The 576,716-nt window shown below is 41.5% G+C and overlaps 9 protein-coding genes across 17 annotated transcripts in view; 4 read left to right on the top strand and 5 right to left on the bottom strand.

The window, feature by feature from the left end:
* Positions 1–141,778, top strand: part of vav2 (vav 2 guanine nucleotide exchange factor) — a 328,621-nt gene extending 186,843 nt beyond the window's left edge. The window contains exons 3-29 of one of the 5 annotated variants that reach the window (XM_080418610.1): positions 40,144–40,202; positions 70,799–70,867; positions 83,867–83,972; positions 86,956–87,054; positions 93,199–93,267; positions 94,105–94,205; positions 109,344–109,443; positions 112,131–112,226; positions 117,213–117,281; positions 117,945–118,031; positions 121,251–121,336; positions 122,084–122,216; positions 122,681–122,695; positions 123,037–123,146; positions 123,831–123,932; positions 126,085–126,173; positions 126,291–126,304; positions 126,694–126,712; positions 127,233–127,360; positions 128,328–128,399; positions 128,565–128,626; positions 129,738–129,854; positions 130,719–130,806; positions 131,388–131,511; positions 132,883–132,972; positions 133,940–134,094; positions 140,909–141,778. In XM_080418610.1, coding sequence (XP_080274736.1) covers positions 40,144–40,202; positions 70,799–70,867; positions 83,867–83,972; positions 86,956–87,054; positions 93,199–93,267; positions 94,105–94,205; positions 109,344–109,443; positions 112,131–112,226; positions 117,213–117,281; positions 117,945–118,031; positions 121,251–121,336; positions 122,084–122,216; positions 122,681–122,695; positions 123,037–123,146; positions 123,831–123,932; positions 126,085–126,173; positions 126,291–126,304; positions 126,694–126,712; positions 127,233–127,360; positions 128,328–128,399; positions 128,565–128,626; positions 129,738–129,854; positions 130,719–130,806; positions 131,388–131,511; positions 132,883–132,972; positions 133,940–134,094; positions 140,909–140,956 — 2,307 coding nt within the window. In that variant the 3' untranslated portion in view covers positions 140,957–141,778. Of the gene's footprint in view, positions 1–40,143; positions 40,203–70,798; positions 70,868–83,866; positions 83,973–86,955; positions 87,055–93,198; positions 93,268–94,104; positions 94,206–109,343; positions 109,444–112,130; positions 112,227–117,212; positions 117,282–117,944; positions 118,032–121,247; positions 121,337–122,083; positions 122,217–122,680; positions 122,696–123,036; positions 123,147–123,830; positions 123,933–126,084; positions 126,174–126,290; positions 126,305–126,693; positions 126,713–127,232; positions 127,361–128,327; positions 128,400–128,564; positions 128,627–129,737; positions 129,855–130,718; positions 130,807–131,387; positions 131,512–132,882; positions 132,973–133,939; positions 134,095–140,908 lie in introns of all 5 variants that reach the window. The other 4 variants (XM_080418607.1, XM_080418606.1, XM_080418609.1 and 1 more) reach the window with 4 other exon arrangements.
* A 6,368-nt stretch (positions 141,779–148,146) lies between these two features.
* On the bottom strand, positions 148,147–314,032 carry vsig8a (V-set and immunoglobulin domain containing 8a). Its single transcript, XM_080419024.1, has 9 exons — positions 314,021–314,032; positions 164,900–165,158; positions 164,312–164,364; positions 162,282–162,457; positions 161,359–161,563; positions 158,201–158,353; positions 157,783–157,905; positions 156,316–156,460; positions 148,147–148,603 (listed from the first exon to the last, which is right to left on the bottom strand). The coding sequence occupies exons 2-9, from the start codon at positions 164,932–164,934 to the stop codon at positions 148,402–148,404; spliced, it is 1,092 nt and encodes a 363-aa protein (XP_080275150.1). The 5' UTR covers positions 164,935–165,158; positions 314,021–314,032; the 3' UTR covers positions 148,147–148,401.
* LOC308078184 (putative flavin-containing monoamine oxidase A) lies at positions 179,720–271,811 on the top strand. Its single transcript, XM_080419308.1, has 12 exons — positions 179,720–179,854; positions 179,964–180,051; positions 186,304–186,484; positions 191,298–191,412; positions 192,204–192,361; positions 194,080–194,169; positions 196,063–196,147; positions 229,016–229,116; positions 242,519–242,677; positions 253,467–253,553; positions 265,811–265,911; positions 270,632–271,811. Exons 1-12 carry the CDS (start codon positions 179,737–179,739, stop codon positions 270,984–270,986), a joined length of 1,638 nt encoding a protein of 545 aa, XP_080275434.1. The 5' UTR covers positions 179,720–179,736; the 3' UTR covers positions 270,987–271,811.
* On the bottom strand, positions 301,499–392,025 carry lrrtm4l1 (leucine rich repeat transmembrane neuronal 4 like 1; the record flags this gene model as incomplete). Its single annotated transcript, XM_080420216.1, has 3 exons — positions 301,499–301,564; positions 368,450–370,098; positions 392,022–392,025. 3 exons carry the CDS (start codon positions 392,023–392,025, stop codon positions 301,499–301,501), a joined length of 1,719 nt encoding a protein of 572 aa, XP_080276342.1.
* On the top strand, positions 318,668–332,927 carry LOC308077996 (uncharacterized protein). Of its 4 annotated transcripts, none has more exons than XM_080419026.1 (7): positions 318,668–318,851; positions 321,483–321,587; positions 329,928–329,969; positions 330,106–330,168; positions 330,526–330,750; positions 331,277–331,405; positions 332,074–332,927. In XM_080419026.1, exons 1-7 carry the CDS (start codon positions 318,731–318,733, stop codon positions 332,340–332,342), a joined length of 954 nt encoding a protein of 317 aa, XP_080275152.1. In that variant the 5' UTR covers positions 318,668–318,730; the 3' UTR covers positions 332,343–332,927. The 4 variants fall into 4 exon arrangements, with proteins under 4 accessions (XP_080275152.1, XP_080275151.1, XP_080275154.1 ...); XM_080419025.1 differs by having other exon boundaries at positions 332,056–332,927; XM_080419028.1 differs by lacking the exon at positions 332,074–332,927 and adding an exon at positions 331,550–331,743 and having other exon boundaries at positions 331,277–331,429.
* LOC308077997 (uncharacterized protein) lies at positions 326,138–328,619 on the top strand. 2 transcript variants are annotated; one of them, XM_080419030.1, is made up of 7 exons: positions 326,138–326,350; positions 326,480–326,521; positions 326,620–326,673; positions 326,876–326,905; positions 327,137–327,172; positions 327,291–327,395; positions 327,927–328,619. In XM_080419030.1, the coding sequence occupies exons 3-7, from the start codon at positions 326,655–326,657 to the stop codon at positions 328,022–328,024; spliced, it is 288 nt and encodes a 95-aa protein (XP_080275156.1). In that variant the 5' UTR covers positions 326,138–326,350; positions 326,480–326,521; positions 326,620–326,654; the 3' UTR covers positions 328,025–328,619. The 2 variants fall into 2 exon arrangements, with proteins under 2 accessions (XP_080275156.1, XP_080275155.1); XM_080419029.1 differs by having other exon boundaries at positions 326,138–326,521.
* Positions 392,026–401,936: 9,911 nt separating the features above from the next.
* On the bottom strand, positions 401,937–404,645 carry LOC308078872 (coiled-coil domain-containing protein 39-like; the record flags this gene model as incomplete). Its single annotated transcript, XM_080420215.1, has 1 exon — positions 401,937–404,645. The coding sequence occupies one exon, from the start codon at positions 404,643–404,645 to the stop codon at positions 401,937–401,939; it is 2,709 nt and encodes a 902-aa protein (XP_080276341.1).
* Positions 404,646–511,154: 106,509 nt separating this feature from the next.
* On the bottom strand, positions 511,155–560,833 carry igsf9a (immunoglobulin superfamily, member 9a). The gene is made up of 21 exons (XM_080419918.1): positions 560,711–560,833; positions 552,755–552,851; positions 552,352–552,543; positions 545,257–545,394; positions 543,263–543,408; positions 542,764–542,881; positions 539,042–539,183; positions 537,784–537,929; positions 536,244–536,386; positions 525,799–525,939; positions 525,015–525,131; positions 524,445–524,595; positions 521,680–521,791; positions 519,983–520,173; positions 519,506–519,723; positions 518,864–518,948; positions 517,352–517,522; positions 516,901–516,937; positions 514,048–516,591; positions 513,409–513,494; positions 511,155–512,761 (listed from the first exon to the last, which is right to left on the bottom strand). Exons 2-21 carry the CDS (start codon positions 552,816–552,818, stop codon positions 512,613–512,615), a joined length of 5,091 nt encoding a protein of 1,696 aa, XP_080276044.1. The 5' UTR covers positions 552,819–552,851; positions 560,711–560,833; the 3' UTR covers positions 511,155–512,612.
* A 1,487-nt stretch (positions 560,834–562,320) lies between these two features.
* On the bottom strand, positions 562,321–568,651 carry tmem230a (transmembrane protein 230a). Its single transcript, XM_080419307.1, has 4 exons — positions 568,495–568,651; positions 566,961–567,075; positions 564,174–564,296; positions 562,321–563,251 (listed from the first exon to the last, which is right to left on the bottom strand). Exons 2-4 carry the CDS (start codon positions 567,060–567,062, stop codon positions 563,111–563,113), a joined length of 366 nt encoding a protein of 121 aa, XP_080275433.1. The 5' UTR covers positions 567,063–567,075; positions 568,495–568,651; the 3' UTR covers positions 562,321–563,110.
* Positions 568,652–576,716: the final 8,065 nt, after the last annotated feature.

Below are 576,716 nucleotides of genomic sequence, written 5' to 3'. Positions count from 1 at the left end.
GTGCCTGTCTGCTCTGCGTCTGCCTGCCTGCTCACACTGATCGCCCAGCTGTTACGCTCTTTTGTTTAGCGAGTGAGTGAGTCATCCAACACGCTCTCGTCGTAGATCTCACAGGAAGTTGTCGCAACGCGCTAACGACATGAATGGAGAAGCGCGGTCACGCATGAGCAGCGGCGTGTCGCTGTTTGGAATTTGAAAAAATGCCACTTAATGAGGTGCCCTCGGCTTGTTTACACGCTCGCGGCTAATTGAAACTTCGCACAGCACTTTTTGTACCGGCTGAAAATAATGTTGTTGTTGAGCGACAACACATTGTATGACAAATTATGCAATTTTGCCTTTTAGTAAAGCTGCTCAAGGGGCCAATATCCTAGGCCAGGGATTCCCACACTTTAAAACGGTAAGGACCAGGGATTCCCACACTTTAAAACGGTAAGGAACCCAAAATAAATGGCCCTAGCCTCTGTCTGTGGTCCCCCCCCCCATTACTAAATAGCATAAAAAGAAAATAGCCAGTCTACCGGTAGCCTACAAGCTGACAGTGCGTCATTATTTTGACAATAATGACACGCACAAAATAGGGTTACACTGGCACAATAATAGTGTGCGTGTGTATGTGTGTGTCATCCTCGCTGTCCTCTTATAGTCATCTTTTGTAAGACAACTCTGACTCAGCTTGCCAGGGTGAATACGTGACAGACATCAGACCACACAGGAAACGCTTAACGTGGTGTTTAATTATTACCTGCAGTGGTTCTCGACCAGTTAGTTCCAATCGATTGATCGATCATTAACCCATTAAGATCGCGAACGCATCTGTGTCATTTTAAGATTTCTTTGGCTATTCAAAAATAGCAGATATACAAGCTCATAGTGTGGCACCGAGTGCCGCACTACGAGCTTGTAGATCTGCTATTTATGAAAAATCTTGAACATGTGTGCAAATCTTTCAATATATATTATTTTAAAGCGAACATTTTTAACTCAAATCTTCGCTCTGGGGGTCCCTGGAACAAAATATTTTGAGATGGGGGTCCGTGGTCAAATACATATTATTTTGAGGGTCCTTGACATGAAAAAGTTTTAGAACCAGTCGCCTCGGAAACCCATGCCTTTTTTTTGTTACAAAAGAAAAAAAGTCTGGGGGAACCATGCAGGAACGGTGGTTTCGGCAGGAGGGGCGAACTCCACTTGCGACCGCGACGGGTCGCTTCGACGGCTGTCTATCTCGTCGCAACGGGTGCCCATCGTCGCGGGTGCCTGACTCGTCCCGACGGGTCGCCACTGGTGCCCATCGTCTCGACGGGCGCCTGACTCGTCGCCACGGGTGCCCATCGTCTCGACGGGTGCCTGAGTCGTCGCGACGATTGCCCATCGTCTCGACGGGGGCCTGTTTTTGTCGGCGTTTCTGACTCGTCGCGACGACTGCCCATCGTCTCGACGGGGGCCTGTTTTTGTCGGCGTTTCTGACTCGTCGCGACGACTGCCCATCGTCTCGACGGGGGCCTGTTTTTGTCGGCGTTTCTGACTCGTCGCGACGACTGCCCATCGTCTCGACGGGGGCCTGTTTTTGTCGGCGTTTCTGACTCGTCGCGACGATTGCCCATCGTCTCGACGGGGGCCTGTTTTTGTCGGCGTTTCACCCGTGCGTCGGAGAACGGGCGCTCGTGGTCGCATCTGCCTCTCTCCCTCCTTCCCTCCTTCCTATGTGTGTGCTCCCCCCCCCCCCCCCCCACCCGACCGCCTCCCCCTGTGGGGTAGGGGGTCGGGTGGGGGTCCCTGCGGACCTTTGGGGGGGGGGGGGGGGGGGGGGGGGGGGGTCCGGGTCCCCTTGGGAATCCCTTTACGCATGCCTTCATTTGTCCCCGTGAATTAGGGCTGCATTCCCTAAGTTAACTTTCAATTTTATTGCTTCCATTATTTTAATCCAATAACCATATGTTGCATCACATTTTATCGATTGATATAACTTCAATAACCTCCGGAAATAAGGATTTTTTTTTTATTCGATTTGAACGTTTAATGGCCTATTGAAAAGACAAGTGTTTCTTTTTTTTTTCTTTTACGCACGAGAGAGAGAGAGAGAGAGAGAGAGAGAGAGAAAGAGAGAGAGAGGGGGGGGAGAGAGAGAAAGAGAGAGCGCACGCACGCAGACGGAATGTGTTCACGCTCGTCCTTCTGGGGGGTCCCCGGGAGACCCCCCCAACGCAATAGATAACACAGAAATCACACTATACAATGCATTTACATTCAGCCGATCTACGAGCTCATATCTGCTGCTTTGCGAAAGCCGCGCATTGCGACGTATTCTGTCTGTCTGTCTGTCTGTCTGTCTGTCTGTCTGTCTGTCAGTCAAAGGTCCGCGGCCGTAACACACACACAAATGAGAAACCCCGCTCGCCACACGTCCCCTCCAAAGTGGATAAATAATAAATTATATGAATATCTATCTATCTATCTATCTCTATCTATCTCTATCTATCTCTATCTATCTCTATCTATCTCTATCTATCTCTATCTATCTCTATCTCTCTATCTCTCTATCTCTCTATCTCTCTATCTCTCTCTCTCTCTATCTCTCTATCTCTCTCTCTCTCTCTCTCTCTCTCTCTCTCTCTATCTCTCTCTCTCTCTCTCTATCTCTCTCTATCTCTCTCTATCTCTCTCTCTCTCTCTCTCTCTATCTATCTCAAGCTCTTTACCAAAAGTAGCCGATCTACAAGCTCACAACGCCTCACGCTGCGAGGCGATGGAGCGTGTAGATTGGCTTGTAAATCGATCTGTCTGTCTGTCTGTCTGTCTGTCTGTCTGTCAAAGGTCCGCGGCCGTAACACACACACAAATGCGCAACCCCGCTCGCCACACGTCCCCTCCAAGGTGAATAAATAATAATTAAAGAATAATAAATAATATTATCTATCTATCCATCTATCTATCTATCTATATGTCAAGGTCATTACCAAAAATAGCCGATCTACAAGCTCACATGATCATATGATCATATCAATCAATGAAATTAGATATTAAAGAAAGGAGCCCCACAGTCCGTGTATTATGGCCGGTCCAGTAAAGCAGCTGTAGGCCTATGTAATAAAAATGTTTTAAAATGTCCAAATTTCATACAAATCTTTTGAAATAACCAGATCTACAAGCTAACACAAGCGACGCATTGTGACATTGTAGATTGGATTGATGCCAATGAAAGTTATTAGCAGAACCTTTTTTTTCTTCGAATTTTTATTCTTTTATTTTGTTGACTTCAGAGCCATGTTTTTCGAATGCAAAAATTAAGCTGTAATAAAGTTAATTTTGAAGTTATTAAATGATATTTATTTCCATAAAAAAAAAAAAGACAAATGTCTGAGATGTGTTTTTGCTCCAAAAAAATTACCGAAAATTGTATCAAAGTCCGGCTTTAATGGACATTTTAACATAAATGGAGATCTTCATTCTTCTGTGCCCTCTTCATCAGTGTCATCATTTGTTGGGATTTCAGGTCGAATAACTGTCTCCCATGTTATTTTCGCCGATCCACCTTGCTGCATCTTGTCAGTGTTTAGATTAATACGATGATTATTAATGAACAGGTATATTAAATTAACCAAAATATAATCAGACTTTCTTTGATCCTCCATTAACGCTGCACCAAATTATTGTTGTTGTTATTAGCACTTTAACAAATGGAAAAAAAGCATTCTCTCTCTCTCTCTCTCTCTCTCTCTCTCTCTCTCTCTCTCTCTCTCTCTCTCTCTCTCTCTCTCTCTCTCTCTCTCCCCCTCCCTCCCTCCCTCCTCTCTGGGGTCCACGGCCAAATACATATAATTTGTGGGCTTCCTGACATGAAGGTGCCCCCCCCCCCCTTCTCTGAGTGGAACAACTACCGTAACAGCGGAATTTTACACTTGCGTAATTACGCACGTAAGTGCATGTTGTAACATAATAATACACAACGTGTACTGTACATATAGCTAACTTTAGCCTAATATTCTTGGGGGTCTTCCTAGCGTAGTGAGCTTGTAGATTGGCTCTTTTTGGCAAAAAGCTTGACAGATATAGATAGATAGATAGCCAGACAGACAGACAGACAGACAGACAGACAGACAGATCGATTTACAAGCCAATCTACACGCTCCATCGCCTCGCAGCGAGGCGTTGTGAGCTTGTAGATCGGCTACTTTTGGTAAAGAGCTTGACATAGATAGATAGATAGATAGATAGATAGATAGATAGATATTCATATAATTTATTATTCTTTAATTATTATTTATCCACTTTGGAGGGGACGTGTGGCGAGCGGGGTTTCTCATTTGTGTGTGTGTTACGGCCGCGGACCTTTGACTGACAGACAGACAGACAGACAGACAGACAGAATACGTCACAATGCGCGGCTTTCGCAAAGCAGCAGATATGAGCTCGTAGATCGGCTGAATGTAAATGCATTGTATAGTGTGATTTCTGTGTTATCTATTGCGTTGGGGGGGTCTCCCGGGGACCCCCCAGAAGGACGAGCGTGAACACATTCCGTCTGCGTGCGTGCGCTCTCTTTCTCTCTCTCCCCCCCCTCTCTCTCTCTTTCTCTCTCTCTCTCTCTCTCTCTCTCTCTCTCTCGTGCGTAAAAGGAAAAAAAAAAGAAACACTTGTCTTTTCAATAGGCCATTAAACGTTCAAATCGAATAAAAAAAAAATCCTTATTTCCGGAGGTTATTGAAGTTATATCAATCGATAAAATGTGATGCAACATATGGTTATTGGATTAAAATAATGGAAGCAATAAAATTGAAAGTTAACTTAGGGAATGCAGCCCTAATTCACGGGGACAAATGAAGGCATGCGTAAAGGGATTCCCAAGGGGACCCGGACCCCCCCCCCCCCCCCCCCCCCCCCCCCCAAAGGTCCGCAGGGACCCCCACCCGACCCCCTACCCCACAGGGGGAGGCGGTCGGGTGGGGGGGGGGGAGCACACACATAGGAAGGAGGGAAGGAGGGAGAGAGGCAGATGCGACCACGAGCGCCCGTTCTCCGACGCACGGGTGAAACGCCGACAAAAACAGGCCCCCGTCGAGACGATGGGCAATCGTCGCGACGAGTCAGAAACGCCGACAAAAACAGGCCCCCGTCGAGACGATGGGCAATCGTCGCGACGACTCAGGCACCCGTCGAGACGATGGGCACCAGTGGCGACCCGTCGGGACGAGTCAGGCACCCGCGACGATGGGCACCCGTTGCGACGAGATAGACAGCCGTCGAAGCGACCCGTCGCGGTCGCAAGTGGAGCTCGCTGTCTCTCGGTTTCGGAGTGGGAGTGAACCTTGTTATCTCCTAACCAATCAGAGTGCAGAGGGGCGTCGCTCTAAATTTGGTGACGTCAGCGTGTTCCATGCACAGGCCGGAGGGGAGGGGAGGAGGGGAGGGGAGGCGGGGACATAGATTGGTGAAGCAATAGGAAGCGGCGCTGGAATCCAACCGCCTGGGTTTGGATCCGCCCTTCAAGACCATCGATAGGGCTCGCTCTTTCAGGCTAGAGAACCACTGATATAGAAACATACGTTTTTTCAGAATACTGTTGGGATTTGGAAGACATTTTTAGAATCGGCTTCAGGACTAAATAGGTTAAGTGGTCAGATGGGTGGACGATGAACACTTTTTCAAGATTTTCAAGTGGGCCATGATCCAGAGAACGTTGAAAACCACTGATTAAGTGGAACTGCAGTATCTGGAAATGTGACTAATACTCAGTGATGTTGATTCTATGCGGCTGACCACTGTTCTGCTGCTGCTGCTGTTAGTTGAAATAATATAGATCATAATAGTGATCAATTGAACATGAATAGTGCTTTATGATGCACCGCGCCGCGTGTATTGATCACATACAAAATGAATGGCACTCCAGGGCTTTGGGCAGTACAGTATATACATGGAGAATGGATTTTTTTTTATGTTTGACCAGCGCGTCCCAGTAGGCCATCCGTATTTGCTGAGACAGGGATATTGTCTGTGACATGTCGGTGGCTGTGCAAGGTCTATCTATTAGCACTGTGTGTGAGCAACGGGACAAATTGTGGTCAAACATTGCTGTTGAAGAGCAAACACCCATGATATAAGACTTAAGTCATCACCAAAGCTGAAAACACCTGTGTCGTTAAACCTAAACACGTGGCTTAAACCCTGTATGTTCAATATTTTTCAGGAAATGAAAAAAAAAAATTCAATGTAGTTATGAATTATTGACACATTCTTGTTAATACTTCTGCATTTGTCTATTTTTTGCTACTATTGCGCAACACTAGCATACAATGAAGTATGAAATAACATTCATTTGTGAAAAGAAAACCATTCCACGGTCCACCATTATTCTTTGCTTATCATATCCATGATCTGTGTGTGTGTGTGTGTGTGTGTGTGTGTGTGTGTGTGTGTGTGTGTGTGTGTGTGTGTGTGTGTGTGTGTGTGTGTGTGTGTGTGTGTGTGTGTGTGTGTGTGTGTGTGTGTGTGTGTGTGTGTGTGTGTGTGTGTGTGTGTGTGTGTGTGTGTGTGTGTGTTTTCTCTCCTTCAGCCATAGCATCATGGCCCTATAACCTCCTCAGCTGACCACACCCATTTAACAATGTCAGCCTCCTGGCTGCACTGAAGCCCTTGAGGCGCTTTATCCACTCCCTCACACACACACACACACACACGCTGGACATTTGCAATCGGAACACGGAAGACAAAAGGAATGCTTGCACACCAGCATAACAAAAGGAATGTCCAGAGGTTTGTCAGATTCTTTTTTAATGATGATCCGATAGTGAAAGCATTTACAAAATGCTACCAAAAGAAAGGGTGTAAATCACGGTGTGCACGTGCACGCACACTCGCATGCATGCATGCATGCACGCTTGCACACAACACACATACACAAAATAATACGCGCGCACACACACACACGCACACGAAGATGCGCGCGCATATTGTGTGAACAATTTGTGAACACACTGCACGCTTTCATGCACGTGTGCCTCCCCCCACACACACACACACCCTCTCTTTCTCTCTGTCTCCCTCTCTCTCTCTTTCTTTATCTTGAATTCCCACACTCAAAAATAATATACACACAAGAAGATTTGCAGTGAGACATTCTCTCTCTCTCTCTCTCTCTCTCTCTCTCTCTCTCTCTCTCTCTCTCTCTCACGAAAAAAGTTAAACAAAGTGCTCCCGTCCGTCCGTCCATCCCGCCCACATCCTGTTTAGCAAGCATCCTCTAAAAACCATAGAGAATGTTTGCACTGCAGCCACAGGAACTGTCTGCATGCTCCCACATCCCAGCACTTATCTCACCACACTCTGCTCCCCCTGCCTGCCTGCCAGCCTCCCTGCCTGGCAAACCACCGCTAGTTCTGTACTACTACTGAACATGCTATAAGCCATAAGGTTTCCCCAAACGTTTTCATGTCAAGGACCCCCACAGTGATATGTACAGTATTTGGCCGCGGATGATGAAAAGGTTGTGTGCCAGGGACCCCCGGGGGGAGACGACTTATGTAAAAAAAATGATATATTTTGTCCAAACATTTTAGATATTTCGGCACGAAGGGCTTAGGGGCTTAACCCACTAAGACCTGAAGCCGATTCTACATGTCTCCTTAAATCCCAACAATATTCTGAAAAACGTGTGTTTCTATATCAGTGGTGCTCAATCTTTTTCATGTCAAGGACCCCCAGAATTATATTTATTTGGCCGCGGACCCCCCATCTCAATATATTTTGTTCCACGGCGTCCCAGAAGCTAAGATTTGAGTTAAAAATGTTCGCTTAAAGAATATATATATTCAAAGATTTGCACACATTTTCACGATTTTTCCAAAATAGCAGATCTACAAGCTCATAGCGCGGCACTCGGTGCCGCGCTATGAGCTTGTAGATCTGCTATTTTTGAATAGCCAAAGTGTAAAATAATGCTTTTTAGCTCAAATCTAAAAATTAGGTTTTTGCCCGATAATGACGATATGTATACTCAAAATCAAATCAAATAGTACTTTATTGTCAGTTCACACTGAAATTCATTTACGACACAGCAGCCATGTATGCAACACAAATACAAATACAAGTTACAGTGGAATGTCACAGGTACAAGTACACAGTTACAGCAAAACAAGGCACACTGGGTCGCAGTGCAGCCGTCACAGCGCACATACTGTGTATATATCCTTTATTGTACATTTTATAAGTCCAGCTACTGAATTATTCTCCCCCCATATTCTACATACTCTCCCTTGCTGCTACAAGAGCTTTTACTGTTATACCTGTCTGTTTCTTTACCGGTAATATTCTCGGCTTTATTTTATTTAAATTGTATTTTTTTTATGACATGATCAGTATTGTAAATAGTATTATCTTGCTGTTCTTCTGTAATTGTTGTTACACACACCAACATTTCTCTGCTTGTACCTGTATGAGGTTGATTTTTTTGTTGTCGGTGTCGATTTGTATTGAGGTTCACACCAGCCTCGATTGGGTGCTGTGCAGTGTTGCCAGATTCTGTGAGAGAAACAAGCAACCAGGTCTAGGAAAACCAGCCCAAAAGAAGCGACTATGGGCCACATGAGCACTTTAACATATATATCAGCTATTTGCAAATAGCTATAGTGAAAATAGCAGATCTACAAGCTCACAACGCGTCGCATCGCGACGCGTTGTGAGCTTGTAGATCGGCTATTTTCAAATAAAATATTGCGGGGAAATTATAATAAGCAGATCTGGCAACCCTGGTGCTGTGTAGCCTGGAGCTGTGAACACATCACACATACAGTATACTGTACGTACTGAGACACACACACACACAGGCTTGCATGCACACTTGTACATGGATGTATAAATACCCCCCCACACACACACACATGAACTCTTTCTCACATCACATGATCAAAACACACACAGACACACACACACACACACCCCGGTCGTTAACAATGTTTTCAGAGTCAGGGAATGTGAAAATATGCAGCGATGTGGGGGTGGTGGGGTGGCGGCTGGGGGGAGGTGGAGAGAAAGGATAAAGAAAGAAAAGGGGAGGCTTGGAAACTGTCACACACACGGTGCTGCTGCCAGTGGCGTTTTTTCGGTGGCTGTCCTGTAAGGTTAACAAGCGCCAACCTCGCCTCCATGCGATGTGACATGACACCGTGCCCTCGGTGTCCAGTTTGACTCGTGTTCTGTCATGGTTCACAAGCTCAGAGCCAGCCATGGGAGCATTGTTATTTCTTTATTTATTATTTTCCCTCCCTAACCCTGCTGTGTTGGACATCGTAATGGAGAGGAGGCTCCAAGAGAATTTCCGGACTTTTCCGGACTTCTCCTCTTCTGACGTTTCACACAAAGACATACTGTGGCAGGCCTTCAACACACACTCTTACACCGTACTGAGTCCTGAGTTTTCATTAAGCCACTTTCAACCTGGCGTCCCTATTTTTGGGCATGTGGTTTGCGAAAATGTTCAAAACAATTTTAAAAGTCATTAAAAGTAATATTCTAAAATAGCAGATCTATGTGAGCTTGTAGTTCTAGGCTAATGTTATTCCCTGAATAGGGTCACCAGAGTTCATGCGGTTAGGTTGTTCACTTTCGTGAGTGTAAAAATTGACACACACACACACACACACACACATACACACAGAGAGAATAGTATATTTTGTTACCCCCCCGTGGCAGAGCTGGGTTGTCTCTGTTCAGAGAGGGACATTAATAAGAGATGAGTCTCTCAGAAGTCTGTCTGTTGGATGTCTGAGATCTGAGCTGACATAATCATCCCCAAAATAACACCTCCTCCCACCTTTTAACACATTCCCCCACACATACACAGTAGTAGTACTGCCTTGTCTCCTAAATACAGGAGCCCCAAAATGTCCTGGAGGCATATAAAGAGGCCCGGTATAGCAGAGGTGTCAGCTTTCAGCTTGACCCGAGAGCTTTCATTCTCGGCGTCTTCCCCTGCCGGCGCTGGCAGGAGTCTTGAAATAAACGGAGGTGGTGTTAGAGAGACGCACATCAAAGATGGGAGATCTCTTTGTCTCTATACCCGGCGAGTTCATTATCCTTATAGCCACTGGGGACACTAGTGTGTCCCCTATTCATCTTTTGAGCTTGTATTTCACATCGTCGTTAATCCAATTCCTAGAAACCCTTTTTCTCTCCCGCCCCATTCCTAGCCACCCACACACTTACGCACGCACGCATACACACACACACACACACACCCTCTCAATATACTGTACCTGAAACGTGTGTGGACCGAAACTTTTGGTGCTTTATAAGTTCACATCATTATTTATTTGGTTGCACTGTCTGACAGCACAGTCTTCAATTAACCCATATTTAGACCCGAGGCAGAGTTTTCAGAAAAATTATGTTTGCTATAATATCATCTCTTATCCAAAACTGTTCCTTGTCATGATTCAAATTTAAACTAGGAAAAAATAGCAGATCTTCACGCCGCGTTTCGAGCGTGCAGATTTTTTATGCTTTTGTCTGTGTGGCGCTGTGTGATCAGGGGCGTTAATTTACGAAAAACACGCAAAAAGTTCAAATATGGACATAAGACGCTTCTGCCCGACTACAGCGACGTTAGTGGTCTAAAGTGACGGATGCTTTTCCCGGTCTTAATGGGTTAAAGAAAACGTTTTGCATTGATCTCACCATGTGTGGACAGTTTTTCCCCCCGTGCTTTCTAGACCAGGGTTCACTGCAGTGCGGGTATATCTACTGCCGACCCAACCTTGTTATTAACGCGTATTATTTTGTGATGCATGAATCTGTCTTTTCAGCACTACTTCCAGCGCCAAGTTTTCTACCCCCCCCCCCCCAACCCTTCAGTTAGTCTCATCAGCCCCATGATATTTCTTCTTCTGAAGAACCTACTGTATGACATCTCAATCGCTGAAAGGAAGCCCCCCACCCAACTTATACACTTCACCCGCTCTACCACACACTCATACATACTGTATAAATAATGTACGCACACATCAACAGATAGTGTTGTTCTGAATGCCCCCTGCTGTGAGTAAGGAACACATTGTGACACCAACGTGCATCTTTCCGCTCGTCTCTCGTTTTCCCTTTCTGTCGCTTGCCTCTCAGCGTCGTTAGGGAGAGAAGGCCTTTACTTTGACGCCGCAACAAGGATTGTTACTTTTTGTTTCTAGCAAAACCTGCTATTCTATCTTTTTTTAAATTATACTGTTATTTTGGGGGGCTTTGCTGAGCCTTTTGATACTGTAGATACGGTGAAGATAGAAGGAAACACAGAGAGAGAGAGTAGTGGAGTAGACTGAAAGAACGAGCCCAATCGATGGTCTTGAAGGGCGGATCCAAACCCAGGCGCAGGATTCCAGCGCCGCTTCCTATTGCTTCACCAATCTATGTCCCCAATCTATGTCCCCGTCTAAAAAAAAAGGCATGGGTTTCCGAGGCTAGTAGTGGAGTGAAGCATGCATTGCGGCCGGACAGGAATTGAACCGGGGACTTGCGGTCAGGGTTTTAGAGCTCATATGATGTGCGCCCTTTAAACCACTCGGCTATCGGGTTGCCCAGATTTAAGCATTTTAAACCTGGCGCCCCTATCTTGGGCTTGTCATTATAGGAAAAATTGTTAATACATTCTTTAGAAAGTAAGCCATCATCATCATCATCACATGGGTTAAAGTTCTCAGTCGCAATTATTATAAGATCAAAGAGTAATATAATGAGTAAAACTTGCAATAGAATACATGATCAGAAGCTTCAGCCGAGTAGATTGGGACTTGCTCTAACAACATATTTCTGTCATGAGATTTGCTTTGCCTTTCCCTATCATCATCATCATCATCAGTATTGATGGTAATGTACAGGTATAGAATAAACAATTGATGAGGGATAATAATCCCTCATCAACCGGTTAAGGCATTGAATCCGGGAACACATATCACGTCATTTTAGATTTTTCTTTGGCTATTCAAAAATAGCAGATATACAAGCTCATAGCGTGGCATCGAGTGCCGCGCTATGCTATAACATTTGTAAAACATGTTGTTCCAGGGACGCCCCAGAAGCAAAGATTTGAGTTACAAATGTTCGCTTTAAAAGATATATACTCAAACATTTGCACAACTCTTCACGATTTAATTTTTTTTTGCAGATCTACAAGCTCATAGCGCGGCACTCGGTGCCAGTGCAGCGCTATAAGCTTGTATATCTGCTATTTTTGAATAGCCAAAGAAATCTAAAATGACACAGATGCATTCCCGGTCTCAATGGGTTAAATCCTGAGGAAGGCTTCATTGTCGAAACGTTGGGTTTCTTTTAATAAACCTTTGCATGGTGGCTAAGAGCTGTTCGGCCTCATCCTTTTTTCAACAGAATAATAACGATAACATTGTTCTCCTAATACATCATAGTCATCACAATTGACGCTGCTTTGCCATGACCACCATCCACCATAATCACTACCGTCATATTCATCATTACCATCAGAGCCAGCCTCATCAATCACGCCACCGTGGTTATAAACAGAAAAGAAGCACATCCGGGGACAGGCGACGTCACCGGTGTTTGTATGCAGGCGGAGACACTGCGGTCTGCACATTAGCATTTACATGTACTATGGCATTTGGCTGATGCTATCTCACGCATCTAACCAGGGTTCCAGCGGGAACATTATGTGTTGACACACATTTCAATTAAATTGTTAAATAATAAACAGTTAAATATTATCAAAAATATAAATATCTTTAACATATAAGACACTCTATCTCTGCATGTATTCAAGGGATAAACATATCCCCACCAGTATTAAAAAGTAATGACCCTGAGGGGGATTATAAAAAGCATGTATCCTCTACCTAGCTCCATAGAGCATTAACCTTTTATACTTTGGCTATTCAAAAATAGCAGATATACAAGCTCATAACGCGGCACCGCGTTATGAGCTTGTAGATCTGCTATCTATCAAAAATCTTGAACATTAGTGAACATTTCTTAACACAAATCTTTGCTTCTGGGGGGTCCCTGGCACAACATATTTTCAGATGGGGGTCTGTGGTCAAATATTTATCAATTTGGGGGTCCTTGACATGCAAAAGGTTGTGGCAGAGCAGAACCACTGCCATAGAGGGCCAACACTGGCGAGCAGCAGCCAATGGTATAAGCGATACCGTTGATACAAGCCAGTGGAGTGTTGCCTCTGAGACATAAGGTGTCCACCGTGTTGCCACACCGTTCCCTGCGTCTTGATAGATGGAGCAGGACCGGGCTGTCTCTCCCTCATCCCTCATACCCTGGGCACTCATTTCACACGCTCCGCGGTCCCCGCCTGTCCACCCAGTGCGTCTTTTAGACGGATGGAGAGTGCTTTCACCCACTCCCTTCTTCTTCGCCTCCATTTATTGCACACTTTGTTTTCTTGTGCTTGTCACCGTGGTGGACCATCCCTCTAGGATCAAGAAGCAGGACGTTATCCCTGGGCAGCCGGCTATAGGATGCTGATATACGAAGGGTGATAAGATGTGTAGGGTACTGCTTACATATTAACCACTCAAACCTTATAGTCTATCTATACTCCTTTTTTCCCTCTACACTTGATCTCTCGCCAAAAACAGCAGATCTACAAGCTCACAACCCAATGGGTATTTAGGCCGAATGTTAGCCCCCAGAATAAGGATGTTATATAGGCCCGGACGGTTGGCGTCATCCCCCATCTCTCTCCCCATGTCCTGTCAGTCTACTGTTCCTATAATAAAGCCAGAAAAAGACCAAAATAATATAAGAATAGGGATGCTATGGTTCATATGGATAACAACTTGAACCACAGCATCCATATTCTGGGGGACATTAGCCAAAAATATCCAATCTACAAGCTTACAACGCATCACGTTGCAACGCAAGATTTGGTGTAGAGGGAAACGAGTGGTAGAGCCAACTTGGGTCCAATTTGCTAAATCTAGGGCTTAAGTTGTTAAAGTCCCCACAGTTAATGTAACCCCATAAGGTAACCATTTGCGTTTATTTTCAGAGTCAAATGAACCCATATCTTGTGGTCCCTTCACGCTCAGTGTGAGGTCCTGTTGCAATGTTGTATCATAGCAATTAGTCTATTTACAAATGTCACAAAAATGTCTGTACACGTACTGTACATTGTCATTGGTGATGATTTATTTCTCTCTTAAATTTCCAGCTCTCTAAAACTGACTTGACTTGAGCTCTTTGGTGACCACAGATTGGATCACGTTGTGTCTGTGCATGTTGGCACATCCAGGATGAATTTGCTTATAAACTGCAGTCAGTCATTCTCTATCATCCTATAATTCTACAAAGCTCTGTGACTCTGTGTGTGCGTCTGTGCGTCTGTCTGTCTTTGCCCCCAAAATCTCTTCTGCCCGGTTCTCCTCAGTGACTGGAGCAATTGCTCTGCATTTGCACACAGCCATTGACCATTACCATGTGCACGGAACACCGAAGCCTGTTTTTCGCCTTCGCCCAATGTCACCTGTTTATTAGCGCTTTTGTGTTCGCTGGCTCCCGGGTTGCCAGATCATGTGTGTGAAACAAGCGCCGGTGTTGCCACATCCGTGAAATAAGCGGACCATGACGCGCGTGTGGGTGCTCATATCCCCCAACTGGTATGGTCTTGTTCTCTATTAATTATTGCAACTGGGTGAGTTGTGTGAGGAGAGAGCACTCAGACTGCTCTTAGTCCAAAAACATATGAATCAGACACTTAAGCATGCCCGTTTTAGACAAAACTTATTAACTTACTAACCTCCTCTCACCTCAAAACACACACAAAGAAAGCGAGAGAAGAAGGGGGGAAAAAAGACAAACAGACAATCTCCTCGATCGCATTATTGAATTTGTGGCAGAAAGTGCCCCCAGACAGATAACACAGATGATGTCATATCTCTCGCTCCCTCTGACTTTCCTTTGGCTCGCAGCATATTCTTTCAGACTCAGTCTCCTGGCTGACTGGCACCTTTACTTATTATACCACTCAGTGGTGGAAAGAGTACTACATTTTTTTACTGACGTAAAAGTATCAGTACTGCAATGTAGAAATACTCTGTTACAAGTAAAAGTAAAATTTTCTTGAGTAAAAATACAAAAGTCTTGGTATCAAAATGTACTTAAAGTACCAAAAGTAGAAAGTACTCATTATGCAGAATGTCCCATTTTACAAGTTTTCAAATGTATACAAATCTTTTGAAAATAGCAGATCTACAAGCTCACAATGCATCGCATCGCGACGCATTGTGAGCTTGTAGATCGGTTATTTTCAAATGGCTGAAATGTATATACTGTAGGGCTGAAGTGGTTAATGTATGTATGTATGTTTTGTAATGTTAATCAAAATCCACAAAGTAACTAGTAACTAAAGTTTTCAAATAATTGTAGTGGAGTAAAAGTAGGCAATATTTGCCTCTGAGATGTAATGGAGTAGAAGTAAAAGTACTGAAGATTGGACATACTCCAGTAAAGATTAAAAAAATCTCAAAATTGTACTGAAGTACAGTACTTGAGTACATGTACTTAGTTACTTTACACCACTGATACCACTGCATAGCCCATATCTTTCTACTTGTTGCCGACAGCATGTCAGGACATGATGGGGGGGGGGGGTTTCACTGGTTTTTCATCCATGGGGAATGGATGTGTCACTGACCAATCAGACTGAGACTGCCGTCAGCGCGTCCCGTAAGGTGTTGAATCTACGACGTGATGTGTGCAGGATGAGGTGTGTGGATGATGCCTGCGTGCGGTGCTTTTTATGTGCTGTTGACTGTGTGACTGTCACGCTTATTTAAATTTCGGGGGTGATGACTGTCAACTGCACCACACAGTCTCAGCGCCCCACAGATACCGACAACAGACACCTGTGTGCACGCCGTGCCACTGTGCTATGCAGACCTGCAGAGGCATAAATCAGCCATGAGTCAGCGAGTCTAGCGCCGTCTGAGCTCACCTCCTGATTCTGCAGATCTCCTGGCCCGATAAGGCTAAAGGAACCAACCTAATTGCCTGTGTGAGAATATGTCTAGGAAAAGCCTTGGCTTGAGGCGGGGAGGTTAGAGTTACTTTGCTAGTATCTGGGTTTTAACCTTGTCTTGGCGCTTTCTCCTTTCTAAACAAGGTCAGGGTTTTTTATAAAGATCCCTCACAATTTGGGTTACTTAGACCTGCCTCGTTAGTCTTTGTCTATTTGGCATGTTGCCTCCCGGGTGGGCAGGCTGTCAAAGCTGTATAGGTCTAGACGGGAGGTTTACCCAAGTAAGCAAGTAGGTACACAGTGTGTTCTGTGTGCGTACACACATAGTCAAATAAAGCTTTATACGTGATAAAAGCTTCCCATTTTAGATAGCCAAGAACAAGAGCTTATTCTCAAAAAATAATATTTACTTCTACTACTACTGCTACTAGTAGTATTCATCATCATCGTCATCATCATCATACTAATTGATACTTAACTCTCTCAGTGCCAAGCCCCGAGTTATATATATATTTTTTTATGTTCAGAACCCAAGATATCATTATCTGAAGATTTGCAGCTCCATCCACTCTTTGTTTAACTTATAACTGAAAAAGTCTGTATCTCGCTTCCTATGCACTTTTTCTTTACTTAAAAAAATAAATAAAATTGCTGTCAGTTTAGAGAATATATATTTTTATTCCATTGGCACTGAGAGAGTTAAAGGAGTAGTTCACCCAAAACAGGACCTATTTTCTATCAATTGCACACCCCCATGAAGCCTAGATTTTTTTAGTTTTTCACGTATTCCTGAGCCAATAATTTGATGACCGGGTGTATTTCCGGTAGGAGACTCAGAGTCTCCTTTGAGTCTCCTACCGGATACATTAGCGTCGTTTCGCCGGTAATCAAATTATTGGTTTAGGGATGCGACAAAAACTAAAAAGATCTCCACGAATTCAATGCTTCCAAGGGGTGTGTAATTGATAGAAAATAAGTCATGTTTTGGGTGAACTACTCCTTTAAGTTAAAATGGGGCTCAGTCGTGAAAATACGAAAATAATGGATAGTTTCAGCCCTATACCACCTTACTATGGACAGTTCAATCTTGGACAATCAGTAGTTTGTTGTTAGTTTAGTGTGTGTCTTCCCTGTGTTCCCACTAGGACAGAGTCTTAATAGCAGGGGAATGGAGGGGACAGCGGTTCTAATGGAAGCCCTTTGTTCTGCTGTCACTTTCACTGCAGCCATGGAAACCTCCTGCTGGCCAATCAGACGGGGGGGGGGGGGTCTAGGTAGCAGTCACTGCTTCTGTCGCTGTTCTAGGAAGAGGGCATTTATCTCACCTCATCTGTCTCTGTCTCCCACTTTGGCTCTTCTTCTCTTATAAGGCCCATTTAGACTTTGCCGTACGATGATGTCGCGCGGCGTCAAGATAGCAGATTTATAAGCTCACAACGCGGCGCCAATGCAACGCTTTGTTTGCTTGTAGATCTGCTATATGTTAGGCTTGTGTATGATATGTCTCTGCACTTGTTTTTGTGTTTATTACCACATGTATAGCCTTTTTTTTAAAACACGCCACGTACTCGTAGGGGCTGGGGCAGCGCTGGTCGGCGGGGAATGTTAAGCGGGAAGAGTAGGACGTGGCCGCTGCATCCTCCCGGTGGGGTCTCCTCACTGGTAGGCGAGCAGCAGCAGTGGCAACACATTGGGTCGTTTGGAAATACAGCACTGAGCGCACTGGCCAATACAAACTAATAGGCGAGTGCGCTCCGGTGCGCAATTTCCGAACGCACCCATAATGTGTGTGAGGAGAACTTAATTGGCATAAAAACGAAATTGGGAGAAAAAAGGTAAGTAGCTAAATATTTAGCTACTTAAAAATGAAAACTTCCAATTGGTTACATTTGTACACTCTGAGTTAAATGAACGCTCATGTATGACTCCCTTCCCTCTTAGGTGAATGTAATGTAGCCTGAATACCGAATCTGCCAGTGCAAAAAAAGAATAGCCCTCGGCTGTGATATTAGTCAGGCCATGCCAGGCTAAATGTAATGTAGCCTATGTGTGCATCCCCCCCCCCCACTGTGTTGGGTGACGAGGCTTTTTAGAAGTCATTGAGTGACTCAGTGAGTGAGTGAGTTGTTGGCTGGAGGTGAAGGGGAAGCCAAAGGGATCTGTATCCCTCTTGAGGAGAGCTCTCCAGTGGGCTCTGTGCCGCCGTGTTCCGCCCCCGTCAACACTGATGCTCTCAACACCGAGGAGGAGTGGGACTTATTCAAGACGAGGGGGAAATGAGATCCATTTGTGGGCTGACAAAGACACCAGTGAGCTCTGGACTGTTGCACGCTCAGTAGGGACGCGTGCGTGCGTGCGTGCGTGCGTGCGTGCGTGCGTGCGTGCGTGCGTGCGTGCGTGCGTGCGTGCGTGCGTGCGTGCGTGCGTGCGTGCGTGCGTGCGTGCGTGCGTGCGTGCGTGCGTGCGTGCGTGCGTGCGTGCGTGCGTGCGTGCGTGCGTGCGTGCGTGCGTGCGTGCGTGTCTTTGCGAGCATGAGTGATAGTTTGTGTCGTCAGAACAAGTGCTGCATGTGTTTCCATTTGGTGTAGAGGGAAAAAAACTGTGGTGGAAGAAGTACATACTTTACTTGAGTAAAAGTAGCAATACCACAATATACAAATACTCTGTTACAAGTAAAAGGCCCGTGTTCAAAATGTTACATGAGTAAAAGTACAAAAGTATTGGCATCATCAATATACTTAAAGTATCGAAAGTAAAAGTGCTAAAATGTTTGAAAATAGCAGATCTACAAGCTCACAACGCGTCGTGAGCTTCTAGATCGGCTATTTTCAAATAGCCTATGTATAAAGTGTGAAGTGGTTATTGTATGTTTTATAATGTAATGATTTATATCTGCAAAGTAACTAGTAAGTAAAGTGTAGTGGAATGTAGTGGAGCAAAAATAAAGTAACATTTTGAGGTGAGTACAGTACTTGAGTAAATGTACTTAGTTACTTTACACCACTGGAAAAAACACATTTTCGCGCGTGTATGTGAGGCTGTGCACTCTATCTGATTTGTGTGCACAGCCTGATAGATCCCATGCGCTCCCTGTGTTATCTTCTCTAACAGAGGTGTGTGTGATTATATTTTTTGCCCGCTCGCTCCCACAGGATAACGGGATTATGCGTGTGAAGATAATCCCTCATTCTTCATGTCAACACTCTATGACAGGGGGCTGACATGCACTAAAACACCAAAAGGCCATCATAGACACATACTGTAGACATACACGCAATTACTTTATTTATAAACCTATACGTTCCGGCTCAGAAGCTGCGTTCTGGTATGAAGGTGTGCCATCTCCCTTCAAATCTCGAAAGAATTAAAGGAGGGACAACCTGCATGAGGTTTGAATGCTTGTTTAAGCTTCAATGTGTTCTTTATTATTACACCTTGTACAGGTACGAGAGTAACATTCATTTTGTTCTGGTTCCTCAGACATTAACTTTGCTTTTTGAGTATTTGTGGCGACATCTCTGGCGGTAGTTGCATGGTCATTACAGTATCTGTTATAACTGAAATCGGCTCCGTGCATAATTGTAGTTCCTCCTGGTTTCCAGAAGGTGGCAGACCCATTTCCTGTTCATTTTCAGTTTCCCATACCTTCGTTTGATTGGCTCTGCATAGGGGTGTGCCGATATATCGTCCCGCGATATATCGCGATACGTTTTCGTGACGTTGTGTATCGTTTTGGGAAAATAAATATCGTAAAATAATAATAATGCAAAAACAGAAGTATTTGTTTGCATTAGCTTTTTTTCCCCCCCATATATTTTCATTATAAAAAAAGTGCCATATATCGTATCGTATCAATATTAGGGGTGGGACGATATGGGTATCTCACGATACGATATCTGTGGCGATATTAGGCCCTCGATAACAATAATATCACGATATTCGATATATTGCGTATATTGCGTTAGTGTATCAGCACATCCCGCCTTTGCATCATATTTGAACCGCAAACACATACGACACCTTCACATGTGTTTCTTTTCGGCAGAATGTTCCCCCCAGAATAGGGGTGTTAGGGTTCATGTTGGATTTAGGCTGATCGTGGGGTCAGGCCAGAACCTTTTGTTTCCAGCAAACGAACACCCCTGGCCTCGCCACGCTCTCTCGACAGCTGTTTCTGTCACAGATCACCTCTCAGTCAAGGCGGTGTCATTTCAGACATGTCGCATTGTGTGATAGGTGATGCCACTTAATCACTGTCAGCAAAATGACATTCTTCCTCCTCATTGCTGTCCGATCCTCATTTTAATATGAATACGACAGAAAAGGACAAGACATTTCTCTAAATGTCTGGGCCCAGCATTTGCTGCCGGTTTATTTAGCATAGGTATTTGCATATATATTTGCATAGTTGTACTGTATATGCATATTGCACAAACACGTAGGTGTATATGAGAACATAAGTTAATACATTTCAAAGCTGGTCATTTTGTCGACTTGATTGGGTCTTCCTTTAGAGCATAAAGAAAGGAGAGAGATAGATGGGTAAAGGCCACCACGCTAATACACATCAACAACAAAATAGCAGAGCTCACAATGCATCACAATGCACTCTGCTATTTTCACTATTGTTGTACGACGAAGTACAGTATATCGTCGCTGTCGGTGGAAACCTCATATGTCCAAAACTGTGACTTTTCAAGATTCAATTAAAAAAAAATGCAAAAGCAAAAGCTCAAAACACGTCGCTTCGCACCGCGTTTCAATCTTGTGGATCTGCTACTTTTGTGTGATGCTGTGGTGTGATCAAGTAGGACATTAATTTACAAAAAAACAAACACTTTTAATATAGAGATAAGAGGTTTCTGCCAGACAGCAACGATGTTCTACGCTTAAGTGGTTCATCCGTGTCGTTGAATTTGGTCTGCTCTTATTGCTTCTCTAGTGGGGGGGGATGTTTGGCTAAATCATAGTGCTTTTTTTAATTGTACATGTTCTCTGAGAATGGTAGCAATTTTGACTCGCTGTTTCCTCCCACCGTGAATAAAGATTTAACACTGTGTGGGAACTAATGGACGGGGCTGAGAACGGCAGCAGCTGTTTGGTGTTGTAAACCCAGCCTGGGACCACCTGACCAGAACTGCTTCCCAAAAAGAACCAACAGAGAAACAGATTACCATTTAGCGAGCCGAAAAACCACTCGCACCTCAGGATGCACACACACAAGCACTCACAAACTTTTTCCACGCACGCTGTGGTGGAAAAAGTACTCACATTATTTGTAAATGTGAAACTATCAATACTGCAATGTAGAAATACTCTGCTAAGTAAAAGTCCGGAATTCAACATTTACTTGAGTAAAAGTACAAAAGTATTGGCATCAAAATATACTTAAAATACAAAAAGTAAAAGTACTCATTATGCAGAATGTCCCCCCCAGAATGTATATGAGTAAATGTACTTACATTAGTTACTTTACACCACTGCACACACACTCACACACACACACGCACACACACACACACACACACACACACACACACACACACACACACACACACACACACACACACACACACACACACACACACACACACACACACATGCACGCGTCTGCATGGCAGAGGAACATTTATCTTTCATTTCCTCCCTGTGCAAGCTTTGTCCCTGCTGGTTGTCCCTTAATTCTTCTTTCTCACTATTAGCATTGTGTTATGGACAAACAAGGTAGTTCTTCCACAAAAATGCATCTAAAGTGTAATGTAGAAAATATGCCATATTTCACACAAAAGTAGCTTATGTACATGTAGATCTGCCATTTCTGCTACATTTCAACATTATTATAAAGTGAAAATGGTTAAGTCTGTGTGGATTTTTTAAAAAATGTTACAAATGAAAAGTAATAACAAGAGCTTGTGACTAAATTACTATCTACGTTTGATCCATTGGAACACAGATTATTTATATGTATTCTTTATGAAAAGTTAAGCTTTTAAACAACGGTGATATATGTAGAATATGAGAAAATGTACTAACTGGACAAATCCTCCGTTGTACTGTTAGGTTGGGTATGAAAACCTGAATACTTTGTACTGTAATACATTTCACTTGTGTCTTTCATATATTGAAAACATGTCCTCGTCTTATCGGGTTGGTCTGAATCGTTAAACAACGAGTTTCAGCCAAGCAATCCTCACATGTTCAAGCTGTGATCTAATTACCATGTGTTACTGGTTGTTATGCCAACTCCTGAGGTAACTAGGAAACGAGATAGAAATCTATCTTTGCCAGCTCCTGTTGTCAGGTATTCATTTGCCCATATACTTTCACTTTGATGTAGTGGTGGGAAAAAAACGTTCATTTCAGTGAACGAATGATTTCGTCCACGGCAATGATTTGTTAAAATGATTCGTTCACGTTCTCGTTCAGTAGCGCTATTTTCTAGTGAAAAACACTATTGAGGGAGCGTTATTATTACGTCGCGAGTACAGCCTGCCCTCCCGTCCTGTGTACGGGGGGAGGGGATGGGGGCATGAACGATTTGTGTAAGCAGAGATTTGAGTTAAAATGTTCCCTTTAAAAAATATGTATATAATCAACGATTTAAAAAAAATCCCACCCAGTGTGAAGTGGGCGGTGTCTTGCTAGCTAATCACAATACTGAATGGAGTCAACCAATCATGTACAAAAAATTATGTGATTCACTTAAAAAAAAACATAAATGTCCTATTTATAGGGCTATGCACATGTGTCATGTTTCCCTAGCCAATCACAGTCCTGAATAGACTGTGATTGGCCAATCACGGTGCAGGGTTAGGGGGGTACACTGGTGGCCAATCACAGCGCAGGATTTGGTGTGCAAATATCCAAACCTCACATATAGGGGCGGTTTCACCGCCCAAAAAAATTGCAGATATACAAGCTCATAGCGAGGCACGAAGTGTCGCGCTATGAGCTTGTAGATCTGCTATTTTTGAATAGCCAAAGTATAAAATATGGTTAAAGTGGTTAAAATGATTGTGACGCTTTATTAACACATTTTGCAGGGGGTACCCCCCGGTACCACCCAATGACCCCTGGGACCCCACTTAGAGAACCAATGATCTAGAAGAGGTCTAGGTCTGTATGTCTGCCTGCGTGTGTGTGTGTGTGTGTCTGACTGTCTGCGGCTAATATGTGTCAAACCACTGGACTAATTGTGGGCAATTGATATATATTTTCTAGTATACCAAGGAAGTACAGTTTTATACTATTTAAAATATTTAACTTTTACATTTTATTGACTTTATACTGTAGTTTAGTTTAGATCTGCTTGGGCTTAAACTTTGACCAAATATGCGGCTGACTGATGTCATACAGTAGTACCACTGATGATGTCATAGTACTGACATCATAGACTGGCCACATGACGTCCCAGAAGCCACGCTGTTTATCAGACCCGGTCTTGGTACTGTGATAATTGGTAATTTGGCCGGCACAGCTAATTGTGCTACTTGACATGAGCCTTGCAGCTGATGTTTTCATCATCATCTGACATGATTACCACTAACCACTTGAACCCTAGCGTCTCTATTCTGGGGCTATTTTGGTCGAAGATAGTTAGCGTAGAGCGAAAACGGGAGGGGCCCAGTATAGAGCCCGTGGGATTTTGGTCAACTAAGTATACAGTAGGGTCTAAGTGGCTAACAGTAAGTGGCTAACAGTAAATAGTCAGTGGTCAGAATGGGTGTCTATCCCACCCTTGGCAGATGAAAGTCCCGGAAACATAACATGACACACGCAAGAAATGTGTGTCACGGCAGAACTGTTCAGTCATTCTAGCATGCAAATGTCAAACTTTGTAGGCAAAAAAAGAAACTGGGCCAGCACACACACACACACACACACACACACACACGCACACACACGCACACGCACACGCGCACACATACACACATAGCCACATACTGTACACAGACATTTGTACAGACACATTTAAACCCACATACATTACACATATTCATGTACAGTACACACACGCAAGTATGCAGTGAGAAAACTAAAGCTTCCTCTATCTGCCTCTCTTTAAGAGCCCGACTGATGCCAGATGTTTTGGTCTGATATTTCGACTGCAAAATCACTGGCAAAAATGTATGACTTTCAGAAATTGAAAATTATCTTCGCGACATGCCCCAAATAGGGACGCTAGGTTGAAAGTGGTTGAAAATTGGGACACATCGGCTCCATAATTGCCGATACCGATGTCATCCAAAAAGTCAAATATTGGCCGATACACAGTGGTGGAAAGTAACTAAGTACATTTACTTAAGTACTGTACTTAAGTACAATTTTGAGGTATTTGTACTTTACTTAAGTATTTCCAATACTTTTACTTCTATACTCCACTACATCTCAGAGGCAAATAATGTACTTTTACTCCTACACTACAATTATTTGAAAACTTTAGTTACTAGTTACTTTGCAGATATAAATCATTACATTATAAAACATACATTAACCACGTTCAGCCCTATTTTATACATAGGCTATTTGAAAATAGCCGATCTACAAGCTCACAACGCGTCGCATCGCGACGCGTTGTGAGCTTGTAGATCTGCTATTTTCAAACATTTAGTACTTTTACTTTTAGTACTTTAAGTACATTTTGATACCAATACTTTTGTACTTTTACTCAAGCAAAATTTAGAAGTCCGTACTCTTACCTGTAACAGAGTACTTCTACATTGCAGTATCGATACATTTACTTAAGTAAGACATTTGAGTACTTTTTCCACCACTGATAATTGCCGATACCGATGTCATCCAAAAAGTAAAATAATGGCCGATACATACATGGGTCTGGCTCCAGCCCTCTTTTCTTGGAGTCTTCTCAGCTCATGGAGGAGGTGTGTGGTTTTCTCAGCAGGGTGTTGTGATCATGAGTAATAGTGCAGAGAATTGGCCTTGCTGTTGCCATGGGAGGGGGAGACTCAGCGATGGGAAGAAACGCCTGCGTTTTTTTTTTATAACAGCACAGTAACCCAGAGACCATGGGAGCTCTCACTGCGATACTTCTCACTGTAAAGGTCATACAATGGAAGCTTGTCCTACAAATTTGACAATTTCCGCTTTTTCTTTCTCTCTCTCTCTCTCTTCCCCCACACACACACACCTTTTGCTCCTACGCGTTGGAAAGTGTGACACGTCTGGGAGGTGTACAGCTTGTCTGCCTATCGACAGCTCACAGAGACACTCACAGCTCTATTTTGAGCTCTTTTGTGTGATATTAGATGATTCACTCTGCTCTGCATGTTTGAATTAAAGCCATTAGCTCAATTTGGGTTTCGTGATAGTTCTCCACTGACACGCGCGGCCAAAACCGGGGTGTTAATCTACCTTTGAAACTGTAAAAGGTTTCAATTAACACCGTATTTGACTGCGGTACTGTCACGGTTACAAATTGAAGTTGACGATTAATTATCACTCAAATAATTGCGATTAACGATTTCATTGTGTTTCTGTCGTTGAAAATTAATGGAACATTATGAATACAAATTTTCATTTCTGCAGATATGACAAATAACACATATTTAATTACTTTATACTTAAAAATAAACATTAATAGTGGAAATAGCCGATCTATAAGCTCAAAACGCGTCGCATCGCGGCGTGTTTTTGAGATTATAGATCTGCTATTTCAACTATTTTTGGCATTTAAAAAAATATATATGACATTTTTTAACATGGAATTGATTATGACGATTATGCAAAAATAATTGCTATTATATAAAATAATTGCGATTAGACTATTATGTAATAATTGTGACAGGCACGGACAGATGCCACTATTTGTGATTTGTGTCTGCTAACATCATGTGACTGTAAAGTTGTGTCGTTTGAACTTCTGGGTAACTTCACCAACCTGAGCATCATCCACACAGTGTTGTCTGTAAATGGCAACGGACATTATGAGTGTATCAATGTACTAAACGTGCACACAGTGCTGTCCTTCTGCCAGGATCAGGCCCTTTAATCCTGTAACTGCTATGAGCAAAGATAAGAAACGTGAACGACTAAAGAAGTTTTATTTACTTGCCTCTCTAGATTGACCCCTGGGGCATTGTACGGAAGGCAGGGCTTTTTTTTCCTTCCTTCTTCCTTCTGCCTTGCTTTTATCTGTAAAGGGCAGCTTTACTTGGCCCTCTGAGCCCAAAGCCTCTGCAGGAAATTGTCACGATGTCTACACGGTTGGGGAGAGCATGGGAAAGACAGAAATGGCATTGGGGGGCAAGTGAGTTTTGACATGACCCTCCAGGGAATGCTCAAGTTGTTCAGCGTTAGAGCTTTTAATGGCTTGGATGTTGGCTTTACAAGTGGCTCTTGTATGTACAGATGGACCCAGGAGGCCGGGAATTATATACTCTTGTGTCTCTGTCTGTCTGTCTCTATCTCTCTCGAAAACACACACACACACACACACACACACACACACACACACACACACACACACACACACACACACACACACACACACACACACAGTCACACGCACACACTGCTCACTAACATTCTCCCAATCAATAGACCAACTACGCACGCACGCACACACGCACGCGCGCACACACACACACACACACACACACACACACACACACACACACACACACACACACACACACACACACACACACACACACACACACACACACACACACACACACACACACACACACACACACACACACAGTCACACGCACACACTGCTCACTAACATTCTCCCAATCAATAGACCAACTACACACGCACGCACGCAAGCGCACACACACACACACACACACACACACACACACAGTCACACGCACACACTGCTCACTAACATTCTCCCAATCAATAGACCAACTACACACGCACGCACGCAAGCGCGCACACACACACACACACACACACACACACCTTAGTAATTAAGATTGAAGTCATAGTAAGATAAGTGTTATCTTGGTTTTATTTCATGCCTGGTCAGCAGAGACCACCAAACACACCACCAAACAACTTGTATGAATGAAGCATGTAGACCTCCGCCTATAAGGACATGACCAAAGTAGAGATGACGGGGTTATTGTGGTTAATTCATCTGTGATTGGTCTGAACTCATCCCAAGGATGTTGCCGGGGAGGGGGGGGGGACAGCTCCCTGTTGTGTGTCGATATGCTGAGTCACCAGATGTTCGCCAGCTGCTGCTCTCACCTGCTTTTGCCGGGGCGAGTTCCATACCGGAAAGTCCCAAAGACCGCTGTGTTCAACACTGCTCAGCCCCCATTATTATTACAAAACATACTGTACATTACCCATTTCAGCCCTACATTTCGGCCATTTGAAAATAGCAGATCTACAAGCTCACAATGCGTCGCACCTCGACGCATTGTGAGCTTGTAGATAAGCTATTTTCAAAAGATTTGATACATTTGAAAACTTGTGAAATGAGACATTCTGCATAATGAGTACTTTCTACTTTTGGTACTTTTAAGTACATTTTGATCCCAATACTTTTGTACTTTCACTCAAGTAAATTTGTTATTCCGGACTTTCACTTGCAACAGAGTATTTCTACATTGCAGTATTGATACTTTTACTTGCGTAAAACATTTGAGTACTTCTTCCATCACTGGATGTGGGCAAACAAATCATCTGTAATAATCACATCAGTGTTCAGAGTTTGATCAGTGGCTCTTCATATTCATAACAGAGACAGCGGCACCGCGCGCTGCCTCCGTTATTGTGGTTTGATCCTCCGTTATTGACGGTCCGACGCTGGGCGTACCCCGCGGCTTTCGGTCGGTGCAGATTTACTCTGTCGTTTGTGTGTTGCAGAGCCATTCAGTCAGCACCTCTGTCTGCCACTTAACTAAGACATTTAGCCCTGTGCTGGTGGTTTATAGGGGACAGTCCCAGGGATGTAAATCCATGCTGTGGTCCTTCATGTGGTTCTGCACTGTGATGGTGAACCCATCCCCCTCCTCACTCTCTTTCACACTCTCTCTCTATCGCTCGCTCTCGCTCTCGCTCTCTCGCTCTCTCGCTCTCTCTCTCTCTCTCCCCCCATCCTCTTATCTACCCCCTGGACACCAGGATCATCTTCCCCTAAGCCCCCTTCCACACCAGGACCTGTCTCATTGAGCAATATTGCATGATGCCCCACAGGCTACTTCACTATTGTGTGTGTGTGAGGCTAGCACCTGTGTTTGTTTGCACCAGTGGTGTAAAGTAACTAAATACATTTACTCAAGTACTGTACTCAAGTACTATTTTGAGGATATTTGAGGATTTTCACTTTACTGGAGTATTTCCAAATTTCCAATACTTTTACTTCTACTCCACTACATCTCAGAGGCAAATATTGTACTTTTACTCCACCGCAATTATTTGAAAACTTTAGTTACTAGTTACTTTGCAGATAAAAATCATTATATTATAAAACATACATTAACCACTTTAGCCCTATTTTATACATAGGCTATTTAAACTAAACATTTCAGTACTTTTACTTTTGGTACTTTAAGTATATTTTGATGTCAATACTTCTGTACTTTTACTCAAGGAACATTTTGAACACTGGCCTTTTACTTGTAACAGGCCAATTACTCTTACTTGTAAGAGTAATTCTTCCTCCACGTGTGTGTGTGTGTGTGTGTGTGTGTGTGTGTGTGTGTGTGTGTGTGTGTGTGTGTGTGTGTGTGTGTGTGTGTGTGTGTGTGTGTGTGTGTGTGTGTGTGTGTGTGTGTGTGTGTGTGTGTGTGTGTGTGTGTGTGTGTGTGTGTGTGCGCGCGCGCGCACCAGCATGTGAACCGATGTGAGTCTTAACACAGTGCAACACACATCTTGTGGTCACACATGAGCGAGCATGGCCCACGTCCGCTGACCTAGCGCGAAATGGGACAGGTCACACACACACATGGGCAGCTATCAGCCGGGGCCAACGCCATCCATTGAAGTGCAATTTGTACGTGTTAGCCACCGCTGGCCTTTCCCCCTCAGGCCAGGGCGAGGTCCAAGATAAAATCAATGGTCAAGGTTTTAACCCATTGAGACCTGAAGCCGATTCTACATGTCTCCTAAATCTCAACAGTTTTCTGAAAAACCTATGTTTCTATATCAGTGGTGCTCCATCTTTTTCATGTCCAGGACCCCCAAAATGATATGTATTTGGCCGCGGACCCCCATCAAAATATTTTGTTCCAGGGACCCCCCAGAAGCAAAGATTTGAGTTAAAAATGTTCGCTTTAAAAAAATATATATTCAAAGATTTGCACACATTTTCACGATTTTTCAAAAATAGCAGATCTACAAGCTCATAGCGCGGCACTCGGTGCCGCGCTATGAGCTTGTATATCTGCTATTTTTGAATAGCCCAAAGTGTAAAATAATGCTTTTTTGCTCAAATCTAAAAATGACACAGTTCCAGGTCTTAATGGGTTAAAGTCTAAATAAGCCCCGTAATGGATCCTGAGTCGAGATATCTTCCGTCAATAATTCATATCGATGTACATAGAAATGTGCAGAGACTTGTAATGCAACCTTTTTGCAAAACCAGACATTCATCTGCATCATCGGCATTACATTGCATTACACAGTTCCCAACACACAATACTGTAACATAGCGCGGTGGTTCTCAAACGTTTTCATGTCAAGGACCCCCAAATGAATACGTATTTCACCAGGGACCCCCATACACGATTTATGTTGTTAAGTAACACATTCACTGCCAAGGACGATTTTGATGACTTTTTTTCTCCAAAGGCCCAGACTGCCAAGACTACTTTTTGTGTTTTTTGGTGTTTCCACTAGATGGCGCTCTTCGCTAACACATGAGTGACCATTTCATCCCCTGATGCACACAGAACCAGGAGATCACGTGATCCCAAGATGTACTGCTCCATTCACTTCCTGGTTAACGTATTTGGGAAATCGCCTGTATCTCGCCTCCTGTTTTTTACTTTGCATTGTTGACGAGACATGCTATTTTCAACGGCCTATAACAAGCGAGGGGGGGGGGGGGGGGGTCGCGATGAACCCCCTCAAGGACTTTGACCCTACTTTGAGAGCCACTGCCATTAACAGTCCTCCTTCCACACAGTAAAATCCTCAGTGTTAAATCCATGCGTATAACCCAGTGGGCTAAATGAACACGCAGGACTTCACAGTCTGCTGATTAAGTGTGTGTTTTTATGCAACAGCCTCAGTTCAGTTCATTTGTTTGGCTGCATTATGTACTGTATGCTGTCTGTCTGTCTGTAGGCCTGCAGCCAGTTGGTCTGGTAGCAGCATGCAGCGGGTTGAATGAGGTCTCTGGGTTGTTAGTGAACACCCTTGGCCTCCCCACAGGCTCTCTGCTGCACGATGGGCCAGATGACTGTGTATTATTGTTTCTAATGAAGTCCCTGTGATTGACGGAGAGAGAGACGTGCGGAGGAAAGCGCTCCTTTTGGTTCACATCATAATCTAATCCACTGTGGTCGTTTTACCCAGGACCCAAACTAGTGAAAATGTACAAGCTCAAGGAATGTACAAGCTCAAGTTGTGAGCTTGTAGATCTACTATTTTCACTACTTCTTTATTGTTATTTATTATAATATTATAAGATGTGTTAATTTTATTCATGAAATACTTTTGAGAAATGTTGAAATTGTTTTTAATTGATGAAAAGTTGTGATTGTTTTGTTTAAACTTGTTTCTTTTGAAATAATATATATATATATATTTATTTATTTTATGTAAGAAACGAAAAAAAGCGGATATTTACTCGCGACCCATAAAAATTGGTCCGCCACCCAAATATGGGTCCCGACCCAATGTTTGGGAAACGGTGACCCAGCCCAAACAGTGGGTCGGGATCCATTACTGTGTCGCGGATCCACTTTTATGGCCAATATTTGTTTTATTCCTTTAAAAAATGTCAAAACATAAATAAATGAAAAATCTAAGAAATTCCCTAAATAATAATAAATAAATACAACTTTTAAGAAGTAGTGAAAATAGCACGTCTACCCATTAACACATTGACTGCCAGAGTTTATTCATAATGTACTCACCCCTGAGCCAGCAATTTGCGTGTTTTTTAATTTTTTTGTTTTGTAATTTTTCATTCAAATACATTCTCTGATTGTGTTGTCAAGCACCTACGATTGTTCCACCAGTAGAGAGCAGCACATCCAAACATTGATCACCTCGCTCACCCCCTCCCAAACAGGCCCACGTCATATCCGGTCATTCAAAGGATGTGACGTTTTCGACAATTCCCGGCCCGCTGATCGGCCTGAAAACGATGTAATACACTACGACGATGACTGTTAGTCACCCGGACCAAAGAAAATAGAAGTTGAGCTGTCCGTTTGTCTTTTATACCGTGTGAAAAACCGTGTTTTTCCTTATTCTGGCCGAAAATCACCGGAGAAAAACAACGTGACCCGGAAATGAATTTTTTTTTTTACATCCGGCTCCGGGTGAGTGTGAAGTAAGTGGAAAACGAAAGTGTTGATGAGAAATAAACACAGCCGTGCGATCACAGATTAAACAATGAAAATTCAAAAGAACGTGTCAACCCGTTCTTAGGAATCCTGGCACTAAAGCGATGGATTTGAAAGAACGTGTTGACGCGATCTTGGCACTGTATGTGTTAATAGACAATAGCTGTTGTAGATCAGCTAGTTTAGCTAGTTTAGGTCCCAGAGAGACATCAAAATTCCTCGCTGTCTGCCTTGTTCTCAAGGGATTTGAAAAGTCATGCATTTGTTGTAACACCTTACCACATACGCAGGGCGTTGAGTGAACAAAAACGAGCACTCCTCCTCCCAAAACAAAATTGTTTGGAATCACATTCACATGCCAGTGGGATCCTGGGAAATTCCCAGTAACCACGCGGCCGCCGGTTTAATTTAATGTTTATGCTTATTTGTTTATGATACGGATTAGCTGCCATCTTAGTGACAGCTAGTCTAGACATTAATATACATTATTTACAATATAAAACATTTCACTATCAGTATATCGCATACATACATTCATGCAAGTTCCTCACGCACTGCACGTGAGAAGCCACACGTAATGCACAGGGGTATGAGCAAGGACATGTTAGAAATGTACAAATGTGACGTGAGACGCCCCTGTGAGGGTGTGTTGGGTGTGTGCACGGCACACGTGCACGTGTGACTGTTGCTAGGTTATGCCAGGTTCATCGTTTATGTAGGAGCTCAGCATGGAGGCAGCAGCAGAGCAGCTATAAAAAGTACAGTGCATGTGTGTGTGCAGACGCCTTTTCTGAGGAGAGCAGCACTCATTTGTTTTTGTACCGCTAGAGAGACTGAGGTAATTACGAGGAGGAGAGAGAGAGATAGAGATATACATAGAGAGAGAGAGAGAGAGAGAGAGAGAGATGGACAAAAAGAGAGTGAGACACAACAAGAGACAGACAGACAGACAACGACAGAAAGAGAGAGACAGACAGACAGACAGACAACAGAGAGAAAGACAGATAGAGACAGACAGAGAGACACACAACAGAGAGAAAGACAGATAAAGACAGAGAGACACAACAGAGAGAAAGACATATAGAGACACACAACAGTCATAGAGAGAGAGACATAGAGAGACACAACAGAGAGAAAGACAGACATAGAGATACACACAACACAAAGAAAGACATATAGAGACAGATAGAGAGACACACAACAGTCAGAGAGATTCAGGGGGGGGGGGTGCTCCCGTCTCCCGGAGGCAGTAGGGCAGTAGGACCCACATGGTCTCGGAGGCAGTGGGGCAGTAGGACCCACATGGGGCCGTCCCTGACTCTGCCTGTCCATTATTGATGACGGTCGGTCACACAGGGTTCCTACGCTGCCATCTGTTCTTGGCGCCTCCCACTCCGTATCAAAGTAGCACCGTACGGTACTACTTTGATACGCTGGCACAAAGCGCATTTGTATTGCTCTCTTATGGTGCGAATGCTTCAGAAACATCGCAACGCCCCCCCCCCCGTGAGTTTGTAGATCTGCTATTTTTTTTGCCGTATTGTGTTTCCGTGAAGCATTTTTTAATTGTTAAAAAAATATTTATAGTGACATCTGAGTTAATGTGGCTAACTCCGAATCTGAAAAAAAGGCTTTTTTTGCTGTGTACTGTAAAGCAGATCGGTAGAGGGTGATGCATTTTGCATTAATTTTAGCGTCCGAGGCACGACATTGATTTGCGGCGTGAGATGTACGACGGTGTCACGACCGCGTCAAACGTAAATCAAATTGGCGGTTGGGTATGTTTTGTGATGGCCTGTCAATAGTCCTCTTGTGCAGGGTTCCCAGAGAGCTTAATCCAATCACGGGGGGGGGGGGGGGGGGGCTGCCCCTCTCTACTGTTAACTCTTTAAGACCGGGAACGTAATTTTTTTATTTCGTTGGGCTATTTTTGAAAAATCATGAAAAGTTGTGCAAATATTTAATTTTTTTTTCTTTTTTTTTTGCGGACATTTGTAAATCTAATCTTTGCTTCTGGGGGTTCCTGGAACTAAATATTTTACAAATGTTCGCTTTAAAAAAATATATAATCCAAGATTTTGCCACGAATTTTCAATTTTTTTTCAAAAATAGCGGATCTACAAGCTCATAGCGCGGCACTCGGTGCCGCGCCATATGCTTGTATATCTGCTATTTTTGAATAGCCAAAGACATCTAAAAATGACACGCCGATGCGTTCCCGGTCTTAATGGGTTAATACCCATATGGCTGCAGGTCAGCTTTGATTCGATTTGACACACGATTGATGGCCAATGGCCATCATGCATATTCACTCCAGGGCTGCTCGGCCAGGAGGAAAGCCCCCGAGTTCAGTAATAGGTACAACTGGGCTTCACTGGGCCCTGGTTGTGTGACCGCCCGGGTGGCCACATCGGCCATCATGTTTCTAAATATACAACGACAACAAAAAATACTCTGTGGAGTGTTGGGTCTGTGTGTGTTTTTTACTTCTTCTTTTTTTTGGCAGCCACATTCATTTTCAGATATGAAATAGATTTAGAAAACCTTTTCCCACTATACTTACTTTCTTTTTGCCCTTTTCTGCTTTTATTGATAGTATACAGTAGACTGACAGGAAACGGGGAGAGAGAGAGATTTCTGGCTATAGTTTAGATGTATTAGATTTGTTTGCCATGATGTAGCACTTTTTGTATATATTCTTTTAGTAATAATATTAGTATAAAACAGGGCTTAAGTGGTTAATGTATATGTTTTGTAATAATTATCGAAGTCTACAAAGTAACTAGTAGCTCAAGTTTTCAGATTATCGTAGTGGAGGAAGAAGTACAACATTTGCCTCTGAGATGTAGTGGAGTATGAAGTAAAACAAAATGCCTCAACTTTGTACTTAAATAAGTACAGTACTCGAATAAATGTACTTAGTTACTTTCCACCACTGTTATTCTTACAGTCCCTTGACTGGCACAAAGGGTCATACAGTACACTACACCAGGGGGCTGTGAGGTGGACTGGACAGATGAAGGTAAGATATTGCTTTGGGGGGCCATTGAAACTTGACGGGTGGAAACCTCGGATGTCCAGAACCTTTCCTTTTATTATTGCTATTTAAAAATATAGTGACATATATAAATAGTGAAAATAGCCAATCTACAAGCTCATAATGGCTCGTGGTGCGAGGTGTTGTCAGCTTGTAGATCTGCTATTTTCACTACACTCTTGTATGATGAAGTGGGACATACATTTACAACAAAACATTTATATATGGAGATACACGCTTTTCTGACCCACAGCAACGATATCAGTCCATGTGTGAGGAGTCTTTTTTTTCTTCTTCATATTCCTGGAGGGCTATAATAGAAGAAGCTTTATTCTCCAGCCTGCTGTAGCCCCCATGGAGTTAAGACCACCCCGGAGGGCAGGAGACGAGAGGGTGAATCAATAATGTGTGAGAGAGACTCAAAGGCTTTGGTTTGGACCGGAGGAGGATAGCGGAGAGGAAAGGGCGCGTTGCAGACAGACAGCGCATGTAGAGTGATTTAACCACATGAACCCTAGCGTCCCTATGCTGTTCTGGGTGGAACATTCGGCCAGCAAATCATAAAAAAATCACATCACTTTGTCTGCAGTGGTGCTACCATGTTCTGAAAATGTCACGACAACCGTATAATCTACGATTTGCATTCCCTAAGCCCATGTCATGCACATTGTGATGGTGTGTGTGTGTGTGTGTGGGGGGGGGGGGGGGGGTTCGACACAGTTTTCACTTCTTATTCAGCTATAAATCAAATTGCAAGCATTTACCGACTCCCTCACGGCAATCCTCAGTATATGACATGCCTGAAGTACAGAAAACTATACATTCTAAATGTTCAAACTTCATACCTCGATATTTATGCACTTCAAGCAGTGATGTATGGAAGGCAATGATGTTATACTGGAAAACCCAGGCTGGCACAGCAAATGGCTCGTCTCCACTGACTAGGGAGGGAGGGAGGGTACGGTGGCCTGTCTGGCTCAATCCCAGTACACAACTGTCGTGGTGTCTTGTCCAACCTGGCTGGACCACAACTTAACCCATTGATACCTGGAACGCATCTGTGTCACTTAAGATTTCTTTAGGCTATTCAAAAATAGCAGATATACAAGCTCATAGCGCGGCACCGAGTGCCGCGCTATGAACTTGTAGATCTGCTATTTTTGAAAAATCGAGAAAAAAAATATTTGGGTTTTTTTTCCAATTTTTTTTTAGGATTTAGAAGACCTTTCTAGAATCTTCTCAGGTCTTAATGGGTTAATAGTGTGGAAGAAAACTAAATCCTATCTCTTCTGTGCTCTGTGTATTTCTCCACAAAATGATAACGGACTGTACGCCCAAACCATGGCACACTGCAAGTACAGTAGCTCCAAACACGTGGAATGGTGACAAGTCATAACACTGAACTACTGCTTCCCGTCTGGCCTGTCAGCGTGACCGGGGCAGTGTGCCACATCAGGGTTCTGCCTGCAGCATGCGGCCATGTGGGCGGCGTGCCATATCAGGCTGTCCCTGCCGCATGCCCATGTGGGCAGTGTGCCACCGCCGTAGTAGAGCACAATGGGGCTTTAGGCCTTTGTGATGTATTAACACATCGACCGCCAGAGGTTAATCTCATAATGTACTCACCAGTGCCAAGGTGTTTTTGTTGTTTTTTTGTTTTTTTCATGTCGCCATAGATCTTGTTAAAATCCTTAAGATTGAGCTCTACACGGTCTGTTTACATCCGCGAGATCTCCCTGTATCTCCCAGTGAAGATCGCGTGTCAAACGGGGTATCCATGTTGTAGTTAGAGCGGATTACGTTAAACAGTGAAATGCAAGGAGAAAAAACTACAGGAAGAGAATTGAGTTTCAGTTTCGTCTGTAGAATGGGAGCGGGCGTGATCGTCAAAACCGGATCCCAAATAATTCTATTTCCGGTCATCAAACCGGAAACGGAAGTGGATCAAAAAAATTCCGAAAGTGCACCCGGACCGCGCATGCGCGAAAAGACCGCAGCCCGTAGGGCTACGGTCTCGGCGCTTAACAGTTGGATTTAACGGACCGTAGGACTACGTTCTTGGCGGTTAATGTGTTAAGTACTCTTATCAGGGCCTTAAACACACTGCGAAGCACTAAGCCACTTTTTTCAATAGCAATTTATTTTGCTCTCACCCTACTCAATGTTCTATCCGTTTCTCTCTCTCTCTCTCTCTCTCTCTCTCTTTCTCTTTTTCTCTCTTTCTCTCTCTCTCTCTCTCTCCCCCATCTCTCTCTCTCTCTGTTAATTCATCCATTTGTAGCTCTGAGAGTGTACAAAAATGGAACCAAATGGACCCTTACAGGTCAAATGAACACCGGAGACTTTGACTGTGCATGTTAAGGAGGATGTGTAATGGCAGAGTGGGCCCATATTGGAACCACCAAGGCGTGACTGGCCATTACATGGGTCTTTAGCCACACAGAGAAATAACCCCTCATCATCCTGGTTCACCAGAGGACCCCATGGACACTCGTAAAGTGGTTAAGTTGCAAATGAACAGGACACATACATATTCATGTAGGGGCATTAATAACAATGCTGTATATAATCGCTGCACTCACCACAGCTGTGTGTGTGTGTGTTTACTTGTGTTATGGTGCTATGTGTGTATAGTATAGACCTTGAGAAATAGATATTGTGTATAGGACCATTTTCCTGGTCCTCAGAAGAGAAATTGTAGTTGAAAAACATTAAAAACCTTTTAAAAACATGGTAAAAATGGCATTCATAAAATTACCATCCTAAATTTTCTGTCCTATAGTAATACAAACGTGTGTGTTGCGAGCGTGTGTGTGTGTGTGTGTGTGTGCGCGCGCGCGTTGCGAGCATGTGTGTGTGTGTGTTTGTGTGTGTGTGCGCGCGGGTGTGTGTGTGTTGCGAGCGCGTGTGTGTTTGAGAGTCCCATCATGCGGGCACCAAAGTGGTGCCCTGCACTTCACGTTAGCCATTAGCTCATCTGGAATGCTAAACGACGCCGGCACTTGTCTCATTGAGATGTACTAAGCCCCTGCATTGTGTGTCTGGAGCAGAGAGGGCTAGAGGAGAGGCGGAGTGTCTGCACACCTGCTGCGGAGGAGAGGGCGAGATAACAATTTTCACCTCTTTGACGAGGAGGAGGGGGGCGGGGGGGGGGGGACAGCTGGCTCGGCTACGGTGTCGAGGCACAAGCACGCCCAGGAGTGGGTAATGAGGCAGAGAAGGAGAGGTGGCGTGTGCGTGCGTGTGTGTCTCTGTGTGTGTGTGTTTTGGGTGGAGGTTTTCCATCATCTTCTCTTGTATTAGTCTCAGCAGACACCCTCAGGGACACCATCTGTAATGATGAATTTATCCCGTTCAAATCCGGAAAGTAAACGCACCTACAAATGTCTTCTAAAAAAAACGTATGTTGCCATAATATCAGAGGTTCTCAAACGTTTTCATGTCAAAGACCCCCAAAAATTATATCTATTTGGCCGCGGACCCCCATCTGAAAATATGTTGTTCCAGGGACCCCCCAGGAGCAAAGATTTAAGTCAAAAGTGTTCCCTTTAAAAATATATATATATATTCATAGATTTTCACACATTTTCAAAACATTAAAAAAATCGCAGATCTACAAGCTCATAGCGCGGCACGGAGTGCCGCGCTATGAGCTTGTATGTCTGCTATTTTTGAATAGCCCAAAGTATAAAATAATGGTTATAGCTAAGATTTAAAATGACACAGATGCGTCCCCGGTCTTAATGGGTTATACCACGCCGTACGGCAGTGTGTTGTGAGCTTGTAGATCTGCTATTTTCGGCGCGCAACACCGCCACAACGACGGCGTGGCCGGCTGTTAGCTGAGTGGGTAGAGAGGCCATCTCTGGTTCATCCCCCCCCCCGACTCGCCCAGTCTGTGTGGAAGTGTCCCTGAGCAAGACACTTCCCTTCTAACTGCTCCCCAGGTGCTGTATTAATAGCGCACACTGCTCCTATTGTTAGGATGGTTACATGCAGAGGACAAATTTAAATGTGCAAATGTGCGGCGACAAATACAACAAACACAGCAGCAACTATAATTCAGGCTTATGGCAGCCAACAGTGAGCCATAAGCCACCTCACATGTAACTCACAAGAAGCGTTCACTTTGGTTTAAATACACACATGTGTTTTCAACCGTCAGATGGAGAAAGTTTAAGGAAGCGCAAGAGAGTGTTAACCCATTAAGACCTGGAACGCATCTATGTCACTTAAGATTTCTTTGGCTATTCAAAAATAGCAGATATACAAGCTCATAGCGCGGCACCGAGTGCCGCGCTATGAGCTTGTAGATCTGCTATTTTTTTGCTACTTTGATTTTTTTATTTTTTTTTCATAAAACTGTTAGGATTTAGAAAACATTTTTAAGAATCGCCTCAGGTCTTAAAGGGATACTTCACTTTCGGGCCGGGGACACATTTAAAAAAAATATTAAAAATAAATGAAAAAAGTTATGGAAAATTCATGGCCCCCTCACGACACGCAGTGTCCTACTAATGCGTGAGGGGGCCATGAATTTTCCATAACTTTTTTCATTTATTTTTAATATATTTTTTAAATGTGTCCCCGGCCCGAAAGTGAAGTATCCCTTTAATGGGTAAGGGATAAGGTACGGATAGCTGGTCATTATTGAAAAATAAATCCCGACTGGGTGATTATCCACCGACGCGGCTACTTAACAAATAAATTGACCCAAAATTGACAACAAAACAAAGTATTTCCTTGCTTACGGCAATGACAGTATTCCATAAGTGATGCGCTGGGCGGACATGGTCGCTTCAGAAAACAAGGAACTGTAGTGGATCAAATAGAATATTATTATTTGTTGGTTACTGTATTGTCTATTTCTCGCTTCAAAACATTCTTGAGAGCAACGTCTAGTTGCAAATGACATGGTGTGTTTGTTTACATGGCTCTCATGTTGGATACGGCATAAAATCAAGCAGGCAGGTTGATATGAGCAGGTGCTCCGAGTCTTTGAGTAGACAGCGGTCTGTTATAGAGCTCATCGGTCATTATCAAGAAATAACGCACAGCTGAATTCAGCGGTTGACCAATCAGAATCAAGCATTCAACCAAGCCGTGTAATAAACGTAATGTATGCACAGTTTGTGTGACATAGTGTAAATCAAGCTATAGAGACGAGATGGAAGGATGAATAGTGACTGGAAAAGAGCAAGGGAGTCAAGGGGTGTGTGTGTGTGTGCGTGTGTGTGTGTGCGCGTGTGTGTGAGTAGAGCATTTGTGCAGACACGGTGGGCGTGCATCTGTGATCAGGCTAAAGTGGCGCCTGTCCGTGACAGAGCAGCACATTAACATCGTGGCCTGCGTTATGTTTACACACAATCGCGTGTGGGGCTGCATGCACATGAGTTCGGTTGCTATAGAAACGTGCACTTTATCCTCCATAATCATCCTTAAGGGATGATAAAAAAACGACTTGGCTGAAATGGGGGTCATCTGTAAATTAACATACGGTTCATTTACAGATGGCCCCTCGGTGCCCTGAGGGCACTCTGTTTGTTTTGGTTTGATTTGTCCTTGTTGATGACTGTTTATTTGTTGTTGTTGACGGTTTATTTTCTCTCTTTTTTTTCCAGGTGATCTCAGCTCTCTCGAGGATCTCCCACCATAGCATTGCGCAGATCAAAGGCATCAGGTATGTTGCTTTCTTTTTCAGCATCTCCTCACTTAAGGGTTTGACGTACGCCATTGCGTGTGGTGTCACGCGTTGAACATAGCAGATCACCTGCTTGTAGATCGGTTATTTTATATGTTCATGCTTGTTCACAGAAGTGTCTGAACATGCTCTGCTGTGTGTGAACACATGTAAGAACCGCCTCTTTCAGGTTCAGCAACAGGGAGACCCCTTGCTACTGAACAAACACTTTATAGTAGCGATTGCAGAATGTAGAGCTATTTAACACTTATTTTAACTAAACATATATATCACAACCTTTTAAAAAAATTTGATTTTATATTTTCTAAAGATATTTCCTAGGCTTTTTTTGTATTTGTATGTCTGAAGAGGCAGGAAACGGGGGAAGAGAAAGAATTTTCAGCCTTTTTTTTTCTTCTTATGTCACACTTGATGGGTGGAAACATTCATCCACTTTACCTCAAGTAAAAGTCCCCAAGTTTGAACATTTTAGTACTTTTACTTTTGGTACTTTAAGTACATTTTGATACCAATACTTTTGTACTTTTACTCAAGTACATTTTGAATTCCGGACTTTTACTTGTAACAGAGTACTTCTACTTTGCAGTATTGGTACTTTTACTTAAGTAAAACATTTCAGTGCTTTTTCCACCACTGAAATCTACGGTCAATACGGTCTGCCTGCATCCATCAGTCTTCCCTGTAATAACTTGTGTAGTACAGCATGAACACTAATGTCTGTGTCAGAACAGTTCATTGTCTCTCCACGGCAGCCATATTTCCTGGGATAATGGCAAAGCCGAGAAAATCCTTCAAACAGCTTTATTCCATTAAGACCTGGAACGCATCTGTGTCACTTTAGATTTCTTTGGCTATTCAAAAATAGCAGATATACAAGCTCATAGCGTGACACTGAGTGCCGCGCTATGAGCTTGTAGATCTGCTATTTTTGAAAAATCGTGGTTTTTTTTTTTTAACGTTTTTTTTTTCAATTTTTTTTTAGGATTTATAAAACATTTTAAAGAATGGCCCTAGGGTCTTAATGGGTTATCGGGGGGCATGGGGCCCGGGAACGGTTTTGTGATTTCTCTTCATTTGCTCAATCGGCTTGGAGCACAGTGTGGTTCGCTGGCTCCACGTAGAAAAAAAAAGAAAAAGGCATTTTACCCAGTGGAGTAATGAGTTGATGGAGCGCACCCATTAGGCCACATGCCAGGATGTGAAGAGAGAGAAGACGGAGAGAGAGATGAGAGAGTGAAAAAGAATGAGTGATATAGGGGAGAGAGAGCGCATTAATCCATTAAGACCGGGAACGCATCTGTGTCATTTCTTTGGCTATTCAAAAATAGCAGATCTACAAGCTCATAGCGCGGAGCTTGTAGATCTGCTATTTTTTGAAATTATTTTGAAAAATTGTTTTAAAAAATTGCAAAATTGTTGCAAAATCTTTGAAAAAATGTTGAAAAAATGTTGAAAAATTGTTGGAAAGATTGTCGGAAATTTTTCGGAAAATTGTTGAAAGATTGTTGAAAATTTGTTTTCAAGTGAACATTTTTAACTCCGATGTGTGCTTCTGGGGGTCCCTGGAACAACATATTTTGAGATGGGGCTCCACGGCCAAATACATTTTTTTTGGGGGTCCTTGACATGGAAAAGTTGGAGCACAACGATATAGCAACATACTGTTAGGATTTAGAAAGCGGTTTTAGATTATGTATTTGGCCACGGACCCCCATCTCAAAATGTTTCATTCCAGGGACCCCCCAGAAGCAAAGATTTGAGTTAGAAATGCTCGCTTTAAAAAAAATGCACGATTTTTCAAAAATAGCAGATCTACAAGCTCATAGCGCGGCACTCACATTTTTGAATAGCCCAAAGAAATCTTAAAATGACACACACGGGATGCGTTCCCGGATTGAAAGGGTTAATAAACACAGCCCTGCTGAAGGGTGATTAATTCACTGCCCGTAGTGTCCACACTGACCAATGTGCTAATCACTGATGTGCATTTCAGGGTTATTCATCAATCGGATCCCTGGCTTACTTTCACTTGAATGAGTGCTGCGCTACGAGCTTGTGGATCTGCTATTTTTGAAAAATCGAGAAAAATGTGTGCAAATCTTTGAATGAATATGTTTTTAAAGCGAACATGTGTAACTCAAATCTTTGCTTCTGGGGGGTCCCTGGAACAAAATATTTTGAGATGGGGGTCCGCGGCCAAATACATATCATTTTGGGGGTCCTTGACATGAAAAAGTTTGAGAACCACTGATATAGCGACATAGGTTTTTACAAAAAACTGTTTGGATTTAGAAGACATTTTGTAGAATCGGCCTCAGGCCTTGATGGTTTAATCCCTTTTACGTCATCAGTGCAAAACTATAATCATGTCCAGTTTCTCTCCACCTTGCCTTGTGTAATAATACCCAGGATTCCAGCCTGCAGGTCTCCTGTGTGCATGGGAAACTAATCCTCCGCCGCTCATTAAGAGGGAATTAACTTCCTTGGCAAGGGGGAGATATTGGTGTCATGAGCTGGAAGGGCTAAACTGTGTTTGGCGAGTTATTGATTGATTGATTGAATATACTTTACGAAACTAAAAGGATAACACAGAAAGGCCCTGAGGGCTGGTTTTCATTGTGGTCCCATGTATTAATTTACATAATCAGGACATTACAAGACAGACGTTACAAATCATCATCAATACCATACCAGGAGCAATAAAAGGTGTATTTACAGAAAACAGCGCCCGGGGGGGGGGGGCTGACGGCAGTGGTTTAAAGGAGCTAAGTACCTTTACTCAAGTAGTACTTCAGTAAAGTAAAAATACTCAAAATTTTACTTGAGTACTTTCAATTTTCTCTACTTTTACTTCTACTCCACTACATCTCAGAGGGAAATATTGTAAGTAGTAGTAATGGGCACTTCGGTAGCTAAATGCTAAGCTAACAACATGCTAACATGCTAATTGTGTTAGCATCCGCCATTTTGTTTTTAGTGACGTCATCATTAGGGGGCGTGCCCAAGCATGCCCTAACATGTCTGACCCCCTGCTGTGTGGAGGGGGAGTGGAGGGGTGGCTTTGGCGCCCCCTGCTGGGGAGGGGATGAAGTAGGAGGGGGTTAATGCGTATTCAATTACTGTGTCTGAGTGGGGGGTGTGTCCCAGACAGGATAACGTGTATTGAAAGATGGAGCTAGTGGGGCTGTAGGGTAACCGTAGAAAGTTTTATTCTTAAAGAATATCAACGTTTGCCTGTAATTGACTGCTGCAATGTCACTTGAGTTTATAAGGCTTCAAGTGGTTGTTTAAATAATTGACTGTAATATTATAGTCTTATTTCAGAAAAATCACTCTTCTATACATTTTTCTTAAAGTGTATAATAACCTTATAAACCTATAATGACTTTAGAACATGTAGCATAGCAGGGTTTTTTTTCTTACAGTATTCCTTAAAAATGTAGTTTGTCATTCCAGAGGAAATCAAACGATGAAGGAATCAAGGTAGTTTGGGTGACTAACAGGCTGGCAAAGTGGCTCTTTAGTCTAGTCTTTTCACAGACGGTTTGATTAAAATAAAAATCTTTTTTTTTTTTTTTTAAAGCAACAGTAGCTAAACCTTAATGTGACACAATACAACCCTAACAACATCACCATGTTAAACATTTATAACTTTTTTTTAGTGCATACACAGCTTTAGAAAAACAAGTATTTAAAAATACCCCCAGTGCATGCTGGGTAATTATTTCAACCAATGGGAGTGGCCCCCCTAGTGACATAGATGGTTGAAAATGGCCCACTCACAGGGTGTTATTATACAGTGTAAACAAGTAGAATGCACCATTGACACAACCATTGTGTTTAAAGCTGCATTTACTCGCTACTCTTTTAATTCCCTAAAGTACTATTACACAGTCCTCTAACAAAAGGTTTGAACACTTTGAATGTGACTCTAAAAGATGTTAACACATCAGGAATCAGGATACATTGAAAGTCTAACAGGTTTGGTACCACTGTCTAGTTTCTAGTCCTTTCACTGTAGGTTTAAAAAATAATAATAATCAAAAATTATATTTTAAAAGGCTAAGGGTAGCTAAACCTTAATGGGACACAAGACAACCTTAACAACATCACCATGTTAGACAAAATTGTATAACTTTTTTTCTTTTACAAGTGGAGTTCAACTCATAGGGTAATGACAGGACTCAAGTAGTACATTATAAGGGAGACAGGCTGGCAAGTGTCTCTTTAGTCTAGTCTTTTCACAGACGGTTTGATTAAAATAAAAATCTTTTTTTTTTTTTTTAAAGCAACAGTAGCTAAACCTTAATGTGACACAATACAACCCTAACAACATCACCATGTTAAACATTTATAACTTTTTTTTTAGTGCATACACAGCTTTAGAAAAACAAGTATTTAAAAATACCCCCAGTGCATGCTGGGTAATTATTTCAACCAATGGGAGTGGCCCCCCTAGTGACATAGATGGTTGAAAATGGCCCACTCACAGGGTGTTATTATACAGTGTAAACAAGTAGAATGCACCATTGACACAACCATTGTGTTTAAAGCTGCATTTACTCGCTACTCTTTTAATTCCCTAAAGTACTATTACACAGTCCTCTAACAAAAGGTTTGAACACTTTGAATGTGACTCTAAAAGATGTTAACACATCAGGAATCAGGATACATTGAAAGTCTAACAGGTTTGGTACCACTGTCTAGTTTCTAGTCCTTTCACTGTAGGTTTAAAAAATAATAATAATCAAAAATTATATTTTAAAAGGCTAAGGGTAGCTAAACCTTAATGGGACACAAGACAACCTTAACAACATCACCATGTTAAACAAAATTGTATAACTTTTTTTCTTTTACAAGTGGAGTTCAACTCATAGGGTAATGACAGGACTCAAGTAGTACATTATAAGGGAGACAGGCTGGCAAGTGTCTCTTTAGTCTAGTCTTTTCACAGACGGTTTGATTAAAATAAAAATCTTTTTTTTTTTTTTAAAGCAACAGTAGCTAAACCTTAATGTGGCACAATACAACCCTAACAACATCACCATGTTAAACATTTATAACTTTTTTAGTGCATACACAGCTTTAGAAAAACAAGTATTTAAAAATACCCCCAGTGCATGCTGGGTAATTATTTCAACCAATGGGAGTGGCCCCCCTAGTGACATAGATGGTTGAAAATGGCCCACTCACAGGGTGTTATTATACAGTGTAAACAAGTAGAATGCACCATTGACACAACCATTGTGTTTAAAGCTGCATTTACTCGCTACTCTTTTAATTCCCTAAAGTACTATTACACAGTCCTCTAACAAAAGGTTTGAACACTTTGAATGTGATTCTAAAAGATGTTAACACATCAGGAATCAGGATACATTGAAAGTCTAACAGGTTTGGTACCACTGTCTAGTTTCTAGTCCTTTCACTGTAGGTTTAAAAAATAATAATAATCAAAAATTATATTTTAAAAGGCTAAGGGTAGCTAAACCTTAATGGGACACCATACAACCTTAACAACATCACCATGTTAAACAAAATTGTATAACTTTTTTTCTTTTACAAGTGGAGTTCAACTCACAGGGTAATGACAGGACACAAGTAGTACATTATAAGGGAGACAGGCTGGCAAGTGGCTCTAGCCTCTAACCTTTTCACCACTGGTTTAAAAATAAAAAACTTTTTTTTTTTTTTAGTTTAGGTTAGCTAAAGCTTTTAAGATGTTACACAAGACAGCCTTAACCAACATCACCATGTAAAAACATGTTCTAACTGGTTTACTGGATAAATAGTCATAGAAAAGCAAAAGAAAAGCAAAAGTATTCAAAAATTACAGCAGTGCATGCTGGGTAATTATTTTTAACCAATAGCTGAGCTTCGATGTGGGTGATCCATCTTTGAGATCATTCACAATAACGGTTTCACTGTCAGTTTTTAAGACAACTCTTTTCCAGGACAAAAGTGTGTTTTGTTTTTTTTTACTTCTTACTTCTAAACAAAAGAGTAGATTAACTTACTGACCCCAGCGAATATATATTTTCTAACTAACTTACTGCATCTTTTAAGATGTGGCACAAGACAAAGCCCTAACCACCTTACCACATAAAACATTTATATATTTTTATTGCAATATCTTGTAGTAAGCAAGTATTCAAAAATGACCTCAATGCATGCTGGGTAATTCTTTTTTAACCAATGACTGAGCCTCGATGTGGGTGATCCATCTATGAGATCATTCACAATAACGGTTTCACTTTCATTGTTTTAAGACACTTTTTTACTTCTTACTTCTAAACAAAAAGAGTAGATTAACTTACTGACCCCCAAGCAATATATATTTTCTAACTAACTTACTGCAGCTTTTAAGATGTTACACAAGACAACACTGAACAAAACATCATACAAAAACATGTTCTAACTTGATACTGCATACATAGCTTTAGTAAGCCAGGATGTCAGGGCATCCTGCAATGCATGCTGGGAAATTATTTTTTAACCAATGGGAGGATCAGTAAAACACTGAGTACATTGGATCATGGTCTCCCGCATGCCTGCCAGGTAAGTATGACTTCCTCACGCTATGTGTGGAGGGAAGCGCCCATCCCACGTACAAGTCACACTTACGGTTCATACAACACACGCTCAGCCACACACTACTATGTTAACGTACACACATTTTATGAGTATAGTTGATGATAGCTGTTGAATGTTGCGATTGGAAGGAAATAGATTACAGATTGACTTGTATATGCATTGTTTTTGGATAGAATAGAAGTAGAATCAGCTATTTTATAGCATTATAGCATTAGGGGTCACCCATTTCTATATCAGGTTACTCACATTGTAACTCTCAAAATGTCATCTTCAAAACTTTTCCCACTCTCCACAGTTCCCACATTTGTGGAATTATCAACCACACACTACTATGTTAACTTACACACACGGCATGATATCTCCCAATAGGTCAAATATGTTGCATTAAATACAAGATTTTGTATTACTTATTGTAAGTCTCTGATTTTGACACTTTTCTGATCTTGTGCGATATCATGAACATGATCTCTCAAAACATCCATCAACGGATGCACTTACTGTATAACAAAAAACTAAATTCAGACCACATTGTCGGCATTCTCAAACTAGTTTCATAAGTAGTACGTATATTTACATGTTTCCAAATAACTTTTCTTGAAACTAAGATCTGTATTACTTATTGTAAGTCACTGATTTTGTTGAATACTAAACCTTTTAAGATGTGACACAAGACAACTCTAACCAATAACACCATAATAAACTTTAGGTTTGATAAAGCTTAACGTTACACTAAACATCTCCTAATAAATATACATTTTCAAACTATCTTATTTACTGTATACGTGGCCTTAGAAAAAAAACAATTATTTAGTGTCACCCCCAATGCATGATGGAATATTACTAGTTGTTAGAAATATTATCAAGCTGACTAAGCCTTATAACTAGGGTATGCATTAGAATTGTCCACTGTGTCAAAAATAAAATACAATACATTTTCCTCAATAGTGAAAGAAACTCCCGAGAAAATGAATGATTGGTGGAATATACCACAAAGCAATTATAGTGGACATGATATCATTGCTGTAAGTATATTAATGAACCAGCACATTTGGTTACTTTCAATCTTTTTTAATTATTGGAAAGTCATTTCTGTCAAATGACAGCATCCAAAATATTCATTTAATTCATTTTATTCTTTGTTTCAACTTTACTTATTTGTGGATCCCATGGTGGGCAGCTTGGCGATACAAAATCCCCAAGTGATACTTGGATCATGGCACTCACAATGCTTGTTGATTAGCTATGCTCGTTCCAATTTTGCTTGCTTGTTTATTTGTTTGCCTGTTTACCATTGGAACCCTGCATCCATGCTGGTCAACTTTTTTTTTATGGAATACTTTATTAACAGTATGCAGAGGCAAGCACAGGGAAGTACAGTTCAATACAAGGTCTGTTAAGAGGATTTTAAACCCAAGACAACCTATGACTTGTTTCCATTTGGGGTCCTTTGTATTCAACTCATAGAATAAAGACTGACCCCGACAGGATTTGACCCCGCAACTTTCTGATCTGGAGTCAGACGCGCTACGGTTGTGTCACAGAGTCCTTATAAATTAAGTTTTACTCATCAACATAACATTTTCTTGCTATGTCATATCATGCTTTAATAGAAAAGTGAATACCGCTTCACCCAACATGGATAGTATTAGTAATGACAAATAGGCTAATAACACCACAGAAGAAAGAAAAAAAAAAACACCACTGTCTATTAAGCAAACTGAAATGAACAAAATGTTAACCCAAACATCAGAAAGACACACCACTGTCTATGATTCCTGGCTTTGGTTTCCCAGGGGAAGTCAGATTTAATTTTGTTAACGAATTTTTTGCACAAGTCAAAATATGAATGTAGTGCTTAAAACTATTTTGTTTATTTAATGATTATTCACTTGAAGAATAGCTTAAAGATGCTCTAAGGGCGCGCTCCCACCGCACTTTAATTTTTTTAAATTCCCTAATAATATTACACAGTCTCACATTTCCTCCTTTAACAAGTGTTGAAAACTTTTGAAAACTATGCTATGAATGTTAACTCTTCCTTTTTAGGAATATAAGATTACAAATAAAATGTTTCAGGTTATTTTAAACTGTAGTACAGTTGTATGATGTAAATATGGGTTTGTGTGGGGACAAAGTTTTAGATTTAATAGGGTTAACACTTTGCACACATATTATCAGGCTCAAACTAAATTATGCCCCAAGTTGTAGCTTATAGTTAGTTTAACAGTACAACAGTAACAACTCTCACAGACCCTTATTATTCACTTTTTTACGTAATATATTGCTTAAGTATATACCTTTAGCAATATCTAGGGTGTTTTAAGTAACTTTTTATGCTTTATAATATCAGTTGTATTTTATCAAACTACTTTTGTGTGCATACCTGCACATGCTCAGGGAGTGATGATACACTCATTGGAAAAAAATATGTTATGCACGTTGTTGTTTTACTCTAATCCAATGTATTTGTAGATATTTTATCAAAAAAACATCTAGTGGTCAGTGGTGGCTTCTCTTAACATCTGTCTCTCTCAATCTCCTCTCTCTTCCCCCCTCTCTCTCCTCTCTCACCTTTCACGCACACACACACACACACACACACACACACACACACACACACACACATAATCTCTCTCTCTCTCTCTCTCCTCTAGCACACACTATCTCTCACATAATTTCTCTCGTTTTCTCTCTAAACCTTAACAGCAAGTAGACCCTCTAATATGATATGGTCACTACATCATTCACCTAATACCGTTTTAATTATAAGCAGAGAACCATTACCAACCATTTAACAATTCTGTAGTTCTACAAAACCGAATTTCAAACTAATAATCTTGGTCAATGGGGGCTATACCATAAATTATGGTCATTCATAGTAAAAGTAAATACTGATACATTTTCAGATATACATACATTTACTACTCGTGAACCTAGTTTGAGAACATAGTTAGTGTGTCAGATTATACTTAGCTGAGTTGAATTGTAACCTTATAACCATACATCGAATGAAATAGAAATATGGGGTTATAATCAGGGTCTAACAATTGGACGCTAGACAAATATGTTTACATCTACAAAAGCTGTCCGGTTCTATTATTATTATAGCTAATATATAATACAACTATCTACATTTTCAGCAATGGCTTCTAACTGAAAAATGTACCACAATATGCAATCATACTGTACTATCTAGTAAACACATTTTTTCCATTTTCTTCAGGCCTACATCAATTTGCTTGTGTTTCATGGGAATTTATGCTTGTTCATACGTACATCATTCTAGCCACAAAAAAACTATTTTCAAAACTATTAAGAGTGTATGATATTGTTGTTTGTCAAGAAAAGTATGTACATGAACATACATTTTACGCATGTTACACATTGGGGCTTTAAAACAAAATAAAAATACTATTTTGGTAAAAATCTGTGTAATGGTCAAATATTGTAGTATGTAAGGCTAAAGCTGACATTAATTCACACTATCGATTCTTAACATTAACAAATATACTTACTATTGTGTATCATTAACGATATTTGATAGTTTATTAAACAAACGATAGTTAAAGGATTCTTTATTGTTGCTTAGTATGTAGAGGTATGTAAGAGTAAACATCCAATGTTTTAGTAAAAACTAATATTAAAGAAGCATTTAGATAATAATAAGAAATAATACAGCTTTAGTCAGGCCTATAATTTATAGAAGACACTTTTTACTTGTAAACATAGAAAATATCAACTTACTGATAAAAGCGCTATTGGTTATATTGTATAAAGAGGTATCTGGAGTGTACAGGTATGAAGATCTATGTTTTTAACATAAAGGGGTAGTTATCCCATATCCCATATGGTCTCCGGATTCCTGGTTTTCACCCAGGTGGCCCCCCAGTATGGGAGAACACGTTTTTTTACCGGAACCCCAAAGGGAAACGAAAGATAGTGCTTTCTTGTTTAATGTTATCTTTCCTTTGAAATGTGAATATAATATGTGTTTGTATTTTAATGCATAATTTATTAGCATGCCACGTGATGAAAATAGTTAAGTTTGAGATTTACTCAAAAGTATATGATTTGTGTTCAGAAAAAATAAATATACTATAGTAGCAGTTTTTTGACTAAACTATGTACAGGTATTTCTTCAAATACATAATTGAATGTTTATGACTTATACCCCTGTTTAATAAACTATCAAATATCGTTAATGATACACAATAGTAAGTATATTTGTTAATGTTAAGAATCGATAGTGTGAATTAATGTCAGCTTTAGCCTTACATACTACAATATTTGACCATTACACAGATTTTTACCAAAATAGTATTTTTATTTTGTTTTAAAGCCCCAATGTGTAACATGCGTAAAATGTATGTTCATGTACATACTTTTCTTGACAAACAACAATATCATACACTCTTAATAGTTTTGAAAATAGTTTTTTTGTGGCTAGAATGATGTACGTATGAACAAGCATAAATTCCCATGAAACACAAGCAAATTGATGTAGGCCTGAAGAAAATGGAAAAAATGTGTTTACTAGATAGTACAGTATGATTGCATATTGTGGTACATTTTTCAGTTAGAAGCCATTGCTGAAAATGTAGATAGTTGTATTATATATTAGCTATAATAATAATAGAACCGGACAGCTTTTGTAGATGTAAACATATTTGTCTAGCGTCCAATTGTTAGACCCTGATTATAACCCCATATTTCTATTTCATTCGATGTATGGTTATAAGGGTACAATTCAACTCAGCTAAGTATAATCTGACACACTAACTATGTTCTCAAACTAGGTTCACGAGTAGTAAATGTATGTATATCTGAAAATGTATCAGTATTTACTTTTACTATGAATGACCATAATTTATGGTATAGCCCCCATTGACCAAGATTATTAGTTTGAAATTCGGTTTTGTAGAACTACAGAATTGTTAAATGGTTGGTAATGGTTCTCTGCTTATAATTAAAACGGTATTAGGTGAATGATGTAGTGACCATATCATATTAGAGGGTCTACTTGCTGTTAAGGTTTAGAGAGAAAACGAGAGAAATTATGTGAGAGATAGTGTGTGCTAGAGGAGAGAGAGAGAGAGAGAGATTATGTGTGTGTGTGTGTGTGTGTGTGTGTGTGTGTGTGTGTGTGCGTGAAAGGTGAGAGAGGAGAGAGAGGGGGGAAGAGAGAGGAGATTGAGAGAGACAGATGTTAAGAGAAGCCACCACTGACCACTAGATGTTTTTTTGATAAAATATCTACAAATACATTTTAAGCAATATATTACGTAAAAAAGTGAATAATAAGGGTCTGTGAGAGTTGTTACTGTTGTACTGTTAAACTAACTATAAGCTACAACTTGGGGCATAATTTAGTTTGAGCCTGATAATATGTGTGCAAAGTGTTAACCCTATTAAATCTAAAACTTTGTCCCCACACAAACCCATATTTACATCATACAACTGTACTACAGTTTAAAATAACCTGAAACATTTTATTTGTAATCTTATATTCCTAAAAAGGAAGAGTTAACATTCATAGCATAGTTTTCAAAAGTTTTCAACACTTGTTAAAGGAGGAAATGTGAGACTGTGTAATATTATTAGGGAATTTAAAAAAATTAAAGTGCGGTGGGAGCGCGCCCTTAGAGCAGCTTTAAGTTATTCTTCAAGTGAATAATCATTAAATAAACAAAATAGTTTTAAGCACTACATTCATATTTTGACTTGTGCAAAAAATTCGTTAACAAAATTAAATCTGACTTCCCCTGGGAAACCAAAGCCAGGAATCATAGACAGTGGTGTGTCTTTCTGATGTTTGGGTTAACATTTTGTTCATTTCAGTTTGCTTAATAGACAGTGGTGTTTTTTTTTTTTCTTTCTTCTGTGGTGTTATTAGCCTATTTGTCATTACTAATACTATCCATGTTGGGTGAAGCGGTATTCACTTTTCTATTAAAGCATGATATGACATAGCAAGAAAATGTTATGTTGATGAGTAAAACTTAATTTATAAGGACTCTGTGACACAACCGTAGCGCGTCTGACTCCAGATCAGAAAGTTGCGGGGTCAAATCCTGTCGGGGTCAGTCTTTATTCTATGAGTTGAATACAAAGGACCCCAAATGGAAACAAGTCATAGGTTGTCTTGGGTTTAAAATCCTCTTAACAGACCTTGTATTGAACTGTACTTCCCTGTGCTTGCCTCTGCATACTGTTAATAAAGTATTCCATAAAAAAAAAGTTGACCAGCATGGATGCAGGGTTCCAATGGTAAACAGGCAAACAAATAAACAAGCAAGCAAAATTGGAACGAGCATAGCTAATCAACAAGCATTGTGAGTGCCATGATCCAAGTATCACTTGGGGATTTTGTATCGCCAAGCTGCCCACCATGGGATCCACAAATAAGTAAAGTTGAAACAAAGAATAAAATGAATTAAATGAATATTTTGGATGCTGTCATTTGACAGAAATGACTTTCCAATAATTAAAAAAGATTGAAAGTAACCAAATGTGCTGGTTCATTAATATACTTACAGCAATGATATCATGTCCACTATAATTGCTTTGTGGTATATTCCACCAATCATTCATTTTCTCGGGAGTTTCTTTCACTATTGAGGAAAATGTATTGTATTTTATTTTTGACACAGTGGACAATTCTAATGCATACCCTAGTTATAAGGCTTAGTCAGCTTGATAATATTTCTAACAACTAGTAATATTCCATCATGCATTGGGGGTGACACTAAATAATTGTTTTTTTTCTAAGGCCACGTATACAGTAAATAAGATAGTTTGAAAATGTATATTTATTAGGAGATGTTTAGTGTAACGTTAAGCTTTATCAAACCTAAAGTTTATTATGGTGTTATTGGTTAGAGTTGTCTTGTGTCACATCTTAAAAGGTTTAGTATTCAACAAAATCAGTGACTTACAATAAGTAATACAGATCTTAGTTTCAAGAAAAGTTATTTGGAAACATGTAAATATACGTACTACTTATGAAACTAGTTTGAGAATGCCGACAATGTGGTCTGAATTTAGTTTTTTGTTATACAGTAAGTGCATCCGTTGATGGATGTTTTGAGAGATCATGTTCATGATATCGCACAAGATCAGAAAAGTGTCAAAATCAGAGACTTACAATAAGTAATACAAAATCTTGTATTTAATGCAACATATTTGACCTATTGGGAGATATCATGCCGTGTGTGTAAGTTAACATAGTAGTGTGTGGTTGATAATTCCACAAATGTGGGAACTGTGGAGAGTGGGAAAAGTTTTGAAGATGACATTTTGAGAGTTACAATGTGAGTAACCTGATATAGAAATGGGTGACCCCTAATGCTATAATGCTATAAAATAGCTGATTCTACTTCTATTCTATCCAAAAACAATGCATATACAAGTCAATCTGTAATCTATTTCCTTCCAATCGCAACATTCAACAGCTATCATCAACTATACTCATAAAATGTGTGTACGTTAACATAGTAGTGTGTGGCTGAGCGTGTGTTGTATGAACCGTAAGTGTGACTTGTACGTGGGATGGGCGCTTCCCTCCACACATAGCGTGAGGAAGTCATACTTACCTGGCAGGCATGCGGGAGACCATGATCCAATGTACTCAGTGTTTTACTGATCCTCCCATTGGTTAAAAAATAATTTCCCAGCATGCATTGCAGGATGCCCTGACATCCTGGCTTACTAAAGCTATGTATGCAGTATCAAGTTAGAACATGTTTTTGTATGATGTTTTGTTCAGTGTTGTCTTGTGTAACATCTTAAAAGCTGCAGTAAGTTAGTTAGAAAATATATATTGCTTGGGGGTCAGTAAGTTAATCTACTCTTTTTGTTTAGAAGTAAGAAGTAAAAAAGTGTCTTAAAACAATGAAAGTGAAACCGTTATTGTGAATGATCTCATAGATGGATCACCCACATCGAGGCTCAGTCATTGGTTAAAAAAGAATTACCCAGCATGCATTGAGGTCATTTTTGAATACTTGCTTACTACAAGATATTGCAATAAAAATATATAAATGTTTTATGTGGTAAGGTGGTTAGGGCTTTGTCTTGTGCCACATCTTAAAAGATGCAGTAAGTTAGTTAGAAAATATATATTCGCTGGGGTCAGTAAGTTAATCTACTCTTTTGTTTAGAAGTAAGAAGTAAAAAAAAACAAAACACACTTTTGTCCTGGAAAAGAGTTGTCTTAAAAACTGACAGTGAAACCGTTATTGTGAATGATCTCAAAGATGGATCACCCACATCGAAGCTCAGCTATTGGTTAAAAATAATTACCCAGCATGCACTGCTGTAATTTTTGAATACTTTTGCTTTTCTTTTGCTTTTCTATGACTATTTATCCAGTAAACCAGTTAGAACATGTTTTTACATGGTGATGTTGGTTAAGGCTGTCTTGTGTAACATCTTAAAAGCTTTAGCTAACCTAAACTAAAAAAAAAAAAAGTTTTTTATTTTTAAACCAGTGGTGAAAAGGTTAGAGGCTAGAGCCACTTGCCAGCCTGTCTCCCTTATAATGTACTACTTGTGTCCTGTCATTACCCTGTGAGTTGAACTCCACTTGTAAAAGAAAAAAAGTTATACAATTTTGTTTAACATGGTGATGTTGTTAAGGTTGTCTTGTGTCCCATTAAGGTTTAGCTACCCTTAGCCTTTTAAAATATAATTTTTGATTATTATTATTTTTTAAACCTACAGTGAAAGGACTAGAAACTAGACAGTGGTACCAAACCTGTTAGACTTTCAATGTATCCTGATTCCTGATGTGTTAACATCTTTTAGAATCACATTCAAAGTGTTCAAACCTTTTGTTAGAGGACTGTGTAATAGTACTTTAGGGAATTAAAAGAGTAGCGAGTAAATGCAGCTTTAAACACAATGGTTGTGTCAATGGTGCATTCTACTTGTTTACACTGTATAATAACACCCTGTGAGTGGGCCATTTTCAACCATCTATGTCACTAGGGGGGCCACTCCCATTGGTTGAAATAATTACCCAGCATGCACTGGGGGTATTTTTAAATACTTGTTTTTCTAAAGCTGTGTATGCACTAAAAAAGTTATAAATGTTTAACATGGTGATGTTGTTAGGGTTGTATTGTGCCACATTAAGGTTTAGCTACTGTTGCTTTAAAAAAAAAAAAAAAGATTTTTATTTTAATCAAACCGTCTGTGAAAAGACTAGACTAAAGAGACACTTGCCAGCCTGTCTCCCTTATAATGTACTACTTGAGTCCTGTCATTACCCTATGAGTTGAACTCCACTTGTAAAAGAAAAAAAGTTATACAATTTTGTTTAACATGGTGATGTTGTTAAGGTTGTCTTGTGTCCCATTAAGGTTTAGCTACCCTTAGCCTTTTAAAATATAATTTTTGATTATTATTATTTTTTAAACCTACAGTGAAAGGACTAGAAACTAGACAGTGGTACCAAACCTGTTAGACTTTCAATGTATCCTGATTCCTGATGTGTTAACATCTTTTAGAGTCACATTCAAAGTGTTCAAACCTTTTGTTAGAGGACTGTGTAATAGTACTTTAGGGAATTAAAAGAGTAGCGAGTAAATGCAGCTTTAAACACAATGGTTGTGTCAATGGTGCATTCTACTTGTTTACACTGTATAATAACACCCTGTGAGTGGGCCATTTTCAACCATCTATGTCACTAGGGGGGCCACTCCCATTGGTTGAAATAATTACCCAGCATGCACTGGGGGTATTTTTAAATACTTGTTTTTCTAAAGCTGTGTATGCACTAAAAAAAAAGTTATAAATGTTTAACATGGTGATGTTGTTAGGGTTGTATTGTGTCACATTAAGGTTTAGCTACTGTTGCTTTAAAAAAAAAAAAAAAGATTTTTATTTTAATCAAACCGTCTGTGAAAAGACTAGACTAAAGAGACACTTGCCAGCCTGTCTCCCTTATAATGTACTACTTGAGTCCTGTCATTACCCTATGAGTTGAACTCCACTTGTAAAAGAAAAAAAGTTATACAATTTTGTCTAACATGGTGATGTTGTTAAGGTTGTCTTGTGTCCCATTAAGGTTTAGCTACCCTTAGCCTTTTAAAATATAATTTTTGATTATTATTATTTTTTAAACCTACAGTGAAAGGACTAGAAACTAGACAGTGGTACCAAACCTGTTAGACTTTCAATGTATCCTGATTCCTGATGTGTTAACATCTTTTAGAGTCACATTCAAAGTGTTCAAACCTTTTGTTAGAGGACTGTGTAATAGTACTTTAGGGAATTAAAAGAGTAGCGAGTAAATGCAGCTTTAAACACAATGGTTGTGTCAATGGTGCATTCTACTTGTTTACACTGTATAATAACACCCTGTGAGTGGGCCATTTTCAACCATCTATGTCACTAGGGGGGCCACTCCCATTGGTTGAAATAATTACCCAGCATGCACTGGGGGTATTTTTAAATACTTGTTTTTCTAAAGCTGTGTATGCACTAAAAAAAAGTTATAAATGTTTAACATGGTGATGTTGTTAGGGTTGTATTGTGTCACATTAAGGTTTAGCTACTGTTGCTTTAAAAAAAAAAAAAAAGATTTTTATTTTAATCAAACCGTCTGTGAAAAGACTAGACTAAAGAGCCACTTTGCCAGCCTGTTAGTCACCCAAACTACCTTGATTCCTTCATCGTTTGATTTCCTCTGGAATGACAAACTACATTTTTAAGGAATACTGTAAGAAAAAAAACCCTGCTATGCTACATGTTCTAAAGTCATTATAGGTTTATAAGGTTATTATACACTTTAAGAAAAATGTATAGAAGAGTGATTTTTCTGAAATAAGACTATAATATTACAGTCAATTATTTAAACAACCACTTGAAGCCTTATAAACTCAAGTGACATTGCAGCAGTCAATTACAGGCAAACGTTGATATTCTTTAAGAATAAAACTTTCTACGGTTACCCTACAGCCCCACTAGCTCCATCTTTCAATACACGTTATCCTGTCTGGGACACACCCCCCACTCAGACACAGTAATTGAATACGCATTAACCCCCTCCTACTTCATCCCCTCCCCAGCAGGGGGCGCCAAAGCCACCCCTCCACTCCCCCTCCACACAGCAGGGGGTCAGACATGTTAGGGCATGCTTGGGCACGCCCCCTAATGATGACGTCACTAAAAACAAAATGGCGGATGCTAACACAATTAGCATGTTAGCATGTTGTTAGCTTAGCATTTAGCTACCGAAGTGCCCATTACTACTACTATTGTACTTTTATTCCACTACAATTATTTGAAAACTTTAGTTACTAGTTACTTTTTAGACTTTTTTAGATTATCGCAAAACACTTTAACCACTGCAGCCCTATATGTATTTCGACCATTTGAAAATAGCAGATCTACAAGCTCACAATGCGTGCGACGCATTGTGAGCTTGTGAAAACTTTAGGTACTAGTTTGTAGGTTTTGATTATTATTACAAAAATACACTTCAGCCCTATATACATTTAGGCCATTTGAAAATAGACGATCTACAAGCTCAAAATGCATTGTAAGCTTGTAGATCTGCTATTTTCAAAAGATTTTTATACATTTCATACATTTGAAAACTTGTGAAACGGGACATTCTGCATAATGATTGCTTTCTACTTTTGGTACTTTAAGTACATTTTGACTTTTTTTATTCCAGACTTTTACTTGTAACAGAGTATTTCTAAAATTGCAGTATTGGTACTTTTACTCAAGTAAAAAATGTGAGTACTTTTTTCACCACTGGCTGACGATACTCTGGTGGTTAGCTAGAAGACTTATCGAAGTCTTGTTGCAATTTGCCGACGGGTGCTTTAGTGTGGTTTTGAATGATGGGGAGTCTCAAAGTTTTATGGCTATCATTTTCTATACTGTATAGGTCAGATGTCATGTCAGTCCAGAGTGGTTACAAGCCTTTATTTATTGGTCAATATAAAAAAAATCCATAAAATAAATCCCCAAACAAACACAAAATGTACAATATACTATATTAAATTAGACAGAGACACATGCCTCATATTATTTGCTGCATTTAATTAACAGATATAATGACATTTATTTGTGTGTTTATTTGCTTGGTTTGCTTCTGTTTTATTAAATTACACACAATGTAATGTAATTAGCAATTAGTGTTTGCATATCTGTCTACATTTGATATGTTGTGACATTTAGTCTTTTTCATTGCATTTTCTTATTTTTTTGTCCTGCTTTCGCTTGCATTTGTAATCTCGGCACCATTGATGTGTTCTCAGAGAATTAAGGTTAAATAAATGAATAAATATAATGTCATTATATCAGACGGCACCTATCGAAGCAGCATCCCTGCACCACATGGACCAGAGGTTCAATGTCTTCGAGGTTGCCACTCCATTATGCTGTCAGTCAGCCTATTATATAAGTCAGTTAGCCTCACAAATAATCTTTCTTTCAGCCATTTCATGAATTACTGTCTGTCTCTTGTGTGACACATGTGAGCTTATACGTAGATCTGCTATTTTCCGTGTGCAACACTGACGTGCAACTACATATAAATCAGGCTGAACTCTCTAACATATAGAACTGGCTGCTTCGGGGCAACGGGGGGATAAGACGAATGCATGGCTGGGTCCAAAGAGCATGTTGTTGCCGTAGGACAGAATCTCCATATTTCAACTTTTTATGGTTTTTCGTAAATTCATGCCATACTTTGTCGCGCAAAAGTAGCGACACACTTTCGTCGCATCACAGCGCGTTATGAGCTTGTAGATCTGAGCATTTTTTTCCACTTTAAAGTGAAAATTAAGTCTGTCTGTGATTTATACATATTTAACCAATGAAACCATTAACAAGAGCTTGTGACTAAATATCTACATTGGAACACAGGTTATTTTCTTTTCCTTTTCCTGAAAAGTAACAGAGCTGTACAAGGATGTACAGCTCCATCAACCCATTAAGACCTGAAGCCGATTCTACAAATGTCTTCTAAATCGTCTAAAAACGTATGTTTCTATATCAGTGGTGCTCAAACCTTTTCATGTCAAGGACCCCCAAGATTATATGTATTTGGCCGCCGACCCCCATCTCAAAATGTTTTGTTCCAGGGACCCCCAGAAGCAAAGAATAGAGTTAAAAATGTTCGCTTTAAACAATATATTCAAAGATTTGCACAGATTTGCCGCGCTATGAGCTTGTATATCTGCTATTTTTGAGTAGCCAAAGTGTAAAATAATGCTTTTTAGCTCAAATGAAAAAGTGACACAGATGCGTTCCAGGTCTTAAAGAGTTAAGTAGAGGGCTTGTGTGTTCCCTGACCCCATATCAGCCTGTTGGCCTGGTCCTCACCCACTAACTTCATGGTTAGATCTGCTTAGGTCAATGTCAACAGGTGTTACTGTGAAGGTCATACAGTATATGACCTGTCAGTCCTCTTCAGTCTCACTTCAAGGATCCAGTCTAATACGTGTCACCAGTCCAGTGGACATTATCTTTTTTTAATGGCGTGGCTCTTTAGCAGTTGTGTAAAGTAACTAAGTACATGTACTCAGGTACTGTACTCCAAACATGTTTGGGGTAATTTTAACGTCTACTCTGGCCTTTGTGAACACCCCAGACAGTTTTTAAGTAGCTGGATTCAGTATTTATATATTTTATATTAATTTGATCAGGCACGCCCCCTTCCTACAGTATATACCATTGTAACTTCTTCAAACTCAATTTTAACCATGTTAGATTAATTGAAAACACCCGTCCTTGGTGACTGATATTGGCCTTCTAATACACGAGGGGGCTGTGTTTTTTCAACTACTTTTTTCATTATTATTATTTTTTTATTTGGAAAATGAAAAAAAATTAAATGAATGAAAAGTGTAGACAAAAACAGACCCATAAATTCTGTTTGTGTGTGTGTGTCAGAATGTCACACTTTGTCTATTTCTCTATGTACTTAACCCATTAAGACCTGACTAGATTCTTTAAAAAAATCAAAATCCTAACAGTTTTTGGGGAAAAAAATCTTTAAAAAAAAAAATCACGATTTTTCAAAAATAGCAGATCTACAAGCTCGTAGCGCGGCACTCGGTGCCGCGCTATGAGCTTGTATATCTGCTATTTTTGAATAGCCAAAGACATCTAAAGTGACACAGATACGTTCCAGGTATCAATGGGTTAACCACAAATAATATGAAATATCGTTCCCCCTCAGCCTCTTGCAGTGCAACATAAAACCACATCTAAACAGCATCATAAAAAGACAAAATCTAAAACACAACATAGACAAACATAAAAATATATATGTGCGACGTGCAATTAATCTGAGTTACCAGCACAGCACATAAAGTGCCATGGTGCAATCCTTTAAAAGGTTATACCAGCACAGTACACTAAAGTGCTGTTGTGCATTTCAAAAGTGCAGTGACATCATGGCCAGTCCAGTCCAGTCCAATCCAGTCCAGGGCCAATCTTACAAACCGCTGGGCGGTGAAACTCGGTGAAACCTCCCTCCGTAGAGGGACTGTGCACTAGTCTAGTGCAGTGGTTCTCAAAGTGGGGTCCGGGGACCCCCAGGGGTCCTTGAGGGGTCCCCAGAAAAATGATGGATAGTTAGGCTGTAACTCTGAGAGTGTAGAAATGGAACCAAATGGACCCTTACGGGTCCATTTCTACACACTCAGAGTTATGGTGGTCCGTGGTCTAATGCAGGGGTTCTCAAAGTGTGGTCAGGGGACCCCCAGGGCCCTAATATAGGCTACATATGCTATTTTTGACATTTTTAACACCACACATCATGTATGGGGTCCTTGGCAAAACAGTATTTTCAGATGGGGGTCCGCGGCCAAGTGTACATTAATTTAGGGGTCCTTGACATGAAAAGGTTTGAGAGGCACTGTTTTAATGCCCATGCTCCCTCTGGAGACCTAATCAGTCAGGTAATAACTACGTAATGACACAGTTTGAGGGATTATATACAAACTATATAGCGTTGCTGTCGAGCAGAAACATCCTATCTCCATAGTCTAACTTTTTGTGTTTCGTAAATTAATGCCCTACTTGATCACACTACAGCGTCACACAAAAGCATCAAAAGATGATTGATATTTTAGAATTTCAATCCTGAAAAGTAACAGTTTTGGGCATATGAGGTTTCCACCCGACAGAGGCGATAGACTGATTAAATAACCGTTACATTAATAGATCGTGCTTTAATAGGTATTCATTTTTTAATCAAAATTCATTTTAAGCTGAAACCGAGTTTGTTACTCGAGGCTACAGGCAGGAAAAAAATCAGAGGCCTGGCGCTTCTGATAGCAAACCTGGCGCCCCACTGTCAGTCATACAAAGACACCGGGGCAGTTCCATTGAGTTCTACAGTGGACTGAGAGTTCCTCACTGTGTTTGATCTGTGGGTAATTGTTCCTCTAGACGTGTACATTGACTTCCTGCTGAATCCAATTGATCCTCTCTTTGATGGCGGTTCACTGCAATTGTCCCATGATCAGTCACCTGGCGGTATGTGTCTTTCTTTAGTCACTGTGTCAGCGGGATGCCGGGATACACGCTAGTATCCATGCACACACGCACACGTGCACAACCTGTACACACATGCAGCATAACTACACATGCACACTATGAAACACACACACACACACAAGCACTCCACATTTACAGTAATCTTTATCTATTCTTTTAGATTAAAGGGTTCATCAAATATTGTTTTCTCATGGTCTTGGTTAATGAAAGACATACAAAGTTAATACCAACGTCTTAAGGATGCTATTACACAGCGTGGTTACAAATGTGAACTGCTTGTGTTGATATTTGGAAGCCTCGGTAATGTCCATAAATTAGTTGTGAGAGGCCTGCTGATTGCAGGAATGCCAGAGCTAAGGCATTGGCTACATTCTGTTCAGTGTCTGTGAGACTAATTGGCAGTCGCTACATATGGAGGAGGCGATGCTTCCTGTGTCCGTGATCTGTGTCCTGAAACACTTGTTGTCGAGTTTCCCAAGTTTGTGCATCTAGTATCGTTTGTGTTCAAGAATGTTTTGTTAAATGTGAAAATTAGGAGTGTGTGTGTGTGTGTGTGTGTGTGGTGTTAATGATTGGGCATATGGTACACAAGCTAAGGCTTAATAGTGTTGAAAGGCCGAAACCACTCCCTGACTCAAAGGCACACTACTGAGGAGGATGTGTCCCAAAATGCACATCCTTCTCCAAGAGATACACCTCCCCATGCCACTCTCTAGGTAAACCTCATGTGAGTGCATACCACCTATTGGCCGTGTTTTATGATTCTGATTCAGTGTGTAAACTGTGTGTCGCCCATCGCAACACTATGAGTGACATCGGAGGTCAGACGCACACATTCAAACTGCCCTCTATATTCACTCATTATACAGGCATGCAACACATAAAAAACAACACAAAAAAACCTGATCTAATAGCTCACAACGTGTCACGATGCGTTGTGAGAGCTTGGAGATCGTCTGCTTTCTCCACATGACACCATCATACAAGAAAGTTTGTATAATGTACTGTAGTACTCGGCGGGCGCTGTATTAATAGCATCCACTGCTTCTAATATAGTTACGCCTTTCACGTGCTGTATGTGCAAATGTAAAGTGACAAAATATGCCCTAAAGGGCTTAAGGGGTTAAACCATTGAATACGTGAAGCTTACAAAACTTCCACATGTTTTGCACGTCATGGCTCACTCGCACACACATGCATAAGTTGTACCGTACATCCTCCCTATGTAAGATCAGTGGTGTAAAGTGACTAAGTACATTTACTCAAGTACTGTACTTAAGTACAATTTTGAGGTATTTTTACTTTACTGGAGTTTCTGTTATTTTACTTCCACTCCACTACATCTCAGAGGCAAATATTTTACTTTTACTCCACTACAATGATTTGAAAAAAACTAGTTACTTTTTTTAATTTATTTTTATTATTATTACAAAACATTACAAAACATTAACCACTTCAACCCTATGTACTTTTCGACCATTTGAAAATAGCCGATCTACAACATCACAATGCGTCACATCGCGACGCATTGTGAGCTTGTAGATCTGCAATTTTTTAAAGATTTGTAGACATTTTATACATTTGAAAACTTGAGAAATGGGACATTTTGCATAATGAGTACTTTCTACTTTTGGTACTTTAAGTACATTTTGATACCAATACTTTTGTACTTTTACTCAAGTAAATTTAGAATTCTGGACTTTTACTTTTAACAGAGTATGTCTACATTGCAGTATTGATACTTTTACTTAAGTAGAAAAATGTAGTACTTTTTCCACCACTGGTAAGATCAGCATTCTAAGCACAGAAAAATGTATATGAAACCGGCAAGACAAATGGCTGGTAAAAGGAGTGAGCATGCGGTATGTTGGGTCGTTGGCGCCCCGGCTGGCGTCAGCTCCACTGCTCCATCGATCTGTACAGCAACAAAGATGTGCCGAGGGCTTCGGGACCCCCGAAACGACTTACTGCCCCGGCCATTTGAGCTACGTTCACTCCTAACGGCCGCGTCCGTTGTTTCCTCCTGTTTGCCAATAAGCTGCTCAATGGTTCCTGGGCCACAGTGGCTGTGTCCAGCACACATGTGCCATCGATTCCCTTTATACAAGAGCTGCGGCGCTGCTGTGGGGCAATGAAAAAGCTCTTTGACTTGATCACGGTTTGATGGCCGCGTGTATCGACAACGCGGGAGTAAACAAGAAAGGGTGGGGCATTAAGGAGATAAATAAATGAACAGAGCTTAATGGTGTTGGAGCAGAAAGAAAGGAACGGTCTGGGGCAATCTGCACTTTGACATCCTGAGTGTTAATTTAAAGTAGCTGAATCCCACTGTTCTGGTGGGAGGAGATTTCATGAACGTGCATAGTGTAGGGGGAAAAAAAATACCATATGCCAGCTATAGCTTAGAAATGTGGAAGTGCACACGTGCGATGTCAAACACCATGTTTCGCATCATCGATGCACAAAATAATGCAAGAGAAATACAACAGAAGACTTTATGGTATTTTTGCCTGTATATTATTGATCTCCTCACGTCAAAACAATGGGATTTAGGTTGAAAATTGCGGAAGTTTCCTTTTAACTCTGAGAGTGTACAGTACAATTAACACTGAGGCATCCCCGTGTTCTACATAAAAAAGACCTAACGGTAACAAAAACTGAAGACCGCTGAACCAACCAGAAATGCAGTCGATCGTTGAAACACAGACCCCCCCACCTGGCCTGCCTCAGCACAACTGATTAAAGTGCAAGTTTAACATCTTTACATGTCCTTTATAAAAAATCTGCCGGCTTTTGCAAATCCCTGGCCATCTACTGTACGGCAATGACAAATCTTGGTTTACCAAAGCGCTCAGGTGAATTAGGAACATGTGCATGAATGAGCAGGCTTGCAGCAAGGATGGGGGAATAACCATTAGCCAAAAGGAAAGCTCAGCAAACCCTTCTAGTATTTTGTCTAAGCCTAACTAAATATAATTTCAGTGGGTTGCATCAGTAGGAGCACGGTACACTCATGAATACTTTTACACACTTGAGCCCTATATAATTTGTTGTGTGACAAATAGCAAATATTGACGATCTACAAGCTCACAACACATAGCAATGTGACGCATTGTGAACTTGTAGATCTCCTATTTTAAGTGCATGACAACCGGTGCTCAAGTATAAAAGCATGCTTTACAGTACAACATGGTAGAAGCAGATGAGAAGACAGACAGTTTGTAGGAAAGAGAGAGAGAGAGGGTGAGAGAGAGTGTCCGCTATGAATGCACATGGATGGGCGTGCACATGTGGGTGGGGGGGGGGGGGGGGGGGGGGGGTGTGTGTGTGTGTGTGTGTGTGTGTGTGTGTGTGTGTGTGTGTGTGTGTGTGTGTGTGTGTGTGTGTGTGTGTGTGTGTGTGTGTGTGTGTGTGTGTGTGTGTGTGTGTGTGTGTGTGTGTGTGTGTGTGTGTGAGAGTGAGTGAGTGTGTGCTTGAGGGTGTTGAACTGACCTTTGGCCAATCTTGCTGAGCATTCATTAACCTGATGGCTGACACACTCCTTAAGAGTTGCCACTGCTTTAATTACTATAAGGCTAATTGCTAATGACACACACACACACACACACACACACACACACACACACACTAATCTTCAATGTTAATTTATCTCAGAGAGTGTAAAAATGGAGTGTAAGTTCATGAACCCATTTGTCTGATTTGCCTAAAGGTGTAAAGGTTGGCCCTAACATTCTTACAGTATTCTGTTTATTTGTTAAACCATAGCTACAGAATCCATAACAATTCCAAGATATTGAAACTCCTATATTGTCTATAGTTTGTTGTGTTTATAGTCCCTTTGAAAGTGTATATGGTTGGAAGCTTTATGATAGAGAAGCACATAGAGACAGATTTAGTTTGTACATTCAGTGTTAGGCAGGAAGTGTGGATCCAGCGTGCCACCCTGCCGAGGCAGTCTGTTAGCAATAGCAGGTGTTTTTGCTGCCATAAATAACAGAGTATAATCAGCGTACATTTGAAGCCAGACTCCTTTTACACCAACACTTGTTCTTATGACACTAATCGGTTAAATATGCCAACGGCACATTAAAAGTGATTGTCGGAATTATAATCATTTTATAAAAGTCAAATAAAGACTGTCAACACTTGAACAGCTGCTTTTCACAATGACAGAGAAGTCAAGACAGGACGGTGCCTAGGTGCTACAGAGTACAGTGGTGGAAAAAAGGTGGTACTCAATTGCTTTACTTAAGTAAAAGTATCAATACCGCAATGTGGAAATACTCTGTTACAAGTAAAAGTCCGTAATTCAAAATTTACTTGAGTAAAAGTACAAAATAATTGGCATCAAAATGTACTTAAAGTACCAAAAGTAAAAGTGCTCATTATGCAGAATATACCATTTCAAGTCTTCAAATGTATATTAAAAAAAATGTAATAGCTGATCTACAAGCTCACAATGCGACACATTGTGGGCTTGTAGATCTGCTATTTTCATATGGCCGAAATGTATACAGAGCTGAAGTGGTTTTGTAATAATAATCAAAATCTAAAAAGTAACTATTAAACTAAAGGTTTTCAAATAAATGTGGTGGAGTAAAAGTATAATATTTGGATCCGAGATGTAGTGGAGTAGAAGTAAAAGTATTGGAAATTGGAAATGCTCAAGTAAAGTACAAATACCTCAAAAAAAGTAAATGTGCTTAGTTACTTTCCACCACTGATGCTATAAAACCGAGTCTTGTGGCAACATATAAACGAGCCATTAACCCTGACATTTCACACCGTGTGGCATGCTTTCTTCTTTCATCCACAAATTTCACACTCGACACATTTTCCAGAGGGCACACACATATATAAATACCGTACCTACTGTATTGTAGGTTTAGAAGCCCAGAACCAGACAGGGCGTCTGTTTTTTTTTTTGTATCATTGCTCAATTGATGAGAGGCTGCATGTTTTTACTTCCTTCAGCAACTTTTGCTCTGTGGCATTTTGATTAACTCATGAGAGAAAAAATATATATATTTTAGTGGGAAAAAATAGTCTAAGAAGCTAATTGATTAGTCACCCATTTTAACATTCCCCCAGGAGTTTCTCATTCGCTGACACCGTGTGTGCAGAACCGTGGAACTTAACCTGTTAAGACCGGGAACGCATCTGTGTCACTTTAGATTTCTTTGGCTATTCAAAAATAGCAGATCTACAAGCTCATAGCGCGGCACTGAGTGCCGCGCTATGAGCTTGTAGATCTGCAATTTTTTTTGCAAATCTTTGAATATAGCCTATATATACATTTTTAACTCAAATATTTGCTTCTGGGGGTCCCTGGAACAAGACATTTTGAGATGGCGGGGTACGCGGACAAATACATATCATTTTGAGGGTACATGACATGAAAAAAGTTTGAGAACCACTGATATTATAGCAACATAAGTTTTTAAAAAAAACTGTTAGGACTTAGAAGACATTTGTTGAATCCCCAGAAGCAAAGATTTGAGTTAAACATTTTCGCTAAACAATATATATGTATTCAAAGATCTGCCCACATTTTCACAAAAAAAAAAAGTAGATCTACTTTTTTTTTTTGCTATTTTTGAATAACCCAAAGTATAAAATAATGGTTATAGCTAAAAATCTAATATGACACATATATGCGTCCCCGGATTGAATGGGTTAAAAACTGCATGGGGCTGAATCATTCATATTAGGTTATAACATGCTGATGTAAAGAACCTCCGCCCATAACGGTACAGTAACTTGCTTGCGGGAATTGTCGCAATAATGCTGCTCAAAATGACAAGAAGTATCCACACACTTGTAGAGGGTGTCATCATTGTCATGGAAAACCACAAAAATCTTGTTAATCTCATTTTTGTTCATTTCAATGTGTTTTCCCCTCCCTTACATCAGTGTCAGAATCAGAATATTATTTATAGCCAGGCACATTAGCATAATTATGCACAAACGATTTGTCTCTGTGAGGTCGGTGCACTACACGACAGTAATAAGAAATCTACACGGTGAGGCGAACGGAAGGATCTACATGGCCTTATATGCAAACAAAAGTATAGAGGTCACAACGACAGAAGCCCATATTAATACCAATTATACAACAGGTAGTTCCGACCAAGCAATCTGATTGGTTGAAATAGCTTTCTAGCCGTGATTCAAACCAGCATCATATCACGGGCCTAATCACATTTAATAAATCACTCCGCACTGCAGTCCGCACCTGATTAGACCATATAGCGCACAGCTGTGCTGTGAAGTCACGCTGTCCCACCGTAGGAAAACAAACAGACAACAGTACCCACCGCCGCCACCAGAGAACAAACAGCTACGCAAAATGGACTATGTTGTTAATTTTGACTTATTTGGTGGACTTACGGTTGTGATCAATGGTTTGAAGAGAGCACACTAAATCGCCTAAAATCCTATAATAAAAGGAATAACTGGAAAAAAGTGTACTTTATTTCGATGGTAACATCCATACTGTATAAATATCCTCCTGTGTTAAGGTAAAATTACTCCCATTTCGTTAACAGTCCAGTGTATGTTATACTTTATCGTACGAAGGTATCGCACAGCAAAAATAGCCGATCTACAAGTTCACAACGCATCGCCATCTTGACGCGTTGTGAGCTTGTAGATCGGCTATTTTTGCCGTGCGATACCTTCGTACGATAAAGTATAACATACACTGGAATCAGCTGTGTTGATGAGACGATGACTGAGAGTGCTGCGCTGCCACAGGGACTATTTTGTCTCAGTCAAATAAACTCTTCTCTTCTACAGGGAAACGGATAAGCGAAACATTTTTATTATGAATTGCCCCACAATATGAATACATTTGGATGTGTTTTGTTGGTAACTGTTGTATAATCGCAATATTACACTCGAGGGTGTGCTTTACCTTACATTATTAGCACTTCTGTGATCGCGGCGGAACTCCGCTTCGCGTCGTTCCTGACCGCATCACAGGCGTGCTAATAATGACGGTAAAGCACACCCTCTCGTGTAATATTGCTTAATTCAAAAACACTCGTCTCAAGCTGTAAACTCATTTGTATCCACTCTGTGTGGATTCCTTTGAGAACCCGGCTTGTTGATGATACAAGGTTTTTCTCCTGGTCGCCGGAGAAAACATTAACATTGTTCGTTTCTGCAAAACACAAGATATGTTGAATGTTGACGTTTATGGAAAAAAAAGAAAATAAAGTTGCATGTCGTCTCTGTCGGGTGGAAACCTCATACGTCCAAAACTGTTACATTTCAGGATTCAAGTTAATGCTGAAATAATATAATAATAATGTGATATTGGTACTTTTACTTAAGTACAAAATGTGAGTACTTTTTCCACCACTTCTCAAACTGCATCCCTGCAAGGTGTTTGATGTGTTTTGACACGGCCGTGGCACAAGAGGGACGCTTTTCCCTCTCATGAACACTTCCATGCAGTTGTGTTACTGATGTGATGGAGCAGCCAGTAGAGACGACTGATAGGACATGAAGTTCTGGGGGTTGCTGTTGTACCGATACTTAACGCATTCAATCCGGGAACACATACTGTGTCATTTTTAGATTTGAGCTACGCGATCTGCTATTTTTGAAAAATCTTGAACGTTTTGTGCAAAATGTAACTCAAATCTTTGCTTCTGGAGGTCCCTGGAACAAAACATTTGACAAATGTTTGCTTTAAAAACATATATTCAAAGATTTGCACACATTTTCAAAATAGAATAAATAAATAGCAGATGTACAAGCTCATAGCCGCGCTACGAGCTTGTATATTTGCTATTTTTGAATAGCCAAAGACATCTGAAATGACAGAGATGCGTTCCCGGATTGAATGGGCTAAACGACTTTCTGTCGTTCAGTATCACAAGTATGTTACTGTACTTGTGAGGACCAAATGGCTCCACAAAGTATAGTCGAAGTTGAGAAATACACATTGAGAGGACCTGGTCCTCACGAGAGAAATGGTTGTTTTATGATTTGGAGAGTCAAGGTCCTTACACACCGGCGAATGTGCGAATATACGCAAAATTCGGACTCGTTCCGAATAATTAAAAGACGCTTTTTCGCTTCGCTTTTCCGCCTTTTCGCGCCATGTACGCTTGCATTGACTTTATAAGGTTTTAAAAAAAAGCATATTATTCGCACGAAAAAATCGCCCCGGTGTGTAAGGACCTTTAGGCTTTACAGTTAGATACAGATTCCAGGTTGGGGGTTAGGATTAGACATTTAGAGGTTTGGCGTTATGCCTGATTTATTCTTAGTTGTGCGCTGATGTGACGCAATGAAAAAATTGCCGATCTACAAGCTCACAATGCGTCCCAGTGTGATGCATTGTGAGCTTGTAGATCAACATTTTTTTCTGATTTTTTTTTTTAGCAATTGTCCTCTCAAGTTGCTGTAATATAAACATGTGTGTGTGTTTGTGTATTTTGTAGGCCCTTCCCATCGGAGGACACAGCACTGAATGAGGATGATGTTTACCGAAGCCTGGAGGAGCTGGCGGAGTAAGTATGCACTTCACCATGGCATTTGATCCCTGCATCTTATATATATATATATATATATATATATATATATATAGTACACACACACACACACACACACACACACACACACACACACACACACACACACACACACACACACACACACACACACACACACACACACACACACCCGAGACACCTCTATAGGGGCCAGAAGGATTCTGAAGTGGAGCTGTATGATATGCCAATTGTGACATTTCTGTTTACACCAACGCTTTAGCCCTCTGTCACGCTGCCCGTTGCCATGGTGACAGGCAGCAGTGCTTTTGGCTTGATGCCTGGCGAGGTGGCTGACTGGCTCTGCCCGCCTGGTCGGCCCGGGTAGAGAGCCAGTGGTTCTCAGACCGTTTCATGTCAAGGACCCCCCCAAATTGATATGTATTTGGCCGCGGACCCTCATCTGAAAATTGTTTTGTGCCAGGGGTGTCATTTTTTATTTTAGCTATATATAGCAACATGAGTTTTTCTGAAAACTCTTAGGATTTTAGAACAGTGGTTTAGGACAGTGGTTCTAAAAAAATAGCAGATGTACAAGCTCGCAGCGCGGCACTTCGAGCTACATCTGCTATTTTTGCACATTTTAGAAAAATCTTGAAAGTGAACTTTTTAACACAAATCATCTCTTCTAGGGGGTCACTGGCACAGAACATTTATCAGATGGCGGTCCACGGCCAAATACATATCATTTTTGGGGGTCCTTGGCTGGAAAATGTTTGAGAACTACTGATTTAGAAGGCATTTGTAGAATCGGGCCAAGGTTTTGGTTTTATTATGCAAAGTAAAAACAACAGAGTACTTCTTCCAGCACTGTGCGTAGGTGGGTGGTGGTGTGAAACAGAGACACAGAGACACAGAGAGGACTCCCAAGTGGCAGTGCTTTCAGTGGTTTTATACTTTATTTTTTATACTTTATTCAAATAAAATAGCAGGTATACAAGCTCATAGTGCGGCTATGAGCTTGTAGATTTTTAGATTTTTGAAAAATCATGAACATTTTTGCAAATCTTATATATATTTTTTGAGCAAACATTTTTAACTCAAATCTTTGCTTCATTGGGGTCCCTGGAACTAAATATTTTGAGACGGGGGTCCGTGGCCAAATACATATAATTCTGGGGGTCCTTCAGTGGTTTCAGTGGTGACAGCGCCCGCTCCACTCTGATTAATGGAGAATAATTAGGCGCCACGCGAGATACGTGTCATTCATCAAACAGAAGGAGAGAGAGAAAGTGAGGTGTGTGTGTGTGTGTGTGTGTGTGTGTGTGTGTGTGTGTGTGTGTGTGTGTGTGTGTGTGTGTGTGTGTGTGTGTGTGTGTGTGTGTGTGTGTGTGTGTGTGTGTGTGTGTGTGTGTGTGTGCGCGCGTGCGCGCAGTAGAGATAAAGTGGGGGTAAGTACGTGAATGACGTGAGAGAGAAATTGAGTGAGTGCATGTGTGTAAGTGAGAGAGAGAATATAGGCAAGCTATATTAGATACAGTATATGCCAGCTGAATGTGTGATTGTGGCATTCTCCAGAGGATGAGGAGCGCGTTCATGCTAGCAGAGAGGAGTACCAGCCAAGCAGGCTAATACTGGATTAAGGCAACAGCTTAGCCCAACATACTATACAGGCCTGCCAACTATAAACAGGGGCCTTTACCATAAAATGTGGAGAGAGAGAGAGAGAGAGCACACACTGAATGCAGGCCATACTGTACATAAAACCACAACTGGCACTGAATTCCACAATTATTATTCACAAATGTATTGATTTAGCTCTGATGCGTTGATGCCTCGTAGCCTCTGTAGGCCATGCAGCTGATGTCAACGAGCTCAAAATAGATAGCTTTTTGGCACAAATTTTGATTACTGCCCCACGCAAACCCTCTGTCCAAGCGTAATCGTCGCTGTCGGGCAGAATTATTGTATCTCCATAAATGAATGCCCTATTTTATACTTCATCGTACGACGGTGTCTCGCAAAAGTAGCAAAAGATACTCGATCTGTTATTTTCACTATTTTTGAAAAGGTTGACATTTACATTTTCTTTTAATGGAATCATTTCGGGCCTACAATGACATGACCAAAATAGGAACACCAGGTAGAAAATTGGTCAATTCTCTCTGTGGAAAAGTATTAACAAGAGCGTGTGACTAAATAATAACTACCTTGGATCCATTAGAACACAGGTTACGTTTTTTTCCATTTCCTGAGAAGTAACAGTTTCAGACACACTGTACAAGGTTTCCACCTGACAGCGATAATATGATGTTGTTTTTTCCCCGCCCTTCCAGACATGCTGTCTCGTCTGATCAGAGCTTAAGTGAATTAATCCATGTTGGGGAGCGGTCAGGGCTGCTGTTCCTATGTGTAACCTGTAGGTGCAGCAGAGGGCTCGTGGGCGTGATTGAATTAATCAGGCCGCATTGCAGCAGCAGCGGCGGCGGCGGCTGCTCTTGACCTTTTCATAAGCAGACCGTGTACACGCGCTTCATTCCCATCAGTGTGGGACAGACAATGTAATTGATTCATCAGCGGGTGTCTGTGCCTAATGCGCTCAGACACACTTAAGCTAGCAGCAATAACCATGCGCTCAAAGACTTATTATTTAGCCTCGGGAGCATTGATCTACGGATGATTTATGATGAGCATATGACTGGATTTAGAACGGGTTATGAGGACGACCATGCGCAGATTGAACTATGTTAAAATGGCCATCGTTATCCTCTCTGTCGGGCGGAAACCTCATTATGTCCAAAACTGTGCACTTTTCAGGATTCAAATTCAAAAACAGCAAAAATAGCTGAGCTACAAGCTTTGCGCCGCGTTTCGAGCTTGTGGATCTGCTACTTCTTATGCTTGACGCTGTAGTATTATCAAGTAGGGCATTCATTTATGAAAAAATATAAAAAGGTAAAAAAAAATATGGAGCTGGCCTAGTGGTCCGGGCACTTATAGGCTCTAATGTAGCCTGACAGCGCATCGCGGGTTCGAGTCCCGTTCCCGACGGTCTTTGCTGCATGTCTCTCTCCCTGTTTCCTGTCCATCGCTACTATAAACTATAAATAAAGGCAGAAAAGCCTCAAAGAAATATCTTAAAATATGGATATAAGAGGTTTTTGCCCGACATCAATGATATATTGCATACAGCTCAGCTCTCCCAGTACCCTCACAAATACCATATTATTGAGAGAGTACACAGCATAAAAACTTTAATACAAAGTGTTCATTTAACTCCTATAGCGTTTACATTAATACTGAAGGTTGTGGCATGTGTCAGACTGCTTTAACTTTAAGTTTTTTTTTTGTGTGTTTCTATTATGAAAGATGGCTCACTGCAGTAAAGCAAGCTATAGATAGTAGAGACCCTAGATTATTTCCATATTGACAGTATCATGTCAGAATGGCTCATGTCAGGGAAGGTGGATTGAGCCCTGTGGTTGCCAGGATGAGCTCACCTGCTAATCTGACCAGAGGCAAATGAGTGCATGAGAGGCACACACACGCACGTGCACACACACACACACACACACACACGCATTCACACACTCGCGACGCATTGTGAGCTTGCAGATCTGCTATTTTCAAAATACTTTATACATTCGAAAACGTGAAATGGGACATTCTGCATAATGAGTACTTTTACTTTTGGTACTTTAAGTACTATTGATGCCAATACTTGTGTACTTTTATTCAAGTACAGTTTTCTGAAAACCGTACTGTATATGTTGCTGTAATATCAGTGGTTCTCAAACTTTTTCAAGTCAAGGACCACCCAAAATTATGTCAAAATATTGTGTTTTCCGGGGACCCCCAAAAGCACAGATTTGAGTTACAAGTGTTCGCTTTAAAAAACATATATATTCAAAGATTTGCACACATTTTCATGATTTTTCAAAAAAATAGCAGATTTACAAGCTCATAGCGCGGCACTCGGTGCCGCACTATGAGCTTGTATATCTACTATTTGTGAATAGCCAAAGTTAGGGATGCACCGATATATCGGCCGCATATCGGTATTGGATGATATTTGCCACTATTGGTCAACATCGGTATCGGCTAAAAAAAAAAGTTTAAGTTACAGGAGTTCGATTCATGGTCTTGCAGATTTTTTCCAAGTATCCATGCATTTGCGTTGACAAAGCATTGGCAGATTCCGCCCCAGAGGTAAAATAAAAGTGTGGTGGGAGCGCGCCCTTAGGAGGCAATTATGTTGTTTCTGCAGATTTTGAACAGTTATTTCTTATAATGAAGATTTATTGGTTTCGCTTGCACAAAAGTCGGAAATAATAACGCCAAAAACGAAATAAACAAATATCGCTATCAGCTATCGGCTAAATTGTTATCTTAAACATCGGTATCGATATCGGCCAATCATTTCCTTATTGGTGCATCCCTAGCCAAAGTATAAAATAATGGCTATAGCTAAAATCTAAAATGACACAGGTGCGTGTGGTGCCAACTCCACAAGCCTCTCTGCCCCCATGCCTGGTTTATAATTCATTGCGTGATGGTGTCCCTATTTTTGGCAACCGGGACACACTGCCAGTTGCGACTAAAGTGTAAATCAGGACCTAACCGTGAGTCCCTCCCCTGAAATGAGTCTATCCTGGAATTGACAAAGCATGAAATGGGGGTTGATGCACATTCGCCAAGGGAGTTTATTTTTTATTTTTTTCCCCTCTCCATGGAGCGACACGCATACACTCACATTCTGAAGCAAAACGGAGTCACAAACCCTTCATGTCACTCGGCTGCAGGTTATGTCACTCAAGTCCATTAGACTATTAGTTTGACACGGTGAGGGGTGAGGGGGGGAGTCAATAGATGGAAAATAGCATGGCGGCAGGTTAGAGATTCTGTATTTAGCATCATTATTAACCCATTTAGACCGGGAACGCATCTCTGTGTCATTTTTGTTTTTTTTGGCTATTACAAAATTGCAGATATACAACCTCATATACAAGCAGAGTGCCGCACTATGATTTTTAACTCAAATATTTATTTATGGGGGTCCCTGGAACAACATATTTTATGATGGGGAGGGGGGGGGGGGGTCCGCGGACAAATACGTATAATTTTGGGGGTCCTTGACATGAAAAAACTTTGAGAACCACTGATATTATAGCATAAGTTTTTTTCAAAAAAACTGTTAAAACTTAGAAGACATTTGTAGAATCCTACAGAAGCAAAGATTTGAGTTCAAATGTTTCACTTTAAAATATATATATATTCAAAGATTTGCACACATTTTCACGATAAAAAAAAAAAAAGCAGATCTACAAGCTCATAGCGTGGCACTCGGTGCCGCGCTATGAGCTTGTAGATCTGCTATTTTTGAATAGCCAAAGAAATCTGAAAGAAAAATGACACACAGATGCGTTCCCGGTCTTAATGGGTTAACCACATGAACCCTAGCGTACCTATTCTAGGGGGGCGAACATTAGGCCAAAATACCGTAGCAGCAAACAATACTGTAAGAATGCCTGCACATTATCCTTTCGAAAAATCCGAAACCGCGGTCGATTTATGACATTCATTAATGCAGCAACAATTGTATCCCGTGACTAACAGCCCAGTTGACAAATCAATTATCCTAATGGAACTGCAGTCTGTACCTGCCAGGCGAGCCGAACTCCATAACAATACCTCTCTCATCCAAGCTATTGTTACGAGAGCAGAGTATTTTACATATTGTCATTTTTACAGCCTTGTAATTATGCTGCAATGGCTCCCGTAGACACGATAGCAGTTTGAACGCATCGGCCTCACCACGCAGAAATCCTCTTAATAAAGGCAGTAACAGAACAGTGCACACACGGTAGATGAGACCACTACCAAAACAACAACACTATATTAATGGAAACCAGTAAGCCAGCTAGTGCCTGAGGGCACATAATAGCATGTCCAGTAGCGCTGACAAAGTGAATCATAGCTCTTTCCCCCCCCAGTCCTCCATCTATGCTCCTCTATATGGTGGTGGCGTGCGCTGAGAATAGCCCGACGATGTGACGCGTTGTGAGCTTGTAGATCGGCTTGGCACGTGCATCCAGTGGTGGAAAGTAACTAAGTACATGTACTCAAGTACTGTACTTAAGTATAATTTTGAGTTATTTCTACTTTACTGGGCTACTTCCAATTCAGAGACCAATATTGTACTTTTACTCCACTATATTATATGAAAACTTCAGTTACTAGTTACTTTTGTAGATTAACCGTAAAAAAACGTACATTAACACATTGGGTGCCAGAGGTTTATTAAAATATTATACTTTGAGTGCCAGGACTTTTTAAACATTTTGAACCTTTTTCAAGTAGTCACAAAAAAATTTCAGTGATCACCGTCCTCACGGTGATCCCCTCATTACACACATACAGGTCTCGTACAATCGGGGGGGAAAAATTTAAAACATTCGGAAATCCATTCCATAGTTGCAGCCAGTTCAAAAAAGTTAAATTAACATTGTAAAAAAAAAAAGTGCACAGGAGCCGAGATACAGGTTTTTGAAGTCATAAGTTAACCAGGAGGTGGATTGGAGTCTAAATCTTGTAGGAGTGATATTTCCTGTTGCTGTGAAGGAAAAAAAACAAAACAAAAAAAAAGTAATTTTTTTTTTTTTTTTTTCAAAAACCGTATATATACGGTTTTGGCACTCAACGTTAGTATGCGCAAAACCGTATATATACGGTTTTGGCACCCAATGTGTTAACCGCTTCAGCCCTATATATTTCGTCCATTTGAAAATAGACGATCTACAAGCTCACAATGCGTCGCAGCTTGTAGATCGGCTATTTTCTTCTTTTTTTTTAAACATTTTGAACTTCTGCACAATGAGTACTTTTACTTTTGGTACTTTAAGTACATATGATGCCGATACTTTTGTACAAGTACATTTTGAATTCCAGACTTACTACTTGTAACAGAGTATAACTACATTGCAGTATTGATACTTTAACTTAAGTAAAGAAAATGTAGCACTTTTTCCACCACTGCGTGCATGATGACACTGTTGTAGGAAAGTATAAATCGGGCTTACAGTACGTCAGTGCATCCATGGGTATAGAGGGGAACGGGCAGGCGGGCCCGATGCGTGCGAACCCACTGGGGGTCTCCTCTGGTCTGCCACTGTGTAATCAGACAGAAAATCAGGCCCCATCGTCATGTCCTCTGGACTCTGACTCTGACTGCGCGTTTATCTCATTCCACGTTGTTCGCAGCCAGGCACACTTATAGACCCAGCGGCATGCGTTGCACATTATGCGTACTCAGATCAAGACGGAAGGCCCCTGGCTTTGTGTGTGCGTGGGTGTGCGCCCAGATGCATTCACCTACTGTAGAGCGGAAGTGAAATGACATACAAAAAAAAACACGTGCACGCACACACACACACACCACACGCAAACATGAATGATTTATTTATGCAGGATCACCGCCACCCAAGGGATAAAGGCAAATACATCGTAAAGTTTTACGTTTTACAAGACTTGCCAAGATTTATTCAACCCGCTCTCTCTCTCGCTCTCTCTCTCTCTCTCTGTCTGTCTCTCTCTCTTTCACGCAGACGCACACACGCACGCACACAATCTCATGAAACTCTATTTTGGGACAGTGAATGTTTTAAGGCAGGAACCCATTTTGGAGCATACTGAATTTTGATTATGCTGAAATCTAATTGGCGAATGGTAAATGTTGTTCCCAATTGGAAAGGCGTGTAAATTCCGCTAACAGTACACCACGTACACAATGTATCACCGGCGGCTTATACAGTACATGGTGTTCCTTCATCTGTTCCCCGCATATTTCATCTGCTCCCCAGTACCATTTGCCGACAGAATCTCCCCGTGGACCTGTGTACTTTTGTATAAAAATATATAGCTAAAAGTATGATCTCCCTTATTTTGTCTCGCTCGCTTTGTCCCTTTCTCTCTCTCTCTCCCTCTCTCACCCAGACAGGCAACATATGTATAATGTTACGATAGATCTAACATTGAGGAACCGGAATCTGTTCCATCACATTTGGAACCGTTTCTGGATCCTTGTATGTGGACTTCACGTCTGCTATATATATTTACAATACAGGTGGTTCTAATTCATTAATTAATTAATTTCAACGACCATCATAACTCTGAGAGTGTACACAGTCCATTTGGTTCCATTTGTACACTCTCAGAGTCACAGACCTGTAGGAACCCCTATAGAAAACGTGAAAGGGAACCGTTAAGGAATTGGAATCCTTAAAATCCTATCCCAACCCTACTATTCAATCAATCAACCAATCAATCAATCAATCAATCAATCAATCAATCAATCAATCGATGTCATTATTGGTGAAATATGAAATGTATTTATTTAGATACATTTTCAAAAACAGCAAAAAAATAGCAGATCTTCAAGCTCTCAATGCGTTGCTGTGAATACAGGCACCTTGACACTTTTGACTCGCCATTGACATTGGTGTGCCTCGGGCGCTAAAAGTACGGGATTAGAGGAGGCATTTAGAGGGTTTTCTGTCTTTACCCCTACCAAACCCTTTCTACGCCTATTCATTCATGTCACGGCTGTGTCCGTGGAGCACGTATACCTTCGCCAAGTCTGGTGGGAGTTCAGATTCAGAGACATGTGAGACAGTGACAGGGTTTGCATTAACTGTCCCCCCATATCAGTAGAAACGTCATTGATGGGAGGGAGGGCGAGAAAAAAGGACGTTGCTGGGAGTCAACCAGTTCACCTCAATTAACCCATTAAGACCGGGAACGCATCTGTGTCATTTTTAAGATTTCTTTGGCTAATCAAAAATAGCAGATATACAAGCTCACAGCGCGGCACCGAGTGCCGCGCTATGAGCTTGTAGATCTACTATTTTTGAAAAAAAATGAAAATGTGTGCAAATCTTTGAATATATATTTAAAGTAAACTAAAATCTTTGCTTCTGGAGGGCCCTGGAACAAAATATTTGACAAATGTTCGCTTTTTTTTTTTTTTGCAGATCTACAAGCGCATACAAGCACACCGAGTGCCACGCTATGAGCTTGTAGATCTGCTATTTTTGAACAGCCCAAAGAAATAAAAAAAAATGACAAACATGCGTTCCCGGTTTGAATGGGTTAAAACTTCAAACAAGACCTCGCATGAGTAAAAGGACAATGCTTGAATATTTGATTGAGGCCACTGCTCTCTTCTCTCTCTCTCTCTCTCTCTCTCGCTCATTATTTTTCATCTCTTATTCACACAGACAGTGTTGAGCTCAGAGTGTATGGGTTCTGATGGGGGGGGATTTGGCAAGAGGTCACGCGAAAACCGGGTTGCGTCAGTGAAGTCCGGATGACAAGTCATGTCTTGCTCAGTCTTGCGCGGTTCCTTCACAGGGCAAAGAAATCCCAGTTAGCGTGAACTATCACACTTGGAGGACTTAACCTATAACGCTCCACTTTAGTAAGAAAGCTTGTGCTTTTATTTATTTTATTTAGTGTGAACTATCACACTTGGAGGACTTAACCTATAACGCTCCACTTCAGTAAGAAAGCTTATGCTTTTATTTATTTTATTTTTGAAATTTCACTGGAGGATAAGCCCCTTGAGATGTAGCCTGGAAACCAGACAAATCTTAATGAAGCATAGCGTTAGTTCATGCAGGACACGGAAGTATTGCACGCCAAAGCTGTAACTAGCTGTCAGTCAATTTCTATTCCCCATTCACAGCACTGCTGGTCATTACGTCACACTCATACTCCAATCACAGCTCACGCATGAGCAAAGAGGTTCCTTTAAATACGGCTTCGTATTCACTAGGTCTTTCTTGGTTGCTGAACCAATTCATTCTGCTAGCTCCTCCTCCACCCCAGCCTCCACCTTTTGATTAGAGTCTGGCATAGGCTCAAATACTTGTGCTTATCATGTATATCTGCTAATTCAAACTAATATGTCAATGTACTGCTTATTGTTGATATTACCAGGGCCGCTTCTCCCTACACGCACACTACGCAGGATGCGTGGGGCCCCGCCTTGCGTGGGGCCCCGCCTACCTGAAGAAAAAAAAAATGGGAAAAAAGTTTTTCTGGGGAAAAAAATAACCCAATCCGCCCAGAACCGCGAAAAAAACGGACCCAATCCGCCCAGAACCGCCCAAAAAAATCGCGCGCGCGCTTCGCGTGCGCGGGGGAAACATGCACGCGTGTCCCGTATTGTGCTTAGGGCCCCCGTGGAGTCTAAAGCGGCACTGGATATTACATACCTATGGGAGATTTGCTTAAGCATTCCCTGAATATATGCTTAGCAGGCTGCTTCGACAAAATTCTGTGAATATTCTCCCAAGAGCGGAGCTTTAACGCCAAGCTTAACTGTACTCCATTTGTGACAATAAATGGTTAAATCTACTTTGACGTGAGTGTTTCTGATTGAAATGGGTTAAATTGTAGAAGGCTAATAATACATTTCAGACAGCAATCAGTCTTATTTATTCTGATCTTATTTTCATGTTATGGTTGTATCTTATTGCCCCATAATCACATTGATTTAGGCGTATATGCCAGTGACTATGGCAACACACACACACACACACACACACACACACACACACACACACACACACACACACACACACACACACACACACACATTGCTAGAGAATAGAGTGAGGATTAAATTAGCTTGTCACACACACACACACACACACACACACACACACACACACACACACACACACACACACACACACACACACACACACACACACACACACACACACACACACACACACACAGCCCCCAGCCACTGTCTGTGCTCTGTTGGCTGCTTGCCTAATTAAAGGTCAGGCAGCCAGCTGGGTGCCAAACCAACACAAACATATTAAAGGGAAATACCACTCAATAAGGGCAACTCAATCAATGTTTGTGAACAGCAACTCTCTCTGCCTCTAAACCACACGGTGTAATCTTGGGAAAGTCATCAACTTGCAACATGAATTTGAATAATGAGTAAATGAACTCCAGAGTGTTTTTGGAATGTTTATTTGCAAGTCCACTTGAATAGTGAATAGCTGTTTTTGGAAAAAAAACAAACAAATAAACAACAAATAAATAAAAAGTCCCATTTTATTTGTACTTGCCAGTGTGATAATTAAAGGATCATACAGTGTTTTTGAATGTTTACGCAATTAACTACAATTAATGTATTATACTTCACCAATGCATAGTATATACTACCACCGGTTTCTTTTTAGAAATGTGACGCATGACTAGGTATACAAATGACTTGTAGTAAAAGGGCTAAAAACAGTAAACACTGATATGATCCTGTTCTGAATGCTGACTTTTGACGGCGTGGCTCTGTACGAGGCGAGCTGTCTAGGAGAAGGTCCTTCTGTCTGTGTGTGTGTGTGTGTGTGTGTGTCTTGTTTGTTTGTCCTGGGCCTAATCTCGCGAACTTGTCTTGTTCTTTGCTACTCCACCCCCGCAAATAATAACATTGAGTGACAGAAGGTTGTACTGCTCAAGCAAGCACGAGAGAGAGAAAGAAAGAAAGTGCTGGAGAGACTGACGGATGAGGAGACAGGGGACCACAGAATGGTAGAGAAAAGGGTGAACAAGGTTAAGGCTCCCCATTCTATGTGCTGATTGAAGCTGTCTGTTGAAGCCTGTGTAAGTGGAGGCTGTCACACCCAAGGTGTCTGTGCACGTGAACCTCCGCATGGCCTGGATGCCCCTGACAGTAACCATTGGCTGACGCATTGCTGGCATGGCTTCCTCTTGGCAGAGGTTCCCAAACCTTTTCGGGCTCAAGACTCAGCTCCTTTTTGAAATAAATCTGCTCCTGTTCGGCAGTGTGCGGGCGTATTCTTTTTATTATTGATGTGCACTTGTTTGCCTACGCACCTGCTCTTAAAGTTATACAATGCAGAATCCCAAATAACGATTTTTAGCAACCTCTGCTGGTCACTACCGTCACTGCATACAATTTCCGTAATCCTCGATTACCCAGAATTCCATTCGTTTTCACCGGAAGCCGGAAGCGTTTCAAAAAGCGATCTTTTAATTGTTTTATACTATCTACGGATCGTTTCTCTTAGCCAGTGGAGCATTAGTTACCATGAGCTGTGCTTTCTTTTTCTGTTCTTTTTCGATCTTCAAATCCTACATTCTCTTAACATCAGCGTGAGGTTCCTTTTTGCTATTACCGCGGTAGTTCCTGGCCAAACAGGAAACCGTTGCGGTAGTTCCTGGGGACGTCGGCCACGACGTCATGACGTTGGCCAGGAACGTCATTTCCCCGGGAAAGTCCCCCCAGTCCACTTTCAATAGAAAATATATAAATAAAAGGCTTCCGGGGGTGAAATTCATGGAGTGGGTGTTGTGAAACTTTTGCCACTGACAAAAGATATACAATTTAACTTTAGTTTTGTTGAAAACGTTACCTAGTATTACTTTAAAGTTTACGAAAGTTTTTCTAAACAGCTCGAGAAAAACAGCTCAAAAAGAGAAATGTTGTGTCTCCCTGGTAGCCGCACGTACAAACATACCTTATGAATTATTAATCACTTAAGCCCTATTGGAAAAATAGTGAAAAATAGCCAATGTACTGCACAAGCTCACGATGGTTGTGAGCTTGTATATCGGCTTACAGTAACATTTGTGGCGCTCGTGGAGGAGATCCGGTTATGGATCGCAGCTTTACACTGTGAGGGTACAAGGCTAAAAGTGAACACCTAGAGAGCTGGCTCCCCTCCACAGCGTCTTTTCAAGTGTTGAAGCAATTTACTGTGTCCATGTTGTGCTGAGAGGGTACAAATGTAACCTTTACCGCTCCATTTGGTTACATTTGCACACTCACAGAGTTACACATGGATAAATGAACACTGAGGATTTGACTGTGTACTAACAGTGTCAAGGGATTCATCCATCAAGTGCCGATTGTCTGTTGATGACAATGTGTGTGTCTAACCGCTGTGTGTGTGTGTGTGTGTGTGTGCCTCTGTCCCCCAGCGAGCACGACCTGGGTGAGGATGACATCTATGACTGTGTGCCGTGCGAGGACGATGGTGACGACATCTATGAGGACATCATTAAGGTGGAAGTTAGACAACCCATGGTGAGGACAGGAACCTTGTCTTTGTGTCACTGGGTGCTTTTGAATGTGTTTAGTGGTGTGAAATGTTAGGTTTGAATTTGATATGGGATGCGTTTTATGTTTTTATTTTAGTTGTTCTCCTAATTCAGCCAATTCAGTCAATTCCCATGTCCCCTTGTACTGTAGTCCCCATGTCGCTGCTGACTCCTACTGGTTGGTGGTAGGGAGGGTGGCGACAAGCATGTGTCACCTCCGATACGCGTGACGTCACCAGCCTCTTGTTTTCACCCTGACAGTGAGGACTTTAACTGGGGAGGACGTGACGCGTACCGAGGAACGCTATTCCTCCCTGTTCAGTCCCCCACCGAATAGGTGCCCCGACTAGGGTGCTCTGCCGGGTGCTCTGCCCTTATCTCTACGAAAAATAGGGGACGCCCAGAAAAATATGAAATCTCACTGTATACAGTATATGTACAGTTTTGGTATATGATGATATTAAACCACTTGAACCCCAGCATCCATTTTCTGGGGGGCATTAGACAACATTAGACAAAACTAGACAGGAAAAAAACTCCTTTCCCCACCAAATTCGCAAAGAATGGATAACGTGTTTTTAAAAGTGTCATACCAAGTCACTCGTTACCATGTCCTTACCACACACGCACGTATGCAGCCACGCACGCATGCACACACACATGCATTTCCAACACACAGGCAGACACATTCCTCACACCCACAGCCCCCAAGCAGACACTTACTCATGTACTGTATGTGTACAACACACGCACACACACACACACACACACACACACACACACACACACACACACACACACACACACACACACACACACACACACACACTGTGCCCACTATAGTCACCTCCTGCCCAGACCGTCAGTGTGTGTGGTCTATGCTGTCATCATAGCTTGAGGGGAAGACAGGGCACTCTCGTGTGTGTGTGTGTGTGTGTGTGTGTGTGTGTGTGTGTGTGTGTGTGTGTGTGTGTGTGTGTGTGTGTGTGTGTGTGTGTGTGTGTGTGTGTGTGTGTGTGTGTGTGTGTGTGTGTGTGTGTGTGTTGGGGGGGGGGGGTCTTAGCTGGGGATTAGCATGATGGCACATCAGTGGGTTCATGACGATATCTCTATTTCTAACCTCTGACTCACCTTCTCTATGGCTTTCCCTTTCCCACGCTGCAGATCAGATACATGCAGGTAAGTACTGGTTGTGACTCACACATCTCACAGCTCAGCTTAGAACCTCTGATTTACACTCCGTCGTGCCATGGTGTCCCGTGGGGACGACCAGCCAATTAGAGCAGCGAGCCCCTGCGTAAGGCCATAAGGAAACCCCATCTGGGGCCTTCCGAGCAGTGGTGGAAATAGTCCTCAAATGTTTTACTTAAGTGAAAGTATCAATACTGCAATGTAGAAGTACTCTGTTACAAGTAAAAGTCAAAATTTACTTGAGCAAAAGAACAAAAGTATTGGTATCAAAATGTGCTTAAAGTATCAAAAGTAAAAGTACTAAAATGTTTGAAAATAGGCTATTTTCAAATAGCCTAGGTATAAAATAGGGCTAAAGTGGTTCATGTATGTTTTATAATTTAATAATCTATATCTGCAAAGTAACTAGTAACTAAAGTTTTCAAATAATTGTAGCGGAGTAAAAACACAATATATGCCTCTGAGATGTAGTGGAGTAGAAGTAAAAGCATTTATTGACAATTGGAAATACTCCAGTAAAGTAAAACTCAAAAGTAAACATTTGAGTAAATGTGCTTAGTTACACCACTGCAGGCGTGTCACATCGCGACGCGTCGTGAGCTTACAGATCTTCTACATTTCGTCTTCGCTCGAAAACGTTGGTCATCGTGTCCCGTGGGGACGACCAGCCAATTAGAGCAGCGAGCCCCTGCGTAAGGCCATAAGGAAACCCCATCTGGGGCCTTAGTTCCGAGGCTGACTCGGGGGTCCGCTGGAGACGCGGTGACATCAACCCGGGTGACGGCAGCACTGAGCTGACGTCAGTCAAGGACAGGCAGATGCCAGATCAAACCACAAAGCGCCAAACAATTAAACATCAGTGGGGTTGGCTGGTGGCTCTGGTCCCCTGCTGGCATTTTATTGGCTGGTCGTCGTTGCTCAACCAGAGCCTTAGGCTCTGTTTCTCTGTTTGTGTCTTCATTATCCAGATGGTATGGTCATACGTCCTGCTGAGCCTGGTGACAGCCACCCGCCACAGCTGGGGATGTGGTCATAGAGATGATGCCTGTGTGTGTGTGTGTGTGTGTGTGTGTGTGTGTGTGTGTGAGCGTGTGCGTGTGCGTGCGTGTGTGTGCGCGCGTCATTTTCTGTCAAAATAAAATAAACAAAAACAGTAAACAGATTAAACTATATTATTATGTGTTATAGTGTGTGTGTGTGTGTTTGTCTGTGTGTGTGTGTGAGCATGTTTGTGAGAGACAGAGATTAAAAGTGCATTTGCATTGCTGTTCACATGCAGTGTGTGTGTGTGTGTATTTTTGTGAGAGAGAGAGTTTGCAAGTGCATTTGCATTTGCGTTTATATGCATAATTAGTGTGTGTGCGAGCCTGCATTTGGTTAAGTGGCCTCGTGTGTTGTTGGGCTCATTAATCACAATCAGAATCAGTTTATTGGCCAGGTATGTTCACAACATACAGGGAATCCCACTAGCTGCATTGCTCTCAGGCACATAGAAAAAAAGAACAACTATACAATGTAATGAGATCTGATCCATTCAACATTTAATATGATTTCTACAGTAGAGACACAAACACACACACACACACACACACACACACACACACACACACACACACACACACACACACGACAATGCTTTACAGACATCCGGCATACAAGCTCACAACATTACGTTTGGTGAATATTTACACAGACAGGCAGTAATTGTAATGTTGTGTAATTTATTACATGTGACACCAGGCATAACAAATGTTATCTTTCCTCTTCTTCCACTGCAGAAAATGGGCATGACAGAAGATGATAAGAGAAACTGCTGCTTAGTGGAGATCCAAGAGACGGAAGCAAAGTACTACAAAACGCTGGAGGACATTGAGAAGGTGTGTGTGTGTGTGTGTGTGTGTGTGTGTGTGTGTGTGTGTGTGTGTGTGTGTGTGTGTGTGTGTGTGTGTGTGTGTGTGTGTGTGTGTGTGTGTGTGTGTGTGTGTGTGTGTGTGTGTGTGTGTGTGTGTGTGTGTGTGTGTGTGTGTGTGTGTGTGTGTGTGTGTGTGTGTGTGTGCGTGCGTGCGCAATATCGTTGCTGTCAGGCAGAAACTCTTTTATTCAAACTTTTTGTTTTTTAACTTTTGGGGGGGAAATGAACGCCCTACTTCATCATACTACAGCGTCACACAATAGCATTTAAAAGTAGCAGATCCACAAGCTAAAAACGAGCTTGTAGATCTGCTACTTTTGCTACTTTTGAATTTGAATCCTGATAAGTGACAGAGACGATGAACTCGGCTTTATTCTCACAGATTTACACAGGTGTGGAAAGAAAATGGTTGACATTCTGTCGTACAAAGCTCCATCAGTTGCAGTTTGAAGAAAGGTGGAAAGAGATAAAGAAAGAGACAGGGAAAAAAGGTTCACATACCAACCGAAATACGTACAGTATATACATAAGGTGCAAAATAAATTATTATGGTGTGTGGTTAGAAATAGCTTTGGGATGAGGCAATTAAAATAGCAGATGTATTAAGAGATATGTACATAAGGAATGGACTTTATCTACATAATGCATGTGTACAAGCATGTGATTAGCCATAATGTGTTACATTCATGTCATACAGTATATCTATAAGTAGCTGCCACAAGTAAGTACTCACATTGTGTGTGTGTGTGTGTGTGTGTGTGTGTGTGTGTGTGTGTGTGTGTGTGTGTGTGTGTGTGTGTGTGTGTGTGTGTGTGTGTGTGTGTGTGTGTGTGTGTGTGTGTGTGTGTGTGTGTGTGTGTGTGTGTGTGTGGGGGGGGGGGGGGGGGTGGGGGTGTGTGTGTGGGGGGTGGGGGGGTGTGTGTGTGAGCGAGCGAGTAAAAGTACAAAAGTATTGGTATAAAAATGTAGAAAGTAGAAAGTACTCATTGTGCAGAATGTCCCATTTCAAGTTTCAAATGTATAAAATTTATAAAAATCTAAATAGCAGATAATTGCAGTAGAGTAAAAGTATAATATTTGCCTCTGAGATGTAGTGCAGTTTAGAAGTAAATACAGTACTTGAGTACGTGTACTTAGTTACTTTACACCACTGGTGTGTGCAGGTGGTTGGGGACACGGGGTGGTGAGGTCTCACAGGCCTGCGGGGAAGGGGCACAGCGTGGAAATGTCAGCTATTGGCACATTCACCGGGGAGAGCACAAATGTCAGGGGAGCTGATCGATATGGTTATTATTATTATTAGCCTGGTCTCACACAGCGAGACGGAGCCCCCAGGGCCTCATGTGTAGATAGATGTCATTGCTGTCAGGAAAGAAACCTCTTATCTCCATATTCTAACTTTTTGTTTTTTCGTAAATTAACGCCCTACTCGGCCTATTAGCCATTTTGGCTAAGTCTCGCTAACGGCCTTCCCTACCGGTGTGGTTCGCTACTGAGCCGAACTGCCGAAATATTGCTGAAAGAAACTAGATATGTCCCAAAGAGTCAAGTGTAAAGTAGACGAAACAAAGCCAACATGCATGCTGGAAGCTGTAGCGACCTGTTGTCTGAAAATGTGACATGTGGTGTGGTAGAACATGGCTACAATGGAAAGAGGACAGTGATAACGGGACACGAAAAAGGAATATAGCACCACCAAGGAAGTCCAAGCACTCGGCTAATGTATAAATAGATGTGGCATCACACATTACAGGATTGTATTAACCACTTAAACCCTATATGGTTGACTGGAGTGCCGCAAGGCTCTATAGTTTCTTTTCTGTTTTCTGTTATTGTGGGGAAAGCTTTCGCTGAACATATAGCCGACAAGCTCACAACGCAACACGTTGTGAGTTTGTCGATCTGCTATTTTCTCTCGAAAGCTTTCCCCACAATACTGATGCTGGGGTTTAACTCGTTCAATCGGGAACTCATCTGTGTGATTTTTAGATTTGAGCTATAACCATTATTTTATACTTTGGCTATTGAAAAATAGCAGATCTACAAGCTCATGGCACGGCACCGAGTGCATTTGTGCAAATCTTTGAATGCATATATTTTTTGAAACAACATTTTTACTCAAGATTTTACTCAAATCTTTGCTTCTGGGCGTCCCTGGAACAAAATATTTTACAAATGTTCGCTTAAAAAATATATATATTCAAAGATTTGCACACATTTTCACGATTTTTCAAAAATAGCAGATCTACAAGCTCATAGCGCGGCACTCGATGCCGCGCTATGAGCTTGTAGATCTGCTATTTTTGAATAGCCAAAGAAATCTTAAAATGACACAGAGTATGCGTTCCCGGTCTTAAGTGGTTAAGATCATTGGGCTTGCCGGAGCAACACAAACGCTTGTGAAACGACATGTGGAAGCGGATGTAAACAAACGGAGCCTCCGTTAACCTTGAAGTGGCAACGGCTGAACGGTTCTGATATGTCTGGGAAGACGAGACCGCTGTGTTCTCGCCACGTATCGACGAGCCTCGGCTGTTCCGACGCAGCTATAGCACAGATCGTTTTGACAGGTCGCCGTGTCCTCTCCTCCCTCCGTCACACTCGGACGGACAGTGGCAAATGTAATCATCCAGATGAATATCGTTGCTGTCGGGCAGAAACATTATCTCCGTGTTGTAACTTTTTGTGTTTTTTCATAATTAACGGCCTACTTGATCGTACCACAACGTCACACAAAAGTAGCAAAAGTAGCAAAGCTTGCAGATCTGATATCTTTGAATTTGAATCCTGAAAAGTAACAGTTTTGGAGGTTTCCACCCGACGGAGATGATATCAAACATATTTGAAAATGATCGGGAAGGCCCCGATCGTCTGTGATCAATTCGGGAGATTTAAGATTGGATCTTTGAAACGCTCACACTACAGACATGCACTTGTAAGTACACATGTGTGCACGCGCACACACACACACACACACACACGCACAAACACACACACACAGGCAGTGGCAGCCTTTGCTATGTTTCACCCGTTTCAATTGAAACGGGCCCCCAACCTCCTTTTTTTGACTGGCATCCCAGTCTGGGGCCCGACCTCCGGCTGACCGACGTCCAAGAATTTCATGCAAGAATGGAATAAAAATGATTCAGCCTCTACACCACTAGTTGGCAGCAGCTAGTAATCACTGGTGTTTGTTTTGACCTGTCAAGGTGTTGTTGTTTTGGTGCCGGTGAATTGTAACGGGGTGGGGTGCATATGGGGGCCTCTTATTAGCTCTTGAAACGGGCCCCCAGATCACTAAGGCCGCCCCTGCACACAGGCATACACACACAAGTCACTTACCGGTATGTAAATAATTGTTGCTAACACTTACCGGTATTTAAATAATTGTTGCTAACACTTACCGGTATTTAAATAATTGTTGCTAACACTTACCGGTATTTAAATAATTGTTACTAACACTTACCGGTATTTAAATAATTGTTGCTGCTCTTAGAAAAACACCAAAGATCATCATTCTCCACAGACATGACTAGGGGTAATTTGCTCCACTGATTTCATTAAAAAACCAAGTGTGTTTTGCATGTGCTGCGGCAGACAAACAAGAGACTAAATGAGAATAACCTTCTTACGATCGGAGGACTCGTTAAGCTTAATTGAGTTGGGGTTAATAAAGCTTGTCACCCCGGCATTGCGTTTTCAGTTGATCTATTTGTTATCGTTAAGATGATGGAATGTGACAAGCATGAAATTATATTAGTGAAACAACAGCTGAAGTTTTGCCTCTGTGAGCATGAGCACGGCATAAACACTTATAGCGGCAATAACCCTTCGCAATATGCCAGTGATGTTGTGGTTATGATACTGTAGCCATCTTGGGAAGCACATTATGTCTGCTGTTGGCCTGGGATTGAGTCCTGAGACTGTTGTCTCTCCCTCTGATCTTTAACCCATTCAATCCGGGAAAGCATCTAGTGTCATTTGAGGTTTTAGCTATAACCATTATTTTATACTTTGGATCTGCTATTTTTGTGCAAATCTTTGAATATATATATATTTCAAACGAACATTTTTAACTCATCTTTGCTTCTGGGGGCAGGGGGGGGGGGGGTCCCTGGAACAAAATATATTGAGATGGGGGTCATGGGCAAATACATAGGCTATCATTTTGACATGAAGAGGTTTGAGAACCACTGATATAGCAACATAGGATTAGGATTTAGAAGACATTTGTAGAATCCCCAGAAGCAAAGATTTGAGATACAAAATTATATGTTCGCTTTAAAAAATAATATATACAAAAGATGTACGCAAATGTTCATGATTTTTCAAAAAATAGCAGATCTACAAGCTCATTTTGCGGCACATGGTGTCGCGTTATGAGCTTGTATATATCTGCTATTTTTGAATAGCCAAAGAAATCTTAAAATGACACAGATGCTTTCCCGGTCTCAATGGATTAATGTTTACCTCAATAAAGACAGATTGCAAGTTGATTGCCCACTCACCGTAATTGTTACGCCGCGGTTCTGCTGGAGTCCAGCCGTCTATAAGAGGGTCGGTCTGTGTGTCTACACTCTACAGTATGTGTGTATGGACCAGCGGCACATTTCTTGTGCACAGTACTTCCACGTATTTATTTTTTCATTTTTTTGTTCATATTGTTTCATGTGTCATTTCACAATGCAAGTCAATGATCTGATCGGGCTGAAACTTTTATCTTTTTATGCCGCGGCTCTGTACAGTAGGTGGCGAGCCGTCTAGAAATGGGTCTATTAGTCCAGTGTTTATCAACCTTTTTTGTGCCAAGGCACACCTGGCATAGCCAAAAGATCCCAGGGCACACCTAGATATACGGTATATATATACATATAATTATATACGATCCGATACGCACTTTTTTATTATGAAAATATATGGGGGAGAAAAAAAGCAAATGCAAACAAATATTTCTGTTTTTGCATTATTCAGACATGCAAACTTGTAGCTTTTCAGCTTCCACTAGCCGTTTTGAATCCAAATAGGGCAATAGTGTGACACCTGACCCAAAAAAAAATAGCATGTTGTCACCCTTTTCACCTCAGGGCTGTTTCTATGCCTGATTATTATTATTGTAAAAAAAAAATATATATATATATATTTTTTCAAACCTTCTTCAAACGGCACGGCACACCTCAGCAGTAGCCCCGGCCCAAAATTGGGAGGTTTGCCAGGGTTGATAAACACTATTAGTCTGTCAGTCTGTCAGTTTGTTTGTCCAGCTGATCTCACAAACCACTGGACTGAGCAGTGCTACATTTCTTGTGCACACTGCGTGAAGGCCAAGGAAGTATATTTTCTGAAACATTTAACTTTCATTCTATAATGGAAGTGAATGGCGGTCTGGAAACCTTGCACATATTGTGCCACGGTCTGTGAAATCCAACGACCACATACACACACCAAGTGAGTTGCAGCAGCATGTTTCCATCCTCTTTTCTTATTTTTTATTTTACAGTGTAGTCATGTTCTTATTGATTTTTCTCTCGTGCTTCAGTTCACAACTTTCAATTGAACTGCCCTTCAGTAAAAGTGTAATGCCCCTCCTAATGGCTTGGATACGCCAAGGCTGTGATCATTTACAATGGTGGTGTGCTGTAGTCAATATATGATACAGTCACTGTCGGCCCGGAAACCTTGTATGTCCAGAACCATTACTTTTCAGGAAATGGAATAAACAACCTGTGTTCCAATGGATCCAATGTAGTCTAGTTGTTACTTTTCATTGCTTAACAATTTATAAAAACCCCCGACAGACATTTTACAAAATAGCAGATTTACAAGCTCACAACTCGCCGTGATGCGACAGTTATTAAGCTTATAGATTGGCTATTTTCGCTACTTTTGTGTGACTGACTATTCTATTGTACGATGAAGTACGACATTAATTTACGGATAAACAAATACTGGGAATACTGCATTTCTGCCTGACAGCAATTTACAGTATGTTGTGACTGCAACACTTGTATGGAAAATAATTATACACTGCTGTACTACTTGTGACTTGAAGTTGGGTGGAAGTGGAATATCCATTGTTGTAAAACATTCTACTGTCTTTCAACCCATACAGAATTACATGATCCCTTTGCAGCATGTTTTCAGTCCGCAAGATATGGAGGCTATCTTCGTCAATCTTGAGGTGAGTAGCCATTCAAGGGAGTGAAATTATACAGTAGGCATATGGCTGGATGTGTGTTAGACCATGTAACTAAGTGTGTTTCATGAAAGGATGGATGAATGAATCAGTGGACTACAGTATATTAAACTAAAGTAGGATACACATTTTTAATTTCCTCTCACAAGTCGAGCTGGGAATTGAGGAATAAGAAAGTAAAGCATGAATACAATTATCCTCATTATCTGTTAAAGGTGATCTTTTATTTAGTGACTTACTGTGGCAACATACTGTAACATGACCTGGAAATCAATTATCACATTCTGGCATCTGAAATGGAGTAATGGAATATTCTCTCTTTTCTTTGTTGTTCTACCTAATATTATATCCAGTTTAGGGTACATCGACACTTTCCAATTAGTAAATCAGTTGTCCATTTGAATAGTCACCTCTCCTAATAATAACTAACTGAAACTGTATTGTGTTACAAAACTAACTAAAACAAGCTAAAATCATAGAGAAAATGTACTTAGTTTTTGTCTTGGAAAATGTTTATCATACATAATCCTAGTAGTTTGGATGGATATGAAATATGTCTTCCAAATTCTATGCTGTGCCAGTTGACTTGAATGCAAAAATAATACAACTAAACCTTTGTAAAAACTAAAAACTAAACTAAACTATCAAACCTGCTTTAAAAATGACTTTAATCTAAACTGAAATTGGATGGATGGATGGATGGATGGAGCTGGTTTTAGGTGGGTAATGCATGAATAGACACATGGATGGATAGTTATACAGTAAATGGATAGGTAGATAACATGTTGGAAACTAATGCTTGGTTTATCGTCATGTTATCAGGATGTGATCAAGGTCCACTTTAATCTCCGGACGGCCATTGATCTGAACATGGTCACTGGAGGAAACGGGCTGGGCAAGATCTTCCTTGAATTCAAGGAGAGGTGAGTGACAATGTGTGTGCTGTGTTTGCTCGCTCTCGCTCTCGCTCTCGCTCTCGCTCTCGCTCTCGCTCTCGCTCTCGCTCTCTCTCTCTCTCTCTCTCTCTCTCTCTCTCTCTCTCTCTCTCTCTCTCTCTCTCTCTCTCTCTGTGTGTGTGTGCCTCTTTCGCTGTCGCTCTATCGCTCTCTCTCTCTGATTGATTGATTGATTCAATACTTTAACGAGTTTGAAAACAGTATGGCAATACAAAAAATACCCCAAAAAACGATGCTAAAAGTATAACACAAAAAGCCCCGGGGGTCTTGAATACATACATAAATACATTACACATCAGCAGCAACACTAAAACCAATAAAATATCTATTTACAGAAAGCAAATATGTAGATTGGCAAAGAGATTTGGTGTATGGCGGCCACCATACCAAACCGGTCGCTCCAACGAACTGCAGAGGCCAATGAGGTATCTAGGTTTCTATATCTATGGTTGGCCCGGTCACTGCGAAAACGCACACTCCCTGGATGCCAATTCAGAACCTCTGCCCCAAATCTTTCACATGGGCCTGTTATAGCGCCACCAGGAGGCCAATTTGTGCAAAACCCATTTTTTTATATTACTCCTACAGATTTTATCCAAACGTAATGCAAATCGGTACACAGTATCTCTACAGTCATGTGATCAACACGGATCTGTCCGATTTCCCCTATTCCATCCTGATTGGCTAAGGTTGGCTTCCAAAGTTTGCAGGATTGGTCCGTTTTGAACAAAATGCCTCAAACTATGCACGCAGCTTGGGATTTCCGTGAAACTTCACACGCACATTCCCACTAGGCCGAGGAAGAAATGGCACCCTTTTCACATTGGCCTGTTATAGCGCCACCAGCAGTTCTAATTTAGCAAAACACATTTTTGGAACAAAATGCCTCAAATCATGCATGCAGTGTCCGATTGCCGTGAAAGGCCTAAGAATAAATGCCACCCTTTTCACATTGGCCTATTATAGCGCCACCAGGAGGCCACAATAACGTACCTGACCTGGTGGAGACCTGTGTTCCGAGAACACTTTTTCTAGTTTCTTTTGGGAAAGTATAAGCACTAAAAAGTCTCAAATTCTGATGCATTTTCCAATGAGAATGGCCCCACAGACACGAAACTTGAACTCGTCTCCCGCCCACTCCCTTCCCACGAGTCCCATCAAATGAACCAAAAGAAAAGTTTCTGGAGTTACAAGCCAGATAATTATTCTTGTTTTTTTTAAATGATTTGCACTTAGATAATAAGCTGTAAATAATTAGCAGAAATTCATCAATGGCTTAATTTGCAGCAGATTGCCAGGCTAGATTATTCCCCAGAATTTTAATTTGGCAAAGTCACAGCCACACATAATTGAACCATTTTCTCTCTCTCGCGCGCGCTCTCTCTCGCTCGCTCTCTCACACTCTCTCACTCTCTCCCCCTCTCCCCCTCTCTATCATTCTCGCTCCCTGTGGTTGATGGTGTATATATGTGCATGCTTCTGCGTGGGTGGCATCCAACGAGTGTGTCAGTGCATGCATTATGTGAGAGAGAGAGAGATCAGGCCACCCTGTGCTCTCGTACATGCATGGAGCTGCATTAAGATGCAGTATCCCAGGATAAAATGGGATTAGTGTTCAAGGAATAAGTCAATTAAAACAAAGGATGTTAGGAGAAAAAAGCTGACGGGGCATGTAATTGATTGTGTCCCGCCAATCAAAGGATCATTGCAAATCCACTCATGTCAGGAAAAGCTCAGTTAGACAGAAAGACAGGGGTCCTCTATTGCAGTTGTCTCTCCCTCCTCTTCTTCTTCCTCCTTCATGTCCTCCTAAATCTTCCAACGCGTCGCAACGTGACGTGTTAGCAATGGTGGAAAAATTACCAATACTGCAATATAGAAATACTCTGTAAAAGTCAGGAATTCAAAATGTTCAAAAAATTGCCCTTGGCAGATTAGGTCTGGCCCCTCTCAATAGAGATTGGATTTCTCTCCCTCCGAAGTTGTGCGGGACCAATCAGGGCCATGTATGCAAATATGGGGCGGGTTTATCACCTGAGGCTTTTTTTTTTATTTGCCCCTCGGAAATGCATGTTCCACACAGAGATTCCAGACTGGCCATGCCAGGCTAATGAGGTACGAGTGTTCGCACACGGACGCGCTTTAATTTCATATTTTCGTCTCCACCCATATCTACTTTAATTACCAACATTACAGCGTCTTTCATTCCCGTGTTTAAAGTTTAATTTAGAAATCAGCTAATTGTCCTCTGCCTGGGCAAGACAGCCAATCATAATGTAGGATAATGGGTGGCACCTGGGGTGGCACGTGCCACCTTAGGCCACCCCCTGGACATGCCACTGCCGAATATAGACCTTTGGGGGGACCCTGGTCAATGAAGTATATAGGGTTTGAGTGGTTAAACTCACATTCAACGATACCAAGAAGTGCTGAGCATCAAGCATGGCAAAGAGAGAAAACCCACGGCTCTCTAACAGCGTGGATTTCCTCTCGCTCCCAACAATGGGCTCTTTCCTCCTCCTCAGGATTAGGCTGAACCCATTATGAATAAAAGGCTTTATTACAAAACGGAGGCTGCTCTGCGTTGCGAGCGGCGAGAGCATTTCGCTCCAGCTGCCGAGCTGCATTTGGAGTGATTTGCATGCGTAAGGAGAGCAGTGATTTGCTCGCTTTCGGGGGGGGGGGGGGAGGGGGGGGGCGTGCGCTGCGGCTTCGTACTGTAGGTAATGGTGATGATGGTAATGATGGTTTTTGGCTCCAGTAACGATTCCATCCGCAGTCGTGGGTACGCTGTGCTCCGTGGAATGATACAGCCGTTATTTAGAACAGCAGGAGTGAGTCATACTACATTATGGGTATGTCCGTGCATGCATGTGCGTGTGTGTGTGTGTGTGTGTGTGTGCGTGCGCGCGCGCCCGTGTGTGTGAGTGTGTGTGTGTGTGTGTGGCTTTGTGTGTGTTGGTGTGTGTGCGTGTTCATTGCTATGCATGTCTTGCCTCTTGTATCATGTGTTTATCTGAGTTTTTTTGGATATACTGTACATAAATTATTTATGTGTGCAGCGATCCTGTTGCCCCACATATTTGCTCTCATTTTTGCATGGTTACCATTCCTCCAAACGTGAATCAGACATTTGTAGGCCTGCCTCTCTTTGGGGGGGGGGGGTGTCAGCTTGCATAGGTGATAGGCTCATCGCAGGCCTCTCCTCCGAGAGCCTAGAGGTTTATATCACATAAAATCAGGATGACATGAGACACTCTCCCTGGTACCAACTCACTTACAAATATGCAGACTCAGACCATCTTTTCTCACTCTCTCTCTCTCTCTTGTTCTCTCTCTCCCTCCCTTATCTCCCTCTCTCCCCCCTCCATCTCTATACCCCCCCGCCCCCTCTCTCTCTCTCTTACACATACCCTTACAAACACCTACATAGTTAAAGGAATACTAATACTGCTCTCAGTCCGTTCTAACTGCTACCGGTGAGATGGTTTGTTGGCCTTGCTTGGTTGCCTTCAGTGTCTGTGTGTGAGGGTGTGTGTACCACTTAGAACATGTAATGTGGAACAGTGTACCAACTTTCTCCCCCACTCTCTCTCTATCTCTATATACTCCTTCGACCCCCCTATCTCTCTCTCTCTCTCTCTCTCTCTCTCTCTCTCTCTCTCTCTCTCTCTCTCTCTCACACATACACTTACAAACCCATACAGTGCATTGACACAGGAATCTCAGAGTCAATTCTTGTTTAAACGAAGTGTCCTTGAGCAAAACATTGAGCCGCTAAGTGCTCCCGGTGAGCAGTTTCTCGGCCTTGCACGGATCGGTGTGTGAATGTGTACCGCATCATCACGTAATGTGCGTTTCTGTCGTTGTGGTGTGTGTGTGTGAATGGTGTGAACGTGAAGTACATTGTAATGTGCATTTGAATGGTTGAAAAGACTAGAACAAGTGCTATATAAATGCTGTCCATTTACCTTCCTTTCTCACAAACACTCAAACACACCACACGCACAAAACAAAACAAAACAAGAGAGGCGAAGTTGAGATGGTTCGGACATGTGAAAAGGAGGGAGGGATGAGGGGTTCATTGGGAGGAGGATGCTGAAGATGGAACGGCCAGTTGAGAGCAGAAGAGGAGGTTTAGGCTGGCAAGCAAGCCACGTTTGATGGTTTACACCAGTGGTTTTCAACCCTTCTCATATCAAGGTCCATTATTTATTCTGCATTTGAGCCACGGACCGCCATTGATGAGATGTAGACTCTCAGACCCAAGACTTAGAATACTTTGTTGGATAAGATTTTGTCCACAAATCCATGTTGTATTGATTGATACCTTAGGAGAGACGACAGGCAAACGTTAATCAAAATAACAGTTCTTCTACATTCTCTAATTGTGTTACTTCTTGTAAACTAAGTAATGCAGATGTTTAACAATAATTTAACTCTTGAGAGCGTAAAATGAAATCTACACTTGTGAGTTAATTGCTGCACCCAAATCCAATCTACTTGTCTACTGATATTAGACGTGTTTTTAAATGTTTTATACAGTATATCATAAATACATTAATATAAATACGTCGATAACGGGAACATCTGGAGATAGATGTCCTGTGTGTATTTGTTAATTTTGACATGTTTTATCACTCGGATATAGAGCCAACATTGGACCAGCTGGCACTAAAACCCAGCTTACAAACTCAAACACTTTCTGATGCTTGATTCCTGGTTTATAAATAAACACCGTAACGCATTAATTCACAAACGCTTTGTGCGATGATGACAGATAATGTTAATCTTTACCTTTTACTGACATTCTCATGAATGTGATGCGGGGGTGTATAGAGAGAGAGAGAGAGAGAGAGACAGACAGAGAGAGAGCAATTCATTTGTTTTGCACATTCCGTGCGTCATCAGGAGTTTTATTATCCTGTGTGTGATTGGCACGTGCTCTGCCTCTTTATGAAGCACCCCAGCCCCCTGTCTGTCTGTCTTCAGGTATAGTGGTGAATGGTGGCCTGGGAGTTGGGACCCACTCAGAGAAACCCTCTCATCAGGCTCATCCCCAATGTTCCTGAGGCGCAGGCTAGGTGTAATTAACCCTATAAGACCGGGAACGTCATTTTAAGATTCCTTTGGGCTATTCAAAAATAGCAGATATACAAGCTCATAGCGCGGCACCGAGTGCCGCGCTATGAGCTTGTAGATCTGCTATTTTTTTGTGCAAATTTGTGCAAATCTTTGAATACATATTTTTTATACCGAACATTTTTTAACTCTGTTACAACTTCTGGGGGTCCCTGGAACAAAATATTTTGAGATGGTGGGTCCACGGCCAAATGCATTTTCAAAATAACTGTTAGGATTTAGAAGACATTTGTAGAATCCCCAGAAGCAAAGATTTGAGTTAAAAATGTTCGCTTAAAAAAAAAATATATATATGTATTCAAAGATTTGCACACATTTTCCAAGATTTTTCCCCAAAAAATTGCCCAAAGAAATCTAAAAATGACAGAGATGCGTTCCCGGTCTGAATGGGTTAATTTGGTTATCACGGCTTGTAAGGTCCCGTTGACCTTTCCGACAATGTGCTTGTTTTCTCTTTCCTCCCCTTCAGAGAAATGGATGAAGAGCCCTTTTTTTTCCCCCTCCTGCTTTGTCATTGAACTGAATGCCAAGTTGAAAATGTCAATGGTTTATCATCAGCGCTGCCCGTTTCTAAAATATCCCGAGCTGAGGGAGCACCGCGGAATGAATAGGCAGCCATGTGAGCCTATAGGCCACATCAGAATGCCACATCCTGCCAGCCTATACCCGCAGGCTCGCACCTGCAGTGGTACACAGGATGCAACTTGAATAAAACATTTGCAAATGCATGCCTGAATCATGTTGTGTTTGGGGCTGTAAAGCCATTAGCTCTTCGCCTTTAGGTCTAAGTGCACATGTCACGCATACACTTGCCACACACACACACACACACACACACACAAGCATCTCACATACTCGCATACACAGAACCGTGCAGTCATATCATGCCTCAGGCCTAAATGTCATACCAGACCATTTAAATGAAGTGAGATACCTGTATGCACCCAGAGGATTGCTGGTCATCTTGATATAATAAAACAATAACGTTAAATGATACAGAATATACCATTAACCCTTTAAGACCTGGAACGCATCTGTGTCACTTCTTGATTTGAGTTAAAAAGCATAATTTTATACTTTGGCTAGTCAAAAATACGAGCTTGTAGATCTGCTATTTTCAAAAAATCGTGAAAATGTGTGCAAATCTTTGAATATATATTGTTTTAAAGCAAACATTGTTAACTACAATCTTTGCTTCTGGGGGGCCCTGGAACAACATATTTTGAGATGGGGGTCAGCGGCCAAATACATATAAGTTTGGGGGTCCTTGACATGAAAAAGTTTGAGCACCCCTGATATAGAAACATACGTTTTTCAAAAAACATGTTGGGATTTAGAAGACATTTGTAGAATCGGTTTCAGATCTTAATGGGTTAACGCTGTCCCAGTGCAGCGTTGTCGGCGTTATACACCTGGAAATGAGTTTGTTGTTGCGGTGATGTCATGATGATTTAGTATTCATATACGTTGTGAGCTAGATGGGCTATTCTTGGTCCGTGAAATACTGGCGCGCAGCGAAGTATAAATTAAACATTATTGTTGGTGCACTCCACATGCAGATAGATATAACCAATCAGACCACTTTCAACATTTCCCCAAGTCATTTCCGGGGTAATGCGGTCTGCGGATAGCGTTGCAATGCCTACCTCCGAGGTGCGTTATTGGAGGTCTTTGCCCCTCGTTCGGCTCCATTTGCTGTTTGCTGGATGTGTTGAGTGGAGGTGAGGGGTCCCAGTGCCCCCGTGTCAGAGGATATTAGCTGGCTCTACGGCCTGTCACTTTTGCTTTGCTGGGATATTTCCTCGGTAGCCTGACTTGGCTCCGCAGGGCTTAACAGGGGGGAGGGGGGCGGGGGGTGAAGGCCCAGGGAGCAGTTACTCGAAATTGTATTTTCTGTGAAATAACATGCATGACAGCATCTCCGTAATGAGAGGGAAGCCAACACGGCAGGAGCAATGGCACTGGAGGAATATAAAAAAAATAAGTTTGCCTTACGCTAGTAAACTCCACAACCCAGGGGGAAAGCTCAGCCTTAAGCGACTCCAGCGACCCTTAATATGTTTTTAGGAGTTGTTGGATTCCAGTTTTCCCCTGTTGATAAACCCTTTTACCTCCTGCCATGTCCTTCTATAACTGTTTTTACAATAACGTTTACAGAGAACCCAGTGAAATACTAACTGTCTGAGCCTTGCCATTTGAAAAGTAATGATGTTTATCTATCTGTTTAGACCTAAGCTCAGGTATACAGTAGGTGCTACTCTACCATGTATTGTGGTCCTCAAAACAGCCATTATGCTTTCATGTTCCTCTTGCATACATCAAAATCAAGACCATAATATCAATGTTATAAATAGAAAATGCAATATATGTGTCTGTGTCACTCAAACACGTACGCACGCACGCGTACACACACACACACACACACACACACACACACACACACACACACACACACACACACACACACACACACACACACACACACACACACACACACACACACACACACACACACACACACACACACACGGAACCTACAGTACAGAAAGAGAGAGAGCGAGAGGAATGGTTTAATTATGTGTGGCTGTGACTTTGCCAAATTCTGGAGAATAATCTAGCCTGGCACTGCTGCTTTAAATTAAGTCATTAGATGCATTTCTGCTAATTATTTACAGCTTATAAACCAAGTGCAAATCATAGAAGTAAAAATGAAATGATCTGGCTTGTAACTTGTTTACTTTTTGCTTCATTTGATGGTAGCCTACTCATGGGAGGGGAGTGGGCGGGAGACGAGTTCAAGTTTCCTGTATGTGGGGCAATTCTCAATGGATGAAGCCTAAAGAGCCAAGCCTTTTTAAGACTTACTTTCCAAAATAATAGGACATTAACTTAATTGTAACACTTGCTCTAGTTCGTAGAGATAAGATAAAAGATTGTTTTTAAAGCCATTTTCAGATTATGTTATCAATCAATCGACTGTGTTCCAGCTTGGATATACTTTTAAGTTCTTATTTATTTGTATCTTTATGAAAATATATTTCTCAAGGTTATATATTTGTTTTAATGTGGGGTCCAAATGCTCTCATGGTTGAGAACCAACCACTGAGATGGAGCTCTTCCATAGAGATGTGAAGACTGAAAGTGACGCATGGAGGGGGGAACGTTATTTATTTCAGTCCTGCTGTGATGTGTCCAGAGTCAGACGTCGAGGTGGGCTTGTCAGGGTGTAATTACGGTTGACTTTGCCAATTGGGTGTGTGTGTGTGTGCTCAAGCGTGTATGTGTGTCGTTGTCCCTTTTTGTTCAACTGCCTATCACTGCGACAAGAACAAACACCTCTGGAACTCCAGATCATGGAAAGAGAGAAAGATTGTTATTACATCTAAATGTACTGTAAATCCGTGTTTCCCAAACAAAGGCGCACGACCCATTTTTATGGGTCATGCGTAAATAAATATGCTGCTTTATTTTATTTTTTTACCATTCAAAATTTTTCCTGAATTCTTTTCATGTTGCAAAAGATTTTAGGGTGGGGTGACCTCCAGACATTTTCCAAAATGTTTAGAATAAGTGAAAATGTCAGATATGGAATTAATCATTGAATTAAGTGGTTAATTCATAAGGTATTTTGGGTCTGGGAAAGACACCAAATGATCTCTTTTGGGTCTTGAGCTGAAAAGGTTGGGGAACCGCTGATGTAATTAATGTGAACAGAGACATGGAGTGCCCACACATTGTGTGATGACTCTGTTTGTGTCTCACCCTTATATCCATACACCTCCTACTCGACCCTCGACTCGAACAATACAGTGATGCATGGCTGTCTAGATGAAAGGTTTAGGTCTAATAGCTCAGCTCTATTTATTAACCCATTAAGACCTGGGGCCTGATTCTACAAATGTCTCAAAAATTCTACAAAATAACTTATGTTGCTATAATATCAGTGGTTCTCAAACTTTTTCATGTCAAGGACCCCCAAAATTATATGTATTTGGCCGCAGACCCCCATCTCAAAACATTTTGTTCCAGGGACCCCCCTGAAGCAAAGATTTGAGTTACAAATGTTCGCTTTAAAAAAATATATATATTCAAAGATTTGCACGAATGTCCACGCTTTTTCTAAAATAGCAGATCTACAAGCTCATAGTGTGGCACTCGGTGCAGTGCTATGAGCTTGTATATCTGCTATTTTTTAATAGCCAAAGAAATCTAAAAGTTATGCCACAAAGTAAGAATGATGCTTTAATAATGTTAAAAGATCCTTCTTACTTTGTGGCATAACTCTTTCCATAAGTGTTGCTTGACAAAAACGTGTCAGTCAGTCACACACAAACACACGCGCACTGTGTTCATTGGCATGGCCTTACTTAGTATGGTGTGCTTGGTGCGTACACACATCCAGTCAATCTCTCCACACAGACCCCGAGGTGAGCTGTCCGCCGTGTTTCAACACGTTTTTGCATCCAGCTGGCAGCGTCCTCTTATGAACGCAGTAGATTTTCACTTCTGCACACATTAGTCCGACGGATGTCAAATCCACCATCCGCCAACACCGGAGTCTCCAGGCGGTATAGTTTCTAGAAAGAAGGCCGCTTGTTCTCGGTCACATGCTTGTCACCGTCATGATGACGTCCCCCCCAAAAACCCCTTGGAAATGAAAGCGATAGCTCCCTGTGGTGTATAACGCCGACGACATACTTCACGGGTGTGCGTGTGTTTGTAGTGGAAAAGAATGTATTGTGCTCTAGCTTTCCGTTTTGATGCTCTCTCTCGATGTTAATTTCGAAGCAGTCCACAATAACCGCAACGTGATCGCCAAAAGCCCCTCTACAACTTGTACGTGGCATGCTGACATTGTCTCCGCCAGGCCGAAAGGCATGGCGAGAGAGTATGTTTTGCACCCTGTCCGTCTGTGTGTCCCTCCTTCTGTCTGTGAACAGCTAATCTCCGGCACTGTTGGCCCGGTCACTGCGAAAAATGCCTTAAATCATGAACGCAGTGTGCAATTTCCTTGAAATTTTGCACACTCCCACTAGGCCTGTTATAGCACCACCAGCAGGTCTAATTTAGCAAAACAAATTTTTGGAACAAAATGCCTCAAATCATGAATGCAATGTCCGATTGCCGTGAAATGCCTAAGAATAAATGGCACCCTTTTCACATTGGCCTATTACAGCGCCACCAGGAGGCCACACTAACGTACCTGACCTGGCGGAGACCTGTGCTCCGAGGAGCACTTTTTCTAGTTTATACTCTGTAGTAGGACGGTGTCCTGTGTGGAAAATTGCAGATCTACAAGCTCACAACATGTCGCGTTGTGAGCTTTGTAGATGTGCTATTTTCCACACAGGACACCAGCATATAAATCAGGCTTGAGGTGTTTAAGTGTTGTAAATATAAGGTCTTTGATTATGGTTGGACACAATCTTACTTATTACATAAACATGTGAGTACTTTTTCCACACTGGTTAAGAGGAGCATTTGAAAAGGAGAACATTCGCAGGCCTGTCTGTTAGATGCAAGGAAAGCCGGTGCATCAGCAAGGCCATCACAACAGCGCAAACATGGAAATCACAGTGTAGTTACTTGACCTTCACGTTCTCCAACAAAGTGGTTAATTTCATCACGCCTGCCTTCCTGCCGTTTTCTCCAGCATTGTCCTTTGGGTGCGGTTTCATCCACCTCTGATCTCTTTGCACCTTCATGCACCAATGACCTCTGTCCAGCGAGATGATCCGCTTGGTGTTGCAGGTGCATTGTTGCACACCTGGTAGAACATGCGCTCGGTCCCCTCCGGTTAAACCACTCGTTGTGTGCGATGCGTTGCTTTGACCCCTGGGTGTCCAGTGTGTAATGAAGGATGACACTGTACCGTTTCATAAGCTGGTTTGACTGAGAAAAAAAACACACAGAATGTGTCATGTTCTCTCTCGCACGCACACTCACACACACACACACACACACACACACACACACACACACACACACACACACACACACACACACACACACACACTAAAGAAGGACCTCCGATTAACCCCAACTAGCTATGCTGTCTATTTCAATAAAGGTGAACCAACCACTTCTTCTTTTTTTTTGTAGTGTATCTATTCCCTTGGTACCTTGCCTTTGTTGAACGGATGAATAATTTAACATTTCCCTTGGGAAACTTTTGTGTAAGGCACCACACACATATGAATGTGAGTGAGTGCATATAGCACATAAAACATAACATCCAGCTTTCAAACACTATATGCCTTAAGTCAAATGTAATTTCAGTGCTTTCTTGTCGTGTCTTGTCTGCCTGTATTTTGTTGTTTCATATTATTTTTTATTTTTTTTATTATTTCTACCTCACCCTTCATTTCTGTTGTGAGCTTACAGATCAGCTATTTCCGCTATTTGACAAACAACAAAGTATTTAGGCTTTAGGGGGTTAAAGGGATAGTTCACCCATTTATTTTTATTATTATCGATTAGTCACCCCATGGACTTGAATTCATGGATATTTTTTTGTTTTTGTTGCATTCCTACGCCAATGATTTGATGACCAGCGGAATGGTAGGCATCGGTTCCGGTAGGAGACACAAAGGAGATTCTTTGTGTCTCCTACCTGAACCGCTGCCGGTCATCAAATTATTGGCTTAATAGGAATGCGACAAAAACAAAAAAATATGGGGTGACTAATCGATAGGAAATCGATAGGTCTTTGGGGTGAACTATCCCTTTAAACATGTCCCCAATCCTTTGTCCTCAAGACCACTTAACCACATAAACTCATCTGAACCATATAAACTCATCAGAACCCACATAAACTCATCAGAACCCACATAAACTCATCAGAACCCACATAAACTCATCAGAACGTAGCCAAATAAAAGAAGACCTTCACCTCCAATTATCTTCTGGTGACATAGCTTATGAGAGAGGCTGTCTCTCAGGCACCAGCCGCTGGATCCTCGCTGTATGCCGCTGCAATCTGCCTGCTGTCTGGTAATTGAACAAGGCTCCCATTAATCTCAATCACTTTGTGCTCCTTGAGGAGTCAGGAGCCGAAGGGGAGTTAAGGGGAGCTGGCTGTCTTACTCGTTGTGCATCAGGCCTTAATCAGGGCCTTGTTAGCCCCAGGCTAGTTTACCCTGGGGGGAGGTGGGGGCGTCAGGACTCTTCCTGAGCTCTCCATGGTAGTGATCATTACCGGATGATCACCGTGAGACCGGCTCTGACCAGTAAACGGTGGATTTGACTTGAGTGAGTGTGGTTAGAGGGAGAAGACGTCCTAATCTGAGGGAAGTTCTTGACCGAGGAGATCCTCCTCCCTTGGGCAGTTTATAGTCCTGGAGTGTTATTTAACACTGAAAGTCTTAAAACGGACCGCAATGGAAATAAGCCGCTGACTTTTTTGCGTTTATCCTTTCATTTTTTTTGCATTTTCCCCCCTTTTCCTCCCCAAATGTAGTCATTATCCCAATTGATTCCTCTTCACACACAATTCTGTGTTGTCGCTGCTGTGAGATCCAACCGACTCACCTGCCAGTGAGGAGCCCCCACTGGGAGGACGTGGAGCCTTCGCCCTACTCCTCCCGCCCAACACTCCCCGCTGACAGGTGCCGCCCCAGTCCCTAGGATTACTTGCAGTGACTATTACAATATCACCATTGTGTTCGTGTAGACGCTCCACAAAGCCAGACGCACCACGTTGGATTCGAAACCCAGAACCTCCGCTGTGGGCGTTTATCCTTTTGATAATGGTTTGACAATGTTTTATTATCAATAAAGAGGTCAAAGTCAAAGACCCCTGTAAGTCTATTTACTGCATATACCCAGCTAATCTCTCCCCCCTTCATTTTCTGACACTCATTGCGGCTAAAATGTTTATTTTACCCCTTTATTGTCTTCCTTAAACATGTATCATTATCTATATTCTTGTTATTATTGTTAGCACAGTCTGCAGAGCATGACACACCAACATTTTGCTGCTTGTACCTGTACGAGTGACAAACAAACCCTCTTGAATCTATTTGTTAGCATGCAACTCATTTGATGTGAGCTAAAGTCCAGCTTGGGCAAATAGTACAGTGTAGGATAGGATCTATCTTTAATGAGGGTGTCTTGTTGGATGCACTGTGGAGGTTCATCATTGACTAGTTTGACAATTCTGTCCCTGTATTACTAGAGAAACTGAAGAAGTTTGCACAGGAGATGCTGTTTTCCTGGCATTGCTCCTTGCGGCTCTCTTTGATGCGTTATGTTGAAATATTCTCGAATTCTTTGCAGCGGTGTCCGCCTCGTCTCCATCAAAGGGCTGTCAGAGGCACGATTTGACTTTAGGGTGCCAGCTTGCCGCTTCGCCTCGCTCTACTCAGGATTCAGATTAGGAGACTTGAGTGCCAAGAGCACCGGAGGGGTTTGGCATGAACAGCCGTGGCAACTGGCAATGCCCTAGTTTGAAAATCTGTGAGTGAGCAAGAGAAAATGTGCGCCACGTGCGAGCACTGCTATCCTCTGGGCAATATGACTTTGAACTACTTCCAATTTGATCAGATCTGTGTCAGAGTCCCATTGTGATATAATGAACGCACTCTTCATATCCTCCCTGTCCCAAATTAAGAACCCCCCCCCCCATCCCCTCCACCCCTCCCCTCCACCCCCACAGATAAGACGAAGCAGTCAAAGCAATCAATAGAAAGCACTGTCTTTCATTAGTGTGCTGTGATTACAGCTTATTTTGTAGAAGGGATGCCATTTCTCACAATACTGCCCTGGGACCAGAGTTCATTCATTACTTATTCATTGTATGCCATGCATATATATTTGGAATCATAATGAATGCATTCACATTCGTTTTACATCTGTCCCCTATGGTGCAAAGTGTTATTAATTCTGTTATACTGAACATCATTATTACTGTACCGTTCTCTGCCTAAAGGCTCCCAGACACCTAACGTCTAACTATGGAGACAAAAATTTATTTCCACTTGTTTTCCAATAACATGCTACGGCTGTTGGGAGCTTTAGGTTTATGTTATGTTTATTTTATTTGACATGGACATCACAATCAAATTGAACGAACCAGATGCATTGTTTAAGTGTATTTAAGTGCTGAATGTTTACTACTTAAACATTCATCAATGAAGAAAACAGCCTTATTTTATAGAATATCAGCCATATACTGTAAATAGTTCTTTTCAAACTCATTGTTCCCAAGGAATACCAACATGCAAGTCAAAATCTCAAGGCACACCTGTATTCATATCCATGCAAAATTCCGTCTGTAACACAATATTACGTTATTACACGTATCACATTGTAAACGTTATGTATTTTACTAATGCCAGAGGTGACGTGTGGACTCAATTCATATGACTTGGACACGACTTGTCACAAATGTTTTGATTTGAGTTACATTAACAATAATACTTTTACTGTGTACTGTATTGTACTATACCACCGTAACCACAGGGATGCTTAGTGAGGCCTCTAAGCTCTAAGTCTGTTTAGCTGTGGTGATACTGTGTGCATATCGGGGCATAATTAACAAGTCAGCATTGAAATGGGTAGAATTAGCGAGCCCAACACTTCTATAATAATCACTCCTGTTTATGTTTTATCAACGGTGTGTTTTGTTTCTCCTATATTCACTTGAACCCCAATGCCCTCTATTCTGGAGGGAACATTCGCCAGAAATAGCCAATCTACAAGCTCAGAATGCGTTGTGACGCGTTGTGAGCTTGTAGATTGGTTATTTGGCTATTGGCTAGATTGGCTATTTGGCTTGTATATCATCTATTTCTGGCGAAGAGATTCGGCGGAAACACAGAAACAAGACCAGAGAAGTACAGTTGCAACTCGTGTCCGTTTCTCTAGTTATAGAGGGTTTAGGTGGTTAACAGTACTGTGTGAATGTGGTGACAAGCAGTGACAGCAGATAAGTCACAGTTGTGTCATTCTGTCCGCCTCCAGGTTGCTGATCTACGGGCAGTACTGCAGTCACATGGAGAACGCACAGAAGACACTGGATGACCTCATAGCCACGCGGGAAGATGTTAAGATGAAAGTAGAGGTAATGAATCCACGACACACTCTCTCTAAATAACAGTGCAATTCATCTCACACAGCAGAAGATAAACATTATGTCACTCTGTGTAATTGCTGGCTGGTAATGTTTGAGATACCGTACAGTCAGTGTACTTATGTTTGTGCTGTCGGCAACACATTTATTTCTATTTTGTCATATGCAGTCAAATCTAGGGTTAATGTAACGCTGAAGAGTGTACAAATACAGGGTCCCCAGTCTACAGAATACGACACTCGTCCTGAAGATATAATTATGTAGGCTATCAGATCACCAACACAAACCACCAGAGTATGTAAATGTGTGTGGTCTTATAAAAATGTCTATGCCAAAGAAGGTCCAAAATGAGTGGAAAGTAGAAGTGGCCTTTCCTATTTCAGTAAGCACTCTCTCTGGGTACTTAAGAAGTAGCCCCCTAGTGGGCCTGCCTGGTAACTTCTATGCTATACACTCTCAATCAATAAACTGCTAGAGGAAAAACATAGTAGGCTAGATGGCTACGGGGGAAGCTTCCCAGGGCGGTATAATAAAGATGTACAGTACCTACAGTACCTGCGTACCCTTCTACGTATAAATACAAAGAGGTTCACCCTACTATATAAAAATGTTATATATAACATATGGTGATTAAGACCTTTGACATTTGTAACAAAAGTACAGGGATCTATGGTAAACACCTTAATTAGCAGGGAGGAGGCAGCATGCAATAATACAGCCCATTATGACGCCACAGTCCTTTACACACATGAATGTAGCCTGAGCAAGTTTCACTTTTACAAACATTCCAACTCAAAATATATATTTGTGTACTGTGTATTCCCATGCAGGAGTGTCAAAAATATGTATTTGGGGAGCAGAGACTGACACTTTTGTCATAACTGAGAACTTCTTGGAACATAAAAGATTACAGTCATCTAACAAGGGACATTCTTAAAAATCTCTGTAGGCTTGAAATCGCCTATAAGAGGACTAGCTAGAGTTACAGACCTGTAAGGGTACATTTGGTTCGATTTCTACACTCTCCGAGCCTCAGACCGGTCCACTTGTTTCCATTTTTACGCTTCAGATTAAATTAACCCATTGATACCTGGAACGCTTCTGTGTCACTTTAGATGCCTTTGGCTATTCAAAAATAGCAGATATACAAGCTCGTAGCGCGGCACCGAGTGCCGCGCTACGAGCTTGTAGATCTGCTATTTTTGAAAAATCGTGAAAAAATATATATTTTATTTTTTTCAAAAAACTGTTAGGATTTAGATTTTTTTTAAAGAATCGCCTCAGGTCTTAATGGGTTAACACAGAGGAATGTTCTGTGTAGGCCATTCATGCACACAGCAGCACAATGTGCCACAGTACATTCACATTCATTCATTCATTTTTTTCCCCCCTTCGTCGTCATTGTGTGTCGATAGAGTCCCCACTATGGCTCACACATATTCACGAGACATTCCATCATCAACAACAACAACAGTGAGGCCACTTGATTCTCTTACAAGGCTTTTTTTTCACCCACCCCTGGATTGTGCCAGCCACTTGCCATACAACAATTTCACCATTTTATGCTGAGTGATGAATTCCTTTCTGGAATGAATTCATCACACTCTCTGTGACTGCAGGGTGGATGGACGGAGCACAAAGAGAGGAGGGTCCCAGCAGGAGCTGTAAATGGTCGCTGTTGGGTGGAAACCTTGTATGTCCAAAACAACATTTTTCAGGAAATGCTTTCCATTGGTTAAATATTTATAAAACCACAGAAAGACTTAATCACTTTCAAACTGGTGTCCTTATTTTGTCATCATCGGAAAAATGTTCAATAAAAAGCAACGCCTTTTCAAGAATAGTAAAAATAGCTGAATATAGCTCAACATATTGCTACTTTCATACCATGAAATGAAAATAAAATAGGGCATTAATTCATGAAAACCCATAAAGACAGATGAAATGGAGATGCAAGGTTTCTGCCCGACAGTGATGAAATTGTGCACTCTGACCACGCAAGAGATCGTTCAATTTATCAGTGTCACCCCATACGACTCTTATTACAGCGATCTGCTGAGTAAAAGACTTCCATTGTTCACGTCCTAGTGAGTTCCTAGGTCTCCACCGGGATGAGGACAACTCTAATCCCTTCTCTTTTTTTTATTTTAAACCCAAGGTTTTTGTATACAAGGGCAGCGCGGGAAGCTGCTCCATTTTATGCCGTTAATACAAAGCCCCTCTCTTTCTGAGAGAGGATCTCTGTGTGAAGCTACCCGGGGCACTAATCACCTCCGTTTTGTCAACAGTTTCCAGTTCCCATTCTCTCGCCATGCTAAACATTGATCTACCTTAATCCCTCTATTACAGAATGGTGTTAGCTTTTTTTCTTCGCATCAGTCCAGACTCCAGATACTTCCAAATGGGGGATTATGGAGTGGAGAATTAGATGTGGGAACAAAGTATTAGACATTAATAGTAATGTAGTGGGAAATTACAATAAGTCCCCTAAGGCCAATGGCTGTTACACAGAATATCATCTTTATTTCTGCATCTTTTCGAAATTCTCTTGTGTGAAAACTAGAATAGAAGACTGGGCAAAGATAAAGATGGTCCATTTGATTCCATTGTGTACACGCTCTGAGTTAAATGAACACTGTACTGTGTGCACTGTCACTAAATGTGTTTGTCTTTTGTAGGAATGCACTTTGAAGGTCCAGGAGGGCAAGTTTAAACTGCAAGACCTCCTGGTGGTTCCCATGCAGAGGGTGCTGAAGTACCACCTATTACTGAAGGTGAGAGCCTGTCACACACCTACAACCGCTACACAGTACAACCTAAATATTTTAACCCTGGGGTCCCTATTTTGGGACATGTCATTATAGGTGAACAAACAAAAACAAACAAAAAACCCCAAAATTGCTTTAAGCTTCGAGATTGGCAGTTATTTTACTACTAGAGCACGGTTCTTAGACAGTTTTTCAGGCCAAGGACCCCCTAGCTGAGTGAGAGATGAAGCGGGGACCCCCCCTCTATATTGTATAATGTTATATATTCATATTTAGTGTTTCAGATTCTTTTTTTTTTACTTGGTCTGCTCTTTTTTTCCCTCTACACCTATACCTCTTCGCCAAAAATAGCAGATCTACAAGCTCACAATGCCTCGCTCTGCGAGGCATTGTGAGCTTGTAGATCTGCTATTTTCGGCTAGTGTTCCCCTCAGAATAAGGATGCTAGGGTTGTATGTATGGAGATCTCTGTATCTGTCTGTCTACCTGTGTCCCTTTTATATCCAAATATATAGAAAAATCTCTGTATTTATTGGTCCTTGTCCCTTTAATGCCCATGTATGGAGATCCCTGATGTCATCAGTATATGCCCATATATTGGCATGCCCATATATGGGCATATACTGATGACATCAGGGATATCGGGTATGGTCCCCCCGTCGGCCTTCCCATTACCCAAATTTTATATAGGATTACAATGTTTCTTGTAAATGTTTCAAATAGGACTCAAGTGGTTTGATTAAGAAATTGACCCATAGGAATATTTTAATGAAGAAAAACAAATCACCCCCTCCTCATTGTCAAATTTTAAGTTTGACAATATTTGACTATTTTACTCAAGTTTATAATCTTTCTATTTTTAATGTGGGCTGCTACTGCATTTGACTGCTAAGCCCCCACTTCTGTGAACAAGTAACAAAGTTTGCCAGGTTGTAATACCAGATAACCTTTCTTGTCCCTGTCCCAGGACCCCTGTCTGGGCGTTCGTCTATAAAACAGGCTTGGCACTATAAATTCCACCATGATTAATTGACTAATCAGCTCAATTATGGATGAGCATGAGTTTATGAGGTTGTACTTAATTGGACCCGGTGGAGGCGAGAGATCTCTGCCAGATGATTGTGAGGCTTCATGGAACGGTCTGTGTGGCTTTCTATATAGGCAGTGGTGGACCGTACAAGTACATTTACTTGAATATGGTACTTTTTGGAGTATTTATTTTCCTTTTTTAAAGCTTTCACTCCACTACATTTCAAGTAGAAATATTATACTTTTGAATCCACAACATTTCTAGGAAGGGACTCTTGGGACCTAAACTTATTAAGTACATTATGAATTAACCATTTAAGCCCTATTTCAAATATTAGAGGTTCGGGCCGCTATGCAGTGGTGGAAAAAGTACTCAAATATTTTACTAAGTACAAGTATCAATACTGCAATATAGAAGTACTACATTTACTTGAGTAAAAGTACAAAAGTATTGGTAACAAAATGTACTTAAGGTACCAAAAGTAAAAGTACAAAAAAAATTGAAAACAGCAGATCTACAAGCTCGCAACGCGTCACAATGCGACACGTTGTGAGCTTGTAGATCGGCTATTTTCAAATAGCCTATGTATAAAATAGGGCTGAAGGGGTTAATGTATGTTTTATAATGTAATAATTTATATCTGTAAAGTAACTAGTAACTAAAGGTTTCAAATAATTGTAGTGGAGTAAAAGTACAATATTTGCCTCTGAGATGTAGTGGAGTAAAAGCAAAAGTATAGACAATTGGAAATACACCAGTAAAGTAAAAGTTCCTCAAAATTGTACTTACGTACAGTACTTGAGTAAATGTACTTAGTTACTTTACACCACTGCCGCTATGCAGCCCTCACATCTAGAGTTCAGGCCGCTATGCATCCAGTGGTTTGAAGTCGATCGGTCCCATATTATGCACAACAGCATATCTGGGCATAGAGGTCGGATCTGTGGCTCTGGGCAACCGGATCTCTGTATCTGTCAGTCCATGTCCCTTTTATGCCCATATATGGAGATCGCTGATGTCATCAGTATATGCCCATATATGGGCATGCCCGCTTTTGTGTCCCCATATATGGAGCTGACTGATTTGTTTGCGCCTGATGCCATGACGCCATCCGTTGGGAACTCCTTATATGGTTATGTCTGAGTCATGGTGACATGAGCGTGACGACGTGGTCCGCCCGTCCGTCCTCCATTACGGCAATTCTAATATAGGATAGTGAAAATAGAGCTTGTACAGTAGCTCTGTTCTTTTGTTTTTGTTTTTCCTTTTTTTAATGTTCTAAACTTCAATACAAATGCAATGATATTAAAAAAGAAAATGTACTTTGTAATTTGTACTTTTTAATACTTGGGTATTTACTTAAAGTATATACTTTGTCCACCACTGTATTTGAGTGAACGGAGACCCGGTGGGATTCTGGGAAAGGCACTGGGGTCAAATCAGCCGTGTTGTAATTGGATTAAACCCACTCCATTTCACTCCATCCCATAGCTTTGCGGTGAATAATTTGTATGCTGAGGGCCTCAGGGCATTTTTAGACTGACAAGTCGTGTGTGTGTGTGTGTGTGTGTGTGTGTGTGTGTGTGTGTGTGTGTGTGTGTGTGTGTGTGTGTGTGTGTGTGTGTGTGTGTGTGTGTGTGTGTGTGTACACAATGTCCGATCATGCCTTAGGGCACATCTTTGCTTGATGTTCTGGGTGTTGTATATCTCACCGTGGTGTTTCCATAATACTGAACCAAGCCACCTCGGAAAACTACATTCAATGTAAATATTTTAAAAGTTATTATTGCCATTAAGTTCAGGTTGAATGCTTGATGAATCAGGGATATAAGTGAGTGATCCTATTTGGACAAAGCTTGAGTAATGCAGTGATGGAAAAAGTACCCAAATGTTTTACTTAAGTAAGTAAAAGTCCAGAATTCAAAATTTACTTGACTAAAAGTATTGGCATCAAAATGTACTTAAAGTACCAAAAGTAAAAGTAAAAGTACTATGTTTGAAAATAGCAGATCTACAAGCTCACAATGCGTCGCGATGCGACGCGTCGTGAGCTTGTAGATAGTCTATTTTCAAATAGCCTAGGTATAAAATAGGGCTAAAGTGGTTAATGTATGTTTTATAATGTAATAATTTATATCTGAGAAGTAACTAGTAACTACAGTTTTCAAATAATTGTAGTGGAGTAAAAGTACAATATTTGCCTCTGAGATGTAGTGGAGTAGAAGTAAAAGTATTGGAAATTGGAAATACTCAAGTAAAGTAAAATTGTGCTTAAGTACAGTACTTAAGTAAATGTACTTAGTTACTTTCCACCACTGATGTAATGTACATAAGTATGTAAGTATATTATGTTGTATCGCTGTTTCTCACAACCCAAAGTAAGTCTGACCTTGTCTTCATAAAATCTCTTTGTATAATCTCAAATAAGTCCTACTGGCATAGCAAGCTGAAATGTTAATGTTTTTTTGTTTTGTTCAAGGTTTGTTCAATGTTATTTAAGGGAGCTTGGTGTGTGTTCCGCTCTGAATCATTAAAGGATCTGTCTAATTGCAAACAGAGTTCAATAGTCAAGGTTGGTCTTCACACCCGAGAGTCATTTAAGTGAAGTGGAATTAACTCATTCAAATAATTACTTTAACCTTGCACTGTTATGATGTTCATTTTAATTAGATTTTTCAATTAGCAGTGCTAAGGGCAAGTTATCCAACGCAAAATAAAGATAATGAAAGACGATTAGTTATTCTGTCACTGGCACATCCAAAAGTTTAAAGTTTAAAGTACTGCAGAATCAGATGTCAGTAATCCAGACAGACCCACTGTTATAATATGAGGCATTTCAATCCACCATGCTCTCATCAGCTTAAAATGATACACCATCTAACGCAGTGGTTCTCAAACTTTTTTATTGAATTTGCGCACATGTCGTGGGTTGCAGGTTTTTGGGCGTCTTTTAAAAAGATGGTGGCTTGTTGAAAATCTAACAAGTGACCATTTATTTGACGTGTACTGTATGCAGCTTTGCGTGAGGATTCGGGAATGGGTGAATAAACAATGCGTCACACTGACTGACAGTCTGCTCACTAGTCTAATGATATCAAAGGGAAAGGGGTTCATATTCGCTCTGCCCCCGATTCCCCACGGAAATATCCCCGCCCTTCTCCCCCTCCTCAGTGTTATACTTTGTTCGCATCAGGTTAAAGTACATTGTTTTTCTCAGTAGCTTTCAGGCACAGGCTCTGTATTCATGACTGCTGCAAGCAGCAGCAAGGAATATACGGCCATGTTCGGCTTGTTTTGTCTTGTATTTTGAGGTTATTGGTTTGCTTGTTTTTGGAGGTGAGGTTGCTTATTTCTCTCGTGAGAGTTGGCAACACTGCCCCATAACTCTGAGTTACTGACCTGTAAGAGTCCATTTGGAACCCCCTCAAGGAGGGCCCTTGCGCTGCACTTTGAGTGCAGTGCTGAACGCGCATACGAGTCAAAATGAAACGCCCATTGTTAATTTATATGTTTATCAGATTGTGTAATGCAATTCATGAAACACTTTGTGTTTCTTTCAGACAAACCTCTGAGGTGTAGAAACAGACAGGAATATTCATGAAATGTATTGCATTGCTGTTTCATCTCTGTGCTCATCTGTTGCAACACAGTGGGGCTACCAGAGTCAGAGATGTTCAGTGTGGATTTAGTTTTTATATAATTGCCCTGAATATAAAAAATGCAAAAGGCATGATATTCATGAAGGAAGTTGTTCTGTTTATGTAATCTCAGCTCAGATCAGTTGAGGTCAACGTTATTGCATGTGTATTATCATTTTACAGAGACTTAAAATAACTTTACTCTTACACTTCTTTCGACAGGGTAAGAGTTGAAATATTTCTTAAATGAAGGGAGTCAATGATATAGGGTATACATACACAATATAAAGTACATCATTACATTGCATTTCTTTTCCTCCTCAGGAACTTTTAAGTCACTCACCTGACCGACCAGAGAGACAGCAACTCAAGGAGGCATTGGAGGCTATGCAGGTCAGACTGTGTTGTTTATTCACATTTTGATTGCGTGTGTGCATGCGCGAGCGTGTGTGTGGTTGTGGGTGTGGGTGTGCAAGTGTAATTAAGTAAAAGTATCAATACTGCAATGTAGAAATACTAAATTACAAGTAAAAGTCCGGTATAAAAAATTTACTTGAGTAAAATTACAAAAGTATTGGCATAGAAATGTATATATTTTTTTTTACTTAAAGTACCAAAATTAAAAGTACTCATTATGCAGAATGTCCCATTTCACAAGTTTTAAAATTTTTTTTTTCTTCAAAATAGCATATCTACAGCGAGCTTGTCAGCTTGTAGATCGGCTATTTTCAAATGGCCAAAATATATATACTGTAGGACTGAAGTGGTGTATGTTTTGTAATAATAATCAAAATCTACAAAGTAACTAGTAACTCAAGTTTTCAAATAATTGTAGTGGAGTAAAAGTATAATATTTGCCTCTGAGATGTAGTGGATTAGAAGTAAAAGTGCCACCACTGCAAGTGTGTACATGCACTCCAAAACAACTTTGCTCCGCAGTGCTCCAGGCCAAAGCTATAGAAAGTGTTTTAGCTCCAAGTAAATCTGTCATCATGATATGACAGATTTCAGAATGATTTACAGTTGGATGATAAACTGTAAATGTTGCTCTTCCAGGACCTGGCCATGTACATCAACGAGGTGAAGAGGGACAACGAGACACTGAAGAAAATTAGCGAATTCCAAAACTGCATTGAGAACCTCGTAAGTGCTGTTGTATGAAGTAATACGGGACCCCTCCTCAACCACAGCATCATCCACATAGAGCAGGGGTTTTCAACCTTTTTCATGCCAACGACCCCTAAATTGATATACATTTGGCTGCGGATCCCCATCTGAAAATGTTTTGTGCCAGGGACCCCCAGAAGCAAAGATTTGAGTAAAAAATGTTTGCTTAAAAATATATATATATTCAAAGATATGCACACATCCCCTGGTACACCCCCCCCCCCCCCCCCAAGGAACACTGGTGGTCCGCAGACCACTGGCTGAGAACCACTGACTTAGAGGATTGTGTTATGTTTTATACCTAATGGAATGTTTGCAATGTTGTTTGAGTCTGTTGTTGCACCATTAACCACTTTCAACCTTTCAAAAGAAAAAAATAAGTCCCTTTCCTTGTTTTCCTTATTGCTTTGAACTAAACAGTGGTTGAATAGGTCCGCTCAGTATAGTATATTAATTACTGCACAGTATATACAGCATATGCAGCAAATAAGACCACTTCACCCATTTTCAACCTATGTTCATATAATTGGTCCTCACTAATGCACTTTATGAGATGTCACCATTTCTGTCTACTCACTCTGTGTCTCAGAGGATGGCTGTGGGCAGTTCTGAAACATTTCAAACAAGATTTCAATATTTTATGAATTCAAGAACAATGGCTTCTGTTTCAGTGTGCTAACGTTCAAGGAAGAGAAAGGCTGTAGTTTCTATTAGCTTGAAATACCCATCAATGACGTCATTGGTAGGCAGGTTTCGCAACTGTCCATATCCCACCAATGAGACTCGATGTAATTAGACAGAAATTGTGCCATATGGCGCAATTTTATAGTGAGCATTAGTGAGGACCAATTATTTGAAGATGAAGAAATGGGTTTAATATACAGTACCACCATTGTGGAATTTAGATTTTTGTTTTAAATAGTTCAGCAGCATGATGAGCTCTTGAGAATGGGAGAGTCGGTAGCCATCTTTGAAATATCCAACAGTGTGGAATCATTTCTATCTTGCATCATCTTCCTGTGCCAGTTTTCTGCAGTCATCATGTATCTAATAAATCACATAGTCTTCCAGAGCATGAACAGACAAGTTGAGTGGATTGTAGAAACTAGTTTTCTTTACCTTACATCACCTCTGTCTGTCTGTCTGTCTCTCTATAAATGGTGCATATATAATTTATCTGCTTTTATCCTAAACGCTTTACAATGTACATTACATTCACCCATTCACACACACACACACACATTCACACACCGACAGTGGAGGAAACCATGCAAGGCACCAACCTGCTCATCGGGAGCAATTAGGGGTTCAGTGTGTTGCTCAAGGTCACTTCAACACTAACTCTGGGGGAGTCCGGGATCGAACTGGGAACCTTACGTTTCTACCTCCTGAGCCACTGCCCCCCCCCCCTTCTCTCTCTCTCTCTCTCTCTCCCCCCTCCCCACACCCTCAATTCACCATCTCTCTCTCTGTCAAGGCCAGTGTGTTCATTTCCGTGCAGTTGGAGCCCCAGCCAGTGGGAATGCATTTTTAAAATGCTTTCCTTGTCTTCTCATTATATCCCTGACAAAGCACAACCATTATTGTCACAAGGTTGTGCGATATAAAGAAGGAATCACATAGCAGCTGGTCTGTAACATTGTGATTTAAATAATGCAGAAGACAGTGCTTTAGGGTGAACCCCCCCCACGGCTTCTCAACGAGGGGTCCAGGGACCCCCAGGGTTCCTTGAGGGGGTTCCAGGGCGGTCCGCAGGTAAATGATTTATAGTTTGGAACCAAATGGACTCTGATGGGTCTTTAACTCTGAGAGTGTACAAATGGAACCAAACCATTTGGTTCCATTTGTACACTCTCAGAGTTAAATTAATACCTTTGAGGACCCCAGAGATACAACATTGTATCAAATGGGGATCTGTGGCTTATGTATATCAAACTGAGGGTCCTTGAAATTCAAAAGGATGAAAACCACTGGCTTAGAGTATTGTCTGTCTGTCTGTCTGTCTGTCTGTCTGTCTGTCTGTCTCAAACTCTGCATTGAGGACCGCCTGACAGCCATCTATTTCCTTTCTATGTTCACAGACTGAATAGGTTCACTCCAAGCAACGTTTGTTCTTTTAAAGAAATGTAATCATAACATAAATATTGGCTCTTTATTGTGCCACGGACTGCCAGAGGATTTCCGACTTCTCTGTAGCCGTTGGTTTGTTTACATTACTCATAGTTTCACATTAAAGTGAGAATAAATCAGATTCAGAAGCAGTGTATTGCCAAGGGTGGCGGTCATTCAAAGTGTTTGCTTTGGCAATACATCATTAACACAGGACCATTGATAAAGATCATGAACATAATGGGCTTACATCAAGGTTGAAGGTTTCTATTGTCACATGAAAAGAAGCATAAAGTCTGCACACCGGCAGAGAGAAAGCTCTAAAGTCCTGATGAAGATCTAAACTGATCGAGAAACGTTGACAAGCAATAAATAAATAAACGGAGCTTTCTCTCCACCGGTGTGTGGACTTTGTTTTTCTTGTGTTGAAGTGCCGTTCGTCCTGCACCTGGGAATTCACGCGCATGTGCGTGCATTCATGCATTTTGTTTAGTCATGGCCTTACATGGCAGGCAGTGAAGTGATCGTACTTAGAGCCTATAGTCAACAGTGTGAACTAATTAAAAATACATTAAGAAGATAAAAAATTAAGTATCGTCAAACGGGACATTGTAGAACACACATTCCAAGAGGGGACTATTAGATCAGTGGTTCTCAAACTTTTTCATATGAAGGACCCCCAAAAGTATACATATTTGGCTGTGTACCCCCATCTCATATTTTGTGACAGTGACCCCCAGAAGCAAAGATTTGAGTTAAACGTGTTCGCTTTAAATATATATATATATATTCAAAGATTTGCATAAATCTTCGCGGTTTTTCAAAAATAGCAGATCTACAATATCTCTGCTTGTATATCTGCTATTTTTGAATAGCCAAAGTATAACATAATAAACATAATGGTTAAAGTGGTTAAAATGATTGTGACGCCATATTAACACATTTAGCTGGGGACCCCCTGGTAACCTCCCAAGGACCCCTCGGGGTCCCCGGACCCCACTTTAAGAACCAATGCTGGTGGATAACATGTGGAGCTGATCTATACTGCAGTGAATTGACCCTTGCATGTTTTTCTGACCTAAGCAGCAGGTGAAACTGGAGGAGTATGGCAGACCAAAGATAGATGGAGAGATTAAGGTGTCTTCTATTGTCAACCGAACAAAGCAGGACAGGTGAGTTCTCCTGTACCAAAGTGAACCACTTAAACCCTCTGTACTCAAAGGGACCTGTGTTGGGTCTGTACTTGGTCTGCTCTTGTTTCCTTCTACACCAAATCTCTTTGCCAGAAATAGCATATCTACAAGCTCACAATGCATCGCAATAATGTGATGCTTGTGTACGTTACTAATGCATTAGTTACGGGCAATATGTTTAATGTACACATGTGTACATTAAACATATTGCCCTAAAGAAAACAATGTTAGATAATATTAGATGCATTGTTTTAAATGTGTACACTTTCATTGTTTTATTTAGCAAGAAGTAAAGAGATGTAAATAGACTAAAATGTGAAAACTATGAATCAATGTGCAATTTCAGTTAGAACTACTTTTCATGGCAAGTTATGACATTAATAGTGAAAAAACTAAACAAACTGAATTTAATAACTGTTGTGTAATTTGATAACCTTATTAATGTATATTATGTTCAAAATCAACGCAATCAACATCTTTATTATGTTATATGCAGATTATTGCATTATGAGTTTTATTTTAAATTATTTTACATTATGTAAAGTTATTGCTTTGTTAGTTGCTACAGTACATCGAGGAAACAGAAGTGAAGGTCTGTCATATGGGTTGGAACGTTCACTGTTGTGGTCTGGTTGAAAGCCTCTATTGTAGATGTAAAAAATAAAGTAAAACATTTATTTCTGCTCACATTCAAATCCATCCATAATCTGTTGGCTATGTCTATAGGTATATATTCCTGTTTGACAAAGTTGTCATTGTCTGCAAGAGGAAAGGCTACAGCTATGAGCTTAAAGAGATTATAGAACTGCAGTCGTATAAAATGTCGGATGATCCCATGAACAACAGAGACATGAAAAAGGTAAGACCCCCCAGCTTGGACACACACACACACACACACACACACACACACACACACACACACACACACACACACACACACACACACACACACACACACACACACCACCTTTTATTGTAGTAGGCTTATTGAAGTCATTGTAGGTCATGAATTATCCTGCATAGTCATTATAAATGGTGTCCTTGAGTTGAAGGAGTGTGTTGATGGCCATTTCAGATACAGACCTCATCAGTAATGCATTGCAGTGTCTGACATGCATTGTGCTCGTCTCTCATGCTTTTAAAGGCCATGTAAATGTGATGAAGGTCATTTACAATTCATACAGACATAGCGACCGACCTATCGCAGTGCATTCCGCCACCAATCTAACATTGGCTTTGTTTTGGTTTTGAATCTGCATGTGTCCGTGTTGCATGTGTAACTGGGTCTCCTCTCTGGTGTCTTTCTTTTTGCATGCTTACCAGTCAAGTGGAAAAATGGTAAGCTGAAGTGACCCCCTTATTTGACTCATTCTTCTCATAGCATCCTATAGTGTTGGCAGTCGTGGTGTGTTTTTGGGTGTCATGCTGTGATTTGCATGTCCACCCACTGGCTCTGTGATTCCCTCTCCAGCTTTTGGGCAGACGCATCGATAAGCATGCAGAATTTATCTTGTAATACTGAAGGAATTTAGAAAATACAAAAAAATAAGTAAAATAGGCTACATGCGATACAGATTGCTATTTCTGTCACAGATGTCACAGGCCTTTTTGTCCCTTTTTTTTGTTCCCATGTGTCTCTCTTGTCTACCATTCGTTCCTCACTCAATCTTTCTCACCAGTGGTCGTATGGCTTCTACCTGATACACCTGCAAGGGAAGCAAGGCTTCCAGTTCTTTTGCAAAACCGAAGACACCAAGAGAAAGTGGATGGAGCAGTTTGAGATGGCCATGTGAGTGCCGTTGACACACCGACATCAGCACAGTTTGACTGGTAACAGTGTGGTCTCGCGTAGCAAAACGACTGGCCATCTCCTGTCTGGTTATGTCTGGCTCCTGACTGTTATGTCTGGTGACATCTGAATTCAGTGTAGTGACTAGAGCAGTGGATTAAATGACTGCAGACAAACCTTCACCTACTGCTTAGAAAACAAATATTGCCATCCTGTCCTGATATTAAGATATTAAGCACTGCCCTAAAGTCTTTGGATTGGTTCTGCAGTTATTTGTTCTAAATATCTGAATTGTTAGCCACTACATTGAATATAGTGAGTATCGGTAGGCAGAGAGCTCAGATTATTTTCTGGCTACATGAGACTAGGGAACAGTGCTGCTTTACAACTATGCTTGCACACAGGTACGCATTTCTGCATATTCTCTGTTTTTATTTGTACATACTGTATGTACTTAGTCGAGATTTGGGTTGTACTGTACTGTCTTGCACTGGAAAATGTGTAATTTTGTATGCATTTATTATTTATTTTGTAAGATAGTGATGTTGCACCCTCTGTTATTTGTGTAGATACTTTTGTATTTAACTGGCTGCTCAGGGATAAAATAAGTTTAATCTTATCTAATCTTACTCGGCCAGTCAGTTTGATTTCATGATTATTGATTCATGTCCTCCAATCACCAAGGTCCAACATCAAACCTGAGAGAGCCACAGCCAATCAGCACAATTTCCAGATGCATACGTTTGATAAGAACACCAACTGTCGAGCCTGCAAGATGCTACTGAGGTACAGTAATGACCCTTAACTCCAGTGTTCATTTTTACATACCACTTAGTGTCAAAGTACGCGTGTCAAAATATGCATAAACATAGAGGGATAATAATAGATAAACATGGATAGAAAGATTTAATTGGGACCTTAATGTCTTCCGAAGGCTGGAAACTATTATTTTCGCTCCTGTCTGTATCTGTACAGATCGGCATGAAACTTTGCACGCACACTTCCAGTAGGCCAAGGAAGAGCCTCTGCCTCAAATTTTTCAAATTGGCCTCATGATGGTGCTATAAAAGGCCTCTTCACATTTTTGCCTATAACTCTTGAACTGTAGGTCATATAGTAAAAAAATAAAATCCAATCCAGGCTACGCCCATTTCCGCCTGATAAAATGTTGCGTTTCTATCTACGACTTTTTTCTCCCTAAACTCACACACTCGCACTCATATTCCATTCCAACTGGCTAGGACTGACTTCCAAAGTTTGCAGGCCCTGGGTAGGCAACCCGGCCTGGCGGAAACCTGTGCTCCAAGGAACTCAAATAGCTGAATCAGTTGCAATGCACCTGATACATATTTATTCTATTTTTTCCCGAATTTCAATCTTAATCACAGACTAAATTACACACAATCAGCTCCAGGTGCTTGAAATAAAAGTGAAGAAAAACAACAACATTGGGATTAATTACTCTTAGCAACTTTAGAGTCAAATATGACATTTATTATCATGTATAAAATGCCTTCAGAGTAACCATTCCCTGCATTCCGATGCTTTGCGTAATTCCTCTAGTGTGGTAGATATCAGCCCACTGTGACCCATGCTACCGAATCTCCACTTTGACCACTAGCACAGTTAGCTGGATAAACTGGATTCTACATACTGTATTGACCCACACACTTCATGGCATGGCTGACCTAAATTCACAGTCCTAGTGGAAGCAGAGAGCTAATTACAGCTTCAGCGCTAGTGGGTTCCACTGTGATTTATGGCAATTTTCTATTAGACATGGCAGTGCAGAAAGCATGAAGTGGTGAAGTATACATAACAAAACTGCATTGTAATGTTACCCACCTAGTTTATGTGGGTTTAATCAAACTAGGACAGTGGTTCTAAACCGCCCACAACAATAATTAGTGTATAAAGAAGGCATACAGTAACACAGTCATTTATATTTAAAGGGATAGTTCACCCAAAAAATGGAGACTTGAATTCATGGATAATTTTTTGTTTTTGTCACATTCTAAGCCAATAATTTGATGACCAGTAGTCAGGGGTTCCGGTAGGAGACACAAAGGAGACTCTTTGTGTCTCCTACCGGAAACGCTGCCGAAAATCAAAAAAATATCCATGAATTCAAGTCTCCATGGGGTGACTAATCGATAAAAAAAAGAAGTGATTTTGGGGATGAACTATCCCTTTAATGTAAACATTTTTAATATTTAACATTTCTGATGTTAAAGCCGGATTTATACTTAGTTGCACATAGGTATCACATGCCCATCTACAAGCTCACAACTTGTCGCATTGTGAGCGTGTAGATCTGCTATTTTTGGTGTGTGACACCGGATCACCCCCTTAACAGACAATATTTCAATTCAAGCTTTTTTCCCCATAGTTCAAAATTCTTCTTAAATTTAATGGACCTAGCATATTTTTGATACCGTTAACTATGGACCACCTGTAATAAAGCCATGGACCACTAGTGGTCCCTGGGCCACTGGTTGAGAAACGGTGAACTGGGATGCCTCTGTGATCTTCAAAGGCTGAGAGGAAATGAATGTAGGTAGGTAGCAGCAGGATGTGTAACCTAAGCAGGGAGTTCCCTTGTGTTTTGTAGTTACAGTAAACGGGCATACATTATAGGGCATACATTATTGGGCATACATTATTGGGCATACATTATGTGCGGCTCATGTTTCCCTGACTTGTGTTGTTTCTTCCTGTATGTTTGTTTATGGTGTTTTTGCGTGTGCGTGCTCACACATGTGCGCGATTATGCACATACATACAGCACTCACAGTACGACAGTGTGACTGTGGGTGATTATGCTCAATGAAAGCACACACAAATTGTGCTAAGGTGTGAGGCACCTCATGTATTTCCTATTTATAGTATACACATTTTTTTCTATATGTTTACGCCTGTGCATTTGTGCGTCCACCAGAGGGATCTTCTATCAGGGTTATTACTGCTCACGCTGTGGGACAGGAGCACACAAAGAGTGTCTGGAAGTCATCACCATCTGCAAAATCAGTAGGTGTTCGATACATTTGAGACTTAACACCCAGACGTTCCTATTGTGCTCAGCGATAATTAGATCCGTGCTGATGCTTCTCTGACAGCCCGTGTCCCCTTTGTCTTCTATTCCAGGTCCTCTTGATTTGGTGAGTGCATCCTTCGTCGGTGAACGCAACGGAGCCGTCAGCCCTCATGTATTGATCACATAACTATGTTTTGTCAGGTGTCCCTGTCTTAAAATTGTATGTTGTGTGTGACATAAAACACAACCTATGTTTGCTTAACCTTAACCTATAGTGTCCTATTCTGGGCATGTCATAATGGGGGAACATTCAGCAGAAATAGGTGAACATTTTGGCAAAAATGGGGTAACATTCGGCGGAAATAGCAGATCTACAAGCTCCCAACGCATTGTGAGCTTGTAGATCGGCTATTTTGGATTTTTGACTTAAAGCAATGTATATATATATATTGTATATAGGGTTCAAATAGTTAATCTACATACTGATTGCATTTTCTTGTTCCCTGTTTATAGGAACCAGGGATGTCATCGGGTAAGTGTGATTGAGTGCTGCAGAAATTAGCAACAAATCATGTTTAGGGACGATTGAACATGATTCAGAACAGCACGAAGCTAGAGATGAGGCTGTTCTGTTCTCTGACACAAGCTGTCACAAGTTGGTTTAGGGCAGGGTGGAGTTGGTTCTGCTACAGCTCTCTGCTGCCACCTAGCAGACTAGTCAATCACAGGAAAAGATGCCATGTATTGATGGGGCAGGTCAAGATCTAGAATTAAAAATAATTGAGGTGATATTATTTTTTTTATGAAAAGGAATGTTTGCTCCATAATGCAATGATAATAAAAAAAAGTGCTTATTATGTTTTACTGCTCTTTGTTTCCATTTATTTTATTTTATTTAAAACAATAGGAATCATCCCCATGCATGATGATGATTGATTCCCGGCTTTATTTTCTCCCCTTTCTTTTATTGTGTGTTGACTTATTAGTTAAACCACTTTTAATGCGTTGTATGATCATTTTATTGCATCAAGCTAATGCTTTTTTATTCTTAGGTCCTAAGATGGTGGCAGTGAGGAACTATCATGGTATGCCAGCACCTCCAGGAAAGCCTCCCCTCACCTTTCAAACAGGAGAATTCATTGAACTGCTGAAGGGAGACCCTGACACCCCTTTTTGGGAGGTACGCAATGTTATTGAAAGGAAACCTAGCTCATTTTAGACATCAGAAACCTTGTGTGGTGTGCGTTCTTGTTTTTAATGTTGTGTCTGTAGAGTGGGTGGTGGGAATTCTGAGAAAATTAACCACATGATGTCACTCTGGTAATTTGACTCACTCGTGCTAGATACAAAACTAATTTAACATGCTATGTTGTACTCGACTTTGAGAAGGAGTGCTCATCTGCTAACTAACACAACAATTAGACTAGTCATACAATCTCTAGTGCTGTCAAATCTGGACTACTGTCCTGTTATCTGGTCTAGTGCATCAAAGCAAAAAACATGGTAAACTTCAGCTTGCTCAGAACAGAGCGGCAAGACTAGCACTTCACTGCTCTGTCAGGAGTAGGATGCTATGCATGCCAGGCTGTCATGGACGAGGGTGGATGAAAGACTGGCATGCAGCCTTATTCCGTTTTTAAAGAATGTGTATTCCTCACAGAAACCCCTCAGTTTGTTTTTACATCTACTACCTGCAAATGTAATACTAGACAGGCGCATGGTCACTTTACTTTATCTCTGCCCAGAACCAATGCACTTAAGAAAACAGTAATGTACAGAGCCATTGCATACTAGGATATGCTCCCCCCACATTTGACTTTTTTTTTTTTCTTTTAAAAAGAAACTTCAGGAAGCAATAATCAGAAAGGAAATTAGATTAAGTTGTTATTATTTTTGGTATTTTCGGACAGACTAACCTGTTTTGTTTTTTAATTCTTATTTTACTGTTAATGTACATTTTGTTCGCTAAGTTTGTGTTTTTGTTCACCAGCATTGATCATGCTGTACTGCATTTTATGATTTATATTGTGGTGTTTTTCGCTTGGACCCCAGGAAGAATAGTCTCCACTATGGTGTGTAGACTGATGGGGATCCTTAATAAACAATAAACAATAAACTAACATGCACCACAAACACTTCTCTTCAAGGGTAAGTTGATCCTATCACAGAAGAATGGCTTCTTCCCCAGTTCGTGTGTAAAGCCGTGTTTGGACCCCAAGGTAAATACAGCTCCCATAAGCATTCACAGAGAATAATATCAAAGGAATAACAACAGCGTTAGCACGCTTTCGTTGCACTTAAGTGCCAGTGTGACACATAAATATGCAATGATCTGGCTGGTTACAATGTAGCTGTTTGTGACATCTCTTGATTGTTTGTGACAGCCGTTGCAGTCATTCCCCAGTCGGCAGACCTCAAGGGAAACAGACTACTATGGATACCCCTGGTAAGATATGCTACGCATTCCTCATCAGGAATTTATGTCAATCTCTATGCAAGCAAGGCGAGACAAGTTAATTTGTTTTAACACATTTCAACAACGAGGCAATTCATACTGCTTTTCATAAAACATTAAGCATTGAGACATTAAGACACAGAATACAATAAGAAGAAAGACATTCAAGAGAACTGAAGAGAGTGCAGACGAAATTAATTAAAACTGGCATCAGCAAACATGAAGGACTTAAGCTTTGATTTAAAAGAACTGAGAGTAACTTGCAGCTTTTGGATTTTTTTTTTTTTTCAGATGTGGTGCATAAAAATGTAATGCTCCTTTTCCACATTTTAGTTCTGATTCTGTGTTCAGAGGCAGACCTGTCTCAGATGACCTAAGAAGTCTGGACGGTTCATCATGTAGCACAAGATCAGAAATATATTTTGGCCCTAAACCAGTCAATGCTTATAAACCAACTGTAATATTTTGAAATCAGTTCTATGACAGACAGTGACGTGTAAATTATCTAAGAACTGGAGTGAGATGATCAGCTGTCTTGGTATTAGTAAGGACTTGGACAGCAGCATTCTGAATGAACTGCAGTTATATACTGCAGTTCATAAGTCCATAGGTTCTTGTGGACGATTGTGATTCTAAATTGATCATTGGCGATGCTATTGTTTCATGTTGTCCTTGAGTCTTGTGGCGTTTGAATATAGTTTGTCTGACCTTAAAGTGATGTTGCATCAATTAAAAATAATAGTACCATAATGCTAGTGCAGAAAGTGTCTCCCCAAGGGCGGGACTTCGTATGCATGTACAGTACTTCCCCTGGAAGCTGTCTTCCGGAACTTTCTTCCTGTACTTTCGCTAGGACATTTTCAGTAGCCATGCTTACCCGTTGTTATACTTGGCAATGTCTAAATTGGTGACAAAATGAAGCCGTTGATGAATCCATCTTTTCTTTCCATTCAAGAAATTCATTAAAGTAAAGTAAAATAACCAATCCACAATAGCTTGCCTGGGTCATTTATTTTCCTTTAATGGTTGTTTGTTCAGATCATGACTTCCGTGGGATGTTGTTCACAGGATGTTACAATGTGGTGTGTTTTCTCTTCCACAGGTTTGCTGGGAACATGGAGCGCCAGCAGGCGGACAATCTTTTAAAATCCCACAGCAGTGGCACCTACCTCATCAGAGAGAGGACTGCTGAAGCAGAGAGGTTTGCCATCAGCATCAAGTGAGTATTCTGTGTCTCAAGCAGTGGTAGAAAAAGTTCAATTTTTCAATACTGCAATGTAGAAATACTCTTTTACAAATAAAAGTCCGGAATTCAAAATGTACTCGAGTAAAAGTACAAAAGTATAAATGTACTTAAAATACCAAAAGTAGAAAGCACTCATTATGCAGAACGTCCCATTTCACAAAGTTTTCAAATGTATAAAATGCATAAAATAACTTTTGAAAATAGCAGATCTACAAGGTCACAATGTGTCGCATCGCGAGCTTGTAGATTGGCTATTTTCAAATGGCCGAAATGTGTATATAGGGCTGAAGTGGTCTTGTAATAATAATCAAAATCTACAAAGTAACTAGTAACTACAGTTTTCAAATAATTGTTGAGTAAAAGTACAATATTTACCTCTGAGATGTAGTGGAGTAGAAGTAAAGGAAATACTCAAGTAAAGTAAAAATGTCTCAACATTTTACGTTTTAAGTACAGTACTTGTGTAAATGTACTTAGTTGCTTTCACCACTGGTCTCAAGAGCACAGCAAACCCTCAGGGGGTGGGGGGGGGGGAATGTTTATCTATCTCACATGGGAAAACTAAATTCTCACAGGAGGCTCTCGTCAACGTTTGAAGTATCTTTTAAACTCCACCCTAATTACTGCTTGGTAATTGCTTGTTTGATCCAGTTTTTTCTGGTGTGGGTTTTTCCTGTGGGAGACGTTGTAGCCTACATCCCAAAGAGAAAATGATGCAACACAGCTCTTTATTGGAGCTGTCAAAATACAGTGATGTCTTGTTACGGCGTCTGTAATGACTCCTGCTGGTGGTTTCTTTGTTGTCATCGTACTCTGCTGTCTGTCTTTCTTTCTCAGATTTAATGACGAAGTAAAGCACATCAAAGTCATTGAGAAAGACAGCTGGATTCACATCACTGAGGCCAAGAAGTTTGAGAGTCTTCTGGTAAAGTTGCTTTTCTGAGCAATGCTCAAGTCAGTCGTACTCACAAATGCACGTGCACACACAAATGTTTGAAGGGGGGCAGTCACTGTGTGACACTGTTTCTCTCCGTAACCTTAAGCTCCTGTTCTATGAAAGAGCTCGTCTATCTCTGTTCGAAAAGGAGTATGACTCTGTGTCTCCAGATAACATTTTCTTCCTTTGTTTTTACTTTATAATGGAGTAAATGTCAAGTGCAACATTCAACGATGTGGCCTGCACAAAATGCATACACAAGCATTTCTGTCTACACCTGTAACATTTGATTACACACATTTCTATCTGTACGCAGTTATACCACAAAAGTCTCTATTTATTAACTTTCATAGCAATACATTATAGATGAATATAGTTATGAGTTAGTTATTATATATAAGACGGCCTGTCGCAAGTTCCAGTTCTTAAATTTGGCCAAACTTACTTGCTGACTAATAGTGCTGGCGTGGGAATTGTATTTACTATTGTGCTAGTGCTTGTCAGCAGATCATTCGAGTCATTATTTGTTGTAATGTTATGTTGTCTGTGTCTGTTCTTTTGCACTACAGGAGCTAGTGGAATACTATCAGACCCATTCACTGAAAGAAAGCTTCAAATTGTTAGATACCACACTGCGTTACCCCTACAAGTCCAGAGAACGCTCCTTAACACGAGCCAGCACACGTTCACCAGGTAAACTTTACCCAACATGACCTCTCTGCTGTTGTTGTTGATTTTAAGACCCCCAGGAAACTGAAGACACACATTAAAGTCTCCACCTAGCGTCCGCAGGTTGGACAATCTTTCCCCTTGCTGTCTTGCCTGTGCGTATAGTTAGATCAATAGTAAAATAACTATGACAGATAGCAGTACTGCCTACCTCCCACTGTTCCTCTCAAACAATGCCCTCGCCCTCCTCAGGCCAATGACTCCTCTGACCCAGATTATGAGCAGGACAAAGGCGGTGTGATACCGTCAGGGGAATATGGTAGAGAAAGAAGAGAGCATCACCGTTTACAGACGGTTCGGTGGTTAACTGCACCACGTGGCGCAAGATAAGAGTATACTGTAGAGCAAGATGGAGAGAAGGAGAGTAAAGAACAGATAGAGTATAGAACTAAATGGGAAGAGGGAGGGAGAACAAGCGAGATAGAGAGTATACAGTGAGAAAGGGAGAGTTTAGAGTGAGATAGAAAGAGAGTAAAGTGCAATAGAGTTAAGGGAGGGAGAGAGACATGCACGCGCGCACACACACACACACACACACACACAGACACACACACAGACACAGACACAGACACAGACAGACACACACACACACACACACACACACACACACACACACACACACACACACACACACACACACACACACACACACACACACACACACACACACACACACACACACACATGCACACGCACGCAGAGTGAGAGACGGAGCATGTTGAGGTCTTGGCCAGTGACTCAGAGGCTGTGGACGGGGCATTTGAATGGGTTCCCAACCCCATTAGAATGTATAATGAATGTCTGTTTGGCCGGTGTCCCACACTGGGCTGCCTTTGTTGGCCTTCCAGCCAGACCAGACCAGACTGCCAGCTACAACAGGGTTTCCTTTCCTCCTCGTCTATTGTGGGGAGGAGTGGAGAGAATCGGAGCCTGTTCATGATGATGATGATGATGTTTGTGACTGGTCTGACCGTGTGTGTGTGTGTGTGTGTGTGTGTGTGTGTGTGTGTGTGTGTGTGTGTGTGTGTGTGTGTGTGTGTGTGTGTGTGTGTGTGTGTGTGTGTGTGTGTGTGTGTGTGTGTGTGTGTGTGTGTGTCAGGCATGTGGGTTGGCTGTGGACTAGCTTTCAGGGGAGATGGCTCACTTGACAGATAGTAAGAGGGCTGCAGCAGTCTTTGTTGATGTCCTGACTCTGACTGTTTTTTTCTTCTTATTCTTCGTCCTCTTCTTCTTTGTCCACTTCCTCGTCTCCGTCTTCTTCTCCCCCCTCTCTCTCTCTCTCTCTCTCTCTCTCTCCCCCTCTCTCTCGTTTATCTACTTCTACTCTGGTCTCAGCAGCCACCTGTGCTTCCTACAACTTCTCCTTCCTCAGTCCGCAGGGTCTCAACTTCTCTTCCTCTCAGAGCTCAGCTCCCTTTTGGTCAGGTACTCTATCCCTCTCTGTCGCTTTATTTTGCTCTCTCTCTCTCTCTTTCATTATTACTTGCCCTTTTGTTTGCCTTTTCCTCATTTCTGTGTTCTCTAATCTCCATAAACATTATTTCTCCATCACAGTCCCACCTCCTTGCTTTTGCTCCTGATGTCATGAAATGCTTCTCGCGCGGTGGTTTTCATTTGACCTCCTCTGTTGTTTTCATCTCGTGTTCATTTCATTAACGGAAACATTTCAGATCATTTCCAGGTTTACATTCACTCATCAAATAAACAAAATATGAACATCCACTGACGGAACATAACCATCATCTGCCACCCCTCCATGTTACCACGTGTGACTGTTCATCACCTTGATGTTGTTCACCTCTCTGCCATCCTTCTCCACTGGCATTTGATCATCCTGATAAAACCCACGACAAAACAAATTGCTTGGTTCTAGTTGCTGTACCAAATAATGTTTCTCTTTCATGAACCCATTAAGACCTGAGGCGATTCTTAAAAATGTTTTCTAAATCCTAATCCTCCTGTTTTTTGAAAACAAGATTTTTCAAAAATAGCAGATCTACAAGCTCATAGCGTGGCACTCGGTGCCGCGCTATGAGCTTGTATATCTGCTATTTTTGAATAGCCAAAGAAATCTAAAGTGACACAGATGCGTTCCAGGTCTTAATGGGTTAATGCTGTATTGTGAATAGCCTAGGGAAATACTTAATATAATTTGTATTTCTTATTTTATTTATTAATTAACAAGTGCTTCTGCTTTACATTTTGCACTCTGTCTTATATAATTTATATTATATATATATATATATATATATATATATATATATATATATATATATATACACACACATATATACACACACTGTGTATGTGTGTGTATAAACTGTGTATATTTATTGATTTATTGATTTAGATGTATTGATTTATTCATACTCATTTGTGTCTGTGTTTAAAGTGTTCACACCACGGGTGGTCAGCTCAGCGGTGGCCAGGTATAACTTTGCAGCGCGGGACATGAGAGAGCTCTCGCTGCGGGAAGGAGACATTGTGAAGATCTACAGCAAGATCGGTGGAGACCAGGGCTGGTGGAAAGGAGAGGCTAACGGACGAGTGAGTGAAACCCCATCATGACGTCGTTGTGTGCGTCTATCGTGCTGGTAACATTTGACTTGAAGTGTTGTTCAAAGTGTAGCCAAAGTGTAAAATAATGCCAATCCCCTGTAACATATGGAATGCCAAAACTGCCATATCTCAAATTAAATACATAAATAAATAAATGAATTTATAAAGCAAGAAATGCTAAAATAAATAAATAATTGTGCAAAGAAATATACAATTAAATATTGAAATGTATTCATTTATGTGACTATTTATTTATTCATTTATATATTTATGTATTAATTTATTTATGTTTTTATTTAATTATTTATGTATTTATTTCCTTATTTATTTCCATATTTATTTATCTATTTAATTATGTATTTATTTATGTATTTAATTATTTATTTAATTATTTATTTAATTATTTATTTAATTATTTATTTAATTATTTATTTAATTTATTTAATTTATTTAATTTATTTAATTTATTTAATTTATTTAATTTATTTATTTATTTAATTATTTATTTAATTATTTATTTAATTATTTATTTAATTATTTATTTAATTATTTATTTAATTATTTATTTAATTATTTATTTTATTATTTTATTTTATTATTTTATTTTATTTGATTATTTATTTAATTATTTAATTATTTAATTATTTATTTAATGCCCTATTTCAGGCCCTATTTCAGGCACACACTGAAATGTTATGTTAATGAGGGGGCGTGGCTTGCCTATTCAAGCATTAGCAATCAAACCCAGAGCGATCAAACACCAAAAAAAGCCCATCCAGCCAATAGAGCTGGTCAAATGTATTAATATTTTGTTTATGTGATAATATAATAATTGTGTTTATGTTTATAATAATTTGATTTGATTTGATAATCTTTATTTTGAACTTGCAGGTGAAAAAATTAAAACAAATAACAATGAAAGCCATAATATATAAAAAATTAAGCAAACAAAACAAGAAATAACAATAAAAAAATGCGATCATTGATCATCCCCAACATGTTCAAAAAGGAGTAAGAAAAAAATCCTTCTTATATAACATTTATAATTCATACAAACAATTAAAAAAATAGATATACATCATACATAACCCGTAATTTATCTTATGAATATTAGCTCCCCAGTAGGCTAGTAACGTAGATATTTATATATATTGTAATATGTATTTGTTTTGTTTACCACGTGTGGGTGGGTAACCGGTCAGGTGGGCACCAAAACCATCTGGGCACTAAGGATAACTGGGCACCAAAACCATCTGGGCACTAGGGACATGTGGGCACTAGGGACACGTGGGCACTAGGGACATGTGTGCACCTGGTCAACTGGGCACTAGGGACATGTGGGCACTTGGTCAACTGGGCACTGGAGACAACTGTGCACCAAAACCATCTGGGCAGTAGGGACATGTGGGCACCTGGACGAGTGGGCACTTAGGGATGGAGACATCTGGGCACTAGTGACATGTGGGCACCAGGAAAGGTGGGCACTTGGACAAATGGGCACTAGGGACATGTGGGCACCTGGAAGAGTGGGCACCTGGACGAGTGGGCACCTGAATTAGGATTTGTGTTAGCATGCTGCTTTGTTACATAGCATGCTGCTTTGTTGTTGGTAAGTGATATTTAACCCACAGTTCTTTAAAACCATAAACACGACATAACAACAAGGTCAAAAGTACAATATAAGAGTGTATTTGCCAAAATAGAAGTACTGTAGTGTTAAGCTAGAAAAAGTGCTCCTCGGAGCACAGGTCTCCGCCAGGTCAGGTTGGTTATTGTGGGCCAGCAATGTTCTGAATTCGTCGCATCGCGACGTGTTGTGAGCTTGTAGATCTGCTATTTTCAAAATATACGAGCGTTTATGCAATAGAATTTTCGGGAGTCGGGACTGGTGCGGCTGCGCTGCTGTAATCTTGTCATGGACAGTGAGGTCTCCAAACTTACAGTAGCGTGCGTGTCCTATGGAGTTATGTACAACCTGGGTTGAGGATATAAGCCCAACGCTCCAAACTTGTGCCGCGCAGGTGTTTCTTCATGCTTTGGATTTATTTGGGCCACCGGTAGATCGGTAGTGTGTGACGCGTGTAACTTGACGGGCAGTGAGGCCTGAGGCGGGCAGGGGAAACTCTTCCCCATGCTTTTTTTGGTCGTATTCCGAGTCTTAAAATCGGGGCGTTTCGAGAATATTTAAGGGCGTGCTATTTAAATGACGCTCGGTTTCAGCAGATTTATCAAAGCTCCGACCAAATGTACGCTAGGATTGGCTGTATAGGAGGATCCTTTGATAAATCTTACTTGGACGTAAAATATTTTAAAATATTGAAAAAAGTGGTGAAATTGATATATAAAGTTATACAACCCAAACAAAAAAATAAAGCCAGGCCGTCTGGGTGTTGAGGCATATAAAACCATTTTGATTGACAATGGAAGCTCTGATAGGTTTAAAATTTGTCATACTTGAAGTCATGACATCCCTCTACAGTCTAGAAAAGATTATGTCAATATCTGAATGTAAATAGGAGATAGTAATTTGAACACATACCTAAAATAGGCGGAAATTTTAATATGTAGAATATTCTCTTTACTTTGTGGTGACTTTGACATGGATTGTCATAGCAAGACATTCTGAATCCAGCAATACCAATTGTGTAAAAGTAGCTTTAATACTCATGGAGTTAAGTCACTAAATGTATATGGTGTCCCAAATGGGGAAAACATGAAACAGTCCTACTGAATTCTACAGTATCACAAATATTAGTTTTATTTTCAATTCACTTATCAAGGGTGGAAAAATATTAACAAATTCACTTGAGTAGAAGTCCCTTAAATGTATGAAATGTCCCAATCTTGAGAAAATTAGAAATAAAATATATGCAAGTTCAACAATAGTGCAGAGAAAAATGCAGGCTTACAGTAGAACTACTAACAATTATTTAGCAAACCTGGCTGAGGGAAACTTTTAGAGTTTATATCATTTAACATATTTGGTTACAGGTTATATTACAGTCTTTGGCTCCACCTGCTCTATCTGCATCGTATTGCCTACATAATTGCCTACGTTGCCTGTACTTCTGAACTCGTTGCTGTGTTTGGGGGTTTAAAGAACAGTGGGTTAGATATCACTTACAACAAAGCAGCATGCTATGTAAAGCTAAAACACAAAAATCCTAATTCAGGTGCCCACTCGTCCAGGTGCCCACTCATCCAGGTGCCCACATGTCCCTAGTGCCCAGTTGTCCAGGTGCCTACATGTCCCTAGTGCCCAGTTGTCCCAAGTGCCCACCTCTCCTGGTGCCCACATGTCACTAGTGCTCAGATGTCTCCACACCTAAGTGCCCACTCGTCCAGGTGCCCACTTATCCCTACTGCCCAGATTGTTTTGGTGCCCAAATGTCCAGGTGCCCACCTCTCCAGGTGCCTAGTGCCCAGTTGACCAGGTGCCCACATGTCCCTAGTGCCCAGATGTCCAGGTGCCCACATGTCCCTAGTGCCCAGATGTCCAGGTGCCCAGATGTCCAGGTGCTCAGTTGTCCCAAAAATATGGTGCCCAGATGTCTCTAGTGCCCACCTGACTTGTATTCTGCGTTTACTGTACTAGATTTCGGTGGTGGAAAAAGTACTCAAATGTCTTACTTAAGTAAAAGTATCAATACTTTAATGTAGAAATACTCTGTTAAAGTCAGAAATCCAAAATTTACTTGAGTAAAAGTACAAAAGTATTGGTAACAAAATGTACTTAAAATACCAAAAGTAGAAAGTACTCATGCAGAATTGAAAAATTTCAAATGTATAAAAATCTTTTGAAAATAGCAGATCTACAAGCTCCCAATGCGTTGCATCGCGACGCATTGTGAGCTTGTAGATCGGCTATTTTCAAATGGCCAAAATGTATATAGGGCTGAAGTGGTTAAAATGTATGTTTTGTAATAATAACCAAAATCTACAAACTAACTAACTAAAGTTTTCAAATAATTGTAGTAAAGTAAAAGTACAATATTTGCCTCTGAGATGTAGTGGAGTAGAAGTACTGAAAATTGGAAATACTCCAGTAAAATAAAAATACCTCAAAATTGTACTTAAGTACAGTACTTGAGTAAATGTACTTAGTTACTTTACACCACTGCCAGATTCTCATAATTTCCTGGGAAACAGACAAGTAAAATCGATCTGTGAGTTCCCACATAGATTATCCAATGGCTGTTAAGTGACATCAGCAAGGACCGCCCCCTCATTAACATAACATTTCAGTGTGCATTTCAGTGTGCATTTCAGTGTGCATTTCAGTGTGCATTTCAGTGTGCATTTCAGTGTGCTGAAATAGGGCATTAAATAATTTATTAAATAATTAAATAATTTATTAAATAATTAAATAATTAAATAATTAAATAATTAAATAATTAAATAATTAAATAATTAAATAATTAAATAAATAATTAAATAAATAAATAAATAATTAATTAAATCATTAAATCATTAAATCATTAAATCATTAAATAATTAATTAAATAAATAAATAAATAAATAAATAAATAAATAAATAAATAAATAAATAAATAAATAAATAAATAAATAAATAAATAAATTATTAAATAAACAATTAAATAAATAATTAAATAAATAATTAAATAAATAATTAAATAAATAAATAAATAAATAAATAAATAATTAAATAAATAAATAAATAAATAAATACATAAATAAATGAATACATAAATAAATGAATACATAAATAAATGAATACATAAATATATGAATAAATAAATAGTCACATACATGAATACATTTCAATATTTAATTGTATATTTCTTTGCACAATTATTTATTTATTTTATCATTTCTTGCTTTATAAATTCATTTATTTATTTATGTATTTAATTTGCGATATGGCAGTTTTGGCATTCCATAGTAACAAGCTGACAACTGAAAGGCTTTTTCATTAATGAGTACAGACAGTGTGTACTGTATGTTTGCACACATAATTATTTTAATATGAATATCTAGTTGGCTTTAATTAAACAGTTCATTTTTCCCCAAACAATGTCTGCTTTAAATGTTCATTATGGTGAGCTTATTGCATGGTTTGGCCAGAAGTGCATTGAACTGGGAGAGAGCTGTGACACTCATCGCTACTATATTCTGGGTTGGTTTTTGTGTATTGCTTTGCCGCCACCCTGTGGAGGGGGAGGCACACCATTACAGTTATAATACCAATTAATGATATCAATGAATAGCTGTATTTGTTGAAGGTAAGAGCAGTGAAGCAGACTAGCTATAATGAAGGATGGATTCATAATGGTCTAATTCTCCAGAACTATTTGTGGTGATGTGTGTGTACTCAACAGAATCCAAAGAAACTGTCATTATAGTAATCAGTGTCAAGTTCGGGTATTATCAGTCATTATCAGTCAATCAATTCTATGACAATGGATCCACAATGCTGGGATCATGGTAGCCTTAACTCGTGCAACAATAACTACCATATCAAATTATGTTTACTTTGTCATACAACTAAAAATATTAATGGGATAGTTCACCCCAAAAAAATATTTTTTTTCTATCGATTAGTCACCCCATGGAGACTTGTATTCATGAATATCTTCTAGTTTTTGTCACATCCCTAAGCCAGTTATTTGATGACCAGCGGACCGGTAGGCAGCGGTTCCGGTAGGAGATACAAAAGAGACTCTTTGTGTCTCCTACCGGAACCGCTGCCGGTCATCAAATTATTGGCTTAGGAATGCGACAAAAACAAAAAACATATCCATGATTTCAAGTCTCCATGGGGTGACTAATCGATAGGAAAAAAGTCATTTTGGGTGTGAACTATCCCTTTAAGTCAGTTCTCTTCCACATATCCTCAGCTTTTTGAGGAAACATTGTGGAAAAGGTCAATTAAATTTAAAATATAACTACACTAATAATATTGATTTAGTGTAACATAGACCCTGACATTTAGACTGAATGTAACAATGTAAGCTGTCTAGAAATGAGACATTAAATTATAATGTCAAAATCTAATAATAATAAGATAAACTGAGAAAGTAGGTTATCTGCGTACCTTCCCTGAAGGCATACAGAACTAATGAAGAGATGTCTGCACACGGTGTACACTTTTGAAGCTGAGCTCAGTTTTAATTGCAAATATAGACAGTGTGTGTGAGTTATTTGCAGATTATTTCTTGATCTACTGGGTTGCTATGACCAGGAGCATTGCGGGTAGCAGAGAGTAATATATGACGTACAGTAGTTCCTTACTTTATCTTTAGTGCGAGGAATATGAGACAACTTTCTAGTCAGTTGGCAACAGTCGTTTTGTGAGTGCCTCTGCATAAGTTTACCACTTCACATATTAAAACTGAGAAAGCATCTGTGTCATATTAGATTTTAGCTACATATATATATACTTTGTGCCACGCTATGAGCTTGTTGATCTACTATTTTTTAATAGCCAAAGTATAAAATGTGTGCAAATCTTTGAATATATATATATATATATATATATTTTAAAGCGAACATTTGTAACTCAAATCTTTGCTTCTGAATTGGGTACCTGGAACAAAATATTTGGGGGTCCGCGGCCAAATACTATGTCCTTGACATGAAAACGTTTGAGAACCACTGATATAGCAACATAAGTTTTTTCAGAAAACTGTTAGGATTTAGAAGACATTTGTAGAATCGGCCTCAGCCTTAATGGGATAAACCCTATTATACTTAATCGACCACAGTTGTGATACCTCTATGCTGTTGAAAAGCTACATTTGTTATGTCTCTGCTAATGTTGCTGTTACGTCTGGCATTTCAGATCGGGTGGTTTCCTTCAACCTACGTGGACGAAGAAGGGGTCCAGTAAGGCTCAGGTGCTGCCCGATTCTGTCCAATCAGAGCCCATCTTCTAACCACGGCCCACAGAGGAAAGCTATTTGGTTACCCAGGGAAACAACACAAGGATAAAGAAACTTTTTTCTTTGCTGGATTACTCCGTTTTTTGCAGTGAACCTTTCTACCCTGTTTCTCTATCTTTTGAGTATGCAATCAGCTTTCTACTTCTGTTTCTATCTCTTTCTAGGACGCCCCGTTTAATTTCTGTGCGGAAGAAAAAACTAAAACAGAAAAAAAAAAAAAACAGTTCTCGTGGTGCTCTGCCAGCCTCTGTGTGCTCTGGAGAGGTTGCATTGAACAGAGGATGCTATAAGAGCCCTATCACACAACAGAGATGACTGTGGATAGTTTTACATTGATATAGTCTCCCCCATGTTGCAGGTCTATGGGAGGGGGAAATAAATGTACAGTATAGATAATTTATTAATAGAGATATGATTATTGTGCTGAAGTTAAAGTTGATATTAGTAACAGCAAAGAATCAGATGAAGAAAAGAAAAGAAAGTAAAGACAGACGCTCTGTTTTTTTATGCTGGGAATTTATTTTTGCCTTATTTGTCATGGCGATGCCTTGTGGGCTGAAACCAGTGGAGGGGAAAGACTGGATTGGTTTGACTTTTTGTGCACCCATGTGCACATACATACATACATACGCACTTACTCATGCACGCACGCACGCACGCACGCACGCACGCACGCACGCACGCACGCACGCACGCACGCACGCACGCACGCACGCACGCACGCACGCACGCACGCACGCACGCACGCACGCACGCACGCACGCACGCACGCACGCACGCACGCACGCACTCAAGCACGCACGCACTCAAGCACGCACGCACTCAAGCACGCACGCACGCACTCAAGCACGCACGCACTCACTCACTCAGGCACTCACGCACTCACACACACGCACGCACGCAAGCACACGCACACGCACACACACAGACACCTGACCAATGTACAGTTTGGTGCCTTTGAAGAATGGTCATTGTTCACTGAACCTTGACATCCGCCAGTCAAGGACATTGCCATTTCCCAAGTATCGTCCCATCCCAAGAACACTACTGTACGACATGTACTGCAGAGCAGAGCAAGGCCATCCACTGAACACGAGGGACTTCTTCAGCTCTTTTTCTACAGACCCTATGAAAGAGGATGGTGAAGTCTTTTACTCATCCCAACTGGAGACTGAATGGACTCTCGTATAGAATTGCACGGTTGGTGAGAAACTCCTTAACTAAAGGGTTTTGGCCGCAAGTTAACACCAATCAACTACAAAATTCACACCAGTCCTGGCATCACAAGTCTATGGGCGTTTGCAGACGGCTGGATACAAAAAAAGAAAAGAAAAAGGGAAACGTCATAATAATCCAGAATGACTTCACTCTTTCAAATCGTGGGTGTTTATTGTTTTATTTTGCACAGCCAAATCACCTTGATTATTTGAAGCCAAATCCAAACATGTTTTAATGTCTGCATGGACTTTGAACTTTTGTAATGATTTTGTACCTTGCCTTATTTACAGATTATCAGGTGGTGGGATTTTATGGTATTAACCATTTGTCACGTCTCAATGGCATTTTGGTGCTGTGTAGGCTGGTGCAACTAAACGGTGATCACAGTGTCACACCTTTTCCATATGAAAGGGCAGCATTGTCTGTGTGCTACCAGTAAAATGTGCAGATGGACCCCTAATTAATGTTGGGATTGTTGAGAGGTACGCTGCGTGGTGTTTCCAGTTTTTAGCAGTATTTCGAAGTGCCGTCCGATCTGGTCAGAGTTGTCTTTGGACTGCTTTGCTGTCCTCTCACAGTTTGTGTAGCACACAGACAGTGTCCTCATAGAATCACATTGTGAAAGAACATTGTACAAATGAACATAGTCGCTGTCGGACAGAAATGTATCTCAATCTCCATATCTACTATTTTTATGTTTTTTTTAGATTAATGCTATCATGCACAGTGTTGTGCAAAAGTAGTGAGAATAGCCGATCTACAACCTCACAACAGTGCAATGGGTTATCTTCTTTCTTTGGGTTAAAAATCGTGAAATTCTTCGTCTATAATGAAATGCTCAAAATAACTAAATAATAACTACATTGATTGGATCCATTGGAACACAGGTTCTTATTTTCAAATTTCCTGAAAAGTAACAGTTTCTAAAGGTTTTCTGTCCGACAGCGACGACATGGCGGTTCACTGAAAACATAATGTGCAGTCAGGAAGAATTACAGCTATTGTGATGTTTCCTGGTCCTAGTCAAATCAACTGGTGGAGGGGTTGGTTCAGATTTCCTTTTCTTGTTACACAAAACCTTTTTTTGATTTTATTATAAAGATTTTCACTGGGCTTCACTGCTATGTTTGTTTGACCTGCTCATCTGCACATTATATCCACTGGTTTCTCTTCGTGGCTTCTGTAGGTTTAAGGCAAACACAGATATTTGGAAGAAGGTGGAAGTGTAGAAATCAATTTGCTAATACAATTGGAAAAATACAGACGATGTACAAGAAACTTTGAATCCGTTGGATAAAAATTATGACCTGCAATTTGATTATTTTGTTTCCTCTTATATTAAGATTTTCTACACAGCCATAAGTTTCCACTAAAGGGTAAGTTCAGCGGTTTTAGACCTATTGTATATACGTATATTTGACCTGTAGTACTTGGAGCCACAAATTATACTAGCTCCCGACTCAGCTACTATTTACAACTTCTGTTTACTCCCATCTCCCTTGTGGAGCCTACAAATGGCATTTGTTTTGTTATTTTGACACTTGGGAATGCTTGTTAGCAGAAAGAGGCTAGTAATGGGAGCTTGGCGATTCTACCGACTGATGACTCGAGTTAATGTGTGTGTCCAAGTACTACCGGTATATAAGGGGCACATTTAATTTAGGTCTTAAATGGTCAAACTTACCCTTCATGGGCAAAAGATGGAAACTGAATTTAATCCAAACTGAGAATACGAATGTACAGTCTGCATGAGTTCTCAGCACCTCAGGTATAAGTCACAAATGAAGTTTACCTTCAACAAGATAAAAAAGAAAAACTGAACTAACCCTTCCTTTTAGCTCTCTCTATCTCTCTCACACACACACACTCACACATACGCACGCTCGCACACGCACGCACACACACACACACACACTCACACATACGCACGCACGCACGCACGCACGCACACACACACACACACACACACACGCACACACATACACGCACACATACAGTACATACACGCACACGTAAGCCACTAGAGCAGGAGAGATACTGTATGGACATTCAGCACATCAGCAGCACTAGCTGATCAGCAAAGACTGAAGACGAAACGGAACGCTGGTATGTCTCAAAACTTTTGACTGTGTGACGTGTGTATTCCAAAGGCCAACCATCCTCCAAATCACAAGTCCAACCACCATGTCAAGGAGAACTCTTGTGAGGAGACCAGTGACAAGCAGCAGGCCTACATGTTGTCTGAACAGGGGAAGAGGGGATTTAGTCGCTGTTTATGTAGTGGACAAAACCCCATTGCATGTGGCTAATAGATATTTCGACTCCTGTCATTACATCTTCAGAAAAAAAAGGAAAAGCAAACAAACAAAAAAAACATCTAATCGTGTACATTTTTGAATGGTGGAGTATTTCCAAAAATGAGGTCTATCATGAAATAAATATCTCTTTTTGTCTACATTTTAGGTTGCATTGTCTGTTCTTACTGTGGATTTAGTTAATATCTAACTGATCAGTCTCTCTTAATGGATCTTAACATTTACCAAACAATTTACATACATACATACATACGCACTTACTCATGCACGCACGCACGCACGCACGCACGCACGCACGCACGCACGCACGCACGCACGCACGCACGCACGCACGCACGCACGCACGCACGCACGCACGCACTCAAGCACGCACGCACTCAAGCACGCACGCACTCAAGCACGCACGCACGCACTCAAGCACGCACGCACTCACTCACTCAGGCACTCACGCACTCACACACACGCACGCACGCAAGCACACGCACACGCACACACACAGACACCTGACCAATGTACAGTTTGGTGCCTTTGAAGAATGGTCATTGTTCACTGAACCTTGACATCCGCCAGTCAAGGACATTGCCATTTCCCAAGTATCGTCCCATCCCAAGAACACTACTGTACGACATGTACTGCAGAGCAGAGCAAGGCCATCCACTGAACACGAGGGACTTCTTCAGCTCTTTTTCTACAGACCCTATGAAAGAGGATGGTGAAGTCTTTTACTCATCCCAACTGGAGACTGAATGGACTCTCGTATAGAATTGCACGGTTGGTGAGAAACTCCTTAACTAAAGGGTTTTGGCCGCAAGTTAACACCAATCAACTACAAAATTCACACCAGTCCTGGCATCACAAGTCTATGGGCGTTTGCAGACGGCTGGATACAAAAAAAGAAAAGAAAAAGGGAAACGTCATAATAATCCAGAATGACTTCACTCTTTCAAATCGTGGGTGTTTATTGTTTTATTTTGCACAGCCAAATCACCTTGATTATTTGAAGCCAAATCCAAACATGTTTTAATGTCTGCATGGACTTTGAACTTTTGTAATGATTTTGTACCTTGCCTTATTTACAGATTATCAGGTGGTGGGATTTTATGGTATTAACCATTTGTCACGTCTCAATGGCATTTTGGTGCTGTGTAGGCTGGTGCAACTAAACGGTGATCACAGTGTCACACCTTTTCCATATGAAAGGGCAGCATTGTCTGTGTGCTACCAGTAAAATGTGCAGATGGACCCCTAATTAATGTTGGGATTGTTGAGAGGTACGCTGCGTGGTGTTTCCAGTTTTTAGCAGTATTTCGAAGTGCCGTCCGATCTGGTCAGAGTTGTCTTTGGACTGCTTTGCTGTCCTCTCACAGTTTGTGTAGCACACAGACAGTGTCCTCATAGAATCACATTGTGAAAGAACATTGTACAAATGAACATAGTCGCTGTCGGACAGAAATGTATCTCAATCTCCATATCTACTATTTTTATGTTTTTTTTAGATTAATGCTATCATGCACAGTGTTGTGCAAAAGTAGTGAGAATAGCCGATCTACAACCTCACAACAGTGCAATGGGTTATCTTCTTTCTTTGGGTTAAAAATCGTGAAATTCTTCGTCTATAATGAAATGCTCAAAATAACTAAATAATAACTACATTGATTGGATCCATTGGAACACAGGTTCTTATTTTCAAATTTCCTGAAAAGTAACAGTTTCTAAAGGTTTTCTGTCCGACAGCGACGACATGGCGGTTCACTGAAAACATAATGTGCAGTCAGGAAGAATTACAGCTATTGTGATGTTTCCTGGTCCTAGTCAAATCAACTGGTGGAGGGGTTGGTTCAGATTTCCTTTTCTTGTTACACAAAACCTTTTTTTGATTTTATTATAAAGATTTTCACTGGGCTTCACTGCTATGTTTGTTTGACCTGCTCATCTGCACATTATATCCACTGGTTTCTCTTCGTGGCTTCTGTAGGTTTAAGGCAAACACAGATATTTGGAAGAAGGTGGAAGTGTAGAAATCAATTTGCTAATACAATTGGAAAAATACAGACGATGTACAAGAAACTTTGAATCCGTTGGATAAAAATTATGACCTGCAATTTGATTATTTTGTTTCCTCTTATATTAAGATTTTCTACACAGCCATAAGTTTCCACTAAAGGGTAAGTTCAGCGGTTTTAGACCTATTGTATATACGTATATTTGACCTGTAGTACTTGGAGCCACAAATTATACTAGCTCCCGACTCAGCTACTATTTACAACTTCTGTTTACTCCCATCTCCCTTGTGGAGCCTACAAATGGCATTTGTTTTGTTATTTTGACACTTGGGAATGCTTGTTAGCAGAAAGAGGCTAGTAATGGGAGCTTGGCGATTCTACCGACTGATGACTCGAGTTAATGTGTGTGTCCAAGTACTACCGGTATATAAGGGGCACATTTAATTTAGGTCTTAAATGGTCAAACTTACCCTTCATGGGCAAAAGATGGAAACTGAATTTAATCCAAACTGAGAATACGAATGTACAGTCTGCATGAGTTCTCAGCACCTCAGGTATAAGTCACAAATGAAGTTTACCTTCAACAAGATAAAAAAGAAAAACTGAACTAACCCTTCCTTTTAGCTCTCTCTATCTCTCTCACACACACACACTCACACATACGCACGCTCGCACACGCACGCACACACACACACACACACTCACACATACGCACGCACGCACGCACGCACGCACACACACACACACACACACACACGCACACACATACACGCACACATACAGTACATACACGCACACGTAAGCCACTAGAGCAGGAGAGATACTGTATGGACATTCAGCACATCAGCAGCACTAGCTGATCAGCAAAGACTGAAGACGAAACGGAACGCTGGTATGTCTCAAAACTTTTGACTGTGTGACGTGTGTATTCCAAAGGCCAACCATCCTCCAAATCACAAGTCCAACCACCATGTCAAGGAGAACTCTTGTGAGGAGACCAGTGACAAGCAGCAGGCCTACATGTTGTCTGAACAGGGGAAGAGGGGATTTAGTCGCTGTTTATGTAGTGGACAAAACCCCATTGCATGTGGCTAATAGATATTTCGACTCCTGTCATTACATCTTCAGAAAAAAAAGGAAAAGCAAACAAACAAAAAAAACATCTAATCGTGTACATTTTTGAATGGTGGAGTATTTCCAAAAATGAGGTCTATCATGAAATAAATATCTCTTTTTGTCTACATTTTAGGTTGCATTGTCTGTTCTTACTGTGGATTTAGTTAATATCTAACTGATCAGTCTCTCTTAATGGATCTTAACATTTACCAAACAATTTATTGTTGCCAAATATGAAAATCTCTGCATCAATAGCTTGTTGATCTAATTGGATGATGTCTTTGTTGTCTAATTTGAAGTCTTTATATTGTATTGTGGTGTATATTACAGTAAAGGAACATCAAGGTACTATACAGTATATTTAATTAGTAAATTACTGCCATAATCATTTCACATTCATTATGTTTTAAAAGTAACTCCCATTAGAATGTGATCCATAAGCAGGTTTAGTAATGACTGGTACAACAATCTATGTTGGTATACAAGCATCTTAGTTTATTATGAAAATTATAAAAAGGGTAAACCATCATTTGTGAGTGACCAAGATATAGGCCTATATAAGAGATATTGCTGAAAGCAATTAAGTTGAACAACGCTATATCATCAAGGCTCTATGCTTCACAGTTTTGTAATGAGGTTTTATTATAGAACTCGGTAATCATATTACCACAGTTAAATATTCACGTTTTAAGGTCAAAAGACTGCTCATATTCTCTTCATTTCACAGTTCACATGATATAGTCACACTGCGTAGCCATACTTGCTGTCATATTTGACAGGAGTGCATGCAAGGTTGGTAGTAGAGGGAGAACATGTGCGTCCATCATCCAAACCCAGAGATTCTGGGCTGCCCACCTGGTTGTACATCACCCCTTTGTAGTGGCTGGCATTACGGCTGGCCACACGACTGCCAGGGCGGCTCTCAGGAGCTGGGGCATCCTCCCTGAAAGACCAGGACATGCTTGGTTAAGGATAGCAAGAACTTTATTTGTGCTTTTTGTGTATTAATCCTGCCTGATGGCATCCCTACTTTGGCCATGGAGAGACTTTATTTTAATAATAATAATAATACTGTTCATTTATAAGTATTAATATTTATCAATTGTATTCTTTATTAATTATTGTATTATTAATTGTTATTGATAATACTAATACTAGTATTCATAAGACGCGGCTCTGGCCAGATAGATCTATCTGATCTATCTATCAATTGCATCAGCATTCAGCAGGTGATTCTGAGATACTAAACATCCCTGTATCACCTAGTGAGAGATTATGGGAGGACACACAGCTGAGGAAATTACTTTTTGGCCGACTGCGTGGGAGAAATATTTCCACATTTATTTATTCCCGTATAACCGAACCGACACATTTCTTATTTTTCACAGTTCGTTTTATTTCACAGCTGAGCTTTGGCAATGGAAACGTTACAACGTAGGCTACTGTATGTTTCTCATGCCAATAAAGCCCCTTTGAATTGAATTGAAAATTCGGAGATTGGACTGAGAAAGACATAATCATTGAAGAAAACACACACACACACACACACACACACACACACACACACACGCGCCCGTGCCCACACGCACGCACACATACACACCTGTAGCCCAGGGAGAGGCAGAGGGCCCCGGAAACATCTGACCAGGTTAGTGATTATAATATAAAAGTCTTAGTCGGAAATACGAGAACATATATACCGACATGAACTGAACAAAAAATTACACTGACTTTGACAAGTGACAATCATGGAAATATTTGACCAAACGTTGAGCCGAGCATCGCATCGCTAGCATGTTTGTAATCTATTTATTGGGGGTAAATCACATGTCTCTATTGGTAAATCACATGCCGTTGAAAGTGAAATATCCCTTTAACAATTCCTATTAGTCATAGGCCGCCGCCTACAGACAGTCTGAGTAACTGCGTCAGGCTTCAGGTGACGTCTGTAGGAAGCAGAGAGGACCTCCCATTTGTGGTAACAAACAGTAGATGGTGTTTGTTTAATAATGTGAGATTAATGGTGAAAATCTGAAAAACCATTGCCTACATTTAGGTGCTGATGAGTGTTCTGAAACAATTGTGTTTTGTATTTCTGGACGACGCAAATGAAACTACGCATTTTTATTTAAGTGAACCTGGCCTGCCTATCTGTAACTAATTCCCCCCTTACATTGAGTTATATCTGCCAAATGTGGTGTCTTATTTACTGGGTTATTTTTACTTTACTTTATTTGTTTATTTATGGAACGGGACAGTGCACATGAATGAACTTTCAATACATGTAGCCTACAAGAAATAAACAAACAATCTGTCATGTAAACATGCCAGATTTAGCTAGAAGCTAATTTCCATCCGTAGTCCCACAAAAAAAACACAACAATAAACTACAAATAAATAAATAAAATACCATACCTAATTTAAGCCTAATAACCTAAATACCTAACTACTATGTCTAATACCTAACCAACAATGACATGTAACCGTTTGAGACATGTTTCCATTGTTTTAGTTGTCTTTTAAAAGTACACAGTCACAAGGTGGGGCTTTCCCCTAAGTTATTTTTGATAGTACCCATGTCTTATTTTTGTTAGGGTTACTATAATTTACATTATGTTGTCTTGTTTATGTCATGGTGCTAGTACAAGACTAATCGAATTAAACAGCCAGTTACTATAGCACCTACAGTATTGACTGACTTGGACAGAAATAAGTAGTCTAAACCATTGGTTCTCAAAGTGGGGTCCGGGGACCCCCAGGGGTCCTTGGGGGGTACCAGGGGGTCCCCAGCAAAATGAGTTAATAAAGTATCACAATCATTTTAACCCCTTTATCCATATTTTATACTTTGGCTATTCAAAATAGTAGATATACAAGCTGATAGCGTGGCACCGAGTGCCGCGCTATCAGCTTGTAGATCTGCTATTTTTGAAAAATCGTGATCATTTGTGCAAATCTTTAATCTTTAATATTTTTTTAAGCAAACATTTGTAACTCAAATCTTTTCTTCTGGGGGTCCCTGGAATAACATATTTTGAGATGGGGGTCTGCGGCCAAATACATAACATTTTGGGGGTCCTTGACATGAAAAAGTTTGAGAACCACTGGTCTAAACCATGGGACTGTTTGAGACAGTTTACTGTAACAAACCCATATACATTGACACATCACATAGACATTTTTGGATTGATTCCCAGCCTGGAGTGTAGGCCAATTTAATTCAAGTGACCATCCCACGAGCCCTTACAATTGCGTTTGTGAGACCGATCGAGTGATATCTTTTTGTGTCTTGCAGAGACCTGCAACATCGCAAAGGCTCGCAACATCCACCATCTCATGAAAAGAAGACGGTACGTCCAAATATATATTTTTTCATGCTTCTGAACCGCACAAAGGAGCCACATCCATATAAGAAGCACCTTTTGTTTGCAGTGCACCTCCAAGACACTCGCGTGACATCGATTCTCTTCTCTTATTCGCATGTACTGGCATAGCGTCACTGTAGCTGAAAGATTATTGGGCTTAAATGGTTTAATGAGCATTGTTTCATGTTGTGTAAGCACTACTAAATCTTAGTGCTTGAGCAAGGCATGCAGCTGACTCATGAAACGCACTAGTGAGGATACAGTAATGGCATTGCACTTGAACACTTGTGTCCCTGTTCTGGGGAGAACATTCAGTGAAATGGCAGTAAATTGGCTATTTTCATCAAAGAGATTTGGTGTAGAGGGAAATGCTAGTGGCCCCCAGTGCTCCTAGTATAGAGCACTGGGGACCCCAGTCAATTATTAAATAAATAGGGTTTAATAGTTTTTTAACATGGTCAACTCTAGCTGCTCTGTTTTGTATCATTCCTGTAGACACGCATGCTGTGTTTGCAGGTGTTGCTGATGCTTAAACGCAGAGCATGTTTGGCGTGCAGGTACCTGTCTGCTTCTGGTGAAATCTTTGTGGTAGACATTAGACGCGTGCTATTTTGGTTGCTTCCCATGAGCCTGGTGCTCAGTGTGAGATCATCACTGATCAGAAAGAGGATTTCCATGAAATGGAAAAGTCCATTCAACCTGTCATGTTGCTTGCTTGGCACTGGAAAAGACTAAATTACTATCATCATAACTTGCCTATAGCTGGATGGTTTCCAGTGGTGGAAAGTAACTAAGTACTCAAAGACTGCACTTAAGTACAATTTGAGGTACTTTTACTTCACTGGAGAATTTCCAAATTTCAGTACTTTTACTTCTACTCCACTACATCTCAGAGACAAATATTGTACTTGTACTCCACTACAATTATTTACTAGTTACTTTGTAGATTTGGATTATTATTACAAAACATACATACAAACATACATTAGCCACTTAATTTAACTTTGGCTATTTGGAAATAGCCAATCTTCAAGCCCATGTGACTTTGTAGATCAGCTATTTTCAAAATATTTTAATGCATTTTAGTTAGACATAATATGATAACTTGTGAAACAGGACATTCTGCATAATGAGTACTTTTACTTTTGGTACTTTAAGTATATTTTGATGCCTATACTTTTGTACTTTTACTCAAGTACATTTTGATTACCGGACATTTACTTATAACAGAGTGTTTCTACATTGCAGTATTGATAAAAATAACAACATTTGAGTACTTTTTCCACCACTGATATACTGTAGTTTCCAATGAATCCCTGGCTTCTTTACTCCTCTGCGGCTACTCTCCCTCAGAAGGGTGTGAAATTAATCTTCATGCTGCTCCTGACAGCACCCAGTCTTCCTTTGTCAACATTGCCTGCAGCCCACACTTGCAACTAGCCACTTTCTACATTCTACATTCAAGCCACACACTCTACAGCTGGCTTCTTCCCCAGCAACTCTGGCCAGGATCTGTTCATCCATTGCCTAAATTAGGTCTGATTTATACTTTGTTGTACGACAGTGTTGCACGTCGGAAATAGCCCACTTCTTGTAGATCTGCTATTTTTGACTAAGTATAAAGGCGAGGTATATGGTCCTTTCACAACTCTGTGTGTGTGTTTAATCCCCCCCCCCCCCCGACATAAATATTTATGTATGGTCGATTTTTGTTTACCACAAATAAATGCCTCAACCTGACGATATGAATAGTTTTGATGCAAAATACTCGCAGGGGATTTTGCTATTGTTTTATTCGACCCGCCTCTGGTGTGTAAAGACTTTAAATCAGGCTTATCAAAAACAACTTTGCACCAAATTGGCTCTGAGGTATTCCACCTCCCACGGCAGCGTGGGTTCCACACCATTGCTTCTAATTACTTGAACTTTACTAAATTGCTCGGGCTGAAGTGTATGAAAAGAGCCCTCATCATCTGTGCAACCATGTTCCTTGGGGCAGGTGTACACTACAGTCATTCATGTTAAATCAGATCAGCCCAAAATTAAGTATTGATTATCGTTTAGGCCTATTTGTAAGATTGTTTATTCCAATCCCACTCCTACTCCTAGTATAGTTAGGTTGGGTTAACCCTTTAACACCAGGAAAGTGTCTGTCATTTTAGATTTGAACCACTTTAACCATTATCTTATGCTTTGGCTATTCAAAAATAGCAGATATACAAGCTCATAGTGCGGCACTGAGTGCCGCGCTATGAGCTTGTAGATCTGCTATTTTTTTAAAAATCATAAATTTGTGCACATTTTTCAATATATGTTTTAAAGCGAACATTTTTAACTCTAATATTTGCTTCTGGGGGATTCTACAAATGTCTTCTAAATCATAACAGTTTTTTGAAAAAAACTTGTGTTGCTATAATCAAACTTTTTCATGTCATGTATTTGGCCGTGGACCCCCATCTCAAAATATGTTGTTCCAGGGACCCCGGAAGCAAAGAATTGAGTAAAAGAAATTCACATTTTCACAATATAGCAGATCTACAAGCTCATAGTGCGGCACTCTGTGCCGCGCTATGAGCTTGTAGATCTGCTATTTTTGAATAGCCAAAGTATAAGATAATGGTTAAAGTGGTTACACAGATGCGTTCCCGGTCTTAAAGGGTTAAATGTAGAGGACGCATTTCACATGCTATATGCAAATGTACTGTGACAAAAATACCCCCTTTCCCCTGAATTATCAGGCCAACAGACTATTATTATCCTGCAGTATTTCCTGTTCCTTGTCTGCCAACAACTGGGCCAGCAATTGCACATTGTGTCATTCAGAGTCCAAACGTATGACAGTCAATAATGCATTTGGTTTGAGCTCCTCTTCATATCTCCCAAGATTGGAGAAATTGCTCATTGTCAATAGATGTATCCACAGCAGATCTGTTATAGTAAACATAAGACATGATTTATTTGTTCTCTCGGTTTGTTATGGCTTTGTGAAATCAAAAATGCTTATTTGCCATAGACTTGCTGCACTCTCCTCAAAGCTGTAGCAGTACTTGCGGCTAATAGGCTGCTGCTTCGCAGTTGGCACGACCCTTTCAACAAGCATCCTTTCTGCCCACATATAATTGTGAAATCACATGGCTCAATGAATGGTTTAATTTGAATGGAAGGTTCAGAAAGTTGGTACCTCTGGCAGCAAGTCGATTTCAGCGGTTCACTGCTCATTTCCATGACACAATTGAACACAGTGCAATAGTCTATGGCAGGCACTAGGTTTCGTTCTTAATTAAATGCAAGAGGATGCTAATATTGTTGTTGGTATGTCACCTGACAATGTTTGCAGTTAATATCTAAAGTTTACTTCATTTAAATAACTAGACCTGTGCCGGTCGGGCACCGGCCTACTCGGGAATGATGCAAGTCGGGAATGCATGCCCCACCCTGTTATGCAATACCCATTGTACCCGTCAGAGTACCCACTGTAACCGTCTGTCTGTCTGTGACCCTTTAATGCCCATATATGGAGATCTCTATATCTGTCTGTCCTTGTCCCCTGACTGTGGAAAGTGGACTGACTAAGTAATCAAATGGCAGATGTGGACAGGTGTGGGGAATTTGCCTAAGCTTAGGCTGGGGTTGTCATGGCAATCAACTGGCTCATTTGGGCCGCGGCCAGAGCCTTTTCTGGCAGTTCTGGACAACCGCCTATCCGGCCGACTTGACACCGGGCACGGCACTCCCTCGGGTCGTCTGTGACGTGTGTGTTAGATTTGAAGTCGGGCGGTTGAATGGTTCTCGAGATACGTGGATTACAGACGTACATACGTCCGAACAGAGATTCGGTGCATTTATTGAAAGATGTGTTGTAACGAGGGAGTTTGTGTAACTGTCTGAGTATTCAGTAAAAGAATATCTACTGTAAATAGTTCATGTTCTACAACATGATCATGAATTTGTCGGGAACAAATCACCACAGGGTCAAATGTATCCCTGTTCTAAAACTGCTTCCACAGCAAATTGTACAGAACAAATAAAGAGACCAGACAGAGAGACATGCCCAAGAACATCTTGGCAGAATGGCACGAGGGGAGATTTCCTGTCAGGCAAGTGGTGAAGATTCCAAGATTTGTTATGTGATGCTCTCCAGACGTTGCAAAGCAAAGCCAACAGTAGCGACAGCACACAGTCTCACATGCAGTAGCAACCAAATGTGAAGAAAAGGCACTCAAAGAAAAACCATGAGGCGATCAAACTTTGAGCAAGCTTTGTCTTCAGCAGGCGTTCATCTAATAATAATCTTACTATAAATGCACAAAATCTCTGTACATCTGTCCGTCTGTAGTGAACGTATCTCGAGAACCGTACAACGTGGATTGTGTAAGGACAAATATATAAGGACATGCATGCAATATGCCCCTATTGACATGCTTGACCCGATGCCAGTGCAAATCAGTGTTAGGCAATGGGGGGGGGGGGGAGAGAGAATTGTTTGCTGACTGCCATTGTGCAGCCATTCTTTAAACGAAGGTCACTGTTTTGTCTCAGTAGCTATTTTTGGAGGCTGAATTTTGTCCATGTTTGACATGAGTTTCCCTCTAATCTTCCTGAACTCCGCGACCTCAGAGGGTTTATGCAGAGAGGTCGACTGTGGTGTGATGTCATATATGAGCCCTCCTTGCCTTTAGCTGCGCGGCTTGATCAATGCTGTAAAACCCCCAGGGAGGGTATAGTCAGGGTACAGCTTTAACTTGTGTTGATTGGTCAACAGCATCAGCCCTAGCGATATATGGCAGCTGTACAATTGGCACAAGCTCATTGCCCAAGTAAAATAATGGCTGTGTCTGTGATAGATATACAGCATGTCTTTGTAAAATGCATGAGATTCATATTTTTGTTTTTACAACTGTGTACATACTGTTGTGACAGCCTTCTTTACCTAGAGTTGTCAACCTTTTAAACACTCAAGAAGTATTGTATTTGATTTAGGCCTACTGCAAGACAAGAGCCTTTGTAAGTACTGTATGTTCAGAGGAATGGATGGTTAGACACGTAAATGACCCAAGGTTCTTGGTTACTGGAGTATTTGTGCGTTAAGCATCACATTCACTTCCTATTTTCAACTAGTTGTACACACAGGTTCTGAGAGTTCTTGGCAAGGTGCGATTTCCCCTGAAACCTGTGAGATGTGAACAAGTGGGTGACCTTCACTAAACTCTCCCGAGACACAGCAACAATGTACGGTCCTGCAGGCTCTACAGTCTGCTATCTGTTGTACACATTGTAGAACAGCACTTACTTGATCTCATTGGACGCTTCCTTCTCGTAGCGGGGCCTCCTTTCGCGAAGCTTGCAGATCAGAAGCCAGATGAACAACAGCGCAAGGATAAGGAGGAGCAGACAACCCACCACTGTGCCAACGATCACCCCTGCTCTGTTGGGAGCTGAAAGAAATGTGGATAGTAAAGAATCAGACAATCAGTCTCTAAATCCTGTGTTAGCCTAGTTTTGTGCGGGGAGCTCGCACAGAGTATAGCTGACTCGTGAGCATTTAATGCTATTTTTGGCACATAACACCGGCGTGGAACTTAGTATAAATCGGGGAAACGGGTGAACCGATGTTAAGCGCAGACAGTGGTGTGGTGGATGGGGTGTGGCGACAAACTTTAAATATTTTCCATGCTGTAGAAAGGCATCCACAGCACGTGGATTTAATTATGACCAATCAAATATAATTGCCTTTAAGAGCCGTGCATTGTCTGTACTGGCAATGGAAGAAAAGCCTTGGGAATGTAATTTCCCCCACGAGCAAAGTGATGTCCTTGTGCAGGAAGTGCAGAGTCATCAACAACAGTTCTACAGTACCTCAAACAGGCCACCAAGAGCATATGATGGGAAATTATCTTAGGAGGAAATGACAAAAGCAGTCTGGCACTGGTCTTATGAAAAGTGTAAAGCCAGGTTCACAAGCCTTATTCATATTCTGCAAATAAACTTGCACGGATGGACACACACAAACAATGACTCCTGGGTGGACATCAACTCACAGTCAGCAGAAGTCATTTTTTGTGTCCATGTGTGTACTCGGGCTGAGCAATGCCCCTTTTGTGCCCATATAGACGAATCCACAGACGCGCTGCCTGTAGCTGCCTGTAGGCGGCCATTGCTTGCGTGTCGCGTCCGCGGAGCGTTGACACCGCAGCAATGGCTGCGCGCAGGGCAGCGCTCCGTGGATTCGTGTATATATGGAGATGACTGATTTGTTTGCGCCTGATGCCATGACGACACATTGAGGTTAGAGAGGTTAGACACTCCTTATTTGGGCGTAGCTGCATTGGGAACTCCTTATTTGGTTATGGCTGAGTCATAGTGACATGAGTGTGACGTCATAGGTCCCCTGGCCGGCTGGTCCTCCCTTGAAGGGATATTTCACTTTCAAACATGTTTGAAAGTACTTCAAACATATGTTTGAAGTACTTTCAAACATGTTTGAAAGTTAAATGTCCCTTTTAAGCCAATTTTAATATAGGATTTAGTTTTAGACTGTGCATGAGGCTTGAGGCTATCGCGAACACCAATACTAATGTTCATTCCCCCACTGGGAGGATGGTGAATTTGACACAGTACAATGACAAAGAATGGAAGCAAAAGGTGAACATTTATAAGCTGTGTGTGTGCGTGCGCATTCGTGCACTGAGCCTTGTGTGCATGAGGGAATGAGTGTTATGCAGATGAGTGCGCTCTGCGTGTGGGGGAATGAGCTTACGTTTGTCTGCTCTCAGATTGATCCTGCAGCTTTCTTTTCCCACTGCGTTGGTGACTTCACAAAGGTAGATCCCAGAGAAGGCGTGTGAATGGTTGCTGATGATCAGATCCCCAGTATCGCTATCTGAACATAGAACGGACACACGTGTGCCCTAAGATTAGTGTTTTCACATACATGTACATTACATGAAGAATGGGGACTTATAATGTTGTTTTTCTACCACACAAAAACACATGCACGCAGGATACAGACTGGTGCGCATGCTGACACACACACACACACACACACACACACACACACACACACACACACACACACACACACACACACACACACACACACACACACACACACACACACACACACACACACACACACGATGCAGTAGCACACTACTAGCAGTAGAGGGCAGACTTACTCTGTGTGGCCAAGGAAGGCATGGGGCCACCTCTCTCCCTGTTCCACATGTATTTCAAAGGAGGAGAGCCATTTGCAGACTTGCAATGCAAGGAGACAGCCTCTCCCACCAACCCTGTTCCCTCCTTCCAGCACTTGGGCACCAAGGGCTTTGCTGAAATGATATAAAATGAATGTATCATTGCACACAGCTCCCATATCGGAGGTTTAGTGCATTTGTTTCCCCCAACAGGATGAAATGGAAGCAGACACATCAATTCAGACTTTAATAACTCAGTGCAGCACATTTCTGTGAACATTTCTGTAATTCCGCAATCACCAAAAGGAACGCCACGAAAATGAAACTGCAGAGCTCAAGTAAAACGCACGTCATCGGTAGTGTATGCAAAGTATGCACACAGTCATATACATTTAATTATATATGTTAACTGTAATTTTGATGACTTAAAGCTGCAATCTATTAACTTTTTTCGTGAAGAATTGTTTTTGACCAATCTTGGTAGAGTATGTTAAAACAAAATAACTAACACAACTGCAGTGATTGTGGTTGGTCTCCCTGCTTTTTTATTGAGAAATGCATCCTGTGGTCGAGTAGGACCACTACTGGTTGACATGGTAGTTGCATGAAACTCAGAAATGGCTTGAAGCTCTGCAGTTGAAATGTTGGCGCTCTTGCGGGTTGACCCGGGTTCAAATCCTGGTTAGGACATGACAGATTGCAGCTTTAAAAATGATAGGGTTAGAATAAAAAAGAAGTAGTATTAATCGTGAAAAGAGTTCAGAGTTATATTCCTTGGTGTAATTTAACCCATGAACCGAGGGTTGTTGTGGCCATCATTATAGTGTAGCTAGCTACCCAGCAGAGAGGAGCCATATCACATCATTAAAACTATAGAAATGTGTTCTTCTCTATCTTAACTTGTTCAAATGGGAGTTGTTGTGAAAGTGGTGGTTGGTTATATAACTTGGTTCCCAAGTTCTTTCACGGGTGATTTCAAGGCTGCTATGTCATTGAAGGTGTGAATAAGACTTGTATGGGCCTGGCCATATATTGATATGTGAAAATGTCAGTTAAGATCAGCACAGCAGCTCAAAACAGTCACGCTCACAGTTTCTATCATGGGGAAGGTGGTTTCAGTCCGAAACGCACTCAAACATTAATTGTTGTAGCGAGTGTAGCACAACCTTTTGCCCATATGGTCTGGGTCGAATGTGACACACTAGATTTTTTTTTTGAAAGGTAGGGAGCGTACCTATGATCCTTATGCCCTATTCTCAACCTTAACCCCAACCTCAACTCCAACCCCAATCCAACCCTAAACCGACTAGCATGAAAACAAAGCGTACATGCGCTAATTCTGGTGTAAAAGGGGTATAATGTTATTCCTTCACGTAGGCTATTCGCCCAGTATTAAGGATAATTATTTCCTCTCACGCAGAACAGTACCATCAGCTACACACTATGTGGTGTGATTGGAGTATAGACTGTAAATGAAAGTAGGTTTGGGGCAACTTTAAGGTGACGTCCGTCACCCAACACCCAACAGTCTGTCTCGAGAGACTAGGCAGGACAAGACAGCTTGGTGTATTTGGCCTTTAAAATAAACGTATCTTTGTGTGTGGGTTGAGCAACACAAACACAATCAAACAAACAGGTATTTTCTCTTACAATCTGTTAAGCTGTCAAGTGCATTAGACCACTTGAACGCCCTGAATCCAACATACATCAAAATGTGAAGAAAGAAAGCTGCACAGTATTTCTTCAAGAAGCCTCTCTTTCCCGTTAACAGCAATTTCACAGTTGCAGGTTCACACTTTGAACAAACAAGCTTTCTTTCAATGTATTTCTATAGATGTTTGGCCCAACAAGAGGTCAATATATATTTGTACAGTCGCTGCTTTTAAACAGGCAGCCTAAACCTGTAACCGTTTGACCATTGTTGGCAGGGTTAGACAAAGTGCATTTCCAGTGTTAAATTAGCACAGCTGAAAGGCCCAGCCAGGAACTATCTTGACAAGATGTTTAGAAGGAAAGTTTTTGGCTCAGGCTTTGACATCTTGGAATGTGGATAATGTGGGAAGTCCGTAAAACTCTTATTTTATTTTGGTATAAATTCATTGAGATAGTTAGGGTCATTGCAGATTGATTTACTTTTAAAGGAGCACTTCACCAATTTTCAACCGTATCTTCATTCAATTGGTCCTCACTAGTGCTCTTTATAAGCCAACTCCAACTCCACATCTTGTTATTGAGCTCATTTTGCAGCAATCAATACAACAGCCCACAACAGCCTCACTGACACTGCACTGACACTGAGATTCACGATGACTAACTTTCAGAAAGACGGCGTTGTTTTGGTCTCTTTATATCCTCCATTTAATAGATGCAACCCCCCCCCTCCTCTGCTACATAGATGACAAATAACAATGCACTCTTAACTCAGCCTACAGCTAGTTAATGTGTGATGAAAATGCATCATACTGCTTTTGGCTGAACAAGAATAAATGTGAGATTGTACACTTTGGCTATGCTGATTCTAATCATCTCATCCTGGGTAGAGTTTTTGATCTTCATCTGAATGTAAAAGCAGTACAAAATATATGCTGGAACCAATCGGATCTCGGAAGAAATTTCACTCACGGGTCCGTTAGCGTTCGGGTCCGTCATTTTAGACTCGTGAAAAGGTCTACTCTGTTGCATTGGAAGATTGTGGAAGAGTTGTCTGGCGAGACTAATGGCACACAATAAATAAAATACCTCATAAAAAGTGTACCTTTGAAGCCTGAGTAGGACGAATCAAATTATTTGGTTCTGTTTTCCTCGAAATACATAAAACAGAAAGGGTCATGTCCTCCAGTTCTGTAATGACTCCTATAGAAGCACAATCACATGCATTGAGGACTGATATCTACTCTAATAGAGCCTCACCTCTTACATGTTATGAGAGCAGCATAAATGTGTAGAATATTTGTTGTTACTTTTAAGGATAGGGCTGGCAATTTATTCCAGGTTCCTTTAAAAGAAATATGGGTTTGTTGCCCCAGCTAGGCCTCTCTCTCACACACCTAACCCTGGGTAATGTAAGTAGAGTTTGACATAAATAATGGAGCTCAGTGACATGCGCTAACCCAAGGTTGTAACCCAATGCCCAGTCTTACCCATTACGACCAGTGACACCTTGCGCATGTCCACGCCAGGTGATTTCTTGACTTTACACTGGTAAGTTGAACTATGGGCAGGCGTCAGCAGAGCAATTGAGAGCGACGCGTCACCCATGGAGGGGTCGCCCGCAGCAAAGTCGAGGCCCCTCGCCAGCTCATGGTTGGCATGGACGTATTTAGTTCCACCAGTATATGATATGAGCTAGAACCAAAAAAAGAGTATTGAGTAAGTGTGCAACAGTTAATCGAACTAATGAATTTAATTGACTTTCAAATATACTAATTATATAAGATGGCTAAGAATAATTGCTAAACCACCTAAGAAAACACTTTTCAGCTTAGAAAGGCAAAATGGAGGAAATAACTAATTAGCAGTGTATCCACAATTCAATTCACCATCACTGAGTTTAGTTTTTGTCTGGTAAAGGCAATCAAGTAATAGATTGATCTTCTTTGCGGGAACTAAAAACTCAGAATGAAGCAAGCCTTTTAAATGAATTCCTATTGTTGTCATTGTCATTAACAATATGAGAGCACAACCACAACAGCTAAGTTGGCACTAGATAGTTGGCACTTGGGCGACAATCCCAATCTCCCTGCCGTGATTCATAGTGATTATACCATGTCTACGGGCGTTTAAGTACTCAACTCAATAACAAAGCAATTGTTATATTTATTCCAAATTGCCATCATGGCTTTAATAAGTTCTTAACTTGTATTATCACAACTCGTTTAATTTAATCTCCTCTCAACTCATCTGATTTCAGCTCTTCTCAACTCATCTCACCTCATCTCTGTCACTTTTAGCAACACAAGCAAAATAGAGTTTGATTCTAGTATACACTAACAAATACATTATACACTAACAAAAACAAAATGACTGCAAGGAAGCTGTGTTTCCGCCATTCTTACTGTCTTACCAGCTGGTCTTTCTTGGTTGTGTCTGGGCTGACCACAGACCACTCTATATCCAGCTCTCCAGTGTCAATAGGGCTTGGTGTGTAGGTGCAGCCCAGAGTCACACTCTCTCCCTCTGCCTTCTGCACTGTCTGGGGGCCTGTTGAGGTCAGCTGCATCCCTCTTGTACATCCAAGCTCTGTGTGGAGAGAATCAGGATGTACTTCAGTGCAGTGTTGATTTCGTCGACTAAAACTGTGACGAAACATGTTGGTTGACTACCTTTTTTCACTGCCGAAAACTTAATAAAAACTAATCTATGATGTCTAAAACTAAGACTAAATATCGCATTGTGAACTTGTCGATCGGCTATTTCCAGCAAAAGCTTTCCCCACAATAACAGAACAGAAAAGACACTAGTATTGAGCCCTGAGGGACTCCGGTTACCCATATGGGGTTTAAGTCGTTAAAACTATCATAAAACCAGAAACATATGAAGTATGAGAGCTATATTGTGAGCTGTGGAGCTCATTCTACTATGAAAAGGTCACCTAGAGGGGAAGAAGTCCCCTGGCTTGAACCCTAGGGCAGTGGTTCTTAAATATTGTCATGACAAGGACCCCAAAATTGATACATGGCCACAAATGTCAACTTCCTGTTGATTTTACAATTTGAAGATCCAGATCTGTGGATCCAGTCTAGGTTTTCTTCCTAATAAAAATAGCTAAATTAACAGTTTTGTTTAAAAAAAATAATTAAAAAATTACAGGGTTTGGTGAGGTTCTATATTGTCAGCTTTGTTTGTGTTCGTTTACGGGCTAAAAGAGAGCCTCCAGAGCCTCTTCACTCTTCACTGTACAATGGTAGTTAATTGGGAGCATATTTTGAATGATCAATTCCTAATCAATGGAGCAATTATTTAAAAAATGTCTCGCCCACACCTTAGGAGTTACATAATGGCAAGGTAACTACACAATCCAAACCTCTACCAAAAGTATTAAAAAATAATCTATGTACAAGCGCACAACGCGTTGTGAGCTTGTAGTTCGGCTACTTTTGAATTGCCAAAATATTAAATAGGGCTTGAGTGTTTTTTGCTGCGGATCCCCTGGAACCCCCTTAAGGACTCCTGGAGGTCCCCGGACCACACTTTGAGAACCACTGCCCTATAATTGTCTTGGGGCCAATGCACAGAGCCCCACTGGAGCAGCAGCGATTTCCATGGCAACACTTGGGATGAGTCAGAGGCCTTCTATTCAGCAGTTTACATAAAAATATGAATACCTTGATATAGTTTTATTGTATTTTCATGAAAGCCAGACAGACAATCTTTTTACTTTCTGTTTGTCTTTGAAGCGTTGCTTCTGTTAGAACTGTAAAGCAGTTCCTTTGTCAAATATGAAATTATTCTAAATAGATTAATAAAAGCAATGCAGAAATGTAGCGAGTTCCATATAATGAAACGAATTGTTCTTATTCTTATAGGATATCGTATTTCTAACCATTATGGACTGCATTTATGTAGCGCCAAATTTCTAGTCAACTACCGTACTATGGCATAGATTCACATTCTCACACCGATGGCGGAGGAAACTGTGCAAGGCACCAACCTGCTCACTGGGAGCAGTTTAGCCAGAGCTTTACTTAGTTGCGTAAGGGTGTCGCACACTGAAAACAGCCAATCTATAAGCTCACAATGCTTTCTGGTGCAACTAAGGATAACTCAGGCTTTAGGGTGTATTTGCTCAATGAAAACAAACAGTGTTAACACAAACAGTATTAAAACATTAACACAAACTGTAATAAACAAACAGTATTAAAACAAACAGTCTCATCGCTCACATGGTGTCAGATAAAGCGTGTGTGTGTGTGTGTGTGTGTGTGTGTGTGTGTGTGTGTGTGTGTGTGTGTGTGTGTGTGTGTGTGTGTGTGTGTGTGTGTGTGTGTGTGTGTGTGTGTGTGTGTGTGTGTGTGTGTGTGTGTGTGTGTGTGTGTGTGTGTGTGTGTGTGTGTGTGTGTGTGTGTGTGTGTGTGTGTGTAAGAAGATTCTTACCTGTACTTAAGATACTTGCTACACATACTAGGACAGACAAACGGGGCAGCCAGCTGTAAAATAACCAAACACAATGTCAAATAGCTTATAACATACTGGACCTATTTGAGACACACAGTATGAGCATAGTTGAAAGTAAATGAATTGGAATGTCCAGTCAATAACAAACTAATTATAAAATGCACTATAGGCCGACATCCACGAACAAAATGTGTGTACAGCGTATTCTCATTAAATGCACTGCATATCCACACAATTATTTGGAATCATCATTGTCTACTTGTTAACTACGAATTACTGTCGGAGAATGTAGTTAAGCTTTTACAGTATACTTGCATACAGCAGAGAAGAGCAGATTCTACATTATTTAGATCACTTAAACCCTATACTCTATACTTAACCAGAGTCCCCCAGGAGACTACTCCTTTTTTTCCGTCAACACCAAATCTAAAAACGTAGACGATCTAACAGAGCTTGTAGATTGACTATTTTCGCAGAATGTTTGCCCCAGAATATAGGGACGCTAGGATTCATGCGAGCTGAGGAAGGCAAGCTCAATAACAGAAACAGAAATAAATAAATAAATACCTGCATGAAGGCCATACATGCAGAAGTCTGGCCATGGAGAACAGGGGATCTAGTGCTGCGTGGTGTTGCTAGGCGCTCTTGCTCTCATTACAGTGAGCTTGTCTCTCCGTTGCAGTCCTCACTCACGTAAACCCATCCCATTGGATGTGTGTTACACCTGTTCATGTGTTTCCTCGAGGGACAAACCACTATTGTTGTTCAACAGTTTAACAAATAGCCCCAGGTTACTGCCGGGTCCACTACTGAACAACCCCTACTGCTACTGTACTTCTACCACTGATGCAAATGAAACAAGGGGAAACTTATACTGGTTACAAGAAAGCATGTGAGGTGATTATAATAATGATACCAGGCTGTCCTTTGATAAACGAGTAAAACGGGTGGAACACCAGTGGGAGGGGCTTATGCGGATCAGGAGGCAGGATGTAAGGCAAGGCAAATTTATTTGTATAGGACAAATCAACAACAAGGCAATTCAAAGTATTGATTGCCTTGTTCACACTGAGAACTATAACTATAACAATTGTATATTGTTCACCATTGTATTTTTTTTAATAGTTAGTGTGAATGATTTTTAAAACTATATTTTTATAGTTCTAGTGCTCAGTGTGAATGGCCCCTTAACTCAAGTTTTAGAGACTGTGTCTTACTCAATGAGACCTACAGTATCCAAAACAAGTTGACTGTATTTTTTAGGCAAGTACAGCAATTTTTTTCAACTAAAAGACATCTACACACAAAGACAGCCATCCTCTACTTGGAACAATCATGATATACTAGTGATGCAACTGAGTAATTCATATTAATTCCATTGTAGCATTAGCAAATGGCAAAGTATAATTGAGAAATGTATTTGCTGATGGTACTATATCGTCTGGCAATACACTGACTCACACACACACACACACACACACACACACACACACGCACACACACACACACACACACACACACACACACACACACACACACACACACACACACACACTCCACTAATGAGGGGCCAAAGAGATGGGGGCTCATCAACAATCAGGTCTCTCAGGTAACAAGAAACTGGTTATTCAACTGAAAACACTCACGCATGGTTTATACACGACCAGGCTGTTTGCAGCCAAACAAAGCACATCTTTGTGTCACATCTATAGCAGGGAAACACCCTTTATAAATGTGTGAGAAGTTGAGTAAGGACAGAAAAGACAATTTAGTGAGAACAAACAAGCACAGACGTGGTGGTTTTACCCAGGGTTCAATTTGTTGAAAAAATATGACAAATAAAACATCCCCACTGGCGATACAAATTAATGATGTGGGGTGGGGGTGGTGCTTAATCAAAAGAAGATTCATGAATTCCCCCCCCTCAGCTTCAGCCGATTGAACCCTGGTTTTATCTGATAATACAATGATGAACTAGAAATACATGATGAATATCAGTTAATTGACCTAGTTAATTCCCCTAACCTTGCTCTAAATTGTTTAATAGCACTTGTAAACCCCTCAGACTGGCTGTCCCTTTATATATCCAAATGTGCCAATCTGAATCTGCTGCGCATGGCACTTTTGTGTTTGCTCATCCTGACCTTCAGGTGCCCTAAAATAGCGGATCTATGAGCTCTGCTATTTTCCATACGGAACACCATCATACGATGTAATATACCGTACATTGAGCATAACGGCGCCAAAAGTATGGCACATTGCTCCTCCCTCACGAGACAAATTCGTCATACAGTATGTGCAAATGTACCTGGCATGATTGTGTGATTCTGTTAAGCATGAATATATTTCGCACTTCATGGAGTGCAAAATATATTCAGGCCTTTTTCTATCAAAAATAGCACACGGTGCAAAGCTTCCGGGTTAGTGCTGATACCGCTATGGAATTAATTTGAATGGAGCTTTTAGTTCATGACATTTTGCTTGCTTTGCTTTGCTAGCGGCAGTAAGAAGTGGGGGATAAACTCTGGGAGGAGGGATGATGATGGTTTAACTAGGCTGAGACTGGGGCATTGTGGTCTACGCAGTAAATTGAATGTCTTAGAAAAACATCTAGATGATCTGTGACTGTGGAAATCTGGAGACAGGCCAACATGTCATGTGGTAATCTAACAGATATAGAAGTGAAAGGCAACAGTTATTTGGAAAGTTTTCTTATCGGAGCTTTCATCCTTCCTTCTCTTTCAAGTCTTATTTTTGCATCTGAGGTGAATTGTCAACCTAAATTATATTGTAGGCAGCACAATCTTAAAATGTGGAGGGAAACATTACACTTTTCAGTGTTTTTTCCCACCTGTTTTGTTCTCTGTGCTCTGGTTATATACAGTATATAACGATCCAATCACCTGCAAAGTCATTTTGGTCTATGCCGATTTACAATACAAATCCCTTCCCAGACCATAATCAGCTAAGTGAAAATGTGGGTCTATAAGAATTCTACCTCAACAAAAGAGCTCCCAGCTCATGGGAGAAGTAGGTACAATTTCCTTTTTGAGAGAATGCTTTTGGCTGCAGTAAAGCTGTGACCTGCATGGGAGCGACAGGGGCATTAACCCTTTAAGACCTGGAACACATCTGTGTCACTTCTTGATTTGAGCTAAACAATCGTTATTTTACACTTTGGCTATTCAAAAATAGCAGATTTACAAGCTCATAGCGCGGCACCGAGTGCCGCGCTACGAGCTTGTAGATCTGCTATTTTTTTAAATCGTAAAAATGTGTGCAAATCTTTGAATATATATTGTTTTAAAGCGAACATTTTAACTCAAATCTTTGCTTCTGGGGGTCCCTGGAATAAGATGGGGGTCTGCGACCAAACACATATCATTTTGGGGGTCCTTGACATGAAAAAGTTTCAGCACCACTGATATAGAAACATACTTATTTTTCAGAATACTGTTGGGAATTAGAAGACATTTGTAGAATCGGCCTCAGGTCTTGAGTATGATGACAGCGGCAATCCCTACAAAGGATCTTTTGACTGTTAACACAGCTATATCAATGATTATCTCTCTAGGATATCTTATATGTTTTAACCATGTAGCACTCTGGGATTCCCTGTGAATAAAAAGTGCAATACAAATAAAATGTATTTATTATTAGGAACGTTCAACAATGGCTATATGTGAGCAGTTGTGTGCTCTCTTTGTGTTTTACTTAAACACTTGAGCTAAAAGAGCCTCTATTATGAAAATACAAAATGGCAATAGCTACAAGCGGGTCGTGATACGTTAGATAGAAATGGTGACCTGAAATGGTGTTATTTGTTTGATTAAAAATGTTGCCTTTAATGACGAGCCCAAAATTGTGATGCCAGGGGTTAAAGTGGTACTGACCAATACTGATTTCCTGGATGCGAATAAAGCCTGATTTACAGTACTTCTTTGTCACATAAAGTAAGCTTAATAAATTGGGTTAAAAGACCCCCAACCACTACTATTTTCTCAAACACGGGGCAAACATCAAAGACCAAGTGATAAGGTCTGATCTCTCTGCCCCCTCCTCATTTAATTTGACAACACCACCAGGATATTGTCCTGCATCAACTGTGCACAGTGAAAAACCCTGACCGAAGCTATAAGCAGTGCTGGCCCTCCCTGAACTACGCAACCGCTTAGGGCCCCGGGGGTTGCCAGAGGCCCCCGCAGGCTGCCGCCCGCCGTCCAAACTAATTTGTTTGTTTGCTATTTCTGCTGGTTTGAACTGATCGGGCGGGGCGATAAGCAAGCGTCAACATCGTGATGTTTGGGCAGTGGGGTGAAGTAACTAAGTACATTTACTCAAGTACTGTACTTAAGTACACCTTTGAGGAATTCTTACTTTATTGGAATATTTCCCATTTTCAATACTTTTACTTCTACTCCATTACATCTCGGAGGCAAATATTGTACTTTTACTCCACTACAATTATTTGAAAACTTTAGTTACTTTGCAGATACAAATTATTACATTGTTAAACACACATTAACCACTTTAGCCCTATTTTACACGTAGGCTATTTGAAAATAGCCGATCTACAAGCTCACAACGCGTCGCATCGCGACGCGTTGTGAGCTTGTAGATCGGCTATTTTCAAACATTTTAGTACTTTTACTTTTAGTACTTTAATTATATTTTGATACCAATACTTATGTACTTTTACTCAAGTAAATTTAGAATTCCGTTATTTTACTTTGCAGTACTTCTACATTGCAGTATTGATACTTTTACTTAAGTAAAACATTTGAGTACTTTTTCCACCACTCTCTGTTTGGGAAGCACAAAGGTGCCATCAGGAGGAAGCTTACAATCATGATAGACATTTTGACTCCTGCTCCTTTCACTGCTCACGTCCAGACCCCTCTCTTCATTGTAATCTTCATCTCTTCAACAACTGCCTGGGACAGTCACTGTGACAATCCAAACACCACACCTTCCATCTTGATTCTGTTCTTTGTATTTTGTTTTTAATGTGAACCCTGGCTGCAAAAAAAACTATCCGCTAGGGCATGGGTTTTCAACTGATTATGAACCAGGGACCACCACCCTGACTGAGAATCAACCTGGGGACCACTGTTGTGTTGGGAGGGGGGATATGGGCGTGGTGTGGGGGAAAAAGCTTGAAATTAAATAATGACTGTTAAGGCCTTCATTTAATTTGTTAATTCGAGGTGAATTAAATCAAGCCCTTAACAGTCATTATTTAACTGAGATATGCTAGTGGTCCAGAGCTCAGAAAAGATTGAGATCCACTGATCCATTCCTTTCCCATGGTTGCCCTTATTCTGTTCTCTTAACCTTCCATATTAAACTCATGTTTACTGATTCATGAGACATGCGATTGATATGGGCACATTTCCTATTAATGATGACTCAACCCTTGAAATTCGAACTCCCATTTCTGTGGAAGTTCTTGATATCCGACTTCCAAGTAACTGACAACATCGATGCGTCATCATACATCACACTGTTTCTCAACTATAGTGGTCGATAAAATAAAATCTAATACAAATCTTCACTTTCCTACATTACTAAATGCATGGTCAGGGACCACATGCAATAGCAATACCTTCACGGACCACCAGTGGTCCACGGACCACCAGTTGAAAACCCATGCGCTAGGGGACATTGGGACAATAAAGATAACCATGAACCTTACCCTTGACCCCTAGTGGTCATTTAGTTTATTGTAAGGTGTTACATCAGGTGCTGGTCACGATAGCACAAATCTATGTGGAAATGACCCAATCACATCAGTTGGTTAACCACGTGAAGGAATAATAATAGTAATTGTTTAAAAATACATTTGCTTTCACAACAGGCTGTGTACAGGAACAGGCCACATACCTGGGTACAACCAGGATACCAAAAAAACAGGAACCATCGAATAACATGCAGGATTGCATCTTCAAACCCAGACATTAGGCTTACTTACAGAATAATCAACATTAGACACAGATTAAGGGATGGGCAGGGATTATGTATACACACATGGGCTGGGTGTAACACATGACATAGATGTGGGGCGGATCATGAGGGTAGAGTGACATCTGCTGGACAGGTAGGAGCAGCATGATCATAACTTTAATAATAATGAAGGCCCTACTGCTTTTCTCTGTGGTAGCTTTGCTGTAGTTTAGTTATTGTCTCCGCCAGGCCAAAGGTGTGGCCGAGACTATATTTTCCCCCCCGTCCGTCCGTGTGTCAGTGAGTTTGTGTGTGTCCGTCTGTGAGCAGAAAATCTCCGGCAAAATTGGACGGATTGCCATGAAACTGTGCACGTATACTCCTTGGAGGGCAAGTGAAAAAAGAGAGTAATTGGCAGTCAATTAAAATTTCCAGTGTCGTTTTTTTAGATTGGTTACTTTGTTTAGCTTTCTCCCTTGCCGTTCTGTCTCTTTGGACAAACAGTGTAGTACCTCCAGGCTGAGGTGTCATGGCAATTATCCCTACATCCTATCACTTGGTGTTCTCGAACTGTCATTGTTATAGATTGTGAATGTTAAAGCCTTCATAAAATAAAATAAAACAACTAGATCATCTAAGTGCTAAACATAATTAAGGAGGGCATCCATACATATTCAAATATACTTGGTTTATGTAAGTTATCCTCCATTCTAATTGAAGGCTTGATAGCATCTGTCTTGAATCAGTGAATAGTTTTTCTTAATACAAGTTTTGGCATTAAGCAAGCAGCTTAATATCAAATGTTATTTATTTTTTACTAGAACTAGTGCAGGCCATGTCCATATGTTCATACAGTAGGCTATGGCTGCTGTTCTGTGTGTGTGTGTGTTGTGTAGGTGTGTCGATGTGTTGGTTTTGTGTGGTTGTGTTGATGTTGTGCAGTTGTATTAGTGTTTTGTTGTGTTGTGTACTTGTGTTGGTGTTGTGTAGTCGTGTTGATAGTGCAGTATGTGCCCATCATTTGTGTCATTCGCGGGTGACGGACACATTTGCATTGATTTTGCATGTAATTGTGTCACACACCGCTGATCCGACCCACTTCACATTCGGCGCTGCACTCCCTTGGGGCGTCAGCAATAGAAACGCCAAATGTGACAACTGGTTGGACGGTTCTCGAGATACGCGAAGGACAGACATATATACACTCACAGACTTGTGGAATTTATAGTTTGATTATCTTTTTCTGGATATAATGGCAAAAGAGAAATCTTGGCTCCAATACGTTTTTTTAATTATTATTCCCGTAACTCTTCCCATAAACTTTTTAATCTTTCTGTATTGCCAAGTAACATGGAGCAATGTTCTTCTAGTTTCCACACATTTAGTGCCAATTTGCAATTTATTTAGCAGATACTTTTATCCAGAGCAACTTACAGCACTAAGTGCAAGATAAGGGTAAATGCCATGAATCCTAGTCAAAAAGTAACATGAATGTTAAATCAAGTAAATTGAGTGTAAGTAAGTCAACAAACGAGTAAGTCAAGAAAACAATTAAGCGCTGTCTGTCACATTATGTTTTGTTGCATCTATTTATATCCGGTAATCGGTATTACATACATACATATATATATCAGCAGAAAACTGATTTACAATCTTCCTCTGAAATTATTTACCCCTTGGGCAGCGGTGGCCTCAAGGTTAGAGGAGCGAGTTTGTAACCGAAAGGTCATGGTTCGATTCCCCGGACGGGGAGGGGGGGGGATCTGGGTGGAGAAGGGAGTGGCTTGCTCTTGAGCAAGGCACTGAACCTCCACCTGGCTCCAGTGGAGCTGCTCAGTGGCACACAGTATAAGACTGTGGTTGTATTCCAACTCTCAGGTTTTAATGTGTGAGTGTGAAGCAGAGCGTTCCTGAAAAAGATAAGTCACTCTCAGCGAACATCCCCTGGGTAAATACAGGTACAAAATAATAATAATAATTCAAAAAGCAAGTTTTTGTCGGCTTCCTAAGTCCCATAGGACCACTGGATCAGCGTATGACTGTGGAGTCCCACATGGGAGTGGCAGTCCCTCTGGCACTGTTCACAGGTGAAGGAGGTGGCAGGTCTTTCAGACTGGTTTCTTGTGCTTCCACGTTCTTCTCATCCCACTGAAGCATCTGGTGTTCTTCAAAGCTCTGCAGCCCACTCTGGGTTTCAAGCCTCCAGCTGTCTGCTATGAGTATGAACTCTGATGCCCTTTCTCAAACTGTCCCTTTTCATCTTTTCATATCCCTGAATATATATATATATATATATATAAATATATATATATATGTAGGGTGGTATGTGCAATATTATGAAAGAATGTTGCTTATTGTTGCATACATGTATGATTTGCATTACCGTAGGTCTGCAGTATGCTATTTAACTGTTAATTTAGACATGCACATGTATGTATGTATGCCTAGTCTAGTGCAATGCATCAACCCCCATCCTCCATTGTTTTTCAACCAAGCGTTGCACATATACAGTAAACTGTGACGGATCAAATATAGAACACAATGCAGTTATCAAAACAGCATGTACTGTACCAAATCTTCTAACAAAAAGAACACTGTGTGTGCGTGCGTGCGTGCGTGCGTGCGTGCGTGCGTGCGTGCGTGCGTGCGTGCGTGCGTGCGTGCGTGCGTGCGTGCGTGCGTGCGTGAGTGCGTGCGCTCGCGTGCGTGCCCTGAGGCATGCTGGGAAGTCTTTCTCAGTCACAGTGGCAGACAGTGCACACCCCGGAACACTGCACACCTCCCACCTAGGGAGTGTCTAATTGTACCCAGAGACCCACATGCCCAACACAAAGTCTCAGAGGGGCCTCCTTCTTTTCCCAAGGGTCGGGGGATCCAGTGGCCCAGAGGGTGAGCAGGAACTGTTGTCCATACAGGTGCATTGTTAGGTTCATTGTTTATCTGGTATCCTAAAGTTTCCATGTACAGATTCTTATGTTGATAGTATATTGTTTTTTAGACTGATGCTAGGTTCTTGGTTTACCTGTGATCCTAGTTTACTAAGGCCCTACACTGTCTCTCTGCATTTTGATGTATGTGTCGTTCACCTTACTTATTGTAAGTCGCTCTGGATAAGCGTCTGCTAAATGCCTGTAAATGCCCTAAAGTGTACAGGTGGTAGTGTTTAAGGACCCGCTCCAACCACTGCCAACAGCTCCCGTCAGGTCGAGCAGTAGTGGAGGGAGCAGCTAGAATAGGTGACCACTTTCTCTCTGTTCTCCCCTTAAAAAAAGGCACAGCACTGTGGGCAGGCCCCCGTCACTGGCGTCAGAGTCCACAATGAACGGTTTGTTGGGGTTGGTTGGAGTACGCCAGGACAGAGACCCCGTGAGTGCCTCTCGTAGCTGGTGGAAGGCAGTGTGCCATGCCTTGTCCTACACACGGAATGGCTGTCCCTTGTGCGTTAAGCGTTGTAGGGGGCTGGCGATAGCTGCGAATTCCTAACAAGGTGACGATAGTGGGATGCCCAGCCCAGGAAACTCTGCGGCTCTCCTAGGTTCCGGGGGGAGAGGTGGGCTCCAGTCCTAGACAGTGGTGGCCCTTTCACTGCTTACCATACGGCTCAGGAGCGCCATCTCTTGTCACAAGATATTGTATTTCCCTACGTGGAGGCGGAGTTCTGCCTGGCAAATCGTGGCCTTAACTCATTCAGTGCCAATGAAATAAAAAAATAATTGCAAACTGTGCCAGCCAAAAATACATAGTTAAAAAAAAGTGCTCAGGAGCCGAGATACAGCCTTTTTCAGTAAAAAGTTAAACAAGAAGTGAATGGAGCAGCAAATCTTCAGATGATGATATCTTGGGTTCTGAACGTTTAAAAAAAAATTAGCAGACACATTTGGAACTGGAACACTCTAAAAAAATAATAAATAAATGGGTACTCTCTCCTGATTGGCTGAAATGTTGTCACCTACCTGAAAATGTATTTTCTGTTTATTAAAGAGCTGGAGAGACAGGGAGACAGACCCCTGTGACTGAACAAACACTCTCTAGCAATGATTACTATCAGAATCAGGTTTGTTTTAACCCATTAAGACCTGGAACGCATCTGTGTCACTTTTTTATTTGAGCTAAAAAAGCATTATTTTACACTTTGGCTATTCAAAAATAGCAGATATACGAGCTTGTAGATCTGCAATTTTTTTTTTATCGTGAAAATTTGTGCAAATCTTTGAATATATGTATTTTTTAAGCGAACATTTGAAAAAAAAAATTTGAGATGGGGGTCCGTGGCCAAATACATATCATTTTGTGGTCCTTGACGTGAAAAAGTTTGAGAACCACTGATATAGCATCAATAGTTTTTCAGAAAACTGTTTAGATAGGATTTAGAAGACATTTGTAGAATCGGCCTCAGGTCCTAATAAGTTAAACCCCCAAAAATATCACTTCAATACTTCCGAAGGCTGGCTGGGGCTTCCACTACGTCCGCAGAGTGGGCGAGGAGGTCGTCAAGGTAGACCACACAGCGGTTCCAATGGACCCTGGCCAGGACCTGCTGGAAGGTAGCAGGGCCTCGGGGATCAGTTAAATCTGCCGTTATCCACTGTACAGGTCCAACGAGCTTCACCAGCTGGAGCCAGTGATTTGTTCGAGCGCATCGTCGATGCAGGACATAATTATACGTTTTGGCTCCCAGTGTATACAAAATGTCATATTTGTGGATCGAATGAATAGCATTAGCAGAACAAATTAACTGTGCCTGTTTTTTTTTTACTGCTTTAACAATAGTTTTACAGACTTTCAAATGTCAGCATACAAACTAGATCAAACACATTTCAAATACTGTATTTATGAGTAGAATCAGAATTATTTTCTTATTGGATTACACAGATAACAGTATGATTTACAGCAGCAGTATTTTGTTTGTCTTTATTATGATTTCTTTTTTTTTTGGATTGCACTCGAGATGATTCAATCATTTGGTTTTATTAATTTAATTACATTAAGATGTGTATCTACTGGCACAGCTAGACATTTCTGGCTTGCTGCCCTCTACAGTGGACTGTGCATCAATATTCTGCTCAAGACTTTGAATATACAGTACTACTCACACCTCCCTTGCCAATGTCCAGCCAATTACTCCAAATGGGGGAGAGAGATAGCATAATCAGTATAGGGCATATGCAACCTGCGTGTTGTTTTCCTGTGAAAACAACACGCTTCAAGAAAGAAAGAGGTCATTGTAATAAGACACTACCTCTCAGTCATGTGTAGGGTGACATAGAACACACACACACACACACACACACACACACACACACACACACACACACACACACACACACACACACACACTGTATGTACTATACGTTTGTATTGTACTAGTGCACCGCCACTAGATTGATTGGTCGAATTGATAGGTCGAACATACAGCTGTCAAGTTGATTATTGTTCAGGAAACATGTTATTGTCCACTTCCATTATATAAGCTAGTGTTTTAAATCAAAGTATATACATTTACAACAACAGTACCTGCTATAGCAATATGCCCTAATCACTAAGCTTGACAAACCACAACAAACTACTGTTGCAATGCCAGGTAATTTCAGCAAATAAACACTAGAAAACTGGATGAAAAGGTGAAAGCATGCATGCACGCACGCGTACACACACACACACACACACACACACACACACACACACACACACACACACACACACACACACACACACACACACACACACACACACACACACATAAATGTAGACAGTGATAAAACAGCGATCAAGTAGAATATCAATGTATCAGTTAATGTACTGATTGAATGTAGTCGAGTCAAGTTTCTATTCACTGGATAAGAACATCCGCTAAATGCCTAAATTCTACTTGTAATCATCCCAATCCCTGACAGACTAGGCCTGGAGTAATGTGTGTTCAGACAGTGGAGTCAGTCACTGGACAGACAGAGAGGCAGTAAATGGTGGCAATTTGTCATCACCCTGGATGATGTTCCTGTTTTATTAGTGCGAAGCCCTATTGCAATTGCAAAGATTATTTTATCGATAATGAATCGCATTTTTGAGGCCTAAACGTACTCAAAAAGTTGCGCAATTTTGCACACACATCATGTTTTATAATTTATTGGTCTAAAAAAGGGGGCGTGGTCTAATGGCTCAATAGCGGCCCCTACACACCTGTATCATGTCCCGACTTACAAAAAAGTATCTTGGACCCGTGACCTAAACCCAACGGGAAGTCAGCCATTTTTTATTTATTGTGGCGCATCTATGCCATTTTCCCGGGTCACTTTAACGAACTCCTCCTAGGAGGATTGTCACATCCACCTCAAACTCGCTCAGTGTACACAAGAGACCTTAACGATGAAAAGCTATCAAAAGCGTGAGTTTTCGTAGAACAGCCTTGCCATGGAAGTTTCACCGCCAAACAGGAAGTGAAAATAGCCGATCTACAGGGTCATGCTTTTCCTTTTTTGTTTTCCCCCCCCGTTGGCAGTCCTTGTCCTGGCTTCATTATAGTTACTTAGCCCCGCCCCCTATTCTGATTGGTCGATATTTCATAGGTTCTATCTTTTGCCATACCTTTTGAACAGTTTGTCGTACAGAGTCATGAGTCTCCTCACTGGACTTGGTTGAAAATCCTTGTACTTCATTAGAGTTACTGAGCTCTGCTGCCTGTTCTGATTGGTCGATATTTGCGATGTGGACTGAGGTGCGAGGGACCGGTCATCACTTAAATTATTTATTTATATATAATTATTTTATATTATTTAATTATTTAAACTGTGTGCTTTTATAGATTAAAATCATTGACCCAAAATAACCCTTCGCATGACGACACAGGGTACGCTGGAGACATCATGTCCTATGCAGCTCCCGTATATGATTTATACGTCCCCTGGGTTCGAGTCCCGTTCCCGACGATCTTTGCTGCATGTCTCTCCCCATCTCTCTCTCCCTGTTTCCTGTCCATCTCCACTACACACTGTAAATAAAGGCAGAAAAGCCCCCCAATTTAAAAAAAAAATATATATACAAAAAGGGGGGGATTTCACTTTAAAACACTTCTGGGGTCCTTTTCACTTCTTCTCTGACTGCTGTGTGTACCCCAGACAGTTTTGAAGTTGCTTGATTCAATATTTAGATATTTTACATTCATTTGATCAGACACACCCACCTGATATATAAGCCCCATTCAACTTCAAATTCCATGTTAGACCCATTAAAAACACAACTCCCTGGTTCTGGGGACTGATTGTCCTTCTATTGAATGGGGAGACCTTCATTTTTCGATTAGTTATTTCATGCTTGGACTTCAAGGATTTCATGCATGGACTTGAAGGACTCCTTGATGCTCTCCTTATTAACATAATGAAATAACTCATCGAAAAATGGAGGTCTAGAAGGACAATACCAGTCACCAGGAGCAGAGATGTATGTTTCCAATGGGTCTAACACGGACTCTGAAGTTGAATGGGCTTATGTACAGTAGGCGTGTCTGATCAAATGAATATCAAATATTTAAATATTGAATCAAGCAACTTAAAAATTGTCTGGGGAGGATATTGCACTTTAACATACATTAGATATTTAATTTATACTCTGTCTTACAACAGTGTTGTGAACGGAAATAGCAGAACCAGCTCACAACATGGTACACGTTGTGAGCTTTTTTGTGCTATTTTGCTGTGTGACTTTGTTGTACAACTAAATTCAGGCTTACGTTTGCAAGTGACTCCCGCTGCGTCTTTTGCTGTGATCACAGGGATGCATATGCTCCGCAATTAGGGAAGGAAAATGTAAGCCTCAGAGCTACGACATATATGACAAGTTAACATATTGACTTTCATGTGGTACGAATGTTTTAGTACTCTGTAGCTAAGGATTTGGCTCCTCCATCACATCATTTAACTAGATGGGTTGTTGCTAAAAAGCTGGCAAGTTGAAATACTTGTGGAGATTGCTTCTTACTGTGCCTGCCAGCTTTAGTGGTCTTCGGAGGATAATAACCTGGCTCTGAAGCACAATGACAGAGTCTCAGTTCAACAAGTGTTGCTGTGTGTCACATTCACAGAGATAAACGGCACAACACGGACTGTTCAGCAATTCATTGCGGCTAAGGAGAGGCGCAGAAACACAAGAAGGGTGCTTTACTCAGGCTAGATCGTGGCCGTGAATATTATACTAGGGCTGCCTGTAGCCTAGTCTTTATGCTACGTTTGTTATAAATAGTATGGAATGCCTAAAGTTATTTGAAATCGGTAAAAGTGGAATGGGAGAGGTTAAATCATTCAATGAATATCGTTTTAGCCGTGTCCTACCTGCAAAATAAAACCCATTATCATAGCTACATCTAGTATGTTTCGAGCAATCTGACTACTGAGCTCTTTCTTCTTTAAGAAAAGACTTTGTGCGACCAAAGTTTCATGACATCAAATTTATTATTTTTTTTAGGTTTTCTGACCTCAATTACACCCAAAACAACGGGACTTTGAACATTCTGTGGTCTCTGAATAATTAAGTTCAGAAAAGTGCTGTGATTGGCCCGTGGACTTTGACGTCACAGTCCATTAATCCCGCCCCCTCTCCCCCCCCCCCTTTTTCCCAATTTTTTTTATCCCTCGATTTTGTAACCCTTTTTTCACCCGGTGCCAATTGTCTAAGTGATCCTGGGCGCTACACTCCCCCCACCAGCCTAGGGAGCCAACTGACCTTCTTGTCACCTGGCAGGGGATAGTTTCCCCGGTAGGACGTAGCTCGTGGAAGGAACACGTTATTCCAATCAGTCCCCCCCCCCTCCTTCTCCTTTAGGGGGTCGGAGCAGAGGCGATGATTGATAAGCAAAATCCCTCAGCAGCGACACTGGTAGGCAAATAGGTTTTTTTTCATTGCCTTAGAACACAGAGAGAAAAAAACTCGCTCAGGCTCACTGGAGTGGATTTTTCAGTTAAAACCTTTTAATACACATTTGAAGGACTATGTTAAAGACTTTTTGGTTTTGTAAACCAGCATGTCATGAAACCTTTAAGCTCCACTTAAAAAAAATTAAAAATTGAAGATCTGCAAGCTCACAAAGCGTCACATTGCGACACAACACAATTTTGTAGTGAATGTTGAAACTGGGACATTTATGTTACTGATATGTGTTGGACACGCAACTTGAAACTGGGATAATTCCGGCCAAACCGGTATATCTGGTCACCATAAGAAAAGTGCCGTGTCTCCCTAAGCATATCCAGCTCTCGTTGACTGATCTTTGGACTGAAGTGGTTTGTTTATACTGAATAGTGTAGGTGAGAGGCCATGTAGACAAGAGGCTCAGTAGCTAATTCTTCCTTCCAATTCCAAAGTGCATTATTATGAAAGCAGGGGTCTAACCCGGCCCATACAGAGAAAAAGAAAACATTTTTGTCTCATTTTCACACTTCATTTGACAGATCGCAGTTCACCTAAGTGCAAATATGACAGCAGAAATTTGGGATGTCATCATCGTGGGTGCTGGATTATCTGGACTGAGTGCGGCTCATTCGCTCAAGAAAAGAAACTCCAAGTTGAGGATTCTGATACTGGAAGGAAAAGGTTGGCAAAATTGGACTGCATTATCATGGTGATTTATTTTTTGATCAGTTTGATCTGCTGCAGGAAAACCGTGTATCTGAATCTTCCCTTGTTACTTTGTGCCATCCAGATCGAGTGGGGGGACGCACAGAATCCAAAGACCTACCGGCAGCCAGTGGAGTTGATCGTTGGGACGTAGGAGGGCAGTGGGTTAGCAGGTAATGCTGATTGGATCGTTTGAGGTACCAGATCAATCTCTACAAAATATCTCATGCAACAAGCTAGTGCCCCCTAGGCTGTGCTGGTCCTTGCACCCTACTGGGCCAAAGGACCTGCCGACATTGCCATACTTATTACTGTAATTAACCACTTTCAATCTGGTGTCCCTATTTTGCATGTCATTATGTATACTAATTAAGAAATTAAAATGATTAAAAATTGTATTTCTTTCAAAAATAGCCGATCTACAAGCTCACAACGCATCTCATTGTGAGGCTTTGTGAGCTTGTAGATCAGCTATTTTCATAGTATATGAGTATATGAGTATTTAAAATAAGGCTTAAGGGGTTAGCAGATGATCCCCCAATGCACGGGACCCCTGCTATTAGTGGCCAACTGTTGGTCTGACGTACAAGCACTCTCACTAGCGGGCTTAAAGGAAATGACTTTTAAATTGTGAGTAACTAGCATTGATTATTCTAATAGGAACATGGCTTACACACATTTTTTAGTTGACAAAGAATAGAATTAGTGGAGAGTTTTGCACATGGTATCAATTTGTTCTCCGGCTTATATTATTGGAAAGCTGTTGGTAAGAATGGAAACGGAGGTAAATTGTACTTTTGGCTAATTAAAAAATGGCTTTGCTTATGGAAATAATTTCTACAAAGTGGCTATGGAGAGATGATTATAGACTAACAAGCAGCCATTTCAGAGCACTCAACCTGAAAGTATGAAATGGAGAATCAATGACAGCTAATGACTTAGCTTTAGGAAATTCTCCGTTCTGCTCCGAAGAGCGAAGACCTTGAAAGAAAGCATGTGCTGCTAATGTCAGAGAACAGCCAGAGAAATGGGTCTTCTGTTGGATTAGTAGTTGGCTGTGAGCTTCATCCAGACCGGAATCATTGCAAATCCACTTACTGACACAGTGTCTCACAGACACAGACTGAGGATGATTATATAGATTGTTATCGATCCAGGCCCTTGATGCATCCAAATGGTTTATGCTTAATTTATACGTTGTCCGTACGGCGCTGCCACGTGCCGAAAATAGCTGATCTACGAAATGCGACGCGTCGCGAGCTTGTAGATCGGCTATTTTCAGAGCATGCTCACTGGTTAGGAAATAACCGTTTCCATGTGATCAGAACCTTTCTGATGTACTGTATGGCAGCACAGACATGTATGCTGTACAGGGCACATGCATACATATGGCACATGCACCATATAATGACATATTTATTGAGATGATGCAAAGACATAGACATAGCAGGGGGGGATCACATTTGTCATGCATCATTTGCCACAGTGTGCACAAGCCCAAAACAAAAACAGAAACTGGCAAGTTGATACACTGCTGTCTGACAAGCGGAACAGTGGTTTAGGCGAACATTCAGCGAACATACAGTAGCAGATCTACAATGCGACACCTATTGAGCTTGTAGATCAGCTATTTTGGGCAAAGAGATATGGTGTGGAGGGAAAAAGGAGGCGGCCAAGTACAGACCCCTGGAGGACAACACTCAATGAAGTATATGGGGTTTAAGTGGTTAAGAATATATATGTGATCATGTGTCATGTAGCCTCGACAACCAAGGAATATGTTTTGACTTTTGCTTGAGTGAAGAAAAAAAAAAACGTTATCTTGAGAAGATAAAGAAGTAAGCTAGTAAACAAAATCTAGCACTGATAATAGAGATAAAGGTGAACTTTATCATACATAAATATGGATATTGATTTTATGACCCTGTGTTAAGAGAGTTAAATGTTTAAGTGTTATTCAGTATGACTAGGCTAGATTAAATGGCCGATAAGACACACTAAACAAAACAGCTTAGTACAACCTTGGCTTACCATAGTTCATTCCTGACCAGCTTGTTTGTCATCTTTAGCTGACGTCGGCTGAAAATAGGTTGGCTTAGTGGCTGTCACCAGCATGTATAGTAGACTATTAGATCTTTTAATAACCTATTGACTGTCGACAGCCAATGAGTCATTAAACTTTGAACAGCCAAAAGTTGGTGGCAACCAATAAGTAAATAAACTTTGAATAGTCTGCTACACGAGCAAGGCCTTAACTTCCCCAAACGGGTTTGATATTTTCTGAATGTGAAAGACGAGAAAAATCTATTACATTGCATTTGCATTTCTGTCGCTTTACACTGAAGCAGTGCCAATGGCAGGGGCAGACAGTCTAAAATCGTGATTTGCCTCTAGCACTTAACATTTCTCTGAAGTTGATCATTTGTCTCCAATATCATCAAACATCTCTTATTGTGCACAGTCTGAATTAACTAAAGGGGAGAGGTGCAGGACAGGGGAATTAATATAATATGGCATTTCCACTTTAGTGGGATAGGCAAGTGAAGATTTGCAAGCAAGAGAACAGGCCCAAGCTGGGAATTGGGAAGTGAACCCAACATTCTCAATGACTACTGCTGCAGCTCTAAAACTTGTATTGAAATTGGAAATATGATGAAATCTCATAGGATGCTGGACTGGTCAGGTTCTTGGCTTAATCTTAAGCTAAAAAAATATTCATCCATTTTTACCAAAAGCTAAGGTCTTGAAGTACTGTATGGTCAGAGCTTTGTAAAACATTCAAGGTGCCATAATGGATTTTGTCCTAACAGCAGAAAAAATACGGGACACACTGACTTTCCTAACTTACTGTTAACTTAATTCAGAGTTGGGTTGGCGAGAGGACCTTTCTGTGTGGAGTTTGCATGTTCTCCCCGTGTCCCCTAGGGTAGGTGCCCTCACAAAAAACATGCAGTAATCCTGGTCTCTATACTGCCTCTCCCTGGTCAGCCGGGGCGCCTGATGGAGGGGAAAGGAACTGGTTGGAATAACGTGTTCCTTCCACACGCTAAGTCCTACCGGGGAACCCCCCCCCCCCCTGTCAGGTGATAAGAAGCGGCCTGCTCACTCCTCATGCATTAAAGGAAGTATGAGCTCAGTTTTGGGCTCTCCCCAAGTTGGCAGAGGGAGAGTAGCGCCCAGGATTACAGCTTAGGCAATTGGCACAGGGTGAAAAAATGGGTTACAAAAGTCGTGGGATATATAAAAAAAAGTGTTGACAATGCATAAACCATTTTGGTACAACTCTACTGTTGATAATTCTTGTGACACAGGTTGGTAAAGATGTGTGCATGAAATGCACATTGTTTCCTTGTGGTGTACTATGGTCATCCGCAATCTATACCATACATAGCACACAGTTCATTCAAAGACGCAAGGACGAAACCATACTGGCCATGTTCATCTTATCTTACCCCATTTGTTCCGAATCTGTTTCCAAATAATTTATGCGTTTGAAAGGAAGGAGATATGTGGAACTGGAGCAATTATCTCACAGCAGAAGATTTCCAGCATTGTGTCTGGAAGTGACAGGAGCATTTTGATGACTGCATAATTGTCTAAAAATTGCTGCACTTACATCGAATTCTCCCAAAGTTAGCTGTCCCATTATCTGTCCCATTAGTTTGAAGCTCAGTGGCCTGGGGCTGGGAGTTTCTGGGGTTCAATCCCGCAGCTGAGTTATACCAAAGACAAAAAAACAAGAAATTACACATATATCAGCTTGAAAAGTACTGTCAACTCATGACTCTTACTAAACATTACCAAAAATATATATATTAAACTCAAGAGTTCAATTAAGGTGGCTGTAGGCTTGTAATAAAAACTGCAGCTTTGAACAACATATTCAACTCCTTTCTAATGAGTTTCTAATGATCTATTATAATTTAACTAGGCTATTGTATCAGACAGCGCTGACAACGTCGTCAGATGGAGGAGGGGTGGTCTGGCCTGCTGGTCTGGGTTCTGTTTACCGTTCAGTCCCGGTTTAGATCCCGCATCATTTCCACTCACACATACATGAACACAAACAGCTGTTTCCCTGTCCGCTGTAGACCGGATATGCAAATTATAAAGCGAATTGGACAGCGTTTCAAACGCCGTTCCAAAAACGTCCCATAACCATGTTCTTCATCGGACATGGCCAGCATAGCATTCGGACACACTGAACACACTATGTCATATATATGTTTGGTATTGTACTTTTGCGTTCTATCATTAAATAAAAGCATAATTGCCAGTCTGTAATCCTTTGTGCATAAACGCTAAACAAGATGGCTGCTTCTGCAAAAAGTGAGCTAGCCCTTTGATTGGCTGGTGAGGAACAGCGCCACTGATTTACTATATATATATAAAGTGGCCGAACACGGTATTGCAAAAAAAAGTGACGAGAAAGTGACGACTAGTTCAGCGTCTCTTTACTGATCAGCTCTGCAAGCTGATAAAAATGGTGCTCAATTTCTCCCTGCTTGGCACTCATTATCAAGGGTTGGATAAGGGGTAAGTCCCTGCAGTGGTGACAAAGAACTCAACCACAGTATTTGAGTCAAAGTATAGATACTTTTGGTCAAATATTACTCAACTACAAGTGAAAGTTGCTCAATCAAATTTGTATTTGAGGACTCAAAATATCTATTATTGTGAAAAAAAAGCAGACCTACAAGCTCACAACACATCGTTGTGAGCTCCATATATGGGCATATCAGTCGGATTGCCGGTGTGAGGGCCGCGGACCTCTAGTAAAACGGGCCCGAGTTGCATTTTTTCTTACTTTTTCTCAAGTACAAACCTGACAAACCTCCAAGAACACCCATGGCCTTATCTGAAGTCCATGTTTGAGATTTCGGGGGTTGAAAAACGCACACACAGACAAAAAAACATACATTTTCAAATGCTTACCGAAGACAAACTACATCTCTGCATACAAGATTCTATAAATTCATTGTGAATACATTACAGTAATGCATTGATCTATAGGGAAATGTACTTCTACTTTAACTTTTACTTGTACTTGCACTTATGTATTTTTTTAAAGCATCTACTTTTGAATACTTAAGTATATTTAAAAGCAATTACTTTTGTACTTTTACTTGAGTTAAATTTTGACTGAGCTACTTTTACTTGTAGTGGAGTAAATTTGACCATTAGTATCTGTACTTTTACTCAAGTGCTGGGGTTGAGTACTTCGTCTCCCACGTCAAGTATGAATTTAATTTGAATCTGTCCTAATGGAAATGGATATTCTCAAGTTTTCCTCGTGACATACTGTATTTTAGGGGGAAAGATTTACATATTTACGGGCCGTAATATGACATAAATGTGAGGTACAATGTAATTCACGGGTGCCGTGGATGAAAATGTTATTTACTGGGGTTCCCTGAGCCTAAAAGGTTTGGGAACCACTGCTGTACCCAACATGACATGAGAGTACACAACTGTATTATATAACCTGTATATTCTACTAAAGAAAGTGCACCTGTCACCAACCTTTGAGGTGTGCATCGGCCTTCTTCACTAAAGAAAGTGCAAAAGGTGCTATTTCTGGAAAGAGAACTGAAGTTCTCAGGTTACAGATTCAAAATAGTAGAGGCATGTGGGATAAAAAAGAACCTTGAACATGTTTTTTAAAATATATATCTGTAGTGCCTCCAGGAGTTTATCTTATCAAATCATGACCCTGACTTCTTTCATCTGGCTAGCACTTACTCTTTCTTTCTGTCTTTCTTTCAGTGGTGGAAAAAGTACTCAAATGTTTTACTGAAGTAAAAGTATCGATACTGCAATGTAGAAGTACTCTGTTACAAGTAAAAGTCTGGAATTGAAAATGTACTTGATTAAAAGTACAAAAGTATTGGTATCAAAATGTACTTAAAGTACCAAGAGTAAAAGTACTAACATGTTTGAAAATAGCAGATCTACAAGCTCACAACGTGTCGCGGCGCGTTGTGAGCTTGTAGATCGGCTATTTTCAAATAGCCTAGGTATAAAATAGGGCTGAAGTGGTTAATGTATGTTTTATATTTTAATAATTTATATCTGAAAAGTAACTAGTAACTAAAGTTTTCAAATAATTGTAGTGGAGTAAAAGTGAAATATTTGCCTCTGAGATGTAGTGGAGTAGAAGTAAAAGTATAGACAATTGGAAATACTCCAGTAAAGTAAAAGTACCTAAACATTGTACTTAAGTATGGTACTTGAGTAAATGTACTTAGTTACTTGACACGACTACTTTCTTTCTTTCTTTTTTATGGTTGATGGTCCCTCCTCAACAAATGGAACTAATCTGGTTTTATTTAATTTTTCATATCAATGAATGATATATTGTAAGCAGTACATTTGAAATGTGTTCTATAAAAGTAATTGTTAAAATTGTTATTTTTATGTTTCAGCACACAAACACACATCATGGAGCTCATACAGGAGATGGAAATAGAGGTCTACCCACAGTACAACACGGGCAAGAAGGTGCACCACATGGGTGGGCTTCATGGCAAAGTCCGCACCTACAGCACCAGTATCCCTGCCCTGTCTCCACTGTTGATGATCGACTTCACTTGGTTGCTGTGGAAGGTAGGGCATATATATTGTAAACCTAGAGTGATACAGTACACACTACACATAGGCATATTATCAATACTTAGTGTACATTGCATATTATTACATCTCGTCGCTGTCAAGAAATGGAAATAATAACCTGCTTTCGCTCCAGTGTATTTATTATTTAGTCACAAGCTGTTAATTCTTTTCATTGTTAGATATTTATAAAACCCACATTTCCACTTCTTTTCTAAAATAGTGAAAATAGCCGACCTATTAATTAAGCTCATAACGCGTCGCAATATGACGCGTTGGAAAAAATATAAGTATAAGTTGAAACATGGAGATACAAGGTTTCTACCCAAAAGCAACATTATAATTGTATGCTTGTGCTGTATTGGCGGCCGTGACTGAGTGGGTGGGGAGGCCGCCTGTAAAGTAGAAGGTCGCTGGTTCGCTCCCCCGCCTGCCTAGTCTATATATGTGGAATTGTCCCTCCCTGAGCAAGATACTTGACCCCTAAAGGTGACAAGGATTGACCCCGCCTCCCTCTGGTTCAGATGCGCTCCCCCCCTTCTCTCTCTCCCCCCCTTCTCTCTCTCCCCCCCTCCTCTCTCCCCCCTCCTCTCTCTCCTCTCTCCCCCCCTCCTCTCTCCTCTCTCCTCTCTCCCCCCTCCTCTCTCTCCCCTCTCCCCCCTCCTCTCTCCCCCACTCCTCCCCCCCTCCTCTCTCTCCCCCCTCATCTCTCTCCCCCCCTCTCTCTTTCTCTTTCTTTTCCTGTCTTTCTCTCTCTCTCTTTCTCTTCCTCTTCCTCTCTCTCTCTCTTTCTCTCTTTCTCTGTGTCTCTCGCTCTCTCTCACTCTCTCCACTGCGTGCACACCGCCGACCCGGATACAACAAGCCCTCCACCGGCCCTCCCCGGTCGCGGAGACTCCTCCCCGGTCGGTGTATTAATGGCACTTACCCAATGCTCCTGATAGTTAGGATGAGTTAAATGGAGAGGACACATTTCATGTATGTACGTACTGTACGTATGTGCAAATGTGCAGTGACAAACACCCGCAAACAACTAAAGAGGTTTAAAGTTACATCCTGCACACGCACACTCGCACACACACTGTTCATTCAGTGTCAACGTGTCCTCGATGGGGTCAGCTTCCTCCTAGAGAAAAGTGGAAGGCATGCTTTATGGTCACGAAGCACAGGAGGACTAACATGATACTGACAAAAAAGGACCTGAAGTCTTTCACGAGTGGCAGGAACAACCTAATGATGAGCCACTTAACCACGTAATTCATACTTAGTCGCGCACCGGTGTCACACGCCAGCAATAGCAACTCTCTGCAAGCTATTCTCGGCATGCGACACAGTGGCAGCGCGATTATAAATCAGGCTTTAATGGATACATTTGCTTGCGTGGATATTTCTTTAGAGGCCAATTCACACATACGGCCGTCTTTGTAATCCGCTTTGGAGTCCCAACAACCTCGCCATGCAACAAATCGATATGTCTCCAACGGACGTGCTAATGATATGCTACATTAGCAATGCTGTGTGAATTTGGGCTCCGAGTGATGCCACGAGAGCACATTCATCACGCTAACAGCAAAAGTACCAGCAATCTAGGGAGGGGATCTTCAGAAGGAGTACACAGCAGGACATGGAAAAGAAGAGTAGAACATTTAGAACTGCTATCTGTCTTTGTGATCAGTAGCCTAAATTCCATATCAGTGGGACGTTTTTTTAGTCTACAGCCGCGTTTAAAAAAAGAAAATCTCATGCCTGAAGATGATGTGATTGTTGCTCACGCTCATAACTCTGGTGCATTTGCTCTTGGACTAATTATTCCTTCTTTTACTCTGCTATTATATTATCCATATGTATGACTGTACCTATACAGTATGTTACTGTACATATACAGTCCAAGTGCTGAGGGCTAGGCAGGGTTTTTCTTTCTTTTTGTGTTTTTCAGTTATATACCTAGGGCCCTATTCACGGGGGAATTTGAACAAACCACTAATTAGGGATTTCGGACTAGGCAAGAGGCGTTTCCCCGCAAAATTCGGTATTCTATGGCACCCCCCTCACCCGCCAAACACCTGAGCTACCCGTTACATTATGCATAGGTGTGGTTTGGGCGTTACAATGATAAAACCAATCACCGTGCCAGAAGCCATTGCCTTTAAGAGAAGACTGCGCTAGCCGTCATCCCGATCCAATATATGCTCTAGCCTATCTACCTGTCTGCACTGTTGCCTGGTCTGATTATTATAAGCCACATTGGGCTTGTTTTCCTTCTTTTTTTTTTATTTATCCAAATACATTTTTATATTAATTTGTAGCCTATTGTGTTCACAATAAGCTTGTCATATTAGTCAGATCCGGAATAGTATATGAAAGCCATTTAAAATATGTATACTATTGGTACACACTGGCTGCTCCCAAATAATTAATTACATCATGTTGCGACAACGCTCCTACGTGGTACACAGACAAACAGTAGCACATGGGTATAATAAATTGGACAGTTTTAGGAAAAGTCTATAGCCTATGTACTCACGTTGGCTGTTATCGTTCTATTTCCACCGTTCTAATGGATTCCAGGGGTGTGTAAACATCTCTGAAGTTGCTCCATAGTTTCCTCTGAAGTGACGCAGTTAAAGTTAACTTACATCCATATTGTCCCCGTTATCTTTCATCATCCACCTTTGTTCAGTAATCCCGAACAGAGCTAAACTTTAAGTTTACATCAATCAAAGCCTCTCAAACCCAGACACATTGCTGCGATGCGTATGTGCGTCGCCTACCCAAAATAACAGACATACAAGCTATCAACGGCGCTGCGTCATGTCGTGTCGACATCTTACAGATCTGTTATTTTGGACAGCATACAATGAGGCGCGCGCGCGCCACGGAGTAGCCTATCACTAAACCAAAAACATTACATTACGTGGTCAACAACATAGGCTACTAGACATGTAACTTGCTTGGAGCTTTTAATGCAGTGGTTCTCAACCTGTGGGTCGAGACCACAATGGAGCACCCAACGCCTGGCGAGCTTGTAGATCTGCTATTTTCACAATATTTATCTGTGGAACCGAGTCAAACAAAATGGGGGGGTCCCCAGTTCAAATATGGTTATTTTGGGGGGTCATGAACGTAGCGTTTACGCGGGGAATATAATAATAATATAGGCTAATATATATAATATAGGCTATAATATAATATTCACCCGCACGTCCCGCAGCATGGGTTTAATGAGACAGCAGCCAAAATGAAAATCACACTATGATCCGATCATCTTATAAAAAATGTAAGTGCTTAAGATTTTAGCCCAAACCCAACGGGACCCGACCCGGCCCGTCGGCACCGGCTGAGCCGGGTCTAAGTTTTTTTTACATCCAAATAAATTCACATATTAATTAATTTGTAGCGTAGGCTATTGTGTTCACAATAAGCAACTTGTCATATTAGTCAGATCCCCAAGAGTATATGAAAGCCATTTAAAATAGTTATATATTCCTACACAGCTGATGCCAAATAATTAATCAACAGGGCAGCGCAACGCTAAAGTAGCCTAGGTCAAATCAATCACTGTCTTGTCATGACGCAGCAGTAGAGAGCTCCCTTTAAAGTTTAAACCATAACATGACATAAATAATGGATCTTCAGAACTTTCTTCATGTCTTTTTCACCTCAAAGTAAATGTTGGATTATTTCTTCAAATGAAAGCACAGGCAGCGGCCAGAAGGTATGTGATTTCTCCATTGCAAAAATGATTACGGTTATTCTATGAAACATATATTTCATAGAATAACCATAATCATTTTAAAAATGGTTATGGGGCAGTGTATATATTTATATAGCCCGATTTGCTCCAAGCTGTTTTTTAAATAAAATATAGACTGTTAGGGTAGAATGACTCCTGTTCTTAACGAATTACCAAGATTTAATGAGAAATAAGGCTTCTTTAGAAAAATGACTGACGGGCTGGGCTGGGTCTAATTTGTCAATTATTAGTCGAGCCGGGCTGAAATATTTAGGGGATATGAAAGCTCTAGTTAGTAGTTTGAAGTGCTCATGTGGCCTTAGAGTTGCTTCTTTTTGTTTTCATAGACCTGCGGACTGCGGTTGCTTATTTCTCTCCAAGGCTGGCAACACGGCTCATGGTCCAACGCACAAAGCCATTGTAGTGTCTGTGTGCACTTGACGGGTGATTTTATAAACCAGCGGGTGCTTCTAGAATCCACTATCCCCCGTCCCCAAGCCGTACCCATGTGTGTCTGTAGAATTGCAATGTGGGGGATATAGCAACAACACGCCCACGGGCACACCTCCACGCGCAAATAACGGCGTCGGCATAATGGTGACGGGTAGAGCAGGTGCTAGAATAACCTATTGGGGCGGCGCAGCTCCATTATCAGGTTAAGGGTAGCGTTGCGGCTGGGAAAACTGGCACAGAATAGAGCGGCTAGTGTCTGGTACTCCTTTCCTAATCCCTGTGTGTTACTACCTGCTGACTCTTTAATATCTTTATCATCATTATTATCACATTAGTTGTTGTTTTTTGCTACCAATAGCTGTATCTCCATTTTCTGTATCTGTCCTATGTTTTTCTTCACTGATGATCCCCATGGGACCAATAAAGGGTCTGTGTAGTGTGTGTGTGTGTGTGTGTGTGTGTGTGTGTGTGTGTGTGTGTGTGTGTGTGTGTGTGTGTGTGTGTGTGTGTGTGTGTGTGTGTGTGTGTGTGTGTGTGTGTGTGTGTGTGTGTGTGTGTGTGTGTGTGTGTGTGTGTGTGTAAAGTAAGTAAGTAGTTTTGTGTGTGTACTGGTTTTAAAATCAGGTTGACAGGCTCTCTGCCACAGTGTGTGTCGAGGACCCTTCCAGGACCCCCAATGCTGTGGAGTTGGATAGTATGACAGTGCACTCTTACTTAGAACAACATGCCTGGACTAGAGGTAAGAGCTGAAAACACAACACAAAAACAACACATATAACATGATTTTCCAGAAAATGGTGATATATGATCCCTATCCATAAACAAGGGAGGGAAATTACCATATCAAGCTGTTGCGTTTCAAAATAAGGCACTTAATGGACATCTCTCCTTTTCTCCCATTGGCTCCCCATACCATTTATGCCTAAATGCCTAAATTGTAGTTTGTAGGTATAGCTTAAATGCATCTATAAAATGTTGTATTGCTTTTTGAACACAAATGTTATTGTAACAATCATTCAGTTGCTGTGCAGTTAGACGTCATCTCGCCCGGGAAATCCATCATGGGTGGGAGGGAGGGGCCAAGGTGTTTCAATACATCTGGGAGCAGAACCCAGAGGGGTATAATTATTTGAACCCCATACACACTGTGTTGACCCTTCTCACAGGGATCTATACTTGGTCCCCTCCTTTTTTTCCTTTTACACCAAATGCCTTTGCCGAAAATAGACGATCTACAAGATTACAACATGACGCGTATTGAGTTAGAACGTTTTTGAACATTTTTTCACCTAGAATGGGATGCCAGGTTGAAAGTGATTAACTGTTGCAGCCCTATCAGACTAAAACGGTCCATTTATGCTACGCCATGAATACATTTTTTCCCCATTCGTTCCATTAACTGTATGCATGTCCCCCAAATATTTGCGTGTGTCCATCCGTGACCCTTACGGATCTGTTGGTTTGATTTATACTCTCTTGGGATTTACAATATATTGGCACGAAGGGTTTTACTGTGTGCTATGAATACAGAGCTGAAGGAGTTGATGGGGCTGAGCAGCAGAGCTGTGTTTGGCATGGAGCCATCCCAGATGTCCTTCTTGTATTTCCTCATGTATGCTGCAGCAGCTGGAGGTCTGCTGGCCCTACTGGAGAGCACTCCAGGCTCTGCTCAGGAGTTCAAGGTCAAGGTAAGGACCCCCCCCCCCCCCCCCACCCCTGGGAAACCATTTGAACATTTTCTCATATCTTATACTTTTTAGTGTATTGCCTGTCACGGCGGTTGTTTTATGCCGTGCCTTTCCCCACTCTCTCGCTCTCTCTCTCTTTCTGTCTCGCTCGCTCTCTGTCTCTCTCGCGCGCACACACACACACACACACACACACACACACACACTCACACTCACACTCACACTCACACCCTCCCTCTACCTTTGAATCGAGACCTTTCACCCTGCATGACTAGCGCTGGATTTATAGTTCTGCACACATGTCCTCTAAAAGATCATTTATAAAAAGAACCAAACTGTACAAAATTGTAATCTATTTTTGGCCGAAGCTGTAGCGTTCTGTTCCTCTTTATCCCCAAATGGTAGCATGGTTTTAGCCCTGGAAATACATTCACCAAAATATGTTGACTGCATGACTTATGCTCGCATAAACCACTTCCTAATACTTATAGCTTTTTCTAATTCCATGCTAGAAAAGTCATTTCAATCAAACCTTAATTTGCATATCAGACATGCTCTGAATATGAAATCAATCTTACATAAATTAAGAGTATTTAGCATTCTGCTTGTACACATCCATTTCATTTCCTGCTTCTTGTTTGTTTCATTATTTCTTTCATTTTCCAACAATGCGCTGTTATATTGTTTTATACTGAACACTTGTTTACCATGCATGCAATTCAATTACTGTACAAACGTGGGTGCCCGTACTATACAATAACAACCACATTGCACAAGCCGTAGGGCTGGACCATATGGACAACATCAAATATCACAAGATGTTTGACCAAATACCTCTATTGATGTTGTGAGGATAACATGTATTGTGTAGGCCTGACCTCTAATAGTTGAATAGTCGACTAATTAGTCGACTGCCGTTCTCTTAGTCGAATTATATATTTTTCTTTTTTCTTTTTTTTTTTGACTGAGAGATTGGCCTAGCTTTTTATATTAATTAACTAATAGTTTGCCAAAAATAGGATATACATCATGATTTATTATTATGTTAAATCAGACACTAAGCACCCCTACAGCCAAATGGAATGTTCCTCTATTGCATAACATATTGTTTGCATGATTTGACTGAGAGATTGGAAGTCGAATCAGACTGATTCGACTGCCAATCTCAATTTTAACTTTTTCCTTTGTTTTAAAAAATAGCAGATCTAGAAGCTCCTAATTGACATGTTGTGAGCTTGTGGATCGTCTATTTTTTTAAATAAAATAAGGCATAAGTGAATGAAACAACACCTTTGCCATATCGCGATATTCCGATATCAAAAATCCCAGACAGATATGTTGTCTCATGTCATGATAGCGATATAATATCAATATATTGCCCTGTCCTATCAAGCACCCATATTTCCTGCACCTTCTTCAACAAAAATATTTTGTCCTTGTACGTAACGTTTAGTGCTATCCATTCTCCTGCTCTGGCCTCCATTCACGTTCTTACAAATTGGGACAAATCTGTGCTCGCCCAGACTAAAAGCATGAGCTGTTGCCATGGGACTTGGCAATACTTCCATCCATGCTCGTGTCTTCTGATTCCCATAATGACTTGATGATTGCATTACACGGCATATCAAGCTCATGCATTATGTAGTCCCGGCAGGCACGGGGAAGGCGTCCTTTGGTACTGAGCCCTCCTTTGGACTGCAATATCTGTCTCTCCACAGGGAGGCACCCAGCAGCTTTCAGAGTGCTTGGCAGACCGTGTTGGGTGGGAGAATGTCCGGCTGGGCTCGGCTGTGATGGCCATATGGCAGGTACAGTACAGTAACAGCTCATTCAGGGATTGATGAGGCGCGACACAGAGATAACAGCTTCCTCAGTGGGGAAACAGCCCGTCTCCACTGAGCCGACTGTCTGTTCCGCCTGACTGTCTTTCTTCCTTAGAGCTCAGAGGACCAAAGTGTCACATGCAACGCTAAGCTAGAGCTTTGTCCAATGTTCCTTAACGGCATGATCACCAAATTGTGCGGCATTGCTGTTCTTTTATTAATTGATGGATGGATGGATGGATGGATGGATGAATTAGGGGTGCAACAGTTCTAATCAAATTCATTAATTTAATCGATTATAAAATGAATAATTGATTAATGATTTTAATAAAACAATGCCTTGATATTTTGACTTGACTATTGGTGTGCCTTGGTCACACAATGGTAGAAAACCACTCGCCCAGGGTGCCACTGCAGGATTTGCAATATTTTGTTACCATTAGAAAAATGTCAAGGATATTAAACACATGCACACACACGCCCACCCCCTCCTGGAGATCTCACCCAGGAAATAAAACTAATAACACGCTTGCTCTCAAGGTCTCGAGGCCTGAAAATACTGTAATTATAAGCAGAGCTTCAATGGGCGCCAACCACCCATGATCAACAATATAGAATATATTAAAAATTACCTTTACTCATATGTTGAATTAATATGTTATGAATAATTACTATTTTCCATTATAATTGGCTCTTTGGGATGCTTTAGAGACTGAATGCATGCAGCAGAGGTGATTTTGCATTCTCTCGCGATCACAGGGAAAGCTTGAACTCATGATCCTTGCTTCTCTGCTGCCTCTAAAAAAACACGGCGGGCAGGGAGGGCAAACCCCCAGTGTAACACCTCAGTGGCAGGTGAAAATTCACGTTTGTGAATTCACGTGTAGCGGAGGAGATGTGGTTTTCTACACTGTCCCACATGACTACCTGCAAGGGTCAGCAGAGACAGGGAATATATACACGTGTGTGGGGGGGGGGGGGGGGGGAATTGGGATAACAACTAAATTGGCAGAAAAAGAGAAAAAAATAATAAATAAATGAAAACTCCAGTTCTGGATGCCAACTGAGATGTGATTGGGTGTTTCTTTTTTCCCTGCGAAGTGTTCATGTATTATTAGTATAGTAGTATGTACTAATAGGCCCTACTATTTATCCTATACCATGTCTGTTTTAGTAATATTAATCCACCGTGGTGCCACCGGCTTTGTCGGGCGTCTACACAAACTCAATTGGTCCGTGTTCGGGGGAGGGAAGTGGGACGACAGGGAGAGTGATATTGGTCATTGCACGTACTCCTACGGGCCGGGCGGCACCTGTCAGCGGGGAGTGTTGGGCGGGAGGAGTGGGACGAAAGCTCTACATCCTCCCGGTGGGGGCTCCTCACTGGCAGGTGAGCCAGTAGGATACAACAGCAGTGACAACACAGAAATGTGTGTGGGGAGGAATCAATTGGCATAACGACTAAATTGGGGAGAAAAAGGTTGTAAAACATTATTGGCTACTCTAAATTTAGAGGGAAAAAAGTAGGTCCTCGCTTCCTTAATTTCTAAAATGGCCAAATTGTAAAAAAGAGGAAAAAAAACATACATTTTATATTTATCAAATTGATACGAAATATTTCATAATCCAGTCACAATTAATAAATGTTAATATTAAAATTATAGACATTTAGAAAGTGTGAGGTCATACACATTAATTTATCTGTACATAAATATTTGTTTATTTGTACATAAATGTAACAATAAATAAAATAAAAGCCATCATACTGTACCAAACGGTGTACTGTATAAGCAAAGTTCTCAACAAATCGCTGCGACTGCCTCTGTGCCTCAATCATTGCATTTCGTTTTCTGTGTGTTCATTGGTGTGTGTGAACAGGATGGCGAATGGGCCAACGTGAAGACTGCCAAACACTCCTTCCTGTGTAAAGCTGTGATCGTCACCTGCCCCCCTCATTTGGCAGGTCAGTGTGCGTCTCCCACCTCTGTCAACGCACTAATGAAATACTCAGTGATGCAGAAAGCAACTCATAAAGCGGCACTCTCCAGCGCAGTCAAACCATGCAAATGGTGCATCCATGCAGATAGACCTACCATTCCCCTGACTAGTGGCTTAGTGCAGTGGTAGAGCATCAATTTTAACCACAAATAAATGGCAAATTGTTTCGAAAATAGCCTGTTTTATTTAATTTTATTTATTTTTCACCTATTTAATAACAAACCAGCTCAGTTGCCTCGTCGTTAGAGTGTCCGCCCTGAGAGTGGGAGGTCAGGGGCTCAATTCCTACCAAAGACAAATGGTAGCTAATGCCTCCCTGCTTGGCACTCAGCATCAAGGGTTGGATTGGGGGTAAGTCCCCTGCAACACACTGTACTAGCGTCATGTCCAGGGGGTGCACTTGTACATCAAGCTGTCTGAAGTAGGAGATAGGCTGGCTCCACACCTATGTGTATAGATATGACCTATAATCTACAGTATAGACGAATCCACAGACGCGCTGCCTGTAGGCAGTCATAGCTGCGGTGTCAACGCTCCGCACTGCGACACCGCAGCAATGACTGCCTGCAGGCAGCGCGTCTGTGGATTCGTCTATATGTGTGTCTACTACTTTGTCGTAGAAAAGTGTCAAAGATAGCTGATCTGCAAGCTCACAACGCGTCGCATGCTGCCGTCTTGTGAGCTTGCATATCAGCTATCCTAACAATAGAGAGTCGCGCTCATGCGTGGCTGTTTGTCTGCGTCTCCAAGCTGTTTGTGTGTCTGGGTCTCCAACAAGTTAGGTCTGCGCATGCGTGGCTGTTTGTTTCTCCAAGCTGTTTCTCTGTCTGCCTCTCCAACAAGTTAGGTCTGCGCATGCGTGGCTGTTTGTTTCTCCAAGCTGTTTCTCTGTCTGCCTCTCCAACAAGTTAGGTCTTGCTTCGCTTTCGGTTTGCATGTTGCAGTTTGTTTTCGCTTTCGATTTGCGTGTCGACACAAACACCCGTGTTGCAATGAACACGCTCTTTCTCCGTCTCCGATGTGCGGCCCAGCCTACTAGACGGGAGCCCCGCGCAGCGGCTAGACGGGAGGGCCGCGCAGCGGCCCGAACCTCTAGTTTTAGAACAATTTAAAAAATGAAGGTGGTTGCTGTAAGGCTGTCTGTGGGTTTTATGAATATTTAATCTCTCAAGAACAGATTCTGCTCTCCGCTTGAATCTGTCGGGGGGGTTCGTCATAACGTGTACGCACTGACCTACAAGTGGGCGTGCCTTCAGATCAGGAAGCAGGCCGCGCTTTACCCAATCAAATGTAGTGGGCGGGATTTACTGTCTGTGCTCTGCTTCCCACTAAAAACAAAACCGAAACTCATTTAACAATATCGTCCTCGGAGCAGACAACCACGGAAAGATGTTCACATTTTAACTTGCTCTTTCATCATAGAAACAAGTGGGCTTATAACCAAAACGATCCATGTTGTCTGGGAGAAGTGGTGTTAGTGTTCCGTGTAGAAATATTGTTAGTGGGAATGAAAACGTAGTCGCACCACCGGAAGTGAAAGGCTGAAGGCAGACCAAAACCCCGGTTTCCTTGCGCACAGGTCCACCATATACCCTCTCCCAGAGCCAAGTGAGAGAGTAAAAAACAGCAGAGGGCGCTGTTTTTCCTTTTCATTTGGCGATGGGTTCCCAGATTGATGAATATTGAACCAATTAAATGTATTAAGAGCCTGTGACTAAATAATAACTACATTGAATCCATTGGAACACAGGTTATTTTTCCCTTTTACTGAAAAGTAACGGTTTTGGACATATAAGGTTGCCACCCGACAGCGACTGTATAGTTCAGTATTTGTACTTTGTATTTGTGCATTCATAAGATGGAAAAGTAAAAAATAAATAAACCTAAAGATAAAGAATGAAAGATATTACTCCGACCATATTCTTCAGTGCTCCTCGAACCTGGCGACCTTTAAGAAATATAACAAAATGTCCCCATATATCAACAAAGCTCTGTGTCTTGCCCATGGTTGCATAAGTCAGTTCTTCCATGGCTATAAAGTTGGAAAATGTTTTAATTCAATGTTCAACTGTAGTTACCTCTGTTCTTTCCCCATGCAGTTGCTATGCAGCGTTTTGACTGGATGGCTGTTCAAGCAATCTCAAAAGTTAGCCAATAGGTTTTCCTTCGTGTACAGTAAGGGGAGCTTCATTTCATCAATGGTTTTTATTACAAATGACTACCTCAGGGAAGAAAAGAAAGAAAAAAAAGTGGGTGCGACGAAATCATGTGAAATTCCGTCAAAATGCAGGTGTCGTAATCCCCACATCCCCTGCGGCCGGGTGCAGGTCGCGACACCCCAGGCTTTGTGTGCTTCATATGGCTGAGGCAGTGCCTCTACTCATCACGGCTGAGACTGTGCATGGGGGCCAGATCTTTGGATGGGTTAGAGCTGGAGCTTAGAGGATAGGGGCTGAAACGTAATCTGCAGGTGAAGGACAGTCCGTGTTGGAGGACAGTCAATATTGGAACTGGGACCGGAGTTTGAGTCAGAGTCACAGTTGGGTCTTACGCTTTGGGCCAGCGCAATGAGGGTCTGAAACATGGCGGGAGCTGGCGTTTAGGCTGGGGCGTGCCAGGGGCTGGGAAGGTGCCGAAGCTGAATAAGAAGTTCAGCTTCAGGCAGCACAAGGCTGGTTATGTGCCTGTCTGTACTAACCTGGCAACAGATCTGTCATTCAAAGCCTCATACTCAGAGGCATGGACCATAGCCAAGACCCTTAATGAGACAGGTTTGAGAACAGTGTTGAATTATGCAGCACGGATTGCTCCGGCTCTGATGCCAGTGGCACCCGCCAGCCTTAAATCAGAGGAGGGGGGGCTGGGGGTTGACAGGGACTCTTAAAAGCCAAAGGCAGGGCAGTGATTTAGATGTCACCTCTCCCAAAGGGAGTCAGGAATAAATAAAAGAGGGGATTGCCGCTTAAAGTCATCTGTGTGACATGTTTCACTTTAATTTTCTGGAACTGGGGAAACCTGCGTAGATTTCCAGTCAGCAGGGGATCTGAGAAGTGAGCTTAGCGCAGCCGGAACAGCCGTAATGACGATTATGACTCACAAAGATTCCAAGCTTCTTTCTGCGCAGCGGAAGTGTCGAGCATTGTTCTCACTTCCATATTCTTTCATGCCTTCTGTATACGAGCCGCCCACGCTTGGCTCATCACCTACAATGTTTGAGTTTCACTGCCCCGATTAATTGTGAACTCATTCTCACAGTCACACTCACCAACAATACATATGTCGGACAAAAAGCACTAAGACACAAACACAGACATGAGACGTCTGGACACACAGGCATAGATACACCCACACACATAAAAATACACTCAGCTCAAACACCATTATACATTTTGATGACACCACCACCGTCATTGCCACGCTCACAGGCAATGATGAGACGGCCTACGGAGAGGAAATGAGAGCCCTGGCATCGTTCGTGGTTTCAGGTTAATAACCTCAGTTTAACATCAGCGAAACTTAAGTGAATCATTAACTAGTGGAGAGTGTGAGTAGCTTCACGTTCCTTTGGGGAAATGCACTTACATGGGGAGAAGTGGTGACTAATTGGTTCATGCGGCGCAACCATGTGCGCCCAGATGCTGAGGCGGCCTGTCGCCTTTAGGACTGGAGGAGCAACAAATTAGGATTATGAACATTGCTGTGCACTAGGACACGTTTGTCAGACTGCCAATGAAGTACAACTTCTTCAGGGGCATGATTGAGAGTATCCTGACTGGCTGTGTCACTGCGTGGTGCAGTGACACAAAATATGACAGCAAGGTTGTGCAGAGAGTGGTTAACCCCTTAAAACGGGGAAAGCTTCCGTGTAAGTTTAGATTTAAGCTATTTATGGTTGGCTATCCAAAAATAGCAGATACAGTATACAAGCTCATATCGTGGACCTATGAGCTATTGTAGATCTGCTATTTTTGAAAAATCTTTGTGACAAATCTTTGAATGTATACATATTTTTAAAGAGAACATTTTCAACTAAAATATTTGCTTCTGGGGGTCCCTGGAACAAAATATTTTGAGACGCGCGTCCGCAGCCAAATACATATAATTTTGGGGCTCCTTGACATGAAAAAGTTTGAGCAGCATTAATATAACAACATACGCTTTTCAGAAAACTGTTAGGATTTAGAAGCGGCGCCTACTGGCCTAGCGGTCCAGGCGCATACCACATATAGGCTCTAATGCGTCGCGCATCCCGATCCCGACGACCTTTTCTGCGTGTCTTTCCCCGCGTCTCTCTCCCTGTTTCCCGTCCATCTTCACTGTATACTATCAATAAAGGCAAAAAAAAAAAAGATCCCAAAAGGATTTAGAAGACATTTGTTGAATCAGCCTCAGGTCTTAATGGGTTAAAACAGCCCAGTACAAGAGCAGAACTGAGCTGCCAGCCGTGCAGGACCTCCTGCACCCGGAGGAGTAGGGTGAAGGCTCAGAGGATCATCAGGGACCCCAGTCACCCCGGCAATTGACTGTTCACTCTGTTACCATCTGGCAAATGGTAACAGAGCACTGGGTCTCTCAATCCAGCAGGCTCAAGAAAGTTTCTATCTTAAAAACAAACAGTGACTACCCACCTACACACACACATACACACGCATACACACACACAAGCAAGCAGCCACACACAGACACACACGCACACACACACACAGACATACCCCACAGTATTCAGTTACTGCACTGCGTTGTTGATACTGCATCCATCCATCTATATTATGGATGGATGGATGGATATAGATACCCGATGGATGGATAGATATATATGTTACAGTATGATTGGAGAACCAGTACGATTGAAGTAAGCGCGCTCGTTTTTACCACCCACCCAGCACTAGAGGGAGCCACAAGCCAGGCTTGTGCACAAACATATATGGCCACACACACACACAGTCACACACACACACACACACACACACACACACACACACACACACACACACACACACACACACACACACACACACACACACACACACACACACACACACACACACACACAAGCGCACACACACGCGCACGCGCTCATGCTTTTTTTGGTTTATTGAAAGCAGGACTGTTTAGATACTTTTATTGTGTTCTGGCTTTTGTTTTACTTTCTCCCTGAGACACACACACACACACACACACACACACACACACACACACACACACACACACACACACACACACACACACACACACACACACACACACACACACACAAAGTGATCCATGAAAAGAACTATTCTGTCCCTATCGGTTTACAAATCAAACGGCGCTGAGTCGACTAATAGAGCATCGGCCGGTCAGCGCGGGCACTCGCGCCTGGAGGCGCGAGGGCGCGCTTCCTCGGCCTCAAGCTCTATTGAGCCGGCGCGCCTCCGTCATGGACAAGCGTGTGCGTGTGAACGCGTGTTCAGCGTTCCCCTCATAGATATTATGGTTCCCCTAGCGTAGCTTCCTGGTTGCTATGTGGGGGGGAACAACAAAAGACAGGTCCGAGTCGGCGCATCAAAGCCCCGCCTCTCCGCGTTCTCCTTCTCCTTGGAGGAGGAGGAGGAGAAGGAGAGAAGGAGAGGACGGTTTATTACGCGAGGAGGAGGAGGAGGAGGAGGAGGCTCCTCTTCCTCGCGAGCCTCGCGTAATAAACCCCCGCCTCGCAGCGCCGCGTCCTCCTTCTCCTCCTCGCCAGCCTCGCTAATAAACCCTGTCTCGAAAAGCCCCGCCTCGCCCCGAAGGAGCCCCGTGCCTAAAAACGAGCGCTCTGTCTTCAATCGTACTGGTTCTCCAAACGTACTGTGACATATACAATAGATAGATATATACATAGAGTTCTCTTTACTTTATACTTAATAGTTTTATTCTGACTTATATATTGATCATACTGTATGTATATATATACATAATGCATCTCCTTTTCACTGCCTGCAGTTTTACTTACAGCTGTCATGCGCATGTACCAATGAATCACCTTGAATATACAGTACTGTCTGCGGAGAGACATGAACGTCCACACACACACAAAACCACTTGGCCAAACACACTTGCAATGCACACACGATCGCACAAACACACATCCACACTCAATTGCACGCAAACGCATACACCTGTGCTATAGGCTGGCTGCGTGTGAATCGAGTGGTCCCTCGATCCATCATGGTTGTCCCTGTCCACATTCCTGGATTTATCTCCCCGTCTATCCATCTCTTCTAATGAGCACAGTCAGATTTTTTTCTTTTTTTATACCTCTCTTTACCCATCTCAATGATTTATGAACTGTTTGGCTTGACTGCATATTAGTTTGCAAAGCGTGAAAGGATATGCAGCCTGGAAATGAGAGCCTTCCTTTGCTGTTGCCTGACTTCTCAAATGTACTTATGAGCATATGCATGTCATTGTCTTGTATGGTAAATTTGGTCCCGTGAGTATTAAACATCCTGATACATTGTTCAGGGGTTTCCAGAAAGAAAAAAAAATATATACAATCCTGTTGAAATTTCCGCAGCATATAGTGCCGGTATAATGTGATTAGGCTTACAGTCTGACAGTCAGCTACACGTTTATGCAGACAGCTGTGCACTTACTAAATTAACATTTTGTTGGAACGTGTATTTCTGTCTACTTTTGTGTATATCGAGCAGGTGACTGGCATAGCATGCCAGCTGTCTGCCTGTGTGTGTGTGTGTGTGTGTGGGTGGGTGCGTGCATTTTGTCAATATGTGTAATTGCGTATTCATACAGACTGCGTGTGGTGGAATTTACTGCAGTTTGGTGGAATTTAAGTTCTTGACATCGCACTCGAATGTTGTTCTACCTGACTAAACGGGGGCTTTACAGGCAGCCAAGCAGCACATTTTCTGATGCTACCATCTATCTTCTCATGGAAGAGGAGCTGCTGTAATGACAGCCTGTGGCCTAAGCAGTGGCGAGGAACCCGTTAGGTTGTCACTCACTGTTTAGCCCCTCAGACTTGTTTGCACTGGTAGAATACAGGTAAGCAATGCATTCGCATTGATTTGCCCGCTGCAAATAATACACGTGTGTGTGTGTGTGTGAGCCAGATTTCTCAGTTAATGGGCCATGAATTGTGGAGAAAATTTATTTCAATTTCAACAAACTTTAAATTCAAAGCAAGTTTGCATCATTCCTCTTGTCTTTGGAGAAGTTACTGAGGAAATATATATATACTATTTATTAGGGGTGTGCCGATATATCGTCCCGCGATATATCGCGATACGTTTTCGCGACGATATGTATCGTATCGTAAAAAATATCGTTTAGATTTTTTTCTTTTCAATAATAATAATCAGGCATGCAAACAGCCCGAGGTGTAAAGGGTGACAACATGTTGTTTTTTTCCGGGTCAGGTGTCACACTATTGCCCTATTTGGATTAAAAACGGCTATTGTAGCTGAAAAGCTACAAGTTTGCATGTCTGATTAATGCAAAAACAAAATTATTTGTTTGCATTTGCTTTTTTTCTCCCCCATATATTTTCATAATAAAAAAGTGCGTATCGTATCGAAATCGTATCGAAGTTGTGAGCCCAGTATCGTATCGTTTCGTGAAATTAGTGTATCGGCACACCCCTAATATATATATATATATATATATATATATATATATGTCACAGTACGTTTGGAGAACCAGTACGATTGAAGACAGAGCGCTCGTTTTTAGGCACGGGGCTTCGGGGCGATGCGGGGCTTTTCGAGACAGGGTTTATTAGCGAGGCTCGCGAGGAGGAGGAGCTCCTCCTCCTTCTCCTTCTCCTCCTCCGTGTGTGTGTGTGTGTGTGTGTGTGTGTGTGTGTGTGTGTGTGTGTGTGTGTGTGTGTGTGTGTGTGTGTGTGTGTGTGTGTGTGTGTGTGTGTGTGTGTGTGTGTGTCAGGGAGAAACTAAAACAAAAGCCAGCAGAACACAATAAAAGTATCTTAACAGTCCACCTGATTCGAATGCTATCTGCATTGAATGGGGAAATAGGCGAGTTTATTAGACCTTTGAATGGGCGAAATAGGCGACCTACTTACCTACCCACGTTTTATCAGACCATTCATTGGGTGTTATCAAGACATACTAACCTACCAACTGACATGACTTAATAGTTCAGTTTAGGTTTCGCTTTTGGTTTTGGACCCTGACGGAGGCGCGCAGTCACAGGCGAACTGTCACCCCGTGAAGGACCACAGAGGGAGCTAAGGCGACCGAATTGCCGTCCTGAACGGTGTGACGTTCGCCTGTGCCTACTCAGCGCCGTTTGAGTTATGTACCGATAGGCACAGAATCGTAAATATTGTTGTGCGGACTGCTCCGCCTCCAAGTAGGTCAGTAGCTCCTGAATGAATGGTCTGATAAATCGCGGGTAGGTAGTAGCCTATTTCGCCCATTGAAAGGTCTAATAAACTCGCCTATTTCCCCATTCAATGCATTGATAGCACTCGAAGCCGGTCACACACGCGCGTGGTCGCGGCAATATATGCTTGTGCACAAGCCTGGCTTGTGGCTCCCTCTAGTGTTGCTTCTACAGAATTGCTGGGTGGGTGGTAAAAACGAGCGAGCCTTCTTCAATCGTACTGGTTCTCCAATCATACTGTAACATATATACACACACACACACACACACACACACACACACACACACACACACACACACACACACACACACACACACACACACACACACACACACACACACACAGTCTGACATAGGCTAGAAATAGTAAGAGAGCCAGGTAGTGGGTTGACTGTTTGTTTTTCGCGGGGAACAGCGTGACTGTCCGTGTCCACGCATGTGCTGTGTAACTGGAAAAATGTGATGCAAATCGAGTCGGAGCGCTAATAAGTATTGCACCATTGCACAATAATGTAGTTCATACAAATTGTACGGTAAATATGAAAGTTGCAAACATGAAATGTAGTGTATTGGATTTCCCATGGCATGCAGTGTGCATACTGTGTGGAGACAATTGCACTATGGTGTGCTAGAACAGTGGTTTTCAACCATTTTCGCGTCAAGGACCCCCAAATGGACACATATTAGCCCACAGACCCCCATTTGAAAAGATATCCCAGGAACTCAACCATTTTTATTTCTTGGGGGTCCCAATCTACACTGTATCATCATCATTAGTGTTCATTTAACTCTGAGAGTGTACAAATACACTCTCAGAGTTATAGACACATAAGGGTCAATTTGGTTCCTAACTATTAATTTGGCTGGGGACCCCCTGGAACCCCCTCAAGGACCACTAGTGGTCCCCGGACCACTGGTTGAGAACCACTGTGCTAGAAGAAGGCACACGTATAAACAACATACGCCTTCTCTATTAGTGTGGCGGGATATATATATATATATATGTTACAGGGAAATTAGAGAAGGCGCGCTCGTTTTTACCACCCACCCAGCAATTCTGTAGAACCAACACTAGAGGGAGCCACGAATGCAAGGCACGAGCCAGGCTTCCCAACTAAAGTGCACAAACATATATGGCCGCGACCACACACACACGCACGCGCGCTCATGCTTTCAATTTGGTTTATTGAAAACATGACTTTTAAGATACTTTTATTGTGTTCTGGCTTTTAACATTTGTTTTAGTTTCTCCCTGACACACACACACACACACACACACACACACACACACACACACACACACACACACACACACACACACACAGATAGTGATCCATGAAAAGATGTATTCTGTCCCTATCGGTTCACAACTCGGACGGTGCTGATTCGACTAGCAGACCTTCGGCCGGTCGGTGCGGGCACTCGCACCTGGAGGCGCGAGGGCGCGCCTCCTCGGCCTCAAGCTCTGCTGAGTCGGCGCGCCTCCGTCATGGACAATAACTATTATCACGTGTGCGTGTGAACGCGTGTTCAGCGTTCCCCTAGCGTTGCTTCCTGGTTGCTTCCTGGTTGCTATGTGGGGTGGACAACAAAAGCCAGGTCCGCGTCAAAAGCCCCGCCCCGCCTTGCGGCGCCGTCTCCTCCTCCTCCTCCTCATCACGCCGCCTCGCATCAAAGCCCCGCCTCGCGGCGCCGCATCCTCCTTCTCCTCCTCCTCCTCCTCGCGAGCCTCGCGTGATAAACCCTGTCTCGAAAAGCCCCGCCTCGCCCCGAAGCCCCGCGCCTAAAAACGAGCACGCCTTCTCCAATTTCCCTGGTTCTCCAATTTCCCTGTGACATGTATATATACTGTATCTCAGATGGATGGATAGATATAGGATAGATGGAATGTAGATGTTGATCTATAGACGGATATCGTTGTTGTCGGGTAGAAACCTTATATCTCCATATTTCAGTTTTTTCGTAAATTAATGCCCTACTTCGTCATATTACAGTATCGCACACAAATTCCAAATTAGCCAATCTACAAGCTAACAATGCGTATGCTATTTTTGCTATTTGTTTTTTTTAATGCGAAAGTGGTTAGGTGTGTGTGGGTTGCATATATATTGAACCAATGAAAGTTTTAACAACTGTTTTTGATTTGTTTTTTTAAAGTGAAAGTGGGCTAAGTGTGTGTGGGTTTTATACATATTTAACCAAAGAAAGTATTAAAAAGAGCTTGTCTAAATAATGAACTACATCAGATCCATTGTAACACAAGTTCCTTTCCACTTTGAAAAGTAACAGTTTTGGACATGCAAGGTTTCTGGCCAACAGCATGGATATACTAGATACATAGATGTGTAGAGATGTAAAATGTGCCAGGTCCCAGGAACAGAGATGTACCTCAGTGGAACTTCCTGGAAAAGTAAAGGTTAGATAAAAAAAAGAAAATAAATAAAATATATAGCATTGAAAGTGGTACCATTGAGGATAGGCATGGTAAAGAGCACGGTAAAGAACATTAATGTTTGTACAGTACGAGCGCTAGTCTAGATGTGTACGCATGCATACAACATATTGTGTGTCCATGCTACATTAACTCAGCAAAAGAAAATTACGTATAATTTCTCCATCCATTTGGTGCATATTTATGATGAGCCTGTTTTCCTCCGACTACAGACCAAAGACAGAACCTATTGTACCCTGTATCCATGAATATTAATGAGAATACCGAGAGACAAAGAAGAATTGTGCAGACCTAGCTTGCATCCCAAAGTTGAAAACTTTGCTTTTTTGGCTGGTGGCCAGTGTGTCTTTGCTGTCCCTCCTGGCCTGCGCCACACATCGTCCCCTCTCCCTGCCCCCTGTCTCCTGTCTCTCCCCACTGTGGTCTGTAATAAATTAGCCTTAGGAAAAAAAAGGGAATTACTTCATTCTGACACTTGGGTCACCTTGGTATGTGGACTCCATTATTTTCACCCATAAGGGAAAGTCTTATGAACAGTACAATGGTGGTGGTAGCAGTTGTTGTTTTTGCAGTTCAAATAGCCTACTATGTGTATGTTCTTGTTGGTGAGTAATTGGCATGGGATTGGTGTGAAACATCTGTCTAGGTGATGAGGGCTACCTACCCACTGCACAGAAATACACTGTTTCAGTGTTGTTATGGTCTAGTCCACCTTGCCCTTGCTTTTTAAAGGGGCGCTTCGAAATGTATTCATTTTTGTACTCCGGCGGGACAAGTTATCAAAAACCTCTCCTACCTGCTCCACTACCCCCAATGTGCACACAACCGACATAAACTAAACATTTAGAGTTATAAATGGGAACAGGTAATGTGGTGGTCACAAGCCCGCTTAGTGATGGCCTGGAAACCAGACGAATCTGCCAGAGCATGCCAGGCTAGCTTGAACCTTGAATGAATTAAGATCACAGTTAAAGAATAATTACTATACCAAGAGAAGGAGCTGAAATGCACCAATGGAGATTGGACTGCTTTAAACTCTTTTCACCAAGGTATAGGATAGCTTTAAATCAATGTAAAACATTGTCCACTTAAGATTCCATGTGCACTTTGTGCTTACATTGTCCAATAGTGTAGACTCAGTGCAACACTTGTGCAGGTAAAACATTATTGTTACACTGACAAGTCAACTAAACTTTACTTGTATAGCCCTTAATCACTTGTTACAGTCTCAAAGGGCTTTACAGACCCATTTAACGAAAAAAAACAAACAACAGCCCCTGGCCATAGGTCCGCAATTAGGCAAGAACTCCCACGTGAAAATAAAGGAAGAAACCTCAGGAAGGATCACAAAACAGGGGACCTTTCCAAGGTAGACATCGATGCAATATTTTGTATATTCTAGAGCCTGACCGATGCCAGGTTTTGGGTCCGATGCCGTTCCCAATTTTGGGAAATTTGAGAAAAAAGTAAAGAAAAAGAAAACAACGTTTTGATAGATAACAAATTATAGCCTGTATAAATAAATAATCTGAATACAATTTATTTTAGTTAACCTCCCTATTCAAACATTTTATTTATTATTATAAACCCTATTATTTCGGTCGGGCTCAACAATATTCAAATGCAAACCTAATAATAAAAGAACAATCGTTATTAGCAGCACTGAACATTGATAATGATTAAATGGAGGGATTTCAAGGGTCAATATGGTTCAAAATTAATGAGAAGTCAACTCAACTTCATTGTCACATCAGGGGTGCACAGGTGTAAAAATAGTGAGTGAAATTCTTTGTCTAGTTCTAAAATACACCTTCTGGTGTTACTTTGACACAGCCTCAGTGATGAACTCGGGGTCATAGGGTGTTTTGGGTCTTTAATTGTCATACACCCTCGCCGGGCGACCCAGCCGGGGTTATCAGTCCCCGACTTGTGTCCAAGTGGCCCACTACTCCATGGATCCCCCTCCAGATTAACAGCCATCGTGAGGCTTCTTCAGCAGCCTCAAGGATGTTTTTGATGGCTTTTGCACAGCTGTCCTTTAACGCCAAGGAGTTTGAGGGTTCTGTGCAATGACTGACCAGCAAATGCCCAGCACCGAACTTCACTTGCACTTGTTGGCATCTTCAGTCTGGTCTTCCCAGGGGACAGCAAGTTCTAGTAAGACCACTTCCTTTGTAGACTCTGACATTAACCCGCCTGTCTGGGAGGAATGAAGTGGCTGAGATATGTTCTGGGAACTTAAGCTGCCTTCCCAGGTCGACTTGGAGCTGCCATGCAGTGGCAAGAAGCCCTCGGGAGGAGCTTGGCTGGTATTGTGTCTTTCTCCCCAATTTTGTTGACGATGATGGACTTCTTGGGGGTGTGCTCATACTTGCTGTTTTCTGCTGGGGTTTATTGTTGTACATTTCCTTGTACAACAAAGAATTGCACCCACTCAATGAAAAGGTTCTGATTCACTCTGCTTAAAAAACAACATTATTATTTTTTTGTTAAGTCAGTGCCCCAAAAATTACTCATATTATGGCAAATTCCTGTGCTGGTGCTAATAAAAAACAAAAACAAATGTCTAACAAAGTCCTAATGTACAGTCTGCATTTGTCTTGCAGGGCAGAGACCAGAGAAAAGAAGGAATGAAAAGTGGCCTTTTTTTGTGACCCCAAAGTGGGAGGAAAGATGTACGAAAATGTACTTCAGACAGAATGCAATATAGCAGTTGTTAGCACAGTGTCCATCATGACCCTGAAATGTCTAGACATCCTCTATTAACACATCAGGTGCCAGCATTTTTTCATAACAACTTACCGTGGGTGCCAGCATTCTCCCCATTGATTGCGCTTTGCTGTTTAAAGCTCTAGACTCCACGACCAGCAAATCCACGTAAAAAAAAGCATCCATTCATGTAGCGCGAGGACCCTGGCTACAGCCTGGAACCATAACATTTCACTCGCAAGTTACAACCGGGACGGATCGCGCATCGCGCATGAGCGGTTTTCCACACCGGAAACAGATTCGGAGATATAGGCGTTTTAAAGAAGGAAATAGACAGGAAGCGGATGGAAGCCATGTTTTTGTTTCCGGTGATCCATTTGGCCTATCCTTCTTAGGATCACAATGGGTACTCCCAGAGCTGCTCTAGCCCCGCCCGTGTGGAGAAAAACGAAAAAAACTAAAAGACTGAAAACACGGTTCAGACCGTGAACGGCACCCGATGTGTTAAGAGGGGTCATTGGGAACACACACACACATTCATTCATTCTGGTCTTTTCCAAATGTACAGAAACGTAACTTAACTTGGGTTTTACCGTAGTTGCTTTTTACTTTTAAGCATACGGTAGCTTTGAACTCGGCAGTTGAATTACTTTTCTTTTCTAACATGTGATTGGCTACATCATTTTCATCAGTCATCACTAGAGACCTGTTTGCCAACTAAATATTTAAGTGCACTTATTTATTATTCACCTTTAGAAACTGAGCGGATGTTACCTCAAAAGGTCAAAAATACTGTAGTACCGTGTTCAAAGGATGTGCTTGGTGAAGCAATACTTTATTGAGTTAACCTTGCTGAAAGCAGTGTTGTTGCAGCATTTATAAAGTGGAAAAAGTGTAACTGGGATTTTGAGAATTGTTTTATTTTCAAAGGAATCTGCATACACAGCAATTCCACTGACATACATACACACACACACTCACATTCTATATGCATTTCTATAGGCTTTGTGTAGCATAGTGGTTCTACAAACAAGGCAGTGCATCATAAGGTGGGTTGCGGTAAATGTCTTGTGAAAACAATAGTGCAATGCGTCGATATTAAAAGTAAAATATACTCTTGAATACTTCAGTAGTTTTAAAAGCAAGTATTCCAGTACTTTAACTCAAGTAACAATTCAACTGAGGAACATTCACTTGGAGTATCTATACATGTACTTTGATGCAAGTAATGGGGTTGTGTAACTTTGTCCACCAATGAAGGTGGATGAAATGGACAGAACATGGCTGTCTCCACCCTTTCCAAATGTTTTAAAGTAGCAACATTTTTGGTGGAAGTACAGGAGAATGATGGGGATCGAGGGAGAGGTGGAGTGTGTGAGTGAAAGTGTGATTCACATCCTATACCCTTGTGCATGCAGCTCGTAGCTTCAGTAGGTGACAGGTGTTACAGCCAGTCTCCAGTCTCAGAGGCAGTAATAATAAATCCTGATTTAAACTAAGTTATGCGCTGCTGTCTCGCACCGAAAATAGCTGATCTACAAGTTCATATCGCATCAGAGCACAACGCGTTCTAAGCTTGAAGATCAGCTATTTTCGCTGTGCGACACTGGCACGCAACTAAGTATAAATCAGACATAAGGGAGACACAGCAACTGAATAGACCCAACTCAAGGAATTTAATTAACAAATGATCGTGCTTTGAATCTGCTTTGAATCCACGCTGCTTTCAATCATCCCAGTTCCCAAAAAGCCAAGGACCTCAGGTCTAAATGACTAAAGAGAGTCAACTCCCTGAAAAGGGTATGCTTTAACCTTGTCGTACCAGGTGAATAAAAGCATTTTAATATATTTTGAGGTTTGCTTTAGATTTATGGCTTATTAAACATGGCTCCAACCTCCCCAGGTCAGATTCCTTTGATTCCTACCTCAATAGGTGAATTTTAATGTAATGAGAAAAGAACATTACCATGACAAATGTCACCTCATACACACCCATGCAAGTAATTTAGTAAACAAATAATAACAATGATGATAATGACAGCAGCTCGTCTAGGACATTACACATCCTGTTGCTATGATGAAGACTGTGACGGGATGAAAAATAATTCATAGTAATAATAAAAAATGAATAGTTAAAGTTGACCAGATGACAATGGGTGACATTCTGTGAGCACATGAACACGGTCGGGCGGGGCCACCGGTAATTACTTTCATTATCAATGAACAATAAAACACTCAAAATCAACACTCAAGTCAACTGTTGACTATTAGGAAAAAGAAACACAATGACTGTGTTGTTGTATGTAACAATGTGTAATTATCCGTTACATAAACTTTGTTTTATTCATATCAGTGCGGAGCCAAAATGCCAGTCGCGATCTGTCATCTTCTCCGCGGCTGCCTGTTCCCGTCAGTCCTCATTTTATATCCATCTTCACGTTCCCTTGGGGGGAAAAAAAGCATGCGCGCGTGTAGCACGCACGAGAATGGCTGATATTCATGTATTCTATATACATCCGTTGAACACTCAATGCATTTTCATGGAGGGATCAATCTCAGTGGCATTCTAATTTGTAACGGCAAGGCGCTACAAATGAAATGATCTACCTTTAATGAGCTCATACATATGGGGCACAGGTGCGATTACAATTACCCGAACCGCAATGCACCTGGCAAATTGTGTGCCCCCATACTGATTTGAATGTTCTCCCGTCACGTACAGGGAATGCGTTATCTCATGGAAAAGTGGAGATATTTGACTAAATGCATGTGTTCTGCCAGAACATCCAAATGGATTTTGATGCTAGATGACAAGAGCTGATCCCAAGTCACAACAATTTATTATTGGGTGAATACACACAGAGCCCTGCAAATTAGAATGGCGCTGAGATGAATCCATCCACAAAGATTTAATGAGTGGGCCTGGGCCACAGCGTGGCGGCCCAGGCACCCTAGGCTGCGATGCCAGCCTGTCGGGGAGTCCCGATCCCGGTGACCTTTTGCTGCGCGTCACTCCCCATCTCTCTCTCCCCATTTCCTGTCAGTCCACTATCTCTATCAATAAAGGCAGAAAAAGCCGCCAAAAATATCTTTAAAAAAAAATGATGCATGCCCATGGAATACATGCAATATACGGAATATCAGCAACAAAGATGACAAACCTATATTTTTGGATGACGTTTCGAATGGACACTTCTAAATTGCTCTCTACACCCACTAGGATAGCAATTGATTTCTTCAAAGCTTAACAACTCCACCTGTTTCTTCCACCGTGTTCACTGGTGGCTAAACCTGTCCTCCCCCTCTACAGCCTGCGCCAGTGCCACCGTCAGACCCTCGCCTCGCGTACATCGCCGCCTTCCTCCTGTACATCCTGTGACAGTGCCATCACAATGCTCTTGTCATCCCACTCGCTGCCATAGGCCTCTTCATGACTCTCACAAAGGTTATGTAGAGCACAGCAAGTCTGCACAATCGATTTAATCCCTTTTGACATCACAATAATTTCTTTTCACGAGGCAGCTACAGTACCACCTTCCCTTCAGTCTGCTAAATGCAATTTCAACTAGGGCTCGGAAATATACCAATATTATATCGATAACGTGATATATGAGACTAGATGTCGTCTGGGTTGCCAGATCTGCTTATTATAATTTCCTCGCAAGATTTTATTTGAAAATAGCCGATCTACAAGCTCACAACGCGTCACATCGCGACGCGTTGTGAGCTTGTAGATCTGCTATTTTCAAATAGCTGATGTATATGTTAAAGTGCTCATGTGGCCCATAGTCGCTTCTTTTGGGCTGGTTTTCCTAGACCTGGTTGCTTGTTTCTCTCACAGAATCTGGCAACACTGATCATTATATGACTTATGTGTTATTTCCTGGTTTCAATCCCATATCGATAATGAGGTATTAGGTCAAAGATATTGTGGTATTTGATCGTTCAGCCCTGTTCTCAACCACTACTTGTGCTCTGCAGTCTGCAGGTTTTCTCGTAGGTCTGTCAGCTGTCCAGTGGTCAGTTCTGTTTTGATCAGCACAGCCTAGCCCTGGTTTGATAGTTTGGCAGGATATGTTATATTTAGGTATGTTGCACTGGACAGGCCTTATTTTGCATTTGTGGTCAAGTCATGATTATGCAAATTCAGATACAGCGACTGATCCGTCAACTTGTCATGTGTCATGTACCGTGCCCGGCATCTCCTGTTGTCCATAGAAAATTTATTGGATCCATCGACTGAACAATGGTCAAGTCAATCAACGGATCCAGTGTGTCTCTGCACCAGCCATCCCAGATATTCTTCCACCTGTACAAAATTCCGTTCAAATGAGAGAACCTTGGTCGTCTGGCATTTGTGGCAGCTCTAATGTCTATGGCAGTGAATAGCTAGCAAATATGCATGATGACGTTTTGGGTGAATTTAACTTAGCACAATTGGATGTCCTAAAAAGGAATCCATTGCATTTGTCGTCAAGCTATAGAAAATAGTGTTTTTATGTACGACCAAAGTTAGGGATTAATCAAGCCTGAAACTGTCCTGCAATATCAGACTCCCAGCTACATACAGTATCTACCATAATTACACCAATACATGTACAACTAAACACCAACAGCCATGCATGATCCACAAAACATGCCTCACTTGACTGCAAATTTAGATAATGAAAGGATGTCTAATGAGGAAATTATGCCAGTTTGTTATGAATATAATAAACTGGCATTAAAAAAAGAAACACAAACATCCCCCAGGAGCACCTCAAGGCCCCCTCGATTTTTCGTTTTCTGAATGCCACCTGGGGAACTGCATTGAGAAACACTATTCTGTGCTGTTAACTAATTCTAAGAAACATGACCGTATTGCACCCACCCTCGCTTCACTACACTGGCTGCCTGTGAGCTTCAGAATTGATTTAAGATTTTAGATTTTAAAGTCTTACGAGGCCAGGCACCTAGTTACATGATGGAATATATGCTGGTCCTGTATGAACCTGAGTGCAGCCTGAGATCCTCAGATAGGGCCCTCTTGGTTCTTCCAAAATCTTGCCTCATTGGGGTGATCTGCCTTTCTCGGCCTGATGGGCACCAAAGCTTTAGACACACACCATTTGGTCAAGTTAATCAGCTCTTCCTTGCCCCATGGCAAACCTTCCAAAAAAAACTATTGGAGATATCCTGATAACAGACACATAAACAGATGGAATGGAGGTGGAATGGAATGTAAACACGATGTCCCATCCAACTCAACTGGTGGGGATAAATAAAGTGCCACCTGTTTCAATTAAATAAAACAGAAGGCACCCCTAAATAAAGCAAAAATGCAAGAACTTGTCAATAATTGCCATGAATCATTTTGCTCAAAACATCTCATGATCTTTTCATTTCCTTGTGCCTTTTTGTACTAATCATTCTCTCGTGCATTTGTATATAGTACATACATTGAACTTAAAGCGGCACATGTAACTTTATTTTAATCTGTATTGTAGAGTATGTTAATACAATATAACTTATACAATTGGGGTGGTTGTATTTTGTCTACCTGCTCTTCTATTGAGACATTTAGATTGTGTCAGCGGTCATGTCTCACCTATACACAGGATCTGACATGAATTTCGACCTGATGGTCAAGATAAATGTATCCAAGTAGGCAGGCTCTATTGTGGTAAACATTTCAACAATCCGGGGTAGAAGAGGAATGTTACATATAGTGCAGCTTTAGATAATACACTAATAATACAAGAATACAATTAAGTTTAATATAATTAGCTTAAGTCCAGTTCAATATCAATACTGATTTAATTCAGCGAGCTTGACTGATGTGACTAGCCCAGTAGCCGACATTCAGCCATTAATTTTTCATGAACATTACCATTTTGTTACGTTCATGTTCTGTTACTAAAATAATAGTAATTCAGAGTGCCATCAGATCTCGTGGTGGTTAATGACCTTGATCAATGAGTGTTTTTGTCCTCCCTGATATAGAGAAGTAGCTCAGAGACACTGCTGTTGTCATTAGCATAATGATTAGTCACAAGCTCTGACAGGACATCTTTCAATATGGCCTCCATTAAAAAAGTGACATGCTTCCTATTAAAAAAATAAGTAATGAATGTCACTCTGTATGTTTTAAAAATATATATATATATTAAAAAGTTGGGAGAGGAGGCTGATCAGCGTGTTTTTAAAGGTTTTTCAAAAGGTCTGAAAATGCTAGGCTTATTCGTTGTGAGCTTGTAGATCTGCTATTTTCGAAATTTCTATATAAAAAAGGGATGCCTTGTGAGCTTGTAGAAGCTGATCAAATATATCTAAATATATAGTGAAAGGATTCAATATTAAGTCCAGAATAATTTGGCCAATCTTTAATGCTGTGAAACATGAACAGCTGCTCATGGCTCAGCAACAAGACCATAACAGGACATTTGCATTGAAGATCTTGTGATCAACCCGTAACATGGTGACGCATTGTGAGCTTGTAGATCGCATGTTTCTGAAAATCTTTGAAAAATGGGGACATGACATGGCGATGCCAGGTTGAAAGTGGTTAGGTCTGACTCTGTCTGTGGGTTTTATAGATATTAACCAATGAAAATAATTAACAAGAGCTTCTGACTAAACTAGGAAATGATGTGGATCTCGGGATCCACATAGAAATGTCGTGGATCTTGTTCTTCATGTGACCAGCGTGTGTCATCTATGACGTCAGTCGTACTGGATCTATGACGACTCCAAATGTTGGCAAGGTTTCAATGTGTTCACAGTAGCATTGACTTTTTTGATGAAAGCCCCATTGACATCCAGCGGTTTGCAAGATTAGCGGCAGACAGACAGACCCCCCCCCCACACACACACGCACGCGCACGCACGCACGCACGCACGCACGCACGCACGCACGCACACACACACACACACACACACACACACACACACACACACACACACACACACACACACACACACACACACACACACACACACACACACACACACACACACACACACACACACACACACACACACACACACACACACCCTCTCTCATGCTTTGTCTCTTACAGAGCCATGCCGTAATGACTACATTGGATCCATTGGAACACAGGTTATTTTTTCCATTTTCCTGAAAACGAACGGTCCCATGTGGAGTGGGCATACACGGTTTCTGCCCGACAGGGACAATTTACACTGTCCCCCAATGACCTCCTCTCCTTATCCAGCTATCTGGAGGCTTTCTCTGGTCACCTCGGCTCTCCCCTGCCTCACTCCAGTGATTCCCAGTGCACTCAAGGCTTTATGAGAGGGATTGCCCAGCAAAACCCCTTGCAGCCAACCTCTACAGGCATATACACACTGCTTTCCAGCCCCGCTTCAGACGGTTGATGAACAGATCTTCATACTTGGCCCTCTTCCTCTAAAAGGCCTTCTTCAAACAATCCTCCCAGAGAACTCTCACTTCCAGAAGGATGACGTTCTTGATCAACTCTGACACCAGAAGGATATCTGGTCTCAAGCTGGTCTTGACAATGCGTTGAGGTAACTTCAGCTGCCTTTTCAGGTCCACTACTGAGAACTGCCAGTCCAATGTAGTTGTTAGGATCCCTGATGCATGGCTTGGATCCTGGTCCTAGTTCCTCTCTAGCTCTCACAAAGGAGTTTGGATGGTGGTAGGGTGTAGCCTGGGACCAGACTAATATGTTTGTTCCAAAAAAAAAGTGCCCTCTGCGATTTGGGTCTGGCACCGCTCCATTGTGAATCCATTTCCTGCTCCAGAAGTCTGGGGTGACCAATCAGGGCCCAGTATTGAAATATGGGAGACTGTGATTGGTCGTTGGTTGTAGGTCTAACCAATCCCGCCCCCTTGGAAAGAACTTCCTCATAGAGGCACCAGACTCACATCCACGCAGTGATATAGTCTGGCAACGCGAGGCTAGGTAGGGTGACCCAGGTTTGCGACACAGTGAGGGACAGGTGGGAGAGGAAACCGATTATGACAATGATAATAATATTAATAATAATATTTTATTTATGAATTGCCTTAATTTCATATTCAACAGTGTGTGTATCACATTTTATTTCTAATCTGCTGTAAATTGTGAGTATGTTATGTTTATCTCATTTTACCAGGCTTAATATTACACAGGAAGAGAAAATTATGCAAACAGACCAGCAAAGATAGCCTACTTTAAGGGCAGGCATATTGCATTTTGTACCGTTGCTTTTAAAACAAGCTTGTAAATTAATCGGGTGTGACTGACCTTGACGTATATATGACTTTTGATTAGCTCAACGCTGCAGCAGTTCCTTTTATCGTTCCATCAATGAAAAGATTAACGTTACCAAAGCAGTGCTGTCCACTTTGTCTAGGATCTCCTTGTCGCTGAGATCTCTCACCGGTGGCTACAGAACACAGGACTCATCGTAAAGTTGGTTCATGGCCAGTTTACTGCTCATGTAAAGAGCTTCAGCACACCTCGCCGACCCTGCGCATAGATTTTTTTATATGGATGTCGCTCTATTATATTATTATTATTATTATTATTATTATTTTTGAACAAAAAAAAAGCATTTAACCAATGATATCTCCCCAGGGACAGCATTTTTATGGTACACAAGTCTAGCCGTCTATAAGAGGGTCGGTCTGTGTGTCTGGAGCTAATCTCGTTAGCCGCTTGACCTATCAGTTCTTCTCGTGCACACTGCCAGTAGGCCACAGAAGTGCCCTCCAGTAATTTTCCACATAGATTTAATTATTTTTGGCATGCTGTATTTAACTGAATTTTATAATGGAAGTCAAAAGGGCTGTGATTGGGATTAAATCAATCCATCCATTTTCGGGACTGGTGGGACACACTATATCTGCTGGCTGCCGTTGGCTCCTGTGCTGATGGTTTCAGTTTTCAGAGTCTATTCATGCCACCAGCGATGCAGATCCTCACAGTCCTCACCTGGAGTACAGTGGACAATCTGGACACTCTACTTTGTCCTACGTTAACCCATTAAGACCTGAGGCCGATTCCCAAAAAAAAATCTTAATCCTAACAGTTTTCTGAAGAATGTCTGTTGCTATATCAGTGGCGCTCAAACTTTTTCCTGTCAAGGACCCTAAAAATTATATGTATTTGGCCGCGGATCCCCATCTCAAAATATGTTGTTCCAGGGACTTCCAGAAGCAAAAATGTAAGTAAAAAAATACATGGCAGATCTACAGTGCCGTGCTATGAGCTTGTAGATCTGCTATTTTTGAATAGCCAAAGAAATTCAAAATGACACAGATGCGTTGCCGGGCTTAATGGGTTAAAAAAGTTTGATGGGCTGGCAGGATGTCGTATTCCCACCACTTGGACCAGGAACTTGAATTTAGTGTATAGCTCGGGCCTGCCAGAGCTCATAACCCCATCACTTTGCTGGCCATCGCCTTCTCCCACGTCACCCAGCCTGCCTGCTGCCTCAGTCGCACAGCTCTGTTGGGACCTCTCTTCCTACACAGCTGCTCACATCTCCTCCTGAACCAACATGCGCCATTCCTTGTACCTCAGCTGTATAAGGGGGTTTGATAAAGTTCCCCGACTATTCTTTCCCCTGGTCATTGCTCCTGCCAGCAGGACACCGTGCTCTCAGTCGAGGTCAACTACTCTCAGCCAGCTATCCAGCTGTTGACAGGAGGCCTGTACAGATGTGTCCTTTCTGCTGTTGAACACCTTGCAGAGTGAGATGGCATCACAGTTATTGCGATGTCGAATTAAAATCTGTCCATGTCATGACCTTAAATATGGCATTAAATAATATTCTGAGAGTATTTCATTTCTTTATGGTGACATAATTTCCTGTGAAACAGGAGCTGTGTTTGTCTCAGCCAATCACAGGAATGGGAGCGGGGTTGAATTGCACCGGAGAATCCAGTTCCAACCTCCATATACTACTCCAGACAAGATGCCAGACCCTTCATTTCAGGGTTGCTGAGTGCCATGACCCTGAGAACAAGAAAACAGCCAGCACTCAATAAATGTCCTTTCAAATAAACAACACATAAACAAATTAAAGGACATCTATTGAGTGCTGGTTGTTTTCTTGTTCTCAGTGCACCGTTGGGTCGTGCACCTTGAGACTTTTGTTAATTGTTTGTTTTGTTAATTTGAGTGTTGCGGGTATTCTGTTTTACAGAATAGTACCATGAACCGCCTGGAGTTCACGGCGGACCACAAATGAAACAAATATCAACTAAGGCAGTGCTCAATCTAGTTTATATTACTGCTTTGCTTATTTCTCAGAAATGTTTTCAGAAACGCATTTTATTGCACGTTTTAGCTTTTAAACGTAACGTGTGGCAGCCATGTTTGTTTGCATTCCACGTGCAGCACCGCCCTCCACTGTCTAGCATAATGAAACATAGCCATAGGCTGTGTGGAAGATTGATTGACGGGTTCATACATATTTTTCCTTTAAGCCTGATTAGTTGCAAGCCGGGTGCTCGACAATGCTCAACCAAGTATAAATCAAGCATTATGCTTCTTTAGCACCACCGACATCAACTTTATTGGCTTGAAAATCATTCTCGTCCATCCAATCAGCCTCTCTAGCCCTTGCAGTTATCCACTGTTCATCTTGGCCTGTGGTGACATTCAGCTCATCCACGAAGGCCCCAATTGGTGGCTGCCGCACCTCTGACACCTTTGACTTTACATTACAAAGAGGATGACTGAGATGATGCCGCCTGTAATGATTCCAATCTTTGTCACTTGATGTTACTGACCCTGAACTAACCTCGCGTCACCAGACTTTCCACCGCGGAAAGCCTGGTATTTGTTCTAAACTGGCCCGTTTGATCCGGTTTAGAAAAAAAGGAAAAAAAGAATCGTGGTTCCGGTTGGCGTCACATTGTTTTTGTTCCCCACATAATGCAAATCAATTAGTTTAGTCTCGCTAGTAGCGCTATGAGTTAGAATAGAAAATGGACATACCAAACCATTATTATACCAAAAGAAACGAAACGATTACACTAAACTTAACAAGTTTTAATCTAGGGGAATCATTTTGGAGGTGCACGGCGCCGGTGGTTCCGGTCATTGGTTCCGGCCACCTGATAACGCTTATATATATTATATTTCCGCTCCGACCGGATCAGAAACCTGAAAATGGTATTGATCCCAGGCTAACCCCGAACAGACATGCTGAAATGGTCATACAGTAGTTGTATGACCATTGAGGATGAGGTGTGCCACTTTGCCTGGCACGTGATGCTTGACAAGAGTTGTCTCGACCAGCTTGTGTTTGATCAGATTGGCGTGCTCGTACAAAACCTGTTCTCTCTCAGTGTTGGCATCAAAGTTCCCAAAATCTAATAACGATTCAGTCATTTTCTTGGGTTATTGGGTAGAGAAGGTGACAACCCCACTGCAATGAAAGGGGGAGGCTAAACTAGTTTATGCTGTGTGATGATGGTGCATGACGAGAGTTGATTTGAGGAGTGAAATTAGCATTTTTATTCTGAATAACACCGATTTCCCCCTCATGACATTACCATTGTCATATGCACAATTGTTTTGCCTTTCTGCCCATCTGGGAAAATTGCATTTAGCTTGCTGCGGTTTGTGCTCCCATTATGATCACGCATTGCCAGCTCAATGTTACACAGTCTGTAAATTGTGACAGAATATGTCTGCCCCTGGCAGCCACCTCATTATGTTTCTAATAAAAACATGATGTCTCTCATCATTGTGTGAGTCAGCCCAACATAGCTGCTTCATCGGCTTTTCTCTATGTAATTTCCCCATGTCATGTATATATATTGTTTCTGACACTTTTCGGGTCAATAACCCCAGTGTGGATCCAAGCAGGCTCTAAACCAGCAAGTTTGAAACCGCAGGCATAGAAAACAAACTGATCTTATCCACACAGACAACTCTTTTCATATCATCAATATCTTTATAGATACATTACTTACATTACAGTACACGATCAGACTGCCATTGATGCTGATGTCAGGTTGATTAGGTCCTCCTATCTTATTTGAGTTAATTTGTTGTAAAGAATGTTCCATTTCCCCCACAATGTCTGTAACTATGTCAGAGACTGCACATCAATAAGCGAGCCTTCGGCGATGGAGCTTTCAGTGTGGCAGCCCCAATGGAGCTCTTTTCATATCATCAATATCTCTATGGTTTTCTTTATAGATACATTACTTACATTACAGTACACGATCAGACTGCCATTGATGCTAATGTCAGGTTGATTAGGTCCTCCTATCTTATTTGAGTTGATTTATAAGCGAGCCTTTGGCGATGGAGCTTTCAGCGTGGCAGCCCCAACCCTCTGGAACTCTCTCCCCATGGAGATTCGCCAGGCACCGCCAACATTGGACTCTTTCAAGTCCGCACTGAAGAGACACTTGTGCACACAGGCTTTTGGCAAATGGTTTGTTCTGTTTATTTTTGTTGATGTAAAGTGTCCTTGGGTTTTTGAAAGGCGCTATATAAATTCAAGTTAGTATTATTATTACTATTTATTACTGTTATCGATAATATCATAACTGTGCTGCCTATAAAATATTGAAGCCTATCTAGCATGTGAGGAGAGTCTGGAGCGCAGTCTACAGTTTTGAAGAGTACATAATATTATAGTTCACATGCCAGACAGCAACGTTACTTACTTTTGTGCTTTTACTCAAGTACAATTTTGAATACAGGACTTTTACTTGTAACAGAGTGTTTCTACATTGTGATATTGCTACTTTTACTTCAGTAAGAACAAATACTTTTCCCACCACTGTGGTTTAGGGCATTCCCAGAATAGTCGAATATTCGAATATTCGAATATCAAACCGACTATTCGACTATCAAACCACTATTCGACTATTCAAAAAAAAAGATTTTCTTTTTTTTAGTGGCTTTTCTAGAGCAGACACGCAGCTGTGAGCTCTGGTGTGACGTCAACTCGCATTCCTTGAGTCGAGTCATCAATGTAATTGAAAAAAAAAATAATAACTTTTTTAAAAAAAAAATATTTTTTTATTTTTTATAATCAAACCGAATAATCGACTATTCGAATACTTTTGGGTCGAATAATTCGAATACCATAAATCACTATTCGTTAATGCCCTATTCACAGAATAGTCGAATATTCGAATATTCGAATATCAAACCGACTATTCGACTATCACACCACTATTCGACTATTCAAAAAAAAAAAAAAAAAAAAAAAACCCTTTTTTTTTTTTTTTTTTTAAGATTTTTTTTTTTTTTTGGCTTTTCTAGAGCAGACACGCAGCTGTGAGCTCTGGTGTGACGTCAACTCGCATTCCTTGAGTCAAGTCATCAATGCCATTGAAAAAATAAAAAAAAAATAAAAAACTTTTGGGTCGAATAATTCGAATACCATAAATCACTATTCGTTAATGCCCTAAACTTTGGAAATATGGCCCATCACGAGCACAAGGTGTCCTGTGACCCAGTAGAGAAGATGATATCCATGTTTTTTAGGAAACACGATGTTTCTCATAATTTTGTGAGGCAACGTTCACTCTGCCCAGCGTAGCTACTGCAGCTTCATTGAATTTTCTCTGCGTATTTTCCCCACGTCATCATGTATCTTTATTTTCTTTTAGACACTTTTTGGGTCACTTCACCACAGTGTGGATCTAAACAGGAACAAAACTAGCAAGATTGAAACATCAGGCATAGAAAACACACGGACTCGTAGAAAACACACAGACACATAGACAGCTCTTTTTATATCAATGTTTTTTTTCTTTATAACTTCATTATGCAGTATCAAGGAGGCACATCGCTTACATTACATGATCAAACTTAGACTGTCATTGGTGCAGATCTGTTCAAATCTGCATTGTCTAACACTGTGGTTCCCAAACTGGTGGTCCCCAGATGATAAGCTTAATATGCAACATTGTTTTCTCATTCAACAGTACAGGGTATCTGCACAATTCTGAAGTTACAATCAAATGACTCTTAAGACCTTTATAATACCAAATTGGATAAAATGTCAAATATTATTTAAAAAAGAGGCAAACATTGTGCTTGTAGTTCGGCTATTTTCACAATATATATCTGTGGGATGGAGTCAAACTAAACAGGTCCCCTGTTCAAATATGATTATTTTGAGCGGTCACGGCCTGAAAAGTGTGGGAACCCTTGGTCTAACATGTACTGTACTTTTATATAGAATAGAAATGCACAGAGTGTGTAGTACAGTATACAGTACTCAGGTAGAACACTAAAGTCATGCCATCAGTTGATTGGTCCAACTGTCCCATCTGGCAGCTCATCAGCTGATCATACCGGCTGACTCTCAATCACCAAACACATTTAATCAAGATGCCGGTCTTTTAACCACTTAAACCCATATACTTTGTGAACCGGGGTTCCCCTGGGGTCTATGCTTGGCCCTCTCCTTTTGACCTTACTCCAAATGTCTTTTGCTTTTACGCGATGCCCAGAATAGGGATGCTAGCGTTCAAGTGGTTTTAAAGCCCACAGCTTTCACACTCACTCTGCTACTCATTCAAGCCACTGCTGCTCTCGGGTCATTTCAAATTCCCTCCACCATCTCAACCCCCTGCTTTGTTCACGGATGCTGTGCAGGCTATTTCTGAACTATGTGTGGGTTTTGTGCTGTGGTTTCATCTTTATTGAATAATATCGGGGGGGTATACAGTATGTATTGTGATGCCCGCAGAATATCTTGGATTCTGCTTGGATTCATTTCTCAAGCATCTTCAGGAGCAAAGCCCCTTCTGCCTAATGCGGTTTGGTCTCTGACTGAATCACAATTTGCTTGATAAAAAAAATAAGCTAGAAAAGAAAAAATCCAGTGCACTTATCAATGGCTCATTAACCAAAGACAATGGGAATTACCAGATGTCAGAGGTAGCGATTTTACAATTTCATGCTTTGCTCAAAGGTGGGAGAGAAAATGTCAGGTCATGTGGTTTGAGGTTGAAAATAAATAAATCTTTAATACATCTTTATTCTTCTACTGTCACACATTAATTGTGATTAGAGGCAATTATTTATTAGATTTTAAATTTTCAGGTGTATTTTGAGTTGCATAAGTTGAAAAGAAAAAGAAGACAGAAAGGAAACGGACAGAAATAAACTAAAACAATCATCTAGCCAACGGGGGCTGTGACTGCTTAATGGCAGACTAATGCCAGACTAAATGGACTTTTGAGTGCGGAACTCCTTAGAGAGCTAATGAACATTTTATTGCATAATTGCAAGTAGCAGATGAAAAAGCAGGAAAATTTAAATCATTTAAACATTTTGATGAATAAAGACCCACAAGGGTTCCCATAACCACAATAGCTAGTAACTATGTAGACTAGACTGTGTATTTGATCGTCAACATTTATTAAAATTAGGGATGCACCGATATGGAAATTCTTGGCCGATAGCGATACTGATGTTTAAAATAACAATTTAGCCGATACTGATACCAATATTTGTTTATTTAGTTTTTGGTGTTATTATTTCCCCCTTTTGTGCCAGGGAAACAAATAAATGTTCATTATAAGAAATAACTGTTCAGAATCTGCAGAAACACAACATAATTGCCTTGATGCAAGTAACATTAACGAGTGTCAACGAGTGTCAGCTGCACACACACCTCAGCTGTGCTGAACCGATACCGAAATGTGTCCGATATATCGGTGCAAACCCCTAATTAAAATAGTTTCTTAATGCTTCTTCGGTCTTTCCACTCAAAAAGGGATGAATGACTGCGACATTGTTAGCCAGCCTGCTGCACTTGGTAGGCCTGTCATTTTTCACTTTCCCTATCCCTTGATCACTGAAAGACCTTGAAAGTAGCCCGTGCTCTACAGTGTGTCATGAGTACAGAATGAGAAAGTAATGAAAAATTCTCACCCACTAGCCCGGAGGCTGCAGTAGATGTATCTGCCACATAGGTCACTGCCATGGAGGAAATTGAGACGCCAAGAGAGTGAGAGTTATCCAGTGTAGAGAAAGATATTCACAAGTATGAATGGGGTAAAAAAGAGAGGATGAAGCTCAACTACAGTTTTAACCCATTTAGACCGGGAAAGAATCAGTGAATTTTTTTGATTTCTTTGGCTATTCAAAAATAGCAGATATACAAGCTCATAGCGCGGCACCGAGTGTCGCACTGTGAGCTTGTAGATCTGCTATTTTTGAAAAGAAAATCATGAAAATGTGTGCAAATCGTTGAATATATATAATTTTTTAACTCAAATCTTCAAAGCTTCTGAGGGTCCTTTGAACTCAATAGTTTGAGATGGGGGGGGGGGGGGTCCGCGGAAAAATACATATCATGTTGGGTGGTCCTTGACATGAAAAATGTTTGAGAACGCTGATATTATAGCATTTTTTGAAACTGTTAGGATATAGAAGACATTTGTAGAATCCCCAGAAGCAAAGATTTGAGTTAAAAATGTTCACTTTAAAAAATATATATATATTCAAAGATTTGCACGAATTTTCATGATAAAAAAGAAATAGCAGATCTACAAGCTTATAGCGTGGCACTCGGTGCCGCGCTATGAGCTTGAATATCTGCTATTTTTTTAATATCCAAAGTATAAAATAATGGTTAATGTGGTTAAAATCTAAAATGACAGATTTTAGACCCATTAAGATGGGTCTTAATGGGTTAAAAAAAAAGGCAGATTGAAACACGAAAGTGTACTGAGAGAGCACTGCTTTTGGGAAACGCAGTCATAAGAATATATGAATCATGAACCCCAGTCAACTGAAACAACTCAGTACGTGTTCCCAAACTTTTTCAGCGCAGGCCCCCAAAAGAGAAATTTAGTGTTTTCGGGAGCCAAACGTACAAAAATACATTATGAATTAACCAGTTAAGCCCGATTTAAAAAATATCTATACTTGGCTCCAGCACCACGCTGCAGCCTCCCCCCCGGGTAGGACAACCTCGGAACAGACCCAGGCCCCTGTGAACCCTGCCGCTCGGTGCCTGGCTTCCCACCATCAGCAAAGTTACATCAGCAACCTCCTGTCACCCTCCCACCCCGTCACCCTCTGCCTGCCCAAGAGCCCCGGAATAGTTTTGGGGCGGGTCATTCGGGTTTCACTGGCCCAGTTCTTGTGAATTTTGGGGGGACGTGTGTGGTGGATATTCACGTAGAGGGACAGTTGACAAGTTTAAACTGTTATGATTCACGCCACAGTGATCTCATCCATGTTCATTTTGTACTCCCTACCTACCATCGGTAGTTTTTTTCCCTTTAAGCCTTTATACATACCTTTGCAAGGTGTTGACATAGTTCTCTCTGCGACTGAGATTTTGATGTGATTTATTTGTCTGCAAAATAAAACAGAGTGCTACTTTGGCTCTTCAAAGGCGAATATGAATCTCCGTCCTTTCTCATCTCGCACTCCTACAATAGCATAACAACTCTGCCATATAGCTTTTGGAACTGACCGCCATAATCCCTATTCTGGGGCAAACATTCGGCGTAATCTATCTCAGTTGTGAGCTTGTAGTTTGGCTATTTTCGCCGAAGAGATTTGGTGTAGAGGTGAAAAAGGAGCATATACCTAGTATAGAGCCCTGGTGGTTAAAACTCCAATGGTCTCACAGTAATCTGCTTGGTGTTTTGTGATATCTCAACAAATGGTTTATACAATGTCTGTTTTAAATTGTGTTGTTGCCTCAAATCAACATTTTTCATTTTACTTCCAAATAGAGCCACCTCATTAAGTGTCTCATTGCCACAGAGCCTGCCATAACAACCCTATGAATATTAGGCTAATTAAAACTGCAATGTCAATTAGGATGGCAGACATTTTATTGCAACTGCATTGATTTGACTGGTGGCTCATTTCACAATTATGCCACAGTCCAGTTCACAAATCCAGCAGTCCATTGGAATGGAATTTGATGCAGAGAGTATAGGATTAGGCCTGCAGCATTAGGACCTGTGTATACAATTTTGGATGGCATTATGTTGTCAGTGTAGAATACCTGTGCTGTCAAAAACAACTACATGCCTGAAACATCTCATTTAGCTGTCACCAATCTAATACTAGCCTGACTTGACATATAATGTGGTAGAAGGAATTTCCTGCTATCAGTTACACTTGCCCATGTGTTATACCGACACACAACCGCAACATTATGGATATGACACCCTTAGACAGGTCTTGCATCATATGTACAGTGCTGTCATTTGAACGTCTTAGTGACCATGTCAAATTAGGTTTGGTCTACTTATCATGTCACTGTTTTTCAGTTTAACTGCTTTTAGCTCATCAATTTTATTTAGCATAAAAGATATTATTTTTAAGTTGCCGACAGGCGCGCTTGACAGTTCCCAAATGATGTTTCACTTCTTCTGCAGGCTCATTTGTTAAAAGCCTGGCCGTGGGCCAGACATCACTTCACTTGCCAGGGCGAGCTTTGAAACAGTCTGTCTTTGTGAGTGTGACATACATCCAAAGCACTACCTCTGACAATACTGATGAAGTGATTCGATCTCTCCTTAACAGGGGAGAAACATGTGGGACCTTCGTAAATGTAAATACTGCAATTAGGGCTCTGAAGCACACCGACGGTCACGGCAGTGTTAAGTCAGTGGGATTTCTCAGCCAGGCCATTTTCTGCAAGAAGTGGTCACTGGGGCATTGAATCCAATTTACCTGAGTGCTAGTCGATGATTCCAAAGTAAAGCAAAGTAAATCCCTGATCAATAGAGGGATTAACCAAAGTGATATGTTATCTGTCTTCACTCCTGTGGCTCCCCTTTTTTATTTCTTTCTTTCTCTCTTTCTATCTCTCTCTCCCTGTCTCTAAAACACACACCCTACATGCTCTCTATCATTCATCTTCAGACCCCCCCCCCCCCCTCTCTCTCTCTTTCTCTCTCTGCGTAAGAGGTTAACCCATTGCAGATCTTTTCGTCCTTGCTCCCTTGTTATCCATGAGAAACCGAGAAAGATATATGACCAATAAAGCAGTGATTCTCAACCTTTTTAGTTTCAAGAACCCAGTTCCAGTTTGATATACATTGGGCCACGGCCACAGATCCCCATTTGATACAATGTTTTATCTCTGGAACCTCAATCTACACTGCAAAAACCTCAGTGTTTATGTAACTCTGAGAGTATACAAACGTGTGCATTCTGGGAATTACTGACCCATAAAGTCAATCATTTAAATGGGGACCCCCTGGAAACCCCTCAAGGACCCCATGGAGTCCCCGGACACCACATTGACAACCAGTACAATAAAGCCATCAAGCAATGTGTCATTGTTTGCCTTTGTGCTCTTGTCTTTCAGCCAAGATCCAGTACGAGCCAGCCCTGCCCAAGCAAAGGGAATGTCTTACCCAGAACATGCCAGTGGGTCACCTGATCAAGTTCATTGTCACATATCAAACCGTAAGTAATGAAAGATGAGCACAGAAACAAATATACACAGTGCGAGAGAGAACATTATTCATTGCTAAGAATATTCTATACCTCTAAAGGAAAAGCCCTTAGGTGCTTGGAATCTTGATGATCCAATGATCCAATAATTATTTTAATCCTATTCTGTGTAGTATATTGAATATTGAACTGCACTTGATGTATGGAACATGCTATAACTTTGATTGATAAGTGCAACCCTGCAACCTAAAAGATTAAACGGAATTTTAAATGATGGTAAATGCCTACAGTACAGATATGTGCTGTATGAGATACCAGAAAAACAGTTAAAGCAAAAAAAAACACATGAGAGGAAAATTATGGTGCAATAGAAACAGTTTATTTATTTTAGAAAGTTAGGGTAAAAAAAGGTTCCTGTTGTAAGAGTCTTACTATTATACTGTATGTGCACAGTAGCAAGGACCCAGGGGTCAATCCTGTATGTCCATGTATAATCCTTGCTACAAAGGTGGACAATGAGGTGGGAACAGCATAACAGGCTGCTTTCTGCTTCCAGACTGCTTGGTCATGTGGTGCTTTTGTCTGAACTGTCTGGGGTGCCATCCTGCTGCCTCTATTGACCATATTCACATGGTGGCCATTTTGCCCTTTCTTCACACTCGCTGTCGGGGTGGCATTTCCCACTCCTGAGTATATCTACCATGCATGTAATATATCATCAATATATCATCCATCTATGGAGTCGGTTGGTTCTAACAGAAGACAGAGTTTTGTTTTTGTTCTTTCAATGAGACTGGTCTTTGTTTGAAACCTGATAAATTAGTTCCTAGGAATCAGGTTTTGTTTCTAGTACTTTTCAATATCCAATAGACACATGCAATGTCATGGTATTCTGATGCATTATTTTCCAGAGTAGTAAGTAGTCATGTGAATATGACATGAGAAATTCTCCGGGAAGGTGTAATATTTTATTTATTAATGAGAGCTGGTGGTTTGGCGGTGCTACCAGATCATCGAGGGTTTGCTGGCGAAGAACAGAGTGCAGCACCTGTGACACTTCCTGTAAGCCTTTCCCAACTCCCCCACAAAATGCTGAGGGACTGAAGCCATACTGCACACCATTTCTCCAACAGGGTGTTTCGGGTTAACACGTGCATTTCTTAGTTCCTGCTCTGCTCAACCCAATTTATTCCAGATCTTACCATTATGACTTGCCCTCGAGTCTTCTACATGAACCTTGTCTTATTGCATGAAGGGGTCTGTAAGGGTCTGTATCCATTGGGAGGGGGCTATCTCCAAATGCACAGCCCTATTGGGGCATACAGGAGAACAGGACTTTATGTCTTTGAATGAGGTTTCCCACTCTTTTACTTGTAATGGGCTAAAATAATCCAATCCCACGAACATGGTGGAACATCGGAGAGACACGGCTCACCTACAGTACTTTACAATCAGCAGTGTTGATGGGCAGCCACACTTATCAGAAAACATATAATCCTGTATTCGGTTGTTGTGGTCAGTCTTTAGAAACGTGTTTTTTAACTATTTGGGTTGCTACACTTGAGAGGACCGCAGAAGAGAGGACAGGTGCCATTAAAATACGTATTACAATGCAATTTTAGCTAATCCAGATATTTGCACTACAGTATTCGTTAATATTGAACATATTTTGGCTCAAGTGAAAGGTCTGCTCTGTTTTGGTCTGTAAAATGATGTTGAATTAATTGCTTGACTAGCTCAGCTTTATGTCTGATTCATACCTGGTTGCGTGTCGGTGTCACACACCGAAAATAGCCGATCTACAAGCTCACAAAACGTCGCAGCGCAACAACGCATTATGCATCGCAGCATGTGCTGTGAGCTTGTAGATATTTTTGGTGCGTGACACCCACGCACAACTAAGTATAACTCAGGCTTTAGTTGTTGTTGAGCATACAGGTGCAGAATATATGAATATGCTCAGCTGTAAGTTGTTTGCACCTGGTATGGGCATCGCTTAAATATATATATATAATTTGGTATCTTTGTCAGTATAACAGTCTCAGTGTAGGATGGATCTGACATTGTAACAGGCCAGGGGAGAGAGGGCCATCTCATCAGATCTAATTTGCAGTTATCTAATAGAGGAAGGGTTTTCCATGAATGATTTAGTGATAAATAACCCCAGATACCTGAACCCCTCTGTGAGCCTTTTTAAAGGACAAGGCAGATTGGGGAAGTTTGTGTCTAAGGAATTAATAGGGAATGGCTTGGATGGTTGTTGCAGTTGATGGATGACGATCTTTAGGCAGGATAATGGACTGTCTGTTATTTATAGTTTTGTTTATGGTTTTAGGAAGATTTTTGAAGGCTTGAAGCTAAGCTGTAATTCGTTGCAAGTCCCTTGCAAGTAATGTTCACAGATACCAGGCAACAGTTTCATCCGGCCTGAGGCATTGCAGATGAGTTCATTGGTGTTAGTCTTGTTTATTTTCCTTTACTTCTCGGGTCATCCAGTGACAGTGAATTGGAATCCGTGGTTTCAATTTGCCACTGTTCCTCTGACCTCCTGAGTGAAATCAAGTCCAGCGGTTCATCGAGTGCATAAACAAATATGGCCAGTCTGAGAACACGGATGCATGCCCCCTTTTAGCAGAGCAGAAAAACCTCATGAGACAATTTTCCTGTTTGCATGCCCTTTCAAAACAGTTTAGGTTTGCAAAGTGGTTGAATTGCGTGAGCTATTTTACAACAGACTGACTATCAGTCCAGAATATGGAGTTATTTAATGCATCTGTAACTCTGATTTCAGCATTTTGTTGTTTTGTGTTTTTTTCTTTTCTTTTTTCTTTCACATTTCTGTCCATAGCCATTATCCATCATTGTCAAAACCTGGATAAGAAAAAAATATTTTATAATGGCTAAAAACACAAATAATGCAGTAAACTGCAGTCTCTCCACATATTTGCTATTCTGAAACTTACCATTCAAGGGGAGTACTTTAACAATCTTATTCATAATACCTAATGAGACCTATTTCATACTTCATTGTACGACGTGTCGTTGGCTATAATGCCGTTCTACAAGCTCATGCGATGCGTTGTGATATTGTTGTGATAATATTGGCAAATATTTGTCTATAATGACATGCCCCCAAAAAAGGGGGATCAGATTGAAACTGGTTTACTTAACATTTCATTTTATGCATTCTTCAAAAGGAGATCTCTGATGGTGAAATCAAAGAAAAGGACCCACACACTGTCAGAAACTTGCAAAAAAACATAAGACCTTCATCAGGACAATCAAAATCTATCAAAGGTCTAATGACCGAAACGTCGAAATAAAGAGCTTTTTTTTGGTGCACGTTTCTGACAGTGTGCAGGTCCTTTTCTTTGATTTCGCCATCAGAGATCTCCTTTTGAATTATGCATTTTTTTTTACTTAAGCACCTGTCACCAACCTTTTGAGGTGTGCATCGGCCTTCTTCACAAAAATGTTATGCATTCTTAAAACACAATATAAGAGTTCAGCTACTGTTAGGACATACTTCATAGTTACTTCAATTTTAATGATGCTTCATTATCGAGTATTCTCCTGTTGTCTTGGCTAATGAGCTTTGTTAGAGCCATGTTTGTTCCTCTTGAATAAATTAAATTTAAGATAAATTAGAGTCCATTCTTTCATATTCTGGTGAGAAGTCTCGCATGGCCAATGCAAATGGCCTGTTATAATTATTGGACACCTTTGACCTTTTACTTCTTCTTAATCATAATTCACGGCTGTGAATATCCATGAATGAAGTAGCTATTGAGGTATTCAGTATGTTTACATGCACACAAGACACCGGGCTACTGTGAGTACTCTGGTTATCATATACATTGTTGACCAGGGTCCCCCAGGGCTCTACATCCCCCCCGTCTTTCCCTCTACACCAAATCTCTTCTCCAAAATAGCCAAGCTACAAGCTCACAACGCGACGCAACTCCACAAGGGACGTAGCGCCTCTGTCTTGCACCTTCCGCCTAACACTCCCTGTTGACAGGTGCCACCCCAACCCGTACGAGTATGTGCAGTGACAAATATCACGCTCCCCGCCCGGCTTCCCTCCCCCGAACACGGGCCAATTGTGTTCGTATAGACGCTCGACAAAGCCGGATGCACCGCAGTGTAATCGAACCCCTAGACTTTGCGGTGGTAGGCACTAGGCAGGTACTTCGGACACCGTGTTCAATGTTACCATTGTACAATTTACACTCATCCAGAAATGTCATAATATTCATGTTTTTTACATGCATTTGGTCTCATTCCAAACACGACTTTTGCCAGTCATATTCTTCCTTGTTGCCACAGGTCAGTTTGTAATTCCTCCTTTTTCAAAGGTAGAGTGAGAGCTTGATGTCTGCTTGAATCCATTAAATTGTAATATTTGTGCAAGCAGCCTCACTCTATCTCTGCTGTTTTGTTCGTCTCGGTCTGCCTGCCTACAGTATAGGCAGTTTAGCACCCACGTCTGTAGCAAGCTGGTGATAATTATACGGTGATTATTGCCAACAAGAGACCGTTAAGTGTTTTCCTCCAACAAGTATTTGACCTGAGCCTACAAGGACACGTATCTATTTCTGTCTGGTTCTTCACGACACATGGATGTGTGTGAAGTAAGGTCTGATATGAGAGACTTGTTTTGAAAGGCTTTTCCAAACATATGCACACTTAAAAAAACAACAAACAAAACATTTAAGAATCCAGGGTGGTGGTATTCATAGACAGGGCAAACCCTATAACAATTTGATAAAAGGGTGTACCAAACTTTTCCCAGTAGAATCCATTTCTGCAATGTACAGTTTTGTATTGTGCATATTTAATGAGATAATTAGCATTTTTGACACATGGGCGGAAGTAATTGTATAATCAATATGTGTATGGATAATGTGGCAGTAGGCAGACAGAATTATGTCTTTAGGCCACAAAATATTCACATTTTATCAAATATAACATATTTGTATATAAAATGGTGATGAGATTTGCAGAGCAATTATGCAAACGGGTTATTATGCAAACAGGAGTTATTTTTATGCTATCTATCTAGCAGCCTGAATTCTGTGAATTTTGCATGTGTGTTATTTTATAAACGTATTTACATATGTAGATATGTATTTGTTTTGCCAAGTATCCTAGTTTCTTCAGCATAAATCTAGCTGTGTTTATCCTGTTTTCTCTTAATCCCCTTAAGAGTGATGAGGATTTGAGGAACAAGGAACCAGCTGTCTCATTTACATGATGATTTCTGACTTCTGAAAGTGGGGACTGGGGAGTAACTGGTATACAGTACTTGCATGTAATGTACTGGCTGAAGGAGAGCACCATGCAGAATGTTATGTACTGTACCACAGCTCAATCATGAGAAGCTGACAGGTGAGCTATATGGAGAGATTGTTTAACCCTAGCAGCTTTGTTCTATGAAGTCTGAAGAATGTTTTCAGGTACTCTGTGAAATGATTGCACCATGAGTAGCAGACACTGTTGAAATAAGGCTGGACTAGAGCTGCCAAAATGCTGCCATTCTCATGAATGTTTTCCTATCCAGAAATGTAGAGATTATGGCTGAGAAGCCATCATCGGTTAACCTTGGCTTAGCCTTTCACAGTCTGGCCCCTTCCTTAAATGGCTATGCAGGCATGCAGCACACATCCAAGGTAAATTGACACAAGCACAAAACCGCTTGCCCAGCATTGTCGGGGTTATTGCGCTGATAATGTGTCGCTTTGCGATGCATCGATCAGCTTGTTCAGCCCAGCAATGGCCGAGTTATTGCGTGGGTGAAATTCTCTCTCTCTCTCCCTCTCTCTCTCTCTCTCTCTCTCTCTCTCTCTCTCTCTCTCTCTCGTTTTCCGTTACGTTACAGGATTACCTTCTGAGAAAAGTAACTTGGTAAATTATTTTTGCGTTTCTGACGATTAAGCCCACCTGCAAGGAAGTTTGGTAAACATAAAATCAAGAGTGCAGCCTACCGGAGTAACCACCAGTGTTGTGGAGCTGTTCTGGGCATCCCCATGGCTAATTTACATTGACGTTCTCCTCCTTTCACCAATAAATCCAAAAATAGTGTGACTACTTCCACGACAACCTCTCTGTCTTCTCTCAATCTCTGCCATGTCGCACACGTGGGACAAATTAATGTAAACAAGCCCAGTAATACAAGACCAGTAATACTTGAGCACGAAAAGCGGAGACCAGTAATACAAGACCAGTAATACTTGAGCACGAAAAGCGGTGACCCATTGAATTACGTAATTATTGATTACGCAATCGCCACAGTGTGCAAGGCACCGCTCAGCAATTTAACATGTAACATCCGTGCAAGTCTCCGTTGACAGAGACAAGTTTGTCCATTCCATCAGGAAACGGCTCAAATGCGTCGGATGGATTTTCCTTTTCCTTTGTGGCAGAACAGGGAAATATAGGTCTTAAATGTAACGAAGTAACGCCATTGTTTTGGAAAAGGTAACTAAGTAACCGAGTAGCTACTCTAATTGCAAAACGAACGAAAAGTATTCCGTTACAAGTAACGCCGTTACCCCCAACACAGGGTCAGGTCTCAGCAGTCGAGAGAGTCAACAGTGTTAATAGTGATGCACAGATTGAAGGCAAGCTGCCAACCCACTGACCTTGGAGGCTGCTGTGAAAGTGTACCCCAAGAGAGTCGTTAATCAGTCGCCTCAGTTATACAAGTCACAAAGACCCGGATCTCCAGATTTATAGACTCACAATAGTTTGTTCATACATGTACGTATGTATGTAATAGGCGAGATCAGATTGGAAGACCCGATTGGGTGACGTCAGGTGACGTGACATGTTTAAAAAGTTGCTCCAAACGTACTGCACAGACTACAGCTGACAATCAGCTGATGGCACTGTTCTGCACCTGTGTGAGAGGTAATAAATCTACCATGCGGGGCGAGTACATGGAAAAAATAACATTTATACCCCTTGCTAAAAGGTGACTGACTCTGTAATGGAGGTCTTTGAGTTGTTGAACACACCCCTTTAGTGGGCAGTGTTTTATAAGAGAGTTTTGTTCCTCCTGCATTGACACCATGTCTTTGACATTAAGCTGCATAACGAAAGAGTTAACAGACTTCTTTCTCACTGCCAGTAGACAGTATATCTTTGTCTGTATTAGTTTCTGGTGTGTCATGTTCAACCCAGATCATACTTGGGCACAACACATGTGGCGCTACAGTATATCAGCCATTACTAAATTATTAAGAGGACGTCTGTCATAGTTGAGAGGTTCCTTTACCAGAAGTGAGTGTGGTCCAGAACATAATTGCATAAGTACCTGCAAGACTCTACCCCCTTCTCTCTCTCTCTCTCTCTCTCTCACGCACGCACGCACGCACGCACGCACGCACGCACGCACTACCTCATCTTTCTCTTGGTCTGTGCTGTGCACATTCTTTTCCCGGTTGACATTGGGCATAAAATGCAGGTTGAAATGCTCTCCCTTCCCAATAAGTCCCGCCGCTGATTGAACATACTTCATTGGGTGATCAGGTTTTGCTAATGCCTGGCAGCCACCAATGGCACTGTTTACTATGCATTAGGCCGTGTATAGGTCTGTAACGGACCCCCATAACGCTCCAACTCCAGATGGACCTGTCCATTTGGTTCCATTTGTACAGTCTGAGTTACCAATCATTTAGCTGGGGACCCCCTGGAACCCCCTCGAGGACCCCTGGGGGTCCCCAAACTCCACTTTGAGAAACACTGGTATGAGACTAAAAAAGCTTTGACTTTGTAATTTCATGTTCATTCCACTTGCATCCTCCAACCAGTCATCTGTGACTGAGGTCTGTGACCATCCATTTCTTGTTCCCAGGCTTTGGTAGTATTATTATTATTAATATTTAATATTAGTATGTATTATTTATACAGATACGGTACATGTAAGTGAAGAGAATGTCCATCACCGCCAACAGTTTGCCTCTAGTGGTATAGGTCTCTAAAAAGCACAGTACGTTTAAATATTTAAACATAGCAGGAGTCTCAAACAAATAGCGTTTTTTTGTTGTTGCAGGAACTACATTATCCTTACAAATACAGAAATGTGTCATGTAAAACGGGTTTAGACACTGCAGGGATGCGCCTCTCCAATACTGATCTCAAGTGGTGTGTCACTGTTGAAAGGGTTGCTACATCACTTTCAACAATCTGATTGGCTGCTGCCCAGCGGAAGTCACTTATCCTTTACCTTTGTTGAGACATTATCTGCTTTTTTGATGCTCTTATCGCCCTGCTTTGCCGCCAATCGCATAATCCTCACTGCCACCTGCTTACAAGTATACCTTTTGGCCTAAGGATGGTGCTAGAGGAGGAAAGGTCATGGTGTGACCAAAATCAGTGGGATTCATCCACCGGGGAGCATGAAGGTCCCATGTTGTTTGGGATTAAAGTGGTGGTTGGATGTCCGGATAGACCAGCCGACCGACTGATCGACAGCCTTAGAGGTTACTCTCTGTCCATTTCTACTTTGTGATTGTACTCTTAATAGACTACTGTGTAGTGCCATGCGGCATGTCGCACTTCAAAAGAAAACCCTGTTTAAGAAGCAATGTGCACTGCTCACCCATAAAATTCTCTTTTAGTTCAACCCTGTGCTGGATCACTCCATGGTGAAGAGTCACCAATGAAATTATATGATTTGCACTCAGGAAAAATGTGCATTTCTCTCACTCTTCTAAATGCATCTTTTTAAACGACATGATGCCCATTGTGTGCGCAGCTAAATGTTTCAGCATCTGCCTTCCGCAGTAGCCTCATCGACTTCAAAAGACCCATACATAGTTAAATTTGAAAGTTCAGAAACTCCGAAAGGTACTGCAAGAGGTCTCAGTTTGTTTGCGGTTTCAAAGCGTTCAGTTTGTGTATCGAAACGTTGCATAATTCAGAACATAATCGAGCGAGTGTGAACTAACACTGTGGCCTTCAGCATTCATCAAGCGTGTTTTGATACAAATGTAATAGCCTGCAATATTTATGGTTTCCCACTTCATTTAGTTAGCAGAAGCTCAGTTGCTCTGACCCCTCATGGTTGTTCAGTATAGGCAGTATAAACCTAAAAAATAATAATTTTAATCAATTTGTTCCCTACTTGCAGGCAAAGCAGCTTTACACAGATATATGTTTCTCATCCTTATATCCTCTATATCAGTGATTCTCAACCTTTTGAATTTACAGGACCTCCAATCTTATTTGCATTAGGGCCACGGAATACCGTTTAATTATGTTTCCATCACTGGAACCCCAAGATTTAAGAAAATCTTTATTGTTATGCATGATTTGGTCCGATTTGTCATTTGTTCCAGAATCCCCTTACTGTAGGTATAGAGTCAACAGAGAAACTCTGATCAAAGTTTTGCCGGGGACCTCCTGGAACCCCCTAGGGGTCCACAGGCCCCACATTGAGATTAATCGACCTTGTCTCTGTACTGCATAACCTATATTAGAGTCACTTCATATTACCTCACCTGAAGCAGTATTAGTTGCCTGCTGATGAGACGTAACATTTGCATGCAGGTCAAATAACTACTTTATGAGTCATTTGTAATACATCAGTGGGTCCTCATCATGCTGTCCTGGGAGTACCCTAGCAGACATGACAGGCAGACCTTTAGGCTCAAATTCAGTAGAGCCAAATAAGCCAATACAGTCCATTGTTATGCAACTGAATAAGACAACATAAACCTTTATTGATCCCTGGGGGAAATTCAGGTTACTAGCCGCAGCAGTAATCATGAAACACAGGGATAGATACGGGTAACAGTAGATCATATGGAATAAAATAAAATGAAATAAAATGGGTAAGGCAGCTTTTATTAGATAGAACCTTTCATACAACAGGGCAAACACACCAGTTGAACCCTAATCCAAATAAAGATAAACAATATTAAAGCGCAAATACTATGACCTTTTGATAAAACAAATAAGAAAAAGTTCAAATCTAAAACGGCACCGCACCACTCAGCTAAAGACATTTTTAGCCCAGGCAAGACCTAGCTGTTCTATAGTAGGCAGTGTGGAATAAATAATGTTTTTTAACTTTGACTTAAAAATGGCTAGGGTTGGCGCTTGTTTCATAAAATCTAGGAGGTCATTCCATGTCTGTGGCGCATGGTAGTAAAATGCTGCTTTTACGTGTTTTGTTTTAACTCTGGACAACCATTAGGCCAGCCTCAGATGACCTAAGGGTCCTAGAGGTTTGATATGGCACCGGCCTTTCTGAGATGTAGCTGGGCCCCGAGCCACAGAGTGATCTGTAGATAAATAACACCAATGTAAAATCAATTCTCTGGGAGACTGGTATTCAGTTTAAGGATTTTAGGACTGGTGTAATATGGTCATATTTTCTAGTTTTTGTAAGGACTCCAGCAGCAGCGTTCTGAATCGGTTGGAGTTGTCAAATAGCTTTTTTTGAGGGTCCTGTGAGCAGACCATTACAGTAATCCAGTTCAGAAACAAAGGCATGTATAAGCGTTTTTATGTCTTGCTTGTACATGATTCCCCTGACTCTTGCAATATTGTTTATATATTGTTAATATCGTTTTTAATCTGAGTCAAGGACAATGCCAAGATCTCTGACCTGACTCTTAGGTATGAGATACAGGGACTTGCATACCTAAATAGACTTCTGACACTAGACATCTGCACATGGTATAAATATAATATACAATTTATCACTAGTGAACATACGCATGAATACAAAACAGTATAAACATGTTTGTACAGGTCATCAACAGTGCAACTAACTAGACTGATAATATTTTATACAAGTCATCACCAGTGAATATAATGAGTAAATATGCAATCTATCAACAATGAAACGTTTACCCCAGCTATCCTTTACAGGCATCTGTCATGGTTCTCTAGTGTATTCCACGTCTGAATTGATGTCAAGCAAAAGCCGGTAATCCCGAACCAATAGAACAGAACATAATGGAAATATGACTCATATCAGCGTTTCAAAGGTCTATTGCTGCTATAAAAAAAAATAAAGTGATCATCTGTCCATCTGGCTGCTGTGGTGCAATATAACAATGATTATCACATCGTTGAACGGTTCATGATTTTGGCAGGATCACACTATTTTGATAGCTAGATGTACCACCTACGCACCACCTGGCTCAAGTTTTGAGACTGCATAAAAGTAAGACATACCCCTGTAAAAGAGCACATGCGTGCTCAGTCAACTTACTGTACCCTGTATAAAAACAGTTGTTAATTAAAGGACTCACTATTTACTTTCTTTTGTGAAGCATGTGGCGTGTGAATTGGTAGCCCCATCTGTGACGATACGCTGCCATAATCTGGGAGAAAATAAGAATCAATTACCTTATGCTATAGGCTAGGCCTTTTTAACTTCATGCACTTCTCTGTGTTGTCCAATTTCTTGGTAAAAAAAAGGGAGAAAAATGGTGGATCTGTTTGTACTACAAGCCATCATCCATAGAGATCCTATTATAATCGTTGCCACTCCAACGAGCACAATTGGAAGTCTTCACAGGTGGGAAGACAGTTGGAGGGGGGGGGAGTGTGTCCTTGTCGTTGTGTAGTGATCCCTGCTGGTTGACCTGAACAATTAAATGTACTTTTGCTCATACTTTTGAATACTTAAGTATTTTTTTAAAGCATGTACTTTTGAATACTTAAAGTAATACTAGGTAACGTTTTCAACAAAACTAAAGTTAAATTGTATATCTTTTGTCAGTGGCAAAAGTTTCACAACACCCACTCCATGAATTTCACCCCCGGAAGCCTTTTATTTATATATTTTCTATTGAACGGTGAAGGGGGGGACTTTCCCGGGAAAATGACGTTCCTGGCCAACGTCATGACGTCGTGGCCGACGTCCCCAGGAACTACCGCAACGGTTTCCTGTTTGGCCAGGAACTACCGCGGTAATAGCAAAAAGGAACCTCACGCTGATGTTAAGAGAATGTAGGATTGGAAGATCGAAAAAGAACAGAAAAAGAAAGCACAGCTCATGGTAACTAATGCTCCACTGGCTAAGAGAAACGATCCGTAGATAGTATAAAACAATTAAAAGATCGCTTTTTGAAACGCTTCCGGCTTCCGGTGAAAACGAATGGAATTCTGGGTAATCGAGGATTACGGAAATTGTATGCAGTGACGGTAGTGACCAGCAGAGGTTGCTAAAAATCGTTATTTGGGATTCTGCATTGTACAACTTTAAGTCTGTTTCGTTTAATTACTCAAGTACTGTAACTCGAGTAAAATATTGACCGAGCAATTTTTACTTGTAGTTTAAAACATAATTAATTAAAACATATATATAAAATATATTGACAATTATGTGAAATTCCCATAAATTGTCCCTATAGGCAGTGTTTGGAGGAAGTGCATATATGAGCAATTACTTTCTAAGGTCGCATAGAAATGTAACATGCGTGGGTGATCTTTGCGACCTACACAATCATACTATCCTGCTGTTTTGTTTCATCAGATTGAAAATTATGCATGTGCTTATAATTTATTGCTACATTCTGAATGCTCAATGAGCAATTGGGCTGTAGTGGAGGGGAAAAAAAGTGATTTAATCTTACATGTATAAATATTTAATTGATATGATGTTAATTTGCTGCTTATAGTTCTCGCAAATTAACAGGGTCATTTTGTTTGGCACCACATCCTAGTGAATTTGTACTGTATTGGATGCACATGCGTGCCTGCCTTAATCACAAAATAGTGTCCCATTTCATATAGAAATAATTTGTGATATTAACACATTGGGTGCCAGCATTTTTTCATAACAACTTACGTTGGGTGCCAGCATTCTCCCCATTGACTGCGCTTTGCTGTTTAAAGCTCTAGACTCCACGAGGAGCAAATCCATGTAAAAAAAAACATCCATTCATGTTGCGCGATGACCCTGGCTACAGCCTGGAACGATAACATTTCACTCGCGAGTTACAATGGGGGGGGATCGCGCATCGCGCATGACCGGTTTTCCCCACCGGAAACAGATTCGGAGATATAGGTGTTTTAAAGAAGGAAATAGACAGGAAGTGGATGGCAGCCATGTTTTTGTTTTTCCGGTGATCTATCTGGCCTATCCTTCTCAAGATCACAATGGGTACTCCCAGAGCTGCTCTAGCCCCGCCCGTGTGGAGAAAAACGAAAAAAACAAAAAGACATATTTCACGGTCTGGACCGTGTTCGGCACCGGACCGCTACTCTGCGCAAACACGGTTCAGACCGTGTTTGGCACCCGATGTGTTAAGCTGCTTTGACCTTAGCATACTTGAAAAAAAAAAAAGAAAGAAAATCACCCAGAGATTGCAAGTTTACCAGGATAACTGTGGAAATGTACACACTGTATGATGAAATCTCTGCACCGATTTCATGCGTTTCTCTCTAGGCTTTCTGGCGGGAGAACGGCTTCTCAGGGGAGATAGTAGCGCAGCCATACGCTGAATGTCCCATCAGTGTCACCTACGATGCCACATCCCCGAATTCTAATCCTGCGTTGGTGGGCTTCATCGCTGGACAGCAGGCATCTCAGTGGAGCTGCAGAGAGGTAACAAGATTCTAACGCAGTGGTTCTCAACCAGTGGTCCTTGGGAAGGGTACCAGGGGGTCCCCATGGAAATTACTTAACATAGCATCACAATCATTTTAACCACTTAGCTTTGGCTATTCAAAAATAGCAGATATACAAGCTCATAGCGCGGCACCGAGTGCCACGCTGTGAGCTTGTAGATCTGCTACTTTTGAAAAATCTTGAAAATGCATATCTTTGAATATATATATTTTTAAAGCGAACATTTTTAACTCAAATCTTTGCTTCTGGGGGTCCCAAATGTATATCAATTTAGGGGTCCTTGGCATGGAAAAAGGTTGAAAACCACTGTTCTAATGGATGGATGTACTTTCACTCAAACTCTCACAGTGTTTCACCTTGTTTTGCTTGTAAATCAACCATTAGCCGGCTAGGATTAAGTTCAAAGTGGGAATGAATCAGAATCAGAATCAGAATCAGTTTTATTGTCACATCACAGGTTTACAAGGTAAAAAAGTGGGTGAAATTCTTTTTTGTACATCGTTCCCATCGCAACGTTAGTTTCCATAGAAAGAAGAGGGGGGGGGGAGAAGAAGAGGGTGGGGGGCAGGTGGGAAGGAGATCAAAAACAAGAGAGCAACAGAAGGCCAGACAAGTTATCTACATATTTACAAATTACCTGAGATAATAAATAAAAACTAAAAAAAAAAACTAAACTAAGGTGCCTGAGCATAGCAGCAATGTATTGTACTGTGCATGTTATACTTATACTGTGCATGATAGACAAAGGACGTTAAGGTGCTTAAGGAGCACAATAAAAAGACCCAAAAAAAGTCAGTGCGTTATACAAGGGATTAAGGTGCAAAAGGTCAGTGCGTGTCCACCTAGAGTGGACTGACCCTAGTATAATCCGCATGTAGCTCCATGAGGGAGTGCAACAAAAAGTCATTTGTACCTGGTGTAGTCCACAGGTGTGTCCGAGGGGGGGGCTAAAGTCCAAGTCATTGTCCCTGGTATAATCCACAGGTGTGTTCAGGAAGAGCCAGAAAAGTCTGCGCCGCCTGCTGTCAGGCTGCTGAACTCATCCAGGCTTATGCCCCATTCAGCATTCTGACAGCGGCTGGATTGAAACTACACCAAAATCTGGTGGTGGAACTCTTGATACTGCGGTAGAGCCCCTTGCCCGGTCGCGGTCGTTGTAGGGGGTTGAACAGTCTATGACTTGGGTGGTGCTTGTCCTTGATGATGCGCTTGGCTTTGACCACGCACCGCTTTTTGTACAGTTCCTGGAGCGCTGGGAGCTCGATTCCCATTATCCGCTCTGCCGATCGCACTACTCGTTGTAGGCTGACCTTTTCTCGGGCAGTGCAGTTCCCGTACCAGGCCGTGACACAGCCTGTTAGGATGCCTTCGACAGAACTGTTGTAGTACAGCCTGAGGATGCGACGTCCTACTCCGAGCTTCTTCAGGCGGCGGAGCCAGTACAGTCGCTGCTGAGCCTTTTTCCTCACGTGTGTGGAGTGCGTCTCCCATTTGAGGTCCTCCTCGATGTGTACTCCGAGGAACTTGAACTCGCTGACCCTTTCCACTGCAGCACCGTCGATGAGGATGGGCGCATGGTCTCTCCGCGGCCTCCTGAAGTCCACGATCAGTTCTTTGGTCTTGTCGACGTTAAGAGAGAGGTTGTTCTCACGGCACCAGTGTGCCAGTGATTTGATCTCCTCTCTGTAGTCAGACTCGTCGTTGTTGACGATTCGGCCTATCACTGTCGTGTCGTCCGCGTACTTTATGATGGTGTTAATGATGATGATGAATGGATAATGATGCCAGCCAGCGCTTATCTTTCGGTCCATGCTCAGTCCCAGAGTTTAGGGGTGATTATTTTGGATTGTGTGGGTTTTGTATAGGCTACCTGTACATCTCAGGCCTGTAACTGTCCTCACTTTACCTTCCATTCAATGATCCAGCAAGCTATACACCGGCAGACTGTAAAATGACGCCCCCGGTATCACAATGTGAGTGTTTTATGAAATGAATGGTGTGAAACTGAAAAATACTGTAGTGAACCTGGGTTATAAGTGCCTTCGGAGGCAATGACGTCACTCAAAGACTATGGGCTTTCACCTGATCTGAACTGTCAGACTCTGTGAGCTGATCAGTCATGGCTGGACATGATTGCATAAGGGTGCACTACAAAAGAAAGAGAGAGAGGGAGAGCCCAGTAAGTGGCATTCATGTCTGTAGAGTGGAGCTCAGCGAGCATTATCGGGCGACAGCCCAGTTGAGCTACTTGTCATTTGCACTCATTATCAGGGTGTGAGTGCCGTTTGCATGCTGTTTAGCCCGTTCAATCCTGGAACGCATCTGTGTCATATGAGATGTCTTTGGCTATTCAAAAATAGCAGATATAGATATATCTAGAATAGATATAGATGTAGATCTGCTATTTTTTTAAAAATCGTGAAAATGTGTGCATATCTTTGAATATGTTTTTTATAGCAAACATTACTTCTGGGGGTTCTACAAATGTCTTCTAAATCCTAACAGTTTTTTTTTTTTTTTTACTTATGTTGCTATAATATCAGTGGTTCTCAAACGTTTTCATATCAAGGACCCCCCCCCCCCCCCCAAATGATTCGTATTTGGCCGCTGACCCCCCATCATATTTGAGAAGCAAAGATTTGAGTTTTAAAACATATGTACTCAAAGATTTGCACAAATGTTAGCAATGTTATGAATGATTTTTCATAGCCGATCTACAAGCTTGTTTATCTGCTATTTTTGAATAGCCAAAGCTAACATTTAAAATGACACAGATGCTTTGCCGGTCTTAATGGGTTAAGCCGCTGGCGGCCAATCCACATGGTTCAATTTTCTTATTGTATTATAACTAGGCCGATGCCCTTTGGGAACGCATGCCAACTGATATGCACATGCCCATATACGGGCATATACTGATTAAAGATAAAGATAACTTTATTGTCCATCAATAGGGTGGTAGGGCTATTTAAGCATTTTCTTATCTAAAATATCCACTGCAGATGGCACAAACAAAGTCTTGTAACCCTTATTTCCCGGGTGTAAACAGGAGCCGTGGGCCATCCATTGTTCAATGGATTCCGTGGCGTTGCTCCTCCGAGGGCGTTTGCAATGTCCAACAAAATCACCAGAGCCCAGATACAAACTGGCCAAACATATTCCCCAACATGTTCGCCAGACACAGCCTTTGGTACAGTAGCTAACGTTAGTACAAAACAAACAAAACTAGAAAAAGTGCTCCTCGGAGCACAGGTCTCCGCCAGGTCAGGTAGGTTATTGTGGCCTCCTGGTGGCGCTATAATAGGCCAATGTTTAAAGGGTTACATTTGTTCTTAGGCCTTGCACGGCAATCTGACACAGCATTCATGGTTTGAGGCATTTTGTGCAAAAAAAAAGAGTTTGCTAAATTAGACCTGCTGGTGGCGCTATAACAGGCCAATGTTAAAAGGGTGGCATTTGTTCCTCAACATAGTGTGAATGTGCGTGCAAAGTTTGACCGCAATCGGACAGTGCGTTCATGATTTGCGGAATTTTGTTCAAAACAAGCCACTACTGCAAACTTTTTATGTCAATCTTAGCCAATGAGGATGGAATATGAAAAATCAAACACATCCGTCTTGATCACATGACTATGGAGATCATGTGTACCGATTTGCGTGAAATTTGGATAAAATCGGAAGAAGCAATAATAAAAAATAAAAAATGTGTTTTACTTATGTCGGCCTCCTGGTGGCGCTATAAAAGGCAAATGTAAAAAATGCAGGGCAAAGGTTTCTCCTTGACCTCTAGGGAGTGCGCATACAAAGTTTTACACAGATCGGTGCAGTTATAGGTAAAAACACAAATCGGCCTGTTATAGCACCACCATGAGGCTGATTTGAAAAATTTCAAGTGGCATTTCTTCCTCTGCATAGTGGAAATATGCGTGCAAAATTTCAAAAAAACAAATTGCATGCTGTGTTCATGATTTGAGGCATTTTGTTGAAAACTAAGCACTCCTGCAAACTTTGGAAGCCATTTTTAGCCAATCAGGATAGAATATGAAAAATCCCGTTTCTTTAAATGACTATAGAGATACTGTGTACCGATTTGCGAGATTTTTGGACAAAATCTGTAGGAGTAATGTAAAAAAATATGTTTTGCACAAATCGGCCTCCTGGTGGCGCTATAAAAGGCCCATGTGAAAAATTTGGGATAGAAGTTCGGAATTGGCATCCAGGGAGTGTGTGTGCACAGTTTCGCTGCGATCAAGCCAACGGTGGCGGAGATTAGCTGCTCACAGACGGACGGACGGACACACGGACACACGGACACACGGACACAAGGACACACGGACGGACGGGGTGGAAAACATACTCTCTCGCCATGCCTTTCGGCCTGGCGGAGACAACAAACTAACGAGCCAGGTGCCTAGGGTCAGCACTCACTGATGCATTCCTACAACCAGGGACGAGGCAGACAGACAGACAGGCACAGATGTCGACGTAGGCATAAAAGGGACACAGACATACAGACAGACGGGTACAACGGGTAGGCTACTCTGACAACGGGTAAAACCAGTACGACGGGTATTGCATAATCGGGTGGGGCATTCTCAACTTACATTGTTCCCGACTTGCATCGTTCCTGAGTGGGCCAGACGGATACACAGATACAGATGGATTTTCCTTTCTGGACAACTGCTGGTCTGACTGACTTACAATACACCCTCTGTGATACAGTTCACAGAGGAGATGTTGTGCACATCTTGTACCTGTACCTGTATTTAGGCCAGGCAAGAATCAAGGTGAAGGTTAAAACATCCGCACTGGTTTAAAGCTCCCAAGGTGTATTTTATTAATGGCGCCATTAATAAAATACATCTTGGGGAGCTTTAAACCAGTGTGCGGATCTTTTTTACCTTCTCCTCTGTGATACAGATACACACACGGCAAGTTTGAAGTCGATCTGTCAGACGGTCCTCGAGTTTGGCGTGAGACAGACTGACACTCACTCACTCACTCACTCACTCACTCACTCACTCACTCACTCACTCACTCACTGATTTGCGTTGGATTTAATAATAATAATGTTGGCCAGTCATCATTTGTGAAACACACAGTATACTTTCAAAACACATGCTTATGCCATTGCCTTTCTTTTTCATATAATAGGTGCAGGGTTTTTGATGACAATTTGAACGTTGATAAATGATGTCTGTGTTTAAGCTGATATTGGATGATGCAACCAATGCAAGTTAATGTCACGGTGTCAACAAATCGTTTTAATTGGTGATTTAGCCCTAACCTCAAGCTCGGCTTTCTGTCACTCAGTCACATCCTTGCTTATCTATCAAATCCACTATCAATCTAAGCAGTCTTTTTTCTTCTTTTTTTCTCACCAAAATGTATTTGAGATTACAGTAGATACAGAGATGCACATCTGGAAACACGTTGTAAGTGTCAAAAGGAGACCGAAATAAATCAGATAGCCCGTAGCTAAATACTAATCATTTGATAACAGCCAAAGCCTGCTCGTGGTTCGTGGCCTGTGTTTCTTGCAGTATGTGTGATATATAAATGAAAGGAAGACAATGTCGACAGATTCAGACTTCTAGAGTGCAAATGAGAAGAAAATGTGGAAAGAATCCACAGAAAGAGGAAGAAACCTCCCACACAGTTTTTATTCCCACGCTAGAAAAACATTTAAGTTTCTCTCCCCTGTCAGTCTTACATGGTTAAATATGCATGGCTATGCATTTCAGTGCTGCAAAGCTAGATGCAAACAACTGTAGCAATCAAAAATGTTACTGAACTGAAAAAAAAGAAAGAAAAAGATTTATAAGGTTCAGCATGTATGTACAGTATATACGTTACAGTACGTGTCTTGCACACAAGACTGCCTTTACATTTAGATCATTTTCTAGCTACAGTATAGTTGATATCATTTAAAACAACTCATCGCTTCTTCTTACATTTGGTACTCATTTCATAATCAGAAAAGACGAGAGCTTTCAGTGGTATACTGTATCACATCAATTGTAAAACATTAAGTAGCCATAACCGGAATGACCGGAAAATCTTCATAGCTCCGACAATTATGCAAACCATTAAGGAAAATCAAACCACATTCCAACTCTTCATGCATTCACGCACGCACGCACGCACGCACGCACGCACGCACGCACGCACGCACGCACGCACGCACGCACGCACGCACGCACACACACACACACACACACACACACCACTATTCCAGTTTGTATTAAGTAGTAGTCCTGCTGGAAGTTCCTGACAGATGTGGCGACAGAGTTAGATGAGAACTCGGCAGGTGCTGCTGCATGGGTGCCTCACAGTAAATCCAAGATTTTCAATCAAGTCAAGTTCAAGTTAAGTTTATTGTAAGTCTTCCTTGCAGGTTATGCAAAAAGCAAGAATGAAGCATAGTGCTCCTGGGGTAGGGCTGGCCAATATCGGCCAATATAGTGGAGTAGAAGTAAGATTACAGAACATTTGAAATACTCTGGTAAAGTAAAAGTACCTCAAAACGGTACTTAAGTACAGTACTTGAGTAAATGTATTTTGTTACTTTACACCACTGCCAAAGAGTGTTGCAGCAAGTCAGTATGGACTGTATGGTACACCTGTACTGTAGAAACTGGAGAGGATGGATGTTCACAGATTAGATTTCTTTGATAGCCTTCTTAGGAAGTAACAGGTGTTGTTGAACCTTCTTCACTAAGGAGAGATAAGACGGGAGAGATTTTCTGTGATGTTCACCCCCAAGAAAACTGTGTACAGTCTCCACAACCTTACCATCAACATGTAGGGGCTAGTGAGTTGCTTCAGCCCTCCTTAACCCATGAGGCCGATTCTACAAAGGCCTTTTAAATCAGTAGTTCTCAAACTTTTTAGTGCCAACTTCCGCCAAGGACCCCCAAAATGACATGTATTTGGCCGAAAATATTTTGTGGCAGGGTCCCCCAGAAGAGAAGATTTGTGTTAAAAAAAACAAATTATTCAAACATTATTATTAATATATAATGATATAATAAGAATTATTATTATTATTTCAAACACTTTAATTTTTTTTTAAATAAATTCTAAAATAGCAGATGTACAAGTGACGCACTGTGAGCTTGTATGTATATCTGTTATTTTTTAGAACCACTGTTCTAAACCACTGTTCTAAATCCTAGAGAGTTCTCTGTATAAAACATATGTTGCTATATAGCTGAAATCTAAAATGACACAGATGCTTTCCCGGTTTGAATGGGTCAAGTCGACCAATCATCTCCTTCATCTTGTCAGCATTCAGAGAGAGCTGGTTGTCTCTGCACCAGATCTTCAACTGCCTCACCTCTTCCCTGTAGGCCGATTTGTCGATTCATGGTGATAAAGCCCCGTGACTGTACACTCGATGATGTGATTGCTCTGATGTATGGTGACGCACTTGTAAGTTAACAGTGTGTGCAGTACAGTAGTGGGCCCAGCATGCCTTGTTGTGAGCTGTTCACAGCGGCAGTGATCGTGTCTGGTGTGGATTCTGACCATCTGTGTCCTGTTACTCACAAAGTGTAAAATCCAATTACTGCACATTGAGAGCTCGCTTATTTGTCAAAAAAGTCTATAAAAGTAGAGGATCACAGCACTACAAAATGAGATATGACTTGCTTAAATTGACCCGACAGTTTAATTGGAACTACAGCTTATTGGAATAGAAAACTTAAGGTCTGATAAAATAATAATAATAATATTGGGCAGATGTGATGGCAGATTCTGACGGTGCCCTCATTACATGATTCAGATTTTCTGTACAGGCCCATCCCACTAACCTTGGAAGCCAGTTATAGCAAAACAAGTGTTTTGTACATCATCAAATGTCCAACGCAGTGTCGTGTAGCCACGCCCTTGTCTTTGGCCCCAGGTGGTTTACAGGGGACAGGTGGTGATTATGTGTTGTGCGGTCTGCTCAGGCTTGCCATACACCCACTCCATTATTATCTGATATGTTCTTTCTTTACATTTATGTGATGTTTCACTACATTATTTATTTCATATAGGCTATTTTCTATCTATAAATGGGCAGAATCTCTGTGCACATGAGTGCGTCTGTGTGTGCGCGCCCCCCTCATCTCGATTCAGAACCGTCCGACCGATCAGCCAACTAAAACTCGGGATGCATACTGCTGAGGACCCAAGGGGGCGATCATTAATGGAATACATGGGCATACAGTCTTATCAGTCAAATGATTCGTGGGAGGAAATGCACTGCCTTGAATCTCCTCATTTCTGATGCCGCCTCTTCGTTTTAATAGCATCTATATCTGATCAAGATCAGATCTTTGTTGATTGGCCCCTGCTTTTGTTAATGCTGAAAGGATTGGAGACAAGGCAGTATTCTTCAGTCTGACGTCTGTATGAAATAATCGTGAATCACAACACACATAATAATAGGAATTGGAGAAGCTCCGACTTCATCCGGAGCCATAAATCCCTCAACCAGTCCACATCACTTAGGGAATGATTGTGCGACTGGACAGCTTGCAACATCATGCAAAAGTTTTGCTTCCATTCTAGATCACTAATTTCCAAAAGCACAACTTTATTCCACCAATCTTTGCTGCGGACCTGCATCCATTGTAGCTACAGTACAAAAGGCTGACCAGCAAGTGCGTACTGGACTACGCGGGTGCACGCACACAGGAGAAACATTACCGAGTTGAGACATTAATTCATCAGTTGAAGCGTGGTAGTTGCACTTTATTAGTGCTCTAACTCTATGTCCAGCTTTGTGTGTACAGCGTGTGTTCATAATAATGAAGTGGATAATAATAATATGTTGCAACGTGTAAGCAGAACGATGCACTTACCTGTCCCTAAAATCCCCATATCCCCACTAATTAAAAGAGCATCGCTGACATTCGCTGTACATGTAGGCTATTATTATTATTATGATGATTATTTTGATTAGTTTGTATTGTTACTAATGTATACAGGGAAATGCAATGTATTTTATCATTTGCGTCACAGCTAATCCGATTGAAAACAGGTGTACTGTATGTAAACACCAGATCGGATTTGATCAAATCCCATGTAAACAGGTGATCCAAAACCTTTAATCAGATTGTGGAATAAAAGTATCCATGTAACCGGGGCTACTACTGTCTTCTTTGTTGCCCCTAAGAGGATGTCGCAGTAGGCAGTGTACGCAGCATCCACACAAAAATAAATGAGTCATGATACATACTGTACATGCAATTCAGGGGAAAATACATTTAGATTCTAGGACTTACGATTAAAAACTTAAATGTGAAAACATAAAGTGAGTTATTATAGTGCCACAGGCTGATCTGAAAAATAAAATAAAGTTTTTGGATGTGCGCAACTTCTTTTGATCTTCTTTGAAGTTATGGCACTTTAACAGCGGAGTAGAAATAAGGAGGAAATCTCTCCAACTTAGTGGAGAGTCGATGTGTGTGTGCGTGTCAGCGCAAGGTTCAAAGGTGATACCTCAAAACTATAAGCACAGAGCTTAGATAATGGCATCAGAGGGATCAGTGATCTTGTGGCATAATATTTTGACATGTGTATGTGAGTAAAGGGTGGGAAATCTTGAAACGTGTCCTCTCCTTACACCAACCAACTGTTAGTTTTGCCATACACATTGGAAAACATAATGAAACTGTAAATTAATGTCAAACTAAAAAACATATCACTTAGAAAAATTAAATCACACAATTTCTAATGAAGCCGTTCTATTTGACATAATTATATATAATTATGTGCATGTGGCACAGAAACGGTGGTAATATAAATAGGTTTAATTACTGTACTATACTGTGGTTGCCTTTCACGGCATATACGTAAACAAGATATCCCATAAACCAAGGCTTACAAAAAAAAAAATACCTGACAGGATTATGTTGTTATAGAAACAACATAATATCAAGTTTTAATGAAGGTTCTTCTGAAATGCCACAACATTATCATTAGCGGGCCATACATGTCAACTCTGTCTCCTGTGACTGTTTTGGTTTGGGTATATATAGCCCTAATGCCTCTGTGACAAGTTGAATAATGAAGGCATATCTTCACACATCCCACCTATGAGTATTTCCTCACTGTGACTTATGTCTGGTATTTTGGTTTGGCGCTTCTTATCACTCTGCTTTACATGCTGTATGATTGAACAGTGACAATATTCCACCAAAGCGTGCAAAAATAATGAACCCTATCTATCTCTCTAACCCTAGATAGAGAGAGAGATAGATAGAAAGAAAGAAAGAAAGGGCAAATTAACGAGAGCTTGTTATACATTCCTTCTGGGAGGCAATCTGGCACCTTTCTTCCTCTCTCGCTCCTCATCCTCGCTCCTCTGCGGCTCTAATTGAGTGGCCACGAGCACCCAGTCCTGAATTATTGCCATAGACGGCGTGCTAGGAGCAAAGGTGCAGGCGATGTGCCGATGAGGGATTTTCAGACAACCTGTGCAACTGTCACTCAGGTTTATGATGATCAGGCTCTGGCCATACTGGTACTTCTTGCTAGATGGGCCTGGGGCCTCTGCCACAGTGGCCATAACTCACTAAACATGCTTTCACTAACCATGAGCATTGGACGTCTGGGACCTGAGTTATTCACTTTTTTTTCCCGTGGCTGCCTGTGTCTAAGGCTGTGTCGGTTTCTTGAGCATGCATTCATATTTTAGCAGCCTGCCCTATATTTCTGAGAATGATGAGCGAACGTGATGTGAGGGCCAGTTCAAGATCTTTATCTTTTTTTCCCAGGCCGAAGAGAGGAGAGAAGCGGTGGTTGCTAGCCTGGTGCGGTATCTGGGTCCCGAGGCTGCATCTTTCATCCACTATGAGGAGAAAGTAAGTAAAAGCCTGGCTGACTTATCTGGGATGCCTTAACGACCCTTAACATTTCAGATTGGACAGTCAACTTGTTCTCTCAAGTCAGGGACAGGCACACTTGCTGTATAACACCAGGTCCCTTAGATATAGCTCAGACTGGAGCAAACTGCCTTTTGACATCGAACTGATCTCAAACGAGATTCATTTCATAACGATGGTTAACCCTTTAAGACCGGGAACGAATCTGTGTGTATTTTTTTTTTTCTTTGGCTATTCCAAAATAGCAGATCTACAAGCTCATAGCGCGGCACTCAGTGCCGCACTATGAGCTTGTAGATCTGCTATTTTTTTTTTATCGTGAAAATTTGTGCAAATCTTTGAATATATAAATATTTTTAAGCAATTTCTTTTACTCAAATCTTTGCTTCTGGGGCTCCCTGGAACAACATATTTTAAGATAGGGGTCCGCGGCCAAATACATATCATTTTGGGGGTCCTTGACATGAAAATATTAACTGTTAGGATTTAGAAGACATTTGTCAAATCCCCCAGAAGCAAAGATTTGAGTTACAAATGTTTCACTTAAAAATATATATATATTCAAAGATTTGCACGAATGTTCACGATTTTTCAAAAAAATAGCAGATCTACAAGTTCATAGCGCGGCACTCGGTGCCGCGCTATGAGCTTGTATATCTGCTATTTTTGAATAGCCCAAAGAAATCTAAAAATGACACACAGATGCGTTCCCGGTCTTAATGCGTTAATAATAGCTAGATTGCAACTCAAACGTCTGTGTTTTGTGTTTTCCTCCGGAAGATAACCAACACACACACACAACACAAACACGGACACTGTTTGCACATGATGCAGCACATGTCAGCTGCCTGTGAGTTCACCTCCTCTCTAAAGCATGCTCTCAAAATGTGGCCCGTCTCTGAGCTTACCCCTGCGCTCACAACGGCAGAGACTTTGTCGGGTACTGTATGTGTCGCCAAGTCACTGCCGCCGCTGTCGCCTACGCCTGGATTCCCTGTCACTGCAGCCAGCCTGTGGGCGTTGCTTACGTAGTTTTGAGTAAGTGGAGTGCTGAAGAGCAATGGCAGCTTGTCTGGGAGCTATCTATATTCTATATTCCACCTATATCGTATGCTATATAGTTGCTGCCAACGTGAGCACAGGGTATGACTTAAGCCCAGTGGTGGAGAGTAAATAAGTACATTTACTAAAGTACTGTACGTTATAAAACGGCTATTCGAAAATAGACGATTTGTAAGCTTGTAGATCTGCTATTTTCGTTTATTTTTATTTTTATGGGTCACTCATGAGTACTTTTACTCATTATGTATGTACTTTAAGTATATTTTAACACCAATACTTTTGTTCTTTTACTCAAGTAAAAGTTTGAATACAGGCCTTTTACTTGAAACAGAGTATTTCTGCATTGTAATATTGCTACTTTGACTTAATTTGAGTACTTCTTCCACCACTGCTTAAGCCTCATGTATACTCTGTTGCATGCTTTTGTCGTGTGTTGAAAAGTTATGGTCTACAAGCTCAAACTGTGAGCTTGTAGATCTGATACTTTCCTTTGGGAAGCCGCAGTAGGGCTCCTCTCCCTGAGCTGCTTCCATATACGTTTCAAACAGCCTGGTACCTCCCTCAGTATTCACCTTCTCCCATAAATGCTTCCCGCTTTTGCACATTATGACTAGTAGTAGTTGCGTTTGTCTCACTTTGGCTGTGTGGGAATTGGAGGGGCAGAGCTGGCTTGTCAAAACAAGCCAGGTCTGCAATTCCCCCTTGTCCATAGAGGCTGCACACAATGGGGCTTTATTAATATGGGGCTATATTTTCAATTTTCACAATATGGGAGCAATGAATTCCCCTGTGTTCAGTGGATAAGCATGTGATTATGTAATATATCACAATGTCAGTATTGTGTGTGACTAGTTTGTAACCATAGTTACATCGAGTTCTTCCATCAGGACCAGCAACATGTGCAGTATCACTGGAATCTGAGTTAGTTGTTATTTACTGAATACAGAAATGGTGATGGGATTGATCTCAGTTCTTTGGAGACACGTGTTCAAATTACTGTAGACATGTGTTCAAATTACTGTAGTCACATATCCTTCCTCCTTGAGATGAGGGCATCTCTGTGGGAAGAGGGCACATAAAACATATAATAAATGCATTATTCTGTATGTATGCTAAATTCATACATTATGTATTTTAGGTCAATGCACGCACGCACACACACACACACACACACACACACACACACACACACACACACACACACACACACACACACACACACACACACACACACACACACACACACACACTGTCTCTCTCAGCGCCTCTATCTCTCTCTGCCATTAACCACAAGGTTAATGAGAATAATCTGATTTTGCACTTCTTTATGCTGTGGATCTCATGAAAAACCTTTGGTTGACAGAGGAACTAATCATCTATCATTATCTTTACTTTGGGTTGGATAACTTGACCAAGCACTACTAATTGAAAAATACTATCTAATTAAAATGAACATGGTAACAGTAAAGGTGAAAGTAATTGTGTGAATTAGTTCATTCCATTTCACTTACAAATAGCTATCAGGTGTGTATCCTGCTTTGACTGTTAAACACAATTTGCAACTGGACAGATCCATTAATGCGATTTCACCTCGACACCTATAGCAGAACACAGCAAAACCAAACGTTATTTCTCTTAAATAACATTAGATTCAATTAATTTCAGCTTGCTATGACGGTAGAACACCTTTGGTATAATACAAAGAGAGTTTCTGAAGAGAAGGTCGGTTACTTTGGGTTGTGAGAAACAGCACTTCTTATGTACAATTGTTGCCAACCAGCTATTTGAAATGAACACCACATTTTTGATAAATTCCAGTCTGGCTTTTGCCATCTTTTAAGAGTAACGAACGATCTACTAATGTCTGCCGACTCTGGTAAATGCTCCATTCTTGTGTTACTGGATCTTAGTGTTGCGTTTGACAGTGTGGATCACAGTGTTATATGACGAATAGGCTCAGAGAATGGGTGGGTGTCACAGGGAGTGCCCTTGACTGGTTTAAGTCCTATCTCGCAGGTAGATGTTTTTCAGTTGCAGTAGGCCCTTATGTGTCTTTAAGTCCTGTCCCCCTTCCCTCAGGGCTCAGTACTTGGTCTGATTTTATTCCCTCTAGGACACATTAGAAACTCTTCAAAGGCATCTCCCACCACCTTTACGCGGAGGATATCCAGTTGTATTGCTCTTTTAACCGACTGCCCTGATGATTTTAATTCTAATCTTACTGTAGTTAAACGAGTGTCTGTCTGCCATTAACACATTGACCGCCAGAGGTTAATCTCATAATGTACTCACCAGTGCCAACGTTTTATTGTTGTTTTTTGTTTTTTTCACGTCGCCATAGACGTCGTTAAAATCCTTAAGATTGATCTGTGCACTGTTTGTAAACATCGCGGACATCTCCCTGTGTCTACCAGTCCAAACCACGTGTCAAACGGGGCATCCATTGACGGGGCATCCAGAACGGTTTATGTTAAACAGTGATCAGCGAGGAGAAAAACTACAATCGAAGAAAATGGCGTTTCAGTGTAGACTTTAGAATGGGAGCCGGCGTGATCGTCAAAACCGGATCCCAAATAATTCTGTTTCCGGTGGTGTTACAATGAAATGTGCCGTACCGGAAAATTGAAAAAAAAGGAAAAAGCACCACAGCCCGTAGGCTACGGGATCGGCGGTTAAGCGTTGGATTTAACGGCCCGTAGAACTACGGGCCCGGCGGTCAATGTGTTAAGGCCTGGTTGGCAAGCAACTTCCTCCAATTGAATGAGGCTAAAACCGAGGTGCTCATTGTGGCCTCTGATGGCGTTGCATCCAAGGTAAGACGTCCATAGACCGCCTCCAATTCATTCAAAATACTGCTGCAAGACAGTTAACTAGGTCCAGCAGAAGGTGTCACATTACTCCAGTTCTGGCCTCTTTGCACTGGCTTCCTGTCATTTTTAGGGTTCAGTTCAAGGTCCTGGTGCTCACTTTTAGAGCTCTGCATGGCCATGCCTGAATATATGTATAACTGACCCGCTAGAACTATATGTGCCCAGCAAGACCCTGAGGTCAGCTGACCAGGGTCTATTGGTCATTCCTCGTACCAGGTTAATCACCAAAGGTGACAGAGCCTAGCGATTCTGTAAGAAACAGCTAAAAACACTGCTGTTTCAACATGCATTTGGGGAATGTCATTGAGCTTCTCCTCCAGGTGTGAAATGTGTCTGCCGTTTTGTTTTCTCTGAGATGCATTTTGTTTTGTTACTTATCATTTGAATGTTTCTTGCTGTTTTTATTGCTGTTTGTAAGTTATCTCTGTGAAAAGTGCTATTCAAATCAAATGTTCTTACTTACAGTACTTACTTACTTACATTATAGAGTGTATAACCAAGCTTTGCCCAAAGGTATGATTGCTTGTATCCCTGAATCAACCTGATCTTGACAATGATTAATTTTTTAATGTGGTTTTCCTAGTTGCCTGTTTCAGTAAATAGTATGGGTGTTGTGTATTCGACCCAAGACCAAATAAACAACATAATGAGATCTACAGTTCAACACCCAGAATATCAACTAAAGATGTGCCCTAAGGCATGATTGGACACGCACATGTGCCCGTGCACACACACACACACACACACACACACACACACACACACACACTGCACTCTGGAGTTTACTGTTCAGATTGTTGGTTGTTGTTGTATGTTGCTGTAGCATGTTGGCATGTCAGTCCTGAGATTGCTTGCTCTTCACGTGCCGTAAGAGTTTTGTATGAAAAGGACAAATCGCCCCGAGGAAGCTTGGGGCAGTAATGTCCAGGGAGACATAATGGTTTTCTTCCTTGACCGACTATGAGCCTCAAGGGGAAAATAATATAGTAGGATATCAACAGTTCAGACTTGAGTGTCGGAGACAGGAGAGATAATAAGAATGATAATAGGTTATGTGCTACAATGGAACGGGACCGCTTCGATCGGACATAAAATCCTAAACCCTACATATACTTCACTAGCGGTGGCAGGATTGGCAATTTGGGTGGACACATTAAAAGGGATGGGTGGGCCGACACACATTTTTGCCTTTAATCCAGCCATTTGTCTGTTCTCTTTCCAACAGATTGACGACAGCTTCATTAAATATAGATATCAGACTTCCTGCAGTTACTTGCGGGACTTCAAAAGAGGGTGCAACCCTGTCAGAGCCTGTCAGAATGTTACGACTGATGCACTTGTCAAGTCAAAATCTCCAGCCCTGCCAACAGATGGCTATTAGGCTTTTCTTTGTTTTCCTCTCTGACCGATAAATGGCTCCTAAATCAACAAGGTAGCTGGTTGAAGGGGTGGAGCAGAGGCAGTACAACCTAAAAGGGGATTTCACTTTGAAGCACTTCTGGGGTAATTGTCACGCCTACTTTGGCTTTTGTGTGCACCCCCAGACAATTTTTAAGTATAAGCCCTATATAAGCCCATTCAACATCAAACGCCAAGTTAGACTCGATGTAAACACACTTCCCTGCTCACAAAAGCCAGCGTAGATGTGGACGTTTCCCCAGAAGGGTTTTAATGTGAGTGCAGGTTGCACACTGTTGCATAATCTTTCATTTAATCACTTAAACCCTAGTATACTTAGTTGACCAGATTCCTAAGGGCTCTAATAGGCCCCCTACAGTTGTTGCTCTGCACCAGTGGTTCTCAACCTTGTTGGCTGGCGACCCTCAAAATAGACCCCTGTCCTTCAGGACTCACCGATCTAACGATATACACATACTGAACAAATGCGCGTCCATGTGGCGTGCGTGTGCGCTCACTTACCAAACGGTGTAGAGTCTACACAAATCTTTGCCAAAAATACCCTTGGCATTACGACACGTTGAGAGCTTGAAGATCAGCTATTTTCGCCAAATGTTCACCCTCAGAATAGGAATGCTTTCTATCAATTACACACTAAAGAACAGGGAAAACTGTTGTTGTCTCCGCCAGGCCCAAAGGCATGGCGAGAGAGTATGTTTTACCCCCTGTCCGTCCGTCCGTGTGTCCGTGTGTGTGTGTGTGTGTGTGTGTGTGTGTCCGTCCTTCTGTCTGCGACCAGCTAATCTCCGCCACCGTTGGCCCTGTCGCTATGAAACTGCACACACACACTCCCTGGATACCACAGCAGAACCTCTGCCCCACATTTTTCAGATCAACACGTCATAGCACCACCATGAGGCAGACTTTTGCAAAACCCATTTTTTTACATTACTCCTACAGATTTTATCCAAACGTCATCCAAATAGTCATGTGATCAACCCGGATCTGTCCGATTCCCCATATTCCATCCTCATTGCCTATGGTTGGCTTCCAAAGTTTGCAGGATTGGTCCGTTTTGAACAAAATGCCTCAAATCATGAACGCAGCTTGCGATTTCCGTGAAATTTAACAAACACATTCCCACTAGGCCGAGGAAGAAATGCCACCCTTTTTCACATTGGCCTGTTATAGCGCCACCAGCAGGTCTAATTTAGCAAAACACATTTTTGGAACAAAATGCCTCAAATCATGAATGAAGTGTCCGATTGCCTTGAACGACCTAAGAATAAATGGCACCCTTTTCACATTGGCCTATTATAGCGCCACCAGGAGGCCACAATAACGTACCTGACCTGGCGGAGACCTGTGCTCCGAGGAGCACTTTTTCTAGTTTTCTTTGTCCTTTGTTCAGCGGTGGTCTCAAAAAACAAAGAAAACTAGCAGAAAAAGACTCGCTCGCTGCATAAATATTAAGGAAAACTCCTTAGACAGAGACTTACGAATTTCAAATTTATTTTATATGTATGTGCTCATAAAGTGCTCTGTGCTCATAGTGAGGGGTGAATAAAATTAGCAAACATTTCGGTCCTGGGACCTTCGCAGTGCTATATGAGCAAACAAACCAGTTGCTTTTATAGGGCTCTAGATCAGCTCAGGTGCTGAGGATCACTACTCAAGGTCATCACCATGGCAATGGTGGGATGTGGACATATATTACAGAGAAGAACCTAAGGTTATACAGTATTACATTTGAAATCATGAAGTTCATTGTACAGACCATTACACATACTGTATAAACATGTTTTTTTTTTACTTAAAAAAAAAAACCTTTTTGAAGGAAATTCTTTTCAACATTACATCATAGTACATAGGATTTTCAATACAGGGTTCCTATACTGGAGGGAGAGGTCTTCATTCATGCCAACCGGGTTAACAGACTGTTCCATCTGGATTCAGTTTGAAGGAGTTTGGTGTCTGAATCACCACCTCTTCTGGATTTCTTAACTTGTTCTATCACTATAAATGACAGATCTGCTATGGAGTGACCGGCTTCCTTAACAACCCTGTAAGACCCGGATTCTTTTCAAGTTGTGATGATTCCTGGCTCTGTGGGGGGTATTTATATGCAAATATCCTGGCCAATGGCATTGTAAGACTAAACAATAGGACCCAATGAGGATTTAGAGGTGAAAAAATGAAAAAATAACAGAAAAACAAATTATTTAAACTCCTTTCTTTATCAAATATAATTGTTGCTAAAAAGCATCGCTGGGTCTTAGAGGGTGGCAATAGGAGATTTAATATCCTTGCGTCTGATGGCACTCATGTGTTTTATTATGCGCGTGCGTACATGGTCTGGATGTTTTGCCTACATACTAGAGATTACATTTACAGGAAATCATGTAGACTACGTTGGAAGAACTACAATAAAAAAGACACATTGTCTCGTGGTGTATTGTTTGTTAGTGACTGCACTTTTAAATGTGTTAATTTTCTTGGAGTATTTACAAGCTACACAGTGTAGACAGGGGTAGAAGCCAGCGACTCCGTCAAGCCGCCCTGTGCGTTGCTGGGGGGGTATGTAGCAGTCTGCTTTCACCATAGTCTCTGATGCTTCGAGATCTATAATGGGAGAAAAGAGGAGGGTCAGTGAACAGTTTGGCACAGTCAGGATCAGCAAAAAAAACATGGCAGTGTTTCGCTATGATACTGCGTACATCATTGCTCAATGGATTGTAGGTAGTGATGCAGGCACATGAATGTTACTTTTTGGTCTGCACAACCTGGTCCTGGTTGTTCAATTTAGTTAAAGCAGAGTCAAGCCACTTTCTAGGGTATTAACGCCACTCAACAACATTTCCGTACATGATCTCTCTTTCTCAAAATCTGATTGACTGCTACAAATTAGTTTTAGTCTAAGGAATTGAGAATATGGTAAGCCTATTCAATTACACACACCGTGAAGCCTTGAATTCATGGAGATTTTTTTTTGTCGCATTCAGAAGCCAATAATTCAATGACTGGGTGGCTGCTCAGTAGGAGACTCTCCTTATTGGCTCAGGGATGCGACAAACACACCAAAAAATCTCCATGAATTCAAGGCTTCATGGGTTGTTTAATTGATTAAAAAAATATATTTTTTGGGCGTGAACTACTCTTTAAAACTTTAAAATATCAATATATGTATCAAGTATTCTTTTTACTGTGTGTGTGTGCGTGTGTGTGTGTGTGTGTTGTCTTAGCTGGTGACTCCCTGCAACATACAGTAGAAAGCCTCCGATGCTCACGTCAAGAAACACACTCATTGTTTATTATAACGGCTGTAGACACACTGAAGGCATCAAGTCGTTTCGTTCAGAGCACAGTTCTATTTCCGAGCGTCGATGCAGGGCATAGACCACCAAAATACAATGTGTAGGCTATATGGCATCCAGACATTGACGAGTTGAAACTTGTATTGCAGTGTGTGTGTATGTTTGTGTTTTCACTTGTTTGACCGAACAACATTCTCTCTTAGCCACAAGTCTGTTTTTTTTGGTTTGTGTGAAAACACAGTAATGCTGTTTTCCTTTGCACATATTATTATGTATGAGGAGAACGATGTACAAAAGTACACTGCTCTATATGACGACAGGTTCAAGTTTCAAGTTAAAGAGCTTCGCTTTGATGGTTGTAGAGCAGGTGGAACAGAGAGGAGAAAGAGAGTACACACCAAAGTGAACGGAATAGAATTGTGTGTTTGTGTGTGTGCGTGCGTGCCTGCGTGTCTTACGGTACATCCCTCGTTTAATTCGGGTCAGTGCGGTGCAGTTCACATAATTAATATTTGCGGTGCAATTATTCAAGGTCCAAGGTGTACAGGTACATAAGAGTAAAACATTGTTTTTGTTCGGCTCCTCCGACATTGTAGCAACCTTAGTAGAAGTAATTTCCCCTGGCATTAATAAAAGCAGAGTCAGTTGATTCTTTTAAAAAGCCACCTGTTTTTCATGCACGTTTCATGCACCTTGTAAAGTTGTTTACACCGTCTGTTTTTTTAAATGTTATCTATTATTTTTAACTGGTTTTGTTTTTGTTAACTTTCTGTTTTTATTCTTTGTACAGCACCTAATTTTGTTTTGAAAGGCACTTCATAACTAAACGTTACCTTACCTTTACATTACCCTACCTAGTAATAAAAAGGAGAAGAAGAAAGCAACAACAAACAACAATAAAACATTTTTAAAGGTGGAATTATTACGGAATTATTATGGTGACCTCACTTTCTAATTAGTTTCTCACCTTTGCTTTTATGGTTTGCATTTTGGCACTTTACAACATTTCACCATATGATCCTCTCCACATCCAGTGGCAGTTCTCGCAAGTTTTCCATGTGGTGGCAAAAGGGTGTCGGGAAGTTTTGGCAGGGGGTGTGGTGTTAAGTGGCGGGCTCTGGGAAAATGGGGTTCAGACATAACATTTCCTGCACTAGTGATTCTTAAAGCTTGTAAATCACAAAACCCCTAGGGTTATTTATGACTGGGCAAAAATGCTGGTATCTGTTATATTTTTGCAAACAATTTAGCACATTTTGGAACAGGCAAATTGACTTGTGCATCCAGTAAAACAAGTTCTGAGCGTCCCAAAGGACACAACCTACCCAAGCTACACTTGATTTATTGATTGACATAAATGTAACAAGCACGTTTACCAAAAATGTGGAATTACTACTGCCTTTATTTATTCAAATGTATACACACACACACACACACACACACACACACACACACACACACACACACACACACACACACACACACACACACACACACACACACACACACACACACACACACACACACACACACACACACACACACACACACACACACACACACACACACACACACACACACACACACACACACACACACACACACACAGAGAGAGAGAGAGAACCTCCCTGGGGCCCAAAGGAAAATTCTGCTAAGGGGCCCTCTTACCTGAACTGTGACGCATGAAAATGTCACACCTGGATAGATTCAACATTTCATGAAGTTTTATTGTCTCTCACTCATGCAAGTGTGTCCAGTGAAATGTTGGTGTGAAGGATGTGGATCAACTGAGTATGTGCTTGTACTGGTTTATGATCCAGCATCTCCTCTACTGACAAACAAGCATAGCACCTGTACAAAGGTGGTTCAATCTTTTTCGTGTCAAGTATGTATTTGAAAATATATATTCAAGATTTGGGTACAAAATGTGTACAAATTATAATCCCCCCACACACACTCATAAACACACACATTATTGTCAAGATTGTTTTGAAAATAGAAGATCTACAAGCTCACAACACATCCCCATATTTTCAAATAGTGTATATGTATAGGGTTAAAGTGGTTATTAACTCATTCTGCAAGAAGGCCCCTGGAACCCCCTCAAGGACCCCTGGGGGTCCCCAGACCCCACTTTGAGAACCACCGGTAGATAACAGTACTTTTATTGGCTGCATCAGGCCAATTAAAATTGCTCCCCCAGATTGTTTTTAGTACATTTTCAAATATAAAATAGTTACTAGTATTTATACTATGGCTTGGCTGAATACTTGATGGTTATTATTTCCTCAGAGCATTTACTTTATTGCCCAGTATGCCCAGCTAATCAACATTTTAAATGCAATGTTGGGCCTGTCCCTGCGGACAAATTTAATCCATTGCTTTTCATCTTGCATCAGTCCAGAAATGTAACTAAACCTTGATGGATAATTATCTAGTTATAAAATGATGTACGCCTCTGTATGTATACACTTGCAATGCAAGTTAGTTATCTTTTCCGAGCTGCAGTTTACAGTATAAACACTGTTTGCGTTTTATCAAACGTAATACTCACTTTCACTTTCGTCAGGCACATACTGTATCACAGAAATGGCCCTGCAAGCAAGCAATACAGACAGACCAAGAGTCATACTAGCCAGCTGGTTAACAGCACAGACTAGAGAGAGATGCACTGCAAGCTGGTGTAAGAGTAATGTAATGTTACTGTTATTTACCGACATCAAACTTTGAGAATGCTGAACACAAGTTGACCTGATTGCTCTTCCCACGATTCTTTTTCACTCTTTTCGCGACCAGAAGGATAGTTCCATTTCATCGTCTCGCCAAGTTGTAAACACTGACACCTGCTTTGACACAAGGGTGAGGTGGGTCCATTGCGTAATTTGCGGGGCCCCCTACGCAAATTACATAATGGGACCCTCCAGCTAACGGACCCAACCATTTCTTTAACATTGGTGGTGAAACGGCTAATTATTAAGTGGTGATTGTAGGTCAACTTTGAAATAAATCACGAAAGTTCAACACACTTTTATGTACAGCTTGGGGTTACATTTGTGGGGAATTTCAATAACCATGGTATTTACTGCGATAAAAGGGATGATGTGCTTTGAGAGACTAGAAAATGGAGGAATGGAGCCATGGAAATGGTGTCATTGCGCTACATATTGTACATTTTGAACCACCACGTTTAACTACATAAACGTAAACCATATGGTATATATTAATATATGGGCCGGGGTCCCCCAGGGGTCTGAACTGGTCCCCCTAATTTTCTCTCTCTATGCCTCTTTGCAGGAAAAAAAGCAGATTTATGAGTGTATGCTAGTGTTAGTCTGTGCGCACCTGCAGTATTTCTGGTTGTCTGGTCACCACAGTGTGAGCTTGTAGATCAACTATTTATGCCTAATGTTTGCCTATTTCCATCGAACGTTTGTCTATTATGACATGTCAAGAATAGGGACGTGAGGTTTCATGTGGTTAAAACAAAACCCACTCTACTCAGCCAACATTTGCTATGCTGCTTTGACTGGTTGCGTTGTTTCATTAACTGCTACATTGGCCCTATTGTCATATTATGAATTGTGTATTACAGGACTGGGCTAAGGAGGACTACAGCGGGGGGTGTCCTGTTAATGTCATGGCACCAGGCCTGCTAACGTATTACCACCCCAGCCTGAGGACACCCTGTGGCAGGTAATCAACCTATTGCTGGCCAACCAAGGCCCAGCGTGTTGCAATGCTCTTTCTCTCCAGGGATAAATGCAGTCCCTATTCTGACATACAGTATACATACTGTATACATACAGTGTGTGTGTATGTGTGTGTGTATATATATATATATATATATATATATATATATATATATATATATATATATATATATATATATATATATATATATATATATATATATATATATATTCTATACTTATTTCCTTTTAAGAGTAATTGGCTGTCCAACCCCCAGTGGTGTTTTTTTCTTTCTTTATTGAGATAGCAGGTGTGTTCCTGGGGAGATAGCATGGGGCTGCCACAGGAGAAAAATCTCTGGTGGGATTCAATGCTAGGCTTGCAGGGGATAATGTGGGTCTCTCTCTCTCTCTCTCTCTCTCTCTCTCTCTCTCTCAAAATCTCTGGGCATTCAGTAGCACAGTTAGCAAGGGAAGCAAAGGTAGGCAGTGGGAGTAAAGCAATGTGCTGTAAACACCCACCTGTCATTTGTGAGCACATTCTTATCTTTATTGATACAGTTCTTTGTGATATGAATCTACAGGTTACACAGTACCATGTGATATATGTGAAAAAGACAACTTTCTGTTTGTTTAGTCTTTTCTGTCTTTTTTTTTTGGTACCAATGTATGTCCTCTTTTTACACCTCAAAAAACAAACAACACAAAATACCTGAACTGCAGGCTGCCGCCAAAAATCTCTCACATCACCCACTCCACAGTAAAATCCTCCGTGTTAACCTAACTCCAAAGACAGTACAAATAGAACCAAATCTGTAGGGGATCTCCAAAGAGGACTCTCGTCGGAGTTAAATGAACACTGCGCGTTTTACTGCGTCGGCACCAGGCGCGGCGGTGCCTACAGCGCATTGACCTGAGCAGAATGGAGAGCAGCAGTGATTATATGCCCCCGCTAACATGCATTAGTCCAGGTTCCAAAGAAAATGGACACCGGGCCAACAGGAATAGCATTCTCATGGGACGACGGCCCTTAACCCACTCGATCCGGGAACGCGTCTCTGTATGTCATTTTAGATTTCTTTGGCTGTTGAAAAAATAGCGGATATACAAGCTCATAGCGTGTGCACAGAGTGCCGTGCTATGAGCTGTTTTTTTTTTTTTTGTATCGTGAACATTTGTGCAAATCTTTGAATATATCTTTTTTTTAAGCGAACATCTGTAAAATATGTTGTATCTTTTTTGTTTTGTTTTTTGTATAAAAATAGCAGATCTACCAGCTCATAGCGCGTCACTCGGTGCCGCGCTATGTGAGCTTGTAGATCTGCTATTTTTGAATAGGATCGAATGGGTTAATCCATTTCTAATGGCCTGTTAGGAAATGCACAATGCTGAACGAATTGAGAGAGAGGGAGAGGTGGATAACGAAGAGAGGCAACCAGGGGTGGGGGAGGGGGTGGGGGGGGGGCCTTCAGGTAATGCATTTCCATAATGACATTAAGTCCACGGGGAGCAGAGGGAGCTCATTACATAACGCGACTAGAGGAGAGGAGCGGCAGACCATTCCTATACCCCCCATATAGGAGATGGATCCTCAAGGACGTGGTGTGACCTTGACACACATAACGGCAACATGTAATCAACAAAGTCCACTTCGGTTGTCCATGGATGTCCATGATGTCTCCAGGAACTTTGAAATGACAATTCGCGATTTCGCAGTTGCCGTGTTTACATGCAGTGAAATTCCGATATTATATCCCAATTTAGACTCTTAACCACATCAACCTTATCATCTCTATTCTGAGGGACGAATTGTGGAGAAAGCTCTTTTTTGATTGATTGAATACTTTGTTAGTCAGAAATGTAAACGGCACGTGGTACAGTAAGACATTTAGGCTAAAAGGATAAGACAAAAAAGTCCTGGGGACTTGTTTCCATTGTGTTCCAGTTCATCAACATACCAGTAGCATAAAAATGCATCAACAATCTATACAAACACTATATGTAATACTATATTGTCAGTTCTGACCATTTGCATTACTAAGGGTTTGGACCCAAAAATAATGGATTCTGTTTTACCAAGGCGTAATGACAGTTTGTTATCGGAAAGCCAAAGCCGAGTTCAGAACTGAGGGCTTCCTCAACTTGCATTTTGTCCTCGCCCGAGACCTGGAGTGCCGAGTCATCAGCGAACAAGAACAAATTGCAGATACGGGCTGCTTTCATGTCGTTAACGTACAGAAGGAACTGTAACAGCCCTAGTATGCTTCCTTGGAGAACCCCACAGTTCACTGGAGGGACGAGGACAGTGTTCCATTGACATCAACCACTTGTTCTCTTCCCTCAAGGCAGGATTTCGTCCAGTTCACAGATGTGTTATCAAAACCAATCGCCTTCAGCTTATTCAGTAGAATTGAATAATTGACGGTGTCAAACGCCTTTTTGGAGGTCCAGCATGACCATGCCGCAGTATTTGCCCGAGTCTACCTCACGTTTTATTTATAGTCACTGCTTTTTCTGTGGTTAACCACTTAAACCCCATATTGTGGGGAAAGCTTTCGCAGAAAATAGCCGATCTACAAGCAGAGCGACGCATTGTGAGCTTGTAGATCGGCTATTTTCAGCGAAGATATTTATCATGACACAAACGGCAATTTAAATTAATGTGAATTAATCGCACAAAATAAACGCTCCCTGTGAAAAAAAGCTATGGCCATGTGAATATTATGTTCGTATTGCCTTACTCTGAAATTCGCTCTTAACACATTGAATGCCAAAAACGGTCCGGACCGTTTTTGAGGGTCCAAACGAGAAGTGCCGAAAACGGTCCGGACCGTTTTTGACCCAATTCTATTTTTATACATGTGGGCCACGTGGGGCGCTAAAACGAAACTTTGACATCACCCAAGGAGTTTCTGAGAAGAAGAAGCTGGATGTGGCTCCATGTCAAAAATCCTTCCGGTCGGCGTTTTCAATGTTATCTCCTTGATTAAAAGCTTAATATCTCCATTTCTTTTTAATGTGGTGGAAACGAGCCGTTTTCGATCGGCGATCACGCTGCAATGGAGGGTCGCGTTGGAAATATTATTGTTCCAGGCGTTAGTCGGGACCCTCCGCCGTCTCGCACGCACGCTTTGTTTACATGCACTTCCTCGTCGGGGCTTCTCACAGCACGAAATGTATAACGCAAGTGGATGGAAGAAATGCTGGCACTCAACGTATAATATTTTAATAAACCTCTGGCACCCAATGTGTTAACTGGGCAGATCATATTCCAATTAAAATTGAATAACAATTGTCATGACCTTAATCACAGGACTTACATGACAGCAAGAGATGCTAATACATACATGGTGATGTAAAGCAATACTGGCCATGCCATCATCATTAATTGCACTGCGCTGCATGTGTGTAAACAGGCATGTGAATGGAACAGTTCCTAAGGCATTGCCTCAGGAACTGTATAAACAGCCTAAAAGGGATATTTAGGCCTACTTATTCTGAATAGGGGTAATAATGACATTGTAGTGTGCATACTAATTTAGCCAATGATTGCAGGACTGACTGGCAGGGTATGATTAGTATTTCATGCAAGGTAATAAGTGTTTGCCCACAGGCTCATTTGAGTCAATTTGGTTAGTCTGGTCAGAGCACTTTTCTATTATTCCTAAATAGATAACATTTCATAAATGCGAGAGGGAGTGTTTTAGAGGGAAAGAGAAAGAGAGCGTGCACATTCACCAGAGAGCAAAGCACTAAGCATAAATTGACCCCACGGTATTCATGCATAAATTATTTCTTTGATCCATAATGCATTCAGAATAAACACTGTCCGTAGAAAGCATTTGGTAAGAAGTAAAACAGTTCAAACCTCACCCACACTTTCCACTATGTTTTTTTTTCCAGGCCTACGTTTCATCTGAATGGTGAACAGTCTGTATCTGCTCAAATATCCAATTTAATTGCTAGATACGTTTAATCACTTAACCCATTAAGACCGGGAACGCACCTGTGTAATTTTAGATTTCATTGGCTATTCAAAAATAGCAGATATACAAGCTCATAGCGCGGCACAGAGTGCTTGTAGATCTGCTATTTTTGAAAAATCGTGAAATTTGTTTTTACATTTTTTTTCCAAAAAACTGTTAGGATTTAGAAAACATTTTAAGAATCGGACTCTGGCCTTAATGGGTTAAACCCTACAACACTGGCTATAGTGTTGCGCTAATCCAGGGTTTCCCGGGCTCTTCGCTGTTCATGCCGTCATCAGTCAGTGGCTATAGGAGTGTGGAGTGAGCCTCCTTTTTGAATACGATATTGTTTTAGTGGCTAGATGAGTGTTGCGCCAATCCAAGGTCTCACGGTCTCTTCCTTGTTCATGACGTCGTCGGTCAGTGGCTATAGGCAAGTGGGGTGATGATCTGGGGGTCCCAGTTCCTTCCTTGGGGGACGCAGGGGTATTTCACATACGCGATGAACTGTAAGATAAAGCAGCATGTTTGCTGATGACAGTCATCTCACAATGCGGTGCATCGCGACACATTGTGAACTTATAGATCTGCACGTTTTCGCTATATTTTTTTAACACAAAAAATAACATTTCCTAAATGAAATGCATACTTTTTATTCAGTCTGACCAAAAACAAGGGCATATATAGAAAGCAGAGGCATGGATTATCCCCATATCCCCCAGCAAATGGAACCGTGTGTGTGTGATTACTTTTCAGGATCCATTGGGCTGGAACCGAGACAGCCACCCGTTGGTGTGGCTACATGAGCGGCGCGGTGCAGGCAGGACAGCGGGCAGCTCTGGAGGTCCTGGCTGATCTATGCCCCTTCACTCTGACCCAAAAAGAGCGGGAGGAGGCACAGCTGCAAAATAAGGACACAGACTTCCCAGCATGGCTGACTTCACCAGAATCATCCAAATTCACTTACCTAGGCAGAGCTGTGCTCGTAGCAACAGTATCAGTTAGTGCTGCCCTCCTACTGGCTCACCCTCAGGTCTGCCAGAAGTGGATTGCACAGGGTCGAGGTTTAATGTGGAGAGGCTTGACCAAGTATAATGTTTTCCGCTGGTAGCAGATGCTGATGAATAGGGATGGAGCTCGAAACCCAAGCCCATTACAAATCCGGTTCTGAATTTATCGTGATTTATCAATATGCTTTGGGCTTGTCGAGCCTGTTATCGGGTATAGTGGCCCATGACGATCAAGACAAGAGGCGATCAAGAAATAAATGTAATCACCCACGCTGGCACAAACATGTTGGTTTAAAAGTGTATTGATATCTGCAAACCAACGCTGACCGGGGAAACAAGGAAAATAAATGTTATTGGATCACTATTGGATACATTGCCTTTTTAAGGGTGGTTGCGTCGTGGTTGTGTTTACATATGCGGTGGAACAATGGCGTTACGAGTGAAACGCTCAAAAGTTTCACTCGTCCTCTTCTACCCAAGGTATGTATCATAGTGCATGCAGCCCAGCCTGGTAGCAAGTCTCCGTTGCAATATTAATAATCCAATTGATAATAATCAGTTTGGGAAACTAAAATCTCTAAAATCTCCCTGCGAGTGACTGGTGTCGCCTAGCGTGACATATTCAATGTGCAACGTCTTCTCAGTCTATCTATTGCCGAACATGGCAGATCTACAAGCTCACAACTTGGTGCGATCAGACGCGGTGTGAGCTTTTGGATCGGCTATGTTTGGTGTGTGACACCGTCGTACGCTGACGTATAAATTACGCCTTTGAAGTGAACACATTAAACTTTTGTCATCTTCATTTAATTTTAGATGGTGGTCAGCCACAAACTCACAGCTGGCCAATAGAAAAAGATACCGGTTCCGTTCAGAATTTGTCGTCTCACGTCTTTCCACTAAATAATAGAAAAATCTCAATAGTGGGCTCGATAAAAGCACGGATAAATAAGCAGGATTGATAAGGTGCTCATTATCAATACAAATTAACGAGCTCCATCCCTACTGATGAAATATTTGTATGTCTGCCCGTGCACTCGCGCATGTACTGTAATATATATATATATATATATATATATATATATATATATATATATATATATATCTATCATCACGAAAACAGTAGTAATCATCTGCTTTACAAATATTTTTAGAAATAATAAATATAAGATCAATTGTGTACAACATATGCAAAAAAAGAAAAGGAAAAAACATATTGACTATTCTCCCAAGAGACTTTCTGCACACCCCTCCTCTTGACTGCAAATTATGTTAATGATATTAAATGAACCGTGATGAAAATCAAGCAGAGATTAATTCTGTTAGAACAAATATAACTTCCTAAGGGAAAAGACACAGGGGAAAAATATCATTCCTAATTGAATGGACAGGCTCCCGCGGCCTCATTTGAATGTATCCAAGATGTTGTTCAAGACCCAAAAAAAAGCATATTATGGAAAGAACTATGTCTATCGTAATGTCTTTTAAGTGTGTTACTTTTAGGTTTTGAGAAATGGTTTTCAAAATAAAAACAGCTTTAAATAATGGTTGTTGTGACTTAAATTTCCATTCATACACTCTTGGTTTCATTGAGCCCATAATGGTTGGAGCCTCACTGAAAAACAGTGTGCACTTTTCCAGCAAAACCCACTCAACGAGCTTGGCGCACAGCCCAGCTCAAGCCATCCTCTCAAGCACACACATTCACCCACCTACGCATGTACTTGCGCGCACGCACGCACGCACGCACGCACGCGCGTGCACACACACACCCACATGCACATGTGCATGTACACTAAACGCCCACACACTCGGGAGTTAAGATGGATGAGCCGGTCATACAATGATAACGTCCCAGGGAAAGTGATTTAATCGCTATCGCTGGATTGCACAGTTGATCGAAAGGTTTTTTGTCAGTGCCCATTCCTCTCCGAGCGGGTATCTCAAACACCCACCGGTCGTCGGACAGCAGTCTGTGACTCCATCAGCGCCCTGGCTTGTTATTTGCCTTTGTTATCACTAGCTTGCACGGGATCAACTGCTTGTTCTCACTGGCTTCGTTTAAGCTGGTCCAGATTGAATGAAAGCCAGCGGGCCAACACCTCTTTGTACATGTCAGTTTTTGGCACCGTTCGGTTACTGATTTGGTCATTCTGGGTGACCGCCACAAGAGCAATGGATCCCTCATGGGCCTGACTCACTCACTGCACTTTGTGTTGTACACTGTATGATTGCTTTTGTTTTTTGGTTTTTACTCGCACCTGCACTTCGTGGAGAGGCACAGCAAAGCCGAAGGGTGTGCTATTTCGGGGACTCTGCTGAGCTGCTCGGCAGTTCCTTCTCACGATATATGTCATCCCCAGCTTAAGGCATGCATGTGGTAATGTGCTATCTGGGGGATTGGCAGCTTGCCTTGTCAGCTGCTGTTTTGTGGTCATTTAATGCAATCCGATGGTTGGATTCAGTGCTGTGTTACGCCATTCATTGGTAAGTGATGAGTATTTCCTTGAAGGCTCTCTGTGAAGGTTATTCGAATTCTGTCATGCCGGAGGAGGTGTGTGTGGGGGTGAATGATGACACCAAACATGACATGAAACCTCCCCCTCAGACACAGCGTGGCCATTTCAGCCTAAAAAAAATCAGCAGCTAATTGCAGGCCAAATGGTACATCCTGGGGCCAACTGGTGTGTGAAACGAGGGGAAGCCCTTGTTAACACAAAAAATTACGGAATACACACCCACACTTACATACTGTATCTTGTAGACGAAAACTATAAATTGGTTCCCGAACATTACCAAACGTCATCCTATTCCTTAACTTTCAACACACAGAGACATTTAAAACACTATCCCTCATTATAGATGTTGCGGAATAAAAGTAATACAACTTATTAAAACAGAACCTGGATATATGTACATTCTATATCAGATGCATTACATACATTATATTACATTATATACATAATTACCTTACAGTTTCATAATTCCTCTATGAAATGAATCAAGCTAATGCATAGTTAAACTATATCTAACAGCTCTTGGTCAAGAACTCAGCTTTTCCACGAGTCATAGTCAAATGTTGACAATAAGATGACAAACTGTAAGCTTGCATTGGTGGTGAATAAATGCTGACATATGTGGTCTGAACAAAGAAATTAGTTATGAGGCCTTGAATGACAGGTTAATGACTGGTGCTGACTATGGTTAATGACTATGATGCTGACTGTTATTGACTATTGTGCTGACTATGATGCTGACTATGTTCATGACTATGGTGCTGACTATGTTAATGGCTATGGTGCTAACTATGTTAATATAGTCAGCAATATAGTGCTGACTATATTAATGACTAACTAGAAGGTACTGTTCCTGAAGAAACAGTGTGGGATCGCTAAGAATGTTGATGGTATTGAGTATTGATAGTGTTAGTAGAGTTAAAGGTTTGAAAGGTTTAAAGGTTTTAAAGGTTTTAAAGGTTCTAAAGTTTTGAAAGGTTCTAAAGGTTTGAAAGGTTTGAAAGGTTTAAGAGGTTTGAAAGGTTTGAAAGGTTTAAGAGGTTCTAAAGGTTTGAAAGGTTCTAAAGGTTCTAAAGCTTTGAATGGTTCTAAAGGTTTGAAAGGTTTAAGAGGTTCTAAAGGTTTGAAAGGTTTAAGAGGTTCTAAAGGTTTGAAAGGTTTGAAAGGTTTGAAAGGTTCTAAAGGTTCGAAAGGTTCGAAAGGTTCGAAAGGTTCGAAAGGTTTGAAAGGTTTGAAAGGTTTGAGAGGTTCTAAAGGTTTAAGAGGTTCTAAAGGTTTGAAAGGTTCTAAAGGGTATTTACTTTAAATTATTTTTAGTCACTTTATTTACTTTAAAGTATTTTTTACTAATTTTTACAACTTTTAAGTATTTTTACTATTTGTTTTCAACTTTTAAGTATTTTTACTCATGTTGAGTACTTTTAAGTATTTTTACTCAGTATAAGTACTCTTAAGTATTTTTAATCAAGGTACTTACTTTAAAGTATTTTTAGTCACTTTATTTACTTTAAAGTAGCTTTTACTAATTTTTACAACTTTTAAGTATTTTTACTCTTTTTATCAACTTTTAAGTATTTTTACTATTTTTTTTTCAACTTTTAAGTATTTTTACTCATTTTGAGTACTTTTAAGTATTTTTACTCAATATAAGTACTCTTAAGTATTTTTACTCAAGGTATTTACTTTAAAGTATTTTTAGTCACTTTATTTACTTTAAAGTAGCTTTTACTAATTTTTACAACTTTTAAGTATTTTTACTCTTTTTATCAACTTTTAAGTATTTTTACTATTTAAAAAGTGAAATATCTCTAAAAGTACAAATTATTTCAAAAAATTCTAATGGTAGCCAATATGTCCTGAGTAGGCTGAACGTTATAGAGTTGGAACGGAGTTTCTATCTAAAAGTATGAATTTCTCCATTGAAATGAATGGGAGTTTTTTAGAAGTAAAAAGTGAAATATCTCTAAAAGTACAAATTATTTCAAAAATTCAAATGGTAGCCGACATGTCCTGAGTAGGCCGAACGTTGAAGAGTTGGAACGGAGTTTGTAGCTAAAAGTATGAAGGACTAGTTAGCCGTCAAAAAACGTGACCAAAAGTGTTGAAGATAACAGTAGTGTGATCGCTTTAGCGATCCCACAATGACTATGGTGCTGACTATGGTGCTGACTATGTTAATGACTATGGTGCTTAATGTTGACTATGGTGCTTACTACTATTTAGTAGCTGTATAAGCTTTCGGACATACTAAAAAGTAGTCCAATACCACAATGTAGAAATACTTACAAGTACGGTATTCAAATTTACCCGAGTAACAGTACAAAAGTATTGGCATCAAAATATACTTAAAGTACCAAAAGTAAAAGTACTCATTATTCCGAATGTCCCTTTTCACTCATTCAGTTTTCAAAATCTTTTTAAAATTGCAGATCTACAAGCTCACAAAATGTCGCCATGTGATGAGTTGTGAGCTTGTAGATCAGCTATTTTCAAATAGCCCAAGTATAGATGGGGCTTTTTCAAAAAAGAAATGTGAGTATCATAGTCAGTATCATGTCAGTATCATGGTCAGTATCATGTCAGTATCTCTGTTTTATACTTACATTGATTTTAAATTACTGCAAACAAACATATAGTCTCCGCCACGCCTTCGGTCTGGCAACGACATAATACCATTATGTATGTTATGCATTTAAAATACAGAAATTACGAGACTTGAAAGTATCTTGATACTAATTGTCTCCGCCAGGCCGAAGGCATGGCGAGAGAGTATGTTTTACCCCCTGTCCGTCCGTGTGTGTGTGTGTCCGTCCGTGTGTCCGTGTGTCTGTCTGTGAACAGCTAATCTCCCGCACCGTTGGCTTGATCGCAGCGAAGCTTTGCACACACACTCCCTGGATGCCAATTCAGAACCTCTGCCCCAAATGTTTCACATGGGCCTGTTATAGCGCCACCAGGAGGCCGATTTGTGCAAAACATATTTTTTGACAGTACTCCTTCAGATTTGATCCAAACATCACGCAAATCGGTACACAGTATCTCTATAGTCATGTGATCAACACGGATCTGTCCGATTTTCCATATTCCATCCTAATTGGTTAAGATTGCCTTCCAAAGTTTGCAGGATTGGTTTGTTTTAAACAAAATGCCTCAAATCATGAACACAGCATGCGATTTCCTTGAAATTTTGCACGCACATTCCCACTAGGCCGAGGAAGAAATGGCACCCTTTTCACATTGGCCTGTTATAGCGCCACCAGCAGGTCTAATTTAGCAACACACATTTTTGGAACAAAATGCCTCGAATCATGAATGCAAGGTCCGATTGCCGTGAAAGGCCCAAGAAGAAATGGCACCCTTTTCACATTGGCCTATTATAGCGCCACCAGGAGGCCACAATAACCTACCTAACCTGGCGGAGACCTGTGCTCCGTGGAGCACTTTTTCTAGTTACATCTATTTTTTTCCCGTCCCATGCGAAATACAAATGACAAAACATATTTCAAATACATGTACTCACGGGTGCCTAACTTTCCCTATGAGTGGTGGAGCACAAAGAGAGACTCTAAGAGAGATTCTTATTTTTGCATTTTGTTGCAACATTAAGTCGGGTGTCTTTTTGCATTTTTTTGCAACATTAAGTCGGGTGTCTTTGCGCGATTTCACGTTGGCCATGTTGACCACCTCCAGTCATAGTCAGTTCTGTTCATAACTCACAGTCTTTTTGTAACTCCAAGTAGGAGTTAAACCATTGCTTCACAAAAGGTGGTACAATAAGTCATGTTCCATATCCCATTATGCAACGACAACAGATGTAAAAGTCTTTACATTGTTTGTGTGCCTTCGGGTGCTAAAATGAGTACTTTTTGTAATTAACTGGTGTTTGTTGCAATATATAACATGACATGGAAATGGTTGGATGCAGTCTAATTTATCTGGTTCATAGCTCAAAAGAAAACAGATTGCAGCACAAGTATGGGGCTCAGCCTATAGTTGATAATTGATTCGGTATGTTGCATGCCATGAGTGTACTTATTTTCTCAATTAAACTTAATTCAGCTCATCAAAGAGAAGCTTTTGTATGCAACAATTCAAAGTAACTAGTTTATAAAACGTCATACTATACTATGCCATAATAAGTCATAAGTCAAAAGTCATACAGCATACTGTTGTTAAAAAATGTCATACAATGTCATTATTTGTGGTCTAAATTGTTCACAGCACAGCTAGCTGTTTTTGTAATTAATTAACTGGTGTTTGTTGCAATAAATAACATGACATGGAAATGGTTGGATGCAGTCTAATTTATCTGGTTCATAGCTCAAAAGAAAACAGATTGCAGCACAAGTATATGGGGCTCAGCCTAGAGTTGATAATTGATTTGGTATGTGTTGCATGCATGAGTGTACTTATTTTCTCAATTAAACTTAATTACATTACATTACATTACATTACAGTCATTTAGCAGACGCTTTTATCCAAAGCGACTTACAATAAGTGTATTCAACATAGGTAGGGAACGAAAACTACTAATCACCAGAAGTCTTTAATTCAGCTTATCAAAGAGAAGCTTTTGTATATGACGATCCAAAGTGACAACAGAAAATGTACTTGATTAAATCAATCTTGTATAGTTCTGGTTGACTAAAACTGCTTTAGTTTTTGTCATCTCAAACTATTAAATGATGGTAAGATGACATTTGAAAGGGTATGAATTTTTATGTCATAAGGATTGAAATAACATAACAGGCCCATGTGAAAACATTGGGGCAGAGGTTCTGAATTGGCATCCAGGGAGTGTGTGTGCAAAGCTTCGCTGCGATCAAGCCAACGGTGCGGGAGATTAGCTGTTCACAGACGGACACACGGACACACGGACGGACACACACACGGACGGACGGACAGACAGGGGGTAAAACATACTCTCTCGCCATGCCTTCGGCCTGGCGGAGGCAATAAATAGTGGCAATAACATTAGCGTGATCGCTAAGGCGATCCCACAATAAAGAAATAGTGAAAATAACATTAGTGTGATCGCCTTAGCAATCCCACAATAATATGCTGTGTATGTGAAAACATCTGTTCAATTCCTGTTGTCCTCTGATGATGAAAAGGTCAAGCTCATGTGTATATGTCACAGGTAAATTGGAAGGGGAGCGCTTGTTTTAGGCGCGGGGCTTTGATGCGAGGACGACATCAACAACATAGCAACCAGGAAATGCAAGCACCGGCCTCAGTGGCGCACTTCGATAATCATTGGACTCCCCATCCACTTCCACTGGGAGTCTGGATTTGATTCCCGCTTGGGACATTACTTTTTAAAACAACCGCGGACTACTTTTTTTCGCCGATAAAGTATAGTTTTGGATCATGACGGAGGCGCGCCAACTCAGCAGACCTTGAGGCAGAGGAGTCGCGCCCGAGCCTCCAGTGCCCGCGACGACCGGCCGATGGTCTGCTAGTCGACTAAGCGACAGAATCGTAAATGATGTTGTGGGGACTGCGTTTGCCCCAACTGCCACTCACTGCACTAACATAGCCCGCCAGCACTAGCCTGGGACCAGACGAATCTGCGAGTGCAAAAATAAATTGCACTCTGGGATTTGGGTCTGGCACCGCTCCATAGAGAATCCATTTCCTGCTCCAGAAGACGTGGGTAACCAATCAGGGCCCAGTATTCGAATATGGGAGACTGTAATTGGTAGTTGGTTTGTAGGTCTAACCAATTGCGTCGAGAGTCATTGTTTTGATCCCGCCCCCTTGGAAAAAAAAACTTCCTCATAGAAGCACCAGACTCATATCCACGCAGTGATATAGTCTGTCTACGCCAGGCTACGCCAGCACCGCCCCCTCGCCCCCTTGTGCTTCAACTGCATGGAATAAGGCTGTTCGCGGGTGTGTGTGTGTGTGTGTGTGCGCGTGCGTTAGTGCGAGTGTGCATGCGTGCGTGTGTGGTGTGGGGCTCATGTCTGGCTTGCATTGCCCTCTAGCGTTGATTCTACAGAATTGCCTGGGGGGCGGTGAAAACAAGCGCTTCTTTTCCAATTTACCTGGAATGCCAATTTACCTGTAACATATATACTGTTATGCACATATGGGAAATGTGTCCTCTGCACTACAACAAGCAGCCTCAAATCATTCCGAGGCACAGACAATGGCACATTGTTGACCTGACCTAGAATCGTTCCCAGGACATCTACAGTAGGACCTCTGGTTCACCAGGCAGGCCCACTAACCACTCAGCTATGGCACTCTGAGTTAAATGATAATGTCAAAAAATGTAAGGAAAAAAGGAAGACTATATTAAGTCAGAGTCAAGCTTTACAAAATGTAAGTTGTTTAAAAAAATTGTATAGTCAGACTATACTAAGTTGTTATTAATAGGTTTTTTTATTAAGTCAGACTATACTATAGTCATAAGTTTACAAAATGTACTAGTGAATGTCTGAAAACAACATACATGTAAACTGCTGTCTGTAGCAGAGGCAACCGATCAAGATCAAGATAAACCGAACCCTACCACTGCGCCAACGCACCTTTGGGCCCTCAACAGGTGTCTTCTAGTGCTTTTGAGTTGCTCTTTTGTATTTTGGCCTTGAAAAAGTCAAAGTACTACATTGAAGTATGGGACGACTGGGATTTGAACATGGTTAAGCAGAGAAGGTCCTGAGTTCAAAACCAGCAAGGAATTCTTTCCAACTTTTACCTGGTGCTTTTACCTTTATCTAATCTTTCAGTGAAGGCCACGCAAGTGAACTGAATGAGGAAGAACCACTGTGGTGCAGTGGTTTAGATATAAGGCTTGTAACCAGAAGGTTGCTGGTACAAATCCAACTTTGATGTTTTTCCAACTTTTACCTGACTCTTGCACCTTTATCTAATCTTTCAGTGAAGGCCACGCAAGTGAACAGAATGAGTAACTAGAAAAAGTGCTCCTATAGGCGCTCCTATAGGCGCTATAATAGGCCAATGTGAAAAGGGTCCCATTTCTTTTTAGGCCTTTCACAGCAATCGGACACTGCATTCATGATTTGAGGCATTTTGTTCGAAAAATCTGGTTTGCTAAATTAGACCTGCTGGTGGCGCTATAACGTGAAAAGGGGGGCATTTCTTCCTCGGCCTAGTGGGAATGTGCGTGCAAAATTTCACTTTTTTTGGACAGAATCTGAAGGAGTAAGAGCAAAACAAATGTTTTACAAAAGTCAGCCTCCTGGTGGCGCTCTAACAGGCATATGTGAAAAATGCAGGGCAAAGGTTTTTCCTTGGCCTCTAGGGAGTGTGCGTGCAAAGTTTCACGCAGATTGGTGCAGTTATAGGTAAAAACGTGATTTAAAACGTGTTTTAAAAAGGTCGGCCTCATGGTGGCGCTATGACAGGCGGATCTGAAAAATATGTGGCATCCAGGGAGTGTGTGTGCGCAGTTTCACAGCGGCCGGGCCAACGGTGGCGGAGATTAGCTGGTCGCAGACAGAAGGACGGACGGACAGACGGACGGACGGACGGACGGACGGACAGGGGGCAAAACATACTCTCTCGCCATGCCTTTTGGCCTGGCGGAGACAATAATTAGATTTAAAGAACAACAGTGGTGTAAAGTAACTAGCTGGCTGGCTGGAATGACCAGCAAAGCGAAGCTGGGCTTTGCTGGTCAGTCCAAAATAACACTTTAAAGCCCTAGAAGACTACATCTATACATTAAACATGTGATGGTGTAGTGGACTAATGCTCAAACTCTCAGCACTGGGTTTCCATGTTCAAGTCCCAGACCTACTGTAGTTGAATGTGAAATTATAAATTTCAAAAGTACTGAGTAATGGTGTAGTAATACTCATTCTTTCAGCAGAGAGTTTCAATTGTCAAGTTTTGCCAGCTAAACTACAAAAAAAATAACTAAAAAGCACTAAAAGACAAATTCGGGGTAGAATAGTAAAGTTACATGATGAAGCTCTATATGCTGACGTATTTCAACTTTACTAACTGAAGGCTGACATATAAACACTTCAAGAGTACAAAGAGACATATGATGGGAGTGGCTGAGAGATGGTGTCTCAGTGCAGAGATTCCATGTTCAAATCCCAGTCATTCTATGGTTCATTGCTTTTCAACTTTACTAACTGAAGGCTGACATATAAACACTTCAAAACTACAAAGAGACATACGATGGGAGTGGCTGAGAAATGGTAGAGCGGTCTAAAGATCACACTCTCAGCATAGAGATGCCATGTTCAAATGCCAGGCATTCTATGGTTCATTGCTTTTCAACTTTACTAACTGAACGCTGAAATATAAACACTTCCAGAGTATCAAGAGACATATGATGGGAGTGGCTGAGAGATGGTGTAGCGGTCTGAAGATCAGGCTCTCAGCATGGAGATGCCATGTTCAAATCCCAGTCATTCTATGGTTCATTGCTTTTCAACTTTATTAACTGAAGGCTGACATATAAACACTTCAAGACTACAAAGAGACCTACGATGGGACTGGCTGAGAAATGGTGTAGCGGTCTAAAGTTCGGGCTCTCAGCATAGAGATGCCATGTTCAAATCCCAGGCATTCTATGGTTCTTTGCTTTTCAACTTTACTAACTGAACACTGACATATAAACACTTCCAGATTATCAAGAGACATACGATGGGAGTGGCTGAGAGATGGTGTAGCGGTCTGAAGATCAGACACTCAACATGGAGATGCAATGTTCAAATCCCAGTCATTCTATGGTTCATTGCGTTTCAACTTTACTAACTAAAGGCTGACATATAAACACTTCAAGGGCACGAAGACGCATGTGAAGGGAGTGCTGAGAGATGGTGCAGTGGTCTAAAGGTCGGACTCTCAGCACAGAGATTCCATTTTCAAATCCCAGTCGTCCCATACTTCAAAGTACTTTGACATTTTCAAGGCCAAAAAGAAAGTCAAATGCACGAAGAGACATGTGAAGGGAGTGGCTGAGAGATGGGGTAGTGGTCTAAAGGTCGGAATCTCAGCACAGAAGTTCCATGTTCGAAACCTAGTTTTCCCATACTTCAAAGTTGTAGTACTTTGAAATTTGCAAGGCCAAAATAAAAAAAAAGCAAGTCAAAAGCACAAAGAGACGTGTGAAGGGAGTGGCTGCGAGATGGGGTAGTGGTCTAAAGGTCGACTCTAGACGCAGAGGTTCCATGTTCAAATCCCAGTCGTCCCATATTTCAAAGTCTTAGTGCTTTGAAATGTTCAAGGGCAAAATACAAAAAAGCAAGTCAAAAGCACAAAGAGACATGTGAAGGGAGTGGATAAGAGATGGGGTAGTGGTCTGAAGGTCAGACTCTCAGCACAGAGGTTCCATGTTCAAGTCCCATACTTCAAAGTTGTAGTACTTTGAAATTTTCAAGGCCAAAAAGCAAGTCAAGATCACATAAGAGACATGAGAAGGTAGTGGCTGAGAGATGGGGTAGTGGTCTAAAGGTCGGACTCTCAACACAGAGGTTTCATGTTCAAATCCCAGTCGTCCCATACTTCAAAGTTGTAGTACTTTGAGATTTTCAAGGCCAAAAAGCAAGTCATGAGCACAAAGAGACATGTGAAGGGAGTGGCTGAGAGATTGGGTAGTGGTCTAAAAGTCGGACTCTCAGCACAGAAGTTCCATGTTCGAAACCCAGCCTTTCTATGGTTCATTGCTTTTCAACTTTACAAACTGAAAGCTGACATATAAAAGAACACTTCAAGTGTACTAAGAGACATCTGCTGTTAGTCAGTGAGAGATGGTGTAGTGGGATAGTGATCCGACTCCCAACACAGAGGTTCCATGTTCAAATCCCAGTTGTCCCATACTTCAAAGTACTTTGAAATTTTCAAGGCCAAAAAGAAAGTCAAATGCACGAAGAGACATGTGAAGGGAGTGGCTGAGAGATGGGGTAGTGGTCTATAGGTCGGACTCTCAGCACTGAAGTTCCATGTTCAAAACCCAGTTTTCTCATACTTCAAAGTTGTAGTACTTTGACATTTTCAAGGCCAAAATACAAAAAAGCAAGTCAAAAGCACAAAGACACGTGTGAAGGGAGTGGCTGAGAGATGGGGTAGTGGTCTAAAGGTCGGACTCTCAACACAGAGGTTTCATGTTCAAATCCCAGTCGTCCCATACTTCAAAGTCTTAGTGCTTTGAAATGTTCAAGGCCAAAATACAAAAAAGCAAGTCAAAAGCACAAAGAGACATGTGAAGGGAGTGGCTAAGAGATGGGGTAGTGGTCTGAAGGTTGGACTCTCAGCACAGAGGTTCCATGTTCAAGTCCCATACTTCAAAGTTGTAGTACTTTGAAATTTTCAAGGCCAAAAGGCAAGTCAAGAGCACACAGAGACATGTGAAGGGAGTGGCTGGGAGATGGGGTAGTGGTCTGAAGGTCGGACTCTCAGCACAGAGGTTCCATGTTCAAATCCCAGTTGGCCCATACTTCAAAGTTGTAGTACTTTGAAATTTTCAAGGCCAAAAAACAAGTCAAGAGCATAAAGACACATGTGAAGGGAGTAGCTGAGAGATGGGGTAGTGGTCTAAAGGTCGGACTCTCAGCACAGGGTTACCTCTTGTAGTACTTTGAAATTTTCAAGGCCAAAAGGCAAGTCAAGAGCACACAGAGACATGTGAAGGGAGTGGCTGGGAGATGGGGTAGTGGTCTGAAGGTCGGACTCTCAGCACAGAGGTTCCATGTTCAAATCCCAGTCATCCCATTCTCAAAAGTTGTAGTACTTTGACATTTTCAAGGCCAAAAGGCAAGTCAAGAGCACACAGAGACATGTGAAGGGAGTGGCTGGGAGATGGGGTAGTGGTCTGAAGGTCGGACTCTCAGCACAGAGGTTCCATGTTCAAATCCCAGTTGGCCCATACTTCAAAGTTGTAGTACTTTGAAATTTTCAAGGCCAAAAAACAAGTCAAGAGCATAAAGACACATGTGAAGGGAGTAGCTGAGAGATGGGGTAGTGGTCTAAAGGTCGGACTCTCAGCACAGGGTTACCTCTTGTAGTACTTTGAAATTTTCAAGGCCAAAAGGCAAGTCAAGAGCACACAGAGACATGTGAAGGGAGTGGCTGGGAGATGGGGTAGTGGTCTGAAGGTCGAACTCTCAGCACAGAGGTTCCATGTTCAAATCCCAGTCATCCCATTCTCAAAAGTTGTAGTACTTTGACATTTTCAAGGCCAAAAGGCAAGTCAAGAGCACACAGAGACATGTGAAGGGAGTGGCTGGGAGATGGGGTAGTGGTCTGAAGGTCGGACTCTCAGCACAGAGGTTCCATGTTCAAATCCCAGTTGGCCCATACTTCAAAGTTGTAGTACTTTGAAATTTTCAAGGCCAAAAAACAAGTCAAGAGCATAAAGACACATGTGAAGGGAGTAGCTGAGAGATGGGGTAGTGGTCTAAAGGTCGGACTCTCAGCACAGGGTTACCTCTTGTAGTACTTTGAAATTTTCAAGGCCAAAAGGCAAGTCAAGAGCACACAGAGACATGTGAAGGGAGTGGCTGGGAGATGGGGTAGTGGTCTGAAGGTCGGACTCTCAGCACAGAGGTTCCATGTTCAAATCCCAGTCATCCCATTCTCAAAAGTTGTAGTACTTTGACATTTTCAAGGCCAAAAGGCAAGTCAAGAGCACACAGAGACATGTGAAGGGAGTGGCTGGGAGATGGGGTAGTGGTCTGAAGGTCGGACTCTCAGCACAGAGGTTCCATGTTCAAATCCCAGTTGGCCCATACTTCAAAGTTGTAGTACTTTGAAATTTTCAAGGCCAAAAAACAAGTCAAGAGCATAAAGACACATGTGAAGGGAGTAGCTGAGAGATGGGGTAGTGGTCTAAAGGTCGGACTCTCAGCACAGGGTTACCTCTTGTAGTACTTTGAAATTTTCAAGGCCAAAAGGCAAGTCAAGAGCACACAGAGACATGTGAAGGGAGTGGCTGGGAGATGGGGTAGTGGTCTGAAGGTCGGACTCTCAGCACAGAGGTTCCATGTTCAAATCCCAGTCATCCCATTCTCAAAAGTTGTAGTACTTTGACATTTTCAAGGCCAAAAGGCAAGTCAAGAGCACACAGAGACATGTGAAGGGAGTGGCTGGGAGATGGGGTAGTGGTCTGAAGGTCGGACTCTCAGCACAGAGGTTCCATGTTCAAATCCCAGTTGGCCCATACTTCAAAGTTGTAGTACTTTGAAATTTTCAAGGCCAAAAAACAAGTCAAGAGCATAAAGACACATGTGAAGGGAGTAGCTGAGAGATGGGGTAGTGGTCTAAAGGTCGGACTCTCAGCACAGGGTTACCTCTTGTAGTACTTTGAAATTTTCAAGGCCAAAAGGCAAGTCAAGAGCACACAGAGACATGTGAAGGGAGTGGCTGGGAGATGGGGTAGTGGTCTGAAGGTCGGACTCTCAGCACAGAGGTTCCATGTTCAAATCCCAGTCATCCCATTCTCAAAAGTTGTAGTACTTTGACATTTTCAAGGCCAAAATACAAAAAAGCAAGTCAAAAGCGCGAAGAGACACCTGCTGAGGGCCCAAAGGTGTGTTGGCGCAGTGGTCTGGGTGCTTGATCGGTTGCCTCTGCTACAGACAGTTGGCAGGTTCAAGTCCCGTGCCATCAACGTACTGGAGGACCATCGGGGGGACTGCGTCCCTCCCCTGTTTCCTGATAGTTAAAGGTGGGGGGTTATGTCTGAAAGAACTCTGCCCAGCTAAGGTTTTACAGAAAGAAATTTTAGCTTCTGTGAACACATTGGGCTGAACATACACCTGACCCCTCCTGTAGAAGCTCAGCAGGGTGTTTTTTGGGGATCACATGGTTTTGCTGCCTTGGTGCCTCCGAAGGACTCGTATGGTATCGCTGGTTTGCAAACAGGGCCATCTGGTGGATAAACACTGAAAGCACATCGGAGCCTCGATGGCACTGAATGAGTTCGAGTGTCCTTCTGTAAAACCTTAGCTGGGCAGAGTTCTTTCAGACATAACCCTCCACCTTTAACTATCAGGAAACAGGGGAGGGACGCAGTCCCCCCGATGGTCCTCCAGTACGTTGATGGCATGGGACTTGAACCTGCCAACTGTCTGTAGCAGAGGCAACCGATCAAGCACCCAGACCACTGCGCCAACACACCTTTGGGCCTTCAGCAGGTGTCTCTTCGTGCTTTTGACTTGCCTTTTTATATTATGGCCTTGAAAATGTCAAAGTACTACAACTTTTGAGTATGGGATGACTGGGATTTGAACTTGGAACCTCTGTGCTGAGAGTCCGACCTTCAGACCACTACCCCATCTCTCAGCTACTTCCTTCACATGTCTCTTTGTGATCTTGACTTGCTTTTTGGCCCTGAAAATGTCAAAGTACTACAACTTTGAAGTATGGGACGACTGGGATTTGAACATGGAACCTCTGTGCTGAGAGTCCAACCTTCAGACCACTACCACATCTCCCAGCCACTCCCTTCACATGTCTCTGTGTGCTCTTGACTTGCCTTTTGACCTTGAAAATGTCAAAGTACTGCAACTTTGAAGTATGGGACTTGAACATGGAACCTCTGTGCTGAGAGTCCGACCTTCAGACCACTACCCCATCTCTTATCCACTCCCTTCACATGTCTCTTTGTGCTTTTGACTTGCTTTTTTGTATTTTGTCCTTGAACATTTCAAAGCACTAAGACTTTGAAGTATGGGACGACTGGTATTTGAACATGGAACCTCTGTGCTGAGAGTCCGACGTTCAGACCACTACACCATCTCTCAGTCACTCCCTTCACATGTCTCTTCGTGCCTTCGACTTGCTTTTCTGTATTTTGGCCTTGAAATTTTCAAAGTACTACAACATTGAAGTATGAGAAGACTGGGATTTGAACATGGAACCTATGTGCTGAGAGTCCGACCTTTAGACCACTACCCCATCTCTCAGCCACTCCCTTCACATGTCTCTTTGTGCTTTTGACTTGTTTTTTTGTTTTTTGGACAGAATCCGAAGGAGTAAGAGCAAAACAAATGTTTTACAAAAGTCAGCCTCCTGGTGGCGCTCTAATAGGCATATCGATGGCCAAAATGCAAAACCTCCTAAGTGCAAATTTCATGATTTTCGGATTTCACTGTGGATGAGGACTATAGGCTATGCTGCACATGCTCAGTCTGTCTGCAAGATAGTCCCACCCCTCATTTTGTCAGAAAAAGTCATTTGACTAAAACCTCCTATCTTCTTCAGTGCCAATTAGTGCTAAAATGTTGAAGCGCAAAACCTCTTATCTGCACCAAAACTAGTTGAGCAGCAGACAGAGCTGAAACTTGGGAATTCTATGTTATGTAGACCGTCTAAATGTCTTTCAGTTTGTAGTAATCAATTATTTTCAAAATAAAAAAGTGTCTTCCACCCTTACTAGTTAAGTATTTGTTAGTAACTGTCAAGTTAATTGCATTGCCTTGTTGATTGCTAATGATTAGTGTCAGGTGGTGAAACTTTTATCACACCAAGAGTGTGAGTTGATCAAAAATGTTAATGGTATTACTTGTTACAGTACTGTAGAATGTCTTGATCTCAAAATGAGCATAAAAAAAGCATTATTTAACAACATAATGTTTGTTTGTAAGCCTAACTATTTTGTAGGTAAAAACCTCCTATGTGCATCTATGTAGATAGGAGGTCATTTTTAGGTATAGATAGGAGGTTTTGGCATTGAACATTTTGAACTTGTGGTTAGAGGTTGTCATTGCTGCTTAGATGTGAACGTCCATGTCGTGATTTTTTAATAATTGCAGATCAAAATCACACGTGAACACCGTGGCAGCCAACAAACCTGTGAGAATATTGTGGTGTGTTGGTTGGAGGGTATAGGGTATGGGGGTGGGATGGGGTTTAGAGTTATGGGGTGTGGGAGGTGTGGGGTGGCGGTTGGGGGGTTATGGGGTGGGGGGTGCATGAGGGTTTGGGTGGGTGGAGTTTGGGGGTTGTGGTGTGCTGGTTGGGGGCATGGAGATCGGGGGTTCTGGGAGTGGGGGTAATGGGTTGGGTGGGATTTGGGGGTATGAGGGTATGGAGTGGGATGGGGTTTTGAGTTATGGGGGTTGAGAGGTGTGGGCTGGCAGTTGGGGGGTATGGGATTTGTGGGAGTGGGGAGTATTGCAGGTGGTGGAGTTGGGGTTATAGGGTATGGGGGGGATTATGTTGAGGGGGGCATAGGCCAGTTAGGCCGGATCATATAGGATTGGGTCTTGGGTGCGATGCGATGCAAGAGTGTGGTCTAGCCAACACCAACTCGGGACTCCTGAAGTGGGATGGGGGTTTGAGTTATGGAGGCGGAGATGTGTGGGCTGGCAGTTGGGGGGATGGGGTTTGTGGGAGTGGGGGAGTATTACAGGTGGTGGAGTTGGGGGTATAGGGTATGGGGGGGGTATGGTCTAGCCAACACCAACTCAGGACTCCTGAATCGCTGCCCTCCACACTCTCCTATCTAGCATCAGGGTCTTGATCAGGGTCTTGAGCTCTACAGTGTTGTTAGCTAAGCTGTTACGCCGAAGTTCATCTACGTAGGGTGGTGCACTTATTGTCTTTCCTGGCTTTGCCCTGGGTTGGCTCCCATAGTGTCAGTTTGCTTGCCACTAGTTATGGGTGCCTGACGCAGTGCCCTGCCTCATCCTTCTCTCTCTGACTTTGTCTGTGACCCATGGTAAGTTACCGTAGAGGACCACATTTCTGATGTGGTCCGTCCATGTGACTAGTGCCATTCGTAGCATTCTTGTGTAGACTCCATCCAAGGCCCTTTCCTGTTGTGCTGTGACGGTCCATGTCTCAGCCCCATACAGCAGTACTGACACTGTAGCTATACGAACAGCCGCCTCTTGAGGTCTTCTCCCATGTCTGATTTCCACACTCTCCTCATCCCATGCAAGGCATTCTAGTCAAGTACCCCCTGGACCTTCAGGTCCTATTCCATTGAAGCAGTCCAGGCCCAAGTTATTTGAAGTCCTGGACTGCCTCGAGTAGCTTGTCTCCATCATTTGAACCATCTTCTCAGGAACTCAGTAGGCCCAGAGAATGTTCATCAGTTTCCCCCGGTGGATGGTGCCAAAAGCCTTTTGGAAGTCATGAAGGTGATCACCACTGAAAGATTCCGCTCCCTTACTCCTTCCAGTATCCTCCTCAGCACCAGTATCTGCCCGCCTGCTGTTCGCTCCGGGCGGAAGCCGTTCTGCGAGTTTCTCAGTACAGGGTCTGAGATGGGTCTAAAACCTGCGACTTGTGAGCTCAGGCTAATGCCTTGGAGGTGTCTGTCTTGGTGAGGTCGCCTGACTTTGGTACTGGATTGATGATCATTTTGCGCCACAGCTTCGGCAGCTCGCTAGACGTGTGTGCTTGATAAAATCCAACACCACCTCGTCTATGGGCACATACATCACTCCATCCTCCCTGCAGCTCTTGCCTCACTTGATAGTAGCCTTGGCCCTCTGGTACTCATCCATGGTGAATGATCTGTCTTCCATGACCTTCCCATACCAGACGGGAACATCGGATCATCCTCTTCTTCGGTTGAAGGAGGATTTCCTAGGAGTGTTTTGAAGTGCTGGTACCATGTTTCAACTCGTTCCTCTGCGCTTTCTCCCCAGAAGTCTGAGAAGAGCTTCTGCCAGAAACGTCATTGATGAGCTTCCAGTTCTTGCCATGCTTCTGGTTAACATGCACCTCTTTAATGTCCCTGATCTTTTGGGTCAGCTCCTGTTGTTCCAGTTGCATACACGTGGTATAGCTCCTCCTTCTTCCGCTTATATTCCTCCCTCAGACCCTCTCCCTTTTGGTCAGCGACAAAGTCCCTGTGTGCTGCTCTCATCTCCTCCCTGGCTTTGGTGATTCTAGGGTCAAGGCATCCGTCTTTCCTCCTTGCTTATAGGCTCTTTAAGACATTCAATGATCTTACATACTATTCCACTGTCCACACTGGACACAAGGTTGGTGATCCAGTTGTATGAGTTAGGGGAGTTGGAGGGCATGAGGGTTTAGGTGGGTGGGGTTTGGGGCATGTGGTGTGCTGGTTGGGGGGAATGGGGGTTGTGGGAGTGGGGAGGTATTTCAGGTGGTGGAGTTGGGGGGTAGAGAGTATAGGGGGGATTATGTCGAGGGGTGCCTGGGCCAGTTGTTTTGTAGTCCACCTAATTGTATTCCTGTTGTCCTTTTTGTAAATTTTATTTGTAAGCACTTTTATTTTAGGTTCTTGCTGGGGACTGTTCTTAGCACATTTTTTGTGAGCATTGCCCTGCAAACTTTTTTTTTTTTGTTGAATAAAATAAAAAAGCATTCAATGCAACTCAGTGGTGTGTTCTACCGTGTTACGCTGTATACGCTGTATACAGTGCAGATTTTTTGGGGGAAAAGCGTATACAGTCTACCATTTAATCCATTGAAAACGCTAGCGTATACCCAAGACCACGCGCATCTCGTGCAGGGAATGATTATCGTATACCTCCGGGAAAAAAACTAGACCACACCACTGATGCAACTGTTTGCAGCTGTAAATGTATGTATTTACAGCCAGTATTATTTGTCATTATTTAGTTATGCAATCACTTAACATTGAAGTGTAAAAGCTCCTATCTGCAGAATTATCCAGGAAAAGTGGGGAAAAACCTCCTATCTGCATTTGCTATATGAAATAAGTGTAATTAACATATAATAATGTAATATAGTCCAGACATCCAGAAACGGTGTATTATGTGATGGGTTTCATAAAAAAATAGCATTGTGCAAAAAAAATACAACATTTTGTAGTTTTCTTTTTCATTTTCCCAACAATGAACATTTTTCAGATAGGAGGTTTTGCATTTTGGCCATCGATATGTGAAAAATGCAGGGCAAAGGTTTTTCCTTGGCCTCTAGGGAGTGTGCGTGCAAAGTTTCATGCAGATCGGTGCAGTTATAGGTAAAAACGTGAATCGGCCTGTTATAGCGCCACCATGAGGCTGATTTGAAAGTTTTCAAGTGGCATTTCTCCATGGGCCAAGTGGGAATCTACGTGGAAGATTTCACGGAAATCGCATGCTCCGTTCATGATTTGAGGCATTTTGTTCAAAACGAACCAATCCTGCAAACTTTGGAAGCCAATCTTAACCAATCAGGATGGAATATAGTCAATCGGACAGATCCGCGTTGATCACATGACTATAGAGATACTGTGTACCGATTCGCGTGTTGTTCTGTAGGAGTAATATCCAAAAATGTGTTTTGCAAAAGTCGGCCTCATGGTGGCGCTATGACAGGCTGATCTGAAAAATGTGGGGCAGAGGTTCTGCTGTGGCATCCAGGGAGTGTGTGTGCTCAGTTTCACAGCGGCCGGGCCAACGGTGGCGGAGATTAGCTGGTCGCAGACAGAAGGACGGACGGACACACGGACGGACGGACGGAGCGACGGACAGGGGGCAAAACATACTCGCTAATAACCACTGTGGTGCAGTGGTTTAGATACAGGGCTTGTGACCAGAAGGTTCCCGGTTCAAATCCAACCGTGATGTTTTTCCAACTTTTACCTGGCGCTTTTACCTTTATCTAATCTTTCAGTGAAGGCCACGCAAGTGAACAGAGTTTGTAAGAACTACTGTGGTGCAGTGGTTTAAAAACTTTAGATACAGAGCGTGCAACCGGAAGGTTTCTGGTTCAAATCCAACCAGGACAGTTTTCCAACTTTTATCTGACTCTTGCACCTTTATCTAATCTTTCACTGAAGATTGTGCAAGAGAACAGAGAAAGTATGAACCATGAGAACTCTGCCCAGCTAAGGTTTTACAGAAAGACACCTCAACTCATTCAGTGCCATTGATGTGTCTCATGTGTTCCACCAGATGGTGCTGTTTGCAAACCAGCGATCACCATGCAGATGCCAGGGTGGAGCTCACAAAACTTGAAATGCGTTTCTGTAAAACGTCAGCTGAGCAGAGTTCTTTCAGACAATTTAAGACAGTCAGTAAATATGTAGCTCCAACGGTTTAGCAGATAGAGCCATGTTGGAAGTAGTGCACCGGTTATGGTCATTTAAAAAAAGGGCGTGGTCATTTTCGGGTATTTTGTCCCGGATAGAGAATTAGTCACAGTTCCTAAGTTGTTCCTTGTGCTCATATTAGCCAAGAACAGTTGAGATATTCTCTCCTAAATTAAGCGCATATCTTAGCCAGGTCCTAGAATAATAGAAAAAATCACACCCAGTGTGAAGTAGGCGGTGTGGTCACAGTGGTCATCACAGTGATGGAAGTTCACTTAAAGAAAAGTAATATTGTGGACCAACCATTGTACACCCCTAACTTTAAAAAAAAACATAAATGTGTTTTTTTTTAAGTGCATAGTCCTATTTATAGGGCTATGCACATGTGTCATGTTTCACTAGCCAATCACAGTCCTGAATAGACTGTGATTGGCCAAGCACGGTGCAGGGTTAGGGGGGTACACTGGTGGCCAATCACAGCGCAGGGTTGGGGGGGTGCAATCGAATGTCGATGTCCTGTCCAAACCTCACATATAGGGGCGGTTTCACCGCCCAAAAATGTCATTTTGTGGGTGAACTATCCCTTTAAACAGAAAATGCTTTTCAGGTCAGGATACCAATGTTATCATTTTATCAGGATAGAGCTCAGACAGGATACAGATTAAACAAGTGAATTTGGAAGTGATGAAACAAATAAATGAGCAGACAAAATTGGAACTGGAACACTATAAAAATTATGCTGATAAATGGGTACTCTCATCTGATTGGCTGAAAGTTTACAACCCACCTGAAAATGTAATTTCAGTTTTTTAAAGAGCTGGAGAGACAGGGAGACTCCCGTCACAACAAACAATCTATAGCAATCATTACTAGCCAAAGAATATCACTTACCCTACCTTTAATTGAACACAGGATTTATTGTGTACAGTATGTTGAACTATCTCGACCACACGGCGCCATCACCACTCATAAATAATATTAGAGCCTATATTTTGCTTAATTATTTAGTTTTGTATTTATTTATTCACTTTTTGTCCTAACCTTATGTTACTGTCGACAAGCCTGCAGCGCGAGGGACTGTGTGACGTGAGAGGCAAAAACTATCCTGTGTTAAAGCACAATTACACTTAGAGATTTAGGTTGTGTAGTTACCTTGCCATGAGGTAACTCCAAATAATGACAAGAGATCTTCAATAGTTGCTTTGTAGATTAAAAAAAAACTTGACAATCCCAATTGACCTATATTGCATGCATGGTTAAACAGATCTCAAAGTCACACTTCACACAAACAAACAAATAAAGCGGATTCTGCCACTGTTGACCCGTAAGGGTCCATTTTTGTGTGAGGCCAAGTGTGAGCTCATTATCAGCCATACAAACAACCCTTCAATGGAGAAAAAGGACTTCCCTTGAGGATGTTATGCTTACAGATGGCTGACTTCACGCTTCAAACAACCGTCACCCTTCCTTCACTCGAACACTCGCACCCAAGTCAATTCCTCATGCACAGCCTGACTCTGGCTAGCGTAAACAGTTTTCAGCTTGGACTGCATTGCCATGTTGCGGTTTAATTTTATCTGATTTTAATAGACATGTGTTCTTGGATTTCTATTCCAGATAGTGGGGCACCGCTCCCCCACTTCTAAAATGAGCTGCAACACATTCTGAGCTTGTAGATCGGCTATTTGTGGCAAAGAGATTTGGTGCAGAGGGAAACAAGCGGTATGGATGCGCTCCCCACTTCTAAAAGTAGCACTACACACCCATTCTGTCAGGGAGAATGTTGTGTGCTGTAGATTTTCATCTTTTGACCTGCCACCTCTCCCTTCAACATATGCCCCAAAACATCTCATCGATGGGAAAGGCCTGGCAGCACAAGAGAAAATGGAGATGCTTCACAAATCTGATGATTGGGGTTTTGAATCTTAAGACTTTTATGTTGTGTCGTAGTCACATGGTAACTAAGGATGTAAATAGGTTGATTGAGTCTGGTCTTTCAGATTTTTCATATTCCATCCTGATTGGCTAAGATTGGCTTCCAAAGTGCTCTGCTTTGAACAAAATGCCTCAAATCATAAACGCAGCGTGCAATTTTCGTGAAATTTTGCACACACATTTCCACACAGTGGAAGAAATGCCACACAGTGAAATAAATGCCACTTGAAATCCCACTTGATATCTTTCAAATTAGCCTCATGGTGGCGCTAGAACAGGCCGATTCGTGTTTTTTAACTGCGCCGATCTGTGTAAAACTTTGTATGCACACTCCTTTTATAGCACCAGCAGGAGGCCGACTTATGTTAAACATTTTTTTAATATTACTCCTACAAATGTTATCCAGACATCACCCAAATCGGTACACATTATCTCTATAGTCAAGAGATCAAGACGGATCCGTCCGATTTTTCACATTCCATCCTAATTGGTGAATTCCGAACATTGCTGGCCCACAATAACTTACCTGACCTGGCGGAGACCTGTGCTCCGAGGAGCACTTTTTCTTGTTTCTTCTGTTGTGGCTGTCAGTAAGTAAATATTTAGTTTAACACCTCGATCAGTGATTTGGATTATGCAGTGAATTGAATTGTATTTCTCCAGTAAATCGGTAGACTTAGCCAAGTTTCATTAGGTTACTTACACCTGGCTAATAGGTGTAGACCAGTAGGCTATATTTAGTAACCTGCTGGAAGTGGGACTGTTACTTAAAAGCTGGAGAAAATGTTAAAAATACAGTGTGCTTGGCTTGCCCACCTATTTCACCATCATAATCAATGTATGTGTATGCTATGGTGCAGTGGCGCAGCCTGTGCGTGCCCTATACACATAGACAATGATCAGGGACATCGCACACACTTGACTAAACAGCTGCTTCCAATTAACTACCATCCAGCCGGCTTGGAAGTGTGGGGTCAAGTTGTGTCATTGTATGTTTTATCATTGGTAAAATTATTGCTAAAGAACACATGTACTACTCATGGTTTTAAACATGTTGATTTATTGAACAGAAATTGAATTGATTGTGTGGGTCACCTCTCTCCCCTCGCAATCCTGTTGATTGGGAAGGTGCCAAGTACTCTAGAGGAGGAGGGGTGTTTGATTCATGGTTAAGAGCAATCTTATTTTAAAGGAGTTTGTGTATGAATGGGCGCCTGGAAATTCATGTGAAGTTGATGGTAAAACCTTCAGTAATTGTGTAAGTTAACTCATAGGCCTGGTGTTTACGGTGGCTCGTATTGTGAGTTAATTGAATTACCAATTGCTGTTCTGTGTTTTTGGTATGTCTCACTCCCCATAAAAAGGAGCCTGCCCAGATGATGAGTGTCAGTTAAACTTGGGTTGATGCACAGATAACCGGCTGAGGGAGAGCTGCCAGGGCCAAATACACATGACAGTTTTATAAATAAACACAACAGTTCTATAGTGATAACAACAGTCAGACCTCTGTACAACCATACCCTCCCCATGGGTTCGTGACAGTTGCAAAGATGTTAAATACACATTTTTGCAACATTGAATTATGAGAGAGAAATTTTGTGAATTTCAAATTCACTTAGTACATTTATTTTACATAATTATGCTTATTTGATTAATTAACACTACATGTGAGCTACTGTACATGAACACATGAGCGCTGTTGTGTCATCAATAGGTGATTTATTTTTATTATTACAAGCATTTTATGTTTTTGTGATTTCCCATTAACTTCCATTGTTTCATATTAGTTTGATATGACAGTTGTTTTTTCGTTGTACTTTGACTTCAGTTTGAGACTGGTTTTGTTTTGTGGCATATGAACCTTTTTTTTTTTTTTAACTGCACCACTTTGAGTTCACAGTTGTTTTAGTTGTTTAGTTGTGAACCTAGTAGCCTACCTTCGGTTCCTTGAACCCCAAACCTTGGGCTTACAAACCCCTGACAGCTGTGTTAGGAGTTTGTCAATCTGGGAACCCATCGCCAAATGAAAAGGAAAAACAGCGCCCTCTGCTGTTTTTTACTCTTTCACTTGGCTCTGGGAGGAGCTCAACGTAGCACCCGTGCGCAAGGAAACCGGGTTTTTTGGTCTACCCTCAGCGCTCCACTTCCGGTGGTGTGCTTATGTTTTCATTCCCACTAACAATATTTCTACACGGACCACTAACACCACTTCTCCCAGAGAACATGGATCGTTTTGGTTATAAGCCCACTTGTTTCTATGATGAAAGAGCAAGTTAAAATGTGAATATCTTTCCGTGGTTTTGTCTGCTCCGAGGACGCTATTGTTAAATGAGTTTCGGTTTGTTTTCAGTGGGAAGCGAGAGCACAGACAGTAAATCCCGCCCACTACATTTGATTGGGTAAAGCGCGGCCTGCTTCCTGATCTGAAGGCACGCCCACTTGTAGGCCAGTGCGTACACGTTATGACGAACCCCCCCCGGACAGATTCAAGCGGAGAGCAGAATCTGTTCTTGAGAGATTAGGAGTTTGTAAGCCCAAGGTTTGGACTCATGCCACAGAAGCATGGAAGATGCAAGTGAGAACAAAATACTTAACCTTGTAGAATTTAGATGGAGATTGAAAATGTGTCTTGGTTAAATAGTTAAACCAGTTATTAAATCTACAATTTGTAAATCTACATTTTGTAATATCAAGAATGTATGAACAGGGGTGTATTGGAAGGGGGTGCAGGGGAGCAACGCTCCCCCACTTCTAAAATTAGGATATCGGTTTTGGTCAAAACCACCACCAGCATCCATATTCTAGGGGGAACGTTAGCCCAAAATAGACGATCTTCACGCTCACAACGTGTCGCTCTGCAATGCGTTGTGAGCTTAGATCGGCTATTTCTGTTAAGGAAATCTGGTATAGATGCACTCCCCCACTTCTCAAAGTAGCACTACACCCCTGCAGATAATGTCATGTCCTTCAAAATCCGCAATCACCACCCCAAATGTTTTAAAAGGTGCCAAAGCATAATGGTAATCTATGGGAGACGCAATATGGTAACCATGGTGATATCTTTCACATCTCTCTCTCTCTCACACACACACACACACCCCTATTACCTTGAAGCGGCAAATTACCTTGAAGCAGCAAATGTACTTCTGAGGACGAAGTAAATAAGTGTGTATACCGTGTGTGTGTGTGTGTGTGCGTGTGCGTGTGCGTGTGTGTGTGTGTGTGTGTGTGTGTGAGAGCGTGAGAGCGCGAGTGAGTGAGCGAGCGAGTGAGCAAGCGAGCGAGAAAGAGGTGTACATGTGACAGGTGACAATGACTTATTTATATGGTGGGGTTGATAAAAAGAACACAGTACAGTAGTACATTTATCTGTAGCTTATCGTCTATCTAGGGCCCTTCAGAGGAAGTGTCACGGACTGGAAACTCTCTGGACTCTGGTCAACATGAAGCTTGAACTGCATGAATAATGCATGGCGGCCGCTCGCAAGGATACAGCCCTGTCTGTGTTGCGCACACACAGTCCCAATGATGGAGGGAGGCTGAGAGAGATCCTTGAGAACAGGAAGGACTAAGATCCACAGAGAGCAAAGACGGAAAATAATTTGTTTTATTAATTAACTACATACACCCCTGGGGCAAACGGCAGAGATAGCCGATGTACGAGCTTGTAGACTGCCGAAGGCTATTTTTGGTGATGATATTTAGTGTACAGCGAAAACAAGTGAGGGCCTAGTATAGAGACCTGGGGGACTCCGGTCAACTAAGTATAGGGTTAAGTAGTTATCTCATCTATCTTACCTATCTTATCTATCGTATTTGTATGGGCAGTCACTTACATAGAAAGTAAGAAAGAACACGCAAACAAACAAACAAAAACACAGAGACAGATAACTTGGGAAAAATAAAAGAGACTGCAGATAGATGGAAAGGAAAAGAAACCAGCCAGAAAGTGAGCTGTAGACGCAAGAAGACAGATGTGGGTGGGAAAGAGAGATGAAGATAGATAGAGACAGTAGAGAGACCGAGACGGAGAGTGAGAGAGAGGGCGAGAGAGAGAGAGAGAGAGAGAGAGAGAGAGAGAGAGAGAGAGAGAGATGGGGACAGGTTGTATTAAAAGAGAAAGATGAAAACTAAGAGAGAGGCACTGAAGGGTTAGACAGAGGAAGAGAAAATGGAGAGATGCAGAGGGGAAGGGGGGGTGGTGGTGTAAAAACACCAAAGGGAGAGCCAGGCAGATTGGCCATCTGTCCCCCTGAGCTGACAGCTTGACACATTCCAAGTGCAGCGAACAACGCAGATCAAATCCACCAACCCACCCCTCTCAGATATGCAAGTCATTATAACAGGCCGCATAATTAGAGAGCTGGTGGAAAGCAGAACAGTGCCCACAGTGTCCCCAGGAACAGAATAGTCGAACCGAGATCAATGTTTTCTCTCTATGAATTAATGAGGCTAATGTCGACATGACGGCCTCATTGCCGAAGATCTGTTGTTGCCGGGAAGGGGATCAAGTCTTTGTCTGTAGACACGGAACATATGTACATGTCCGAGTCAAGACGGCATGCATAAATGCACGCGCGCCACTACATCAACACATGAGAGCTCTCAGACATTTGAACACGCTCGCTGATTAAAGGGAATGTGCTCATGCTCACATGTCGATTGATTTTATTTCATGTATACCCTGGAAATCCATATGCTGCAGTTCAGCATCTTTACAAATGTAGATGGCTCCCATTGAAATAGAATAGAGAAAAAAAAGGATTCATGAATATTTTAATTAGACTGATTCATATTGCTCACCAATAAAGTCATTTTCTTTATAAAACAGTGAACAAATAATACAGTTGATTACTAAATATCAATAAGTTTAGGGGGGAAAGCAGAAATGTACAATATAAAATTACCTTTTTCCCAGTGTAGAAATCTAACATAAGCGTTTTAAGACGAGACCAACAATTCACAACTCAATGCTTCTGTAATATAATTAAGAATTGATTACAGATTAAACACACAAGCACGCGCGGGTACGCACAGCAATATTTGCGTTTAAATTAGCCACATCCTTTGTAGACAAAGCATGTAACACTTGCTCCTCTACTTACGAACTTAACCAAGACTATTAGACCAAGTTGCTCATGAATCAGTTTGTTCATAAATGTGAAGCAAGTGTAGACATTGCAAGACCACTAGTGAGATGAAATAATGGTGGTAAACATTTTGAGTACCCCTCAGACTCCATTGTTTTTGCCCTCCACCAGGTCAGGTAAACATCGGTGCAGGTAAACATAAGACATATTTGATCATCTACAAAGGGAAAATAATACAATTCCAAAAGCAATAGGCAATCTTCTTGCAAAAGATGTTTGTTTCTTTCATAGTCCATAGATTGAAGTTCATAAGAAGAGCAAATTGTGTGTTCAACATGAGTCATAAAAAAAGTCAGCAGTGCTTGCATCTGTTTCATATCGACATAATCTTCCTCTATTTGTCATTGCAAGATCAATTTTTCACAAGGACACATGTACAGTATATTACACATAAGAAAGCTGATCTGGCAATGGAGCACTGCAGTATATAAGAGGAGTTGAGGCTTCAACAATATGTGTTATTTATTTTAAGGAAGGCAGAAACCTGTCTCTTAGCCTATACTCTGTTGTACGATGCTGGCTTGCTCCAAAAATATACAAGCTCGAAAACGTGCCACGGTGCGACACATTGTGAGCTTGTAGATGTAGACAGTCTATTTTCAGTGCATGACGGCATCGTATCACGAAGTATCCACTGCATCCCCTTGCTGTAAAGGCCCTTGCACACAGAGTCCGATGCGATTAGCTATTGGTCAATCAGTACAATTTGGGAAAAAAGAAAATCCCTGCAGGAATTAAGAATAGGTTAAATTGAAAGAAATACAATATAATGCACCATCGCAGCCACTCTTTGGATGGCAATTTTGGAGTAAGTATCCAAGAGGTCATAGAGAAGCATGTGTTTGTTTTCCTTGTATGAAAAAATCTCACTCTGTGTGCAAGGGGCTTAAGTGTAACAGAGCTAGATAATTTGGACAGAATGTTGTTCTCAAGACCCATGAGTAGGAGAGCCAAGCAGCCAAAGGCCTATTTGACTGTTTGGTATTTGGTGTTGGAGACGGTAGAAAGGCAATAATCATAAAGTACAACATATCAACAGCTTCATAATTGCAGAATATTACACTTAACCTTTGTGGAAACTCAATTTTCCTTTCATTGTCTGAATGCCTTTCTCCTAACAGCCCCCCCCCACAAATGAAACCAGGGAACAGCTGTTAAAAGAGTGGTAATAGTAGTAATACTAATGATAAAAAATAAATTAAAACTCCGTTTAATTGGCAATAGGTTGGTTTGCTCTCACACACTTCAGACACTCCTCTAGCTACAGTTATTGATTTCATTTCCTCTCCAGGGATTTAGATTAACTCAAACACTACTGAACTGACATCTACACTGTAAAAAAAATTATTCTGGTGAATCTTTGCAGCTCCAAGGACGGCATAATGTTTACACCTTCCTTTTCCAAAAAAAAAAAATCCATTGAGATGAAAGGTCGATACCCACGTAGGAAGTGAAAATGTCAACCTACTTGAAATTATACACAGCTTCGTTAGCAGAGAAGTCGGAGCTACTTGTTCGAAGAACGTTCATTAATGATTCATTGTTCAGTCAACACACTTTTTAAAGCCTCTGGATTTTGTTCAGTCTTTAGTCCGTGGTTAAACAAAGCCATGTTATCCTCACCACGTCAATTAGCCGATGCAGTCAGCAAACCATCCATTAGCATCCACGAGCCCTCTTTAAGGGCTGGGCAACTGTCTGTCAAACTTCTGTTCCGCAAAACAAACCGGCTATTTGATATGGTAATCATGGCAACGCTGTGTTCAACGAGTAGTGATGAAGAGTGACGGAATGTGAGCAAAGCTGACACGTAAGGACCACAGGCCAAAAGTACATTATAAAACCTTAAGGGAAAAAGGAAACAAAGATTATTTCTCACACTCCCTTTGGGTCCAAGGTTTTTCGCTTTGTCAGTCTGGAGGATTCCTTTGACTCGACTCTGACGAATAAGGTGTAAGAGAAGAAAGAGTCCATCTGGGTCATCTGTCTTTCTGTGTCCCTGTTTATTGGTTTTCTTTTTCCGTTTAGTGCCAATTCCTGGTCCATTCAAAACAGTTCGTCTCTAGTTAATGGATGGTAGACACATCTCTCAGCCAGGCTCCAGGTAGAGGCCTTGGACATGTGTACTCATTCTGTAAGAGAAGAATAAAGACAATGCCATTAAACCTTGTTTGTCAGTTGGCTCAAGCCAGTGACAAAATTGGTGGTTACAACATGGAGTTAATTAAGACTCCGACAACACAATGGGGCTGTGACAATGCCAGCAAAGCAAATTAGGGTGAGCAATTAAGCAGGTGATAAAATTCCCCCTCACTTGGATAGCTTAGAAGGTTTAAGTACAGCGACTTTTCCTAATGTCACGCGTGTGCGTGTGCGCGTGTGTGTGTCTGTGTGTGTGTGTGTGTGTGTGTGTGTGCGTGCGCACACAGAATCAATACAATACAAGTACAGCTCAATAATACCAATGTTTATTTAAAATTTGAATAAAATTTTCAGCGTTCCCTTTGAAAATGTTAATTAAAGCTGAGGTAATTAATTAGAATTCCCAATTGTCTTCAATTGAACTTGCTTGCCATAACATTTAGACACATTGGGCATTCTTGCACAGTCTTAATGGAAATGCAATGATTGCTGTCTCAATTGCCCTTTAGTGCAGTAGGGGGGCTATAACAACACATCTGAATTATCACTGAAATACGCACCTAATACAAAGTTTTGCTATTTTAACAAACAATGAAATACATATTTAACGCAGAGGCATGTTCCTAATGAGCAGCAGATAAGGTGTTGTATGGTTGTCAAACAAACCTGTTTACACAGTTATTTCACTGTGGAACTTTAGACTACCTTTACATATTTTATACAACGTTGGTAAATAGGTCAAAAATGCACAATTTCGTCCGACAAACCCCCCAATTCTGGATGGCAATGCTATGTGACTGTGTCCGAGAGCTACAGCGAAAGGGGAGGTCACAGATGGGGCTACAGAAACCCTTAGAGACATTATTTTACACATGAAATCCTCTGTTTGCCCACTAGGTATACTGTCCCCACAAGACTGATTAAAGAAGTCATGGTTTCAGTTTTCCCTGGCATTCTGTCCATTATAAATAGTTCCCTCACCACTGGTTCTGTGCCACCTGACTTTAACAACTACTTCTTAAAAAAAATAAGGGAAAAACATCTAGACCTCTCAGTTCTTAGCTATTTTAGACCTACGGTATCTCTGAACTCCCATTTTTATCAAAGGTTTTAGAGAAATGTGTGTACACTATATAAACCTAAACAGTGACTACTCGAACACCAACAACCTATTTGGAAAATTCTAGTTAGGTTTTCAGCTAGCAGAGAATGGCTCCGCTGAATGTCACCATTGACTTCAGCAGCCATTACAGGACAACATTTTCTAAAAATGTTATCCCGCGATTTTTGTAACCCGGTGCCAATTTCCTAAGTGATCCTGGGCGCTACACCAGCCCTACACCAGCACTACACCAGTCCCCCACAGTAGGGAGGCCAGGGCCGAGCTCATGCTTCCTTCAATGCATGAGAGCCAACTGACCTTCTTGTCACCTGACAGGGGGGAGTTTCCCTGGTAGGACGTAGCGCGTGGAAGGAACACGTTATTCCAACCAGTTCCCTTCCCCTCCATCAGTCGCCCCGGCTGTCATGGGGGAGGTGGTATAGTGACCAGGATTACTACATGTTTTTGTGAGGGTATTAACTACCCTAGACACGGGGAGAACATGCAAACTCCACATAGAGTAGGCCCTTTCGCCAACCCCACCTAGGGTATGGGCGCTGATGACGCGGAGGAGAAGACACGCCCCCAGCGCCCACAGCATCCCCGGCGGGAATTGAACCCAGGACCTTCTAGCTGTGAGGCGACAGCGCTACCGACTGCGCCACCGTGCCTCCCTACAGGGCAACATTTTAATCGTCCTCAGCTTTTACAGTACTACCTGATTAGTTGTACAATATTATAATCTTATGCTCTTTTATTGTTTCTTGCACAATCTTTATATATGTGATGCTGTGCGAAGCGCTTTGTTACAAAAAAAGCTTCAAAATTGCAGTTTTTGCTAAATCATTGAAAAAAAAAGTTACAGAAAAAGAAGTTACAGGAGTGCTAATGGTATCCCTCAGACCACCGGTGCTCATGGACGAGAATAATGTTCGAGAGAGAGGAGAAATATGCCAAAAAGGCATTAAAAAAATCCAGGTCGAGGCACTCAAAGGTGGATTTTGTAGGTAAAAGGCCTTTATTAAATGTTTATTATTATTATTTTTTACTAAATTTTTATCCCACGATTTTGTAACCCTATTTTTTACACCCAGTGCCAATTGTCTATGTAATCCTGGGCACTACCTTCCCTCTGCCAACCTAGGGAGGCCAGGGCCGAGCTCATGCCTCCTTCAATGCATGAGAGCCAACTGACCTTCTTGTCACCTGACAGGGGAGAGTTTCCCTGGTAGGACGTAGCGCGTGGAAGGAACACGTTATTCCAACCAGTTCCCTTCCCCTCCATCAGGCGCCCCGGCTGGCCAGGGGGAGGCAGTATAGTGACCAGGATTACTGCATGTTTTTGTGAGGGTACCTACCCTAGGAGACACGGGGAGAACATGCAAACTCCACACAGAAAGGCCCTTTCGCCAACCCCACCTAGGGTATGGGCACTGATGACGCGGAGGAGAGAACACACCCCCAGCGCCCACAGCGTCCCCTGCGGGAATCGAACCCAGGACCTTCTAGCTGTGAGGCGACAGCACTACCGACTGTGCCACCGTGCCCCTGTTTATTATTATTATCATTGTCTCTGCCAGGCCGAAGGCCTTGGCCGAGACTATGTTTTTGCCCCCGCCCGCCCGACCACCCGCCAGTCCGTCCGTCACCATTTTTAACACGCAACACCGCCATGCGATGAAGTATGGAATTAGGCTTTACACTCCACACACACGTTAAAACAAGTAATAGCATTGATCATTCTATACATGTGTGTTTCTGCACGTTGCACTACATTTACCCGCCTATGATAAATGTTATTGTTATAGGGTAGCCTAGCTATGCCCATTGTGAAATTAATGGGTTTGGAGTAAATATACTCTTGAGGGCAGATGATGCATATCGTGGCTGCCTGGTGCCTGTGTTCCAGTGGACCCAATGTAATTATTAGTTAGTCACAAGCTCTATAGGTAATACTTTACATTGGTTAAATATTTATAAACCCACATAAGAGACTTCACCACTTTCAACCTGGCATCCCTATTTCGGCATTTTGGTGAAAATCTTCCAAAAATAGCCGATATACTAGCTCACAACACATCAGGACGGGTTGTGAGGTTGTAAATTGGCAATTTCCACTATGTTTGCAAGACACTTTCAAGTGATGAAGTTTACATATGGCATTCATTTATGAAAAAATATAAAAAGATGAGATGGAGATACAGTACAAGTATTCTCTCCCCCATGGCCTGACATGGCCCTGGCACTGGAGATTTTAATGCCCCCCCCCCTAAATACATAGATGAATTGTTTCATCTATGTATTTATGTAATTCTCATACAGATTTAGCATAGAAGTGGCATTAATGTAAATAGATTGTGTCTATTTAAAAGCCTGCCAGGTATACTATAAGCTGTTAATAAGATGACATCATGCACAAAGTTCACTCTTTCTGATCTCACACGCAGCTCCGACCAACTCTGCAGGAGTTAACAAGCATTGTTCATTCCTCCCGTGAAAATCTATCAAAGTACAAAAATAAGGACTGTCAACCCCTGATGTGTGAAGGACATAGGGTAACAAACACAGTCACTTACATGGAAATATATTAAATTGCTTGTTTACCCTGCTTTCGACTGTCTGCTGTCTGGCTTAAGTACTTTGTAGACGGCTTTACCGTTTTATTTTTGCCATAGATATATTTTGCACACAAACTTATGCCTGTTATCACCTCTGCAATACCTGTATGCTCAACCCAGTTCCTTAGCTTAAATAACACCCTGGTACAATTATTATTCTTTGACCAGTAGATAATTTCCATATGTACCAACCATTAAGCTAAATGGTATCAACCCATACCATTATAAAGAGGTTGCATGGTGTTTTCTTTTCTTTTTGACAACATCTTGCCCCCCCTTGTTGATTGAGGCTAAAATCCCTATGTGGCCAGGAACAGAGCTCAGTACACAGCTCAAATGTCTGCCTGTTCAAAACTCACACATCATCACTTACTGTCCATTCCTTCTACTAGACTAGACTTTCGTTAGACTTTCCTTGATTAGACTTTAATTCTGACTGGACTAGACTTAAGACTTTCATCCTGAAAGTCTAGAATAGATCACTGTTTCCCAAACACTGGGTCGTAGACTCGGCGCCCATTTGTGAGTCACAGACACATTTTTGTGGGTCGCATTTTTGTTTTTAATCATTATGATTTCAGAATATTTTCATACATTTCCTACATTTTGTTCACAGTTTTTCATAAATTAAAAAACGAATTCAAACATCTTTCAAAATAATTTCATGAATAAATACACAAATCAAATACATTTCATAAATTAGAAAACCAAAAAAAGTTTATGAAGTAGTGAAAATAGCAGATCTACAAGCTCACAACGCGTCACACGTTGTGAGCTTGTAGATCGGCTATTTTCACTAGTTTAGGTCCCGAGCCAAACAGTTTCTGCTCGACGCATTGTAAGCTCGTAGATCTGCTATTTTACAGGACAAAAATAAATGAAAGAATCACCTATAATATGCCCAAAACAAGGACACCAGGTTGAAAGTGGTTAAGTATTTCTGTGATTTTTTAAAACTATTTAACCAGTGAAAAGTATTAATTGACAAAATAATAACTACATTGGATCCATTGAAACACTATTTTCCATTATCTGAAAAGTAACAGTTACTTTCGGACATACTGTACAAGACAGCCGCGACATGCAAGTTCCTCTAGTTTTCTGTGGATGAGAGTCACTTGATGAATTGCCTCCACAGAAGCCTGGATAACTGTAAATATTCCTTTTATCAAATCACAGGTGGAATTTGTTGCTTTTGACAGGGATCATACATGACCATAAAATATATACGTACAGTATACTGTCTATAGTAGATAAATACGTACATCACCAAAACTCCTAGAGATACAACTACAGATTCTGTAGACTAGAATAGACTAAGATGTTCATTCACACCTCGGAACAGGCCAGTTGGTCATTTCAGATTTAAAAATGTGTGTGTGCGCGTGTGTGCGTACGTGTGTTTATGGATGAATGGATTCATTGCTATAATAGATAACTACATCCAAACATTCCATTGACAACTGCGTTACTGTAACATTATTTGGTGGCTGGTTCTGTTAGTCATTTCTGCTGCAGAATCTTTTGAAAAGTTTTGCACAGCACGCAGAACGAAGGGCTGCTGACTAATTTGGCACAGGTACTTTAATCAAAGTGTGTTAGCAGACTGTGTAAGAAATGCAATCCATGTTAATGGAACTGGATGGAATTGGAATTATTATTACCTTCAGCTCTGTGTCATCAAAAAGATACATGTTCCCTTTGGGGGAAGACAGAGACTATAGCCCGTAGACTCCCATTCAAAGAAATTGCTTTTCATCGAGCTACAATTCATCACAGTCTGCATTTAAATTGAGATTAATGATGCATAAGTGTTGCTGTGTCTTGCACTAATACAAGCAGTTTAATAATCTTAAGGATGTTCGGTTAAAATACAGCCCTGATATGGGCCATGCTATTAACTCACAGCTAAAGTGGTGGCTTATTATTTGATTTGGTGGACACAGTTAGGTCTTATCTTTCTTCTATTAAGACATTTTAGGGATAAGTCTAACATTTAAGATACATTAGAATGAATATCATGTAAGTTGTTGTTGTTGTACCATTGTAATTGGAGAATAATTGCTTGGTTACAAAACAAATCTTAGAAAGCTTAAAAAGCCTGTTGATCCGGCCTGTCGGGACTGGGCTTCTTAGAAGTAGTTTATCACTGTGAACAAATAACTTAACGTAAAGTAGGAGATGCCGAGGTAATTAAACAAATCTGTCCACAGGTTTTCAAAGTGGGTGCCGTGGCCACCAGGGGTCCACCAGGATTGGAAAGGAAAAGGCAAATGAAGAAAAAAAAATGATACTTTTTCCTTCTTCCCCAATTCAAATTAAATTCATAACATAATTGTGCCAGTTTAACCACGTTCAACCTGGCACCACTATTTGGGCATGTCATTGCTGTCAATTTTCTTTTCAAACATGTTAATGTTTATTTTTTTCCCCCAAAACATAGCAGATCTACAAGCTCACAACGTGTCGCATTGCGCCAGCCAGAGTCTATGGCTATTTGGGAGTCCTTGGCTATGGAAATGTTAGGGAACTGAATACTGTGGAGCGGTTTTCCAGTATGTGTTTCTGGGGGTTGCAGTCCTATATAGTCAATGTCACTGTTTTGAGTTCAATACTCTTATGGATTGCAGAACCTGCTGCTGAGCCTGACACATAGTGCCCTGACGCTCCGATACCATTTGCCAGATGGCAACTGAGTGAACAGTCCATTAAAGGGCTGAGGGTGCCCCCATGATGTGACCAGCCCATGGTCCTTGCTATAATGTGAACCCTGAGGAACTTGAAGCTGCTCACTCTCTCCACTGCAGTCCTGTTTGTGTGAATGGGGGTGTGTGCTCCCTGCAGACTCCTTTAGGGCCCCAACCAAACACAAACTTTGTTCTGCTTTCGCAGGTCAATAAGAACACATCATAAGAACTTTGCCAGTGCTTTTTCGATGTTCTGTGCAGTAGTTCTTGCACCTCCAAAAAAATCGAACTAGCCAAACGGAAATACGCTAGGCAATCATGTGTGATTGGTCAGAAGTTCAAGGGGACTTGTATTATTATTTTGTTTCTACATTCTGCCCAAGGCTTGATTCTGCCAGCAGCGAAAGCAGAGATCATTATGAAGACACCTTTCCTGAGGCGGTTAGCAGGTACAGTAGGGCCTACTAGTACAAACACCTCTGTAATCCCTATTTGAGTGACCATAAACACAAACTGTTGGAAGAAATAGCAAAACCTCTGTGACACATATGCCACAGTGTGTCAGAGGGAGATCCAGGTGGTAATACCACTGGTTTCAGCACTGTACACAATTCTTCAGTGGCTCGAGCAATGAAGCAAGCCGCTAGGTATACTATTGAGTGGGTGGGGTCTAACGTCCAGAACTCAGAACTGAGCTAAGCAAGTAAAAAACATGTTTGTCTTTGCCAAACTTTCTGCGGTTCTGGAATCCAAAGTCGAAAAAAGATTGATGTCATTTGGAGTATGTAGTAGTGGCCTTTAGTCCACAATCACATCCCTTCGTTTTGCTGACGTTGAGATGGTGGTTGTTGTCCTGAGTCCTGAAACCCCCACATCCTCTCTCTGTAAGCTGTCTTTTCGTTGTCTGTAATGAGGCCAATGACAGTGGTGTTGTCAGCCAACTGTATGACAGAGTTTGTTTCGTGTGGCCTCACAGTCACCCCGTATACAGAGAGTACAGGAGTGGGCTGAGCACACAGCCCTGGGGGGCCCCAGAGCTAAGTCGATGTAAAGCAGCCACTGGTGCCAATCCACACCACCCGGTGTTTGTCTGTCAGGAAGTCCAGGATCCAACTGCACATACTGTTGTGTCCTAGAACTCTGAGCCTGGTGACAGCCTTGGAGGATACAATGGTGTTGATTGCTGAAGTGTAGTGAACAGCATTCTCACTATGTGTTCCTCAGTTCCAGGTGGGAGAGGGCATTGTGGAGGGTGAGAGCAATGACATCGTTCGTGGACCCGTTTTGTCCATAAGCAAACTGTACTGGGTTTAGTGTGTTGGAAATGTCCGCACTCACAGAGGCAATTTTAGTGTTTTTAATGTACTGTAGCAGTTTTGATAATATTTTATTTGGATCTCTTTTAGCCCATATCGGCACACGCACGCACGCACGCACGCACACACTTTCAACTCCCAAGCTAAACATTTTCAAAAGTAGCAGTCACACAATAATTCTTGTAAGAAATGCAAGATGACCTTCAACTTAATCAAGCTCCCTGCAACTATACATAAAATATGGATGTGTTTGTCTGTCAGGAAGTCCAGGATCCAACTGCACAACTGTTGTGTCCTAGATCTCTGAGCCTAGTGACAGCCTTGGAGGATACAATGGTGTCGACTGCTGAAGTGTAGTGAACAGCAGCATTCTCAGTATGTGTTCCTCAGTTCCAGATAGAAGAGGGCATTGTGGAGGGTGAGAGCAATGGCATCGTTTGTTGACCCGTTTTGTCCGTAAGCAAACTGTACTGGGTTTAGTTGGGTTTAGTTGGAACTGTCCGCACTCACAGAAACAATTTTAGTGTTTTTAATGTAGCAGTTTTGATTGAATTTAATTTTGACTTTTTTAACCTATATCGGCTAATCTTCCAAGAGTCCAGTCCACATACATACAAACATAACATTACAGCATACAATAATGATAAAAACAACAACCAAGCACGCACGCACGCACACACACACACACACCTGCCCATATCCGACACACATACCAATCTACATGGCTATACTACTACCAACATCTACAGCCCACTGACAGTACTAGTTTTAGTAAAGATAAAGATAAAAGATCGACTTCCCATAACGTTTTTTATTTTTGGTAAAACATAGTAATCTTTGTGTCTTGATCTTGTGATTTTGTGAGCCCTCATGGCTTTCATCAGCGTTGATGAAGGCCCGAGGAGACGAGACGTGTCCGTTTGTGAGACGGCTGTTTGTCAGACTGCTGTCAGACTGCTGTGTTTGTCAGACTGCTGCTGCTGCGGTAAATTAATAACACTAAAATTGCTTCAGTGAGTGCGGACAGTTCTTTAAGACTGTTTGCTGTGAGTCTACAGCCGTCCTTTTTTTACTACCGTCAGGAGAGCACGCTCAGCTCGAGACGTTAGTCCTATAGTAGGTTTAACTAGTGTGTTGGGCAGACAGTATCGTACTGTACTGCAGGAAAATGCATGTGCATTTTCCACTGCAGTTGATTGGCATTTTCAAAACATCTCGTTATTGTCGATATACTGTATATTGTAGTCTTCAGGACAAACACTAATACACTTCTAATTGCCTGTTAATTTATATAAAACTATAATGTAGGTACAATACAAGTAGATGCACTATTAAATGAAAATGCACAGGCCTGTATCCAAAATAATAATCTGTAGCTTCGTATCATAATAAATCCTTGAGGTGCAGGCTGTTGATAGTGTGGATGTCACGCACGCACGCACGCACGCACGCACGCACGTACATACGTTTAACATTTTCAAAAGTAGCAGTCACACAATAATTCTTGTAAGAAATGCAAGATGACCTTCAACTTAATCAAGCTCCTTGCAACTTCACATAAAATATGGATAATTTCGATCAACTACAGTTGTATATCACAGTCCCCTTTTGTTGTGCATTGTTACTGCGCTGAAACACACCGATACATCAGCAGAAAACTGTCAGCTTCTCATCTGACTAGCCGAAAGCTGCAGTTGCAGGCATACCGGGCTCTTAAAGGCAAGGGGAGATGACACTCTGGTTGGTTTAATTCATGATTAATTCACGTCCCTCCAAAAAACTATGATTAACTGCACTCAGATTATGCATTATTTTAAGTACAGTAGCAAAAATGGACGTTGGACACACCCGCATGCGCTTGTGCCATGCGACTTAGACCAGTGTTTATCAACCTTTTTTGTGCCAAGGCACACCTGGCTTAGCCAAAAGATCCCAGGGCACACCTAGATATACGGTGTATATATATATATATATATACACACATATATATATACATATATATATATACATACACATATATATACCAGGGATTCCGTTAGCCGGTATTTACAGGCCATTGACCGGTAAAATGTTTAGCCGGTAAATATAAACACCACCGGCCACCGTGGCCGGTTGGGAAAATGCTGTTATTAGGCTATTTTATCATTTAAGCCTATTATTAATATTATTATTTGGATAAAGTAGTTGGCTACAACCATTAAAATCATAATCATTGAAAGTTGTTATCATGATCTGACTGTGTGGTTTAATTCCAACAGCCTGCTCTGCGCTGCAGTTATAGAATAGCCTATTCGTTGTACGATGGTGTCGCGCGTTGAAAATATCAGAGCTACAAGCTCACAGCACGTCGCAACGCGCCGCGTTGTGAGCTTCTATGTCTGCTATTTTTGATACGACACAACACAGCACAGCTGAGAGACACGGCTGTGTCTTTCAGCGCTGAATAGACACTAGACAGAGTGGTTCGCTCGGGTGTTGATAAACAGAACCGGGATTTTCCGAGGTGATAGAATCTGAACCAAACCGGACCCAATTGTCGATAAAGGGACCCGAACACGTGTGGGTCGTGGATATTATGCAAGCACAGTGACTGTCTGTCTGCAATGGATACGGTGGTGAAAGTTGATGGCAAGTAATCAACCTCGCGCAAGGCCACATATATCATGACACATATAATTCACGTTAACAAAACCTACTTTTACATATCAAGGTTGAATGAGAATCGATGTAAAGCCCAAAATATATATTAATTTGTTTATACTGTTGTTTATACTGTTGTCCACAGCCCGCAGGGTTATTAGAACTCGCCCCAAAACACCCTCGCCCCCATTGTTCACAGGCGGACCAGTGGTTCTTGTATTCTTGTATTTGTTTTACTGAGGATAAGGGTAGAAATAGGTTTAGGATTAGGTATAGTTTTACTGAGGTTAAGATTAGGATATAAATAAGGTTAGGTTTAGGCATGGAATACCCTACCAGGCGAATACCGCCGGATTTTCCCCGGGGCGACCGTGTTTTGGGGCGAGCCGCCGCGACATCTCTCGTCACGCAGCAGTTCACTCATGCATGCCCACTTTATTCATTTCATTTTTGGCAAGTGACATCTCTGCATGATATAGTAGATCATATAATTTAGTTATCTATAAAAACAGGAACAGATTGCATCTGTGATAAAGTGTAAAGAAGCGCAGCAAACGTAACGAGGTGTAATGAGCCCAATCAGTTGGGTGCATGACAGCATTGCAAACACGCATGTGACGTTAATTATAATATGGCCGGTAAATTTATTCTTTGGCCGGTAAAATATAATCCTGCCGGTCATGGTGGCCGGCCCAAAAAATGCCTAGCGGAAACCTTGATATATACATATATACACACACACACACACACACACACACACACACACACACACACACACACACACACACACACACACACACACACACACACACACACACACACACACACACACACACACACACACACACACACACACACACGCGCGCACACACACACACACACACACGCACACACACACACACACACACACACACACAGAGAGAGATTATTGGGCAGGTATAAAGAAACCTTGACCATTACAAATATATAAATCTTTGGCCTACAAATATATAAACTTGGGTCAGTGCAATGAATGGAGGAGTCTGAAAACCTTCCCAGAGTAAAACTTCTTTGGTAAGTGTATTTGGTACCCAATATACTTCTAATATCTGATAATAATATCTAATAATCTGATCCTGATAGCATTATTGCGGACGCATGCGCTGTTGCCCACTACAGACGAACACCAAAACTCTCGCCCCAAAACAGTCACCCCCGGGGAAATCCGGTGATATTCACCTGGTATTCCTAAACGTAACCTCATTAAACTATGCCTAAACCTAACCTTATTCCTAAACGTAACCTCAGTAAAACTAATAATATGGCTAACCGTAAACTTATTTCTAACCTTATCCTCAGTAAACAAATACAGGAATACAAGAACCGCTGGTCCGCGAAAATAAATGGGGGCAATGGTGTTTTGGGGCGAGTTTTCCTGTTTATCGACGGCACCACGGCTTGAAGTTGAAAGAGATTCTCTCCGTGGAGGAGTAATTAATTAAACACCACAAACCACGGATTACGTTGACACAAACAGTGGAGTGATTTAGAAGCACTTTATAAGAAAACTAACACTTATGTAGTGTTTTATTGTCGGACATTCATCATGGCAGGTTATAACATGGGCTTTTGGGACAGGACAGCCCCTCTTAGCAGGTACGACGCTCAGGTCCGCCGTATCGACCCGTTCCGACCCACTTAGTAATACTGAGTGCCAAAGCATGTAGGCCTACCCTGTGCCCTTTTTATACAGTACCAGGTAGGACAACAAATTTGCATTCCTATGGGTGATGGTCGCTACACTGAATGGACTCGGCCGTGGCTGTGTGTGAAGCGGATGATGGCCGTATCGATTGACGGACGATCGGCGCTATTGTTCTCGAGGGGCTGGGTTCACACTTTCTTCAAACGGCACGGCACACCTCAGCAGTACTCGCGGACCAAAATTGGGACGTTTGCCAGGGTTGATAAACACTGCCCTAATACCCACCTAGTAATCCGGGGTGATCGGGCCTTCGCCGCCAGGGCATCTAGACTGTGGAACGCACTGCCAGTGCAGCTAAGGTTAGCACCATCTGTGCCTGTTTAAGTCACTTCTGAAAACCTACCTCTACACTAAGTGTTTTTCCTAATTGTTTTATGTATGATTGCATACACTGTAATGTTTTTTTTTAATAATAAGCAGTAGAGGTGTAACAATATAGTAACTGCATCGAAAAAACGATTTTAGTTTTCAACGATCTACTATATTGATACGCAAACAGCAAAATATCGTATCGTTTGACTTTGTATCGTATCGAATCATTTTGCAATACAAATAATCGTATCGAATCGTTTTGCAATGCAAATAATCGATTTTATCGATACTAAGTACTTGTGCATTGTATTTAGCAATTTTAAGAAGAAAAAAGAGAAAGAGGGGTTTAATTACTTTTCCATTACATATCGCTACACTTTGTTTATCAATAAATGTGTGTAATATCTTTGTTCATGTCAAGGTGCGGGTTTGTCCATATGTGTTCAAATACAATGTCCATGTATTTGCCAGAGAATCACTGTGTTTACTTATGTATATCCATAATAATTAATTTTTCCCTTAAAAAACCTGCACTATCCACACTTTTCACACAGATATTTGTTTTGCTAAATAGTTTGTATCGATTTTAAATGATTGAATCGTATAGTATCGCATCGCCATGAATGAACCAATATTGTCCATGTATCGTATCGTCAACCATGTATGGTGATGTGTATCGTATCGCTGTTACAATGCATCGTTACACCCCTAATAAGCATGCATTTTTTTCTATTAATAACTATAAATAATAGTTTTGCTTTGCTGTCTGTTGTTTTTAATCTTGCTCTGTGCAGCACTTTGGAACTTTGTTTGGAAAGGTGCTATACAAATCAAATTCATTATCATCATTATTATCATTATCAGCTGTCACAATGCAGGTATTATAACTTCATGTTTAGTAATTAAATACCTGCTCACTTTATTCTTCAATTGTCTGCTTCTCCTTTGAAGAGAGGAAAAGAATACTTTCTCAAGTATTACTTCCCATTGTAGATTATGGTGTTCTGATATTGTCTATCAGAACACCATCAGACACTCATCTCAAGCCTCTTATTGTATAATTTAATTCCCTAAATGTAGATTTGTACTGAGGTGTTCATACAGAACACTTCATTGTTCATTGTATAGTTGGCTGCAGCCTTAAGGCAAGAAGGCAACTTCACTGATATCTATTCCTTTTCAAATGTGTTCACTTTAACTGTCCTTCTTATTTGAAACAGTCCCTGGTTCCATATACTGTACATCACCATATCCACTCAGACAAAGGCTACACAATATCCCTATTTTGTTGTTCCTCAAATGTGTACTGAAGTTGGACACAGGTCATTCCTCTATAAAGCTCCATTTGACTGGAACATCTACCTCTTTCTTTCAGGTCTGTTGCCTCTCTTGGCCTTTTCAGGACTTCCTTATATTCACATCTAGTAACAACCTGTTCATGCTTTTAAACTGTTTGTACTTATGTTGATTTCTGACTTTGATTCAGGTCATTGTATTGTATTCTCCATTTCTTGTTTAAAATTAGTTGAGGGCTGGGGGTGTGGGTGGGAGAGGGTGAGCAAGCTAACTGTATCTGTACGTGTGTGTATTGTGTGTAATGTTTTATTTATCTGTAGGACTCTGTCTAAAATGAGATGCTGCATCTCAAGGGGCCGAGCTTTCCTCTCAATACATTCTGAACGATTGTTTCTGTACATATTGGTAAATGGAAGCATACAGTACAGCAAATTTCAAATGAATTCACTTATTATGCTTTTCAAAAACAAATAACACCCAATATACTTCTAATATCTGATAATAATATCTAATAATCTGATCCTGATAGCATTATTGCGGACGCATGCGCTGTTGCCCACTACAGACGAACACCAAAACTCTCGCCCCAAAACAGTCACCCCCGGGGAAATCCGGTGATATTCACCTGGTATTCCTAAACGTAACCTCATTAAACTATGCCTAAACCTAACCTTAATCCTAAACGTAATCTCAGTAAAACTAATAATATGGCTAACCGTAAACTTATTTCTAACCTTATCCTCAGTAAACAAATACAGGAATACAAGAACCGCTGGTCCGCGAAAATAAATGGGGGCAATGGTGTTTTGGGGCGAGTTTTCCGGTTTATCGACGGCACCACGGCTTGAAGTTGAAAGAGATTCTCTCCGTGGAGGAGTAATTAATTAAACACCACAAACCACGGATTACGTTGACACAAACAGTGGAGTGATTTAGAAGCACTTTATAAGAAAACTAACACTTATGTAGTGTTTTATTGTCGGACATTCATCATGGCAGGTTATAACATGGGCTTTTGGGACAGGACAGCCCCTCTTAGCAGGTACGACGTTCAGGTCCGCCGTATCGACCCGTTCCGACCCACTTAGTAATACTGAGTGCCAAAGCATGTAGGCCTACCCTGTGCCCTTTTTATACAGTACCAGGTAGGACAACAAATTTGCATTCCTATGGGTGATGGTCGCTACACTGAATGGACTCGGCCGTGGCTGTGTGTGAAGTGGATGATGGCCGTATCGATTGACGGACGATCGGCGCTATTGTTCTCGAGGGGCTGGGTTCACACTTTCTTCAAACGGCACGGCACACCTCAGCAGTACTCGCGGACCAAAATTGGGACGTTTGCCAGGGTTGATAAACACTGCCCTAATACCCACCTAGTAACCCGGGGTGATCGGGCCTTCGCCGCCAGGGCATCTAGACTGTGGAACGCACTGCCAGTGCAGCTAAGGTTAGCACCATCCGTGCCTGTTTAAGTCACTTCTGAAAACCTACCTCTACACTAAGTGTTTTTCCTAATTGTTTTATGTATGATTGCATACACTGTAATGTTGTTTTTTTAATAATAAGCAGTAGAGGTGTAACAATATAGTAACTGCATCGAAAAAACGATTTTGGTTTTCAACAATCTACTATATTGATATGCAAACAGCAAAATATCGTATCGTTTGACTTTGTAGATTATGGTGTTCTGATATTGTCTATCAGAACACCATCAGACACTCATCTCAAGCCTCTTATTGTATAATTTAATTCCCTAAATGTAGATTTGTACTGAGGTGTTCATACAGAACACTTCATTGTTCATTGTATAGTTGGCTGCAGCCTTAAGGCAAGAAGGCAACTTCACTGATATCTATTCCTTTTCAAATGTGTTCACTTTAACTGTCCTTCTTATTTGAAACAGTCCCTGGTTCCATATACTGTACATCACCATATCCACTCAGACAAAGGCTACACAATATCCCTATTTTGTTGTTCCTCAAATGTGTACTGAAGTTGGACACAGGTCATTCCTCTATAAAGCTCCATTTGACTGGAACATCTTCCTCTTTCTTTCAGGTCTGTTGCCTCTCTTGGCCTTTTCAGGACTTCCTTATATTCACATCTAGTAACAACCTGTTCATGCTTTTAAACTGTTTGTACTTATGTTGATTTCTGACTTTGATTCAGGTCATTGTATTGTATTCTCCATTTCTTGTTTAAAATTAGTTGAGGGCTGGGGGTGTGGGTGGGAGAGGGTGAGCAAGCTAACTGTATCTGTACGTGTGTGTATTGTGTGTAATGTTTTATTTATCTGTAGGACTCTGTCTAAAATGAGATGCTGCATCTCAAGGGGCCGAGCTTTCCTCTCAATACATTCTGACCGATTGTTTCTGTACATATTGGTAAATGCAGTGGTGGAAAAAGTACTCAAATTCTTCACTTAAGTAAAAGTACCAATACTGCAATATAAAAATACTCTGTTACAAGTAAAAGTCCAGAATTAAAAATTTACTTGAGTAAAAGTACAAAAGTATTGGCATCAAAATGTACTTAAAGTACCAAAAGTAAAAGTACTAAATATTTGAAAATAGCAGATCTACAAGCTCACAACGCGTCGCATCGCGACGCGTTGTGAGCTTGTAGATCGGCTATTTTCAAATAGCCTAGGTATAAAATAGGTTTAAAGTGGTTAATGTATTTTCATTATATCATAATTTATATCTGAAAAGTAACTAGTCACTAAAGTTTTCAAGTAAATGTAGTGGAGTAAAAGTACAATATTTGCCTCTGAGATGTAGTGGAGTAGAAGTAAAAGTATTGGAAATTGGAAATACTCAAGTAAAGTACAAATACCTCAAAATTGTACTTAAGTACAGTACTTAAGTAAATGTACTTAGTTACTTTCCACCACTGGGTAAATGGAAGCATACAGTACAGCAAATTTCAAATGAATTCACTTATTATGCTTTTCAAAAACAAATAACACTGACTTAACTGGAATGATACACCTTCCCATGACCCCACTTTGGGTCCTGACCCATAGTTTGAGAACTTCTATTTTAGGGTTAAGTAAGACTAGGGTTAGTCTTAAGTAATTTTGATTAATTGCTACACTTACTAAACTTTGTTTTCAGCATCCAATATGATCCATAGTTATATTGAAGTCTATTTCAGTCGATTCCACTTTATTTTTTTTCTTTCAGCTTATATTTTCACATAATATATCCTGGATAAATACTAATAATTAAGAGACTCTCTAAAAACAAAAACCAAACATAAGAAACATATAAAGCGTTTCGAAGCGTGAGGGAGGAACGCACCAGAAAAAGAGGAAGAGAGGCAAATACATAAAAGAGAGATGTCACAAAGGTAAAGGAGTGGACCGTATCACTTTAGAATCTAAGTCACAAAGGTAAAGAAGTGGTCCACTTTAGAATCTAAGTCATACAGGTAGAAATGTCCGTAGCTTTCAACTCTAGGAACATTGAGATGGAAGAGACAGGTGATGCAATCTATGAGAATTCCATGAACAACACTCCATCTCAGGAGCAACAGCCACACAAGATACTGCAGTCTGGTAAGATATGTTATTAAAACCATTTAGATACTGCAGTCTGGTAAGATATGTTATTAAACCATATAGATGTAGTCTGGTAAGATAAGTTATTAAACCATATAGTAGATACTGCAGTCTGGTAAGATATGTTATTAAAACCATATAGATACTGCAGTCTGGTAAGATATGTTATTAAAACCATCCATATATAGATACTGCAGTTTGGTAAGATGTTATTAAAACCATCCATATAGCATTAAATGTGACGTTACGTCATCAACGATGAGATTGATTGATTGATTGATTGATTGAAACGTTTTATTTACCAAATTACATGAATGAGCAAGTGAATACATGTTAGGTTTTGGGCCGGACAGTCCGGTTTTAGACCCAGCTGTCCTCCGTCCGGCGCACCCTCTGGCCGGATGCATAATTGTCCGGCTTTTGAGAGTGATTACAGTGTATGTGTTATTGGTTTATATTTACATATCTCGTTAAATCTCCTGTTTCATTGGTGTAGATTAGAATATCAACTGGTAGCTAGCGCATAGGCTAGTATGCATTGCTGCGTGCGCGCATTTTGTTTTGTCATAGACTCGCTCCCAACAGTCACTCACACTGACTGAACACTCCTCCGTCCTCCCACGCTTGTTTATGTGGATGCCGGGTCGGATGAAACTGACGCCAAGTAGTCAGGGCCGGCTTAAGCCTTCGTGGTGCCCGGTGCTTGGAACCGGTTCGGTGCCCCCCGGGACCGTTTTGTCAGCGGTTTCACTGTTTTAGCGCTCGTTCAGCAGCCGCTGCTTCTAAATTTCACCGCTTTCCGGCGATAGTTCTGTCTTCTTTCATTTTCTCCAAGACGTTTGGTGCCCCCCCCCCCCCCCCCCCAAGGTTGGTGCTCTGTGCTTCAGCACCTAAAACACTTCCGTTAAGCCGGGGCTGCAAGTAGGCCTACTGTAGTTGTAACGCAGATAATCTGCGGTAGATTTGCCCAAAATTGCCAACACAGAGAACTTCATTTAGCAAACAATGAGCAAGGAAAAGGAGTCCATAAAGAAAAGTAGAATTGACGAGTATTGTTCGCTTTGCACCGTGTGTAACGGACATGACTCATGTCTGTTTGCTGACATCAATATGTCAGCAACAAAGGGAAAGGTGACTGACAAGCAATAATGAGTCAATCTCAGAAGTGCAGGTATAGGCTTACCCTCTTTTTTCCACCCTGTCAGACAAAATAACAGCAACAGAGCTATCCAGTCCAGTACCCTACTAAATGTCCATGAGTCTCCTCTTCTCTTCCCCTCTCTCTGTTTTATGCGCAATTCATTCACGCAGTTATTCGTCCACTTTTCATTGCTCAACACACATTTGCCCCCTCACACCATAATTAAATCCGTCCAACACAAAATTCCCCACACATTACCGACACACCGGAAGGTGAGACCTTTTAGGAGCCTCAAAGACGTTGCCAGGTTGCGTGACAGTAATACGCAATCCGCTCCGTGATTTTTCCTCCGGAAGACAAAAGGCCAGCAACAAGCCACCAGGTTGATGCCAAAAACACCACAGATGGGGACAGACACGCTGGATCTATCTATAATATATACTAACATACCTATGCCTATGGACCTTTCCATGTATTCAATATATTCTTTATACATGTTATATATTATTAAACGCACTTTCTCTAACCAATTTACACCCACTTCACGCTTACAACTCCTGGACATGGCAACGTCGCTCATCGTTCTGTGATTGACAGCAAATGTTGGCCAATCAGGTGGCGAGTTCGCAGCCTGAAAAAATACGAACGGCATCCATTGTTGTTGTGCGAGTCAGGGTGCACTACTGCACTTCTTATTTTCGCTTATTAAACGCTCTCAAACTTCTTCTTTGAGGCAAGGAATTCACTTATAACATATGGTTTGGATATAATTCAGTTGTTTCACTTCATATGTGTGGTTAATTAATCATGACAGAGCCTATTTAAAAATAAAAATTCAGAGAACCGGCAGGGTCGAACAGTCACACGCTGCGTCATGGCTGTCCCCCCCGCCCCACCCCCACCACACACACACACACACACACACACACACACACACGCACACACACGCACACACACACAGATCTGTTGTGCTGTAGTCAAGGCTTTGTATTGCAAAAAAAAAGGCTCTGGGTATTTTTTTTTTTTTTTTATCCCATGATTTTGTACCCCCAAACACTTTTTTCTTTGGGGGGGTTGGGGGGGGGGGGGGGTAGGGGGGGGCACTAGACGTTCTGCCCGCGTAGCGGGCAGAACTTCTAGTTGTTTACAATTCCCACCTATGAGCAATATATCTGTGCAACACATTGTTTAAGCTGCACTCACTGGTACAGAATTGAACAGGGGTCTTCAATGTTTTTCAGGCCAAGGACCCCTTAGCTGAGAGAGTGATAAAGCAGGGACCCCAACTATATTATTGTAAAACACCTTCCATGCAACTTGAGGCTTTCACACGCGCACACACACACACACACACACACACACACACACACACACACACACACACACACACACACACACACACACACACACACACACACACACACACACACACACACACACACACACACACACACAGCTTACTGCTACTCTGTGCTTGGTTTCCTCAGTCACTTCAGTATCTCCAGAGAGGAAGTGCAGCTCCAGTCTTCCTGTGGTCGCTGTGGGTCTGCTAGGTCTCCTCCTATTGGCTGGAATCACAGTTGGAGTTCACTGTAAGTATTCACCAATCACGTGCAGGGGGAGCGGGGGGAGCCACCCTCGCTCCACTGCTATCCATTAGCATTCGTTTTCCTGTTTAATTCGGGACCGGAAATCCAAGATGGTAGATTTGAATTCCCTGAACTTCACGTCCCCTTAGTTCATATTGTTATAGTCTAACCTCAGACAAACCTTGGTGTTGTCCTCGACCGTCAGCTCTCATTCAAGGCACACATTGCAGCGGCCACTCGATCCTGTAAGTTTACACTCTATAACATTCGAAGAATCAGACCCTTCCTCACCCAGGAGTCAGCCCAGCTCTAGCCTGTTTTGGGACCCTGTTTACCTTTTTTGTATTTGGGAAGGCGGTATCCAGGGTCCCTTGACAGTCATCCACTCTCCTATGTACCCGCTGGTACCACTGTCTGGTCCCGGGCAAATATAACGTCGCTTAAGAGTTGCAGAGATTTTTCAAAGATACAGTATCTATATGAGTATCTACTGATCAAATGCAGTATAGGCTCCCGCGGAAACATGTATTAATCGGCGGTGATCGGCGTTGCCATTAAACATTTTTATTATTTTTTTTAAACTTTAGCTTCTCTCTTCCCCACTTCCCATGTCCCGCCTCCCCGCGTTGTGATTGGCCATTAAAAACATACATTAAAGCATGTACTAGCTCGGCCAAGGCAGTAACGTACGACGTGCAGCTAGCCAATCACAACGCGGGGAGGCGGGACATGGGAAGTTGGGAATAGAGAAGCTAAAGTTTAAAAAAATGATTAGCCCGTAAGCACTTGCCGTAGCACTTATGGTAGCCTCGATCTCCAGGCTTTTATTGTTTAGTTTTGCTAAAAAATAAAAGCCTGGCCCAGCCCGTCGGTGTACTCGGTATGAGGAAGTGTTTCACTTCCCAACCAACCAGAGTGCAGTGGGCGTCGCTCGTAATGTTGTGTTAACGGGGCGGGGGTTGACGGACAGATCGGTGAACCAATGGGATCAGGCGCAGTCTCTCGCCGGCTCTATACACCCGCCCCTCTATACACGAAATCAGGAGCGTTGGGGCAGTCTACACTTATGGAGACAGATGCCAGTTTACATTATACTGTTTAGACTGATGATAGGTTCTTGGTTTACCTATGATCCTAGATGACTATTTCCATGCATTTGATGTATTACCTTGTGTTTTACTTGCTTACTGTTGGTCGCTCTAGATAAAGAGTGTCTGCTAAATGCTTAAATTGTAAATTGTAAGTATAACTATGCGCAGTGTGTCGACTCGAGCAATTATCTGTCTGACAGCAGGCCGTGTGAGGCACAGATTGGTCCGTGCCACAATATTGTTGCTTTGTTGGCACTATTATACCCAATAGCATTATCTTGTTCTGTATTTTTGTCAAATAGTTGGCTATACGGTTTTAGAAATGATATAGGCCTATACAAAGAAAAATAAAAAAAACGGGCCAGCCCGGTTCGGCCCGGAATGGACCGGCCGTTCGGGAGTTGCCCCGAATTTCCCAGTGGTCACCTCCTCCCTGACCCCTTAATGCTATCTGGTCTGAACCAACCCACATGGAAAGAATCTATATGTTCCATATATGCAACTATATGTAACCTATATGCTACATATAAGGATCATATATGCGCATATATGTGCATATATACCACATATATGCCTGGTATAAGCTCCATATAGGCTGCATATATCTCACATATAGGTCAAAATCAGGTGCATATATGTGCATATACAGGGTATATAGGTCTCATATATAGCTTGTTTATACCCTCATATAGGTCATATATGTTGATAATACAAGCCATATAGGTCTCCTATATAGCTTCTTTATCCATATATAGGCTCTATATGTTCATAATACAGGACATATAAGTCTCCTATATAGCTTCTTAATATGTAGGCCCTGTGTCCCATTATAGGATGTAGGAGAGTACTGTTTCTACTGTTTCTATGTGATAACATTAAAATATCATGCAAGACTAAATTAGCACATTTGGGATGTGTTACATCAACACAATGGTAATGTCATCACATTTGATCCTAAATACATGTGACAAGGCAATGATTATGGAATATGGCAAGTGAGGAAAACAAGCTAATTTTCAACACAAACCCATAGCAAGCGAAAATCCTAAATGAGACCTCCATTATGTATCATTTGTGTCTCTAGATAAAGATGAGCACCAGCCGAGACCAAAGTGCATTTTCTTCTCAATTTGAACTCCTGAGATATGACACTGTTCAGTCTCACAGTGATCACTGTTTGAGTTCTCAAAATGATCATGGCGTCGCTATTATGGAGTCTCATCTCTGTCTTTCAGTGATCACTGTTTGAGTTCTTGGGATAATCTCACTAACATCTCTTTCAAAGAGTCTCATCTCTGTCTTTCAGTGATCACTGTTTGAGTTCTTGGGATAATCTCACTAACATCTCTTTCAAAGAGTCTCAGCATGTCTATCTGATCACTAGTTGGGAGAAATATAATTATATACTTCATTAAGATAAAGCATATTAAACTTATGAACTCAAAATGATTTCACTTGTGGGTCAGCAGTGAATTCTAATTTGTAGGTGATTATCAGTTATTAATTTTTTATTATACAACTGCAGGTCACAGTTTATGAAAGCCTGCAGATCCTGTCAGTCAGTTCGGTCCATTCCGTAACAAATCTAACATTACATTGCGGACCGTACTCTATATCTGACCAAGAAAGCATATTCTGACTAAATCATATGATGTCATCAATATTAAGCCGATATTTGGCAATGTCCATATATGGCCAAGATATAATTAATTTACAAATCAAGACTATCATCACCTGGAAATCCATTCATGAATATAACAACACTGTCCTCATCAAACCCTGCATATCCACACGTGGAGGCCACTGAATCATCACCTCCCAGATAGCAAAAGATATTAATTCAATGTTGGATTTTGGTCAGATTGGTTATTTTTGGTTGAGGTTGAAAAAGCTATGTTGATTCAATGTTTAAATACAGATACGATTTCAACATTTAAAAAAATGTCATTGAATCAATTTAGTATAGATGATGGTTTTTCAATGTTGAAATGCCCAACAATGAATTGACATTGTTTCAACGTGTAGTGCTGATATTGCACACCCCCCCCTCCCCCTCCCCTCCCCTCCCCTCCCCTCCCCTCCTCCCCCTCCCCTCGCACCCCCTCCCCTGCGAGAGGGTAGTCGTCACAACTCGCGAGACCAGCTAAATCTCATGGGATTTGAGTTTTTCAAAGGAAACATTGGCGCGAATTGAGGCTTGTTGACAACTTCACAAATACTACTCTAGTAAGACAAACTGGTAAGTCCTTTACAATATAATGTATTATGCAATTCATATACCATCATCTGGCTGTCATCGTTTGACTAAATGTTAACTTGTGAATTATTACCGTGGCAACTACAGTGCAGACCTGAGCTTGTTAGCTAGCAAATAATAGTTGACTGGTGAGTTCTTATGGGAATAGAATGTACTATCCCGTTCAGATACCGTCACCCGACTCTCATCGTTTGACTAAATGTTATCTTTATGCTGTCCGGGGTTTGTAGCTTGTGTTAGTAAATAGCAATGCATGTTATTAAAGCAGCTAGCATGCTAGCTAACGTTAGCCCGTCGTTTTGTTAGCATGTTTCGTGATTAAAATGTACTTTCATTTGTTTATCTGTGTGTATACAATAACAGATTATTAGCGTTTTTAACAGTTGTATAATCATTGTTGTAACCAGCACTACTGTGAAGCAGTTCGTTCATTTAATAGTGGTGAACTAACAAGGCAGAATGTATGGTGCTAACTCACTAGCTAGCTACTAATGTTAAACCAACGGGTACCAATTCACTTTGCCGGAAGCACTTCCGGTCTAGACCGGATACGGAAACTACATCCGTGGTTGCATGTGTGTATGTGAAAATTTACCGGATATAGGAGGCGGGATCTAGAGCATAATAGAAACCAGGTTAGCTCATGGAAAAGGCTGTGGTGGAAGAAGTAATCAGATATTTTACTTAAGTAAAAGTAGCAATACCATAATATAAAAATACTCTGTTAAAAGTAAAAGGCCTTGTGTTCAAAATGTTACTCGAGTTAAAGTACAAAAGTATTGGCATCAAAATATACTTAAAGTACCAAAAGTAAAATGTTTGAAAATAGCAGATCTACAAGCTCACAACGCGTCACGATGCAACATGTGGTGAGCTTGTAGATCTGCTATTTTCAAATGTCCTATGTATAAAATAGGGCTAAAGTGGTTAATGTAAGTTTTATAATAATTTATATATATATATATATATATATATATATACATACATACATACGTGTGTGTGTGTGTGTGTGTGTGTGTGTGTGTGTGTGTGTATATATTATATATACGTGTGTGTAAAATATTTTGGAAGGACCTGATAAATTAATAATTTGGAGCCACCTCTGTGTCTCATTAGTTGTTGCTATATGTATGGCAACATAATGTTTTATTATTTTTTTTAGTAAAAATTTGAACGTTTTCAGAAAACTTAGGTTAGGTTTTAGGAGGTGTTTTTAGAATTGGCCTAAGTCAGATGAGCCAGAAAACAGCAGTGTGAAGCGATTTTTTTTTCAAGCCACCTAATTTTCCAGGTACAGTGGTGACACTGTCAGTTATGACACTAACTGCTACACCTACTTTAAGTATTGCCATGTATAATTCCAGTGCTGCCAGAATCCAGCCAGTACCCTTCTGTACCAACACCAAATGCAAGCAGTGGTATGTCATTAATTACTAACATGGCAAAACCAAATGTAATTGCATGAAAGCTTTACAAGCATTTAGTTCAGGTTATGTGTTCAAAGGTTACAGCGTCCACTATTCATGTCTTGTGTTCCCTTCTTTTAGCCTCTGGAGGAAGCTGCTCGGAGGATAACCAGCCTAATAATGGTAAGTGAACCACTTCACACTACTACCTCAGGGTGGACAGATTGTAAATGTGCTTTAGATAGAATTCATAGTTCATGTTTTGTGTTCTCTCATTTTAGGCTTTGGTGGAAGCTTCTTGGCAGAGTTGGAGTCAATGGACCCCTGCAATCATGGTAAGTAGACTAATAGGCTAGATGATTCTCTCAGCCACTCTTAGTGTGTCTCCAGTCTGTTTCAATAGGTGGTGGTTGGATTTCTAGTCGTGCCTTACTGGAGACCTTACTTATTTTGCAAGGATCTGTTAATGTTGGCACGATATTATATGAGAACTTGTATTTTACAGTGACCAATTAGGGCTATTTTAATCCATTTCAGGAGGGAACCACACTGGACAAGCATGGAATGGTATGTCTGTTGTCCCTGTGTCAACAAGAGCCTTTTTTATACATTTGTGATTATTTTATTAGCCATTACTAAACAGTTGCTGTGCCTTGGCTATTGTGCCATGACATACTGTAACTTATTAAAGACTGACATATTTGAACTTATAGCTCCTGCTACTCTAAACATTAAAACATACAGTCTTGATAAATTGCATACAAGCTTTTTTTAATATTTTAATTGTCCTCTTTTTAGACTTCGCTGGCAATCATCACCCCCAAGGCTATAAAGGTGATTTTTTTTACCACCAGACATGCACTAGGTACACTTGCTAGTGTATATGGTGCTCATTGATAACTACTTTGATGGTGCTTATTTGCCTTATTTTGTTCTGTCTGTCTTTCTCTAGGAATGCCAATGTATAACTCCAGCCCCTACCACACTGTGCCATCAGAGAAAACAAGGAATAAGAAGAGGGCCTTCAAGGACACGCTGATGCAGGACTGCATGTTTGGTGAGTCAATCTGCACCTCAAAATACTAGGTTTACTACAGTGGATTTGGCAATTTTTATGATGGATATTTAATTTAGTATTAGTATAGTATTTTAACTTTTATCTCAAGTAAATAAGAACAGATGCATTTTCCTCACCATGGAATGAGCCTGATGGAAAATGCATCCACTCTTAAAGAAGCACTTCACCCATTTCCAACCTTAAGTTCATATAAGTGGTCCTCTGTAATGCTCACAATAAGATGGCACCATTTCTGTCTCAGAGGTGGTCTTTGCCTGTGGACAGTTCAGAAACCTGCCTACCAGTGACATCATTTCAAGCTAATGGACATTGAAAATGATGACTAGGCAGGTTTCTGAGCTGTCCACTGCCCTCCTGAACAGAGTAGACATGAATGGTGGCATGTTTTACGAGCATTAGTGTGGATCAATTATATGACTATGGGGTTGAAAATGGGTGAAGTGCTCCTAAAGCCACCTGCCAGCTGTCTTATTTATCTTTATAACAAGTTTTTTTTACTTTTTTCCCCAGCGGCTGCTCGTCAATTTGACCGAATTGCTATACAGGAATGCACTGCAGAAGTGGCTGCGTCATGGCACGATGACCTGTGCCACGGCCTGCTGTTCTGATGGCTCCCACCATTCATCTGAACGGAGCTGGCGATCACGTATCCGCGTGCACCCCATCCCCTGCACTCCTCCAGTCACCCAACACAAACACCAAGCATGACGAATGTCCACTACCATGGAGAGTGTCGTTCGATGGCGACAGACATCCTAGTGGTCAGCGAGCCCCGACCTGACCTGAAGGCAAGATGGGAGGAGGCCCAGAGCACCTCCCCATCGTTCGACGAACTGATGGACCAAGCGGACGTGCTGATGCACTACGGTATATTAATCACAACATGAACATTAGTATTCACTCTCAACAATATTCGGTGTCCGGAGCGCTCTGCTTGCTGCTGAAACATTGGTAATTCATATTGGTCTTATAACTTCTGTTATTGGTTAGGGATTCACATTTAATTGTAACTAAGATTAGGGATTCATTAATAAAACATCAATGATGAGTAACTTCTTCTGTCTATTCTCTTGGGTCTGTGTCCTTCCTGAGCAATCCAAACGTTGCTACCAGATAACCAGCAGGTAACTTAGGATGTAGCCTCTAACAGCTCCCACCTGTGGGGGAATGATGCTCTATTCATATACTGTAGGTGGCCCAGCCATAACAGAAGTCATGTTGAAATTGTACAGGTATAATTACAAACTGGAGTAATTTAATTTAACCTGGTGGTCAAACTGGATGTCCATGTACTTCCCAAAGCGACTTGAGTTGTCATTCTTCAGGGTTTTGGCATTTCCAAAAGCCTGGCAGGGGAAAAGGAGTGTCCCGGAGCTTAATTTAATTTAATTTTATATCTTTTTTTTTTATCCAGCTGTTTGACACTTTAAAAGCCATAATGTTTCATGTTTTCATATTATAACTTGTTTAAATAAAGTGTTAAAGTTCTACATTGGGGTTTCTATTGGATTTGATTAATGTGTACAAACTTATCACCTATTTTATAGGTGATATAGGTATCATATAATTATGTTTCATTGCATATATGTAGATATAGGTACATACAGGTCATATATGTACCTATATGTTACATACAGGTCATATGTACCTATATGTTACATACATAAAATTGGCACCTTTCCTATATGTATATGCACATATATGCACATATATGTACATATATGTATATGCACATATATGTACATATATGCACATATATGTACATATATGCACATATATCACATATATGTACATATACATATAGGAAAGGTGCCAATTTTATGTATGCGAACATATATGCGGTCCTATATTACAAACATATATGACGCATATAGGTTCTTTCCATGTGGGAAAGTAGTGGCTTTACCATTTAGCTCTTGAAACAAACAACACTGATTGGAGTCAGACCTGAATGTTTTTACAACATAAATCCATGTATTTATTGTAAGTAGATAGGCTATTATGTACTATTATGTTATTATGTCACTTATGTTAGCAATGCGATTATGTATTTATGCTGTAGGTAGTGTAGCTATCAATTGTTTTATTTATTACTGTACTGTCTACCTGTATGTATTTTGTTGCAGTGTTGTTTGTCTCAGACCAAGGACCACAATGACAATAACTCACAAGACTTTTATGTGTCTGTCTGTATCCTTGACGTTTCTACGATGAACATGATGTAACATGTGTTTTTTCCTGTATAAAATCTAATCAAATCAAATCAAATCAAATATGTTAGTTGAGAGAAAACCAATTAAAAATATAAAAGCTAGATTTTGGTAGGCTGAATTTTAATTTAGTTTCACTCAGAAACTCAGTGTTTTTTTAAATGGCCGTAGCTACCGATTCAGGGGCTGGAGCCAGGCTAAGATTTTTGAGTTCAACTTGTACAACTAAAGGCTGAGATGTTTTTTTTTTCCTTTATGTTTTACAGTTTAACATGACTTTTTATGCAATATTTCTCTGCAGTGTTTGTCATGGTGAGCGCCAGTCAGACTGAGATGGAGGAAGGTGATTTAAACATATATTATATTCAAAATAGATTGAATATTTGGTCAAATAAATTAACCACTCAAATCTATATGTTTAAATGTAAACTGCATGAGTATTTATGATTGATGTAATGCTAATGCTGGGATGATTTCAGCCCTCCTTGTTCAGCTGTCCACCCTGGAAATGAGGCTCAACGCCACTGAGAGACAGAATGCAGGTATTATAACTGTATGTTTAGTAATTAAATGCTACTTGTGTTCACTTCCTCCTTCATTTAACTGCTTCTCCTTTGAAGTGAGGAAAATTATAATTTCTCAAATACTACTTCCCATTGTAGATTATGCTGATATTGTCTATCAGAACACGACAGATACTCATCTCAAGCCTCTTAATGTATTATTTAATTCCCTATGTAGATTTGTACTGAGGTGTCCATACTGTACATAACACATTGTTCTTTGTATAGTTGGCTGCAGCCTTACGGCAAGAAGGCAACCTCACTGATATCTATTCCTTTTAAAATGTGTTCAATGTAACTGTCCTTCTTGTCTTCTGAACTGCCTTCTTGTCCAAGACCTTCAGACCAAACTGAACACTAGCGTCCAAGACCTTCAGACCAGACTGGATACTAGTGAGAACCATGTCCAAGACTTTCAGACCATACTGAACACTAGTGTCCAAGACCTTCAGACCAGACTGAACACTAGTGTCCAAGACATTCAGACCAGACTGGATTCTAGTGAGAACCATGTCCAAGACATTCAGACCAACATGGAGGCCTTCAAGACAGAAATCAAAGGTAATTAGAACAGAAGGATGTTCAGTTGTAAAAATAGGTTGCCTTATACGGATACATGCGTGTCACTGCCCGCCCCTGCCGGTTCTCTGAATTTTTATTTTTAAATAGGATCTGTCATGATTAATTGACCACATATATGAAGTTAAACAACTAAATTCTATCCAAACGATATCTTAAAAGTAAATTCCATGCCTCAAAATAGAAGTTTGAGAGCATTTTGAAGTTTAAAAGAGAGTAGAAAACACTGCGGTCAAAAAAGATGGCTGCCGTTCGTTTTTGGTCGGCTGCACTCAGGCTGCACTTTTATTCGGGCTCACTCGAACTCGCCACCTGATTGGCCAACTTTCGCGGTCAATCACAGAACGATGAGCGACGACGCTGATAGGCTCGTCCATTTGGAGAACGGGCTAGAAACGCCCAGACAAGCCTTCAGGCCAGACTCCTTCCTGAAATCATTAGATCATTAATAGTATAATATATGCTTTATAACTATATAAATAATGTGATAATGCTCCTGTGTTGACAGACCAACCAAAGGTGGCCTTCTCTGCTGGGTCCTTGAGTAATGGATTCTATGGACCATTTAATAATTTTACCACTCTGGTTTATAAGAAGGTCTTCACTAACATCGGCAACGCCTACAATCCATCTACAGGTAGGTGGTGATTAAGTTAATTATGTTAATGAGCTTTACATTAAGTGATTAAGTAAATTATGTTAATGAGCTCTACATTAAGTGATTACATTAATTATGTTAATGAGCTTTACATTAGGTGATTACATTAATTATATTAATGAGCTTTACATTAAGTGATTAAGTTCATTATGTTAATGAGCTTTACACAATCAATTATCTCTCACCAACTAATGACACAACTTACATCTCTGTGAAAACATCTGTAACAGCATGTAAAGGGTTAACTCTGCTGCTCCATTACAGGCTAACATGTTCAAACACTCTTCTAAAATAGAAGTGTTTGAATAGGAGGCTTTTTTCACCAAAAAAAAAAAAATCTTTCCTTTAAAAAAAAGAGTTTAAGTAGTTAACAGTGTTTAAAAGTGTCAACATGATCCTTGTGTTGATCCGTGTGTGTGTGTGTGTGTGTGTGTGTGTGTGTGTGTGTGTGTGTGTGTGTGTGTGTGTGTGTGTGTGTGTGTGTGTGCGTGCGTGCGTGCGTGCGTGCGTGCGTGCGTGCGTGCGTGCGTGCGTGCGTGCGTGCGTGCGTGCGTGCGTGCGTGCGTGCGTGCGTGCGTGCGTGCGTGCGTGCGTGCGCTCGCGCATGCGTGCGTGTGTGTGTTTTCTAGGTTATTTCCGATCTCCAGTGAAAGGAGTTTATTACTTCAGATTCACAGCAGCTACCAAAGGATCATCACAAGTGTTGATATACATGTATAAAAATAATCAGCAAATCTTTAAAAACGCTGGATACAGTGATACTTATGGATTATATGAATACATATCTAATGGAGTGATACTAGAGATGGAGCAGGGAGACACAGTAAAAATGAGGATACCTGGTGGTTCCTACAGGCTCTGTGATAGCTCAAACAATCACAACACATTCAGTGGTTTTCTGCTCTATTCTATGTAACACTGCTACTGACACGGCTGGAAACTCATTGAGTACATTTACTCAAATACTCTACTTAAGTACAATTTAGAGATACTTTTAATTTAATAATAATAATCACATCATCTTCATCGTCATCATCACCATCATCATTATCACCATTTTAACCACTATTTTTACTTACTATTCAGCAATAGCTGGTCTACAAGCTCACAATGATGTGTTGTGAGCTTGTAGATCTGCTATTTATGAATAAACAATGAATAATGTGGAATAATTTAGAAATTATAAAATCAAAAATCTTCTCTTATGGGGTCTCTGGCTCTAAATCTTTTCAAATGGGGGTCTGCAGCCAAATACATATTAATTTGACAATCCATTACATCTCAGAGGCAAATATTGTACTTTTTACTTCATTACAATTATCCAACTGCTTTAATTATTAGTTACTTTGTAGATTTAAGCACCATGTTATACTTTGTTTCTTCCAAAATAGCAGATCTACAAATTCACAATGTGTTGCAATGCATCATGTTATGATCATGTTTTTATGACAATATGTTTGTACTTTTGCAGGTATTTTATTGTAAATGGTATTTGTACTTTTACTCCCGTAAAAATGTGAGTACTTCTTCCACCACTGGTCCTGGTAGCATTACATTAAAGAGCTTCCATAATGCTTGTATTCATGTTGTCAATAAAGACACATTCAAAAGCACTGTTGTGTTTATTGTATGTTTGAATGATCATTTTTAACCAGTCATATTTGTATTGTATTATATTTGTGTTATTGGATTTTTAATGTGCATATCATTGTTGTCGTGCAGACACCTTGTATCTCCATATTTCTTCTTTATAAGTGTTATATTTTATCTCCACTATTAATGCCCCTATGCTGAAAAGTAGCTAAAATAGCTGATCTACAAGCTCACAACGTGTCGATCCTGCAGATCTGCTATATTTGTGTGTGTGTGAGTGTGTGTGAGTGTGAGTGTGAGTGTGAGTGTGAGTGTGTGTGTGTGTGTGTGTGTGTGTGTGTGTTTTTATAAATATTGAACCAATTACAAGTAAGAACATGAGACTAAATAATAACTATATTGGATCCATTTACTGAAAATAATTAGTTTTGGTTTCCACCTGACAGTGACAATGTGATAAAAACAACAACTTGCATGTTTGAATATGTCAATTATTAAATAATCATTTAGGTAACATTGTTTCATATGGCAGAATATTTACCCCAGCAACATCTGGACCAACTTCGTCAGTTTCGTCTACTAAAACTATGACGAAATATTTTTGTCAACTACCTTTTTTCACTGACAAGAACTAAATAAAACCTAAGCTATGATGAATAAAACTATGACTAAATATACTGACAATGTTGTCAACAAATAAATAAAATAAAGACTAGACAAAAAAAATGAGGACTAGTGGACAAGAGATCCAGTAGGGCGGCTTCACACTGGGTCCGTTTGCATTCGAACTGTTCCCGAGAACGAATGGCCTCTACCAGCTGGCCTGCATTCACATTGGCCATGATCCTTGCGCACCAGAGAACACTTGCATATACACCCCCGATCCTATAGGTGGCGGCATGCACACTTTTAACTCTATGCATGCACATGGTGGTTCCCCTGTGGACACAGACGTCATCAACTATGCGACAATGTTTGTGCTGGTCGCGCATAAATATAGGGTTGCGGCTGGGGAGTGAGTCAACGCACTGAGCGCTCAGCGCAGTGAGCACACAGAAGTCAAGGCACAGACTGCTGTTGTTGACGGACAACGGATGTACGCTTATGAGAAACAACACAAATAAAACCCGGTGAAACACTTGTGTGCATTAGCGCAAGATGAGGATACAGGAAACATTCAGTCTAAATGTCCAGTTTGCTAACCTTCACAACTACTACTACTTTTGTATTTGAAACTTTAAATTTCTCTAAATATTATAAACTTTCACGACAGCTTAAGTACAAAAATATCATTTATGAAAAGACAACTATAGTAGCCTGTACAGTGAAGTCGGACTGAATGACTGAAACCTTGTATTGTGAATTGTACTTCCATACGTACTGTTTCTCATGTCTCATGTCTAAATAAAGTACATCAATCCAACGTCTTTTCTTTTTTTACTCTCTTGGTGTGGGGATTATCTGGCACATGTATGTATCTGTTATGAAAGAGAACCATATTTACCATATTTACTTACAAATTTCAAATTACAAAGCCTTATAAGCTATATATTTCTGGGATGCATAGTAGCTGAAACTCCACAAGATATCCACAAGATATACTATATATATATATATATATATATATATATATATATATATATTGTTGCTGTCCTTATATGGCCGTGACACAGCCTCTCTTTCTATCTCTCGTGCTCTCATTCTTTTTCTGTATGTAATGTTTTATATAATAAAAAAAAAGTTTTATATATAAATATTGCGGGTTTTAGCGCATCATCCCGCGGGTTCATTTGGTCATTTAATGATAAAATTAACCCGCGGGATGATGCGGTACTAAATCTTTCATCATCCCGCGGGTTCCTTTTATAATTTAATTATGAAATTAACCCGCGGGATGCGGCGGGAGTAAATGTTAAATGAACCCGTGGGATGACGCGGGACAGAATGGGATTTAATTTTTTCTTGCGGGAGGGAGCGGCGGTCAGTATTTAACTGCGGGATCCGGCCATGGTTGAACCCCTGTGGATTGATCTGCGACGTGTTTTTGTTGACTGTTTTTGTCGAGTTTATATACCGTCACCTATTACAAATAGCGGGCCACTTCCGTCTTAGACCATGTGCCATAGAGAGGTTTGAATATAGGGCCCTACTGTAAGTCTCAATGTAATAGCATTAAGTCTTGAATAAGTCATGTCTGTCTAGGAGTGTGACACATTACAGTCAAACTGTCAACATCATAATTGTTTGACTATTTCACACTAGGGTGTAGGGGTGTGCCGATACGATATATTGCAGGACGATATATCGGCATATTTGTATCAAACCGGTGGAGTTTGCTTTTGCGTTGCATTGAGTATCTGAAGATGCCAAAACCCTTTGTAAATGACTTTGACTGTAAAGGAAAAGCAAATGAATAGCATGGCAACAACATTTGCCTGTGGCTATAATTAGTTATCCTGACTCCGCCAGATGGAAGAAGCTTGCTTCACACACACATGTGTTTCACAGCTTACCGCCCCCATCTGGCGGAGTCAGGTTAATAATTAGTATCCTATTGCCTGCTAATGTGTTGGAATTAAGGGGCTAATCCAACAGAACAGTAGGCTACTGCTTCCTTTAACAATACTACGGCTATGTCTCGTGTTTTGTTAAAGTTATCTATCATGTATAATCATGTCAGAGGTCTTATGTCGAGTAGGTCACTACTCTACATAAGGAGACTAGTGACCTACACTAGGATGTAGACTAGATCTACCCTCTGGTATGCCTCCACTCTGAAGGTTCAGACCATTTGAATTGTCTGCCAATGAGAATCATGTGATGTGACTTCTGAAAGTGAAACTGTATTGTTAAAATACAGAAATTATCTGGCAGAACTTATTCCTCAAATTGTAGAAATGTACTCTAACTTTGAAATACATTCAGGCTTTACGTAACTTTGAGACTTTATTATATTTCACTGGACTAAGGCACAGCTGATTTGAAGGTGAACAAGATTAGCCAAATTTCTTTGCCAAAAATAGCCAATCTACATGCCCACAATGTGTCGTGTTGCGAGGCGTGAGCTTGTAGATCTACTAAGAAATTTGGTGTAGACGGAAAAAAGCGGTCCAAGTGGTTAAATGCCAGCAGACCTCCTCCAGTTCCATTCATGACTGCTATAGTGTAGTGAGCGAAAGTTTGACAGTTTGGCCTCATTTGAGAGCCGTAGACTATGAATTAATCTCCATGCCAAGATCAGCTGGCACACCCAGCCATCCAGCATATCCAAGGGTGCCTCTATACATTTTCCCTCTTAAACCCTCTAGTGTATGACTTAACCTTTAAATAGCCTATTTAGGGATTGGCTTCAGGTTTATCCACATTTCCTTAATAGCCACATGTGCAAATCATCAACATGCATTGGGTTTTGCTTGCCTAAGCATTTTCCAGAGCTTTCAGAGTTCGCTTGAAATTATCCAACTTTCAGCTGCCAAAGCTGAGCTAGATGTATGAACGGCAGAACTAGCACGCCCTGAGCAGAACTTTGATTTAACGGTTATGAAACAGGCTTAGAAGCCTTCACTTAGCCTTCACTTAACCTTCTGTCTACCTCTCAGGTGGAGAGAGCTGGAGACAGCATACATTGTAATCAACCTTAGATAGTTTCAAAAGAACACAGAAAGAGAGCTGTGACTAACAGCTCTTTAATTACTGCACTCACTCACACACACACAAACGAACGAGGGCGCGCGCACGCACGAAGGCACGCACGAAGGCACGCACGCACGAAGGCACGCACGCACGAAGGCACGCACGCACAAACGGATGAAGTCACGCACACGCGCGCACACACGCACCTGCAGCGTAAGTGCTGCAGTAGCAGGCATTTACCCTGTTGTCGTTACCTAAAAGCTAGGCCTATTATTAACACTTTACGCCATAACATGTTGAGTGCATGATGATTGTATCACCACAGGCAGCTACTGAAAGGATTAAGGCAACCCATACAGCAGATTGACATTACCTCCCCCACACAAAATGTTTTACCTCAGTTTACCCTTTATGTGTATATTTTATTTACCGAAAATTCATAAGGCCTTTCTTTGCTTTTATATTATACTTTAGGTTGAAATGTCTCTATTTCTGCTAAATTATTCCTGTAGATATTATTTTCTGTTTCTTTCTTTGTGTGTGTGTGTGTATTGACAGGGGAGTTGCTCATTTTAAATGTATTGCACCCTTGGTCAACACTGTGCAGCCCTAAACGTATTTTAGCACAGCAAGAACACAGTATAATACAACTTGGAAGAGCTGTGGAAACAACAATCTTAGCTGAAGGTCACACAACAAAAGCTTCAGCTCCCTACTGCAGCCATGAGGCAAATTGTCCCCCATGAAAGAGTGCCAACTTCTAACACACAATCTTTGCTCCGCCATATGATGGTGTCATTCGCAGCAAATGGCAGATCTAGAAGCTCACAACGCGTCATGGATGTGACACGTTGTGAGCTTGTAGACGGGCTATTTTCAGCGTCCGACACCGCCATTCCATGAAACATAAATTCAAGCTTAGCTTGAGACTAATCCCTGCTCTTTTCAAGAAACAGGTTACATGGTCTCCAGGGAAGGTGCAAGGCTGCCCTCTCTTTCATCCGCTTTCTCAATTGTCCTGATGAGCTTTTAATTAGAGCAGTAATTAGTCCAATGCAAACATGATGTAATTAGTTTGCTCTGTGTCAGGGGAGCTGGAACTAACAAAGATATAATTCCAGTCCCTCTCCACAGGATCACAAGGCTCTTTCTCCACTCAGGGCTCCAATTATCCTATTGTATTCTCCCCACCCATTGCCTGTACTCTAGTGTGAAGCCGCATGCTATCCTCTCTTTCCCCATCAAAGAGCACGGAAGGCTAGGCAGAGAATCGTAAACGATTTCAATGTCAGTTCATTGTAAAAAGCAATAGCAAATTAATCATGTGGAAAGACAAGTGGAACACAATGCTCCTGATAGAACATTGGTATGGAGGTGATTGTCGTGCGTGCGTGTAAACTTGTATGATTGTGCCTATTTGTATGCGCTCGCAAACCGTGTGTGTGTTTGTGTGTGTACTCCTGTGGCTGTGGATTTATACTGTATGCGTCATGATTCCCCCACAGGATGGACATGGGATTTCTCTAATCTTCTCACTCGATAGATACAAAGGGGAGCAGATCAAAGTAATTCATAGCTCAGCTTATATCAATAAATCATTAAACAAATCTCAAAGCAACATAAAAAAGCCCCAGTGAATAAACCCATCCATAATACTAGAAGGAGCTAACTTTGCAAAAGATAGGGTCCTTGGCTTTGACAGCAAAACATCGAAAACGTCCTCTGGAAGTAAAAAGAAACAATGGAATTCTAGCTTCTGTCTGTCAACATGAAAAGTTGCTCCAATTTGTTTTCATCTCACCCTCGTTATTGAACAAGGTCGTCTTTCAGCTGATAATTTTAAAAGCTGGAAATGTAACTAATGTGAAAAATACAGTACATATGTTATAATTCTAATTAATTAATGTTTGAATGGTTACATCCACCCCACCCCCAACATTTCTTCAGGAGTGCTGCTGCTTGACAAATCTACACATTCTCAGTCCCAGGTATAGTGACAAGTTGGCCAACATCTACTGCTGCAACGATGACACACGCGTTTCAATGTTCCCAGTAGTCCCACCACGTCACGGTCATGACTGACAATGACGTGCGTTCTGACTCTCAACATGTAATAGGTTGACGTGTCAGTAAATTTAAAACAAAGCAAGCGCATCGTCAGAAGCGGACGTGATCGAGTGCCAGTGCCGAGCGGTACATTGTACAGTTCTGCCGTTCGTGATGCATACCGATAGGATTGGAATCATAAATCATGTCATTTCATCAACATGTTACATGATTGATTGATTGATTGATTGAATGTATTTGGTGATAAAAAGAAGAGAGCACATCAGCACTTCCATGATAACACCTTACCTACACCGAGGATAAAAACACAATAAAGCCCTATGGCTTATTTCCACTGTTGTCCTCTAAAAAAACAATTACAATATTAAAAAACAACCATGTAACAACTAAGACAACACAGGTGGCAGCACCAGGCAATAGCAGCAGCATTTCAGTATATTGTCAAACAGTCTAAATACTGTATTTTCTAAATAAATGTATTTTCAATGAATAAAATGATAAAACCAGGAGTGAAAGGAGGGCAATGCAAACTATCATGTCAAATGTTTGATGCTTGGCCAGATGTTTCCTGATTCATCATCGTAGTACAACCTGGGTGTAAGAATGCGTTGTACAAATACAGTAACACTCATTCATATCACTTCATTTATCAAGTACAGTCAATATGCACAACTTGGCAACGTCCTACACTCGTGATGTCATTACTCTGACAGTTCGAACCGATCCATCTCTCTACCCATACAGTTGCCTTCTCATTTTCTTGTCCTTTCCATACAATTATATAAAAAAATTATACTGTCATCTATATGTTGTAGTATGTAGATCTGAAGTTGTCAATTATGTGTTGCTCTACCTTTAAGTTCAAGCCTAAAACTAAAACTACATAAGCGAATGCCTTTATCTCATCAGGCCAAGTTTCTTATCTTTCCTCTTTACGGTTATTTACATGGATTTTCTAGTAAAGGATCAACGTTAGATCAAACGACTCGTAACATAGATTGCAAATATAATATACTGTCCTTATCTTGAAAATGTATCCTCGTTTCTATTTAAGGAACACAATGCATAAACGCCCAGATTAATGGTAGTGCTGAGTGCATGAAGGCATGAATTCATAAATCTTGATGGCAAGTGCAGTATTTTTGCCTGAAGACGCACATTATAGCTGAAGCTAGAAATGCAAACTTCACACTGACAGGGTCCACAAATCTACCGGAGACTGATAATAAAGGCATGCAGCCAACAAAGGTAGTGGTGACACCAAATGTCTATTATTAGAGTGTCTATACGGCACAAGATGCCTTAAGTCACTGACTGTACAGTGACTTCTATAGGCTGCAAAACGGAAGTAAGATGATGGGTAAAATATGCACGCTCCCCCATGGGAGGGAATCCATGCCTCTGCTTTTGATACCCCCTAGTCCAGTGGTTCTCAAAGTGGGGTCCGGGGGGGGTTCCAGGGGGTCCCCAACAAAATTAGTTAATATAGCATCACAATCAGTTTAACTACTTGAACCCTATATACATCAGTTATTTGAAAATAGCTCATCTACAAGCTCACAACACATAATACTAATCTTGAATAAAATGTGAAAAATTCTAAATACATTTGAAACACAAATCTTGTGGTGACATTTCAGGACAAGTTGGAAGAAGGCATTGGGTCTTGTTTAGTCTTCAAAACATCTTTGTGCTTTATAGAAACTATTTATTTATAGATATATATTTTTTTTTATACGTGTAAAAATGTGTACTGTGGTCGCTGGCACAGAATGTTTTTCAGATGGGGATCCGTGGCAAAATACACATTCATTTAGGCGTCCTTGACATGAAAATGTTTGAGAACCACTGCCCCAGTCTCTCAAGCCAGGCAGCTCTTCCACAATCTTTGAATTTCCATTTATGCTAAGCACCAACCTATATGCTTCTAGGGGAGGGGGGGGGGTCATCCTCTGTAGGTTCTAAGCCTTTTCAGGCCCTCTGTTGTACGTTCAATGGAACCATTTGAAAACTGTGCCGAGTCCGTCTTGAGAGACTCCTCTGGTGATTCCTTTTTTATCGCCGGTGGGGATATGTTTTATGCCTGCCTCTGGTCAGACTGAATAAAATACATTTATTAGACAGATGTTTGATAATGTCACATTTTAACAATTTAATAAAAATAATTACGTAAAAGAAAAAAAACTTTGCATTACGACACGTGAGCTTGTAAATCGGATATCTTCGCTAGTGTGCCAAAGTATAGAGGGCTTAAGTGGTCAAGAGAATGCCCCCACCCCCCCACACACACACACACACACACACAGTGTGTGTGACACACACACACACACACACACACACACACACACACACACACACACACACACACACACACACACACACACACACACACACACACACACACACACACACACACACACACACACACACACACACACACACATAGAACTATGAATATGGTATATACAGCGCATACATGCATAATTAACATAAATAAATAGGCCAGACAGTACAATGAATATATATATATATATATATATATATATATATATATATATATATATATATATATATATATATATATATATATATATAGTACAGAGAGATAGGAGCGAGTGAGAGAGAGAGAGAGAGAGAGTGTGTGAGAGAGTGTGTGAGAGAGAGAGAGTATGTACAATGTCGTTTAACTGGCGTCGTACGTTTTGAGAGATCACATCTGTATGCATTAACAAGCGAGAAATGCAATCCATGATCTTAAAGTAGAGCTCAAAGATCTCCCTGAGGAAATTTGATGCAATGAGTGAGTTGTAGCTGGGAGCAAACCGAGCATGTCCCTGATGAAATGTGTGGTGTGTGTGTGTGTGTGTGTGTGTGTGTGTGTGTGTGTGTGTGTGTGTGTGTGTGTGTGTGTGTGTGTGTGTGTGTGTGTGTGTGTGTGTGTGTGTGTGTGTGTGTGTGTGTGTGTGTGTGTGTGTGTGTGTGTGTGTGTGTGCACGTGTGTGCACGTGTATATTTCTTTGTGTGCCTTTCTGCGTGTGTGCGAGTGTCCGTATGAGTGTTATGATTTAGTGATTATGATTTATGCTTGTGATGGACGACCACATTAGGGGCAGCAGCTATTTTCCCAGCCCTGCCCCCTCACATTCTCCCTCCCTCTCTTTCTATCTCCCTCTCTCTTTTTAAACTATGATGTAGTGCACAATACATTTAATTTTAGATGTCTGATACACTCAAACAAACAATTCGGCAGTGCTTTGTTGCCCTTTGTAGGATAAAATGCTTCATCTACTGTTAGCAGTGCCGTTGCTGCAAATATCCGCTCAGACTTGATAAATACAACACTTTACTGTACCTGACTCAAGAACAAGAAAGCTGATGTAATAGCAATTATACTGATCTAATGCTGTAAGAAGTACTTTTTCTTTCCATAATGGTTGATCCTGTACATTTAATGTTTATACCTTCTATCCTACTTAATTTGTAGCACTAAATTGCTTTTCTTTGCACTCTACTAACCTGACCATTTGCATTTACCTTTCCATTGTTGAACAGGGTTCATGCCATTTAATCCAATTGAATCCCTTTGCAAATCGTTCTGGATAAGAGCATCGGCTAAATGCCTCAGAATCCCAGACGGAGTAGAAACAACTACTCAGGAAAAAGAACAAGCAGGTTTTAGGAAAGGGACAGGATGTGTTGACCAGACATTGACTCTGTGCCACGCCGTTGATCAATGCGCAAAATGGCAAAGAAAGCTCTACATCAACTTTGTGAACTTTGAGAAAGGCCTTTAGTATTCACAGGGATATAGTTTATGGCACATACTCCATGCATATATATCGGATCCCACTGCAGCTTGTTATTATTAATGATCAAGAGCTTTCACACCAACTTTACCTGCCAAGTAGGAAACGGTGACTATGGTTTTGAAGTCAAGACAAGAATGAGGCAAGGTTGTGTGATGTCAGCAGCACTCAGCGCTACTTCCCAACGCGTTCATATAGACTGGGTGATGTGAAGAACTGGAGACCAACCCCAGAGGCATCAGACAGATGCTCTTCTCAACAATATAGGACAGCGGTTCTCAACCAGTGGTCCGGGGACCACCAGTGGTCCTTGAGGAGGTTCCAGGGGGTCCAAATGGAACCAAATGGACCCTTATGTGTCTGTAACTCTTGAGAGTGTACAGAATGGAATCAAATGGACCGGTTAGGGTTAAATTAACACTGATAGATTGGGGGTTCCAGAGATTCAAATGTTCTAAAGTGGCCTAATGCATATCAAACCAGGGAGGGGGGGGGGTCCTTGAAGTTAAAATGGTTGAGAATCACTGATATAGGACCTTGACTTTGCAGATGACTTGGCACCGGTCTCCCATGTCCACCACATGCAAGGGAGACAGCCTGCTACAGTACCTGTATCACCAATACAGGTAGCTGGAGAAGACCTACAGTACCCTCGACTGAAGAATTCACATACTTGGGCGGCACTGTCAGAATGTAAAGTATGATGCAATAGAATGATGGACGAGCAGGCAGAGGTATCCAAAGTCTACTCAGCAAGGCTAGAAACACCATCAAAATGCTGAACAATGTGTGGAAGTCATCCCGGTACAGCATACAAAGATGAAACTGGTGTACTTTCCACCTTAATTACAGCTCAGAATACTGGAGAATGACAGGAAATGACATCTTCAGACTGTCATCATTCCACATTAACCCATTAAGACCTGAGGTTCCGATTCTACAAAATGTAGAAAAAACTTAAACTATGTTGCTATATCAGTGGTTCTCAAACTTTTTCATGTAAAGGACCTCCAAAATGATATGTATTTGGCCCCCATCTGAGAATGTTTTGTTCCAGGGACCCCCAGAAGCAAAGATTTGAGTTCAAAATGTTTGCTTTAAAAATGTACATATTCAAAGATTTGCAGACATTTTCACGATTTTTCAAAAAAAGAAGCTCTACAAGCTCATAGCGCGGCACTCAGGCCCATTCGGTTCCATTTTGTAGACTTTCTGAGATATAGACCTGAAAGGGTCTATTTGGAACCCTGAGGGTCCCTGGACCCCACTTTGGAGAACCACTGGTCTACACTCATTGTAAAGTCTGAGGAAGAGCCTGTGGCTCAAAACATTATACCTAAATCAAATTTAAAAATGTATTTATTTTCATTACATGTCGAAGTTTTGATCCAGCTACCAACCTAGTAGGTTTGGGATGTGCATGTTTTCCTACTGTAAATATGATCCATGTACGTTAGAAGCACAGGGCTAAACTTTGATCTTGCACTGTGACCTTGACCATTGACCGATTTGAAAAAGAAAGAAAAAAGATCTACCCCAAAGTCATCTGCCAAGTTTGCTAAGTTATTGCTGTGTCAGAAAAACATCGGCCAAAATGACGATACAGCCGCTCTGCTGGGCGCAGGTATAATCAATGAAAGACTGACTTTCCATGTACAGAACAAATGTACTTTTTTTCCAATGAGCTTAGTTTTACTATAAACGTTATTTAAAAAAGCTGCAAAGATTCTTGTGTACTATGACTGGGGCAAGGTTCTGCATACTGTGTAATTCCCTATAGAGACCATTCTCAAGAGAGACTTGTCTTAATTAACTATTTCTGAGGGAGATTCATTTAAAGGTGTCATGGAATAGATGACAGTCTCTGAAATCTTGGAAATATAGCTATTCTTGTTTTTACATGTTCTTTTCCTTAGGTTATTATTATACACACTTTCTCTGGGGGGTTGTGGGTACCCTTTGAGCTTCTCTGATCGAACATCGAAGAGAGACAGCTAACTCGTGGCAGAAAGAGGGAGTGACATAAAACATAGGGCCCAAGCCAGAATTGCACGTAGCCTATGTAGACAGAACCTTGACTTGATGTTAAAGTCTGTTGGGGCCCGAGGCAGAGAATCCCTTGGGCCCTTCTGAGCAAAGTTCAATACTAGCTGAATGAACCAATTAGCTAGGCTACCTGACATCATGTAAAAAAAATAGCACTCGCTTTTTCTCTTTGTTTCTTCACTTCCCGACAGATAACCCACAGGGAGACATGGCGGAGATGGGGTGCCTTAAGGGAGGTTACCTATTGAGATGTCATCGCACAATAAATTACAATTAAAATTCAATGTTCAGGGCCCAAGGCAGTTGCCTTGCCTGTCCATAAAACGTGGCTATGTGCTGAAAGAGGGGGGTATATCACTGGTCCCTTGAGACTAATCGGTAAGCATCCACGACCAGATTTTCCGAGCTGGCCCATAAATGATTTTTTTTGTGACAAGACTGCACAATGAGATACCACAGTTTCTCATTTATCTGTGGTTAAACTGTGGTTGTAGATGCTATAAAGACTCACCACTTGACAGACACACAGGCTTTCATTCAAGAACTGATCGCTCTCTCTCAAGTCCATCTACTTTAAACCATAGATTCGCCAACCTAGGGGTCCTTGAGAGCGTTCCAGGGGGTCCCCAGCAAAATGAGTTAATATAGCATCGCAATCTGTTTAAACACTTAAACCATATTTTACACTATATCTAGTCTAATATCACAGTATCAATATAATACTGATATATTGCCCAGCCCTACTTAGACGGTTCAATGACTTCATAACAACCTGGCTGAGGCAGGCCAAAAACACACCCTCTGTGTTCTGAGCCAACTCTCTGCCCATATTGTTGGGGAATCCCAGCTGGACTATACCATTTTGTTTGCTGGGCAGTTCCTTGTTGACTGTACTGTTCAACTGTCAACTTAAAGTGTTGATCAAATTCATTTTTTGCGTTGGCATTGTTAATAGATAAAGGCTATTGTTGTGTGGTAAACAAATTATCACCGGCTTTTGTCATTGCCTGAGCTCCAACCAACAGGCTGATCAGATGCTGCCTGCCTGAGGCTGGATAATACAACAGCAAGGATGAATAACGGGTGATATGATGAATACATTTGAGTCCGAATTTGATTCTGATTTTAACCAGTTGAACGTTCGCCAAAAATAGAGATGTACAAGGTGCCGCGTCGTGAGCTTGTTAATCGGCTATTTTTGGGCAAAGAGATTTGATGTAGAAAAAAGAGGTCCAAGTACAGTTGCGACTCAGATCTGTTTCTCTAAGAATAGAGCACAGCTCTGTCTATAATTGAATTGGGGATGGTTGTGATCCACCAGCCAGCTACCAGCGCACACTCCTGGAATGACTCTTCGTATAACTTTGCTTAAAGAGAATGCTCATCCAACTAATTATCACAACTTTGTAAAACAAAACAAAAAAGAAAGAAAGAAAATAAATGAGTTAAAAAAAAGTCCTATCTTTCATCAAAGTGGAACAAAATATACCCATTTCAAACTACCAAGGGCCAATCTAAGTAGAAAGTCAACTTTAGGAAGAGATGACTTCTGTGAGAAGCTGCAGCCCCTGCATGATGCAGGCAACGAACATTATGCCTATAGGGCACCATTAAAAAATATGTGATATCCACAACTCTCTCTGCTCCCCCTGGAAACCACCCTTTAATAATTCAAACATTTGCAAAGGGAAAAAAAGAGCCTAAACCTCATGAATTATGTCCATTTGACAAGAGAAAAAAGAAGAAACACAGTGCATAAAACATACATAAAAAGAAACAATGTGCAACTAAGTAAGCTGTGTGCGTGTATATGTGTGTGTGTGTGTGTGTGTGTGTATATATATATATATATATATATAAAACGAGGGAGCCAAAACCCTAGGAGGGAGGAGTAGGTCAAGGCAAGAAAGCTTAAATTTGGGTGACATTAAACCTTCCTCAGAGCTAGTCAGGAAGGGACCGGCCCGCACACTCCAAAAAAGTAGATGGGCGACTTCTCAATGCTTCATCAAGCTTTATTAAATTGCACAGCGCGTTTCGCCTTGCACACCTGACGAAGCGCGAGGCGAAACGCGCTGTGCAATTTAATAAAGTTTGATGACGCATTAAGAAGTCGTCCATCATCTTTTTTGGAGTGACAAAAGGTTACCTGTAATTACATTAAATGTATTTTTTAAAGACAAACGCACATTTGAAAGTTTGAGAATTCAGTGTTGCTAAAACCAAAAGTTATATAAATTAGTTAGATGAGTCATCCTTCACCAGACAACATTGTCCACAAGTGGGTGTGTGCATGTGTGGCGTACACCAAGAATGCTTGACCCCTTCAGAGAGAGAGTGGTGCTATTATGCTGTGGTGGGCATTTTCCTGGCATGGCTTTTCCTGGCAGTGGCTTTTCAGTGACCCTGCCCTTAGAGGCCAGGGTCACTGAAAATGATCAAAACCAAAAGAGGGAATATCTGTCTACCAGAATTGAGGATGACACCCATGGAGTTCGGACTCAGTGTTGGGGAGGGTCTCACAGCAGACGCGTGCTCCAAATAACTCCACACTTTGCACCAATATTGCTCTGTATTCTGGCTATATCATGAGCTGCTTTCCACACCGTTACTGTACTTACACGATGTACAGTTTGTATATTACTCCATTATTGCTCAAGCTTTTCGGCCACTAGGTGGCTCTAGTGCCGTAAATGGTCTGATGCAATTTACGGATTTTGGAGAACAGAACTACAAGCTAACAATGCGTCGTGACTCGACGCGTTGTTAGCTTGAAGATCTGTTCTTTTTCCTCACGCTTCTTAGTAATTTCATCTTACAGCTGAGCTCTGTTCCCGCAGTCACTGGACACAGACAGACACAACGTTGTTCCCAAACAGCAACACAACAACACGGCCGGACACGGACAGACTTTCAAATAAATGGCAGTTTATGGTCTAATTAGACCCTCCAGAAAAAAACGATTATGCGATCGCATAATTTACCGCATAATCAGCAAAATGGGACATAATTATGCGGGGGTATTTTTTTCCTTCAAAAAGGCCGCATCACATCGCATCGCATAATATGCACATCTGAGCAAAATCTAGGATTTTAGCCCGCATAATCAAGGATTTTAGCACATATAATCAAGAATTTTTGCCCACGTTTTTATGGAGGGTCTATCTAATGTGCAAACATATGCTGGACATGGACACATAACGTCACGGACACAACTTCAGCTTCTACCGTGGTCTGTCCATGGGACCATGCAAAAAACCTTTGCTGTGTGTGTGTGCGCGCATAACTCTCTTGCTGTGTGTGTGAAATAACATAGACCCCCCCCCTTGGCTTCGTTCCCAATGTACGGTTTGTGTGTGTGTGTGTGTGTGTGTGTGTGTGTGTGTGTGTGTGTGTGTGTGTGTGTGTGTGTGGATATATTATGACTATGCTGCGGCCAGGTTTGGCGAGAACGTGCGTGCGAAGTGACAAACACACAGAGAGAGAGAGATGCAACGGTGAAGTAATCAACATTACGCAGCGCAATTTCTTGCAAGTAAAGACAGCAAGGCATCCAAATGAAATAATTACCTGTTTGGGAACGCTTATTTGGTGTATTCGAAGTGACACACACGCACGCACGCGTGCGCACTCACACACACACACACACACACACACACACACACACACACACACACACACACACACACACACACACACACACACACACACACACACACACACACACACACACACACACACACACACACACACACGGATGCAACGTGTGTGTGTGTGTGTGTGTGTGTGTGTGTGTGTGTGTAACCAACATTACGCAGTAACCAACATTACGCAGTGCAATTTATTGCAAGTAAAGACAGTAAGGCATCCAAATGAAATAATGACCTGTTTGGGGACAGCCAGAGCCCATTCACTTCACCTATAATTCAGGGCTCCAGTATATACAGTATGCAGCCACGATAGGCAAGCTGTCATAACAACCTTAGACTGTATCAGCTATATGGATAATCGGACTGATTATTAATTATAAGGAGGCGACATAATTTGTTGCAGGCTAAATTTCCCAGCATGTATACAACATCTGACAGATACAGAGATCTCCATTAATGGCCATATCAGTTGGATAACTGGTGCAACGCAGCTGATCTTTAGATGTTCGGGCCGCTTCTTGTCTTTTTTTATTAGAATAGTGTTCTATCCCTCCAGTAGAATTCCAGATGCTTTTACAATCTATGCATTGAGGCTTTTCCCCCAATTAGAATAGCATTCAAAATCCTGCCAGCATTCATTTGGAAATGCAGTAACACATGACAATCCAAAGTTACAGTATTTACCATTTAAGCAACATGTTGAATGGTATGGGATATAATGTCTGGAGTCTGGACTATGTGTGCCTATTATCGTTCTCTGGCTCATAAGTCCGATTTTTGGCCTATCCTTAGTGGAATCAGATTGGTTTGATCAAGTCTGAACAGCAAAATAATTAATAGATTTGAACCACATTAATAGGTGTCTCGAAAGATCATCAGTCTGGACACTTACTTGGTCGAAAATAGCCTACAAACTTGTAGAACGGTTATTTTCGGCGAGTGACACCATCGTGCTACAGGCTGTAAGTTAAGTATTACTCATGCCTATGGCGTTACGCCGTTGTCACAGCAACCAATGCAGATGGTGTATTGGAGAAACAAATCGGATTTGCCTGCATTCTGAAAAAGACAGCTCGCCTCTTTCTCAATACTTCAATGGAAGCATGGACGTGTGAGCGAGTAAGCCTCTGTAAGTAGCTGTTTCCATGTTTCCATTCTGAGTGTTGATATCATGCCATTCGCTGGCTGATTGCACATTATTATGATCCTGCCTCATTGTGATATAAATAGAACCCGGTGTGCTACAGCTTCATCCTGAGCACTTTCTGTTCCGTTTCTTTACCCCCTCATTGCTTAAGCTTCACTGACCCTCCTTGCACACAGACAGCAGTGAAAACAGGTACATTTCACACAGGAAACGACTGCCGTGTCTGGCGATTCATTTTCAATGAGAAGAGAGCGTTCAGTCAGGGAGGTGCGGGCAATCTAACAGGCGTAGCGACAAGCGGGCGTGATCCTGTTAACTTGTCTTATGTTACACACACGCCCACCTGCGTCAATGAGTACAAATGTGTTGGGACAGTTTTTCTACATGCCAGTTAGTGCCAGCAGTGGGCCTACCTCCTACAGAGGCTGAGACGTATGGATGTTGCCCCTCCCATCTTACACAGTTTTTACATCTGCCATACAGAAAGCCTCCTTACTTTTTCTTTCCTGGCTTGGTACGGGGGGCTCTCAGAGCCCAACAAAGCTACAGTAAGCTGTGGAGGGTAACCTAATCACCTTGGGGTCTAAGCTCTGTGGGGTGCAGTGCTCTCCCTTCAGAGTCACTACGATGGGGGCAGTGAAGAAGGCAGGAAGATCGTGAGAGACCCAACTCATAAACTCAGCACCTGCTTCAAGGGCCTGTCCTCGGGTAGGAAATATGCTGCCCCTCTATTCAAGAAGACAAAGGGCAGTGCCAGTTCCATCCCCTCTGCCAATAGGCTCCTTAATAAACACAACCATCCTTACTCCTGATCCACCTCACCCGGTCGAACTGGACTTGATTGCTAATGCCCCCCCATGAATCCGTACACGCACACACGAAGGCATGCACCTGGATGAGCTGGACTTGGTGTGCTAATACCCCCATGGACATGCATACATGCACACACACACACATGAAAGCATACACAAACACATTATGGGCGTTCCACGAGTGTGGAGAGGACATTGCTTCCTTTTAAAGACCCTTTTAAATTTAGAATTAGGCATACCTTTTACAGAATTCACTGTAATTCCTGTCTTTGTTGTTGGTTACTGGGTGTTTGTTGTTTGTTTGTGGTGTATATTTATTTATTGTCTTGAATGTATGCATTGACACGAGCAAAATTATTTTCCCATGTGGATAATAAAGGACAACATTTGCTACATATTAGACACGCTGAAACGGGCCAGTTCACATGAGGAGTACAGTGGATGTCCACTTGGGATAAAAGCGAGAACACAGGTGTTGTTTCACTGACCGTGTGAAAAGCCCTTAATTTATAACATGTGTAGTGTTTATGTGTCCATTATGAGACAACATGTGTACTGTTTATGTGTCCATTATGAGACAACATGTGTACTGTTTATGTGTCCATTATGAGACAACATGTGTACTGTTTATTTGTCCATTATGAGACACTCCATCGTACGAGGGCTTAGTGCACAGAAGTAGCCGATCTACAAGCTCGCAATGTGTTCCTTGACGATGCATTGTGAGCTTTAGATTGGCTTTTTTTGGGGGGGCTTTTTATGCCTTTATTGATAGGACAGTAGGCTGACGTCGGGATCGGGACTCGAACCCGCAACACGCCCTAGGTGCCTGGACCGCTACGCCAGCAGTATGGGCCAAAGAGGCATAATCTTAATCAAGAAGAGACCTGGTGTTGTCATAGTGACCATAGTAAAATCCTCATTGTTAACTGAGAGTGTAAACAAAAGACTGTTCAAGATCCAAATAATGACGCAAATTAACACTGAGGATTTTACTGTGTGGATGTACTCAGGCAATACTGAAAGCAAAATATTCCACACTCAGTATTGCTTGGAATAAGCAAAGTAAGACATTTGCTTCCCTACTGTACATCATGTGCGTGTACGTGTTCTGTACCATTAAATAGCAGCTTGACCGTGTCATACTCCCGACCCAGTGCACATGCATGCATTAGTACAGTTGTATGCGTGTGTGTGTGCACACACACGCAAGCACGTATTTGTAGCTACAGTATGACGCGTATACTGTAGCAGATTAAGATGTTTGTGTCCTGTGAGAGAATGAGGGTGGGTGGGTTGGTGCTACAGTTATCTGAGATGAAGTATATAGTGTCTGCCAAAGCCTGCAGGTAGAAGATTACAAAATTCAATTTGGGGCAATGGAGGGGGTGGATCTTTTATATAAAGTGTCACTGAGGCTTTTCAACCTTTTTGGTACAGTATGACACACACACACACACACGCACATGCACATGCACACACAATCTGCTATAGGATATTTCCTCTGTCTGTCGTTGTGAAAACTGAAGAACGCTATTTATCTTAGCTTCAGGGGTGAGCCTGGCTCCAGATGCTGCTATTAATATGCTGCTCATTTGGAATTGTGATGAGAATGCCTGTGTACGTGTGTGCAGAAACACCATTGCAGTGTGTATGCACATGCATGCATGTCAGTGTGTGCGTGTGTGTGTGTGTGTGTGTAGGCCTGGGGTACAAAGCTTCATTTGCTACATATTAGTGAATGCAGCATCTAGCACGTCCTCTGCAGAGAAAAATCATTTTAAGGGTGACCCTGCAATCAAGGCAAAGGGGCATGAAATTGCACCCACTAGACGGTTAAGAGGCTGTTTTGTATATTGGATAACTAAAAATAAACCTTACCATGAGGGTGTCTGTTGCGCTTCAACTGGTTTGATCTGTAATTCACACTCTCATTCTATTCATTTTTTTTATATGCTGGATGAAAGAGGTGTGCTGCATATACACACACACACACACACACACACACACACACACACACACACACACACACACACACACACACACACACACACACACACACACACACACACACACACACACACACACACACACACACACACACACACACACACACACACACACACACACACACTCTCTCTCTCTCTTTGGAAACACTGCCATGGCCTCCAATCGCCAAAATAAAATGCTAAATAATATTTGGCAATAACTTCAGAATTTGATGATGGACTCATTAGACAAGGCAGTTTCAGTTGGAGGATCCCTTTTAATGGCAGAGGCGATTCGCGAAATTGGCAAATTATTGAAGTGGAATCTCAAATGTGAAATATGGACTGAATATTCACCCAGGCCCCTCAGCTCTGAGGCTAAGCTTCTAATGGTTGCTCCATTAAGCTGTGGCAAGGTAGAGGGAAAGTTGGCAGTGAATGAGAGCGTTCTTCTAAATGGTTTTTATAAGAATGCCTGTCAAGTGGAACGGCGCCTGAGGGGGGAATTAGCCAGGGGACATATGCAAAATGTGGCTGGCTGTATGACTAACCCCCCTCTCTCTCTTCAAAGCTGCCTGGATGAAGAGGATGGGAGGCCAACAGCTGTATCTCGGGGAGGCAGGGCAGCCTGGAAGGAACACCGGGCAGAGTGAAAGAATCATTCTTAACTCTTTGTATAGAGACCGTGTCAAGCTGTAAACAATAACACGGCTGACCTGAACATTCCAACCTTTGTGAACATCCAAATGGTAACTGTTGGCCTGGAAAATTATGTAAACTATCAGAGAAACATCTGTTAATGTAGACTAAGCTCCAACATGGTTTTGTCTCCTAGCAACAATAGACTGTTAAACCAGCTACTGATTTTTACCCCTGCAAACGCGTGTGGCAGGGTTTTGCAATCACTCCCGTCTGTGTATGTCTTTATACAACAGTTGATTGACGGTGATCACGCAGTTAACTCAGGTATCTTCTTGGTAATAATGCCTGACTAACTTATGTTCTGACTAACAAGAGAGAGATAGGAGTCGTTCTCCTGTCTCTTTTATCTTTGAATGGATAGTCGACTATTATCTGAAGTTCTGACAATTGGGGATGATAGCTGCTGTGACAGATGTTGGACACCTGCTGATTTTTATAGCATGGGCCATGGCTCTGTAGGAGGCTAGGTCTAGAGATGGGTCTGTCTGTGATTCTGTATATGTCAGACTTAATACTCATAATTAAAGTCATAATATTCAATATATTCTGCACATAACCGTGTGCTTCAGTACTTCCCTCTTTGTTACTCAGATTGATTTGTGAGTGCCTGCCAGACTATCATCAATAGAAGAAGAAATGTATGTTCATGTCGGCATTATTTTTGTTTGGACAAAAACATAATGCACATGCTCCTTTCAAAAGGAAGAAAAGACCATTGATCTGGAATTGGCATAGCACGTATTCATAGTAAGAATAAGTGTTAATTAAAATCGAACGAAACAGGGGTCTGTAACTCAGAGAGTGTACAAATGGTACCATTTGTACACTCTCTGAGTTAAATGAACACAGAGGATTTTACTGTGTTCCTTTCTATAACTGCGGGTCCAATCGTAATGCAGCATCCTCAATGGTTTTATTGGCTTTCCTATAGTGGTTAACAAAGCCCTTTTCAAAGGGGAATGTTTTTTCCCCCCTCCCATTACGTGGGGAAAGACGGTATATCTTTTAAAACACTGTTTGGTTGGAGTGATGCATTTTTCCTTCCATGAACACGCACCATTGCATGAGAGACATTCAGTACAAACTACTCCCAAAATGGCCAAACCCTTTAATAGGCCTCCACTATTTTCACATAAGTAGCCTATCTCCTGGAGTACACTTGGTTTTTAATCAAGTACTCAAGTACCTTTAAAGGTAGGGTAAGTGATTTGCTTTGGTTAAAATAAGTGTTAAATAGCTCTATATTCTGATAGTACTCATTGCTATAGAGTGTTTGTTCAGTAAAAGGAGTCTCTATGTCTCTCCAGCTCTTTATAAAACAGAAAATGCATTTTCGTTTCAGTTTCAGTTTCATTTCCAATTTTATCCAACCAGGACAGAGAACTCAATCAGGATACAGATTAAACAAGTGAAATTGGAAGTGATGACACTAAGAAATGATCAGACAAAATTGGAACTGGAACACTATACAAATTAAGCTTAAAATGGGTACTTTCTCCTGATTGGCTGAGATTTTGACACCTACCGAAAAATGCATTTTCTGTTTATTAAAGAGCTGGAAAGACAGGGAGACATCTGTTACTGAAAAAACACTCTATAGCAATGATTACTATCAGAATATAGTATTTTAACCTTTTAACAAAATACTTTTTGTTTTAACCAAAAAATATCACTTACCCTACCTTTAACTCAAGTTTTATACTCTCTGAATTAAATTATCACTGAGAATCTTTGAAATAATGTTCTCATCAATATTCATCAACATACAAATTAATTCAAGGTTGTGTGTGATCGCAGCATATTATGACTTTCTATGGTATAACTATGGTTGATGATGAGTGCCAGTTGACAATGTGACAATGACAAATGTGTAATAAATTAATAATAATAAAGTAAATGTAATAATAACAATAATGATTTTGATGATGCTGACTTAACTTACATTTTATACTGTATACACAGTACTTGATGACATTAGCTTGAGTTGTCAAACCTGTAGGTTTATTTTCTTAATTCTTTCTCAGCTGATGCGATCTAAAAAGTAGCATTTATGTTTCTATTTCTGGTCAGAATTAACCAAAGAAATCACTATCAATACCATGTATATTTCATCCTGTACCATTTTAATATCACTTGCCCAAACTCTCATTATCAGCAAACATTGCCTGCTACTGGAGTTCTTCTTTAAATGTCAACTCTGGCTAGCAGCAGAATGATTTGAAATGAGTTAATAGGGAGAAGAAATTGTCTACTTCTAGATACATGTAAGGCTCCGCGCTTCTTGTGTGTCTAAGGTGAAAGCTGTGAATCTGTCAATCTACAAGCTCATAGTATTTAATTAATTATGCCTTGTGCCCATTGCATGAATCATGCAAAGTATGACAATTCAACTGAAGTTAATTTGAGATCTTTTAACGAGTTCAAGAGCAGTAAAACACGGCTACAAGCACAGAGCCTGTTGATAATACTATATCTATAAAGTCCTCCAACTCAGAATACCCTCTTACTTCACTTCTCTCATGGTATTAATTGCCTTATCATTTCGGGTTCTGTCTGCTGTATGTGCTCTGACTTTTACAGTTTAACCACTTTTACCCTGGCATCCCTCTTTTGGGCATGTCATTAGGCTATAGGCGAAACATTTCCAAACATGTAGAAAGATTTCAAGAGAATCCTTTTGTCCCTTACAGTGATGCGACGAGTAGTGAGGTTTGCTGCAATAATAGCTATTCGTTGCGATAATTAAGTGAATAGGGCTTAAGTGGTTATTAAGCCTCTCGATTCTGGGCATGTCATAACAAGTGAACATTCGGCTTAGAGATTTGGTGTAGAGGGGAAAAAGGAGGGGACCCAATTATAGACAAATAGATAAATGGCACTTTCCTAGTTGTAAATACAACATACTGTAAAGTAACAGAACCAAACATGAAGATTTCAGGTTGGCTTTTTCAGCCTGGAAGTATTTGATAGTCAAGGCACAGAACAAATAGCTACAAGGGGACCAGGGAAAATTCTCTTTTCCCTGGTGTATTGCTGGGATTGACCTCATAACATTCCTTCCTATGGCCTTGACGTTCCCTTATTGCATCACAGACAGAGCAGGGAAAGTGTGCATTAGCTGCCGTTCTCCAGCGTGCGCGACCCCATCCACTGGGACCGTGTGCACCGCACACAGCCGTAATGAGAGGCACAACAACCTGCCGAGCCAGCCGCCAAGATGGTGCTTTCATCAAGCTAAACCGAGCTGACGCCAGCTTCTCAATTATTAAATGCCGCCTGAAACGAGCAACAGTGTTGAAAAGAGACTCTAGCTACTGCAGTCACCCTTCAGTGATTTGCAATAGGCGAGGGAGAAGATTGTGTTTGAAATTATGAGATTTGGGTTTCGTTTATATTGCAGGCAAACAGTACATTGTCATGGCCTTGGGGGGGGGGGGGGGGGGACTGGAAACAACAGACAATGACAGCCTTTCAAATCATACGCTGGGTATAAACTTTTAGAGTTTTAGAAGTGTGTGAACAACAGATAATGATTATGCGATCCATTGCAATCAAGGGCAATCAGAAGAGAGCTGTGTGTACTGTAGACGTGCAAAGCTTTACATTAATTCATCACTCACAATTGGAAATCTAACTATAGCCCTGTAGTTCGTAACTCTCATGTAAATGTATTTTAAAGGTGCCATGAGTGATTTTCTTTTGTTAAACTCAGTGTTGAATATGATAGTAATCATAAAGAAACAAGATCCTACTTCACTGTACATACAATAGGAAATATAAAGTGTACTGTGTGTATGTATATATATATATATATATATATATATATATATATATATATATATATATTTTTTTTTTTTTTTTTTCATTTTTTTTTTTTCACAAGCTTATGGACATGTTCATAAAAGCACAATAGGTTTTTTTAAACAGCTTGCTGGCTGTCTGGTGTTTTGCTTAGAATTTTGACAATGTCAGTGCTTAGCTCTGTGACTTGACTGCAGTTATTAATTAATACAAATGTAATACAAATGATTACATGAAAGTCATAAGCTGGGTCTAACTTCTCTGGACCTAACTTGGAATTTGATGCACACATTCAAAATACAGGTCAAGTTTTATGCTTCCCACAACAATTTCTTGGTATTTGTAATATGAAAGGTATATGTGCACAGGGAGATTTAATGTACATATATTGTGTAGAGACCAGTAGTACTGGTATTTCTCAATTCTCAGTATAAGCTGTATTTGTATGTACTACTAACTCAAAAGGAGATCTCTGATGGTGAAATCAAAGACAAGGACCCTGCACACTGTCAGAAACTCAATGTTTCGGTCGTTAGACCTTCATCAGGACAGACAATTGTCTGTCCTGATGAAGGTCTAACGACAAAAACGTCGAAATAAAGAGCAATTTTTTTTGCACGTTTCTGACAGTGTGCGGGTCCTTGTCTTTGATTTCACCATCAGAGATCTCCTCTTTAATTATGCATTTTTTGACTTACGCACCTGTCACCAACCTTTGAGGTGTGCATCTGCCTTCTTCACAAAAGTATGTGCTACTAACCAAAATAAATGTGAAAGGGCTGCAATTAAAAAGAAAGAAAAAGACAAGTTTGCAGGTGCATTCCATCACATTTTTCTAATATATAAATTTAGAATAGCCAATTATTTTTTACCACTTTTTCCTCCCAATTTGCCAGTATCCCAATTATGTCCTCCACACATGTCTGTGTTGCCACTGCTCTTGTGCTCTCACCTGCTGAGGACAATACTGTCATCAGAAAAAGGAACAGAGCTGAATGTGGGAGCCTTACAGCAAACATTCACTATATTTCAACATGGTGAAAGCTGGAACCGATCCACTGACAACCACATGTAGTTTGAATGGAACAGAATGCCATGAGACACACACACACCCCCCCACACACACACACACACACACACACACAACCATAATAAATGAGTAGAAAAACACACCAGAAAGGTGTACTTCATGACTTGATGACACAACAAAGCAAATAACATTCAAGAATGCTCTTGACATGTATAAAAGAAGACAAGAGGAAAAGAGATTAAAGAGACTATTAAATAAAGGTCCGTTGTTGGGGCATTGGATGACAGGAGCTGGCTAGGAAAAGTGACATCTGCATTTCGATCTATGGGGAAGACATCAGTAAATCTGGTCTGAAATTGGCGTTAAAAGCTAATATTCAATGACTGTGTGATGCTTGTGCATTGGTGTGAAAGGAAAAACAGAAGAGCAATTATTCTGATGACAGGTGACAGAGAATGTCAATGCAGGATGTGAGCAGACTGTTTCAGCAACAATCTGGAGAGTAGTAGGATTACAGTGCATCCATCAAAAGACGGTGGAACAGGTAAACAACTTCAAATATCTTGGGACTCACCATGGACTCTAAACTCAATTTTGATAAACACATCACTTCTGCCCATAAACTATCACAGCAGAGACATGTATGCCCCCCACCACTTCATGTTACTGTACAAAAGCATAATGACACCTACTGTATCATGTTGCACTGTTCTCCATGCTTCTTCAACATGACCCTCTCCAACAAAAACAAACTGAGCAGCATCATACATATTGCCTCTAAAATCACTGGTCATCTCACCCCAAAACTCTCAGACACGAACATCCATCAAATGCCAACAGCAAAAGACACCGATCACCCCCTCAATCATCACTTCACATTACTGCAGTTTGGACGGATACATATAGGACTTTACCTGGACTACATTATTGTTGCTCCTGAAGGCTTAAATAATCACAGTTTCGATCCCCAAATGGAGGGACTAGGGTCAGATGGTATTTCTTTAGTAGGAGATAGATATATGCAGAATGCCTGATCATTCTAAACTGATGTTACAGTAGCATTTCAAACTACAGTAGATGAAGCAATCATGAACAAAAATTCATGAACAACAATCCTGCACTCTGCTCTTGCTCAGCAGCATCAGTTTTATTCAAATTGACATGACGTTTGGGTCCCTCTGGACCTTCATCAAGACTGTCACTCTTGATGAAGTTTATACTGTAAGCAACATCCTAATAATGTGAGATATCAAATAAGACGACTTCTTGAAAGTTTTTGTAGACTAATCTATGTGATAGCACCTTATTGAAGCTTACTGGTCAGTTAAATAAGAGTAGACAAATTCCAAACGGATGTGTGGTAATGATAATGTTGTGATTGTTAATACACATAATTGGATAAATGTGTTGAAAACCATAATCCAAATGGGGCAAGAAGATTATGTAAACCTTACTGGAATCAAGACTTGCAAATGTTGTGGGATCACTTAAGAGCAGCAGAAATGAGCAAAAAGAGCAGAGTGAAAACATAGAAGTGAGAGTGGAGCTGAGAAATGAATATATAAAAGGTTACGTGCCATGAAGTGTAAATGTAACCAATGACTCATACCGAGCAACTGCAAAGTCATAATCGCCAGAACTTTTGAATTAAATTAATAAATTGGGTCTCAGGATGATGAAAGAAATCTCTATGGAGGTTAAATTGTAGAATGGGGAGTGTGGCTGCGATATAGGGATAGTATTTCAAAAAAGGGAAAAGGATTTCACAGGTTTGTTTTCAATATGTAACCATTCTTCATTTGATGAGGTTTTTTTTCTTGAAGTGACCAGCTTAAAGGAGGAAATGGAGAATGAAATGAGTACAGATACCAGTAATTGCGTTTCTTATTTGAATGTTAATTTCACTGTGTAGGCAGCAGTGCCGCTGCTGGCCATCGGGGTGCCCTATGCATATCTGTGCGGTGCCTCAAGTTTAATATCTTTGCTCCCCCCCACCCCCTATAAACAAACAAACACGTGAATTAGTAATACATTAACTATAATAATAATGATATTAATGTTAGTTTTTGGCAAAAGCAGATAACTCCACATTTAAAGTCTAACTTCCCCCAATTTCAACCTTTCAAATCTTCATATCATGACTTGACATAATCATGTCACTAATGCTCATCATAAGATGCCATAATTTCTGTCTATTTGGTTTGTGTCTGCGAACAGTTCAGAAACTTGCCTACCAGTGACATCATCGGTAGGCAGGTTTGGTCATTTCAAACAAGATTTCAACCTTTCATTTAATTTTCTTTATTAATGCAAGATCATAGAAAGACATTTCTCTTGCATTAATTGAAAACATTTTTATTTTTTAAGGTTGAAATCTTGTTTGAAATGACCAAACCTGCCTACCGATGAGTTTTCTCAAGACAAAGTGAGTAGACAGAAATGGTGCCATCATATAATGAACATTAGTGAGGACCATTATGTGAAGATAGGTTGATAATGGGTGAAGTGGTCCTTTAATGAGTCATGTAAATGATGCATTTCTTTTAAGTGCAATATCTAATATTCTTTAACATAAAACAAGTGAGTAAAGTGATGAAAACAGCAACAAAAAGAGCCCATTAATAGGTAAAATTACGTATTCAGTCACACAAACACACACACACACACACACACACACACACACACACACACACACACACACACACACACACACACACACACACACACACACACACACACACACACACACACACACACACACACCCCCCCCCCCCCCCCCTCAGTCCCGACCCCATTTATCAGCCAAGTTGGTGCTCTAGTCCAGACACAACCAAGCACATAATACATACACACGAATGCACGCATGCCCAAATAAACAAATACTTGTGTCATGGGAGGGACTTACTGTGCTAATGTGAGTGCGTATCTCATTAACAACTGTCTTCTGCCTTTTGCTTTGCTTTCCTGTTCTTTCAGCAATACGGAGGGAATAGTGGAATACACTATAATCACAAGAACGGGGAGGAGAGCCCAGGGCATGCATGCTCCTACTACAGTACATGACACGCATGCACCGCACATGACGCACCATATTCATTCAATATTTTGAGCTGATATACTGTACAGGGTAGGCCCGATCTTATACTATTTTCGTAGGTTGTACAGGACTTCTTCATCTTAAATTTAAATAACTGATCTATGATTATCAGCTCATTTATAATTATTAGTCTATGATGAGTGTCACAGTGTGTGGTGTGCATGTTGCGTGGCGGCGGCGCTGGGAGGCAGTAAAAATCTGATTATTATACTTATATGCATACCGGTGTTGCAAGATGCGCAACAAAAATAGCAGACCTATAAGCTCACAACACCTTGTGAGCTTACAGATGTAGTATTTTCATTGTGCGACACTGTCAGAGGACGGCATATAGATTAAACACGAGAAAAACTACTGGCAATGATGACATTGCCAATGAAGTATTGAAATCAGATCATCAGTTCATTAAAATCCTCCTTGAGTTGTATAAATCCTGTCCTTCTCAGCGGTATGACTATCATAAAGCCTATAGTCTTCAAAAAAGACAGGCATAATAACGTCACTGTCGGGTGGAAACCTTGTATGTACAAAAACTTTTCAGGAAATGGGAAATATGTGTTCCAATGTAGTTATTATTTAGTCACAAGCTCTAGTTAATACTTTTCATTGGTTAAAACATTTTTAAACCCACAGACACATTCACTTTCAAAACTTTCAAAACGTTGAAATATGGAGATACAAGCCTGACAGCAATGATGTCTTATCAGTAATGTATATAAACTATATTCCTCTCTCTTAAATAATAGAATTATAGATCATCTTGAAAGGTTGCAGGCCTGTTGATGAACAGAATAGCTTTTGCAAAGCAATATCTAGTATTCACCATATTTACTCAGACTCGGCCACTTCTGTTATTCAACTAATACTTGAAAACAAATAATTCAATGCATGCTTCATTGATTTTCAGAAGGCTCTCTACTGGATAAACATGGGAGCTTTTTGAATACAGATTAATAACATCAGGTGTAAATGGGAAATCTGATGCCACCCTTAAGGCTCTCTACTGAGCACCCGTAGCTTGTGTTCAGGTGAATGACTTTAGAAGAGGATGATTTCCAAAATGGTTTGGTGTGAAGCGAGATGTTTTGTCACCAACGTTGTCTGTGTATGTTAATTATGGCAGTGAATTTTCTGCTATCTCACGATTCGATTACGATTCTTGGGGTCACGATTCGATATATATATTTTTTTCCAAATCAAAACGATTCTCGATTCGATTCAGATTCTTTCTGATTTTTTTCGATTCAAAATGAAAAATGATATAATACCAGAGAGGGTTGTGTAAAAATTCTTGGTTTTGATGGAATCTTAGATTAGGTGTAGTTCTGTTTGATGCAGAAACACAACATAATTGCCTCGATGCAACTAACATTAAAGGGTCTACACCATTTTTTTTTTAAATTCAGTCATTCCTTCTCATTTCATGGATTTCCAGAAATGTTTATGAGGTCACAAACATTATTGATGGCAAACCCAATGTTAAATGAAAAGTGCCCGAATCGCTCCGAAACTTTTTCTACCCCCCCTAAGTGGGGGTCTACGAACAAATACTTCGGGCTCTGATTTTGGCTCCGCCCCCCGGAAGTGGGTGAAACAGGCACCTCAAACACTTGGTGGAATTGTTCAAAAATGTTCAAAGTGTTTTTTTTTCGATTTTGTATTTTTCTTAGATGCTTTTTTATGCAGAATTTTTTATTTTTTTTAATATTTTTTTAAAATATTTTTTTTTATTAACAGACACAATTGACTTGGGATGAGTATATCTGAGTGATGATTTAGGCTCAAACCTTTTGAAAAAGGTTTGAGGGACATACACCATATGATATTAAATATTAAAAAAAAAAAAAAAATCATGGTGTAGCTCCTTTAACAAGTGACAATGAGCGTCAGCTTCATGAAGACATGATAATGTTTACTGTGATTATGGTAAGCTTACATTTCAAATCACAAACACCAAATAGTTAAAAACTCACTGGAAATTGTGAATACATTTTGAATCGTTGATAATAAGAATCGCGATTCTTAGATGAATCGATTTTTTCCAACACCCCTAATGTTAATGATTTAATTAGCTCTCATAGTAATAAATAAAACATTCTAAATTGGAGGTTAATGTAGCAAATACGCTTGTAGGCATACAATTGTAATGGCCTACGACAATCTCCAAAGAAAACCTAGTTACTGGAGAACAGGGTCATGTGATCAAGTTCAGAAAGTGGATATACAGTAGAGTAGATTCCACATGTGTGACATGTGTGCCATCCCAAGGGTATAGCCATGAGATGGACACGTGTTTTTTTGCCCCAACTGCATTCTGTGATACAGCAGGACTGCTGCTCTTTGTAAATACTTAGTTTGAGTCAAATTAACAAGGAAAGAAAACATACAAGTGATTCCACAAGCAATGCCACAGAGAAATGAACACGGAAAATGAACACAACAAAATTGGCAAAGCAAGACAGACACGCTGATTTCACATTTTCGGAGCTTGGTGACAGTTCCCCTTTCAACATCGCTGAAGACAAAATGGTCCATTAAACTGTTGATAAGAGTGTTGTCTAGGGTCACCAGACATCCCAAATTGGGGACGATGTCTTTTCAATTTACACAACACCACAAAAATATTCAAATAAATATCATGCAAATCATCAATATCATGCTTCTGACAGGTGCATTGTGGTTGGTGCAATGTGGGGTAATTATAATTACACCTGGTGATTTTTTATTACATATGTGCTCATTGAAGGAATTTGCATGTTTAGTTCTGCTGTGAATGCCATCCTGTCACATCTCCTGTTGAATCTCATGGGGAAATTGAGATATTTAATACACTCTGCCAGAACCTTTGAAGGAATAAGCTATGACAAGAGCTGACCGCCACTCACAGCAATTCATCCTTTGATAAGTACACATGCGCGATAAATTAAAATTCCACTGAGATACCTCCATTATTGTTTTCAAGTGAAGACTATAGCAGTCTAATATGGTCACCCTATAGAGTACCGAAGTCCTGATGCCACTCGTTCAGCTCCTGGGTCATGGAAGTAATTTCTCTATGGAGAATAACATTGGGTCATCTTAGAATCGTCTCATAAGAATTGTGGTCCAAAAATAAACAAACTGTCCAGGGGATATTGTCAGGGATGTGGCTCTGTATCGTTTACGATAGTCAGTCAGTATTTGATAGAGGTGGCTCTGTACCGTTTACAATAGTCTGTCAGTATTTGATAGAGGTGGCTCTGTACCGTTTACAATAGTCAGTCAGTATTTGATACAGTCTGTTTCTGGCAAAAATGTAATTCATTCGGTGGCGGTAACATTAGCCCTTTCTCACCGTCAGCTGATGCTTCATATCTATATGAGTCAAACCACCGGGTTCATTTGTTTCTTTTTGGAACACAGTTCTTATATGACGCGATATTAAACACGTCTATGGGAATTCAGAATGGGGACAAAAAAGTGACCCAGGTAAGATGCGTAAATTACGTCAGACTTCGGTGCTCTATTGTTGTCCTGTTGTTGGGCTGTTGGACCCAACAGCCATGTTGGGACAGCCAAGGTTAAGTTGTCATTTGTTAAAATATGTCCTTGTAGGGGAGAAAAGGGTAAGAAATGATGGCCATTATAATAGAAAAATCGACAGAATAATGAAACAATAAATAGGCCTACTTTAGGTTATTGTGCACCCCTAAAAATATTGTTTTCCCCCCAGATAACACTGATCACTGTAAAAGAAAATCATTACGCACGCAGCCACAGACACAAACTGTGCGATTGTAGTCTAATGTAGATAATCCCCTTATGCAAGATGAAACGGTTATTATCTATTATCCTTCTCCTTTACGTTCAATTTGTTTGCTATAACATATAGCACCTGACAAAGCCAACACGGCGTAACGTGTCATGCAAAATAAAAGATGAAGCATTAACTGAGTCCTGCATTATCTTTGGAGTGTGCGGTCCCTTCATCATGAGAGAAGCAGTGGGATGTTTTTTGTCTTATACATTGTCTTGCCTACCAGCACCTCCACCACTGCCAGATGTGCATGAGAGCTGCCTGATTTTATATATACTAGATTTTCAGGCCGATAATGCGGCCTTCAAGCCAAGTCCTATGTTGCGCTGAGAGGAACAATGGTCACGAAGTATGGCCATTTGAAGTGTTAAACACTGCTATAGCACTGCTGCAGAGCAGTGTTTAAACAGCCATAACTCCAGGTCCCAGCAAGCTACATTCTCCAAACTTGATGGGTGGACCCACAGACTTCCAATTCAATCTAAAATGACCACTTCCGTTTTTTCATTCCTACTTCCAGTTTGTCGGATTGCCTTGAAACTTCACTCGCACACTCTCTGAGGGGTGTGGAGTTCAATGGTGTAACCCGGAAGTACATGTATGACAGTGGACCTGGGTGCTGCAAATGCATCACTGCTCGGCAGCAGTATTATAGCAGTGTTTAACATTTCAAATGGCCATACTTCGGTGACCATTGCAACATAGGACTAGGTTTTACACACACACACACACACTACATTGAATTAATATAGGCTCAACTTAAAACTAACGGAATAACGAAAACTATATGTGAAAATATTAGGCATTACAAACTAAAAATAGCACATTGTGTTGTATACTTCCACCAACCAGTTGTCGTTTACATCCGTGCCTGCCCAGACTCATATAGTATAAGTAGTAAAAGAAGACCTCGAAGGGATTTAATGAACATGTTTTGTGAGGTCAGTGGTCACAGTGACCTTTGACCACCTACTTCTTATCATTTCAATCAACAGTCCAAGCGGACATTTTGTGCCAAATGGCATGACATTTCCTCAAGGATATCACGTCCACAAAAATAACATGGAACAGACATGAGAACACAATGACCTTAACCTTTGACCACCTACTTGTAATCAATTCATCTTTGACTCCAAGTGGATGTTTGTGTCAAATGTCATTAAATTCCCTCAAGGCGTTCCTGAGATATCGCGTTTCACAATGTTGGAATGGTTGGATGGATAGACAGGCGTACAAACGAACATACGGACGTGCAGATGGATGGACAATCTGGAAACATAATGCCTCAGGCCATGGCTGTCACCGGTGGAGCGTAAAGGCATCAAAAAACTGTAACTGTATCGTGTCTTCACAAAATGAACTAAACCAACTAAAACGTGTGTGTGTGTGTGTGTGTGTGTGTGTGTGTGTGTGTGTGTGTGTGTGTGTGTGTGTGTGTGTGTGTGTGTGTGTGTGTGTGTGTGTGTGTGTGTGTGTGTGTGTGTCAGGAGAGGATGCAAAAACATATATCAGCTTTGAAATTCAGTGCTGCACTTAAATCATATTACAGGTAATAATTAGTTTCTGTATCTGAAAGGATTAAGGGCATAAAGCATTGATAGAGTGCAAAAGCATTAGTCACGCTCTCTGCCATGTAAGAGCTTAGCCAGAAGAAGAATTTTAATGAACATCTTGGGTGCCTATAGGTGCTTTGTTGCCATCCCAGCAACAGCTCACACAGGGAGAGGTACTAGACAGGATATTTCCTACGGTGTCACAGGTATTCACAGCTCAGATAAATGCCAGATTTGTTATGAAAACTAATGGCGCTTAGGTTCACTTGCTGGTGACGCACAGTGGAGGGAGGTGGACATCAAAAGAGTGGATTGAAAATAGAGCTGGTATTGGGGAGAAATGACAAAATATTTTGAGATGAAATTCTTCACAGCCATAATATGAGCTTTTCATTTTTCTTTGCTTTATTTATTTATTTATTTATTTCTTAAGACTAATCATTTGCACAATCTCAATAGGGGTTTCCTCTGATATTTGATTCCCTCCAGTTAAGCTTATAAATAGATTACCACACACACACACACACACACACACACACACACACACACACACACACACACACACACACACACACACACACACACACACACACACACACACACACACACACACACACACACAATGAATAATCTCTTTAAGTCAGCTCACTCAAGTTGTGCATCCTTTGATTTGAAGGGCTACATATGCACTGAAGCGTGCATCTTGAGATCAAACGTCCTGCAATTCTGAACTTTCAGGCAGGTGATCGTAATTACCCTGGTAAGGAAGGATATAAATATGCTCCTTATCATCGTCAAGAGATCCGTATATAAACCATAAGCTTTGGGATTACAGCACCTGTACTGCCTCGCCTCTTTACAGATTACCACGAATCTCTTAACAACCAAAGTACTGACTGTTTTGCCCCCCCACCCGCCCAAAAAGCTTCAACACTAAAGCCTAGCACAGGCCAAAGATTTGTGATGAAACGAAACCGTTTTAAGCCTGAATAATGCTTTGTCGTACAATGCTGTAAAAGAAGCTCACAATGCACCGAGGATGCGGCGCTTTGTGAGCTTGTACATCAGCTATTACCGGTGAGCGAAACCAGCGTACAACAGAGCGCAAGTTAAGCAATTAGAATGTACCGTAGAAAAATCAGCAGCGGTCTGAATTACCACTAAAAGGCAGACGGTAAGTTACAGAGGTATGGTGGGCGGAAAGCCCATGTAGATAGTAAAAGTCAGCCAACCATAGAAGCCAATAATGGGCATTCAACCTTGCACAGAGTGACCATGTTGATGTGTGCCTCTGATATTTTTCTATTAGTTGCTTTAATGAGCTGCCAAGCAGCTTCTTGCACTGTGTAATTTGGTATCCAACTGTGGCTAATCAATACTGCTTGATCAATTCCTGCTGTGATTTTTGCAATGATTGATGTTGTACTATGCCACAACACCAAGAAGTACTCTACCCCTGTGATTGATCGATAGAGACAGGCTTGGACATAGACTTAAAAGGTGCTCATAGCATGAAAACTATCGGAAGGGCCACCAACAGGGCAATTTTCCGTGTTCTCTCACACGTGTGTGTGTGCACGCACGCACGCACACGCACACACACACACACACACACACACACACACACACACACACACACACACACACACTTTGTATTACTGTATATGCATGCATTTAAAAACGTATGAATTACAACATAATGTTCCTAATCTGATAATATCTGAAAACATTCTGTGAGCCATGCCATGGTTCTGTAGACAGTTGTATAAGATATGCTGTACACTGAAAGTTTTTTTTTTGAGGCAAGCTTTTCATCAGGTGTATTTGCTAAAGTGTGTTTAAAATGATAGAATTTGTGATGAAAAACAAACAATAGATAAAAAGATGTGATAAATAATGTGATGCAAAAACTCATTCATTGCTTAATTACTGTTGTAAATTGGATAGCCATATTAAAGTAACTGCAGGTAGCAGAGAAAAACTGTGAGAAATTACTGAGTGTAATAATGCAGTGCTCTGAACCTAAGCAGTGGACCACTGTCCCCTGGTTCACACCATCATTTCTATTTTCCAATCTGCGGTTTAATTCAAAAGTCCCAAATAACTGGAAACTTTGAAGATTTGAAGTCAAGCGTGTTATGAACCAAGAGACAGGGGTGCTTATCTCTCATTCAAAGGCATCTGTTTCTCTACAGTGCATATCTGATGAAGGATTTACCTCTCTGTTGAGCCTTTGTGTTTAGATTTTTGTGGGGGGAATCTCTCTGTTTTGTTTGTTTTAGCTTGATGCGATGGGTCATACCTCACACTCCCTGGAGCCAGAGATTGTGCAAGTGCAGGAACCAGTGCCGTTTCCCAGTACCTCCAGTGCCTCAGGGGTGGCAGCGGGGTTGTAGCTCATGTAATACTCTTGCAGCTGGGAGCTCAAGTTCTGCTCTGGCTCCGGGCTCTTTTTCCGCCGCTTGCGTCCCACCATGGACCGCTGCTGCAGAAGCCTGGCCGCGCCTGGGTAGCGCCGCCACAACACATAGATAATGGTCAGGATGAGAGACGTGGTTAAGAAGAGCGCCACGCTGCCCACCACAACCTTGTGCAGAGTCATGTGTTCTATCTCCGGGGGCGGCGTGATTAGCAGACTGTTTAGTGTGGGCCGCGTGCGAGGAGCAGTGTCTTTTGGGTCTAGGCTCACGTGGTTGGGGACGTTTGGGTGGGGGAGGGGTCGAGGTCTGCCCGGGGAGATATGAGGTCCAAAGGTTGTGGGCGGGGGCAAGGGTGGTGGTTGGCTAGTAGGGGTAAACGTTGGGTCTGGGGTCGTTTCAGAGACTAGGTCTGAGGTCGGTGAGGGTGTTTCAGTCTGAAAATAGTCATTCTCCTCACAAATGCCATGGTTCCTCGTGGCCTCCATGATTTTCTCTCCCTGCAGATGCTTCGGGCTGCTGCAGATCATAGTGGTGTCTTTAGTTCCGCGGAAATTCCTCAACCAGGCCACAAGAGGGCATATGCCTGTTCCACAGTCCCACATGTTCCCGGCCAAGCTGATGGAGGTCAGTGAGATCCAGGCCGACACGGCCTCCTGAGACACATTGGATAATTTGTTCGATTCCAGGTTGAGTATCTGCAGATTGGGCAGGCAGTGGAAAACAGCAGGATCCAGGGTCTGAATTTCATTTCCAGAGAGGTCCAACTTCTGCAGGGTGTACCAGGTCCATGGCAGACCTTGATTGACCGCTCGGATGCGATTCCACTGCAGGTAGAGTGACCTCAGGTTGGCCAAGCGTGGGAACAGAAAGAAGTTGATCCGGGAGAACTGGTTGTGCTCCAGATGCAGCTCCATCAGCTTCTGCAGCCCCAAGAAGGTGGTGCGAGTCAGAGCCTTGATTCGGTTGTAGCCCAGATCGAGAAACTCCAAACTGCGACACTCTAGGAATGCTCGAATGGGGATGTTGGTGAGGCCATTCGAGCGAAGGTGCAGATTTTGCAGCTTTCGCAGACCATGGAACTGACCCGGCTGCAGCATCTCCAGTTTGTTGTATGACAAGTCTAGACTGCGAAGATTGGGAATCCCATGGAACGTCGCATTGTGCAGCGATGTGATCTTGTTGGAGCTCAGGATTAACTCTTTTAACCTGCGGACACCCTGGAAAGCTCGGCTGTCCAGGGCAGAGATCTGGTTGTGGTCCAGGTATATCCAAAGCAGCTGGTTGAGATGAGCGAACTGATAGGGGAGCAAGGTGTGCAGGTCATTGTAGCGCAGTGAAAGGCCCTGGCAACCCACAGAGATGTTCTCGGGGACATCTAAAAAGCCGGCTGACTCACAGTGGACAATCTTCCCCTCGCAGCGACAGTTGTTAGGACAAGTGCGCTCACCAAAGCTGAACAACAGTGGAGGTTGCAACAGAAGAAGGAGGGGGAAGAGGATGAGCGCCAGTTGTCCATCACACAGCAATGGACCTGTAGACACAGAGAGAGAGACAGACAGTATGAGATTAAGAGAGACAGATACAGTATATATATAGTGTGTGTGTGTGTGTGTGTGTGTGTGTGTGTGTGTGTGTGTGTGTGTGTGTGTGTGTGTGTGTGTGTGTGTGTGTGTGTGTGTGTGTGTGTGTGTGTGTGTAAATATATATATATATATATATATATATATATATATATATATATATATATATATATATATATATATATATATATACACATACACACAACGGATCTGCCAGATCATATACAGTATGGTTGAAACTTTTTTTTTTTTGGTCCAGAGACAGCAGAATAGACAGAATAGACAGCAGGTGACTATAGTTCACCGCATACTATATATTGATTGCCCTACTCTACCGTGCTACCAAATACTTTGAGCTATAATTTGTTTGAATTGGTGTAAGTGGACAGCAACCTTCTTAATGTTGGTGCCCCTAACTGCAGCATCCAGCGCACACATTTGACATTACACTGATTACTAGCTGGATTGCCATGACATTTTCTGGGTTCAGAGAATGAACCCTCCTGATTTTGGAGACATAACCAAAACCATGGGTGCCCATGGGCTTTCCTCTAATGCCTTAGGTCAACATTTCCTCTTGCAAACATTTTACACCAAACAAGACACTGGCTGGATTGCCATGTGATTTTCTGTGCAGCTTCAGGCTCCACAGATGATGGTCTCTACTGACTTTGGTGACCCCATGGCTTTCCTCTCGTACCAACCTCAGGCGGGGAAATAAAGGGAGTATACTCAAGTGCAAAGCCAATGCAAGAGCCATCATTAATCTGAGAGAGAGACTATTCAGACACAGCTTGCCTCTGCGCCTCCTCTCTGGTCATCCTCACCCACTGCAGACTGCCCAGAACCGTCAACAAGTTGTTTGCTTAGCAAGCCACACTGAGATTCAAAATATTAACTTGTGATGCATTCTCACTGTTCTCTGAATTTTAATCATGAGAGAAAATGCTATGACAGATTATATAAGGAAAGTTAGATGAAAAAATATCTGCAAGGGACAGGGATTGTTGTGCCTTCAGCTTATCCTTAGACATTTAAACTAACCTATTATTGTGTGCGAAATGAATTCATACAGTAAGCAGTGAATGTTGTTACTATGAAAAAAACGTAATATACACTACAGCACATTACTCATTACCAAAGAAAAGCAGACAGGCAATAACAGAAGTATTTTTCACTTGCCGCAGCAAGAGAAAAATAGTGACATTTCATTTTCACTAAAATATGCTAGCAATAGCAACACATAATTCCAGGTGAGAGTTGACTTTTGAGCTAGAATTGATCCAAGTACTGCAGACTGTATGTAAGAGACAAATCAGTCTGTCCAAAATGTCAAAATTACAATAATGATTGTCATATGCGTTGACTAACAGGACTGCTCTGACTTGACAAAAACTGTTTGGAATGGAGGTTTTAAAATATTCCAAAAAATACAACCCATTCTTATTCTCAGCTCGTTGCATATTGCTGCTTTATCAATTCGTATGGCCTCCATATTTGTACAAACCTTTTCACACCTGGAAACAAGACTCTCTGGTTAAACCTTGGGATGTCTTAAGAGGTAAGGAGATTTTCTCTAGGAGCTTTTGAGGTGTACGGGTGCAGATAATGGAAACAGTGTTGCTTTTCCAGCTTAAATAAAGTGTATTCAATCTTCACCGGTCAACTTAATTCTTGCAGATGGAAGCTAAACAAAACTAAAAGAGGTATTTAAATCAAAATCCCTGTTCCTCTGTTGGCCCCAGTCATGTATCCTCTCTTCCTACACTGTTTCCCTTCCATTTCAGCTCCCTCACTAGGGCAATCAGCTTATATAGTTTAGCTGGGAAGCAACCATTGTCCTGAATGCCTTGCTGATGCTGACTATGGGTTTTGTAGACTTTTGTAGTCCGTGTTGCTGCCACCAGGAGGGAATGCATCTCCCCACTGTGACACTACCTGTCATGACATCACGACCTCTTGCATCAGTACTAGACACCAATGATCTGTGTAAAACAAAGTAACTGAGCTACACTAAAAGCTCCCTTCCAAAATAAGTAGCTCCCTAGACTACACTTACAAGTTTCTCACTGGGCAGTTTGAGCAGTATGGGCTGCCGGCACAAGTGTACAAATGTAACCAAAGGGACCCTTACGGGTTCATTACATTTATCAATTAGCGACAGTCTCGGGGAGCAGAACGTAATGTTACCTAAATAGGTAATCTAAATAGGCATCGATCTATTAACGCTGCTCAGCACTGTTAATAGTTAGACCTAATTTATGCTCCGAGCACGCCGAGAATAGTGCCGAGAACGGCGCGCGACACTGTTGTGTGACGAAGCATAAACTAGGCTTTAGCCCAGTCCACTGTGTCTCTGTCCATGCCTCCGTGGTGCTGAAATGGTCAAATCCTGCTCCCTTTCTCTCAGGCGCTCATTCAGCGTTTTTTTTTTTTTTTTTTTTTTTTCACTTCGCTTTGAGCCTGATTTTCGATGTCACCTGTTACGTAGGCACACCATTGCTGATTGGAAAGTGCTCAGCGAATAACAGCAGGAAGGGAAGTAACTTGAATTCTACATTGGAAGGCTTTGGTCCCGCCTCGCCCACAGGCCAATCAGAATCCTTGAATCTTGCCTGGTGTCCAAAACCGGCCCTTTTCACATACTGTAGGTAGACTGAGAAGCAAAGTAAATATGGCGGGGAGCAGGCAGTATACTTAATCTGTGCTGAGGGCAGGAGAGCGCGCTGGAAAACAAACTGTGGGCGAAACAAGTTGAAACCAGGCTGTAATGGTCAGAAATCCATGCAGCGAGAGTGGGCGGGATTAAGAAAACAGTCCCACGCAGGGCACACACACACACACACACACACACGCACGCGCACACGCACATGTCCAATCAGAGAGACTGAAATGAAACCGTACTTGGGGCTCCACGTTATATAACCTGGAATTTACTATGCTTATCTTTTGTTCCTGTAATTACTTTTCCTATTAATTATTTAATTTATTCCGAAAATATTTGATTTGTGGCCTTTAGAAAACATTCGGGGCTACAGCCACGTAAGCTAACCCCTAGTTCCGCCTTCTATGTGTAGCCCCCAGTGGTTCTCAGACAGTTTCATGTCAAGGACCCCCAAATTGTTATGTGTTTGGCCCCGGACCCCCATCTGAAAGGATTGCATGCCAGAGACCCCCAGAACAGATTTGTCAAGATTTGTGAAAAATAGCAGATCTACCAGCTCACAGCACGTCGTAGCGGGTTGCATCGCGATTCACGACGTGTGGTGAGCTTGTAGATCTGCTAATTTCAAATAAAAGAGGGCTCAAGTGTTTAAACTGTTCCTCATTTAACATTTTTGGTGTAGCCGACAAGAAGCACTTCTATATGACGGTGTCGTCACCTACAGGACCAATCCTTGGGCTGATGTCTGCAACTTGTCTGCTGCAGGGGAATACAGACATGCAAGCTTGTGAATGACATGTCAGCCTTCACTTCAGTGTAGGAAAATACATTTTCTGGGCACAGAAAAAACATCTTTCCATAGAAAAAATGTGAAAAGGTTGTGCTGGCGTGAACAATCACATCTTGTGAGAAAGATCGCGGTCCAGCCTATAGATACTCCATCCAGGATATTCGGATATGCAGTGGCAGAAACTAGTTTCCATGGAGAGAAAGATCAGACACCCACGTACACAAACGGGCACGCACACACGCGCTCGCACACACTTACTTCAACTGCTATTTAGAGCATGTTTTGGGGGTTTTGAGTGAACATCTGAATCGCACACAGCCACGCACGCACGCACGCACGCACGCACGCACGCACGCACGCACGCACGCACGCGCGCGCGCACACACACACACACACACACACACACACACACACACACACACACACACACACACACACACACACACACACACACACACACACACACACACACACACACACACACACACACACACACACTCACACACACACTCTAGGGCATTAACGAATAGTGATTTATGGTATTCGAATTATTCGACCCAAAAGTATTCGAATAGTCGATTATTCGGTTTGATTATAAAAAATAAAAGAATTTAAAAAAAGTTTTTTTTTTTTTTTTTTTTTTTAATGGCATTGATGACTCGACTCAAGGAATGCGAGTTGACGTCACACCAGAGCTCACAGCTGCGTGTCTGCTCTAGAAAAGCCACTTTAAAAAAAGTTTTTTTTTTTTTCGAATAATCGAATAGTGGTTTGATAGTCGAATAGTCGGTTTGATATTCGAATATTCGAATATTCGACTATTCTGTGAATGCCCTAACACACACACACACACACACACACACACACACACACACACACACACACACACACACACACACACACTCTGAACACCTGCTTTTATTATGTGGAGCACATGTTGTTTGGTGGTTGTTTCTTTTTTTCTTTTTTTGTTGCCTGATTGGTTTCGGAGCAGTGTGAGCAGACAGTCTGTTTGACTTCCTTTATAGATCACTGAGATAGCATAGGTTAAAAAAAAAGGAAATAGCTTTGATGTAGTAAACAATTTTTTTGCCGGTGGCTTTGTCATTTTGGCAACAAGTTTCGGGGGCAAACAGAGAGGTTGCCAAAAAAAAGAACATTCATGTGGAATGGAATGGTTATTGTGAAAAATATACAATTGAAAGATTATATCAAAAATAACTTTTGTTTACTTGAAAACGTTACACAGTAAAACAGAACATGAGAATGGCCACAGACTGACCTACGCCTACTGCACTTTTTTTTATTTGTATCTCTGAATTGTTTACACCCAGATCTAGTACATTGAATTTAGATGTCACCAGACATATTGGTAGGCGGATATCTGTTGTCATTTGACTATGAAAGACCAACTGTAAGGCATAGACAGTGGGCTAAACATGTAGGCCACCAGTATGGTTCTTTAATAAGACAGCTGGACCTGGTTCATGGTTAAAATATCAATCTGTCATCACAGCTTAACCACTCTTTCTTCTTCTGATTGTTACTCTAGATCAAGACCTTTACAATGACATCTGACAAAGTATGACTACACTGAATTTCCATAGGTTGAACTTCTGATGGTCTCAGAAACTAGGTTTGAGATAGGTGAAAATCTGTGGTGGAAAGTAACTAAGTACATTTACTCAAGTACTGTACTTAAGTACAATTTTGAGGTATTTGTACTTTACTTGAGTATTTTCAATTTCAAATACTCCACTACATCTCGGATCCAAATATTGTACTTTTACTCCACTACATTTATTTGAAATTTTTAGTTACTCTGTAGATTTTGATTATTATTACAAAACACATTAACCACTTCAGCTTACATTTCGGCCATTTTAAATTAGTCGATCTACAAGCTCACGATGTGTCGCGATGCAACGCATTGTGATCTTGTAGATCTGCTATTTTCAAAAGATTTTAATACATTTTATTATTTATTTGTGTTGAAAACTGCGACATTCTGCACAATGAGTACTTTTGGTACTTTAAGTAGGCCTACATTTTGACAGCACTACTTTTGTACTTTTACTCAAGTCAATTTTGTATTCCAGACTTTTACTTGTAACAGAGTATTTCTACATTGCAGTATTGATACGTTTACTCAAGTTAAAAGTGTGAGTACTTTTTCCACCACTGGTGAAAATTCAACTTAATCTCTGACCAGCCAATTCCAAGTCTAGGCAGCATTTAACGTAACATAACATACCTTGTTATCAAGTAGCTAAAATGGCAAGCAATAATATGTGTTTGTGACTGTCCAGAATCAACATCATTCAAACAGCTATCTTTTTATGCCTTCAAACAGTTAAAGTCATTGTCAATTCAACAGTTTTGGAAGTCTTTTTCATGACTTTCAGATTACTGCAAAACACCAGCTTGCAATTTGCATAGCGTTTCTGATCCTAGTAAATCTGGCTCATTATTCATTACAAATTCCCGAATGTTCCTGAATAACTTATGGATTTGGGCACACTCCTAGCCACTGTAGGTAAATATTAATCCAGTACACTGGAGGCAGTAGGCATTATTTCTTGATGATACAAATCTGTAGGCCTACTTTGTCAATAAAATCCCTATCTGTATGCTTCCATGATCCACTATACTTGTTCAAAGCTGATCAATTACTGGATTCAATAGTCATTTTTATAAATACGCTTAAAGTGAAAGTACTTGACTCACAAAAATACTGCCATACTTGCATCCATTTCACTTTACGCCACCGCAAATGTCACTATATCAATATTCAGAGTGATAATATTCTAATGGCACAATTATTGTCTGTTTAGTGCTTAAAAACAAAACATTATCTACAAGCTCACGTGTTGTACTGCAACGCGTTGTGAGCTTGTAGGTTATGTGGGGTCCCCCAGGGGTCTGTACTTGTTCCCTTCCTTTTTCCCTCTACACCAATGGTTCTTAAAGTGGGGTCCAGGGACCCTCAGGGTTCCTTGAGAAGGTTCCTTATGGACCCTTAAAGGTCTGTAATTCTGAGAGCGTAAGGGTCCATTTGGTTCCATTTGTACACTCCCAATTAAAAGGTTTGAGGACTGCTCTACACCAAATCTCTTGCTGACAATAGCTGATCTACAAGCTCACAACATGTTGCAACGCAAGGCGTTGTGCGCTTATAGATCTGCTATTTTCACCTATTATGACATACCCAGAAAAGGGACTGCTAGGGTTCATGTGGTTTTAAGGCTCAAGTCTTCATAGTGATACAGTATGCACATCCACTCCCATCACCTCCATTAGGGGAACGCCATGTTAGATGGCCGACATCCTCCGCAATCTACAGAGTCATCAGTTTCACCTAAATGGTAATCCCATTGGAGCAGTTAGGGCGGCCCTCAGCGAGACTCCAGAGAGCCCTCAACCGCTGAGGTCACTTAAGCCACATTCCGTGACGTCTGTTCATACACAATCCTTTGAAAAAAGAAAAAGAAAAAAAGAGGAGGGCTTATTTTTCAACAGTGATTCAGGCATATTTCAGCGTAAAAAAATAAGCCCCTGGCTAAATAGCGATATGAATGAAAATCTCAACACTCTGCTACTGCCTCATTGAGGTCTCCGCAGGACAGCCAGCCACTTTAATTAGTGTGCATAGTGTCGGCATAGATCTCTGCAGACCCAGAGCGATGAAAACCTATTTGTCGTATCTATATCAGAGTCCTGGGGGGGCCTTTATGGACTACAGTGATGGGAGGCATCGGATTGTGTTTCAGATTGATCACCCGGTCGTTACTGGTCGTTAGACGTGGCAGGCTGCACGGGCCCTACTCAATTCTCTCCTATATCATGCATCAGACCCTTTGGGGACCTCCAACGAACCTCACTGCCAAGGTGGCTTAATGGTCTCCAGACATGTGTCTTTGGCAGTGATGTATCAACAGCACTTCAAAGACAAATAGAGTTAAACCAATCGTTAGGATACAATCTGTCTCTTTAGGATGTCTAATGGGGATAGGAACAAACACGAGAAAGACAACCAACTACTTATCATCCAAACATGTTCACACAAACACTGGGATTTGTGCACACGTGCAGCATAGACAGACACATGTCGTTAGCCTCATGCAGTAGGTGGCCGGTGACTTTGACCAGTTTCACTTTCAAAACCTTTTGCATCATGCATGTCACACAAACAGAATGCGATGCGTTTTGTTGATATAACAAGTTTTTTTCATATAGAGTCCTATCCACAAATCCACCATTTAACTTCCACAATCCACATGATCAAAACCATTGGTGTTGTGTGCCGCATTTTGTTTGTGTGACATGCATGATGCAAAGGTTTTGAAAGTGAAACTGGTCAAAGTCACTGGCCACCTACTGTAGCATAATTGCCTAAGTAACTTTTTGGTCAGATTTAAATTTTTGCCTAGCTCTACTCTCCTAACACTGCTGCATCATTGTGCCTTATTGCCTACCTCCTAAGCCAATCAGAACGCGTGTTGAATGAATCAGCAGTGTTAGGAGAGTAGAGTTAGGCAGATATAAATAAAGGCAGATAAGCAAAATTCGTTTTTTACTCATGATTGCCAAAGTCACCCAGATGACTTAGGCAGAGAGTGATTTTTTGTTTCTTCTTTCCTGAAAACCTTAAAAATATAACTTAAGCAATTATGCTATGAGGCTAACAATGTGTGTATTCACCTTCTGTGCACCCATACACACGTGCATTTAAATAGACACAGTAATGACAAAAAACGCTATGTATGAATGTATCACATCCCAGGTGCATGTTGTAGTTCAACTCCAATTGTGATTAGTGCAGAAGGCATAATTATGTAAAAGCTCTGGGGTTTATTTGTCCACATACACTCTGAAAAGAAGCAGATAACAAATGTTAATTGTTGGGAAACCGCTAGGCTTGCAGAAAACATCAAATGTGCATTAAACTTGTTTTTTTTCTGTTTTCCATCATCTCCTACTGTACGGGAAAAAAACTGAAATGACTTCAGTGTACTGTACTTAAATGTATTCATTGTTATTTGTATTTATTTATATATTATCATGTTAGGCTGTTGTCGTTTCGCACATCGAGTGCCCAGAGCCAAAAAGCACTTTGCAAAAGTACAACAATCACTGGCATTCCTTCACAATAGCATCAACTTTACTAACTAAGGTTATTTCAAAGCAACCTGTCTCGAAATCCTCTAAGACTGAATTCTGGCAGGCACAGCAGAGTCAGCCATCGTCTTCCCTGGCGGAGCGACAAGTTGATATTTCATTTGAATGCATGCCGCTCTGGAACACTGACGCAAAGGCTATTACCCGGAGTGCCCAAGTGGAGTAACCAACACCGCTAAGGCTGAGGCAGCGAAGCACTTCAAAGAAATGAAAAGTGCATTTGAAAACAAAATATACCAACTATCTTTTCATATACAGTAGGATCAATTATAGCCCATGTATATGATATAGAGGGCTGATCATCAAATAGGGCTGTCATAGACACACACACACACACACACACACACACACACACACACACACACACACACACACACACACACACACACACACACACACACACACACACACACACACACACACACACACACACACACACACACACACACACACACACACACAGTATATGATACATAAAGATAACTCAGAACGGTTGATGTAAAGAAGCTGCCAGTGATAGAGTCCACTTATACAGCTTTAATCAGCATACTTCTGATGTGCTGAGAATACCTGAAACATGTTAAAGGCTTAGGGATTTGGAAGCTTCAAATATGAACTGAGTGCAGGCTCCCTCACCCCCCCCCTACCTTCCTCTTTACTGTCTTCCTCTGACATAAGAGCCAAGGGTTTTAAAGTGTCTGTGATGTGTGATAGAGCTTAGGCAAGCAAAATTCTAGGGCACTACAGTGCAAGTGATATATTACATTATTGAGTGTGTTCACTCAGATTTAAGGCACATAAAATTAAAAATACTTCCAGGCCACAGAAGTATGTGACATATTACCAGTCCCGAGCCCCATCATGCAACAGTGATTAATTAGACACACTGGCATTGCAATATTGAAATGAAGTACCTTTTGCACACTTAAAACCCATTATTTTATGCTCATTAATTTGAAAATTGGAGAGAGTAGCAGGTTTAACTCACAGAAGAAACATGGAGTCGTATAAAAATGACTGATTTATGATAAAAGCTTATTTTATAACTGCTGTGCCGTAGAACTGCACCCGTATACAGTACATTCAGTGACAGAAGAAGGGGCCCTAAGTGCATACTATACTATCCTCCTATAATTTGACAAACCTCTGTAACTCTGTAACTCTGTCTGTTTGTTTGTAGTGGTGAAGCTGCCCGGTTCTCCTCAGTGGCTGGAGCAATTGCTCTGATTTTGCACACAGCCATTGACCATTACCATCTGAACTTAACTGCGAAGCCCGTTTTTCAATTTTATCAAATCTCAAACCTCGCGACGAGACGTGCAATAACCCCAAGTTTGCAACTACTTTCGCCTGCGCCCTTCACCGGGTATGGTCTAGTAGACTATAACAGGAGTACCTTTGAGTGGTGCTGCTTACTCTGACGACAGCTGTAATTTTGAGAGGTACAGTATATGCCATCGATTATTAGACAATGGTAATTCATAATTTAAATGAAAGCAGGCCAAAACATCGTAACGGCAATTCTATATCTCCAAAGGAAGGGGTGACACAAGCCTGGTGATGTGCCCGGAAGAAATATTAAAACAAAGTGTACGAGGGAAAGACATGCATAGATTTCGACATCAACATTATGGACAGACATTAGGGAAGTGATTTACTTGCTACAGGTTAATTCTATTCTAGATTAGTTGTACTGTAGATTATCGACAGACAGACAGACAGACAGACAGACAGATAGACAGATAGACAGATAGATAGATTTCAGTGGTGGACAAAGTATATATTCAAGTGAGAAAGTCATGTGCTTGCAAAAATAAACCTCCAAAAATGGACTGTATGTACAGTACAGTACTGTCCACCACTGATAGATTTACAGGCAGACAGAGACAATGATTCCTTTCCCTATCTAGATGTGTTTGTAAAACCCTGTCTATTTTGTTTTAGAATCGTGTAATCCATACAATTTGTCATTCAAGATTAAATGCTATGAATATGTGCATTGACGTATGCAATAGGTATTAGCATTTCAGATCCAAGGGGATTAATGGATCTGAGATAAATGGTTTTCTTTAAAATAACTTACATATTGAATACTAATTTAGCCACAAATCAACACAACTTTACAACGATGGCCTTTAAATGAACATCGACCCAGCAAGTGTATTACTAAAGTGCCCATGAAGAGTGGTTGGTATTAATTAAACTCATTGTAAATCATGTTATTCCTGTGAGATTATCCTTAAATACAGAGGCTTATAGCTGTTAAGAAAATATCCATGTTCTTAATCATCCATGTGACTGAATTGTTGCATGTGTTACAAGTGCCAAATATGAATTGCATGGTTCAAGGGACTTTGAATACATTTGATCTAATGACTCAGATCAGAGGTGTCAAATGATTTTTAAGCGTGGGACAGATTAACATACAGAGTACAATTTAAAAGTACTGGAAATTAAACACACATTCTGAACAAAACAAATGCAATATTGTCGCTGTTTGTCAGAAACATATCTCCATGGTTTTTTTTTTACTTTTCTTTTTACAAATTACGCTATAATGAGATGCCCATTGGTTAAGTCAATCTGTGGGTTTTATAAATATGTAACAAAATAATAACAATTGGATCCATTGAAACACAGAATCTTGTTTCCATTTACTGAAAATTTTCCGTTTTGGACATGTTCCTGCCCAACAGTGACAATATATAATATTTGATATTCATAAATATTTACTATACATTCACATACATAATGTTCTAGATGTCTTCTTTTAGATGACTGTCTAGCCATGCCTCAATGCAGTATCTTATCATGCTGAAACGTGTTAACCGCAACTTGCTAGTTGTATATGTCAATATGTTTTTCTCTATCAGTCGTGATGTCAGCATCAAATGGGATCCACCAGACAAAAGGAGAAACCACAAGATACCATGGAAATTGGTAAAAGGTTCATATCGTCGCGCTCTCGGGCATCTCCATATTTCAAGGTTTTATGTTTTTTTGTAAATGAATGCCCTACTTCGTTGTACAACAGTGTCGTGCTAAAGAAGCCGATCTTCAAGCTGACAACGAGACGCTTCGTGATGCGCTGTGAGCTTGTAGATGAGCTATTTTTGCTATTTTCAAAATTTTTTGAAAGTGACGTGAAAATGTCTATCTGTCGATTAATATTCAACCAATGAAAAGTATAAATAAGAGCTTGTGACTAGATAATAACTACATTGAACCCATTAGAATATTGGTTCTCAAATTGGGGTCCGGGGACCCCCAGGGGTCCTTGGGGTGGGGTTCCAGGGGGTCCCCAGCAAAAGTAGTTAACATAGCATCACAATCATTTTAACCACTTTTTCCATTTAAATGTTGGCTATTAAAAAATAGCCAACATTTCGTGCCGCGCTGCGAGTTTGTACACCTGCTATTTTTGAAAATATTTGCGAAATATCGAAAATATTTGGAAGATTTTGAATAATTTTTAAACACTAATCTTATCTTATGGGGGTCCCTGGCACAAAACATTTTCAGATGGCGGTTTAGGGGTCCTTGGCATACACGGTTTCCAGCCGACAGCGACGATATGAAGTGTAACTCCCTATTCTGATATGAAGTGTTACTCCCCATTCTGATATGAAGTGTTACTCCCCATTCTGATATGAAGTGTTAGTCCCCATTCTGATATGAAGTGTAACTCCCCATTCTGATATGAAGTGTTAGTCCCCATTCTGATATGAAGTGTTACTCCCCATTCTGATATGAAGTGTTAGTCCCCATTCTGATATGAAGTGTTACTCCCCATTCTGATATGACGTGTTACTCCCCATTCTGATATGAAGTGTTACTCCCCATTCTTTCCCCAGCCAGCCTAAGCCTATTCTTCATTTCATTGGACACAGCAGTTCTTTTCTCTGCTGTGCGCTACCAGACAACAGCCCCAGTAAGTTGCCAGTATTTCATGACTCTCAAGCAGATGTCAAGGGGGATCCAGAACATCCACCAGCTTGATGTCTGCTGTAATGAGTTTCTTGTCATTGGCAACAAATTCAGCTGTCTAGTATGTCAGCTCTGTATACAGTATCTAAGCCTATTGAATAAATTAATTAACTAATTAAAAAGTAAAACTTTATTTTGATGAAATAGTATTACATTTTGTGCCAAAATGAATATGATCAAAATGAGAACTGGCACTTATTTAGTCAGTGGTTGACAAAATAATAACAGTATACAGCGTAGACCACATCCACTATATATAGCTATATTAAAATATGTTATTACCAAATTTATTTTTAAAGCTTTTAAGGCTTTAAAGACGCTGAGCGATTGACATGCCTAGTAATTAATTTTCAATGGGAGGCGGGCGCCTAGTTGGGAGGCGTGGACAATCTGAAGTGCGGAGCGGCGAGCGGGCGCCTATCCCGTGAAATTGCCGCGCTCCTGCTCGTTTCATGCACACGCCCACCCATGCCAAGAGCCGGATTGTGGTCAGCTTTCAGGCTGAATGCCTGGTGTTTACTTGCGGAGCGAGTCCGTCTGAGTATTCGCAAATTTTCCCGCTGATCCAAGCGAGAACGAAGGCGTTGTGTCGCTCCCCGCCTGTAAAGTCCTTTACATCGTGATTCAATATAATGTTGTTTACGGTATATATAATGTCTGTATTGGACTGTTTCACTTTGCAGTGTCACATGTGCCTGTAGGCAGAAACTAATGACAAGCATTCACCTTCCTTCCATTATTATTACTACCATACTGTAAAATGCTGTCTTTTTTGCTGTTGTTCCTTATGTTTCCTTGTTCATGCACCAGTGCAAAAGCGGTAAGGACCGAAGGTTACATCTCAGAGCTGCATCTTCTTACAATACATAAACCAAATCTCTGTATGTATGTCTGTAATCCACGTATCTCGAGAACCGTTCGCCCGGGCCGACTTCAAATTCGACACATGCGTGGCAGACGACCCGAGGGAGTGCAGTGCCCGGTGTTGAGTCGGTCAAATAGGCGGTTGTCCAGAACCACCAGAAAAGGCTCTGGCTGTGGCCCAAATGAGCCAATTGATTGCCATGACAACCCCAGCCTTAGCTTGTTTTGGCAAATTCCCCGCATCTGCCATTTGATTAGTTAGTCAGTGCCCCCTACGGGCACAGGTCTAGTATTGCAAATAAGGTCACGTTACTATACGTCCTCTTCCCCAAGACCCACAAGCGGCTAGGATTCAGGCTAAGAAGGTGCAGGGGTTGAAGCACATGCCAGATAGTGACCAGTGATGAGCTGTGGATTTTTGAACTAGGGGGGCTATATTTTCTGACGTCACGTGCACGCGCACGTGCACGCATGTGCACATAGCCAATCAGCTCAGTGCTAGTTGAAATACTGTATTCAACATGTGATTTTTTATGTAATTATATCTTATTATTTAGTTGCATTGTTAATTTGTTGTTTTTATTTTTGTTTCAATTAATTAATTTATTTATTTTCCTTTTAGTTTTATATAAAAGCCCTTTACATAGACTCACCCACACATAAGTACTTAAAATAATCAGACAACTTGACTTTGTCTTGTCTCAGAGAACTGGGTCCTCTTCTAGGCGATCCCCTTCACACTCTGCAGTGCAGACTGTTGTCTCTCATTGTGAGAGGAATGTAACACATTCAATTCAAGTCCATGGCTTTTCTCGAGTAGCCTAATGTTATGCAAAGCAGCCAGGTAGACGCTATTGAGAACGGCTCGCCGCTGACGGCACGAACCTTGAGAGGCTATTGTTTAAACTTTAAGGTGTTAAAGACCGCAGCTGACGGTGCGTGCTTGCGAGTGCATGTGGAGCTCCCAGCCCCCCAGCCCCCATAGCGCCAGAACTAAGGGGTCGCCGACCCCCTGAGCACCCCCTACAGCTCATCCCTGAGTGACATGTGGTACAACTTTCTAGATTGTTTTGTTGCCTTACACAAAGGTGGCAGCTGATAGCAGGTTGACAGATCCAGTTCCAGTGAGAGGAAGCAGTCATGAATGTCATGCAGGATATCGTCGCTGTCAGGTGGAAACCATGTATGTACCAAGAGAACTGACTACTGTTCTCAGCCAGTACCAGTGGTGGAAAGTAACTAAGTACATTTACTTAAGTACTGTACTTAAGTACAATTTTGAGGTATTTGTACTTTACTTGACCACACTTAACCACTTTCACTAAAAAGAAAAAAGACCATTTCTGCTATTTCCGCTACTTTTGCGTGCTGTAGTAGGGGATTAATGTAAGAAAATGCATGAAAAGTTGAAATATGGAGAATGGAGATACAAGGTTTTCGTCCCGACAGCAACGACATGATCCGCAGACTCGCAGGCTGCAGAGGCCAACTCGTCAGCCAAGGGTTCAGCCGTGTAATGTCCTGCCTCCACTTAAAGTATTAAGGAGTTGGAGCATGGCAGTGATTAATTCAGATATGTCTTTCCTCTTACCCATTTCACTGACATTCAAACTGTGAATCAGGTAATTTTTAATTCTCTCTGTGTAGCTTATATACCGTGTGTTGTGAAATTCACTAATTTTTTTTGATGAATTCATAATCTGACTCCAGGCTATGGGATACATGTCTACAAGGCTGTGCAGTATAAATAGCAAATTGGGCGCAAGTTGTCTGTTTGCCGTATGGGATCTACACTATGGCAATTCCCTCCCCCCTTCAGCTGAAGGCATGCAACTTTTGCCTCGCAGTTGATAATCCAAGTATCGAAAAAAAAAAATTCCAGCGAATGTCTTAGTTACTCCAACTATTGCTGTGGTGAAGTATAGTGTTGGTCTCATAGACCCCTTAACAGACAAAGTCACACTGGTTGGAAGCGTCATACTGGTTGGAAGCGTCATACTGGTTGCAAATGAAACCCATTCTGTCAGGTCTCGCTAGGACGCGCCTCACTAGCCAACACACATGAGGGGGTTGGGGTGCGAAACAACAGGTTGAGAATTGATTGCATGAAGCAATCACCTGTGCATCCCGTCTCAATGTTAGTAAATAAATAATTGGTCTATTGGTCAGGTTCATAAGAATCACTACGTCTGTCTCTTCCCACAGTTATGTTAACTAAAACTAAGACTAAAACTAAAAGGGAAAGACATAATTTTGTTAACTGAAACAAAAATGTAAACTAAAGTATAAAAGAAAAACGGAAAGGAAAACTAAATTCAAATTAAAATGAACAATGCAAAACTAACTAAAGCTAAATAAAACTGCAGGTCCAGGTAGCTCAGTTAGTAGAGCACCCGCCTTTGGACCACAAGGTTGTGGGTTGTGGGCACCGCCAACTCAGTGCATGAGTAGCACGGCTTGAGCATTTAAGTCGTCCAGTATAAGTACTGGGAGCTGATGGTACTGTAGGTGTTGCTCTCCACCTCATCGATCCATCTCCCACGGGTCTAGCGCATTGAAAAGGGGATAGACACCCACATTAGGTTAAAAAAAAGCGTAGTTTTAGTTTACCCCCCTCAATTTCCACTGTGGTCACTATACCTGGTGGACTGATTGGTTTCATAAAGCAATGACGCAGTAAGATGGCAGCAATGCAACATAGTGGATGCCAGGTGCTGTATAACTCCACCAAAGAAGAAGAAAAGGAACATGCTTTGATGTGATTGTGCAGTATACAGGCAAATGACTTTCTGAAAACAGCTAAAGCTGTAGGCAGAAATCAACACAGTCCTATATGACTGACTTGACTTCCCCGTAGTGAACAAAAAATAAATGTGTTGTGATGAAGAGTGATGGTGACATTTGTGGGATGCAGCTAAAATGGAAAGAAATCCCACTACTCTGAAAGTTCACCTGAGAAGCTCTCACAGAGAAGAACGCGAAAAGTCCCAGTCAAGGAAAGAGACTGCGAACAGTCAGACAGATTGTGGGTCGAGCATGGTTCATGGAATATGGGACCTTTAATAAACAATAACACATTTTGTAAATCATATTTGATGTCGTGCATTCTTTCATCCTACCTTTTTTTAGCCTATATAAATCAACGTTTTTCTCTTAATACATAGGAGCTTTTTATAACGACAGCTGTTCAACAGAGAGACTGAGCAAAATGTCATTCCTTACATTCCTCTCCTATCACCTCATTGGTCCTGCTCCGATCAGATCAGTTGAGCTGATTGACAGAGTCCCTTTAAAAGGGCTCCTCCTCCTTCCTTGTCTCACTCATGCTGTCTGTTCAGGTCACCCACCACCTCCCCGACACCGCCCAAGCAGCAGGCATCACCAGGTCAGCCCTATCTACGGGGGGCGGGCTCCTGAAGAGCCCCCTGCCTTCAGCAGGCAGGATCTGATCAGGACGGATCTGATCTGATTCTTCTCCTGCGATGGGGCCCGTGCCAAACATATCAAATATAATTGTATTACTATTCATAAACATACTACTGCATTCAAGTCATTATCATCTGTATTTATCAATACATATAATTGCATTCATCTTATGGTGTGAAGTCTCTCTTAAGTTGAACTGAAACTTCATATCAATAGAAAGTGGGGAATGTGATACTCTACTACCATAAAGACATAACAAAGAAAAGTAACCCACATGAGGGCATTCAGCAATGTTCAAAATAAGGAACCATGAACATCATTCAGGGCTCAGACTTCTTTGCAGTAATAACAGAACATCTTTCAGACACTATTGAATATAAAGTATTTTGCATTTTGCTGCTATCAGACCTCATCCAGAAACAACATCGCAATCAGTCTACCCTCCAGTGGTGCATTTTCTATAGGCCCATCTGTCTTCAAGTTTCATATCTGTCTTTCTCTATTGCTGAGCGATGTTTGTCTTCATTTGTCTTCAACGCTTTACAATTGTTTCAACAAAGAGCCATAGATACATGTAATCTGCTTATCATTATTACATATGATGATGTCCCATCTGCTGCCAGTATCCACATTTATTACTGAATAACTGTTTCTGTATAACAATATTCTTCATTTATAAGTAAAAGCAAGACATACAGTAGATATGGCCTTCCTGTCCAAGTTGTAGTTGGTGAACAAAGCTGCACCAACATTGCAATGTGGCCTTCAGTCCACAAATTAATCAATATGTTTGTGCAATTTCATGGTCTGTTCTCAGCTACCAGTTACAGTTACAGTTTTGTGACATGCCCGTCGTGGCATGAGCTGTGATTGGTCTACTTTGGTGGGGACGCACCGGCAAACCCTGATCCAGGTGACACCTTAAAAGAATTACAAATAGTAACAGCTTCAACATTCATGGCCAAGATATTACTGTGTGTATCTTATGTCATAGAACTTACTGTATGTATACCACAGACCATATTTTCTGTATAAATCGAAAACCATACACTGGAGAAAAAAAAACACTGGCTTAACCATTGTTCAAACTGTAATAATTTGACACAGGCAACCTAGGCGGGTCACCTAGGGTGCCATCTGCAAGGGGGATGCCGGTTGGATCATGAGAAGAGCCAGAATGGCCAGAAAAGCCACTGGACTCCAGTGCAGGAAAGCTTTTTTAGTAGTGTGTGTACTAGCAACATTCAAGCCTCTCACACGCAACAGATTAACTGACACCAATTCAATCAATGTGGACAGACATATAATGAGTTAAAAAAGAAAATATGTTTTGGAGATTTTGTTTAAATTTTATGTGGTTTGGAAGAAGAGTCTGAATAAGTTCAAATTAAATAAACCATTAACTAGCCTCGCCGCAAGGCCTTCAACTAAGGCAGGGCCAATTTAAAATGATATCTCCTAATTTCCAGCCACACTTGCTGTCAATGACCTTCCCCATATCAGAGGAGAAGGGGAGGAACATCCTTTGGCCTTGGATTAAGTGAACAAGCCAAGCAACAGGCAATATCCATTTTTAATGTTACAAATCATAATTCATTAATGATACGTTGTAACACTAATAATTTAATAGGACTAGCTTAGTCTTTCCATAACCGTATGTTATGGAATGACAATACAACTCCTTGAATCTTGCTTAGGCAATAAACAGGGTAAATTAACCCCATAGGTAAAATGCTAGCCCTAACCTACTAAAATGCAAGGCAATTTTTATTTTGCACACAATTTATTTGAAAAGCAGTACAAACGCTACGTATCAGCTGTTAAAATTGCTATTATTCTATTATTACAGTGATTATGGCATTCAGATTGGATACATTGTACAGCAACATCAAAGGCTATCATAATGATGCAAATAGAGGCAAATGTATAATAGTTCAAATTACCATAATCATTGAAAGTGGGAGGACCAAAAGCCCCAATTCAGAGAACCTGAAGTTGTGTAGCTAGCATACAGTAGTTGGTGCATCCACAACTATAATTTATTCCAGTGGTATAATCATTTAAATGACCCCCACTTTGGTATGCATTAGGCAATGAACCCCCAATACAGTACATGTCCTTTTGGTTCCATTTATACTCTGATCAGTTATAGACCTGAAAGGGTCCATTTGGAACCCCTTCAAGGAATCCTGGGGGTCCCTGGACCCCACTTTGAGAATCACTGATTTATACTTAAAAGTACGACGGAGTACGGTGCCAAAAAAAAACAGATCTAAGCGTGAAGAGTTGTGAGCTTGTAGGTCGGCTATTTTTGGCACGCAACAGCATCCAACGAGTAAGTGTAAATTAAGCTTAATTGATGTCTAGGCCTATTCAGCGAATGGGATGATTCTTATTGAATGCTTTCAGCTTTTGTCAAACATAGACATGATGATTGCCATCCTCCTGCCATTCCTTATGGTGATTTTCTTTACAGGCAGTGGGCGTAGGTTTGTACTGTAAGTGGACAGTGTTCTAGCCCAGGCAGTAAATGGTATTTAATATAAGTTAGATTTCCCCAGACATATCAGTAGGTGGGAATTCTTGATCCTCTGACTATGCAAGACTAGACAAGCCATAACCAGCCTCTGACCTGTGGGTATACAGGTGGAACATTGAAGTTTGCAATATTCTCAAAAGAGTTAAGGTACAGTACACGTATGTGTAGCTTCAGTGTCAAGGTTTTGCACGGTAATTATAACAAGTTGAACTGTAAGTATTGGGGTGAAATGATGAGAGAAAATGAATCTAATCTTAGTTTGATTAGTTAGTGTGTGGAACTAATCAAATTCAATTTATGTGCATTAAGTATCATGTAATAAGCATTTATCATAATGTTGTACTTTATTGCCGATTATTTCACCATCATTTTATGATCTTAGTCAAAGTGATTCATCAAATACTGTAATCTGAAAAATAATCATCAAGTGAATTGCTAGTGAAAATAATTGTTAGTTGCATCCATAATTATAATGGCAGTAATTGTAATCAGAGGATGTGCATCCGTCTGGCTGCATGGTGCCCCCTCTCTTCTTCCATCACCATAGAATAAGCAGCCACAACACTCCAACAAGTGAGAAGCCCTGTCACTGAATTATGCGCTTTGTACACAGACTACATATCAAACTAAATACCCTATATATACACTACATGACAGCTCTTCAGTTCAACTCACCTGTGTGTGTGTGTGTGTGTGTGTGTGTGTGTGTGTGTGTGTGTGTGTGTGTGTGTGTGTGTGTGTGTGTGTGTGTGTGTGTGTGTGTGTGTGTGTGTGTGTGTGTGTGTGTGTGTGCGCCCCTTATGTCTAAACCTCACTGCATGGATGTATATAAATATATATACCTTGTTTGTTTTTTCTTTTACCCCTTGCACCCGGTGCCCACCCCCCTTCTTTTTTTCTTTCTCTTTCTGAAAACAACACAAAACCATGGAGCTTGCACAAAAACGAATTTCACCCATTGTTTTACACCTGTAAGGTTTACCAATGATGTGACAATAAAGATGATTCTGATTCTGATTCTGATAGAGATAAGAGAGAGAGAGAGAGAGAGAGAGAGAGAGAGAGAGAGAGAGAGAGAGAGAGAGAGAGAACTGAATAATAACTCATTTTCACTGTAATGCCAAAAATAGCCTAATTGTTTGTAGATTGGCTTAATACCCAACACAGTGAAATCTGGAGAGTTGTTTTAACTCTAAAACTGTAGGTTCAATTTAACCCTCCCCGTGCAGGTGCCCAACTGGTGGTGAGGTGTGGAGGCATGTTGAGGAAGCACAGCCTACTGTATATAGGGATGCCTGGCAGCTTAACTGTCTGAAGGGGTTTTCATATGGGCCATGCCCATAGCTTGAATGTAAATCTCACTGTAACTGTACTATTCAATCCCTAAACTAGCTACTGATTGTCTGAAAGTACCATATAGTTGTGAGTGATTATAGCCTACTATAAAGGAAAAATTATAATACATATCATTACAAGAGATAATATAATTTGACTGAGCAGAGTGGGCAATTCATCCTTATTAGTGCATGCATTTGCCTGAGACTGAGGGGGCAACAGGGCCACACAGTTAAACATTTTAGATTCAGGCAATTTAAGTCTATATGCTGTGGTATGTTTTTAACTCTATATGGTGTCCACTGTCCACTGAAATTCAAGAATAGCCTAGACAGAGAATCTACAACTATCTGCAGCATTCCTCCTGTAGGTGTTTTTAACATTTCTAAAGGGAACGGGAACCGTCTTGAGGGTTGTTGTTTTGTTTTGCACATGCAAATAGGCCTATACGAAATAGGAAAGCATCATTTAAGCAGTTTTCCGTTTGGAAAGAAAGATCCTGAACAGTTTTTTTAAAAAATCAGGATGCAGCCTATTCTATTTAAGGCATGAGTGGGAATCAAAGAGTCGGGAATCGAGCAAATAAGTGTGCTGTAAAAAAAAAAGTCGTTCTCCCCGCTATTCACCCAGTTAGGCTATAAGAGGGGTTCCCAAACGTTTTAGCTCAGGACCCAAAAGAGAAATTATAGGCGTTTGCCACCCAAACTAGTGAAAATAGCAGATCTGCACGCTTGTAGATCTGCTATTTTCATTACATACTGATTTTATTGTATTTTTTTCATGGACTTTCTCCATAAAATCATAGATTTTTTCCCCCTTTTTGGGGGGGGGAATCTTTTGAAATATTTACCGGCGACCAATACAAATGTGTCTGCGACCCGCAAATGGGTCCCAACCCAGCACTGGGCTATACGGTGGACTTGTGCCAAAAAAATCAACCTATTTTGTGCAGCAAAGCGCAGACCACAAACTGCGCTCCTGTATGACTGATGGTGATAATTTTGTCAAATTACCTGACTCAGTAGTCAGTATAATACGCTCCCGTGGACCGGTGGCCATCGTTTATGTAATATAAAGTCCATCCACTTACCCATGTCGGCTCATCGGTCCGTTCCCCCGGGTTTTTCCGTGGCGCAATCCGCTGCACAGAGATGCACGACTCTGTTCTCCAGCAATACGCACCGTTAACCGTTAATGATCAGTGCGCGTCGCTTAGACAAACACGAAGGCTGACTCACCTGCCTTCATACTCCTAATTTAACATTTCAACCACCGATGACGGAAAAAATCCCATGTCCCTGACATTCGAATTTGTGCCCATGGTTCCAGACACAACAAAAAAAACTTTGTAGATGTCTAAATGTCATAGCAATAGATAGGGCTATATATAATCCTATTGACAAGTTTGAAGTAAAAATGCCTGGAAAGGATTATTATCCGACCGAAAACATTCACGGGGAGAAGAGCAGCTGCGCGGAAATGATCCCCATTACTCTCATGTCAAAGTTAACAGAAAGCTATCTTGATTAGTAATAGTTGATCTTAGTGACTGACGCGAGGACGGTCATTCTATGCGCAAACATCCAGAGAGGAGAGGAGAGGAGAGTACATGCAGTGCTGCGATCTATCTTGGATAGGCAGGCTTGCCGCCGGACCAAGCTGGCACTGTGACGGCTTGTGTGCATTTGTGAGCAGGTTGCGTGTGCGCGCACAAATTCGTGGGGGGGAACTTGCGTGTGTGTGTGTGTTGGAGAGAGAGGGAGGGAGAGAGAGAGAGAGAGAGAGAGAGAGAGAGAGAGAGAGAGAGAGAGAGAGAGAGAGAGAGAGAGATTATGAATATGAGGTGAAAGAAGATGTAGAAATGTAAAATACAGAATATTCGATGAATTGAATACACAGGACCCCTTTCTGTGCTTTTTTTTGCAAACTGTTAATAAAGTATTCAATCAATTAATCAGAGATGACAGTACAGTTGCTAACAACAGCTGCTGCCAGCCATAACTGGTTATGATTAGATTTCCCTTTTTGTTGTTTATCCAAGCCTATAAGCACGCAGCCTTATGTTGTACCCTTTGAAAACCCAATGGCAGGTTCTCCTTTTGTGATGTTTTCCACTTTCATGGTTACATTTAGCAGGTGGGGTTTTCTTTAGCAGGAGATGCAGAGGGCTATGCAGTGATCATGATGACACAACTCTAGTGGGTACCTAGCATGATCTCATGTTGCATAATTAGGCCTGCTGTGGATTTTGAGGTCTAATTCCAGGTTGCATCCGTAGCTAGAGCGACGGCATGCTGCCTGACAAGCCTTTCAGGGCGAAATGTTCGGATCTATCCTGTGGTGAGACAGGCAGGATCATTTTCAAGCTGTTTCACTGATTATTAGGACACATGTCAGACATGATCCACAGTACACAGAGAAAAAAAGGTCATGAAGAGCTTCACTTTTTTCTGGCATGTTACGTGACATGATAGAAGCTGACTAGATGTGTAGTATCCAAGCCCCTGTGGTGTTTCTTCCTAATTGCATTTCATAAGCAGCTGTCTGATGATAATTAAATGTAAAATACATTGTAAATGCCTTGGAGAAAAGCGTTATATAAATACAGTCCATTCCAGTCAGTGTGAGCATGCATGTGTTACAGTCCCCCACGTTCCATTTGGGCCAATGCGGAGCGGTTCAAATTAAGAGCAAGGGGCCTCATGTGGCAAACGTCACTGTGCTTTCTATCTGTCAGGGCCTTTACTGTCTTTACTTCTTTTTTAAGAATTCAGAAATGCCTTATTATCATGTATGAGATTAACATACAAGGAATATTATTTATGGCATCCCTGCAGAGACACAAGATAAAGTGGCACAGTTAACAAGGGACTACCATTGCCTTGCATGTATGTCTCACATGATGATGTTGGCAATAACAGATATTGCAGAACATACATGTATTGTTACATAAGACTATACTAAACTAGAAAATGTGCTCCTCGGAGCACAGGTCTCCGCCATGGCCAGGTAGATGTCAATCTTAGCCAATCAGGATGAAATATGAAAAATTGGATAGGTCCGTCTTGATGACATGACTATAGAGATGAGGTGCTCCGATTTGCGTGATGTTTGGACAAAATCTGTAGGAGTAATAATGAGTTTTGCAAAAATCGGCCTCCTGGTGGCGCTTTAACAGGCCGATGTGAAAACTTTGGGTCAGAGGTTCTGCTCTGGCCTCCAGGGAGTGTGCACGTACAGTTACGCCGATCGCGCTATAACGGTGCCGGAGATTAGCTGTACACAGACGGACGGACGGACACACGGACGGACAGACAGGGGGCAAAAGCAAAACATAGTCTCGGCATTGGCAACTCTTAGATGCATTTTGTGCAGTGTGTATTTCATGGAGAAGGTTTACAGTTCTTTGCAGACGTTCTTGTCATAATTCAGCCACAGCCCATATTTTGTTTTTTAAATATTTGATTTATTTCCCCTGTGCAGTATTTAATCAAGTTTCATTTCAAGTTGCGATACAGCTCAGCAATTCAGCTTACTATAGCCATATAGTATGGATGACTCATATTCAGGTATAGAATGACAAAGTGAAGAAAAATAAATGAGACATGTCAGGAATTAGTACTCATTTCTGACAACACAACATTGAAATAAAAGTGGGCAGGGCAAGACAAGAAACTACCTCTGTTTCAGTGTTGCTATTAGGCTCTTACACAATAGTATTGACAACAAAGCTAAAACCAGAAGTCACCAAATTATAGATAATTAAACTGTGTTTCTTTCACTCTGTGTCCAGCGCCAATTGATTCGCAATTAATTAATCTTATCAAAAAGCTTTTACAACCCATGCAGTCTTTCAACTATGCCTACTGCACTTCAAAACAATATGGACCTCCCACAGGATAGGATACTTTAAAGTCCTCTCACAAAGAACCTAATTGAAACTCTTTCCCTTTAAACTCTTAAAGCTCATTCGTGTGATCTGTAATTGGAATGGCAGGTGGTAAGAACAGAGTATAATGGAACAAGAAAGACACAGTCAAATCCTCAGCGATAATGTATCCACGTGTAACTCAAGTTAAATTGAGTCAAATTAACATTCAGGATTGCACAATGTACAAAGATGCTCAGACATGCTGAGTAATAATTTAGCATTCAACACAACAGTTCATGCCCAGCTCAATACAAAGCTCAGAGACCTATATAGGCCTGTGCAACTGGATACAGGACTTCCTGACAAGCCGCCGCCAAGTGATGAGAATGGGCAGCATCACATCAGACCCTCTGACCCTCAATACAGGAGCCCCTCAGGGCTGCGTGCTGAGTCCTCTCCTCAACTCCCTGTATACACTCGACTGCATAGCCACCCACAGCTCCAACCTCATCATCAAGTATGGTGATGACATGACAGTGGTGGTGGTGTAACTTAATGGGTTTCATTTGCATAATTTATTTGAAAGCTTCTAAAAAGTATATCATTATGTATAGTTAAAAACAGAGTTAAAACTAGAAAATGTGCTCCTCGGAGCACAAGTCTCCGCCAGCAGACCCGTGCTATTTTAATCAAATGAAATCACTTACCCTATCTTTAACCATAGTTCTCTAGGAATGTTCTGATTCTTACTTTGCTGTGTCATGTTGTCAGCATTTGTGGCTCGTCTTCGTTTTTTGTCATTTAGGGATTCTTTGTCTCTGTTTAGTGTTCTTTCTCTCTGTTTCTTAGCTTTGGCCTTCTGCGCCTTTGCTTCTTCATCAGGTTTCAGATGATGATTTGCTGCTTCTTCAGTTTGCGTGATGGGAGTTAGTTTCATTGTGTGATCTCAGCCTCTCCTCCTCGTCTAAGCTATTTATATATTTATATTACATATTGTGATGTCACGTGAAACTGACCAATGTTAGGTGTTCTCAGAGGGACACACACACGCACGGACGGGTAATTTGTACTTGAAGGTACTGTTCCAATCAAGACTGATTGATCCTGTCTTACCTCACTTAAATGGCTTATTGAAGTGACACACCTATTTATAGGATTTTATTTCGTCATGCGTCCCTCTAGCCAATCAAAAGCATTGGTGTCAACATATTGTCATGTGTCACGTGGAGCTTGACCAATGTTAGCTTGGCTGGGGGGGGGGGGGGACACACAGCGGGACGAAGCGAAAACATACTCTCCGCCTCCGGCGGAGACAATAATTGATTTAATTTAATACAGTCTATTGATATTGATTTCATTTGTATCATATTGATTGATATTGATTTGACATACATTTTCTATTGTATTGCCTAACAAAGGGTTAACTTAAGAAACTGCATGTACTATAAGGCTTTGCGGCTAAAACAGGATGTAAGAAAATCCCAGGATTCTATTGCCGTTATTCAGTGTAATGTTGAGCTTACCAGAGAGCACACGTGAATGCCAAGTGATGCCAAGAGATCGTTTCTGTATTTTTGTATGCCAGCTTTTTTTCCTATAAAAATCAAACCTTCATTTTCATATTCAAGTCATTTAGAACGCAGCTAATCTACAAGTGGGCCTGAGTGTCAATGGCAATGAGTCGGCCTACAGGGACGAGGTCAGATCACTGAGACTTTGGTGTCAGGAGAACAACCAGGCTCTTCACTAGGTTTGGGATTCGGAACCGAAGGAACCGGAGGAACCGGATCCAACAGTGTGGAACCGGAATCGGTTCCATCACATTTGGAGCTGTTTCCGGAACCGCTTTTTATCACACTGTCAGAGCGGCTATGGGGACTTCACGTCTGCTATACAATTTCAAGGACCACCATAACTCTAGCCTCGTTCCCAGCCTTACTCATCTGCAAAGAGAAAAGCCTGGTCACGACGTAAAGCAGAGTGTGTCTGTAGAGGCGGGACTTCCGTCGTAAGTAGCTCCCCCGGAAACAATCTTTTTCGACCAATCACAACACTCGTTTCATTCTCGGAGAATGTAAACAGATTTGTAAAGCGTCAACGTCATTTCCTTGGGCGATACTTCCGTTTAGACACTCAAGCGGCTAGGTCTTGCCCAGCGTGCCATAAATCTGAGCGTGTGCAAATGGAACCAAATGGCCTTATGCACACTCTCAGAGTTACAGACCTGTAAGGGTTCATTTGCAACCCCTCGTAAGAATCGTTAAAGGGAACCATTAAGGAATCGGGCCGTAAAGAGGGAATCGTTAGGGAACCGGAATGGTTATAATCCTAAAAGGATCTTAACGCCAGAAAGACCCAGGATCGCTGAATGCGGACTACAGATGGTCTGTGATATCAAGTTCCTGGGCATAGTCGAGGACCACAAACAGGCCACGTACTTCGTCAAAAAGTCTCAAGAGTCTCAGCTGTGTATTACCTCCGTCGCATGAAAAATCCAGTGCGAGTCCCTGCATACTGAGGTCATTCTACAAAAGAATCACCATCGAGAGAGCAGCATCACCACGTGGTATGGGAGCTGCACCGTCCTTGACCGGAACACACTGCAGATGGTGGAGTAGACGGCCCAGCGCATTGTCAGACGTGAGCTTCCCTCCCTCAAGGGAATATACCATTTATTTTAGCAGTTTTTGGAACTATAAAAGCGAATCGGTGTCATAATCATAAACTGTTTTAGGGAAAGCTACAATGTAATTTTGCTGGCAAATTCCTTCTGTGGATAAGGAAATCCTGAAATGAGTTTCAACTTGGCATGAGGCTTAGTTGATAATGGACAGAATTTCCATTTTTGGGTCAACTACACTTTTAAAGGGCAGAGAGTAGTCAATTATGTCTTGTGTTTTTTTCTTTTTCTATTAAAGTTGAAAGGGAGACAACGTAGCAGAGGCACAGTAGAAGGTCAATGACAGAATTCAGGCCTTGGCACACAGTGCTGTGTGGTTCTTAAAGTAATATATAGGCCTAAGCAGACCATGCACAGTGGGCATTCAAAACAAAACAATTATTTAGCAAACTCTTTTCAATTCACAGAGGACAATTTATTTTAATAGGACTGAAAATGAGTCATAGCGCAAGTGTTAAAAACTAGCGTAGACTTAGCATTAACAGTTTTAGTTCAAGAATAAATCTGGCCATGAGCCACTCTTGAGCAAGAGCCAAGTTTATTTCAACTAGTGCAGAAAACCTCACTGTCACATCCAATGATGCCAAACAGGGGTGAAAAGTGAATATTTAAGACAACTAGTCCATACCCGTGGGGGGATATGCGCCCCCCCCCCCCCCCGCACGCGTGCCGTCGCGTCGCGAACCCCCTCCCTGTGTACAAATTCAGATCAACTGCTCCAGCCACCGAGGAGAACCGGGCAGAACCAATTTTGGCCTCACCACTACACCAGTACACCACCACTACAGAGGTTTGTCAAATTATAGGAGGATTTCAAAGACCCTGGGCTGAAAGGGGACACATTGTCTTCTTTGAATAGACTATCATCTTATAAAAACGCAATTGACACAAGGAATTGACACTCTCACTTCTACTAATTATAGGAAAATTTAAATCACAGGGTTCACATGACAGAAGAACCTTAGTGCCCCTTATCCACTCGTTTCCTCTTTTGAGTCCCTTTATTACCCACTCAGTAATCGCATATTCAATTTTTCCCACTCGAGAACTTCGTTCGTACCCCCTTTCCTCCCCTTCGTGTGCTTATGGATTGTCTTCGTTCGTTTGTAAATATGCTAAAAAGTGATTTAGGAAATTTGGAAATAACAAAAAAAAAATCGTGTTTTTAAAAAAAAATGATAAAGAGCCTTCTTTAGGGGAACATGCACAGACATTTCGTAGTAACTTTTTTTACCCTCACATACATTTGTAGTCGTGTTTTTATTATTCAGATGGTTTTGTATGCTATTATGCCACCCAGGCTTTGTAATACATCCTCCATGTTACAGAAAACAGCGAGGTGTACTTCATGTGTTTTACCATTTATTCTAATCACTGATTTGAGCATATTCACAGCTTTGGAAGTTGAGGGACCTCATTTGAAATTAGGATGGTGAGTTTGATGTGTCTCTCGTTTAGCCCCTTCTGGAGAGAACTTTTGGGGGAAGTTTTCTTTAGAGAGGGGGGTGTTACGGCCAGCCGTTTTTGTATTCATTATTATATATTTGTATTTGGTTTATTTTGGTATAATTATGATGCTTTGGAATATTGTGGTATTTGTGGCTTGTGTTATATTGTTAATGTTTTCCCTTCTGTATCCCTTAAGGTGGAGAATGGTGTGAATGCTGTGCAGATGGGTGTGGTGCTGGTGTGAGTGTGAAGTGGCTGATTGTATGGAGGCTGTGCTACAGATTGACAGGTCCAGCCTCTGGCCCTGTCCCCTGCTCTCGTTCGACATCCCTGTCCACGCCCTAGCCATGGTTGGCTGTGATCTGGAGTCCTCACCTACTGTATAAAGCCTCACTCTGCCCTAGCAGCAGGGGGGACTGGCAGCTTAACAGCAGCAGAGACTCAAACCCTCTTGTCCTCCAGCCTTTTGTAACCTTTTTGTTTAGTTTGTTAGTTTTGCCATTCGTTAACTTCGAGTCCTTCAGTTGTGTTTATATTTTGAATTCATTCTTTGTCAATACTTACTCACTGTAGGGGTGTTAGGTAAGTTTGTTTGGTATATCCAGATCCTTGTTTGTTTCCGTTTTTATTTAGTTAGATAAGTTTAGAAATTGGGTATTTTCTTTTGGTTAAGATTTAGGTTAGGGGTAATGTTTCTTTATTAGTTAGTCCTTTTTACTATATTGTAAACCGGCACCCTGAATTCATTTTGCACTTAAAAAAGACAACAAGAGTTAAAGTCTGTGCTCAAAAAAAGAAAAGAAAAGCAATTTATTTTTGAAAGAGCTGTTGTCCTCCATTATTATGTTGCCTTCCCTACCCTAGACAGGGGGTCGTAACAGAGTCGAACAGCTCAGTGGATGGCCGTGGTGATCCTGGCTTGGGAGTGTGTGCATGGATACAGCCACAGTTTTCACAAGCTTCCTTGGTGTCCCATATGCCCCGAGTCAAACGCCTTGCGGAAAACAAAATGAAGGTTATCGCTGCGGGAAAGTTTGTGATTTTGACCCCCTCTATGATTCGCCACAGTGCAATGATTTGCTCTACAGCAGACGTCTGTGTTGTTCTCAGGAGAGGACCGAGAACTGGATGGATCCTGTTGAAAGTCTTCTTCACCAAAGGAGAACTCGGACGCAAACAAACTTTTCCTCCAGTAGTGGCTGGTACTCAATTAAAAGTTGAGAGAGGGGGGGATTCGACACAAATAGATAAAGTCCGATCTCTAATATGGGCCAGGGGGGAAAGAAACAGTAGTGATATAAGCGCTACGTTTACTTTGATACCCTGATAACATTTTGTTTATCTTAATGTTTAATGCTAGCGTGATAGCTTTGTCATCTACATTTGGTCAAATTGTTCTAATATTTATGGACAGAAACGTATCCCGTTTTTGTTTTAGTTCATATTTTGTGTGTAGATGAATTTTATTGGCTATGGCTATTAATGGTATAGCTGAGAATGTTGTTTCAACAAATGTACCCAGTATATTTTACTAAGTTCAAAACCTTGATTCATTCATTATGAATCCATTAATCTAAGCCTACTTCCAGTACCCTGCAGTCCAACCTCCCCCCGAAGCATCAAGATCAGTTTCTTCTCTGCAACTGTGGAGTCCGTTCTCCTCTACGGCTGTGAATGCTCGACATCAACCAGGACGAGCAAATTACCAACAAGCGTCTGTACGGGGCACTACCAAAGTGTATCAGAAAAGATAGCAGTCGGGAGGATGAGACTAGCCGGCCACTGCCACCGGCACCGAGAATTCCTGGTCAAAAAGCTCGTACTGTGGGAACCAACACACGTGGATGTACTAAGGAAAGATGCTGGTGCAGAAAGCACAAAGGAGCTGACCAGATGTATGGAGAACGGAGATGACTGGAGACTCCGATGGAGGGCTCGTCTGAGGACGACGAAGAGAGACTCTGCAGTCAAGGCAAATAAAGGCCCTATTAGAGATACCCTGGTACAGTCTATGTCGGATCTCCGGATTTTGGAACTGGGAACAATATTGAGGGTGCTCCATTGGCCTGGATCGTCCATACGCATTATGAGGTAAAGCATGAGGTTTATAATGTTGACATAATTGCAGGACCTCTAGAACAACCCTGTCTTCTCCACAGCTCTTTCCACACTTCAGCAACATCTTCGCCTTGTCTCCCCCTGTCTGTCTGGCTGTCTGTCTGTCTGTCTTCCTGCATGCCTGCCTGCCTGCCTGTCATTCTGTCTGTCTGTCTGTCTAATCAGCGCATTTTTGGATGCTGTCAGTATGGCCAAGGATTTATCTTCTTGCATTTTTTAAGATTTTATATTAGTTTAAAATATTTTACTTTTATTTTTAAATGGAAATCAATGGGTCTACATAGATACATAGATACGTAATATAGATCATTGATATCATTGACTGGCCACATTAAGTCTGAGATGCACATGAGAGCCCCAACGTCTTGTTTTAGTTTTTTTAGTTTTTGAGTTTTGTTTTTGAATTTAGATTTTATATTTGATTTTGCTTCAATTTTATAATGGCAGTCAATGGCTGTCAAATCAGGCTGAAACCTTACGCAGTCATACATCATGGATATAGACTTGCCAAATGAAGCCTGAGATCCACATAAGCCACGCCGTTATTAGACAACACGTTGTTTATTATTTATTGAATTATTATAGACGAGACTGGATCCCCAGACTCTGCCCAGATGCCCCAATACTGACACTGCAGTGTGTGTTGAAAGTGAAACCCTGCGAGGATCACCTCAACTGTACTGTACCTAGCTAGCTGAGTATTTATATTATTATATATAATAGTATTTAAAATGTTGTTTGCTTCAGTTTTCAGCTATTCAGGGCTTCAAGCTTATGCTCTGCTGCCTACTGCTGCCGATGCCACTTGAAGCGCTGGATGTCCATTTTGTCCATGAGGGGGCCACAGAGAGGCCCAGCCCCAGGTCCATGGCCTTGTCTGTGGAGGATCACATGACAGACGTTATGGGACTTCTGCTGGCTGAGGATATGGAAGACATCAGAGAGATGGAGCTGCGGGCAGAGCTGGTCCTAGAGCCTCTACTGGATGTGGATGCAGAAGGAAGGGGCAGTTTGGCCTGGAGAAAGTACATCTGCAGTGCCAACTTAAGATCTGGGTATTCATCCGTAACTTCCAGCAGCAAGTTGTTGACTGTCTTATTGAAGTCTCTCAGCTCCCCCAGGCTAATGTCTTGTTCTGTAAACGTCTCCTCTGTGGTCGTACTGGATGAGCGGATCTCTTTGATCAGCCTGGAGCACTGTTTTGTGACCCTGACCAGTTTCTCATTCTGAGAGGCCAGCCCTTTTCTCAGGTGAACAATTTGTGCCTCTGTCTGCTCTATCTGTTCATTCTGCACATAAACGTTGTTTTGCAGAAGACTGCCAGGATTGCCCATGTGCTGTATGACTTCCTGCAGCTCTTTGATGTGTCTTTTCTTGTGTTTGACTTTCTCATTAGCAACTCTCTCTTGCTCCTCCAACTTCAGCTTGTTCAGGTTTTCTGCCCTACACTCAGTGACACTGGTGAAAGTTTTGCGGTACCTGGAGTTACAGCTGTGTGCGAGGTGCAATAAGTTCTCGAATGCTCTTATCTCCATTTCCTTCTTGTGGATTTCCCTGTCCAGGCTGTCTCCTTTTCGCTTGAGCTCCTCTCTCTCCTGGGCAGCCATCATGATATAGTAAGCCTCTGACATCACCTCTCCTTCAGGAGTGTACATAGAATAAGCTAGGATCTCGTAGCGTTTCCTTATCAAGTCAATCTTAGACTGTGTCTCGTTCACCTTCATGCAGACTATCTGCCTCTCCTGGTCGTTAGTCTTGACCTGCTTGCTGAGCATCTCCCTGCGCTCCCTGATCTCCTTCTCTCTCTCCCTCATGAGCATTCTCATCTTCTGCCTCCTCGTCTCCTGAGACAGCACTTCGTCTTCGTTTTCGTAGAGCAGGGCCCTCAGCTGCTTGATTTGCAAACTTATGATTTTGTGATCCACCATGATGTCCTGTTTCTTACATGTGATGCTCCCAACCTCCTCTTCTCTTTTTCCAATGAAATGTCGGAGCTCCTCTATCGTAGTGTTGAGATCTCTCGTCCCTGCTGCTGCCTTCTCTAATACTTTCCTCATGCGGAGGATGCCGGTCTCCAGTTGTCCAAGCTCAGGCTTCAGCATGTTGGCTGTTTTGTTACTCTTGTTGACAGCATCATCCAGCACCATTGTCTTCTTCACCAAAATCAACTCCTCCTTGCCCTTGTCGTCTTTCCGCTGAGCCAGTTTCCCCTGCAGCTGCTGGATCTGAAAGTCCTGCTTGTAGATGACGGTGTCCTGCTGGAGGAGATCCTGGTCCAGTTTGCCGAGATCGCTGTCCAGGCCCAAAAGTGCAGCCCTGCTCGCTATCAGCAGGGCAACCAGGTCTTTCTCCTTCATCCTTAGATTCTGCAGGTCCTCACGAGCGCAGGCCAGCGCCTCCACCTGGCGTCCTATCTGGACCTCCAACTCATACATGGCCTCCTCTTCATCTTTGGAGAGCTGCTCCATCTGGGCAGCCAGCTCTTCCATGCTGAGGACCGTTTCCCTTATCATCATCATTTTCTCCCCCAATGCAACATTGTGGAGCTTGGCCTCCTTCAGCTTGCTGGTTTTGTCCTGGATGCTTTTCTTTTCACTAGTTATCTGCAACCTCATAGACTCCACGTCTGTGGCAGTTTTGCTCACTGAGGGCTTGAGAGTCTCCAATGTGACTTTCACACTGGCACATTTGTTCTCTTGCTCGTGGTATTGTTGTTCCAATTGTTCCATCTGATAGTTGGCCATAACTATCTTCCTCTGAACTTTGTTGCTGTCCTCTATCTCGTTCTTCAGAAACGTCTTCTTCTCTTCAACTGTATGGCTCCTCACCCTAATCTGTTGGTTGATTTGGGCAAGTTGCAGTGAACACTGCTGCATCTCATTATCTCGCTTCCTCATATGTGCAATGGTGTTTTCCCACTCACAGATTAGTTCCTGCCTCTCTAGGTGAGCCTGTCGGAAATGCTCTGCAGCGTTGTCGAAACTGAATTGTGCTGATATCGTCTCAGTCACTGCATTGTCCAGCATTTTATGCTTTTTATTAGCTTCCAGTGACTTATTCTCTATAGCTGTTGTGAGAAACCTGATCCTGCTCTCATCTTGCTGGGCGTACTTGATGATGGCCATGGTGTCCTCATGTTTGCGTGCCGAGTCGTCCAGCCAGGCCTCCAGGGTCTCCTGGTCCCAGTTCAGCTGGTTACGGAGCTTCTCTAGTTTCTGGTTAGACTTGAAGATGTCATTCTCTTCCGAGTTTTTCTTCTCCCTAAAGAAATTCAACTCAATCTGTAGCTGTCCGATCTCCTGACGCAGGTGACCCGCCTCTCTTTCTGCAAGGGCTCTGACGTGCTTGTCTGAATCTGCCCCTCTCTGTCGAGCCACGCGGAGAGCCTGAGTTTGTGACAGCGCTTGATTCAAGTTTTTCAAGTGTTCAGACATGGCTTGTATTTTGTCCTTCCATCCTCCAAGTTTGTAGTCCAACTGTATCCTCAACCTTTCCTTCCTTTGAATCTCATCTTCCAAAGCTTTGTTTTCAGCATTTAAAATGGGTAGGGCAAAGCCATCAGCCCAGCCTACTTCAGTACGAACTGTGTTCAACATCTTCCTACACCACTGAAATACATTCACACAATTACCCTCACTCTCTCTTTCTCCTCACTCACTTTCTTTTTCTCCCTCTCTCTCATTGGCTCACTCCCTCCCTCGCTCTGTCACTCAATCACTTTCAATGTATCAATATATCTCAATGTCTGTCTTTTCAACCCACACTCGGTCAGACATCACACACAGCACAAACTGTTGCTGAACAATGCCCATTTGCGCAGGCAAGTCCTGAATTTGTATTGTATAGTAGCTTGAGTTTCACACAATCTTCCCTTAAGTTCCCTATGTCTGTAATCTAAGCTGGTGTTTAAAACTTTTACGTTCTTATCTGCATACGTTTCTCTCTAAAATAGAACTAGATATTCTTATGCCGCTTTCCAGCCGAAACAGTTCCAATGCTACGTTATCACTGCCAGTGATTCTGTGCCGACCTGGAGGATTTCTCTGCTGTTCTCTTTTCCACTGTTGAATTCACTAATCCAAAGTTTCATGTGCCAGCGAAATATGTAGGTGTGTGCACAATTTATTATGTGTGTTCTGCAGCAAACCACACCTACTTCGCATCCTGGAACTAATGGTCTTGAGACAAGTTTTGTAGAGCCAGCTTCAGTGATGTTATGGAATTTATTTAATAGATGCACAGTCAGTTTGTCCAGATGACTCGAGCATCTTAGTCACACAGCACTCTTAAGCTAACTGTCATGTTTGTTTTTTAAATTAGACAACGATGGCATTATGTCCCTTTTTCTTCATTTCAATTATGCCTCAAAAAGGCTTTTAGTTTTTCTTCACATAAAAAGTGTTAAAACTGGCAGGTAGTAAGTGACACTTTTTCACTGAATCATAAACTAGGCTTAATTCTCGAAACAATATGGTATAGCCTTATCGCCCATTAGGACAGTTATGAACACAGAAAGATGCATTATAATGTCTTCTGTTCTTGTAACGAAATGGACCCAAATAATGTCTTCTGTTCTTCTAACCAAATGGACCCTTAAGATAGCATAACTAAAGAATTCACGACCCTGTAAGAACTCTCCTCGGGAGTGGCTAATATGAAGCTGCAACTGAACAGATCCATGAAGAACAGTGGAATGTGAATAAAACTGCTCATGTGACTACGCTCTGTCACTAAAATATTTGTTCTCCAATATTGGACACCACAGTATATGAACGAAATGTGATTCTCTTGTTAATGACGTTTTAACGTCTTTTTACTTCCCTAAAGCTATGATGTTTGATATCTGGACAATTCTAAATTGTGCCGACTCGAATTTTGAGGTCAGTCTTAGTAATAGAAGGTCCCTACCAAAGTTAGCAGAAAGTTTAGTTTTCTCAAAGACATCAGCTGAAAAGGGGTTGCCACCCCACCCATGATGTAGAACATTGGTTCTCAAAGTGGGGTCCGGGGACCCCCAGGGGTCCTTGGGGGTACCAGGGGGTCCCCAGCAAAATGCAGTTTCTGGCTAAAACAATAGAACTTAAGATCAACTTTCTACTATCTTATCCAAACATTATAGACCTGAGTGAACCATTCTGGCATTTGTATGCCCTCTCCTCTGTTAAATGGTGAAATACAAACTGCTTTCCATATATTCTGGAACAACTTCAGCAAAAAGAGCTATTTTTTTTTTACAGTTAACAAATGCACTATATACAGTATAATGTTCCAAACATCCGGCAAGTCGGCCACTCTGCTTCACTAACCTTCTGTGTATCGTCGGAAAATAGAGCTCCTTCTCTTTTAATTATTATTAAAAGAAAACCTCTAGCAGGGCATCCTGTATTCTGAACTCAAAATGGAGATCTGCAGTTTCATACAGGTTAATCGTAACAGAATCTTTAGACTATATATGTGTGTACAGAATGTGTTTGTGCGTGTATGCATGCATTATGTTCTGTGATTTTGTGTGTGTGCATGTATACAAAAAGGTATATATATATTGGCTGTGTGTGTGCATTGTGTTGTATGTAGCAAGCTGTGTAGGCTATATGTTGTGTGCATATGTGAACGATGTACTGTGGAGAGAGACAGATCGACAGAAACAGAAATCTAATTTATCAATGCATGAGATGATTGTCTACATTCATGCATGCATGCATATGGTAGTGCTAGGATTGGCTTAATTTAAGTTAAAGTGACATACAGTACAGTATAGAACACAGAACCGAATGTAAATGGTGTTTAGCTGAGGCTGATGAAAGAGCCGAGTTGGAAAGGGAGGTTGCACTTCAACAACTCAGATCACATTCTCACTCCCTGATATCACTGTGCCATAATCAGTTAGGGTGAGCTTAATCAAAAGCTGTTTCAACTAATTTAGTTTTCTACTAAGTGGGTGTCATCCATGCTGTAAACTGCATCACCCAGTTTCCAGGCTGAAGGGTCCAGATCATGTAGCACAGCAGTTTGATGTGAACCAGCTTCCAACCAGAGAGTAGCAGATCTTTAATTGAGCAGTGGTGCAATGTTTTTTATTCAAGTCTAATCAATCCAGAGAGACAGACACACATGTGCGCGCGCGCACGCACGCACGCACGCACGCACACACACACACACACACACACACACACACACACACACACACACACACACACACACACACACACACACACACACACACACACACACACACACACACACACACACACACACACACACACACACACACACACACACACACACACACACACACACACACACACACACACACACACACACACACACACACACACACACACGGTGAGGGAGGGAGAGAGCAACAACCCGGCCATTGGCTGGGTACCGAAACCTGGACACACTTGTCAGTGAAATCAGTCAGCTGGTCCACGAACTCTGTGCACAAACGCAAGCACAACTAACAGACGGAAAACCCATTGGACTCAACCAGATTATAAGAAAACAAAAAGAAAGCTAGACATACTGGAAAGAGACAACCCAAAACCAAAGCAAAATGGAATGCTATCTAGCACTAAAAAGAGAATATACATTGGCAGAATACCTAAGCACGGTGAACGACCCAACATTTTGGAAAGCCTTGACTAGGTACAGACTCAGTGAACACAGCCTTGCAATAGAGAAAGGCCACCACAGACAGACCCAGCTCTCAATGGAAGACAGACTATGCACCCATTGCACACAAAATGTGGCGGAAACTTGGTATAGTGGGCACCAACTGCCCACTATACCCAGACATCAGAGACACATACTTCCCACAGATTACATAAGTGAGTTTGAAAACAAGACCAACGTCAAAAAATTCCCATATACCTACTGGGAGAAATACAACAATGTGCGAACACAGCAGCATGATTTGTGAACTGTTGCGATAAAAAAAGGTTAGTCAATGGAATACAACCACCCAAAGGACTACTAACCATTGCTACAACCTGGGCCTATTTCTTACTGGGCAATTATTTTACAATCGTTAAAAGACACCGGAATCGTTATCAGCGTGGGGGCCGGTGGATTAAAATACGGGAATTATCTGGCAATAATGACTTTACCCCACATGTAACTATTCCTTTAAACTCCACTCGGCAGCTGTATGACTTGATTTGACAATTGAAAGCAACAACTCGAACCAATTTCACCCAGTAATACACGGGACAAATGTCAATAAAAGCATCTACAAGTACAGCACTCAAGTAAATGCACTTCATTACTGTCCACCAATGGGTTTAAGGCCAATATTTTGGGGCAGGCAGATTGGTGTGAGGCATGCAGCAGACACATTTGACAATTTCCCGAGGTGAAGTGGCGTGTTTTTCTACAAGGGATATGTTTGATATTTTGGGGACATGCAGTGCACCGATATCGGAGGAGAGGTGCGGCAGATTGGTTCAATCACAGGGCAGATAATATGTAATCTCTGTCCCTGGCGTACGGCCTGGTGGAGATGGATAAGAGAGAGCTAGAGATAGAGACGACAGTTAACCAGCTGCCCACTTACATTGCCAATGATGTTGAGGTGCTCTGCGGCACTGTTTCTCAACCAGTGGTCCACGGACAAATAGTGGTCCATGGGGGAATCGTTTAAAAAAGTTAAAAGATATAGTGTACCTTTGTTAAATGTATGAAAAAATATGTTAAAATAATATAAAAGAAACTGTCTGAACTAATAGTGTGGGAAATAATGTCTGTTAAGGGCTTGATATACTTCCTCACGCACCGAGCATAGCTGATCTAAAAGGCCACAACGCGATGCAGCACAACGTGTTGTGAGCTTGTAGAGTACAACTAAAGTATGATTCTGGCTTTTACAGCCAGTAATGTATTATTGTTTTAGTTTTTTCATGTAATACCATAAAAATGACAGTGTTAAACTGTTATGCCTTCTTATATATTAAATACAGTATAATGTTGTTGGGGGAAGGTGGGGTGGGGTGGTCCTCGAGGATGGTTCGAAATATGCTAGTGGTCCAGAGCTAAAAAAAAAGGTAGAGAACCACTGCTCTATGATGCTTCTCCATGATGAATCTGACAGTGAAGTACATATCTTATTCAGAGTGCCCATGGCTCCAATAATCAAACCTAATGACAGTGATAACTCTTACTTTTGAGAAAACGTTCATCTGCCAAGGTTTTTTTTTCCCACTTAAAATGAGCAATAATGTACATAGCCAGCCGAATCAATCATACAAAAATTAGCACATCAGAACAGTGTAATAGATATGGAACATAATTGAATGGAATTGTACCTATAGTATTATATTTTCAACAGAGGTGTGTTAGTGTGAGTGGGAGAATATTATCAAGATGGTGTTGTGGACTGACAGCGAGGCAGTTTGCACAGCTAAATTCCAGACTTCCAGAATTCAATAAGAATTTTTATTTTTTATAAAACAAACCCAGAATCAGTGGCCAACCAAGGCCAATTTATTGGGGAAATGGCATATAGAGGAAGTATGATCACTGTTACTGGTAGTACAGCCGAGGGAACTGTAATCTGACTGTTACCTTTACTCAATGGAGTCAGCAACCCTCAATATACCAACTCTTGCCCGGGCACGATCAAACAGGAACAATTGATCTTCATTTCTTGTATAGAGTGTTCCAGGGATGATGTATTTCTGTATTTGGATGAAGGATGTTAACACCCCTGGTTCTATTGAAAAAGTCATTTGGATTTTTGCATTGGATTTATAGCTGATTATTGCCGGAAGTAAGCTCTGCCTCAAGTAAGTGTCAAATTTGAGAAGCAAAATCAGATTTGCCCGAGCCTGAACAAAGCCATAGTTAGAGTAGCCAAGACATTTAGCGTGTCAAATTCGCCTTAATTGCATTGTTGTAACAAATTTGGCTGCTGGCCAAATCTATAACAAAAACAATTGTTCAGTGTGTGTAAACATTTTGGCATATCCTTAATTACTCATGGGGCTTCAGAACAACGTCCACCGACCACAGCCCAGGCGCTAGAGCAATTGCATGAGAGTCTATGTTCATTCAACAGTATAGCAATATCAAAAGCTACCCGAGGTCATTCTAGCAAGAGCCAGACCTTCAGATTGACCCTGACCAATGTGGTGCCAAAAGCAAGATTTTAGCAAGATGTTAGCTTGGCATTGCAGCCAATTCCGCCATCGAAGATTATACCTCATGGCTTTGCAATATGTCTTTGACATGTTATTTTTATCTTAAAAAACAACATTTTATGATAAATAACAATTAATAACATAAATACAGCTATTGTACAAACTAAAAACTAAATTGAAAACTAAACAATGACACACACACACACACACACACACACACACACACACACACACACACACACACACACACACACACACACACACACACACACACACACACACACACACACACACACACACACACACACACACACAGTGTGAGAATGGAGGGGCAACCATGTGCTCGCAATGTTACTGTACAGTACATCATTCATAGGAGTGAGAAAGTGGGTGACCGAGAGAAGGAATAGAAGGTAAAAAACCCAGTAAAGATTTAGAGATTTTTCAGCATGCAGGCCAGAGACATTGAAAGAGATCATTATGACACTTCCATAGACTTCTATTATGAATGGAGAATGCAAAAGTAATTGCCATAGGCTCGTGAGCCATTCTGCTGTTTTCATCATGACCAACAGATCCAAACTCTAAAGGCGGTTACACACCGGCGAATGTGCGAATATACGCAAAATTCGGACTCGTTCCGAATAATTAAAAATTTTCGCTTCGCTTTTCCGCTTTTTCGCGCCATGTATGCTTGCATTGACTTTATAAGGTTTTTAAAAAAAACGTATTATTCGCACGAAAAAATCGCCCCGGTGTGTAAGGACCTTAAATGTTGAACCCTATTCAAACCTCAGTGTTTCCAAGGCTACATGAGCTACGGTACATGGATGGACTACATCAATGCTTGCAATAACCAGGCATTGTGATGTAATTTTAAAACTAGAAAAAGTGCTCCTCGGAGCACAGGTCTCCGCCAGGCGGGCTATTGTGGGGCAGTAATGTTCGGACACACACACACACACACACACACACACACACACACACACACACACACACACACACACACACACACACACACACACACACACACACACACACACACACACACACACACACACACACACACACACACACACACACACACACACACACACACACCTTTTATTTGGCCTGGTGGAGACAATAAAGATTTTGCGTACAAGACGGCTTGCCAGTTTTGTTGAGTTTTAAGGTTGAAAATGACCCTGTGGTCCACTGGTCATTCAGACCAATGGGTTGAAATGATATTGAATAAAATAAAATAAAATAAAATAAAATAAAATAAAATAAAATAAAATAAAATAAAATAAAATAAAATAAAATAAAATAAAATAAAATAAAATAAAATAAAATAAAATAAAATAAAATAAAATAAAATAAAATAAAATAAAATAAAAGGTTTCCATGGCTGTTTTCATGAGGGAGCTTGGTGAAAGAATGCACTACCTGTGCCTCTCTGTGCTCATAATGTCCGCTGTTCCTACCTGGCTCTCTCTATCAAATGTATCGGTGAAGTTTGCTCATTTACTGGGACTTACTTTCTCCTAGCTTATTAAATTGGCGATCAATTTGTGAATAAAAAAAAGTCTCCTATGACTCACCAATATTTCTACTGAGGACTTGTCCATGAAAAATGAGCAGCGTAGATAAGTAGATGAGAGAATTGATAACACACTGTATCTGGTCTAAGTCTTGGACGGTTACTGAAATGAAATGAAATTATGATTTCAGTGACCGCACCATCTATCATTCAATGTCAGGTTATTCTTAGATAGACCACCCTATAATGAATTATTCCAGTTATGGAGGATCTTTAGCACTTTATTAAAAAAATAATAATAAGGGGGGGGGGGGGTGTAGAGGCCCGTCAATACGTGATTCAAATTGGGGATTGATCAGATGCTGCATTCATGATTTTTGGCATGTTGTGTAACATAGGCCACTCCGCAAACATTGGAAGCCAATTATAGGCAATCGGTATGGAATATCAATATAAAAAATGTTCATCACATGACTCATCACATGACACAATCTCTCATGACACATGAGAGATTGTGTGTAATGATTTCTGTGAGTTTTGGACAATATCAGTAGCAAAAAGGTTTTATGACAAGTAATACTTTTCCTCCAACTATTGGCAACTTGATTTCCTAGCTGGCCTGGGCTCCACTCTTACTGTCTACTACTGCTCCAGTCTTACGGCGGGATTAGAGAAGGGGATACAAACACAAGCAATATGAATCACACCTTCAACCATCACACAACACTTGACCACAATAGTCACACTGCACCTCTTCAGAGCCAATTAAAAACAATATACAAAATAAATAAAACCAAGCCATACTGTAATGTACGTACACAACAATACAAAAAACTGCTCATAAACTATAGGGTTAGGCCGACCAGCAGTAGCCACAACATCGCCAACCGTTGTTCAATGAGATGACACCACATCAACAGGTTATATGTCAGTGTCACATGTTTTCTCAACCCACTAATGTAAATATAAATAAATAAATAAAGCAGTGTGTGTGTGTGTGTGTGTGTAGTTTTTTGATAGATTTTGCAGATAAGGCAACCCAGTGACCTTCTGATTACTAGATGGCCTCTCTACCCACAAAGCTACGGCTTAAACATACCTCCTCCCATGTACCAGCTTGCACCATCTTAACCAACAGCAATGGTACAGATGTACGACGCAAGCATTTTGTTCTATAGCATGCACATCGTATCACTAAACAAAAAGCTAAAATGAGCAAGAAACACGATAAAGCTGGCTTACCATTAATCAGGACTGCAACCAAACAATCCCCTCATGTAACCGGTGTCAGCTTGTCAGGACCCAAACATTGACGTCTGCCTATCTGCCTGTCTAGAAAGTGCTACACCCCATTGTTCCTGATGCCACTCACAAGTGATGGCCTGCCTACCTCTGGCAGCTATACACACACACATCAGTCTAGTGTTTTAGGGGTACACGATAACATCTTCTTCAAGCTTAATCTCTATAGACAAAAATGAAACCACCTACTGTATGTGAAAAGCCATTTGAAAATATTCCATTTGAAAATAAATTAGAAAAGTGCCCTCCTCAGAGTGCAGATCTCCGCCAGGCCGGGTTGCCTAACTAGGGCCGGCAAACTTTGGAAGTCTATCATAGCCAATTGGAATGGAATACAGATCATCTGATGGCTCATCTTCATCACATGACTACAGAGGTATATGTATTGTATACCGATTTGTGTGATACCTGAACCAACAGGTATCAGTTCCGATGTCAGAAGAATCTACATTATGCAGGGTGAGCAGCTTGTAGAACAGAATTTGTCCTGATGGAATTGATGTAATGTGGGGCAGTTGCAGAAATAAAAAAAGGACCCACGCAGGACTCTATTCCCATGATGCAATGAATTGCAAGACATGGCACTCTGATAAGCGATAACTTCAAAGAGAACACACACACAATGCAATACCAAACCACAGAATATATTTGTATTTACACAAACCAGTAGTCTTATCCTTCTCTTTCAGAACATAATTGAGTTGATTGTTTACAAGCTAAATATTTTCATACGTAACACTCAGCCAACATAGCCGTGTCTCTCAGCTCCAATTTCCAAAAGAGAGAACAAGGACGTGCCTATATTTCAAAGACTAGATGTTGGTAGGTAACAGTAGAGGTTGACACTGGAATTAGATAAAGATGACAATCTGCCATGCTTATTTTTCAAATGAGCTCACCTTACAATCTCTGTGTTTCAGGTGCAGCAAGATATGCAGGTTGACTAGTTAACCGAAAGGTCCAGGGTTATCAACTTGTCCTACGTTGATAACCTTCTGGTCAAACATATTTGAAACTGTAAATCGAGCTTATGATGTAGTCATTGGCCTATTTATTGGGCCTATTTATTTATTCATTCATTCATTCATTCATTCTTTACCAAGAAGATCATATATCATGAACGCAACATCAAGGGCCAAATTGGAATCACTTATTGAGGGGCCTGTATAGAGCGCACCTCCACAGCATGTTCACTTCTGACCATAGGGAGCACGCTAAATACAACTAGACGCGTCGCAATTCTGGGAAATTGCAAAGTGTGGTTGCGCCGACGCCGGTCGCCGGTCGCCGCCGCCGGGACTCGAGTGATACGCCGGGAGGAATACCCTCGGAGGCCGCGCGACGTGCGATTCGAATTCGGTGCCGATCGGATCCCGCGTTCGTGATACGTGCCGTTTCGATTTTAAGAAATAGGCCCCTCCCACTAAAGAAATAGGCCCCTCCCACAAATGTAACGGGCCAATTGTATTGTCACGTCACTCCTGAGATCACTCGCGTTTCATTTTGAGAGGATTGATCCCCCCAAAAATCATGTTTTTGCATCGAACGGTTACGTTTTGCGCATTTGTGGCGGCCCTATGGATCAAAGTGGAAATGCTTTTGGGGATTCGTTGAGTAAACCACCCTCGACATGTGATTCAAATTTGGGATTTTTTGATTTTTTTTGTAAAACGGGCCCCTCCCACTAACTTTGGAAGCCAATTACGGACGAACGGTAAGGACTCTCAAAATGCCGTTTGGATATGTTTATCGCATGGGTCCATAGATTACGCAGGGAATCCCTGCTTTAGATCACTGCCTCCCTGCCTGGGTTGCTTGATGCCCCTGGCTGCACTGGTGTAAAATAATTTGCAATAGTGTATGTATGTGTATGTATTCATTCATTCATTCATTCATTCATTCATTCATTCATTCATTCATTCATTCATTCATTCATTCATTCAGGTGTGCTCTTCAGATGTCAAGCTATATAATTGAATTGATGTGAAGGCTTCACTTTTTAAAGCATCATTTTGTACACTGTTGTATACTGCTCAACTCTGGAGTAACTACAGGGCTAGCAGCATGCAAAAACTTAAGGTTGCATACAATGATGCTGTGCGGTTGCTGGTGAGGGTACCAAGATGGCACAGCGCCAGCCAGCTGTTTGTTAACTTGGGGGTGCCTACCCTACGTCAAGCCCTTTTAAGAAATTGTATGTACAAATTCATGTGTCGTTTAGAAGAGTCTGAAAACTTTGTAGAGTTCTAATCGGTTCTCTTCCATGATGTGGAGACAAACAGCCTCTACAGGCTGTGAGCATATTATCACAGTGTGCATATTATCAAATTTCGATTACGTCGGACTAAATGTGTAAGTCGGAAGGTACCAGGTACCAGTTCGATCCCTGGCTCCTCCTGGTTGTGTGTTGACGTTCAAGGTTTGTGTCATGGTAAAGGTGTCCTTGAGCAAGACACTCGACCCCCAATCTGGGAACCCATCACCAAATGAAAAGGAAAAACAGCGCCCTCTGCTGTTTTTTACTATTTCACTTAGCTCTGGGGGGGGGGGCTATACAGTGGACCCGTGCGCAAGGAAACCGGGGTTTTGGTCTGCCTTCAGCCTTTCACTTCCGGTGGCGCGACTATGTTTTCATTCCCACTAACAATATTTCTACACGGACCACTAACACCACTTCTCCCAGAGAACATGGATCGTTTTGGTTATAAGCCCACTTGTTTCTATGATGAAAGAGCAAGTTAAAATGTGTATATCTTTCCGTGGTTGTCTGCTCCGAGGACGCTATTGTTAAATGAGTTTCGGTTTTGTTTTTAGTGGGAAGCAGAGCAGACAGTAAATCCCGCCCACTACATTTGATTGGGTAAAGCGCGGCCTGCTTCCTGATCTGAAGGCACGCCCACTTGTAGGTCAGTGAGTACACGTTATGACGACCCCCCCCGACAGACTCAAACGCAGAGCAGAATCTGTTCTTGAGAGATTACTCAACCCCTAACTGCTCACGATGAGCATGTTTGTTCCTTGAATGGTTGCCTCTGCCATCGATGTGTGAATGTGTACCATTAAGAACATACTGTAATGTGTAATACATTGTAAAGTACATTTGAGTGGTCGGAAAGACTGGAAAAGATGATAAATGCAATCCATTTACCATTGTTATTGCGCCTTTCTCCAAAGTGCTCTTCAACGTGCATTCGATTCTATTCACACACACATTTTCCTCACCAACCTGCTCATCAGGAGCAATTAGTGTCTTGCTCAAGGACGTTTCAGCACAAGGCCAGGGGGAGCCGGTGATCACATTGTGAAGATTACATTTCCCAAGCAGTCACTGCCACCCCTAGTAGCTATACTGTAGAGTGGGCGCCTGGGTATCAGAAGGTTTACGGTTCAATACCCGGCTCCCTGTGGCTTCATGTCAAAGTGTCTTTGAGCAAAGCCTGGATCGCGGGCGTAGCGGTCCGGGCACCTAGGCTACAATGTAGCCTGACAGCGGTTCCAGTCCCGATCCCAACTGCCTTTGCTGCGTGTCACTCCCCATCTCTCTCTCTCCATTTCCTGTCAGCCTACTGTCCTATCCATAATAAAGCCCAAAAATGTATCTTTTTTTTTTCTTTGAGCAAGACACTAAACCCCTAACTGCTCCCCAAGTATAGGGCTATAAAATGATTAAGGGCCCCCTCCAGGCAACGTTACTCCTGTGTTTTTCACCTTAATGGTCCACTTTGACAGCAGGCAATTTGACATGTAAACACAAGTGAAGGTGATAACATTAGAGAACCAGCATGAGGTTAAACGAACAGGAGTTAATTTTTCACGCCGGGCCGGCGCGGCACACAATAACACTTAAATGAAACACCCGCAATTAACGGTATTCCATTCAGCTGTGTTTATCCATCCAAATATTTGTAACCAAACCACATCCAGGTTTTAAATCTTATGTGACGTAATATGGCAACCAGGCGGGCTACTTGTATATTGATTTTCAAGTCTATGTAAAGTGAAAGTGCACTCAGAAAGTGCATCTCAGAGCATGGTTTTGACGTGGAAGATTGCTCTTTTCCTGCTAGACTAAATCTAGTATCCCTTTTCTGGGGTGAACATTCACAGAAATATAGCACATCTACAAGCTCAAATTGTGTTGCAACACGACATTTTGTGAGATTATAGATTGGCTATTTTTGCAGAAAAAACTCCGGTCAACTAAGTATTAGTTTAAGTATAGAGCAGGGTTGTCAAACTGGCGGCCCGCGGGCATTTTGCGGCCCGCGGAAAGGTCCATGGCGGCCCGCGAAATACTTTTAAAAATAGTAAATAATTTTTATTTTTTTTCAGGCTCCAGGTGGTGCTGTGGCAGAAAACGGTGGCGCGGCGCTGTCAGACATAGGATAGGCTCCTGTCCTCTGTATTACTTTCTGTTTAAAGAGACTGAGGTGCTCTTATTATAAAATGGGGGGGCGACATAGAGTCGCAGTTTGCATTGCCTTGCTGTGCGTCCAAGCTGCTGTGAGGACGCTCCTCCCTCCCCCACTCACTGCTACTAGGCTGCAGCCTATCGATGGCCTGCTGTAGATAAGCATTGTCTCTTCCCAGCTGTGGAATGTTCTGGCTGATTGGCTCGTTAACAGTCTATTCAACTACTAGTCGAGTAGTAATGGCTATACTCTCTGATCCTCACACAGGAGTCAGCCTAGCACGGACGTGAATTTTGTCTGTCTGTCTGTCTGTCTGTCTGTCTGTCTGTCTGTCTGACACACACACACACACACACACACACACACACACACACACACACACACACACACACACACACACACACACACACACACACACACACACACACACACACACACACACACACACACACACACACACACACGTGAACGTAGTGCAGTGTTATGAAAATAACTGGTCCCTGACATTGACAAGTTGGTTAAAGCAAAGAGATGTCAGGTGTCTGGAAGCAGCAAGTGATTTAGATGAAATTTCATGCTGGCTACACCATGTAAATTTGCCATTTTGGATATTTTTGAAAATATAATAATGGTAATAGGTAGTTAGAAGCATTAATCATATATGTGTTAAAAACTTACAAATGTATCAAAGCTGCTTCTTTGATACATTTGTGCGGCATAGTGCGGCACTGAGTGCCGCACTATGAGATGGTAGATCTGCTATTTTTGAAAAATAATGGAAATGTGTGCGACATTTGTAAGTCTTTACAAATGTCTTTTAAATCCTAACAGTTTTCTGAAACACTTATGTTGCTATAATATGTGGTTCTCTAACTTTTTTATGTCAAAATTATATTATATTATATATATAATCTAAAATGACACAGTATGCGTTCCCGGATTGAATGCTCCTTACAAATTGCATTTTGTTTTTAATGTCAATAATTAAAGTAGCTATTCTTCTTCATAATAACATGTTTTTAAAGGTGATATACTGTAGTTAGTAGCAGTGACTGAGACAACAGACTGAAAAACAATGCTGTATAACTGAATGCGCGTGAGCGCACATGCGGTATAGAGCCTAGATTTGACAACTATCCATTTGTCTCAAGACTATGAGATTGTGATCATCAAAACACAATAACTAAAGGCCTTGTTCTCAAAATGCACTTATTTGACAAAAATGGTCTATGGGGCAGATGAAATCTAAGTAGCATAATAGCACTACAGGTTGGCAAAGGAAAACATTAGACTGCTTTCTTTTTTCGTTTTTTTACTACTGGAGGGAGGAATTAATGCTTTCACTTTTTCCTTTTTTTGTCTACACGACAAAATACGAACAGAAGTATGAGCTAATGGAGCACAGCAGCAGTGCTTTTACATAAATATAATTGTTTTGTGGCAAACCTAGCTTTTCACCAGGAAGAGTGGCTGAGGTAGCTAAAGTAGGCCTAATAGCCAAAGGGGATCCAAATAAACAACAAACTTGAATTCCACACAATAATGAGTATCTTGTACTGCATTTTCCAGACAGCAATTGACATGCATAAGCATAATAATAAGACACTGGTTCTCTGGTTCGGGGACCCCCAGGGTCCTTGAGGGGGTTCGAGGGGGTCCCCAGCAAAATTAGTTAAGATAGCATCAAAATCAGTTTAACCACTTTAAATGGCTATTGGAAAATAGCTGATCTACAAGCTCACAACTCGTCACGTTGTGAGCTATTTTCAAAAAATCTTGAAAAAATATGAACAAATTTGAATATTTTTGAACACTAACACAAATCTTGTATGGTGGTCCCTGGCACAAAATATTATATGATGAGGGTCCGTGAAACTAAAAAGTTTGAGATTCACTGATCTAAGAGTCAAGTCTTAGCCTACTTAATAAGGCTAAAGTGTTGTTGTTGGGGTTTTTTATGTACCTGCTTCGATCCATGGGGTCACACTGTACTCCTCATATATATCGCGTAGAAAAAAAGGTTAAACACAATTCAACTCTAGATGTGGGTGGGCAGGTGCACGAGACGAGCACGAACGCCCGGTTGCCGCAACGCCTGTCAGATTGCCCGGTTTCCCCTAACTGAACGCTCGCCTCTCATTGAAAATGAATTACTAGGTCGCGTCAGGCATTTCCCGTGTGAAAGGGCCTTAAGGAAGCAATTTATTATTTCAACATGCTGAACTGTGATGCACTTTGCTAGATTATTTCACCCCTTTGAGATGCATTTTAATTGGCAGTGACTGTGTGCCACATATTTGAACAGTGTTTTTCATAGTGGGACACTATTCATCTTCTGTTGCCCTGAGAGCATCGATCTCTCCTTTTTGCTTTTTTTAATTATTTTTTTAGCATAACCACAACAGAGAGCATCTCTCCTTCTGATTTTGAAGCATAACCACAAAACCCACTACTACTAATCAGAATCAGAATCAACTGAATCAACTTTATTATCACATCAGGTGTAAAATTGTGGGTGAAATTAGTTTTTGTGCAAACTCCATCGAAGAAGAAGAAGGGGGGGGCAAGGGGAAAAGAGAAAAAACAAGAAAAAGTGCTCCTCGGAGCACAAGTCTCCGCCAGGTCAGGTAGGTTATTATGGCCTCCTGGTGGCGCTATAATAGGCCAATGTGAAAAGGGTGCCATTTCTTCTTAGGCCTTGCACGGCAATCGGACACTGCATTCATGAGTTGAGGCATTTTGTTCCAAAAATGTGGTTTGCTAAATTAGACCAGCTGGTGGCGCTATAACAGGCCAATGTGAAAAGGGTGGCATTTCTTCCTCGGCCTAGTGGGAATGTGTGTGCAAAATTTCACAGAAATCGCACACTGCGTTCATGATTTGAGGAATTTTGTTCAAAACAGACCTATCCTGCAAACTTTAGAAGCCAATGTTAGCCAAGTAGTATAGAATATGAAGTATCGGACACATCCATCTTGATCACATGACTATAGAGAGACTGTGTACCGATTTGCGTGATTTTTGAACAGAATCTGAAGGAGTAAGAGCAAAAAAAAAATATTTCAAAACTCAGCCTCCTGGTGGCGTTCTAAAAGGCATATGTGAAAAATGCACGGCAAAGGTTTTTCCTTGGCCTCTCGCAGAGGTCTTCAACAGGGGGTCCGCGACCCCTAGGGGGTCCGCGGAGGTACTGCATTGTTGTTTGATTAAACAATATTTTTGTTTGAAAAAAATAATAACTTTTTTTTTCTTTTTGTTCCCAAAATGTCAAATTGTCTTTAAACATAACATGAATCCATAGCAAACAGATAAATGGAGGCACAATGCACAATAACATGGTATGTTTATACATATTTTGTGGAGTATTTCTTATTTTGCACACCTACTGGGGCAGGTGCGTATAGGAGCAGGCAATATAAAACACAATTGTATACATAAATATACAATATATGTGTAGCCCGCCCTACCCTACGAGGTAGGGGGTCCCTGCTCCATCTCCCCATCAGTTTGGGGGTCCCTGGCCTGAAAAGGTTGAAGACCCCTGCTCTAAGGAGTGTGCATGCAAAGTTGCACGCAGATCGGTGCAGTTATAGCTAAAAACGTGAATCGGCCTGTTATAGCGCCACCATGAGGCTGATTTGAAAGTTTTCAAGTGACATTTCTTCCTGGGCCAAGTGGGAATGTACGTGGAAGATTGCACGGAAAGTGCATGCTGCGTTCATGATTTGAGGCATTTTGTTCAAAATGAACCAATCCTGCTAACTTTGGAAGCCAATCTTAGCCAATCAGGATGGAATATGGAAAATCGGACAGATCCGTGTTGATCACATGGCTATAGAGATAATGTGTACCGATTTGCGTGTTATTTGGAGAAAATCTGTAGGAGTAATATAAAAAAATGTGTTTTGCAAAAGTCGGCCTCATGGTGGCGCTATGACAGGTTGATCTGAAAAATGTGGGGCAGAGGTTCTGCTGTGGCATCCAGGGAGTGTGCGTGTGCAGTTTCACAGCGACCGGGCCAACGGTGGCGGAGATTAGCTGGTCACAGACAGAAGGACGGACACACACACACACACACGGACGGACGGACGGACGGAGGGTAAAACATACTCTCTCGCCATGCCTTTCGGCCTGGCGGAGACAACAACTATTTATCTGCTTATTTACAAATAGTATATCTATCCGATGCGGTAAGTACCTGAGTAACTGAGGGAATACAGACAACACTGCAGTGGAATAAACAATGGTGGGGGATTAAGCATGTGTACTTTACATATTTTGTACTGATGCCATTGCTGTATGCACAAGACAATTTTCGGGATTAGCAATAAAGATTTCTTCATCTGATTGCGAAAGGGTTTTTGTTCAGAAACTCTGTGTGTGTGCTCATGTTCTGGTTTGATATCATGCCCCGGGTGGGGGGGAGCACAAGTGATGCTCTAATCATAACAGCCGGAGGGAAGATAGCTTGCAAAAATAGAGTACATTTTTCCAAATGTGATATTTATGGTGAGTGGCAGATAGCTGGTACTTTAGAGCAATGGTTTTCAAACTTTTTGTGGCCAAGGCACACTAATGAGCAAGTCACAATCTCAAGGCACACAACCAGTGTTGGTTACTGTAACAGAATACTTTTTGGATTAATGGAATATCCTAACGTGTTAGTTTTGCAATTAGAGTACTCGGTTAGTACTTAGTTACCTTTTCAAATTATTGGCGTTGCTTTGTTACATTTAAGACCTATATTTGTTGCCAGAACTTGCCACAAAGGAAAAGGAAAATCCAGCCGACGCATTTGCACTGTTTCCTGATCAATGAACAGCTCGTCTCTGTCAAGGGAGACTTGCATGGTCCCGGGTGTTACACAGAAATCGGTGACCGGGCCAGCAGTCTTGTAGTGATTGCGTAATCATTCTGCTCAACGGGTCACAACTTCTGGTGTAACACACAGGCCGGCATCATGGCAGAGATTAAGAGAAGACAGAGAGGTTACCCTTTAGTACGGTCGTGGAAGTATTCACACCATTTTTTCATTTATTGGTGAAAGCAGGAGAACCAATGCAATTAGCCATGGTGAAGTCCAGCACAGCTCCACAACACTGGTGGTCACTCCGGTAGGGTTGCTTTTGATTTGATTTGATTTTGGCAAAAGATATACAAGTAAAATCATTCACACTAACTTAAAGCCAGGATGTAACACAATGAGGATAAGCATATTATGAGCTTATCCTCATTATGAGGAGAAGGAAACACTTGTTTCCAATGTGGTCCTGAAGCTGCACTCTTGAATTTATGTTTATCAAACTTCCTCGCAGGTGGGTTTTAATCGTCGGTAACGCAAACATAATGAGTTACTTGTCACAGAATACTTTTTAATGGCGGTAATCCTGTAACTTAACAAGTTACTTTTAAAAGTAACGTTACCCAACACTGCTCACAACATATCGTGATGCGGTGCGTTTTAACTATTATTGACATTTTTTTAAAAGATAAGAGAAAAAAAATACATTTAAAGTGTAATGCCTATAATGACATGCCCAAAAAGGGAAGCCAGGTTGAAAGTGGTTAAAATATATTTTTAGGCTATAGAATTTGCTTCTGTAATGGGAAATGAGTGTGCACAAAGTACTGATATAGTCAATAAAAACATAATTCATAACTTTTTGTACAATGTGTGGTTGTCACAAAATCCATAGGCACACCTGGACGCGTGTCACGGCACAGCGTTTGGGGACCACTGCTTTAGAGAAATGGCATTCGGTGGCTATCAGGCAGGGAACTCCATACAGTACACCTGTCACCCTGACCTGAATCTGGCCCCCTATTACTTTCAGTGCTGAACATTTATGTTTGCTTGACAGCGGTTTATACTTGGAAGCAAGAACACAGTTATTGCTATATCCGTTCTTCAACTCAAAGGAAAAGACAGACGTCTTTTCCTTTGAGTTGGAGAACGAATAGCAATAACTGTCTTCTTGCTTCCAAGTGTAAACCATGTCTGTGCGGTGATACTTCAGAGACGTACAGGGGCGTAGTGAATTCCTCGGCCAGACAGCAACATAAAACTCCCTGCCACCCTGTGTATCTGACTTTGCAAAGAAGAGCAACCGCTTTCAACTGCTGTACCAGCCACTTTAAACCGCTGTTCCAGTCTTGCGGCAGCAGACAAGATAAGGGTGCATTGATTTCTTGCCCCATGACATTGCCTGAAAGGAGAACCCTGTCCTCATATAATAAGGTTTGTTCCTCGATTTGCTGCTGTTGGATGGATCCCAAGCCAGCAGGAGGGTACAAGCTATAAATGACTAATATGACATACACTCTCTGGGCTGAGCTGACCACATGTCTCGACTTTACGCTCATTCCCTAACCCTTCCAGGCAAACAGATGTCCAAGTTGTAGAGAGTGCTTTGCAAAGAGGCGCAACTCCTGCTTATAGTGCTCACTGCAGGCATAAACAGACACATTGCAGAGGCAATGTATTCACACGTTATTCAGATATTTCCTGTTCCATTTTTCTCTATCATTTCTTTAATGAAATATGCCCTCTACGCCTTATCTTTCTTTGTTTTTTACAGCACCCTTTTCAATCACACCGAGCATGTTCAACATATCTCCTTGTATAAACCAAAACCATACATACATACATCTTTTCATTGCATTCCCAGGCTTGCCAGCATGAAAGCTGTTAATCTGGATAACCGCCGTCTTCTATATAAACAGAGAGGCGGTTAAGATACAATTTGTTTATCCCAATTTCTGAGAAGATGAAATACCCGTCAGGGTTAGTCAAGCAAATCATAAACATGACAATTTCATGGAATCCATTTTTGTAATAAGCAACTGCTGCAATGTTGTATGTTATTGGGCTGTTGTTGTTGTTGTTGTTGTTTTTTACCATAAGGGAATGATGAAATTGAAAATAATTTAGGGATAGGGTTGTCCATCAGCACAGCTGATTGTTATGCATTTCAGTACTGCTACACCAAGGAATCAATTAAAATGAGACAAATTACAGTGAAGGCATTTGCTCTATATTATGTTGCAAATATTGCATACAGTATTTCCCGCACTGGTCTATATTCATGATCTCTCTGTCATAGCCACATTCATAATTCATAATAATTTATGAGATAATTACCTTTTTTAATATAGTCAAGGTGTTACCATTGGGTGCAGGGTTTGCCAAATAAATGTTTTAGCCACTTACACCCTATATACTTCATCGTACGACAGATAGATTAAATAACCGATTCACAAGCTCACATCGTGTTGTTGATGTGAGTCTTTTTGTGATTGTGTACAATTTTACTACTTTAGAAATTTCCCCCAAATATGAATGATGGTGTTAATGTCATAATGTGGTTAACATATCGTACATTTTAACACAATTATAACATTGTGATATAATAAAACAAAAGGAAATGCATGCATTTCATTCAGTCTGGCCAGAAGCAGGGACAACATACCGGTGATAAAAAATAGATGACCAGATATCAAAACAGAGCAGAGGCATGGACTGGAGTCTCCCACCATGCCCACCAGCAAATCAAAATCTGTTTGGGTTTGTTTTTCCTTGTGATTCCAGTTTGTGGCTCTTGTTCCTGTACGCTACTGCTCAGATATGGACAGCTAAGTCATTAGAAATGAGTCAATGTCACTATGCGATCACTCACTCACAATAAGTTAATGGACCGCGTGTCATTTCAAATGCCTTTGTACTCAAGCACGGAACGATGAACATGTGGATGTTGATGGTGTTCAAATTATTGCCTCTGGACTAAACATGTCGCATGGTCTGTTTACTAATTAAATGTTCCAGTCACCAAATATCCACTGCTGTGTATAAGGGGAATATATAGCTGGCATTTCAACCAAGCCCCCAGAACCCAGTGGTTGCATTGAAGCGAATTGGACATGCTGGCCATTCATTCAGGTACTGCAGCTGGGGCCACTGTACATGAACAAGCGAAAACGGTTTCGACCAATGGGCTCGACTCACGAGCTTGCGCACGAGCTTGCGCACGAACTTGCGCAAAACAGAAGCCCCAAATAGGCCTCACATTTCCAACCCGGAAGAAGGGGTGAATTTGCTTCATGCGCTGGGTGAGCAACTCAATGCAAGTGGATGGGAGGGGATATCCGGTGCCCTCTCTATTATTTTTAACTCTATGATTTTAACAAGACACTTGAGCCCCTGGCTCCTCCACCAACATTCTGTTAGTAGTCCAAGGTTCAACTGAGAATGATGCACTTTGGCAAACTAAAGCAGTATTTAGAAGCCCAAAGATAAGTTAGGAGATAGTATCGCACATTTGCTTTCTTAGCCTCATCTCCGTGCTTATGCGGTGAAAGGGATAAGACAGAATCTCAAGAAGATGCTATTCTGAAATGGTGATTTTATATGTAGTGAGAGAGAGAGAGACAGGCAGAGAGAGAGGAAAGGGAAGAGAAAAAAAATCAGTTAAGCGCCTCGAGTTGAATTTGAACCAGGGTCAGTTGCGATAAGGATTATAGTCTTGTTATAAGGTCTTTGCTCTAACTCACTGAGCCACCAGGGCACCTCAACTGTTCTGATATATTGTGTGATCATGTATAATCATGATAGCCTTGCCCAGGAAAATCCGATCAGTTTTGGTGAATACTGTCTCAACCATCGCATTATAAAAACAGTGTTTACCTCATTTACAGTGAGAATATAATTCTAGGTTGAGAGTGAAACTAGACAGTGATGTGGTCCCCACCTACTGTATACAATAACCTGTATTAATACGAAGTGAATCTGTGCCCTTTACTGTGCAATGTATAGTTTGATAACCAGTATGGCATGAACTTGTGTTTGTTTTTGTTTTGAACAAGAGGTGAATTATATGATGTATAATGAGCCTGGCTCCTTGAAAAACATTTCTTATCATTATTTTGCATCCTTCACGGCAAGTGGTGCCTTGCTCATCATTGATAAGCCAAGCATAGATGTCCTTTGCGTTGTTTTCCAGCGCGGGACTCTCAAGTTGTCAAAAGGCAAAAGGAAGTCAAAAATCTTTAAATTATGTCTGCCGTTTTGCATATTATACAATCCCAGTACAAGCCTGAGGCCATGTTATTGGCCAAGATATTTGTATCAGAGATACTGCGGGGCTTTAATGCCAGTGTGCTTAGCATAACATATGGTACTTAAAAGGAAGTGTGGACAAACAATTCTAAAGATTCTCAAGTTGTGGCCACAAGGCCCAAAATACAGCTGCATTATTCTGTAAATTAATTATGTGTTCACTGTTCACCCTTAATCACCTCCGCATTGTATAAAGACCAAAAATAATGTACTTCCCTCATGAAAATCCCCTTTTCATTCCATTATTATTTAATGGCCCTGTTCCTAATGCATCCATTCTGTCTGTCTGTCTGTCTGTCTGTCTGTCTGTCTGTCTGTCAGTCTGTCTCTCTCTCCAAAGTATTTCCTAACAAATGTACAAATCATAAAACATTAAAAAAGGCACTCACATAATGTTTTAATCTATATACCCAAGGTCAGTGATGCATAATATCCTTTCAAGTTCATATTTATTGTGTGTCTCAAAGTGACAGGGTAATTAAGTTACAAGAAAGCACAATAAGTGAAGCCAGCTTTTCTTTCTTGCACCCAGGTAGCACGAATGTTAAAAGACAGAGCCTTCATCTCCAAAGGGAAGAGATGTGTGGGTGAACTCAGCTGTAACATGTTTTATTAATAACTCATTCAGTGCACCTCATTCTTCTCCGTTCTGTCACTTATATAAATCTGCCTCAATTAAAATGTCTCAGGCAGTGCACTACACACAGGCGCCAGGAAGCCACCTAATTTACCGTACATGCTCCCTTTCTTTCACAATTTCAATCTCCCACTCTCTCTGTCTATCTTTTCTCCCTCTTAGCCTCTCTTAAACAATGCCTATTATGGGGTTATGTGACTAATAGTCTGAATTCCTTTCATGTTGGGTGCAATATTTCATAGTGCGAGGCCCTAAATCCACTTCCCATAATGCAAGCGTGCTCTGCTGCAAAAAAAGAAAACACAGTCCATGCTTCTGTATGCAATGTAGGAGGTGGGGCACGACAAGCATTGAGAGTGGGCGCAGCCTTGCTTGTAAGCATTAAGACTGTCTTTGAAGCAACTATCATGGAGGTTGACACTACAGTGGTAGGTGAGACACGGTGCAGAATCAACTGCACCTCGCACTGTGATGTGAGAATGACTTATGCAGTAGGTACGCTGGCACAGGCCCACAGTGACTATACCACACATACCTGTACCACTGCATGGTACCAACTGGACTTTAAGGACCACTTCATCCATTTTCAACCTATCTTCATATAATTGGTACTCATTAATGCTCATTATGAAATAGCACCATTTCTGTCTACTCACTCTGTGTCTCAGAGGAGGGCTGTGACACCTGCCTACTAGTGACATCATCAATTGGGAAACTACAGCCTTATTCTTCCTGGAAAGTTAGTATGCTGAAATAGAATGAAGAAAATATATAAAGATACATTGAAAATGAGTGAAGTGGTCCTTTAACTTGTCTCGACTCATCTCGACTTGCCTTTTTTGTTTTCGATCTGGTAACTGGTGAGAGAAAAATATATATCACCTGCATCCAGGTTTCAAGAGAGCTGAGGCGATACCAAAATTGAGTGAGAACACTGCAGACAATTGATTGGTCAGAGAGAATCGTTTCTAGCATCATTGCGTCACGCTGGCCTACCCTATTAATACTGCATGCATGGAGGCTCCCACATACTGCTACATTGTTCTTAAGCGATCTCACATGGTTGGACGTCCACTGAGCTACATTGACTTTCCATATTGGCTTATCTGCAGTGAAAAATTAAGTACGGTACCTGGTGCCAAAAGCGAGTCGAGTCGAGCTGGTGTCATGCAGTGGAAAAGCGGCATTCGATTCATCGCATGCTCCTGGAATGATGGGGGGTTCTGCACCTATTGTTCAAAACCCATAACTACAGGTGGGGGATACCTTTCTTTGTTTTTACATATTTCAATTTTTTGGAAATATTTTGTCTTTTGTCTTTTGATTCAGTGCAGGGATTCCACAAAAAGGCACCTGTGTAGTTTGAAGCCCTATGGCAGTGTGAGAAAATGTGAAATAAAAAGGATGAAAATGTTTTATGGACAATGTATGCAGTGAAGTGTTGCGTACCTTGCCACATTTAATTGATGGCCCAAAGCATCGTCGATGTGGTAGAAATTTCCCATTACTGTTTACCGGCCCACTACCCTGGGTTAGTTACTTAATCACCATAATAATTCTATTTTTCAGGCAAATTAATTGAGGCACTGTTGTTTATAGGGGAAATTGAAGTAGTGGGGAATTAAAGGTGTGCAACAGTGGGGCTGCGATTCCAGTCAGCAGTAATTTCTGCCACAGTCATCTGCAAAGTAACCAGTATGAACGGTATTGGAGCAGTCTTTTTGATTATATTTGATTCCTTCATATTGCCTCACCATATTGTTGCCAGTGTAATGGGTTCCCCTTTGTATGAGCGGCTGATGCTTTGTTTACCACATTCGAAACCTGGGTGTTACATTGGCTTCCCATGGCTGTGTTACAATGTTAGTTACATTTGTAATTTAAATGTATCCTAGGCGTATGACAACAGCAAAGTCAATGTTTTCAAAGTATAACAAGACAAGATGACTCAACATATTTTGTTTAGGTACTTTTTACCCCTTTTTCTCCCCGATTTAGTCATTATGCCAATGAATTCCTCCCCACACACATTTTTGTGAGTTGTCACTGCTGTTGTAACTTACTGGCTCACCTGCCAGTGATGGATTGTGAGCCTCTGTCCTACTCCTCCCGGCTAACACTCCCTGCTGACAGGTGCCGCCCCAGCCCGTAGGTGTACAGTACACGCAGTGACAAAAATCACCCTCCCCCGAACACTGGCCAATTGTGTTCATTATATAGACGCTCGCTAAATCCGGATACACCATGCTGGATTCGAACCCCTAGACTCAACGATAAGATAAGAATTATAATCTAGAATTGCACGTCCCAATTGCACATTGTGTAATCGGCAGAGTAAGTAAGTGTGTACATTTTATTTGTATTGCAATTTTCACAGAGAGAACTCACAAAGAAACAGAACAAAAACACGACTCACATCTCAGAGAAAACAAAACTGCAGACACATTTCACACCTGGAGGAGAAGCTCAATGACATTCCCCAAATGCATGTTGAAACAGTAGTGTTTTTAGCTGATTCTTAAAAATATCCACAGACGCTGCAGCTCTCAGGCCACGAGGAAGGGCATTCCAGAGTCTAGGCGCTACAGACTGAAAGGCTCTCTCACCTTTGGTGATTAACCTGGTACAGAGCATAGGCTCTGCCTCGCCGGTAAGTCTCTAATCGACACCAATACTCGTGATCCCCAGAACTTGTGCTAGCTAGACAGTTGCCTTGCCTTGAATCTGTGACTGGCATACTTCCTTGCCCTCCACAGGGACCTCGGAGCTGGTGTGCGAGGTGGTGCCGTCCGACGTGGCTGCCCCCCCCCCCCCATTTATGATGATTGACAGTCGCTATATAGTGACGTACCTTTGTTTTAGTTTAGTTTAGTTTTTCGAACAGTGCGCCTTGGATAATTTTGTTAACTTCACTTTTTCTGTACAAATGAAAGGAACTTCATCTTTAACCCTCTTTGCTTAACCCTCTCCAAATTGAACCCGATTCCAGTTGCACATAATTACGGACCCATGCAGTGCTCCTATATTGTGTAAGTGTCACTTTTAATCAGTTTTAATTTAGAAAAGGAACATTCAGCAGATGCCACTGTCTCTGGTATTAAGAAAATCATTAAAACCATGCAGGCTTCCCACGTGCAGTGATGCAGTTGTTCTCAGCAATCAGCATCTTTGTGGGCTATTGAACTGTTTTCACTTTAAAAGTTTCTCTTAACTAAGCGCCAAAGGAATGACCAGCTCAGTGGCCATGTGGTTAAAGTGTCCGCCCTGAGCCTGAGAGGTCGGGGTTCAATTCCTGGCCGAGACATACCTAAAACTATAACGATGGTACCTAATGCCTCCCTGCTTGGCACTCAGTATCAAGGACTGGATTGGGGGTAAGTCCTACAACATACTAGCATCATGTCTGGGGAGTGTACTTGTATATCAAGCTGCCTCATGCTACAGAAACAGGTGATAGGGTCCTGAGTGACCTACAAGTATGGGCCACATGACTCGGGAGCCCTTGGTTCCCAAGTCTATTTACTTTACTTTCTTTTTACTACCCAAGTGACAACGCTTGCATAACAAATGCAAAGGTTATGCCATCTTTGTAAATATCGACCGGTCGGTTTGCAGAAGTTAATCTTCTGTTGCAGACTATCTACTGCTTGCTGCTATCTCCTCTTTCATTTAGAAGAAATTCACCATTTCTCAGCTTTCTTTTTCTCAGCTTAATCTGTATTTCTAAAACACACTTTTATGTTTAGTACTGTAGGTCTCCATTGTCTTCGCTAGGTAAGTAGCATAAGGTAGAGTTTTGCCATGAATGACGCATGTGCAGCCAGGTACCTGTCTTACGGTGTTCTCGGCCTCCCATGCACTTAGCAAGTTTACAGTTACAGTTCATTTTGACTTCATGTTTTCAATTTCAGTTAATTTGTTTTTAAGAGGGTTTGCTAGTTTAGTTTAGTTTTTATTTTGTGAAAATGCTTAAATTTAGTTTTTATTAGTTTTAGGGTTAGTTTTGGTTATTTATTGTAATATGGGGAAGTCAGGGGTGAGATTCATAAAGATCAGAAAAACAGCAAAAATTGCAGATCTACAAGCTAACATTGCATTGTTACGCGTTGTGAGCATTACATTACATTTCAAATGACCCCATTGGTTTCCCATAAAGAGCATTTCATAAATCTCATTACTGACCCAACCAGCCTGCTACTCCACCCAATTACTCCCATATCATTGCTTAGGGCACTGTCGTTTTGTTCCCATTGCATAAGTCATATATCTCCATGTAGCCGAGTTGTCCACAGCAGTCCTTCATTCTCCAGCATTGTGGAGCTGTTCCAATGTCCTTGACCATAATAGGTTGTTCACACACACCGCATAGTATTAAGAATATTAAATAGGTTATGATCAGTCAGAGATTGTTCAGGACTGATGTAACACAGTTATCACTTTGCTAGCCATATGCACTTGCCTTTTTTTACGGCTTTGCTCACAGGACCTCCTCCATGGAGGCTACTTTGGTTTGTGAAGAAAATATCTCAAGACAGTGCATGGATTCTTAACAACTTTGCTGCACAAGAGTCACATGTCATGTCAAGGAAGCAGTTATTACATTTTGATGGTGATTTGTATCTTCAGTTTGATTTGTCACAGTTACAGAGAAGTTAAGGTAAAGCGGAAATGTTGATAAAAATGGCATTTGGGAATCTATTAGCTAGGCTACCGGGTTTCCCCTGAAGGCTTTAACCTCATCTGATCAAACTAGAAGGGGGCGCTCCGTGGAGTGCATATCTCTGCGAGGCGGGATGGCCTATACCTAGGGCTATCGTGGGTTGCAGCTGTCAGGACTGTAGAATGTCTTATCTGCTACCGTTACCGTTGATTGGAAATAGCATATATACGACATATGGTGCAACTTTGCTATATATATTTTGTGGTGGCCAGAAGTGAAAATGTTTTTGGTTTTGATTTGGGGTTGATTGGATGTTAAATTGACATCTGGTGATTTTTGTAAGAAATGGCCCCTCCCACTAAATTTAGAAGCCAATTACAGGCAAGAGTAAGATTTGTCACATTTGTGGCGCCTCCTATGGGTGGAAAGGCTTTTGGCTCTGTGTTGTGTAGATTAGAGGCCCCTTAATATGTCATTCAAATTTGGTGTCGATTAACTAGCAGCATGCACAAAAAGACAATGATTGGTCCACCGGTCTGTGAGATTAGCTCCGGATTTGCACGCACGCACGCACGCACGCGCGCACGCACGCACGCACAAAGAGGAGCCTATGCAGAGATAATTACGCAAAATAGGGCCTGTGTCCTTTATAATGAAATATGAGTCCATTTCCATCACACCCATTAACTGTCAAGCATTTTATCCGTCCGTCCGTCCGTCCGAACGTTAAAATGTAGTTAAACTGATTACACAAAATGTTGACATTTATTTTTATTTTTTAAGCTTAAAATAAAATATTGATTGATAAGAGCTATTATACTTGATATATGCACTCTGAAAATAGCAGATCTACAAGCTCACAAAGCATTGCGATGCAACGCGTTGTGAGCTTGCAGGTCGGCAATGTTTGGTGCACGACACTGTGCGTAACTAAAGTATAAATCTGTCTGTAAGATCAGTAATGTTAAATATTGATAAAATATAAAATAGAAATGACTGTTATGCCCTCTCATAAATATTGTGGGGAGGAGGGATGGGATGGTCCTTGAGGAGGATTGTTCAACATATGTTAGTGGTCCAGAGCTCCAAAAAGGATGAAAACCCCCAGAGTGCCTCTGCCTGATGATAATGGCACGTATATGCTAAATATTGGATGTGATACGTGTAGTCAAAATGTTATGCTTTGCACAGTGTGCATGTGGTGGAGCAGCAAGCTGTTGTGCAGACTTTTGTTGGTGATCTTGTCAATCGTTTTATCCTGCCCCAGTGCTAAAATGGATGTGTGTAACCTTTTTGTGAACTACAGTAATATCTCTAATAATTGCCTGCCCTTTCCTCGCCACTCAGGACTCACAGGTCATCATCATGCCAATTGTGCTGTTGCTATTTGATGACCCCATAACCTGCTCCGGGGATGCTCCAGGCATGGCAATGTTAGTTGTTCGGTTGACTGGCGATTTGGGTGGTGTGAGACTGTGGGTCCTTGGAGGTGGCGTTAGGCTCCCATGGGTGTCACTTAGTACTGCTCCCTATGTAGGGCTTATATTAGTGTAGCTTTGCCACACCCCTTTTCCTCATTGAACAGTGATTCACACTTAATAACTGCTGAACCGCTTGTTATTTAACAAAAGCTCAGAGCTATCAACCAGAGGGGAAGGGGCCTGCTAGTGGGACTGATGATCCATGCCAATTGTGATGCCTTGGCGGAGGTATGCACAGCTACCACCATGCCACGCTCATTATGCGCTTAGAGGTGATTTATAATTAAATGAAAAATAGCAGATCTACAGTACAAGCACACAATGCATTTTGAGCTCATAGTTACACCCTTACAATTTACTCGCATAGAACATCAATGAAATGAAAGTGGTCTTAGACCCTCTGCTGATAAACTCACAGAATGGCTTTTGCCCTGAGCGAACAGTCAGGCGGAGAGTGGCTCTGAGGAGGATACTGGAAGGTGGTGCATATGATAGCGGCGAGCTATAGACAGAATCGTGCCATTGTTCTGGTCCACAATAGTGTGACTAAATCCTACAGGGTGATACCCTGGCCCCCTTCCTGTTTTTTTTGTGGCGATGGACCATGCCCTGAGACTCGCAATCAGTGGCAGAGAGGAGACACTGGGTTTCACACTGGTCCCAATAGGAAGACTCAGCGAGTACATCCCGTCACGATCAGCGAGTTTAAGCAGATGACATTGCTCTAGTCTCTGTCACAACACAGAACGGAAGGGAACTACTACTGGCAGTCCAAATGGAGTGCAGCTAGATCGGCCTCAACCTCAATGCCAAGAAAACTAAAGTAATGGCATTTTACACGGAGGACAGAACCATTGCTACTGCCAGTGGGACGGTGCTCGAGGTAGTCAAGGACTATATATATATCATATATAAATATACTATATATAAATAAATATATCAGTGCCTGGACTGCCTTGACGGAACAGGATCTGAAAGTTCTGAGGGTCACTTGCCTCGAATGCCTTGTATGGGATGAGAAGAGTGTACCTCAAGAGGCAGCTGTTTGTGGCTACAGTAGAATCAGTAGTATGGGGCCGAGACATTGGGGCCGAGACATGGACGCTCACAGTACAGCAGGAAAAGGCCTGGATGGTGTCTACACAAAATGTCATCTCATCAGTGTTAATTTTGTCGACATAGACTATGACGAAAAATGTTCGTCGACTACCTTTTTTCACTGATGAAAACTAAATGAAAACTAAATGAAAACTAAGCTATGATACAATACATATTGACAATTTCGTCAACAAATAAACACTAGACTAAAATGTTAGGGAGGGACTAGTGGAGAAGAGATTCAGTAGAACTAAGACAAGTTATTTTAGGTTTGGTTGCGCTCGGGTGTTGCATGCTGAAAATAGCAGATCACAAGCAACGCGTCGCGCTCCGACGCGTTGTGAGCCAAGTGTAAAATCAGGCATTACGACACCATCAAGGCCCGCTAAAATACATTTTTGTCGACAAAAGCAACTGTAGATTTAGTCGACTAAAATCGTATGATATTTCGTCGACTAAAACTGGACTAAATTAAATTAAATATTATTCAAAAGACTATGACTAAAACTAAATCAAAATTTGCTGTCAGAATTAACACTGGATGTCACATGGGCGGACCACATTAGAAATGTGGACATCTACGGAGGCCTCCCGTATTGGTCACAGACAAGGTCAGGGAGAAACTGGTAGTGAAAACACTGACTGTGGGAACCAACCCAAAGCGCAGCTAGGAGGGGACAGAGGTGCACCACCTACGTAGACACACTGCGGCGTGACAGCCGAGCTAGCAACACTGCAGAGCTAAAGACCCTGATGCTGGATAGGAGGGTGTGGAGGGCAGCGATCCAGGAGTCCAGAGTTGGTGTCGGCTAGTCCGCACTCTCGCATCGCAGTTTGATTACCTGTTGCACCCTTATGACACCATAAGCAGAATGAACACTGCTTTTATATTTTCGACTATTGAAGATGTGTGTTCCCCACTAGGCCTACTATATACACAACAGTTTAATGTTAATAATAGTACTGTATTAGAATGGTGATATTGTGCAGAAGAATGGGTGTACAGTACATTGATCATGATGAGTCATGATGAGTCATGATGAATCATGATGAATTCATCAGGATGAATCATGATGGAGCTTGCACAAAAACAAATTTTCACCCACTTTTTAACACCTGTAAACCTGTGATGTGACAATAAAGTTGTTCTGACATTGTGGGCATCGGTTAAATTGGGCCAAAACTGAGCATTACCTCCTTAAATCCAAGTTACAACCTACAGTACCACAGCTTAGCTCCAGCTCTTTCGTTGCATATTCAATTAATTTGTTATTCTCCCGATGGTTATTCAACAGAAAATGCTCATTTTAATATTTATTAGTAATAGTTCACAAAAGCAGAGAGTACAACTATGTCCACCACATTGCAAGTCAGTTTCCTTTCCAGCTTCACATTTTGCCTTTCCGTCTTTGAAAAAAGTCTAATCATCCCCCCAAGGTCTCTCAATTTCTCACACACACACACACACACACACACACACACACACACACACACACACACACACACACACACACACACAGAGCCTGGAGGGCACTAACTTTTCTGTCTCTCTCCATCTCATTCTCTCTTTCATGCACACACAGACTGACTGAAGACTTCCATCTATTCTCTCAGCCTCCATCAATTCTCTCTTTTTCTCTCTCAATGTCTGTCTGCATTCAGCAGGCAACATGGCGAAGGCTGGTGGACCCTACACTGTATCCACCATGCATCGCTTTAAACCAGCTCAAACCCCCACAATGGCACTTTTTGAGGAGGAGGTGCTGTGGGAGGAATGAATATCGGAGTGTGTATTTGTGTGTGAGTGAATGTGAGTTTGTGCATGTGTGTGTGTGCGTATTTATAGATAGGTAGGTAGGTAGGTAGGTAGGGGTAGGGGTGTGTGTGTGTGTGTGTGTGTGTGTGTGTGTGTGTGTGTGTGTGTGTGTGTGTGTGTGTGTGTGTGTGTGTGTGCGTGCGTGTGCGTGTGCGTGTGCGCGCGCGCGCATGCGGGTGTGCGTATGCCTGTGTATATAATTGTATATACAGTAGTGTGTGTGTGTGTGTGTGTGTGTGTGTGTGTGCGCGCGCGCACGGGCGTGTGTGTGTGTGTGCATGCGCGTGCATGCGTGCGTCTCTGTGCGCGTGCGAGCACACTTGCGTGCATGAATGGGGATGTAAGTATCTGTGAGGATGGAGAACGCCTCCCTGATAAACACAGAATACAGAATCCGGGGTAGTGACAGCCAGCGTGTCGGTGATGCCTCTTTGTTTTGTTCCAGCGGTACTTTGGACTGCTGCTGTGCACCAGCCAAAAGCTGCTGAACGCGTCCAATCCCGTCCATGGAACTCCATCAAAAAGATGTTTTCTCAGTGACAGCTAAAACGGCACACAGGCTGACAATAGCTTTTTTTTCTCCTCTTATCTTTTTTTTCAGTACAATTCAGTACAATTTGTGGCGTGCAGTGTGGAGTTGAGGTAGGGGTGTCTTGGTACAGTAGCTGCCAACTAGGGCATGCTAATTGGCATGCCTTGGTACATGGGCATTAGCTGAAAGCACATATGACCAGAATTTGGTCTAGGCTGAAAAAAATACAACAACAAAAAAACATATATATAATAAAAAATGTAATAATAATTACAATAATGATACGACAATAAATACATAACTTTTTGGAAGCGGGGGCAGGTCTACGAGTTTGTGTGATGTGCAGATGCACATGTGTGGGCAACAAGTAGGCTGTACGTACATCATAAGTGTGTGTGTGCGTGTGTGTGTGTGTGTGCGTGCACATGTTTGAGTGTGAGTATGTGTATCGTATAGTATTCTAATAATTGTATTAGTCAGCACGCAGCACTAACCGTTTTGGGTAAGCTGTTGCTGTGCATACTGTATGCTTCCAGCAGTCCATCTGCACCCATGAATATCCTAATGAATACAGCTGTCTGTTTCTCTGGAGAAAGCACCCACTGTTTCTTCATCTCAGAGGAGGCAAGGTGCTGCTGCCGGCTCTCTAATACCCACTATTGAATATAGAGCGCCGTGAAGCTATATCTCTGAGGGATTAAAGCACTTCAAGAACCAATTAAAAGGCAGGCAGGTTCAAAATAAGGCAAGCAAATAGCTAAAAGCAAAGTAAAACACAAACTGTGCTTTGTACTGTCATTTTTGGACTTAATTAAATAATGCCTTTTAAAGGAACAATTAGTGGGAGCTCTTCGGGCAGGTAGACTGGGAAACAAAACTCTCAAGCTCAGTAGCAAATTATGACTCCAACAAGTTCAATCAAAAATGTCTGTATCTACTGTATTAACAGGAGTAATAGGTAAAGAGAATGAATCAGATTTTAGAGTAAAAGGGACATGGAAAGGAAAGAAATGTATTATTAAAAGTCTGTGAACAGGGAATACATCACTTCAGCAGTAGCAACTCAAAAGCCTAGTATGGCTTCCTCTGCTGGTATAATAGGTCAGGAAAGAGTCCACACAAATCAGTGGCGTAACGTAGTAACAGCAGACCCTGATGCAGGCTATTTAGGGTGAGCTCGCTCCACTTTGACTGTTCAAAACCCAACTTTAATTTTGACTGCAGTGCCAACAACTTAACAACTCTCTCCTTCCGGTCATCCCTTCACAATAAAGTGTCTCTCCTTTACCTCCCAATGTCCCAAATCACATTTTACACTGGTTATTATTAACAGGAAATAGCTGTAACCAGAGCCGTATAAGAGAGCATCATAGTTATACCATGCTGGTTGTAACTTAACCGCATGCGTATTTGTGGGAGAGAAAAAGCGAGCGAGAGAGCCCGTCCGTTTAACACTGCGGGTAGGAGCGCCCCCCCCCCATCCCCCCCCCCCCCCCACACACTCCAGGGCCCTGTTGTGACTGCATCCCCTGCAGCTCCTATAATGATAATGATAATGAATTTATTTATATAGCACATGTGGTATCTGAGAACCACAGACTTAAAGGTTTCTATTCCTTTTGTAGTTGCCAACAACGCCATATTGCAGATAAGTTTGTTGTCCCAGAGATGAGAATGAATGGTTGTAGAATGAAGGAGTCATCACTAGTTAGTGAGGTTTCGTTGCTTCCATTTATTCAGACAGTACAGACAGTATAGAACAGCCAACCATCTCCACAGCCCAACGGCCTGGAGTGGCACACACACACTAAGATGCATTTCAGTATGGTTCTTTATAGCAGTGGTCACATTTTGAATAAGAGGAGGTAACATGTATGGGTGTGTCAGCCTTCAAAGGTGAGCCCCCCACCTCCCGGCCCCCACATTTGCAACTGTAAAGGGCAGGAAGGGGGAAGGAGACAGACCTCCTGTCTCTCAGGTAGAACAAAAGGCAATGCTGCTGATTGTAACCCCCACTCAGGGCCAACAGCCACCTCTTTGAATACGCTCCCCTGTCTGTAGGCTACCTGTGAAGCAACCATATGGAAATATACAGCAGACCCCCCATGGGAGACTTCAAACGTCTTCCACAAACACGTATATTTCAAAAGAACCACAAAGAACCGCCCCCCATGAAAAGCGACCGGAACACCAACCAGGAAAAAAATAAAACATTCAGGAAGACCAAAACAGCAAACAACATCACACAGAACAATGCACATACAAAAAACAAGATTACATAGTACAGCGACACGGTGAATTACATCAAATAGACACCCCCAAAACTAATTAGCGTGCAGGATCCCTCTGTTAGCCTTTAAACTCTGGGAAAAATGTTATACATAAAACATAAGGGATTCGCCCTCAAACACATCCACGGGAATGTCCCGGCTCCATGTACCTCGTCACGGGATTCGCCCGGTCTTCTCAGCACAACGAAAAATAAAAAAATCCACATTTAACCCCAGAGACCAGAAAGTGTAAAAACACCCTCACAGCACTTCTCCATGGCAGCCATAGCCCCATAGTTTAAACCACCCATATCACAAAAATGTAACCCCAGGTCCCATATGCGCAGCGTCCCGTTCGATAATGTCTCTCTTGCATTCTCCCTCAATGTCATCTCCTCACCCCAGCCGTGCTCCAGCGCCATACCCAGATTTTCCAACAGATAGCTGCATGTTTACAACAGAGCGCTCCACTAGCGACCGCTGAAGATGTGTTACCACACTCTTCACGAAGAACCCCTTCATCGCAAGTTCTCCACTCTGCCGGCACCCGCTGTCCTCTCCCCACAACATACCCGCCACGAAGAAATTCGACACACCAATTTCTCCGCTCTGCCGTCTGCACCGCAGCGCGCCCTTCTAGCGATCGCAGAAGATATGTTGAGCAGCCAGATGAGTCGTACAACCGTCCTAGACCTGGTCATGAAGTCCTCTCCCTGTAGATTCTCGAAAAGTTGCCGTCATTGTCGTGCCGATGTCCATAATCACCTACACGGTGGTCCCCCCACGCCTCAGGAAGAAACCCGTCCACCCACCGCAAGGCAAAAACGCCGCCGCATGTTCTTTCGACGCCTGGCTCAGTATCCCTGGAGACTCGCGCCCCCAAAAAAAACAAACCAACACGACTGCCGACTTCGACGCCATAATGTGGTATCTGAGAACCACAGACTTAAAGGTTTCTATTCCTTTTGTAGTTGCCAACAACGCCATATTGCAGATAAGTTTGTTGTCCCAGAGATGAGAATGAATGGTTGTAGAATGAAGGAGTCATCACTAGTTAGTGAGGTTTCGTTGCTTCCATTTATTCAGACAGTACAGACAGTATAGAACAGCCAACCATCTCCACAGCCCAACGGCCTGGAGTGGCACACACACACTAAGATGCATTTCAGTATGGTTCTTTATAGCAGTGGTCACATTTTGAATAAGAGGAGGTAACATGTATGGGTGTGTCAGCCTTCAAAGGTGAGCCCCCCACCTCCCGGCCCCCACATTTGCAACTGTAAAGGGCAGGAAGGGGGAAGGAGACAGACCTCCTGTCTCTCAGGTAGAACAAAAGGCAATGCTGCTGATTGTAACCCCCACTCAGGGCCAACAGCCACCTCTTTGAATACGCTCCCCTGTCTGTAGGCTACCTGTGAAGCAACCATATGGAAATATACAGCACACATTTCACAAAGTGCTTTGCAGAGCAGGATAAAAGGAACAACATGATAAGACATTAGAGATAAACTACTACAGACGATCAGAGAATAAAACAAGTGGCACAAGAATGTACATTAAACCCATACAGATACACTCAAATAAAACATAGCTGACAATGGCTACGTCAGTGATACAGATACGCATTTGTCTTTGTGACCGTTCTTATTAATCAGTCTCGTCATCACTGCTTGTATCTCCCTATTGGAGATCGCTGATCAATATCAGTTTCAGGCTATAAAGAATAACACAGCTACCCTTCACGTTCCAACCTTAACATCCAGTTTGTAACTGACATTTTCATTGAAAAAATACATATACATGAACATATATTTGTACATATCAAGGATGAAACAAAAAAGCTTGAGAGCTTATTTCCACAGTGTAAATAAGCTCCCCTTGACGTTGTGTCATCGCGGTAACAATGCAACATCCTGTCATTTCAGCGACGACCACAGTGTGTTGTCACATTGTGAGCCTGTTGATCAGGTATTTTTCGGCACACGACAGTGTCATGCAAGGGAGTATAAAATGCAGTTGTGTACAACGTAAGTTCGGGAGTGGAGACCGCCCTCTGCTTAACTCGGCAACTCCCCGCTCGTCATCACCTTATCACCTACACCTGCTTTTCATTATCAGCCAGCCAATCTCACGTCACAATCACCTCAGTAGACGGGCTTAAATTCAGCCGTGAGCCTTTGCTCCTCGTTCCTACTACTTACGTGGTCTCGAACGCCCCCCACCCTGAGTCTCGCCCTTCCCGGGTTCCGCATCCACACACATCCACCCATTTTCGTCCCACCCCGACGACCTCCAGTTATTCACGGACGCCGCCCCCTCCGTCGGCTACGGCGGGTATTACCAGGGCCGCTGGTTCGCCTCCGCCTGGCCCCCCGAATTCGCCACCCTCACCCACTCAGCCACCCACCCTTCGTCCGCCCTCCACGAGTTATACCCGGTTGTCGTTGCAACGCTTCTTTGGGGCCACGAATGGTCCCGAAGGAGCATCCTCATTCACTCCGACAACACCGCCACGGTCGAAATCATCAACCGAGGCCGATCCCACTCACCCGACATCTCGCCCCTACTCCGCCGTCTCACCTGGTCCTCCGTCACCCACCAGTTTATCATCCGCGCGGCTCACATCCCCGGTCACCATAACCTAATTGCAGATTCCCTCTCCCGCTTCTCTTTTCAGAAATTTCGGCAGCTAGCCCCGGACGCAGACCTGGACCCCACTCCCGTTCCTCCGTTTTCGGAGACTGTATTCCACTGACCCCTCAGCTTCACCACCTCCTCATCCAAGCCCGCCATCACATCCTCAACGGATACTCACCCGGAACCCTCACCAGCTACCTCACCGCCTGGAACGCCTTCAAAAGGTTCCACGCCTCCGCAGGCGTCCCCTTCCCCTCCACACACGTCTCCATCATTGCCACCTTCGTTACTCACGCTCACTCCCAACTCCAACTCCGCACCTCCACCTTGCACGTCTACCTGAGCGGTATCAATTTCTTCCTCAAATTAATTCACGGTTCCCCCTGCCCGGCCATTACGCACCCCCACATCTCCATGCTGCTCCGAGGCCTCGCACGCAGCGAGACTCCGGTTCCTTCCCAACGCCACCCACTCACCTCCGACCTGCTCCTCAGCTGCCTGGCCACCCTCCGTTCCGGCTACCACTCCCCCCTGATCGACCTCACCCTCGAATGCATGCTTCTGCTCGCGTTCTTCGGGTTCCTACGCTGCTCCGAGTTTACGTCCTCCTCCTCCCAATTCAACCCCTCGCGTCACCCTAGCCTCTCCGACCTCGCATTTCATTCAACCGACTCCCTCACCTTCACACTCAGGCGCAGCAAAACAGACCAGCTAGGGCGGTCCACTGCCATTCTCCTTTTCAAAACCGGTACTCCACTCAGTCCCTATGAACCCCTCTCCAGGCACGTCACCCTGAGATATTCTCTCAACGCCACACCACAAGACCCCCTATTTACCTCAGAATCCGGTACCATAGCCACCCGCTTCTGGTTCCACCGCCACTTCCGCCAAATTCTCACCCTGTCCGGCCTTCCTTCCCAGCTCTACTCGGGCCACTCCCTCCGCATCGGTGCCGCTTCCACCGCCTCTAAGCAGGGTCTCTCGGACCACCTGATCCGTGTCCTCGGCCGCTGGTCCTCCCAGGCCTACCACTCCTATATCAGGAGTAACGTCCAGGACGTTCGTAATGCCCATCTCCACCTGGGTCGAACTTAACCCGTCGCTCCTCTCCCCCCGATGGGGGTCCCCGCACTCGCTCCCCCTCCGTCCCTAGACTCCGTTCCATCTCCTTGCTTTTTTGGGGGCCGTATCCCGAGCCGAAGGCGACGCTACCCGATCAAGCCCCGGTGGCCGTCCGCTCCCGAGACATACACCCCCCACCCTGAGTCTCGCCCTTCCCGGGTTCCGCATCCACACACATCCACCCATTTTCGTTCAATAAAACCCGTTAAACTTAAGCAGAAGGTGTGGTCTCTTACTAGTGAAATGCAGTTGTGTACAACGTAAGTTCGGGAGTGGAGACCGCCCTCTGCTTAACTCGGCAACTCCCCGCTCGTCATCACCTTATCACCTACACCTGCTTTTCATTATCAGCCAGCCAATCTCACGTCACAATCACCTCAGTAGACGGGCTTAAATTCAGCCGTGAGCCTTTGCTCCTCGTTCCTACTACTTACGTGGTCTCGAACGCTCCCCCCATCCTCCCCGTCTACCTCCGCCGCCTCAATACTAACCTTGCTTCTTTTCTCTCTCCCAGGAACCCGGGAGGGGGCCGTATCCCGAGCCGAAGGCGACGCTACCCGATCAAGCCCCGGTGGCCGTCCGCTCCCGAGACATACACCCCCCACCCTGAGTCTCGCCCTTCCCGGGTTCCGCATCCACACACATCCACCCATTTTTGTTCAATAAAACCCGTTAAACTTAAGCAGAAGGTGTGGTCTCTTACTAGTGAATTAAGCATTAAAGTCAGTTTACACCGTGGAACTGTTACACAGCAGTTGCAGGTGTACAGCAGGTGTAGCTTTCGAGGTGAGTCAACACACTCCACTTCACCAGATGTTGTGTGAATGTCTCCTTTCTCCTGCCTGGAAGCACTAATATAAAACTCAGGCGAGAAGTGGAGCGGAGACACCCTACGGTGGAGAACAAAAAGGTGAAAATGACTCAAGGGACCATGCAGATACAGATATCGGATGATGGGGATTTTTATTTTATTTTTTAGACAACACTGAAAAGCCCAGTCATGGTGTGGGGACTTTTATTTGTGTATTTCCACAGTGAGAGTGGAGTCTTACCTTTATTTTTATTTTTTTAAAGATTTTTTAATTTTTATTTCAGATAGGTCAGTGTAAACAGATGGGAAACCAAGGGTAGAAAGAGGAGAGGCATGTGAGACAAGATAGGGAGGGGCTGGATTCGAGCCCAAGGGTGCTCTGACTGAGCCACCAGGCACCCTGTACTGGGCAATATGTCTTATGGGATACAAGCTAAGGACCAGCAGTAAGGCCAGGCCCCCAAGCTTTGTCTGTTCCTCTGAAGCAGAAGCACTGAGCAGAAATGACTTCAACATAAACATGCCATCTACAGCACAATTTTTAACCTCACCCAACACAGCCAGGGACCAGAATCAGTGTCTTTTTTTAAGGCAAAAAGGGTTGTCATGCTAATGTATCTTGATGTTTTTATTACAATCAATAAATAGGACATTGTATACAACATCCAGGCAGACAACATCGATTGCAGACAATGTCAAGACGTAGAATTGATATACCATCAACATTCACAAACAAATTGAAGGACAAGAGTCAAACACGGTCACACTTTGTTGGGTGAATAGTACACTCATCTGCTTGCTCAGGGAACCATCAAAACAAGCTTGCAAATTGCGAACGCATGAGGTCCTTTGTGGGGACACCTTTGTTGAAAATGCATGCCACACAATAGCTTTCATGAGCAACACACTTTTTTGTAGCATATTTTCCACATTTAACATGAGTAATTATAGCACAGGATGAAGTCACAAACAATTTGTCTATGAGATAGTTCATCTTCAAACACAATTAGCATTACCCAAAGCCTGTGAGCCTGTTGAATTATGAATTATGTATGACGGTTAGCTGTTTGTACAAATCAAATGTGAAAGAATCATGCTGCACCCTTATGCAAAACTGTATGGGGAATTGAGATTCTGAAAGAATGAAAACAGGAGATAATGAACCAACCAGAGCGAAAGATGAGTCAAGTACATAGCTCATTGGCTGCGGCATGCCACTACGATGCTGCCACGACCCTGTCTACTATAGCGCTTTCCACACAATGCTTAGAGTAGCCTGGGTTAAGACCCCTGTAAGCCCAAATATGAAGAGGCGCGGAGGGCTTGGGAACTGGAACTGGAATAGGACATATACAGGGACGTGTCAGCCCAGGGCTAACAGAGGACTAACCCATGATGACCCATTTGATCTGGGTTTACAGTCGTTTCGGGTGGTTTTCCCCTAGCCTGGCATTGGCCAGACTGATAACGTGGATTCACTCTCACGTTCCTCCCCGGTATCAGTCTGGACTTCGGCCCATAGGGAGCGAGTATGAGAAATCAGAAAATGCTTTTGATGCTTTTCACTGTTGTGCTTCAAAATCATTTTCTGATTTCTCATACTCGCTCCCTATGGGCTGAAGTCCAGACTGATACCGGGGAGGAACGTGAGAGTGAATCGCCAGGCTAGTTTTCCCCACCCCTAGCCTACAGGGATCCTAAACAATGCTCCATCACTGATTATCAGGCTTTTATTTCTGACTCTAGGTTTAGAAACGTAGTTAGACGTGTCCCAGAGCAGATCAGAAATGTATTTTGGCCCTATTGGTTAATATGGCTTGTAGAAACAAAAGCCATATAAACCAACAGTAGTATTTTGAAATCAATTATTTGACAGACAGGTGTAAGGATTTAAGATCTGCAGTGATATTATCCACTTTCTTCCTAATTAGTAAGGACTGACGCAGCAGATTTTTTTTAGGGAGACCTGTAAAGACACCGTTACAGAAGTTGAGTGTTCTGAAAATGAAGTGAAGTTTCTTTTTCCAGAAACCTGCTGAGACATAAGTCCTTTAATCCTTGCATATTCTTAAGGTGATAGTAGGCTGACTTTGTAAATGTGTCAATGTGGTTGTTGAAATTCAGGTCCGAGTCCATGACTACAAGATTTCTGGCTTAGGTCCAAAAACAATTATTTCAGTTTTGTCCTCGTTTAATTGAAGCAAATTCGGACACTTCCAATCGTCGATTCGTTCAGTCCATTTACTCAGTGTTTGTATTGGACCATAGTCTCATGGTGATACGGTTATGTAAATGTGTGTATTTGCATAATTACAGTAGCATTTTGTTTTCCATAATCTGAGCCAGTGGGAGCATGGTGATACTGAACAGAAGAGGCCCCAGAATGGAGCCTTGTGGAACTCTGCATTTTTGTTCACTCGGACGCATAATTAACCATGATTACCCAAAGTAGTCCCTGTCGTTAAGTATGATTTAAATCATTTTTTCAAACCATGCTGTTTTCTTGTCCACAGATACTAAGTATGTTAATTAGGAGGATGCCAGTTTCAATGTCTATTATGCAATCCTTGTTACTTTTTAACTCATACTATAAGTGGCATACTTACTCGGGTCTTGCACTTTGTAAGTTGCTGTGCCTACCTATACTAAGAGCGTCTATCTAACTAGAAAATTGGAATTGCAATGGAACAGTCAAGGACCAACCAAAGACACCTGCTGTAGGAAGCGTATCTAAAGACATTGAACCTGGGCTCTGGTTTTCAAGAGTCCTTCAGCCATGTGTTAATACGTGCGGAAACAAGGTCAGGCTAGGCTAGGCTGGGAAAATTCGATATACTTATTTGATTTTATTCTCTGTATCACAATAATATATACTGTATGATTTCTATGCTCCTCTGGTGACACATTTTAACACTAGTTCGATGAACCGCAACCTGAGTTTGGCGAGACTGTGTTGGTATTTACAATCAGGTCACAGTTGAGCGTATCATACCATTCTAGACACGAGGTTCGCCAATCAACAGATGATGTGCGACCACTGATCCACATAATTCATCTGAGACACACTCCAAGTCAATAGCATAGCCGGTTTCAGGGGTATATTTAAGTCCAATATCCAATGTGATTGTTAACCTGTGGGCTTGTTTTGGTGCAACAAAAGCTACAAATGTTTCTGCATCAATAACCAAATTTTTATTATATCTCTGCTGTCGGGCAGGAACCAGCATTATATCTCTGCCGTCGGGCAGAAACCAGCTATGTCCAAAATATGAACTACAACAACACAATACTGCCTCATCAAAGTTGGTATGGTGATTTTATACGTTGCCAGATACTTGAATGTGTCCTTATATTATCATCACTTTACCCAAATACAGCTCACGTGGAGCTAGGAGGTTTTTGACCATTAATGTTGTCATCCTAATCAATGATGTAAAAAACAACTATCTCCAAAGTTGGAGTTAGGTGGTTTGACAGACAGTTTGAGGAAGGTTTAGTCAGAAGCGCTTTTTAATACGATATCCGATATTTGTAAAACCCACACACAGACATGAATGGTGTTCAATAGCACATTTATATATATTATAAGCGACAGCGACGATATTATACCACGACTTCACCCGTGGGATTGGCTTAGAGGCATTCTAATGAGTTTTCACACTTACAAACAAACTTATTCTAATTTGTGGGTCCATGTTTATTTCTGCTTTTCAGTAGGTTACAGTAAAAAAGAACTTGGACCCAAGCTGTTCCCTAGCAACACAATTCAACTGTCAAGGTCTTACAGTATGTCTTCCGATAACAGTGCTCCAAAAGTATCCACCTTGTTGACCTTACCTGTAACCTAGCAACGGCTACTGTACTTTTCACCCTTTTCACTTTCTAATCATAAATATTGCGAATGAAACTGGCATAATCTCAATAACACACCCAAGGTTGTGCTACAGTGTGATGGTGTGCTGATCTACGACACTCTCCCTTCAGCCTTGTGTACCTTCCGCAAACCGGTGTCAATATCTCACGGTATAGAACTCCCTCTCATGTACTGTTGCTTAAATATAAACTGTGTTGAAATGTAGCGCGACAGAAAGCAGTCTTTTTCAATCAATCCGTTTTGAGGCATGTACTCACTTTTGCTGAAGCACTGCTGAAGGGCAAGCTAGACAAGTGGGCAAGCTATGCCTACTTTACCAGTGCTGAATGGTCCTTAAAGCATAATGTACATAAAAACAAATTTAATAATATATGACTTTATTTTGCTGGCCTTGTACATTAGAAGGCATTGTCTCTCCATATAAATCAAAACTATAGGGTTTGACTATGTCTTTTTCTGCCTGCTCCACTTTGCATGCCTTTTTAATCAATGTTTAACTAGACATAATCCATCACTGTCATAACTGGGAGAATAAAAATGCAAATGACACAATAGTTTATAACGGCTAAAAAGACAAATATTGCGCTGCACTGAATAAGCACTGTGCGATATTTTCTGAGTCACACGAGGACAAATATTAGATTGATGATTGATGAAGCAAGTAAGTGGCAGCAGCTAGAGTGAGCAGCACTGTCATCTGACAGCCCACCTGATTCGTGAGGAGGTACTTACTCAAGTTGTGGGCCTACATTTGCTCACTGACTCGCTTTATTTGAGTGGAAATAATGTGTGAATAATGTAAAATGGTGCAACCAATCAAGCTGATAAGACCCATTTGCCATGATAATATCATCACGCAACTCTGGAATGTAATCAAGCAAGATATGGTCACACCTTGCTGTTAAACATGATGACGGTTACCATGTTTTTTTTATCTCAAGGTCACCATTGCAGCGTTTCAACAAACATAGTTAAATATTGGAGTCTAGGGCTGCATTAGTGTCCCAAGCTGTTAATTAGCAGATCACATAACAGTAAACCCTCTGGATTCAGTTCACTAATGTCCTCCTCGGGACCTGTGTTGCATGCCATCCCTCCTCTGACACAGTAAAGCAAACATGGCCAAAAATAAAGTATACTACACTTGAACCCTATATTCTTAGTTGACTGAAGTCCCCCAGGGCTCTGTACTGTGCTAAGCCGCCTTCTGTTTTCACTCTAAATATTCACACTGAATATCTTCCCTGAAAATAGCCAAGCTACAAGCTCACAATGCGTCGCAACACCGAATGTTTGACCTAGAATAGGGATGCTATAGGGTTCAAGTTGTTAAAAAAAGAAAATTTTAATTTCTTCAGTGCTTTTAAGAGCATCTTCCCACAATATACAATAGTACAGCTTACAAGAGACTGACGTTGTGTACAAGGACATGCAGGCTTCATATTCTGTACAAGACATTGCGGAAGATACACAGGGCGCAAGACAAGACTAGACAAGTACACAGCAACAATGTGGTAGACACTGTTCTAAAAAACAATAAAGAATGAATTACTGCACTGTGAGCAAGCAGCAATGAAAGACTACATGGCGGAGGAGATATAAAGTCAATTCAGTCTGACAAAACAACAGATTTATCCACACTGTGCCAGTTGGGTTTTGTACTACGTTACAATGATAAATGCACCAGGGCTGAGGAACAACCGAGACAATTGCCACAGCACTCCAGTAATTCTGTGGCGGAGTCGGGGAAGTTAAGTGCTATTTTTCTTCCCGAGGAACACAGAGGCAAAGTACTCCTGCAGGGTTATGGCAGTGTTAATGTCATAAGGGGACCTCAGGTTACTACCACGGGTGATTTGAGGACAATTCATGATATCAATGACAATTCTAAGTCCATCGTTTCACTCATCAAATCAATTGTCACCAAAATCAAAACAGGTAGGCCTACATTGCACTTTTCAGACAGTTTTGCGTTTCATTATTATTTTGATCACAAAAGAAGAGTGTCATTACACGCGGACCCCCTAAGTGCTCCACAAATACAGTAGAATATTCAAAGTATGTACTGTAGCAAACAGTGTGTTTGAGTGAACTGAAAAGAGTATTTGCCGTAGTGTTTCCAAATAATTCTAGATTAAGGGGACTTTGTTGTCAGTACTGTGAGGGATAATACACCCACTGCCTCTGTCTTCATACAGGGAGTCATTCAATGTGTTTTGTCAAACACATTCAACAGATACATTCTGCTAGATATTTGAAGAAATACATTCTGTTGCTTCCTTAATCCTCGGGCACAAGTCACAGCAATTCTCAACAGCGGGTATAACGTGGTTGATTTAACATGGTATAAGCCCCTCTGTATAAAATCAGCCATGGTGAAATCTTTATATGGTGAAATGGATAAAGACTAATCATTTGGAATCAGTTGGAAACAGCATGTGGATCTCAGCCAGCCTGTGACACCAGTCATGACACCGGTCCTCTATAACATACAGTTTCTATGACATTTGACTCCCAATTAGGGCAAGGTTTCAGTAAACTTCCATGATAAAGGTGCAGTAAGTGATGTTTTAAGTGTTAAATAGCTCTATATTCAGATAGTACTCATTGCTATTGAGTGTTTGCTCAGAAACTGAAAGTCTCCCCATCTCTCCAGCCCTTTGATAAACAGAAAATGCATTTTCAGGTTGTTTGGGAGACAGTAGCCATCTATCAGCTTCAATTGTATAGTGTTCCAGTTCCAATTTTGTCTATTCTTTATTTCATCATTTCCACTTCCATCACTTCCTTGTTTATTCTGTATAAAATTGCTATCCTGTCCTGAAAATGTATTTTCTATTTACATTAAGAGCTGGAGAGACACTCTGGTCTAGCCTATATGATTACTATCTTTTTGTTTCCTTTTTCCCACAAAACTTTTTTTTTAATTTCAAAAAGTGTAAAAGGTGTGTTGTGCGTATGTGGCCTAGTGGCAGTGTGCACAAGAACGTTCTGATCAGAACTGCAGTCCAGCAGTGATATTTGCGCCGCGCACGCACACACGCACACACGCACACGCACACGCACACACACACACACACACACACACACACACACACAATTCAAAGGGCTTTATTGGCATGAGAAAACATACGTTTACATTGCCAAAGCAGAAAGCACAATACAACAATACAGCAATACAATCAAAACAAAAAATATGTACATTTGAAAGTCAGAATCTTCAATAGATCAATTTTTTCCAGCCAAGAACACACACACACACACACACACACACACACACACACACACACACACACACACACGTGGTGGCGGCTTTGCCATATATGGCAGCAGAGACTGCACAAGACTTTGCCAGCCTTTCCGCCTCGTGTTTGGGCATCCCAAGTTGTCAAAACCCTCCAACGACCAGTCCGTGGGTATGTTCTAGGCTGGATTACCAGAGGAAACAAAGTTCTTAGTCTTGCACTGCTGCTTGGTGTTAAAGCGCTCTCTGTAGTTGTTCTCATGGGCCTGGAGGTCCACCCATTGCTTTTCCGACAGCGGACGGACATACCGCTGCAAGGCCGACGGGTCTATTGCCTCTCTTCCCGGTAGCTGTTCAAGGGAAGGAGGGGCCGTCAGGTAGCGTCGGCTGTTGGTAGATTCCACGGGTGAGTAGTGCCTTCTTGTATGCAAGCTACATAGTCCACAGAAGTTGCAAATCCATCCACTGCACCTACTACATCGACGATGGTAGTTACAACGGGGCAGTTTAACGTCATGCCCAGGACTCCTGCAGTGCCATGCTGTACAAATCAAACCAACTGTGTGGTTATTTACTGGTTTAAACTACATGGTTATTTGGGAACTATATTGATTAAAACATATTTTTGATTAGCTAGAAGCATAATGGATCTTTAAGGGAGACATCAAACTCATAACTCTGATGTAATACAGACAAGCTGGTTTCTTCACGGCAGATTGTCTGCTGAAATCAATAAAGTATTGCATGGGAGTAATAAGTGGTGTGTGTGTGTGGTCTCCCTTCAAACACTAGTTGTCTAGCCAGCACCTCGCCAATATACTGTAGTAGGTGTGCTTTTCCACTTTTTTTCTATTCTTATCACAAATATCTTACACCTATAGGGGCACTACAAATGCCACAAATGTCACTGTTTGTTGCCATGTGTTTTACAAATGTTGGCCAAATTAGGAAGACATGATCTTCATAACTCACAACTCTATAGAGCATAACTCCAAAAGCACTTTCACTTCGGGCACAACAAATGCAAAAAGCTAAACCGTACGTATGTCATAGAAATGCCATTTCCAGCTTCCTTGCGTCCTAATGCCTGCAACCAACGATTTACACATTTCTGGGTAGGCCACCTTGGCCTAGTGGAGATGTGCGCTCCGTCGAGCACACCCAGTTGATACTATGCATTTCATTGAGAAATCTCAAGACATCCCCAACGTTACAGAAAATAATGATAATAAAGGTAAGTTATTTTATATATAATCTGATCAGTCATCACAGGCACATGGAAAGGTTGCCTTCTGTCTCAAAACAACTGGGTGCCAGTCTGATTTTCTTTTGTGTCATAAACTGACTGCTCAGTTCTGGTTCATAACATTTGAAAAATGGATAGACTGCAGTGGCGACTTCATCACTCATATAGGAGTTATTAATTATGGGCAAGTTCCACAATGGCTACGGCAGCATGAAGCCAGAGAATCTTGATGTCTCATTAATCCTAAATAGAACATAAAATGGATAGATTGTGGAATGCATTTTCACTTTCTTGGTGCGGCCTTATGTAGAAGTTTTGCAAGGAAGTTATGACGTGTGTGTATGTGCGTGCGGCTGACACTGAGCTTGGATCTCACAAAGGCAGTCAAAAAGTAATGATGCCTGAGTGCAATGCCTTGTTATGCCCTCTTAATTGTTCAGCTCTCTCCCTCTCCATCTCTCGCTCTCTCTCTCTCGTAATTTACTTTCCTCATCAAACCCTTGAGACAAGCATTTCTTTTCATATGGCATTTCAAACCGTAGTAATTGTCATAATCAAGTAGTTTATAGTACATTACAGGAGTAGACATCATGGTGTCTCATGTAGATCTCAATGATGTGACGTCTATGGAGAAAATAACTAACAACAAAATGCACTCAACTAATAATTACCCATTCATTAACAAGCCTTGATTATGTTCAAACGAGCAGCAGAGAGATTTTCATAATTCAGAGTATACACTTTGCGTGACCTGAAATACTGTCACTGCCTCACATTCTACGATTGATGGCTCTAATTAGGGGAGGGAATGTTGTTTTCAAAGCCTCTTCAGTGGTTACAATATTTACACGTCTCATGATTCAGTAACACGCGTCATGCTGACAAATTATGTATAGGCTACCTGTGGATACCCCATGAGCATGCTCTCACTATGCAGTGCATAGCAACAGAATGTCTATCTAAGTAGCGTGCATAGTATGCACGCTACTTAGATAGACATTCTGTTGCTTCCTTAATCCTTGGGCACAAGTCACAGCAATTCTCAACAGCGGGTATAACGTGGTTGATATAACATGGTATAGCCCCTCTGTATAGAATCAGCCATTTGTGTATACTGTATGGATGGTCACTTAATGTACTTTACTTTCCATGCTGTTGAGCACTTACCCACTGGGCTGCACATAAATCCTGAGTGTAAATTCAACTCACAGAGTTAAATGAACTAGATTGGTGCCCATTGGGCACCGGCCTACTCGGGAACAACCGCCCCTAGCCAGTATTCTCTTCTTTGCCATGGTGTGGGGGATAACATCAACACAAGGAATGCTAACAAAATGAACAAGCTGGTGAGGAAGGCTAGCTCCGTTGTTGTAGTTAAGACCGGGAACGCATCCGTGTAACCACCTTTATCCACATTGTATTCTTTGGCTATTCAAAAATCTTGGAACATTTGTGCAAATATTTGAATATTAATATATTATATTATATTATTAACATTTTTAAAGGGAACATTTTTTACTCAAATCTTTGCTTCATGGGGGTCCCTGGAACTAAATATTTTTAGATGGGGATCCGCGGCCAAATACAATTTTGGGGGTCCTTGACATGAAAAAGGTTTTAAGCACCACTAATATATAGCAAACATATTTTTTTTCAGAAAACTGTTAGGATTTAGAAGACATTTGTAGAATCCCCAGATCAAAGATTTGAGTTGCAAATGTTTGCTTTAAAAAAAGGATATGCATATTCAAAGATTTGCACAAATGCTCACAATCTTTCAAAAACAGCGGATCTTCAAGCTCATAGTGCGGCACTCGGTGCCACGCTATGTGAGCTTGTATATCTGCTATTTTTGAATAGCCAAAGACATCTTAAAATGACACAGATGCGTTCCCGGTCTTAATGGATTAACAATCTTGAGGTGGCTGCAGAGGGGAGGATGACGCTGGACGCTATCCTGAACCCCTCCCATCCCCATACCCCATAATTCTACAGTATGTGGCAGTGGGGACGAGGACCGCATTCAGCCACAGACTCATCATCCCGCCATATTAAAAAAAACGATTCGGCCAGTCCTGGCTTGGTGACAGAAGCCATCAAGCTCCACAACAAAGCCCCATATGTTCTTTTCAGTTGACTCCTGAATGACTCCTGCTGGACATTCGCTCATGGACCACATAACAGATGCTAGTTAAGGATAACTGCTGTAAATTTTTCATCGTTGACATGTTGAATATTTACTCATTATATTCATCCTATCCTATCCTACTACTATAATTGACAAGGCCTCCAAAGTACGTCCGGGGTTGGTCAGCACAGGATCACTCCATTTGCCTCCAAACTTGCCACAGACTATTGATCAGAGCTCTGGCTAATACTTAGGCTTCTTTCTTCTTCTTGATCAGTGATCAGACTCTCAGCTTGACTGATTCCCTGATAGGCCAATCAGACCCTCAGCTTGACTTGGCAGGGCTTCGCATGACGTTTATGCTGGACTTCGCATAACGTGTGTGCAAAGAAGGCTTCCCTGACAGGTCAATCAGACCCTCAGCTTGACTTGGCAGGTGCTTCGCATGACGTTTATGCTGGACTTTGCATGACGTGTCTGCAGAGAAGGCTTCCCTGACAGGCCAATCAGACCCTCTGCTTGACTGATTGAGCTTGACTTGGCTAGGCTTCGCATGACGTTTATGCCGGACTTCGCATGACGTGTGTGCACAGTTAAAACTATATCTACATCTCTGACTACATTTTAGCCACAGCACCAAAAAAAGAGGAGAGGAGAGGAGAGGAGAGGAGAGGAGAGGAGAGGAGAGGAGAGGAGAGGAGGGGGGAGTGGGAGGAGAGGAGGAGAGGAGGAAAATAATTCTTATTTATGTTTTAACATCTAGATGTGAGGGCCGCAAAGTGGCCCAAACCTCTAGTTGTTGATAATTGATAGACAGTACATATATTATATCATCCATATACCCACTGTAGGCCAGCTGACACCAGGGCAGTGCACAAACATTTTGTGGGGCAGGGGCTCAAGCCAAAATAAAGGCCACTGACCCACCAACACGCATTATTCCCACCCTGATCTAGATCAGCAGTCATACTCTGATGTGCTTGCAGACACCTAACAGACCATTAGTCTACTTGCTTCTGGTTAACTTGTACCTGCTTCTCCCTCAGCAGTGCTTAACATATTGATTGAAAGCATTCTTCCTCAATCTGTTTAAGTAGCCTATTTGTTCAAGTCAAAGTTATACAGTACATCGGCTACACTGGATTAAGGTCAATTCAATATTCACAATTAGGCATTTAGCAGATGCTCTTATCCAGAGCTACTGTACTTAGAAGTGTCAGATGAGAGTAAGCCGATTATGAACCCCAATAAACAAACAGGGTAAATAAGTAATAAGTACGTACACATAAGAGAATGTAGTGCTTCAAATAAATAGGATAACAGGTAAAAAATCAAGCACAGCATCTGTCTAAACAACATGTCATCTAATATTCGGAATGTTGGTGGTCAACAACAAAAAATTAAATAGCAAAAACATGTGAACAAGTAAACTAGCATCTATTGAAAAGGTGACAAGAAGAGGGCTAGAGGGTGCTAGAGGGTGAGGTGGAGTCTGAAGAGGTGCATTTTCAGGCTCTACCTCACCCACAATTTTCAGTTGGCTAAATCTGTAACAAAATATGTGCTTGATCTAAACAAGCATCAGCTACCCTCAGGCTCTCACATGTTTTGTCTGTGCTTGTCTTTTTTGTTTTGTTTGTAATACATTTTCTGTCTTTTCTGAGGTCCTAAAATACACATATTTTGGATTGCTCCACTAGACCTCCACATAACCCGGAATGCTTAAAATATAATAGGTTTCAAAACCCTTTTGGCAAGATGACTTATTTTGAGTAACTGGGAGGAAAAGAGAAAAGAGGAGACCTTCACTTGATGGATTAAAGATGCATCATCTGACAATATAAAAAAATATCCAGCAGCCTTTTTCTGACTCATGTAGATAACATGGACACTAGTATGTGCCACCTCCATGAATATTGCCCAACCTCCTTTTTTTAATATATCTCTGCTGTCGGGGCAGAAACCAAACTCCAAGATGTTAATTTTTCAGGAAATGAAAAAACAAAACAAAAAGTGGAGTTAGGAGGTTTTGTTCATCATTGATAAGAACAGCTGAATGGACCTCCAAGCTCACAATGAGGTTGGAGGTCAATAGTGTGTGGAGCCTGGAGTCAGCAAAACCAGCTAACTCCACCCCCCTTTGGTGGTGTGACAAGTCCAGGTGTGCCTTGGGATTAACATTAATTTCCCAATAAAGAGGCAAATTCTAAATTATATCCTAGAAAAATATTTTAACCACTTTCAAACTGGCCTCTCTATTTGGGGTATGTCATTATAGAAATTGTTTTTTATTTTAAATAGTGAAAATAGCAAATGTACGAGCTCACAACGTGTCGCACCACAACACATTGTGACTTATTAGCTTGTATGTCTGCTATTTTCACTATGAATACTTTGTCACTTGAGATTTTGACTTGGGCACAAAAAGTTTGAAAACCATTTTTCTATTTCACAAAAAGAAGCTAAGTGGAATTAGAATACTAGAAAACTTGAATACCGACAGGCTTGAGGTTCATTTACCATGACCAATTAAAAGCTCATGACAGTGGGATTATGTTGCTTGTCACAGGCCAACCTACAGCTTTTGGCATCAGAACATATTGGAATTTTTACTTTGTCTCATGAGCATTCGCAAGACCGAAAACACACACAAACACACGCACAGAACACACACACGCAGGCACATGAACGTGCACGCGCACGCGCACGCGCACGCACACACACCTCTGAATAAATACTACAGTGTCACTCAAAAGTAGCAAGCCCATCTACAAGCTCACAATGTGTTGCGATGTGATCATGCGACGTGTTGTGAGCTTGTGGAGGCTATTTTTGCCATATTCGATTTATTTATTTGAAAGTGACATTGTAACTGGTTCTGTTGAACACTGGAACCTGATTGGCTAAGACGAGGTAGATGTTTCACATCACAGCAGGCGTAAACCCCCAGGGGGAGATGCTAATCCTGTATGAACATTAGGCTTAGTAACCTGCACTTCAAGACTGCGCCTCTAGCTTTTTAGTGATAAAACAAAGCCAATGCCTTCTTGGCATGCAGAACGCGCACCCTTTGAAAACCACAAAACAGATATGTTGTCGGGGGGAAACCTTGTGTGTCCCAAAACCGTTACTTGTCAGGATATATATAGAAAAAATAACATCTGTTCCAATGGATCCAATATTGTTCTTATCTCGTCACAAGTTTTTGTTAATACCTTTTATTGGTTCAATATGTATAAAACCCACAAACACACGTAACCGTTTTCACTTAATTTTTTTTTTCTTTTATAGCAGAAATAGCCAATCTTAGTATCACATCACGCTGCGCCTGCAATGTCATGCGTTGAGACCTTGAAGATCGGCCATTTTTGCTACTTTTGTGGAAGGGGATTTATTTACGAAGAAAATTCATAGTTGAACAATATGTAGATAAAAGGTTTCTGCCTGACAGCAACAATATAAGGTCATGACATACTCCCCCACCCCCCAAATTTGTAAACACAGACACAAATACAGTAGGAATGCAAGCGTGCATATACACTGTCTCACACACACACACACACACACACACACACACACACACACACACACACACACACACACACACACACACACACACACACACAGACACACACACACACACACACACACACACACACACACACACACACACACACACACACACACACACACACACACACACACACACACACACACAGTATGTACAGGCATACAAATCCACACCCACGCACACAGACACATGCAGATTGCTTTGCACTTGTTTTGTTTTTGGAGCTAAAGAAACGGAGGGACTCCCAGTAGCCTGGAGGAGATGGTGGGCAGAGCTTAACATGTGTTTCTTGGCCGAGATAGACTGTCTCTTGCCGAATACCGATGTATTTTCCAGCTAATAGACACCATGGGAGGCTGTGTTTTGGAAACTGTATCTCATGTTTTGGACCTACAGCATGTTATTTTAAGCTGTCGGTTTTGTTGGCAAGAAATTGGAATAACTTTCCTAAAGTATGGAGGTTTACTTCTACAACATGCAGTAGCATCAGTCTCCAGATGACCTTCCAAGCATCTTCAGTGTTAGTGTGAATTTTGAACCATTGCTTCCCACTCCCAGTGATTCCAAATGGGATCCAAACTTTGTGTTGATCATTACATCCGGAGTTCTGGACCCAATGTATTCTGTGACAGTGCTACTAAAGTTGTTCTTTTTCAATAGGGATTAAAACACATAAAGTAAATGTAAACTACTACCCAAATATTAACATGTAAATTTGTCGTACAAGTATAGTGTACTGCATTTAATCCATGTCTCAAGTTAATGTATTGTAATATTTTAACCAGGTGAGACTTCAGGTCCAAATTATATTACCTGTATCTTCTTTTTCTTTCAGCTAATTCCGATCGGCGAATCATCTGGTTCTGTTTTCTGTGACTTCCTCAGCGACACCTGCATGTTGTCTCTCACCTGTATGAATAAAGGTAAAACATTTGTTTAAATATAATTTAGATTGTGTCAGTGTCTTGCACTGGGACACTTAAACACACCTGGGACTTTCTGCTTCCCAGGCTGGCTCTCTACCCATTCAGCTATGGCCGCTTAGTTGACCAGGGTCTCCTAGGGCTCTAACTTTAGGTACAATACTTTTCCTTCACATCAAATCTCTTTGGGTAAAATAGACGATCTACAAGCTCACAACGTGACGCGTTGTGAGCTTGTAGATCTGCTATTTTCGTTGAACGTTCGCACCCGGAATAGGGACGCTAAGGGTTCTTAGCCACTGGTGTGTCACATCTCTTTAAAAAATGCCTGTCCTTTCATCAGCAGCTGAGCTGTACCCAGTAAATCTTACTAGGCAAGTTGACAATCCTATGTACCTTGTTTTTATTGCTCACTGTCAGGCATGAACGCCAAGCAATAAAACAAAGTTTAAAAAAAGATCTCCACAAGAGCGATAGAAGAGAAGCACCATTTCTCTTTTCAGTGTGTTGTCTTATCTTGAGCATGAAGTGAAAAATCTGTACGCCGTTCTTGTACAATGTCTGTTTCAGTTGCAAGACAACCTAACATTTTTACTCCTTTCTGTAACTTCTCTACCCTCCCCATGCACTATTTATTTCCTGGTGGCTACGTTCACCAGTTCTAAAATCTTCGATACTTCCTTTGTTTTGTTGTTGTTCAAAAGAAGATTTGACTTAGTACAGCAAACACGTTTGTCTACACAAGCATGAAAGTGCTTGTAATCATCAAAGGGCTATCCCATGCTTAGCCCCTTGACTACAGGTTGTGCAGGCTATACTTTACATGACTGCTGATCATTATCCAAAGCAGGCCGTAGCATAGTTAGATTTTGGGATAATTACAACGTTTTCTTTTCAATTCCGAACTTTTAGGTGATATATTCACTGCATAAGAATCTGCCCGATTGGTTGATTAACATCTTTATTGACTGACTTATGCATGAACATTTAATTGTCAAAGGGATAAAACACTAAAGCTTGAGAGTTTATTTCCACTGTGGCTCCTCGAGACAGAGAGTGTGTGTGTATGTGTGTGTGTGTGTGTGTGTGTGTGTGTGTGTGTGTGTGTGTGTGTGTGTGTGTGTGTGTGCGTTTTAGCAACAAATTAAAGCTGGGAGATTGTCATCAGTCTCTATTTGAGCGAAGCGTTTATAGAGACCGAAATGTGTCTAATCAGTTGCCTTCTAAATACCACGATTTCAATGTTTTTGGAAATGCTTGTTACAAACTCAAATTAGTAGTACACGTAGCTCATTTCATGTTTCACGTTTTTCTTTCATAATTAGCCTTCAGGAAAGTGTTATTGAAAAGAAACAAGATATGCCTCTACCAGTCAGTTGACATATCTGAACATCGGTGGAGGCTCCTGCACTGATAGCTATGTAACTGTACAATTGAGCTGGCAAAAATAGGTTGTTGATTACAAGAGTAGTGAGAGAATGAACTGAATTGAATGCCATTCTCCATCGGCTATTGTTAATTTAATTATGCCAAGATCAAACGTGATGAATAAGAACAGCAGAGGTCTTTAGTCTGTACGGTCTACCTGAAGACAAACAGTATAGCAGGAGTCAGCAGAACTCAAGGTGGGAAATGGCAAGATAAGCCCTGGGCTTGCTTTCGCTGTCATTAGCAAAACAGGCACACTCATTCATAGACTAATGATATGCTGCATGATCCATCTCTGGCATTGCTTTTACCAGAACAGGCTAAGTATGAAATATCGAATTACCTTTCTCATGGTTGCGTATTAAATGAATAGTTTGGTGTCAACCTAGGTGTTCTGACCATTTGTAAAAGCCTGTGGGTCATGTCACATCTACTAGGGCTAACCATGTCACCATGCCGAACTCTGGAGGGCATTTCAAAGACATCAATCTATTTTCACAGCCGAGGGACTGAGGCAGGGTTAGAGTCAAGTTCTGAATACCTCCAGGGGTAGTGCAACACAATCATCTACCGGAGTGATCGCACTCCCACTCCCACCAGTTATATGCAAATGAGACAAGTATTACATAAATGTTCCTAAATGTGAGTACACTTCCCCTAGAAAAACAATTTTATAGTAGTGTAGCACAACACAATGCCTGTTAATGTGAGACCATTGTGAACACTAGTGATCACTATGCATATGCTGGGAAAGGGCAATTAATTTTTAATGCACCTTACTTATATTATTGAAAAACAACACAACGGACAAAGAGCTGGATGTGAAGAATCAGTGTTTATGCTGAAATGTTTATCTGTATCTTTTATGCAAAACATAAAAATGGATTAATGGACTTTGTCAAAATATGGAGATGTTTAGTAAAAATAAATAAAAACATCGTTATCTTCTAAATCCTAGATTTTGCATTCTATTTGATCCCTTCTGTGGTAAGTAAGTAGTATGCAAAGCGCTGCAGTGCTTTGACTATAAACATTGCAAAAACAGAGCAGGGAGACCACTGTACCATGCAAAAGATAGCTTTAATGCCTTCAAATAAGCATATTTTTTACGTTTGTCTAGGCAGACGAACACAAAAATGGCAAAACAAATCTTACAGACTACTCTGCAATGCATTTCGAGGACAAAACTCAGGCATAAATGATTGCTGCCTGAGGAAGAGTTTTGTTTAAAAAAATAATAATACTGTGTATTTGACGGCATTCAAAAGTTTTTTGCACGGTGGTGGTCCATGGTACAGTGGTCTCCCTCATCATCCGTTTTTGCATTGGATTTTTGCTTCCTTTAGTACTCTCCACTTTTTTGTGTTGAACATAAAATAATTAGGTTAAAGAATCTTGGGAAGGATGAAGGACATTAATCTTCTCACTGAATATTTCATGGTCTCATTATCATCATCATCATCATCGTCATCATTATATACACCCCAGTACAAAATGCATGTGTCATTCCATGAATGGAATTAATGACTTTGACAAATAAATCCTCACACACCGGAATCTTAATACTGAACATAAACGGCAAAGATACAGATTAGGCCCCCGATATAGAATACAAACCTTATATTTCTCTATAATACACATTCAATCACATACTCTGCTGAGACATGTATATGCATGAGATGTGAAAGTATAAAACATTTAGTAATATCCTGAGTGTTCACTTAAATCTGAATTAGATTAACACTCAGAATGTTGCTGTGCATTGAGAAGGTTCAAAAAGCATTACAAAAAATCACACCCAGTGTGAAGTGGGCGGTGTGGTCATCACAGTGGTCATCATAGTGATGGAAGCTCACTTCCAAAAAAAATGGATTTTTGGAAGTGCATAATCCTATTTATAGGTTATTAATGTCATCATGTGTCTCGCTAGCCAATCACAGTGCTGAATAGAGTCAGCCAATAGAGTCAGCCAATCACAGTACAGGAAAGTAGGCCAAGTGGGCCAATCACAGTGCAGGAAACTAATACTAATGAGGTGTCCCAGACTCCCAACCCCACTTATAGGGGCGGCTACACCGCCCAAAAATAAAGGACATGGTTTTTGTAGGAATCGCAGCCGCTGCTTCTAAATGTTGGTGCTTTTCGGCGATAGTGCTGTCTTCTTTCACTTTCTCCACGCCGTTTAGTGCTAAGAGGAACTAAAAAAAATAATAATCCTCGCCAGCAGGGGGGCCCCCTTGCGGTGAAATCCCACGTATGGGTTTTCATAACCCAGCAACCCTATGCAAATTACACCACTGTTGTGTAGCATGTAGCCCACTAGCGTGTGCAATTTAGGAACAGGTGATAAACTATTCCGTCCACCACAGCTTGCCACCTCAAACTTGCCTATATGCGCAAGGACAGATCTGCTGCTTGGCGAGCGCACTAGCTCCCCACTAACACCTAACACCCACCTCTGGGAGTCCCCCAGAATTTGGTGTCAGCTCCCTGACACCCACAAGAGTTCATACATTTCCTGCAAATCTCCACCACGTCGCCAGCCTGGTTTCCATTTATTGCTCAGAGCTCGGATCCGGTCTAGAGCCTGCCTACTGTATCCGATAATTTGCACACATCATCATGTGTGCGTACTTTGACCATGTACGCACACGGACCATTTCTGTGTTCACTCCAGACCTGCAAACTACAAATTGATCCCAGTCTACTGAACCAAGGAAGCAATTTTGTACCCCCTCTTGTTTGTTTGGTCCTCATTCGTTGCGGAACTGTCAGTTTGGAAAGATGGGCCGATATGTCATTCACTGAGTGAGGACCTGGGAGTTAGCTTGTCACAGATTGACATCCGTTGGACCAGATGAAGGTCTGGCTATGGGTGCGCAAGATTATCATCGACAGTCAAACATTCAGTGCACTCGAGTTGTGTCGTGTTAGAAGAATAAAATACATAAAACCCACTTTAAAATCAGATTACTTCACACAGTACCTCATACCAGTTACACACAATAGAGAGTGAGACAAATCAAGGTGAGTACATTCTAATTAGTCCGATCAGTCAATTTGGACATTGGACACAACTTTTTGTGTGAATGGAGAGATGAATGGGTTTTCTATCACAAAATGGCCACCACTATACCAAAGACAGATCTGACAGTGTGGTCATGATTTATTTTCCAGGGCATGGACAAGGCATGACAGGATTCTACAACAGAGGAAGAGAGGCCGAGTCAGCTTCTTATTTTCAGGTCAGCTGCTCAACCTCTCTGAAATGAGTTTTTCTAGGGTGGGGATGTCTTCTTTTAGGAGAGCTGTCAGTCTGAAGCAACTGCCAATGTTTTTATATCACATTCTTCATACTGCTGTAAATAAGGCCTGATCTAGGTTTTTCTTTGGGATTTTTACCACTTTCAACCTGGCATCCCTATTTTGGGCATGTCATTATTGCCCAAAAGGTTCTTAATTTCCATATAGGCCTGCATACGTATACTATACTTATACATATACTGCATAAGCTCACAACCCGTTGCGTCATATATATAGCCTATTTTGTTGAGCCCGTATACTTTTAGCATGTGTTTTTTAGCCATAATTTGTCAGGATCTGTCTCTGTCCAAGTTAACTGTCTCTCTTTGTTTCTCTCTTTGCCTCTCTGTCTCCCATTTGTATTTTGGGATGGACAGACCGACAGAGATTTTGCGCATTTATAGTAGAATGTACTGGACTGCTCTGCCCCTATCCTTCTGAGTCCGTTATCATCACAGATTTTTTTTAACCTAATGAGTTGACTAATTGTCTCCGCCAGGCCGAAGGCGTGGCCGAGACTATGTTTTGCACCCTGTCCGTCCATCCGTCCGTCCGTCCATGTGTCCGTCCGTTCGTCCTTCCTTCTGTGAACAGCTCAGAGTTTTCAGATCGGCCTGTGATCTTTGCCTCAAATCATGAACGCAGTGCGATTGCTGTGAAACTTTTCACGCACATTCCCACTAGGCCAAGGAAGAACACTACATTTTTCCAATCAGCCTCATGATGGCGCTATAACAGGCGTTTTTACCTATAACTGGACCGATAGTGGTAAAACTTTGGACGCACACTTCCTAGAAGCCAAGGAAAAACCTTTTTCACATCTGCCTTTTATAGCGCCACCAGGAGGCCGATTTTTGGTAAACACATTTTTTTTTATTACTTCTACAGTGGCTCGTTTTGATGAACGCAACTTCCAATTGCCGTGAAACTTTGCATGCACATTCCCACTGGGCCGAGGAACAAATGCCACCCTTTTCACATTGTCCTGTTGTAGCGCCACCAGGAGGCAGATTTTTGCAAAACACAATTTTTGATATTACTCCTACAGATTTTGTCCAATCATCACACAAAACGGTACACATTGGCCCTCATTTATCAAACTGGTGTAGACCAAAAAACAGGCGTATGGGCCTGGGCCGTAGCGTGGCGGTCCAGGCACCCTAGGCTGCAATGCCAGCCTGACAGCGTGTCGCAGGTTCGACTCCCGTTCCCGACGACCTTTGCTGCATTTCACCTCTCCACCTCTCTCCCCATTTCCTGTCAGCCTACTTTCCCTATCCCTCTCTAAAATAAAGGCATAAGAAGCCCAAAAAAATTTTCAATCAGGATGGAATATGAAAAATCTAACTGAGCCGTCTTGATCACATGACTATATAGAGATCATGTGTACTGATTTGAGTGAAACTGAAGAAGTAATCCCAAGTTTAATTTAATGACTATAGAGATACGTGTGTGTGTGTGTGTGTGTGTGTGTGTGTAGTCGGACGCAGACCTGACGCAGGCTTCCGGTTGTCATATTCATGTAGTAAATGACGGTCGGTTTGCCGTCACATTTATCAAAGGATAGACAATATATAAGCTAGGATTGGCTGTATAGGATTGCTTGATAAATCTCTCTTGGAAGTGGGCGTAAGGTGATTCCTGGGCTCAAATATAAGCTGGTTTGTACACTCCATTGATAAATGAGGGCCACTTTATCTCTATAGTCATGTGATCAAGACGGATCTGTCCGCTTTTTCATATTCCATCAATATTGCTGGCCCACAATAACCTACCTGACCTGGCAGAGACCTGTGTTTCGAGGAGCACTTTTTCTAGTTTCTTGTGGCATGTAGAAGAGGATTTTTGTCAGTTTGTGTAGAGAGGAAGAAAAAGCACGTCCATAACATTTTTATTCTCTAAGTCTATTTGATCAGAGCTGTCAGTTGAAACTCAATTTTAGCCCACAAAAAATTTGCATTTAAATATTTCAAAGTCAAAAAGTATATATAGTGACTGATAAAAATCACCAATTATTTTCCATTAAAAATAATAGTGTGGAAGGTTACAGGCAATTAATTAATTTCCTTGCACTCTATTTACTTGCCATTTACCCTGTCAATTTTCAAGGGTTCATGCAACTTACTCAGTCTTGCATTTTGCAAGTCAGTCTGGATGAAAGTATCTGCTAAATGCCTAAATTGCTGTGAATTGATGTTATACTGTACTTTTGATTACACTAAATTTCTAGGAAGGGACCCCCGAGACCAAAATGTACATCAATACATTTTGAATTAACAACTGAAATAGCTGATATACAAGTTGTAGATCTGCTATTTCACTTTACGGTATTTATTTATTTACCCCCCAAACTTTCAATACTGCAATTCATCAACATAAAAATATGCACTTTTGAGTACTTTGAATAATCAAGTAGCCTGTACTTAAACAGCCTGTACAAATTTGACTGAGCAACTTCAACTTGTATTGACCAGAAGTATCTATACTTTGACTCAAGTACTGGGGTTCAGTACTTTGTTCACCACTGGCTATGAGTACAAAAGACATTTGTTAAGGACATTATTCCATAATGCAGAGCATGTTTCCAACGATAGTGCCAATAAATTGCAAACAGGTAGCTCAGGTAGCTCATGGGAATAGATATGTCTGATGTAAACAGAGTAATTGCATGCCACTTATTCCTGAATAGTTTGTGTCTCAGGGAGCAGGCTAGTGCTTTACTAGAGCTTTACTTGTCCTTTAATGTTAAGAAAGTGAATTGTTTCTCAATATACTTTAGTTTATCCAACAGAATGCTGCTGCATCATTACCGTAGTCAATGAGAATGGATTATATGAGTTAGATGTTGATCAATGATGTCGATGATGTTGCTCTTTGAAAAACTTGGGCTCTCTTTCTTCCCATCTTTCTGAAAGTGTTTCTTGCTTTTATTAAGAGAGGCCAATTATCTTTATCTACCCTTTTTTTTAACCTAATTTAATTTGTTAGGCCAATTAATCCTCCCCACACATTTCCCAGTGCTTCCATCCTACTCAATAGGTCCATATTACTTGCAAAGAAGCACCACTGTATGTAAAAGAAAATAATTTAACAATTGTAAAAGCCTTTGTGGAAACAAATTAACAGTCCTTCCTTTTTTTATAGTTAAGTACTTCCTAATTTCCTAGTAATACACTGAAACTAGTAGGAAACTAGATGGTAAAATATATTTATTAGGAAAGAATCTTGTACCAGGAAATAACAAGTTACTTTAACATATTACAGTCTGTCCAACAATCTAAAAACAGACTTTGTATACTCTGTAGGAAAGTGCTTGGTATTTATAGGGAAATTACATATTGTAGAGAAGTGATACAACCAATCCTATTGCCACACACTTTAATTAATTCAATTTCCTCCTCCTTTTCCATTGGTACTGAACAAATAAACCAAGTCTAAGAGTTCGAAATATTAATCAAATTAGAAAAAAGAGAGAGGCCTTTTCGATTACTCACTTTGAAAGTGTATTCCCAGTATGGTATGAAAGAGGATTTCAAAATCAAAGACTTTCTATATGAGTTCTTATGCATAATTTATACTCTGTCATACGACAAAGGCAGGAGCCAAAGATAGTAGATCTCAAGCTCACAACGTTGGACACGTTCGTATGCTTGTAGATCGGCTATTTTCGGCATGTGAGCCTACCATGCGACAGAGTATAAACAAGGCTTTATATTTGTGTTTGCTTCAATGATCTGTTCAATGATCTTGCATTCATGTTTTACATGCAGACATTTGACAGGCTGGGCCCTCGGACGGTGGTAAAGTGTCTACCCATCAGTTAAGAGTTAGTTTTAGGGCTGTTTAAAGCCCAGCCAATAGGAAAACAGAGGGGGCGGGGCTTAAGGATTTACAGCCTGTCCCTATTGGCCGTGTAAGAGTACCCACCAAGTTTGGGGCCTTCAGCATGCTGCGAACTGGAGTTATGGCTGTTTAAAGCCCAGCCAATAGGAACACAGAGGGGGCGGGGCTTAAGGATTTACAGCCTGTCCCTATTGGCCGTGTAAGAGTACCCACCAAGTTTGGGGCCTTCAGCATGCTGCGAACGTGGTGTTATGGCTGTTTAAAGCCCAACCAATAGGAACACAGAGGGGGTGGGTCTTAAGCAATTACAGCCTGTCTCTACTGGCCGTCTAAGAGCACCTACGAAGTTTGGGGCGTTTAGCATGCTGGGAACTGGAGTTATGGCTGTTTAAAGCCCAGCCAATTGGAACAGAGAGTGGATCGGAGCAACGGTGCGCCTCACAGGTCTGCATGTTACATTTGTAACGTCCACCCACCCGGCAAGGGATAATTGACAGCCAGCCGGTCAATAAAACCCGACAGGGTGATAAAGCACCGACGCATAGCGAAGGTCTCTTAGGTGCCATAATCACCCTGAAGGCTTTTATTATCCCGCTTTCTATTATCCCGGTCAATTATCCCGCTTATTACACGGCTACTCATAAATTAATTAAGAAATTGACCCAAAAGTAACAACAAAACAAAGTATTTCCTTGCTTACGGTAATGAATTCCATAAGTGTTTGGCGGACACGGTCGCCTCGGAAAACAAGGAAGTGTTGATCAAATAGAATACATTTTCGGTTACTGCATTGTCTATTTCTCGCTTCAAATGTTTTCAAAAACATTCTTGAGAGCAACGTTTAGCTGTACATGACATTGCGTGTTTGTTTACATGGCTGTCATGTTGGATACAGCACAAAATCAAGCAGCGTAGCAGGTGCTCTGAGTCTTTGATTAGATAGCGGTCGGTTAGAGCTCATCGGTCATTATACAGAAATAACGCACCGCTGAATTCAGTGATTGACCAATCAGAATCAAGCATTCAACCAAACCGTGTAATAAGCAATTTTAATATGGGATGGGGGACAAATAAAACCTAGTTGATTCTCTACAGTTATGGCTTGAGTCATTTGTTCTTATTTCTGTGCTGGTAGCAATTCCATGCACCGGCAGGCAAACTCAACCTCAGCTAATGTGTGTGCTGGAGACAGAAGATCTGCATTTGTTGGAAGACTTGGTGGATGCCAACCGAATGGATTCAACTCTACATGACTTCGAAGCGTTGCCTTTCTCAGAGCACTCGGTACAAGATCCAGCTCATCTACATGTGGTCTCCTGGCAGGACAACACCAGTGAGACCAGACTTGAGGCAGAGACAAAAATGTAGATCTGCCACAACAGTGGAACAAATGTCATTTACTCTCTTTTTTTCAGCCCCAGGGAGTATATTATTCCATGCACAAGAGAGAGAATGTAGTAGCAGCAGGAAGACCGTATGCTGATCGGTGTTACATAAGCACACAGATGAGCCCACTATTGTCGCAGAACTGAAGGCCATACAGAGTATGCCTTACTGGAAGTGATCTCGTGGGAGCCTTGTACATTACACAGATGCCAACAAATATATATATACAGTATGCATGAAATCGTACCATCCTTCATATAACTAAATTATTGCAGACGCAATGATATCTCTGTCTGGTACAGTAAACGATAGTGCTTCAGGTCACTTAATGGTTCAGTGGGTTACAGCGCACAAAACGGTCTCTTTCCTTTAATTAGCCACTGCATATGATATAATGACCACTATCACAACAATGTGTGTTCCTTTCAATCCAAGGCTGGTGGAATTAATTGGCTTTTAAAGGGTTTTTCAAATGTACTCCAATTTTCTCATGCGTTCTTCTGTATAAGAAATACAGCAAACGGTATAACAATCTATTGTGATATCCATAAACCGCTTGCATTATTTTGAGAAATATTTAATTATAATTATTCGAATAGTAAATTCATATATTTTATAAGTATAAAATGTGTTTATCTGTGATCACTGTGCATGTTTGTTTTTTCCCCCAAACTAAATTAAACCATTTTAATGGTAATTAATTAATCAACCTTCCGTGGTAACACTTTGTATGAAAGCCATGTCTATTATGCATAAGCACATTAATTACAGGCCAATACATTTATAAGACAGAATACACATTATAAATGTGCTTAAAGCTGCAATCCATACGTCTTATGTCCTACCCGAGATTCAAACCCGGGTGTCAAGTATGGGAGACCAAACATCTACCACTCTCCCAAGATGGAATCCCCTGCTATTGTACACCAGCATGCATTTTCTGTGGAAGAAAACCACTGCAGGTGTGCTAGTTATTGTATTCACCGACTGTGCTCTACCATATCGATTGGTTAAAAAAAGTGCATTCAAATATGTTCCGGATTGCAGCTTTAAAGATCTATGTTTTGGGGATTTTATGCCTTTATTGATAGTGAAGTGAAGTGTGTTAGACAGGAAATGGGGAGGAGAGATGGGGAATGAAACGAAGCAAAGGCCGTAGGAACGGGACTCGAACCCGCGACACGCCTAGGTGCCTCGGCATGCGGCTTTAAAACAGATAGTTGCTGTTTTTTATGCATTATGTTCTGGGTTCATAATGCTTTAAAAATAAAATAAAAATGCCAACAAACACAGCCACAACAGTTTACTCGCAGAAAAGAAATAGTGCAAATTCCATTGTTTACCGATACTGCACTGCTCCTGGGAACATATAAGATTGCATGTTAAAGCTACCTATACACAGTATGTTCCAACACAAAGACCCATGTACAATAATGAACACCGACTGTGGGGGAATAGGACACATATTCCAGTGATTTCATCTATTGGAGTGTCATTACTGCCCCCGGGAACATGCAGTAGGCTATTGCATTGCATTGCATGTTAGGTCGTTAGTCAACACTATTTCCAATATTATTATATTATGTTTGTGTCATTTCACAGTGCAATGTTAGAGATATGATCTGCCCAACTTATTGCAGGTGAGGTTACAAAAACCTAGCCTTTCAACAATAATGAACAGCATATTGTGTCATGCAAGAGACAACCGTCTATGACAAATCTGAGTCCTTTCAACCAAGTATTCCTGCCTAAAGGCCCGTTCAAAGTCCCTAGATGGGTCTGAAACGTGCGTCACGGTGTGAGGGATTCCGTCCGTTCTTTACGGACACATGCATAGTCGCTCACGTTATTTAGAGGTTATTTTATTTGTTTTAAAGTGTACACGCGTAATACATCTATTCATCCACTAGATGGCAGTTGCGAGATTATGTACGTACCCATAATGTTGCCATGTCTGATTATTATAAGCGACTTTGGGCTTATTTTTCTGTAAAGTTGCTTGTAAACAAACAAGCAATGTTTTATTGGTGGTTGCGGTTTTATTTGGGCTTGTTTCTAAAATGTAGTTGCTTATTTGGGCCAATTATTATTTAAACCAGTGATTCTCAAATATATATTGTAGATCTGCTATTTTCATGTGATGTGGCATATAGTTGATTCTTTTGGGCTTGTTTTCATAGACCTGGTTGCTTATTTCTCTCACAAAACCTGGCAACAGCGCAGCGCAGCTAACAACATGGAGCTACAGTACCATTGTAGCATCTAGCCAAAACAACGCAATAAAGGTTTCAGAGCTGTCCACAAACTAGACAAAAACAATGGTTGTCTACAAAACGTGAGTTTCGACCCCTACTGCACTGTGCTCTATATTATGTGTGTGTGTGTGTGTGTGTGTGTGTGTGTGTGTGTGTGTGTGTGTGTGTGTGTGTGTGTGTGTGTGTGTGACTGTGTGTGTGTGTGTGTGTGTGTGTGTGTGTGTGTGTGTGTGTGTGTGTGTGTGTGTGTGTGTGTGTGTGTGTGTGTGTGTTAACTTTAGGGAATGGCTGGGTTCATTTTGTCACAGACCATGGATCGACGGTATTTTTGTAATTAAGTACATTTACTCAAGTACTTCCACCAACGTGGAGAAAGAGGGGCAGAGGGAAACTTTTTTCCCCTTATACTGCCAACGGGCGCCAGTGGTACTACAGTCAACGACGTGCACGTCGGCCTGACGGTGAATGTCGACTGCACGGAAGGAAATCCTGGAGCCGTAAGTGACGGAGGGGGAGACAAAAACGACAACGTAAGGAGCGCCGGCGCTCGTTACGTGTCCTTACGTCCGACTATGAATGATACTTAAGCAGGGAGAAAAAACACAGTGAGTGGTTCTCAAAGTGGGGTCTAGAGACCCTCAGGGTTCCTTGAGGGGCTTCTAAATGGACCGGCAGGTCTGTAACTCTGAGAGTGTACAAATGGAACCACATGGACCCTTCCGGGACTATTTGGTTCCATTTCAACACTGTCAGAGTTATGAGTGTACTTGAAATTAAACAGTTTGAGAACCACTGCTATAGTCGTGTGTTTGTTCACTAACAGGGGTCTCTCAGTCTCTAAAGATCTTTAATAAACAGAAATACGGTCAGGATACCAATGTCATACAAACAGGAGAGAGATCTCAAACAGGACACAGGATAAATTGGAAGTGATGAAACAACAACATGCGCAGACAGAACTGGCGCTATAAAATTGAGGCTGTTCACTAAAGAGCTGGAGAGACAGCGAGACGCCTGTTACTGAACACTCTATAGCAATGATTACTATCAGAATACAACAGAGCCAACTGTTTTACAGTAATATTTAAAAAAAAATGTTTTTTTAATCAAAGAATATCAAATATTGTTTCTAACGTTTATATATATACCGTACTGTATAGAGGCACTGGTTTCCACTGTGCTTCTAATCCTCAACCTGAATGTCTCCCATGCATGTTCCAAAGTTAGAATGAGCTCCAGTCTTAACAACTTAAACCCTCTATACGTAACCTATAACGTTGACCGGGGTTGGCTCTGTACTTGGTACTTGCTCTTTTTTTTCCCTCTACACCAAATGTCTTTGCCGAAATTGAGCTTGTAACACTATTATTTTTCAGAATGTGTGCAGACTATCTATTTTGTTAAAACAGACTTATTTCTCAATAGAGAATTTAGAAAGGGGTCCAACTAGGTAGTTAAAACACAAACATGCTCTAACATAGGCTTCAACAGTACATACACCCTGCAATACAAGACTGAACAGAACACGTCAATGCAGCGATGTCATTACACACAGATGGTGTTTTCGTGGTCTGTGCCTCGTATTGACGCTCTAAAATAGAACAGAGCTCTGAAAGACATGTCAACAGGTTTTGACGCATCCACCTGACACCTCCAATTTGATTACAGCGTTAAAAACAATGGGTGCGTTTCTTGACGCAAGCATCTGATGCTCTTTCTATCCGTTAGGGCTTTTAGGGATCACACAGTGCCTTCCATGGCATGCTGTGTGATGCTTAAACCTGCATCTGGTAGATACTGTAAGTCATTCTTCATGCAGTCGTTTGTGAGCTTCCTCTCACATCTTGCATTCTTTGTTAGATTATCACCCTCAGAAGAAGTCTTATGAAACACTATGAGCCTCAGCCTATTACCTTATGTTTTAACTTATAATACTTAACAAACCCTGCTATAAACCCATTTGAAAGCACCATGCAGGCACCAGAACTTTGTCGTCCATCTGTACGCCCGTCTGCCTGCCCGACCACCCAGTCAAATTGTAATGAAACTTCATAGAGGTGTTCGGTACAAAGACAGCTTTAATGAGTTTCATTATTTTGTGCAGAAGCTCAAGTCCAAGGACATTTTTTGTAAATAGAAAATGTTTCACTGGTCTGACTACCACGTCACTTGGGGGTGGGGGGGGGGGGGGGGGTTCGGTGAAGCTTCATAGGGGTTCAGTACAAAATTCATGTTCCAGGATTATGCTGTTGATGGTAATTTGTACTGCTTTATAATGCTAAATTACTGTCATATAGATGAGTTCAAGCACATTATAAACTTATTTTTTGAGTATAGTATACATGAGTTCCCATCTTTTAGGGTTCCCCTAAAAGCATTTTACATAAAAAAACAGGACATTTTATGAGCAATACTAAGGCAAACATATGCCTATTACCTACTGTTATCTTTCACTGAAAGCTCTTCTCACTAAGATTTCCTTGGACTGCAATGTGCTTTGTCTGCATTTTTCTTGATTTAGGCCTAGCTTATCCTTAGCTTATAGAGATGTCAGCAAAAAACCTTTAATAACACAAGGCTCTTAATTCATTACCAAATGTAAACTTTGCTGCAGAAGAGAGCAAGATGGGCTTGGGGGTAAATTAGGGGGTTTATTCTACTCAACTAATTACTGTGTAAATTCAACTCCCCTTGGGAAAAAAATTAAGCAAACTGAACTATTTCTGTGTGCATTGATTAAATTTAGCTACTCAATGGTTATAATTTGCCTCATTTTAAATGCCATTTAGTAAATCATTTATACAGTATGTGAGCAAGACAGAAATGCACATCTCATTTAAAGAAAATATGTTCCAACAGTTAAATAATGTCAGAGACAAAAAAACAAAAACAGGACAAAAACAACTGCAGTGAAGAAATATGAGTCATGTCCTTAATGCTCTTTTCCTTAAAGGAGGAGTTCACCCCAAAAATGGCTTATTTTCTATCAATTGCACACCCTATGAAGCCTTGAATCCATGGATTATTTTTGGTTTTTGTCGCATTCCTAAGCTAATAATTTGATTCCCGTCTCCTACCGGCTAATGTATCCGGTAGGAGACACAAAGTAGATTATTTGTGTCTCCTACCGAAAATACACACAGTCATCAAATTATTGTCTTAGGAATGCCACAAAAACAAAAATAAATCCATGAAATCAAGGCTTCATGGGGTGTGTAATTGATAGAAAATAAGTCATTTTTTGGGTGAACTCCTCCTTTAAGTAAACCCATCATAATCCAGTGAAATTATAAAGAAAAAGACGGCAGCAGTATGGTAAACATGTGTCATCACTGTCATAATCAAAACAAATAAAAAACTCATAAGATTGCCGCATTTTTAAGCATATCTTCACCCTCATTATGTATGACCATGTGGCAAATGCTCAGCCTGCATGAAGAGGGAAAAAGAAGTGTGCTGCTCTGCTGATAGCTTTATCGCTTAGCACTGCTACTGTAGACACAAAGGGGAAAATATTCAGCTCCCAGGCGGAGATAACTGCACTAATAAAATCCATTGATGCCAGGCTGTCACTCTGCCAGAGTAGCAGGGTGACATAACTGAGGAACAAATATCCTGCTGAAGAGGATGATTTAACATGCTTCACAGAGCAGAGCACACAGGCCCATCACTGCTCCAGTGCGTTACAGACCCAGCCCCCAGCAGTGGTTATCAAAGTGCGGTCTGGGGACCGCCAAGGGTCCCTGAGCAGGTTCCAGGGGGGCCCCAACAAAATGTGTTAATATAGCATCAAAATCAGTTTAGTCACTATTTTATACTTTGGCTACTCAAAAATAGCCGATGTACAAGCTTGTAGATCGTTATTTTTTAAAGATTTGTAAAAAAAAAGTAATTTTCTCTGGCACAAATCTTTTCAATGGAGGTCTGCGACCAAATACATAACAATTTGGGGGTCCTTGACATGAAAAGTTCTTAGAACCACTGGCTTACTTATAAGCATCAGATCGAACCATCCACTTATGACTCATGCTCACAACGTGTTGCGTCGCAACGCATTGTGAGCATGTAGAACGGCTATTTTCGGCGACCGATACCGGCGCACATCAAAGTATAATTCTGTCTTTTTCTTCTCACAAGAGAGGGCGTTTCAATGTCAACTGACGAGCCCATCAACTGTCCATTCTGTCACTGCCGCCCTAACCTCGCATCACCAGTCTTTCCACCTCGGAGGAAAGCCTGGTGTCTGTTACTAAAGAGCCATATGATCCGGTCTAGGCCACGCCTACTGAAAAAAAGAAAAGAAAAAAGAATCCTGTTTCCGGATTCTGCCCATCCGGTTTTGCGGTGCTGCTTTGTTTTGGTTCCCCAATCCCTATTTAAATGGAATAGAATTTCCCCGTGGGATAATACAGACGCTAAATAGTCTCCGGATAGTGCACGCACATTTACATTTAAAAAATAAGCTAAACTATGCCGCATCAAGGATTTTATTAGGACGGACCTATTTTGAGGTGAGACGTGTTTCCGGTTCTGCCCATCCGGCCACTTTTTATTTTTTTAACTTCTGCTCCCGACCGGATCATATACCCGAAAAGGAATGGTGCCCAGGCTACTGCCGCCCACACCCCCACCGCACCCCCAAGTTACACTTATCACAGCCTCTTAACCATGTTAAGAGGCTTAAGAGAGCCCCGGCCCCCATCACTTTACTACCCACCCCCACAGCGAGCAGGGTTCCATTTGTAAAAAAAAAACAGAGCCCACTTGAGCCCTTTGTCATACAACAAATAGCAAAAATAGCCAATCTACAAGCTCACAACTCATCGCATTGTGAGCTTGTAGATCGTCTTTTTCCGAGATTTTGGAAATAAAATAAAAATGCAAATTTAAAAAGAAAGTCTACGATTTTCCTAATTTAGAGATGCCAGGGTTAATGTACTTAACATACAATTTGTATTCAATCGTTAAACTGAAATGTTATCCTTCTATAAATTCAGGAAATCTCAGCATGCGTGAGTGTGAGTGAATCTGTCCATGCATCTTGAGAACCGTCCGACCAATCGACTTCAAACTTGTATCGCAGAGGACCCGAGGGAGTGCGGTGCCCAGAGTGAAGTTGTTTGCACCCGATAATAGGCACAATGGGTATTGCTTAACCGGAGGGGCATGCATTCCCAACCGGCATCGTTCGTCCTAGCAAATACAAATATCAAACATAATTAGTCTTCATGTCCCAAAAAGAAATGCATTCAGTCTGACCAGAAGCAGGTATAAAAAAGCCTATCCCCATCGGTTATAAAGAAAATCATGACTAGAGGGGAGGATGTCAAAAGCAGATGCATGGATCCCCCCCAGCAAATCAAACCCTGCTGGCAAATACATGTTTAGTGCTGTGGTACATTGTCTGTACCCCCAAAGGGCCCTGAATGACACAAAGGACACAGCGGAGGCAAGGTAAGTAATGGTTTAGAGATGTGATGGACCATACTGCGGCCAACACAGTATATCACTGTCTAGTCACTGCTTTCCCCATAAACATAAAGTACATAAGTACATAAGCAGAGCCTTCTCCTGTTAATGGCTTTATTTTTAGATTTTGTTTGTTTACATTTCCTCCCTAGTCATCAAAACTCACCTGATAATTGTGTCACTGTTGGCTAAACATCATGGCGTAGTTAATAAGTCCAAGGACATTTGAATTTAGTAAATAAGATAAACCTTTTAGCCCACAGACTATTTTCGGCTATATTTTTCTAATCAATAAATGCATTAAAAGTTAAAACACAATTATGACTCAACTTTGACAGCTAGGATTACCTATCTTAAGCATGTTTCAGCGAGATCAGTCACTATACCGTATTGAAATTAACGTCATCCAATACGGTATGCTTTGGAAAATGGTTGGCAGTGATGTCATGTATACAGAGTTCTAGTCATAAAAAATCTTTGCTGAATATAGCCGATCTACAAGTTCACAACGTGGCACATTGCGACGTGTTGTGAGCTTGTAGCTTGTCGGCTATTTTCGGCGAACGTTTGCCCCAGAATTTTTATGCCAGGGTTTAAGTGGTTAACTACTGTCAAGTCCTGTGACAAAATGTCAGTATTATTCTTATGGCCTTTTTCATGAGGGCGTTGAGTGCATGACTTAAAATAGTTTAGTTTAGCGTACACTATATGCTTTTTGGTTTGTTTTCAGCTACATGTTCTGGCAAACAAAACATATTATACTTTACTTTATTTATGTATTTGTTCAGGACAGTGCACACAATTGCAGGTGTAATACATACATGAGCAAGCGTAAATATGCCGGATTTAGCTAAAGATACTTTCCATCCGTAGTCTACCAAAAAAACAAGAATCAATACAGACATTACAATATAACAACAATAGAACATAAGTTAACAACAACACTCAAGGTACATCAACAATAAAAAATAAGCATACCGGTATATTAAAATCTAATTTAGAGTGGGCCTAGTCTATAAAAAATATCATACGTGATTGTATGTCTGGTTATCTTTCAACCACTGTTTTAATTGCCCTTTAAAGGCTGAGAATGTGGGGCTCTCCCTTGGGGTAACTGGGAGACGGTTCCAGTCCGAACAACCTTTGATGGAGAGGACATTTTGTCCAAAGGTGATCTGCCTGTGGTGGACCTCGCAGTCTCCTCTGGAGTGTGACCTAGTGCCACGGCCAGTGTCCCTCTTCCTACGAATAAATTCCCCTAGGGGAGGGAGAGCCAGTAGGCAGTTGTAGATAAAACAGGCACTTTTGACATTTCTAAAAATGTCTAAACTCAAAAAGTTATGTTTTTCCAGAATGGTACAGTGACGGTATGAGATGGGTTTCTTATCAAACACCTTAATGGCTCTCCTAAACAGCTGGAGGTGTTGGCTCAGGACAGAGATGCGTGGAGAACTCTTGTAGACGGCCTAAGCCCCAGAAAGGGTAATAGGCGTAAGTAAGTACGTAAAGTAAACGTTGTTCTACGGATTTGATGGTTGTTATAATAAACAAATGATAACTAACTGAAAGAAGTCATTGCATGTTGTGCTCGAACGTTTGCTTGGAGAAGACATACTGTTGTGTACATTTTGAGTAATGTATCAAAGAATATAAAGTGCTGTGAGTAAATTATTTACATACCGTGCGTATACAGTATACTGTATCTCACACAATGACAACAACAGCTGAACCACTTTTGTGTTTATATTGCGACTACTGCTGCTGATTGTTCTATTGATGTCATGCAGTAAAGACAAATAGAAAGACACTTGATCCAGGATCAGGAATGTCTGCAGAGAAGGTGTTGCCGCATCATTGGGATACCAACTAATTCCTTCCCTACTCTGCAGGCGAGGGGAGAGGAGGCCACTCAAAGAGAATTCAATCGACTACTGAGAGAAGGGACCAGTCCAATGTCTACAAACACAAATCGCTACAATTTAAGAAATGGGAGGACACTCACACAACCTGTGAGTCACATTCAAGGCACCAGATGTTGTTCCTCCCAAGAGCATACAAGCTTTACCAGAAGTAATAGACACTTTTTTATTGTTTGATGTTTGATGATTTGTTTGTTTTTTAAATGTTATCTTAGAGCGGTCCTCTTCAAATTGTAAGAAACGTCATAATTGTCTCGTCAGGCCGAAGGCATGGCTGAGACAAGAAGAAATGTTCAAATCAGCCTCATGGTGGTGCTATAACAGGCCGATTCGTGTTTTTACCACCAGGAGGCCAACTTATATAAAAAAATATATTACTCCTTCAGATTTTATCCAAATTTCAAGCAAATCGGTACACATGATCAAGACGGATCCGTTTGATTTATCATATTCCATCCTGATTGGCTAAAATTGACATCTAAAGTTTGCAGGAGTGGCCCGCTTTGAACAAAATGCCACACAACGTTTTAACGTTGCCCTATTATAGTGCCACCAGGAGGCCGCTTTTTGCTAAACATTTCTTATATTACTCCAACACATTTTGTCCAAACATCACACAAATCGGTACACTGACTGACTCACATTGATTTGCGAAGATAACCATGGGCAGACAATGGTCACACCTTAGTTGGGGAGAGCAACAACAGTCCTTTCTCTACCACTACCGCAGAGAGCCATGGCTCTGCCCTAGGACAATGATGGCAAACAAATCTATTATACTAATATGAATATATTATAGACATTTTAATTAACCAGTATGATTGATACGATAACATATTTACCCTCGTATTCATCCTTTTCTTCACCCCTGGCACAAACAGACTCTCAGTTGCTGCTTTAAGAAATTATACAGATAATGCAGCACATTTATCAAATTAAATGGTTGTGGTCAAATTGACTGATGTAAATAACTTGAATTCCCATGTGCCCATTACTTAATGGGATGACCATGTAAAAATGAACCACAGGCAAGCGGAGTCCCTCTTTATTTCTATCACTACAACCAAGACAATATCAGGGACGTCGGGCAGAAACCTTCTCTATAATCTCCATTTTTCAACTTGTTATGTATTGTTTTGTAAATTAATTCCCTATTTTATATTTCATCATATGACAATGTCATACAAAAGTAGCGAAAATAGAAGACTGACAAGTCCACAACACGTTGCAAATCTACAATCTATAAGATCAGATCATGGACGGATTATAGACCGGGTCAATGGGGCCAGTGCCCTCGGGCCCTCGAGCAGCCTTGGGCCACAAGGCTCAGTGACAATTTACTAAAATGTATATAGGTTAACGCTCAAATACGAAGTCCCCGGGCCCTCAACCTACAGTATAGTACAAGGCCCCTCCAACAGGGCCCCCGACCCTCCTATTGGGCCCTTTTCTAGTTTGCAAGTCCTGTAAACCGGTCTCTACAGGTGCTTTCATGACCCACAAATCTAACCTACAATCCGATTGTGTCGCTGTTCATGTGTTTGTTCATGCGTTTGTCAAAAACTCGCCACTGCGCATGCGTATGCACCGCTGTTGCCAGATCGTGTGCGAGCAACAAGCAACCAGCTTCATGAAAAAACACAAAGCTGCGCACTGCGCATGCGTCGACGCACTTTCTCTAACCAATTTACACCCACTTCACGCTTACAACACCTCGACATGACATGGCAACCCAACCAACCTCACTCTCCCAGCCTATCAGCGTCGTCGCTCAAACACGAACGGCAGCCATTGCTTAGGTCCACTGTTTCTGTAGCCTGCTTTCTCCGGACTTTTCCACTTCACAAAGCTCTATAACTTCTTCTTTGAGGCACGGAATTTACTTATAACATATCGTTTGGATAGAATTTAGTTGTTTCACTTCATATGTGTGGTCACTTAATCATGACAGAGCCTATTTTTAAAAAAAAATTCTGAGAACCGGCAGGGACGGGCCGTCACACGCATGTATCCGAATAAGGCACCCTATTTTGGGCATGGCTATCTCAAAAGTCCCGTTGCATCACATTAGTCACGGAGGTGGTATGTTGACAGACACACACACACACACACACACACACACACACACACACACACACACACACACAGATCTGTTGTGCTAGTCACGGCTTTGTATTGCAAAAAAAAACGGGGAGACAGTCACACCACGCACATCTCACAGTACAGTACAGTACAGTACAGTACAGTACAGTACAGACCATACAGTACAGTACAGTACAGACCGTACAGTACAGTGCAGTACAGACAGTACAGTACAGTACAGTACAGTACAGTACAGTACAGTACAGACCGTACAGTACAGTACAGTGCAGTACAGACCATACAGTACAGTACAGTACAGTACAGTACAGTACAGACCATACAGTATAGTACAGTACAGACCGTACAGTACAGTACAGTGCAGCACAGACAGTACAGTACAGTACAGTACAGTACAGTACAGTACAGACCGTACAGTACAGTACAGTACAGTACAGACCGTACAGTACAGTACAGTACAGACCGTACAGTACAGTACAGTACAGTACAGTACAGACAGTACAGTACAGTACAGTACAGTACAGACCGTACAGTACAGACCGCACAGTACAGTACAGTACATACAGTACAGTACAGCACAGTACATACTGTACAGTACTGTACAGTACAGTACAGTACAGTACCGTACAGTACATACAGTACAGTACAGCACAGTACAGACTGTACAGTACAGTACAGACCATACAGTACCGTACAGTACAGTACAGACCATACAGTACAGTACAGTACAGTACAGTACAGACCGTACAGTACAGTACAGTACAGACCGTACAGTACAGTACAGTACAGACCGTACAGTACATTACAGTACAGTACAGTACTGACCGTACAGTACAGTACAGTACACACCCAGTACAGACCGTACAGTACAGTACAGTACAGTACAGTACAGACCGTACAGTACATTACAGTGCAGTACAGTACAGTACAGTACAGTACAGTACAGTACAGTACAGACCGTACAGTACAGTACAGTACAGTACAGTACAGTACAGTACAGTACAGTACAGACCGTACAGTACAGTACACACCGTACAGTACAGTCCGTACAGTACAGTACAGTACAGACCGTACAGTACAGTACATTACAGTACAGTACAGTACAGTACAGTACAGTACACACCGTACAGTACAGACTGTACAGTACAGTACAGACCGTACAGTACAGTACAGTACAGTACAGTACAGTTTTTTTTTTTTTTTTTTTTTTATCCCATGACTTTGTACCCCCAAACGACATTTTCTTTGGGGAGGTTAGGGGTGGGGGGGTTGGGGGGGGGGTACTAGAATTCTGCCCGCGTAGCGGGCAGAACTTCTAGTGCCTTACAATCTGAGTACTGTGTTTGTGTGCCCACCCGACTGCCCACTCTGGGTTGTGTGGGCGGGGCCCTGAAAGATAATTGGCCCAGGGGCCCCTGTGAGTCTTAATCTGTCCCTGGAACAGATAAACACGTACATACTGTACTACACAGAACTCAAGTCTCCTCCCCGAGCGCCAACATTTCTACTGCTGAGGTAAGATGCCACGTCTGGGCAGCTATGTTTTGAGCTTCATGCAATACCTCTTGTCAACCAGCAGTGGTCCTACCCATAGACATATAAAGGTAGACGCCTCCTTCGGCTTTGAAGCATTGGGCGCCATTTTAGCGTAGGAAAGCTTCACTGAAGCTTCCGCGTGTGTCACAGAAGGGGGCGTTCGGTAGGCCAATCAGAGGCAGGTGGGGGCGGGACAACTAGATTCTGACAGGTCTTAGAAAAGACGCACTGTGATTGGCCAGTAGTCAACGCGCTGTGAGCGCTGTGATTGGCCAGTATTCACTTTGAGTGTCCGTTTGCCTACGCGAAAATGGCGGCCGCGATACGAGTTGCTCCAACGAACTGCAGAGGCCAATGAGGTATCTAGGTTTCTAAATCTATGGTCCTACCCACAGGATCTACATCTCTCAATAGACCATATTCACACGGCGGCCATGTTGCTATTAAGTCAATGAAGTGCCACCCCGGTTTCCACGGCAACGGGGTGGCACTTTCAATGTTAAATTCCAATATGGCCGCCGTGTGAATATGGTCTATTGAACAGCAGGGAGACTGTTTGTTATATATTATGGTATCGCAGGGAAGATAATGCACACTCTCTCGCCGTCTCACACACACACACACACACTTACCCATAACCCCCTCACCTGTCCCGGTGTTGTCATTTTCCAGTAGAGGGGTGTAGTCCATTTTTCCCACGGTCTCCCCCACCTTGTCATCAAAGGACTCCAGCTGAGCAAATAGTCCCTCTACAACAGACCCTGTAGACGGTCCCAGTGATGGAACACTGTCTGTCAGCGCGTCACTCAGACTCAGATCCAATTCCGCCATGGCTGCAAAGACACACAAGTATTAGAGAGGCTGATCACATCTCAATAAAATGTATAGCCTATTGCCTATGTATGTACTGTCACTGTACAGTATATGCATTGGGGCAAATGCATACCATCTGGGACTGGGGGAGATTATTTTGAGGGGTACACAGGGGTGCAATGCTCACTGGACGGCCTTGCACGCCGTGCCGGAACCTATTTGACCAGGAGCACACGCAGGCACATGCACGCATAGATTTAAAACGACTTTAAATTCGCACCTCAACAAAGTTTTCAAAGGCTCCCGACTCACACCTAGCGAATTAACATAGGAATAAGCCTAGATGCATATCAATTGTCCATTGTGTGACTTGCAGTGTAGGTGTTAAGCGACGTGCGCGTCACTTCATTGAAATAGAGTGCAAGAACATACCAAATGAGCATTGCATGCCTGGGGGTACAGCATATAATAATGACGTGATGTACGTTACTGTTTGAAATAAATCAAGTCTTTAAAACATATTGATTAGTCATCACAATAGAACAATCTGTCTGAGTCTGCTCCACAAAAAAGTTCCCTATGAAAGTGGCAGAGAGAGATATATGGCAGTGTGGGACACAGTGGGAGGTGACAGACTCATATGATATTCACATTTACAGACAGTGAGAGAGAGAGAGAAAGAGACTGAGATGGAGTCTCATGGAGAGAACAGGACGATATGATAGACAGAGGGGAAAATGGGAAGAGCACTATTGTGTGACAACAAATGTTGTTTGTTAATTCCATAGGCAGAGTTTCACACAAATAAATGAACACACACACACACACACACACACACACACACACACACACACACACACACACACACATACACACACACACACACACACACACACACACACACACACACACACACACACACTACAACTATTAATTTGTGCATCACTTTCTGCTCCACCACACTGTGCAAAACGACGTTCTGTGCCAGCCCAGGCCCCAGCAGATTGCAGAAAGACAAACAATACAATACAGATCACAGCACATCAAATTAGTTAACTACTTATCTATCCTCCTACATACTGTATCCTTATATGTAGGTTATTTGTTTTTGATAGGCCACTTGAGCACACGCACACCCAAAATATCAGTTTATATAAGAACACTGAGATCCAAATTGTATCGCGATGTGCACACAATGCTCGCCAACAGTGGGTGCTATAGACCATATTCACACGGCGGCCATATTGCCATTAAGTCAATGAAATGCCACCCCAGTTGCCACCCCAGTTGCCACAGCAACGCAATTTTAAATTCCAAAATGGCCACCGTGTGAATATGGACTATTGCCAAGAGTCGTCATGCGTAACCGGAAGCCTCGCCCCAAAACAAAATACGCTCGCCCCTATTTCTTTTCGCGGACCAGCGGTTCTTGTATTCTTGTATTTGTTTCACTGAGGATACGGTTAGAAATAAGTTTAGCGTTAGCCATAGTTTTACTGAGGTTAAGATTAGGTATAAGGTTAGGTTTTGGCATAGTTTATTGAGATTACGTTTAGGAATACCAGGTGAATACCGCCGGATTTGCCCCGGGGCGACTGTGTTTTGGGGCGAGCGTTTTGAACCGTTTTGAACCAAATATAATATCATTCAGATTTATTTATTTCAATCATTGTTATTGTATGCCAGAAATATTTTTTATTAAACCTATTTTAGACTTCAAGTAGATATGTGGCCAACAAGGGGTGAATTAAATTGTATCCCTTTATCACAGTGGAGACAAATATGACAGGGGACATTGGAAATATTTGAGAGAAATGTATTGTTTGCCATGTGTAGAAAACTATAAACTACACTTTGATATAAATGTTATTATTGAAAATAAAAAAAAATTGTGAATAATGTATAGGGTTAGGGTTAGGGCTCAAATAAAATGGTAATCAGGATTGCTGTAATAAACAGGGGTGGACTGGCCATTTGGCGTACCGGCCCGGTGGGCCGCTGGCCAGTGGGCCGCTGGGCCACCCGTTTTAGGATTATTACGGTCATTTCAGGGTCGCGTGGCCCAATTATTAGTTACGTTAATGTTTGGGCTGGGATGCTTTCCAGCAGGGGCCTCAGTGCGGCTGCAGAGTTCATGTGCAGGGCTGGGCTGAAACATTGAAACGCAACGCGCAACGCAATATATTCACTGCAGTTAGTCAGGGTCAATAAAGAGTAGTAAGGGTTATAAGCAGCTCCCAAAATGTTCCTGCACAAAAAGCAGTGGTGTAGGAAGTACAATTTTGAGGTATTCTTTTACTTTAGTGGAGTATTTCCAATTTTCAATACTTTTACTTTTATTCCTCTACATCTCAGAGGACTCAGGACAATATTGTAGGCTACTTTTACTCCACTACACAATTATTTGAAAACTTGTTACTAGTTAGCCTACTTTTTAGATTTGCATTTGTATTTCACAACATACTTTAACCACTATACCATATACATTTTGAAAACTTGAATTGGGACATTCTGCATAATGAGTACTTTTACTTTTGGAACTTTAAGTATATTTTGATGCCAATACTTGTACATTTACTCAAGTAAATTCTGAATACCAGACTTTTACTTGTAACAGAGTATTTCTACATTGTGGTATTGATACTTTTACTCAAGTAAAAGATTTGAGTACTTCTTCCACCACTGCCAAAAAGCCCTATACGGGCCAGTCTGCTCTAACCGCTAACTAAAATTGTTTGTATGCATGGCTGCTTGCAATATCTGCAATATGTGGTTGTATTTATTGTAGAATGAGATAAATGAGCGTCGCACTTGGCACAGACATGCGCAGAGCAAGTTCTGTCAGGGAACTCGGTGCAGCTGTTGGTGGCCGCCGGCCGACCATTGGGCCGCCTCAGCTCCACGTTCACATCCACTCATCCAATCACACACTCATTTCATTCTCAGACCGCTCTATTTAACTGGAAGTTTGCACTACTCATCCCTGCTTGCATTTGCTGCTGTTCATGCTGATGCAGCTGCTCTCACCACTGCTGTCTTGCTGCGTGCTCACCCTCCACCACCCCAGCTACCACCTGTCGTTTTGGATCTGCTGTTTATGTACGGGGGATTCGGAGTCCCTATGGTTGGGACTGAGATACGATTTATCAGAGTACCTAAAAGCAGATCCAATTCATTGCCAAACCATAATATATTGCTCATTTTTATTTTCAATGAAAATATCTTATTCTTCATGAGTTGTCCTTTATCCATTCATGAGTTGTCCTGACAGAAATAGATAGGCTACTCAATTCAGTTACAGTACTCTGCGATGTAGAATGCTATCAATCTGGTACTTGTATAGCATAACACACCACACACTTTATCACAAGCTTTACTCAAATATATAGGTATTCATATCCTTTGAAAAACAGTATACTTATATTAAAAAAAACTAACATCAGCGTTTGTGCCAAACAAAAAGGTTGACTGACAGGTCTTGTTTTTCTCAAAGACAGAAATATTATCAAAAAGTTATCTGTCCATTTGATTGTAGGGCTACTCATGTCCTGTTAAAACTACAACATGGGTCCCCCCCTGCACATGACAGGATAACTGTCTGGCTGAAGAAGATGGCACTGTAGATAAGATTGCAAGGGAAACTGAATCGCACTAGCTAGTGCAAGAAAGGTCCTTGGATAGGGGAGCACAGGGAGAGGCCAATATGTCTCCAGCACACCACACAGCCACTTTGAGGGTTCAAAAAAGCAATTGACGCAAATAAATCACAAAGAAGCAATTGAAGTAGGTAAGGGGAAATGGGGGATAATTGCACCAGAAGCGCAGCAGAGTAAAACGGATGTCGGGGTTATTTGTTTGAGCAGCATTGTGTGATAGACCAATGGTCTGGACCAATGTGCAGGGGGGATATTAGCTTAGTAGTTTCATGATATATTGTTCTTATTCGTTTTTTATTAGTCTGTTAATGGTTAGCTATTTAGATTCTCTCTGAGCCTCCCTGGTATAGGTTTTTCTTGGTATTACGGATGTTATTTGTTTGTCCTTTGTCATGTCATGTATTTGTTGTTACTGGCAGAGCTGTGTAACATTTATTTGCCTCTTCTCTTGGCCAGTGCACACTCGTAAAAGAGACTATGGTCTCAATGTGATTTTACTGGTTAAATAAAGGTTAAATAAATGATATTTACTGTCAATATTCCTTGTTGCAGCAACTTTTCTCTTTCTTAATTCTGTACTTTCTTGACATAAAACTTAAAAATGATGCAATATGAGTATACACTTTTTTCCACCTTGCACCTGGTGCCTGCAGCTTCAGTGATCAGAGAAAGAGAGAGGGCCAGGAGCAGGAATGCCAAGTGAAACCCCCTTTCAAAATTTGCTGAAGCAGATCCACCACACAATGAATTTATGAAAACATTCAATTTGGAGCAGTCTGCGAAATGGAAGCGGCTCCAGTATTGCAGGAATGTGAGGCATTTCTGAATGCAGGTGCAATATTACGAGTGGTAAAACGTTGAGCAGTGGGGTCACACCATGAGCGGGATGATTCTGCCGACGAGATGAGTCAGAGAATGAGTGGGAGGAGGGAGAGAGATGTCAATGGGGGGTCACGAAGACAGCAGATATGAAGAGAATAGGCGAAAGGAAAAGGAGGAAGAGACTTTATTTCTTACTGTGCATAACTTTGTATAATGTGAATTCGTTTTTATTTCAAATGTGAACTTTTCTATCAAATCTGAGCTCATGGGGTTTAAAAGTACAAAATAATCTTACATCCTGTTCAAAAATAATATTACATTTTGTATAATTATACACATTGTTTATGTTTCAGCATCTTGTATAAATAAAGCATTACAAGAGAGACGAAGAGAGAGAGAGAGAGAGAGAGAGAGAGAGAGAGAGAGAGAGAGAGAGAGAGAGAGAGAGAGAGAGAGAGAGAGAGAGAGAGAGAGAGAGAGAGAGAGAGAGAGAGATGAGAGAGAGAGAGAGATGAGAGAGAGAGAGAGAGATGGAGAGAGAGAGAGAGAGAGAGAGAGAGAGAGAGAGAAGAGAGAGAAGAGAGGGAGAGAGACAGAGAGACCAGAGAGACAGACATAGAGACAGAGAGCATTATGTCACTAATAGAGCAGGGAGGCCTGTGCCTGTTGTAAATTTACAAGCTGCTGCTGAGGGATGTGGCCCTCGTGTGTAGGTAGTGCCTGTGACAGGAAATCATTGGATGGTTTCTCTGGCCTACCCAGGTGGAGGGCCGACCCGAAGCAGGGAACAGTGATTGGCAAAAAAGAGATAAAAGATCACTCACTGACTCACAGCATGCACAGCACAGACTGCCTGGGTTTAAGGTTAAGACAGCCCGAGCACTTATGAGAGAGAGAGAGAGAGAGAGAGAGAGAGAGAGAGAGAGAGAGAGAATGTTTAATGGATTTTTCTAATAGTGGATAGATGTAGTCATTTAAGCAATATCACGTGAGAGGGAGTGCTGCCGTGCCGTACTGTGTGTGTATCAGCACGGCAGTGATTCAGTCGTGGGCACGAGGAGGCATGAGCAAAGTGCCGGAAATAATCATAACCTTGAGCGTGATATTGCTTTTGTGCAACACTTCTACAGGCACTGTTTATTTGTTATTAACTGCATTAACATACAACAGATTGTGATTAGTTAGTTTATTGAATCATTCTGGCTCTGCCAGCACAGATAGTTCAAGTTCCACAACTTGACTGGGAGTTGACTGTAGTAGTAGTAGTACATTTTATTTCGGTCCATTTAAAAGAGCAGATAGGCTACTGTACATGCAGTTAAGTCCAATAATACTAGTGGCACCGAAAAGGTGTAGGCTGAAGCCAAGGCTTATTTTGCCTACCCTTTTTTTCTTTTTTGCTAAGCAATGCAAACATTTCCCTGCACACTATAGCTTGCTACTTTGTGTAGGTCTAGACCAGTGGTTCTCAACCTTTTCAGGCCATGACCCCCCAAAATAATTATATGCGAACTGGGGACTCCCCACCCTGACAAGCACTTGGAATATAGGTGTTGAGGCATTACATTTAGTTTGACTCGGTTCCACAGCTAAATATTGTGAATTTAGCTGATCTACAAGCTCAAAACGTCTTGCAACGCAAGGCGTTATGAGCTTTGACAGTCTTGACAGTCGCTTTGGTGGGTTGTGCCATTCCAACGAGTTAACCCAGTGGGTTCTCAAACATTTCATGACAATCAGTGTCTGAATTTAAACCTGATGAAGTTAGTAAAAGCATTTTCTATTTAAAAATATATATATATTTAAGCAAAAAATATTCAATTGCCATAATTTGGTCTATTTAGTTCTCAAAAATATATTCTGTTCATTTTGGAACAAAACTTTTGAATAAAAATGTTAAAAACGACTTTTCTTGAAGACTTTCTTGAAGAAGTATTTATAAAAGACATTGCTGTAATAGTTGGTGCAGTGAGTGCACTGCTTCCACGAGAGCCAAGGTGTGGCAACAGTTGAAATGATTCCAAAAATAAATTAATAATCTTGAAAAATTGATTTCCTTGTTCATTTACTCTTAAAGTGTGTCCTGAAGTGAGTGGGGTAAAACATTTGCATCAAATGTCTGTGTGCCAAAGTGCACTTTTTATGACTTTTTATGACTCTTTTGATTTTAATTTCAAGAACACCTGCAACATTAGTGCAGACATTGAAGGACTATAAGGGAATTACTTACACTCCCAGAGAAAGAAGTTATTCAGCCATTTTAAATTGCATACAATAAATTCATAATGGTTTTAAATATGGTGTACAGTGATGACTGGCCTTATATATAGTATTAGTCCTTGTTATATGTTATAGGACATTTTTAATGGGTTCTTTAAATCATTGTTTTGTTTTCAATTTAGTTTTTAGTTTGTACAATGGCCGTATTTATATTATGAATTGTTATTTATGATAAAATGTTAGTTTTAAAGATAAAAATAACATGTCAAAGACAAATGGGAAAGCCATGAGGTATAATCATTGATGGCGGAATTGGTTGCATTGCCAAGCTAACATCTTGCTAGAATCTTGCTTTTGGCACCAAATTGGTCAGGATCAACTCTGAAGGTCTGGCTCTTGCTAGAATAACAGAGGCCTTGGGTAGCTTTTGATATTGCTATACTGTTGCATGAGCATAGACTCATGCATTGCTCTAGGGCCTGGGCTGTGGTCGGTGGACGTTGTTCTGAAGCCCCATGAGTAATTAAGGATACGCCAAAATGTTTACCCACACTGATCAATTGTTTTTGTTATAAATTTGGCCAGCAGCCAAATTTTTTACAAAAATGCAATTAAGGGAATTTGACACGCTAAATGTCTTGGCTACTCAAACTATGACTTTGTTCAGCTCGGGCAAATCTGATTTTGCTTCTCAAATTTGACACTTACTTGAGCTTCCGGCAATAATCTATAAATCCAATGCAAAAATCCAACTGACTTTTTCAATAGAACCAGGGAGGTGTATACAAATACAGAAATACATCATCCCTGGAACACTACTCACACACTCTATACAAGACATGAAGATTTAATCGTTCCTGTTTGATCGTGCCCGGGCAAGAGTTGGTATATTGAAGTTTGATGACTCCATTGAGTATGTAAAGGTAACACAGTCAGCTTGCAGATTACAGTTCCTTCGGCTGTACTACCAGCAACAATGCAGTGAGAGCAGAAGAGAATGAAGATGCACTGTAAGTGATCATACTTCCTCTATATGCCATTTCTCCAATAATTTGGCCACTGATTCTGGGTTTGTTTTATAAAAGAATCCATTGATGATGTACAGTAAAACATTGTGAGCACATGGTTGCCCCTCCATACTCACTCTCACACTGTGTCTCTGTGTCTCTGTGTCTCTGTGTGTGTGTGTGTGTGTGTGTGTGTGTGTGTGTGTGTGTGTGTGTGTGTGTGTGTGTGTGTGTGTGTGTGTGTGTGTGTGTGTGTGTGTGTGTGAGTGTGTGTGTGAGTGTGTGTGTGTGTGTGTGTGTGTGTGTGCCCGCGCACGCGTGCGCGCGCGTGCGCGCGCGTGCATGCATGCGTGTATGTGTATTTCACGGCTTCTTTATCAACTCAGAAAACTGTGTGTTCCTCACTCAGGCCACACAATGTTGGACATCGAGCATATTGATTAGGCATGCATGACTAATTGGTGCCACTAAAATCACAAAATTGGTGATTTTACTACAGTTTCATTAGGATAGGGTTAGTCATGTACTGCTGCAGTAACTGCACAGTATACGGTTTATGCTGAATTAACACCAACAGCAGCAAGTGCCTTTCCAGTACAGCCCAGAATTCCACTAAATAGGCACGTCCAAGGTATGAGTGATACCCTCATAAATAAGAGAGTTGTGGTTCAGCAAGAGCTCTGCTGCTCCGACCGGCTCAAAGCCAGCAGCTATGCCCAGCAGGAGAGCTCACAGACACTCTCTGCTCATTTCTGGCACCTCGTTTGTAAATGATATACATTTTAGGTGAGAAAGAGGCCATACGGGTGCTAATCTTGATTAACCACTTAAACCCCTTATGGGTAACCGGAGTCCCTCAGGGCTCAATACTAGTGTATATTCTGTTTTGTGTTATTGTAGGGAAAGCTTTTGCTGAACTAGCAGATCGACAAGCTCACAACATGAGCTTGTCGAGCTGCTATTTTCTGTGAAAGCCTTCCCCACAATAAGGATGCAGGGGTTAATCTACAACTGCTAGTTTAAAAATATTCAGCACTTCCTTACAGTAGTCCGTTTCTGTCCATCTTAATTGGTGTTGAGTGTCCACAGCCACTTCAGACATCTACTGTAGTGCCCCTTCTGGTATTGTGCGTTAATGTCATGTAGGCTAAGTTCCCCTTCCGGTGTTGTATATTGTTACGACCCCTGTGGTCTAGGGAAAAACAGTGGAGTATGAACACATAACTTAAAAGAGCACAAACACGTAACAAAAAGGTGATGTTTATTTCTCACCTAAATGAGGTTTACAAAAACTAAACCAAAACAAGGAAGCACAAGACGTCAGGGTGACCAAGGCCAAAAGAACACACACAACACCACACAAAATAAACCAATCTTCGAAAATACAATTCTAGTCTCCCTGACTAACACAAAAACAGGAGAAATAGCGGTGCACACCCCTATAACAGATGTTTCCTATATCTGTACACACATAGACTGTATATACGGCAAACAGCCTACAGATACAGCAAACAAATGGACCCTTATGGCCCAATTTGTACACTCTCACAGTTATGGGGGTCCTGAAAATTAAAAAACGCTTTAGAGTTATTATGAAGTCAGGCTAATTGTTCATGACATGTACCTATGGATATCTTGTCACCAGTCATTGCTCATTGTTCTTCTTGTCCCTTCAAATGTAATCAGCATAATTGTTATGCTTTTTTCCCCCATAATACTTGTCATCACTTTGCCATGCATTTCGGCTTTGAATTATGATTGATGGTTGATCTGAAATCTTCTGTCCTGGGGGTCATATCCAGATTCATATTAGCTTACAATATTTGTATTATGCTGGCATGATTATCTCAGAGCCACTGAACAAAATTGCTTTTTTTCCCCAGTTAGATTTCATCTGCCAGGAGAGATTAGGGATCTGATAAATAGCTGAGAATGTACATTATTCAAGGTGACAAATGGAGCTGCTCCACTGAGAAATGTAAATGTCTTGATATGTAATTTGTAAAGCACATATATCCTGACCCCCATAAGTGAACTTGGAGGAAGGGTAGACCTTTGTAAATGCTGCGGGGGGATTCAGTTTCTGCTCAGATGGCCAAGATGGGTGCTTTATGGGGGGGGGGGGGGGGCTGTTAGGATTTAAGTATCTTGCTCGGCGACACTTTTACACATAGACATGGGCAGGCCGGGCGGTGGTGACCACTACCAGATGGCCTCCCTAGTCCCTACCCACTAATATGGCAGGTTGGAGAGAGAGAGGGAGAGGGAGAGGCAAGGAGATTGACAGTGGGAGGGAGAGGGAGATGGAGGGAGGGAGGGAGGGAGGGAGGGAGGGAGGGGGGAGGGGGGGGGGTATTTCACCAACGCAATGACCAATGCTGGGCACCAGGACCTGAATGCGCTGATCCACAGTTTATCAGCCAAATAACCCCAGCAACACTGGGCAAACTATTGCCTGTTTCTGCTCGTATTCATAATATTAATTGTTGGAAAACTGCAGTCATCATATTCACGCTGTTGACTGCACGTACAGTATAAAATCCAGATACTTACTGTCAAATGCCGGTTGACACTGTATATATCAGTATAATGTTTATGGTTAATAGTCCATTCACATATCCATTGGTGATATACTGTACAGTACATTCATGCATACTATACTCACTGGTGATAGATTGTGCATTCATATTTAATATTTATTGATAGAATATACATTATGTTAACTCAGTCAAACCCAATGCAGACTCTAGGTCTATTTATTTTATTATGTTCTGCCTATCCTGTGTTTCACTCTTACTGCTGTTGCTGCTATGACACCTGATGGATCAATAAAGATTTATCTCTTATCGCATTACCTCTGCCACTTTTCACCCCATTCCATGTGTCTGTCTGTATGTTAGCAATAGTAGCAAAAAGTAACTCATGGCCATATTTTCATGAAACCTGAAGGGAATGATCAGGCAGCAGCCCAGAATAGGTGATTAACTTTTGTGTTGAATGGTCAAGGTCACAATCAAGGTCAAGGTCAGAATGAAATAGTTGGTCATATCTCAGTAGGGAAAAAAGATACTTTGATGGGGCTTGATATGTTGGCTTCCTCATGCAAAATTATATAAAGTGATCATCACTTGCCATCTGTGAAGTCAAGCTGTGCCATATTGGCATCACAACATACATATTCTTGGCATACACATTCTTGGCATCAAACCTATTCAAAATAACTCAAGATTCCCACACAACTTTGTGTTTTGAGAGTCAGAATCTGAATAATTATTTTGGGTTGAAAAGGTCCCGACGCAAGATCACAATCAAGGACAAGGTCATAAGTATACAGTCATACAGTACCCAAGGTGAAAATGGCATATTTTGACAGTTCCAGTGTTACAATTATCTCAGACCATCAAACCATGGGGGGTACGGTAAGTTCCAATATCTAGTGTATGCTCCATTATATGTAGGTGTCACACTCACACACTGAAAATACAGATCTACAAGCTCACAACGCATCGCTTCTGCGACGCAAGCTTGTACACGGCTCTACATATTTGTATGTTTTTTTTGTTTGGTTTTTTAAACAAGCTGATGTTAGATAGCAATATGCAGAGCTAAACGTGTTTGCTAACCATCCATAACAGCAAAATGTTACCAAGACTGACCTATCCAAGTGCATTTTCAGATGTCTGATAAAGTTTGATGTGGTCGATCCAGCATCCCTTAATTTGATACGACAGAATCATATGTTACGTTTGTTTGTTTGGGAATTGTGTGAAGTTAATTTAGCCAAAGGTTATGATAAATGGCACAGCAGCTGCAGGTTGGTGTTGATGCAGCATACATATATGGCCACGCACACCCAGTGGGTAAGGTTACGCATGATAATAAGGGAGGGAATCACATTCAGCTTGTCCTTAATGTTAATGTGCCACAATAGGGGCGCCCGCTGGTCTAGCGGTCTAGGCATATAGGCTACCACATACGCTGGTAATCTAGCTTGACAGTCGCCCGGAATAAAACCAGCAGCGCCACTATGATTGGGCGATGTTCACAGAGACCCGCCCACTTCGATCACCCGCCCACTCAGTGACACTGATCGAAGTTGCCTGCCCACTTCCATCAGTAATGTCTTTGCCGGCCATTGTGTAGCCAAACATACACAATGTTGGTGTCACTGACATTAGCTGGCTACTACCTACGGAACAATAGCTTTTGTAATTTAATTTATTTTTAATGTGCAAGTAGGCTCTTGCAAATTACATTTCATTATCTGGTATGAATACCACTGTCAAAGTCATACAGAATGTGAAGGATAATCTATTCCGTCTCATGGCCAATGCTTGCACATGAGATAATAGGAGGCTCAGAAGACTATTGAGCAACAGGTGTACTGTAATATGATGATCTTGCCTACATACACATAGTTATGCAACCTGAAAGAATATTTGCACTCAAAATCCATGAATCTGATTGAGGGCAGAAAATGTGTCACAGTCCGTCCCCCATGAGCCCCTGCATGAGTCAGTCAATTGACAGGCATGCCAGACACCATGCACATTGTTCACAACGCGTACTGTGGATACTGTACCTAATACACTGGAGAATTAATCATAAATGCAATAAGGGCATGTTCATGCTGTCCTCTTTTTACAAGTTTATAACGTAATGAGAAATGACAAAAAGCCGACCACATAGTCCCTGAGCAAGACTCTTAACCCCTAATTGCTCACAGGCCCTCATTGGAAACAAGACCGCAAGGACTTTCATGAACGGACCTGTTAAAGGAATTATCCTTATCCTATAGCACACAATAAATGCCAGCTTTAGTTTGGGCCAAGCAGAATGCTTTCAAAAGTTGAGAATAGCTTAACTTTTTTGAGAAAACAGCATATGATGTGGGCGGGCCAACCATTGAACCATCTGGGATTGTGTCTGATGTCTCAAGATTGCTGTCTCAACCCTCCCGAACAGGTCATCAAATGGACCCTTGCTTTGCCTAAAGAAGCGAGCTTCGTCCAGACGGAGATTCTAGACAGGGTTATTGATATGCCCCGTACCGCTGTCGGCCATGGAGGATGTCATTCACCCACAGCCTTTCAACAGCATTCTCTGCCTCTGCCCCCCAAAAATAAAAAGACAAAGCGAGTACAACTTTTCTCTTATCAATCGACATGGCCATAGGCAAAAGTATCAGACAAAATACAGCCTAAAATACAGACAAATGCAGAGAGTCTGAGCTGAAGGTCTCTCTAAATTGTGAGAGCAATATTATGAGAATGATGGAAACAAAATGTGCATTGTGAGACCCCCCCTGTTTTTTTCTTTCATTTTCAGCAGCAAAAGCATTAGGCAGCACCTTTTCTTCATAACAGGCAGACACTGTGAACAGATCCCAATACAGCATTTTCTTTTCATTTATAGATAGACATGGTATGAAATTAAAAGATTGATGACCAGCACTTTAAACCAGGGGTCTTCAACCTTTTCAGGCCAGGGACCCCCAAACTGATGGGGTGATGGAGCAGGGACCCCCTACCTCGTAGGGTAGGGGGTAGGCCACCACATATATCGTATATTTATATATAAAATTGTGTTTTATATGTATAAACATGAACAAATGGTTGCCTGGAGCCTGCTCCTATACCCACAGGTTGTCCCAGTAGGTGTGCAAAAGACCTTTTCTTTCTCTACAAAATATGTATAAACATACCATGTTATTGTGCATTCAATACTAAGCTATTCAAATATGTCATGTTATGTTTAAAGACATATTGACATTTTTGGGAAAAAAAATTAACAAAAAGTTTTTTTTTTTTTTTTTTTTTTATCAAACAATTTCGTGGACCCCCTGCAGTACCTCCGCGGACCCCCTGTTGAATACCTCTGCTTTAAACGATATACAGCAATAATGTAGCTTCTATACTTCTATTGTGTGTGTGTGTGTGTGTGTGTGTGTGTGTGTGTGTGTGTGTGCGTGCGTGCGTGCGTGCGTGCGTGCGTGCGTGCGTGCGTGCGTGCGTGCGTGCGTGCGTGCGTGCGTGCGTGCGTGCGTGCGTTTGTGTGTGCGTTTGTGTGTGTGTGTGTGTAAACATGGCGAGTCAGAAGAGGCCCAGGAGAGAGTGTGGGAAGAAGTGTTTTTTTTTTTTTTTTGGGTGGTCCAAACACAAAGTCTTTATATGGGAAATTATTTTGTGTCATCTGCCTATGAGTGAGTCAAAGGCAATTTTGATCATTTTGACATTTCTTTACATGTTTTTATTTTCTCCCTGTTCCCCTCTCTCTGCCCCCCCCCCTTTATTTTCCTTTCTGAAACCCACTATTTTTGTCTTTCATTTCCAGCAGAAAAGCATTAGGCAGCACCTTTTCTTCATAACAGGCAGACACTGTGAACAGATCCCAATACAGCATTTTCTTTTCATTTATAGATAGACATGGTATGAAATTAAAAGATTGATGACCAGCACTTTAAAGGATATACAGCAATAATGTAGCTTCTCTACTTCTACTGTGTGTGTGTGTGTGTGTGTGTGTGTGTGTGTGTGTGTGTGTGTGTGTGTGCGTGCGTGCGTGCGTGCGTGCGTGCGTGCGTGCGTGCGTGCGTGCGTGCGTGCGTGCGTGCGTGCGTTTGTGTGTGTGTGTGAGTGTGTGTGTGCGTGCGTGCGTGCGTGCGTGCGTGCGTGCGTGCGTGCGTGCGTGCGTGCGTGCGTGTGTGTGTGTGTGTGTGTGTGTGTGTGTGTGTGTGTGTGTAAACATGGTGAGTCAGAAGAGGCCCAGGAGAGAGTGTGGGAAGAAGTGTTTTTTGTTTTCTTTTGGGTGGTCCAAACACAAAGTCTTTATATGGGAAATTATTTTGTGTCATCTGCCTATGAGTGAAAGGCAATTTTGATATTTCTTTACATGTTTTTATTTTCTCCCTTTTCTCCCTCTCTCTGCCCACCCCCCTTTATTTTCCTTTCTGAAAACCACTAAATGATGGAGCTTACACAAAAACTAATTTCACCCACTTCTTTACCCTTGTAAACCTGTGATGTGACAATAAAGCTGATTCTGACTATCAGCTGTAGGCCAAAATCAGTCTGAAATCTGGACACATTTTCACTTGGTTTGAGACCAACAGGCAGCACAACTACAAAGAGTCAGTGTGTGTAAACATGGCGAGTCAGAAGAGGCCCAGGTGAGAGTGTAGGAAGAAGTTTTTTTTTTTTTTTTTGGGTGGTCCAAACACAAAGTCTTTATATGGGAAATTATTTTGTGTCATCTGCCTATGAGTGAGTCAAAGGCAATTTTGATCATTTTGACATTTCTTTACATGTTTTTTTATTTTCTCCCTGTTCCCCTCTCTCTGCCCCCCCCCTTTATTTTCCTTTCTGAAACCCACTATTTTTGTCTTTCATTTCCAGCAGAAAAGCATTAGGCAGCACCTTTTCTTCATAACAGGCAGACACTGTGAACAGATCCCAATACAGCATTTTCTTTTCATTTATAGGTAGACATGGTATGAAATTAAAAGATTGATGACCAGCACTTTAAAGGATATACAGCAATAATGTAGCTTCTCTACTTCTACTGTGTGTGTGTGTGTGTGTGTGTGTGTGTGTGTGTGTGTGTGTGTGTGTGTGTGTGTGTGTGTGTGTGTGTGTGTGTGTGTGTGTGTGTGTGTGTGTGTGTGTGTGTGTGTGTGTGTGTGTGTGTGTGTGTGTGTGTGTGTGTGTGTGTGTGCGTGCGTGCGTGCGTGTGTGTGTGTGTGTGTGTGTGTGTGTAAACATGGTGAGTCAGAAGAGGCCCAGGAGAGAGTGTGGGAAGAAGTGTTTTTTGTTTTCTTTTGGGTGGTCCAAACACAAAGTCTTTATATGGGAAATTATTTTGTGTCATCTGCCTATGAGTGAAAGGCAATTTTGATATTTCTTTACATGTTTTTATTTTCTCCCTTTTCTCCCTCTCTCTGCCCCCCCCCCCTTTATTTTCCTTTCTGAAAACCACTAAATGATGGAGCTTACACAAAAACTAATTTCACCCACTTCTTTACCCTTGTAAACCTGTGATGTGACAATAAAGCTGATTCTGACTATCAGGTGTAGGCCAAAATCAGTCTGAAATCTGGACACATTTTCACTTGGTTTGAGACCAACAGGCAGCACAACTACAAAGAGTCAGGCGCCCACCCGAGGAGGCAAGCCCATTGAACCTCTTGGAGGCTGACGTGCGCAGAGCCTTCAAACGGATGAACATCCCAGGCGCCGTGTCCTCAGAGCATGTGTGGACCAGCTGGTGGGGGTGTTTGCCGATATCCTCAACCTCTCCCTCTCTCAGGCTGTGGTCCCCGCAGGCTTCAAGATGTCCACAATTGAGGTTGTCCCCACTCCCCAGGCACTCCATAGCATGCCTGAATGACTGGAGACTTGTCACCGTCGCCTAAAATGTCAGTAAATGCTTTGAGAGGTTAGTGAAGGACTGCATATTGTTACATGCTGCCTGCCACACTGGACCCACGGCAATTTGCATATCATCAAAACAGATCCGCCGATGATGCAATTGCCATGTCTCTTCACGCCACCCTCTCTCACCTGGAGGTGAGGAACAGCACGTGAGTGCATCAGCTGCAACTGGCAGCCAGCTGCTACACTGCCAAAACAAACAAGTATAATGAAGACATAAGAGCAGTGTTTCTCAACCGCTTAAATTTCAAGGACCCCCAGTTTGATATGCATTAGGCCGTGGACAGTGGTAGAAAAAGTACTAAAATGTTTTATTGAGGTAAAAGTATCAATACTGCAATGTAGAAATACTCTGTTACAAGTAAAAGTCCAGAATGCAAAATGTACTTGAGTGAAAGTACAAAAGTATTGGTATCAAAATGTACTTAAAGTACCAAAAGTAGAAAGTACTCATTGCGCAGAATGTTCACTAAGTTTTATAATGTATAAAAAGTATCAAATGTATTACAAAAAGCTTACAATGCGTCACATTGCAACTCTTGTAGATCGGCTATTTTCAAATGGCCGAAATGTATATAGGGTTGAAGTGGTTAATGTATGTTTTGTAATAATAATCAAAATCTACTAAATAACTAGTAACTGAAGTTTTCAAATAATTCTAGTGAGTAGAAGTACAATATTTCCCTTTGAGATGTAGTGGAGTAGAAATATTGTTTTTTTTTAAATACTCCAGTAAAGTATAAAATACCTCAACATTGTATAAAATACCTCAAAAGTACAGTACTTGAGTAAATGTACTTAGTTTCTAAGCCGTGGCCGTGGCCGTGGCCGTGGCCGTGGCCGTGGCCGTGGCCCCCATTTGATGCAATTTCTCTCTCTCGCTCAAAGTGCTTTACAGAGCAAGAATACAATTACAATTACAACTTATTTAACAACAAAGCAAAAAAGAAAAGCAAAAGCATAAAACAACCTTAAAATAATAGCAAAAGGCAGTGAATCAGGCAATGCAGTGAGGACATGGATAACAACACAGAGATTTAAAAATCAACCAAAAGATCAACTAAAAGCAAGAGTGAAGAAGTAGGTCTTGAGCTGTGCTTTAAAGCTATCCACAGAGGCTGCCTGTCTTAGGTGAAATGGGAGTTTATTCCACGCTGTTGGTCCGTAGAAGCAGAATGCTGCTTCACCGTGTCTTTTATGTCATTGTAGGGACCTCAAGCAGGTCAGCACTTGAAGACCTGAGGGGGCCGTTTCTAACATATCTAGGCAGGCAGTCATGGTAAGAGTGTACAAACTAAACAGAATGGACACACTGTGTTCATTTGGTTCTATTTGTACACTCTGAGAGCCATAAGCAGTTTTTTTGTGCTACAGCTCAACATTCAACACAATAGTGCTAACCTTGACACAAAGCTCAGAGATCTAGACGTGCATCTGAATATGTGCAGCTGGATACTGGACAACCTCAATGTTCTCAATATTCAGCATCTTTGTTAGCTCTTGGACTGTATTCATTTTTGAAAGTGAAAGCACACACGGAATGACAAAAGTTGCATCAGAAATTATGCAACTTTTGTATCCACCAGTCGGCAAGGTTATAATAGTTTTGGATTTTTCATTATAGTTTAGTTTCAGTTAGTTTAAAAAAAAAATCTAATTCAGTTAGTTTTAATTTTCTCAAACCCTTTCATGAGACACACCGGGACCAGGAGTCTCAGAGAGCTCATTCTGCAAAAGACATGAGCAAACTAAAAAACACAACCTCTACAGGTTTAACCAAAATTAACACCTTATAAATGAAAATAAATAACGAACTAGAGACTGCTCAGCACTAGATGCAGGTGGAGATTTTTGGCAATTCAGTGCAGTTGAGTAGCAATATAGTATCTGTTGTATTTGACAAAATAAAGTGAACAAAGTGTTTTGGACAATTAAAGTGCACAATGTATCTTGTAGTAAACAGAGAGATAGTTCTCCACCTCAGCTGGATGCATGATGCTTAGCTTTTCTATGTTAAACTTGAACGTAAACTGTCCAACAACATGGTAAACAAAAACAAAGTGAAGTCCTTGCATCAAGAAGGAATCAGCTGTATCAAATACAGCGTTTTAAAATTGTGTGTGTGTGTGTGTGTGTGTGTGTGTGTGTGTGTGTGTGTGTGTGTGTGTGTGTGTGTGTGTGTGTGTGTGTGTGTGTGTGCGCGTGTGTGTGTGTGTGTGTGTGTGTGCACCAATACGTCCTCGCGCTTGTGGTGTACCTGCAAATTGACTAGCTATTTGGCCAATTAAAGCAGTCCATTATGTTTCTGTTCTTCCCTGTGCTAACTGGCCTGTTTCTGGGGTGCTCAGAGAGGCTGCCTTGTCAAGGTACTCACTATAAGCCTACTTATATGGGTGCTTCTCAAGTGGCCTTTCAGATTTGTGGGGGTTTTCCCCTTGAGAAGTGCTCCACATATTGTATTACCTGTTAATTTACTACATTAATTTAAATCTGAAAGGCTTATAAATATTGAGAGTAACTAAAATGAAGGGCATTTTGACAATAATTTCAGTTTGTTTTAGTTAGTTTTGTAAACACACAATACAGTTTCAGTTAGTTATCATTTTTTTTAATTATTATTATAGTTTTTATTTAGTTTTAAATAAGTACATGTTTTTTTTTATTTTAGTTTTTGTTATTTTGTTCATTTTCAATATAATACTATAATAACCTTGCCGTCGGTGGAGTTCATCTGATAATTTGTCGCAAACTATACTGCTGCTTGATGCTATATCTTTCTTTTTGAAGAAGGGTTCTATTTGTAAAAGCTTTCCTTTCACTTGCTTAGGTTCATGGGGTCTGGATTTATAGTGAGCCATCCACTCCTTTATGTCAAAGGCGGTCCAACCCAGTGCGGTCATTGGCCTTCAGTGGGAGATACAGTTGCATGTCTGTCAGGCGCGTAGCTGTGGAATAGGATGCCATGGTGTGAGATCACCTGACCAAGGGTGAGCATCTATAGGGAAAACAGTATGGGACCCAGGATCGAACACTGGGGGACCCCACAGATGAGAGTTGCTTGGTGAGAAGCTGGCGGCTATGTTCCCTGCGAATGCTCTATTGTTAAGGTGGGAATGAAACCAGGACAGAACAGTGTTGGTGATACCAACCCCTTGCCGAAGGCGGTTAACAAGGGTGGTGTGATCTATTGGGTTGAACGCCACACTGAGGTCAAGGAGAACAAGTGCGGCACATTTTTCCAGTGTCTGCAATGAGGATTAAGTCATTAGTTACTTTCAGAATGGCCGATTCCATACTGTGGGCAGAACTAAAACCAGATTGGAACTTTTCCAGTATCTCGTTTTGATGGAGATAGGGTAGCAGCTGACTGAGAACTGGTCTTTTCCAGCAACTTAGACAGGAGAGGGAATTTGGAAATGGGTCGATATTGGCTGCTTGGCTGCTTCTCTTAATTTTCGCTTCTGAAACCTGCTTTTTGGTTGAACATCTCCATTGCTGTAGTAGAAAGTAGCACGAGTAGCCAAAGCTACATATTGTTTTGCCATGTTTGAATACTTTATTAGCAGTTTGCAAAAAAAAAAGCACAGGAAAGTACAGTTCAACACAAGGTCTGCTAAGAGGATTTTAATCATGGCGCGTGTGCACATCAGGTGCACACGCGCTTCCCCATGCTCTCAATGTCCTGCTCTAAATAGCTTGTTGTTTTGACATATCTTAAGGGCCCAATTACATTGGCCCAGGCTGTGTATTTGTTGAATTTCGACTTGAATTAATTACACATTTGAAAACAACAGGAGCTGATCCAAAGTGCTCTCCAATCGAGGCAGATGAAAAAACAACAACGAACGAAAGAAATGCAAAATAAATAAATAAAAACACGATAACCGCAAAAAAGTAAAAATTAAAAGGTAAAACACAACAAAAGGACTTGGGGATTGTTGTGACCTAAGTGACAGGGGGCAGAATAGCAGATCATCAGTGATGTAATGTGGAGCTAATACACTTTAAAAACTAAAGTAACATTTAAAATCTATTTTGTATTTCAATAATGACCAATAATGCAAATCTATCAGCTGCATCTTTTGAACTTCTACGTTTTGGAATCGGTTTTAAGATCCTTTTATTGGTTTCCATATCACTCAACAGACTAGCACCGGAATACTTGCCAGATATGCTTTCAATCTGTGGTTCTCAAAGTGGAGTCCAGGGACCCCCAGCGGTCCTTGAGGGCCTCCCCAGCTAAATTAGTTAATATAGCATCAAAATCAGTTTAACCACTTTAAATAAACCTACAGTATATACAATGTTGTGAGCTTGTAGATCTGCATTTTTTTTTTAAAGAAACCTTGAAAAGTTTTGAATATTTTTGAAACATTTTAACAACACAATTCTTGGCTTGGATTTCTGGCATGGGGGCAGCGATCCTTACTTGCCATGAAAAGGTTTGAGAACCCCTGCTTTAAATGTCCTGTGCTCCCTCTATTCCTCAGGTCCTCTGGCACTGACCTTCTAGTTGTTCATTGAGTGAGCATCAGGGAGTATGGGGAGACGGCCTTTAGCCTGCCAGAGGAGCTGAGGGCATTACAATCTGTCCACACTTTTAAAAGAAACCTTTCTTATGAAAGCATTCTCTTAATCCATTTGATTGTTTTTATGTCATATTTGACCTTTCCTTTATTTTCACTGCCGTGCTGTTTTATTTTAGTTGCATTTTCAATGTATTGCTGTATTTTTATTGTAGCTTTATTGTATTTTATTGTTGTTAAGCACTTTGAATTGCAAGCATTGCACAAAAGGTGCTATATAAATAAAGATTCATTTGATTTGATTTGATCTGTAAACGCAAAAGGGTGGACTGGGTCAACCCCAAATACAGGCAATTAGAATTAGTCCAGCCAAGCGGTGATAAAGCATGGATAACGGTTTCTATCTAGGCCCTTCTAATGTAAAAATTTGGCTATGGTTCTAAGGTGATAAAAACTGCCCTTCAACACTATAGACGTGTAACTGACAAGTGTTTTCTCTGCTGAGTTGGGCTGTCAAATAAGATATTGTCTGTATCATGGTACATATGTGTCTGTCCATACTCAACGTGAAAAGGTGATGTGATGTCACAATGACCATGACATTCTACTGTACCACCAACTTCAACTTGTAATCTACTGGGACCCTTTTACAGTCTGACTTGGACTGACGGACGGACGGATGGACGGACGGACGGACGGACGGACGGACAGACAGACAGACAGACAACGTCTGTGTGCTCTGTCCGCCAATGGAGGTAAAAAAAACTGTATATGGTGTTAGTACTGTTGTATAAGTACTATTTTATTTTATAAACTTTTATGTCAGAAACTCCAGGTGGGGGTTGTTATGACAGTTTAGTTGTGGGTAATTATGAGTTGAGCATTAGCATCCTCAACGTTATGTGAGTGGGCATGATGTCACAGACTAAGTGCAGGTGGAAGCTGGATGCTGTGTGTTACCATGCTGTGAGAGCAGCCACTGAAGGCTTGAAATAACTTGGGAGACAAATGGACTCTTGCCATGCACATCATTCCCACTGTTTTGAACGCCAAGGGATGGCAGTGGTGGAAAGTAACTAAGTACATTTACTCAAGTCCTGTACTTAAGTACAAGTTTGAGGTACTTTTACTTTCCTGGAGTATTTCCAATTTTCAATTATTTTACTTCTACTCCACTACATCTCAGAGGCAAATATTGTACTTTTACTCCACAACAATTATATGAAAACTTTAGTTACTAGTTACTTTATTGATTTGAATTATTATTACAAAACATACATAACCACTTCAGCCCTATTTAAACTTTGATTATTTAAAAATAGTAATAGCTTGTAGATCTGTAGATCAGTAGATTTTCAAAACATTTGAATACACATACAATACATGATACCTTGTGAAACGGGACATTCTGCATAATTAGTACTTTCTACTTTTGGTACTTTAAGTACATTTTGATACTAATACTTTTGTCAAGTAAATTCTGAATTCTGAACTTTTACTTGTAACAGAGTATTTCTACATTGCAGTATTGATACTTTTACTTAAAAATGTGAGTACTTTTTCCACCACTGAGGGATGGCGGGTTGGCCTCTGTAAGGCCTAAGCTGTGCCGGAGGGATACCTTGCGTGGGCGAATGGTCGCCAATTCAGAGTTTGATTCCTGCGGCGAGGTGAGTCAGTGAGTCAGCCCTCCCTCTGGCTAGGGGATAGAATGCTCACATGAGGCGAGACAGAATCCATTTTACAAGTTCATTGCAGCATGCAGGGAAATGATTCGAGGTTGTAGGGGGCACTACTCTAGGTGCAGGGTTGGATTTGCAAGGGAGATGGGGGATACATGTCCATGCTTTTGATATCCTCCCCACTGGTCATTCATTGTTTATTGCAGGTGGTGGGTATGTTATATCCCTGCTTCTGGTCTGACAGAATTTTGGGAAATGTAGACCAGTGGTTCTCAAACTTTTTTCAAGGGCCCCTAAAATGATATGTATTTGGCCATGGACTCCCCCAAGAAGCAAAGATTTGATATATATATATAGACTGTATATAAATATATACAGTCAAAGGTTTGCACAAATAGTCACGATATTTCAAAAATAGCAGATCTACAAGCTCATAGCGCGGCACTCGGTGCAGCGCTATGAGCTTGTATATCTGCTATTTTTGAATAGCCAAAGTATAAAAGGTTAAAGTGGTTAAAATTATTGTGATACTATATTAACACATTTTGCTGGGGACCCCCTTGGAACCCCCCCTAAGGACCCCTGGGGGTCCCCGGACCCCACTTTGAGAACCAATGAAGTAGACTATCTGATATGTTTGATATTTCCGAATATGTTTCTTCAGAGAACGAGTTTGCTTGTATCTTCTTATTTTTTCATCACCTTGGCAACTCAGCCAGATGAGAGGTACTTTTCTTGTCAAAGAAAATAAGACTCAATTCAGATTGAATCTTTTATTCGCATAGTCAAGGGAACTCTTTAATGTTTTCACAATGTGAATAAGATCATCCCCAAAGCCAGCACACGCACACCAGAGAACTAAAACCTGAGCCTAGACTGGAGTCAAACTGTAAATTATTGGGCTGTTCAAAAGGAAATTGTTCCGGTTCAACTTTGACCAAAGAAAAAAGTAGTGCTCCACTTTTAGGCTCTAGGCTATGATTCATGTACTGTTCTTATAACTTATGAGAAGTACAGTTACTGTAGCCTCGTGTAGCCTTTTTGCACTGGCAGATTCGTCTGGTCCCAGGCTACAGTTACGATCTGATTTTCAGATCTGATATATATTTGTGAGTGTGAGTGTGCGCGTGTGTGTGCGTGCGTGCGTGCATGTGAATTTCACGGCTTCTTTATCAACTCAACTTAAAACTCAAGATTAAGAACTTGACCAAAGTATTTCAATAATAAATGCCCTTTGAACAGGTTTTATTACATTCTACTGTAAAATGTAATGCAATCTTGGGTTTTACAGTTTTCACACAGATGTATGTATGTATGTATGTATGTATGTATGTATGTATGTATGTATGTATGTATGTATGTATGTATGTATGTATGTATGAATGACAGTGTCACACTTTCTCTATAGACCTAGTAGACCTTTTCTGTTTTTGAAAAATTATGAAAATGTTTGAACATTTTAATGACATGCCAAACATGCCAGGTTTTATAAATATTTAACCAGAAGTATTAACGAGCTTGTGACAAAATAATAAAGAAGGTTCTTCTTTCCATGTCCTTAAAAGTAACGGTTTTGGACATAAAAGGTTTCTGCCCAAAGGCCACAATATTAATCAGTTTAATCCTGAAAGAGCCACAAATCACAAACTTGAAGGATGCCTGCCTCTGTAAACAGACACTGAGGACAAATACCTGTGAGCCTTATCAGTCTAGCAGTGGACTGGAGGGCAAACATAAACACTCCATTACTATTTTGCCAACAGGTTTGAATGAACACATTTGGAATCAATATAAGTATGAAACTCCGTAAGGTCATTGATTTTCCGATAACAAGAGCAGCTATTTCTTCAAACGCCAGTGTTAAGAGCACCTCTTGAAAGTGAAAAGGGGGTTATAAGTGGAATGCTGTGTTGTGCAATTTAAATGATGCCCTCTTTCCCTTGGCACTTCACCAATCTGCTAGGAGGCATTGTGCGAGGTAATTCATTTCTCTCGTGCTGTGTATTCTAGTCCCTCATTCGGAATGTTGTGATTGAATGACTGATCGAAAAACTAAATATAATTTAAAAAAAAAATGTTGTTTCAATCTATAAATTATTCACTGACAACAATATTTCTATTGCTGACAATTGAACTCATTGTACTCATTTTACACTTGGCGGGAGATAATTGCTGTGGCTTATCCCCGGCAACATCCACTAATTGCATCCTCATTCTCTTATACAAACATAATACCTGCTATACTTGGACAGGGAAGTAAAACAATAAAAAAGTGAAGTGAAGTAAAACCCACATTGCCATGACCTTTTTCAAAAGGCCAATGTTCTCTCTGTGCTCTTCTAGACATTATTTACAGTAAGCATTGGAGATTCTGCACCAGTACCAAGATAAAGTCTGACAGAGAATGAGGTGAGGTGATTCTGATTTAGATTTTATATCGTCTAATTAAACTCCTAAAATATTGCAGTTATCATAAAAGAACATTAGTGGTGGGACCGTGTGATGTTCTAGTCATTTTAGACCTTGACCTGAGTTTCTTTTACTATTCGATACTGAATGAGCCTGTTTCTGTTTTTTTCTCTCATCATAGAGTCATTGCGAACGCGGGAGGAGGCGCGGCGAAGCCGCGCCTCCGACCAAGTGGAGCTTACTATGTAACCCTGCTTGGGTTGTGTCTCTGTGTCTCTGAGTCTCTGTGTCTCTGTGTCTCTGTGTGCACTGCCTGTGTGCAGCTCCTCTGAGATAAGTAAATGTCCAATTTAGACGTACCATACATCAAATGAAAGGTCTTTGAAAACTGAACACACCTGTCAAGGTTGCGTTTAAGCCCGCCCCTTCCCCCGGAAGCCACGCCCCGGAGAAGGCTCCTAAAAACTCCCCATTGAAACCCCATGTTAAATGAAAAGTGCCCGAATCGCTCCCAAACTTTTTCTACCCCCCCTAAGTGGGGGTCTACGAACAAATACATCGGGCTCGGATTTTGGCTCCGCCCCCCGGAAGTGGGTGAAACAGGCACTTCAAACACTTTGTTGAATTGTTCAAAAACATTCCAAGTTTTTTTTTTGTGAATTTGTATTTTTCTAAGATGCTCCTTTTTTTTTATTGGTTACTTTTTTTTAAATATTTTTTTTCATTCTTTTTTTTCTTTTTTTGCGTTCGCTTACCGCGTTCGCGCGTCTTACTTGTGGTGTAATGAGTCTGGGTTCCCAGTTGGACAGAATTCTCGAAGGGTTTGAGGTTCAAACGGTTCCAGAGACCCATGCTGAAAACCAGTCTAGTTTGGATCTCACATCAAAAAGCCACAACATGAAAGCAGAGCTTTTAATTTGGTGTATTTTCTAGCCTCCATGCAAAACCCATTTTAGAATATTGTTGTCCCATATAACATATATACAGTACACCACCATTAAGTATGAACATGATTTAAGTCTGGAGTATATTCTCGCCTAAAAACAATTCCTCAATTACTATATTTTCAGGCACAATAATGCAAATGTGTTTGCATTTCGGCACAAAATTTGTGCCGAAATGCAAACACATTTGCAACACAATGTTTCAGGAATTTTGTGGTTGGAAATGTCATTGGCATTTAATGCCAATGACATTTCCAACCACAAAAATTGTTAAAAAGATTTAAACAAAAAACCCAATGAATGGCATATAAACAAATCCATTAGTCAGGAAACAGTGTTGCAGAATGGGCCTTCAAGGACATATTTCACATATTTCACGTTCTTTCAAAAACCTTTTTGAAAGAACCATTTTGCCTATTTGTCATCCTCAATGAAAGCTGGAATAAACATGCTTTAAATGACTACTAATCTTCAACCAATGGTCCTCACTAATGCTCATTATAAGATGGTACCATTTCTGTCCACCCACTTGTCTCAGAGGAGGGCTGTGGACACTTCAGAAACCTACCTACCAGTGACATAATCGGCAGGTTTGGTCATTTCAAACGAGATTATTACTATTTGTATTAATGCAAGAGCAATGTCTTCTGTTTAAATGCTCTTGCATTAATATTAAATGAAAATAACACAAGAGGTTGAAATCTTGTTTGAAATGGCCGATGACTCACTGGTTAGTGTTCAAATGTTCACAGCCCTCCTCTGAGAGACAGACCAAATAGACAGAAATGGTGGCAACTTATAATGAGCATTAGTGAGGACCAATTATATGAAGATAGGTTGAAACTGGGTGGTCCTTTAATGCCAGAGTTGAATACAAACTCTCGGACCACAGTTACACCATCTATACGTGAATTCAATAATGAATAGGTTGCATTACGAAGGGAAATATTGCTTTGAGAAAGCATACCAGAGAATTTCAGCTTTGAAATATATCATTACAGTGCCAAAGGACAACATTCACTAAGCCATGTTCAGCTTTGTCTTTATTTGCCATATAATGCTGTCGTCCACAAACAAGAGTACAAAATAAGTTTTTTCCACTCCATAATCTGTGATCTCTCACGGATGTAAATCTCAATAGTTCAAGAAGTGGAAATGATGAAACAGGTAACTGTGACATTATCCTGATTAATTTTCTGGGGATAAGGGTGTAGTCTCTGGTTTGGAACTGATAACAAAAGTGTAATAAGAATCCCATTGGAATGTGGGACGAGCACAGTCAATATAATCATTGTCAATGTATCATTGTCAAAGCAGCAGAACTATATATATATATATATATATATATATATATATATATACACACATACATTACATAAAATCGACAGTTGTCCAGAAATATCTTATAAATCAAAACAAATCTCCATAACGATCCATCTGTGTGTTTGTTTGTATGTGTCTTTTATGCCCATACGCAAAAACGGCATCAAATTCGCATTTTCAAATATCTGTAGAAAAGGTGTTTAAGGTGTTTACAACTAATTATAGAATCTTGAGAGGTGATAATTCCAAGTTACAATAAATTATAGCATTTACTGAAAGACTGGGTGTAAACAGCAAACAGTAGCTTTAGGTGCTGCACATGCTGTAACTATGGAGGAAGTTCCTACCCAAAAAGCCTATGGAAATAGAAAATTACAAACATTTGCCTAATGCAGTGTCAAGTAGATTGGATTTCTAAATCTGAGTCTATTACCAACCAGAAGGAGAGTTAACATTAACAGGTCTTTTGTTAACTTACACTGTACAATGAAATTGAGATGCAGGTCCTTTGTTAACGATATGCAATTCTCATTGCAATGGATCTTAAAGTTGAAGTTATAAACCGAAAATCTGTGAAGCAATGTTGATGCTAGAATTGTGGACCCATCAAATCCTGCGACTCTGGTATTTACAATTTAAAACAGAAATGCAAAGCTCCAATCCAATATCAAAATCTATGTTACTTGAGGGTCACCATTGGGAAATTACATTCCTTTACATTCTGACTGGATTTCTTGCTCGGGCAAATTATTGCTGGCAGATGCTGAGCATAATAAAAGTGAAACCTATAAATGCCACATTCCTCTTGAAAAGAATCCTCGCTAAGTAAATACTGTTGGTATTACCGCCAGGGGTGGATTTAGCTGTGTTTCAACTTTTTCAAATTAAACTGGCCCGAGACACCAGGGGACCGCCACAGGCAAGTTTCTCTCTTCTTTTTTCTCCCCAAAACAGTGGTCTGTTTGAGTAAATCAGATTCTGTGCATCAGCTCATCATTATATATCATGGTTTCCTTTACAGTAGCTCCAATACAGGTGCCGTAGGTCACGCAGACACTGCGACAACAAACTCAAAATATTTTTAGCATCATGTTTCACTGTGGAAACATGAATATGTGTGTACAGCTTTTTTGGAAGAATGCTACTATCCAATAAAGCAACAAATACCAAAAACAAAAAAAAGAGCCCACAGCACTGGCGGTTCATCCGACGAAGCAAAATGTACATTCAGACATCCTCGTCAACAAAATGTACCGTTTTGCCAACAACTCTCAAGTCGGTGAGTTTGTTTCATTTGTTTATCTCTGTAAGTATGCGTGACATATACAAACCAGAGAGTCTCATGTACAAACTGCTTAGTCGCAGTCGTCAGAACATAACAGCACTGTCGTAGGCCTAAACTCTGGCAGGAGAATGCACCGCACAAGCTCACAGTGGATATGCATGACACACGAACACAACAATTATTATATAATTCTTTTTATTGTAGGGTGAGGAGGTAAAATGGCAGTTTAAATACATAAAAATATTGTATAAAAATCTCTAAATCCGCCCCTGACTACAGCAGTTTTAAGTTTATGTCCCCTCACCAGGGTGCAGACATCCCCAATGAAATACCCTTTACTGAAATTGAAATCTACTTTTCAGAACCCACACACTGCCAAAGAAGTTCAGCGACAGTCAATCTAAATATGAGCTGCCCGGGGGAAATGCTGTCAAGCCTGGCATTCAGGCTTTCCCTGCTGGCTCTCAATATCAATAACTGTGAACAGGTCAAATTACTTCACAAGAAAAACAAGCTGATCCCAGATACAGAAACAACAGTAATATCTGTTTTCCTTATTTGGTGAATTGTGACATTTTTTTTCCTGCAGCACCTAAGAGCAGCACCTTTTCTGAGTTTGATCATTCATGGACTTCTGCTGAAGTATGTGCAGCAGAAAATTAAAATGTTCAACCAAAATGATCCATGGGATTTCAGTCATGGTATGGATACCCCAGAGTACCCTGCTACCATGTGGAAGGTAGGATTGATTATTTGGCCCTAAGTGGCAACAGACTGTTGAAAAATGTAACTTGTTTTTTATCAGCATCATTTGCTACAGTAGGAAGCATTATTTAACTTTGTAAACTGACCCATACTAATTGAGGCTTTAGGAGTTCCTTTGAGAAAAGGATTTAAGGCAAATATTATTTTCTTTCACGCTGTTCCTGGTGGATGTCATTCATTTGTCAACCATTACCAAGTAATAGACAGTGAAACAAAGGAGCCACAGACAACTGCTATATGTATTCAATAGCTCACAGATGATAGAATATAGAGATGAAATCTCTTGCTTATTTTTCAGTTCTATCAATTCTTCTTCTACATGTTCTTCTTCTTCTTCTTATTATTTTTGTTGTTATAATCATCATTAGGGTAGCATTATTATTATGCTTCGTGGAGAGATAAAAGTATAATAAGTAATGAAGTCATGAATGATCCAATGCAGTCACACTGCATTGGACGACAGAAAATAAAAAAATCTACATCAAAAATCACACTGAGAAAAACTGAGATACAAGCAATTTCATTAAGTCTTGGCAGACAGTCTCAACATAAAATATTACATCAGTATAAGATTGTGGTGTTGTTGATGGACCACAATTCTAAAATGGATGTTTAGAGGTCGGCATAAGTGCACAATGGTTGTTTATGTCTACATTAATTCTCTCTTACTTTAATATGCCCCAGTAATCATGGTGACTTCTATTAATTGGGACAGACAACAACAACTGACATTGTTCTACAAATATTTACAGGAAAGGCTCCAAGTTACATCTTCTGGGAGGCAAAAACAGAAATTAGGTCGGCCCAACGCTGGGGAGACGGCACAGTCAAAACGTCAGTGGCAGTGAATGATATGAATCAATAAGTAAATGTCACATCACCACCGTGTGTCGAGCTGAGGGCTCAGACTGTCAGAACAGGACCATCTCTGTCTCGGGCTCAGTGTAGAAGTAGGCTTGAACATTCCCATGGGGCGTAGAGAGCTGGTTGCATTCTCTTACTGCCTTGGCAGAGGGAAGCATGCTGGCTGCCTTCTGCAGTTGCGTCGAGGGGTGCAGGCCTATGGTCGAGGAAACCGGAGAAACTATCTTTGAATGGTGCAGTCGAATGAAACGTGCAGCAAAATCCTGAGTGCTAGTTTAACCACATGAACCCTAGCAACCATGGGCATGTCATCATAGGAAACCATTCGGCAAAAATAGGCTAACATTTGGAAAAATAGCAGATCTACAAGCTCACAACAGTGTTTGTAGATCGGCTATTCCGGCAAAGAGATCTGGTTTAGATCGGAGAAAAAAAAGATGAGAACTGCAGTAGTATAGACCCCTGGGGGACCCCAGTCAACGAAGTGGGTCTCAGTGGTTAATTATGAGAGCAAAGCATACAGGGTCCATTTTTACACTCGCAGAGTTAAACAGTTCATGAGCAGTTCATGATTTTGCAGTGCAGCTGCTCTAACACTCGCCAGCCTAATCTATCTGGTTCTTTTGCACATAGGCTCCGACCATATGCATGTAGCAATGTAATAATTCAGAATGAGGAGCAGAGACCCAGAAACAAATTCAATCACGTTGCCGGGTCGAGTGTGAACGGAGAGGAGGCTGTTAAAACCTGCAGAGCAATAACTGCCCCTTCTTGGATGAACATGAACGAGAAAAAGTACTTCCTCTGAAAATCAAAGCACATTTAATTTGGGCACAACTCTACCTCTTCCCTCATCGTCGGGGCCTCCAGGATCCAAGGAGACATCAACATCTACATCCCACTCGTAATTCTCATCAACAGAGGGCCTTCTGGAGAACAGAACATAAAAACGGTGTCCACAATCAGTACTACGTGTACATTTAAGGGGTAATCACACAAACATGCACACATATGCATGAGTGAGTTTGCACATACGGGCTCGACACACACGCATGAGGAGTGATGGATCACGCCCCATCATTTTAGTTAGGGGCTGTTGAACCAGGAATTGTTACCATACACAGAGAGATACACACAAAAACACCTTTCACACGTACGTACGCACACGCACGCACACGCACACGCACACACACACACACACACACACACACACACACACACACACAGAAGATGCACTTGTCAATTACACTCCCAAATTAGATTCCTTCCTCTTACTTTGACATGTCTATTATATTTATGAATAATGAATAATTCTACACCAGATTTAAACAGTGCAGACTTGGCACTAGTATTTCTCTCTCCAATGCTGAATATTCGTAAAATGCAGTGATACTCTTAACGTTGCCTGTTTTCTCTTACATGAAAATGCCAGAATGATCGGGTGAAATGAAATGGATCTGGTTAAATAACATGATCTAGTACCTTTTGCTTGGATCCCTGTGGTCGGGGATTTTGTCCTCCATGTCCTCCTGACTTTCCTCTACTGTCTCAGGTGAGATTGTGTGAGTTGGAGACAGGCAGAGGGACAGGCGTCCATTAGTGGGCTCTAAACTCCCTATGCCACTGCTGGCATAGCTGTTATAGCTACCTCCAGACTCTGGCACACGTCCATAGGCACCTATCTCAGCCTCCTCCTGGCCACCGTGACCCTCACCAACCTCCACCTCCTTTCTATCTTCTCTCACCTGCGTCCCTCCTCGGGGCAGCGGGGAGTCTGGGCCCGGGGCCGGCCGGCCGAAGCCCTCGTACATGGAAGCCTGTGGCCTGCTTTCAGGGAGCCTAGGGTCAGTATGACCCATCCCTGAACCGATGCCGTGTGGCGGGTCTCCGGGAGATTCCGTCATGGCGTCCATGCGCTTCACTGACCCAAACGCATCCTTGTAGGCGAGGGACCGCCTGGAGGCGTCTGCGAAGCTAGATGTCTGTCTATCTGGGTCATGGCGGGGTGGATGACCTGAAGGCACTGCTGGATTTGGGTTGAGCTTCATCGAGCCCCCTCTCAGAGATAGAGGTTCAGCACTGGGAATTGGAGGAGAGGCAGAAGGAGACGGAGGAACAGGAGAACGGGAAGAAGTATTAGCTCCAGGTTTGGGGGTCTCCAAGCTAGGAGTGCTCCGCGGGGCCCATACCATAGAGTCCGAACTAAAGGAGGTGGAGCAGTTCTCCTGGCTGAGAGAGTCTATCCAGGCATCAGGCGTCAAGAAGTTTTTGCGACTCCGCCTCTTCGAGTCTAAACTCTTGCTTCGCTGGTGGTAATACATCTTCTGAGAGCCTCGGCTCACAGTTTTCCATAAATGTGACCCTGGAGGGAGGGAGGACGGCGTTCTGTTAGGCCTCTCACATCTCCTCTCAAGTTGCTCCTCAGGTGTTGGGCTCTGGCAGGTAAAGCCTGTTTTGTTAATTCCCTCATACAGTCCTTTCTGAGTCAATGAGTCTTCCTGTAAACAACAGGCACCACTCTGGTGGATCAGAGGTTTTGTGGGCGACATTACAGAACCCACCAATTCTGGCTCATCAACGCTCATCTCAATGCCCATTTTAGGGACTGCTATCTCTGCTTTTGAAGGCACCGGCATTGCAGTGATGGGAAAATTACACATCTCATTATATGTCTTGCCACAGGAATGTGACGGTGACGAGCGGCTGTCATGGCAAAGATTGCTTCGCTTCCATGCCCTGGAGCATGAATTATTCCTTTGCATCTCTATGTCTATGGATTGTGGAGAATTATCATAGCCCTCTGGCTCTGCCTGTACCCTGTCATGTCTCTGATGCTTTGAGGAGAGATGTGGGAGAGTTAATCTCTGTGATTGTCTGCCGGCCTCCTCAGATTTGTGGGTGGTGTGGTTGGTAAATGATGGATCAGAATACTGGTCAATAGAGTCATAACATAAGGGGCTGACTGACACAGGCCTATTAAGTGGTCTCTGCGCTGGGACCAACGTAGGAGTGGAAATAAAAGGGTCTTCCCACTGGATGTAGGGTGAATGAGACGTGCCAGTTGACAGAGCACAACTTCCCCTGCTGCGTTGGAGATGACTATGAGGAAAAGTGTTTCCCTTGCATTTCCACATGAGTTCGCCCGACTCTCTCCCCTCCACGTTCCTGCCTAGTTCCTCCATGCCCCTCTCGTCCTCTCTCTCGCTCCGCTCCAGCGTGTACTTCCGAAGCTCCATCTCCAGCTCCTCCCTCTCCTGGGCCAGTTTCAGACAGCGGCTCAGGTTACCTCTCTCCCTCTCGTGCTCCATCTGGAGCACCAGAGTGCTGGCGGTGGTGGACGGCTGGCCGACGCCCTTCAGGATGGGGTACGCAGGACTGATGTCTCTGTCAGGGTGGGGGAAGGCGGCCGAGCTTTGCGTACAATCCGAGTACAGGCTGCTCTGGTCGGGACAGCCCTTGTAGTCCCCCTCGTAGTCCAACTTGTATTGGTCATGGAGGGATAGGTACTTGGCCATGTCACGCACTCGGCCCGCGGGGTCGGATTCCGAGGCACGTCCGCATGGCGGCAGGTCCACCGAGAGCACAAACGGCGGCTCTTTCCTGTCCCCCCTCTGCACGTGCAGGGACACGGACCTCTGCACAACGGGGAGTTGGGAGTAGTCCTTTCTCAGGCCTCTCCTGGTGTAGGTGTTCAGCGTGGACGCCTGGTCATAAGGCTGCGCTGCAAAACGTCCATCTGGACCTCTGGAGATGAACTCCAGAGGAGGAGAGATCGGAGACGACGACGCCCTCTTGAGGTGGACTCTCTGGGGGTGGTGGCCGTGGTTCGGAAAGTCCTGGGCGGAGGACAGGAGCTGCTGACGCTGGCCTTGATACTCAATGTGGCTGCCCTTGATGACGGAGGAATGACCGGCAGACGAGCTCGAGGAGGAGGAGGTGGTGGATGAGTTGGTCGGATAGAGGTCGTGGGGATGGAGTAAATTCTTCTTCAGCACGCTGTCCGGGCTGCCGGGACCTGACGTCCTCCTGGGACAGAGAGAAAGGAGTGATAAGAAAAGAAAGACAGGAGGAGGATAGAGGGAGAGGGAAACAGAAAAATGAAGTGTGTGTGTGGGGGGGGAGGATAAAAGAAATAGAGCGAAACAGAGTGAACAGCCAGAAAGAGGGAGTCATGTGTGAAAATTAAGAATAAAATAAAAGTGGTAGAGGTCAGTAACAGAAAATAAGACAAGCGCTATAATAAAAGTAGTGGCCTATTCAAACTTTTAATTTCCAAAAGAAGGCATAAGAAGATGACAATGTGTTACAATGACATGACAGAATTAAGATACTTACATGGTTGGGGGACGTTTGAAGATGACAGGAGGTGGATCTGGAAGGGAGGGAAGGGGTAAGATGGTATCTGACTCATTATGATACAAGCATGGTGACCAAGAAAGGAAAAACATAATCAACCCCAATAAGATCCCATTACAAGGCCTGAGGCACCAAGCCGTGTCCAAAAAGTTAATTACGCTCATATTCATCAGCCACTAATGAGAAATGACCCTAATTAGCAAGTAATGTAAATGACATCAATAACTTTTACAACTGAATGGACAAGCGGGCGGGGACAAGTGCACCGCCAAATTCCCCATAGAGAGCTATGATTTATGTAATGGATTGAAAGTGCTTTCAATATTTTATTGAATAAATGATGATATGCATGATGTAGTTCATCAAAGGGAGTCATTGCTATATAGGGGTGTGGTGGGGTGTGTGTTGCGGTAGGGGGGGGACACTTTACCATCGTTCTGCTTTTTACGGCGGCGATCCCTCTTGTGGCTGATGACACAGGCGGACCCTAGCAGCAGGATCAATGCCAAACACAGGAGCCCTGCCCCGCCCATCACGCCAGCCAGCAACGAAGACGGAACTCGTTCAAGGAGCTGGGAGGTGGCAGGATAGATCGCCATTCCTGTGACATTATCAGCAATTATTGAAGGCTTATTTATGCTTCCGTTGCATGGCCCTTTCAACCTAGTGTTCCTCGTCAAAATAAAACGATGAAAATCTTTGTGACCTTTTCAACGCATTTGTCTAAAGGGTCATGTGATGAAGCCTTTAGTGGTTAACAAAAAGCAAACGTGGGTGGAAAGACTTTCACTGCCAGACAGCAATGCCAAAAAGATATGTTTTCTTCTTTCTTTTACAATTCTTTTTTCCCCCAAAGAATCTCCCAATTTAGTTGTTATGTCAATTTCCGATTCCCCATGCTACTCCTGTGGTTGGTTGAGGGACAGCACAGAACCACGTGTCTCTTCCAATATGCATGATGTCAAGGCCACTACTTTTCACATAAAAGTTCCAACGCATAAGGGGGTGTATGCTATTGTTCCTAGTTCCACACTCCACTGCCCTGTGTCTGCGTGACCGGTGCCCTGACCAACCTGTGGGAGGCATTAATGCAGCACCCTCCCCACCCGGCTTCACACCGACGAACATGGCCAATTGTGCTCGTATGGACGCCCAGCCAAGGCATTGCAGAGGATTCAAAACCATAGTCTCCACAGTGGCAGGTAGGGACATTCTCCCTGCGCCACCGAGGCGCCCCCCCTTGTAACTTATGTTGATTTGATGCTACTAATTCTGTTAGGATACAACTACTGTATATACTATTATTCATATCATAAAGATTTGCATTACTTTGAAAAGGTGGGTAATCTCCTCATCATAAATAAAGCATTTGTAGTTTTCTGTGTCTAGTCTTAATGTATCCTTCACTACCAAATAGATCATCATTACTGGTGCATCCACTTACATAATTTACACATCTGCGTGCTCCACTGAGATTACCACCACAGCCCCGTTAAACAATACTTAAACTGTGGCTCTGATTTTCAAGCCCGTCTTCGTGTTGTACCAGTGGGAGCTTCAGATCTGTTTGGCTGATAGTTCTCCACACTGTTTCTAATGAAACATTCATTTCATATCACACATTCGCACATAAGCATTGGCGAGGACCAGAACAAAACTCTTTGGAGAAGTTATTAGCGGGATATATTTCTATCACTCAGGCCCGTAATAGGCAGCATCCCCTAAGGGCCTGCTCTAATTTCGCTCGTACATTATGGAACATACAGTAGGGACGCTTGGTGAGGGTGGGTTGTTGTATAGAGGAACCGAGAGAGAGAGAGATACCGAGAGAAAACTGAAAGAGGACAGTATGTGACATGGGGGGGTGGGGGTGGGGGTGGGGGTGGGGGGGGCTTGGAGGGGTGGAGGTGTAGTGGGGGCAAGGTTGGTCTCATACACCTACCTATGGTGGAGACGTTGACTGATGGACTGGGCTCGCTCAGCAACTCCCCTCGACGAGATAGCAGCCGCAGCTCGTACACACAGTCCTGCACACACACGCACGCACGCACATACACACGCACACATACAGATATACGTGTGCGCACACACACACACACAGACAGACGCACACACACGTGCAGAACGCGCACACACACACACACACACACACACACACACACACACACACACACACACACACACACACACACACACACACACACACACACACACACACACACACACACACACACACACACACACACACACACACACACAGTGGGGAGGACAGAGGATGAAACCACACTTTGTCAACACAGGCCTGCGCCTGCAATGCTAATGAAGTTCATTTGAATTCATGTAGGCCTATATGGGGAGGAGGGGGCAGAGAGAGGGGGAGGAGGCGAGCACAAAGACAAGACAGCCGCGTACATAGATTGAAAGGAGACCGAAACATGATGGCTGCCATCTTAGTGTGCATAATCTGAGAAACTCAAAAGGCGAAATCACAGCGGCGTGTGCTATAGATAAGAATCTTGGGAAGCATTGGACGAGGAGCCTAGAATGATTAGTCTCAGAGGGAGTAGTGTGACTGCCGTGTTACCTTGCGTAGACCTGGAACGATTATCTCGCTACTGTTGGCACTGATGTCCTTATCCAGATTAAACCACTCCCCTTGCTCGGTGCGGGATTGGAGAACAAAGCCTGTGATGGGAGGGTGTTGTGCCACGGGGGGCGACCACTGCAGGACCACACCTGCTGAGCCCTGATTAGCTGACAGCATCATCGGGGGATTTAGCTCGCTTCTCCGTGGAGGCGGATCTGATGCGAGATGAAATAAAAAGACCCCCACCTCAAATGATCAATCAGCTATGCGCTGTGGGAGGAAATTAAATTACAACAGAAGAAATGGCCACTTCCCCTGATGTTCAACCTTGAGATTGTGAGGACAGTTATATCCTCTTACCCAGTCACTTCACACCACTTCGCACGCACGCACGCACGCACACCCGGAGACACGGAGACACGGAGACACGAAAATAAAAGTGGAGAAAGATAAGTCTGGTGTTCTGGTACTGACCCAAAGTCCGGAGAGTGGCAATCTCACTGAAGGGCCCGGTGCCAACGCGGTTGTGTGACAGGACACTGAACTGGTAGTCGGTGGCGGGGGACAGACCCGTCACCCGCAGCCTGGTACCGGTGGAAGGAGGCACAGGTACCGAGAACCATTCCCGTTTCCCACCATCATCGCTCACAGATATCTGCTTCACCCTGCAGACAGAAAAAAAAGAGAGAGAGAGAGAGACAGAGAGAAAGAATATGAGAAAGAGAAAGAGAGCCAGGGAATTTGGGGTTGCGTGGAACATGGCAGCAAAGTAGGTTTCATTAATCATTCATAATCACCCTCCATTCCAGATTTCTCTGTGAGAAATGGCAACGATGTATCGTCGCTGTCACAGAAGAACTTGCAACTATAATTTTGGCAATTTTCACATTTTATTCTTGAGATTTAAATATTCCTTTGTAGACGGACCAAGCTGCCTGTCGCTAGGGAGAATTATTAATCTTTCAAAACCTATGGTAAAATTTTCGAGGGCACATGGTTGGTGCTCCATGGTGGCTCAACCACTTTATGTGCCAACCACATAGCAGCAACATCCTGCAAATATTACATATGCAACAGATTGATCATTTATCTGCAGACGAGAGCTGGCAGGGGAGTTTTTTATTTTTTTACATTTTTGTGCTGTCCTGTTTCTATTCTCCAGCATAGAATACTGGCACACTCAAACACAAACTCGCACAAAGTTACTCCCACTCAAACTCTTTTTCTCGCTTCCTCTATGATTTCAGCCTCGGTATTAGGACTTAATCGGCTTCATCCTCTCTCTGGTTATTTGTATCTATATTTGCTGTTCTCTTACTGCTTTACACCCAGACATGATCTGTTATCATTTAACATCCGTCCAAAGCAGTGTTGTTCTTTCTCTTGTACAGTAGGTGATGCTTTTAATGGCATGGCTCTACAGGAGTCTAGACATCTATAAGAGGTCGGTCTGTGTGTCCGGAGCTAATGACGTAAACCACTGGACAGATCAGTGCCAAATGTCTTTCGCACACTGCCAGCAGGCCAGAGACATAATGACATGTTCTTTTCACAAATATGTTATTCAGAGTCATAATTATGTCATAGATATGTCATAGACGACACAGGCAGGCAGCATTGTGGATGATCAATAGCCATAATGTTCCTGCGTATGTTCAATGATTGTTTGCCATAAACACTATGAACAGTAGTAGAACATTATTTATGAAGCACAATTCCTTTTCTGACTGATATGTCATATGAAACTGTAAACTAGACCCTCTCTCAACTTTTGTCATCAATACAATACTATATGAAAATACGGTTTTCTCTGTTTTCCTCCACTGTCGCATTTGGCTGTACTGCTCTCCCCTGTGTAATGTAATGATCACGCTCAAATTATTCTGGTTGGGTGTCTCCTCTTAGCCTACATGACTGTATTTCCTCCTATGGATACGGCGCATTTTATAATTTGTTACACCTCTCATCTATATTGCATCTAGAGTGGCCACTGCAGATAACAGTTCCATATAATTTACAGCAGGCGTATCTTATTTTATGGTAGCTATGAAAAAAAGGCTATAACTGAGAAATGAGTTCCTCATCCCGGAGATCAATAGTCTAATGCCGGGGTGCTGTCGATGGCTGCCATGGTTACCGTCCGAGGGGAAAGTGGGAGGCTTTACACCCACCAAACTGAAAACGTCTGCGCTGATCCTCCATCAAAGCCTGCCTCCCAGGATATGTTGGCCTGCGTCACCCCCGGAGAGACGGACAGAGAAGTTGCTGCATGGGGACTGGTCCCTGTAATGGGAAGAACGGAAGGGAGTTGATGAAGAGTCAGCTGCCGGCCTGGCCCTTACACCCCTTCCAAAGTATCGGTAGAGGCTAGGCCTGACCTCTAGTAGTCGAATAGTCGACTAATTAGTCGAGGGGTGTCTGAGTCGACTGCCAATTTCTTAGTCGAATCATAAAAGAATATATTTAATAATTCTTTAATTATTCGACTGAGATATTAGCCTAGTTTGTTATATTAATTAACTAATAGTTTGCCAAAAATAGGATATACATCATGATTTATTGGGAGAAACCAATATTATATGTTAAATCAGACACTAAGCACCCCTACAGCCCAAATGGAATGTTCCTCTATTGCATAACATTTTTTGCATGATTTGACTGAGAGATTGGCAGTCAAATCAGACTGATTCGACTGCCAATCTCAGTCGAATCATGCAAAAAAATATATATCTTTTTCTTTCCTTTTTTTTTTTTCTTTTGTTGCATTAGTCGACTGCCAGTCGACTATTGGTAATTAGTCGCCAATCAGATTCGACTATACAAATCCTTAGTCGGGGACAGGCCCAGTAGAGGCTTGTTAGATTGCTCATGGTAACAGCTAGAGGACAGACACCAAGAGAACAAAACAAGACTTTCTCTGCCTATATGAGACATACACCATTTTATTTTTGAGTTGAGTGGGCGGTGAACTCTCCTTGCTTGTTTTGTTGAAACAGACAGACAGACAGATCTGAGACACACACGATGTAGAGGGAAAGACTTTAGGCCGGATGTGAACAGATCAATAAGTGTGTACTATGAGCATCTTCAATGGGCATGAATCAATAGCCACAGCCAGAAAAACAATAATACATCACCTACACTTACAAATTATTCGCTGGACATTCCCAATTCCCCGGAGCTAATCTCACAAACCGATCAGCACCAATCTTTGCATGGCATGCTGCCGGTAGGCCACAGAAGAACCTCCACAATCGCTTTTTTTCCCTCCACATATGTTTTATACTTTTTCAAATATTACATTTAATATTACTATTAGACTGGTGCCCAGCCTACTCAGGGGCCATGCAAGTTAAATCGTTCTTGTTGTACTTGTTGTCAGAGTACCCGTTGTACCCATTCTTAGAGTTTCCATTAACATAATTGACAAAATATGGAGATCACTGATGTTGTCAGAAACTTCTGACGTCTTGTTGATGACGTAGATGGGCATACGTAAATAGAGTTATATTGTACACGCTTGCCACTTATATTGGCAACACAGACGGCAGCACAAACGTGACGCAAAGCTCCACCAATCCATGAAGCTGACGTGTCAGGTTGGCCAATCAGGGAAGCCGATGCCTACAGAAACTAAAACTCATGTAAAATTGGTGCGTCCTCTGCAGTCCCGGGAACAAACAGATACAGATATTTGTGTTTTTTTGGTCCTCGGAAACTGTTGTCCCCCCGGGTCATCTGTACTGTATTTTTACCGTGTCCATCACGCTCGCGCACATTATGATGCCTGCACTGTTCGAACCTATCAACCATTGAGCTGCTCACCGCTCAGACGTCCTGTCATCTGCATTATTAGCATAAATAGCTTAGCTGAAACGTAAACATGGACTTCTTCGAGTTTTGGTATCGATTCAACGTTGGGTTGTACATTACCGGGTTGTCAGACCAGACCATCAAAACCCTGGCGCTCCTCTCCAAAGGTTGAACTATTGACAGCTTGAAGCGCCCAGGGCACTGCACCAAAAAGCACTGGGGCGCCGTGGTTGCTGAATTGAGATACTCGGGCACTGGGAAGAGGAGCGCATTAGCCCGTCTTTACCATATAAATGCACGGCAGACGGGCGCTGCGATGTCAAAAAACACTTTCTATGGACAAGGCCCCTGACATCACAGGCTGGCCACATGAAGTCCGAGATCCACATTGGAGCCACACAGTTCCCATGTGGATAATGAGATCCACATGATTCAATTTACGAAAAAGGACGTAAGTGGTTAAATAACTCATAACTGCTTCATGTGAAAACTGGTATAGTTCGGTGCTCTGGGACATGACGCCTCATTGATTCTCACTTCCATGATTCAGTTATGAAGGTAAACAACAACATCACAGAGGCAGATTACATGATTGCCATCAGATTTGGAGAAAAACAAAACGTCAAAAAAACAAGGAAAGGAGCAAGCTGAAGACAGAGTTATGACCCATGATTGAAGATGCCAATGTTTTGACTCTGTTTTGTGGCATTTTGAACAATACGTTTGTAGTTGAATTAGAAACTGGCAGGAAATTAAATGCCTGCCTGCCACTTGGTTGAAATGTGTCTCAGCTGTGCTTGGAATAAACAATAAACAATGTTTCTTCCATCTTGACTTGCAGCAGTGTTGTGACGGATTCAGCAGAGCCAGGTATTCAGCAGAGCCAGGTATGATTCATGGTACATTAAAGAAACAATAACTTAATTAGGTCACCGTCAAACCAATTAGGGTGGATTGTAGCAGCGGTTACGGGTGATAGCAATTTATTTAACAGTAAATGACTATTAAACTTGATTTAATTTTCCAACTTAAATTGAACTTTACTTAATATTAAACAACAGTGATTTAATTTAGTTTTGATGTTGATAGTAAAGGGATGAGGGATGTTTATGGCTTTACTCACCCAAGACATGGATCAGAGTGCTGGCTTTCACAGAGGCCACATGGTTGGTAGCGCTGCACTCCCACACCCCCTGCTGATCCTTACTGAGAGGCTGCAGGAGCAGTGTCCCGTTGTCTGCCACGGAGTAAACGGAGCGAGGAGCCGAGCCAACCTACCAGGAACAACAAGACCGTTCACGTGGAGGCCAAAGGTCTCTCTGCTGATTTACCGGCAGCAGGTCCATTACAGAGAAAAAGGGGTGCGTTTGTGCGTGTGTTATCTTTGTGTCACACACACGCATGCGTGTGCAAGCATCAACAGTGGGTTTACGTTTCAAATGCATGTTTATGTTTATATGTTTACCTGGAGGGCATCTTCAGGATTCTAATCTTTACTTTGTGCATTTGGTGTCTTGTATTGCAGTGTCTACACAGTCTGATTTATATTTAGATGCGCGCGCCGTTGCCGCACATAATATTTAGGTGTCAAAAATAGCAGATCTATGAGCTTGTAGATAGGCTATGTTGGATGAACAAGCACAGCACAATGTGCTAGAAAGTATTAAACAGAACCTGGTTATTTATGACTCACCTTTCTCCAGGTTATGCTCGTGGCTGTGTCCCCGTTTCCCTGACATGGGACTTTCAGCGTCCTGCCTGCCACCATGCTGTACTGTCTCAACGGAGTGACGCCAAACGATGGGGGGTCCTGTGGATTGACCAATAGCAATGCAGTTAAGTCAAGAAGATTGCCATATTTGCCACAATGGAATTAAAGACGGATTACAGCCGCTTTGGACAAGATTATCCTAATAACAAATGGATTAGCCGAACAATTAACTCTGCTATAGTGGGGCCATTGTGACAAGTACTGTTAATGCCAGAGGGCTCATACATATTAGGAGTTACAGTAAAAGGTCGAAACAATGTCAGTTCCCTTGCATTTTTAATTTGCTGTGGCAGACGCAGCTGCAGCCAATTAAAATACACAGCACCATGGAGTCCGATAGTAGACGGGGCATAAAGCACAATGCTGAGAGTACTGCTGTGAAAGAGGTTAGAGAGCAGGAGTTAAAGACCAAAGGTCCATAATTATAATCATCAATTACTGCAGGTTCCATTTACAGCATGCCATGTTGTTTTTTGCTGTTTTATTTGTCTAGTACATTGGAAATTGTGTATTTATTATTATTTTATATTTCTATGCAAACACGCTCACACGCACCACGCATGCGCGCACGTACGTACACACACACACACACACACACACACACACACACACACACACACACACACACACACACACACACACACACACACACACACACACACACACACACACACACACACACTCAATCAATCAATCAAAGGCTAACCTGTAGAATGACTGAGGTGGGCTGTGACGGTCCCATGCTGCCATAGCTGTTATAAGGGGTACATGTGTACACGCCTGCAGCGTCATCGTTCACCGTTGCCATGAACACCGAGCCTTCTGAGGTCATGGACCATCCTGGATACTGGGAGAAAAGTGAGAGAAAATGTATCTCAGTTCTACACACTGCTGATAATACTGTAATAGTAATCATATTAATAGAGAATAACTACACAGTTAAAAAAAAAAAGCGTTTTAAAAGTGTTTTAAGAAGAATATTAAATGGTACTGAATTATCAGGCAACCATAGTGTCTCTTCATTGGCAAGAAGTTCAATAACCAAAAAGAAAACTTAAAATATATCTTTGGCCGAAGGTCTCACCACACTGAATTCTGAACATCAGTCAGGGGATGCATACGTAAGCATACAGTACTAGTGTAGATAGATCAATGAGTACACAGAACAGAATAGAATATATCCATGTTATACTGAACACACAGTGTTACAGTGTAGTAGTGTATACAGTAACTCAGTGGTTTTCAAACTTTTTGTGCCCACAGCAAACCAAAGCGCAAGTCAAAATCTCAAGTCATATCTGTATTCAATCAGTCACTGATCATTAGGGTGGCAACTATCGATTATTTTATTGGCGATTATTCTATCGATTACTTTTTCGATTATCTTTTCAAATAATTGGGAAGCGTGTTTTTTTTTGTACTTTATATACGAATAAACTGCATTTCTCATTCACTCTCCCTACACAAATTATACAGGCTGATCCCAGGATTTGATACAAGAACCTTCAAATCAAAAACTCACTTCCCTATTCCATCAAACACAAACAGAGAAACACTGGGAGAAAAAGTCAAGATCACACTGGCAGTAATCACATTTGAGCATTTTCAGCTCATAAATTGCACCTCATCTTTTCTTCTAGTAAGGCTCTATTGAAACATAATGTGTTTACAGCGTATACGCGCTACAAAATTGAAGACTGAAAAAGGACCTGAACCAACACGAATCCACAGAAATGATGCAACCATTTGTATTGTATTTTATACAAGCAGACCTGCTTGTATCTGTACCAAAATCACATTGGTTATAACCTATTGATTGTCAACTGATTAAAATAGCATTGCTAAAACAAGAACCAAGAACATCATTACTTACTGTTTCCAACAAACCTCCCACTAGTGATATTACAATTTTTGTTCATATCTTTTCCCCATATTCTTGTAATGATATCCTTTGACCAGCACAACTTTTCATGTGATAACTGACTAACATTATGCCACTCGTGTTCATAATTTACTGTAAACAACAAACTTAACATACAATGTTTTCGGAAAAGGCAAGGGTAATTTATATGGGTTATGGGTAGGGTAAGTTATTTTGGTCATGGTTAGGGTTTAGGGTACGCATTTGATTACTACAATATGTGACTTAAGGTCATGTTACAGCTCACTTTGTTTCTTAGTAGAACTATAAGTTGTCGTGACATCAGGCTTGACCGTTCCATTTAATTCTTTGTCATAATTTCCTTTTTATACCAGATATGGAAAAGCCAACATAGCTAGCATCATGACATGCTAAGAAAAGGATAGCTCTTGAGAGAAAAGCTAAGCTCAGGCACACCAGTGTGCCTGAGCTTGGAGAGCTGCTATTTTCGGTGCAGGACACCCATGCCTAACTAAGTATAACTTTGGCTTACCCACCTACCTCTGACACTGACTGTGTCATGACAGCTACAATATATGTGCCACATATTTACTCACCTACACTGCATGTCATTTGGATGAACACCTTAAGAAGAGTGCAGTGTGCTCTGCCTGTCATTGTTCACTTGGATCTATATGTGAGTTTTTGTTCATCCTCTGTCCCTCTACTCATCTATGCTATGTAGGGTGAGGCACCTGCTGTGCTTTGATGACACCTGTGTGTCCTCCTCTACGAGCGTCTATCTCTCCACGTGGGGAAACTCACAACCCACATATCCATCTGATGTGACACGGTGAGTGATGGATAGGAAGGTAGTGTTCCGGCCTGCACCAAAACACACACACACACGCATACACACGCGCGCACACGCACACACACACACACACACAGACTTCCCCTCTCTTTCTTTCTTTCTCTCAGAGGAACCTGTCTTTCATCTCTGTTCATCGGTGTGTGAACCACTCCCTGGCCAATATTTTGGGGTGTTCACTCAACATCCTGCGTTCGTGCAAGGTTTTGACAACAAATGCACGACTTTTGAAATCACTTGAGATTGGAGAACAAGGCAGGCACACCGACAGCGGGGGCCTCGGGGCCCATGAAGCACGCACAAGCGTGCTGTTAGGACAGAGTGTGCCCGGCCCGCACAGAGCAGCTGACAGCCTTCATCCAAGTCATCCAAGCTGACAAGGGATTCCCAACCTATTTTTCCATGGACATCGGACAAAAGCTGAGACCCCCTGCACGCACTTTGTGTTAACCACTTAATCACTTAAACCCCAGGATCCATATTCTGAGGGAAAACCTTTGCAGACTCTTAGGATTTAGAACAGTGGTTTAGAGAGCAGTGGTTCTCAAAAATAGCAGATCTACAAGCTCACAGCGCGTCACTTTGTGCCGCACTGCGAGCTTGTACATCTGCTATTTTTGAAAGGTTTTTGAAAAATCTTGAAAGTGTTTGAAAATGTTTGAATCATTTTGAATGTTTCAACACAAATCTTCTCTTCTGGGGGTACCTGGCACAAAACATTTATCAGATGGGGGGTCCGCGGCCAAATACATATCATTTTGGGGGTCCTTGGCACAAAAACGTTTGAGAACTACTGATTTAGACGGCATTTGTAGAATTGGCTTCAGGTCTGAATGGGTTAAACCAAAATGAGGGGGGGGGGCTTGGATATGGCATATTGTACACGCCTTTCATCATGATAACTTTCACCCTCGCGTGCAACCTCTGTGCTCCTCATGCTATAGGTGCCAAAACGTCCCTCGAGCCTGAAGGTCTGTTCATTTTACATTCGCCAACCATGAAGGAATCAACGTGACTTACATACAGAGCAACAGGACTGACTGTGTGCCCATCTGGAACCTTCCAGTAATGACTTTCACCTTGGCTCAGAGAATGTAAAGAAAATAGATGTTTGTAAAACTGTACAGAAATGTCCTACAACTTCCATGTGTATTGCTTCAATGACAACATACAGTATTAAGTTATCTATTTAAGAAAGCATATTTTCTTGAAATGTTTACACTCATTTAAATGTACATTTCACAATGTGTCAAAGGATGAGAATGTTCTAGAAAATGCTTATTCCCCATATATATATTTAACCACATGAATCCTAGCGTCCCTATTCTGTGCATGTGGTAATACAGTATGCAAACATTCTGTGAAAATACAGTAGGTGAACATTTGTTGAAAATAGAACATCTGACACTACAGTATTGTGAGCTTGTAGATAGAATGTTTTCACCCAAGAGATTTGGTGTTGAAGGAAAAAGGAGGGGACCAAGTATAGACCCCGTTGGGGACCCCGGTCAACAAAGTATGTAGGGCATACATGGGCAACCGCCTATATCTAAATACTGATATATTATTGATTTCAGCTGTTCCAATTCCAAACATGCAAGTTTACATGACTTCTTTTATTTACTACATTCCATTCCAATAAATGGTCATGTCCAATGTATTTGCATTTAAGTATCACTAAATGCATTTGAAATTAAATAGAAATGTTACAAATGTTACTAGTATACTACTAGTGAGAGTGCAGATACGCAATGTGCCCCCCTGAAATGGGTCTGGACATTTAGTGGCCCTCTCCATCATCGAAGTTGGAGTTTAAGTGGTTAAAGTACAAACAATACTACAAACAGTACAATAACAATTCTCTCAGCTCAACAGCCTTCTTCAACGGGTGATTTGTTGAACTGTGTGCTTGAGAGGATGGGGGAAAGGGCTTTGGCGTTGTATTTACTGCACACCCATCTCCCTGCCAGCCTATCCCAACCCAAAACACTATGCCTCACACTATGGTGTCAAAAGGAACTCTTTTGTTGCATAAACTGCAACTTGTCTCCAGAACTCAGAACTCATGTAGACACTCTTCTCTCAGCTACTGCTCGTCTACAGTCTGACTTCAAAGACCCTTATCTCGTTACCATGGTAACCAAGTCTGCACGACCTCAGCTCCTCTGTCTCTCCACCGCTGAATGCCAGAGACAAAACATTTCCACTGTCTCTAAAAGAACCAGATGCTTTTGGTTTCCGACAAAAACAGACTTTCTGTGCCTGCAAGAGCCAAAACCTAGGTTCAGATATCCTCGCAGCCCCGTGCACGGATAAGAACACAGAGGCTCACACACATGTCTCCCAGATACCTTTCTGTGCGGAACAGGCACGTCGACCAACCAGCAGGGGTCCCGACTCACCAGCGACAAGGACACTATACCCTGCCAGCTTTCCACCCGGCATGGGGATCCCATGGGACCTGGGGTGTCTGTGGAGGTGGCCGGCGGTGTTTCACCCCTATGGCAGTGGTTCCCAACGTATTTTCATGGAGCCCCCCCTCACACACGCACGCACACACACGCACTCAAGTTTTTCAGACATATTAACAACTTAAGCCCTATATTCGTACAACGAGTAGCGAACATAACCGATCTACCCGCTCACAACGCGCTGCATTGCGCCACGCTGTAAGCTTGTAGATCTGCTATTTTTGAAAATGTTGAAACTTTTGGAAACTCGCCTATTTACACCAAATGTTTGCCTATTATGCCCAGATTGAGACGCAGAGGTTCATGTTGTTAAAACGGGTCTGTACCACCTCAGCCCCTTGGAGAAAAGACAGAACTCACTCTGTATTTGTTCTGTTTAAAGGGAGCAGGTTGCGCCTGACATCACTGCTGTTATAACTGCTTGTTGGCAGCTAGCCAGTGGTTAAAGAAGGCTAATCTCAGGACTCATACGGTTATCACATGTGCGATACCAATAGTTCACTTCTATGTTGTGTTTCCTTATCAGAACATATATACTGTTGGATTATTGAATCATAACCATCTATTCACATTATCCACTCCAAGTGTGCTGTTGATTTTAGTATTTAAACTTCAAGGAGCATTTTGTATCGTCTTTGTTAGCTGGCATTCTGTTGGTATGAAGTGCACAGTTCTATCCCGAAATTGATTAATTCATAACTTCAGATTAAGGGGATAAAGCTGCAAAGCTCCCATAGACACTACAATGGACTCAATACAGAGTAGGCTAGGACAGAGAGAGTGAGAAAGAAAGAGCGAAAGTCAGAGACGAAAAACATTTCTTCTCTCTTCGCTGAAATAAAGAGAGAGACAGAGCTAAAAGGAGTGAGAGAAGAAGAGACAGTGTGCATGTGCGTGTGCGTGAGTGAGTGAGTGAGTGAGTGAGTGAGTGAGTGAGTGAGTGAGTGAGTGAGTGAGTGAGTGAGTGAGTGAGTGAGTGAGTGAGTGAGTGAGTGAGAGAGAGAGAGAGAGAGAGAGAGAGAGAGAGAGAGAGAGATATGGAGAACCAGGACAATAGTGAGAGGTATAACACAGAACAAGGAGTGCCCAAGGAAATTGCTCCTACACTGTAAAATCCTCAGTGATCATTTAATCATTTGTACCTCTAATTTAATGTAGCTCAGTTAAATCAACACTCAGACTTTCACATTGTAAGATTGAACATCCTATCACTGTCCATCAAGAGCAGGGATGAATGATTTTCCCACGGACAGATAAAGGATATATTTGGTCTCACAACAGCACGCATATCTAGTAATTTTGTATTTTACAGCTGGACTGGAATGTTGATTTGAATGTGTCCAGTCTATGACTTGAGTCATCTATGATACTATGTAAGACATATGATTCCATATTTGGGCAAGGTTCCAGCGTGATCCGCTTCCATTATTGAATTAAAGTTAATATTTAACTTTCATTTAATAATGGAAGCAAAACTATTTCAATTGTGTGAAGAATGCATGGAGGTACTTCCTTGGCCTGCTGGCAGTGTCCACAGGAGATTTGCCACTGATCGGTTCAGTGGTTTGCAAGATTAAAGATTAGATTACATTTAGAGAGAACATGTATGGGAGAACATGACATGAAAATGAAAGCAATTATTAAATATATTGTGAAAATATATTCATAATAATATATATAATATATAATAAAGAATACATGTATATCCCAAATCTTATGGGAAAATATTGTGGGAAAACTATATTTTTGAATGTACAATAGAAAGCTGAAGAAAATCCAAAGTGGCTACTGGCTACAACGTAGCAGTAACATTTCTAACCTTACATCCCACGAGCGTGATGGATTTTCTTTCCATATTTTAGCCAGTTTTATTTTCTTCTTTCTAATCTCTCTCACTTTTTTCATATACAGTATCTTGAAACATGCTGTAGATGTGAAATACACAGTACAGTAAGTAACCGCAACCGCAACCGCAACCTCAGCTAAATAAAAAGGAACGGTTTTGGACATATGAGATTTCCACCCGACACAAGACATGTATCAACAGGACTGATGGTCACTTGGACCGTCAGAGTCTCCTGCAGCAGGCCTCTTTTAAATCCCCTCCCACCGAGGATGCATGGAGGAAACGAGGCAAGGAGAGAGGTAATGAAGAAACGTTTAGAGAACTGGGAGGAGATTTCCTGAAGCGTCATATTAAGCGACGTCAATCAATTTCAGATACCAACAACACAGCTGAGCCCCACCCCCCAACTTAATGACTACTGCTTAGACGCAGTAAAAACCCAGCTCATTGATGGCAATGAAACAACAGTCTTTAGTTATGTCACAGTTTAATTTGCCCCGCTTCAGTTACACATCGGCTTCCCCCGCGGCACCGACGCGTACGCACGCACACCAATGCAACACTGCCAGCTGTAGGGGTGGAGTCACTCATTAGCATCATGCTGTTCAGCTTGGAAAGTCTCCCTGGAAGGATTCACTGCTTTTTCCTCGCTCATAGCGAGGAACTTATTTAACCCATTTAGACTGGGAAAGAATCTGTGTGTGTTTTTAGATTTCTTTGGTTATTCAAAAATGGCATATACAAGCTCATAGTGTGGCACAGAGTGCCGTGCTACGGGCTTGTAGATCTGCTATTTTTTTTATAAATCTTGAAAATGTTTGCAAATCTTTGAATATATGTTTTTTTAAAGCAAACATTTTACCTCAAATCTTTGCTTCTGGGGATTCTACAAATGTCTTCTAAATCCTAACAGCTTTCTGGAACACTTATCAGTGGTTCTCAAACCTTTTCATGTCAAGGACCCCCAAAATTATATGTATTTGGCCGCGGACCCCGATCTCAAAATATTCAGTTCCAGGGACCCCCCCAGAAGCAAAGATTTGAGTTACAAATGTTTGCTTTAAAAAATGTATATATTCATAGATTTTCACACATTTTCAAGATTTTTCAAAAATAGCGGATCTACAAGCTCATAGCGCGGCACAGCTTGTAGATCTGCTATTTTTGAATAGCCAAAGAAATCTAAAATGACACAGATGCGTTCCCGGTCTTAATGGACTAAGCACAATATCTCTATCCAGCAATCCAGTAATTTCAGCGCGCAGATTCGTCGCACTGGGTGGCAAACTGCAGCCAGGAGTGCATTGCAGTCGATGAGAGCCAGGTAGACCAGCTTATGAACAAACATTATTTCTGTACGACAGTGACCTTTGTAAAATACTCTGTCCAGGAATATAAAAGTAAGACATATCACACATTGATTTCTGCTGTGTTGCTTTTCAATGTGTACACTGTATAATCTTATTGAGGTATCTAAAGAGCACGGAGTCAAAAGGGCCTTCCTGTGTGGAGTTTGCATGTTCTCCCCGTGTCCCCTAGGGTAGGTACGATCACAAAAAACATGCAGTAATCCTGGTCTCTATACTGCCTCCCCCTGGTCAGCAGGGGGCCTGATAGAGGGGAAAGGAACTGGTTGGAATAATGTGTTCCTTCCACGCGCTACGTCCTAAGGGGAAACTCTCCCTTGTCAGATGATAAAAAGCGGCCTGCTCACTCCTCATGCATTGAAGGAAGCATGAGCTCAGTTCGGGGCTCTCCCCAGGTTGGCAGAGGGAGAGTAGCGCCCAGGAATACAAGCTTAGGCAATTGGCACTGGGTGAAAAAATTGGTTACAAAAATCGTGGAATAAAAAATGTAAGCTAAAGAGCACAGAGTACGTTTCCGACTGTGACGTGCTGTTATCGAGAGACTATCCATCATTGACAGCCTGACATCCACATCTCGCGATACTACCGAGTCAGAAACGATAACTGCCGCTGTTTAGACGCCTCAATAAAATTACGTAGTGTGCACATCGAAAAACTAGCGATCAGAAAACAACCTGTGATATGTCTTCTTTTATATTCCTGAACCGATTATATGACAAAGGTTGCAGTCATTCAGAGATAGTGTTTGTTGCGTTCGGGTGGCGCAGTGGTAAAGTCACTGCCCACCACCACGGAGGTTGTGGGTTCGAATCCACCGTGGTGCAACCGGCTTTGTCGAGCGTCTACACGAACACAATTGGCCCGTGTTCGGGGGAGGGAAGCCGGACGGGGAGGGTGATATTAGTCATTGCACGTACTCCTACGGGCTGGGGGCGGTACCTGTCAGCGGGGAGTGTTGGGCGAGAGGAGTAGGACGATGGCTCTACCTCCTCCCGGTGGGGGCTCCTCACTGGCAGGTGAGTCAGTAGGATACGACAGCAGTGACAACACAGAAATGTGTGTGGGGAGGAATGAATTGGCAAAACGACTAAATTAGGGAGAAAAAGGGGTAAAAAAGAATTGTCTACTCTAAAAAAAAAAAACATTAAAAAGAAATAGTGTTTGTTCATAAGCAGAAATAGTGTTTGTTCATAAGCTGGTCCAGCCGGCTCTCATTGACTGCAATGCATTTCATCGAACTTCCGGTGCGAGTTTGCCAACCACGTGCGTCAATGGCGTATGCCCAGCGTCGAGCGCTTCTATTTCTTCTCATTTAAATTCCTTGGCTCATAGCTTTTCAGAGATGCCTCCTAATGCTCGCTCCTCTGTCCTTGGAAGAACTTGGCATGATCGCCAAATTATTCTTCTATTTCTGGTTCAAGTATAGGATAGGCTAGAGGAGCGAGGAACGAGGACAGAGCAGGATAGCCTGATTCATACTTTGCTGTACGTTGTGAGCGTGCAGATCAGCTATTTTAGGCATACGGCACCATCGTATGACGGAGTATAAATGAAGCATTATTTATGCTCTTCAGCCTGTTTTAACCACAAACCCTCTGCTAAAAAACAGCATAACAACAAGAAGTGAATATGCACTGTCAATTCTCTTCTATTCTACCACCTGAAAAGCATCAAACTCAAGCAGCAAAAACAGCACCTTTCTGCCATGAATTAAAGATCACTTTACACACAACCATGGGCCTAGGATGGGATTGGGTGACATATTGTGTAACACTGCTGTCGGGCAGAAACCTTGCATCTCCATATTTGACACATTCACATTCTCCATACATATTATATTATATTTATTTATTTTTGTCTGATCTACATGATCACAACGAGGCACGCGTTGTGAGCTTGTAGCTGTGCTATTTTCGCAATATTTGTCAAATTTTGAAGGTGAAAGTGGTTAAGGCTGTCTGTGGGTTGTATACATATTCAACCAATGAAAAGTATTGACAGGAGCTTGTGACTAAATAATAACTACATTGGATCCATTGGATCACAGGTTCTTTTTTTTGCCATTTTCTGAAATATAAGTTTTGGACATACAAGGGTTCCACCCGACAGCGACGACAGGTAAGCTCAGGTGCAGCCAACTTTTCCATTCAAAGGAAAATAAAATAAAAGATGCAATGTGACTTTTGTCAACATTTGGATGACATTTACGCAACATTTTCATAAAAAATGAATGGATTCTCCCCACTAGTTGCTTTGCAGTGCAAGAACACAGCAAACTGCTGCAGTGTGGGCGGCCCATACAGCAGAAATAAACAAACAAAAGTGTGTAGGCATACTGCAGAGCTCTGACAGTATTATGAGGATCTTCCAGGTGGGCAGACACAAGTAAACTACTTATACCAATAGGGTCATCACGAACATGACACTTGACGATTTAATTACCATACAATAAATGCGATTAACGATGTAATAGTTTTGGCATTGAAAATTGGAACATATAAATAAAAATTACATTTCTGTTTGGCTTTTAGGCTTTGTAAACAAAAATCACACCGGGCGGATATGACAAATTAGTTAAATATACAAAGAAATGACTTACAATGAATGGTACCAACAATCAAAATGTATACTGCACTATGGCCAAAATAGGACATATTTAATCATTTTATACTTTCACAAAAGATTTGAATAAATAAATAGTGAATATAGCCATTAAATGTGACAGGCCTACTTACCAAAGACAGATTAAGAGGCTCTCCATCCTTGGTCCAGGTGACTTGTAGCAGAGGAGGCTGAGCCATCATAGGACAGGTGACAAGGCCCTCCATAGCTGTGGGAAGGTAAGTTTCCTTGGGCATTTGAAGAGCTTGGGCTGGGTCTGCACAGAAGTGGGGAATCAGAATCAGAATATTATGTAAAATCAATCCTATTTTGTTCATTAGTCAGTAACATTAAATCCCTTAACCCAGGGGAATTCAACTTTCTTTCAGGCCACGGACCCCTAGCTGAGAGAGAGACAGATTAAACTTTTCATAGACAGTTGGAGTCAGGCTAATGAGTATTTTCAGATAGTTAAGCTTTTAAACCCTCAATATTTAGTCAACTTGACCGTTGGCTCTGTACTTGGTCTGGTCTTTTTCTTCTCTACACACCAACTCTCCGAAAATAGCAGATCTACAAGCTCACAATGCCTCGCATCGGCTAATGTTCCCCATCGCACAAAGATTGGACGGATTGGACCCCCTGTAGTAACTCTGAGGACCCCCTCGGGGTCCCGGACCCCTGTTGAAGACCCCAGCCTTAACCTCTTAAACCTTCTATATTTAGAAAACTGGACATGAGTTGGCTCTATACTTTGGCAGTACTGCTGACAGGTGCCGCCCTAGCCCGTAGGAGTACCTGCAGTGACAGATATCACCCTCCCTGACCGGCTTCCCTCCCCAGAACACGGGCCAATTGTGTTCATATAGACGCTCGACAAATCCAGATGCCCCTTGTGGCATTTTAACCTGAGTGCCCGCTGATGTCATTGGTATGCAGATTTTTTTAACTGTCCACAGCCATATTCTGAGACACAGAGCGAGTAGACAGAAAGGAGCATCTTATAATGAGCAATAATGAGGACCAATTACATTGAAAATGAGTAAATTGCTCCTTCAATTACTTAATGATAAGGCAAGACCATTATAAGCCAGACAGATGAGGCACTTGCAAAGATATTATTTTCCAATTATTTTTGATACATTTGTGGAACAATTTCTTGCCATTGTAGAAAGTAAAGACACAGCCATTGAATGGGTTTACAAAGTAATGCCACAAAAGATTCTCCAAATGGGTTGAAAGCACTATCACAGAGATGAAAAACTAAAACATAGCGTACAAAGGCAGAGGTAGACAGAATTAATTGATTTGTTCAGAAGTCATTCAGACTTCATTCATTTATAATTCATTCTCACATTCAAAATGATGTCATCCAGAATTAATTAATCCATGCAGAATTCATACAGTATTGTAGTTCACAATTACTTCAAGCACATTTGAACGTACCCTTTCTGCAATACCACCACTTATGCAAGTTCAAACATTTATGTAAAGGACATGTATTGGCCAACATTTCCACCCTTAAGTCTTTTATTGTGAAACACTGAATTTGTATATTTCCAAATTGTTTCCACTGAGTTTTAGCCCCAACATAGAATGTAGACGTCACCAGAGGTATGGGTAGGTGGATCGTCTGGCTATGACTAAGACTACAGTAGCTGGTACAGTACTTACGCATCACTGTTAGGCTGGCCGATGCAGTTGGTGGGGTGAGCAGTCCATTGGTTGGCATGCAGGTGAAGTTCCCAGAATCCCCTGGAACTAGACTGGAGATGAGGAGAGTGCCATCTACCATGATCTTGACACGTGATTTCAGGGTCCTTTGGGGGGGGGGCACATGAGAAATCACAAGAATGTAAAGGTGAACTGGCTTCATCAGAATTATCACAGTCTTGTTGCAATACATTCAAGTTAAACTGTCTCTCTCTCCAGCATCAGCTGCGTAGGAGGTTTCTCTATATTCACCAGTGAGCACAGCGAGGTTAAGCAAATTTTGTTTCATGTCACTGCGAGTGGGTAAAGGAGAATAGCTCAGTTTACATATTTCATGCATTTTATCTGAACCAGAGAGAAACCAAACACTGGGAAAGCTGCCAGACAAACAAAATCACATCAACAGCCTGCAGATGCAATAATTATCTACATTGTGATTGTGATTCCCAACCTTTTTTCCTTGGAGCCCCTCTCTTCTTACATCAGACCCCCCACGCATTCATGCATGCACGGATTGCACGCACACACTCTAAAGTGTTTTTCAAATATGTTAATCACCTAAGACCTAGTATATACTTCTCATACAATGATTAAGAAAAATAAGCTATTTTGTAATCTTTTGTGACCCGTGTGATCTTTGGCATGAAACGCATGTGGATTGTTTTTACGGGTCCATTTGGTTGCATTTGCACTCTCTCAGAATCAGTGGTGGAAAAAGTACTCAAATGTTTTACTTAAGTAAAAGTATCAATACTGCAATGTAGAAGTACTCTGTTACAAGTAGATGTCCGTAATTACATTTTTACTTGAGTAAAAGTACAAAAGTATTGCTATCGAAATGTACTTAAAGTACCAAAAGTAAAAGTACTAAAATGTTTGAAAATAGCCTAGATATAAAATAGGGCTAAAGTGGTTAATGTATGTTTTATAATGTAATAATGTATATCTGCAAAGTAACTAAAGTTGTCAAATAATTGTAGTGGAGTAAAAGTACAATATTCTCCTCAGAGATGTAGTGGAGTAGAAGTAAAAGTATTGCCAATTTTGGCAATATTCCACTAAAGTAAAAATACCTTAAAATTATACTTAATTCAGTACTTGAGTAAATGTACTTAGTTACTTTCCACCACTGCTCAGAGTAAACACTCGGAACTTTTTTACTGTGCATGCATTGGTTTTTGCATCAAAAATGTGCTTCCACCCTCAGATGTTCACTCACTCTATATGGTGCACGTTTTCACCGCCTCTCAGCCACACGTAAGTCATGTTGGGAGGATCCGCCACTGCCTGGCATCGCAGCAGTGCATTCTGGGACATGTTGAGAGACGTGCTCTTTGGAGGGATGACGATGACTGGGGGACCTAGTAGCGGATTATTATTATAAAACACATCAACAACACACACACACACACACACACACACACACACACATTAATTAAGTACATATAATACCATGAATGCATGTGTCTTCTCCTATCTCTGTCTGCATGTACACGTGCGTGCGTGCGTGCGTGCGTGCGTGCGTGAAAGAGCGCGCGCGTGTGCGTCTATCTATATTGTGTCTGCAATGCATGCATGCTTGTATTCTCTATCAAACTAAAAAACCCACAGAAGAAGGCTGGCAGACAGGTCATTTGTCTTAGGAGTAAATGACCACAAGAGGAGATTTCTACAGACATCATCAGTGATCAATTAAATGCTTTATAGATATAAATGCTACATGCACATGCCTGAATAACAATTCAAGGGTTACATCCATTCTGTTTGTGACACTGACAGAGACCGTGACCAAAGCACTATGGAAGTCATGTTTTTTCACTATGATGTCCCCATGCGTTTGGCATTATTTCTGTGTGTCATAGACAAAATGGATTATAAAGGCCTAATGTTACAGTTAGATCTGCCCTTATATTGTTATTCAGGTATGTGCATGTAGCCTGCATTGTGCAGTATTTTTATTTTCTTCCTTTCTTTATTTATAGAGATAGGTACGTCTCCGAGAAAATACAATTATGCAGAGGTTACAAAAGGTATAGCACAACAGTCATAACATAAGAACAGAATAAAAACAAGGTTGTGTACTGTAAAGGCGAGCAAATGCCTTATCACTGCTGAAAACCATGTCTACAGCTAAACAAATCCATTTCGGGGAATGTAGTATGTTATGATAGCAAACCTCAAACGGATGTCTTGATTCTCGTAATATGTGTACAGCAAAAGAAAAACTATTTTAGTATTTTGTATTATTAGATACTTTACATCTCAGAGGCAAATATTATACTTTTACTCCACTAGAATTATTTGAAAACTTTAGTTACTAGTTACTTTTGATTATCATTACAAAACATACATTAACCACTTCAGCCCTTTATACATTTTGGCCATTTGAAAATAGCCGATCTACAAGCTCACAATGCGTCGCGATGCGACGCTTTGTGAGCTTGTAGATCGGCTATTTTCAAAAGATTTTTACACATTTTATATATTTGAAAACTTGTGAAATGGAACATTCTGCACAATGAGTACTTTCTACTTTTGGTACTTTAAGTACATTTTGATACCAATAGTGCTTGGCAACGTATAGTCACCACGGGGGGTGCGGCATATAAGCTGCAGACATACTTTTTTTTCTACCACTTTAGTCATTTTGCCAATTAACACTCTGTGTCCACTGCTATTGTTCCCTATACCGGCTCACCTGCCAGTGAGGAGCGCCCACCAGGAAGACCTAATGCCTCCGTTCTACTCCTCCCGTTAAACACCCCCCGATGACACACGGCCACTTGTGTTCAAATTATAAACGCTCGGCCAAGCCAGTCTGTGACGTCTGATAATATATGGTGGAGGGGGGATAGCCTGGAGGTCCATGGGGCAGTGATGGGTCTGTAGGGCTGTAGTAGTGCTGTAGTACTCAAGACTGGTCTCGGTCTCGAGTCCGGTCTCAAGATACACATTTTTATGGTCTTGGTCTTGGCTTGGTCTGGCCTGCAGTTTTACTCGGTCTTGACTCAATCTCGGAACAAAAAGACTAAGTTCTCTCCTCCGCGTCATCAGCGCCCATACCCTAGGTGGGGTTGGCGAAAGGGCCTTTCTGTGTGGAGTTTGCATGTTCTCCCTGTGTCCCCTAGGGTAGGTACCCTCACAAAAAAAACATGCAGTAATCCTGGTCTCTATACTGCCTCCCCCTGGTCAGCCGGGGCGCCTGATGGAGGGGAAAGGAACTGGTTGGAATAACGTGTTCCTTCCACACTCTACGTCCTACCGGGGAAACTTCCCCCTGTCAGCTCATGCATTGAAGGAAGCATGAGCTCAGTTCGGGGCAGAGGGAGAGTAGCGCCCAGGATTACAGCTTAGGCAATTGGCACTGGGTGGAAAAATGGGTTACAAAAATTGTGGAAACACACTTGACCACTGTGGTGGACCTACATACAGGTTAACGACTTAAAACCCATATACTTTATTGACTGGGGTCTCCCATGTGTCTACAGTGTACATGGTCCACTCCTTTTTTCATCTCTTCGGCAAAAATATCTGTTGTGAGCTTGTAGATCAGCTATTTTCGCCGAAAGTTCTCCCATTATGACATGCCCAGAATACGGACGCTAGGGTTCATGTGGCTAAGGAGGGCCAGGGCAGAGTGCAAGTTCAGGGTTTTGTGTTGCCAATCCCTGACGTGATGCAAGCAGGGGAAACAGACAGTGGTGGAAAAAGTACTCACATTTTATACTTAAGTAAAAGTATCAATACTGCAATGTAGAAATACTCTGTTACAAGTAAAAGTCCAGAATTCTACATTTACGTGAGTAAAAGTACGTAAGTATTGGTATCAAAATGTACTTAAAGTACCAAAAGTAGAAAGTACTCATTGTGCAGAATGTCCCATTTCACAAGTTTTCAAATATATAAAATGTGTAAAAAATCGTTTGAAAATAGCAGATCTACAAGCTCACAATGCGCCGCATCGCGACACATTGTGAGCTTGTAGATCGGCTATTTTCAAATGGCCAAAATGTATGTAGGGCTAAAGTGGTTAATGTATGTTTTGTAATGATAATCAAAAGTAACTAGCAACTAAAGTTTTCAAATAATTGTAGTGGAGTAAAAGTATAATATTTGTCTCTGAGATGTAGTGGAGTAGAAGTAAAAGTACTGAAAATTGGAAATACTCCAGTGAAGTAAAAAATACCTAAACATTTACAAAAAAAGTGCAGTTCTTTAGTACATGTACTTAGTTGCTTTACACCACTGGAAACAGACATGGCAGGGAGGCAGTTAGCCAAACAAGAACTTATCAAGTTGAGTCAATCCTGACTAAAAGGGATATTCTGAATATTGAGTGCTGTGATAACCATATCATTCACAACATTTGCACAATGATTGTTTATTCTGTAGCGGTTGGAAAAACAAAATGGAAATAGAGGTTCTTCTGCGCTGTGTGGTTTGAAGAAACGCATTTATTTTTGCCAAATACTGTGAATACTGTCTTAATGATTTTGCGGAAAGAATGATTACATTATTACAAACTTCCAGCAGTCTGCCCTGCACAGCTTATTTCTCTCTTTGACTGGTGGATTCAGAACTGCTGAATTTGGCCAAGAAAAAGATTACTTAAAAAAAAAAAGATTGCTTCATTTTAATAGCTTAGTCTAATGTGTGCTCAATCTAATATGACGGCAGAATGAAGTGATACTTTAAAACTTTGCCAAATTCTAAAAACCAACGTCATCATGATTTAAATTAATACACAAAAGAATTTGTACAACCCTGGATTGATGGTTAGATAGCGAGGAAGAGAGACAGACTGCCACACAGGCAGGCAGGCAGGCAGGCAGGCAGGCAGGCAGGCAGACAGACAGACAGACAGAGAGACAGGCAGAAATACAGGCAGAAATACAGGCAGAAATACAGACAGAATGGCAATAGGCATAGAGGCATACAGACCTTTGACCTTGAGTTTTGTGATGTGGGTCACGTTCCCCTCTGAGTTGGACGCATGACAGGTGTACTGTCCTCCTGATTCCATACCCAGCGCTCGCACAGACAGTGTTCCATCCTGGACCTAAGACAGACAGACGGACAGACAGACAGACAGACAGACAGACAGACAGACAGACAGACAGACAGACAGACAGACAGACAGACAGACAGACAGACAGACAGATGATTTGATAAATGGAAGGATGGATGGATGAGTTTATTTATCCATTTATACAATATACAGAGAGACGATTTTGCCATTTTTTACTATTTTGAAAAACATTTTAACATAGTACAAATAGCCGATCTACAAGCTCAATGTAGATCGGCTAGTTGAACTATTTTACAAAAAATAGTAAAATATAAAAATATGGCTAATAAGTTTAGGAATAAGGGGTAAGGGGCAAGATAGGGCCGATACTGTATATACTGTACATGATTATATGAGTGTTGCCAGACATACCTCAGCATTTTCTCCTTGAACCACGCCATCTTTCAACCAGCTTATAGTAGGAGTAGGGTTGCCTCTAGCGACGCAGGCAAAAGTCAGTTGATTTCCAACCAGAGTCTCCATGACAGGTGGTGGTGTTTTAGTAAAGGTTGGTGGAGCTGTGGTGAAACAAAACATTTTTAGTTTTGAAATAATAATAATAATAATAATAACTAGTGCAGCACGTAAGGTTTACAAGGACATTTTTGTGTTGAATGAGTGTCAACCACTGCAACTTATTCTTTGTGGTTACATGGTTTGAGCAAAGACCCAATACATTTTTGAGTCAACATTCCTCAATTGAAGTGCTATTCATCCATCACAGTGAAGAACCTCTGACAGCTATTGTTTGGGCCCCAAAACACTGTTTGACTGACTTCCTTTTCCCCTTAAGCCTGCATTATACTTAGCTGTGTGCCGGTGTCATGCACCAAAAATATAGCAGATCTGCAAGCTCACAAAACTAAGTACATTTACTCAAGTACTGTACTTAAGTACAATTTTGAGGTACTTTTACTTTACTGGAGTATTTCCAGTTTTCTATACTTTTACTTCTACTCCACTACCTCTCAGAGGCAAATATTGTACTTTTACTCCACTACAATAATTTTAAAACTTTAGTACTAGTTATTTTGATTATTATTACAAAACATACATTAACCACTTCAGCCCTATTTCAACTTTTACTCACGTAAATGTTTAATTCCGGACTTTTACTTGTAACAGAGTATTTCTACATTGCAGTATTGATACTTTTACTTAAGTACAAAATGTGAGTACTTTTTTCCACCACCGCTGAGGTTCACACACTGAGGAAAGCTTGCAGACAATGCGGAGAAGAGTGCTCCTGCAGGGCATGTCTGTGACTGTCAGGAGCCAAACAGACGACCGAGGTAATCTATCCTAATACTCACCTCTCACCTCACTTTCACACCGAGAGACTTAGACATGGCTTTCTGTTCCCGCTTTGATCCTGCGGGTACTAATGCCTTGTTTTGTGCAGGCTGTGTGCAGAGATAGTCACGCTTTTTTGAAACCACAGATCGAGATCCAAGATAATTTTAACCCATTCAATCCGGGGGACGCATATCTGTCATTTTTTGATTTCTTTGGGCTATTCAAAAATAGCAGATATACAAGCTCATAGCACGGCACCGAGTGCCGCGCTATGAGCTTGTAGATCTGCTAATTTAGAAAAATTTAAAGCGAACATTCGTAACTCAAATCTTTGCTTCTGGGGGGTCCCTGGAACAAAATATTTAACAAATGTTCGCTTAAAAAATATACATATTAAAAGATTTGCAAAAATGTTCACGATAAAAAAAAAAAAAACATATATATATTTTTTTAATAGTCCAAAGAAATGATGACACAGATTCTTTCGCGGTCTAAATGGGTTAAGAACCACAAAGAACAAAAGGCAACCCATGTGTATTTCATACCCTGCCAGTTAATTTTCATAGATATGGTTAGTTCATGTCTGTGATTACAGTGAGGACTGCACTCCCTTCATGTTATGTATGCATTACAAGTTCAAGGCTGTCTGACAAAAAAAAAACACACAAGCAGGCAGACACACGCAACAATCTGGGGAACCCACACGCAAAAACAAACTCTGATTTGATGTGGTTCAGTGATGCAGAGAGACTTAAATGGTCTTCTGAATACTTAAAAGAAAGACTGGGATGAGCGAACAAAGAGAACGTTATGATATCTTAATTTTTGATCTTGTGTTTCAAATAATTGTTAAAAAAACACATCTTGTGTAAATTGTGTCTGTCGTGCAGCTTTTGGTTAGTGAGATGTGAATGTACTTTTGTATAATTATGTTTTGGTGTCTTTAATGCCATAAGGGATGGGTCCTGAAGGACAAGACCCGAAAATAAAGCGTCAGTCAGTCAGTCAGTCAGTCAGTCAGTCAGTCAGTCAGTCAGTCAGTCAGTCATTCATTCCACATGAAATCTCACCTGTTACAGTTAACAGTGTCCATGTGCTGTTGTAAGTGGATTTATCCAGGAGGAAGATACGACATTCATACAAGCCTTGGTCCTCCAGTTCTAAGCCCATCACCTGCAGGGTTGTGTTCCTCACCAAAGCCACACGTCCTGGGAACAAAACAGTGTGAGAAGAGAAGAGAAGAGAAGAGAAGAGAAGAGAAGAGAAGAGAAGAGAAGAGAAGAGAAGAGAAGAGAAGAGAAGAGAAGAGAAGAGAAGAGAAGAGAAGAGAAGAGAAGAGAAGAGGTTATTGATTCATTAAGGGTTAATCAGTTGTTACAGAAGTCAGTAGCAGATTGCATCGCAATAAACTACTGTAACAAGAACCACCTTTGATTGCACCTCCAACACATTCACATTATGCTGATTACCCTTTTTGCATGTGATAGGGCTTGACGTCACTGTAGCAACATTTTCGTTCAAAAATAACTAAAAAGATAAATGTGGAGATTAGAAGCATGAGTTTTACGTCAAAGGAGGGAAATCCAACATTTGACTAAATCACAAAAACCTGGGTTATTGGTTCAAGTGCGCTATTGCAGTGCACATAAATGCTCGAATTACTGCTTAATGATTGTTCAGAGTAAATGGAGTGAACCAATTTCTCTTAAAGATACTTCTGTGATGTATCACACCCCGTTATTTTAGAGAGGGGTAAGGGTTGTTGAACCAGGAAGTGTTACCACTGTGGTGGTCAATCGTGCTCAGCAACCTGCCCTGAACAAATAAAGGTTACAATGCATTGCATTTGTTGAGTTAGTTTTCATGAATGCAACCAACAATGGCATTCAAGTGACACAGAGAGATAAACCAACACGCACGCACACGCAAACACACACACACACACACGCAAACACACACACACACACACACACACACACACACACACACACACACACACACACACACACACACACACACACACACACACACACACACACACACACACACACACACACACACACACACACACACACACACACACACACACACACACACACACACACACACAGAAATGTGAGCTCCTGGTTGCCAGGAGACAGCTCCCTTTGGGTTGTGGTGCTTGCTGACTCACACCTATCTTCCCATGTCTCCTTTATTCAGTGTCCTTACTTTCTTGACAACTCCTCTCTGTTCAACTCTCTTTTTAAATATAGAGGCAACCTTTTTTTTTTACAGAAATATACTCTTTCTTCGTAATTGTTGCTGCACTGACTGGATAACGCGCCGACTACATAATCACGTTGTCCCTGGTTCAATTCCGGATTATGGAGTGCTGCGTTGTCTTCCTCCACTCCCTGCCCTCAGTTTCCTGTCTCTCTCCTACACTAACTAACCCAAAAATACATATAGAAATACATTTCCCACACGTTCCTTTTTTTTCCCTTTCTTTTTTATGAGTGAACATTAACAGAACCAGCAGGCAACAGAGATACTGTGGAAAATCTGGAAATGAAACATTCAGTCGCTCAACGCTTGAAAGTTGGCCAACTGGTGGGGAGTCCCTGCCACTTTAGACCAAACGCTCTCTCTCTCTCAGAAGAAGAAACATGTAAACAAAAAGGAACACAGCGTGAACCCCCCATACACACACTCACAGCGTAGTGTCGGATCCAAAGCACGTACCACTGGGATGTCTATGCCTTGTTGGTAATTATTAACCATAGCTGTGATATCTGGGAACAGTGGTAGGGAGGGACAGCTTTGACAGTCACAGAGGAAACCAGGAAGTGAGAGCTGAGTATGTTGGCAGCGATAACATACCGTGTTTACTTTTCCAAGCCACCAAAGGGGACTAAATCCACAGGGGTGGTAATGGTGGGGGATGTGTGTGTGTGTGTGTGTGTGTGTGTGTGTGGGTGTGCTTGATACAAAACACGCATCAGCATGCACTCAGCGGATTAGCAATTTTCCAAAAAACCCTAACCTGGTGACTCCTAATTTGGATATGCCATGGCCTGATACAGGTTTCTTTAACAGCTTGGAGAATAGGTTGTGTGTGAGTGACACGGCATCAAGACATCCGACAGCATCCGTATGAATCATCATGAAAGGAAGAGGCGGAGTGACGGGGTTGGGGTGAGAAGGTGACCTCGTGCCACCGCTGCTGGGATTTGAAAAATGCACAGAGGCAAATGCAACAATTTGAATGTTGGGAGGGAGGGGCCGAGCAAAACACAGAACAAGGGGTGTAAAAGACACTTGTAATCTGAGATGGTGTGTGCGTGTGTGCGTGTGTGCGTGCGTGCGTGTACTGTACATGTGTGTATAATATGAACATGAAAGAGTCTAAGTGCTCAGTTCTAGTGTTCTAGCTTTCCCTCCCCTTTTGAAGCACGCTGAAACCTGGACACCACCAAATTTCCCTTCCCCCGGTGTCCCTCCATTACACATCATTCATCAGACGAGGGTTGGCCACCCAATGAAAACTACCTCTAGTGCTCAAAGGCTTTAAAACGAATGAATGCTGTCCTCTAGGCTTATAGCGCAGCTAGAACAAACAAATGTAGGGCCATTAGGGTAGAGTTATTCTATATATCATGTTATGGGTGGTTTTTTTCTCCATCTTTTTCATACCACGATATATACTGAAAGTGATACTGAAAACAAGTGCACTGCACAATCTCCCCCCCATCACCAGCTACTATCAACAGCTAGCCAAAAAGAAACACTGGCCCCAAATCCTTCTTATTCTTTTGTCATCTTATGTCCAGCGGCTACATTGAATAAGCCGAAGAGAGCATTTCTATGTCTGAGCCAAAGGTGAGTCCTTATTTAGTTCAGCTGAACCCACTTTAAACCAACACAGAGGCAAAATTCTCTCGTCACTTGCCAAAGCCGTGTCTTGCTGAGGCCCTACATGCATTCATCCATCAATGCATTCTCGGGTGACAAAGTAACATAAACCTTGCCGTGACAAAAATGCTCTGTGATATAATACCCTCTTGAAGAACAGAGAGCTGAGCTTCAAAATGAGAAATTCATCATCTGAGAAGAGTGGCGCCTACTCTTACCAAATGATTGATAACACAAAAATATAAATGAATCATAGAGCGGGTAAAACTGATTATAGTGGAGCATATACCAGGAAACTTAAGTCCTTGGTTTACAAAATGATAACGGTTTTACAAAATGGATCTCAATTATAGAGATATTAAATGATGTAGTTTGGGCATTGATTTTTACTTTCCAAAATGGATGTAAAGCATTTTGAAAAATAATTCTTCAATTATGGGGCAGTCTTCTGGGGAATCTGGTTTGTTTAGCTTGACGGTGCTGCATATTAACAACGATCTAAATTCAATTCATGGCTTTAAAAAGATGGATGTTGATGTCCCTGTGAGAATATTATATTCCTGTGGCCCAGGGCCTATCCGTTCTCTAAGACATGCCGTCAGCCCTTGGCAAGCGTTTCACCGTGTGTAGAGGCATTCAGGTTTCGGTCAGAGAATGGAGCAGATAGGGTTACACTCTTCATCGCTTGTTGTTCTATTGAGGTCTACTTGTGTGAGCGTTTTAAAATTTGAATCATCACAACTCGGCATGCCATCCGGGGCAGACCCACTGCAGCCGGTGAATTTAAAAAAAGCCATACACAGAAAAGTCCTTCCTCTGATATTGTAATAACGGACCCATAGGGTCTCAGACATGAATGAAAACTCCGGATTTTTACATTGTCGTTCCAGGGAGCCACTAATGCTCAACTTTTACATTTGGCGACAGACGAAAGGAAAGCACATTAGCGATGTTAGCTCAGGATGTAATGTGTTGTGTCTATACACAATCTGGTCATGGTGTTCGGGTGAGGGGAATTACGCGGTAACAGCTTGCTAACACAGCATTTATACAGCTGTATTGACTTTCTCAAGCATCAGCAACTGTTTGTGTACTGAAGGAAACATGGGAACTATGGGGGTGGGGGGCTTTCAATCTGTTCACAAAGCATTTAACACATGAATTAAAACATATTGTTAGAGTGTCCGCCCTGAGATTGGGAGATTGGGGGGTTCGATCCCCGGCCAGGTCATACCAAAGACTCAAGACCCAATGCCTCCTTGCTTGGCACTCAACATCAAGGGTTGGATTGGGGGTAAGTCCCTGCGACACACTAGCGTCATGTTCAGGGGGTATACTTGTATATCAAACTGCCTCACGCTACAGAAACAGGAGATATAAGCTCCTGCCCTATGGGCCTCATGGCTCGGCAAGGCTTACTTCATTTCCACTCAGGGCAGATCAATCTACAGAAAATCTTCTCTTACCGTGTCCACCTGCGGGCAACATACATACGATATACACTATACTCACGTATCGTGTTATATTCCTGTTAAATGCATTGGTATGTAGTACAGTAGCATTTTGGAAGAGGTAAAAAGCATTGGAATGATGATCTGCCTCAAGGCACAGTTCAAGTAGGGCTGTATTTTCTTAGCGATTATTCTATCGATTACTTTTTGGATTAATTGAATAATCTAGAAGTGTGTATATTCTTTTATATAATTAAACCGAACAACAAGCTCACAACATTGTGATGCATTGTGAGCTTGTATATTGGCTATTTTCTGTATTTTTTTTTAATCAACCATTTTATTGTAATTGATCAAATCTATCCATTCAATCAACTCTATCAGTTCGATTAACTGTTGTACCCCTGAGCACTTGGGCAGCTTCCACTGGAATCACTGTGCCGGGTCACAGGTGAGTAACAGGTGGATTCTTGGTTCTCTACCTGAAGCCAGACACCGATCCGTGGGGCTGCCTTGCCGACGACACCTGAGAACAGCCCTGAGGAAGGGAAATTCACACCACAGTCTATGCAGTTCTTACCCCCCTAGTACCCTCCCATGTTGCACCTGTCCCTTCCTCATCACAGTGCTTCTTAGTGCAGTACCTGTGAGAAAGCTCGTACCAGGCTTCGGATTGGACAATGCAGCTTTTTTTAAAACCTTTTGTGGCCTTGAAGCACGGGACCTTTTCTAAACGATCCGTTTGTTACCCGAGAGGCGCACTGGTATCGAGTAGCCCCTCTTCTCTGAAGGACATGCATTTGTTTTGAGAGTGGAGGCTGTTTTCTCAGCAAATCCTCAGCAAATTCTAATGGACGTTTGCCAAAAAATAGATTGATTTTATTGATGCCATGGATCCAAAGGTACACAGATTAAATGTATTACTAGCGCGACTCGCGCGTATCCCTTCTCATTCCGGAGCTAAAATTCATCGCAATAAAACATGACATTAGTGCACCTTGAAGGATCCTCTTTAAAGTCCATGACAAAAGGCTAGCCTCTTTTATGAGCCTGGGAAGAAATTAAAGTATCCCATGCCCCCACTTACAATAATTCTCCAGCCAAGGTTTCAACCTGACTTTATTGCTATGTAAATGTCTGTATCGTTCTACCTTGTCTGGCAGGTGAAGCCTGATTTACCCTTGCTCGTACGAAGGTGTCGCATGCCGAAAATAGCCGACCTACAAGCTCACAGTGCGTTGTGGACGCAATGCGTTGTGTGCTTGTACATCATCTATTTCCGGCGTGCGGCACCGTTGTAGGACGGAGCATAAATTAGACATAAGGGTGTGGCATTCTTTTTCTAACACTGAAATGAGAATGGCCTCAGCAGTGTTTAATAGACTTTGGCAAACACCTGCACGACCTCACTGACTAATAGGGCGGCACTAACAAACTACAGTGATTTCCGATACATGACACAGAAGAATCTGGAGGACAGTGGTATTGTAATATTATAAGAATAAGCCACATTTTTTTGTATGGGAAAGACTATCCCATACAAAGATATATATATATATATATATGTATATTTATAAGAAATATATATATGTATATTTATAAGAAATATATATATATATATATATATATATATATATATATATATATATATATATATATATATATATATATATATATATATATACAAAGATGTTGTATATATATATATATAAAATAACAATAAAATAACCAGTTGTCTTATTGCTGCAAGTGGAACAGAAAGACATCTTTTTTTCTGGGCTTTTCATTTTTTCATTGCTTGTATTATGGTATCATAGCTGGAAACTGGAAACTGTAATATTGTTAAAAGCCTGCACAGCACTCCTGCTGAGATGCCAATAGCTTTCGGAGAGGGGTCGATAGGTTGAGTTTCTCTCGCAGTATCTCCACTGGAAAAGAGGGAGATTCCGACTAAAAGGATCCCTGAGCCACCCAGACATGCTTTCCCATTGTCTACATCGGTTCCTTTGTTTGTGACTTTAAAGAACAACAGCAGTCACACACACACAAAGGTATTCTTGCTTCATAGAGGATCGCTTTTCCCCACAGACTGGCTTTGTTCTTCTCAGAGCTTTGGGGCAGAGAGGGGACAATGGCACATAATGCAATCTGAGAGACTCAACTGTTCTCAGAACAGCCCCCACTGAGCGCCCAGGATGCCAGTTGTAAAAGAGCATCAAGGTGTGGTGGTGAAGTTTCCATGGAAACTACACACTATGTCATTTGTTCATTCAATAGGAACTGCCACCGCAGCATGTGACAGCCAGTCAGGAATGGATTGAAGCCTGGAAACTGGGAGCTAACAAATGTAACAAGAGCTGGTTAAAGAGCTACTAATTAACTAGTCTCGCGAGACCAAGACAACATTATGCACACCTGTAGGTTGCAGGGATTAAAGCAAAAGCAAAATCTCACTGAAACGTTGTGTTAGGCCCAATCTGCAATTTGTGAAAAAGCTTGAAAGCCCCCCCCCACACACACACACACACACACACACACACACACACACACACACAGCACTCTAAACAAATTATATGTTTTGGTATTCGTTCTAAACCTGTGTTCCTGCTATTCTACATACAGCCAACCAGTTGAAGAATTTGCAGATTGAGGATTTAACCTGTTTTTTTAAAAAAAAGATTACTGTATTTTTGCAGTAGGGCTTGATTTTAACCGCAACATGGGTTAGGGTTAGGGTTTTGTCTGATATATACTTAATACTCAATCATGGCAACTGAGAACTTTTATCCATGCGGTTGCCTTGTTTTCAAAGAGACTCACCATCATACTTGGGATGCACACGAGGGGCATACGCTCCAAATTTGATCAGGACGGCGGTGTCGACTCCCTGGCGCACCCATTCCACCACATGTTGCGTGGCAGACACTACCAAGTCTGGGGGAGAGCCGCATTCCAGCTCCACCACAGCGCCCAGCTTGCCACGCACTTCTGACCTCAGTGCTTGGCTGATACCTGTGGTTGCGGTTGGGAATATAATTAGAACAATTAAAATGGATATAGGACTTAATTGAAGCAATTACAGTTTCAGTTTGATTAGTTCTTCAATCATGAAAACATACTGAAATGTAATTTGCTGATGACACACACCCGAACGCAACATACATCTAAATTCAGATATGGAATGGAAATGTTTTGGATCAAAGTCTTTGGTGGTAAAACTTACAGAATAGGCAGAAAACAGCAACCAGAGCAAACATTTGGAAGCTTGTCCTTGTTGCTGGTCCCATAGCTGTCAGTCAAATGATCTGCAGACAGTAGACCTGTGGAGGAAAAAGAGGCAACTGTCACATGCAGATATCCCAGTCTGCAGACGAGAGAAGACATAAGAGACACAATTGTAACATGCAGATATCCCAGTCTGCAGGTGCAGAGAGCTAACTCTGACACATCTCTGAGCTAGGGGATCTGTGGGCTGGGCTGTGTCAAAAGTTTACAGACAAGCAGTGAGAAGTGTTAAGATTTTCAATACAGCTTTCCAATCATTGAAATTCATCCCATGTCATTACACAAATGGGCAAACCACAACCTCCCCCAGCCCTCTATTGCTGTTTCTGAGAGAAAGTGTCATAAATGTCACATAAATCCTCAGAGAGTCATGTGTGGACAGACATCTTAGGCTTTTATTTAAGGTACATCATAAATGAAGTTGCTGGCTGGAACAGCCAGGAGACTCAATGCTCAAGGACAGATAAGCTGATGTGCTGCTGGCATATAGACAACATTAAAGCGTATACACACAGTGTTGCCGAGATGCAGCATTTCAAAACAATAACATTTCTGTTATCATGCGTTGGCCGGTAACCAAAATGCCACAATTCCCCTAAGGAATCAATGTTACAGGCTAGGTTTTATAACAACACATCACTAGAAACCGCTCACACAATGACAAAGCTCAGAAATCAATTTCCCTGTCAAACACCTTGGCGTGCACACAGTGAAGCTACCGATTGAACAAAAAAAATTGTTAGTTTGTCATTCAGGAAAAACATGTAATAATATTAATAATAACTTTGTCCGCAGTCCTTTGGAATATTTGTCACTGTATATTTGCATTACAGTGAAATGTGTTATCTGCATTTAAGTATCAGGAGCAGTGGGCACTATGGGGGCAGCGCCTCGGGGAGGAGTTAGGGGTTAAAGGGATAGTTCACCCCAAAACATATATTTATTTCTATCGATTACACCCATGGAGACTAGAATTCATGGATATTTTTGTTATTTTTGTCGCATCCCTAAGCCAATAATTTGAAGACCAGCGGAACGGTAGGCAGCGGTTCTGGAAGGAGACACAAAGGAGAATCTTTGTGTCTCCTACCGAAACCGCTTTTTAAAAAAATCATTTTGGGGGTGAACTATCCCTTTAAGTGTCTTGCTCAGGGACATTTAGACACGTAGGCTGGGGCCTTCGGGACGCAAACCTTCTGTTTCCCAGGCGGCCTCTGTACCACTACCAACTCAGCCACGGCCGCACCATGTTCTGACTAAAGCCTGGCCAATGCTAGATTTTATTTTAAACATTCATTAAGTGCATATATTAAACTTCAAAATATGAAAAGAAGGCATACAATGGACAAGCAAATAAGTAAAATATATACATAACTGAACTGTATTTAACCGCGTAAGCCCTATTCAAAGCGAACAACAAGCTTAGAACACATCGCAATGCACCCTATTGAGTGCATATAGATCTGCTATTTTTGATCATTTTTGAAAACTTTGGAAAATGTTTGCCTATAATCAATCACATGGCCAAAAATAGATGACATCAGGTTGGAAAGTGGTTACAAATTGTGACACAGCCCGTAATGCTGGCGTAGTGGTCCGGGCACCTAGGCTCTAAAGTAGCCTGACACGGTGTCGCGGGTCAAATCTAAAAAATATATAAATAAAATCGGGACACATCGGCTGCATTCTTGCCGAAACCAATGTCGTCAAAAAAAGTCAAATAACAATACCGATATATTGGTCAGGCTGTAATTCTTCTGACACTGTATCCTCTTTTGCTCTATGTACATTATCTACATTGATGTCATCCAGAAAATGGAAGGTATACAGTAAATGCTTTTAACAGGGAGTGGTCTAATAATAATCCCATCAGCTCACCAACCACACACTGAGTGTACCCTTGAACACTTTACTACACACCCCTAAGGAGTTTTTTTTTTTTAACTAAGTTAATTACACTCACTGAAAGACCAAAGGCTATATTCTGATGGCACAGTCGGCCATAGCTGCTGACCAAATCCCACCAGCACGTTCCAACCCATGTCTACACAGCCTCATACTGCTCTCTCTCCAAGACCTGTGCCTTGGGAGAGCTAGTTTAAAAAAGAAGCATAGAGAAAATTGGTTTAGCAGGAACGTACAATTACAATCCATCCATGGCACCGCATGAAATCATTGTTAGAGCACCGCATAATTAATACGTGGTAGGATGATGACTAACTCAGATGAAACCGCTCAAAATAAATGTTGAAAGATTCAAGTTTTGCTGTAATTACCTTTTTATATAATTATACACTGTATAAATCCTACAGTGTTATGTTAACCACTTGTTACTCTGTTAAATTAACACTGACAGGATGTTACTGTGTTGGACGATTATTAGGCTAATTGCACTACAAAGGCGACTTACCCACTGCTCTAATTAAAGTGTGTTATAATCATAAGCCTGGGTAGTTACATTCAGGGTTGCAACAGTTAATCGAGCTAATCGATTTAATCGGTTATTTATAAATATATATATATATATATATATATATATATATATATATATTGAACTTTCTTTTCTTTTTTCTATTTAAATACAGTAGCAAAAATAGCAGGTCTACAAGCTGTGCTGCGTGTTGTGAGCCTGTAGATCAGCTATTTTTGCACGAAACCCTTGTACAGCGAAATATAAAACAGGGTTTAAGTGGTTAATCACACTAATCAATTTAGTCGATTATTAAGAAACAAAAAAAATAACTAATTGATTTTTCGATGAATAAAAAAAAAGTAATGGAGAGAATAATCGCTGTGTAAATAATCGATATTTGCAGCCCTGGTCACATTTGTGGCGCTGGTCATGTTCCACGATGTCTACACCTCCTGAATGGCCTCTATACTATTAGAGAGCACATGCAGCCCAGCCTGGGGCGCAATTGCAAAACAGGCCATATCTGTTCACCCTAATCATAAAGCTTTATGGGCTCTTTTCATTTCACGGCTACTAGGGCTAAAGTCTGAACCAGTGAAACACAATTACATAGGTTGTCAGAGGCTGCCGAGTCCGTTTCTACACACTCCCATGCCTTAGTAAACAGCAGATTTGCAGAAATCAAAGTGAAAGTCAAAATCCCACTGCAGTGAGGGGAGGTGTTTGGTTGCTGAACCTTTCTAATGTCAACAGATGTCCAAGCTTTTGTTGTGCACTCCAGTGTCATTGCAGGAAGTGCCGCTATAGAGCTACTGCACTGTAAGTCTGCTGCTGTAAACATATTTCATTTGAATTTGGCATCAGTCGCTGAGTATGAGTCAGCCAAAATGAAGCCAAGGTATATGTTTGAAGAATTCAAGTCTGCCATTTCCTCTTATCTTCACAATGTGGGTAAGGATGAAAGCGGGCCTGCATCTTTAACATGTCCAGTGTAGCTAAGGATGAAAGAGTGACTGTATGCATTACGTATGCATAATAAGCATGCATGCAGGCCCACACACGCGCACGCACACACACACACACACACACACACACAGAGCAGGCTAGCTGTTGCTGCAGTAGCTGATATTCTTTACTGACAGACAGACAGACAGAAATGATTCGTACATAAGTGCACTGAAACAGTAAACTTCTCAGGGAATAAATGACTATAAATACAGAAACACACACACACACACACACACACACACACACACACACACACACACACACACACACACACACACACACACACACACACACACACACACACACACACACACACACACACACACACACACACACACACACACTTCTAAATGACACCAAGCATCTTTTCTGCATTATGTTCATATCAGCACATATCGGATAACATGTGATATTGATACAGGCTATCTGTGATAGGCCTGTGACAGGCCAACATCGGCCAATAAAATCAGCCGATCGATATATCGTTCAGGCTCTATAGAAAGTGGGCCGTATTCTGCGGGACCCATGTAGCATGGCAGCAGTAGAGAGGCAGAATTTTAGAGTTACAAGTCTAGACTAGAGATTGATCAAAGTCTCCCAGCTTTCCTTGTTAAAAAACTGTGTGGAAAGAATCATAAAGTAAAAACAGAAATACTGCATTGCAGAACTAATCCAAAGTCTTTTGGATGGTGCTTCATATTTGGGCAGTGACAGGATTAGTTTTAAGAGGTGTGGGCGTAGGTTTGTTAGCAGCTTGACGCTGTTCTAGCAACAACCTTGCATTTAGAATTCCCCAGAGGTATCAGTAGGCGGAGATGTCCGATCGTCTGGCAATGCGAGACTACGTCAGACTAATGGGCTTTCCTTCTTTTTTTTGTTTTTGTTTGGGTTTTTGAATAATTGGCCGTTGGACCAATGATGAGGCACTACAGTATGACAGAAGAGAAGAGAGTTACGTAGAAACATGGTGAAAAAGCATACAAATGCATGTGTGTTGTGCAGAAGCATACACAAATGCATGTGTGTTGTGCTGGCGTGTGGAGAGAAGAGAGGGACAGAGGGATAGAGAGAGAATTTGGGGGGGAAATGGCGAGGAGAGAAAAAGAAAATACCTTGTTAAACTGCGAGCTGCTGGAGAGACAGACATCTTTTTATCATTAAATCTGGACCTGAGTCAAAGGCCTGCCAGGCTGCCACCTATTGTGCTTGTTACAGGTGGAACTTTCTAACCATGGCAACGCCTGTCCCTATAGGCATTGTCCCACCGGGATACTTCCTGGCACTAACACAGACGATCTGCCTATGAACACAGCAAACACATTGGCAACACTAAACCCTCCTGAAGCCCCAAGTTATACTTGGTTGAGCATTGCGTCGCGTACCGAAAATAGCCGATCTACAAGCTCACAACGCATCACAGTGCAACGCGTTGTGAGCTGGTAGGTCAGTTATTTTCGGTGCATGACACCGGCCAACAATTAAGTATAAAGAAGGCTTGAACTCTCCTATTGTTTAAACAGCAAGACCCATATTAAACAAGCCAGCAGTTCACCCGACAAAAGGTTGCCTGCATTTCACACAGATTTGTATGACAGAATGACAGATACGTCAACAACAGGTTCACTGACAACAACCTGTGTGTTTGTTGTCGCTCTAGGCTACATTTTCAGCAACATGCACAGAAACTGATTTAAAACTGTGAGAGAGCAATAGCCTGTATAGCAGTAAAGCTTTATAACCATTTATAGACATTCTGCCAGTTCCAACACTTTTTTCTATTTTAAGAAAAGCCACGACTTTCACCTGGCTGTTCCACGACATAACAGAAACATTTTCATGAGCATAGTGTTGGTGTCTGTGACAAAATATTTCCTCAGTTTTGTTTGTTGCTTAACATCTGATTTGAATGTCTGACGTAATGCTTTGGCTGCTAGAAAAGCAACGATTACTGAGGTCATTGGCTTCAGGAAGTGGGTCATTGACTTCTCCAATCCTTCAAAGTGCTTGGCTGAGCTTAATGTTATCACTTAGCACGTTATAGGATACAATTAGCCTAAGCTACATTATACAATAAAATAACATCCTTTATAATAACCTTTATTTGTGTAGCAATTTTCTATGTGCTTCACAGTGTCCATGATTTTGAACGTGTGTCATTTTCTATACATAGTTTCCAAGGATTTTCCCATTCCATAACGAAAAAAGGGAACTCCACAATCTCTCATAGGTATGCTCAATGTATTTTCACGGCGGTTTGTATGATATGCTATGAAAATGACAGATTGCTCATTTGCTTAAGGTCAAAGAGGAGATTCAATTAATCCATAAAGGGTGCTAAAGCAGTCCAAAGATTCCACATCCACAGAAATAGTACATTGTACAACATATTATGAGAAACCTTGGCAACTCAAGTGACAGCTATGATTCCACATTGCTTTAACCACTTACCTTATTCGGCTAAATGTAGCAAATATCTCATATACTCATCTGCAATCAATTAAATGTGCAACAGCTGATGTTAAGGCAGGTGTATACTGGGAAGAAGAAAATCATTCTTCCAGTCAGTCATGCTGTGGTTTGTGGTTTGCTGAAATAGGACTACACTTCATACTTGCATTAAATAGTATTTGACAAGCACTGTTTGCATCTGTATTAGCCTGCTGTAGCAAGTACAAAAATGGTGGGGCTTTACTGCATCAAAGCAGTTGAAATAGTGCCAGTTCTTTGAAAATACTCTTTGACCTAGACCGACTACATTAGTAAGAATGTAGTAATGCATATGAATTAGAATAGAATGAGTTCAAATATAAAGCCATTTTGACTTTCACTTCATGCTTACAGAGGTGCATATATGGTAGGCCTATTTTAAACTGATGCTCGACAAGTTAATATGGACTCTCTTTTCTTGACCGCTGGATTGGATACAGAGTGCAGTGCACACATGGGCGACTTTGATCTCTTCAAACTCTGCCAGTTGTTTGAACCATAGGGTAAACAAAAGGCAGCTCTATTTGAAGACAGGTATGCTAGTGCAGTAGTGGTTCTCAAAGTGGTGTCCGGGGACCACCAAGGGTCCCTGAGGCCAGGCTAAATGATTGAAAGTTGGGAACCATATGGTTGGGAACCTAAATAAGTGTCAGTGTACAAATGGAACCAAATTGAATATTGGTTCCATTTGTCCACTCAGTTATCGGGGTCTGTAGCCTAGTGCACAGGGGGTCCTTGAAATTAAAAAGTTTGAGAACCACTGCTGGGCTAGCCGGCTAGTGAAGAGAAATTCACAATGAGCTTCAGGTTAATCTACCATAATCTGATAACACATCTTTTTGAATAGTATCCTATGAAACTTTAGTTATAGCTGTTTAAATGTATAGGCTATTAGGAACATACAGATCTCTGGTTAGATTTTTGAAGCATACTGTAGACTAATATGGCTTATCTACAGTGGTGTAAAGTAACTGAGTACATTTACTCAAGTACTGTACTTAAGTACAATTCTGAGGTAGTTTTACTTTACCGGAGTATTTCCAATGTTCAGTACTTGTACAGTACTTCTACTCTAGTCTACAGTAACACTACTGAAACAGTTTCTCTTGTAAAGTAATGAAAGTCTGTCTAATGGTCATCATCACTGAGAACAGGTCATCACCACCGCCCAGCTACAACCTCACAAAACCCTAAATTAAAGCAATAACTCTGAATGACCATGAGATATAGTTAAACATTAATAATAAATGAAAGACCTAGTTGGCTGTTATACTGCCCTGTAGTACTGCTGAGTGGGTACAATGAACATAAAAGGTATGGCTGTACAAACACAAGGAGACCTTTAACTCACTCACACACACACACAGAACTTAACATTTCTAGGCGTAAATATTGACCACAGGAGCGATGAAATAGTCGTAAATTCCGTTTCAAAGTCAGGTATTTATTTGCAGTGGTGTTAAGTAACTAAGTACAATTACTCAAGTACTGTACTTAAGTACAATTTTTAGGTATTCTTTACTTTACTGGAGTATTTCCATTTTTCAGTACTTTTACTTCTACTCCACTACATCTCAGAGGCAAATATTGTACTTTTACTCCACTACAATTATTTGAAAAATGTAGTTACTAGTTACTTTGTAGATTTTGATTATTATTACAAAACACACATTAACCACATTTCGGCCATTTGAAAATAGCCGATCTACAAGCTCACAATGCCTTGCGATGCGACACAAAATTGTGAGCTTGTAGATCTCTCTGCTATTTTCAAAAGATGTTTATACATTTGAATAATGAGTAGGCCTACGGTATTTAAGTATATTTTGATATCAAAACTTTTGTACTCAAGTACATTTTGAATTTCCGGACTTTTACTTGTAACAGTGTGTTTTTACTTAAAAGTAAAAACATCTGAGTACTTTTTCCACCACTGAATGTGACTGTGTCTAATGCAGTTACTCATCCATCATGCATAAAGCCTACCTGAGTCACTTTAGGAAGGATCGGCCAAGACTCTCCTTTTAAAATCCATCTCGTGTTTTTCCTCTTGTCCAATAACTTCCACTGGCTCGATGTAGTTAAAAGTCTCTAAAAGGCCAATTCTATGTTGTCAACCTAAAAGTTGGCCCTGTTGTTACTTGTGATGATACTCCAGAAACAGGTGAAAACTTTCCCCAGCAACACAGTGAGTCAACAGGTGTTTTTTTTTCACAGTGGAAAAGTAGTCGTGGTGGTGGCGTTCCAGTCCAGAGGGAGTTGATGCGCTGCTGCGCTCCGTCTCATCAAACCCTCCCTCCACCGTCTCACCTCCCATAGACCAATCACCTCCCTCCTCCGTTCGTTCGATCGATCGCGCGCACGCACGGACGGGCAGACGCACACACACACGCGGTCCAGCACGTAGCACCTGTGTACAGCTTTTACAGTAGGCTAAAAAAATAAATAAAGATTGATGACCCCAAAATCCTGAATATTCATTCAGTCTAAACTCTATAAGACAATATTTGGGGCAATACTTGTGTAGCCACAAGAGGGCGTCCTCTTGTGAACTCCTCACAGATGTGACTTATGTGTAACTCCGATCATGCTGTCACCGGCGTGATGATGATATACCTCTGCATACATGAACAGTTTTCAATTGTTGTTGGACATTTTGTCAACACTAACATAGGCTAAAAGTTGACCATGAGAGAATGGTTAGGCATATTGAATAGGCCTACATATGGCACATTTCACCTGTTTCACCCAAACACAACCATTTTCTCATATCATGTGTTGTGTTCCATTGGTAACCAGAACAGTGGGCCCCTGAGAACGCTGGGCAGATTTTAATATTTTACATTTATTTTGAGTGACCAAATACATAATTTCTTTATTACATTTAAGGCCAAATTTTGCTACAAATTGTTAAAAACCTGTGATGACTAGACATTTTGGGGATAAACAAGTTGAAGGGTAAATTTAGGTCTGATAATGATGTACCATGCATGCTCAATTCATGTACACTTCACATGATTTCTAACAATTTTCCAAAGCATACATTTATCCTTTATTTCTTTACATTTTGAAAAATTCAATTCAATGTTGAGGTGCCCACAAGGTTTAGTTCAGATTCTTATACATTCTAATTGTTAAATTAATGAAAGCTTTTCAAAATGAAACCAATGTGAGGTATTTTTTATTCAAAATCAAGGAATATCCTTGAACAGTAATACACAGAAACCTCTCAAATAAAAACATTTCATTCAGAAATATACTTCGTAGTCCAAGTAACAAATCTTTGGATAACAGATTGCAAACTGCAAAGATAATAATTAGAAAACAGTATGTATTTTTATAGAGAGACGCACAATGCATCTTCTATGCTACTGTGCAAAGAGCACTTGGCTTACTACTACTGTAGCCTACATACTCTAAGTAAACCTTCTAAAACATTAACTTGGAGCAATAGTAATGCAACCATACATTCTCAGTACTGTATATTATCCTAAATTCAGCAGGTCAGCCCCCTTTTGTATGTAAATATATGATTGGCTAATCTGCAATAAATCGAAACACTTAAGAATATGTGAAAGCAAACACTGTCGAAATGCTGTTTTCATTTTTGCAAGTCAAAGAAAAGAGTTCCATTGCATGACAATTGCTGTACACATTATACACAGCATAAAGAAAACAACCAAGATTAAATATAGCCAATTTGTAATGCAGTTTCTCATTCCAGTGCAAAGTTAAAGTAAACAGCAGGGAGCAGCCTAATGGTGCATTTACACGTACACGGAGTACAAGGCCTTTTTCTTTTTTTTTTTTCGGTTCACGTTCATTTTCTATGGAAGCAACTCAAGCAAGCAGCGTTCCCATGCAAAGGATCATGGGATTGGCAGAGGCGTGGAGAAGTCGAGGGTATTGTCAAAAAGTTGAGTTTGGCTCAACTTTATGCAAATGAGAAGCAAAGTTTACTACTGTAGGTGTCAGCCAATCAGCCACGTACTGCAACAACGGTTTCTGCATTGAGTCACACAAGCATCACTTAAGATGGACAGTCATAAACAGACTTCAATATAACTCTCCTGCCTGCTGCTGACATGAGCCGCCTGAGGCTTAAGCTGGGCCACAACTCGCTTAAAATACAAACATACAACTCTATGATGAATATAGCAAATATGATGTACTTATTATATAAGGTGGTTTATATACTGTTTTTGTTTAACTGAAAATAGTGAAATAGAAAGCAAGCAGCAAACGAGCGGAGAGGGAGCTTTGCTCCGCGTGTGTGTAAACGCACGGTGACTCCAGGGAAACCAACACTATGGAGGAAACACTCTCTTCCAATTACCAGCTCGTAGGTTAACAACTACTTGTCCCTTGAACCCTTATTATCCGATGTCAGTCGTCAAAATCGGGGATGTCATCGTAAGAATAACCCCTGTAACCTTTGGAAGCATAGTAGGCTATTCTCAGATGGTAGAATCCAGGAAGGAATACAAGTACCCCAATGATGAGGACAGGAATGGTACGGTCTGGATGCTGAAAACATAGACATTGCTGTTGAAATGCTTGTCACTAAGCTTCATACCTACATCACTACCCGGCAAACACTAACTAAACAAACTATCCGTCTAACTTAAGAAAACATGCATAACCAAATCAGGAACTTGAGCATAATCATTTTATTGCCAAGTGTGAGGCTCATATAAGGGATTGCTCCAGGTAGTTGCAGAGACACTCGACATAAAACTATAATGATTAATGGAGGTCTACCAACAACATACATACAGATCTCACCAATAGGACATATAAAGGACATTGCAGAACATATATTGAGTGTCAAATGCACTAAACTTGCACAATTGATTGAGCACTGCTGCTATTGATTAGTGATTGTATGTGTATCTTCTGCACATTACCTGCACATTCATAATGATTCAAAACTGCTGCTAAATGAGAAGCTATTGTATCTGTCTAAGACCAGACCCTAAATCTAACTCTTCTTTACATTACATCCAATATGTTATCATTAGTGTATATTTTGAATAAACCCTTCTTGAGTCTTGAATGAGATCATAGACAAATTAAGTACGTAATGGTTGTTAAGCATTACTGAGGCTCTTAAGTTCTCACTCTCTCAATGGAAAGAGTATGAAGGAGTCACCAAATGCTAGTACTACTTCATTTGACAGTTATCAGGTTAAATATGAGCTTGTATGAACAACAGGGGTACAACAAATTAAATTCGTAAATCTGGCCACCAGATGGCAGTGTTGTATATTAATTTGATCCCTCAGTTGCATAAACATGTACTTCCTCACACATTTTGCGGATTGGTAAAGTGGTTTACAAAATTAGCTCCGGACAAACAGACACACAGACATACACATAAACAGACAGACCCTCTTTTAGACGGCTACAATCCTACTGAGACACACTGTACAGTGTACACCAAACTTACGTCAACTTTTATGGATCCAGCCAGAAGAAGGGCTCCAATGATGATCAGTAAGGAGCCAATCAAAAAAAGGAAAGTGGCCAGGGCAATAGCCTTGTATGGAACTTTGGGAGGACTTTTCTTGAACTGTACAGAGGATCAGGAAACCGACAAAACAAGGTTATCAGTATTTGTGAAAGCAATTAACATTAATATACATTGTGTATTTTCTCCCAATATACTGTATTAAGTATATAATCTCTTTAAATAGAACAAACGATTGATGGTTTTATTGACAAGAATGCATATACATGAACATATATTTGCACATATCTGTCAAAAGGATAAAACACAAAAAGCTTGAGAGCTTATTTCAATTATGGTCCTTGCAAATGCGTTGGGGAGACAATGGGGAAAATATAGGTTCAACCTTAGCATCCCTATTCTGGCCATGATAATAGGAGATATTGGTGAAAACAGAAGATCATTTGCCAAAAAGCATATCTACAAGTTCACAATGTGATGCCTTGTGTGAGCATGTACGTAATCGGCTATTTTCTGCAAAGAGAGCTGGTGTAGAGGGCGAAAAGGATGGTGCCTAGGCCTAGACTCATGGGGAATAACGGTCAATGAAGTATTAAGGAAGACACAGCTGGGGTGTTTGAGAACTGCACCAACACCATAGCAGGCAGATGTCATTAATCTCTTTCATGGATGCATTCAAGGAGAGAGGGAACATAAGTTGTTCTGTCACGGCATACACTTAAAAGCTAATTTAAATGTCATTGCACGACCCTTACAACAAGTGTGTTGCTCGACAAAATGGATGTACTTTCAACAGAAAGATCTTTAACCAGGAGACAACAAATGAAGGTGTCACCTTCATTGTATGCAGTTCACACAGCTTTGGCTTACTATGGCAGTTGTCATTCTTATAATTCTTATGATCACATACCTAGCCTTTATTTCCCCTGAAATGAAATTACACAATTTTCTTGTTGTCTTTTGTGACTAACTAAGACTATGGTGTATGTGATCAACTAATAAGCACCTGACATTGCCCTCAGTATCCAGTCTTGTGCAATGATGCCTGGGTCATAATCTATTCTGAATGATTTAATATACAATATATCTGATAAGAACTTGGACGTGTGGGAACACGCAGAAGTCATGATCTGAACAAACTCAACTTTACGATCACTGATGCATCACTGAGAGAGAGAGGGACTTCACTAGGCATGAGTATCTCTTGGCAGGTTCCATATTGAAGAAACAAACCATAGAGTCGCCCTTATCTAGACTCAGGAAAAATGATCACCATTTCACTGTAACCGTCCCTTTGTTGAGGGAGTGATCTCTCCCTCACACGAAAATAGCCAAACTGGAAGCTCACAACGCGTTGCACTGCGACGCGTTGTGAGCTTCCAGTTCGCCTATTTTCGCTGCGAGACACGACGCACAACTAAGTATAAATCAGGCTTTATCTGCGGACTAAATGAGGTAGTGGAGTCCTCCCCTGACCTTGGTGATTTATATAGTAGGGCCTTATTCTGCTCCCTTCAGCTAATTCCTATTGACCTTAGTTTGAGTTATACCATACAACAATATCAATAAGCCAATACAGTGCTGTCAGAAGACTGAATTCCTTTGGTACATAATGGAATCTGAACTGGTGTGGTAGTGTGCCATTATAGCATGCTGGATAGTCCTGGGGGATGCTTAGATGTGCTGCGCCTTGAGTTGTTGCTCAAAAGTAGCATACATCAAAGTCAAACAAAAATACTACAATACATTATTGATATAAAAAAATGCACTACCCCCACATCCGGTCCAAACCGATAAATCTCTGACTTGCCTCTTGGCAAGTGTCTCTATACAAGCTCTAGTAGCTTGTGTTGTGTTGTATTGTACGTGTGTGTGTGTGTGTGTGTGTGTGTGTGTGTGTGTGTGTGTGTGTGTGTGTGTGTGTGTGTGTGTGTGTGTGTGTGTGTGTGTGTGTGTGTGTGTGTGTGTGTGTGTGTGTATGTATAATCAATAACCTGAAAATAGACGTGTGTGCAGAATTAGAAAGAATAAAGCCCCACTGGGCTGCTACAGACCAAACTCTACAAACCTACTACAAGTAAGACGCGCGAACGCAGGAAGCGAACGCCAAAAAAAATAAATAATAATGAAAAGAAATCATCTAAAAAAAAGTAACCAATAAAAAAATATATAAAAAATAGAAAAAAATTCTGCGTTAAAAGGAGCATCTTAGAAAAATAGAAATTCACCAAAAAAAAACTTTGAATGTTTTTGAACAATTCAACAAAGTGTTTGAAGTGCCTGTTTCACCCACTTCCGGGGGGCGGAGCCAAAATCCGAGCCCGAAGTATTTGTTCGTAGACCCCCACTTAGGGGGGGTAGAAAAAGTTTCGGAGCGAATCGGGCACTTTTCATTTAACATGGGGTTTCAATGGGGAGTTTTTAGGAGCCTTCTCCGGGGCGTGGCTTCCGGGGGAAGGGGCGGGCTTAAACGCAACCTTGACAGGTGTGTTCAGTTTTCAAAGACCTTTCATTTGATGTATGGTACGTCTATATTGGACATTTACTTATCTCAGAGGAGCTGCACACAGGCAGTGCACACAGAGATACAGACAGAGACACAACCCAGGCAGAGTTACATAGTAAGCTCCACTTGGTCGGAGGCGCGGCTTCGCCGCGCCTCCTTCCGCGTTCGCAAGCAACTACGGAATAGAATACCAATAGTAGTTGTTAAATTCTATATCAATTTCTCCCTGAGTTATATATATATATATATATATCTCTTACCTGTAAATCTATGTAACCATCATCGTCAGCAGCCAGCCGTGAATACTTGACCTTATTGTTGGACAGCGCCGCGCCCGACACGTTACCTCTCGTGGGCATCATTATGTAACAGGACCTGCATACAGAGAGAGGTTAATAAGAAGCAGAATCACGTTCATTCACCACTTTCATTGTACAAAGTGTGTACAAGGAATATGACTTGGTGATATGGTGCAGAGACATTAACCCCATTTATTTTTTTAATTCCAGACAATTTGTGCAAATCTTTAAATATATATATTTTTAAAGCAGACATTTGTAAAATATGTTGTTAGAGGGACCTCCAGAAGCAGAGATTTGAGTTACAAATGTTTGCTTTAAAAAAAAATATATATATATATATATATATATATTCAAAGATTTGCACACATTTTCACAATTTTTCGTAGCAGAAAATAGCAGATCTACAAGCTCATAGCTTGTATATCTGCTATTTTTGAATAGCTGAGATGCGTCCCAAGATTGAATGGGTTAATTAATACATCCAGGACAAACACAGACTGGACCAACATTGTAGTAGGCCTTGACTTAGTAGGTCAAATTTTACAATAGTCAAACAAAAAGGTAGGTTTAAAATATCACATTAATATGCATTCTGGAGGTGTGAAATGTTAACATCACTGTTTTTGTTTGATTGTTTTTTAAAGGCAATCAGTTTGAAACAAGACCTCCAAGAGAAGGTGGTCTTCGTGGCAATTAAAGACCTCTGGAGTCTGCATAGGCCAGTGATTCTCAAACTTTTTAATTTCAAGGACCCCCATAACTAACTCTGAGTGTACAAATGGAACCATTCATTGCACAATATCTGTACACTCTCATAGTTACAGAGCCGGTTTAGTTTATTCCTTTAATCCTTTTGTAACTTTTGTCGATTCTTTAAATTGTTTTGGTTTTCATGTGGACTCTTTTGGGGCTTCTTAACCAGTGGTGGAAAAAGTACTAAATGTTTTTACTTCAGTAAAAGTATCAATACTGCAATGTAGAAATACTCTGTTACAAGTAAAAGTCCGGAATTAAAATTTTACTTGAGTAAAAGTACAAAAGTATTAGTATCAAAATGTAATTAAATACCAAAAGTACAAGTACTCATTATTCAAATATATACACATCGTTCGAAAATAGCAGATCTACTAGCCATGGTTCACATGACCCTCGTCTGTCACATGACAGTCATGTTTCAGGGCTACAGATGCATGCATCGTGAGCTTGTAGATCGGCTATTTTCAAATGGCCGAAATGTGTAGGACTGAAGTGGTTAATGTATGTTTTGTATTAATGTGGTGTTGTAACAAATCTACCTCAATGACAGTAGCAGGAGGATACCACGTAATGTCTGTTTCTCTAGCTGACATACAGTAGAAAACAGCCGATCTACAAGCTCGCAACGCATCGCATCGCCATGCGTTGTGAGCTTGTAGCTCTGCTGTGTAGGGAAACTTTAGGGCTTATAGCCACATACGTTTGGAACGTTTGTAAGTAAACAAAGGAAACCAACCCGTTCAAATCCTTTAATGAAATGAATGATATCCAATCCGTCACTTTACTCTCCTCTTTTATCTTCTATAAAGTTCATATGATGTGTTAATGTTTACTCCATTGGGTTTCTTTCTCTTCCTCTGATTTGTTTTGCTGCTGTGTTCTAAGTTCCTGGGTTCCCCTGCCGGCGCATGCGCACATCATCTTCTCTTCTGGTTTATGGAGGAGGACAACCAGAGATGTCTGCGTTATACTGCCGCCTACAGGCCTTTTAGATCTACTACTCATGTATTCAAGGCCTCAGTCATTTTTGGGTGAAGTATTCCTTTACTGAAATGAAATCCTAATAACACTTTTCTTTTCCTTTCTCCAAACCAATTACAGTATATTTCATATCAGTATATCATATCAAGTAAAAATGTTTGGGGGGTGCAGAGTTTTCAGTTTGATGCTAAATGTGGTTTGGTTTTCAGGTACAATTCTAAACAGAACTGGGCCACAGCCCACCGCCTAGCTCTGGTCCATAGCGTTAGAAGGAGTTCTAACGCTATGGACCAGAGCTATAGCCATAGGCCATACACAGCGGCAGACATGCAGAAACAGCCTTCTTTAGGGCAGCCCATGCCCATGGCACAAAGTTTACATTTGTATCAAACAATTCAAACAATTAATTGGAAAATCACTGCATAGGGGACAATTGCAAGGTTTGTCCACTAGATGGCGGTGCAGTGTTGATGGAAGAAAAACAAAACACCAGTACAGAACAATTACAAAATGTAGCTCTCAGTCTCTAGAAATTGTGTGTGCGTGTGCGTGTGCGTGTGCGTGTGCGTGTGCGTGTGCGTGTGTGTGTGTGTGTGTGTGTGTGTGAGTGTGTCAATCTATTGCACCTTAATTGGAACTCTCCCAAATCAAAAAGTTATTATGGGTAACTTAATATGGGCAATGTTTAACAGGATATTTTTTTCTTGGGGTGCAAACATATTATTTGTCACTCTGCTCTGTAATCTTGGAAATAAGTGGATCAAAGGACCATTGAAATTAATTAAATAAATAATATTAAAGGTAAAATGTATTCCATCAACAAAATGTAAAACACTGGCAGTCCTGATGTGTCCTTTCAACTTAAGTCCTACAAAAATATTATTGGATACGGTAAGTAGTTTTTCAAATAGAGGCAGTGTTGGTTGAGACACTCTTGTGTTTAACTTAAGATTTGCAACCCATAATCCAAAAACAAACAAATAGGTAACTTCTCCAAATTAAACCAAATCATTTAGTTGGATAATAATAATTATTATTATTACCATTATTATTATATATTTTTTACAATCTACACAGTTTATAACTTGGGGGTTGAAGCATATGTTTGCATTAACCACATGAACCCTAGCGTCCCTATATTCTGCATGATCTAAATGGCAAATATTCTGCAAAAATAGGCGAACATTTGGCCAAAGATTGGAGATATGCATGCAGTACATCGGCTTGCATATCCTCAATTTTTGGCGAAGAGATTAAGGTGTAGAGGGAAAAATTAGGGTGCCATGTACAGTGCCCTGGGGGACTCCAGTCAACAAAGTATATAAGGTTTAAGTGTGGGTTAAGGTTGTGTGTGTTACTGCTTACTGTAATAAGCTTATGAACCGTGTTAGACTGGGGATGTTGATCAACTGGTTGTTGAGCAGGTGGTGACACATTCATGATGGATGTGTCAAGCTTTGCAGGAGATCAACCAGGTCATTGACAACATGGAACAGAATGTGAAATAGAAACAAATCTAAAACTGTTTCCTGAGATTAAAGCAGCAATGTTGCTATTCCATTGTGATCCCATTGTTGTCAAACATAATCTCCTGCTAATGCAAATTTGTCACTAGTTATTCGGAAATAAGTGTGAAATATTTCTGTTAATCATTTTTCTTCAATGAATAAATGCCAAATGAATTTCATATTTGACATAGATATGTGCATTACATCGCTATGAGTCTGACACGGCTGGTGATGTTAGTAATGGTCGAGAGAAGGCAAAGCAAGTTAAAAGAAGAGCTCATTCAAGTAAACTATCTGGTGGTTGTAAAATGCCAACTTTAATTGGCCTCAGGAAAACAACTTCAATTTGCGATAACCAGTATTTATTTATTTATTTAACTACAGTCACTGCTATACCAGCCTCTACACTCTAGGCACCAGCGGAGGTCCGTCAGGCAGAAATGCCTCTCAGGTCCAACATCAACCTGTCAACAAAACAATAATGTACTGTATATTGTGTATTGCATAATGCATACATGCTATATTATAGGCTAGTACCTACATTGATTGTATATTGCTATATATATTGCTATAATATTGCAAATTGTATAGTTTCTGGCTAATTCTGCTTGCCTTTAGAGCCTAACGTTTAGGCAATATCTTTCTTTGCTCATCTCTATAGTTTGAGTAAATAATTGAAATGTGTAGTATATAATTGAAATGTTTCTATTCTGTTGGTTCAGTGTAATGCACCAACCTCACTGTGACAAATGCCTCTTATGTGCAAACTGATCCTGACACATGATCCTGACACAATATGTTCCAGGTGACTGGGTAGTGAGTGACACATTTCTTGAATTAGCTTTACTGGCTGTTCATACACCGTCCAATTATATCTTTATCTGATGTAAAAAAAAACATGTGTTTGAAACATTTTGAAAAATGTGAGTATTTTACTTTGGTACTGTAAGTATATTTTATATATTTGTATTACTTTTGTACTTTTACTCAAGTAAACTTTTGAATCCAGGACTTTTACAATGCCGCAATTGATACTTTTAATTAAGTGATGAAGAGTACTTCTTCCACCGCTGGATATAGCTTTCCGGGGTGTGCCAGACAGGGAAGCACTTCCCATCATGCCTCTAGGCACACACACTGACACGTATTGTTTATTGTTGTGTTTAGTTGGGAAACAGCGTACGTATTTTAGCCATTTATTTTATGTATGTGTATAATCTTGGTTTGGAAACCATGGTCGACACGGATAGTTGTGTTGAGCACATCCTCCCTTGTGATGGCATTGAGTGTGGAATTTTGTTGGAGCCGTATGCGAACACTGCAAATAAACCATGTTTCCCGAATCAAGAAGTTGTGATGTTGGTTCCAGTGAATCTTCACCCCACCAGTCAATACAATGTTTTGTCAGCCTAAACACACGCTGGACAGATGAGTGAAATGAATTTGAAAGAGAATTCCATCACAACTGCACTATCATGCACAAAGATACATTTATCTCTGTGATCATAAACGTATAGGTTGCTATACTGGAATTGTACTGTAGAAATGGACAGATTATAGACCGGGCCAATGGGGCCAGTGCCCAGGGGTCCTTGGGTAGCCTTGGACCAGAAGGCTCAATGACAATTTACACAAATATAGGTTAATGCTCAAATACATAGGCCCCTCAGTCTATACAATACAAGGCCTTTCCTATATGGCCATAAACTATAGGGTCCTTTTAGATTGTAAATTCTGTAAACACAAATCAAGGTAAAGGACAATACTATTTGTCAGTGTGTCTTCCTTGGGTCTTAATCGCTTCAACTCATAATTTGCATCTGGGAAACCACACACAGTTACTTTCACAGACTTGTTGCCGTGCTTTGGCTGACTGCTCTAACAACATTATTATTTTAAGGTCGATTTGGACAGAATGCTGTCATTTATATTCCTCACTAAATTTGTGTTCCCAGTCTGGCTGGCCCTGTACAAACAGATAAATAACTGACACAAGGCAATAACGATCAGCATCCTTCATCAGATCACAGCCTTGCCTTTTCTGATATAAATAAGGCCAACTGTGTGTGTGTGTGTGTGTGTGTGTGTGTGTGTGTGTGTGTGTGTGTGTGTGTGTGTGTGTGTGTGTGTGTGTGTGTGTGTGTGTGTGTGTGTGTGTGTGGTGCAATGTTTGTCTTTTTGGCCATTACTCTTTTGTATTTTTTACTTGAACACCTGACAGTGATGGATTACATCAAAGGAACCAACTGTTACCAGCGGTATGTTTAAACAGTAGGCCTATGGGAGAATGACATTAGTAGGCTTTATGCATTTCAGCCTTATGTTGGCTATGTAGCACTGCTACTGTATGTACTCTCCATGGTTGTTTTGAGTCATTTATCATTACTTTCCTGTGGGTCAAAGAAAACTGAAACTTACTTAAAATTCTGGAACTGCTTGTTTCAGTCAATGTATCTGTACGTATATGCCCAAACTATACACATTCTGTGTGTTGTTAGCACTTGAGGTAAAAATCCGAAATACTCCCTTCTCAGTAGTTGATTGTAACAGTAGCATTCAGGATATACATATTGACTAAACATTGTTGTAAGTAAAGGATGAAGAGGGCACAAAATTGTTCACATAGTCGAATGCAGGCAGGACTTCCTGATTCAAATGTAGCTGATACAGTACATGCGATGTAACTCAGATGCTTTATTGTCATGGACATGGTCATACAGCCCCATGTACAGACTTGCAAAGCTGCACTGTCGGGTGTCAACCGTGTAGCCTATGGCCAAAACTGTTACTTTTAAGGAAAATCATGTGTTCTAATGGAGCCAATGTAGTTATTATTTAGTCACAAGCTCTTGTTAATACAAAGAAAGGCTACATTTATGGGGGGGGGGCATAAAAATGAAAATATGGAGCAGCAACGATAATTTGGTTCAACTTTGGCTCACCCAAGCAACCACCCTTACACTATAAATTGGCCTCAAGTGCTGTAGCTTGGGACGGTAAAAAAAAAAAAAGATAAGATAAGACCTATATTGATCTTGTGAAGGAAATTCAGTTGCCAAAGGCAGCACAGCAGTAAATCTACAGTTAGCCTACAGGGCAAGAGAAAGACATCACACAGGTTGGTTGGGGCGCCTGTTCAGCAGGCATTGGAACTTGGAGGGATAGCGTATTCCTCCTTATAAGTTATGCCCTTCCAGTCAAACTACTCACTTTCAGGTGCAAGAAGTGGTTGACCCCCAGATCAAAATGCTTTTTATGACTTGATTGAGGATCATGTGGCGGGTTTAGGAAACTCTGAGACGGTTTTAATTGGTGACTTTAACACCTGTGTTCTGAAGAAAGACTCAGCTACCTTTAAGTCCCTCAGAAAGTTCTGTGACCTGCACAGCTTTACCCAGCTGATAAAGCATTTTACAAGGGTAGGCATTGCTTCTCAATCAATCATAGACCTAGTGTTGACAACGGACCAATCCAGAATTTCCAAGAGTGGAGTGATTGAGTGTAGCTTAAGTGATCACAATATCATTTTCTGCACACGGAAGATTCACGGACCTGGAGCTTATTGTCACAGGACAATCAGCTGCAGGTCTATGAAACACTACTCAAGTGATCTTCTAACAACAGCTCTTGGAAAAATGGACTGGTCCCATGTCCTAAATTGCACCTCTGTGGAGGAGTCCTGGTCCTGTTTCAAAAAAGCTTTTTTGTGTGTACTTGATAACATCGCACCCACAAAGGTGGTGAGGGTCAAAGCTAGCACAGAACCTTGGATGAAGGGTGACATTTTGAATGCCATCAAACTCAGGAACAAAAGCTACTCCGAGCTCAGGAAAAACAAAAGTGAGCAGCTACTTGAAAAGTGCAGAAATCTACGAAATGTAGTTACTAAATTGATCAGAAATGCCAAAAAGAATTTCTTAAATGAGAACATAGAGGCAAACAAAAGCCACCCACAAAAACTGTGGGAGGCACTAAAACAATTAGGCTGCAACGGAAAGATTCAGACTAAATCTACAAACATTTGCATTATTTCAAGTGGCTCGCTCACTACCGACAAGCAATTGGTAGCGGACTGTTTTAACAGTTTCTTCACCACAGTTGCAACCCAGTTGGTAAGCAAACTCCCTCAGCATTCAGGTCTGTATGGCCCCGACCACATTCAAGCTCACTATGAGAAACTAGGGGCTAAAAAAGATTCCTTCTTTTTCAAACCTGTATTGACTGTTGATGTGCAAAACAAACTCCTCGCCCTGCAGCCAAACAAGGCCACCGGCCTTGACAACATCCCCACCAGATTCCTCAGAGACGCAGCGGTCTCCATTGCTCCCATAGTAGCCCACATTACAAACTTATCCATCAGTCAGTGTCACGTCCCACAAGAATTCAAGTTGGCAAGAGTAATCCCTCTATTTAAAAAAGGAAGCAAACTAGATCCTGGCAACTATAGGCCTGTTTCCATCCTTTGTTCCATCTCAAAGGTTATAGAGCGATCAATCCAAGAACAAATCAACAGCTACCTCAGCGAGTGTAAACTGTTGTTTGAATTCCAATCAGGCTTCAGAACATCCCACTCCACTGACACATGCCTACTATATTTGACCGACTACATCAAACGTGAGGTAGACTCGGGCAAATACTGTGGCATGGTCATGCTGGACCTCCAAAAGGCGTTTGACACTGTAAACCACGCAATTCTACTTGATAAGCTGAGGGCGATTGGTTTTGATTGCACATCACTAAATTGGATGAGATCTTACTTGGAGGGTAGAGAACAAGTGGTTGACATCAACGGAACCATGTCCTCATCCCTCCCGGTGAGCTGCGGGGTTCCTCAAGGCAGCATTCTAGGGCCGTTACTGTTCCTTCTATACATTAACGACATGAATGCTGCCTGTAACTGCAAACTGTTCCTGTTCGCTGATGACTCGGCACTCCTGATCTCGGGTGAGGACAAGTTGCAAGTTGAGGAAGCTCTCAGCTCTGAACTCTCAAAAATCCGTACCTGGCTTACCGATAACAAACTGTCTCTACACCTTGGGAAAACTGAATCCATCCTATTTGGGACCAAACATTCCCTCAGTAAAATGAAGGTAAATGACTTCAAGGTCAAAGTCGATGACACAATCATCACTAGCAAAGAAGAGATTACCTATTTGGGATGTATTCTGGACAAATACCTGTCAGGTGAAAGCATGGCAACAAAGGTGGTCAAAGGAGTAAACCAGAGAACCAGATTTATGGGCAGAGTTTCCTCTTTTGTCAACCCTCAGGCCCTCAGGACCCTCTCAGGGGCCCTGATTCAGCCCCTTTTTGACTATGCTAGCTCCTCTTGGTACTCCAACACCTCAGTGTCACTGCAGACTAAGCTTCAAACCTCCCAAAACAAACTGATCCGACTACTTCTCGGACTGGGGCCCATGACCCACCTCTCTCCCATTCACTTTGCCAGCCTAGGCTGGCTCAGGGTGGAAGACAGGGTTAAACAACTAAAAATGGGTCTGGTCTTCAAAATTGTAAATGCAGATTTGCCCGATATGCCCCCTATACCCGCATATCTGTATAAATACCTCGAAAAAGTTAGTGACACCCACAGCCACGAAACTAGAGGGAGCGTAAACAACAATCTGGTACCACCCACCCATAAAACAAACATGGGCAAATTCTCCTTCTATAGCACAGCCACCAAGGAATGGAATAGTCTAACCCCATCCCTCAAAAAATGCAGTTCGCTGGGCTCATTCAAAACTGCCCTAAAAACCCATCTTTCTGGAGGCCGAAAGAGGAGCTAGTACCAGTTTCCCTGTAGACAGACGACCCCCCCCCCCTCCTCTTTTTGTACATATTTTGTATTTCCTCATGCTTTTTTTGTATATAATTTTTTATTTTTCCATGCTTCCCCCCCCCCCTTTCTTTTTGTACATATATTTTTAAATGCTTTTTTTGTACATAGTGGTACTTTTTCTGTATTATCTGTATTTTCATGTTGATTTTTGAACTGTTTGGTTGCTACTATATATGTCTATGAAATTAACTCAAGGACCCCAACGGAAACAAGTCCGCAAGGACTTTTTTGGCCGGACCTTTTAGACAAAAGCATTATAAATGTAACTGTGTTGTTTTACATTCTTTTGCCTAATAAAAATTTCAATCAATCAATCAATCAACTTCATGTATATCTGAAGGGACACAACTCTACCTTCGCCCACATGACCAACTGTAGTGGTTGTCAGTGACAGGGATGACACATGTGTGGGGATAATTGGGAATTAATTAAAAAAGAAAAATAATAATACAGGGCATGATTTCACCAATCAGACTTGTGTTATGAAACCTACCAGTGCATACATGTACAGTAGCATATATGAGCAAGGTGTTTAAGCTGTCAAATAGGCCTACCATGATACATGGTCCTGCGCGGCTGCGCAGCCTTCAAATCCAGCCCTATATTGCGCTGATCAGAGCAATGGTC

The sequence above is a fragment of the Gymnoscopelus braueri genome (genome assembly GCF_963280865.1).
Source record: "Gymnoscopelus braueri genome assembly, chromosome: 22".
Lineage (NCBI taxonomy): Eukaryota > Metazoa > Chordata > Actinopteri > Myctophiformes > Myctophidae > Gymnoscopelus > Gymnoscopelus braueri.
Note: the sequence above shows the minus strand (reverse complement) of the source record. Positions and strands in the feature narration are given on the sequence as shown.

Excerpts from the sequence above, each read along its gene's own strand:
- igsf9a (XM_080419918.1), bottom strand. The coding sequence starts at position 552,818 with ATGGGACCAGCAACAAGGACAAGCTTCCAAATGTTTGCTCTGGTTGCT. Across the intron at positions 525,132-525,798 it reads CCACCTCAGTCATTCTACAG|GACCCCCCATCGTTTGGCGT; the intron begins GTTAGCCTTTGA and ends GTCAATCCACAG. Across the intron at positions 520,174-521,679 it reads GCGCAGACGTTTTCAGTTTG|GGTGAAGCAGATATCTGTGA; the intron begins GTGGGTGTAAAG and ends TTCTGTCTGCAG.
- tmem230a (XM_080419307.1), bottom strand. The coding sequence starts at position 567,062 with ATGATGCCCACGAGAGGTAACGTGTCGGGCGCGGCGCTGTCCAACAAT. Across the intron at positions 564,297-566,960 it reads ATGGTTACATAGATTTACAG|TTCAAGAAAAGTCCTCCCAA; the intron begins GTAAGAGATATA and ends TCCTCTGTACAG. Across the intron at positions 563,252-564,173 it reads CTGGATCCATAAAAGTTGAC|CATCCAGACCGTACCATTCC; the intron begins GTAAGTTTGGTG and ends CTATGTTTTCAG.
- LOC308078184 (XM_080419308.1), top strand. The coding sequence starts at position 179,737 with ATGACAGCAGAAATTTGGGATGTCATCATCGTGGGTGCTGGATTATCT. Across the intron at positions 192,362-194,079 it reads CTCAGGAGTTCAAGGTCAAG|GGAGGCACCCAGCAGCTTTC; the intron begins GTAAGGACCCCC and ends GTCTCTCCACAG. Across the intron at positions 265,912-270,631 it reads CTGAGGACACCCTGTGGCAG|GATCCATTGGGCTGGAACCG; the intron begins GTAATCAACCTA and ends ATTACTTTTCAG.
- vsig8a (XM_080419024.1), bottom strand. The coding sequence starts at position 164,934 with ATGGCCAGACTTCTGCATGTATGGCCTTCATGCAG. Across the intron at positions 157,906-158,200 it reads GCCTTCCTTGGCCACACAGA|ATAGCGATACTGGGGATCTG; the intron begins GTAAGTCTGCCC and ends TTCTATGTTCAG. Across the intron at positions 148,604-156,315 it reads GAAGCGTCCAATGAGATCAA|GGAGGATGCCCCAGCTCCTG; the intron begins GTAAGTGCTGTT and ends CTGGTCTTTCAG.
- LOC308077997 (XM_080419029.1), top strand. The coding sequence starts at position 326,425 with ATGTGTTCAAAGGTTACAGCGTCCACTATTCATGTCTTGTGTTCCCTT. Across the intron at positions 326,906-327,136 it reads CACTGGACAAGCATGGAATG|ACTTCGCTGGCAATCATCAC; the intron begins GTATGTCTGTTG and ends TCCTCTTTTTAG. Across the intron at positions 327,173-327,290 it reads TCACCCCCAAGGCTATAAAG|GAATGCCAATGTATAACTCC; the intron begins GTGATTTTTTTT and ends GTCTTTCTCTAG.
- LOC308077996 (XM_080419025.1), top strand. The coding sequence starts at position 318,731 with ATGTCCGTAGCTTTCAACTCTAGGAACATTGAGATGGAAGAGACAGGT. Across the intron at positions 321,588-329,927 it reads AATCACAGTTGGAGTTCACT|TGTTTGTCATGGTGAGCGCC; the intron begins GTAAGTATTCAC and ends ATTTCTCTGCAG. Across the intron at positions 330,169-330,525 it reads CACTGAGAGACAGAATGCAG|ACCTTCAGACCAAACTGAAC; the intron begins GTATTATAACTG and ends TTCTTGTCCAAG.